Consider the following 551,477-nt stretch of genomic DNA (forward strand, 5'->3'; position numbering starts at 1 on the left):
TTGTCTGTCCCGCCTGCTCATCCAAAATGGGGTGAAAATGCTGTGTTGCCGATCCCAGGGACACAGAGCATAGAAGTGTCTCGGCCAGGTGTGGCCAAGGCTTGTCTCTGAACACAGGCACGGAGGATAGTAGGGCTGGTTGTTTCTGAAGGCTTAATGGGGGAGATGCCTGATAGGGATGGGAATGTTTAACCAGTTAAGGGTAACCACTGGGGGCTGCTTCAGCCCTGTAGGGGACCTGCGGTTGACAGGGACTTCTCTGGCTAAGATGCCAGAGCAGCCTTGCTTTCAGGGCACCCTGGCCTGCCACAGGCAGGGGCTGCTCCAGCCAGACTAGAGCGGTTCCCCCCTCCCCTTTAATCACATGGGGGAGCCAGAATGCACAGGGAGCTGGCTTAAAAGCTGGCGCTCTGCTCGCGCCGGCTCTCGGGAGCTGACTGCTGCCCCACCTGTAACCACTGATATTTTCTGCAGTTACATGGTTAGTTAAACACGTTAACGTGCCCACTTTTGATCATGACCCTTTCTTCCCCACAGCATCCCCCCTGCTTTCAGGCAGGAGGTGGGGGGCTCGGGCACATTCCTAATGACCAGTCCAGCTCTATTGCTGTAAACGGCTTGGATAACGCTCTCCCAGGGTGCGGGTTAGATGCAGCCTGGAGCAGCAGAAAGGGAAAGGCCTTCCCCTGGGCTGGGGATTCCTCACTTGTGTGTAGGTCTCGGAGCCGTCCCGAACGCCCAGGGGACCCCTCGGAATAATCCCGCTCCAGTTTGAACGGGCGTCTCAGCACCACCCCTGCAGCGGCCCAGCGGGGAGTGAGCCACAGCCACTGCCCCACAGATGCCGCCTCCAGCACGAACTGAGGCCCGGGGGGTGGCAACAGTGCATGGAGGGGGAACTTGCCCTACTGTTCCTAGGCCTGCACTTGCAGAAATGAGAGGAAACCTCCCTGCGGCCCGTGGATGCCCCAGCTTTCTCAGGCCCTCGCTTCACTAACACGTGCCCCAAGCCTGGCCAGGGGCCTAGTGACGGGAAGAGAGCTCATGTGATGCCAATATTCAGAAAGGGCTCTAGAGGCGACCCTGGCAATTACAGACCGGCAAGTCTAACAGCAGGGCCGGGCAAATTAGTTGAAACTATAGTAAAGAATGAAATTGTCAGACACGGGGATGAATAGAATTTGTTGGGGAAAGTCAACATGGATTCTGTAAAGGGAAATCCTGCCTTGCTAATCTGCTAGAGTTCTATGAGGGGGTCAACAAACCTGGGCAAGGGGGAGCTAGTGGATAGAGTGCACTTAGATTTGCAGAGAGGCTTTAACAAGGTCCCTCACCAAAGGTTCTTAAGTTATCATGGGATAAGAGGGAAGGGCCTTTTGTGAATTAATAACTGGCTAAAAGACAGGAAAGAAAAGGTAGGAATAAATGGTCAGTTTTCCGAGTGGAGAGAAGTAACTGGTGGGGTCCCCCAAAGGTCTGTCCTGGAACCCATCCTATTCAACTTATTTATAAATGATCTAGAACAAGGGGTAAACAGGCAGCAAAATTTGCAGATGATCCCAAACTGCTCAAGATAGTTAAGACGAAAGCAGACTGAAGAGCTTCAAAAAGATCTCACCAAACGAAGTGACTGGGCAACAAAATGGCAAATGAAATTTAATGTGGATAAGTGTAAAGTAATGCACATTGGAAAACATCTCAACTGTACATACAATATGATGGGAACTAATTTGGCTACAATTACTCGAGAGAGAGCTCTTGGGAGTCGTGGATAGTTCTCTGAAAACATCCACTCAATATGCAGCGGCAGTCAAAACAACAAATAGAATGTCAGGAATCATTTAAAAAGGGATAGAGAATAAGAGAATATCTTATTGCCTCTGTATAAAATCATAGGACGCCCACAGCTTGAATACTGCATATAGATGTGGTCACTTCATCTCAAAAAAGATATATGGGCATTGAAAAAGGTTCAGAAAAGGGCAACAAAAATGATGAGGGGTTTGGAACGGGTCCCATATGAAGAGAGATTAAAAAGACTTGGACTTTTCAGCTTAGCGAAGGGGAGACTAGGGGGAATATGATAAAGGTCTATAAAATGACAGGTATGGAAAAAGTGATTAAGGAAAACATATTTACTTATTCCCACAATAAAAGAACTAGGAGTCACCAAATTAAATGAATAGGCAGCAGGTTTAAAACAAAAGGAAGTTTCCTTCACTGAGCGCACAGTCAGCCTGTGGAACTCCTTGCCAGAGGATGTGGTGAAGGTCAGGACTTTAGCAGGGTTCAAAAAAGAGCTAGGTAGATTCCTGGAGGTTAGGTCCATCGATGGCTGTTAGCCAGGATGGGGAGGAATGGGGTCCCTACCCTGCGTTTCTCTGGAGGTGGGTGACGGGAGGAATCACGTGGGGATTACCTGTTGTGATCCCTCCCTCTGGGGCATCTGGCATTGGCCACTCTCGGCGGACAGGATTGTGGGCTGGATGGATCGCTGGTCTGACCCAGGCTGGCCGCTCATGTTCAGGGGCTGGCGCTCTAGGGCGGCTGTTATTCTTTGTCCTTGCTAGCCCAGCTCCCAGCCCCTGGCCCATTCACCACCCGTGGTGATTTCACTGGGGAAGGAGAGCTGGGAAGGGTGCACAGAGGACTGGAGACCAGGCCGCTTCCCTTGAGTATTACCATGGTGTGGCTAGCGCTGTCTGAGAGCAGCTCTTCTCCACGGCCTTGAAGGCAGCCATGTTCCTGGGGCGCCACCACTGGGCCATCCTTTTAGCAGGGTGCTGCTTGGTCTCGTCAGCGGGCTGTCAGGACAGTACTGCTGCCGGACTCCAGCAGGACCTGGGGGAGTACTGCCCCCCCCATTCCCAGCACAGGCTGCTCCGTAGCAGGGGGCCTCGAACAGAATGGAAACGGGTGGGTCTGGCCTGCCTGGCTCCGTCGCAGACGTGCTGGCCCCAGCCTAGGGATGTAAAATCCTGTCTAAAAGGTTAACTGGTTTAAGTAGGTGTAACTGGTCAGCTGGCCCGATGCATTGCACGGGGGATAGGGGCTGCTCCGTCCAGCCTGGGCGTGGCCTGCCGCACTGCCATAGGCAGGGCCAGTTCACTGGCTACCCTGCCATCCCAACCCCCAAGGTGGAATTGTTTGGGGGGGGCCTCAGCCGAGTTCCCAATGGGCAGGTGCCAGTGTCATCAAAATCCCATTTTGGCACTTACTGGCTGCTGCTTGGCAGCCTCAGTAGAGGCCAAGGGTTCCAGCCAGGGACTGAATTTCCTTCTCCCCCAGGGCCAGGTTCTCCAGGCGGGGGCGATGCAGGCTTGGCCAGCCGGAGCCTGTTCTAGGAATAAGCAGGGCTCAGCCCCAGAGCCGCAGCAGGGGAAAGTGCAGGCTCCAGTGCGGGGCGTGCACTCGGCCAGACACAAAGTGCTTTTGAAAGGGGTTTGGTCCCATCCTGTTCAACTGGGAAAGAAGCCGGGATGGCCTGGCACTGGGTGCTTGGTCCTGGACAGATGCTGTCTGCCTTGGACGCCAGGCTGCCGGCTGCCTGGGCATCATGAAGGTGCTACGATCCGGTGGGTCCAGGCTCAGTGGCTGTGCAGGTCCAGGAGGTGCTGGGGGGCCATGGTGATGGGCGCACTCTCCCAGCCCTGTCAGCCACACCCCCGCTTCCTGATGCTGCGGGTGCCAGGCCTGGTGGGGCAGCCCAGGGTGGCTCTGGATGCAGGATGCGCCCTCCCTCCTGGGGCCTGGCTAGGGGCAGTGGCACGAGCAGAGAGGTGCCCGGCTGCACGGAGGCTCAGATCCCGGAAGACGCTCCAGGCACAGAGACACCCCCCGGCAGATACCCCTCTGCCCACAGTGCCCCCCCCCGAGCCAACCCCCCCTACCCTCCCAAGCCCCACGGAGCTGACCCCCCCACCCCGAGCAGAACCCATCCTGAGCCGAATCCCCCCCCCCCCCCCCGTGCTCTCCGGAGCTGCCCCCCGGAGCCCGCCGGAGCTGCCCCCCCAAGCTGAAGCCCCCCCCGTGCTCTCCGGAGCTGCCCCCCCCCGAGCCGAACCCCCCCCCCCCGTGCTCTCTGGAGCTGCCCCCGGAGCCCGCCAGAGCTGCCCCCCCCAAGCTGAACCCCCCCCCCCCCAGTGCTCTCCGGAGCTGCCCCCCCAGCTGAACCCCCCCGTGCTCTCCGGAGCTGGCCCCCCCGGAGCCCGCTGGAGCTGCCCCCCCCCGAGCCGAACCCCCCCGTGCTCTCCGGAGCTGCCCCCCCCCCGGAGCCCGCTGGAGCTGGCCCCCCCCGTGCTCTCCGGGAGCTGCCCCCCCCCCCCGAGCCCCCCCGCCCCCCCCCCCCCCCCCCGTGCTCTCCGGAGCCGCCCCCCCCCGCGCCGAAGCCCCCCCCCCCCCCCCGTGCTCTCCGGAGCTGCCCCCCCCCCCCCCGCGCCGAACCCCCCCCGTGCTCTCCGGAGCCGCCCCCCCCCCGCGCCGAGCCCCCCCCCCGTGCTCTCCGGAGCTGTCTCCCCCCCCCCCCGCCCCCCCGCCCGAACCCCCCCCCCCCCCCGTGCTCTCCGGAGCGCCCCCCCCCCCCGCGGGCCCGTCACGCCGCGCAGGCCGCTCCGCCTTCCCTCGGGGTTGCGGCCGCTCGGCCCCGCGGGCTCCGGGCCGGGACAGGCCGCGATGCTGCCGCTGCTCGCCGCGCTGCTCGGCCTGGTGCTGGGGGCGCTGGCGCTGGGCCGGTGAGGGGGGGGGCCGGTTGTGGGGGGAGGGCGGGGGGGGGGGTGGCGCGGGGGGGGTTGTTGCGGGGGGGGGGGGGGGGGGTGGTGGGGGGGGGGCGGGCGGGGGCCGGTTGTCGGGGGAGGGCGGGGGGGTGCGGGGGGGGCCGCGGGGGGGGTTGTTGCGGGGGGGAGGGCAGGGGGCTGGTGCGGGGGGGCCGGTTGTCGGGGGAGGGCGGGGGCTGGCGCGGGGGGGGTTGTTGTGGGGGGAGGGCAGGGGGCTGGTGCGGGGGGGCCGGTTGTGGGGGGAGGGCAGGGGGCTGGTGCGGGGGGGGCCGGTTGTGGGGGGAGGGCGGGGGGGGTTGTTGTGGGGGGAGGGCAGGGGGCTGGTGCGGGGGGGCCGGTTGTCGGGGGAGGGCGGGGGGCTGGCGCGGGGGGGGTTGTTGTGGGGGGAGGGCAGGGGGTGGTGCGGGGGGGGCCGGTTGTGGGGGGAGGGCAGGGGGCTGGTGCTGGGGGGGGCCGGTTGTGGGGGGAGGGCGGGGGGCTGGCGCGGGGAGGGGGTGGGGGGGGGGGTGGGGGCGGGGGGCTGGTGCGGGGGGGGCCGGTTGTGGGGGGGGGGGGAAGGCGGGGGGGTTGTTGCGGGGGAGGGCAGGGGGCTGGCGCGGGGGGGGGTGGTGTGGGGGTAGGGCGGGGGGCTGGTGAGGGGGGGGGGCCGGTTGTGGGGGAAAGGTGGGGGGGTGTTGCGGGGGGAGGGCAGGGGGCTGGTGGGGGGGGGGCCTGTTGCGGGGGGAAGGCGGGGGGCTGGCGCTGGAGGGCCAGTTCTGTGGGGAGGGCAGGGGGCTGGCTCGGGGGTGGGGCAGGCTGGTGAGCAGCGGGCGTGGGGGTGGTTGGGGGGCAGAGGACTGGGAACAGCTGGGGAGGAGTTGCCTGGCGCCCCCCAGCCTGTAACCCCGCTGGGACACTGTCATTTCCGATGGCTGGGGCCCCAAGAAGCAGGCCCCCCAGTCGCAGGGCCCTGGCGTTTCCCCAGAGCTGCACGGGCCAGGACTGTGTGGGGGTGGCTCCGAGCGGGCCCCCGGGAGAGGGACAAACCCCCCCCCAACAGGCACCGCCCCAGGTCGGACGGTGCCGCTCCCGTGGGGTTTGCTCCATGCCCTGTGCCGGGCCCCTCAGGGCTGGCCCGGGGCCGGTGCTGCTGGGCTGGACAGTCCCTGCGGGGCTTCGGGGCTCCCAGCCGGCGGGGCTGAGCGGCTTTGCCTCGCCTGCAGGTGGCTCGTGTGCCGACTGGCCACGACCTGGTGCCGCCAGAGGCTCCGGGCGGAGCTGAAGATCGGTTCCGTCGGCTTCTTCTGGCTCCAGAACATCAGCCTGAAGTTCCAGCAGGAGCAGCAGACCGTGGTGGGCTCTGGTGGCGCTCGGAGGGTCGGGGCTCGGCTCCTCCAGCTGCCAGGAGGGCCCTGCCCTCCCCGCAGACCCGCCGAGCTCTCGGACTCCCCTGCAACGGCTCGTGCAGCCCCGGAGCATGGCCCCACCTGGCTAGTCCCTCGCGCCTACCCCTCTGCTGAACCGAGCCCCTCGCCCCGCCTCTGGCCCTCGCCCCTCGCACCTAGCCCCGCCTCTAGCCCTCGCCCCTCGCGCCTAGCCCTGCCTCTGGCCCTCGCCCCTCGCGCCTAGCCCCGCCACTGGCCCTCGCCCCTCGCGCCTAGCCCCACCTCTGGCCCTCGCCCCTCGCGCCTAGCCCCGCCTCTAGCCCTCGCCCCTCGCGCCTAGCCCCGCCTCTGGCCCTCGCCCCTCGCGCCTAGCCCCGCCTCTGGCCCTCGCCCCTCGCGCCTAGCCCCGCCTCTAGCCCTCGCCCCTCGCGCCTAGCCCCGCCACTGGCCCTCGCCCCTCGCACCTAGCCCTGCCTCTGGCCCTCGCCCCTCGCGCCTAGCCCCGCCTCTAGCCCTCGCCCCTCGCGCCTAGCCCCGCCTCTAGCCCTCGCCCCTCGCGCCTAGCCCTGCCTCTAGCCCTCGCCCCTCGCGCCTAGCCCTGCCTCTGGCCCTCGCCCCTCGCACCTAGCCCCGCCTCTGGCCCTCGCCCCTCGCACCTAGCCCCGCCTCTAGCCCTCGCCCCTCGCGCCTAGCCCTGCCTCTGGCCCTCGCCCCTCGCGCCTAGCCCCGCCTCTAGCCCTCGCCCCTCGCGCCTAGCCCTGCCTCTGGCCCTCGCCCCTCGCACCTAGCCCCGCCACTGGCCCTCGCCCCTCGCACCTAGCCCCGCCTCTGGCCCTCGCCCCTCGCGCCTAGCCCCGCCACTGGCCCTCGCCCCTCGCACCTAGCCCCGCCACTGGCCCTCGCCCCTCGCACCTAGCCCCGCCACTGGCCCTCGCCCCTCGCACCTAGCCCCGCCACTGGCCCTCGCCCCTCGCACCTAGCCCCGCCTCTGGCCCTCGCCCCTCGCGCCTAGCCCCGCCTCTAGCCCTCGCCCCTCGCGCCTAGCCCCACCTCTGGCCCTCGCCCCTCGCGCCTAGCCCCGCCTCTGGCCCTCGCCCCTCGCGCCTAGCCCCACCTCTGGCCCTCGCCCCTCGCACCTAGCCCCGCCACTGGCCCTCGCCCCTCGCACCTAGCCCTGCCTCTGGCCCTCGCCCCTCGCGCCTAGCCCCGCCTCTGGCCCTCGCCCCTCGCGCCTAGCCCCGCCTCTAGCCCTCGCCCCTCGCGCCTAGCCCTGCCTCTGGCCCTCGCCCCTCGCGCCTAGCCCCGCCTCTAGCCCTCGCCCCTCGCGCCTAGCCCCACCTCTGGCCCTCGCCCCTCGCGCCTAGCCCCGCCTCTGGCCCTCGCCCCTCGCGCCTAGCCCCACCTCTGGCCCTCGCCCCTCGCACCTAGCCCCGCCTCTAGCCCTCGCCCCTCGCGCCTAGCCCTGCCTCTGGCCCTCGCCCCTCGCGCCTAGCCCCGCCACTGGCCCTCGCCCCTCGCGCCTAGCCCCACCTCTGGCCCTCGCCCCTCACACCTAGCCCCGCCTCTAGCCCTCGCCCCTCGCGCCTAGCCCTGCCTCTGGCCCTCGCCCCTCGCGCCTAGCCCCGCCACTGGCCCTCGCCCCTCGCGCCTAGCCCCACCTCTGGCCCTCGCCCCTCGCGCCTAGCCCTGCCTCTAGCCCTCGCCCCTCGCGCCTAGCCCTGCCTCTGGCCCTCGCCCCTCGCGCCTAGCCCCGCCACTGGCCCTCGCCCCTCGCGCCTAGCCCCACCTCTGGCCCTCGCCCCTCGCGCCTAGCCCTGCCTCTGGCCCTCGCCCCTCGCGCCTAGCCCCGCCACTGGCCCTCGCGCCTAGCCCCACCTCTGGCCCTCGCCCCTCGCGCCTAGCCCCGCCACGGGCCCTCGCGCCTAGCCCCGCCTCTGGCCCTCGCCCCTCGCGCCTACCCCCGCCTCTGGCCCTCGCCCCTCCCGCCTAGCCCCGCCTCTAGCCCTCGCCCCTCACGCCTAGCCCCGCCTCTGGCCCTCGCCCCTCGCAACTAGCCCCGCCTCTAGCCCTCGCCCCTCGCGCCTAGCCCCACCTCTGGCCCTCGCCCCTCGCAACTAGCCCCGCCACTGGCCCTCGCCCCTCGCGCCTAGCCCCGCCTCTGGCCCTCGCCCCTCGCGCCTAGCCCCGCCTCTGGCCCTCGCCCCTCGCAACTAGCCCCGCCACTGGCCCTCGCCCCTCGCGCCTAGCCCCGCCACTGGCCCTCGCCCCTCGCGCCTAGCCTCACCTCTGGCCCTCGCCCCCCGCGCCTAGCCCCGCCACTGGCCCTCGCCCCTCACACCTAGCCCCGCCTCTAGCCCTCGCCCCTCGTGCCTAGCCCTGCCTCTGGCCCTCGCCCCTCGCGCCTAGCCCCGCCACTGGCCCTCGCCCCTCACACCTAGCCCTGCCTCTGGCCCTCGCCCCTCGCACCTAGCCCCGCCACTGGCCCTCGCCCCTCGCGCCTAGCCCCACCTCTGGCCCTCGCCCCCCGCGCCTAGCCCCGCCACTGGCCCTCGCCCCTCGCGCCTAGCCCCACCTCTGGCCCTCGCCCCTCGCGCCTAGCCCCGCCTCTAGCCCTCGCCCCTCGCGCCTAGCCCCGCCTCTAGCCCTCGCCCCTCGCACCTAGCCCCGCCTCTAGCCCTCGCCCCTCGCGCCTAGCCCCGCCTCTGGCCCTCGCCCCTCGCGCCTAGCCCCGCCACTGGCCCTCGCCCCTCGCGCCTAGCCCCACCTCTGGCCCTCGCCCCTCGCGCCTAGCCCCGCCTCTAGCCCTCGCCCCTCGCGCCTAGCCCCGCCTCTGGCCCTCGCCCCTCGCGCCTAGCCCCGCCTCTAGCCCTCGCCCCTCGCGCCTAGCCCCGCCTCTGGCCCTCGCGCCTAGCCCCGCCTCTGGCCCTCGCCCCTCGCGCCTAGCCCCGCCTCTGGCCCTCGCCCCTCGCGCCTAGCCCCGCCTCTAGCCCTCGCCCCTCGCGCCTAGCCCCGCCTCTAGCCCTCGCCCCTCGCGCCTAGCCCCGCCTCTGGCCCTCGCCCCTCGCGCCTAGCCCCGCCTCTAGCCCTCGCCCCTCGCGCCTAGCCCCGCCTCTGGCCCTCGCCCCTCGCGCCTAGCCCCGCCTCTGGCCCCCGCCCCTCGCGCCTAGCCCCGCCACTGGCCCTCGCCCCTCGCGCCTAGCCCCGCCTCTGGCCCTCGCCCCTCATGCTTAGCCCCGCCACTGGCCCTCGCCCCTCGCGCCTAGCCCCGCCTCTGGCCCTCGCCCCTCGCCCCGCCTCTAGCCCTCGCCCCTCGCGCCTAGCCCCGCCTCTGGCCCTCGCCCCTCGTGCCTAGCCCCGCCACTGGCCCTCGCCCCTCGCACCTAGCCCCGCCTCTGGCCCTCGCCCCTCGCGCCTAGTCCCGCCTCTGGCCCTCGCCCCTCGCGCCTAGCCCCGCCTCTGGCCCTCGCCCCTCGCGCCTAGCCCCGCCTCTGGCCCTCGCCCCTCGCGCCTAGCCCCGCCTCTAGCCCTCGCCCCTCACGCCTAGCCCCGCCTCTAGCCCTCGCCCCTCGCGCCTAGCCCCGCCTCTAGCCCTCGCCCCTCGCGCCTAGCCCCGCCTCTGGCCCTCGCCCCTCGCGCCTAGCCCCGCCTCTGGCCCTCGCCCCTCGCGCCTAGCCCCGCCTCTGGCCCTCGCCCCTCGCGCCTAGCCCCGCCTCTGGCCCTCGCCCCTCGCGCCTAGCCCCGCCTCTGGCCCTCGCCCCTCGCGCCTAGCCCCGCCTCTGGCCCTCGCCCCTCGCGCCTAGCCCCGCCTCTGGCCCTCGCCCCTCGCGCCTAGCCCCGCCTCTGGCCCTCGCCCCTCGCGCCTAGCCCCGCCTCTGGCCCTCGCCCCTCGCTCCTAGCCCCGCCTCTGGCCCTTGCCCCTCGCCCCTAGCCCTGCCTCTGGCCCTCGCCCCTCGCGCCTAGCCCCGCCTCTAGCCCTCGCCCCTTGCGCCTAGCCCCGCCTCTAGCCCTCGCCCCTCGCGCCTAGCCCCGCCTCTGGCCCTCGCCCCTCATGCTTAGCCCCGCCTCTAGCCCTCGCCCCCCGCGCCTAGCCCCGCCTCTGGCCCTCGCCCCTCATGCTTAGCCCCACCGCTAGTAGGGGTGGACTCTAGCTCCGCTGACCTCCTTTTGTCCCCTTGCAGGAGATTGACAGCGTCTGGCTCTCCAGTAAGCTCTTGAGCCATGAGCTGCCGTAAGTACCCGCCCTGGCTCCTTCCTGTGCCTGGAGGGGCTCCCCTGGCCAGGATCTCCTGGCCTGTGGAGTTTAGCCTGCTGTGGCAGGGCCGGTCCCCCTGCCGTAAGGAGAGACCCGCTGTCCCTGGGCACCGGCGTGTCCTGCCCAGCCTCCCCTGGCCGTGCAGGGGCCGGCCACATGGGCCCCGAGCTGGTGTCGGGCAGGGCCCTTGCAGAGCGGCAGTAATGCTGTTCTTCTGTGCAGACGTTACCTTGCGCTGTGCTTTGGCGAGGTGCGGGTCCGTGTGGATCTCCAGAAGACACCGGGGGCAGGGCCCACCCCCCCTGGGGCCACCGCGGAGGGCAGCAGAGTGGAGAGTGGGGGGCACTTGTCCATGAAGCCCTCCCTGCTGAGAGTCCTGAGTCAGGTGAGTCTGTGGGCTGGATGGAAGGAGGAGGGCGGGCGGGGGGCAGATGCTTCTCACTGTGGCCCTCTTGCTTGCAGATCTTCTCAGTCCACGTCGAGTCCGTCAACATCATGGTTCTGCACGTGGCTGCCTCCGAGTCCCTGTGGCACACCCAGGTCACCAGGACGCGCCTGCTGGTGGCCAGCGACGGGAAGCGGTAACTCCCGCTGGCTCTCCCGCGCGGGACCAAGGCTGGGTACCTGCTTTGTGCTGGCCCTGTAGGGCTGGGCTGGGCGCCTGCTTTCCACAGGCGCTGGCCCGATCCCCCACCCCCCACGGGCTGCACAGATCCTGAGCTTCCGCCCCTCCTTAGTCAGCAGGTCGCTGGAGGGCGCGCCAGGAGCCTGGCACCCTCACCTCTTCTGCCAGGGACTGGGACCATCCAGCCCTGGGCAGCCTCCTCCTGTATGGCCCAGTTGTAGGGAGACGCTCTGCATGGGAGCAGGGGCTGGAGCACAGATCCCAGGTTGGAAGGACCCGGCTGGGGGGCTGCAGGCCCCTCTGTGTCTGGCAGGTCTGCTCTGAGCTTCCTTCTGCTCTCCCCATAGCCTGGACTGCGAGGTGAGCCTGGCCCAGGTGAACAGCAAGGTGCTGAAGAGCAGCCAGCTGGTGAGTATCCAGGCAGGGCGCCCGCTCTTAGGGAGCTCATGCTGCCCAGTGCCTGAGCCTGGCATGGCGTGCTGCCGGGCGGCACAGAGGGAATCACGGGTCTGGCACTCCAGCCCCGGGGGGCCCGCTGCAGGCAGAGCACATTCCAGGCCAGCCCCGGGGAGCCCGCCACGGGCTGGGCGCACTCCAGGCCAGCCCCGGGGGGCCCGCCACGGGCTGGGCGCACTCCAGGCCAGCCCCGGGGAGCCCGCCACGGGCTGGGCGCACTCCAGGCCAGCCCCGGGGGGCCCGCCACGGGCTAGGCGCACTCCAGGCCAGCCCCGGGGGGCCCGCCACGGGCTGGGCGCACTCCAGGCCAGCCCCGGGGGGCCCGCCACGGGCTGGGCGCACTCCAGGCCAGCCCCGGGGGGCCCGCCACGGGCTAGGCGCACTCCAGGCCAGCCCCGGGGGGCCCGCCACGGGCTGGGCGCACTCCAGGCCAGCCCCGGGGAGCCCGCCACGGGTAGAGCGCATTCCAGGCCAGCCCCGGGGGGCCCGCCACGGGCTGGGCGCACTCCAGGCCAGCCCCGGGGGGCCCGCCACGGGCTGGGCGCACTCCAGGCCAGCCCCGGGGAGCCCGCCACGGGCTGGGCGCACTCCAGGCCAGCCCCGGGGGGCCCGCCACGGGCTGGGCGCACTCCAGGCCAGCCCCGGGGGGCCCGCCACGGGCTGGGCGCACTCCAGGCCAGCCCCGGGGGGCCCGCCACGGGCTGGGCGCGCTCCAGGCCAGCCCCGGGGGGCCCGCCACGGGCTGGGCGCGCTCCAGGCCAGCCCCGGGGGGCCCGCCACGGGCTGGGCGCGCTCCAGGCCAGCCCCGGGGGGCCCGCCACGGGCTGGGCGCACTCCAGGCCAGCCCCGGGGGGCCCGCCACGGGCTGGGCGCACTCCAGGCCAGCCAGAGCAGCCCCTGTCAGCAGAGCGTGGCCCGGGCATGACGCAGACAGGGCCACTCCAGCCTGCCCGCCCCCCGTTTTCTCGGTTACCCGGTTAAACGTAGGGTTTGACTTCCCCGCCCTGGAGCCCAGCGAGCGACACTGGTGGCCTCGGGCCGTAGGGTCCTGCTCTCTGCATGGGTGGCCAGTTGGCACGTACAGGGAGTGACGAGAAGTCGCCCCGTCATCTGCGGGCTGCCTCCCTGTGACCGCGCGGCCTTTCCTCGGCCCCTGTGCCCCGCAGGATGACACATGCCTGGCAGAGCTGGCGCTGGCGCTCACCTGCTCCATGGAAGCCAGCGTGAGCCAAGGGCGGCTGGTGGGCGTCAGCCTGGGCGTGTGGACCCTGCACGGCGAGCTGCACGAGGGGCTGTTCTGCAGCGAGCTGCTGCGCCAGGCAGCCAGCGGCGTGAGGCGGAGAAGCGCAGGAGACTCAGGTCAGCCAGCCACCAGGCCTGGGGGTGCCCCGGGACCCTGGGCCCTGAGAGCGCGGCGGGCTGTGCGGGCCTGGGTCCCGGCCAGGCCGTGGGTGGGGTGAGATTCTGAGCAGGTCTGTCCCTTGCTCCCAGGCCTCGGGAAGGCCCTGCCGGCTCGGCAGCTTGTCCCCAGCAAGCTGAAGGTGGAGCTGGAGAACACCAGCGTGGTGCTGTCCGTGAACAGCCAGCAGAGGTAACGGGGGGCGGGAGGGAGGCCTGGCCCGGCCCCGCTGCGGGCCCTAATGCCCAGCCCAGCTGCCTTGCTACCCCTCCCCCCCACGCTCTCCTGCCACCCCTTGGCTGGGCGTTCCCGCCCCGAGGGCCTGCAGCCAGCAGGCTGGGCAGCCCCGGGGGAGGCAGAGATGCGGGGGCAGGATGAGCTTGGCCTGGGCGTCCCTTGGCTGTGGGGGAATGCTCTGCTAGGCCGAGCGGGCGGGGGCAGGGGCTGGAGCCACGGCTCCTGGGGCTTGGTCCAGCTCCGGTTCTTGTGGGTCCAGGCACCTCACATGGAGCCTGAAGCTGCTGCGGTTCCTGTACCAGCGAGATGAGGAGCAACTCCCCCTGCGGAGCTTCACGGCCACCTCCGACCTGGGCCAGATGAGCTCCGAGCTGCTGCTGGAAGGCGAGTGGGGGGCGGGGGCCCAGGGCGGCACCGGGGGGCTGCGCTGCGGGGGGCCGGGGAGGGGGAGGGGAGCGATCTGACTTGGTGATGACCTGCCGCCCCTTCCCCCCAGACGGCCTGCTGCTGTCCCAGACCCGCCAGCGCATCGTGTGCCTCAGCTCCCTGAAAGCCAGCGTGCAGGTGAGCGCGGCCCAGCGGCTGTGTCCTGGCGCCCGGCCCCCCGCCCTGGCCCCCCGGCTCCTGGCCCTGCCCCCCCCGTCCCCCGGCCCTGCCCCCCCCGGCCCTGCGCCCCTGGCCCTGCCTCCCCCGGCCCCCGGCCCTGCCGCCCCTGGCCCTGCCCCCCCCAGCCCCCGGCCCTGCCCCCCCAGCCCGGCCCCCCCCAGCCCCTGGCCCTGCCCCCCCAGCCCCCGGCCCTGGCGCCCCCAGCCCCCGGCCCTGCCCCCCCGGCCCTGGCGCCCCCGGCCCTGCGCCCCCAGCCCCTGGCCCTGCACCCCCTGGCCCTGGCGCCCCCAGCCCCCGGCCCGGCCCCCCCGGCCCTGGCGCCCCCAGCCCCCGGCCCTGGCGCCCCCGGCCCTGCGCCCCCAGCCCCCGGCCCTGGCGCCCCCAGCCCCCGGCCCTGCGCCCCCAGCCCCCGGCCCTGGCGCCCCCAGCCCCCGGCCCTGCCCCCCCAGCCCCCGGCCCTGGCGCCCCCAGCGCCCGGCCCTGCCGCCCCCAGGCCCCGGCCCCGGCGCCCCCAGCCCCCGGCGCCCCCAGCCCCCAGCCCCCGGCCATCCCGCCCCCAACCCTCGGCCCTGCCTTCCCCAGTCCCCTGCCCTGCCGTCCCCGGCCATCCCGCCCCCAACCCTCGGCCCTGCCTCCCCCAGTCCCCTGCCCTGCTGCCCCCAGCCCCCGGCCATCCCGCCCCCAGCCCCCGGCCCTGCTGCCCCCAGCCCTCAGCCATGGCACCCCCAGCCTCCGGCCATGCCACCCCCAGTCCCCAGCCATGGCACCCCCAGCCATGTGGCCCCCTCAGCCCCTCACCATGCGCTCCCCAGCCGTGCTGCCTCCAGCCATGCCGCTCAATGGTGCTGGCTGGGCCTGCTGCCGGGCCAGGATCTTGCTCACGCCTCCCGGGTCCTGCCTCTAGGTCACGGCCATAGACCTGTCTGCCGCGGTGCTGCTCAACACCTGCATCGTGCACTACCGCCACCAGGAGTTCTCCCACTGGTTCACCAGGCTGGCCCAGGAGTGCTGGGGCCCCGGGGCGCCGGCCCCCCTCCAGAGCCACAGGGCAAGGTACGTGTGGGCTGGCTGGTGCCCGCCGGTTCTGCCCCGTGTGGGGAGAGCGGTGCGGCGGGGCCCTGCCTGGCGGCTGGCTCGGGGCAGGCCTGCTCCAGAGGAAGCAGGAAATGGGGGTGTGGCTGAGGGACTCCCCTTGCTGCGCCCCATGGCCGGCGGTGAGCTGGAAGCCTACAGGCGGGCCCCGGAGGTCTGTGTGTGGCGACCCCTGACTCCCGCTCAGCGTGCGCGGGCCCTGCGGCCAGGCTGTGCTCCTGGCTCATGCCTGGCCCGCCTCGCCCTCTGGCAGGAGCTACCCCCAGATCCTGGCTCCCATCATCCTCTCTGCCTCCCTGTCCAACGTCAGCCTCTCGGTGCAGCTGGGGGACACGCCGCCCTTCGCTCTGGGCTTCTCTGCCGTCTCTGCAGGTAGGAGCCTGTGGCCAGTGGCCTGGGCTGCTCTGCCTTGGCTCGGGACCCCAGCTCTCTGGGGACGCGGGTGGGGGCCCTGCAGCCTGGCTGGGCACGCCTCGGCGGCCGTCCCCTGCTGCCCGGCTCTAGGGCAGGCTTGTCCCCTGGGGCAAGGGGAATGCTCAGCCCTGTGCCCCTGAGTGGTAGCAACTGGGTCCCCCGCCGTGCTCCCCTCCTGCTCTGTGCCTGCAGACTACCAGCACCTGCGCCCCCAGAGCGTGCACCAGCGGGCAGTGCTGATCATCGACCATCTGTGCTGGCGCGTGGGCACCGACTCGCACATCCAGAGGGCCCCGCACCCGCCCAGCATGCACGTGTGGGGAGAGGCCCTGATCCTGGACTCCTTCAGCCTGCAGGTGAGGGGCTGAGCAGGGCAGCAAGCCTGGGCCTGGCTCCATGGTGAAGCAGCGGGGGGGCATTGCCTTCCCCAGACCCTGCGCGGGGCCGTGGGGCTGGGTTTGGGGCAGGGCATGAGGAGCTGCCAGCCAGTGACTGGGTTGTGCCCCCCACAGGGCAGCTACAACCAGCCCCTGGGCACGTCCAGCGCCCAGGCGGACACGCTCTTCCTGGACTGCACCATCCAGGGGCTGCAGGTGGAATCGTCGGATACCTGCACCCAGTGCCTCTCCAGGGTGCTGACCCTGCTGCACCCCGGGGCCAGCCAGGCGGAGCCCCCAGCTGAGCCGGCCGCCTCCCCGGCAGAGTCCATGGGCCTGCTCTGGAAGGTCGACCTGAAAGTGGAGGATGTGAACCTGTTCAGGCTGTCCAGCCTCGTGGGTGAGTGACGGGGGGGCTGCAGGGGAGGGGGCAGTGCCAGGGCATGGGCAGCCGTGCCACAGGACCCGCAGTGCCAGCCGGAGGGAGGCAGGAGGCCTCTGTAGGCATTTGGCTTTCTCCCGAAGGGCAACCCGCCTTTCCTCCTTAGAGACCCGGAAACAGCTGCTGGCTCTCGGTTTCCTGCCCGCCCACGCTGCCTGCCTACCCACCCACGCTGCCCGCCCACGCCGCCCGCCTGTCCACGCTGCCCGCCCACGCCGCCCGCCTGTCCATGCTGCCTGCCCACGTTGCCTGCCCAACCACGCTTCCCGCCCACGCCGCCCGCCTGTCCACGCTGCCCGCCCACGCTGCCTGCCTACCCACGCTTCCCGCCCACGCCGCCCGCCTGCCCACGCTGCCTGCCCACACTTCCCGCCCACGCCGCCCGCCTGCCCACGCTGCCTGCCCACACTTCCCGCCCACGCCGCCCGCCTGCCCACGCTGCCTGCCCACGCCGCCTGCCCACGCCGCCCGCCTGCCCACGCTGCCTGCCCACGCTTCCCGCCCACGCTGCCTGCCTGCCCACGCTTCCCGCCCACGCTGCCTGCCTGCCCACGCTGCCTGCCCACGCTTCCCGCCCACGCCGCCCGCCTGCCCACGCTGCCTGCCCACGCTTCCCGCCCACGCTGCCTGCCTGCCCACGCTGCCTGCCTACCCACGCTTCCCGCCCATGCCACCTGCCTGTCCACACTGCCTGCCCACGCTTCCCACCCACGCCGCCCGCCTGTCCACACTGCCTGCCCAAGCTTCCCACCCACGCCGCCCGCCTGTCCACACTGCCTACCCACGCTGCCCGCCCACGCTGCCTGCCCGCCCACGCTGCCTGCCCGCCCACGCTGCCTGCCCACCCACGCTGCCTGCCTGCCCACGCTGCCTGCCCACGCTTCCCGCCCACGCCGCCCGCCTGCCCACGCTGCCTGCCCACGCTTCCCGCCCACGCTGCCTGCCTGCCCACGCTGCCTGCCTACCCACGCTTCCCGCCCACGCCACCTGCCTGTCCACACTGCCTGCCCACGCTTCCCACCCACGCCGCCCGCCTGTCCACACTGCCTGCCCACGCTTCCCACCCACGCTTCCCGCCCACGCTGCCCGCCCACGCCGCCCGCCTGCCCACGCTGCCTGCCTGCCCACGCTGCCTGCCTACCCACGCTGCCCGCCCACACCGCCCGCCTGCCCACGCTTCCCGCCCGGCCACACTGCCCATCTCTGCCTGCCCATGCTGCCTTTCTGCCCACGCTGCCTGCCCCCGCCCGCCCATGCTGCCTGCCCACCCACACTGCCCACCCTCCCACACTGCCTGCTCCTGCTGCTTGCCCCTGACCATCCACACTGCCCACCCCTGCCTGCACACTCCTGCCCCCAGCTGCCCACCATCCATCACAGGGGCTCCTGGCTCTCAGCAGCCCCCGCTCCCTTGCCTCCTGGGTGCCACCAGCCCTTTGCTGCAGGGGAAGGTCTCTGTGTGCTCTCCTGGGTGTCAGCAGCCGCTGGTTCTCCCTGCGCGAGCTCGTGCTGGCGGGTGCCAGGGCTGGGCCGTGTGCTGCCCCGCAGGTGACGCCCCGTCTCTGCCAGGTGCCTCGGCGGTGCGGCTGGACACACTGACTGCCCTGGGCAGTGCCGAGAGCTGCACGGTCAGCGTCCAGGGCCTGGCGCTGGCCTTGGTGAAGAGCATTTCTGAGAAGATGCAGCCCTGCTGCAAAGCCCCCGCCATCCGCAGCCCTCTCGTCAGCCTCTCCATGCTCTGCCTCACCTACCACAGCAGCATCCACTCCCTGGAGGTAGGGCTGGGCCCGGCGTGCGGGCCAGGCGGAACACGTGCCTGGGGCCTATCCAAGAGCACCTGACTCGGGGAGGGTCAGCCCAGGCCGTCCCCCCACGGCACACCCTGCCCTGTGGCCAGAGGCCTCTGCTGCAGCCCTCCGCAGGGGCACTGGAAGGGGGATTCAGGGCAGGCTGGCAATGCAGTGGGGGAGCTCGCTCGGCCCCGGCCCCCGCTGGGTCTGGCCTGGCTTGGCTCCTGGCTGGCTCAGGCCTAGCCCCAGGCACTTGGCCGCCAGGGCGGGCTGAGGGCTGCTGGGAGAGCAGAGATCCAGGTGCTTGCCCCTTCTGTACCCTAGGTCCAGTGTGGCGAGGGCCTGACCGTGCTGTGGAGCCCACCCGACCACATGTACCTGTACGAGCACGTCCTGACCACGCTCCAGTGCCGGGACCTGCTGCTGGGCACCCTGGGCCGAAGGGGCGCCCCCTCCCTGCCCCCGGAGCAGCAGGATCAGGCGCCCGCAAAGAGAGTCTTTAACCTGACGCTGGAGCTGAGCTCAGCCAAGGTCACGGCCTTCGTCTCGGAGTCCAACTACATCAGCCTGGCGGTGGAGCGGGCCTCGGTGAGCCGGCACGGCGGCGCCCTCCACGCCTACTGCCCCGAGCTGGCCGCCGGCCTGGACGGCCACAGCATCTTCAGCCTCAAGGAGGTGGAGGTGCAGCTGGTGCCGGAGCTGGAGGAGATGATCCTGCACCGCAGCCCCTTCCCCTCCCTGCGCACCCTGCGCAACCGCGTGTGGGCCTTCTCCTGCGCCAGCGCGGCCGTGGAGCTGCCCTACCAGTACGACGTCTCCCGCGCGCTGGACGAGGCCGTGGGCGTGCAGAAGTGGCTGAGAGGCCTGCACCGCCGGGGCCGCCCCCCCAGCCCGGCCCTGCCCCCTGACCTCCTGCTCAAGGTGCAGCGCTTTTCCTGGGTCTTCCTGGACGACGTCTTCGAGGTGAAACTGCGGGACAACTACGAGCTGCTGAAGGACGAGGGCAAGGAGAGCGCCAAGCGGCTGCAGCTGCTGGACGCCAAGGTGGCGGCGCTGCGCAAGCAGCACGGCGAGCTGCTGCCCGCCCGCAAGATCGAGGAGCTGTACGCCTCGCTGGAGAGGAAGAACATCGAGATCTACATCCAGCGCTCCCGGCGCCTCTACGCCAACACGCCCATGCGCAGGGCCCTGCTCACCTGGACCCTCTCCGGCCTGGAGCTGGCGGCCCTGGCCGACGAGTCCTTCCACGGGCAGGAGCGCGTCCTGGAGCAGCTGAGGGACCTGGACAGCGCCAGCCCCTTCCCGCCCGAGGGGCTGGCCCTGGTCACCCAGTGGTGCCGCATGCTGAAGGGCAGCGTCCAGACCTTCTTGGGTGAGTGCGCCTGGGGCGGCCCTCGGCACGTGCGGCGTCACTGGGGCTTCCAAAGCGGAGCAGCCCTGCTGTAGCCTGGACGCCCCCCCAGTACGCGCTTAGCAGGCTGCCTGGCAGCCAGGCCAGTCCTGCTTGCATGGGGTCCGGGCCCTGCCGCTCTGCATTTCCAGTGTCTTGGGAGCCAGGGGCCAGGCAGCCCGGCTCAGGGCTCGTGCTGGGACTGGACCCCCAGGCGATGAGGAGCTGGTTTTTAAAGCCGCTCCCCTCGCGGACCAGCCCCCGCCTGGCCCCCCGCGCTGCCCCAGAGGCAGCAGTGCGGAGCGACGGGGAGCACACGGGCTGCCGGCCCCGCCCCCGGGGACCAGCGACTGGTCGACTCAGCGATTCGAATTCACGAGGCTCCGCGACTGCAGGTGGCTGCTAATTAACAGCGCAGGCTCCCTGTCGGCGCGATGTCCCCGGGCCGTGGGCGGGCGGAGCACTGGGGTTCCCCGCCGCAGGGCCCCTCCTGATCCAGCGGGGGGCACTTCCCTGGAGGCCTGGCCTGCCCCCGACCGCAGGGCTGGGCGAGTGCAGGCTGCCCCGGTCAGCGCGGCCTCCGGCTCTCCCCGCAGTGCGCATCCGGGACTACCCCCGCTACCTGTTTGAGATCCGGGACTGGCGGCTCTCGGGCCGGCTGGTCGGGACGGAGCAGAGCGGCCAGGCCTGCTCCCGCCGGCGCCAGCTGCTGAAGCTCGGGGCACCGTGGGGGGACACGGCCGTGGACAGGAACATGCCTCCCTTGAAGTTCTACCACGACTTCCACTGTAAGTGGGCTCGGGGGGCCTCGATGCTACCAGTGGGCCCAGGCCTACGGGGCACAGAGAACCATGGCCTGTGGGAGCCCTGAGCCTGCCGGCGGCGTGACGCTGGGGGCGGACAGGGCCCTGCTGCCGGGCCATGTGCATGGGGTAGGTTTCCTTCTGGCCAGGCCGGGCTGCTTGGGGGTTGCGGGATGATCGTGTGGGTCCTGCCCATTTACCCCTGGCGCCCTGGACCAGGCTTTAGGCTCCAGGAGCCAGGGGGCAGGTGCTGCCCTCCTTGGGCGGTGGGGGTGAAGCCGGCTTGTTCTCGTGCAGTGGAGTGGGGGGGTGGGAGACGGGCCCTGGGGCCAGCCTGTGTCTGGGGCAGCAGGCAGCTGTCCTGAGCCACTGTCTGTCCCCAGCGGAGATCCTGCAGTGCACCATCGTGTGGGGGCCCTGCTGGGACCCGGCCTGGACCCTGATTGGCCAGTGCGTGGATCTCCTCACCAAGGCCTCGGAGGACCCCAGCCCGCCCCTGCCCTGGTGGGACAAAAGCCGCCTGCTGCTGCACGGGGACTGGCACCTGGACATCGAGCAGGCCAACCTGCACCAGCTGGCCGCCGAGGTGAGCCGTGAGGGCTGGCCCCGAGAGCCTGCCCAGGGCCGCCGTGTGCTGCTCTCACCCCACCTGCCCCCCACAGGACCCCTACAACACCACGGAGAACATGCACTGGGAGTGGAGCCACCTGGCCTTCCACTGGAGACCCGGCCAGTTCGTCTTCAAGGGCGACCTGGACGTCAACGTCCGCACGGCCTCCAAGTGAGTGTCGGTGGGGGCGGAGGGCGGGGGGCGGGGGCGGAGCCTGCCAGCGACCCACCCCTGCTCCCTGCGCAGGTACGACGACTGCTGCTTCCTGCACCTGCCCGAGCTGTGCATGACCCTGGACCTGCAGTGGCTCTGCCACGGGAACCCCCAGGACCACCACGGCGTGGTGCTGCGCGCCCCCAGCTTCGTGGGGCAGCACCATGACTCCTACCGGGCCTTCCGCTCCGAGAACCTCAACCTCTCCATCCGCATGGACCTGGCCCGCCCGGGGGGTGAGTGAGGCCTGCGGGGCCCGGCCTTGCCCGGAGCTGGGGGGCTGTTCATTGGGGAGACCCCTGCCCTGGCCACGCACTCGGGGCTGAGCCGTGGCGGGGTGGCGGGGTGGCCGGAGGAGCCCGGGGCCCAGTGCTGACGTGTGTTGCTCTCAGAGCTCTCGCAGCCCCGGATCCTGCTCTACAGCAGCACCCTGAGGTGGATGCAGAACTTCTGGGCCACCTGGACCAGCGTGACGCGCCCCATCTGCCGCGGGAAGCTCTTCCACAACATGAAGCCCGGCAAGAAGAAGCTAGGGCAGCACTACAAGCAGCTGTCCTACACGGCGCTCTTCCCCCAGCTGCAGGTGAGCGGGGCTGGGCCTCCCCCGGCGCCCTGCGGCCCGGGGGGCGGCCTCTCAGCGCCCGTGTCTGTGCCCCCAGGTGCATTACTGGGCCTCCTTTGCCCAGCAGCGCGGGGTCCAGCTGGAGTGCGGCCAGGGGCACGTGTTCACGCGTGGGACGCAGCGCCTCATCCCCCAAGGTGAGGCAGGGGCGGGGCGGGGCTCACGGTGAGGGGCGGGGCAGGGGCGGGGCTCATGGTGAGGGGCGGGGTAGGGGGCGGGGCACACGGTGAGGGGCGGGGCACACGGTGAGGGGCAGGGGCGGGGCTCACGGTGAGGGACAGGGCTCACGGTGAGGGGTGGGGCAGGGGCGGGGCACACGGTGAGGGGCGGGGCACACGGTGAGGGGCAGGGGCGGGGCTCACGGTGAGGGGCGGGGCACACGGTGAGGGGCGGGGCGGGGCTCACGGTGAGGGGCGGGGCACACGGTGAGGGACAGGGCTCACGGTGAGGGGTGGGGCAGGGGCGGGGCACGGTGAGGGACAGGGCTCACGGTGAGGGGCGGGGCAGGGGCGGGGCACACGGTGAGGGGCGGGGCAGGGGCGGGGCTCACGGTGAGGGACAGGGCTCACGGTGAGGGGTGGGGCAGGGGCGGGGCACACGGTGAGGGGCGGGGCAGGAGCGGGGCTCACGGTGAGGGGCGGGGCAGGGGCGGGGCAGGTCCCTGGCTCACTAACCTGCCCCTCCCCAGCTGGCACGGTGATGCGGCGGCTCATCTCGGAGTGGAGCGTCACGCAGATGGGGAGCGACCTGGGCTCCGTCACGGTGCACCTCATGGCCTCGCCCTGCGAGGAGAGCGCCGACCACCGGCTGGACGCGCGGGTGAAGAAGACCCACCTGCTGAGCCTGTCCTCCCTCACCTACCAGCGGCACAGCAACCGCACGGCCGAAGAGGTGCCGCCGGCTCACGGGGGAGGGGCACCGTGGCCTAGCCTGGCGCAGCGGCACGAGCCTTCGGCGGGGGGCCCTGGGGCGGGGCGGGGCGGGGCGCTGGGCCACAGGCCGCAGTCTTGGCAGCCTTGGGTGCGGCTGCTGCCCCTCTCCGATGGCAGCCCAGGCTCCCAGAGGGGCCGTGGCCGGGGTTGGGTGCCCACGGCCCGCAGGGCTGGGCTGGGGGTGGGAGCCGGGGGCTGCTCTGCCCCGTGTCTGACCTGGCTTGGTCGCAGGAGCTGAGCATGCGGGACGGGGCCGACGCCTTCCACACGCACCAGCTGCACCTGGTGGACCTGCGGGCGTCCTGGACCACCACCAACCGGGACATCGCCTTCGGCCTCTACGACGGCTACAAGAAGGCGGCCGTGCTCAAGCGCAACCTGTCCACCGAGGCGCTGAAAGGGCTCAAGCTCGACACCCAGCTGCAAGCCAAGAAGCTGAAACGGCGCCCGCTGTCCGCTGCCCTTCCCCCGCAGAGACGGACGGGCACTGCCAGCGAGCGGGGCCCCTCGGGGGGTGAGTGCCCAGCCGCCGGGTCCCTGCCCCACATTGGACAGCTCCTTCGCCTGTCCCCCCGGTGCCCGGCCCCCTTCCCGACTCCCCGCCGCCCGTCGGCTCCCCAGGGCCTCCCCCGGTGCCCAGCCCCCATCCCGACTCCCCGCCGCCCGTCGGCTCCCCAGGGCCTCCCCCCCGGTGCCCGGCCCCCTTCCCGACTCCCCGCCGCCCGTCGGCTCCCCAGGGCCTCCCCCCCGGTGCCCGGCCCCCATCCCGACTCCCCGCCGCCCGTCGGCTCCCCAGGGCCTCCCCCCGGTGCCCGGCCCCCATCCCGACTCCCCGCCGCCCGTCGGCTCCCCAGGGCCTCCCCCGGTGCCCGGCCCCCATCCCGACTCCCCGCCGCCCGTCGGCTCCCCAGGGCCTCCCCCCGGTGCCCGGCCCCCATCCCGACTCCCCGCCGCCCGTCGGCTCCCCAGGGCCTCCCCCCGGTGCCCGGCCCCCTTCCCGACTCCCCGCCGCCCGTCGGCTCCCCAGGGCCTCCCCCCCGGTGCCCGGCCCCCATCCCGACTCCCCGCCGCCCGTCGGCTCCCCAGGGCCTCCCCCCGGTGCCCGGCCCCCTTCCCGACTCCCCGCCGCCCGTCGGCTCCCCAGGGCCTCCCCCCGGTGCCCGGCCCCCTTCCCGACTCCCCGCCGCCCGTCGGCTCCCCAGGGCCTCCCCCCCGGTGCCCGGCCCCCATCCCGACTCCCCGCCGCCCGTCGGCTCCCCAGGGCCTCCCCCCGGTGCCCGGCCCCCTTCCCGACTCCCCGCCGCCCGTCGGCTCCCCAGGGCCTCCCCCCCGGTGCCCGGCCCCCTTCCCGACTCCCCGCCGCCCGTCGGCTCCCCAGGGCCTCCCCCCGGTGCCCGGCCCCCATCCCGACTCCCCGCCGCCCGGCCCCCATCCCGACTCCCCGCCGCCCGTCGGCTCCCCAGGGCCTCCCCCCCGGTGCCCGGCCCCCATCCCGACTCCCCGCCGCCCGTCGGCTCCCCAGGGCCTCCCCCCGGTGCCCGGCCCCCATCCCGACTCCCCGCCGCCTGTCGGCTCCCCAGGGCCTCCCCCCGGTGCCCGGCCCCCATCCCGACTCCCCGCCGCCCGTCGGCTCCCCAGGGCCTCCCCCCCGGTGCCCGGCCCCCATCCCGACTCCCCGCCGACTCCCCAGGGCCTCCCCCCCCGCCCGGCCCCCATCCCGACTCCCCGCCGCCCGTCGGCTCCCCAGGGCCTCCCCCCCGGTGCCCGGCCCCCATCCCGACTCCCCGCCGCCCGTCGGCTCCCCAGGGCCTCCCCCCCGGTGCCCGGCCCCCATCCCGACTCCCCGCCGCCCGTCGGCTCCCCAGGGCCTCCCCCCCGCCCGGCCCCCTTCCCGACTCCCTGCCGCCCGTCGGCTCCCCAGGGCCTCCCCCGGTGCCCGGCCCCCATCCCCTGACTCCTCACCGCCCGTGGGCTCCCCAGGGCCTCCCCCGGTGCCGCCCCCCCCATCCCCTTACTCCCCTGCCCCCTGTTGGCTCCCCCCTGTGGTGCCTGGCCCCCCCATCCCCGCCCTGACTCTCTCCGCCCTCCCCCACCTATGCTCCCTAGGGGCCTACATGCTGCAGAAACTCATTGAGGAGACAGATAAGTTCGTGGTCTTCACGGAGGAGGAGTCGGGGGCCAGCGAGCAGCTGTGCGGGATCGCCGCCTGCCAGACCGACGACATCTTCACCCGCAACTGCCTCCTCGAGCTGGTCAACTGCCAGGTGCCCCCTGCAGCGCCTCCTGCCCCCGCCCCCTGCTGGGCGAGGCCAGGAACTCGCCCCTCAGCGCCCCCTGCTGGGAGAGGCCAGGAACTCGCCCCTCAGCGCCCCCTGCTGGGAGAGGTCAGGAACTCGCCCCTCAGCGCCCCCTGCTGGGCGAGGCCAGGAACTCGCCCCTCAGCGCCCCCTGCTGGGCGAGGCCAGGAACTCGCCCCTCAGCGCCCCCTGCTGGGAGAGGCCAGGAACTCGCCCCTCAGCGCCCCCTGCTGGGAGAGACCAGGAACTCGCCCCTCAGCGCCCCCTGCTGGGAGAGACCAGGAACTCGCCCCTCAGCGCCCCCTGCTGGGAGAGGCCAGGAACTCGCCCCTCAGCGCCCCCTGCTGGGAGAGGCCAGGAACTCGCCCCTCAGCGCCCCCTGCTGGGAGAGGCCAGGAACTCGCCCCTCAGCGCCCCCTGCTGGGAGAGACCAGGAACTCGCCCCTCAGCGCCCCCTGCTGGGAGAGACCAGGAACTCGCCCCTCAGCGCCCCCTGCTGGGCGAGGCCAGGAACTCGCCCCTCAGCGCCCCCTGCTGGGAGAGGCCAGGAACTCGCCCCTCAGCGCCCCCTGCTGGGAGAGGCCAGGAACTCGCCCCTCAGCGCCCCCTGCTGGGAGAGGCCAGGAACTCGCCCCTCAGCGCCCCCTGCTGGGAGAGGCCAGGAACTCGCCCCTCAGCGCCCCCTGCTGGGAGAGGCCAGGAACTCGCCTCTCAGCGCCCCCTGCTGGGAGAGGCCAGGAATTCGCCCCTCAGCACCCCCCCTGCGAGAGGCCAGGTGCTTGCTCCACAGCCCCCTCCTGCCCCACTCCCCACAGTGCCCCTTGTGGGGAGAGGCCAGGGAGTCGCCCCACAGCACCCCCTGCTGGGCACAGTGGTCACTGAGCTGTGTCTTTCCCTGGCCATGCCACTGGGGCAGATGCTGCAGGCCCTCCTTGCTCTGGTTTGTCTCCCGGCTTGGGAGCTGGCAGGGTCTCTGAGGGGCCTGTCCTCCCGCAGATGGTGCTGCGGGGTGCAGAAACGGAGGGCTGCGTGATTGTGTCGGCTGCCAAGGCCCAGCTCCTGCAGTGCCAGCACCACCCCGCCTGGTACGGAGACTGCCTGAAGCAGAAGACCTCGTGGACCTGCCTGCTGGACGGCATGCAGTACTTCGCCACCACTGAGAGCAGCCCCACCGAGCGGGAGGACGGCCAGCTGTGGCTGGAGGTGAGGCGCTCCGCTGGGGTGGGGGCAGGGCTCTCCAGTGCCACGTGGGGGGCTGTATCGGCCACGGCCCGAGAGGCAGCCCTGGGGCCTCTTAAAGCCACAGCCGGGCAGGTTCCCAGAGCCAGCAGCTGGGGGAGAGGCTGCCAGGCCAGCCCCCGGGACACGCCCTCCAGCCTGCTGGCTCTGGGGCGTCACCAGCCTCCTCCCTCCTGCGCCAGGTGAAGAACATCGAGGAGCATCGGCAGAGGAGCCTGGACTCGGTGCAGGAGCTGATGGAGAGCGGGCAGGCCGTGGGCGGCATGGTCAGCACCACCACAGGTCAGCACGGCGAGCCGGCTCGTGTGGACGCGGGGGGTTCCCCACCCCAGAGCCTCCCCCCACAGGCTGCCTGCGGCCTGGCCCTGACAGCCGCCCGTTTGCCCCCAGACTGGAACCACCCCTCGGAAGCCCAGCAGCCCCAGCAGGTGCAGAGGGTCATCTCCCGCTGCAGCTGCCGCATGTACTACATCAGCTACAGCCACGACATCGACCCCGAGCTGGCCACGCAGATCAAGCCCCCCGAGGCCCCCGCCCAGGCGGAGAAGGAGGACCTGCTGAAGAAACAGGAGGGTGCGGGCCAGCGCTGGGCGCGGTCTCTGCGGGCGGCTCTGCCCTGCACGCGCAGGGAGGGGCCCGGCTCGGGGCCTGCTCCGGCGAAGCCCAGCTCAGAGGCAGAGCAGCGGGTTTGTCGGCGCCCGCGGGGGCCAGTCAGGCTCCCCTTGGCCTGCCCCGCCCCACCCTGCCTCTCGTCTCTCCCCAGGAGCTGTCGACACTTTCACACTGATCCACCACGACCTGGAGATCTCCACCAACCCGGCGCAGTACGCCATGATCCTGGACATCGTCAACAACCTGCTGCTGCACGTGGAGCCCAAGCGCAAGGTAGCGGGGGCCCGGGGGGCGCACTGGCACCCCCCCGCCACCCCTCACCCGCCCGTCTCTGCCCGCAGGAGCACAGCGAGAAGAAGCAGAGGGTGCGCTTCCAGCTGGAGATCTCCAGCAACCCCGAGGAGCAGCGCAGCAGCATCCTGCACCTGCAGGAGGCCGTGCGGCAGCACGTGGCCCGCATCCGCCAGCTGGAGAAGCAGATGTACTCCGTGGTGAAGGTGCGGGCGGGCGGGGCTCTGTTTGAGCCAGGTGGGGGCAGGTCGGGGGGCTCTGGGGGGGTCTGCTCGGGCTGCGTGGGGGGGGGCTCTGCTCCGGCCAGACTGCGGTGGGCTCCAGGGGCGGCTCTGTTGGAGGCTGGGTGGTGGGGGGCTCTGCTCTGGGGGGCTCTGCTAGGGCTGGGCGGGGGCGGCCTCCGGGGGGGGGCTCTGCTAGGGCCGGGCGGGGGCGGCTCCGGGGGGGGGGCTCTGGGGGGGGGGGGGCTCTGGGGCCAGGCGGGGGCAGGCTCCGGGGGGGGGGGGCTCAGGCCGGGGGGGGGGCTCTGGCCGGGGGGGGGGCAGGGGGGGGGGGGGGGCTCTGCTCGGGCCGGGGGGGGGGGGGCCCCGGGGGGCGGGGGCGGCCTGGGGGGGGGGGGCTCTGCTCGGGCCGGGCGGGGGCAGGCTCCGGGGGGGGCTCTGCTCAGGCCGGGGGGGGGGGGGGGCCCGGGGGGGGGGGCTCTGCTCGGGCCGGGGGGGGGGGGGGCGGACTCCGGGGGGGGGGGGGCTCTGCTCGGGCCGGGGGGGGGCGGGGGGGCGGGGGCAGGGGGGGGGGGGCTCTGCTCGGGGGGGGGGGGGGGCCGGGCGGGGGCAGGCTCCGGGGGGGGCTCTGCTCGGGCCGGGGGGGGCGGACTCCGGGGGGGGGGGCTCTGCTCGGGCCGGGGGGGGGCGGACTCCGGGGGGGGGGCTCTGCTCGGGCCGGGGGGGGGGGCGGGGCCGGGCGGGGGCAGGCTCCGGGGGGGGCTCTGCTCGGGCCGGGGGGGGGGGGGGGGGGGGCGGGGGGGGGCGGACTCCGGGGGGGCTCTGCTCGGGCCGGGGGGGGCGGACTCCGGGGGGGGCTCTGCTCGGGCCGGGGGGGGGGGCGGGGCCGGGCGGGGGCAGGCTCCGGGGGGGGGGCTCTGCTCGGGCCGGGGGGGGCGGAGGGGGGGGGGGCTCTGCTCGGGCCGGGCGGGGGCAGGCTCCGGGGGGGGGCGGAGGCTCCGGGGGGGGGGGCTCTGCTCGGGCCGGGCGGGGGCAGGCTCCGGGGGGGGCTCTGCTCGGGCCGGGCGGGGGCAGGCTCCGGGGGGGGCGGCTCTGCTCGGGCCGGGGGGGGCAGGGGGGGGGGGGCAGGCTCCGGGGGGGGCTCTGCTCGGGCCGGGGGGGGCTGACGGGTGCCGGCGCTCCAGTCTCTGCAGGACGACAGCAAGAACAAGAACCTGCTGGAGCTGAACCAGAAGCTGCAGCTCCAGCTGAGCCGGGAGAAGGCGGATCTGCAGCTGGAGAGCGAAGAGCTGAACATCCTCATCAGGTAGCAGCCCCTGCGGAGCAGGGAGGGGCTGGCCCGAGCCACGAGCCCCATTCCCCAGCCCCATTCCCCAGCCCCATTCCCCATCCCCCAGAGCCCCGGCCCCGAGCCCCATTCCCCATTCCCCAGAGCCCCGGCCCCGAGCCCCATTCCCCATTCCCCAGAGCCCCGGCCCTGAGCCCCATTCCCCATTCCCCAGAGCCCCGGCCCTGAGCCCCATTCCCCATCCCCCAGAGCCCCGGCCCCGAGCCCCATTCCCCATCCCCCAGAGCCCCGGCCCCGAGCCCCATTCCCCATCCCCCAGAGCCCCGGCCCTGAGCCCCATTCCCCATCCCCCAGAGCCCCGGCCCCGAGCCCCATTCCCCATCCCCCAGAGCCCCGGCCCCGAGCCCCATTCCCCATCCCCCAGAGCCCTGGCCCCGAGCCCCATTCCCCAGAGCCCCGGCCCCGAGCCCCATTCCCCATCCCCCAGAGCCCTGGCCCCGAGCCCCATCCCCCAGAGCCCCGGCCCCGAGCCCCATTCCCCATCCCCCAGAGCCCCGGCCCCGAGCCCCATCCCCCAGAGCCCCGGCCCCGAGCCCCATCCCCCAGAGCCCCGGCCCCGAGCCCCATTCCCCAGAGCCCCGGCCCCGAGCCCCATTCCCCAGAGACCCGGCCCCGAGCCCCATTCCCCAGAGCCCTGGCCCCATTCCCCATCCCCCAGAGCCCCGGCCCCGAGCCCCATTCCCCATCCCCCAGAGCCCCGAGCCCCATTCCCCATCCCCCAGAGCCCGAGCCCCATTCCCCATCCCCCAGAGCCCTGGCCCCGAGCCCCATTCCCCAGAGCCCCGGCCCCGAGCCCCATTCCCCATCCCCCAGAGCCCCGGCCCCGAGCCCCATTCCCCATCCCCCAGAGCCCCGGCCCCGAGCCCCATCCCCCAGAGCCCCGGCCCCGAGCCCCATTCCCCAGAGCCCCGGCCCCGAGCCCCATTCCCCAGAGACCCGGCCCCGAGCCCCATTCCCCAGAGCCCCGGCCCCGAGCCCCATTCCCCATCCCCCAGAACCCCGGCCCCGAGCCCCATTCCCCATCCCCCAGAGACCCGGCCCCGAGCCCCATTCCCCAGAGCCCTGGCCCCATTCCCCATCCCCCAGAGCCCCGGCCCCGAGCCCCATTCCCCATCCCCCAGAGCCCCGGCCCCGAGCCCCATTCCCCAGCCCCCAGAGCCCCGGCCCCGAGCCCCATTCCCCAGTCCCCATCCCCTGAGCCCCATTCCCCAGCCCCCAGAGCCCCGAGCCCCCCAGAGCCCCGGCCCCGAGCCCCATCCCCCAGAGCCCCGGCCCCGAGCCCCATCCCCCAGAGCCCCGGCCCCGAGCCCCATCCCCCAGAGCCCCGGCCCCGAGCCCCATTCCCCATCCCCCAGAGACCCGGCCCCGAGCCCCATTCCCCAGAGCCCCGGCCCCGAGCCCCATTCCCCAGAGCCCCGGCCCCGAGCCCCATCCCCCAGAGCCCCGGCCCCGAGCCCCATTCCCCATCCCCCAGAGACCCGGCCCCGAGCCCCATTCCCCAGAGCTCCGGCCCCATTCCCCATCCCCCAGAGCCCCGGCCCCGAGCCCCATTCCCCAGCCCCCAGAGCCCCGGCCCCGAGCCCCATCCCCCAGTCCCCATCCCCCCGAGCCCCATTCCCCAGCCCCCAGAGCCCCGAGCCCCATTCCCATCCCCCAGAGCCCCGGCCCCGAGCCCCATTCCCCAGAGCCCCGGCCCCGAGCCCCATCCCCCAGAGCCCCGGCCCCGAGCCCCATTCCCCAGAGCTCCGGCCCCATTCCCCATCCCCCAGAGCCCCGGCCCCGAGCCCCATTCCCCAGCCCCCAGAGCCCCGGCCCTGAGCCCCATTCCCCAGTCCCCATCCCCCCGAGCCCCATTCCCCAGCCCCCAGAGCCCCGGCCCCGAGCCCCATTCCCATCCCCCAGAGCCCCGGCCCTGAGCCCCATTCCCCAGCCCCCAGAGCCCCGGCCCCGAGCCCCATTCCCATCCCCCAGAGCCCCGGCCCTGAGCCCCATTCCCCAGCCCCCAGAGCCCCGGCCCCGAGCCCCATTCCCATCCCCCAGAGCCCCGGCCCTGAGCCCCATTCCCCAGCCCCCAGAGCCCCGGCCCCGAGCCCCATTCCCATCCCCCAGAGCCCCGGCCCCGAGCCCCATTCCCCAGAGCCCCGGCCCCGAGCCCCATTCCCCATCCCCCAGAGCCCCGGCCCCGAACCCCATTCCCCGGAGCCACAGCGCCCAGCTCTGCTTCCGGGCCGGCTCTCACGGCTCCCTCGCCCACTCGGGCAGGTGCTTCAAAGATTTCCAGCTGCAGCGGGCCAACAAGATGGAGCTGCGCAAGCCGCCGGAGGACGTCAGCGTGGCCCGGCGCACCGAGTTCTACTTTGCCCAGGCGCGCTGGCGCCTCACCGAGGAGGACGGGCAGCTGGGCATCGCGGAGCTGGAGCTGCAGCGCTTCCTCTACAGCAAGGTACCGGCCGGGACCAGGTGCCTGCCTGGGGGGCACAGGGGCTCCCCTGTGGGAAGGAGAGGTGGGAGGAACCGCCCCCCGCTCCCTTCCCCTGCTCTTGCTCTGCCCCCGCCCCACGTCTCCCCTCACCCTGCCCCCGCCTCCCTCCTACCCCCCTGCTCTGCTCTCCGCCCACCTCTCCCCTCAGCCGAGGTGCCTGGGTTGGCACCAGGGGTCCGCCCTGCACTCAGTGGCAGCAGCGGACATGAAGCAGGGTGACGTGGCCAGGACAGCAAAGCCGGGACGCCCTGCTCCGTGTCCCCTGCTGCGTGTCCCCTGCTGCGTGTCCCCTGCTGCGTGTCCCCTGCTATGTGCGGCCCCGGCCCCTGCGCGGCTCCCTCGCCTGATGGCTCTTCTGCAGGTGAACAAGTCGGACGACACGGCCGAGCACCTCCTGGAGCTGGGCTGGGTGACAATGAACAACCTGCTGCCCAACGCCATCTACAAGGTAGGTGCCAGCCCTGCCCGGGCAGAACCCGACGCGCTGGGCCTGCGGCTGCCTCCGCCCACCTCTGCCTCCCGTGCCCCGCAGGTGGTGCTGCGCCCACAGAGCTCCTGCCAGTCGGGCCGGCAGCTGGCGCTGCGCATCTTCAGCAAGGTGCGGCCCCCGGTGGGAGGCATCTCCATCAAGGAGCACTTCGAGGTGAGGCTGTGAGGGGGCTGGGGCGCTGGAGCAGCGGGGGGCCCCTGCGGGTCCGCGGGCCCTGACCGGCGCCTCCTCCTGCAGGTGAACGTGGTGCCCCTGACCATCCAGCTCACCCACCAGTTCTTCCACCGCATGATGGGCTTCTTCTTCCCCGGGCGCAGCGTGGAGGAGGAGGAGCTGGGGGACGAGGAGGACAAGTCCAAGCTGGTGACGACGGGTGAGTGTGCTGGGCAGTGCAATGCTGGCGCACACCGGCCGCCCAGGGGGCCCCCAGGGGGCCGGCGGCGAGGGCTCCGCGTCGCAGCGTCCCTGGATCCAGCGCCGGCGGTGGGACAGGGCGGTTCTCGAGAGCCGCGTTGATCCCCAGCCAGGAGGGCAGCTCTCGCGTTTGGGGCAACGTGCTCTGGAAAGCGGGGAGGGGGCGGGTGCAGCCCTGGGCTGTGTCTGCTGTTGGCGCTGGGCTGGGGCTCCGGAAGGCCGAGGGCCACGGAAGGGGTCAGCAATGAGGGCCAGGCGCAGGGGGTGGAGCTCCGCCCCAGAGAGGACGAGCTCTGAGCAGAGAGGGCGCCTCAGCCGAGCCGGGGGGGCTGGAAATCCAGCGCCTGCTCATAGCGGGGAGGTGCCCACGGCCCCAGCGCTCGTCTCTCTCTCCCAGGCATGCCGGTGGTGAAGCCGAGGCAGCTGATTGCGGCTGACGACTCGCTGGGCCCGGGCAAAGGAGTGACCCAGGGACTGAACCGGACGACAGGGGTCAGGAGGTCCTTCCGGAAAGCCCCCGAGGTACCCGCCCTGCCGCCTGTCCCCTCGTCTGGGGAGTCCTGGCCCCGGGCTGGGGGGCTCCCCCGTGGGCCTGCAAAGCTCCCCTTGCATGCTGAGCAGCACGGGCAGAACAGGCCTGGCAGGGGGAGAGGAACCCAGTGCCCAGCCGTGCGCCTCGTCCCCTTTGCTGGCTCTGCTGACGGTGGCTCTGTCCCTCCCAGCACCCTGTGGACGACATTGACAAGATGAAGGAGCGTGCGGCCATGAACAACTCCTTCATCTACATCAAGATCCCCCAAGTGCCTCTCTGCGTCAGCTACAAGGTCAGCACCAGCCTCAGCCCGGTGCCCGGGGCGGGGCAGCCCCAGGGGGCTGGGGAGGGCGGAGCTGTGGGCGTGGCGGGGAGGGGAGCCGTGGCATGTGCAGGAACAGAATCTCCAACCTGAAGTTCATTTTCTGCCTCCCCTCTGCCCTGGGGCTCTGGCTGCTGCCGGGGGCCTTCTTCCTGCACTCTCACTTCCACGTGGTTGGCTGGGGACCAGGCCTCGCCCTGAGCTGTGGGCAGCGGGGAAGAGGGCGCTGCCCCACAGCTCCCTGCCCTGGGTCCCGTGTGCCCCGGAGCCCAGGGGTTCTGGCTGCTGGGTCTCGCTGGGAGCCCAGCCAGGGGTCTGACACGGCGTCTGGCGCAGGGCGAGAAGAACAGCGTGGACTGGGGCGACCTGAACCTGGTGCTGCCCTGCCTGGAGTATCACAACAACACGTGGACCTGGCTGGACTTCGCCATGGCTGTGAAGCGGGACAGCCGCAAGGCGCTGGTGGCACAGGTAAGGGCCCGGCCCGGCTCACAGGAGCCCCTCAGGGCCCCCGGTGCTTGGGGCACTCTGGAGGCAGCTGTTGGCACTGGGTTATGGCCCCCTCCCATCAGTCAGGCTGGGGCGTCAAGAGCAGAACGGCTACACTGGGTCCATCTTGCCCAGGGCCCCCTCTGCCCACAGCGGCCAAGGCCGGGTGCCCCAGGGGGAGGGAACAGAACTGGGAATCCTCACGTGATCCCTCCCCCGTTGCCCATTCCCAGACCCTGACCCACAGAGGCCCATCCTGGCTAACCGCCATTGATGGGCCTATACTCCATGACTATATTAAGCTCTTTCTTGAACCCTGTTAAAGTTCTGGCCTTCACAGCCTCCTCTGGCGAGGAGTTCCACAGGTTGACTGCGCGCTGTGTGAAGAAAAACTTCCTTTGGTTTGTTTTAAACCTGCTGCCTGTTAATTTAAATAACTTTTACTTATTCGCTTCTTCCACACCCGTCATGATTTTATAGACCTCTACCGTATCCCCCCCAGTCGCCTCTTTTCCAAGCTGAAAAGTCCCACTCTCATTAATCTCCCTCCCTATGGCAGCCGTTCCACCCCCTCATCATCTCTGCTGCCCATTCTCACCCGTTTTCAATGCCAAGAGATCGCTTGCGAGATGAGGAGGCCCCAGCTGTAGGCAGCATTGCACACGTGGGCGCCCCTGGAGGGATAGGCACAGCGAGACGTTCTGTCCCCTTGTAACGGTTCCCAGCGCTGTTGGCTGCGCTCTGGGGGGCTGTTTGCGGGACTCTCGCGGGGCCGCCCCGCTGTGGCGAGTGGCGGTAGACGGGCTAGCGCCGGCGCCGCGTGCGAACCTCGGGCTGGTTCCCAGTGCTCCTGTGCACGCCGCAAGGCTGCAGCTCCCGCGCTGTCGTCTCGTGCAGGTGATCAAGGAGAAGCTGCGTCTGAAGCCGGCTGCCGGGGCGGAGGCCCGGGGAAAGCTGGAGAGCAAGCCGGACGGCACCATCCAGCAGCAGGAGGAGGACGAGAAGGCGCGGTTGCTCATCGGCCTGAGTGTGGGCGAGAAGAACCCCGGCAAGAAGTCCATCTTCAGCCGGCGCAAATAGGGCCACACCGGCTGGCCAGGAAGGGACTCGGGCACAAGGCCCCTGGGCAACTGAGCTGGCACGCAGCCAGCAACTTTGTCTAGGTGGCGGGCTCTCGGCGGCCCAGCCCGGCCGTGGGGCCAGACCGATGGCGCGGGCAGAGCCCTGTCCCGCCAGCGGGCGGCCTGGCAGCAGGGAGGCTCCCCAGTGACGGGCGCTGGGGCGGCTGCGTCGGCCGGGCTGCTTTCATTTGCACAGAGGCGGGGTAGCGGGGGGCTCTTCGGGATCACGGGGCGTCCTGCGCGGGGGCTGCTGCCGAGCGCACTGTCTGCACCGCAGCGCGGCGGCTCCAGCCCGGGTCCCGTGGGGAGCGGGCACCGAGGAGAATTTAAATAAGAGTTTTTAATTTGGACCCATCTCTGTCCTGGTGTTACTGGTCAGTTCCCCAGCAGGGCCCAGCCTGGGCCACTCCCCCAGGACAGCGACCATCCCTTGGCGACTCTGGAGCCTCGCGGCCTTCTGAGCGGCCTTGCCCTGCAGCCCGTGGGCTGCCTCGCGCTCTGGGCTGTTCCTGGGGGTGTGGTTGGCAGCCTCTGGCAGGGCCCCGCCTTCCGGATCCAGGCGGGTGGCCCCGTTCCTGGCAGGCCCTGCCCTCGGGATCCAGCCTGGCGGCCCCGTTCCTGGCAGGCCCCCGCCTTCCGGATCCAGCCTGGCAGCCCCATTCCAGGCAGGGCCCCTCCTTCCGGATCCAGCCTGGCAGCCCCATTCCAGGCAGGCCCCCTCCTTCCGGATCCAGCCTGGCAGCCCCGTTCCTGGCAGGGCCCTGCCCTCGGGATCCAGCCTGGCGGCCCCGTTCCTGGCAGGCCCCCTCCTTCCAGATCCAGCCTGGCGGCCCCGTTCCTGGCAGGGCCCCGCCTTCCAGATCCAGCCTGGCAGCCCCGTTCCAGGCAGGGCCCCTCCTTCCGGATCCAGCCTGGCAGCCCCATTCCAGGCAGGCCCCCTCCTTCCAGATCCAGCCTGGCAGCCCCATTCCAGGCAGGCCCCCTCCTTCCGGATCCAGCCTGGCAGCCCCATTCCAGGCAGGGCCCCGCCTTCCGGATCCAGCCTGGCGGCCCCGTTCCTGGCAGGGCCCCGCCTTCCAGATCCAGCCTGGCAGCCCCATTCCAGGCAGGCCCCCTCCTTCCGGATCCAGCCTGGCGGCCCCGTTCCTGGCAGGCCCCCGCCTTCCAGATCCAGCCTGGCAGCCCCGTTCCAGGCAGGCCCCCTCCTTCCGGATCCAGCCTGGCGGCCCCGTTCCTGGCAAGGCCCCTCCTTCCGGATCCAGCCTGGCGGCCCCGTTCCTGGCAAGGCCCCGCCTTCCAGATCCAGCCTGGCGGCCCCGTTTCTGGCAGGGCCCCTCCTTCCAGATCCAGCCTGGCGGCCCCGTTCCTGGCAAGGCCCCTCCTTCCGGATCCAGCCTGGCGGCCCCGTTCCTGGCAAGGCCCCGCCTTCCAGATCCAGCCTGGCGGCCCCGTTCCTGGCAAGGCCCCTCCTTCCGGATCCAGCCTGGCGGCCCCGTTCCTGGCAGGGCCCCTCCTTCCAGATCCAGCCTGGCAGCCCCGTTCCAGGCAGGGCCCCTCCTTCCGGATCCAGCCTGGCGGCCCCGTTCCTGGCAAGGCCCCTCCTTCCAGATCCAGCCTGGCAGCCCCGTTCCAGGCAGGGCCCCTCCTTCCGGATCCAGCCTGGCGGCCCCGTTCCTGGCAAGCCCCCGCCTTCCGGATCCAGCCTGGCGGCCCCGTTCCTAGCAGGGCCCTGCCTTCCGGATCCGGCCTGGCAGCCCCGTTCCTAGCAGGGCCCTGCCTTCCGGATCCGGCCTGGCAGCCCCCTGCCTTCCGGATCCAGCCTGGCGGCCCCGTTCCTGGCAGGGCCCCGCCTTCCGGATCCAGCCTGGCGGCCCCGTTCCTGGCAGGGCCCCGCCTTCCGGATCCAGCCTGGCGGCCCCGTTCCTGGCAGGGCCCTGCCTTCCGGATCCAGCCTGGCGGCCCCGTTCCTGGCAGGGCCCCTCCTTCCGGATCCGGCCTGGCAGCCCCCTGCCTTCCGGATCCAGCCTGGCGGCCCCGTTCCTGGCAGGGCCCCGCCTTCCGGATCCAGCCTGGCGGCCCCGTTCCTGGCAGGGCCCCGCCTTCCGGATCCAGCCTGGCGGCCCCATTCCTGGCAGGGCCCCTCCTTCCGGATCCAGCCTGGCGGCCCCGTTCCTGGCAGGGCCCCGCCTTCCGGATCCAGCCTGGCGGCCCCGTTCCTGGCAGGGCCCCTCCTTCCGGATCCAGCCTGGCGGCCCCGTTCCTGGCAGGGCCCCGCCTTCCAGATCCAGCCTGGCAGCCCCGTTCCTGGCAAGGCCCCTCCTTCCGGATCCAGCCTGGCGGCCCCGTTCCTGGCAAGCCCCCGCCTTCCAGATCCAGCCTGGCGGCCCCGTTCCTGGCAAGGCCCCTCCTTCCGGATCCAGCCTGGCGGCCCCGTTCCTGGCAAGGCCCCTCCTTCCGGATCCAGCCTGGCGGCCCCGTTCCTGGCAAGGCCCCTCCTTCCGGATCCAGCCTGGCAGCCCCGTTCCAGGCAGGGCCCCTCCTTCCAGATCCAGCCTGGTGGCCCCGTTCCTGGCAGGGCCCTGCCCTCCGGATCCAGCCTGGCGGCCCCGTTCCTGGCAGGGCCCTGCCCTCCGGATCCAGCCTGGCAGCCCCGTTCCTGGCAGCCCCCTGCCTTCCGGATCCAGCCTGGCGGCCCCGTTCCTGGCAGGGCCCCGCCTTCCGGATCCAGCCTGGCAGCCCCGTTCCTAGCAGGGCCCTGCCTTCCGGATCCAGCCTGGCGGCCCCGTTCCTGGCAGCCCCCTGCCTTCCGGATCCAGCCTGGCGGCCCCGTTCCTGGCAGGGCCCCGCCTTCCGGATCCAGCCTGGCGGCCCCGTTCCTGGCAGGGCCCCTCCTTCCGGATCCAGCCTGGCGGCCCCGTTCCTGGCAGGGCCCCTCCTTCCGGATCCAGCCTGGCGGCCCCGTTCCTGGCAGGGCCTCGTGAATGCCACCTCTGGCCAGCATGGGGGCCATTGGAGCTGAGCTGTTACTCCCCTCCCCCTTGCTTGTGGATTAGCCTGAGTCCAGCTCACATGAACCTCTTGGCTTCACCTGTTTCCTGGGGAAGATCTCCAGTCTCCCGGCCCTGGGTCTGGCCCTACTGTGCTCGCAGTGGCCGCCCTCGGCTGCAGCAGGGGCTTAGGCACAGGCCTGGCTGTGGCGGCTCCTGGCTCAGAGACCCCCACTCCTCCCCTCCAGCACCTTTGCTCACAGCCCCCTGCCCGCCTGGCCCCTCCCTGGGTGGGCTGGGAGCAGCTGCTGGCCGAGGGAGGGGGATGGATCCTGGCTCCAGTTCTTTGCAGATCCCTGGCACCGCCCCCCATGGCCAGGCCCCCCCCATGGCTGGCCCCCCCCCCCATGGCTGCAGCCCTGGGCCCAGGTCCTGAATAGAGCAGCCCTGGGGCGGGGAGGGGGCGGCACGAGGAGCAGGGAACACGCAAATGGGCGGGGCCAGCATGGCACGGTGGGGGGCGGGGTCAGGTCGCTAGTTGCGCTATGCATGGGGGCGGGGTTTCGTTTGCATTATGCATGAGTGGGCGGGGCGCTATTTGCATTGTGCAGGGCACGGGCGGGCTGTTACGTAACCGGGCCGGCGGGGGATTAGCGGCCGGGGCAGGAGGCGCGATGGGCGCGGCCAGCAGCGACCCCCAGGCCCCGACGGGGCCCCTCAAGGTCTGTGGCGGGGCCGGGCGGTCTCGGCGCGATGCCGCCCACGTGTCAGTGCCACGCCGCTGGGGGGGGGTCGCGGTTCCCTGTTCCACGCCGCTGGGGGGGGGTCGCGGTTCCCTGTTCCACGCCGCTGCGGGGGGGGGGTCGCGGTTCCCTGTTCCACGCCGCTGCGGGGGGGGGGTCGCGGTTCCCTGTTCCACGCCGCTGCGGGAGGGGGGTCGCGGTTCCCTGTTCCACGCCGCTGGGGGGGGGGTCGCGGTTCCCTGTTCCACGCCGCTGCGGGGGGGGGGTCGCGGTTCCCTGTTCCACGCCGCTGGGGGGGGGTCGCGGTTCCCTGTTCCACGCCGCTGCGGGGGGGGGGTCGCGATTCCCTGTTCCACGCCGCTGCGGGAGGGGGGTCGCGGTTCCCTGTTCCACGCCGCTGGGGGGGGGTCGCGGTTCCCTGTTCCACGCCGCTGGGGGGGGGTCGCGGTTCCCTGTTCCACGCCGCTGGGGGGGGGTCGCGGTTCCCTGTTCCACGCCGCTGGGGGGGGGGTCGCGGTTCCCTGTTCCACGCCGCTGCGGGGGGGGGGGTCGCGGTTCCCTGTTCCACGCCGCTGGGGGGGGGTCGCGGTTCCCTGTTCCACGCCGCTGCGGGGGGGGGGGGTCGCGATTCCCTGTTCCACGCCGCTGCGGGGGGGGTCGCGGTTCCCTGTTCCACGCCGCTGGGGGGGGGGGGGTCGCGGTTCCCTGTTCCACGCCGCTGCGGGGGGGGTCGCGATTCCCTGTTCCACGCCGCTGGGGGGGGGGTCGCGGTTCCCTGTTCCACGCCGCTGCGGGGGGGGGGTCGCGGTTCCCTGTTCCACGCCGCTGCGGGGGGGGGGGTCGCGGTTCCCTGTTCCACGCCGCTGCGGGGGGGGTCGCGGTTCCCTGTTCCACGCCGCTGGGGGGGGGGGTCGCGGTTCCCTGTTCCACGCCGCTGCGGGGGGGGGGTCGCGGTTCCCTGTTCCACGCCGCTGCGGGGGGGGTCGCGGTTCCCTGTTCCACGCCGCTGGGGGGGGGGTCGCGGTTCCCTGTTCCACGCCGCTGCGGGGGGGGTCGCGGTTCCCTGTTCCACGCCGCTGCGGGGGGGTCGCGGTTCCCTGTTCCACGCCGCTGCGGGGGGGGGGTCGCGATTCCCTGTTCCACGCCGCTGCGGGGGGGGGGTCGCGATTCCCTGTTCCACGCCGCTGCGGGGGGGTCGCGATTCCCTGTTCCACGCCGCTGCGGGGGGGTCGCGATTCCCTGTTCCACGCCGCTGCGGGGGGGGGGTCGCGGTTCCCTGTTCCACGCCGCTGCGGGGGGGGGGTCGCGGTTCCCTGTTCCACGCCGCTGCGGGGGGGGTCGCGGTTCCCTGTTCCACGCCGCTGCGGGGGGGTCGCGATTCCCTGTTCCACGCCGCTGCGGGGGGGGGGTCGCGATTCCCTGTTCCACGCCGCTGCGGGGGGGGGGTCGCGATTCCCTGTTCCACGCCGCTGCGGGGGGGGTCGCGATTCCCTGTTCCACGCCGCTGCGGGGGGGGGGTCGCGATTCCCTGTTCCACGCCGCTGCGGGGGGGGTCGCGATTCCCTGTTCCACGCCGCTGCGGGGGGGGGGTCGCGATTCCCTGTTCCACGCCGCTGCGGGGGGGGGGTCGCGATTCCCTGTTCCACGCCGCTGCGGGGGGGGTCGCGGTTCCCTGTTCCACGCCGCTGCGGGGGGGGTCGCGGTTCCCTGTTCCACGCCGCTGCGGGGGGGGGGTCGCGATTCCCTGTTCCACGCCGCTGCGGGGGGGGGGTCGCGATTCCCTGTTCCACGCCGCTGCGGGGGGGGGGTCGCGATTCCCTGTTCCACGCCGCTGCGGGGGGGGTCGCGATTCCCTGTTCCACGCCGCTGCGGGGGGGGGGTCGCGGTTCCCTGTTCCACGCCGCTGCGGGGGGGGTCGCGATTCCCTGTTCCACGCCGCTGCGGGGGGGGTCGCGGTTCCCTGTTCCACGCCGCTGCGGGGGGGGTCGCGGTTCCCTGTTCCACGCCGCTGGGGGGGGGGTCGCGATTCCCTGTTCCACGCCGCTGGGGGGGGCCCTGCCCCAGAGCTGACTGCAGAGAGGGGGGGGTCGCGGTTCCCTATTCCACGCCACTGCCGGGGACCCGACCCTGCCCCAGAGCTGGCTGCAGGGGGGGGCTCGCGATTCCCTGTTCCACACCGCTGCGAGGGGCCCGGCCCTGCCCCAGAGCTGGCTGCAGGGGGGGGCTCGCGATTCCCTGTTCCACGCCGCTGGGGGGGGGTCGCGGTTCCCTGTTCCACGCCGCTGGGGGGGGGGTCGCGGTTCCCTGTTCCACGCCGCTGCGGGGGGGGTCGCGATTCCCTGTTCCACGCCGCTGCGGGGGGGGTCGCGGTTCCCTGTTCCACGCCGCTGGGGGGGGGGTCGCGGTTCCCTGTTCCACGCCGCTGCGGGGGGGGTCGCGGTTCCCTGTTCCACGCCGCTGCGGGGGGGGTCGCGGTTCCCTGTTCCACGCCGCTGCGGGGGGGTCGCGATTCCCTGTTCCACGCCGCTGCGGGGGGGGTCGCGATTCCCTGTTCCACGCCGCTGCGGGGGGGGGGTCGCGATTCCCTGTTCCACGCCGCTGCGGGGGGGGTCGCGATTCCCTGTTCCACGCCGCTGCGGGGGGGGGGTCGCGATTCCCTGTTCCACGCCGCTGCGGGGGGGGGGTCGCGGTTCCCTGTTCCACGCCGCTGCGGGGGGGGTCGCGGTTCCCTGTTCCACGCCGCTGCGGGGGGGGTCGCGGTTCCCTGTTCCACGCCGCTGCGGGGGGGTCGCGATTCCCTGTTCCACGCCGCTGCGGGGGGGGGGTCGCGATTCCCTGTTCCACGCCGCTGCGGGGGGGGGGTCGCGATTCCCTGTTCCACGCCGCTGCGGGGGGGGGGTCGCGATTCCCTGTTCCACGCCGCTGCGGGGGGGGGGTCGCGGTTCCCTGTTCCACGCCGCTGCGGGGGGGGTCGCGGTTCCCTGTTCCACGCCGCTGCGGGGGGGGTCGCGGTTCCCTGTTCCACGCCGCTGCGGGGGGGGTCGCGGTTCCCTGTTCCACGCCGCTGGGGGGGGGGTCGCGATTCCCTGTTCCACGCCGCTGCGGGGGGCCCTGCCCCAGAGCTGACTGCAGAGAGGGGGGGGTCGCGGTTCCCTATTCCACGCCACTGCCGGGGACCCGACCCTGCCCCAGAGCTGGCTGCAGGGGGGGGCTCGCGATTCCCTGTTCCACACCGCTGCGAGGGGCCCGGCCCTGCCCCAGAGCTGGCTGCAGGGGGGGGCTCGCGATTCCCTGTTCCACACCGCTGTGAGGGGCCTGGCCCTGCCCCAGAGCTGGCTGCAGGGGGGGCTTGCGATTCCCTGTTCCACACCGCTGCGAGGGGCCCGGCTCTGCCCCAGAGCTGGCTGCAGGGGGCTCACAGTTCCCTGGCTTCGCAGGGCAGGGGCTTGGTAGCTGAGCTGCCCTGGGTGCGGCGCTGGAGGAGCCTCGTGGCTGGCATCGGGGGCCCAGTGTCGGGGCTGGAGCGTTGCTGGGGCGCGAGGAGGAGGGCGCAGCCGCAGCGGTGCCCCGGCGAGCAGCTGCCCCGGCTGGCGGAGAAGGTGGCGTCGGAGTGGCCAATCCCGCAGTTCGTCTCGCTCTTCCTCCCGGAGTTCCCCGTCCGGCCTCCGGTGGGACAGCAGGAGCTCAAGGTGCGGGGCTGGCCCAATGGGGGCTTGGAATGAGTCCTGGCTAGGGCAGGGCCCTCGGCGGCCCCAGGTCCCGAGCTGGAGTCGGGGAGCCCAGCAGTGCTGGACACCACAGCCACAAGCTTCGCGAGGCCTCCTGCCTCCAGCCCTGGGCAACAACCGGCCTTTCCTCTCTGAGCCAAGTGCTGGAGCGAGGACGTGCCCCCCGGCAGGGGCCTGCCCCCCAGCCGTTGGGGTCCCGTCTAGATCCGAGGGGACGCCTTCCCACCCAGCCTGCTTCGGGGCTCCGGCCAGGAGACGCCCAGGGCTTGTCCTAGCGGAGGGCCCAGGCCGTACGGGCAGGAGCACTCACCCCCGTCCCCCGCTCTGGCTCCTTCCCTGTAGATTCTGGGCTTTGTTGCCAAAGGCTCCTTCGGGACGGTGCTGAAGGTGCTGGACTGCGGGCAGGAGAAGGTCTTTGCTGTGAAGGTGGGTGCCCCTCAGACACAGCCCCCTTCCCTGGGCCTGGCCCGCTCTCCCGGCTAGCTCGCCAGGCCCACGATTCCCTCTCTCGCAGGTGGTCCCCAAAGGGGAGGTGCTGCGGCGGGACACCCTGAAGCAGTGCAAGGAGGAAGTCAGCATCCAGGTAGCTGCGGCCCGGCGTGGGGCGCGCTGGAGGGGCGGGCGGCTCCCTCCGGAGGGGCGGCGTTGGGAGGAGCACTTGCCCAGTGCCCCTCCGAGGATCGGGGGCAGCTGGCTCCTCTGAGATGCCGTGGGGGTGGGGCTGTGTCCCGAGGTGGCGGGTTCGGATGCTTGGTGAGAGGGACTGAGCCTTCCTGTTCCTGCTGCCCCAGCCCCCTCTCCTCCCTGACTGTCCCCCTGCCCCAGCCCCCTCTCCTCCCTGACTGTCCCCCTGCCCCAGCCCCCTCTCCTCCCTGACTGTCCCCCTGCCCCAGCCCCCTCTCCTCCCTGACTGTCCCCCTGCCCCAGCCCCCTCTCCTCCCTGACTGTCCCCCTGCCCCAGCTCCCGTTCTCATGAGTCCTGTTTTTCTGTCCCCAGAGGCAGGTCAGCCACCCATTTGTTCACTGCTTAGGGGACAGCTGGCAGGGACAGCGGCATCTCTTCATTAGTGAGTCACCACCTGCCCCCCGGGGCTCCCCTAGCGTAGACCCCCCCCACGTGTGACCGACATGAAGCCTCTTGCTCCCCCTCAGTGGCTCTGGTGCTCCCGATGCCTGCGGATAAGGAGCCGCTTTGCAGCGCGCTCTCCTCCCCCGGGCTGGGTCGTCCGAGCAGGAGAGAGGCCCCGGCCTGGCTCCGTCCTCCTGGCCCTCTGGCTGCGAAGGGGAGCAGCCCGCTGCCGTGATCAGCCTGGGGCCGTGGAGGCAGGGTCTGCGGAGGTCTCTGATCTGCAGGAATGGGGAGCAGATGGTGTTTGCCTGACGCCCTGGCCCTCCACCTGCGAGCCGTAACGTCGGTCTGTCCGTCTTGCCCCCTTGCAGTGTGCACGTACTGCAGCACCGGAGACCTGTACTCGCTCTGGGCCGCCGCGGGGCGCTTGACAGAAGCCTCCATTCGCCTCTTTGCAGCCGAGCTGGTTCTGGTGCTGGGTGAGTGACCCGCGGAGGCGCCTGGGCTGCACCAGACCGTCCCTGGGGTTCCCCTGGGGCCGTGTGGCTGGGGCTGCCCAGGGATCCCCGGGCCTGGGACGGAGGCTCAGGGTAGAGGGGCCGGAGTTGAGGGCGTCACAGCTTCTTCTGGATCCTCAGAAGCGACGAGAGCCCAGATGCTGGGCCAGGCCTGTGGCTCCTCCAGCCGTGCCCGGTGGGGCTCTGGTGACCCTCCTCCTCCTTTCTCCTCCTCCAGGTTATCTGCACGACCTGGGCATTATGCACCGTGACGTGAAGGTACGTGCTCCCGGCGGCTGGGTGCCAGTCCGCCGGACGCTGGGGGTCCTTTCCCTCCCCACCCAGACGCTCGTCGGGTGGGGTGGCAGCTGGTTCTCCTGCTCCGCAGGGAGGGGGAGCAAGTGGGCGGCTGCTCTTTCCCCCACTAGTTTGGCGAGTGCTGCCCGAGGCCTGACCCAGCCCGTGGCGGGACCTGGGTGGCTTGGAGAGGGCTGGTCTCCTCACACTGGCCGCTGTGTGGGGCCTGGGCAGGCGCCCTCCCTGGGTGGGGAAGCCATGTGACCTCTGGCCTCTCTCCTTTCCAGATGGAGAACATCCTCCTGGATGAACGAGGTACGTAGCCCGGGGCGGCGGGGGCTGGGGCGGCCTGTGCTGCCAGCATCTGGGCAGGGCGGGGGCTGGGAGGGCAGCCAGGCTGGCGGGGTGCCGGGCAGGCTCTGGCAGGGCACTGACGCCGCGTGTGCGCCCAGGGCACGTGAAGCTGACAGACTTCGGCCTCTCCCGCCACCTGCGCCGAGGGGAGCGGGCGTCCACCATCTGCGGGACCCTGCAGTACATGGGTAAGCGGGGCGGGGCGGGGGGCCTGGCGGGGCCGGGAGGGGGGCCTGGCGGGGCCGGGCGGGGGGCCTGGCGGGGCCGGGCAGGGGGCCGGGCGGGGGGGCGGGCGGGGCGGAGGGCCGGGCCCAGCGTGGACCCTGACTCTCTCTTGCTTGGCACCGGCAGCCCCGGAAGTGCTGAGCGGAGGCCCCTACAGCCATTCTGCGGACTGGTGGTCGCTGGGCGTCCTGCTTTTTACCCTGGCTGCAGGGCAGGTGAGGCGACAGGGCTGGCGAGAGCCTGAGGGGGCAGATTCTCTGTGGTAGGGAGGGGAGGAGTCGGGGCAGCATCCCTCCTGCATGGGGCCCTCCGAGGCCACGGAGCCCCACTGGGCAGTGGGAAGGAGAAACTCGTCTTCCCTGCCTCTCCCAGAGGCTGCTGGCCGGGTCACCGGGCGTCTTGCTGCGAAGGCTGCCTCCAGTCTGCAGCCCCCCCAGCACGGCCAGTCTGCTGCCCGGTTCCCTGCCCCTCCCGGGCCAGGGACTGCATTGTGGCTCTTGTGCAACAGCCCAGGGAAGGGCTGGAGCCCCGAGAGCCTCTGGCCAGCTGAGGGCTGGAAGCACAGAGGGTCGGGTGGGTGGGTGCGTGCGGCCGGCGTGCGGTGCTCACGCTGCAGCCTGGATCTTGGGGCCAGGCCTGTGCAGAGGCAGCAGGGGGAGGCCGCACCCTCTGCTGCACTTTGGAAACGCTTCCTCCCAGGCCCTGATCACCCTGCCCTGTTGCCCCCAGTTCCCGGTTCCTCCAGAGCGAGACCACCTGGCCATGCTGGCGAGCGTGAACCGCTGCAGCTACGAGAGCCCAGGCTGCCTGAGCCGGGGGCTCTCTCTCCTGCTCAGCGAGGTAGGTGCCTCCCGCCCTCCTGCACCTCGGCTCCCCGGCCCCGCCTGGTCCCTCCCCTTTCCCGGCCCGAGCCTGTCTCCTGCACATGCAGCCCCTTCTCACTGGCGGGTTCTCCCTCCCCAGCTCCTCTGCCGGAACCCCCTGCGCCGCCCGCGCTACCTCCACCACTTCGAGAGCCACCTCTTCTTCCGGGGCGTGAGCTTCGACGCCGAGCTCCTGCAGAAGCAGCCGGTGCCGTGCGTTGTGGCTGCGCGGCAAGCGGAGGCGACAGCCCTGGGACCTTCCGGTGCCTTTGCAGATTTTGACTGTGACCTCCTGGCCTCCCTGAGCCGCCCCTGGCCTGACTGAGGCAGAGCGGGCCCGCTCCTCCGGCCTGCTGAGACCAGGCCACCTGCGAGACTCCGTCTCCTGACGGTTGCAGGCAGGGCCCTGTTCAACAGGCTCAGGAAATCCCCGTTGTGGCCCTCCTCCCCTGCGCCTCGGAGAGCAGCCAAGGGCACCCCGCCCCTCCGCCAGCCGTGGCTCTTCCCTGGGCCAGTAGCTAGGAATCGGCTCCCCTCCGTGGCACCCCCTGTCCCCAGGCCAGGCCGCAGGCCCTCCCCTTTCTCAGGTTAGACTGGCTGGGCCAGGCTCATGCATTCCCCTGGGGACCGGCAGCGGGCCCCTGCTCTGTATCAGAGCACCGTGGGGAAGGTTACCAAGCAGTAAGTGGCATTTCCAGTAGGCCGCGTGGCGGTGGCGGTGGGGCTGCGGGGCCGCGTGGCGGTGGCGGTGTGGCTGCGGGGCCGCGTGGCGGTGTGGCTGCGGGGCCGCGTGGCGGTGGCTGCGGGGCTGCGGGGCCGCGTGGCGGTGGCGGTGTGGCTGCGGGGCCGCGTGGCGGTGGCTGCGGGGCCGCGTGGCGGTGGCTGTGGGGCCGCGTGGCGGTGGCTGTGTGGGGAGGAAGGGAGGCTGCAGGGGGAGCTCCCAACATGTTGGATTAATCATTTGTGGGCCCCAGCTGAGGGCACAGCGAGGGCACCATTCCCAGATGGGCAGGCGCTTGCTGGGCGCTGCTCCCTCCCCCCCAGGGCTGCATGGATGGTGAAGGTGAGGCTGGAGGAAGTAAGCACCCCAGCCCTGCCCTGCCCCCCACAGGAGCCAAGCAGCCTCCACCCCCCCCCCCCCGCCCTGCAACCAGGGCAGGTGTGCATGGCCCGGCGCCCCTTCGGGGACATCAGTTGGTTGCTCCTCCACGGAGCTGTGAGCACGGGCGTGTACTTGGCACGGTTCACCCCCTCCCAGACGCCTGCCCCTTCTGCGGCGTAGGAACAGCCTGGCACCCGCCTGCCTCGCTGTGCCCTGTTGCAGCCCCTCTCCCGGCTCCTGCTGAGGCTCTGGCTGCCCTTTTCCCTCCCCCTTGCATTTACGCCCACCCCGCCGTGGCCCCCCAGTTGCGAGCCCTCGTCCCCCTCCGCCTGGCCCTGGCGAAAGCCGCCGTACGCAGCGCCAGGAGGAGGAGGCCAGCCGAGCATGGGCCCTGCTTCTCCCAGCGTTCCTCTGGGCAGGTGCGCTGGCTCCCTGGACAGCCGAGGAGCCGTGGGCGCTGTCCGGGGTTCTCTGCTCGGGGGCCCAGTCCGGCTCCCTCGATTTAAACCCCGACCCCACCCCGACCCGCTTTCTCATCATTTGTCCCCTGGCATCAGTTGAAGCCTGGGTCCAGTCATCACTCCCGCAAGGCTGGGGCGGGGCTTTTAGAAGCTGGTGGGTTTCAAATAGCAGCCTGGAGAACGGGGGAGGGGCTCTGATGTGCGGGGCGGGTCTGGGACTCCCCCAGAACAAGCTTGGTCCCCTCTCGTCGCAGAGATGGCTTCCTCGCTGATGTCACTTCCTCTTCACCAATTTCCGTTTCCGCCGCGCCCTGCCAAGGGACGCCGTAATGCCGAAAGCGTCCTTTCGCCCAAGCAGCAGAAGGCACTGCGCCCCACACTGGCTGCTGGGAGAGCAGGCAGCGGGCTCTACCTCCCCCCTGTGCCGCTGGCCCTGCAATGGCTGATGGAGGGTGGGGGGATTGGGGCTCCCACCAGTTTCAGTGGGGGCTGTGGCTGGGCTCATCTGTGTTGAAGCGGGTCAGACTGGGACCTGCTGGGGGCCGTGGGCAGAAGCGGGAGCGGAGATGAGGCTTGGGCAGCGGGGGCTGGATCAGGGTGACTGGGGGAGGGTGTGAGCGGCGGGGGCAGGTGTGAGCAGGAGATGAAGTGGTTCCAGAGGAGGAAACTGAGGCACAAGACGACAGCCAGGGCAACAGACCGCTCCTATTGGCTGGAAACAGGCCAGTGAGAGCTGCAAGGTTGTGCTGGGGGCCGGGCCAGCATGAGAAGCTTCTCCCCTCCCAGGCTCGCAGTATTCAGAGCAGCACGTGGCCCCGCATATGCAGGAGGGGGGCCAGCAGGAAGCCTGGCTGAGGGACCAGCTGGCTTGGAGCCATGTAGGTGATCACCTCCTGGCCAAAGCCTGCCTCTCGCATCCCAGCCCCTCTGTCCGCCTCCTGCACCTCTACCCCATGGAACCCAAACCTCCTGCACCTATAGCCCCTCCCAGCTCTAGCTGCCATCCCCCCTCTGACCCCTGCACTCCTCTTCCAGCTCAGAATCCTCTCCTGCAGCCCAGTTCCCTGCTCCATGTTATACCCCCTCTTCATCCAAACTCCCTTCCAGATCCCAATATCCTCTCCTGCATCTCAGTCCCTTACCCCCACCTCCATCCCAGACCCTCACACTTCCTCTATTCGTATCCTGGAAGTGTGGCCCTTGACCACTTTCCAAATTCTTGGAGTAGCCCCCCACCAAAAATTATTGCTCACCCCTGCTGTAGACTAACAGGCCGGAAGAGAGCGTGTTGGCCAGCCCCTTAGGGAGGAGCCAGCATCTTCCTGGTTCCAGGCTCTGCTCAGGAGGCCGTGCTGCCCCTGCCCTGGGAGATCCGCTACTCCTAAAGGGGAGCCCTTTGATTAGAAGCTGAGCCGCAGCCAGAGGAAAGCAGCCGTCTGTACATGGCAGGCCAGTCAGAGTCCCCTGGAGCAGCAGATGCCCAATGTCCAGTCAAGGTAATGAGTGTTTGTGAAACTAGCAGACATTAAAACCTTTGGTGTTGGACTTAATATTTTACTTTATTTAAATGAAGTTTGATAAATTAACATGAGAAAGTTCAGGTGCTTAATCGGTTTCATAATGTAATATTTCCTTTCTTACTGGTTCCATTAAATCATTCTTCCTAGCTGCAGCACTAGCAAAATGGCTTGGGCGTAATTATGTAATTAACAGTGACTGGGGGCCTGTGGAAAGGTTTGCATTGAGCCAGGTGGGCCATGGGCCAAAAAGTTTGAGAACCACTGGCCTAGAATAATCTGAGGTGTTAACTGTCGTCTTCCCCATCATCACCAATGGCCTTTTTCTGGCACCTCCCACGGACTCCATCCCCTTCTCCTACCACGCTTATCTGGGATGCCACTTGAATTCTGTTACCCTGACATTGTTATGTTGGATGCATATTCAGTAGGGGATGTTTCCTTTTCCCCTCATTTTTATTTCCTCACCTTGCTAATGGGGACGTGTCTTTTTCCAGCAGGTCAGTATGTCGTTGATCTCAACTTATTACGTGTCAATTCATTACCATGGGCCTTTTGTGGTTCTCGATCACATTTACTATTTCTGTCCTACCCAGTTATTCAGTCTGGTCTCAACTGGTTATGTTGGGTTTTCTAAGTAACGATGTTCCTGTGAAACGCAAGGGCATTCTTGGGTGCGCCTGTGCCATGCAAAGTCCCTCGCTTGCACCGCCATGGAGCCGGGCAAAAGGTCCCAAGCAGATGTGAGCTAACTGCTTTCTGGGTGAAGGGTCCCACACAAAACTAACAACTTTGCCTTGCTCAACATACAGGACGTGGCCTGTAGGTCTCTTGTGTTACAGCCAAACTACCAGAATAAACAATTGTTTGGGGAAAAAATACAACAGCAGCAGGGGGGTTAGCTAGAGCAGGCATTGCCCTTTAAGCATCTTTTTTTCCTTTTGTCCTTGCGGCCTAGAAAGAGTTGCACTGAACAGTGTCTTGCTTAGTCTTCACACTTGCTCTGCAAAAATACTTGCAGGGTCAAAGCTGTGCGCCCCCCCCCCCCAAACTGCTAATTAAAACAGTATGTAATGCTAATTTAATTAAAAACCAGTAAATGACAAAAAGGGGCAGGTATAATTGTATTCATCACCTGCTTATTAATATTAATTGTATGGAAGTTAATTTAGCTAAATAAGGGTTAATGTAAAGTAGTAATAAATGGGCAAATTAACATACTAAAATAAATAAAGTCTAACTGGTGCCAAATCATTGCCACTCACAACATTGTGTTGGGGGTCCAAGGTAAATGTGCGTCAACAGTAAAGTAGTCCATTAACCCTATCTGCTCCTCTGCCGCCTGTTTCTTCTCAAACATCTGGCATTATGAACAGGATCCCAGGGGAGAGTTGTGCCAGATCATCCTGTCTCCATGGGTAAGTCTGATGGGCTCTTTACTGCAACCACTGTTAGGGATTTTATTAACAGATTGGTAGGGAAATGGGAGGAGATCCTTATATGGATCCCTCCAGGCATCTTCAGGATTGGTCTGCCATTGAGGGGTGGGTGGAGGCCTCCCTGGCATCCAGGGATAGAAAAAGGTTGTGCTGGTGCAAGCTCTGTGTGAGGCTCTGTCGTGTTTTTGAAAAAAAGTTACTAACCTGAAAACGAAAATAACTCCACAGCAAATTGCTAAAAAGCAGCAAACCGTTAACCAAAGTGTGTTGGCAGCCACAATGGCTGAAAACGCATGTTATTTTTAATTCTCTTAAGTTAATAAAACCTGGCTCTAAAGAGTCAAACAAATGCCTTAAAGCAAGCTTCTCACCCCCATCCTGTCACCCACCTCCAGAGAAACAGAGGCTAGGGACACCATTCCTACTCTTCCTGGCTAATAACCATTGATGCACCTAACCTCCATTAATCTATTTAGCTCTTTTTTGAACCCTGTTAAAGTCCTAGCCTTCACCACATCCTCTGGCAAGGAGTTCCACAGATTAAACTGTGTGCTGAGTGAAGAAAAACTTCCTTTTGTTTGTTTTAAACCTACTGCCCATTAATTTCATTTGGTGATCCCTAGTTCTTATATTGTGGGAATAAGTAAATAACTTTTCCTTATTTACTTTTTCAAAACCAGTCATTATTTTATAGACCTCTATCATATCCCCCTTCACCCTTGTAAGTCTCCTCTTGTCTAAGCTGAAAAGTCCGAGTCTTTTTAATCTCTCTTCACATGGGACCCGTTCCAAACCCCTAATAATTTTTGTTGCCCTTTTCTGAACCTTTTCCGATGCCAGTATATCTTTTTGGAGATGAGATGACCATATCTGTAACTAGTATTCAAAATGTGGGTATAGCATGGTTTTATATAGAGGCATTAAGATATTTTCTGTCTTATTCTCTATTCCTTTTTTAATGACTCCTAGCATTCTCTTTGTTTTTTTGACTGGGGCAACAACAGTTTAAAAACAGCTTTGTCATGCAGAGTAAATGACAAGACAGCAAACATGGAACTGCTATGTACTTCAGTCACCTTCCTGATTAAAATGGTTCACCTTGTCTTAAAAGACAGTCTTTTGCAGCTACCCAATTTGCAGCCAAGGGTTTTAATTCAAACACTTATTGTTTTATGAAATGTGGCTTATGAATATAAATATTAATAAGTCAAAGGTGCTTTAGACAAAATACCTCATGAAACCTATAATGTAACAGTTTGCTGGATCTGTATATCTTATTTTGGTCCGTGTATCATTCTTGTATGTGAAGTTAGAAATATGAAGTGTGAGTCTGTTTATAGTTTAAAATGTATTAATGAGAGCCATTACTGGTGTTCTGGAAGCCTAATGACTTGGTGATCAGCTCAGTGACTTGTGAGCAGCCTTATTTGTCCTAAAAGCCCAAGTGGTGGTTGGTGCTAGAAAAACAGGTGACCATACCACCTGGTCCTGAAATCTTTTTTAATTCTGTTCTCCGTGGCACACCTCCGACTGCCTTGGAACACAGTTTAAGAAACACTGACTTAAATCCCACTGTGTGTACTTAGTAAGAACACTTTTGTTTACTATCAGACCCAGTGTAAATAATTGTTACCTGGAGGGAAGCAACCACTCTGCTTCTTTCTGGCTATGTCTACACTGCAGAGCTTTTCCGGGATACTGGCGATATCCCGGAAAAGCTATACCGCATCCAAGGAACGTGTCTTTTTTCTGGACAGTTTCCCAAAAAGCAGACGTGTTCTTTTGGCATCTCAGTAGTCCTCATTGTATGAGGAAGAAGGGATATTCTGAAAGAGGAGGTTTTTCCGAAATTTGGCCCCATGCAGTTGGCCAAATTTCAGAGAAGCCTCTTCTGAAAGAAAGAAAGAAAGAAAGAAAGAAAGAAAGAAAGAAAGAAAGAAAAAAAAAAAGCGGAAAAAGATACGCAAATTGCAAAGCACAATTTGCGTATCTTTTTCTGACTTTTCTTTGTGGTCTGGACATAGGGTCTTAGAGGGGTAACTTTCAAACCACGCAGTCCTGTGGCACCTTAGACTCTGTCTACACTACAAGGTTTTTGTGCAAAAACAGCCGGTTTGGTCAAAAACCGGTGGAGTGTCCACACCTCAAGCACATCTTTGCGCAAGAAACTCAACAGAGCCGAGGGCTTTGGCCGGCAGCGCCTCCTCTGGGCGAGGATAACTCCTCTTTGCACTACAGCTCTTGGGCACAAAGGCAGGCGTGGCCGCTGGGGGCTCCCGGAAACGCGCAGGTGCGCTGTCCTGGCCGTGCGGGGGGACGCTCGCTGGCGGCCGGCGCGTGTTTGCCGCGGAGCCCGGCAGTGCAGACAGAGCCCAGCGCCTCACGGCCGGGCTGGGCGGCTTGAGGGAGCGGGCTGCTCCAGATCTGGGTCCGGTTACCCCAACTCTGCGCCTGGGCTGGGGGGGTTGCTGGGCCCTGTCGCAGGCGCTCAGCCACAACCAACGGCCGCCGCAGACCGTTGCAGTCCGTCTTTTCCCGCCCGGGCGCGCGCACCGACCGTTACCAGCCGGCCCGCAGCGTGGGGGCGGGGCCAGCTTCCGCAGAGGCGCGCGGCGCCCCCCCCCCCCCGCGTCCAATCAGCCTGTCGCCGACCTTCTGCACATGGCGGCATAGTCCAGTCCCGCACGTACTCAGGACCTTCCTCCTGCTCCTGCCACCCGCGGCGCGCTCCCCCTCAGCGACCGTCCCCCAATGGCGGGTGCACCCGCCGCGCCAGTCGGCCCGTTCCACGCCCTCCCCTCGATGGCGGCTCTCCGCGCGCGCCCCTTCGAAAAGCCGCAGAGAAATGGCGGCCGCCCCTCGTGACCTTCCAATGGCCGCGCGGCCTGCGCGGGACGATGACGTCTCCGGACCGTCGCCCTTTTTCGCGGGCTACTTGTCGTCACGTCTGGTAGGTGAGGTCAGCGCAGGGGCCGCCATTTTGGGTGGCGGGGCCCGGAGCCGAGCGGGGGGCTTGGGCGGCGGCGGCCCGCAGCGGGAGCGGCCCCCATGGCCGGGCAGTTCGACGCCGAGGACCGGGCGAGCTGGTACTGGGGGCGGCTGAGCCGGGCCGAGGCGGTGTCGCTGCTGCAGGGGCAGCGCCACGGGACCTTCCTGGTGCGGGACTCGGGCACCATCCCCGGGGACTTCGTGCTGTCGGTGTCCGAGAGCTCGCGGGTCTCGCACTACATCGTCAACAGCCTGGCGCCGGCGGGCGGCCGCAGGGCGGGCGGCGAGGGCCCCGGGGCCCCGGGTGAGTGCGCCGCGCCGGGGGGGATTGTCCGACCCGGGCCTCGCTCGCTGGGCGCGGCCCAGCCCCCTGCTCGGGCTCCGCGCGGCGCGGGGCTTTCCCGCCCCCTGCGGCAGCGCTCGCGGCGGGGCAGCCACTCGCCCCAGATCGCCCGTCGCTCGGGGATCGCCCCGCCCGCCGGAGGCAGCTGACGCTCTAGCGCTGCCTGGTCGTGGAGCGATCGCACGAGGCGTTTGAAAACATTTGGCATAGTAGAGACTTGGGGGTGTGGGGGAAAGACCGTTAAATTCCTCGTTTTAATGAGAGATTCTTGAAGGGGGGGGTGAGATTTCCTTTGTTTAATTTCAAACCTCAAAATGACCGAGTCTGAAAAGGAAATATTTGAATTGCGTAATTTAAGTATTTAAACCGGTAACCTCTCTGAGATGTTACAAGTGGATGCTAAGCAAAATTACCCTGATTTTCTCCTTTCATTTGTGGAGAATAAGCAGATGTGTTATGCCTTCTAGAATGGCTTGAAATCTGATACATGAAAATACAAGTGTCAAACTGTGTTTTTAATTCAGTCACACAATATCATACATATAGGATCAAAGAAAAGTGGTTATACTTACCGGCTGGAGGACTGTATCCAAAAGCAGTGCTTCTGAATTTAGGAGTCATGCTGGACACAAGTTCCCAATGCAGCGCTGTTGCTAAAAGGAGTAATGTGATCCTTGGATGTATAAATGGAAATATTGAGCTGTAAGATACTACTTTTGAGTGGAGGATCACTGTAACCATTATTAGAATGTGTTCCATTCTATTGGCCACACTCCAAAAAGAATATGGAAAAATTTCGAGACAGTCCAAAAATTAGTCTCTTTGCTATTCTGGAAAACCTGAAATTCAGCAAGAGTAAATTAGTTCAATGTATTTAACTTTAAGAGGCGGTTACAAGGTGAATTGAACCTGGTATTTAAGTACCTTTGGAACCAGGATACTTATTCTGGAATAAAGTCTCATGTTTGCCTGTACAGACACATCAGAAGACCCAATAAGCAGTAGGGACTGGAAGTTGAAGCTAGTCAAATTCAACTGGAAATAAGTGTAAACTTTTGTGTGGAGAAGCAGCTAACTTTGGGAACAATTTAACAAAGAATGTGATGGATTCTCTATCACTTGACTGAATGCAGTCAAAATAGGACATTTAACAAGACATCTTCTTCCAAATTCAAATACAGGTTTTTGGGTTTGAGAAATTAATACGTGAAATGTTATGGCTGGTGTCATGCTGGACGGAATAAATTATCATAATGGTCCATTCCGGTGTCAAACCTTTTGAGTCTGAATTTTCTGCACCACTGCCTTTAAAATGGCACCAGAATGGGCATGGCAGATATGCCAGCCTTTCTGCTGGGGTATTAGCTTTTGTTTTGTAGTGTGCAAGATGCTTGGATTATAGGAACATAGTAATTCTCACACTGGATAAAACACATGGTCCATCTGATCCAACGTTTGTTCTGTGATGGAGGCCGGAACCACACAATTCAGAGGAAGGTGCAAGAAAGCTTGCAATAGGGAGTTGCAAGATAATCTGCTCCCTATTAAAACTCTCACTGACTCCCTAATACTTAGAAAATAGTTTGATCCCTGAAGCCTGGCATTTTTATCAGAGATGTGAATGGTTAACCAGTAAGCTTCACCCGTACCGGGTCATGCTTACCAGTTATGGTTAACTGGGAGCAGGGCCAGACTGGAGCAGCCCCCCCACCTGCTGTGGGCAGAGGGCTGCTCTAGTCTTTCTGGGCCAATGGTGTGTCGGCGAGGCCAGAACAGCCCATTGCGGGCAGGGGACGCTTGCAGCAGCCCAGCCTATGGTGCGTGCTGCAGACAGGGGGAGGGGAGGCAATCTAGCCCAGCTGGAGCAGCCTCCATTTAAGCAGTTCACTGGTTAAACATAACCTTCAGTGGTTAAATGATTAAATGGGATTTTTGCATCCCTAACTTTTAATACTTCAGTATTTACTATTAGCAATTTAATGTCCACTCTTTTTTAGTATTTTTCTTAGTCTATGCCATTCAGTAGCAGAGTTCCATCTTATAACCTGCGGGCAGGGAACCTGGCTGGGCTGCCATGGACAGGGGCTGCCTCAGTGGGCTACTTGCTAAAAGTGAGGCTTACTGGTTAACCTTTTACATCCCTACTGCAAACAAACAGCCTTCTTTTCCTGAGGCAGGGTCACTAGAATATGGAGATGTTTTTGGAGTGGGACAGATATCACTACTGAAAAATTGGGGTCCCAAAAGGACTTTGCTTTCCTTCTCAAAAAAGAGCCTAACACACACATCGTGAGCTTTTGTGGGTAAAGCCCACTTCAACAGATGACTGCTCATCAATGTAGATAAGTGAATGAAGTAATGGGATGGAGGGGAAAGAGTACAGTACAAATGTAATATAATCCGGCACCTTTAGGACTCAGAGGGTGCTGGATTATCAGATATGCCGAACTATTGGAAGGGGGGGCTATGAGGGGTCTGGGGTGGGGGGATACCACCTCAGACCCCTCATAGCCCCCCCTTCCGATAGTCTGGCTCTGCCCCAGGCATCCCTGGTTCAGCTGCTGCTGGTCAGTTTCAGCAGCAGCTGAATCAGGGAAACCTGCAGCAGAGCAGCTGGAGTGCTGCCGGGTTGGTCTGGTAGTGCTGACCCTTGGCGCGGCGAGACCAACCCGGCAGCACCCCAGCTGCTCTTGGGGACGCCTGGGGCAGAGCAGCTGGGAGGCTGCCGGGTTGGTCGCTGCACCTTGGTGCTGCGGGGACCAACCCTGCAGCACCCTAGCTGCTCTGTCCCAGGTGTACCCAAGTCAGCTGCTGCTGAAACTGATCAGGGGCTGATTCCAGGAAGCCAGGGCAGAGCAGCTCTGCCTCTGGCTTCCTGGAGTCAGCCGCGGCTGAATCGGGGACAGCTGGAGTGCTGCTGAGTTGGTCCCACAGCTACGGGACCTACCCGGCCGCACCCCAGCTGTTCTAACCCCGGCTTCCCAGATTCAGCCACTGGTCAGTTTTAGCAGTGGCTGAATCGGAGAAGCCGGGGGCAGAGCAGCTCCAATGGTCTGGCTGCCTGGAGCACTTCCGGGTTCCTGATGGTGCCGGACCATCGGGAGTGCGGGACCATCAGATGCCGGACCAATGGAGTTTTACTGTACTAAGAACTTCAGGAAATACTGGTAAGGTACATGCCTGCACAAACGTAACTCCTTCCTTGCAGGTGGTAAGAACCACTGCATGCACTTCTGCCACATTTCCTGTGATACTTCTAGCTGTACTGAATAATGGAGGGGTTACTTGGACCAGTATGGGAGATTTGTGATTGTAATACGAGGCAATATGGAGAGGGGAAATACTCCTGATCTCTGTATATGTGATCAAAGGAGAGATGTGCAAAAGAGAATCCGTATACCTCATTTCATGCTGCATTGTCAGTTATCAGCAAGTGAAGCACAGGATTAGCCTTGTCATGAGAATTGTCAGAAATGAGGTGGGGAATGTGTAGCCTATGGATTTCTTGAAGGATAAGTGAAAGTATAATGTTAGGTGGCAGTGTGGCCTGCCCAGATCCTGGCTTTCCCATGTGGAGCATGGAGAGGGGCTCAGATCCCACAGAGGGGCTATGCACAGAAGTGATTTAGCAAGAGGGGACCAGGATTAAGGGGATGAGTGGTAGGGAGGGATGAGAGGCATTGGGAGCTAAGGTGAGGGGGAGAGACACTGAGAAAGGAGATAGGGGGATGAGTAGCAGGGAGAATAGGGGCAGAGACTCTTTACAGCCCTACTTCGTTGTTGCATGATTTAGGAGGTTAACAATATTAATTTGGATAGTGTAGGCTATAAGTTTGCCAGTTAATCTGATCAGAAAATAAGGTTCTTGTCCCAGAATCAGGATTGAATAAGCAAAGGACTCTGGGGTGTGTGACAGGATGCTCATAATGAGATTAATATTTTAATAACATTTTAAACTAATTTTTCATTAGTTAGCAATCAAATGGTAAAATAAACCAGGGTTACAAATTCAGCATTAGTCTAAAGATACATGTGGTATTATTTCTATAAAGTTTTGGTTAATATACTCGCACCCTTTCTTGAGAACCTGGTGATAAGAGGCAAAGAACAAACTTCGCCTCTGGCATGCCAAGGCAGTTCAGGTCCAGTTCCTCAATTTTTGAGCTGGAGGTGCTGAATTTATTCAAGCTAGCTTTATCTTCCTCTGACTTGGTTTACTTTAACTTAAACCTACAATTAAAACTAATAGACACCCTAAAAAGACAAAGTTCCAGAGGGGTAGACGTGTTAGTCTGTAAATTTAAAAATGAGTAGTCCTGTGGCACCTTAGAGGCCAACAAATATATAGCATTATGAGATTTCGTGGGTAAAACGCACTTCAGATGAACTGGAGTGGAAATAAGACACCTAATATATTTATTTATATTTATATAAACAGCACAAAAGAAAGGGGGGTGGGGAAACTTGCCTGTCAATCTCTTAACTGCATTTTTACATCAAAAGCTAAGAATGGGACACTTCCAGCCCACTTACTTAGACTCATTAGCAGTGGTCCTAAAATTGACAGGTATGTCTCTGAGCTGCTATGCCTTCAGGAGACATGATCTGTGGTGAGGACATGCTTATAGAAAAGCAGTAGCTACTATATATTGTATAGCTACTGCTATAGTAAACTAGCTACACTCAACTGGCCAAATAGCTATACATGGCTAGTGGCTAGCATGTTGTGAGTTTCTGCTTAAAGAACAGTTATTTCTAAATGTTCCAAAATCTGCATTTAAGCTGACCTGTCTTGAAATTTGCTGTGCCTTATGGAGTGCAGGGTAGGGTTAGTGATCCAAATTTGGAGTCACTTGAACGAAATGTTCCTTAAACAGAGGCTCTCCCCTTGAAAACAAACAAATGTCTTTAAATACGCAGATTTTACCAAAAAAATTTTTTGTACACCAATCTTCTCAAATGCTGATGGAATAAAGGAATGGGGGAGAGGGTGCCCCACAGTGCTTGACATTGACCCCCTCTGGTCACTGATGTGAACTTTACTGTCCAGGGGACATAGAGAATGGAACCCACTCTGCATATTTTTGAAATGCATTTTCCTGATTGCCCAACTTGGCGAACACATCTTGCAGCCCTGCCTTATTGTGTACAGCTGACCATGCTAGCTGCATGCACCAAATGTATTCCTGCCTGAAGTAGACAGGGGTTTTGGATCTTTTGGGCCTGTGAGGAGCAGCAGTTCTGTGGACGCAGCTACGGAACAGATGTAGAAACGTGAACATCTATGAGAAAATTGCACAGGGGATGTAGGAGAAGTGGTACAACAACAATGCCGTGTGAAAACCAAGGAACTCTGGCAGGCACATCAGAAGGCCAGGGAGGCCAACGGTCCATCTGATACCAAGGCACAGACCTGCTGGGTTTACAGTGAGCTCTATGTCAGAATTGGTGGAGACCACACCAGCACGCTGCAGAGAACTGTAGATACCTCAGTGGCACCAGAGAGACAGAGTTCTGTGAACAGCCAGGAGGATGGGGGACATGTGAGGGTCCAGCGATGCCACATATGAGGGATCTGTCTGAGAGTCCACTGCAGTCTAGTCAATCTCAGCAGCTGAACAGAAGCAAGTGTGATGCTGGGAAGGAACCTCCGGTAAGTGTGTGAATGCATTTCTCATCGCAATGTTTAAATCCACAAATGGTGCCCCATTCCAACATAACAGAACCCGTAACCTCTCGAGTATAAACACAAGTATACTGTCTTGCACTGTACAGGGAGCTGTGTAGCATGAGCTCATAACATTCGCTTCCCCCACCAATGTGGAGAGGCATATGCAACCACTTTTTGCTCCTGTGTTATGATGCCCCCCAAACTCATTTAAATTAAACGTTTAGTAACTAGAGTAGATATATTTTAAGTGATCGCAAACAGACCAAAGTAGATTACCTAGCAAATAAACAAATGCAAACTAAACTTATCCAATCTATTTATTATATTATTGAATAGCAAAATCTCCCTCTCAATGCTGGTTCAAGCAGACTGTGGGTTCAGAAGTGGCAAGCTGCACTAGTTATAGCTTGGAATCCAGGTATTCCAGTCACAGGCTAGAAATACGTTTAGCTTGGGTCTAGCACTTTCCTAGTTCAGTCTTTGTTCCTCAGGTGTGTTCAGAAGTATTCTTGGGTGGGGAGCAAAGAACACCCAGATGACGACATTCCCTTGCCTTGTAACTCTTTTGCATCTGGCTGGAACCATTTGTTTCAAAGCTCAGTTCCCAGATGGGGCTGTGGAAAAGTACTGACATTTCACAATGGAGTCTAGAGACGTGTGGTCACATCACATCTCTTTGTAGAGTCACAGCAGCCATTACTTGGAGGCTTTTGCACTGTCCTTGGGAAGGCTCAGCGGGTGGGAGAGAAGCTTCTCCTCTAAAGGCTATTTTTTCCTCTTTGCTCTCAATAGCCCCTTCCCCACCCATGTATCTAGAATGAAAGCATCTTGTCTGGTGAGCATTCTACTTTTTGAAATAAATATAGTCAGATGCAAAGATGGTACATGCATACAAATAAGGTAATCACACTGAGCAAATCAAACCTTTTCTGTGACATCTCATATGACTTATCCTCCGTAAAATAAATCATAATTATAGAATACTAGAACTGGATGACCTTTCAAGGTTCCTTCAAGTCCAGTCCCCTGTACTTATGGCAGGACCAAGCACTATCTAAACCGTCCCTGACAAGTATTTGTTTAATCTGCTTTTAAAAATCTCCAGTGGTGGATATTCCACAGCCTCCCTATGCAATTTATTATAGTGCTTGACAGTTAGGAAGCCTTTCCTAGTATCCAACCTAAACCTCCCTTGCTTCAATTTAAGCCTAAGGTTAAGTCAAAGATCATATCCTGTATGAATATGATGTCATATAATCAATATTAAGATTGTCATAGTTCTATATCACTAAGAAGAATGTGGTGCTGTCATACCAAGTAATTAATTTAATTTATTCATACCAGAAGTGGTATTAATTTATTCATACCAGAAGTGGTAACTGTCCAAAAAAAGGTAAAGCTGTTGTCTGCTATTTCTTCCCCTATGGATTTAACAGGAGTGGCATGCAGAGCAGTTTATGTACACAGACACTCCTGAAATTCTCCAGAGAGCTTTCACAAACTTGTGTGAGGGTACTCAGCAGTCCTCTCCTGAAGGTTTCTGTGGATGTCAGCCATTCCTCTGTAGTAAATATTTTCCCATGCCAGTCCTGATGACTTTACTGCAATGGTAGTTGCTGAACAGGCTAGTGTATGTCGGGCTAGGTGACTCCAGGATGCCAATTGCAGCTGTGCTGTTTTTGCCTTTGTTACCCTCAGGAATGAGATACCAACTAACATCACCACTGTCTGTAGAAAACAGTACCAGTGCTCAATGCCTTTTCCCTTGGCATAAGGGAACATAAGCTGAAAAGTTGTTGTTTTTATGCAACCCTTCTAGTGCCTCTGCTCTGCCATACTCACCGTGGCTGGGTTTGGCTGGCAATACTGTGCACGGGTGCATTCAGGCTGCAGTATCAATAATTGCGAAAGTTTTAAATGAGACATGGAGCCCAGGGAAGGGCATTATCAAACTAAACTTTCACTTTTCTTTGTGCTGTACCTAAGATGTTGCTGTATGTTTTGTCTATAGCTGCTGCTGTGGTGTTGAGAGGTCCTCCCTATGCACCCCTGGAATTCCTGGACAGGAGGTGAAAGAAGAGGATATGTGCAAAGAGATTCTGCAAGCCAGTGCTGCATTGGATCATGAAAAGAGGTCCTGGAGGGTGAATGTTGCAGACAGTCTAGAGAGGAAAAGAGCAGATAGAAGCAGTTATATCAGGGCATAATGGCCTTCTTCATTGGACACAGCTGCAGACTCTTATTGACTTGCATGTTCAATCGTGGGTTCATCTTCCTTGGCAATCAGTGGAGAATTCCATTTTAGCACCTTTCTACATCCCATCCCTCAACTTTCTTATGTGGCTTCAGGGGATGCAGCTGTATCCCCTACCACTCCAGGCCATGGGACAGTAAGGAGCATCTATCTTCACATACACTGAAGAGTGAGAGCCACTGTGTTTTGTGAAGCCAAAATGAATTGAAAAGACACGAATGTTCTGTCTCCTTGTTAAAGTAACAGAACAATTTATTTAAGAAGTTTTTATTATAGTTTTTGAAATTGTACCCTGTTTTTTTTTTTTTTTTTTTTTTTTTACACTGGCTTTGGTTCTGAATAAAAGCTACTTTTTGGTAAACAATCTTTATTACTTCACAATATATCCTGCAGAATACGTAGCACTGCTGAAAGCACTCACTACTTGTAAGATTAGTGAGACAAACTGTGTAATTGTAAATGTATAATTAGCACTTGACAATTAGTACTACACGGTTCCTAATAGCCCCCAAAACTCCAGAGCCAGGTAGAACACCATTGACCAAACCATAATGCTGTGACTGTCAGAGTGCTCTTTCAAGGCCTCTCTCAGCTGCATAGCTCCACATTGAGCTCTTGTAATAGCTGTGTATTTGGTGTGGCCCTTGCTGGAAATGCCAAGGGCAGGGCAGGCTTCAAAAGGGAGAGCTGATACTCCCAAGACTGATGGGTAATATTCAAGTCACAAACTGCTCTTGATCCCCTACACTGATTATGAAGAAGTTTAAAAAAGAAGCCACTCACCCCCCTCTATTTCATTCCAGTTCTCTTGCTCCCAGTTATTTAAAACTTTGCTCATGTACACACATTGTTCTTCTGACCCCATCAGGCCAGCAAAGTTACCAGGTCAATATAGTTTTGGATCTTCCCCAAAATACCATGCTGCCAGCCCTCCTTTAGGAACTAAAATAAAAGGTTTATAATAAGAGTTGTTAAATGATAAAGCAGTTACATATAAAGACTTCAGTGTCCATATATCACATTCTTAGCAGTACTGGTGAGTTTGCTGGCTTGAAAGTCCCTCTGGTACGCATCCTCAGCTTGGCTGGATCTTGTGGAACTTTGTAGAAAAGTTGCTCCAGAGGTAAAAAGCAGGACTGAAGACAAAATGGAGAAGATGCAACTGCCCTTTGCTACGCAGACTGTATTTCCTCTGTTCCAAACACAAGCTGCCCAGCACGTGGCCTGGAAGCCTTAGCTATCTTGCTGTCGGCATGCCTCTGTATGCCTTGCTGGGTCACAAAGTGTAAATTCTGACCCTTTCAGTGGGTTCATTATACAGGGGATAGTCTATCAAGGAATCTCAAGCAGGCTAGGCAGTGCTGATGCCAAAATGTTGTCACCTAGAAGCATAGCACACATTTTAAAGCCAAACACCATACATATCTAACTCATAATTCAAAAGGTGATACAAATATATGAAGACTTGCTAATCAAACTCAGAGGATGCCCCTCAGGCATCCAATACTAGGGATGTTAGCTAGTGGGTAATTGAATAGTCTACTAACTTTGTGAATTCTTAGCAATTAGTTGACTATTCTGTAGTCCCTGAGGGTAGGGCTGCAGCTAGTGCAATCCAGCCCCACTCCCAAGGAGCCCCCTGCCACTTGCAGGCAGAGGGAGCAGTGTAGGGTGCCAGGCAGGAGCTGATCCATGAGGGGAACGAGTTTAAAAACCAGACTGGCTGCCTGCTGCAGGGCCGGCTTTAGGAAGTGCGGGGCCCAAGTCGAACAGTTTCAACAGGGCCCTGGCAGCCAGGATTTTTTGTTGAACAAAAAACACTGCACACAAAAAGAGTCACAGCCCCTTTAAAGCCAGGGAAGCTGCCGCGCTCCTCCTCCGGGCCATCGCCCCCTCCTGCAGCGTGCCTGGCACGCCACAGAGCTGTGGGAGGGGAGCAACAAGCATGGGGCCCTCATAGGCGTGGCGCCCGATTCAGGGGAATCGGTTGAATCGGCCTAAAATCGGCCTTGGCCTGCTGCCCCATATTGCTTCCTCTGATACAGAGGCAGCAACACTGGGTGACAGCAGCCCCTGTCCGGGGGGGGATAGTGTCTGACCTCGGATCCCCCACCATGAAGTAGCCTCTGCCTGAAGTGAGGGGGGGTAGGGCAGGCAGCACCACAGATCTGGTGCTGGGGGAACTGGCTTAAGCCCCCGCCACCCCCCCACATTTCCCCCCTGCACTGGCTTCTGCTCTCCCTTCCCCCCACTTGCTGCCTCTGTGAGGGGGGAGGGGGAAAGCAGGGGCCAGTGCTGGGGGGAGTAGTTGACTAGATTAACTGATAAGGCTAGGCTTATTGGTTAATCATCTAGTCAGCTACTCTTTCACATCCCCATCCAGTACTCCTGCTTTTGTGAGGAGTAAGGGAAGCTGATGGGAGTGTTTGTGCCCATCGGCCTCCCACTGCAGGGCTGCCACCAAGCTCGGCGTAAGGGAAGCTGCATTTTGTATCTTGAGCTGAGCTGCTGGGTCTAGTGTAGACCTGGCCTTAGTCTGCTGGAATGGGAATCCTGGACTGACTGACCTTTATAATTCTGCTTCTCTCAAGATCTTGTCTAGGTGAATTCTCTTATAGCCGCTTCATCCCAGAATTCCCAGAGGTTCTTTTTTTTACATGCTTTTTCTCTGACTATCTCCTGCTCAGTTGAAGGAACTAGTTGGAACATTCAGGAGTCAGCCTGAACCAATAATCCACCCTGGTAATGCTGCCCTTGATAAAATAAGTCTTAAGAGCTAGGGAGAATTCATTTAGTCTTGAGCTAAGGCCCAGGGGTCAGAGTTGGTAGAGATCCTCTCTGGAGAAACACAATAAGTAAGCATCCTTGCTTGATAGAGCGAAAATGGACTAGTGTAAAAGCTTGAAGTATGACTGTATCTTACCATTCCTCATTACTTGTTGAAGTGTGAATTTCTTTGTCTTCATTCCTCCCACAACTGGTTATACGATATATGGAATATAAGACTTACTGTTTTCCACATAAAATGAAGAACTTAAAACCTAGGGGGGAAAAAAGAAATGGACGGTTGGACAACTCAAACCAAGATTGGCAATTAATCAGCTGTATACCATTCATAATGTGTAATTATTATAAGATGTGATTTATTTAATTTAATATCTGGATGCATATAATATTCTAGTTTATCACTCACCCTCCAATTGACAAATATGAAGAAAGTGAATTATAAGAAATTAGAAGTAAAAGGTTAATGCAATTATTGCATATGTATTGCTATGTTGAGTTGGATAAAATAGGTGTTTATGACTTTCCTGAAAAAATGCACTTAAAAAGTGAGAACAGCCTCATTTATGTCAGCTCCAAAGCCAAGCTAACAACTCTTTGTGGCCTTTTAAGGGCTAAGATCAAGTGTAGTCGCTTCTCGGCCTTTTGGCTAAGATGTGTAAACATGCTCTCGGAGCGCGATTAGCGGAAAGGTAGGGGTCGGGTCAGTAGGCTGTATTGGTGTCATAACGGTTCCCAAGTCAGTACCCTGACATTCGCGGGGCGTTTTGCCTGACTGCCCAACGCTCGGTCCTTGCCTGGAAGTGTCGCACATGCTCCAGATCAATTAATATCTGTTTTCAAACACCATGTTAGTGTTTTTTTGACAACTATTAGTACTATCCGTAACTGAACATAACTGTAAAAGCAATCTTGATGCAACATTCAGGACAGTGTTGCTATGAAGAGCAGAGGGCTGAAAAAGCTGCATGGTTCATTCTTTATCTTGGGCTTGTACCTAAACGTCATTCTATATCAAATACTCAGATGTGGTATACATTGGAAATGAAAATTCTGTACAGTTCTAAGTGAAAAGCTGGATATGGCTGAGTTTATAGATGTGGTAGGTTGGAGACACACACAAGTAAGAAACAAAACTCCTTCACGTCCTCCAGAATAAACCTTGAAGTGAAAAATCAGGTACTTAATGAGGATTTTTACTAACAGAGTTAAGGTTGTCCAGTGATAGCTTGTGCTCTTCCAGAACATCAAGTTCAGAAAAACTAAAACTTGTGAAAACAGGGAAATCCAAATGACTTGGATAAGTAAACACTTATGCAACCTTAACTCTGCTCCCCCCCAGAGCTGGAACAAGTCTTTGGCAAACTGTCTATATTCAGGCCAGTTGCTTTCAGTATAGGTGTAGATGTACTGAATAGTGGAAGCAATAGGTAGGACTGATTGGTAGAGATGTGTTTGTGACATGAGGAGATCTGTAGATTTGTTTGAGGAATGCGGAAGTGTGATTGTGATAGGAGGGTGTTTCACTCTGAGCCCCCATATGTAGGGTGAAAGGGTAGAGATGAATGTGTAACTTGAGGTTCCAGTCAGCCTCATTTCAATAAACAGCTTTGTAGGGTATGTTAGTAGTAGAGTACTGGCATTGTCTTCCCATGGGTGTGGTCAGTAGTGAGATGGAACATGAAAGCAGTCTGTGGATTTAATGATGGATAAGGGAAAATATCGATTTAGGTGATGCAAGTATTTAGGTGTATAAAAAGGTGTTAAGTAGTTATTAAATTTCACAGGAATCAAACTTTCAGAGTTGATCTTTGAACAGAAAGCTGGTCTTAACCTTCACTATAGCAGTACTGGCCTACTACTATAATTTTGTTCTAATCTGCCTAACCTCGCCTTCCTAGTTTGACAAACGTCACTTTTAAAAATAATATCCTATTCCATCTGATAAGATTCACACACTTTACCTTCTCATTCTGGAAGGTACAGGATACTATACATTTCATTATTCTAACAAAACAACCTTCAGTTTTCTTCCATGTATGCATCTGTACAAATCATTAACTATGAACAAGTGGAGGGGATTTTGATTATTAAAGGTAGTAATACGTGAAAAGGGCATTGCACAAAGGTTAAATAAAATGGAAAACCCTACCCTCAAGTAGGGATGTAACAGTTTAGTCGATTAACCGATTATCTGATAAGCAAAAGCTTGCGCTGTAGACTACACGCATTTCCCTCCCTGGACAGGGGCTGCTGCCACCCTGCTCTGCTTCCTTTATCAGAGGCACCAGCATAGGGCGACAAGCAGCCGGTCCACAACGGGAGCTGGTTTTTAAACTGGCTCTTCTTGCAGATCTGCTCCCGCCTGGCAGATCTGCTCCCGCCTGGCACTCCCCACAGAGTGGCAGGGGATTCCCCCAGGAGTGAAGCCAGAGTGCATTGGCTGCCAGCCCCACCCGTAGGCACTATAGAATAGTCAACTAACCAATAAGAATTAATGAGGTTACTCAACTTTTCAATTAACCAATATTTAACATCCCTACCCTAAAGCATCTAATTCTTCAAATTATTTATCTATAAACTTTAGTAATTTTCATAGAGATTAAAATTCAGCTTTTCACATTTTTGTTAAATTCTCTCTAATAATATGTGGCCTTTTTTCTTTTAGGGTTGAATCCCTGCAGATTTCGAATAGGTGACCAAGAATTTGATTCATTACCGTCTTTATTGGAATTCTACAAAATACACTATTTGGACACTACAACTTTGATAGAACCTGTTTCCAAATCCAGACAGAATAGTGGAGTTATACTGAGGCAGGAAGAGGCTGAATATGTGCGAGCTCTCTTTGACTTTAATGGAAATGATGAGGAAGATCTTCCATTTAAGAAAGGAGACATACTGAGAATCCGGGATAAGCCTGAAGAGCAATGGTGGAATGCAGAAGACAGCGATGGAAAGAGGGGAATGATACCTGTTCCTTACGTGGAGAAGTATAGACCTTCCTCTGCTTCAGTATCTGCTCTGATTGGAGGTAACCAGGATAGTTCCCACCCACAGCCACTGGGTGGGCCGGAGCCAGGGCCCTATGCCCAACCCAGCATCAACACTCCGCTCCCTAACCTTCAGAATGGCCCTATTTATGCCCGGGTTATCCAGAAGCGAGTCCCTAATGCCTACGACAAGACAGCCTTGGCTTTGGAGGTACATAATGGGCAAAAATTAGAAAGAAGAGCTCTATTCAAGGGATTTCCCTTCAAACACATAGCCTTTGTAGTGATGTAGAGAGAGAGAGAAAGCATTGTAATATTACTCTTGATGTAAAACTAATAACTAGTTTGTTGTTTTGAAACCTACTCATAATTTATACTATAAAATGTTTAAGGTATTAAATGTACTGAACAAATAACCTATTCCACTTCAAGCATTACTAATATATCAACGCTTCCTCATCGCGTTCTTATTCACAGCTTTGTGCTTCTGGGATTTTTTTTCCAATAACAATGTTAAGAGTTCATAAACTGGTTAGTTTGAATACTTGGGCACAGTCTCTTTCCAGTCCTATGTGGGCATGCTGACTTCTCTCCCACACCTCCAGATGAATAACTCAAATAGTTCTATAGCAGGATTCATATATCATCTTCCTTAATAACACACTGAGGTGATGCTGATCATTCATGTGGTTGATGTAGAACCCTTTAGGTGATAGCTCTTTTACCAAGGCCCTGTGTGTCAAGTGGTCCTGGTAACACTACATATGGAAAACACTGGGACAAGTGGATGCAGGATGTTTCTTGATGCATCACTGCTGAATCATTTTTTGATTGTACTGATTGTACATTCTAATCATATGTGCATACTTTTTTCTTTTAAAATGAAATACCAAGGAAATAAGAATACTGTATAGACACACTTCAACTAATTCATCTTGAAGTAAAGCTTAAGGGAATTGGGAGTAGGGCATTTTCAGTGGTAAGACATGCTGTGGAACCTGCTTCCTGTTGCCCACCATCTTGGGTCCTTTCATGGAAGCTGAGACAGTTTCTGTGGAGAGGCACAGAGGAGGCACTCCCCATTCTCATGTTTAGTTTTGGTGTGGTATGTGCATAGTATAAAATATACTGAAGTACATCAGTGATGTGGACACTGTACATAATTACATTATTATTTAAAAATGCTGTCATAGGCTCATAGCAACAGCAGAAGTATTGTGGTGTTAATCAAATATTAGATGAATAACCCAGAAAATTGTGTGTCCTAAAGATACAAGTTGGCCAGAGTGCACATAGGACGATCATAGGTGCCAGATGTTAGCTATTACATGAGCTCTGACATTGAAGCTATGGCATCTCTAGGAAACCAAGAAGAATGAGATTTTTTTCCCCAAATTCAGTGAAATTTAAAAAATATGTGTTGTGACACCATGTTCTCCAATATCTATAGAAGCCTTTTTAGTGGGTACATTCAGCACACATTTCTGCATTTCCTTCTTTAGGTTTAGTTCACATTTAAGGGAAAATTCCAGTGTAGCGTTAAAGCTTGTAAGCAAATTAATTATAAAGAAAGCTTCAGAGGGGTAGCCAAGTTAGTCTGTAATTGGGAAAAACTAAAAAAAAAACCCCTACCAAAAAAAAAAAAAGTCTAGCAGCACCTTAAAGACTAACAAAACCTGTAGATGGTATCGTGAGCTTTCTTGGGTACCCACTTTTCAGATGAATGGAGTATTAAAAGTCCAGTTCCAAAATAAATAGGGGATGAGTGGTGGTGGTGGTGGGGGGGGAATAGAAGGGGAAAAAATAGAGAATTAGAGTGTTCATGTTACATAAAGCTTATAGAGAATGTGCAAATTGTTCGTAAGTACCCATTGTTTGGTTGGTTGTCATTTGGATGTGGAAGGTAATGTGCTAGCCAGGTAATGTCTTTATTCAGATCTTTGTGATGAGTCCCAAACCTGTAAATGAAGTTAAGTTCCAACTTCCCTCTGTATTTGGCTTGTTTAATTGGCCTGAAACATCGCGGTGACTTTGAGATCCATTAATGAGTGCTCGGGCAGGTTCAAGTGTTCTCCAACAGGTTTCTGTGTGTTGCCTTTTCAGATATCTGATTTGTGTCCATTGATTCTTTCCTGTAAAGACTGTCCAGTTTGGCCAATATACATGGCAGAGGGGCATTGCTGGTATTTGATGGCATAGATCACATTAGTGGATTGCTGTTAAATGAACCCCTGATGTAGTGGCTGGTGCAGTCGGGTCCAGTGATGAAATCACTTGTGTAGATATGTGGACAGAGTTGGCACTGGGGTTAATTGCAGGGGTGGATTCCTGGATGTGTATGATGGAGGTATGCTGCGTGGTTACTGGAAAGAATTTGTTTGCGGTTAGGGGGTTGTCTGTAGGCGAGGAGAATTCATCTCTAAAGAAAATGTACATTAAAAGCTTGTGTGTTTTTTGGTCATGGAACGTGAGACTGGAAGCACTAAACATTTAGGCTCTCTTGTGCAGCTCAAGGGACAAATTACCTGCAGGTGCCTTGGCAGATCTTCCAGTTGTTGAGTTCATGGGACTGGACACTCATCCCTTAATGATAAATCACTTGTCTGCCATATTTTGTAAGTAAAAGACATTCCATGGATACCATTTCTCTCCTGTTCTAAGCTAATTTAAGCCACTTACACCCAGCACAGTTTTCCTTCCTAGTTAAAGCCACAAACCTATAGTGAAGGGGTGGGGAACCCAAGGCCCAGGGGCTGGATGTGGCTTCTGGCTTGCCTGGCTCCAGTCCCTGGGCTCAGGGCTCCCCCCCTTAGCATTGGAGAGCTCATGCTGGCACTCCAGCCCCTCCGCAAAACCCCCAGGGTCTGGAGCACACAAAATCTACTAGCCTGGGCCCCCCTAGGCTCTGGTGTTTAAGGGGAATGTGGAGAGTGTCTTTCTGCTCCGTGGTTGGGGCCACGTCAGTGAGGGTTTGGGTTTTTTTTCCTTTTATTTCTCACTTGTGTGTGGCCCCTGATTGATTCCCCCTCCCCCCTTGTGGGTCAGTGGCCCTTGACCCTAAAAAGGTTCCCCGCTCCTGCTGTAGTGTCACAGGGTCTGCATACCATTAGTGTGCCGCCTCTGGGTTACTCTGGGGTGTAGCTGATTCCAGGTCCAATGGCTCCATTTGGTCTCACCACACACCCTACCTTCTCTCATCAAGGCAAGAGGCTTTGTGTTTGAGGCTCAGCTCTATGATCAAGTCAAATGTGTCCTCCCCTTCTGGGTTGTCAGAGTCTCTTCTTGTGAACAGGTACAGTCTTCCCATTCCCTGCCCTGCCAGTGCCACTGCCCCAGTGGTGGACCGAGCAACCAGAGCCCACACTCTACTCCAAGTTCCAGCTAAGGGGTCCTCTGAACATCAGCAAAGCTCTGTTCCATTCTGGACTGGACTGTCTTCCCTGATCCTTTCCTAACCTTCTGGTGCCACTGCTTCTCTGGGTTTGCCAGCCCCAAATCTCCTTCCTCCCAGCAATGGCGTTCTAGTACTCAAACACTCCTCCCTTCTCCCAGAGGCTGCTTTCCTGTAGCCCCATCCTGCTGCCAACTTTGTCTTCGTAAACCCACCCCAGCTTGTTTCTCCTTAGCTGGGCTCGGCGCTGGGGGCGCGCAGTTCAAAGGGGCAGGGGAGCCCATAGCATGGAGCCCGGAGTCAGTGGGGGATTGAGAGTCCCCTGCTGACCCTGGCCTCCATGGCTTTGAAATGCACAAGAGCCCCCGCAGGACTCTTGTGCATTTCAAAGCAGGCCACCCAAGTGCAGCCTGGAGTCAGTGGGACTTCCTGCTGGCCAGGGCTGTACATGGAGTTCTGCATTCCTCCTTTGAAATGTACAAGAGCCCCTGCTGGAGCTCTTGTACATTTCAAAGGAGGAATGTGGAAGTGCCTGTCCACTAATGGATGGAAATTCCATCAACTAGTCAATTAACCACATTTTAACATCCTTAGGTCAGAACCCATATATGCCCTTTCCCCAGGGTGTAGTGCTTCTGCAAACTTGTGTACCTGTTAGAGATGTGCAGTAATTACCCTTAGAGACATAGGTTCCTAATACTTCATTCCTCTTTAGTTGACTTCCCTTCAGTTTTGTCCTCTTTCAAGAAGGTAATTCACCTCATTGCCTTAGATAACAATACAAGGTGAGAGGGAAAACAGAGCAGTTCATATTCTTTTATAAAAATAAATGTTTCCCAATTCTCCACCAATGGAATACAGAAACTCTGTAAAGCAATTCTTTAAAGATGTCTAAACAAAACAGAGCATTTAAATAACCTGTTTTATGTTGTATATTACCTTACTTTTCAAACAGATGTTTGAAACAAATCATTGGATTGCCAAGTTTTAAAGCTGGTTTAAGATGGTCCAACTTAACTTTGGTTATTGAGACTTAAATCATTAGCTTAAATTAAAAGCTATTGTAATAGCTTGGAAGCTTTGATTGTACTTACTTTCCAATGAGGTGAAAAAAATGTTCAGTCTTACTTTGCTTTACCAATCTAGAAAGCTAGGATGTATTACTGCAGGTCAGATCCAAATGAGAGACAGTTCAATTCATTACATGGAGGTAGTGGAACAGTGACAAAATACTTAAATATAGAAATCTCCCCTTTTAACAACCTTCAGTGACAGTCCCTAAACCAGTACAAGTGTTTTTCTTAATTCTGTACAGTAAGTTAAGTGTGTTTTGGGAATGGTGACTCTTACTTCACTGACTCGGGTTGCTATTTGAAATACATAATACACTTAACGTGGCCTTTTCATGTTCTTGTAGACATGCTTGTGAGCAATGGGCAATGGCAAACTTCCACAAAGGTAAACAAGTGCCAAGCATAAGTTACTACTTATTCTTTGAGATTTATAATATTAAAAAACCCTCAAACTAAATGATCTGATTTGTTGTGTGTTTTATCTAGAATTCAATTATAGCTTATCTCAAGTTTTGTCTGTCCTTTCTTGCCATCCAAACACATTGATCCATATTTGCTGTGGTCTCTCAACACCTTTTTCAGGTTGCCAGCCCAGACGGATGGCAGAGCACCCATTCAGCCTCTTGAGAATACCTCCAGCACAATGGAACTCGGACAGCTTCGAGCTGGGTCCATTGTCCTTGTGCTGCCCCAAGCACAGAGGGTGCTCTGGTACTGGCAGGAGGTCAGTGGTGGGCATGGCTGAGGTTATCCCTTGGATCCATCTGTTCCCTGGTTGGTGCTAGTCCTTTATTCACCATCAGGCGCTGCAATGCCCTCATGGCTACCCTAACCTGCAGGAGGAGCTGAACTGAACCACAGCAATCCCAGGATAGGAAAGATGCAAACCACCTTTGCCACTGCCCCTGTGTTGTGCTCTGCATTGTCCCTCTTCAGAACTGTCACTCCATTTCCAATGATCCCTTCTGAGATTTGCGTACTGTCCCATCTAAAACAGAAGATTTAATCAGAGGAAGTACTTAAACTTGATTACAACACATTGGTAAAATCTTTAGATGTCTGTCTGCAATGTTAGAGCCTAAATACCTTTGTAAAACTGACCGCCAATCACCATTTGTCCCCCTCTGGGCTATGTCCTAGTGTGAAGCCTAATTGCAGTGAATTCAGCATGTTGGCAGATATTGCATGCTCTTGGAGTCTGGTGGTGTTTAGTCTGTCTCTGGTTTTTTACTAGCAACAGATTTTTTTGCATCTAGCATTGTTCTAGCCTCCTGTTGTCTTGTGCTTGTCTCTGTTTTGGTCAGCAAGGTCTTGTTCTTCTACCAGCTCATCAGCTTTGTGTTTTGCCTTTCTTGGAAATGCAAATAATCCAAGAGTTTCCACGAGAGTTTTGGCCCCTTTCCCTTGTGTGGAAGAAGGAAGGGTTTGGTCTTTGCCTAAAACAGGGACAGGAAATAAAAAACCAGCAGCCTTCTAGGGTTAGTCTCTGCTGAGCTACCGCTGCTATATTTATCTCCGCCTCTGCAGGTACCAGGCAGTCATTGGCTGTTTGCAGCCAATTGGAGTGGTAGGAGACTGGGACATGGAGGTAGGGGCCTGCCAAGGACTAACCTTGCAGACCAGATCCGGCTCGTAGGCTGGAGTTTGCCCACCCAGGCCAAGAAGAAGAGGCAGTAAGAACAGGAGAGCAAAATCATTTATGTACCGTGCCTACTTCTAAGCCAACAATTAAGTTTAGCATGTGGATCCAGATATGACAGGTGTGCAAGCCATCCTGATGGTTAACATTATCGCATGTTATTGGAGTTCAGATTTCTTATCTCTGAATGATTTTGACTAGAAATTGGAAATTTTCTTTATCTGCTATTATGAGACCACCTATTGCCTCATTTTATACCGACATTGTTAGGTCACGTACAAACACAGAGTTATCGTAATGGGCTTGTGATTTGTGACATTTGTAATGCAAATAAAACATTTTAATAGCATTGGCTTCTTGAGGTTTAGACAGAACATTTCATTTGTCAGGAAGGTTGGCAGGCTTGCTTTTCTGTGGAAAGGGCATTTTGATTTTCATTAGAAGTAGGTAATGTTCTTTATTGCCATTCACTTGACTGAATACAAGTGCAGGACATGGATCTGTTTTGCTTGGGGGGGGGGGGCAGGACTTGAGCCCACTACCCTGTGCTCTCAAGATGAATGCCCTATCCCCCCCATCCCCCCTGCCTTTAGAGAGTCCCTTATTTCTCAGGGCTTGGTTGTGATTTTGGGCCATACTCCACACAGATGATTAAATGACTAATACACTCTCGTTTGGTTTAAAGTTTTCTGCTTTAGTGATGAATTCCTCTCATTTTTTGCTCTTTTCTTAAAGTAGGGTTAGCACTTTTTCCTTCAATGTTTTGATTATTCAGTCTGGGTTAATTAGGCTGCTCACTATACAGGATAGGTCTTCTGGCCATGGTTTATGGCAGTGGTTCCCAAACTTTTTTGGCATCATGACCCCCCTTTTTGATTTTTGAAAAAACCTCATGGCGCCGCCGCCCCCCCCCCCGATAGCAGCGAAACTTGTTGAGTGAAAAAAGGAACTGAACAGGGCAGTAAAACTTGATTGGGGTGGGGGAGGCTGGGTCGCCTCGTGCCCCTCCTGGAATTTCTTCATGCCTCCTAGTTTGGGAACCCATGATGTATGGAGATATTGGAGGAATGAATTTTCTACTTTTATTGTGAGACGTCTGTGCTGTTAATGGATGGATTCAAAGTGTATTCCTTAATATCAGTATTAATTTGCCTGTCTCTGTATTTCATCTGACAAAAGTTGTCAGTGAACTGTAGTGATCTATGTGGTGAGCAAATTGTATCAACATTCCACAGGCTCAACAACTTTGGGTCATTCTTCTGGGCTCTTGCCTCACACTGTAAAGCCTTGTGCAATTCATTATCCACTATTATTCCAATGTATCCGTCAACATTACTGTTTTCCCAGATTCTTAGTAATAGAGACGTAAAATCCCATTTAGTCAGTTAACTGGTTAAACGTTATGTTTTACTGGTTAAGCACTTAAATGGGGGTGAGTGGCCTCCCTGCCTACCATGCGTAGGCAGGAGCAGCTTCCCCCCACACACAGTGGGCAGGGACTTCTCCAGCTGGGCGGGGCCCACTACGGACAGAGACTCTTCCAGTTAGGCTGGAGCGCCCCCTGCCCATGGCAAGCACAGGGCTGCTTCAGTCCCTGCCGGTTAACCATAACCACTAAACATCACCCAGTAAGGGCGATACTTACCAGTTAACTGGTCAATCATTCACATCCCTCCATAGTAATTAGGGGTTAAGATTTTTTTCCCTGCCTGCATTTTCCCAAGATTTTTGTTTGTTTTATTTTCCCCCCAAGTTTCTAATCACTAGGGCCCTTTTTTATTCTCTCACCTCTCTGGTGTTTAATTCCTTTCAATTTCATAATTATAAATTGCAGTTGTGTGGATCTCCTGCATAACCAAGCAGTTAAATAAATCCAGCGCTAATTTTTATCAGTATGGTATCTTACTAGATGCACACTCTTTGTCCCCCATTTCACAATTCAGAAATTTTCATTGTCAAGTCTTTTAAATCACTTTTAATCCACCAGTGTTCTTAGCCAAACAATGTAACTAAAGCCCTACAAGACACACATTACATCTAGGGCTTGAAAAACTTCAGAGGTCTAACAGCACAAGGCTGCCAGTAAGAAGTTGAAGGCAGTCTACCAGCAAATTCAGATGCTGTACTCTAGTGTGGTGACTGCTATAGAAGCAGCAAGGTGATCTGTAATCATAGAACACAAGGACTGGAAGGGACCTCGAGAGGTCATCGAGTCCAGTCCCCTTCCCTCATGGCAGGACCCAATACTGTCTAGACCATCCCTGATAGACATTTATCCAACCTACTCTTCAATATCTCCAGAGATGGGGATTCCACAACCTCCCTGGGCAATTTATTCCAGTGTTTGACCACCCTGACAGTTAGGAACTTTTTCCTAATGTCCAACCTAAACCTCCCTTGCTGCAGTTTAAGCCCATTGCTTCTTGTTCTATCCCCAGAGGCCAAGATGAACAAGTTTTCTCCCTCCTCTTTGTGACACCCTTTTAGATACCTGAAAACGGCTATCATGTCCCCCCTCAATCTTCTCTTTTCCAAACTAAACAAACCCAATTCCTTCAGCCTTCCCTCATTGGTCATGTTCTCTAGACCTTTAATCATTCTCGTTGCTCTTCTCTGGACCCTCTCCAATTTCTCCACAATCTTCTTGAAATGTGGTGCCCAGAACCGGAACAATACTCCAATTTAGGCCTAATCAGCACAGAGTAGAGCGGAAGAATGACTTCTTGTGTCTTGCTCACAACACACCTGTTAATGCATCCCAGAATCATGTTTGCTTTCTTTGCAACAGCATCATACTGCTGACTCATATTCAACTTGTGGTCCACTATAGCCCCTAGATCTTTCTGCCGAACTCCTTCCCAGACAGTCGCTTCCCATTCTCTATGTGTGAAACTGATTGTTCCTTCCTAAGTGGAGCACTTTGTATTTGTCTTTATTAAACTTCACCCTATTTACCTCAGACCGTTTCTCCAATTTGTCCAGGTCATTTTGAATTACGATCCTATCCTCCAGATTAGTTGCAACCCCTCCCAGCTTGGTATCATCTGCAAACTTAATAAGCGTACTTTCTATACCAATATCTAAATCGTTGATGAGGATATTAAACAGAACCAGTCCCAAAACTGACCTCTGCGGAACCCCACTTGTTATGCCTTTCCAGCAGGATTGTGAACCATTAATAACTACTCTCTGAGTACGGTTATCTAGCCAGTTATGCACCCACCTTATAGTAGCCCCATCTAAGTTGTATTTACCTAGTTTATTGCAATATCATGAGTCCAAATCTGTTCTCACAGATTCAGCCTGCCTGGATCACTGAGTTTTGACCTAGCTACAAAGCCAGTAAACTTTGTCAAGGTATAATCCTTGAGGTCAAGAAATTTGTAACTATGCTAGTTAAGTATTCATAGCTTGATAATTCATTAGCCGATAATTGATCAGAGGCTGAAAAAAAAATTACCCCCCTTTGGCTGTTCAGGCATATTTGGACTCCCAAACAGTGTGACAGTCAGGCTGGCTAGCTGCAAGAGAATCTGGGAAGCTGTAAGCCCATGAATGTTAAAGGCCCTCTTCCCTATCAGCTGAGAAGGGGGTTATCTCAGATCAGTTAAGAACACCTGAATCCAACAAAGGGCTGTCTGAGACCTTTTTAACTCTTCTCCACTCTCTCTCACTCCTCCCCCCTCCCCCCCATTGAGGCAGAGGCTGTGTCAGTAGGGGCCTAAGCCTCTTTGGGGGTGCAGTGGTTGTGCTTCTGCCCAGGGAAATGGATAAGCCTGAGTATCTGCTGGGGAGGGGGGCCTCCCTAGGGGAAAGCCCAGGATGATACCCAGCCCCAGCGAGGAGGGAGGGGAGAGCGTCTCCCTTTGTGTTTGTGTCTAGTGAAGTTCCTTCTGTTTGTCGGAGCATCACCCCTTAGACCTGCCCTGATGCCTGACCAGGCCATTCAGCCAGAGGAATGCAGAAGGGGAAAGACAAAGGCTGCTTAGTGAGGCAAGCAGCGGTTGATTTACCCCAGGCCTGTTTCACCAAAGGGGGAAGCTGATGAGATGGAGAAGGTGCCTTGGCACAACGGATAATCCATCACTAATTACATGAAATGGAAACATCCATGGGTGGGTACTGGGAAGCAGCAGCAATCCTTTTTGTAGGGTGCCTAAAACTTTCTGTTACTTAAAAATAACAATCTTACTGTTTTTTTCTAAAGAACTCTAATACAACCATGGGTTGGAGCAAACATACATTTAGAGGATGATAGCCTTGGGAGTAAGGAGGAAGCTTTTGTTGGCCTCATGAAAATCTGTTTGCATTTGTCAAAGTTATAAGCTGGTGAGAACCAGCCATTGCCTGACTATGCTTCACAAGCTGCAGCTTATTTTTTGTCTTGCTGCTGTACCCCTTCAGGATTCTATTGTCACTATGCATGTGCTGTTGTCCTGGTTTTTCACAGTAGTAGTGTGCACACAAACAAGAAATTGAGGATGGAACACAGCCAAATGGATCATCCATGTCTAACAGCACACTGCTGCTGCGTCTGTACGAACGCAGTCAAATTACCTCTGGGCTTGGGAAAACAAACTGTACAGAGAACTAGAAGATCATTAATTCTAATCTAATTTCTACCAACTCGTAGTAACAATACTGTCCCCTTCACAACCTTTTTTTTACTGAACAAAGCCTTATAGGGTTATGTCTACACAGCAACCTGCCCTGCTTACTCAGATCCATCAACCCAGTCTGGGAGGCTTGGTCCAATGAGAAATACCACAGACTACAAAGGTGCAAGTAGAACCCGGACCCAAATCTCAGCCACTTACTGATACTGGGTGTCTATGTGCCAAATATTAGTGCTTGACTACACTGTCAAATAGCCTAATCCAGCTTTGTAAAGCGTGTGCGACAGTGCTGAAAGCTGTGTGTTGATTGTGCATTGTGTGAAGAACCGATTGTAGCAGGTGATTTCCAGAAGGGCTGAATGCTCAACGACCACAGCTGAAATACAGCTCAGGTGCTGAGCAATTCTGGTTAGTAAACTCGTTTGGAGCAGTGATGCTCGAATTGAAAATTAGGTGGTCCTGAGTTTCTGCCACATTATTTTTCTATTTTCTCCTCTGTAAAATGGGGATAAATATAACTTGCCCATCTGATACTCGGGGTTGTTGAAGATGTATACATTAATATCTGTACAGTGTTAAGAAACACATAGAATTACTATAACAATTCCAATACTCTAAATATCATCTCTAATAAGACACAGAAAATTAGTAGACATTTGCAAATTCTTGGCTTTCTCCCTGTGTCTTGATTTCCTGTCTGTCAAATGGGAATAATGATATCCTTTCTCAGAGAGTAGTTATGAAGGTAAATTAATGTTTGTGATGCTCACAAAAACATCGTAATAGAGCCCATAAGTAAATTCATAACTACATATTCAGTGTGGCATTCGGTTGATAAGCAATCAACAAGACATAGGTCTGCATGTAGTGGTTAGATTAGATAATTATAAAGGTTCCTTCTTGTCTTAAACATCTATTGCATTCCCTGAGCATCATCCATCCTGTGCATTGAATTCGATGAATCCTGAGGATAAAATAGTGTTTGTAATGTAATAACGACTATCATAATATGTGTGCACAAGTGAGTAGAAATAAAGTCTCACAAGCAGTCTTACATCTGGCATTTCCCATTTCTTAAGGGCTTGATTTTGCAAATAAATTACATTATCAGTTTTTGTATGTAATCAAATATCTGCCGTATTAATTGATCCGCAGTGTAGTGGGAGCCATGTGGATTCCAGGATATTAGAAACACAAGGACTAGCTTCTGCTGGTGAGACACACATGCTTTTGACCTGTTTGAGACTGCAAGTGAGCCCTTTTCATAGAAAAGTACCAGTATGAACAGTACCAAACTACGGATGTTAATTATCAGTTAATTGAATAGTGGATTAACCTCGTGGATTCTTATAGGTTACTTGGCTATTCTGTAGTATCTGGAGATGAGGCCAGCAGCCAGTGCGCTTCAGTCCCACTCTTGAGGAGCCCCCTGCCAGGTGGGACCTGGTCTGCCAGGGGAGCCAGTTTAAAAGCCAGCTTCCCTCATGGACTGGCTGCTTGTCGCCCTGTGCTGCTGCCTCTGATAGAGAGGCAGCAGCATGAGGTGGCAACAGTGCTTGACTGGGAGGAGGGTCTGAGCTCAGACCTGGTGCGGGCCGGGACTGAACTGGGCTGCTGGCCAACTTGCTAAAAATGTTCTGGGGGAGGGGGGAGGGAAGGGAATGCATGCAGTCTATAGCATTAATCAGATCTCTGTACTAAACTAGGGTAACAAGAAATCAAATAGTTTTCTGCATTGTGTAATAATTTACTTGTTGGTGGAGCTGGTAAATTTCACAAAAAAGGTGGCCCTTTAAAGATATTACCTCACTCCTTCTGTGTTGAGCAACACTTAAAATAGTAAGTGTGATTTAATTTTGCAAGGTGTGACTCACTGTACAACTTTGGGCAAATCACCTAATAGTTCTCTGCTTTTTTCCTGTCTGTCAAGTGTGGATAATGCTTACCATACACCTGACTGAGTCTTAATGTTTGTGAAGTGCTTAGTCATATGGAAGATGCTATAAATACTGCCCTTTATTACTATTAAAATTTGATACTTGTTCTCCTAAACCAGAGAACGTCACCACTGCACTTTAGCTGTCATTGTCACTAAATTTTATAAGCTTCAGAAGGGGAGCCGAGTTAGTCTGTAACAGGAAAACTTAAACAACAACAAATAGTCTAGTAGCACCTTAAAGACTGACAAAACATGTAGATGGTATCATGAGCTTTCGTGGGCTCAAGCCACTTCTTGGGTTGTGCTCACAAAAGCTCATGATACCATCTATATGTTTTCAGTCTTTAAGGTGCTATTAGACTATTTGTTGTTTTTACTTACTTTTATGCTCAGGGTGCTGCAAGATGCCATTGAGGAATTGTTGGCACCTGAGCAGGGCTTGTATCTGATCTATTATTTCTTAAAACATTTTGTACAACCTTTCAGTTGAATTTGAGGGGTCTCTTTTTACAGTGCTGTTCTGTTTCCAGTGTAGTAATGCATTTCCTTTGGACACTTGCAAACCATTGTCATTCTTACGTTCAGTTATCGGTCCCCCCGTGATTAATGCATGTATCTAATGCTAGTTCAGCAGTTATTCATTTACCATGACAGGAGGGCCACAAGAACACACTGAAAGAGACTGGTGCAGGGAATGTTCACTGTAGATGTCTTCTGTCCTTACACTGCTGCATTTCTCTCTCTGCTCTTCTGCTTTCCTAAGGAGCTTAATAATGTGGATTAGGCTATTCTGCCAAAGACTATTTCCGACTGCAAGTAGCATTTTCCATTGGAGAGTGCCAGCACCAAAATGAGGGTAACAAGGTGTTAAACCTCCTCTGCACGGTGTAATAACCATTCACTTGTTCTTGTCCTGCAGGTCGGTGAGCTGGTTAAGGTCACAAAGATTAATGTGAGTGGTCAGTGGGAAGGCGAGTGCAATGGTAAACGTGGTCACTTTCCGTTCACGCATGTCCGCCTGCTGGACCAACAGAACCCTGATGAGGACTTCAGCTGAGTGTGGCTCAACAATTTTCCTTACAGATGGGAACGGTCTCACTGTATTTTACTGCAGCTGCCATTTAGACTGTGTTCCTACAGATGTTGAAAGGAGTTTTGCGTATACAAGCATTCTGATACCTGCAAACCCATGGGACTGAACACCACCATTCCTTAATCAAGACTTGTGTTATTCAGGGTACGAAACTAAATAACCTGTGTGTCAAATGGCAGAACTAGTACATGATAGCTGATAATAATGCCTGCACTGTACCTTACTTGCAGCAGCAGGTAGAGAAAGCAGCAATACATCTGTTGATTAGAGTTTTAGCTTTCTCCATTCCCATTGCTTATGTTGCTGCTTCCACAGGCAATGCAAATCAACCTTAGAAAATTCAATGTATAGGTAGGAATTTCACAACCAGTTAATCCTGGAGCTTTTGCCTTTGTTTTCATTCTTACTTTCTTTGCCCTAATGTTTTGCACCATGCAAATAATCTTTTTAGATGTAGAACATACATTGGGATAGCTTTGTGATTTACTGATAACTACCATTTCAATGGTAAATGAGATCAAATCCTCTTTCAGGGCTTCAGAAGAGTTTGAGGACACTAGAGATGGGTTTCTTTAGTACTGTTGCTTCAAACTTTGCTAGTAGCTAACTTCAAGTTGAGATGTTATATTAACACATCCTGATATTTTTTTACCCAAAAATACTGTTTTAAGGAATTGTAGACCTCCATACCAATGCTGACAAATACGTGCCTAGCACTTTACTCATTAATTCATAAACATACCAAAATATGCAGCATTGCTCTGAAAAAGTGACAGAGAATATTAGCCAGTTGTAAGAGAGAAAATTAAATTATATTGGGACAGTTTCATAACTCCTTTATCCTTAGTGAATAGTTTTATTCATTGGCAAGAGTAAATCAGTGTAAAATGTCTTGAACTAACAAACCAAATATTATCTTTATTTTAAAATAACTTTTGGAACTGCTCTGCTTGTTTCCATCTGTAAAGCATTTGATGGTAAATTCATGAGAAGGTTTTATTTGTAATAAACTAATAGAAAATACTTACGTGCTTCTGGACTGATTATAAAAAGGCATAATAAAGTAAACTACTACTTCATAGCTAATGATAAAAATCAGTTCATTGACTAGGTTATGTTATGCACTACTTGAATCTTCAACTTTTTCTACTAATCATTCTCATTTTTTTAACATTAAAATCAGAATGGAAGCAGTAATTTTTGTAAATTAAAACAATGAAGTAACTATCTCTTGCCTGTGTCTGTAAGTTCTCCAAATACAGCGATCTAGTGACACAAATATTCAAAGTTATTTTGTAACATTTGTGGCTACATTTTAAACAGGATTTTTCTAAATGCCATAAAGCTGAAAGACCTCTTAGACATGAAACAAATAGTTAAATACCACTAGAATGTCTCTGAACAGTTGTAAATGTTTCAAGGGCTAGCTCCTATGAAAGAGGCTACTGCTGAGAGGCATGGGTCCAGAAAATAGAATACTGATAACACTTTACCTCAAAACTATTACATGCTGGAAAGAATAAAACTGTTACGTACTTCCGCTACCTTAGAACTAATTGATCAGTATATCCAATTTTCAGGTAGGGGCAGATTACTGTAGATAAATCCTAATAAACATTGATTTTTTTTTTGTAAAGTATCACTAAACCCTCTGTAGAAAACTTACAACTCATCTGTTTTTGTCAGTTCCTTGATGGAGAGAAGTAATTAAGTGACTGCATTTCTAATCTAACTTGATATTATAGTTGGGATGCTATGGCGTCAGTCCTTGACTATGGGACTGCTTCTGAGTTAGTACTGAATGTGCTTAAAGATGAGCTAATCATGGGCTGTTAAAATGTTAGTTTCTTAACATTTAATTCATATTTTTTCCTGATCTTGCTACTTATGGGAATTGAATACTTGATACAGGCAATCTCTAAATTTGGTATCTTTACATAAGAATTAATTGCTCATAGATTATATATTTTTCATCACCTTTTGCCAAAAAAAAAAAAGCAAGCGAGTTATGTTCTCAGTAAGGTAACACAATGTAGTCCATTTCAACTGATTCTTCCAATCATAATTAAATCATCCTGCACATGCTTAGTCATGTCTACAAGATTCCACTCCCGAACTTTTGTGGATAACAGAGTTTCCTTTAAGGAAATACATGGGCTTACTACGCAGGTTATATTTTAACATGGGGAGGTGGTATAACAGAATTTTTATTGCTAAATAAATGCCCTATACAATCATTTAAACTAAAGAATGCAAACATATTACTATGTAGCTATGTGTTTGTGAAGCCTATATAATTGAAAATACTTTACATTTATTATAACCTGTGACAGAGCAGAAAAACAATCATCCCCACAAAAGTCTTAATACCTGCTGTTATTCTAGAAGCATAAGTTCTTGTGAAACCGCTTTTCTTAGCTACCTAATATACTAAGTTTTCAAATGACATATAAGTTTGTTCATCAGCTAACAGGCCTACAGGATAAGTCTGCATTTGTACAAGATATTGATACTTCAACCTCTCACCAAGGTCTTAAACCAGGAAAGATAAAATTGAATGATTCATAAATATGTAGATTGAATTGTTTTATGGCCTTTGTTCCCTCTTTTGCGCAACTTCCTACACCCCCCCCCCCCCAAAAAAAAAACCTGATTAATACGACAGTTAGTAGTCATTCAAGTTTTAGTTGTTTCTCTCAGTATTTGGGTTTATTGTGCATAGGCAGGTGCTAGAATTAGAATAATTATGGTTTCTAGAAATACACCATGAAAAGCAGAACGCTCAACTACACTGTGTTCTCCTAGAGCATTTTCACATTATATTACACTAAACGAAGTACAACTTGGCTGCTATTTTTTAATATGTATTTCATTTCCATAAATCCCAGACTTTTATACTAATATATGACCTTGTTCAATCTTGTTAATCTGTTTCAATTGTACTTGTTAATGCAAATATTTCTAATCATTTGAGTAAAACACTTCATGTTCTTAATGGTTTTTTGGGGAAAGATGCTAAGCAAACCAGTTTGAAGTAAAAATATATGAACACATGCCATTGTATTATAACACTATACACTTTCTTGACAGTTAAATTTTACTTTTTTATTTTTTGTAGCATGTAATGTATATGTTCATAGTATGTGAAGTAAATAAAAAATATAGCCAAAAAATGGGGTTGGTGTCTTTTTGGAACAGCTGTCTTTGGGAGCGTTTCACATGTTTTTTAACGAGTTGTACAAGGATACAATATGATTATTTATTTGCTTCTCCAAAATGTCATGTTTAATAGCTTCTTTTGGATGTGGATATAAGTGAGTGAACCATTGCTGTAGACATGTTAGTTTTAAGTAAACTTAACTGACAAAAGTGCCACTTAGGTCTCTGAAAAAATGTGTTCATTAAAAAAACCCTGAATGTTGTGTTAACTCTTACTGAAAAGTAAGATTGTCTTTTCTTCTTCGAGTGCTTGCTCATGTTGATTCCATTCTCCATGTGTATGTGCCATGTGCCCGGTTATTGGAGACTTTTGCCTTAGCAGTAGGATTGACTGAGGTGCCCTCTGGTGTGCTGCACTCATGCAGACGTGCTGCTGGGGTAAGAGGGGCACAAGGGGACAGTTACTCCAGGGCCTGGAAATTCAAAAGGGCCCTGCTCTCCCTGCTGCTGCTACTGCATCAGTGGTGGTTGCTGAAAGCCCCAGCCTTCTAAATCTCCACCGGAGCGCCACGCCATACTCTCTGTGCAGCTCTGAGGGCTGTGGGGAGGGGGGGGGGGCACCATGCTCCAGATGGTGCTAAGGACTGGTTGCTCCCTGCCCCACCTCCTCCTGGAGGGTAGAGCCACCCCTCACCTTGCTCAGGAGCCTGTGCTTGTGTCAGTATATTAAACACTGCTGGCACTGTGTCCTCCAAGTGTCTCTTACTGCCCACGATGTCAGTCAGAGGGTCTTTCTCTTGCTTCACAAGTGTTCAGCAGTTCTTCTTCTCTCTGCACCTCAAGTTCCAGCTGAAAATGGTTTGGTTTGTTGTTGGTACTTGTTAAGTGTTAGTCCATTAGGGTTCCAGTGAGAACTTTGCCCCCAGCTCATGTGTCTTTGCCTCTGGGTTTATACCCTGGTCTGACTGCAACATGCCTATGCCTGTTAGCAACCTGCACAAGGGGGAATCCTACCTAATAAAAGGGTGTAACTGTAAGAACTTTTATCCCAGAACACAGAGCATGACATCCCATTAAGGGCCCTCTTGATGGAGGCCACCCTTCCTCCAGCCTCAGAGCCAGCGTGGCTTGACACAGCGTCCACTTTTCTGGCCTGGGTGCATAGTGCAGTTCTGGCACTGCCCTCCTGGCACCAGTCCCCATCACTGGTGCAGAAGAAGAAAGTTAAGATGACACTGCACAACCCTGATCAGGTGCTGTTGGACAAAGGACCCAGCTGAGGGACCCAGGACTGGTGATGGGGAACGGTAGGTGGTCCACGCTGATGTACTCAACACCCTCTCCGCTCCCTGTGCTAGAAGAGCATCGATGCTCTTGCTGCAACCATCCCCGTGTGCAGCACTGGATCTGGCTAGAGCCCTCCAGGAGGACAAGTCTGCGGGAAAGGCCTTGCCTAAGGCAAGCGAATGTCGCAGTGTTGCAAACCACCCGGTCAGATTACGGAAGGACATGATAGAGTATAAATCTTTATTAAAGGTATCCCTGTTGAGAAGGGGCGTGGCCCAGGCTGCTGCTTCCTGTGGCATCCCATGGCTGGAAACAGCAAACCAGAGCCAATAGGAGCTGAGAGACTCTGTGACTGTGGGCCCCAGTAAACAGAGCAATGCAACCCAGCTGGCAGCTTTCCCAAAGCAGCCTACAGCCCACTTGGAGAAACTGATCTACGTGAATGTGTGTTTGGTGGGAGTGCAACCGCTACTTTCCAACAGTGTTTAATCCTCCTTCTCCCTTTCCTTCCCTTCCTCCTCTACCCTTAGTTAATAAAGGGCTTGTTTTACAGCACACTTGTGTGTTTGTACTTTTACTTTACATGCTCTGATAGACGGGCTATAGGAGGAACCTAAGGAAAAGCCAGTGTAACTGTTAATCTGCAGGAGAGGATCTCCTATTGGGGGTGAGCCTGAATACAGCAAAACAACTCTTGGTCTCTGTATGGATCCAGGACTGCAGCTCATCAATACAAGTCATGGGCACCATGCTCTTCATCTCTGCCTTCATGCTGGAGTTCCCCCTTGATAGACGATTATCCCACAGTCAGTACAAGTCATGTCGCACCATTGGTCACCATTGCTGAGACCTTGGTTACACTCGTCAACATGGCACCAGCTGGGCCATTCCCAGCACCAGTATCCCACAGAGATTGTTAGCCACCATGCCCAGGCTTCATTGGCTCCACCCTGGTCAATGGAGGCTGAGGACTTCTCCATCTTGAAGAGCAAGGCCCTCAATCACCACATCAGACAAGTGGAAGAAGGGGGAAAGGGTTCTACACCTGCTATTTCCTGAGCCCAAAGGCAAGAGGGGCCTAAGTTTCATTCTGGACTTGCAACAGCTCAACAAACACTTGAAAGTTGAAGTTTCACCTGGTGCCCCTGGCTTCTAGTATATCCTCCCTTGAACCCTACGACTTGTTTGCTGCTCTTGATTTGAAAGACACTTGTTTCCACATCTCCATCTGCCTCGGACACAGAGGGTTCCCAAGCTTCATAGTAGGCCAGTGCTATTTCCAATTTATGGTGCTCCCCTTTTGGCCTTTCTTCAGCCCAGCAGATCTTTACAAACTGAATGGTCTTAGTAGCCGCGTATGTGAGATGCCGAGGCATCAAGATCTGTTATCTCAACAACTGGCTCATTAGGGGCAGACAGCAGGATCAACTGCAGAGCAGCTTAGATCTGGTACAAGCCACATGCTGTGACTTGGGCCTCTTACTCAACATGCAGAAGTTAACCCTTCATGGAGACATGGAGTTCATCAGTATGGAGTTCATCAGACATGGAGTTCATCAGTATGGTTCTCGCCACCGCAAGGGCATTCCTCCCAGAGTTCTGCTTCTAAGCCTGCTCAGAGGGAATTCCTATGTAAGGGATCATCCTCTACCGCCTGCGCCTGTCTATGGTTGTTAGGTCCTATGGCAGCCTACTCTTACCTGGTTCGACATGCCCAGCTCATCTCTGGCTATTGCAGGCATGGTGGCCATTAATTTATCCTCCCAGCAGACATGAACTAGACTTGGTAGTCAAAGTGCCAGACCATATTTGTGCATCCCTGGCCTGGTGGCTAGATCCTGTGTCGGCCTTGGAGGACGTTGTCTTTGTCCTCCTCTCTGTTGCGGACTCTGGTGTCCAATGCTTTATATCTCAGATGGAGAGGCTACCTGAGGGATCTCAAGGACCCTTGCTGAGGGCCGAGCACTCCCTCCACATAAATATCAAGGAGCTCAGGGCAGTTTGGTTGGCCTGCAGAGCTTTTCAGTCCCACTTCCAAGTGAGCATGGTTCAAGTCCTAAGGGACAACACTGCCATAATGTTTTATATCAACAACGAAGATGAAGCCAGCTCCTCAGCCTTGTCAGGAACCTCTCTGTCTCTGGGACGTCTGTGTTTGGGATGAGCTTCAGAGGGGGAGCCAAGTTAGTCTAACTGGAAAAACTGAAAAACAACAAATGGTCTTGCAGCACAGATCCCATTGACATGTTTTGTTTGTCTCTACGGTGCTGCAAGACTATTGGTTGTTTGCTATGTCAGGCATCTCACTGCAGCACATCTGCCCAGTACAGGGACTGTGCTGGCGGATTGCCTCAGCAGAAACTGTTTGTCTTCCCACAAGTGGTCTCTCTCTCCTCCCCCTTCCCCCCGAGATGGCAGACAGGATCACCCAGAAGTAGGGATCTCCCCACGTGGACCTATTTACAACTCACCAGGACAGGAATTCCCCTGTTTCTGTTCCTTGAGGGACTGACGGGTTTCCTGTTGGACATCTTTCTGCTTCCATGGCTGGGGGTTCTGATGTACACTTTCCTACGAGTGGCACTGCTCCACCAGGCCTTAGCCAAACTCATACTCATCACACCATCTTGGCCATGCCAGCACTGGTTCAGCATGCTCCTGTACCTATCAGTGTTGACCCTGAAATTGCTGCCTCTCCAGCCAGATTTCCTCTTGCAGAATCATGGCTGAGCTTATGGGTGCCGTACCTGACAGCTTGTTTGCTCCACAGCAAGTACAGAGAAGTAGGAATGCTTGGTCAGGTCAAACAAAGCCTGCTGGGAAGAAAAGTCCTCTACCAGGGCCACCTAGCTGGCCAAATGGAAATGTTCCACATTCTGAACTTCAACCCAAGGAGTTAGGCCAGTGCAGGTCTCGTTGCGGCTGATCCTGAACTACCTCATGCATCTTAAACTTCAGGGATTGTCCCTTTCATCCTTACAGTCCAGCTGGCTGCCACATCAGCCTTTAACCAAGCGTTCCGGGGCAGATCGGTCTTCACAAATGGTGTGATGGTCCGGTTCCTGAAGGGTCGAGAGGGACTCTAACAAGGGCAGTGGGTGAAGCTGCTGCTTGGGGAGGCTTCATCCCTGCTCCACCCCGGTCCCACCCACTCTCCATTGTCTCCCTTTTCTCCTCTCTCCCACTCTCTACTTGCCCCTTTCAGCCAAATCCCTGAACACAAATGTAGCAAATTATATTTGAAATAAAGAACACTCTAATATTTTTTTCTAAAGGAAAGGGAGTTTGTTTTCAACTGCATGCTGGATTGTGAAGACTGGACATGCAGAAGTTACCTAATTAAAGCACCAAGTTTGGGAATAAAAAATATCAGTCACAGGTTCCTTTTCATAAACCTTGAAGTTTGTCAGATGTATTTGCAAAAACTTTGTAGTAAGGGCAGGTCAGTTGTCATGCCGAATGCAACATTAAGTGTTATGGAGTACAGGGTGTAGCTTTTCTCTGATTTACATTTTCAGCATTACTATTTCTAAACTGACTTTATATGTTAAATATACTCTTAGCCTTCATTAAGTAATCATTCCAAATTACTACATATCTAAACTCACTGAAACAAAGCCATTATTTTAAATTGAGATTGGTTGAATGTGTTCATAATAAAGTTAATTTCTTTTATAAAAAGGGAATACTAATGTGTGATTTTCATAAGTCTTATTTATGACATTTCACTATTTGTTCAAAATTGGGTTCCAAAGATTTTAGTCATGAAAACGGATTTTATATCTTAGTGAGGTACTGATTTTGGTGGAGGGTTCTCTCAAAAGTAGTTCATCAAATAATTAAAAGTAAAGGGGAAACTCATTTGTCCAGCTCTCTGGAAGAAAATGATTGTTGTCCCTTTGGATCTCTTCAGCAGGGCGATGAAAGGAGAGTTGAGATGAACAGGAAGAACAGAGAGAGTTTGGAAACCAGTTTTTGTACTCTAGTAATTTCAAATTAAAATGTGTATTTTAGATAAGGGTGGTCCTTTGAGGAATTTATTTTAAAAGGGATATGTTTGAAGATCCAAGCATTGAAGGCTAGAGCTTATTGTGCATCTAAGTGTCTATGCATGGATTCTTGGGAGATGTGATTTTTATACTCTTCAGCAACAAAATAATTAAATTTTAAACGAAGGTCCTGTAGACATAGTAATGCACAACAGGTTTTGTCAGTAAATTGAGGCTTGTTAAATGGCTTCATTATCACTGAATGGCTTTCACAGGTTCAGTGTTACACTAATAGCTCTGGCAAGCGAAAAGACTTTTCATTTTAAGTTAACAGATCCACTTCAGGGGAAGAGTCACCGGACTGCAGCCGCAACAGCCTGTCCTGGGAGCCTTCAGGAACAGTCAGAATAGGAAGAGAGGCATGCTTGAGCAGTAAGAGCCAGAAAAGGCATTGCCTCCCTTTGCCTCTTATACCTGCTGCCTGTGGACTCGACCCTCAAGCCAGGGACCCTGTTCCTTCCTGGAACTTACTCTGGTGCCCATGCGGCTCACGCCAGCCACATTCAAGCCCTTAGCAGTTTGTTCTCTTCTTCTACACTCTTGGAAGGAGTGAGTCGTGGTGGAGGCAGTGCTTTTTTTGTGGCGGTACGGCCCGGAACGGTGTACCGTCACCTATTTTCCCAGCACACAGAAAAGGAATGGCATTTCTCCCAGGCGTACCAGCACCTTTTTTCTTCCAAAAAAAGCATTGGATGGAGGTAACTTCTGCAAGGTGGGTTTCCAAGATAGGTTGCTCACTTGGGAGCTGCTGTACACCATGCTCTTCAAGGACAAAGTCCAGCTGTAGCCATGCCTGGCCTTTCTGTTCAAGTTTCCCAGTTTCACACGAGCGAGGACATATTTCTGCCAGTCTTCTGTTGAAAACCTCGCATGTCTGAGGTTGTGCTCCCAGGACGAGAGGAAGGCATTAGCCTTCTATATGGAGAGGATCTAGCTGTTTTATAAGCCAACACAGCTGCTTATCACAGTGGCAGATAGGGTGAAAGGTGATCCAGTGTCCAAAGAATTCCATCTCGGATCACCTCCTGCATTTGGTTCTGCTATGACTAGGCAATGACAACTCCACAGGTGAGTGCAGGGCTTCCTGGCAAAAGTGCCCGTTTGGATATCTGCAAGGTCACTACCTGGACTTCCATTCCCATGTTCCTATCTCGCTACACGCTTAGTCTACAAGTTTGAGATGCTGCCAGCTCTGGTAGAGCAGTGCTGCAAGCCCCACGACCATGAACTCAGAGTCCAACTCCCAGGATGCTGCCTGTGAGCCATCCGGAAAGGAATCGATATGATTAAACACCCGAAGAGCAAAGCCAGTTACCCGCCTTTTCGTCGGTGGTGTTCTTCGAGAAAGTTCTGAAAGGTGGGTAACTGTTTTTTTTAATGCAGAAATTAAAATCACATGCCATATTTCCCTCATTATAAGAAACTCTTACAATTCTTACGGTATTCTAGCAACAATTGTCAGTGTTGAACATAAGTAGTATTTTGGCAATATTAAGCTAACGAGGAAAATGTATCCCTTTTAACTTACTTTTAGAATTTACAAAACCAGTACAGCCATGTGGCTGGGTCCCTGAAGACTGAGTATCCTAGTGGCTAGTTTGCTGAGCAGGTGAGCAGAGAAGGGGGGCAGGCTGGCCCATTGTCCCCCTATGTTCCTGGTCCAGGAACTCAGAGCCACTTCCTATTTTAGTTCTTAAGTTTGGGGCATTGCCCCATGAGACCGGATTCCACTTAAATAGGGCGTCTCAATTGGTTCCCACCCTCTTTTCCCAAAGGGATAGAGGTGGGGGCTTACTTGCTCCTGTGCCTCAAAGAGTAGGAAGGTGGGCTCAGTAGCATGGTTGACACACCAGGTAACAGTCCCCAAGGGACCTCTGTTGTTGAACCCATCACAGTACGGTCCTTTATACTGCGTGACCTACATGCTTCGATCCTAAATACTTTTGCATTTAGCTAAAGTAAAATGCATATTGTTGAAGGGTGTCCGCCCCCCTCTTGTAATTAGATTTTGTATGCAGGCCTCACTGAGAAAAGTATGCACATTAATGGCTCTCCTCACAATATTCCTGAAATGTGGGAAGTTTTAGTGCCTTTTTTCAAATTGGGAAATTGAGGCACATTAACTTGCCTAAGGCTATGTAGGAAACCTGAGCCAGAAACACAGTCCAGATCTCAAATATCAGTTTGTCCTCACAACAGATCCAAGTGAGAGAGACAGTGGAGATCCATATATTTAAGCTTACAAAAAAGATGGTTAAGAGGTCACTTGATTACAGACCATAAATATTTACATGCAGAACAGATTTCTGATAGCAGGAGGCAGGGTTCTCTAGCAAACAAAGGCACAAGAAGATCCAGTGTCATGAAGGTGAAGACTGACACATTCAGAATGGAAATAACATTTTTAAAGAGTAATTGAGGAATGTAGTAGCATTTATCACTTGAAATCCTAAAGTCAGAATTTCTTTCTAAAACCAGCTGAACTAGAAGCTCTGGGCTTGATGCAGGATTTATTGATTGAAATTCTATGATCTGATGATGAGTAGATGATTGTAACGGTCTTTTCTGGTCTTTAAATCGCTGAAAGGGCTCACTCAGTGCACCACCTACCTGAAGCCAACCCGATAACTACAAACTGCAGGAGCATTTACTTAGCTGCTTCTCACAGGCAGTGGTATCAAGCAGGCTGAACTAGAGAGGAGAGTGATGAAAAGATTGATGGATATGGCAACAGGAAGAGTGGAACTCAAGTTTGAGGGAGAGCAAGAGTATCTTACTCAGGGAGTGTTTTGAATATCAGTAACTTCAGTAGAATATTTTAAGGGAGTCCCTCCTTTCAGAATGTTGTAAGCATATCCTAGGACAGTGGTTTTCAACCAGAAGTATACAGAGGTCTAACAGGCAGTACTCAACTCGCTATTTGCCTAGTTTTACAACAGGCTACATAAAAAGCACTAGCAAAGTCAGTACAAACTACAATTTCAGACTGCTCCATCTGCAAATAGATATTTACATTCCAATTGATTTTATAATGATATGGTGAAAATAAGCAATTTTGCAGTTAATGTGCTGTGACTCTTGTATTTTTGTTTGATTTTTTTTAAGCAAGTCTTTTTCAAATGAGGTGAAACTTGGGGCTATGCAAGACAAATTAGACTCCTGAAAGGGGTACAGGAGTCTGCAAAAGTTCAGAGCCACTGTTATAGGAAACAATAAAGTGAGTGTGTGTCATCCCCCCCCCCACACACACACACACTCTTGTTTTGCCTCCATCTGCTGGACTACAGCAATGCTGCATTTCTGATTCCAGCCGATGACAATTAAGAGTCTAAGGCCTGCAAATCCAGATACCTGCTTTATGGCCACGGCTGTGGGCACAGCTCTTGGTGGATCATTTTTGCGGATAGGAGGTGGGCACAGCTTGTATATTTGTGCAGGGCTCCAATAATAATAGTAATGAAGGCGGCTCACTGCTTTCCATAATAGATAGCTTTTGAGTATAGTACCATATTTCACAAATGATTGGGGATTTCAGATTAACTAGGTGGTCAGTAACTGAAAACTGCTGACTTTTCCTATTAGACCAGACTAAAGCTTCTATGTGCTAAGTCTGCCTCCCTTCTCACTCTTCACCAGAAACGTCAGTGCCACCTGCTATTTGCTCACACTTACTGTTGTCTCCCATTAGCCGTGGAAACAGCCAGACTTGTTCATACCACAAGCTCGTATGAGCCAGCAAACATGAATATGTAGACGCCCCAGCAAAACATTCAGCCTCTATTGCTCTTCTCCCAGTGTTCTCAGCCTATATATCAGCATGGTGGGATGATCTCTGTGAATGCACTTTTAAAAGTCAGTGGTTACAACCGATTTAGGAATGGTGCAGTGAACATACAGAGAGAGGGAAAGATGCTATGGTGAACATATTATCTGTTTCTGCATCATTACGATCTCTGAAGCATAATCTTGAATGCTAATGGCTCATGTCCTGAGAGATTAATGCACAAGATGTAGTATTAGCTGGTGTCTACTATTATAGACCACAGAATCACACACACAAAACAAGATGACCAACTCCTCAATCACTTACCTATAATGAATGATGAGTAGTGTGAAAAAAAATCTGAGTGACTATAAGGGATTCCATTGGGGTCCCATGCAGCCTGTATTAAAACAGTGTCAGAATTTCTAATTAGAGCTATTTCCTAATTCACCGGATCTCCCTTAGCGTTTCACAGTCACTATTACCACCCTGGCCAGGTGGTCAGTAATATAGTCCTATTACTACATGCATATTATGAGAGCATGGAATTATTTTCTAGAGGGATTCTGTGGAACTGTTTGGTTCATTTAAGATTTTTACTTCATTTGATTCTGCTCTTTCTTTCACATAGTGCAACTTCCCCCCCAGCACAACCTGTTCTGTCCTTCCGATATATTTTGTACCCTGGTATAACTGTGTCCCATCGATTAGCCTCATTCCACCAAGTTTGTGATGCCTGTTATAGCAATATCCTCATTCAATACGAGGCCCTTTAGTTCACCCAGCGTATTAGTTAGACATCTAGCGTTTGTGTATAAGCACTCGAAATACTACAGGCAAAAGCTGGAGAGAATTAGAAAAGGTGACAGAGACAGAGAGGCTTGGAAAGAAATTGTTGATGGCCTATGCTTCCACAGGTGCTATGGGCAAAGAAGACGATGACTTGAAAAACTTGTCACTATTTAGCTGTCTGTCATTACATGATGTGATTGAATGGGATTCTTCCTCATTTGACTGTTTCTCATCAGATCTTACCCATATTTTATAATCTTCCATCCTCTCCTGTTTACTACAACATAGAAAATCTCTACCAATGGACCCTCCTCTAAGGGATGTCTCTGTCCAATCTAGGGATGTTAGTGTATAGTTGTTTAATCAGTCTCAAACTGTGGGTTCCAACCTCCTGGGAGGTCACAAGCAACTTAGAGAGGGATCGCAAGCATATTAGAGGGGGGTCGTGAGCAACTGAGAGGGGGGTTGTGGTATCACAAGTTTGAGAACCTCTGAATTAAGCAATAAGCATTAATCCAAATGACTACATGCATACACACATCTTTGCTGCCTCTGCATCGGAGGGGGAAGTGGGAGCTGGTTCTACAGAATTGCCTGCCACCACCCCTCCCTCACTGCTTGCCACAGAGGCAGCAGTATGGGGAAGGGGGCAGGCCTAAAAGCCAGCTCCCCACGAGCACTGGATCCCGTGTAGCCACCTACCCTCTCACTGCATTACTAACACCTGTCTTTTCCTAATAACTGGAGCTCCCTCCCCCAGAATGGCATCCTCAGTGGGAAAGGATAGCACAACGTTTTCTGGAAAGACGGTCTCAACTGTGAGATCATTTCCCTCTGCTCCAGTTGGATGTTCTCCTTCACTGAGACTTTCACTCCTCAACAACACAGAAACTGTCCGAGGGGGTGGGACTGTTGTAAGGTGCCCCAGAAGCTCTCGTGAGTGTACCTCTCTGCCTCCCTTAGCTGCTCCAATTCAACTGCTCTGGTCTCCAAAGCCTGTTTGTGGTCCTCTTGCACCCAATGCACACACACACACCACCTGTCCTCAGGGCAGGGAGTCATACAGGCTACCTTGGGTGCAATAAACGGGATAGCCCCCACTCTGTTGCCTGCATTCTCTCCTTACCCCTAGAGCTAATTCCGTTTGTGACACGGTATAGTTGAAAAGTGTAAAGAATGTTCAGAGCATCTATCTCCCTTCAAACTCCCCGTCAAATCTCCCCTTAGCTGCTCCTGTTTGCTGGCTTTACATTCAGTTCCCTGTTTCTGTTTATAAACTCCCTGCCCCAAAGGCAGTGCTGCTCCCAGCTCATCACCTATCACATGCAAACTGTGTTGCAGTTAAGAACTTGGTCTGGGGCTAGGGTACAAAATTTAGGGGGGCTAGAGCACACCTCTGCACCCTAAACAGCACCCGTATCTAGGGGACTGTGTTGCCCGGGCACCTGGGAATATGTTGGTGTTGCCTGGGTCCTTAACTCAATTAATTGTTGGTTTTTTTTAAATAAAACCAGAATGTCCGTGCTTCATTTGAATCATTGCTCTGGGGTGGGGCTGGGGAGGAGGGTGCAGGCTGCCCGGGGAGAGAGGACAGCCCCAGCCCTCTCTCACTGCAGCAGCTTGGCGTGAGGGGAGAAGCATATCCCCATGGCTGCTGCAGCTCGAGTGGACACAGCCACGGGAGGGGTGCGTGTCCCCTGGCTGGGGCAGGTCCAGGTTCATTTGCTCCTGTGCTCCCCAGCCAGAGCGAGGGATGCAGTAAACGGTCCGCTTTCCCCTCGCTCTGTGACAAAGATGCTCTTCCTCCATGGGTGGATGCCATCTCTGCTTAGCAACCCATGGGCTAAGTCTACACTGCAGGCTTCTTGCACAAGAACTGTTTTGTGCAAGAGTTCTTATGCAAAAGGCCTTGTGCAAGAGTGTGTCCACACTGCCATGGGCTTTGTGGAAGAGATGTGCTTTTGCGCAAGAGCATCCATGGCAGTGTGGACGCTCTCTTGCACAAGAAAGCTCTGATGGCCAATTTAGCCATAGGGGTTTCTTGCATGAGAAATCCATGTTGTCTGTCCACACAGGAGTGGCCTGAGGCAGGCTGCGGCAGCTGGCACCCCAGGCGGAAGGCGCAATGAGCCCCCGTCTGCATGGCCGTCTCATCAGGCACCCCGTGACATCATCATTGGGTGCCCCAGGCTGGCAGTACCCTAAGCGACCGCCTCGTCTGCCTAGGCTCACAGGCCACCCCTGTGTTCACACTGCCTTCTTGCGCAAGAGCTCTTGTGCAAAAAGGCTTATTCCTCATGGGGAGAGGAATAACTTGTGCAAGTCTTCTTTCCCGATGCTGTACTGTGAATTTACTTGTGCAAGAATGCGCATGCAGTGTAGACGCTCTGCCGTCTTGTGCAAAAAGCCTGCAGTGTAGATGTAGCCATGGTCTAGGAAGCCAAAGTCCTGCTGGCAGCACCATCTTCACAGCCAGGCATTCACCTCCTGTATGCATTTCTCTCTGTCTGGGACCCTACCCTTGACTGGAAGGTTCAAAGAGAACACCATCTATTCCAAATTCCTTCACCCGTACTCCAAGGCTACGTCTAGACTGGCATGATTTTCCAGAAATGCTTTTAACGGAAAAGTTTTCTGTTAAAAGCATTTTCGGAACAGAGCGTCTAGATTGGCATGGATGCTTTTCTGCAAAAGCACTTTTTGTGGAAAAGCGTCCGTGCCAATCTAGATGCGCTTTTCCGCAAAAAAGTCCCGATCGCCATTTTCACGATCGTGGCTTTTTTGCAGAAAACAAATCTGAGCTGTCTACACTGGCCCTTTTGCGCAAAAGTTTTGCACAAAAGGACTTTTGCCCGAATGGGAGCAGTATAATATTTCCGCAAGGAGCACCGACAATCTTACATGAGATCGTCAGTGCTTTTGCGGAAATTCAAGCAGCCAGTGTAGACAGCTGGCAAGTTTTTCCGGAAAAATGGCTGATTTTCCAGAAAAACTGGCCAGTCTAGACACAGCCCAAGAGCACTGTAGTTACTTCTGACCTGCTGAGGATCACACCTCAGAGTATCACTAGGGTCCACCTTGAACAGTTCCTTACAATTTGGGTTCAATACTTATGGAAAACATCCTGTGCCCCCTTGTATTTAGCTATGACATGATGCTGTCATTTCCCACAATCCCTCCGGAACAGAAGAGTTCTGCAAGTTGCAGAGCAATAACCATGGTGGGGCAAACTGGGCACAAAGTCATGGGGGGCAGAAAAATTATGAACAAAACCCCAAAAACTGGAAGAAGGCACAAACTGTCTTGCTTTCCCCAGGTGCTGAAATGCCTGGTGATACCTCTGGGAAGCTTGAAAACTCATCTCTCTGGTTGGGGGCCAGGTCTACCTTAGTGAACTTACAGCTACACAGCTATACCGGGACAGGGCACTCTTCCAGCCACACGGCACCTTCTCCAATGAGCCCCAGGAGCTGTGTCTGCTGAAGATCACCTCTGGATGACATAGGTCTGTCCACGCGAGGGCTGCTGTCTGGGTAACTGATGTCACTCTGACAAAAGTGCCCGTATAGACACAGCCACTAACAGAAGTGGGTCCAATAAAAGAGATGTTCTCGCCCTCCTTGTCTTGGTAATTGTCAGTGAGTAGCACAGCCATTCCCAGCGCATAGAGCTCAGTCCAGGGCTACCACAAAATGCTATGGGGCAATAAACTGGCAGTCAGGACAAAAGACTGGATGTGTGGGCATAAACCAACAGTCTGAGAGTTTAGTGTAGCTACAGTGTCATGTAAAACCACAGCCTGATGCCAATGGCCCCTACCCCCTCCAGGCTCTGTGTGCCGGGGACCCTACCCCCTCCAGTCTCTCTGGGCTGGGCCCCCCACCACCTCCAGTCTCTCTGGGCTGGGCCCCCCACCACCTCCAGTCTCTCTGTGCCAGGGCCCCCACCCCCTCCAGTCTCTCTGGGCCAGTCCCCAACCCCTCCAGTCTCTCTGCGCTGGGCCCCCCACCCCCTCCAGTCTCTCTGGGCCAGTCCCCAACCCCTCCAGTCTCTGGGCTGGGCCCCCCGCCCCCTCCAGTCTCTCTGAGCCGGGCCCCCATCCCCTCCAGTCTCTGGGCCGGGCCCCCACCCCCTCCAGTCTCTCTGAGCCGGGCCCCCATCCCCTCCAGTCTCTGGGCCGGGCCCCCGCCCCCTCCAGTCTCTCTGAGCCGGGCCCCCATCCCCTCCAGTCTCTGGGCCGGGCCCCCACCACCTCCAGTCTCTGCACTGGGCCCCCCACCGCCTCCAGTCTCTGCGCTGGGCCCTCCCCCCTTCCAGTCTCTCTGCGCCGGGGCCCCCGCCCCCTCCAGTCTCTCTGGGCTGGGCCCCCGCCCCCTCCAGTCTCTCTGAGCTGGGCCCCCCGCCCCCTCCAGTCTCTGGGCCGGGCCCCCCGCCCCCTCCAGTCTCTCTGGGCCGGGCCCCCCGCCCCCTCCAGTCTCTGGGCCGGGCCCCCGCCCCCTCCAGTCTCTCTGAGCTGGGCCCCCCGCCCCCTCCAGTCTCTGGGCCGGGCCCCCGCCCCCTCCAGTCTCTGGGCCGGGCCCCCGCCCCCTCCAGTCTCTCTGAGCCGGGCCCCCCGCCCCCTCCAGTCTCTCTGGGCCGGGCCCCCCGCCCCCTCCAGTCTCTCTGGGCCGGGCCCCCGCCCCCTCCAGTCTCTGGGCCGGGCCCCCGCCCCCTCCAGTCTCTCTGAGCTGGGCCCCCCGCCCCCTCCAGTCTCTGGGCCGGGCCCCCGCCCCCTCCAGTCTCTCTGAGCTGGGCCCCCCGCCCCCTCCAGTCTCTGGGCCGGGCCCCCCGCCCCCTCCAGTCTCTCTGGGCCGGGCCCCCCGCCCCCTCCAGTCTCTGGGCCGGGCCCCCCGCCCCCTCCAGTCTCTCTGGGCCGGGCCCCCCGCCCCCTCCAGTCTCTGGGCCGGGCCCCCGCCCCCTCCAGTCTCTCTGGGCCGGGCCCCCCGCCCCCTCCAGTCTCTGGGCCGGGCCCCCCGCCCCTCCAGTCTCTGGGCCGGGCCCCCCGCCCCCTCCAGTCTCTCTGGGCCGGGCCCCCCGCCCCTCCAGTCTCTGGGCCGGGCCCCCCGCCCCCTCCAGTCTCTCTGGGCCGGGCCCCCCGCCCCCTCCAGTCTCTGGGCCGGGCCCCCGCCCCCTCCAGTCTCTCTGAGCTGGGCCCCCCGCCCCCTCCAGTCTCTGAGCTGGGCCCCCCGCCCCCTCCAGTCTCTGGGCCGGGCCCCCCGCCCCCTCCAGTCTCTCTGGGCCGGGCCCCCCGCCCTCTCCAGTCTCTCTGGGCCGGGCCCCCCGCCCCCTCCAGTCTCTGGGCCGGGCCCCCGCCCCCTCCAGTCTCTCTGGGCCGGGCCCCCCGCCCCTCCAGTCTCTGGGCCGGGCCCCCCGCCCCCTCCAGTCTCTCTGGGCCGGGCCCCCCGCCCCTCCAGTCTCTGGGCCGGGCCCCCGCCCCCTCCAGTCTCTCTGGGCCGGGCCCCCCGCCCCTCCAGTCTCTGGGCCGGGCCCCCCGCCCCCTCCAGTCTCTCTGGGCCGGGCCCCCCGCCCCTCCAGTCTCTGGGCCGGGCCCCCCGCCCCCTCCAGTCTCTGGGCCGGGCCCCCGCCCCCTCCAGTCTCTCTGGGCCGGGCCCCCCGCCCCTCCAGTCTCTGGGCCGGGCCCCCGCCCCCTCCAGTCTCTCTGGGCCGGGCCCCCCGCCCCCTCCAGTCTCTGGGCCGGGCCCCCCGCCCCCTCCAGTCTCTGGGCCGGGGCCCCCCGCCCCCCCCCCCCCCTCCAGTCCCTGGGCTGGGCCCCCCGCCCCCTCCAGTCTCTCTGGGCCGGGGCCACCCGCCCCCTCCAGTCTCTGGGCCGGGCCCCCCGCCCCCTCCAGTCTCTCTGAGCTGGGCCCCCGCCCCCTCCAGTCTCTGGGCCGGGCCCCCCCCGCCCCCTCCAGTCTCTCTGAGCTGGGCCCCCCGCCCCCTCCAGTCTCTGGGCCGGGCCCCCGCCCCCTCCAGTCTCTCTGGGCCGGGGCCACCCGCCCCCTCCAGTCCCTGGGCCGGGCCCCCCGCCCCCTCCAGTCTCTCTGAGCTGGGCCCCCCGCCCCCTCCAGTCTCTGGGCCGGGCCCCCGCCCCCTCCAGTCCCTGGGCTGGGCCCCCCGCCCCCTCCAGTCTCTCTGGGCCGGGGCCACCCGCCCCCTCCAGTCTCTGGGCCGGGCCCCCCGCCCCCTCCAGTCCCTGGGCCGGGCCCCCCGCCCCCTCCAGTCTCTGGGCCGGGCCCCCCGCCCCCTCCAGTCCCTGGGCCGGGCCCCCCGCCCCCTCCAGTCTCTCTGGGCCGGGCCCCGCCCACATTACAGGGCCCCGAGGGGCCATCCGCCCCCATTTCCCAGGCGCCCCACGAGCCGCCCATCGCCCCCCAGCCAGGCGCGGCCGGGCAGCAGCCAGGGCCCCACCCCTGAGCCTCTCCTCGCGCCGGTTGCCAGGGAGCCGCTGTTGCCATGGCGGGGCGGCCGAGGCGCATGCGCGCGCTGGCGGAAGTGCCCGGATATAGCAGGAGGAGGCGCTCCCGCCGCCATCTTTGCCCGTAGCACAGAGAGCTGGTCGCGGCGGAGCATCCCGGACTCATCCGCCTCCATCCAGCCCGCGCCGCCCCCGCCGCCGCGTCTCTCGGACATGGACGATCGGGAGGACCTCGTGTACCAGGCCAAGCTGGCCGAGCAGGCTGAGCGCTACGATGGTGAGCGCCGGCCGGGCGGGCGCCGGGGAGGGCCGGGGGAGAAGGGAGGGAGCGGTCACAAAATGGCGGCGGCTGGGCAGGGGGGCAGAGGCGGCCGGGGGGGGGTACGAACAAAATGGCGCCTGGGGTGGCCCCGCGGGGGCGAGGCAGCCGGCAGGGGGGCGCAGGGCCGAGGGGGCCTCGCCCGGGGGGGTCAAGGCGCGGCGGCGGCGGGGAGCCGGAGTAAAATGGTGGCTGGGAAGGGCGATCCCGGGGGTGGGGCAGGGGAGCCGCCCCCCCGCGCCCTTTCTCGTGCCCGCCAGCGCGGGCGGGGTGGCCCCTCCCCACGGAGCCCTGCCCAGCAGCGGGCCCAGAGGGAGGGTCCGGCCTGGGGGGGCCGGGTCACGTCGCCGCAGTCAATCTCCAGCCACCCCGCTGCGTGTGAAAGGGGGGCCTGGCCCCTAGGGGGGCCCTTCTGCGCCTCCTTCCCAGGCCTGGCCTCCTGGGCGCGCCTCCGTGTTCTGCCTGCCCTAGGCTGGCACTGTGGCTCTTTAGGGTACGGACCCTTCGGTCTCTTAGCTCTCCCGGCACAGGCCAGACTCAGGTACGTGCATCTTATTAGCCTTAGGCTTCAAATGATCGTGAATGGGACTATCAGGCTTTTTGAAGAGTCGGGGGGGTTTCTTTAAAGTTCATGGGCTGTGCTGATTTACATATTTGTAGGGAGTTCAATATCCCTGAGCATTGAGGTGGTTCTTTCTGAATGAACAGTAGGGTAATATATGCAATTGTCAGGGTCTGACACAATCTGCTTGTCATGCCACACCCTTGCTACTTATTTAAAACTAAATTAGATTCCTAACTGTTATGCTTGCCAATAAAACAAACTGAATGGGACTGTAGTGTAAACCTATGGGATACTGGCCTCCTGAGCTGTCATCAGTCCATTCCCCTGCATCAGTTGCTGGTCCTGTCTTTCCCAAGTGACAAGATAAAAAATGATCAGGATCTTTCTTACCATTACTGTTCAGAGCACCCCTGGAGGCAGTAAAACTGACAAGAATTAGGTCAGCTTTTCTCTGGAGTGGCTACCATTAGTAATGTGCCAACACTGAAGAAATATATATATTGGGGGGGGGGGGCACAAAATGGAGCCCCTAAGAAGAAATACAAATAAATGCTGTCCTTTGGAATAGCCATGAGTCTGGGGAAGTGTTAGAGCAGTGGCTCTCAACTAGAGGCCCATGTACCCTTGTGGGAGAGGGGTGTACATAGGGGTCTTCCATGGGCGCCTCAACTGATCTAAATATTTGCCTAGTTTTTATGTAACCAGTTGTAAGGGTACTAGCAAAGTCTGTACAAACTAAAAGTCACACAGTGACTGGCTTGCTTTAGCTACTGTACACCAGAGAGGTAAGTGTAATGGTTATATTCCAGCTAACTCATAACATGTAAAAATGAGAACAGTTTTTGAGTAATGACATGCTAGGACACTGTATTCTTGTGCCTCATTATTTGTAAAGCAAGTCACTTTTAAGTGAGGTGAAACTTCAGGGTATGCAAGACACAGCAGATGCCTGAAAGGGATTCAGTAGTCTGGAATGGTTGAGAGCTACTGTGATACAGTAATTCAGAATTCACATATTTTTTCCCAGTACAGTCAGTCCCCGGGTTAACGTACAAGATAAGGACTGTAGGTTTGTTCTTAAGTTGAATTTGTATGTAAGTTGGAACTGGTACAAATTGTAGGGGAAACTCTAGCCAAACATTTCTCCAGAGCTCAGTTTTATTCTCCCACACCTCACTTCCCTCAGTCCTTTATTCTCAAGCTGAGGTGTCTGCTGAGAAAAGCCGCTCCGCGTCTCCCTGGTCTGCTGGGGGGGGGGGGGGGGCGCTAGCTTCGAGTCTCCCTGGTCTGCTGGGGGGAAAGAGCTAGTGCAGGGTTGTCTCACCCCGTTTGTAAGTAGGGATCCGATGTAAGTCGGATCCATGTAACCCGGGGACTGCCTGTAGCTGGAGAGGGGTTTAAAACATATTGGCTCTCTGCTAGACCATGGCTGTGCCATACGACTTACTTGTCAATGCTAGGTTTCCTGGTATATTAGCAAATTGTAGTTTAGATGCAGCTTATGTTGGCAAAAACACTTTTTCCTGGTATAACCACATCAACGTAAGGGTTTTTGATGGCATATCTGTGGTGACTGGCGATGCTGGGAAAACTTACAAGAAGACCAGGGCCAATTTTGAGCCCCCGTGCAGGGTCTAAACAGCATTGTGATAGGCATTCTAGCATGTTTCTGTGGGGGGAGGTGGCTGTTTTTTAGGAAGATGTATGCATCTGCATAGCATTCCCATGGTATTTCTTCTTAGTGCCTGGTAATTTTTCAAATTCTGTTATGACAAGGGAGGGAAACAGTTTTTGATGGTGGGGGCATTCCAAGGTTTTGGAAGTGGTCAAGGGTCGCACTTGTGTGTGGAAGAGGTGTGGGGCTTGGGACTGAGGTTGGGTGCAGAAGGGAGCTCGGGGTTACAGTATAGGTGCAAGAGAGGGTGTGGGGTCTGAGAAGGAGTTTGGGTGAAGGAGGAGGTTGTGACATGGGGCAGGGCATTGGGGTGTGGGAGAGTGGGGTGTCGGATGTAGGCTCTGGCTGGGAGACACTTACCTAGGGATCTCCCAGCCAGCAGCAGCTTTGGGCAGGCTTCCTGCCTGATGGTCCTAGTGGGGTGGGCTGGCAGTCTTGCCTGCTTCTGTAGTCTAGGCATCTGTAGTGTGAAGCAGCCAGTTCTCATGATGATTAGGATATTAATTTGTTGGATTTGCCTCTTGGTGAGATTTTCCATATACGTTTTGTGTCTTTATCAATGTCCATTTAGGAAAAGGAAGCAGAAATTGGCTAGTTCAAGAGGTGAAATGTTATGCATTATGCAGTTGTATGGCTGATGAGATTTTCAGTTTATCAGATTTTTGTAGAGTCCAAAGCAGTTTGGTGGAATGACGCTGTAAAATACAGCAACAGTTGAAAATCATAGTTAAAATGCATTTTTGTGTTTGTGCTTACCTTAGCTTTTCATTGTATATGTGGGGGTAACTGGTTTAACTAACTGCTTCAGCCTCCCCTGCTGGTCCTATGGAAATTAGCTCTTTCCACTGCTGGCACCTTGCTCTGGTGGTGCCTTGCTTGCCATTACTAGCTGTCTCTCCACCACGCCATGACCCATGTCCTGCCCAGACTGCGGTGCCCTTGGGTACTGAACTCTGGGGTTCCTGCTGCCCCCCAGTCCCACCACTTGCCTCAGTGACCCACTGCAGTCATTCGTTTAGCTCTTCCCTTCAGGGCAAGCTGCAGTCTGAATTGGCCACTCATCATTGATAAAGATGGTAAACCTGTTGCTCACTCCCCCCCCCCCCCCCCCCCCCCCCGCTTCCTGCAGCCCTAGTATCCTTTTGGCTCCTGGGAGTGGGTCAGGCCAGAGCTCCCCTGACCTTCCCCAGCACTGCTGTGACTCTGGTCACTCTCTAAATATAGGTAGTGAGTCCCCTTGTCCAGAGTTGGAGACATACTGAGCTACTTCTGCCTTGCAGCCCATTTTATAGGGCCTAGCTGGGACCTGATTAGCTGCCTTAAGCCTTCTCTCAGTTGGCTCCTAGAGCAGCCATGTCCCAGGCCTGTTCTAAACTTGCCCCCTCAAGCTCACCTCCCTTGCTGTAGGGGGGTTTCCTGGCCTGTACCACATCTGGGAGGGTTGGTCTCCCAGGGCCCCTTTTCTTTGTAGCCTGGGCACCTCTTGCAGCCTGCTCTACCACAGCATTTGTTCCCATTTCTGCCATGTGCCTTTTGTCTGCCACCTGCAGGTGGCTCCCTGGCAAGTCCACTGCCATCACTGTGGCATTCGTCCTGCCTGCCAGACTTTGATCTAGTTGGGTCCTCAGGCACCTCTTTGTTTGGCTACCCTCCCTGACCCTCTTTGTGATCCTCCTCCTGGCACCAGAAACAGGCTTCTTGCCTTCTCTGGGCCTTAGGCCTTCCTTGCTCCTCTTCTGGTTCATTCCCAACTCCCGACCTGCTCCCTTGGTCAGAGTAATCCCTATGTAGGTACCCCTTCCCCTAGGTCCAGAATGTCCACCCTTTCCTGGTTTGCCCCACCGGGCAAACTCTCCTAGGGTCTTGCCCCCTTTCTCTGCTCCAGGTGAGGATTCCCGCCCCCATCCTCATACAGACGATCAACCCTTAAATATCCTCAATGACCAGAGGCGTAACAAGCCCTCTGCTCTAAGGGTGCTAAGGAGCAGGTATTTGGCTAATCGTATAGTCAGTACAGTGTGTGTCAATAAGGGGAGGCACTCTGCAGAGCTGCAGACTGATCAGGGACCACTGTGGCTCTTCCTGTGCTTCAAAGCAGAAGCACCAGGGGAAGCCTGGGGCGAGTTGGGGACTCAAGCAGTCCCCCACTGGCTCCTTGCTGCTTTGCTTTTGAAATGTACAAGATTGTGTCCCCAGCTTGCCCCAGGCTCCCCGCAGTGCTTCTGCCTTCGAAATGTAGCTAGATCTGGCAGGGCTCTTGCTACATTTCAAAGGTGGAGGCACCCTTATCAACTAATCAAACAGTCAATGTGAATTACATCAACTATTCAATTAGTAAAAACATTAGCTGTAGATTAATCGACTAATCAGCACGGGTAGAGCAGAAGATTTACTTCTCGGGTCTTGCTCACAACACTCCCGGTAACCACACACCGTTCTGGGATGAATTGTGTGTGGTGGTTTGTTTTGTTTCTTCAGCAGTGTCTCACTGACTCCTATTTAGCTTGCGGTCCACTATGACCCTGGATTCCTATCTGCAGTACCTCTTCCTAGACGGTAGGGATGTAAAAAGGCGTTAAATGTAACCTTGTAACTACTAAAAATCCTAGCAGTTACAGGTGCTGCAGAGTCTGTGGTATTAAAGCTTGAACTTTATACTGCAGAGCCCACAGTGAAGCTGCCGCCTGGGGAGCGGGGCTGGCAAGGGTTGACGTTCCTGTTTCCAGGGAAGCTTTGCTGCCGGTTCCGTAGCTTGCTCCCAGGGAGCCAGAGAGTAACTGGCAGGGCAGCTCCTGCCTGCAGTGTGCCAGCTGGGCCTGTCACGGATAGGGGCTGCTCTGGCTGTCCACTGGAGTAGCCCCTGCCTGCAGTGGACCCTGTGGAACTGGAGCGGCCCCCTGCCCGGGGCACTGTGCCAATCCCTTCCAGCTATTGCAACCAATAAGCCTTGTGAGGCTTACTGGTGAACCATTTACATCCCTACTAGACACTTTCCCTTTTGTGTATGTGAAACTGTTCCTAAGTGGAGTACTTTGTATTTCTTACTGAATTACATGCTATTGAGGACCATTTCTCCATCTTGTCCAGATTCTTTTGAATTATGACCCTATCCTCCAAAGCACTTGTAACTCCTCCCACCTTGGTATCACTTGCAAACTTTATAAGCGTACTTTCTCTGCCATTATCGAAGTTGTTGATGGAGATATTGAACAGGACCAGTCCCAGCACTGATCCCTGTGGAACCCCACTCGCTATGTCTTTCCAGCATGACTGAATCATTAATAACTAGGTGCTGAGAACGGCTATCCAATCAATTATGCACCCACCTTATAGATGTCCCATCTATGTTGTATTAGTCTTTCATGACCTTTTCAATAAATTAGGCAATCAGATCATTTAGTAAAGTCTAGGAATACCATATCTACCGCTTGTTATACTATCAAAGAAAGCTCATGCCTCAGTGACCACTGCAGTCCTTCCTCTAGCCCCTTCAGGGCAAACTGCAGTCTGAATTGGCCACTCATCGTTGGCAAGAGGGTGGATCTATTGCCACTCTCTCCCCCTGACCACTGGTTGCCTCCTGCAGCCTTAGTATGTACGCTCTTGGGTCCTTGCATCAGGGCCCCAGGCTGGGAGGAGCAGGACAGGCCAGAACCTCACTGGTTCCCCCTGACCTTCCTCAGCACTGGTCTGTCTGTGGTGCCTCTCGGTATAAGCAGTGATTCCTTCCTCCAGAGTTGGAGAGACTGATCTCTGCCCTGCCTGTAGCCCATTTTTAAAAGGCCTCGCTGGGCCCTGATTGGCTTCCATAAGCCTTCTCCCACTTGGTCCCAATCTCCTTTTCCCATGCAGACTGCCCCTTCATACAGGGGAACACATGAATCTGCAAGTCAGTATCAAGTATTATATTCACAGTGCAAAGAGTCGAAGAAATATGTAGATAACTTTGTTTTGTCATGAGGAGGTGAAGACCGATGGGATGACTTAAAGGCTCATTGGTTAACCATGTGTAGACATGCCCTAACAGACTTGGGAAAAAAAAAAAGAACTTCATAGAAGATGGCTGTTAGCCAGGGTGGGCAGGGATGGTGTCCTTCATCTTTCCAGAAGCTGGGAATGAGCGATGGGGTGGATCAGTGATGGGGATCACCTGGCAGTGGCCACTGACTGAAGCCACAATATTGGGCTCTGTGGTCTGGTCCAATACGGCTAGTATGTTTTAACTTCTGTTTAAGGAGGTGTGTCAAGAAAAGACTTTCCTTATTCCCTAACTGTTGAACACAAGCTTTCTTGCTTCTAGCTCTGAAGCAGGTGGAAGAAACCACTGTCAAAGGCAAGGTGGTTAAATTAACTTCAAGTCAGATCTGGTATAACAGTTTTGGTGTGTTCGGTGTAAAATGAGCTAATGCCCTTTTCAGGTTAAGAGGCAACTTGATCTTGGGCTGTAAGTCCCTACACAGAGAAGATTTCTGAGAAATCATGCTCTTTCAAATCTAGCAGACAAAGGCATAATAAGATCTAGAAGCTGGAAATCAAAACTAGACTAATTCAGACTATAAAGTTGGTGTAAATCAGGAGTGGGCAAGATACCTCTTGGGGGCTGAATCTGGCCTAGGGATGCATAGTGTAGTCAATTAACCGGCAAGCAAAAGCTATAGACTAGGGATGTAATAGTGTAGTCGATTAACCAGTAAGAAAAAGCTTATAGGCTAATGTTACAGACTACACACATTTCACCCCCTCCCCTTGCCATTACATGTTTTAGCAGGCTGACCAGCAGCCTGGCTCATGCTGGGTCTGGGACCTACCCCCACTATGGCTTTGCATTTAAAGTGTGTTAGGAGCCAGCAGGCTGGCTCAGTTTTGGCTTGGCTTGTGCCGGGTCCAGGAGCTTAGCCACCTCCACCCCCCTTCCCCTGGACAGGGGCTGCTGCCACCCCACGCAGCCACATAGGGCAACAGGCAGCTGGTCTGCAAGGGGAGCTGGTTTTTAAACTGTCACCAGTGCGGAGTGGCGGGCGTGCCTCTAGAGTGGGGCTGGATCACACTGGCTGCCATCCCCATCCCCAGGGACTATAGAATAGACAACTAACCGATAAGAATTCATGAGATCAGTTGACTATTCAGTTAATCAATATTTAATATCCCTAATCTGACCCGCCAAGCCACCAGATCCTGCCTGCGGACTCCCCTGCCAGGACCCTCAGGCATGCAGCAGCCACTGTAAGTGCATGGCTGCTCTGTTTGCGCCTGTGGTCTGGAGGGAGGGGGAGGCTTTGTATGATCTCTCCGCCCAATCCTCAGCTCCTCTTGGCTAGAAACAACCAGGCAACAGGTGCTGATAGAGACCTGGGATAGGGGTCAGCACTAACCTCTCCCTCCTTCCTGGAGCTAGAGCCACATGGAGGGAGCAGTCTGCATATTCAAGTGGTTTGGGGCTGCAGCAGGCAGAAAGCCCAGCCTGCTTTGGGATGCTCCAGGGCTGCTGGCCAGAAGATGCTTAGGTAAGCGCCTCCCAGCCAGAGCCTGCCTCTAGCACCCCAGCCCATCCTGCACCTCAACTCCCTCCCTTAGGTCACCATCCAGACCCTCTGCAACCCCTTGCCCCAGGTCACAATTCCCTCCCAGACTCTATACCACCTCCTACACCCCCTCCCTCAGGCCGGAATGCTGTTCTGCACCCTTACCCCCTCTCTGACCCTACACCCCAGTCCTCTGACCTAGGTAACAACCCCCTCCTTCACCTCACTGGTTCCTGCACTCCACTCCCTTACCCTGTGCCTCCTTCTGTACCCAACCTCCATCCTAGACCCTGCAGCTCCTCCACAGAAAAGTGCGATCCATGACCACTTTCCAAAATCTTGGCATGACCACCTCCCCACCAAAAGTTATTGCCTACGTTGGTGTAAATCTTGTAATAGAGGGGGAAACTAACTGAAGGAACAATGTATGGAGGGTGCATCTGCTGTCACTTGAAGTCTTTAAATCAAAATGTCTTTCTAAATTGGTAGGCAGCCTGCGGCCCATTGAGGGTCTGTGTGTGGCTTGCAAGAAATTTTGTTCACTGTTGACCCCACACACGGCTGCCAAACTCTGCTGATTTTTGTCCACACAGTTTTTTCTTAATGATATTCCTAAGGTGGCATGCATATAAAACAATAGCATGTGGAGCAATGTGTGTGCTGATTGCACAAAACTGACCTCCATTTGCTCCTGAATCCAGTCAAAGCAGTGCTACGCTTCAGTGGCACTCCTCACAAATTCTAGGTATGCAAGTGAAGTTAGCAAAATTACCTTATCCCAGGAGTCTCTTGGTTACAGCAGTCTTGGGGATCACTGAAATTAGATGTTAGTGTGTAATTGAATAGTTGTGTAACCACATCGAATTTTAGTGATTGCACAACTATTTTAGTCCCCAGAGGTGGAACCGACAGCCAGTGTGCTCCTGGCCCTTCTCCAGGGAGCTACTTGCAGAAGTGTGGGGCTGCAGCAGCCCCTGTCTGCGGGGAGCTCAGACCCCCCACGTACAGGGACTGCTGCTGCAGAGCAGCCTCTTCTCCCCCAGCACTGGCTCCAGCTGGTTTAAAACGAGCAGCAAGGGGGGGCAGCCGAGACTGCAGAGCCAGCACATGCAGATAGCTGGCTTAAAAGCCTGCTCCTGTCCTGCCTACCTCCGCCTCCAGGCTGATACAGAGGTAGCAAGGGGGCGAATGGGTGTAGTTGACAGGATTAATTGGTAAGCCCGGGAATGGTTAATTGTGATATGCTCTAGGTCAGTGTTTCTCAACCAGTGGTAGGAGTACACTGAGGGACTTGAGAGAAGTCTGTGGGGTGGGTACGTCAACACAACTGAAATTTGGGGAAAACTGAATTTTTGTGTTAAGTTTTACAGCACTTTATTATTTCTCTACTTTTTACACCCAAAAATGTCATTGCCTGCCTGGCTATGATTAAGTTGTTTAAACAAATGTGTTGCACTGATAGAGGAAAAATTGTCTGAAAACTGGAGGTACTGGAGGTCCTTGTAACTTTTTTTTTGCGGGGGGGGGGGGGGGAGGGTGCTTTTTAAATAAAGGTTGGGAAACACTGCTCTAGGTTACCCAGAAGCTACCGGTGTGATGCAGGCCTTTATGTAGGATCTTGGACTAGATGAAAATAATCCCACTTGACCTTTCCATCGAAACAAATTTTAGACTTAGTTTACTCTAGAACATGTTTAATTTGCACAGTCAAGTACTCAAATCGTAGGAAATGCCAGACTTGAGCTGCCTGTGAGCTTGCATCTGGCCCCTTATACATATTCATTATCAAATTGGTTAATTACATAATCACTGTTTTTTTCCCCCACAGGATCATTACCTCCATGTCTGTACAAGATGGAAGGTTCAGGGAATGAGGCAGCTCTTCAGTATTTTCTTTAATCCTTGTTCAGTAGTTAGTCCCATATCTTATTCCCGGTAGGGCATCCAAATAATGCAGTGAAAATACAAGTGTTAATTTACACATGGTCTATTCTGTGGAACTCCCCAGTCTGAGCCTCACAAACATTAATGAATGTTTAACAGACTGAGGTGTGTGAGAGGCACTGCATTAAGGATGTTAATGGTTAACTGGTAAGCCTCACCATTAAGGGTGAGGTTTACCTGTTACAGTTAACTGGTACAGGCTGGAGCAGCCCCTGCCCACCACGGGCTGCTCATGCCCCTCCTGCCTGGCTGGAGGACCCCTTTGCTTGCCCCAATTTAATTGCTTCTGGGAATCCTAGTTAGTCTATACAGGATAAACAGGGCCATCCTTAGGATTTATGGCGCCCTAGGCGGGATTATGAAACTGGTGCCCCAATGCCTGACTTGCTCTTCCACCCCTATCCTCTCCCCTTTTAAGAGACCCCAGCAGCCAATCCCCTCCCTCAGACTGTGCTGCAGGCAGTGCATTTGGCCCTCTCTAGGACCCAGCCCTGCTGTTACATGTGTAACCCTTCCGCCAGGTAGGCCTGGCAGTAACCAGGGCTGGGTTCAATATCTAGGGGTCCATCTTACACAGAACCGGCTCAAGCCCCCACCCAGTAGCCTAGGAAATTCACACACTCCTGGGCACCTCTTAGAGGCAATGCTTCCCCACTCGCAAGCACAGAGTCTGAGTGAAGAAAAGAAACTTTTAATGAGAAGTCACATGGCATTATCTTAGGAAAATACCACAACAGAGTTCAGTTACCCAAACTTTCTCCATGCCCCACTTACAGCTCTGTCCAGTCAGTGCAGACCCTGACACATCATCCAGACGACTCCCCTCCTTGAGTCTGAGGCTAGGCCACCTTTGTGCTGCTCCTGTAGACCGCTGGCTGCTCCCGCCAGCCACAGCCGCTCCACTGGCTGCAATGGGTCTGGCTCCTGGCCGACCCAGTGATTTCAGCTCTTAGTAATTTCAACTCTTTAGCCACCACCTAGGCTGGCAAAAGATTCCAGCTTCCACCGGACTAGCAAAAAGACTCCTCATGGAGTCTGCTTTCAGGTTTGTCCTTAAAACCAGGGGGAAAGGAGCAGGTTGAGCCAGTCTCACAGCTCACACCTGGCAGGCATGAAGCAAGTTGACTCAGCCCTCAAGCCCACCCCCCAACTCAGTTCACTCAACTCTGGCGGGGGAGGCTTGTTCCTCTGAGACCTCTTACAGTGATGGTGTCTCTCCTGCAAGCACTGGTGTCATATTTTACAGTTCCCACATTTAGGGGTGGCATGATTTGTGACCCCCACAACAGCCCCAAATTAGTTACAATACACCACATTCCATTCCAACACTGATCCTCCATCAACCCTAGCCGAATTGGATTTACATAACCACACCCCGGATTCCTTCCCCCTCCTGGCATGAGCTGTATTTACATATCAACAGTTAACAGTTAATTATCTTGCAGAGCTAAACAATTGGAGTGAGCACACCCACCCCCAGGGCAGCTCTCTCCTTTTAGCTGGCTGATAGCAAGCAGTAGGTTAGCCCCTGCATACACATGCCCCCCTGCTTCTCTCTGTCCCAGCAGAGTGGTGCCCCAGGCAACTGCCTATTCTGCCTATGGCTAAGGAAGGCTCTGGGGGTAAACTTTAAAATGCTACCAGACTTTATTTTTTAAGACTAACAAAACATGTAGATGGTATCATGAGCTTTGGTGGGCACAGCCCACTTCAGATGACCAGCGTGTTGGATGTCCAGAACTAAAATAAATAGGAGGGGGGAGGAGAAGGAAAAAAAATGGGGAGGTGGGGACAAGAAGAGGCAGTGGGTATAATTAAATGGAATTTTACATCCCTAATTTACATCCATAACTTGAAGTATCCACTAATTGAGTGCCTTGTGAATTATTTTCCAATTTGGGACATATAGGGCTTTATTTTTCTGAATTGTTAGCATCTTCATAGGACTTCATATATACAGAGCACCATACAGATATTAATAATCATCACAAAACTCTTGAAATACGTGTGGGTAAATATTATCTCTCTTGTGGATTGGGATACTCAGACAAAGGTAAAGCTACGTGTGCAGGACCATATGGTAAATCAGCCAAGGCAGGATTAGGCTTTTTTATTTAACCTTGAATGCTGGTACTTGAGGCAAGGCAGGTTTAATTAGAGGTAGAGATTCTGAAGGGGATTCTGGGCCTCCTCCACTCCTCTCCCCCATGTGAACTATGCGCCAACTCTTGCAGCCTCCAACCTCTTCCCTGGCCCCCCCACATCCCTAGGCTCTGTGTCCAGCCCCTGCTCAACAGGAGGTGGTGTGCAGTGTGAGCATGGGCTGGAGGACTCTAGAGGAGCAGGGGGCAGCCTGGGAAGAGGCAGCAGTTTCGAGTGCTGCTGCATTCCAGCTGTGTCTGTGTCCTGTGCTCCTCTGGAGTCTCCAGCCCCTGCTCACACTTGTCAGTTTTATGATGAGCAAGGGCTGGATGCAGAGCCCATGGGCCGGGAGAGCAGGTGGGGGATGAGACTGCAGGGGTGGACAGGCTTTGGGAGTTGCAGGAGCCAGTGCTGAACCCACAGGTGGGGGATGGGGCTGACTGCAGTCCTCCAGGCTCCGCTTGTGCTGCTTGCTGCCACCTGCTCCCCTGAGGCTGCAGGTGAGCCTCCTTATGTGTAGATGCCCGTAACTCCGAGTGTCTGTCTTAAAGATTAATGGCAGAGAATTAGCACCAGTATTGAGGCTTGATCATGGGTATTAGTTTAAATGTTTATTACCTGTAGGCTACGGTTTAAGTTCAGGATTGGCAACAGGAGTAGACAATTGTTAGTCAAGTTGCACAGATTGTGTGGAGAATGTTCTTTTGTGTAGAAATGAAAAACTCAGACTTCACATAATTCTGCCTTTAAGTCCATTATAATTTGGGGCCTTTGTTTCTCTTCCTTTCCCACCCTCCTGTTTTGCTCACCCTTCCCTATCTTTGAGTCTTCTGTTGTCTCTGCATCAACTTCCAGTTCCAACTCAATGAGCTTTCCTCCCACCTTACTTCCATCTGTTAAAATGATCAGCCATGCAGTACTTGATGTTGACATTGCATTTGCATTGAAGACTAGAGTTGACATTCCAATTTGATGGGTTGGAGAGTTGGTGAGTTGCTCTCTGAATCACTGTTTCAAGCACTGCAGAAATCGTTGCAATGGTAACACTTCCTATTTGGAAGGTTACATCTGCAGTCATAAGGATGAGAGGGCTTTGTAATAAATGATTATACATTATACACAGACTGGATATGTCCTTTGTGCTGGATCTGCTTATGGGGTGTGTGATTTCTTCTGCCCCCAATTTGGAAATCATGGTGATAGTTCACGTGAGGTGTCCCATCCAGAGGTTCTTTTGTGTGTGGGCTGATTAAGTTGGAAGTTGGGATAGTGCATGCATAATGGTAACATGGTGAATGGGCTTTTGTCAGGAATCCATAAGGAGACTGTGCTATGTGAAATGCAGATGGGCACTGATGATTTTAAACACTTCATAGCTGCTAAAATTGAACAGATTTTCGTGAGTTCAGAAAAAAAGGAACCATCTCTCCCCCCCCCCCCCCCCAGGAGTACCCTGCCAAATTTCCAAATGCCCCTGCAAGCCAGAGGGCTTTCTTTTTTAAAGATGTAAGATTATTATTGGTAATGGATAGTGATGGTCAATCAAAATACAGGGAATACCGTTAGTTCACATTTTAAAAAGCTTTTGTTTTGGTGTGTGTGTAATGTCTACTTGTTTACCTTTTGAAGTTTAGTTCCTGTGAAATTTTGTAGTCTGTATGATTGGAGAACTAGTGAAATATCAGAAGAGAATAGTGAAAATTAATCAGTTAAGATGCAGAACTTCTACTTACTATTTGTTGTTCTAATAACTTTCACTTTAGTGACTCATTTTGGAAAACAGGTGCTTTGTTAAAAGATGAGCTCCTCCTCTTATCTTCACAATTCTCTGTTCACACACTCTAGGGCAGTGTTCCTTGGCCTTAAAGTTTAAGAAACACCAACCAATTTTTATGAGGAATACCAAGGATTTTTTGTTGAGCACAAAAAAGGTTGAAGGGAAAGTTAATGAGCAAAAATAAAGGTCGCCTGCCCGTTTAAGGGCAGCCATTTTGAACTCTGTTGTTCTCTGCAGCACACTGGTGTGCCCTGAACACCTTTTAAGAAACACTGCTCTAGGGGGCACCCACCCATACCTGTTCTAGAGCTCAGGCATAATCCTCTCAATATAGGTATCCACCCTCAACCTTCTGTGGGCTCTGACATAACCTCACACTCAGGGTATGTGGGGTGGCCTTACCAATGAAAGCCTTTCACAGTGTTATGATTAAGCAGGATATTCATTGCCCCAAAACAGAATGCACATGCTAAACATACAGTGCTCAGCACTCCCAGCAAGACAGATGAACTTTCCTTGATGATCAGTTCCATTTGCGGGGGAGGGGGAGGCTCCAGTTTTGTATAGTGTCATTGGCACAGGGTTGGGGCCTGGCAGCTCTTACCTTGGAGCTTGTGGAGTTGGTTCTCAAACAACTTCCTTTTGGACCAGTTCATTTAACCTGTTCATTGGTCCAGGTCAACCTTAACATTGGACTAGTTCATTTAACCTGTCTTAACCTATTATTTTACTAGAATTTCACTAACCAATCCTAACATACTATAACAGAGTTATCTAGCCATTCATGCCCCACCAGCTTAATAGATTTACACCTAGCACAATTAATTAGACAACAGGCAAACAATTAAAAACCAGGCAATCATACAAACTATAGGAAAACAGGGACTAGCCTTACAGAACAATAAAGGAATGAGCATTTCATAATCCCAATTATTGATTGATTTCTTGCCAGACAAAATGCTATTCAGCTGATCTCAAAGCAGTTAAAAAAAGCTTAATGAGTCTTGTTGCAGTTTAGAGACTAACAGATTTATTACATAATGAGCTTTCATGGGTAAAACCCACTTCATCAGATGAGTTGGAGTGGAAATTGCAGAATCTAGGGTGTATATAACCGCAAAAGAAGTTCATTCATCTGAAGAAGTGAATTATACCCTGGAAAGCTCATGATACCATCAACATGTTTTGTTAGCTTTTAAGGTGCTGCTAGACTATGCATTATCATAGAATCATAGAAATGGAAGAGACCTCAGAAGGTCATCAAGTCCAGCCCCCTGGACCAATCTCAACTAAATCAACCCGGCCAGGGCTTTGTCAAGCTGAGACTTAAACACCTCTAGGGATGGAGACGCCACTACTTCCCTAGGTAACCCATTCCAGTGCTTCACCACCCTCCTAGTGAAATAGTTTTTCCTAATATCCAACCTGGACCTCTCCTACCACAACTTGAGACCATTGCTCCTTGTTCTGCCATCTGTCACTACTGAGAACAGCCTTTCTCCATCCTCTTTGGAACCTCCCTTCAGGAAGTTGAAGGCTGCTATCAAAACCCCCCTCACTCTTCTCTTCTGCAGACTAAACAGACCCAACTCCCTCAGTCTCTCCTCATAGGTCATGTGCTACAGCCCCCTAATCATTTTGCTTGCCCTCTGCTGGACCCTCTCCAATGCGTCCACATCCTTTTTGTAGTGGGGGGCCCAGAACTGGACACAATACTCCAGATGTGGCCTCACCAGAGACGAATAAATGACATCTCTGGATCTGCTGGCAATGGTCCTCTTAATGCAACCTAATATGTCATTAGCCTTCTTGGCTACAAGGGCATACTGTTGATTCGTATCCAGCTTCTCATCCACTGTAACCCAGGTCCTTTTCTGCAGAACTACTACTTAGCTGGTTGGTCCCCAGCCTGTAACAATGCTTGGGATTCTTCTGTCCCAAGTGCAGGACTTTGCACTTGTCCTTGTTGAACCTCATCAGCTTTCTTGTGGCCCAATCCTCCAATTGGTCTAAGTCACTCTGGACCCTATCTCTGCCCTTAAATTATTTTTTAAATTTTTCAGTTAGACTAACTTGGCTATCCCTCTGAAGCAAAAGAAGTTATTTGTCAATTGTAGAACCAGTATTAATGAGGCTAATTAAGTCAAGCTGGATATTTTATTTGCAGCATTTGATGTGAGCATGTGAATATCAAGAGAAATTTGCCTTTGTAATGTGTTAATAAAGATCATCTATTAAGCCTAAGTTGATAGTGTTAAATCTAAATGAACTCCAGTTCTGTTGTCTCCCTCTGTAATCCAGTGATAAAGTTCTTTTGTAGGAAGATAGCGACTTCTAAATTCACTACTGAATGTCCAGGGAGCTTAAAATGTTCCCTACAGCAGGGCTACTCAGCTTTGGAAGCCCCGGGGACCACAGTGATACAGCACATGCCGAGGGCTGCAACTTAAGTGTGGTTGCATGTACATGCAAATATATATTCAAATATATGCAAATAGCTTTTCACAGTGACTGGCATGAATACAAAGATTAAGGCAAGACTACACAACATGCAGGCCTGTTTAAGTCAGTTCTGCGGATATTAATAAAATGCAACCGTTACCCGATTTCCACCCCTATGACAGCACTTTGAATGAGCAATGACAGTCAAGGAAGTTAACTACTAAAATGCATATCAGCAGAAGACCATTATATTGACTACTTTTTTGTTTTGGCTCCCACCTGTGGGCCACATGTTGAGCCCTGCGTAAACCCAAACTGCACCATGGGCCACAAACAAATGGGCCGTGGGCTGCATGTTGAGTAGCCCTGCCCTACAGGCTTATGTATTGCCATTCCTGATGTTTGATTTGTGTCCATCTGTCCTTTGGTCAGACTGGTTTGGCTGGTGTACATGGCAGACGGGCACTGCTGGTACTCGATGGCATGTATCACATTAATGGATGTGCGCGTGGATGAGCCCCTGATGGTGTGGCTTGTGTGGCTACGTCCTGTGATGGTGTTGCTTGTATAAATAAGTTGGCAATGGGGTTTGTTTCAGAGAGAGGTTCTTAAGTAAGTTTCTATGGTGTGTAATTGCTGGGGAGTATTTGCTTCAGATTAGGGGCTGTCAGTAGGGGAGGATTGACCTGTCTGAGAATGTGAGGGATTGTTTTCCAGGATAGACTGTAGATTCAGTGATGCGCTGGAGAGCTTAAGATGGGGACTATGAAGACCAGTAGTGTTCTGTTTCCTTGTTGGGCCTGTCTTGAAGTAGGTGACTTCTGGGTATTCCTCTGGCTCTGTCAATCTGTTTCCTCACTTCTCCAGGTGAGTACTTAAGTTTTAAGAGTGCCTTTTAAAGATCTTGTAGGTCAGAGGTGGGGAACTTAAGGCCTGGGTGGCTCCCAGCTTGCCTGGCCCTGGCGCTCATGCTCCCCCAGTAGTGGGGGGGTCCATGGTAGTGCTCCAACTAGGGATATAAGCGACTAGTTGCTCTCCTCTCCCTGCTGCCTTTCAGAGGCAGCAAGGGAGGGGGAAGAGAAGGAGGCGCTTCAAAATGGCAGCACTGTTTGGAGCCTGTGGCCAGACCCCTGGGCTCACGTGGCACTGCTGCTTCATTAAGAATCCCCCACTGACCCCGGGCTCCATGAGGCACTCACTCTCTGGAGCCTGTATCAGGCTGTGTGGAGCCTGCTACAGGGCTACCCTCGGCATTTCAAAGTAGCAGCACCTCATGGAACCTGGGGTCAGCTGGGGATTCAGTCCCTAGCTGACCCCTGGGCTCCATGCGATGCTGCCACTTTGAAATGCTGCAGGGAGCATGGGGTCAGTGGGGGACTGCTTGTGTCCCTTTGCTGGCCCCATGCTCCCCACAGCGCTTTCGCCTTTGAAGTACACTTAAAAGATAGAAGCGCTCTTATCAACTATTCGACTAGCCAAATAATCAAAATTTTACATCCCTAGCTCCAAGCCCCCCATGGGGCTGGAGTGCACAAAAATCTACTTGCCTGGAGGTCCCAGGCTCTGGTGTACGAGGGGAATGTGGGGTGTGACTTTCTCCTCAGTTGGGGGTCATGTCAGTGACTGATCTTTCTGTGGGTCAGTGGCCCCCGACTCAAAACTTTTCTTACCCCTGTTGTAGGTGTTGGTTTCTGTCTGTGGGATTGGAGCAGATAGGGTTGTCTCTTAGCCCTTGGCTGTAGTAGACTGGATCTCTCATATAGTGTCTGGTTGGGAGCTAGAAGCATGTAGGTAGGAATAGGTTTATAGCATAGGGTGGTATTTATCTTGATCTGTTTTTATATTTGGTGACAGGGTCTCATAACTTCCTGATATCACACTATTTTAATGTAATTAAGATGGAGAGTGATTTTTTTTTTGATTTCTTGCTTTTCAGCTAATGGCTGCTGCTCTTTTAATCTGGCTGCAGGTGAAGGCTTTAGGCTTTACAGTATGGCTACAGGCCTTAAAATATGACTACAGAAAGGTCTTATTCTTACACTCCCTCATATTTCTGAACTCTGTTTAAAATGTCAGCTCTAATACAAGACATCTGGTAGGTTCTCCTGCAAAGCAAGAGTAAAACAGGCCTGTTAATTTTTAAGTAATACAAGGTCAAGTAAATCTTTCAGGCCTTTATTCAGAACCAAGAAGTAAGGATCAGACAAGATTTCCTACATTGAAAATAGCTTGCTGGTTGCAGATATTGGTCTCTATCTTACATTAATATGCCATTAATCACTTTAATTTCCAAAGTGTTTTCAGTCTACATATGCAGATCACCTATTGTTGGAACTGAGCCACCTCTACAGTAGCACCTACCCTGCCCTCATGCTAATAGGCATTTTATTTTAAATACTTTAGTTAGAAATAATTTATAAGAACAGCATTAACTGTGTTAAAATAGGGATGAAAAATGCCATTAAGTTTAATAGAGTAGCTGATTTTTTTTGGGCAGGTAAGAATAAACTTACTGGACTGGAGTGGCCTGCCCTCCATGGCTGGCCTGGAGCTGCCTCCGCAGCCTCATGGGGTGGGGGGGGGGGGGGCAGTGAGGAGGAAGGAGGAGGGCTGTGCAGAAGTGGTGGCTGAAGGCTGCCAGCACCCTCCTTCCCCTCCATTGCCGCTTTTTGCCCTGTGCCAACCTGCTGACTCCCAGCCCATGAGCTGCTGGGCTTGGCCCCTCCTCTCCATCCCTCATCTAAAGGTGGCAGGGCTCAAGGTGTCATAGTAGTGAAGAAGAGTGGCACTACAGCACTGTCTGCTGTGTAAAGTGATATTGACGAATATCCTTCTGTGCTTCTGCAGCACTGCCTTCAAACCTGGGGGGTGGTATATGTACTACTGGTTTTAGGGTATAAATTACTATAGGCGGATGATCCCAGTCATATAAGGAGAACCACCTCTGTGCCCCAAATTGCCAAACCTTGTTTTAATTTTGGACATTGACTGGGTTATGTTAACATCTTTGGCCATATTCCATCAATGTACTAAAACAGATCCTTCCTCATTTATTGCAGCAGTTGGCAGTTGTTCAGTAACTAGGCACTAGATGTTTCAACGTGGGCAACAACTAAAATTAGTGGATGCTTGACCACTTCAGCTTCTCTTGGATACTCACCTTTAAATAAATTGGGAAAATAATCTCTTGTCTAAGGGGCATTGAATAGATAAGTTCATATTTTTGAAGCATTCACATTCCAAAATAATTCTTAGGAAAGTCTGTATTTCTGTATCTTTCTGTGTACGGTTTAAATGTGTTCAGCATGTAAAGCATAGAACCATACAATGAATGGCAGGGCTGCAAAGGAGTATTTAATAGCTAGCTGTTCCATGAACATTGTCCATCCCCTGCATTGAATGAGGTAGGCATTTTGTGGAAAAAAATTCTGTGATCCTGTTTATTAAAAAAAAAAAGTAAAAAAGTATCCTGATGCACAGGGCTTGCCGAGCGGCAGCGAGCCCTGCTCGCCAGCCGCGTGGTTTTGTGCTCTGCGCCGGCTCTTTTGGGGTGTACTCTACACGCCATGGGCAAGTAGATTACATTGTTTGTCAAGCCCTGCTTATGCATATAAGGAGGAAGAATAAGTTTTGGCGTATGGTAAGTTTGACATGGATGTCTTTAACATAATAAGAGAACATTTTAACTTTAATATTGTGCTAGTGCTCAGGCATAATGAGAATTATGGCACTGTACAAAGAGGTGGACCCAATCCTGCCCAGAAGATTTTAATAGTATTTTAAAGTGGTCATCTTTTATTGCGTAGACCGTAAGTCTTAGTTGTGAGAAGGAATAAAATAAACAAGCAATTCAGAAGTGTTAGGGAAAATTATTTAATATGTCTAATCCATAACCTTTTCCTCTTAGAAATGGTTGAATCAATGAAGAAAGTGGCCGGAATGGATGTGGAGTTGACAGTGGAGGAAAGAAATCTTCTGTCTGTTGCGTATAAAAACGTGATTGGAGCTAGAAGAGCTTCATGGAGAATAATCAGCAGCATTGAACAGAAAGAAGAAAACAAAGGTGGAGAAGATAAACTAAAAATGATTCGGGAATATCGGCAAATGGTAAGATCCAGTTAGTGAGAGAATTATGTACTTGATTTTAAAATTCTCTTTTAAGGCAAAACACTAGTTATTTGAGTGATTGCTCATGTCCATTCCAATAGGGGTGTGTGTGTGCTGAGTGCATGATTGCCAGAAGATACTTCCCTAGTGCAGGGGTGGGGACCATTTTTGGGTCAGGGGCTTCTGACTCTCAGAAATCAGTTGGGGGGGGGGCAGTGCCTCTCAAGTGAGAACCGCCCCCCCCCCGTCGGCACTGACTTGGCTCCCGACTGAGGAGAAACTCCCAACATTTCCTTTGCACATCAGAGCCTAGTGAGGCCTGGGCTAGTAGATTTTGTGTGCTCCAGCCCCGCAGGCAGGTAGCAGGGGGTCCAGAACGCCAGCGTAGGCTCCCCAATGCTGGGGGGAATCCTCAGTCTTGGGCTGGATCCAGGTATGCTGGAGGTTGCATCCAGCCTCCAGGTCTTGCCTTTGCCTTCTAGCAAGATCTAGTTTGGCACATTTTAAACAGCCAAATATACGAATATGGCCCTTCTTTCCTCCCCCTCCCCCCCCCCCCGCCACCAGCCCTTTTTTTTAATGCCTTTTCTAATTTAGCACGTGTGTCCTTCCCCCCCCCCCCCCCCCCCCCCCCCCCCCCCCCCCGGTGTCCCCCCTGTGACGTAGTGGGGGTACTTGCTGGGCTGTGGTGACCCCTGTTGTCTGGAGCAAGACCCAGCAGGGAAAGCCTCACTAGGCAGAGGTAAGGCCAAACTTGTTGAACCAGTGGCCAGACACCCCCCATGGAGAGGAACAAAGGAAGGTGGAATGCTGCCCTGGGCTGGGGGGCAGGGCTGGAAGAGGGTTAGTTAGTTCCTGGCTGGAAGGCAGGGAATAAGGAGCTGGGGAGGGGGCTGGGACTCCCCTATCTCAAGGGGGGCACTGAGGCCTCTTAGCCCCAGTTCCTGTAACCAGATTACATCTGTGCTGCGCTGTGCTGGAGGAGCAATAAACCACCCTCAATTCCACTGGCTGGTGCAGTCTGTTTGTGCCATTTTGGGGTGCAGGAGACGGGGAACCCCCAACGCGCCGTCACACCCCCGAACCATGTTTTCCCCCCTTAAAAGGAGATATCACATTGGCTGAGGTGTAGCTAACACCTATTCGTAGTGTGTGGCTTTGATAGAATTAAGGTTTCTTCTTTTGCAGTGAACCCTCAGCCACTTCTAGGGTCATTTTGCCCCCACTGCTTTATTAACTTTGTGTTTTTGCCTGAGTGTCCTGCAGTAATAGCAGTCCTCCTTAGCTGTGTGTTTTTAAAGTCTAGATTTGCTTGTGCATGAGTGGTTACTACTAGTAGTATAACCTTCTGTATTTTACTGGTGATTGCTGCTTTATTTGTAAGCTTATTTGCCTGTACATTTTCTTCATTGTAATGGACCTTTTTTGTGATTTTTTTTCTTTACCATTGTGATGATATTAAAATGTGCTGTCGGTTTTTATTTGCTAAAGAATTTTGTGTTTAATTTCAGATACATTAGTTCTTGTATAAGTTAGTTTTCCAGCCTGGAAGATAAATAGTTGCACCTTTATAAACATAGTATTAATAATCAGTTTTAATTTCAGTTGTTTAAAACATTTCTGCAAGTGTTGACACTTGCGGACTGTTCCTCCCTTTTTAGCTTGTATTGAAAGGTTTTAAGTATTTGCCTTTTTCCTGTTAGGCATACCCCTGTGAATCCTGTAACTGTCCTTAATAATTAGGGGTGTAAAATCCCATTCAACTGGTTAAATGTGTTGTTAAACCAGTGAACCGATTAAAGGGGGGGCTGGTGTGGGGATTGCAGCAACATGGCTGAACAGTGTCCCCTTCCCCTAGCTGCTGGGCCAGAGCAGCACCTCCCTTCACTTGCCTACTCCAGCATCCCATTTGGGGCAGCCCCTGCCTGTGGAGCGCCCGGGCCCACTGGTTAACTGCTTAAGCTTTCACATCCCTATTCATAATATGAACTGCCACTCACGATCCAAACTGTTTCCCCAATTAGCTATTAATCGAAGTGGTCTCCTGCGGCTCAAATGTGTCCCTGACGGTTTAAGATCAGGGGCCCATACAGATGTGTTAGCTTTTCAGGATGACCAATTGAGCAGAAACCCATTGTATAGCCTTGTTCACTTTACATGCCCTTTGGATAAAATTTCCTGATTTAGTAGCCTTCCCAGAGCATGATGGCTTTTAACAGTTACTGTACTTGCTCTATTGGGTTTTGTGTAGTGTTCAGTTGGCTCGTGGATTCCAAATTTTTTTTGGAGCTGTTAACACCCTGTTATAATACACACAGGTTTTTGCCCAGCACCAGTGTCCTGAGTAGTCATACAAACAACACAATTTTTTAACTATTTTTTTTTTTCAAGAGGTGAACTCTCTTTTAGGGGTGGTCAAAGTAAGCGTTTCCATTAATTTCTTTTTAAAGCTTTGTCTCCCCACCCGCCTCTCCCCATGCTCTGGTTGCTTTTTCTGTCAAGGTCTAGTGTGGTCTTTTTATCTATTGTCATCCAAAGGTGAACTATAGACTTTATTCTCTCCTTATCTACTGATCTATTTCTTCCTGAATTGCGTGATTCCAAGATGCTATACTTCTCTCCTTTTGATTTAGGATTTAGAAGGGTTAAGTTTCAAATCATACTTGACAGCAACCTAAAACTGCTGCCCTAACTCTTCGTGCTTCTTTTGTTTTATTGACTAAGATGTTGTTTACATATTGAACTATCTTTCCCATTTGCAACAATCCTTTTCCCAACATATTCCTCACAGCAGCATGGCATATTATGGGTGCGTTACAAGTACAGGTTGAACCTCCCAAAACCAGGACTCTCTGCTCTGGCAGTATGGGTGGGCCAGCAGTGGCTGGGGAGCCTCACAGCTGGAGAAGAGGGCCCAGGAGTGGGCTGGTGGCCAGCAGGGGAAAGAATTGACTTCCTCTGGTCCAGCAAACTCCTTGGTTTGGGACCGCTCAGGTCTCAGACCAGGGAGGTCTAACCTGTACTATATAGGCAAAACATTCCAACAATATTGAGTATCTTGGAACACACAGCTGTTTAGTACTGGGATTCAGGATTCAAAAACCATTTGCCACAACCATTAGACAGCCACTTTTATTTTATGGGAGACAGCTTCCAGCAGCCTCAGTATAAGCAGCTACCTACCGTGTTGGCTCTCCACTCAGCAGTTTTTAGTGTGGTTAGATGTTTGTAGAGGTGTAGCTGCAAGTGTGTTCCCTCTGTGTGCTGTGCCAGCCCTGTGCAGACAGCTGGCATGGCAGACCACGGGCGAGCCACTAAATAGAATTCAACATCCATCTAAAGCAGGGGTGGGGGAACCTAAGGCCTGAGGGCTGGATCCGGCCTCTGGCTTGCCTAGATCAGACCTACACAAAATCCACTAGCCTGGTCCCTCCCCCTATACTCGGGTGTGCAAAGGGAATGTTGGGGAGTGTCTTTCTGCCACATCAGTGAGGTGGTGTGTGTGGTCCCCAACTGATTGTCAGTGGCCTCAACCCCCAAAAAGGTTCCCCACCCCTGATTTAAAGGGTGAAGGCACCTGGGCAGACTCTTGTCAATGAAGCACAGTAGCAGTATCCTACGTCTCTTACCAGACCCCTGTCACACATGCTGTGTAGCCCAGTAGGGCTCTGACAGGCTTCTCCCCCTCTGGGACAATGGGCTGCCACTCTGCCCAACTACAGCCCATAACATTGGACCAGGTAGGTCAGTGGCAGGAGTTTGTTTCTCCCTAGGCTAGACAAAGATCCTCCCTCTAAGATGCATTTCGTGCCCTGCTACAAACAAATTATTACTGTCCCTTGGATGTGGCTAGTTTGTCTTCCAGTGATTGCTTATGTGCATTCCAACGGGTGTGCTCGCTGTGGTCATTGGAAGATGTTTCCTAGCGGTACCCATAGGGTTGGCTGTGGAGCCCCTGAAGTGGTGCACCCATGACTGTACATGTACCCCTGCTGCCTTGATGCCCGCTCAGATCCTTCTTTCCGCCAATGATGGTCGCTGGAAGACTGTTGGAGCTTCTGACCACCTGCTTTACAAGTCACTAGTCTCTAGTGTTGATAGTTCTAGTAATTCTAGTACATTAGTAGGGTAGATTAGCCTTTTTGTGTTCTAATTTAGTGAGTTTGCAGTGGTTTCTCCCTCTTGCTGGCTTGTGCTCTTGGGGCATGCAGCAGCCCCAGGGCTTCAAACAGCGTGCCAAGTGTTGAAAGCATATTCCCAAAGGTGAGTCACATGCTACTTGCCTGAAGTGCCTGGCAGAAGGTCCTTTGCAAGATCAGTACAATATTTGCAGGAAGTTTAAGCTGAGAACTAAGAGGGAGAGAGATCAGTGGCTAACTTCTTACAGAGTTGGCACTTGGGCCACAGCCCCAGGGCTCTGCTTAAGCTCTATGGATGCACTGGTTTTGGTGCCACACCCAGATGAGGGGAGGAATTGGGCTGACCTACTTCTCATAGGATGGACTTGTCCACCCCAGTCCTGGTCTCGCTCCCCGATACCATGGAAGAAGAGAACCAACTGGCGTTGGCCTCCTTCCAAGAGATGTAGGAAAGCCAGAGTCTGCCCTCACCATGCTGAGCCTGGCCAGGCTGGGTCCCTTCGCCCTGGCACTTTTGATTCCAGTACTTTGGGTGGGGCTGTTGAGTCGGTGTTGGTGGACTGTCCAGAGCCATTGATGGTAGAAGAGGATTTGGATCTTCCTGCCACACTAGTTACTTTCGAGGCTGCTCGGGACCTCGTCACATTTACAACACCGGCTCTGAGTCACAGCTGCCCCCACTATCCGTGTGACTGACAAGGCCAGCTTCCTCACCACCTCTTGGATCTTCCACTCCAGCCCCTGCAGCACCATCAGCAGTGAGACCTGTGGCACTGTTTGCAGCACACCATATGCTGCCGCCTCCTGGTTCCGGCACTGGGAACATCTTGAGCACAGTTGGCACCATGGAAAGCACTCGGCTGTGAGCTGGCATGGCAGTATTGCTCACTGGCACTATCTGGCTCTGCTCACCCCTCGAGGGGTCAGAGTTAAAATGTGTGTCCGACTCTGAAGCTAAGTCCTTTGTGTCCAGGAGCTCCCGGCATTGCTCCTGCTCCTGGCACCACCGTTCTGATGCAGCCGCAGTCCTGGCGCAGTGATGGCTTCCACAGTGGCCGGTTCCTATGCAGTGGCCCTTCTGGACTCCCATCAGTGTCCAATCAGCGCCAAGAGCAAGGTCATCCTCCAGAGCTACCTCTGTTGTACTCTCCACCCGAGTGCTTCCATCTGCCGCCTCAGTAGCTTCAGCCCCTCCTTCTGCACTGGAGGTATGATGTAGGCCACAGTTAGCAAGTGCGTTTGGCACCCCCACTTCTAACACCCTTCCCTGACCAGCCACCGCATGTGGATGTCTTGAGACCCTATGGGACAGGAAGATTCTGCTCTCCTTGTGGCATTGTCCTCGTCCCCAGACAGTGTCTTTGCAGACACCTTTTTGTCCTCTGTCCATAGGCTGTAGGGGCCCACCGCCAAGAGCTGATTCAGTGAGTGGCTCAGAGCCTCAACCTCCAGGCCAAAGAGGTGGTGGAGGAATAGTGGACGTTCCCTTGCCTGAAGGGCCTCATTAAACTTGTTCAAACTCTTACTAAGGAGTTATGGCAAACCCCAGTGCTTATTGCTCCCACAGCCAAAGGGGTTGAGTGGTGCTCCTTTGTGCTCCAAAGAGGTTAAGAACACCTCTTCACCCACCCATCCACTGCTGATGTGGCTGACACTGAGCCAGAGAGCACCTGGGACGGCCAGGCCTTGCCCCGGAGAATGAGGCCAAGATTCTGGACCTTTTGGGGCGTAAAGATTATTTGACTAGAGGCTTCGAGCTGCTGCTGTCGAACGAACAGGCGCTCTCACCTCCACGCTTTCCCTACAGAATTGTCATTTCATGATCACTTTTACCCAGATTGCCTTCTATCTTCAGGTTTGCAGCCAATACTTCCCTTCCCTTGCTCATCTCTGAGCTGATTCTGCAAAAATAACGAAAAGGGCTCAAAGTAGGCTGCAGTGAGAGAGGGTTCCCTGGCTTTTAGAATTTTTCTTCCCTCCTTTTACTTACACAGCCTAGCTTTGTCAGCCTTCAAATCATAATGGAAGACCACCCAGCCCTGCAAGATGGGCCCAATAAATACAGCATAACATAATCTTTGCTTTGTCATGTTTGTGATTATATCGAATTGCTACAAAGGAAATACCTTACAGAGATTTGCTACAACAGAAGAATTATAGATGTTGCAGCAGACTGTCTTGTAATTAAGTAAACTTTGTCACCCTGTGCCTTTGCTGCTGTTCTTCACTTTGAGTGCTTCCTGTTGCTGCTGCACTCCTGTTTTCTTTTGGAATATCTCTTAAGCTTCTCTCATACTTCTCAGGTTACCTTTTTTGGCTTTGTTTCTCTTGCATTTGGTTCTGCCCTCTGGTATCTTTTATCTTGACTTTCAGTTGGCTTTTCTTTATAAAGCAAAGCTCCAAGAATCAGTAGAAATTATTGAATGCTTTGAGGGTGGTATTAACCTGAAAGGGTGCCATGTTATGACCAGTAGGGTAGCTGGCTTATACGGTCCCTCATTGCAGCTACCTGCCATAATGTGTGGTTTAAAAAAAAAAAGTGAAGAGCTAGGGGAGTTGTACCAGTCTTGCAAAAGGAAGCTTAACACCTAGTCTAGGTGATCTTGCAAAATATCTCCAGAGAAACAATTACAGGTAAGTTGTCATCTTTTATGCAGCCTTTTATGTAATCAGGTTATAAAGACTGTTGCTTGTATGATATGGGTGCTAGCTATCTATTACCATCTCCTCCCCCTGTACCTGTGAATTCTGCTGATTCTCTCATGAGCACAGTATAGATTTGAACATTGTAGTGTTAGAATTTACTTCCTGCCTGCATCCTCTATAACCAAGAATTCAGTCCTCTAGCTGCCTATTTACTATTCGCTGTGTGATGAGCCTCCCTGAACCTAGTTAACATTTATGTACCACTCTTAAATACATACCTGTGCCAAGAGAAGACCAGCCCTGAGGTCACTTTTAAAAACAAAAATGATATAACATATTGAGAACTTCTTTGCTGTAGTTAGAAACTTTCTGCCTCTTCTCCCCTCTTTTTTATTTTAACTGTTGGATGAAGCTTCAGGACTCTTAATACTGTCCAATAGAAGTTGGACTCCCATATACAAATGTTACGTAAATTGGATGATTACTTCTGTTTTCAGCATTTGGGATTGAATATTTCTTGTATCCCTCTTATATTATTAAATCATCTTTGCTAATATTTGTTTTTTCCTCCAAGGTTGAAACTGAGCTGAAATTAATCTGTTGTGACATTCTGGATGTACTGGACAAACACCTCATTCCAGCAGCTAACACGGGCGAGTCCAAGGTTTTCTATTATAAAATGTAGGTGACTTATGATTTTTGGACAAGTGCCGTCCTTGCAGTTTGTACAAAATGTTGCCGTGAATTCAGTACTGGTAAATGACATTGACCAATCCCAGAGATTAAAATTGTGCAGATATGGAATAGGTACAGCATCTCCACATTGTCCTACTGATTTGCCTACTTTAAGAAGATGATGGTTTGGTCATTGTGCTCAGGCCTTGCCATGAGTTCCATTGATTGTACATTTTCATTCAGATGCCTGCCAACTAGAAAACTGTATTAAGAGCATTAAACAGTGCTCCTGTGGAAACAATACCTGTATACTTGAAACTGGTCTTGGACAAGAATGAAAGGCTTTATTCCCCCATTAGTAATCCATTCAAGGCTACTCAACTTTGGAAGCCCTGGGAAGCACAGTGATACTTAACAGCACATGCAGAGAGCTGCAACTTAAGTGTGGTTGTACATACATTCAAATATATATGCAAATAGCTTCTTTCGCACTGCTGGGCATAAATACAAAGATTAAGGCAAGACTACATAACCCACAGGTTCCATTTAAATCAGTTCTGCTATTAAAATGAAATATTTACCTGATTTCCCCCCATATGACAGCACCTTTAATGAGCAATGACAGTCCAGGAATTTAACTACTAAAACACGTATCGACAGAAGACCATTATATTGACTTTTTTTGTTTTGTCTCCCACCCGTGAGCCGCAAACGAACGGGCCAAACTGTTCAGTGCTTTCTCTGTAAAATGTGTGTAATACATAAAAACTAGGTTTCACTTCTAGTTATTTAAATCAAGGAATGCACCATTAAAATTGAACGTCTAATTTTAGTTCAGACCTGTTGTACATATCCATCATGATAGCTGCTAATTATGATAGACTTTTCTTGAATAACGTATAATTCTATGAAATTTTGTTACCACTCAATTCTACACACCTATATTTAAGGTATTTTTTCTGTTTTGTTGTAATTTAATTGTTGTAAACATTCACATAGTTTTTATGATTGTTAATAACTTTTCCAGTCTTAATTCACTATACATTTTCTTCTTACTCACCTACATAGCCTTTGAGGGGCACTTCTGGGAAGGAGGCAACTTGCTGTGAGCATAGGTGGTTTGCAAAAATCAGCAAAGTTTATTCTTGAATTTGTTTTACTTCATTTTCATACTGTCATGGCCTTTCAGGAATACTCAGTAATATATAATGTTACGTGTGTATCTGACTTAGTTTGGATTAAGTGAGATGGAATTAGGTAACAGTGCCATCAGCATGCTGTGAAAGAACTTTAAGCCTGATCACATGATAACCCTTCTGTTAGCTGTGTTGACTAGGGAGAATGATACAGTAAAATCTTGCACATGAGCCCTATGGACAGAAGAGCGTTGCCTAGTGTTACCTATGAACTGGAGAAATGAAACCATCCGAAGGCAGAGCCATACACTCCTAACGGAATATGTAGATAAATCAGCATATCATTTATGACATCAGAGGTAGTTAATGTCAGCATGGACACCTGAATCAATTGTCAATCCCAGAGCAGGAATTGAGCACTGTGTAGTGTAGACTTATTCTAAAATGACAGAAGGGGGTTTTGCATTGCTGTAGTAAATCCATTCCATGCGGCGGGGGGATGGGGGGAAGAAGAGGTAAAAAAATTTTTCCATTGACATAATTGCATTTTCAATACGCATTAGGCTGACCTACCTACATCACACAGTGCAAAATTTTTCACACCCCGAATGATGTAATTCAGTTAACTTTAAGTGTCAGGGGTAGATCAGGCCTCCATGAATGATACTAAGTGAATCTCATCAAGATTTAACTGGATTTATTTTCCAACAGTTAATGTGAAATCAACGAATCCTGACTGTTTTTGCTCTTTACCCTTTCAGGAAAGGGGACTACCACAGGTACCTGGCTGAGTTTGCCACAGGAAATGACAGGAAGGAGGCTGCAGAGAATAGCCTGGTGGCTTATAAAGCTGCTAGTGATATTGCAATGACAGAACTTCCGCCAACACACCCCATCCGCTTAGGTCTTGCTCTCAACTTCTCTGTATTCTACTATGAAATTCTTAATTCCCCTGATCGTGCCTGCAGGTAAGTAATGTCTGAGGAGGCTGGAAGCTTTCTTTAAAAGAAAAATACAACCACCTACAGTGTACCACATGTGTGAATTTGAATAATGATGCTTTTTGAGCAGTGTGCTGGGTTTCCTTGATTTCTGCTGCATGAGCTGAAAAGCTTTCTAACTAACCACATAGGCACTGAAGAGAAGCTCTGAAACATCATAGTGTTAAGCCTCTGTCTTGTGCATCATCTTGAATGCTCACCAACTCCTGAATGAACTAGAAGTCCAGAAACATTAATTTATTTGGGAGAAGATTATTTTTGAGAAGACAAAAGTAACAAAACAGTGGCAACATAATACTTCTATAAATATCTGAACTCAGAGGTGAATACTTAAAGCCATTACAATTTAAGGCTACTTAATCTGTTTTCAAGCTTTTATTATAAAGGAATCAATGGGTCTTTGTTTCCAATATACTGTGGGGTATAGCGTGTAAGAGGGTGTCCTTGGCTGTAGCACCATTCTGCACAACCTGTGAATTCCGGTAACTCTCACTTCATGCCCTCCTACTTCAATTGGTTCTATGGAGGGCTGTGTACGATAACACTGCAGAAATGATGCAGAACATCCCGCCCCATAGTCCATTTATCACCTCCATGCAAGAAGTCGTAAAACCCCCAGGCATTTTGTCCCTCTGTTGTGCCATACATCGCTGTCACACTCCTCCTCTGTCTGTCTCTCTGAACATAAGAACGGCCATACTGGGTCAGACCAAAGGTTTATCTAGTCCAGTATCCTGTTTTCCAACAGTGACCAGTGCTAGATGTCCCCAAGTGATTCCAGCCCTGTCACCTACTCCCAGCTTTTGACAGGCTGTGGACACCATTCCTAACCATGCTGGCTAATAGCCAGTGATAGACCTATCCCCCGTGAATTTTCTAGTTCTTTTTGAATCCTGTTAGTCCTGGTCTTCAACATCCAGGTTGACTGTGCACTGCGTGAAGAAATAGTAGTTGTTTGTTTTTAAGCCTGCCACCTATTACTTTCATTTGGTGACCTCCTAGTTCTTATGTTATGGGAACAAGTAAATAAGTTTTCTTTATTCTCTTTCTCAACACCAGTCGGACAGCCACCTTACGCCTTCCTTTTAGAATGTAGCTCCACTCTTCCTAGTAGGAATGTGCACAGCCTCTCTCTGTTGAGAGCTCATCTTCATCTAGGGAGCATCCCTCATTCCCGACTCCAGCTTTTTGGTGCAGAGATGTAAGCAGATGTGCTTCTCTGCTGTTTCCCTACCTCCAGCCCTCACCTTTGGCTCTCTGACTTAAGGACAGCAGGTACCTCCTTCATGGATCAGGGATGTCAACTAAGAATCCTCTTGCTGCTCTTCTGCCTTTCATCTTCTCCCAGGAACCACATGCTGTATTCTGGCTGTGGCAGCTTACCCGTCCTCTTCCCAGCTGGCAGGTGCTCTAAGTGAACCCTCGCTCACTAACTCTCTTCTCCCTATGTTCAGTTGGAGTTGGCTGAGACACAGGAGCATAGGCCCTGCTACTTGCCAGTGTCTCCTGGTGGCATAATATCCAAGTGACTTAGAAAGTCAGGGGGACTTCAGCTCCTAAGTATTTAAGTGCTTTTTGAAAATTTTACCTAAAAGCTATAAGTGTCTAACAGAATTAAAAAAGTGTTTGTACAATGAAATAAACTAAGCTCCATACTGTTTTATAGGAGTTTATTTTATGATCTCTTATGTATTAATCTGATATTTGTAGGTTGGCAAAAGCAGCTTTTGATGATGCTATTGCAGAACTGGATACATTGAGCGAAGAAAGTTATAAGGACTCTACACTTATCATGCAGTTGTTACGTGATAACCTGACACTATGGACTTCAGATATGCAGGGTGATGGTGAGTAGTCTTGCTCTAAAATGCTGCTCCCCAGTTTATTGCCCCAAAAAGTCAAGCTGTTAAGGAGACTTGCAAGCATGTAGGTGTGGGGTGGATTTGGATTAGTGCATATTTTTTGTGCTTTCCTTACACCTGATAATGTATTTGTCTTCCCTTCTTATGTTGGATGACTTCATGGAGATTAAATGACTAGAGTACACTGGGGGCTTAACTGAAGGGCTGATGCGTTGAATCCTTAGGAGGGGTTTTTTCCCTATTAAACTAAAATATTGGTTTCAGAAATAACCCTTTTGAGAGCAGAAGTTCTTGCATTTAATGAGCTTTAATCTTTAATGCTTTTATTTTGAGTTGTCTATAAACTTACAACAAAGTCTGGTAGCACTTTCTAGACTAACAAAACATGTAGATGGTATCATGAGCTTTCGTGGGCACAGCCCACTTCTTCAGATGATCATGGGCTGTGCCCATGAAAGCTCCTGATACCATCTACATGTTTTGTTAATCTTTAAAGTGCTACCAAACTTTGTTTGTTTATCATGTACAAGACTCTTGGCTCCCCCAAAGCAGTGTTTCTTAAACTGTGTTCCGAAGCAGTGGTGGGGTGCTATGGAGAACAGAATTCAAAATGGCTGCCCTTAAAGGGGCAGGCTACTTTTTTCCCTCTAAACCCCACTTCCCCTCCCTCCCCCAACTCTTTTTCCCCACCAACCTTTTTTTCTCAACAACAAATGCTTGGTGTTCCTCATTTAAAAAAAAAATTGTTTGATGTTCCTCGGTCTTAAAAAGTTTAAGAAACACTGTTCTAAAAAGTTGTCTATAGTTTGCCTGAGCAGATCTGAATTTCTATCAGGAAAATGAATCTTCTTCCTTTTCTCCCTGAAGTTCCTGGTTATCTCCTACATTAGTTAAAACAAAAAAACCCAAACACAAGCCTCCTTATTTCCTTTTGTAGATCATCTTTAATATCTCCACAGGCAGTTGGATTCATAGCAAATGACTTCATTCATAGATGAATGAGTAAATGTTACTTGCAGTGATGGTAGTGATTCATTTGGTGGTTATACTCCCTTTAAAAAAATTAAATGAATGCCCCACCAGCATTGTGCTTGTGTGTAGACTGTTGATCAGTTGGGGAGCATTGCATATCCATCCAGTTCTTTTCACAAGGATTAGAAAGGTTTATCATGATATCCTAGCCAGATTCCATTTTTAATGAGTTGCTTGCAGTGGCATTCTATCCTGTTGGTCCCCTGATATGAGACATGGTAGGAGAGGTAATACCTTTTACAGGTCCAGTTTTTTGTTGGAAGGTATGGGATATCTTTCGTTCAGTGGAAGGAAGTGGTATGTCTGAGCTAAATATAGGCTGACACAGGTTAAGCAGAAGGGTTAATGTGGTGGAGGTGGCCACTTGAAATGAAGTGGGCAACTGGAGCTTATATTTTCCAGAAATGCTTTTAGGTGAATAAATAAAGGGTAGCAGGTGGTGTGGTGTGTTATAAATGGCGCAATGACCAGTGTCAGGTCCGACTTTTCTGGTCTAGCAGAGTTATGAATACAAGCCCCCACGCTTGTCTTTTTGGAGGTGTTCTGCAGATATCTCCTGAGGAAGAGCATTGGAAGATTACAAAGCAGTCACTCTGTACTTAGTGTTCACCGGTGGGTGACTGTGTCTATTTTCCTTTTTCTGAGTGAGCTCTTTCAAGAGCATAATGTCTGATTTCACCCACATAGTTGTAACAGGAGACATATGCAGGGTTTGCATTTATTCTAGCAGGGTTCAGTGCCACTTAGAGTTGATGTCTCCTGTATGTGGAGCATTTGCTTCTGAAATGAGCCTTGGTTCTGTATTGACAGTATTCTGAGGAAGAAGGGTCACTTGCTACATGTACATGCAGCTGGAAAAGCTTGCCAGGCGCATCTATTGGTCAGTCCCTGCACTCTATTTCTTCTCCTACTCTGCACTGAAGATAGAGGGTGCGGACTGACCTACCTCTTCAGTTCTCTTACCACCGCATGGGCTGAACTGCAGTTCTGTCTCTGAAACTCTCCGTGTCTTCATTCCAGTAGGTAGCTTGGGTTTGTATATACTTTAGCTTGGTTTGTTCTCTACCTTTGGACCTTCTGTGCTGACTTTTGGGAGTAGCACTCTGCACAGTATTCTCGGATTCAAAAACTGGTTCCTGCCTTTGCCCCTCGTAAGTGACAGCTACCTTTGGTGCCTTCTGGTTGCTCATAGCTCAGTCGAGTGCAGTATTGATCTGTCACTTCCTTCTCATCTCAGAGTAAAGAGCGACGGGAGCTCCATGTTGAAGCTTTTCAGGGAGAGAGCCATGACGCCTACGGTCAAATCCACTCTGCGGAGACTCCCCCTTTACCTTAGTTGTGAGCCTCAAGCAAGTACATCCTCGGAGCATGAGCTCTGAAGCAGGAGCTGTATTAGAATAAATCACTGTCTCAAGCTTCTCATGAAACTAGGGATGCTTTACAGGCATGAAATCAGATCCCCCTCAAAGCCTGCTTGAAGACGAAGCGTCCCCACCTGGAAGATTTTCGAGAGGAGGTGCCAAGGACTTAAGTGTTGAAGTCTCCTGACATGAAGGCAAAACGTGCAGGAGTAAAGCTGTAGTGGTACTAGCCTTGGTACCAAACACAAGTGCTAGTTGTGAGCTTTAACTTTTCTTGAAGTACTGACAATTGCCAATAATGATCACGAGCTCCAAATGAGGTGCTCTTTCTCCCTGGTACTAGCCTGAACTGTAGAGACCCATTAACTGTTAAGTCTGACATGGCCAGGGATCTGACATCCAGCAACTGGACCTCTCATATTCCTGGACTGTCTGAGACTCATATTGGTCCAGGGGGTGTCTTTGTTCTCCTGGACCCATAATCTCTTGCTTTTGTGCCTAGTCCTTCTCAGGGACACCTTAGATCAGGGATTCTTAAACTGTGTGATACTGCGACCCCCCTCTAAGTTGCTTGTGACCCCACCGGGGGTCGGGATCCACAGTTTGAGAAACGCGGCCTTAGTTGATATAACCTTGAGGAGAACTACTTCTGTAATTCATCTGAGCCACAGCTGCTGCTTACCAGCTCTGGCGGTACCACTGAGGAAGCCAGCTCCAGCCTTCCCATTGGCTGAAATCCGTGCCCAGAATTTAAGTGGGGAGGTTCATCCAGACAAACTTTCAAGTGAGCTAGTTTCGATAGGCATACTCTCACTTGGTGAGGCATTTTCCCCTAGCGTCGTCATTCCCACCAGATTGCTGATATTGCCGTGGCACTTTTGCAGTAGATGGCAGCAGAACTTCATATTCCGTTAGAAGGCCCAGATATGCAGCACAGGCTTTTTGGATATCCTGCAGTCGACTGGACCAACAGAGCAGTTCCTGGGGAATGAAGCAGTTATGGAACCAGCTGGAGTTGCATGTCATACGCTGGCAACACGGTTCTCCGCTCTTTTTGGAGTAGGGGTACATTTTGTTCAGCAAGGGGGCACTGTTCTTGTACTTGCACCCTGCCCCCGATTGCAGGGGGAGGGGGAGGGCAAGCAGCCATAGAAACATCCAAGCAGTAACCTCTTAAATTCACTGTTACTTATGTGGATGCAACAGAATCAGTTATCTGAGTTGGCAGGTGTTCCTGCAATTTTAGACTGCCTCCTCACTCGAATCAATCTAGCCCATTTCGCCCTCTAGCATCTTGGTGTCCAACCAGTCGCCGCTATAGTGATTACTGCTATAGCAAAGTAGCCACACTCAACCAGTTAGCCACATGTGGCTATCTCCTAGAGCTGGAAGGGACCTTGAAAGGTCATTGAGTCCAGTCCCCTGCCTTCGCAGCAGGACCAAGTACCATCCCTGACAAATTTTTGCCCCAAATCCCTAAATGGCCTCCGCAAGGGTTGAACTCACAACCCTGGGTTTAGCAGGCCAATGCACAAACCACTGAGCTATCCCTTCCCCCAATCATCAGCTATCCCTTCATCAGGACCTGGTGATTTGAAGACCCCTAACTTGTCTACTTTCTAACTTGGGGTTACTCATGGCCAGCATATTCCAGTCATATCTTTCATACAGAGGAGCCCCTTCGCCTCCATGCGAAATAGATCCTGAAGATAACTTGAGTCTCTCAAATTAATTCACTTACCAAAGTTCTTAAGCTTCATGCTTTCAGCGAGTAGCAGAGATTGAAAGAATGCAAAGTCAGACCAAACATTGGTGTTCAACCTACATGGAACAAGCCTGGTAAGAAATCACTGATTGGTTTGCTACAGCAACAAATAACCATTGACTGCCTAGACTCGAAGTGGCTTTCTGGTTCTACATTCCTTTGCTGTCTCTGCATCTCCCTACCTGGGAGCAGTTGGCTAGAGCAGAAACAGGATCAGTGCCCTCTATTTGAGATGTGCTTGTGTTGGACTTTTTAAGGGGGCAACCTAGAGTTACAGCAGCACTTTGGCCCAAGCCTCTTCCAAGGGTGGAATCAGCAGGTTTCCATTATGTCTGTACTGCCTGCATCGTGGCACCCCTTTCTCCTGGAGTCTGCTTGCCACTCACACATGGAGAATAGACATAGGAACCAGCACGTGAAGAAATAAACGTTGCTTACTAGTAACTGGGCGCGGGGATGCAAAAGACCATTTAATTTAACTGGTTGTATGTAATGTTTAACCCGTTAACTGATTAAAGGGGGAGTGAGCAGTGTGGAGTGGCCCCCTGCCTTGAGATCTGTGGTCCCTTTCTGTATTCCACTAGCTGCCATCCCCCTCCACCCCTGCTTTGGCTCCTTTGTGGTAGAAAAGAAACTTTATAGAGGTTCATGCTTCTACCCTTGTTGCAGAGAATGAGGACACAGGCATGGACCAAGGGATGCTGCTTGGAAGACTTGTTATTTTTAAGCAAAATGCAGGTCAATGTAGCACTTTAAAGACTAACAAGATGGTTTATTAGATGATGAGCTTTCTGGCCCACGAAAGCTCATCATCTAATAAACCATCTTGTTAGTCTTTAAAGTGCTACATTGTCCTGCATTTTGCTTCAACTACCCCAGACTAACACGGCTACATTTCTATCACTGTTATTTTTAAGTGCATGGTGTGCATGCGTACCCGCGAGTGGAGTACAGATAGGCACCACTCACTCCAAAGGACCTCCCAGTTGTGTGTAAATAACTTATTTGGCTAGATCATTAATCTTGGTCCATATCACTCTCTTCTTCCTTGCAGTCTTGACACTTTCAGAACAAGTGCAAGGAACCATGGACTCGCCTCTGCCCTTCTCCCCAAGTAACCTTAGGTCCAGATGTCAGGTCTCACAAGGAGCGCACATCCTACTCCTTTGTGTTCCTAGAGCAGTCACTTTTCACCCTGTAAGATTTGCAAAGGGGTCCACATGTCCAGTTGACATTTTTTTAGGAATTAGCAAATGGGGGGATGGGGAGATTGGAATGGTGGCTTTCAGAGCATTATAACTGACATGCATGTTCAAGCTTATGGCTCTGTACTAGGGATGTTAGAGCCTTTTTTGTAAACAGGTAACCATTTAAATTTTCAGTGGTTACATGTTTATACACCGAGGGGCGGGGAGGGCAGGGAAGGTGACTCTGAGAACACCAGCTCCCAGGGAACCCTCCCCCACTCCCTGCTGCTACAGCCTCTGTATTACAGGCAGCTGGGGGTGGAGAGGCAGGAACTTGGATATAACTGTGAAGGCTAACCCGTCAGCTTGGGCTCATCAGTTTAAAGGGTTAACATTTACGCTATCCCATCCCTAATCTGTACAGCTAGTGTATCACACTCACTGGGGAAAGCAGTCTTCCCAGGGATTCGGTGTGCCATCCTTTTCCTTTAGTATGACAGAACCAAGTGTGATCAGCGTCAGGGATCTTTTGAAGTTTGCCTTGCTGCTGTGAGGTACCAGCGCAGTGTCACATACACTGAACTAAGCATAGCTTCTGTGAAAGTTCATTAAAATGTGTTTAGTAGAATCCATAGAAATCAGACCGAAAAAACTATTTACAGTAGGTCACTTGGTTCCTCTCCCTGCCAGTGCAAATTGTTCATGTTAGTATGTTTAGTTTTTGTTGCCCAATACTTGATTAGGGCTTCTGCTTCCTGGTTCCATGCCATCAGAGCTGTGCCAAAATGCTCTTCCTGTCCCAACTGACTTTTTTCCCTCAACTTAACCTGTGGCTTGCCTGGTGTGATTGTTAAACCAGTTTTGTGCTTTAGGGGTGTAAGCGAGTAGTCAACTACTTGTCCCTCTCCACCTTGCTGCCTCTGTATTAAAGGGGGTGGGGGGAGACGGTAGCTGGTGCTGAGGGTAGCAGGCTTAAAAGCTGATTTCCCCCCCCCCCCCCCCAGCACCATCTTCATGGGGCCACCTTCCCCCTCCCGATAGAGGCAGCAGTGTGGGGATGGGGAAACGGCGGGATGGAGGGGGGTGGTGTTGAGGCAGGCAGGGAAACATTCAGCCAAGAATGAGGAATTTGGGTGCTGGGGAGAGACCGAGGCACCAGAATCTGTGGCTCTGCCCCTGGGTTTCCCTGCACTGCATGAGAGGGAACCGGGCAGGGAGACAGAGGGAGACTGCCCAGGAGCCTGGGGTTTGAGTGCTTTGGGAGCAGCTTCTTCCTGCAGTCAGCCCAGCTCCTCCTGTGGTTAACTGCAGAGCCACAGTGCGGGTAGCTGCTGCAGGGGCATGAGCTGGTACAGAGGTTCCCTTATTGACTAATCATGTATGATTACCTGCCTCTTCACATCCTTATTGTGCTTAAGCGATCTAAACCACCCCTGTATGCGTAATTCGAACTAGAGAATAGAAAATGGCAGGTTCGCAAACTATATTTATTAGAATTGAATTTGACTAGTGGATTTTTTTATTTGCAGATATTTATCAAACACTGTAGCGATGATTGGGAGTGTTAGACTATTAACACTTCAAATTGCCCCCCTCCCTTGGCAAGTAACAACCTTGAAGACTTCTTGAGGCCCTGTTCTTACATCAGTCAATACACCACCTTCACTTGGGGTCTGAGATCCCTACTTCTGTGCTTCACTACTTCAGACAAATATTACTTGCATTTGTAACCTCTTGAAAATTGGCCTGTCTGTGGATGTAGTACTCTATTTTTAATGAAATCATTGTGCAATACCTAGTCCAACACTTCCTACAAATCCAAGAATCAGATTAATTTTGGACGTAGTAAATGGATTAAAAATTCACTGATGGGTCTCAAAATGTAATTATAAATGGGGAGTCATCTCTCTTTTCCCCCCCTCCCCCCAAGTAGGATACTCCATGGAGAGATTCTGTGCCAAAAAATTACATTGTGCACATTTCAAAATTCTGCATATTTGTCAAAATAGCACAAGTCACTCCAATTTCAGTTACTTGTTAACATTTTTAAACAAAATATGTCAATACACATAGTAACAATAAGATTTCCCCCAGGAATAGCAGTGAAGAAATCCCTGTAAGAACCCTGTTCTATTGGGGGGATACTGGAGAGGGCTACATGGGGGGCCCCAGATATCTGCATTTCCCCCAACTCCCCAGAGCGCCTCTGTGAAACCTCCCCATTTCTTCTAAGGCCCATTGTAAATGTGAAATACTGTTGTTAAGACTCCTTATTTTGACTTGGATTTTTCTGACATTGCTGCATATTTTAGCAACTCTGCCAAATCTAGAATTTTTGTAAAATCAGTTTTTTGACGGATAGTATTTGCTTGTGAGCCCGTTCATGTGGGCACTGGTTTTGTACTGTTGTTTACAAAGAGCATAGGGCGTATTTACCTGTGTGTGTACATCTGAGGCACCTTTTAAAAAGCGGGCCCTTATTTTACTGTAATGGCTAATCCTGTCTAATCAATCAGTTAGCCAATAAGCCTGCAGTTATAGTTTGGCTTTAACTGATTGTTCCTTTCTGATTGAAATCTGTAGATTCTGTATCACTGTTCCGTAACAATCTTGGTGTTAATGGGCTTCTATAGCTCTCCCATCTTGTATCTTTTAACGTCATATCCAAGCTGTTAATTTATTTTCATGCTTGTAATGTCTTTCATATGATTCCTGTTCTCCCCTTCTTTCCTGCTGTGTAGATTCCTAAAGGAAAGTCCAACTGTTCATTTCCTAAAAATTCTACTTTGTAAGTCCTCCATCGTGCTCAGTGCAGTTTTTCAATGTCCGTTTTCCTCTCACTAATGCTTTGCCCACCACTATCCTGAAGCTGATAAATTGCTTGTATCTGATTCCATTCCAAAACTAGCACTGTTCCACCCTTTCCCAACCTGTTTCCCCTACCCACACCGGACATAACTGACCTAGGAATTTTGTGACTGGACTGGATAGATATTTGGATACTTGGGCATGAAAAGTACTTTCCCTGTGGCCTGTTTTATAGTATTTGCGTAAGTGTGCTTGTTGGAGCATGTTTGCGCCTTCTGTACATCTTAATCATCTTCCTGGGTTAGGCTGTACTGTGTTTTCACCTAAAATTGAGTTTGTGTGTGTGTACGTGCACATTTGTGTTTGTGGTTGAGTAGCCGTATAAAAAAAATCCAACCTAAATTACTTCAGTTGATTTGACCCTTGCACCTGGTGCGGCGGTATCTTCCATATGTTAAGCATGCTTCGCCTTCTGTATGTAGTTCAGCTGGATTTCAGGAAAAGCCTAGGCAGGTGGCATGCACATTTGTAGTGGAGGGGGCTGAGTGGGACACTAGTTTAGACCACAGTGGAAAAAGCTGGCTTTTCACTGCATGTTGCTCCAAACTAATTTGGCATCGAACAAGAAGCATGAGTGAGAATCTTCCTGGTATTGTCTTGAATAACCTCAAATCCAGGATTTTGGGCTTGTTCACCTGCATTGGCGTTAAGGTTGCCATCTGTCTACTCACAAACACAAACCTCTTCCCCCAAAGCAACACCCCATTCTCCTTCACTCTCACCCCCATCTTCCTTCACTCACCAGGATGGGTTGGGGGTTGGGCTCTGGGGGTTTTGGAGTGTGGGCTGGGGTGGGTAACTCCTTGCCCGCCCTTGCCCCACACTGTTCCCAGAAGCAGCTTCATGCCCCAGCTCCTATTGATGGTGGTTGCAGGCTAGTGGGAGCTCTGGGGGCAGCATGCTCAGAGGCAAACATATACCTTGTGTAGGGGCCGCAGGGACGAGCTGCCTGCTTCCCGGGTTGTGGGCCCAGGGCAGGCAGAAAGCTGCCTTAGCCCCACTGCCCCAGTGCTTCACTTTGAGCAGTTTAAAATCACTTGGATTGGCTGCAGGGGCTTCTGGAAGACTGATTTCAAGAGTCACCTGTGAGATGGGAGGGTTGACAGCCCCAGTGGGAGGTGCAAAGTTGAAGTGTTCGTACCATTTGTCATTGGTAAGGCTCATACTATGCAACTTCAGTGAATCAGGTTTTCAAAAGTACCGAGACTGAGGTGGTCTTACACTAGAAGGGGGGCTCACCTAGATACTTATCCTCAAATTCTCCCAGTGGAGATGCAGCTGTTACAGGCAGAGTTTTTGACAGAATAGCTTAGCCTAGCTCCCCAAAGAAAATAAGCTATACCAGCAAAAAGACTTTTGGGGGGGGGGAGTGTCCCAGTAAAATGGCTCAGTGTAGCTGTTAATTTGAGGGGGGGGTTGTTTCTTACACATGGCTTGTGATGGGTCCAGAACCTACCCCTGCTGTGTCTCTGGATTCATAGTGCATTAGGAACTGGGTGGGCAGGCAGCCTCACGTTGGGTCTGGGACCGACCCCCGTTTCAGCTCTGCCTTTCAAGTGTATTGAGAGCGAGGGGGGGCAGGCTCGTGCTGGATGTGGAACTCATTGCTCATAGGGGCTGCTGCTACCCTGCGCTGCTGCCTCTCCGAAGCAGCAGCACTGGGCGACAGGCAGCTGGTCTGCAAGGGGAGCTGGTTTTTAAACTGGCTCCCGTCGCGGATCAGCTCCCTCCTGGCACCCCGTGCTGCTGCCTCTGATACAGTGACTGCTGGCCCCGCCCTGGGGACTAGAGGCTAGTAGACTAACCGATAAGAGTTACTCCACCATTTAACATCCCTGGTTTAAACCAGTGTTTCAAACACCATTTCTGCAGCTGTGCTCTTTCTGTCCGTGAAAGAAGTTGTGTAAAAAAGATGGCATGTGGTCTGTTTGGTTGTAGTCTCTAGGATTGTATCCATCTTTAGCTATGCTGAACTTTTGTCTTGGCTATGCCTTTTCAGTCTCTGTGCTCTCCTCGTCAGTGTGTCGGTTCTTGGTTGACTCGGTCCTCTAGCTGGGAACTTGGACTAATAGCCTGTGACATAATTCAGTGTTTGTATGAAACATGGCAGGCTTGGAATGCAGAACTTTTTTCCTCTTGGAAGGACTTATTTTTAAAACCAGTTTTAATGTAATGCTCTGATTATATGGCATGAAAACATTTATCAGTGTCAAGATGTTAGCAGCGTTGTTGGTCTTGTGTATAGAAACGATAGTCGCTAACCACTTTCTTGTAAACTTGATAGGTGAAGAACAGAATAAAGAAGCGCTGCAGGATGTGGAAGATGAAAACCAGTGAGACACCAAGGCCAACAAGAGAACCCATCTCTGACCACACCCACCCTCCCTGACAAAATCCCTCAGTGTCACTCTGAGAACCACCAAATCTGACTTTTACATTGGGTCTCAGAATTTAGGTTCCTGCCCTATTGGGTTTCTTTTTTTTTGTTTTGTTTTTTGTTTTTGGGGGTTTTGTTTTTTGTTTTTACACAATTTAAAAGTTCTTAAAGGCAAGAGTGAATTTCTGTGGATTTTACTGGTGCCAGCTTTTAGGTTCTTTAAGACACTAACAGGACTGCATAAAGGTTTTTTCAGCATTACTGTATCGTCTTCTGCCAGATGTGACTATTATTAGAAGTGATTATTACATCTGAAAGCCATTAGACTTTTAGGAGAGAGATTTGTTATCGCACTTGTAGGGCGCATGTGGTGGCATTTTTCCTTTTTTATAATTGTTTAAACTGAATTTTATACCAGTGTTTAAACTTAATTGGGTGTTTAGCTTGAAGCTTCAGGTTGCATTGGAACGTTCATTGTAGTGATTTTACTGTTTAAAAAAAAAAGTTTCCAAACTGCTGAGATGTTGCTGAAAAAGGTGGCGCTGGTAACAGTTCAACAATCCGTGGCTGCTCATTCTTGCCTACTTTTTACTTTTCCTCAAAGCAGGTTAGCATTGAAGGTGGCATTGAAAAGCCTGCATGCGTGTTCAATATTTTTTTCCCCCTTCCCCATCCCTATCTCCCTTCGCTCGCTCAACCTCTTTTGTTCAGTATGTGTAACTTGAAGCTAATTTGTACTACTGGATATCTGACTGGAGCCACAGATACAGAATCTGTATTGTTCTTACTGAAACACAGCATGGAATTAACATTAAACTTAAATAAAACAAACCTAAATTAAAAAATGCCAAATACTACTGTGAGTTCCTCTTCTGCTTGGATTGGAATTTAGCTGCAGTAGACATTTCATTCAAGTAGCAGGATATTTGAGTGAACCAAAGGAGGTGTATGCCCGCAGAAGAAAGGAGATTCAGAGAGCAGCAAAAGTTCTTGCTGAAGATTTGAAGATGGTATGTGACAGATGTTCACAAATTACTAGTTTGCAGGTGCCCAACTTGAAACCCTTTTAAAATCAGGCAGCTCTTCTGGTGTCTGTAATTGAATGCCCAGAGCCCCCATTTCTACAAGAACTGGAGCCATTAATGTTCCTAGCACAGGCTGCTGTTGAAGTGCTTGAGGTTTGTGCCAGGGTCTAAGATCTATTACATACGTGGCTTTTTCGGCCTGCATGCAGCGTGGAGGCAGAACCAGACAGGTCAGTCGCTGGCTGTGGGGCACTGCCCCATCTCTGGAAGCTCTCTGCAGCAGCAGGCTCAAGCATGCCTCTGCTGCTGGTATTCTGAGATTCGAAACTGTCAGACGTTTAACCGAAGCTGCGGCTCAGTAACGTTAACCATCCGTCTTGGGATTGTTGGCTTTCTGGGAAAATTGTCCCCTCAGCTCAGCCAGAAGTGAGAGGAGTCGTCTTTCTGCTCCCCACTTGCTGGGAGCTCAGCTGGTTCTGCTGATGGATTTAATTTTCCCTCACCCTAGGCCAGGTGGCGTTGCCTCTGCAAGACAGGTGTGGAGGGTGAATCCACTGGAGGAGCAGCAGCCCAGGCTGGGTATGGTTCCATGGCAGGCAGGCAGAGAGGCAGTGGACTGGAAAGGAGCATGCTCCGGGGCAAGCAGCCCCTCCATCTCGGAGGGGAGTGAAGTGGAAGGGTGGCATACCAGACAGGAAGTCCCAGCAGCCATGCACCTCCTGACTGGAGCACAGCTGCTCCTCGGCCTGCAGGTTGTGGATGGAGAGGACTAGGCGGCGTATGGACAATAGCAACATCGGAGAATGTGGTACGGGGCCACCAAGCCTGATTCCTGCTCCCAGGTGCCTCTGCCTCCCCCCCACGCCAAGGTGAGCGCTCCTGGAGAAACGCAGACCTGTCTGGCCCAGAGAGGCTCCAGGGTTAGCGCCAGGCCGGTGCCTACCTGAGCCCCAGCGGTGCATAAGGAGATGGCAGGAAAGCACTAGCCACTTGAAACGTTTTCAGAGTGGTGGGCGTCCATTTTTGCTCCTATTTTTAAAGCAAGATTGAGGCAAACCACTGAAGGGGGAAGGAACTGATAAAAGCAGGATTTACCCTGCTCGCCTTCAGTCAAACGCTCCGGCAGATGGATTTAAAGGTGAGCTGCACTGTGTGGACTGAGTGAGTTGGGAGGCCTCGCAGTGCTCCAGGCCGGGGTGTGCTGGAGGGCTTCATGGGACCGGGATTTCCTGCCTCCCTTAAAGGGCCAGGAAAGTACCAGCCGTGCTGCTGGCTGCCAGGCCCAATTGCCCATGTTTCTAGACTCTTGCAGGGTGCTGAGTTCCCACCACTTTCTCTTCCCAGCAGGTGCCTGTGGAGGGATGAGGGCTGTGGATCCAGCTGCGGAAGAACCGACCGGTAGGAAGGGGCCTTGGCCCATCACTTACTTCTACCCCAGATGGTTCTTCAGTGAGCACTAGTCAGGATTTAACCTGAGCCACACTTATTGGCAGTATTGGAAATATGCCGAGTGGTCAGGGACTTGTCGTTTCTAAGTGGGAGGGGGGAGATTTTTACCTGAGTGCTCTTCTCAGCGCCCCCCTCCCGGCCCCCCACACTAACACAAGCATCTGACCCCCAAGCCCCGTGTCTGCTTGCATACGGGCAGGGGTACAGCGCTTTGGTTCTTGGATCAGATGAGGAGAGTTCCTGGCTGAGTGGTAGGGATGGGAATGGTACAAACAAGGTGGCTCAGTGAGCCTAGATCCTGCCATATGCTGGAGAGGCAAAAATACAGGTTAAGTGACACACTGAAGCAGCCCCTGAAATACAGGGGGAGAAAATGCCTCCCTGCAGGCGTTACCTAGAACAGTGTGGTGGTTTAGTGCTGAAGCAACAGAAGCATCTGTCGGCCTCCCACCGCCCCTTTCCAGACCTAGAACGCCCAGACACTAGGGCTGGCAAGTGATTAATTGTGCTGTTCTATTTAATAAGTTAAACACAAAATACCAAGTGTAGAGTGTCCATCTCAGAGGGGTCGCCGTGTTCGTCTGGATCTGCAAATGCGACGAATCCTGTGGCACCGTATAGACCAACAGATGTATTGGCGCATAAGCTTTCGTGGGCAAAGGCCCACTTCGTCAGATGCATGTAGTGGAAATTTCCAGAGGCAGGTATAAATATGCAGGCCAGGATCAGGCTGGAGATGACGAGGTTAATTCAGTCAGGGAGGGAGAGGCCCATGTCTAGCAGCTCATCTGGAGTCTCCTCTCTTGGTGTTCACACCTCCAGATGAGCTGCTAGACATGGGCCTCACCTCCCTGACGGCATTAACCTCGTCATCTCTAGCCACAGGACTCCTCATTGCAAGTGTGGAGTGGTCACATCATATTTTATTACAGGTATTTGCACCGTAAAAAAGAAACTGAAACACCATTTCTCTTGTTCATCTTAACACTGTTGTAGTGCAGGCTCCCATGAAAATGGAGCATAGAACTGTAACGTCCAAAAATAAAACCATGTGAAACTTTACTCTGGCTACATGCCAAGTGTTGCCAATTCTGCTGTCAGGCTGAGAGACTTGCTGCCAGTGGGAGCGCTGGGGAGCCATGTCTGCAGGTGGTAAATATAAATAAACTGTCTCTTAGCCCACCAGTGCCTAATCCCAAAGGTTGCAGACCCGCCTTAAGAACCTGCAAGTCCACTCAGTCCTACTTATTCCAGCAACTGGCTAAACAAGCTTTTTTACATTTATGAGAAATGATGCTGCCTCATTGTTTACAATGTCACCTGCAAGGGAAGGGTTTTAGTGGCACTTTCAACCAGCTGTCACAATTTGTGCCAGATGTACCTACAGATTTTTCTCTTCATGTTTCCATCCCCATTCAAGGACCTGTATTGAGTGCCGATGAAGGATTAACAGTCCAAAGCAGTGTGGACTGATGTTTGATTACTGGTCACTGTTAAATAATCAGAACAAATGTTGTACGAAGTGTGAGGTACAAAGTGTCTATGGAAAATGATGATTTGCTGAATGCAGTTATCCATTGCATGCCTCGTTTTGTACATGGAGTTATAAATACAAGCTGTTGCCTGGTACTTCAGACGTTTGCTCTCGTGCTAATCCTTACCGGGTACTTACTTCACAGCATGCAGGTTAAGTACTCCACTGTGATGTTTCAACAGATGGCCCTGTAAGAAACCCCTCTCTACCCAAGGGACTTCTAACTGGAGCAGGGGCTCCAGCCTTTTAAAGCATGAGATCTCTTTTTGAATTTGTGCCTCAAACCCAAATACCCTGACTCTGCCTCATTTGTGCCCCTTCTGTGAGGCTCTGCCCCTGCTCACCCTATTCTCCCTCCCTCACTTTCATCAGGCTGGGGTAGGCAGTTGGGGTGTCAGAGGGTGTTCTAGGTGCAGCCTCTGGGGGTGTGTGCGGCTAGGGCAGGGGCTTGGGCTGCAGAATTGGGTTCATAAGGGCTAGGGTTCTGAGATGAGTACCAGCTGGGCACTGCTGACCCCTGTGTGGTGGTGCAGGGGGGCTAAGGTAGCTCACCCCTGCCTTTGAACCACTCTGAAAAGCAGCCAGCACACTCCATCCCTAGCCGTGCTGTACCCCCTCTGCTCTGTGGAGATAGGATACAGGGTCGGAGAGGGGGCACCCTGACATCAGCACCCTTCCTCTCCTGCCCAGCAAGCAGGCGGCTTGGGGAGGAAGAGGCAGCTCCAAAGCAAAGGGCAGGAGATGTGCAGCAGGGTGGGGTGGGGTAGCTGGAGTGCTGCATTGGATAACCCTTTAGCCAAACCAGTCAGGCTCAGCTGTCAAAGCTCCTCATCTGCCAGTAGATCCTGGGGGTGATCATTGAACTAGAGCATGGGGAACAGCTTCCATGCCAAACAGACGGCCCCGTGGTGTTAGCGCTAATTTTCCATAAACTAGAACTAGCCAGCTGTACGTCCACTTACTCACCCTTCTCCAGGAGGCTTGTTACTATCAAAACTATCCGGTGGGCCTGCAGTGAATTGTTACAAGTAGCCCTGACTACTCCTTCCCTCTTTCCAGATGTTGCAACTGGATTCCTTAACTTGCCCCATTTATCTTTTGTGGCACAAGAGAAGCTGTGGGGTCTGTAATTGAGCGGTCCTTTCTCTGTCGGGCGGTAGCACTATATTGCCCGTTCTTCTGTCTCTCATGCTTTTTCAAAAATATTAACCAGCGGCTCTTTCTTCAGGCAGCTCCTTGTTAATTCAAGGATGCATTTCATGGGGTCCTGGTGCCTTGAGAACATCTTAAGCGGGAAAGACTCTAAGCCCAGGACCCTACCCCCTTTCTGGTGGCATTCTGTCAGAGCATGGGTTCCCAAACTGGGGGAAGGGGGGTGGGGTAGGGCATGAGGTGACCCAGCCTCCCCTCTCCATCAAGGTTGGCTGCCCTGTTCAGTTCCCCCCCCCCCCTTTTTTTTGCTGCTATTTTGTGGAAGACCTTTTGCACAAGAACGCTGGCACAAAACAGTTCTTGTGCAAGCAGCCTGGAGTGCAGACATAGCCTGGAGATACTTGACATGGCTCAAAAATGTCTCCATGGTAGAGCAGTTCTTAGCTCTACCGCTGGGGAAGTTTCTGGTCCGTCCCTGTGCACCATGGTGGGGAAAACTGGCCTCAAACAGACCAGCCATGCTCAGTCCATTTAGCCCAGTATCCTGTCTGCTGATGGGGGGCCAATGCCAGGTACTCTAGAGGGCGCGAACAGATGGGGGGAGTTCATTGCCAGCCTCTGGCAAACAGCCAGGATGGTGGCCCTTGCCTCTAATAGCCATTGATGGACCCAACCGCCAAGCTCTTTTTTTGAACCCTGGTGAAGTCCTGGCTGTCACGGTGAGCCATAGCCTGACTCGGCAATGACTGAATAGCACCTGCCTTTTGTTTGTTTTAAACCTGGTCCCTGTTAATTTCCTTTGGTGATGCCTAGTTCTGTTTTGGGAAAAAAGTAAATAACTTTTCTTTATTCACTTTTTCCACACCACTGATGATTTGTAGCCCTTGTGCATATTCCCCTGTAATTGCCTCTGGTAAGGCCCAGTCTTAATCTCGCTTTATATGGAACCCTTTCCAAGCAACCTTTTTCACTGCCAATATGGCTGAGATGCTGAGGGAACCACAGCTGGCTGCAGTATACATGATGTGGGCATCCCATGGCTTTGTACAGCTGCATGATGATGCAGCACTGGGCCAAGAAGAGGAACTGAGCCAGTTCCTGGAACACCCCCCCAAGCAGTGTGGTGCTGCTCTAATCATCACTTACAGGGATTAAGCTGGTGCATGCTGGTCACATAGCAGGTCTGTATCAGCCCAGGACCGTCACTGTTCTGGCAAAGCAGCTCCATCCATGTCCAGAATAAATTATGTGCACCAAGGCCAACAGCACAGCTTGGGTCAGTTGTGTTCTAACTTCTGGTACAGTGGTTTTATAGCTGTAAATGAATGGGTCAAAGCTAAATTGCATTTACTGGTGTGGCTGAGAAGCATTTTCTCGTTCTATGTGACTTCCCTACAGGTTTATATAAAAAAATAATTTAAGGTGGGTGCTAATAGCATTTAGCTCCAGGGCTAAATCATTGACAAGAGTAGAAATATTAAATCAACTTGCCCCTTTGTTAAAAAAGATTTATTTAGCAGACTGTAGGGAGTACATCACTGAGGGTATACAGCATTAGTGCGCTGTATACACCAGCATGCCATGGTGGCCAACCTGTTCTGAAGCAGTAGCTGCTAGGGTGACCTAGCCCCACTGACCCAGCCAAAGAGCCACCTGGGGCTAGTGTGTGTAAAGCAGTCCTGGCTTGGTGCAGTGTGTCTCTGGATAGCGTATGGGAGCAAGCGCTGCCCCCCAGTAGCAGCAGGTCTGTGCGCTTGCTCCTGCCCCAGGATTAGAGCATGTCGTCGTCTCGTCCCTCCCCCCCCCCCCTCCCCAAGCGGGCAGGGTGCCTGAACAGTAACTGTGGAAGTTGCCACCCTCTGGGTTTGAGCTGGTTACCAGAACACAGGTCACTGCCAAGTTTTTCCTCCCAAATTTATGTATTAAAAAAACCTCTAGCAACACTTGTGGGGGGGGGGGGAGAGAAGAACCTCTAGCAACATGTGTGTGTGGGGGGGGAGAAGAGCTGGGTCTCCCTGCCTAGCCAGCTGGTGCTGTTTTAGTTTTAACTATCCCTTCACTCTAGTTAAAATGACACAGCTCAATAGTTAATGGCAAGGATTCCATGCGGCGCTGCCCTGATGTAGCAAAGCAGTAAACCCCAATGAACCAACTGTTCATTAAAAGTTTGTGGAAGGCCTAGACACCCGTTGCCATGTGGGGATTTAACCTCAGGTGCTGCAGAGTTACCACCCCACATAGCAACTTGTGCAGACCCCAGTGGTTTTAGGGAAGGTACTTTTTTTGTAACAGATCAGGTCACTTGTGACTCCTTTACAAGTGAAGCTAAGGCAGGTCGGCAGCCAGGGCCAAACACCACATTCCAAGAGGAGGGGTCTGGCAGTCGTGGGTGGGTATGTGACGGGTACCTGCAACAACGAGGAAGTAACTTCAGAGCATAGCAGGAAGGTGGGGCTAAGAAACAGGGCTACAGGGTGGGAGACGGGGGTGGCTTGGGAAGGCAGGTTTGATGTGAGGAAAAAAGGGTGCTTTACCTTAAGTGTTCTTAAATCAAAGCTCCCACAGAATCTGCCTCTCATAGTGCAACTCGCCCACTGCACTAAAAAATATTTACAAGATTGTATCCATTTATAATATATGGCTTAATATTTTTATACAAAGCATCAGTCACAGAGCAAAATTCTTCGTAAAATGCTCTTGGGTAAGTCTGGCACTTTACTGCATTGGCTAATATGGATCTGCCACTTTGGTTTGCAGGTGATTGTGCTTTTGCACATATCACACCAGATCGAAGTTGGTGATTTCACTTCCGGGCTTGGTCTCTGCAGTAACGACAACCTTGACTCCGGCTCAGCTCAGTCACATACACGGGTTTCATGAGCCCCAACTGTAGAAGCAAACTCGGAACCAAACTTGGCCAGTGCTGAGAGACTTTTGGCAGTTTCAGATTACAATCTCTTGTGTTCTATGGAAGGACAGCTCTTTGGTAATTATAAAGGAAAAGAGCAAAGCAGCCAAAAAAAAAAAAAAACCCTGCAAGGGAAGTATGTTCAGCCAATGTATAAGATGCAATCCATACTGATGGAGGAACAGATCCCTTCTTGCTGACAAATTGTATCATCGAGAATTCAAACGAGGGGCAACCTAAGGAAAAAAAGAGAAAAGTGGAATGGAAACAGATCCGACAGCAGCTTTTAGCAATTCGGCCATGAAGATACCAACAACTGGATTGGAGCAGAGTTGAGGATGCAGAATAAATAACCTGTTTTGATCAAACAAACTCAGCCAAATTCTGTAAATCAGGAAGCGCACACACCAATCAGCCACTGCAGGAAGTCGGGGAGAAATACCTATTTCTTAAATCTCACCGACTCCCAACCATTTACCCCAGTAAGTCTTCAACCAGGGTTCTCTCTGGAGGAAGCTCTACTTTCCTTGTTCCACCTGGTAGAAACTGGGGTCACATGAAGTTGTTCCAATTAGCAAACAGTGGCCAGTCTCAAAGGGCTGAGAATCGGACAGTATTTTGGGCTACATCATAATGAAGAGCAAAGCTGGGCCTTAACCAGGCGGCGCTTTGTCCATAGCACAGGGGCAGTTGCTTCTTTCAGTGTCCTGGCTGAACACCAGCCACCCGTGAAGTCGTCTATTGTATGTGACTCAGTGACTCGCTCTCTCCCCAGCCCCGCTCTGTAGGGCGGCTCGCTCAAGTGGGTCCATCCCGCAGGAGGGGAAGTGGAAAGTTATTTCCCTCGAGGGGGTTACCAGGGTGTTGGACTTGTCTGAGCTGAAAGGGTCGTGCAATTGGCTGGGCTCCTTGAGGAACCCGACCATGTGTGCACAACGGGGAGGGGGCCCAGAAGCCCCAGCCAGTTGACCACATTAAGCTCCGGTCAGCTAATGCAGCAAGACCCAGGGCAGGGCCCCCCCCCCGGCTCATCTCACGGAGCCTGCAGGCGGCTCCTTTTGGCCTGCTGGGATGTGGCAGCAGAGGGGAACACAGCTGGTGCTATGGCGACCTCAGTCCCGGGGGCAGGGGGAGCTGATCTTGGGTTAAAGGATTTTGTCCTTGCTGCTGCTCTAAAATCAGCTTCAGCCTGTGGGTTGGAAACAGAAGGTGGGAAACTGCTCTGACCCACTCCAGCTGTAGCCCTAACATGTCTCCGCGTGGGGAAGCCGGCGATCCCAGTGTTCTGTAGGGGATGCGCTAAGAGCAGCAGAGACTGCACGTTGAAATGTGGCTAAACGAATTCCCGCCCTTCCCAAGCCCTGCAACGTCTCACACCACAAGGCACTTACCACGGCAAGGTGGCCATTTTTGGCTTTGGCTATGAGCAGTTCAGATCCTGATGTAAAGTCAATGATTCCTTCTTTGCCCTGCCCAATCGTAAATTTGATGCTGAAAGAAACAAAGGGAGAGTCTGCACGTGGGCTGTAAGCAGCCTCTTAGCTAAGTCCCACCGGGTTCGTGAAAACGCGAATCCTGGCTGTTACGGGAAGTGCCCGTCTGTCCCTGTCCCTAATGGCACCGCCTCGCTGTAGCTCGTCATTCCATGCCAGGGTGCGTGTGCCACATGCACGTGCCAGGTTTTGCCCCCAATGGGGTGCACAGGGCTGGCACAGGCAGCGTCTGGAGTCTCGCACGGATGTGCCGGTTTCAGGGGCAGTGCTGGCAGCTGCCCCTCCCCTCCCAGTGCAACTCAGAACTGGGCCTCTGACCAGGGGACGGCGAGAATGGACGTGAGCAGCTGTTAGGAGAAGTCGGTGGCTGGTTTTTCCTTGCCTGCTTGCTCATGCCCATTCCATGTCCCGTAACTCACAAGCAGCACTGCTGGAGGAGGCAGGAGTTGATGGATGTGGAGACTGTAACGCTGCTTTGCCAAAGCCAGCATCCTCTCAGGCTAGCTGAGTGAGGCACAGTGAGCTGGGAAATTATGAACAGGCAACCAGGTCTTGGATTGGAACATGCACCAGGAAAGCGGCTGCTGATGCTGCGTTCTCCAGGAACGAGCCGGAGGTGTGGCCTGTGCCTGCGTTGGATGCAGGCGCTGATCTAGGACAAAAGTCGGGGACGACACTGGGGGACCTTCATCCTGCCAGGCACACAATGAAAAGCTGAGGTGACCTGCCAAAGGAAGTGGGGGGGGGAGCGGCACGCTGATGCCTACACCTCTCCTCACTCGCATTGTACAGGGGCAGGAAGAACACCTGACTCGCATGGAGCTGAGATACCAGCAGTGGCATGAAGGCCGGGGGCGGCGTGATCGTACCCAGCCCTTAGGAAGGGCAGACACTGTAGAAAGGGCTCTAAAGTCAGGGCTTCAGTCTCAGAAACTCGCCTTCCCCAAGTGATGGCTAGAAGGAAGGAGGGAAGCGAGCAGGAGGTGAGGCGTTTGAGGAGAGGACCAGCGGGCCTGGCAATGATCCGGTCGAGATCCCCGTGGGGACCCAGATCACAAACCTGCCCAAAGTCTTTCCAGGCCTTTAAGGACTCGGATCATTACATGCGAAGATCTCCCTGGGACGGGAGGTGGAAAGGCAGTAGGGCTGCCAGGTGCACCGTGTCCCCCCAGAGTGCCAGGCCTTGGTGCTTGGACTGGAGACGTTTCAGATGGGAAATCCACGGAGCCAGGCGACTCATTGCTCTCTCAGAGCCTGCTGGCCTGTTCCTCAAGGTGCAGCCATGCTCCCGGGGCGCAGAGACACGGCTCGGCCAGGAACTGCCTGCCCCACCTAGTGCAGGTCTGGGCGGGTGGGAAGCAGCCAGGGAGTTGCCACCACGTCATGGAAATACCAAATCAGTGCTGGTGAGGCCGTGCCAGGGGCTTTGCCGTGTGGCTGGTGCCAGGCACAGAGCAGGGAGCCAACCCATGGCACTGTGTTTTGCCTGGTACAAACAGCTCCGTGTGGGGAGTTCCCCACCGGGGGGATTGCCGTGGTGGGAGCCCTGAGGCCAGCTGCCAGCATGTTCTGGACTGGGGGTTTTCCAGGGGGGCAGCGTGTTGGATGCAGAAGTGGCCAGGGTGAAGGGCGTCTTGGCAGAGGCCGTGAAACTCTCTGCTTCCCACCGCCGTGGTGAGGCCGAGCGCCGCGGGCTGGGAGGGGGGGGCCATGGAGGAGGCTGCCAGGCTGCGCCGGATCCCGGCCCCGTGAGGGTGGGGGGGTGCTCCCCCCGCTGTGTCCCCTGGGCACTTCACGCAGTTCTGGTGGCTGTCGCTGATGGGCTCCCTGCGCTGTTCACCCCAGGCTGGGCCGTAGGCGCTGCTGCTTATTCCTGGAGTCTCAAACGCTGGAACACCCGGGCCCCGTTCCGGAGCCGCAGGGCTTTCCCGCCCATCCCTGGCAGGGTGGGGGAAGGAGCCGGCAGGGCTGTTAACGTGCATGAGTCCGGAGAGCGAGGGAGCACGGGGGCAAGCGTCTGGCACCGGTGCATGTAGCGAGCGTGTGCACCTGACACGGAACGGACCTGAGCGTGCAGAGAACTGGCTCTGATGTTACACAGAAGCACCTAGACCAGGCTGGGCGAGACCACGTCTGCAGGCGGATCCGGCCTTCGGCTGCCTTGCTGCTCCCCTGCCCATAGGCCAAGCGAGACCTGGCCCCGGGGGGAGGGTACAAAGTCTCTTCCCCCTGCCGGGGCGCGGCACAGGTGGGGTGGGGTGGAGGAGAGAGACTTCGCCCAGGCGCCTCCCAAACAAACGGGCAAGTCTCCCTCCAGCCCCCTGATAGGGCCGCGCACCTTGGGTCCCCGGAGGGAGTCCAGCTGGGAGGAGAGGAGAAAGAGACTATTTCCCTAACACACACCCCCCCCCCCCCCCCCCCCAGTTTCTTTCTTTGGGGGAGGGAGCGCAAAGCCCCCACTGGCCTGGGGCCAAGTCTCCTCAGGCCGCCAGGGGTGCACGGTGCCTAGAGGGAACAGTTCACAGCTGGTGGTTCTCTCTAGGCACCATGCGCCCCTGGCAGGCGGGGGGCAAAGACTTCGCCTGCTCCTGCGCCCCAAGCCAATCAGGGTCTGTGGGCGGGGGAATCACTCGAAGTCTCTGGCCCTGCCAAAGTGCCCCCCCCCCCTTCAAAAAGGATTGCCCACCCCCGGTGCAGGCTGTTACAGGCTCCATGCGACCAGCGACTCATCCCTTTGTCAGCCACAGGAATGTAGCCATGGCCTGGCCACCGTGGCAGTCTCCTGGGGCAGGACGTTCCGGGAACGTGCAGTTTGGCAGGGCTAGGTCACTGCCCCAGAAAGCCTGAGCCCTGGTCAAAGGAGGATTTTCTTCCTGAACTCACCTGCCCTGACTGATGTTGATGTTGTTGACCTTGTCGGCACTCATGGCGGTTTTGGTTAGCGTCTCAATGACGTGATCGCTCTGTAGGACAACGTCTCCCTGGAAAAGCCAAGGAGAGAGCTTTGTCGTCGCCGGTTCTCAACAGCCTCTGATCTCAGTGTGTGAGCTAGAGTAGCCCCCGGGGCCCGCAGGCCAGGCTGCCTTTGTACGAGCATATAACCCGCCACAGCTCCCCCTGCTACTGACCCTAGACCCACACGCTTCTGAGGCTGCGGGCAATAAAGCCAGGACTCAGAGCCATTCCAAACTGCTGCAAGAGCCAGCAGAGAAGCCACTGGCACAGGACAAGGGGCAAAACCCACCAATTCGAAAGGTGACAAACTAGGAGCAAGTCAGATCTAGGGAGCACTGTGCAGTCCATCTATTACAGCTTCTCCCCCACGCCCACAGCCGGCGGTTCCACAGCGTGGGCCGTGGTGGTGAAAGGCAGAGGAGAGGGTCCGTACCTTCTGTTTGTTATCCTCACAACGCACGTGGAGCACAAACAAACTGTCACTCAAGCTGCTGACAGAGATTCCTGCAAAACAGAAAGGCCACCTGACTCCAATGCAGCGCGCAGCCCGGGGTAAGAATGGAACAAGCTGCTGGTCTGACTCAGTCTGGCTGTTCTGTTCTTAACCGCGCTGGGAGGTGCTTCTCCCCACTTTGCAGATAGGGAACGGAGGTGCAGAGAGGCAGACCCAGATCTCTTACGTTCTCTAAGCCCTTATTGTTCTGTCCCTATGCCTACAACCTCGCAGACATCAAGGCCTGGCCCAAAATGCAAACGCGCATTAATGACATTGCTAAGTCTGAGAATATAAAGCAAGTCAGAAAACACCTGACTCGTGCCTAAGCGTGAGAACGTCGCTGAGCACCACGCAAGGAAAATGCTCTTCCGTTTGGAGGTGAAGGAGAGACACCCGAACGGGCCCTCCTACGGAGTCTGACCCGCGCACTCTATCATGCGTCAGTTCTGAGCACTGTCGTCTCTAGGCACTTTCCAGTGGTGCATTATTGTCAGTCATCTCTCCCCTCCCCCGCGGAGAACTGTGCAGCGCAGCAGTTTGTTGAGAGGGGGTTGGGGGTTTTGGGTTAATTTATACGGGGGCTAGGAGTGTTTCCAATAAAGATCTAAGCAGCAAACATTTTGCAGCTCAGAGCCCCAGCTTTCACTGACACGAAACGAGGGGGCTTGCAGGCCCAAACCCAAGTTAGGGGTGGGTGAGGAAGGGAGAAAGGGGCCTCGTCAACGCTGGGACTGAAGGAAGTTCTGGGGCTAAGGGGGTGGCAGTAAGTAGCTATGAAGAGATTTCACAGACAGACAAAGCCAAGGCTTGGCCACAGAACAGCGGCCCCGGGCTGAACTGGGTACAATTATCTCTGCATAAGAGTCCCGTGGCAGCATTGTGTACCGTATCTAGTGAATAAAGGGTTACACGAATGCCAGCAATAATCTTTACAAGATCTCACCAAACCGAGTGACTGGGCAACACAATGGCAAATGAAATTTAATGTTGATAAATGTAAAGTAATGCACATTGGAAAAAATAACCCCAACTATACATAGAATATGATGGGGGGTAATTTAGCTACAACTAATCAGGAAAGAGATCTTGGAGTCCTCGTGCATAGTTCTCTGAAGATGCCCACGCACTGTGCAGCGGCCGTCAAACAAGCAAAGAGGATGTTAGGAATCATTAAAAAAGGGATAGAGAATAGGATGGAGAATATCTTATTGCCCTTATATAAATGCATGGTACGCTCACATCTGGAATACTGTGTACAGATGTGGTCTCATCTCAAAAAAGATAGACTGGCATTAGAAAAGGTTCAGAGAAGGGCAACTAAAAGAATTAGGGGTTTGGAACGGGTCCCATCTGAGGAGAGATTAAAGAGACTGGGATTTTTCAGCTCAGGAAAGAGGAGACTAAGGGGGGATAGGAGAGAGGTCTATAAAATCATGAGTCGTGTGGAGAAAGTGAATAAGGAAAAGTTATTTACTTGGTCCATAATATAAGACGTAGGGGCCACCAAATGAAACGAATGGGCAGCAGGTTTAAAACAAACAAAAGGAAGTTCTTCTTCACACGGCGGGCGCATAGTCAACCTGTGGAACTCCTTGCCAGAGGAGGTTGTGAAGGCTAGGACTAGAACAGGATTTAATAGAGAAATAGATAAATTCTGACAAGCTTCCGTCTGCGGCGCCGGGGCAAGCCCAGCACCCATAGTGGAGCACCAGCAGGGACATCCCCGAAGAAGAACAACTAACTCGTGTCCCACAAAGCCGAGGGATTAACATTGCTCTGGCTGGCGTTTTGAGACTGTGAAACTCCCTTGTAGCAAGTGAATGTGGTTGATCAATTATAGAATCATCCCCAAAACCACACTTGTACAAAGAATATTTTCAATGCTAAACCTCACACTCTGCCTTATGCACTGGTCACCCGAACATCTAAACCTCCGGCTACAGTCATTAAGTGAGCAAAATCACATCCTGCAGTTGCTTTACCTGTCAGATTGGCATAGTCAATTCGTTGTTTGATCTTGGCTTCTTCAACTATGAAGATGCTATTCTGGGTAAGAAGCAGCTGCCGCAGTCTAGCCTTGTACCCTTTCCGGTCATACTTGGTCACAGGAACAGCGTACTGAAACAAGCGATAGCATTTCCTACAGTGAGACGTGTTTAACTGGCAGCTCCTTGCCCTCGGGCGCAGAGAGCACTAACCAGTGTCTGGTTATGAGTCACAGAGGCAAGATGGGCGCGGGAATGTCTTTTATTGGACCAACTTCTGTTGGTGAGAGAGATGCTTTTGAGCACAAACAGCCGTTGTGTCGGGTCTGGGATTTGGTACTTTCCATGGTTACGTATCCTCCCAGGCCTGAGGAAGAGCAGCTGTAAGCTGAAACGCTTGACTCATCAACAGAAGTTGGTCCAATAAAAAGTATTACCCCCTCCCCCCTTGCCCCTCGAACATCATGGGCCCAACACAGCTCTAACTGCATACGGACAAGCATTCTGGTTTCTGGTCTCAGGACTGCCTACATGATTGAAGCTGGTTCCAAACCTACACTTCTTTACCAACAAGAGGTCCGGTTCTTTACCACCCAGGTCCCAGTGGTGTTGAAAGGTGAATTTAGCTCCTGTCTCTAAAGCACTGCGGCTTACAATCGCCCCTTTCACCTAAAAATCTCTAAGTATCATCCCCACCAGCAGGGGAACCCCCTTTTCAATTCCAAATTCTGCACCCTCATCCAAACACACACAAGCCTCAAATATAGCTGGATCATACCACCTCAGGGAAGCGTTACCACCACGGATACCTCCTGACCAAATGCAGAGTTCTTAACACCTCATGTCAGGAAATCCAGACATTTGGTAAACAGTTCGCTTCTACGGCATCCCCACAGAACATTTACAGTAACCACGGGCACCAAGCTCACCTTGATAGTTTCATTTCCTAAAACCTGAAGGACTTTAGGATTTATCTCCTCAGTGCCTAAGAGAGAAACCAAAGACAAGGGCGGGAGTAACACGCCGGCAGGAAGAAACAGGAGTAGAGAAGAGGGGGGAAGTGAATGTATTCCCCGCTCAGGCTAGTGTGCGCTACTCACCAAGTCGGGTGTTGATGAACAGCCTGGGAACACTCTGAGGATAATTGTCTTTTTTATCCTTAAAGATCTCACTGGCAACCACTTTCTGATCCAACTGCAAAGAGAAAAAAGGAAAACCCTCAGCTTTGCCTGGATCTGTGTAACAGGGCACGTCTCTGAGAGACAGAGCAATAGCTTCCCCAAAGCTCGGTAAACAAGAGAGCCTAGAGTTCAATGCCAGAAGGGCCCATTCTGATCACGTAGTCTGACCTGCCTAGAGCAGGCCACAGGACTGCAACAAGCACTGCCCATCACTTGTGATGGCTCCGCAGCAAGGAAGACGTCCAGCCTGGACAGCACGCCTTCAAGGGAAGGAGAATACCATGAGCCGTCCACTGCTCCCAGGGTTCATCAATCTCAGGGCACCTTGTACCTACTTGGAAATTGTTTGGCTTCAGTTTGTAGCCACTGGCTCTTGCAAGCCTTTGTTAGGCATTGGGCGACCTCCATGCCGGCTGATCGGGTCACCTCCAAACAGCTGGAGCTTCCTTCTCTCACTAGAAAGAACATTCCCCAGACCTGGAGTAATTCTGCTCTTTTCTGAAATCCCATTTTCTCCTCACCCTTTCTGAAGCGGGGACACCAGAGCTGGGCAGAGTAACGATCGATCTCGTTAATGCTGTGCACCGTGGTAACAAACCCGCCCTATTCCTGCTCCGGCTTGTGTCACTACACACACCATTTGTGCGGTTATCCCTGCCCTCTCGGCGCTCAGGCACCGCTTTCCCAGGCAGGCCCCAGCCACGCAAGCAGAACCCACGTTTTCACTTCTTCGACCCAGGCCCTTGCAAGCCAACAGCTGTTGCCGTATGCGGACTGGCATTTGTCCAGCACAGACTGGCATTTGTCCAGCATATTGCCATCGAAGATTTGCAGCATGGCTGGGCCCGGCTGGGCCGGGTTAGCGGATTTGGGCGGGGGGGCTCAGGCCACACCACAGACATTTGGGCTGGGTTGGAGCTGGGCGCTGACAGCCTGCGAGGGGACGTCTTGGCGCTCAGGCTCCAGCCCACGCCCGAACGCCAACACACGACTTGACCCAGGCTCGGCGACTCAGCGGTGCAGGGTTTATTGCCGTGTGCGTGTGCCCGACACACACTACACGCATTAGGGTGAACGCGTCCATCCTGAGGGACAGCCATCGCTAACTAGTCGGCAAACAAACAGCCTTCTGGTCCGCTCCCGGGTGGGAGGCCTAGCATAGCACAAGGGAGAGCCCAGCCAAGTAGAGAATTTGATGTGATGTGGCAGTAAGTTAATGAAGGCCACAGCACTGTCGATAACCGAATTTTCCGGATGCAGGTCTTTTTGCTGCAAATTATTCTCCGGTTTATAGAGCACAGGCATGTCCTGCAGTAGAATACACGCAGAGACCAGCACTCGACACCAAGCTAAATGAGTAAACGAGTCCAAAATCAGGAATTGCAAATGCCAAAGTGCGAATTCAGTTACACTGACATATTTAATATTTTCCCTGCTTTATTCAGTTTCTATACAGCTGTTCTGACCCTAGGACTCTGTTCTCTAACTGACCTGATATAACATGCCTCAAACTACTCCCCAAAAGACACTTCTCCCATGAAAGACACAAAATACACAAGCACAAGGGCAACCTTAATTCTGACATTTCCTACATTTTGAATGCTTCACGTGTAGTTTGGAGGAATTGACTTCTTAACACCCCTCCCCCCAAAATTACAGCAGATGGACCTGTATTAACTCCAGCTTGATCTGCAACAAGGTTTGGGATCTTTAGATCCGTAGCACAAAAATCAACCACTTGAGCTGATGAACTAACTACTAGCATTAGTAGTCTGTTATCCCCTCAGTGGATTAGCCACTAAAAATGAGACAGTTGTGAAACCGTCAACAAGCATGTGTGAGACACAGGCGCATATGTGAGGGGCAGAGAAAGCCAGCGTTATTAGACACAAATGCAGGTGGGGAGGGCAAGGCGGAGCGAAGAGTTCACTAGTGGTTATAGATCCTTCTTCCTCCCAAGCTGCCCTCTTTCCCTGCTGCTTCTAGATTCCCCATGGGCCTCCTGCCCCCTCCTCCAGCCATACTCTCTCACGCCTTAGCTCCTTCCCTCTATCCCCAAGCTCCTGCCCTGCTCCACATATAATAATTGATGCAATTTCAGAAAAAACCCTAGGCCTGAATCGGCAAATATACTTAGGTGCCTAAACCCCAGATTAGGCTCCAAAACACCAGATTTAGGCACCAACACATCCACAAAACTCCCACCGAGATTCACTCAGCACCTAAGTCTTCAGGGTAAAGTTTCCCAAGTTTCTGCCTCCGCCCAGACAGCCAAGCCCCAGAGGGACTCACGTGTGGGGGAAGATCGGAGTTTGGCTGCCAAGGAAGGCGGCAGCTGCGGAGGAGGCGGTGGCAGCACCCCCCGTATGGTTTTTATCCCAGGAGTCATTGGGCCACAGACTAACTCTGGAGTCCAGTGGCTGGGCACCCGGAGGGTGGGAGACCCTGGGTCCAGTCCCTCATATTAACAGGGGAGTCTGCAGGCCCCTCACATCGGAATAGCCCAACATGCAGCGGTTAGAACTCCAAAGGGCCTAGAGACCCCGATCAAACCCTCCCCCCCCTCCGGTGTGTGTCTAACTCGCTGCCACTGTCGCCTGGGAGGGGCGGGGATTCGGCTCCCTCGCCTGGCTTGTGTTGCCCATTGGCTAGTTCAGGTGGCTATCCGCCTAAGGAGCCAGACCACATTCTGAGACCTCTCCCCATTCACTGTGCACCCCGGGGCTGTCCCAAGTGCCGGTGTGGATCCCAGCCACACTCCAGAGATTTGATCGGTAATGGAAGTGTCCGCACCTGCTGTTTCCACTCGGGGCTGATTCGCTTGCAGTAGCTCCACACCATGTTCTGCATGCACAGATGCCTCAAGAGCTCAGACACCTGCAGGAACAAGAGGGTAAGCGACGCCGGCTTCACGCGGAACAAAGGCAACGCAATTCGCACGGGCTACATTCAAACCCTTCCCCTGCAACCCCACATCACGGCAGACACATTTTAAAATTAAAGAGCAACCAGGAATCTATGGGCCTCTGCCGAGCCAGTCTGGCCTGTGCAGTTCTCCAAGCAGACTGTCTCGGTTCAGGGTTGGGAATTTCCTTCATCACACCCTCCAGCCTGGCTTGGAGGTACCTAGGAGCCTAACAAGGGCACACAAGAATCTTAATGGCCTATAAAGAGCCACTCCGGCGATGTTTGGAGAATATCGTCTAAAGGAGGCCTTTGGGTAAGATTTGATGGGATTATTTTGCTGCTCAGGGCTCTTTCAGGTGGAGACAGCATGTGCCCAGGGCACTGTCACCTTTCTGGGTTAAGGCCACTCTTCAAAGCATAAAGTAAAATGCTGGTCAGGAAAACAAAACATTTATAACTTTCTTTATTGGTAACCCAGTACCATTCCACTGCTATCCGCCCAGCGTAACCACTCAGGCAGAGGGCATGGAACTCAGTACCCAAAGGGTAAAACGGTCCGAAGAGCCGACCAAAGTCCCTGGGGTGCTTTTGAAAACGTTACCCTGAGCTAACCAATTCCTAATCTCAACACCCCATCACTAAGTCACGTCGACAAGCCTGGAACATCTGCCCAATGTGGTAAAGCGCAGGGCCACTTCGAAAAGTCGCTTTTTAACAATGTCGTCATTGGATACTGTTTTCAGTTTCACTTTCTGACTCCATTTTCTTTTCCCCCCTCATCCCCTCTCTGGCTCTGTTGTTTATCTGTACTCTGGGCCTCCTACTCCTCCATCAGAGGCAGCAAGGAGAGGGGGGAATAGGAGCTGGTTCTGGGGGGGAGCTGGCTTAAAAACCAGTTCCCCCCAGCACCGTCTCCGCAGGGGGCAGGGAAGTAGCAGGGACCAGGTGGAAGCCAGGAATCAGCTGATTCCTGGCTCACTCCCAGACTCTTCATACATTTAAAAATCAGAAGTGTAGCGGGGGGGACCCAGTGGGGCTGGGCCAGCTGATTCCCGGCTCATGCTGGATTCTCCCTGCTGCGCACCAGCCTTTTAAATGTATTAAGAGCCTGTTGGCTCTTAATACAGTTAAAAGGCAGAGCCCACAGTAGGGTTCACTCCTGGGGCCGGAAGCTAAACCCACTGCGGCCCTCCCACTTACTGACTAGTCGATGGAAAATCCATCGACTAGTCGATTAGCTAATTAACCTATATTTAACATCCCTGCTGACCACAGTAACAATTATATACAAAATAAGTGTAATAATTAATAGTCATTATGTATTTTCACAAAGATACTCAATATAGACATTAATTGACGATTTGGTTATTTGTGTAGCAGGAGAGTCACACACAGCAATTCTTTTCTCACGTACCACAACCATTAATGAAAATTCTACGGGGCCTCACTGTTCTCTCAATGATCTCTGTCTGGTTCATGGCCCTCAAAAGTTGAAACTACCATGCAGGACTTGTACACAGAGCAGTCAACTCCTCTTTTTCCGCCTACCTCACAGAGTGACGGAGGGGGGGTTGGCCACGATTTGTCCAAAACATTCTTTGGTAAATTGCGTTTCAGGTTCATCAGGAAGGAGTAGCGAATGTAGTCTAGGAAGTATTCATTCTCGGAGCAGCGAGGGTAGTTCCGGTAAATGAAACCTTTAATAAACCTGGATGGGCAGAAGAGTGAGATCAGTAACATCCTGGATGAGTTTGACACAGATAATTAGTCTGAAGACTCTACGAGGGGTCTTCCATTCTAATCATCTATGGCTCTCCAATGAACCTATTAACACCCAAATTTCCAATGCTCCTATGAGTGAAAGTAATCGACTGTAAACAAGGAACTTAACATCTGGGGAAAAAACAAACTAGAAACTATGAGACAAATAGAAGACACACTTTGTATGGGAAGGGGAACTGGGCAGGGGGCTGCAAAGAGCTGAGCACATGGGCCCTATCAGTGATACTGAGGCAGAGAAGTTGAGTGGACAATAGAAGGAAACTGTCCACAGGGAGAGAAAAGTTTCTTGGTCTTTGTTCAACCGATTTTTTTTAAACTCATAGAAACTACACCGAGAAGACAGTTTATCCCCATCTGCTCATGGTTAGAAACTAGGTTTTGAGAATCTCCCCCTACAAGACAGTCCATGTGACAAAAGTTAGTTTGTTTTTTAGACACACCGTCTAATTGTCTCCACTGCCCACTTTTTCTTGGCAGCTTTTCGGCGCCCCTGGGTTCCACGCCACCACGACTGGATGGTTATCGCTGAAGACAGTAAAAACCAAAAGGCATTACATTGAAACACCTTCCTTAATTCCACACAGTCCAACACATTCCCTCCAATTTACGATTTTTTACTTTTTATTCTTGCATCTCAAATTCAGATCAACTTCTATCCCTTCCATCCACCCCCTCGACAGAAACAGAGCAGGCACTTCCAGCTCCACAGGTAATTAAGCCATAACCCTATTCTGGTCCCCACGCCCCACGCACCTGAACGTTTCATGTGCAGGAATTGCTGTCGCCGATGGAAGCCTCTCCAGGAGGCCTGGATTTTTGTGGCTGAAATTAGAAAAGAGCTGTCAATTAGAAATAGTGGGCAAGGTCGGGTCCTGATAGGGAATGTGCCAGTTCAAAGCCAAAACCCAAGGCGCTCTGAGCTCTGTCTGCTAGACCAGCTGGTTCAGCGTGTCGGACCTACCCAGGCTCTGCTTGCGCACCTCCAAAGCATCTTCCGTTGCAAACAACGTCTTGGGAAAACGAATAAAAATCTTTGTTCTGGAAAAGGAAATGTCCGATTATGCACAGGAGACCAGAGGGGCTACCTCCTGCCCCCACCATCCCCATTAGGACTTCTGCCCTCTCACCCACCCTCTAGACAAGGGCCAGATTTAAAACCCGACTCCTGGTGACTTAATCCCAAATCAGAGAAAGAACGAACTGACCGGCCCATCTTATATTCTTCCTGTTTGTAGCCTAGATGTTTCACAAGCACGGCTACTCCGTCATGGGGGCGCCCGTCCCACATGGGCCACGTGTCTGAGCAGAGCGATTTGTACCTGCAAAGAGATGAAGGAGGGACTTAGAATGGGAATTAAAGTAGAACCCTTCTGGCGTCTCAGAGAGCCATTCTGGCCTCAGTTAACTGACTGCACATTTGCTGTGTAGATTAAGCTCCCTGCTCTGCACATGCCAGTGCAGATATTGGGGGTGGGGGTAACAGATCTTAGGCAATTGCTGTAACTCCTACCGCTGCAGGAAAATTTCGTATTTCCGCCGATAAGCAAAACCAGCTCTGCGCACTCTGAGGTTTTCCATCAGCCCCAAGTATTTCACTTGATGTCGGATTAGAACTTCATCGAAGCGACCTAGAAATCATGTAAATGGTGGGTAATTATCACATTGTCAGTCTGGAAAAGGAACCATTCTGGTCTCAGCAATTCATAATTACTCTGCTAGCTAATTGGAACGGTCAGGAAGTCAGCCAGGCGCCACCTCAGCGCACAATCAATTCACCCTGTGAAGTCAGCCTTCCTCGCCCACCCGACACTACGAAGCTCTCCGTCTATTACAGCCAACTCCAGCACTGGCCAGCTCAATACCAACTGGTCTTGCAGGCTGCTTGTGTTGAGCCTTTCTATGGGCTGTGCAGTAAAATCGCTGAATGAAGCACAAAGCAGATTCAAAGAAATAGGAAGAGTGTTTGCTGAAGCCAATGTTAACATCAGCTTTGGTGCTTCTTTTTGCTAGCCAGGAGGATACAACGTATCTAAACATATTCCCTTAAGCAGTTCCGTAGCTTAGCTACATTCGTTTGCATGCTTAATGATTACATGTTTTATTTTGCTAGGAAATGCATTACTGACCCTGTTCTATTTATCACAGGATTCATTTTGCACCCGTGATTTGTGTCAAGCTCAGTTTGAACGGCAATTCAAAGTCCACGGAGAGAGGCACAAAACCAGCATGCTCATTTTTTTAACAAAACTACCTTTAGCGATACACACAAGCTTTGCATTTAAAACTAACGGTTATTTGAAGCTAACGAAACTAACTGATTGATTCTGGTTCCATGCCCCTCCAGACGTTAGAACTAGGGGGTCTCATTGTCTCCTCCTAGGACAGGCCCGCCAGTGGGGAAACGGGCGGGGAGGACAGGGAAAGGGGGCAGTTGCCTCACGGCCCGGCATTCCAAAAGGGCCCTGGGTTTCTGGCCACCGCTGTCGCTTAAATCATTGCTGGAGCACCAGGCAGCACGCCCCAGTGGCTCTCAGAGCTGCCTGGGGAGGTGGGGCGTGGCAGGGCACACTTTGGGGAGGAGAAGGGGGGATGTGAATGCTCCAGATCAGGCGGCACAGAGTGGCTGCCACCAGACTCACCCCTCTTGGGAGCATAGATCCCGCCCCCACCAACCTTGCCCAGGGACCCGGCCAGGCTGCCAGCTCCCCTGCCTAATTTTACTCTCAGACTGGAAGAGGCAAACTAGCTTTCCTGGGTTCTTCAGCTCCACACTGGTTTCTTAGTTTTTAGTCAAGCAGTCACTGAACTGAACTAGCTGAATAGGGCGAAGTGGAGACAATACGCTCTCTTTGGCTACTGCTGCCTAAAGCTGGTGTAGTGCAAACTGATTTCGTTTTTCATCGAATACAAGTTTATTTGTTACATACAAAATAATTATTTTTATCCACCTCATCATCAGCACTGCCATCCCCACCAGGACCACCCCACCGCTGCCACCACCATGCAGGCAAGTCTGGGGATTCATCACCACATCCTTTGGCCTTCTGTTTCCTGAGCTTGGAAGATGTTTTGACCAGACCACACAGGACGGGGACGCTGGATAACATCCATGTCTGCAGCCAGATCATGAGTCATGTCTGAGACGTGTCTTTGCAACACCTTGCTGGCCCAATGCAGTAAGCTAAGAGCACTTTTCGCCTGCCTGCAGGGCGTAAACGGGCCATGGGCCCAGTGCTGTGCGAGGGATCTTCCCATAACCAAACTGCAAGCACCAGGAACAGAAGCTGCATTTTCCTGCCTGTGCTATTCTGTTCTCTTCCCTTTGTGTGTTTGGTTTGTCCTACACAGCATCAATGGCAAAATACTGGCGATACCACCTGGCGGTTCCCCAGCAAGGATACCGGATGCCATTTCAAAGACTGTTAAGCAAGAGTTTCCCTTGCTACGACAATGGGAGGGGGAAAGAGGGAGAACAAGGAAGACTGTCAAAATAATAATTGAATTATGTTTCAATTTTCAACTCTGACAAGTTTAAATGGTTTCCCCCTTTATTATATATGTTAATACATTTTATAATCATTTCTGGTTTGGCGAGGAAACACCATGCAGCAAGGTCTCTGGCAATAAAACTCAAACTCAAATGACTATTAATCCGATGACAAACAGGCAGCAACAAAATGCAAGCTTTAAAAAAGATCAGAAGCTTTTACGGCCAGAAGAGGGACCGTCTCGCCTGACCTCCTGTGTAACACAGGCCATAAAGTAACCTAATAAATATTTTAGATTCTTACGACACAGAAAAGAGGTAAGAACCTGAATGGAGAGACTCCGAACATTGACGCTGGCCCTTCTACATCCTTGTAGTGCTTCTCTAGCAACTGAGTCACTAGTACGAGGGCAAGGAAAATTTATCACGCATACAAAGCAGACACAAGCTTGTCTCTTTCACCAACGACAGTTATCACCTCGCCCACGCGACTCTCTACAAATCACTATTTTATTCTAGTGGAATTTGGACGGTGGCACAACCTGATCAGCACTCCCATGTTCTAGTCTTGGGTGTGAATTTCCTGCACACCCTAAAGACTGGAAATTGTCTGCAGGGGCAGACGAGAGGGAGTGGCACTAAAACCTTACCAGCTTGTTTAGCATCGTTCGGTTTAATGCAGCGAATGTACGATGGTTCCTTGGACATCAGAATTTCCATTAATTTGGCCAGACTATTCTTAAATTGAGTTGCTGCCTAGAAGAAAGAAGACAGACACAGCTACTAAGTCTAGTTCTTGTGACACTGTACCACACACACAAGGCCAAGAACAACTTTTCCAGTATCCAATCTTGAAACATGCTAGAGAAACCATTTTACCCCCTAACGTTAGAAAGGGGGAAACCTTCTCTTCAGCAGCCGGAAAGGACCTTGCTCCCGGTCCAGCTCTTGTGTTCTTACCGTTTCAGGTCTCTTTTTATCTGTCAACTCACTCCTCTCAAAACAATGGTTTATGATGGGATTCTCCGAGTTGCACATGGTCTAAAAGGAAACAGCAGAGGACAAATTCATGACAAAAAGCTTACAATTGGACTGGGCAAAGTCTTAGAACAAAGTACTTTTGGGAGTTGGCAAGAGAACAGACGAGGCCCCCTTTGTCTTTCCTACTCTCAATTTCGATGATAAATCTCAATGGTAAAACAAATTCTGGGACTTCAAATTTTCTGAATAAGTTGACCACTGTGCAGAATGCACCTTGAAGATTGAAAGGTCCAAGTCACTGATGGTACCTTCCCAGCTCTCTGCGTTCTCAACGTGATCACTTACAACGTTCACCGAAGCAGGCGGCGCTCTCCACACTCACCTCCTTCAGGTTCCGGAATAGAAGGTCGTTGTTTTTATCCAGAAAACCTAGAGAGGAAACAAACAACTCAATCTGCTGGTGCTGTTTCACACAAGTCCTCCCCAGTAAGGCAGGAGCTTGAACTAGGAAAATAACGATGAATCAAATTACCTACTTAGCTATTCCGTGGCTGTATTAATCAGGACGGCAGGAGACAGGAGGAGAACAAGAAAATGGGACTGTCTGGAGTGGGGGAACCAGGAAGTGACCCTGTGTCAGGCCACGGTGTAGTTGTGTGACATTTACCTGTGACACTGTAGGTGACCTCCCCAGCATAGTGCAAGAGACGAAACTCCTCTCGGCCTAGAGACTTCCGAGTCTTCTGGTCAGCCAGCTTGTGTCTGGGAAGAGAGCAGAACGGCTACCTAAGGAGAGGATACTTGGCTCAAAGTAGACAATGTCCCAGTACTACTGATGCCACATGCAGGACCATCACAGCTCTTGGCAGGAGGATGGGACCAGAGGAATAAAGGGGGTGGGAGCTGGAGAGCAGCGGCTCTGTCGCCAGTCCCAGAACAACAATCAGGCTTGTTCCAAGGGGCAGGGGATTTGCTTCGTTAAAAGCGAAGGGGTCACTGTGTGCGCATGTGAAACCGCACTGGAGAGATCCCGTTTCTGGCCACAGAGGAGTTTGCTATCGGGGACCCGCCCTCAGACGGTGCTACAAGGATGATGCCGTTCAGGCCTTCAACTGAGCATATGGAAAACTTCAGGGAGGACTGAGAAGACGGGATTTGCTGGTGTTGCAGGTTTTAAAAGGACCATCCTAAAAAACTGGAGCTAAATCAACCTGCAGGGCAGACTAGGGACTGAAAGTCCCCAGCATTGCATGGAGGGCAGAGATACTGTAGAGTCAAAGAAGGGGCACTATCCCAGGAGTCAAACCAGGTTCCCTCTGACTTTTTCTGTTCGTGTGTGGAATAAATGTTGTGTCCACAGAGACATGCAGATGTGCACGACTAGTATTAACACTCACAGCCAGCTGCGGGCATTAGGCAGCGTGTGTGTGGGCAGCGATGCCGGCTAGAAAGCAGGAAGCCCTTGAGAATGGTGCTACATAAAAACTTACAGGGATTCATTGCAATAGCAGCAGCACCATTTAAATCTCACTACAAATCAACCCGTTCTGATTTCTGGTCCAGGCTCTACTGAGCCTTAGATTGGACTCTTGCAAGAGTTTGCTGGCTGATCTCCTGGAACGGTTTCTTTGGTTTCTATTTAACATTCAGCAGCTTGGCTGGCTATTTATGCTCCCGATTCCCGCGTAACCCTTTCTTTAGTGACAGCACTGGCTATTTTTGAAAGAGGATTAAGTTAAAAACTTCCTTAGAGCCCTTCATATGTGTGTCATATGAGGAGCTTGACAAACAACAAGCTTTCTTGTCTGACTTCTCTAGCACCTGCTTTGGCTTTATAGGTCTCTCTCCTGTACGAGGTGTGGGCTGGGGATGGTCTGCGTGTCTCTTACAAGCAATGTTATCTCATGTGCGTTCGCTGTACTTATGCGACTTGTTTTTATCATTCGGTCATAAAGGGAAAGAACAGGTTGAAGACTTTAGACTGGGCTGGGCAGTAATTTTTGATGGGGGGGGCACACCAAGATTTTGATAAGTGGCCGAGGGTCGCACTGTTCTGGGGAGGGAGTGTGGGCTCTGGATGGAGGTTGGGTGCAGGGGGGAGCTCGGGGTAGGGGATTGTGTCTGAGGGGGAACTCGGTGAAGGAACTGGCTGTGATCTGGGGCAGGGGACTGATCTGCAGGGATCCATTACCCCTCTTTAGCTCACTATTAATTCTTCCTCCTAGTAGATTTCGTCCAAAATCGTTTTCAGCTTTGTGAAATGGCCTAGTCCTGCCTCAATGCAGGGAACTGGACAAGGTGACCCTTCCAGGCCTTCATTTCTAGGGTTCTGTTACATTTTGGTGTATTAGCCCTTCCACAGAAAGCAGGAAAGTTAAAATCTCTCATGAGCGCTAGCTCAGGTGTGTTAGCTACTTTAGTTATCTGTTTGAAGACTGAATCATCCACTTCCTCTTCTAGAGCAGGTCTAAAATAGACTCCCTGCTCTTCTCTCTTTTTATTCTCATTTCCCTTTAGCTATACCCACTTCTGCTGTGGTCTTAACTCAGAATCTGAACTCTCTGGGACAGCAAGCGTCTTAGGTCCTACGCACGTCTCAGCACCACGGGGCTTCAACCGGCACCTCTGGGTGCCATGATCATACAAACGGCACAGCAGAGATTTAAAGCCCATTGGACTATTCGGTGTCTTGTCCCTCACCAAAGACAAAACTAGCAGCAGCTATTTGAACTCACGTGACAAAATGAGGATGATTCTTCACCGTTTCCTCCAGCTTCTCCAAAAATGTCATGTCTGTGGCATCCCCGGGTCTCAGACACTCCTCATCCTGTAGCGAGAAGGATCGGCAAACAGCAAGGTAACAAAGTGCACGTGTTCCATCGACACACATCAACCAGAGCTGCTGAAGCAATGCCCTCGCCTGGGTTCTCTAGCTGGTTTCAGTCTTACACTAGAGAGGCTGCGTAATTCGCTCATATAATTGTTATCAATGGTTCAGTTACAGCAAGGGGGGTTCTGCAGGGATCAGTTCTGGGACTGGTTCTGTTCCACGTGTCCACCAGCAATTCAGATGATGGCACAGGACACGCTTATGCAGTCACTAGGCGATGTACCCAGCACTGCTTGGGTCTTGAACTGCAGTACTTTTGGATTTTTGGAAAACAAATGAAGAGTGGATATGTCTTAGCCCAATGTTGTATTGTTTTTAAATGAAGGAAAATGAAGGGGGGAGTGAGGGTTCAGGGGTTCAGGGATGTTAACAAATCTCCGGGACCAGATGGCATTCATCCAAGGGTTCTAAAAGAACTCAAATGGGAAATTGCAGAGCTATTATCTGTGGTTTGTAACCTATCCTTTAAATCGGCTTCTGTATCTAATGACTGGAAGGTAGCCAACATGACACCAATATTTAAAAAGGGCTCTAGAGGTGATCCTGGCAATTATAGACCAGTAAGTCTAACTTCAGTACCAGGCAAATTAGTTGAAACAATAGTAAAGAATAAAATAGTGAAGCATGTAGAAGAACATAATTTGTTGGACAAAAGTCAACATGGTTTCTGTAAAGGGAAATCCTGCCTTACTAATCTGTTAGAGTTCTTTGAAGGGGTTAACAAGCATGCGGATAAGGGGGATCCAGTAGATATAGTATACTTGGATTTTCAGAAAGCCTTTGACAAGGTGCCTCACCAAAGGCTCTTGTGTAAATTACAAGGCCATGGGATAAGAGGGAAGGTCCTTTCTTGGATTGAGAACTAGTTAAAAGACAGGAAACAAAGGGTAGGAATAAATGGCAGATTTTCAGATTGGAGAGGGGTAACTAGTGGTGTCCCCCAAGGGTCAGTCCTGGGACCAATCCTTTTCAACTTATTCATAAATGATCTGGAGAAAGGGGTAAGCAGTGAGGTGGTAAAGTTTGCAGATGATACAAAACTGTTTAGGATAGTCAAGACAGAAGCAGACTGTGAGGGACTCCAAGAAGATCTCACCAAACTGAGTGATTGGGCAACAAAATGGAAAATGAAATGTAATGTGGATAAGTGTAAAGTAATGCACATCGGGGAAAATAACCCCAACTAGACGTACAGTATGATGCGGGCTAATTTGGCTACGACAAATCAGGAAAGAGATCTTGGAGTTATCGTGGACAGTTCTCTGAAAACTTCCACACAGTGTGTAGCGGCGGTCAAAAAGGCAAATATAATGCTAGGAATTATTAAGAAAGGGATAGAAAAGAAGACCCAGAATATCTTACTGCCCCTGTATAAAACTATGGTACGCCCACATTTTGAATACTGTGTACAGATGTGGTCTCCTCACCTCAAAAAAGATATTTTGGCCTTGGAAAGGGTTCAGAAAAGGGCAACTAAAATGATTAGGGGTTTGGAACGGGTCCCATATGAGGAGAGGTTAAAGCAACTGGGACTTTTCAGTTTAGAAAAAAGGAGACTGAGCGGGGATATGATAGAGGTCTATAAAATCATGAGTGGTGTGGAGAGGGCCGATAAAGAAAAGTTATTTATTAGTTCCCCAAATAGAAGAACTAGAGGACACCAAATGAAATTAATGGGTAGCAGGTTTAAAACTAATAAAAGAAAGTTCTTCTTCACACAGCGTGTAGTCAACCTGTGGAACTCCTTGCCAGAGGAGGCTGTGAAGGCTAGGAATATAATAGAGTTTAAAGAGAAGCTAGATAATTTCATGGAGGTTAGGTCCATAAAAGGCTATTAGCCAGGGGATAAAATGGTGTCCTTGGCCTCTGTTTGTCAGAGGCTGGAGAGGGATGGCAGGAGACAAATCGCTTGATCACTGTCTTCGGTCCACCCTCTCTGGGGCACCTGGTGCTGGCCACTGTCGGCAGACAGGATACTGGGCTAGGGACCTTTGGTCTGACCCAGCACGGCCGTTCTTAGGTTCTTATGGGGTAAGAGGAGGCAGGGTGGGTGGCTTAGGGCAGAGGGATAGGAGGTTGGTGGGGGGGGGGGGGCTCAGGGCAGGGGTAAGAAGGGAGGGACTAAGGAGGAAGGGGTGCAAAGGTCCAGGGAGGTGCAGGACTCAGGGCTCAAGGCAGGGGACTGGGAGTTGTGTGGGGAGTTTACCGGGGCCACCCATGGTAGGGAGGGCGAGACGGCTCCAGCAGTGGCTCTTTCCAGGGGACTGTGGCCGTGCTCTGCCGCCAGCGGCTCCTTCCGAGTGGTCAGGGCTGCATTCTCCAGAGTGGGGGATCCGGGTCTGTGCGCTTGTCAGGTGGGAGTTGGGGCTCTGCGGGGCGGCCTCAACCTCCTCTTCCTGGGGGGGCAGGCTCTGGGTTTGGGGCAGGAGCTTCTTACCCGCGCTCTGTGTGCGTGTGCGTGCATGGGGGGGCATGCCTAGCCCCCACTAGCCACAGGGCCGTGACGATGCAGCGGGGGGCTCTCTTGCCCCAGCTCAGGGCGTAGGGACGCGGCCGCTGCAGCTGTTCCGTCTTGCTACCACAAGCAGTGAGGGGACTGAGGCACAGCGGGGCTGGGGCAGCAGGGCAGGACACCCGTGCACGGGTTTCATCCCAGGGCTACCCCAAGGCGCCAGCCTTGCCCGCGTGGGGCCACGTGCACAAGTCCTGGAACTTGCAGGAGCCGAGCAATGTCGTAGCCTGGATTGCCGGCTCCCCTCCCGTATCCAAGCCAATTCAGTGGGCCAATTCCTCCTCCCCCGCCGAGCAGGATCCCCCGCTGGGGTTGAGGAGGGGAGCTGAGCAAACCCGCTCTGGCGCATAGTTCAGCTGCCACAGTGGCTGCTCTCACGGCTGCTGGGGGCAGGCGATGGCCGTGTCTGGTCTGTCTGAACTGCGTCCACATGCTGCTCTGGCTGTACTGTACGGACAGCCTGAGAGCGGGGCAGAGAAATTACAACCCTTTGCAAAGGAGCGTTTGACCGGCCATGCAGTCTGCTCAGCAGCCCCTTTCCCCTAACAAAGGGACTCGCCGCAGGACACTGGGAGAGAAGAGCATTTGAGGACGGGCAGGAAAAGCTTTGGTGCAGACATTTGTTTCCTGCTGATGGTTTTCTTGGAAGATTCTTGCTCCAGTCTATACTCTCAGTGAACAGGAAATATATTTGTACACAAGCACCCCATGGCACCGGAGATACACACGTCTCAATAGGGCTTACCCAGTAGAACACTCTGTAGAACAGTGTTGTGTGGCTAAGATGCCAGCAAATGCAAAAACAAGCATGAAAGAGAGAAAGCCTCTGGATCTACTGCACAGGTTCATATCTAGCCCTGGCTCCACTCACTTCTTAGCCCCCTCCACACCCTGTACACCAGCCTCAACTTCCTGTTCACCTGGGGCAATTCTCTTCCCGCCACGCTCCTACAGATCTTCCCTTAAAAACATGTCACTAAATACAAGGCTGCCAACTCACCAAAATAGAAATGATGCCTTTGAACTTCTCTTCCACCAGATCACAAATGATTTTGTTATTGAAATACTGGACAGGTTCCCACTGCCATTCAGAAAGAGACACACACAGTTAAAGTCTGATCAAAGATCTTGCTTCTGCACTGGAAGGAAACAGTTGGAGTGATCAGTGTATTTCAGAGGACAGAAAACATTTAAAACAGTCTTGAGGCCCACAGCTCACGGACAAAACTGCATTTCTTTCATAAAGGTGCATTTATTTTTATTTTTCTGTTTATTTGTGTTTTTTCGTTTTGGCCAGAGATCGGGCGAACATCTTTGGCCCATCGTGATGAAAAGGAGGGAACCTCTGCCACCGAGGACTCCATTCTGAAATACGGGTGGAGGGGGAAGTGGGACTCAAATAGAGCAGGCAGTTGCAGCTAGGGCTATGCAACTTTTTTATGGCATAACCTAGTGTGGAGCTGGGTTCTTGTGCCGCTGTGCACACGCCACACACGCACAGAGGGATGATTCCTGAAACCACCAACTCCCCCTGCCACCGATGAAATATTTCTCCGTGTTCCAGGTCATCCCGGAGTCGTGTCAGCAGTTTCTGATCTCAGTCAGATCTGTGACCAGCGGCCTCGCAGCCTCAGACAGCAACCGAGCCCTATGGCTGCTGCCACCAAATTCAAGAGAAAGAACCGCGCCAGAACTGGGAGCCAGGCCGGCCCCAAAGCAGCTGTCATTGGTGGGGGCCACACACAGCAAAGGGAGGAGCTGAGACATTGCTAGAGGGCTGTCGTACAGCATCCTCATTCTCCTAACTGGGTCCTTGTACAGCACCTGAATGGCCTGCAGCCCGGAGCATGTACCAGCACAGAGGGCCCAGACAGCAAGCAAGCCGAGAACCCTCAAAGAAGCTTCTGCTCTTTCTTACTTACATGCTGCATGCAGAGGGGCCGATAGTCTCTGTGGGCTCCTGGGCAAGGTGTGTGTGTGGGGCGGGGCCGGAGCAGTTAGTCCAGGGTGCACCTCGCTGGCTCCCAGACAGTGCTCAGTGCCACCTGGAGTACACTATATGCAAGCGCCCTGCCTGGTCCTTAGTCCTGCTTGGGGCATACAGCGTGGTGCTCAGCAGGGATTCAAAGGGGCCAGCAGTGGTGGCAGCCGGGAACCCTGGGCTGTTTGAACTGGCAGGCCTCCGGGCAACTGTTCCCTTTATCCACCCCCACCTCCCCGCCGGAGGGCCTGAGAGCAGCACACACGAGATAAACATCTTTGTTCTGCCCTCCTACAGATCTTGCTCGGAGGCTGCCAGGCAGGAGTTTGGGGTTTTCTAAAGCTGGACTTCGGCAAGAAATAAACTGAACAATTAACAAAATAAAAGGTAGGATCTACATTGTCTGGCAGCAAAAGCCCAAGCGTACAGTGCCGTGCAGCATTACTGACAGGACGTTGTGACATTCGATAGCTCCAGGTTACAAATGCCAGAGCTGTCACCAAACTGCAGGTGCCAAGGAAGGCAGGAGTCCAAGTGCCAAACATACAGCTTCAGGGCCTGCAGGCGAGAGGACAACTTGCTTTGGGTGACCATGGTCCCATGGGTGTTATGTTTTGTATAGACAAGGGGCTGCACGACAAGATCGTCGTCACTAGAGCGGGAACAGGTCCACTTCTAATCTGAATGGGGTTTGCTTGAGTAATTGTCACTTCTGCGAGCAGATGAGTGCACATGTAAAAACCGAGCCCAGCCCGAAGTCCCTTTAGGATGAGCCAGTTCTGGTGGATCGCACAGATGCTGAGACAAGGTAAAAATAACTATTCACCTCCAAATTCTTACTTTACACACTGTAAATTATCACCACCCCCCTTTCATTAGTTGGTCTCCCCCAATAAGAGGAAATGTTACAAAACGAGGTCTTGGCTCTTACCGCGATGCCTTCCGACTCATACTCCTCTTGCTCTGATTTTAGGGTGAGTTCTATGAAGAGCTGCTGCAGTTTTTCATTGCAATAATTAATACAAAACTGCTCAAAGCTGCAAACAACCAAAATCAGCAAGAATTAGTCCCTCCCACGCTGTACGTCAGCAAAAACAAAGCCTGCACCGTTTTGCCCACGAAACATGCGCACTCTGGGTACAACTCAAGAGAGATGCAAGCAAGAGATCTCCAGACTCATACAAGCTCGCAGAGATGAACAGTCAAGACTGGCCCAGAAGAAGGAGCCAGCAGAGGTGAGTAAGGAGGAACACGGACAGCGCAGATATAAATAAGGTCCTAGCTCCACTGCAAATCCAACAACATCACTGTTTGGATATCTCCCAAAATTACATTCCAGAGAATAATTCTGTAGCTATGCTCTCTCTCACTACAACAAACGTGCTGGAACAGGGGTGGGCAAGAATTTCTGGCGGGGGGCCTCTCCACGGTTCTGGAAAGTGGTCATGGGCTGCACTTTTCTGTGGAGGATGTACAGGGTCTAGGATGGAGGTTGGGCACAGAAGAGCGCACGGTTAAGGGACTGGGATGCGGGAGATGGTATGAGGTCTGAGAGGAAGTTTGGGCAAAGGACGGGGTTGTGACCTGGGCCAGGGGATAGGCAGGTAGGGTCAGGGAGGGGGTTTGGGTGCAGGACAGTATTCTGGCCTGGGGGAGGGGCACCAGGAGGGGGTGCAAAGTCTGGGAGGGAGCTGTGAAGTGGGAGAAGGGGAAAAGGCAGTGGTGTGGGTGGTGACTTGGGGCAGGGGACTGGGCTGCAGTACAGGATTCTGGCCTGGGGGAGGGATGTGGGAAGGGGTACAGGGTCTGGGAGGAAGTTGTGACCGGGGGCAGGGGGTTCCAGAGGGCTTAGATGGTGACCTGGGGAGGGAGCTGAGGTGCAGGAGGGGCAGGATGCCAGAGGCAGGCTGTGGCTGGGAGGCGCGCACCTAAGCCTGGAGCCCTGCAGCACCCCAAGCCAGGCTGGGCTCCCTGCCTGCTGCAACCCCAAATCACTTACAACCCAGCTATGGGAGGGGGAGGAGATTCACACGGCTCCCATCATCCAGGCCAATCTCTTAGCTCTTATTGGCTGGTTGTTTCCAGCCAATAGGAGCTGAGAGATTGGCTGGAGTCAGTTCCTATTGGTCAGTTGTGTCTGGCCTCGGAGCGGAGGATTGGGCCGGGGGCGGGGAGATCCCATGAAGCAGAGAGCAGGTGAAGTGAGCTTTAAGCCAGGGCAGTGATGTGCCTGAGGGTCCCGGCAAGGGAGTCCGTGGGCCGGATCCGGCTGCTGGGCCGTCTTTTGCCCTGCTCTGTGCTGGAAAGAGGACACATACCCACGCCCCCCACCTGTGTGATCGCAGCTTGTGTGGACAGGCTCCTAGAGGGGCAGGTCAGGTCTGCACCCTGGGAACACTCCCATGACGAACAGCCCTGCAGGGCAGTAGCAGGGTCCCCACTGGGCACGCAGGCCCCATGCAGAGATGTGCAGAAGGCGGGTGCCTACCACCCGCGGGTATTTTGTTGACTTCCTGGAGCTGAGCCCTAATCTCAGGGTCCATCAGCCCCTCCCATTCAAAAGCCCCAGACATAGGGAGGCGTGTTAGTCTAAGGCTGAGGGACGGCAACCAAGTATCAGGATTAAATCACAGGGAACAAGGTTATTCAAAGTCCGAAGATGTTGGTAAAACAAACCTGTTGTGCTGGAAAACCTCGAATCCATAAATGTCAAGCAGCCCTAGGACGGTTGCACTTCTCCAGCCTGGGCATTCTGCCTCCTGCAACAAAGGCACCGCCAGCTGTAATCGGTAGGTTGGGGGCAGACGTGACCCTCCACCGCGCTCTTCTCGCATACTGCCAGTGCTGGGTCCTCGCTCTTCTCATGAGGACCGCACTCAGGAAACCATTGTTCGGTATTGAGCTGAGCCCTTCCCCCGCCTCAATGGTTTGAACGCCCTTTTCCCGTCCACTCAGTAGCACAGTCGTCTGGGACCATGGAAGTGCCGCTGAGAAGCACATTTACCTTGAACGCCAGAGACTTGTTAATCTTATTCACGAGCCAGGAGAAGGTGCGCCCGTAGATCGCCTTGGCTAGAGCGTCCCGCGCATAGGCTGCCTGCTCCAGATTCAGAGGGCTGACCAACTGCATGTGAAGGGAGAAGAGACACGTCGCTGTCTTTGTAACTCAAACCAATAGCCAGCAGTGTCGGGTGCCACCGGCAGCCACTTCTCAGACCCGTGAGCAATCAGTAAACGGTTTAACCAGACACCAAAGCAGAGCAGATTCGCTGACTTCCATTCTGGATGTTCTTACCTCTTCCCCTTTTGCTATGATCGTCTTGTGGATCAATGCTTCTCGGAGCACAGAGCCCTCAACGCCCAGGAGCTGCAAACCACCACAAGGAAAACTCAATTAGAGAAAGTCTGGGTAAGTCCACCCCTGCTTTAGGAACACTAGGCCCCACAGTCCTGCTCTTCACGGATGAGTGCACCCTGCCCCTGAGGAGAGACAGTGATGCACTCTTCAGTCTAGCAGACCCATGCGCAGTATTCACCCCACAACGAGATCAGAATGCCCAGACGTGTTTACTGGGGCCCTTCCAGCAGAGTGCGCAGAAACTAATGACCCTTTCTAAGATTCACCCTCTCCTCTCTGTCCAGGCAGTCCCCACGCTCCCCTGGCTTGTCCCAACCATGATTATAGCAGCCACCTCCTCCAGCTTTGAGGTCATCTTCCTTGCCTGGCACTGTGACCATGCCCCGCCCACACTGAATCTTATCACTGGTTTCCCGTCTTCCCTATCAGCACCCTCCACAACTGTGCTCCTCCCTTCTCCTCCTCGCGTGTTCCTGCACAACCCCTACATCCTTCAGCCTCCTCCGCTTTCGCAATGCTACCAGCTTTATCTGCCCGCCTGTCGGCTTTTCCACAAACACCTCTGCCCTCTTCTGGGCCACCACCCTCTCTGACCGAGGTGTACGGCCACTTCCCTCTCCTCAAGACCCAGCTCTGCTGCCATGCCTGGAAAGAATCTAATCAAAGGCGGGCCGAGGAGCGAACGGGGAAGGTTGACAACTTTCAAGTGTTTTAATGCAAATACATAAACAGTATTGTCCGTCACCGACCATATCCCGCTCCTTTACATTGGAAGCCCTGTGGGGACGGAGGGTGCCTGCACTGCCCCCCGCACAGACACAGCACCCCAACCAGAACATCGGGACGCTCCCGGTTCAATACTAACTAGTGAGTGCCAGGCACCTCATCTGCTTGGCAGGGGAAGGGCAGAGTCAGAGAAAGCGGAGGGGGGTGTCAGCGTGCTGGGGAGACACGCTCACCACAGCAGCTAGGAATTTGGGAGCAGGGTTAGACAGCCCAGGCGCCCACTCACACTGCAAGGAGGCGGCTCTGGGGCGCAAAGGGGAAGCGGATGCTTCTCTCTCTCGACAGCCACAACGGGGGCTTTGGAGAGAAGGTAGGCTCCACGTTTAATGCCCCTTCCAGGCAGGGGGTGTATGGAAAAATGAAGTCCCTGAGTGAGATCTAGCAGCAGGATCCTGTCAGGAATCCCAGAACTTGAGGTTATAAGCAGCTAAGCAATGCTCCAGGACAGTGGGGTGTTTACGCCGTCAGCACTGGTACAACTCAAAGGTCCTGCATACGGGTACGTGGATACACATGTGGGGGTAAGTTAGAAAAGAGAAGCGAGATATTTGGGCCAAGTCTACACTGCTTGTTTCGTCAGCGTAGGTAGGCTGGCAAATCCCACTGTGCAGACACAATTTATACCAGCAAAGAGAGAGCCCTTCTGTCAGTACTGTCCCCGCAATGGGTTTGTAGCATAGACTAGCCTCTAGAAACAGGAGCCAGCAAATACAGGGAGGAAGCAGAAAGTACAACAGAGCAGAGGAGAGAGGAGGAAAGATGTAAAGTGAGCAAAAGAGACAGCGCAAGTAGGGCTGTCGGACGGCACTTGAGGAATGGTCACATAACCAATGGGGAAGCAGTCATTCAAACATTTATTCAGCAAGACTTTTTTCTGTACTGCAGCAGCTCACAACAGGTCAATTACTACTCAGCAAATCTGTTTGACAAACAGGGGACTGAAGGGTAGCGCACCAGCAGCACATAGTCGTGTTATGCCTAGAACGGAAGGGAGGCAGTGGCTTGGAGAAAGTGCATGGAAGAGATTTTCAGAGGCCGAGACAGACACGTGACTTTCAATTGATCGCGTCCTTTAATAGCGTCAGGACCTAACAACTGCTGCGTTTTTCTCTGGAGGAACACGAGCAGCCCAGAAGCGAGGCCACAGCTGCCTGGGCACAGCTCTATGGATCACACTCACCCTGGCCAGATACTTAATCTGGTTCTCTGTGGTCACCTGGGCGCTGCCCTGCTCCTCGGCAGCAAACTGCACGTTCCCCAGGTGCAGCACGCTAGCGACAATACTCAGCAAATCCTAGCACACGAGAAAATCAAAAGCAAACTGGTCAAGGCGATGGGAATGCATGTGGGTTATGCCACAGTTGGGAGGGGGGAGAGGTAAGCGTCTTTGGACGTCCCTTCGTAGGAGACATTCTGCATTTAGCTCTTTGCAGAGCACACCCCCAAAGGCGGCCTCCTGGCAGACAGAACTAACGGAGGCAGGACAGTCCTGGAAGGGGAAAAGATCCAGGCCTCGTCCACACTACAGAGGTTTGCTGGCAGCACTTATGCTGCTTTAAAAGTGCTGTTGCACATCCACGCTAGTTCCTTGTGCCGGCTGAGAGCACCCACTCTACCAGCTCTTGCATCGACATGGCGAGCAGGGCATGGTGGTAGCTAGCCCACCATGCAGCTGGCCACAAGGTGCTTGGGAAGGACTTGCAATGCCGCATGGGGCAGGGACAGCACCGTGCAAGGGAGGTTTCCCAATCCCACCCTTCCCTTCCCCTGGAGGGAATCGAGAGGAGAAGAACATCTGGGATGGGGGAGCCAGCAGGCTGACCCACCCACCTCGAGGCAAGGGGAGGGGAACTCCCCCTTAAGTCAGCCCCTTGCCCAGCTCGGTTTGGCACAGCAGTCTCTCCTGAAGCTGACTGCTCTGCCTGCCTGCACGCCTGTGATTCTCGCCAAGTTCTCCCACAGCCTCCTGGGCAGCTGAGAGTCTCCGTGCTGAGGAACGTCAGAGCAGCCCAGCCCAGTCCCGCACCCTGCCGAACGAGTCTGCCTGCTGCTCGCGCAGGGCCGAGCAGGCGCTAACGGCTGCTCCTGCCCCCCAAGAGGAACAGCTCCAGAGCTCTGAAAGGGGAGGAGACATCCTGGCAGGACAGCAGAGCAGTTGTAGCAAGCACTGTGGGAGACTGGCAGGAGCCAGCTATGTGGACAAAACAAACAACAGCATCTGCACTGGTGCTTTGCCGCTTTAACCGCGCCACAAACAGCTTGTTGCCTCTCTCTGAGATCGTTCTATTTGGTGGCACAAGAACAGAGTTTTGTCACCACATTAGCCTGGCTCTGTGCACATTTTGCCTGTTTTGTTGGCAAAAGGCAGCTTTTGCCGCCAAAGCTTAGTTGTATAGACAAGGCATTTCTTACCTCTACCTCGTTGTCACTGAAGTTAATGACAGACAGGGCCCTTCGCACAACCTTCCAGTCGTTCTTGTCACTGATGGAGCTGACCCTTGCACACTGACCCTAAAGACAGATTTTGAGAGGATCATTCCTACAGCAGGACGGATTGTACACTCAGCACACGTGGCTCTGTCACGTGTGAATTGTTACCGAAGGCGCCATCTCACCGACAGCTTTGCGACTCAGGAAAGACACGGAGAAGTAATAAACTAAGACTCACAGGAGAATTAGTAATGTTCATCCTTATTAAAAACTTGCACCCAGAAAGTTTCGCTCTCCTTACAGGTCAAGACTCAGCTCTCTCTTCCTACCCCACTGGTGTCTATCAGTAAGGAGAGTTTTTCCTTTCACTGACAATGCAAACCAAGAAATCAGCAAAGCGCTGCCCCTGCTCACACCTTGACTAGATAATGGTACTGCTGAGGATTCTTCTCCAGGCCCAGACGTCGCAGCAGGTCATCTTCCCCTCCCTCCAACAGCTGGTAGAAAATGTGAAAGTTCCTCTCTCCGTGATTCTGATGAACAACCCGAGACTTCTCCAGGAGGTAGTTCAGGATGTGACCCCCCACAGGTGCCCCCTAAACCAGAGAAGATAAAGAGAAGCAATTCACAAAGACAAAGGAAAATTCTCTTGCTTCTCTGACAGCAGAATATCGAAGACAGAGAGTTTTCAATAATGGGTCACAAGAAGCAGAGGTGATCTTGAGACAGTATTTGTTAGACTGTGCTGTGACATGACAAGCTGCAAGTTAGAACTCTTGGACTCCCACAGAGCAGGTCAAACGAAGTATTAGAGAATAACCCTCAAGATACAAAACCATTACACAGCTCACCGTGACTGTTGTGTTCACTACTGGTCACCCCAGCACAAAAATCTTATATTTGCCTCAATATGGATTCCATCCATGCCTTTAATAATGCTGTTGCCCTTCTCTGGATCTTTTCCATTCCTGCTATATTAGAGCCAAGAATGAGAGCCATGTCGAGAGAGATTTAAAAGCTTGGGATGATTTCGATCTACCTAGGTTTTTACACTTTGTTAATTTTCATGGCATTGTGGCATTTAGTTTAGAGAGGAAACAAACAAAACACGACAAGATAAGGTTGCCTCCGCAATCTTGATTCTGTCCTTTTGCGCATATTCAGAGTCTTTCATTTCAGGATCACATGTTCTCCCTCCCCCCACAGGACCCCTGCATCCTCCATGTTTTTTTCTCTCTCTCTCTCTCTCTCTCTCTCTCTCTCTCACACACACACACACACACACACACACACGGAGATGATTCAGTTAGTGCTGTGTTCTAACTAAAATGGAGCAGAGTTTGATATTTTTCTCTAAAAGCAGGTAACCAGCTAATAGAAGATTTGTCACTGGATGATCTTTCCTTGGCTGTCCTACTTTTCACTGTCGACAGATATGTCTTACAAAACCACAGACGAGCTATTGGTAGCGTGGTACAGAGGGACACTAAAGAGAAAGGGCGTAATAAAGGGCCCAGAAGGATCTGCAGGGGGCTCTGCCTACAGACACTTAATGTAAACAAACCACCTTGTAGCCCGCCAGTAAATGTTGGGTCCACACGCAGGGTCCACAGGCTGCAGGTTATCCAAGGCCAGTATAATGGGAAGGTTTGTGTTACATCGAGGGTCATTTTTAGCTCTCATTTGCATTATGACAAAGTTTGGGATTTGTGCCCACAAGGATAATCAGATGATGGGGGCTAGACACACAAAATCTTTCACACGACAAACTACATTTTTCTTTCGGTGTTTACCCCAGCAGAGAGAGCAGCTCATTCACAGTTGCTGGCAGATAATGTATTCTCCTGCCACACTTCTGCTGTGTGTCTGTACACAACTACAACACTGCAAACCTCCGCAGGTTTTCCTCCCTCTCCTCCAATAATACTCACCTCCAATTAGACAAACTCCGTGGCATTAATATACACACAACAATTTGCTGGAAGCTACGAGGGTTGCTGCACACACCATATACCAGAAACAAGCCCACAAAGGCAAGTGCAGGAAAATTTCAACCTCCTAATAGTAAATATTCTCTACTACTCCGCCCACAAGCACTTACCTGCCCACTGCAACCTTAACCCTTCCATCACCTCCTTTAACAGCCATTGTGCATACAGCCTGTTAGCAAACTACCCTGCTCTCAGCACAACCAATCACTGCACTATGCATACACAGTTACTAGGGCTGGGAAAAAGTTAGCTGGTAAAGGTGTCTGAAGAAGCTGGAGAAAAAGAGGGCAGAGTTATGGCTGCGGTGCACACCAGTTGCAGTACCAGAATGAGTGCTTGTGGGTGGAAGGATAGAGTCTCGGTACTGTTTGGCTAAACTTTTCACTTCCTTAACTGTTGTGTTTGTGTCAGGCATGCTGTGCATGTTGCAATTCTCACTGCTTCACAATGAAGTGTGTGTAGTTATAGTACAATTATAAATCCTAACAACTCTAGAAAGATCTCGGTACCCAAACTTTTCTGAAGCAATAGACTCCTTTTCACCAGAGGCGTTAGGCCTTTCACTCTATGTGAACTGCTGATGCAGATCTCAGCATCTGTGTGCTTGGGCATCCGAGCAAGACTACAATGAGTACTAATTCCTATGTATGTAAAGCAGATTTTCACCTTGTAATCAAACTGCACATCCATGTATTTCCCAAATCGGCTGGAGTTATCATTCCGAAGGGTTTTGGCATTTCCAAATGCCTGAATTTAAGGGGAAAAAAAAAAAAAAAAGAAAGAAAGAAAGAGGAAAAGTAAGCAAGTTTCAAAAACAGGAATTTTAAAATATTTTTCACAAAGCTGCTGGTGGTTTCCTTACTGGCCCAAAGACACAGATTTGTCTCACGCTGAGAGACATGCTCCCGCCGCTCTTTGGGACTGGTTTAATTATGTCAACAGGCCAGCTCTCCCCCTTCGGCATGCAGTGGCTACACGAGAGCGCTCACAGCAGGGAAGCCGGAACCAGCCTAAGACGAAAACAAGCCGCTACCTGAGTTCAGATTGCTTGAGCTGAATACCATCCATCACCTGCCCGGGCCTGTTAAAGTGCTCCTCTCTCGCCTAGCCACGACTTAGCCTAATACCATTCCTTGCTAGTATACGGTCCCGTTAAGGCTTCTTCCTCCACCACCAGCGTGATTCCGTCGGACACAATGGTCACCGCCCTGCCCCAGCCTGCCAGCCCCCCCAGGCCCACGCCCATGACAGCGGTTTGGATGGAGGAGAAAAGCAGGAAAGGGAACTGGAAGGATCGTTCAGCGCTGGGCTGAACGAAAGGCCACTGCAAGAGCAGAAAAGCCACTGCAAGAGCAGAAAAGCGCAGCAGCAAACACAAACCTGACTGCTTCAGGGGACAGAGGCCCACACAATGGCATGTCTCACATCCCGCCCTCCACATTACCTCTAAGACTGGGTTGGACTGCAGGAGGCGATCTTTCACTGTTTCAACTTGGTCGCTGGCTGGACATGTCACTGCATAATACTGCAGGATTTTTTTGGTGGCTTCAGTTTTTCCAGCCCCACTCTCCCCAGATATCAGGATGCACTGGTCCTTCCTCTCCATGCGCAGGGAACGATAGGAGTTGTCAGCAATAGCGTAGCTACGGAACAAGGAGAACTGTAAATTAAGCCGGTTTCTACAGATGTGAAAGCAAGAATCTCAGATCGGTTTTTACAGTCTCGATCCTGTCACAATCGCAACCAGAAAAACGCCAGCTCCAGCCACAATATTCTAACAGCGCCACGTCCTAGAAAAGATGGCTCTTTGAAACAGCGTTCACCTGGATTGAGAAACTCTGATCCAAAGCTTCTCTGATTACTGCTCACACCAGTTTTCTGAATTGTCGGAACACACCAAGTCTTGTTTAAATGGAGCTGGATCACAGCATTTCAAACACATTCTTTGCAAGGACGGAAGCATTAGTGAGCAACAGTTTCTTCTTTAGCTACTTCAGATTTTGCTTTGTAAAAATGTATTTATTATAGTTTGCAAATTCCTGTCCCTTCTCGATCCAAATTCCTCGGCCAGGGCGTTTCCCTAATCAAAACAACTGAATAAATGTAACCTGTATTTTAGGCCTGGCCTACACTAGGAGGTGAGCTGGGCTAGGTCAATTTTATAACAATGAGATGACACCACCTAGCCCGTTCTGCCAGCTTGAATCATGCTGCAAGTAGTGTCATCGGGTTCTCTGTGTGATCTGTCTTGAGGGTAAAGTGGCAGCCACTCTGCCCGCATAGCGATGGCTCCCTGGAGAAGTTTGTCGACATGTCTGGAGGGAGGGCGGGAATCCTCCCTGCCCAGCTCCATGAAGCTCTCATAGAGCAACTCTTTCATCCGTCTCACAAGGTTCTGGGGAGGCTGCCTTATTCCGCCCTCTGCGGTAGGCCAGTAGTGAGTGGTCTGCTGTCACTGCAGCACAAGGCCCAGGGTTCTGGCCACATTCAGTCAGCATCTGCTCCCTAGCGCTCTGTAATTCGGAGAGCAGCCTGGATGAAATGGGGGAAGCTCTGTAACTGAGAGTGCTGAGACAATCCACCACCGTTCGCTCCTCCCCAGCAAATCATGACCGCAGGTCTGCTGCCTCTTTGCAAAGGGCCTGAAGGGATTATCCTGGAGAACAGGTCCCCTTGTATATGGAGGTGGGGGGGGGGTGAACGCACACTGGCTGCGTGAGCCCCTACAAACCCGCCCGGTTCCCTGCCCCTCTCATGAGCTGGACCCGCCTTTGCAAACGCAGACACCTCGATAACCACCGGTCTGTACTTTGCAAGCACCTGGTCTGTTTTCAAAGCAGGAGCAAAAGAGCAAGCACCCCAACCTGCTGCTTACCAGGCCTGCCACCAAACTGAGCTCAGCTGCTCCATGCTGTCGTGTCTTTACCTGCCCGGTAGGGGCCTACTATGCAACCTCTGGCCTTGCACGTAACGCGCCTTTCAGGCAGCGCAGTGCCAAAGAGCTCCAATGCCTCTTCTCTAAAGTCGGCCCTGGCGCAGCTGACAGCGATTCTGTTACACCCTCCCCACGAGCCTCCAGCACTTCGGCTATCAGAGCAGAAGGCAGAAAAAACGTACATGGGATGAAATGTGCAGTGAGCACAGGCACTCCGCCCGCACTGCCAGGGCACAGGTGAATGCATGGAGGAGAGCGGGGTTACAAACACCAGGAGAGGAAACAGGCAGGGACCATGAGCGCAAGGCGCAGGGTGGGACCCTGAGGCTGGGAGGGAACAAATGGAGCTGAGGAGGGACCTGGGAGAGATGTAGGGAAAGCATCTGGAGCAGAGTCCCCCTGCAGCCTAGGATAAACCACCTGCCCTCCTCTCCCAGCTGCCCGAGGATGCCGGGAGCGGGTGGGAGGGGAGTCGGGGACGGCTGTCCTTCCCACCACGGATGGCTACGGGGGTGCGAAAAGCCGCTCGTCCCCCCTTTCGGTTTCTGTTCCGTGTGTTCTCCAAATAAACACACGTGATTTCAGAACAGGGTCTTCACTGATTCTGTGCACTGTGCGCGTGGCAGGGCAGGGATTACAGGCCAGTACTGTAACGCTGGGGCACCTCGTTAGGAGCAGCAGGTCAGTCTGTCCCACCGCTGCCTGCTCATTCGTGGAACTGGTTTTCAAAGCCTCTGAGTGGCAGTGCCCCATGCTGTGCTCTTCTCGCCCTGGGGCCCCGGCTGCTCAGAATTAGCAGCTGGGCGACCTGCCTCGACCTCCCCCACCCACCAGAACCCCTTCCCTCAACTTCCACGTGTGTTACGGAGCGCACAGCGAGCAGCTGCACTAATGGGAATGCTGCTTTTGCTGAGCTTTAACCTCGTCAGACTCCAAAAGGGTCCCTTTGAGGGCCAAGGACACACTCCACCGCCACTCAGCCTGTATCTGAGCTGCGCCTTACTGCGGCCCAGGCTGTGAGCCATGGGAGTGCGGGGTAGCTGGGGGTCCCAGGATCCCGCTCGGCATTTCAACACCTCCCACAGTAATTTTCCAGTCGGGTTGCAGATTTCCGAGGAGATCAGAGTTCCTACAGCAAGGCGCCTTGTGGCTGTTCCCGACCATCGGTGAGATTGCCCTTGGGATCCACCAGTGCCTGCTGCGCCCTCGAGAAGGGCCCCTGCGGTTTCTGTTCTCTCTGGCAGGTGGTCAGGTTCCAAGACAGGGAGGAGGGGTGTGGCAAAGCCCTCCACTGCGTCCTGCACGTTTCCCAAAGCCACTGCCCCTCCCAGCAGAAGCGTATCGATTGCCTGGCTCCTGGGATTGCAGCAGCCCCCGCTCTCCATTGATTCCCAATGACCGGTAGCTTGTCTGGTGTTGCAGGCTTCCTGCTGGCTTCTCAGCTGTCAGAGCGGGTCTCACTCTGCATTCCTGCGCTTCAGGGTGGGGAAAACAATTCATCAAGTTCCACGAAAGCAGCCTGGAGCCAGAGTTCCTTCCAAGCCACGTGGCAGCCCCGCTTCACAGGTGATCTACCAGCCTGGCCCAGTCGGAGGCTCAGGCTCCATGCAGGGTGGGGCTCAGGACTCCGCCGGGAGGCTGCGCTGCCCCACAGCAGAGGGAACACTGCCTGGCGCAGGCGGGAGTTGTGCTTGTCTCATGGGATCAGAACTGGCCTCCATTGTGTCAAGACGACCCACTCCTGCCAGCATCTGCCAATTGCTCCGCTCAGTGGTTCCTGCACATCCATGCGGGGGGCTCTTCACGTTCTTCCTTGCATCAGTGGCTCCCGGCTCGGTCTGGAGGAACCGCAGCATGCGAGAGGTGTTTGCAATGCAAGCCTCTCCTGAGCGGGGTCAGGGATAACCAGGGAAAAGAGGCTGTTTGCTGCTGCTTCCAAGCAGAAAGGGAGGGAGGAGAGAAGTGCATCATGGAAGGTTGACAAGGTGTACTCAGAACCACTTTCTGCAATGATTGTCCCCCATTGGGAGTCTAACCCAGAATGCAAAGGGGTGGCAGGGCACAGGGCATGGCTGGTGACGCTGCAGGCAGACACCCCACTGGGGACGCACACCAGCGACCTCCGTGCCCAGTGAGGACATGCGCTTTGACTTTGTGAATCTGGGTGCCAAAAGGTCGACTTTAAATCAATGCAACTTCACTTGGAAATGCAACACACCCCGAGTTCTAGAATCTGCTTCTAGGCGGCATGTTCTTTCTGAGGGGGTTGTACCCCTGACGTGCAAGGGGAAGGCCGCTGCACTGCCTACCTGATATTTTATGACGTTGTCCCTTTATTTAGGGATAACTGCTCTCCACAGACACTGTAATAGGCCTTGTGCCTTAGTTTTCCACCCTCCTCACATGGTGACTCATCATTACTTTGCTGGGGAAATTCTAGCCAGGCTGTCTCAGTATTTTCCCAATAATGCTGGTGGCTCATCGTGTGTCTTTTCCTGGGTAGTACAGTACTAGTCTTGTCGGCTGGAGAGGCAGCATCCCTCAACTGGCTGACCCTGCCCTCCTGTGAGGTAAAGGCAAAGCTTTACAAACCCAGTTCTCGATATACTTACATGAAACACAGCCCAGGTACCTATCTCGTAATGATCATTCAGTTCAGAACATTACAAGCTTTCATAGACCACCTTACTCCAGGTTTTATACACAACACCACTGTATACAACCAGCTGAGTTAATTGTTTACTCTTGGGAGTTCAGACCCCTGGCTCTCCCTCAGCAGTGTCTGTACGCGGACTGTCACGAAGACATCCGGCATCCCATGTCCAATGGGATAAAACTTTCTGCTTTTCAGTGACAAGGTACCATGGACTCCACGCACCATTGGACGTTGAAGCATTCCCACTAGCTGTCAGGTATTTTGGTATTTGGACAGCAAGGCAGAATTCTTTTCATTTTATACAGCCAGTTTAAAAAGTTATGGAAAAATGACCTGAAGGGCTACTGACTGCAATAGATAAAACAGCACATGGCCCCATGCTTGAATCGAGCGTTTCCCACAACATTTAAAAATACACAAATGTTCACGTGATTTCCCGAGCAACAGCAATGCCCCTAAGAGAGCCAGTCTGGAAATACTGTCTCCTGTATCTCAGTCACGTCTGCGGCCCCTGCACTTATGTTTCCAGCTGAGCTGTACAGCTACAATTTCTCATCGAGGGGGAGAACTTTTTCTGTTTTTGGACTGCTTTGAAAGATGAAGACTGTGCAGGCCCTCTCCCCCCCCGGCACAAAGGATAATGGAAGAGCAGCAGAATCGGGTAATGCTTTCGTGCTGCACTCCTCAGGCAGCCCCGTCTCAGACACTGTCACTACAATTCACACAGATGTACCTAGAATGCACCGGGGTGCACTCGCAATGGTCACTCTCACTTTCCCATGTGTGTACAGAAGGAACTCTGGTGCATGCATCGTGTGGAAGCCAGGCGTGCGGGGCTGGAGAGTGGCAAGGGGCTGCGGGCTGGGGAAGAGGGTTGGTGTATGGGGAGTGCGGGTTCTGGAGTGGGGCTGGGATGGGGAATTTGGGGTGTTGGCTGCCCTGGGGACAGTGGCAGGGAGAGAGGACTCTCCCCACAGCATCCTGGCATCGGGGCGGGAGGAGAGGCGTCTGACTACGCTGCAGCCCCGGATGCCCCCAGCCTCACTCCACTGCCTGTGGCCACGCAGTGGAGTGCAGGGTGCACGCCGGCGCAGCTTTGCTAATTAAGTGCATGGCCCTCGGCGGCCTTCGGCGCGGCCACAGGTGGACCCCTTAGTGGGAGCATGGCTCAGCAGAGGGTCTGTGAGATTGTAATTCTCCTCCAAAGAACTCTGCAGGAAGGGAGGGAAGAGTGAACCACTTCTAACACAACGTACCCCACTGAGGGCCCAACACACACAGGCCAAACCTCTCTGGTCCGGCAGGTCCTCAGAGGTTGCCAGTGGCAGGGAGCTTCACCAGCTGGAGCAGGCTGGCTGCCGGGGGCAGCAGACTGGGCCAGCCAGCAGCCAGGAGGCAAGTCCCAGGAGAGCCTGAGGCCTGACCTCCCCTGGTCTGGCAAACTCCTTGGTTTGGGACTGCTCAGGTCCTGAGGGTGCCGGACCAGGGAGGTCTCACCTGTACAATTCTAACGATTCTGGATTTTCCCAAGCAACTCTGTTTCTAGCATCGCCTCACCATGCCTGTAGCATCCTCCCCTCTCACTTGCACTGGTGAGTTACCTGCCAACAACAGGAAACCGCTCACATAACGCTCCCTGGCTCTTCAAAATAATCGTGTTTATTCCTTGGAAGGCCTTTGGGAGAAAGAGCCTTTAAGAGGTCTCCCAGGATTGGGCCCTGGCTCCGCAAGTAGCTTGGTCAGCTAGGCTCAACTCAGCTGCATCCTCTCTCTTTTGGTCTGACAGAAAAAAAATCAGTGACATTCAAAAATAGCTTTCAAGCTTCAGAAACCTTATTTTAAATAGGAAATTAGGAACATTCGCCAGGCCATGCAAACAACAGTCCTTGTTCCAACGGGCTCATGGTATCTTAGCGACAAAGGCAAGAGCCGATTATTGCTGGTCAAGCAGTGACAGCGGAGGTAGGAGAGGAGCCATTTCACACCCACACTCAAGTCACATGCTGGATAAGCTGCTCAGCAGCAAGGGAAATGTAGAACCAGCTCATCTAGTTAGCAAATACCCTGGGACAACGGGGTCTCTGGTCCTGCCTGAGCCGAATCAGCATCTGAGACTCCTCCAAGTCTGAAATCATTTGGCCAGGAAGGAACCAACCCGCCCGTCAACCAAGACTCTCCTAGGCAACTCATCTCTTTGGAAAGAGAAACAGGAATAAAAGTAGCCACACATGGCACCTGCGAACGGGCCCTTTCGCCCCCAATCACTTCAGTACTCTGCTTGAAAGATGGCAGGGGGAGTCTCGCAGGTTTGCTTTTCGCATATCAGCATGACACAGGCCAGGTGGGAATGGCACACACGGTATTGTTTACCCACAGGCCACTCACAGGTGAGGAGAGACTTCATAAAAACTGACGCCTCGGTATCGCTCCATGTGTTGCTTGCTGTAGATTTCCAGGTCCTTGTACGGATTTACTGACACCAGAACTGAGCCAATGTAAGTCTGAAAAGAGCAGAAAAGAAAAGCATGACGTGAAGGACAGCACCTGCCTCCAGAATTACTCTGCAAGCCCAGACATTGGTACAGGGACAGCCGGCCCGCTGTCAGGGGGCTGAAGAAACCTCACAGCTAGTCAACAGAACTTGTGCTGGATGTGTCCTCCTTACCAAAAGTGCTGCATTTACAGCTCTGAGTGACTGCTCCAGTCTGTCTGGAAAGCCCAGCTTCAGTGCTGGGTTATTTTTGACCATTTGTTCCAATATTCGGGATCAGCACTACGCCTGGGTTTGTTAGCACCACAACAGAATAGCTAGCTCTGTGAAGCTGGATGTTGCTGTAGGGTCTGGATTTTCAGTGGTGCGAGGCACTCAGAATTCCAGCCGAACTTAATTGGAGTTGCAGATACGCAACGATCTGAAAATCAGGCCCTGTGTTTGCCAGTAGGTCAATACAGAGACCAGGTCTGAGAATCCAGACCATGGGGTATAAAAGGGGAGCTGATGGACACCACCACTTCTGGAGCTCACACCTGCAGAACAAAATCAAAAGGGCCCACTCTGAAAAGATATCCACATTCTAGTCCAAGCTCAGCACACTGGCTGCTGCTTTGCTACTCACATAGATGAGATTCTCCTTGAATCGCTTGCGCAGGTTTTCAATAAAGGCGGCTTCGCTAGTAAAGTTCTCTAGCAGGACGAAATCCTGAACCCCCACACGGTCACGGGCTGTCAGAGCACTCTCCATTGTCAATCGCACACCGTCACTCCCTGCTCCCTGCAACCCAAACCAGTGAAATCGTAAGGTTGAGACTCTCAGGACACAGAGACCTCTCCACCCCCAAAGATGAAGACGCACGGTCAGGATACGAACAGTAGAAAATAGAGCAAACTCTAGGCACTTCACACTAGCAATGGCCCGTTTGCCAAAAGACGAAGCAGCTTTGGGGAGGAAAAGTTATTACTCAAATTCCAATCAAAAAACTGGATCAAATAAATGTCGCAAGAAGGATCGGTCAGGAAGTAAGTCTGAACTGCTTTCCTATTTCCATAGCTTGTGGTAAAGGACCTGCCTTGAGGCAAACAGCCTTCCAGGGAGCAGTGAATGGTTAGACACCATGTAGGCGGACAAGCTGGCACCCCTAATCCAAGCACCTTTTCCTGACATCTGTCAGCAGCACAACTGAAATGATGACACAGATCTAAACACAATCATTCATACGAGACAAGGGATTTTTTTTCCTCTTCTCACATCACTAAGCTAGTGAGAGAACATTGCTCCTGCAAACGCACTCACGCGTTACTTTTTCTCTCAACTTCGCTCAGCTCCTCCTCAAGCAGGGGGAGAGCATACCCATCTCCTCCTGCACTTGCCCTGGAGAGCACGGAGGGGCCCGCAGAGCACTGCTCTGACTGCAGGTGGATGTGCACAATCTCACCCCTGCAGAAGCTCTTTGCCAAGAAGAGCACATCCCACCCCTAAGATTCCCAGCAGAGCGGAAGTTTAAGGAGATGCACGTACAGTTTTCCAACCAGCTTTCTGCTCCGAGTCGCTCCCTTTCCGGTTTCTAACATTTCAGTAGGAGCTGTGGAGGGTGAACCTATGCTCAGACTAGTAATTGCATTGCATTGCGAACGCCAGCACACACCTGTTTGATTTTGGTAGCATCCCTCCTACGAATCACACGGCCAAGTGCACTGCCCTACCACAGAGATACAAACCGAGAGACAGACAAAGGCATGCTTTCTGTAGAGGCTGAAGGAGAAGGGGGCTCGTGAGGCAGATACAGGGGGACGCTCCAAGCGCAGGATACAGAAGAAAGCTCTCGTGCCAACTGGGGACAGATTGAGTGAGGCAAGAAAGAGGCAACTGGGGCTAAATAGAAGAGGGAGCCAGGCAGAGACACGTTCCTGGCATCTCTTAGCCCACTAATATCACCACGGAGCACCGCACAGGCAACCAGCTGGTCTCTCCCACATGGAAAGGAACAGCGGAACGGCCTTGTAGTGAAGGAACTAGTTGAGAACTTGAAAGTGGAAGACAGTATAGGGGACAGTGATCATGAAATAATAGAGTTCATGATCTTAAGGAAAGGTAGAAGGGAGACCAGCACAATTGAGGTAATGGATTTCAGGAAGGCAGATTTTGATAAGCTCAGAGAACTTGTAGGTAAGGTCCCATGGGAAGCAAGACTGAAGGGAAAAACAACTGAGGAGAGTTGGAAGTATTTCAAAGGGACGTTGTTAAGGGCCCAAAAGCAAACAATTCCGCTGTGTAGGAAAGATAGAAAATATGGCAAAAGACCAGCTTGGCTTAACAAGGAGATCTTGCATGATCTCAAAATAAAAAAGGAGTCATATAAAAAATGGAAACTAGGACAAATAACAAAGGATGAATATAGGCAAGCAACACGGGAATGCAGGGGCAAGATTAGAAAGGCAAAGGCACAAAATGAGATCAAACTAGCTACAGGCATAAAGGGAAACAAGAAGACCTTTTCTAAATACATTAGAAGCAAGAGGAAGACCAAGGACAGGGTAGGCCCACTGCTCAGTGAGGAGGGAGAAGCAGTAACAGGAAACTTGGAAATGGCAGAGATGCTCAATGACTTCTTTGTTTCGGTCTTCACCGAGAAGTCTGGAGGTGTGCCTAACGTAGTGAATACAAGCAGAGAGAGGGTAAGTTTAGAAGATAGGCTACACAAAGAACAAGTTAAAAATCACTTAGGAAAGTTAGATGTCAGCAAGTCACCAGGTCCTGATGAAATGCATCCCAGGGTACTCAAGGAGCTGATAGAGGAGGTATCTGAGCCTTTAGCTATGATCTTTGAAAAATCATGGCAGACAGGGGAGATTCCAGAAGACTGGAAAAGGGCAAATATTGTGCCCATCTATAAAAAGGGGAATAAGAACAACCCAGGAAACTACAGACCGGTCAGTTTAACGTCTGTCCCGGGGAAGATAATGGAGCAGGTAATTAAGGAAATCATATGCAAACACTTGGAAAGTAATAAAGTGATAGGGAATAGCCAGCATGGGTTTGTGAAGAACAAGTCATGCCAAACTAATCTGATAGCTTTCTTTGATAGGATAACGAGCCTTGTGGATAAGGGAGAAGCGGTGGATGTCATATACCTAGACTTTAGTAAGGCATTTGATACGGTCTCGCATGATATTCTTATTGATAAACTAGGTAAATATAACTTAGATAGGGCCACGATAAGGTGGGTGCATAATTGGCTGGATAACCGTAGTCAGAGAGTTGTTGTTAACGGTGCTAAATCCTGCTGGAAAGGGATAACCAGTGGAGTTCCGCAAGGGTCTGTTTTGGGACCCATACTGTTCAATATCTTCATCAATGATGTAGATATTGGGATAGAGAGTACGCTTATTAAGTTTGCAGATGATACCAAACTGGGTGGGGTTGCGACTTCTTTGGAGGATAGGGACATAATTCAAAATGACCTTAGCAAGTTAGAGAAATGGTCAGAGGTAAACAGGATGAGGTTTAATAAAGAGAAATGCAAAGTGCTCCACTTAGGAAGGAACAATCAGTTCCATACATACAAGATGGGAAGCGACTGTCTAGGAAGGAGCATGGCGGAAAGGGATCTAGGGGTCATAGTGGACCACAAGTTGAATATGAGTCAACAGTGTGATGCTGTTGCAAAAAAAGCAAATATGATTCTAGGTTGTATCAACAGGTGTGTTGTAAGCAAAACTCGTGAAGTCATTCTGCCGCTCTACTCTGCACTAGTTAGGCCTCAGCTGGAGTACTGTGTCCAGTTCTGGGCGCCACATTTCAAGAAAGATGTGGAGAAATTGGAAAGGGTACAGAGAAGAGCGACAAGAATGATGAAAGGTTTAGAGAACATGACATATGAAGCCAGGCTTCATGAACTGGGCTTGTTTAGTTTGGAAAAAAGAAGATTAAGGGGGGACATGATAGCGGTTTTCAAATATCTAAAAGGGTGTCACAAGGAGGAAGGAGAAAATTTGTTCCTCTTGGTTACTGAGGACAGGACAAGGAGTAATGGGCTTAAAGTGCAGCAGGGGAGGTTTAGATTGGACATTAGGAAAAAATTCCTAACTGTCAGGGTGGTCAAATATTGGACTAAATTGCCAAGGGAGGTGGTGGAATCTCCCTCTCTGGAGATATTTAAGAACAGGTTAGATAGACATCTGTCAGGGATGGTGTAGACGGAGCTTGGTCCTGCCTTGAGGGCGGGGGGCTGGACTCGATGACCTCTTGAGGTCCCTTCCAGTCCTATTATTCTATGATTCTATGAAATGACCCTCCTGGGGATCTGTGCTAAGAAACTTACACTGGGTTATGAGCCTTTTCTACCTGTGGCATTTAAGTGGCCCCCACTCTGCTAGTATCTGGGAACCTTACAATATTTAAACTATTTAGCCTCACAGCACCCATGAAAGCAGGGGAACTTAATCAGAGAGAAGCTAAGTAACTTGCCCAAGGTCACAGAGAAAGTCTGTAGCTGAGCAAGGAACTGAATCCAGGACTCTCAAGCCCCACGCAAGTCCCCTAAGCAATGGCCTGCCCCTCCTCCACAGTAATACCTTGTAGTTCTTAATGCCACTACAGGGAGGAAACCGGGGGCATTACTCCTCCCACGACCTCCCACTGCTTCACCTGCAGCCCCAGCAACAGCGGGAGGGTGAGACTGGAGTGTTTCTAACACACCTGCTCTGGGAATTGCCCTGGGGCTGTTCTATGCTGGGTGACACAGGAGCTCAAACCAGATACTCACAATGGCCCCTTTGGCCCTCGGAATCGGACATGACCGGAATGCAAACAGATCAGTAAATACATAGTAATACAAGGGAACAAATCTACATTGGTCCCTGAAAATCAAACAGATGGTGCCCCACTCTCTTTCTCCATCTCCAATGCTCATTAATTTATTACATTTTAATTTGATCTACTTCATGTAGTCCCTTAGGCAGATGCAAATTTGATACTGTGTCCCTGGGCTTGAACAAAGACATTAACTGGACGTTGCATTATAAAGCTAGTCTGCCCTGCATTTAACACCTCATTTACATCAAAAGCGAAGTACAGGACACTTCCAGCCACTTAATTAGCGTCATTAGCACCAGTCCTGCAACTGACAGGTACCTTCTCCTCCTTCTCTTTCTGTTACAATTACTGGGTTTCTATTCTTCCTCTTCAGCTCATCTGAAGAAGTGGGTTTTGCCCATACTATATCTGTGTGTGTTAGTTTCTAAGTGCCACAGGATTACTCCTTGTTGGCTACAGAAGTGTTTAAACCTGCACAGTCAGCTTTGGTAAATTTACTGAAAGACCTACATGCAGTTTTATAACTCATCCTGTAGAAGAAACTGGAAAATAAATCAGATCCCACTCCCCTGAAGTCCAGTTCTCAAAAGTGCTCAGTTCTTTCATCGGCCCCGCCCTCAGCCCAGGACACACCATTTCAAACTGCGATTAAGGAACAGCAGGACGTCCTCCCTAAGAAAAAGAACACTTTTCTTCTGACCTATCCGCGGAGACTAACATTTATGACTAAGGCTATGTCTACGCTGCAGAGCTTTTCCGGGAGACCGCCGGGATCCCAGAAAAGCTATGCCGTGTCCAAGGAACACGTCCGCTTTTTCAGAACAGTTTCCAAAAAAGCGGACGCATTCTTTCGCCATCCCTGTAATCCTCATTGCATGAGGAAGAAGGGATGTTCCGAAAGAGGAGGTTTTTCCAAAATTTGGTCCCATGTAGACGGGCCAAATTTTGGAAAAGCTTCTTCCGAAAGAAAAGCAGAAAAAGACGCAATTTGCGTATCTTTTTCCGACTTTTCTTTGCGGTCTAGACAGCCTAAGTATCTTCCAGCTTCTCCCAGTACATTTCTCACTCAGATTTCCAAGGCTCTCGCTCAGCAGAAACAAAGAAGCCATGTTGGATTTTCAGCGAGTGTTTACCATTTTAAGAATGACCAGGAACAATTAGACTGCCTTCGCTCTAATGTATTTACACAGCCTGCAGGAGAGTCAGGCTTTGCAGAACCTACGTTTTCATTTCAAGGTTTGAGCCCTCCAGGTTGCAAAGATAGCCTTCCAAATATAAATTTAGTAGAAATGGTGTGCAGACAGAAACATGCTCTCAGCTCCTCCATGCAGTCATTAATTCTGACTTGCTACCTCACAAGTTTAATCACGCTTTATAAGGGTTAGCATTAACTATTTTGCAGCAGAACATTTTCTGCAGATGGGATGCAGAAGGGGGTGGAAAGCAAGGCTTGCGAGGTGGAAAACTGTGCATAGCTGCAGAAAAGGTTACGCACAGGAAAGAATGGCCAAAAAGACAGAGAGAAAGGATGATGGGGAAGGAAGAGAGAAGAGGCAGAAATAGCAGTGATTACTAAGGGGAGCATATTTTCTCACTGAGTGATAAGTGTGGCAAAAAGGTATTGAACAAAGAACACAACTAAAAGGATGGTTGCTTTAATCTAGCGAAGTACATACATCTACATACAATCAGACTAGAAGTAAGGTGCAAGCTTTGACTTGGGAGAGTCATCAATCCCCAAACCACCTCACCAGGAGTTGTGGTGCTCTCTTTAAAATCAAAACGGGATGTTTTTCTAAAAGACCAATCGCAGTAGGGGACTTGAGGCTGGAATGGACACAGGGAAATGCTATGGCCCATGCTTTGCAGGAGGACACTGCGATGGTCCTTTCTGGCCTTTGCATCTGTCCTTCCTCTGTGGTATCATCTCATCTATCGGCAAAGCAAAACGATGGCATTCAAAGCAAAGACTGATCTCTAGTCCGAAGTTACCTTTGAGAAAGGTCTTCTTCTCCAGCTTCCTGCTTTCTTCGGAAACTCAGCGTTTGCCTCTTGTAACTTCAAACATACCAGAGCTAAGTAACCTGAACACTGTCTGAAAGGGGTGTGTTGAGGCCAAGGGTCAGGATCAGGTGGAAAGGCAGAGTCTGCACAGACACGTTGCTCAGGCACCTTTCCATTGTAACCCCAGTGTTGGTGCCCAGCCTCCATGCCGTGGTTCTCAGCCATACTGGCTTCACTTAGCATGCTGGCCCAGCGGTGCCAACAGAAGCTCTGCCCAGACTTGCCCTGCAGTGCAATCACAAACACACCGGATAGCAATTGTCCAAGAACGGAAGCACTGCTGGGAGGGGCCACTGCCAATTTTACAGGCATTGCTAGTTATTACCACCGCCTGATGCAGCAACAATTCCCTAGTTCAGGGATCCCAAGCAGCTACCTTCAGCACTTTCACTGCCCAGAGAGAACCACCGAACTGAAGCGAGCACCTCTGGTGCTTGTGACACAGTACCGATGCTGTGTCTGGCAGTGGGCAGGCTAGGGAGAAAGGACGCCTCACTAGTATGGGAGAAACTATGACACAGTCCTGTGGCACGTGAACAATGCTGTCAGCACTTCCGCTGACAAAACACTTCTACCCCCAATGAGTAGGGCTTGCTGTGTCGGCAGGGGAGCACTCCTGGCACTTGCCAAGGCATCACTTTGTTTTCCGTGGTGGGCAAGGGGGAAGTCTGTTTAAGCACCAGTGAAGAACAGAAGTTTTGTCAAGCAAGTGCAAGTGTAGATGCAGCCTCAGTTTGCCCCGTGGGCGTGACAGGGGGGTTGCCCCAGAAATCCAAACAGACTCAGGCTTTGTCTACACTACAAAGCCTTTAGCAACACGGCCAGGTGGCTAGTAGTCGGGCAGTGTGCCTGCTTGTCTTTTGCCAACAAAATACTCCCACCCCCTAGCTGCAGGGTTCCTGCTGTCGACAGGGGAGAGCTTCTGTCCTATTGCACAGCCACTTGCTATGGGAGGAATCAGAGAATCCTAGGACTGGAAGGGACCTCGAGAGTCATCGAGTCCAGTCCCCTGCCCCCATGGTAGGACCCAGTACTGTCTAGACCATCCCTGATAGACATTTATCTAACCTACTCTTAAATGTCTCCAGAGATGGGGATTCCACAACCTCCCTGGGCAATTTAGGAACTGACAGTTAGGAACTTTTTCCTAATGTCCAACCTAAACCTCCCTTGCTGCAGTTTAAGCCCATTGCTTCTTGTTCTATCCCCAGAGGCCAAGATGAACAAGTTTTCTCCCTCCTCCTTGTGACAGCCTTTTAGATACCTGAAAACGGCTATCATGTCCCCCCTCAATCTTCTCTTTTCCAAACTAAACAAATCCAATTCTTTCAGCCTTCCCTCATAGCTCATGTTCTCTAGACCTGTAATCGTTCTTGTTGCTCTTCTCTGAACCCTCTCCAATTTCTCCACATCTTTCTTGAAATGTGGTGCCCAGAACTGGACACAATACTCCAACTGAGGCCTAACCAGCGCAGAGTAGAGCGGAAGAATGACTTCTCGTGTCTTGCTCACAACACACCTGTTAATGCATCTCAGAATCATGTTGGCTTTTTTTGCAACAGCATCACACTGTTGACTCATATTTAGCGTGTGGTCCACTATAGCCCCTAGATCTTTCTGCTGTACTCCTTCCTAGATAGTCGCTTCCCATTCTGTATGTGTGAAATTGATTGTTCCTTCCTAAGTGGAGCACTTTGCATTTGTCTTTATTAAATTTCATCCTGTTTACCTCAGACCATTTCTCCAATTTGTCCAGGTCATTTTGAATTACGACCCTATTCTCCAAAGTAGTTGCAACCCCTCCCAGCTTGGTATCATCTGCAAACTTAATAAGAGTACTTTCTATGCTAATATCTAAATTGTTGATGAAGATATTGAACAGAGCCCATCCCAAAACAGACCCCTGCGGAACTCCACTTGTTATACCTTCCAGCAGGATTGTGAACCATTAATAACTACTCTCTGAGTATGGTTATCCAGCCAGTTATGCACCCACCTTATAGTAGCCCCATCTAAGTTGTATTTGCCTAGTTTATTGATAAGAATATCATGGGAGACCGTATCAAACGCCTTACTAAAGTCTAGGTATCCCACATCTGCTTCTCCCTTATCCTAAAGCAGGGGCCTTTTCTAAATCCCTGTGAATGCCAAAAGCGTTGCCATTCAATTGGCAGTGCAGACAAAGCCTCCGTGTGATTCGACTGCCCGTCCCACTAACAGAGCATTCTGTGCCCTCTCCCTCAAACAGGCCTTTGTTGCCATCCTTTGGTGGACTCGCGGAGCTAACACACTGAGGAATGGATGCTCTTGAACTGATGGTTGGATACGGACTGCAGAGGAGCCATTCCCGGGTTATGTGACCCCAACTCGCGCCTCTAATCTCTCCTCCAGAACACGCAGTACAACAGTGGCGCAGGGCCAGAAAAGCAAAAGCAGTTACTGTTGAAAGACGGGCCTGAGCCAGCACGGCTACTTCCACAGGCCTTTTCCTACCCATAATTACACGTTGGGACACGGGGAGCAGATGGGCTGGGTAGAACGGCACCAAATGACACCGAGCCATAGCTGCTTTACACCAGCCCAGACTACACGGTTGACTCTCAGGGGATCAGAATTCCCCACCTTCTTGCTCAGTTCCTTGGAATACAACAGAACTCGAACACAGAGCACTGCCGGGGAGGGGCTGATAAACCCTCCATGTAGGCTGGCTCACTAAACCCTTACCTAGCATTTCGGGGCAGACACATTTTATTTGTAACTAATTTTAAATGCTGAAGTGCAGTGGACTCCTCACAAGCCAATGAAACACAGGGCCTTCTGAGCTCTGCGGGACGCATTTACAGAGCACTTTTCAGTCGCCCTTTTTAAAGTTAGTTTGAGCTTCCCTTTGACGTCTTCCCCGTGAATGACGAGAACGAGATTGCCTTGTCAACGAGTACAGGGGGATCGTAGGGCTGATAAGATCTCATGAACCTCTGGCCACAGACTGCCTGAGAGCAGGGCTGCATAACACACTAATACGCTGCCTTGGGTGTAAGAGTCTTTTCTTCTGTACCAACATTTCCAAACAATCCCATTTTGCGGGTCTACCAGAATGGGTAAATGAGCTAGTAAGCATAACAAAGCATTTTCAGGCAAACAGGTGGGTCTGTTTATTATAAACCACTATTCTAAGTTACACGCAACAGGTGATCAAAAAAGTGTCGCCCCTCCGCCTGGGCCAGCCATCTCTCCAGAGTTTGTGAAGCACTTGGGAACCCGTGCAATAAAGGCTGTTATACAACAAAGACGACTTTAAATCATCAATCCCACTCTAAGCTCAACAGAATGTGTGCCTAAATCCCCAAGTCACCTCTGAAAATCTCACCTGTATTATAATAAACTGGCTAATATCCCCATCTGCAGAAGGCAGAACTATACAAAAACCCATTGGGGAGGCTGCTGCTGTAGTAGATGATCAGGAACATTAGTCCTGATATCCGAATTACATATGGTTCAGCTGAGAACTCCAGAACCAGCTCCAGAAGAGGAAGGAGTGGGAAAGGAGACAAGGACCCAGATTAGAATCTGGACTGAAACTCAGGTCACACAGCTCGTGTAGCATTTTTCAACGCAACTTGGAATCTGAAAATCTGCAAAATTTTCTTCCTGGTCTCGGCTCCGCTCTACTCAGGGAAAGAGATGGGATGTGGGCTGGGCTGGAAGGTGGCAGGAAAACAAATTGCTTACTCCTTGGCTTGAGTCTCTCATCTGCAATAAAATTCAAAGCCATTGTGAGGAGCTCAGAGTGCTACAGGGCTACTAGCCATAAAAGCCCCTAGACAGATGCGGGAGTTCCAGAAGTCGCCTCCTACCCAAACAGCAAGGAAATATGAGTGATTTTTGGCACAACAGCGGAGACAACTAAAACAGCAGTCAGGCTACCCTGGGACTGGTGAGCTTACAGACAGGCATTTTTCTGCCCACCTGCAATACACCCTACGCCCACTTCCCTTGTGACTTCCTCAGGCAGTTGCGCCTAGCAGGTTGAGCAGCTCTGCTTTAAAGCACACTACATTTTTACAGAGAGTTACAAACGACAAGCAAAAGACAAGGGGGGTGAGGTAATATCCTTTACTGGACTGGGCTCTGCTGCTCAAAGCAGCGAGTTTTAGAGCCACACAGTGCTCTTTAGTCCGAGAGCTGGAAAGCTGGCCTCTCGCCCCAGAAGAGGTTGGTCCAGTAAAGGCATGACCTCACACGGGGGCTGTTTACAGAACACACTTTCTCTCTTTGTTGGCTGTAGCGTAAATATTACAGGAAAGAGAACTCCTGGAGTTGGTGTTGCAGAGCAGTGTTTCCCAACCTTTTTTATAAAGTACCCCTTTAAAAAAATAAAATAGTACCCCCAGGACCTACAGTTTTCAGACGCACAATTTTTTCCCCCCTACCATTGCAACACATTTTTGAAAACAACTTAATTAATTGTAGCCAGGTGGGTGATGAAATTTTTGGGTGTAAAAAGTACAAAAATAATAAAGCGCTGTAAAACTTAAAACAAAAATTCAGTTTTCTCCAAATTTCAGTTGTGTTGACATCCTCCCCCCCCCCCCGATCTCTCTCGAGTACCCAAAGGGTACTCATACCACTGGTTGAGAATCACTGTTCTAGAGGCTGTTGCTGCGAGTTTGGGGAACGGGCTGACGTTGAGAAACTGGTCTTCTCTCCCAGTTGTTGTCCTTCATTCATTCCCCATTTCTTCAGAACTGACTTCCACACTATTGCTCTTGTTCTGAAAAATGTCTGAGGGGGAGAGGAATGCCACTCCTTTGGCTGACGCCTTTAAATAGTTTAATTTTGAAGGCCCTTCATATGTTGACTATTAAACACAGAGGACATAAGCTGGAACACTTTAGAAACACGAATGACACAGAAAAGGGGAAACAGCCTTACTTTTGGCCCAGTAAAGCTTTCTCTAATTTTCCTCCCAGCAGTTTTTGTTTTAAAATGGAAGATATGGAACTCCTGCGACTCCAGCTATCTAAACTCCAGATACATTCAATTCCCTAAAACACAAAGCAGGAGATGTTGGCCATTAAAATCATGCTGGGTGAATTTGAAATATGTATTACATATTTGTCACAGGGATTTGGAGCAGGAAGAAGGGAGAATCAAAAGTATAGAGAAAAAGGTATGTAAGTGAATAATTCTATTGGAATGTGGATATTGTTGCAATTTATTATGACTCCTCATACCAGAGATGTGTTTGAAACTTGGCATGTTTGACAACAAGATTCCTGCCCCCAAGTAGTTCATAATCAAAATGAGACTGAACAAATAATTACAGAACAGAAACACAAGCAAGGTAATGCTGATTTTACAAAGGAAGCGGATCATATCATTTCTTCTGTGTTTTGTATGCAGCTTTATATTCTTTTTTAAATGTCAGAGAGCAAGTGTAGATAAACCTGGGACGATTAACAATGGGAAGTAAAGTGGCTTTAAGGAGGTGTTTGAAGGATGAGAAAGAGGCAGTTTGTTGCCTAGAGGGGACAGCCATATTTCAGTCAGCAAGCTAAACAGAAAATATCTCTGAGAAAAAATAAGTGGGCAAACCAGAAAGAGACCAGGGTAACTTAGAGTCAACACAGAGGATTTCTATTTTTAGGGAGCAGGCATTTTTTCTCTTTACCATGTGGCACCAGCTGTGTAAATCAGTTAAAAATACTGTTAGTTCTAGTATGCATGACATACATTAGGGAACTAAAACCTAGACAGACCTGTTGTTAGGTCAAGGCACAACCGGTTGGATAACTGTTCCCAGAGAATAGTTATCAGTGGTTCAGTCAAGGTGGAAGGGTATTACTTCGAGGGATCAGCCCTGGGTCCACCTCTATTTATTCTCTCTCTAAATTATTTAGAGCAGTGTTTCTCAAACTGTGCTCTGTGGAGCCCCAGGTCCGTGAGACATCTCCAGGGGGTCCGCGAGGCTGGCAAACTGGAAACATCGATAGGTACAGCACATACAATCAGTGGACCGCTGGGGCACTGCATAAATTTTTACGCATGGAAAGGGCTCCGGAGCCCAAAAAGTTTGAGAACTGCTGATTTAGAGAATGGCAGAGAATACGCTTGTAAAGTTTGCAAACAATGCCAGGCTGGAAGGAGGCTGCACGTGCTCTAGAGGATAGGATTAAAATTCAGAATTATCTGGACAAACTGAAGAAATCGCATGAAGAAAACAGGATGAAGTTCAAGAAGTACAAATGCAAAGTCCTCCACTTAGGAAGGAGCGCTCGATTGCACATGTACAATATGGAAACGACTGCCTAGAAAGGCTTATGTGGAAAGATGCTGAGGGGTTACAAAGATCATAAGCTAAATGAGTCAACACCGCAAATGTTGCAAATAAATAAATATATTTTGCAATTCTGGGATTTATTAGCAGGGAGGAGTGGGCACGACACAAGAAGTGATTCTTCCGCTCTACTTCCAGTATTGTGTCCGGTGCAGTGTGCCACATTTCAGAAAGGATGTGGGCAAAGTCCAGAGAAGAGTGAAAAAAGATTAAAAGATCTAGAGCACATGACCCGTTTGGACAGACTGAAAACAGTGGGTTTGTTTAGTCATACTGCTAGGGCTTTATTGAGCTACACAAAGCTCAAGCCATGGGTCTGGAATCTCACGGCCACGTCACAGCGCTCATGTGACACAGATGAAAAAAGCAGAACAGCCCTTTCCCGGGAGCTTTGTAGCAGCTTCCAGGTCACATGGAGAGGCGAGGTGCAGAAATGAGAGGAAGACTCTGCCCCAGTGACATTTTTAGTAACTTCAGGGCATCCATCAGCACCCCTCCAAAACCCATCTCACATCCCCCCCACCAAAGCACCTCATCTCACGTTCTGTGGTACGTGATCATTACTGGCCTGCAAGCATTGCACTAATCCCCTCTGAAAATCTAGGCCCCAAACACTGGGGCATCACACCTCATTATAACTACTGCCCTATGCCCTTTCCTAGTTCTACATCCCTAATCTGCAGGTTGGACACGGTCCCAATTCTCCCGCCCAACACAATGATCTAACACCATTATGGGTTTCAGAGAGAGCAACCGAACCAGCCTTCTAGCACTCCACCCAGTGGGTACGAAAGGCTCCTCTAAATCTCCTTCCTTCTCATAGGAACATCACACGACAGCCTGACAAGCACTGGACTAGTCCCCCCTCCTCTCTGGATCAACTTCACCTCTCCTCACTCACTGCTATGAATTCTTTTTACATCATACTTCGGGGAATCCCTCCTTTGCATCTTCTGGTGGGACATGCCTGCTGTCACTCTCATTGCCCCCTGCAAGAACAATCCCCAAAACAAGCCTCTAGAGCTCGGTCATGCCCATGGGGAGGGATTAGGTCGGTGCCACCAGGATCCAGCACACCTTCACGTAAATGCCAGCGCTGGTCTGAGGTCCCAGCTACACCAGGATGCAGATCAGGATCCAAATGGCAATAAATGCCACCAATAATGCAGATATAGTGGTAACAGGAACAAAATAAGCTCTAGGGTAGATGATACTCAACTGGTTTTAGCACCATGCCACAAAACCTGCTCTGAGTCACATTAGATGAATGAGAGAACACCGAGGGCTGGTAAATCGATAACACGCATGCAACTTCGGTTATATGAATGGCGTAACTGATGCTGATGTTGTCAGAGCCATTGACCTCAGTGGCTACGCTTGCTGTATCGATGGGCAAGGGTCTCCTGTTGATTTCCTGGATGCTTCTCGGGGAGGCGGAATACACAATGGGGGAGTGCTCTCCCATGCAGTTAGCGAGTCTGCACCAGACGAGCCAATTCAGTACTCGCTGCCTTGCCTGCAGCAGTGCCAGGCTATGGCCAAGTGCCGCCACAGACCTATTGATGCTGCGGGCCTGCACTGGGGCTAAAGGAATAGTGGGAGAATTATAAGAAAAGTAGGGAAATGGGAATTGGCTTTCTAGGTCAGTCCTGTATTTTATCCAGTCCTGCACTCTGCCTCAGAAGGGCCAGTGAGAGATGCCTCAGGGGAAAGTGTCTCACATTATACAGAATCACGTTATGCAGATTAGGTCTCCTCCTAATCCCTATTAATTAGGGACTGGTGTAAAATCAGAACCGTGAGGTTTTTAATACCTCTTTCAACATCTGTTAACATTAAATACGACAACTTGGATACTCTCATCCGTGTAAGTGTCCAATCATTTTTTGAATCTTGCTACGTTCTCGTAATCAACGATGTCCTGTGGCAATGAATTCCACAATCTAATTACATACCGGATGAAAAAGTATTTCCTTACACCAATTTTGTATGTGCCTTTTCATTTAATTGACTGTCCCCTTCTTCCTGCGTCATGAAGGAGAAAAAAGTTCCCAGCGACTCTTCTTTAGACCATTAACTATGTGACGTGTTTGTCATGCCTCCTCCTATCGGTCTCCTTTCGAAAAGAAACGACCCTCATCTCTTCACCACTCGTCTCTGCCCCCGCCTAATTCTGCCCTCATGAGGGTAGACTGAGCTTTACTGGCTGCTGCTCCAACACAAATGATGATTTAAAACAAAAGAGCAGCTCTATCTGATTAGCCCAACTGCCCATCTATCTAGCCCAGCATCTTGGCTCGGACTGTGACTAGTAGCAGGCATTTCAGAGAGAATGAACAGGCAGGGCAACTCTGAGTGGCCCATCCCTTGTCACCCAGAACCAGCTTCCGGCACTTGGAGATTTAGAAACATCCACAGTGAGAGCCTGGGGTCAGTAACCACCGACGGACCCGCCTGCCCTCCCGTCACGTCTAACTAGCCCTGGGGTCAGTAACCACCGACGGACCCGCCTGCCCTCCCGTCACGTCTAACTAGCCCTGGGGTCAGTAACCACCGACGGACCAGCCTGCCTCCCTACACGTCTGACTGGCCCTGGGGTCAATAACCACCGACGGACCAGCCTGCCTCCCTACACGTCTGACTGGCCCTGGGGTCAATAACCACCGACGGACCAGCCTGCCTCCCTACACGTCTGACTGGCCCTGTGGTCAATAACCACCGACGGATCAGCCTGCTCTCCCTACACATCTCTCATTCTTCCCTGAGCTTGGTTACATTTTTGGCTTTCACAACATCCCATGGCAACGGGCTGCACAGGCCGACTGTGCATCATGTGACGTATTTCCCTTTGTTTATTTTAAAACCGACGCCTGTTCATTTTTGCCACATTCCCTCTCCTCCTCCACCCCCACTGCCTCCCTCCAGCTCCTCTCGCACAGACGGTGCAAGGGGTCCGACAGGAGGCCCACTGCAGAGACTGTCAGCAGGGAACTGGACTCCTTGCCCATGCCGCAGGCTGCGTGCTGTGCTTGAACTGCCCCTTGGCAGCCAGGGAGCGGGAGGTCTCCCTGGGGGTCACCACTTCATCTAGATTGGTGTCTAGTTGCACAAGAGGCTACATGGAAAGCACTAGCGAAGTCAGTCCCAAGTAAAACGCTGCATGACTAGTTTGCACCGTGCTTCATGCTAGCCACTGAAAGGCAAGCACAATATTTATATCCCAGTGGATATTTGTCATAATTGTGTCTGGATGCAAGTGCCAGCGATTTTTCAGTAATCAAGTTCCTGTGACACTTTTGTAACTTTTGGTCTGATTTTGTAAACCAGTAGATTTCAAGTGAGGTGATCAGGGGGGTTCACAAGAGAAATCAGACTCCTGAAAGGGACACAGTAATCTGGGAAGGTGGAGAGCCCCTGACCTACAGCACTTTCACATGGTCCTGAAAGTCCCCCGGGGCAGTTCAAGAGCAACGCACAGCCTGTGGCTTAGGGGTGAATCCAGCAATCCAACCCATTCAAAATCCCTCTGGCTTGCCCCGATCAGGGCCTCCCTGCACAGAATGCACTTGTGCCGTGGGGGTTGTAAAGAATGCACCATGCCCCACCCCGCCCCACCCTCAGTGCCATGTGTTATGTTCATAAGACCCAAGTGGGGGACACAATCTATACACATTAAACGTGCGTGCTTGCAAACTTACTCAACTGGAGTCCAAATTTCATAATTATTCATAAAAAAAAAAAATCGGAAGAATTCCTGAAAGTTAGGATGAGTGGCATCTGTGTGGCAAACAGAGCCCGAACCCCTCATAAATATGAAAAGGAACCTCAGAACCGGATACATGCCTCCTCCCCAGAGCCCCAGCACGTTCCTGACTGTCCCTTCCCACCCCTGTACTGCCACATACTCATCTCCTTGAAACACAGCCCCCGAACTGCCTCGCTCAAGCACTCGAACGGAACTTTCCAAGCAGCAGTTTCCCACTTGAATTTGTGCGTGAGACGCGTAGGGGCTTCATGCTGACCCCCTGAGGCATTCTCCCCGCTCCGCTCAGGCTGGACACACAGGAGAAAAACTGCACAAGAACACAGCAGGGAAAGAAATCTTACCGCCGCCCTGAACTTCATTTCTGCTCCTTCCCAGTTCACACAGCACCTCCAGAGAGTCAGTTGTGCAGTTTCAAAGCAAGAAATCCGAGGACAACTCCTTTCTTCAATCAGGTGCCTGCTTTTATTTTTTTAATGACATTTTTAGTACAGTCAGGAACCCCTCCCGCTTACCCAACTCCGGCTGGAGTCTGCTAAAGAAGGCGTTCTATGAGGAGGAGAGGGAGCAAAAGGATCCTCCTCCCCTTCTCCACAGAGAGACTGACACACAGATCACAAGCTGAAGCCGGAGATAAAAGACGCCTGCTGCTTGCATGTGGAGCAGAAGCTGTCTAATGACAGAGAAAAATGGAAAGAAAAGGAATCAAGGAGGCTGGAAACCTTGGGGCAGACCCTACAACTCAAAACCACGGGGGGCGGGGGGAGCAAATACAGCTGTATGTTCCGCAATGGCAAACTCTGCACAGAAAGGCAGCTACAAATTGGATCATCATCAAGTGGGCGACACTGAATCAAACTCACACACACTGACAAAGCAAAGTTCGAGAGCCGGAAGCTGTAGCTCCTCTCATGACTACAGCAAACCAAAGAAACCACTGGCAAGAACTCTGATGGTAGGAAATGGCTGATTGTCTTGTTTGTACTTGCAACTGTTTGGCACATGCCGCCAGCCACAGTCTCTGCCAGAATCAAGCACCCGCACCTGAAGCTCCTATAACTAGCACACCTGAACCATGTATCCCATAATGCTGAGCATTGCGGCCAGCAGCAGGGGTTTCTGGGTAACTTCCCAACATGAGGCACTTCATTATGGGGTGGAATTAGGCCCCGCCCCCTACTTTGGGGCAGTTACAACAGTTTCCTGGCCACGCTGGAGCAAAGTCACAAGATGGCAACAATTCAGCAGGGTCTCCGATACTGTCCTGCTGTGCCATGGGGCACTCATGAAGCACACCACACTCCAGCTCTTCGGGGCCCCGCCGCCGCCACCAGGAATCATACAACACTGCTGTGATTTAGGGCAGAGGGGTCGCTGCGTTAGCCTGCTTCAGCACAAAACAAGGAGTCCTGTGGCCCCTTAAAGACTAACACATTCAGCTTTCCTGGGCCCATACATCTGACAGCATGGGCGCCAGTGCACAAAAGCTTATTCCCAAATAAATGTCCTAATGTTTAAGGTGCCACAGAAGCTCCCTTTTTTTCTTGGAGCTACTGTAAGCTCTACTGGAGGCAAAGCAGTCTCTTGGGGGGAGGGAGCGACTCCCCACTAAGTCAGGAGATTTGAGTTCTTGTTTACCTAGGTTTCCATAACAAAAAATGTTAAAGGCTAAAAATGTTCCAGCTATATAATTCTGATTTGCAGCAATGTTGCCAGCTGCAGAAGGAATTTCTCGAGAGGAGTCCTGGTGCAAGCTATGCAGACCATGCTGCCATGAATTTCCCTTTTATATTGACTACGCTGCTCTTCGAAGAACTCGTGGCGTGGGGTTCCACAGCTAGCCACTAGGTGGGCAACTTGTTAAAACTACAAGAGCAACCCCACGTGCTAGGTACTAGCCACATACAGAGAGGACAAAGCCCCTGTCTGAAGTCTACACAATGTCACCCTCCTCGACTGAACAATGCAATTGTTCAGTCTCAATTCAAGAGACTTGTGCGCTAAGTGCCTTCTAGAGCCAGAGGTGGTTCTACTCAGGGGCGGCCCATGACTATAGGCCGACTCGGCCGTCGTCTACGTCGTCGCCTTCAACGGTGCCCGATGATGACATCACCCCATTGACGGGGGTGCCGATCGCACGTTCTGCCTTGGGCACCAGCTGCCGCAGCCGGCCTCGGGCCGCTCCTGGTTCTACTCAGACCCAAAGGAGACCTCGTTCAGATTCCTGTGTGCTCTGCAGAACCATGTCCTTCTTTGCACCATCAGGTCTGGTAAAATGAAGCTATTCCTGATTCCCTGGGTCATCAACTCAAACTTTTCTGCGATTAGCAACCAGTCCTGGAGCTATTTCAGACCATCAGTATTAGTCGCTTTCCAGTGCTGACTTGGGGAGGCCAACGGAGTACCCAGCCAAAGCCCCTTACTATTCAGTAAAGCCTGAGAGGAAAGAGGGGAGGCGGAGTTCAGTGCAGGATGGAGGGGGGACAGTAGAAAACAGAAGCTGGCTTCCTTCCCTGAGCATCCTACTTAGGAGTAGAAGTGAGGATACGTTTATTCTGCCATGTTAGGCTGGTGATTCTCACCTAGGTCGTATTCCAGCTCTACTGTTCAAGCCACTCAGTATTTTTATCTGTGAATTATCTGCTTGTGTCTAGGAGCTTCGTGGAGACTATGAAGGAGCACAGCTTGCTGGCAAACAGTGACCTCGCCAGCAGGCTCCTCATGGAGACGAGCAGAACTTGGGGGGCGGAAATCTAAAAACGCAAATGCTTCTCACCCAGTGGTTACTCGACCTTAACTTCCATGCACTCCGAGAATTTCAGCTCAAGGAAATGGCCTATTTCTAGTCTTCATGGCTGCTGGCATCACCTCCAGGAAACCCATGTGAAGGGTTTGCCCCCATTTTCTCAGTGAGGTGTCCCACCAGCAATATGAACCCCTTAGATTTCCATTATCAGCTCTCCTGCTCGGATATGAAACAGGGCTGGACACGGATAACACTGGGAGCGGAACCTCGAAAGCGGCGCTGGCTCCCTGGATGGGCACTCAGACCAGACTGAGCCAACCCTCAGATTGCAGCTCAGAAGCACAGTACATTGCAGGGGCCATCTGTAGAGGAAATAGCAAGGCCCTGGACATCTGTGGCCCAGATCCTAGGGCATCTGTCAAAAGAGGCGGGGCATGGGCCTGGCCAGACTAGTCTGCACAACTGCATTGTTTCCCTGCCGTTCTAACTGGCTGAAAATTCCCTTTCCACTTCTCTTCAACGTCTATGGCGTTTCTGGGAGTCACTGAACAACTGCTGCAGCCTACTAACAAGCAAGCCAGCGGGGAAAGAAGCTCAGGAAAGCTCTGGGATTCTCAGAGGCTCTATTTAAAATGTGCCCTTTAAGCCTTGTGTTTACTGCACTCTGGCTTCGGAAAGCACTTGAAAGTACACGGTGCTACACTCGCACGTTAACACAACCCACACTGTGGCCCTACAGCTGACCCCTGCTTGAAAGGGCATGGCATGTTTACACCTGCAGTTGGCCCCACCTCACTCTGGAAAGTGACTCGGCCTTTAAAATAAGCCTCAAAGCTAGAGGAGCAAGTGTATTAGGAATCTGTTTGAAGAGCTGCCCTGTCAATCAAGGCTTTTTTTTGAGATCACATCTGCACAGCACAAAACTGTGTGTCTAGTGGGTGTGTGGGAAGGGGCACGGGTACTGGAGCATGAACCCCTGAAAACAAAACAAGGAAAAACACTGATCAGTTCTGCAGCAAAGCAAACCCTTGCTGCTGCTTTGGACTCTGGAGGCAGGAGTACAGTTAAAACCCAGTTCTGTTCAACTTACATTCCAGGAATAAGCCATGTTTTAACCACGCCAGGTCACCGCTGCGGGAGCAGCGTCCCCTGACAAGAGACGTATGGCGTGGATGGCACCTGAGCCTTTCAGCTTTGCTGTGGCCCCTTCAGAGGAGAATCAGCTCCCCTAGCACATCTCTGAAATCTCCCAACCCTTCCCCTGGATTCCAGCAACCGAAGGAAGAGACACTGCACTACGTGTGGGGAATTAAACAGCTGCACCCCAGAAGATTACTAGTGAGGATGTAAAATTGCAGTTATCTAATTATGTAGTCGATATAATTGATATTGACTACACAACTAGTCAATAAGGACCGCTATGCAGAGCTACAGCGGGGTAGCTCTAGGAGCTGGCTCAAGCTGGGACTGAGCAGTCCTGGCTTATGCCTGCTCCGGGAGCCACCTGCACAGTGACTCTGCATTTTAAATGTAAATAGAGGCAGGGGAGGCCGCACTGCAGAGATGGTGCTGGGGGAACCACCGTGATCATCTAACCTGACCTCCTGGATGGCACAGGCCACAGAAGGGTCCCAAAATAATTCCTGGAGAAAAACATCCCACCTTAATGTACAACTTGCCTGTGACTGGAAGAATTTACCAGCTAAAGAGACAGGACACACAAGGAGCCCAACCAGGCTGGCTACGGGGGGCTGGTGGCCGGGAGCCCTGACACAGGAGTCCAGTGGAGCCAGAGGTGGCTGGTAGGGCCGGCGGCAGTGGGGTGGGCGGTGGGAGGGAGGAACTGGCAGCCCTGCTGTGGCTGCAAGCCCAGCTGGGCCAGTAGTGGGGGGAGCTGGCTGGGGGGCTGGCAGTCAGGCCATGAACAGAGCTAGGCTGGGGGGCCGGTGGCAGGGGGCCAGAATTCACCTCCCCTAGTGTGGCAAAATCCCTAGTTTGGGACCGATAAGGTCCCAAGGGTGTTGGACCAGCGAGGTCCAATCTGTATAATCTCCATTTTACAGATCAGCCTGGGGGCTGGGAAAGATGGATTCATCTGCTCAAGGCCACAAATGGGAAGTTTGTGGCACAGACAATAACTGAACCCAGTTTCCCATTGTAGTGTCTTAACCCTAAGACCACCCTTCCATTAGCTGTGGGCTGTGTAATTTGCATCTGGCCAGACGCACTGTGTGTGGGAGAGAAACCTGATTTGTCTCTTTGGACACCGACAGCACACCCAGAAACTAACCGCCCTCCCCACATCACCCTGCAGTTCACCTACTAGCTTTCCAAGCACTGACGCTGGGCAGGAGAACAGAAGCCAGGTACTAGCAGGCACAGGACAAGAATCCAGCCCAGACCCCAGACAGCAGGTAGACCGGCGCCTGCCCAGGGTGAGCGGTGATGTTAAGCCACATTGACCCATGGGCCACATTCTTCAGACTAACATCTTCCCCATCCTACTGGCCTGCACCTCCTCTAGGTCACACAAGCAAGCGCTCTGCAGCTGCCAAAGCCCTGACCAGGACAAAAGAGGCAATGCTCCTGCTTGCGGAGCTAGATAGCTGCAGCTGCTAGAGGGAGGGGTGCAGTGTCCTGACCCACTGTGGGGACATAGGAGGGGTCAGACAGCACACACAGCCACCCCCCGCCTTCTGTTTAAAACATTCCCACCTGAGCCGTGCGGCTGCAGGGCAACCCAAGCAGCTTCTTCCTTGCCAGCTAGGTGGAGGTCAAGGACAGGCCCAGACCCAGACGCCGCAGCTCCCCAAGGCAGAGATGTGGGTCAACTTCGCCAAGCCCCTCCGCTCAGCAGTGACTCACTGCAGCCCTGGACGAGAGCACTGGGACTGCTCTGCTCACTGCTGATAAGTCGCATTCAAAACAAGGGCGAGGAAACTCCCGAGAACAGGAAGTGCCCAGCTGCCCCGGCACATACCTGGGAATTCCGTCATCTGAAAGCTATGTGGCTGGATGCCACCGGAACCACCCTGCCCCAGCTAGGAGGGCTGCAAAAGGGACGCTCCCTTCCCACGCCAAGGAATTCTTTTGGAGAAGGCAACTGGCTTCTTCACCCCAAAAGCATCCTTCAGATGCTCGGCCCTGCATACGTTAGGTGTCCCAGACTGGTAACAGGAACTCACAATACGGCCCTGAGCCTCAAACCACTCCTGTCCAGATGGATGGCAGAGCAGCAAGAACTACTGACCTCCATGAGAACAAAACATGCGCCCCAAGGGAGCAGAGACCGTGAGCCCTGGGGCCAGCAGCCAGGGGCCAGCATTGGCCTCCTTTGGTCTGGCAAATTCCTTGGTTCGGGACCACTCTGGTCCGGAGGGTGCCAAACCTGGGAGGTTCAACCTGTACTAGCAGAATTATTTCAGAGTCATTAAGCGAACAGTCTGACCCATCCAGCTGGTGTGCATTCCTTAGAAGTGACTTTCTCAATGGTCCCTCCCAGTGGCAGGACCTGATCTTCCTTTTATGGGGAAAAAATGTTTTCACAGGAAAAGTTAAGTGCCCAGGGTCTGCGCATATGTCAGTGCTTCCTGCAGCCAAAGGCTTCTCTAAAAGCACATTCTTTCCACAGGCACAGCAGAATCCACTCCCTCCTCATTACCAAGCAGCTCCTCTTTCTCCAAAGGCTGCTACAGACTTCACTCGCTTCCTGCACGGATCCCCCTTCCCTCGCTTGCCATGTGTCACCTGTGGCAAGGAAGAGGTGAGCCAGCTTCCCAAATCCCTGGGAAAGGACTTTGATACCCAAAGACAAGAGCTGGCTGAAGAGAACTGGGCACGTTTTATAGGACGCACACAGGTTTCGGCATGTGTGTCCGAGTGGAAGAATCCTGCAGGAATAGGAGCTCTAGCTTTCTAAACATGGGAACAGCTTTAAAGAGACTGGGGTCAAAAACTGAATTCCAACTAAACCTTCTATCCAGCGGGCATTAGACAGGGAGTGTATGAAAAGTGCTGCTAGCCCTGCATTTCAGATGAAGGAAACAGGATTTCCCTCTGCTACTCCCCCGACAAGATCCCAGGGAAATGTTTCTAATAATAGGAAATGACTATATAAGGCCAGATCGGCACTAAAACTCTCTGCAATAAAACAGCAGTGAAAAGGGAAGCAATTCCCAGAATGGGGTCCTGCACACTGTGCTATCCGCTAGAAGGGTAACCCAGGGTAATCCGGCAACTCCCACTGCCAGCAGAGGGTGGCGTGGGGCCGTTAGGCAGCCTGGGTGGCCATTGAAGCTGTCTCGAATGCAATGAGCACTCCTCCCCAGAGCAAGCAGCACTACCCCACAGTCCAAACGCAGGTACAACAGCACAGGGAAACGAGAATAAACTGACGAGAGTGGCTATGGTCCCTCCCTGCCTATCTACGCACTTAAAGGCGAGAGAGCCCACACGCACAATGGAATCTCACATTATCGCACTGTGTTGTCATGTTTGCTTTACACACACGGGCAGAACATCGCTCCATGGCTGTTTTTCTCCCCAGGGCTCTGAAAGGTACCAATGTCCTGCAGCACCTCCTGATGGGCGGAGCTGGCACTAGATCAGCCGAGAGCTTCCCTTACTCCCTGCTTCCACCTAATTTCATGATTTGCAGGCTGATGTGAAGCCAGTTAACAGTTCAGCTACTACCAGCTATACAAAGAGTTATGGAAATTTCACAAAGATGTCAAGACCAAGTGGCTCTCTGAAGCGATAACTGTGGTGGAAAAAGCGCACATCTCGCAGACTGTCACAAGAGCAGCACAGCCCACAAGTCCAATTAAAGAAAGACTGTCCTTTGGTTCATGCAAATTAAAGGGAGTTTCTACAACGCAGGCCACAAACCACTGCTTTGCAGGACATGATCGAACAGGAATGTCCCACTATAATTCCTGGCGATGGGTTTTAAGTTCCATGTGTGTTTTGTCTTGGGAGAAGGCCACAGACTTTTCATTGTAACCTAGGCCTGCTGCCGTAACACGTGCTGATGTATTATCTTGGATACACAATAATAAGCAAATTATAACAGAGAGGATGGGCTACTAGCGTAAGCGACATGTTTGCTGACCAGAACCGAGTTCTGGGGATACAATCTCTGCTTTATGTCATGTTTGGAATATACAGACTGTTCATCTGTCTGACTGGAATGTGCCACGCCTTGGCTGGCCAAGTCAGAGTCCGCAGAAAGGATCGTTTTATATTTCCATTTAACCTGACCCACTGCTGCAATCAAACCACAGCCCTGTCACAATGCTACACACCTAGGAAAGCATCTGCTCTCAAAAACGTCTTGAACCTTTCCGCTCATCTAGCACTTCCTTCCTGAGGTTTCACGTTCATCTTACAACTGAGGACACTATAGTCCTTAAAGACCTCTAAATGGCACTTGAATGCTTGCCCTATTATACATTTGTGTGTGGGAGCAGTTTCCTATTTGAATTCTGAATGACAGAGTCATGAATCTTGACCAAAACTCACACCAACCAGATGTGAGGATAATACTCTGTTCTCAATTTTCCCTAGCCAAATCTAGATGCCGACTGAGCAATAGCCACTGTGTAACTATTATGAAGCAGTTCAAAAAAGGAAGCCCTGCTGGTGCTGTCGGCAATCTATAGCACGTGAAAGCTAATTAATTTCAGAAAAACAGAGTCTCGGGGCACTGACAATGAACAGAGTGTGCAGATAAGCAGCCTCTTGTGTATCCAGGGACAGTTTGGTACAAAGTTCCAATTCTAGTCCTGATCCCTAAAATTGTCGCCTTCCCTACTGATGCTTGGTACTGAGTCTCAAGAGACAGTTAATAAATCGTTTGTTCAGTTACAGAAGGTCAATTCCTGGAGAAATGAAAGATTTGTGCTGTGCCTACAACAAGAGATCAACAAACACGAGACCAGCAGCTGGGAAAGCAGAGATCAACTTAACTGCCCCAACCAAGTGTCACAGGTAAAGTCTGCAGTTTCCCAGACACACAGTTTGCTGTGGATAAAGTCTCTTGATGCAAAGCTGTGATGCGGGAGCTCAGCTTTTTCTTTTAAATGTTTCTATCCAGTTCTGATTCCAAAGGAAACATGAACTGAGAGTCGTTGTCTGCCTATAACTGCAGCCAGTCGGCCACACTAAATCTGAGCCGTGAGCTGCCTCTCATTTCAGTGGGTTAAGCCCGAAAGCCAGAGAGCACTAGTTAAAAAGTCAGCACTCTTATCTATTTGGTCATGGATCCCTGGGAGACAGCCAACTGCTGGGCTTAACCCAGAATATCAAGCTGTCTTCTGCACCTTTCAGGGTGCCAAAAGACATAACTGGCCCCTACCCAGCTGCTCAGCTTCTCCTGGACAGCTTCATTAATCCAGTTGTGTCTTGTCTATTACAAAACTCTTTCGTGCAATGAACAAGTGGGGGCAGCATAAAACAAACAGAATTTGAGATAAGAAATAAGTATCAAATGCTGCAGAACAAACCGATTTCCTTCCATTAAATAATTAAAATGGGTTGGTTGGTTTTTTATTTGGACGAAGTTGCTGAATTTCCAGTTCGGAAAATGTGTGTCCCGTGACAAAGAAAGCTCAAAGCCCTGCATCAGAGCCAAGTGCAGATAAGGGAGGAACCTGCTGTGACCACTCCGTCCCTGTGGAAGATAATTAAGTCCTGGGGAGCACATCTAATAACGCTGCCAGCGTCAGGTTTAGATCCCACATCGGGGGCAGCGTGCTTTGACTTACTGCAGTTAGGGCACGTTAGCAGGGCAAAAGGCGAATTAAGCTATGCAACCTGGGGTACGTAAATTGCGTAGCTGATGTCGAAATAGCTTAATTCGGCTTTTGGCGCTGTCTGCACAGCAGGAAGTCAAAGGAAGAACACTGTTCCTTTGACTTGCCTTACTCCTCAGAAAATGAGGGTTATAGGAGTCGGAGTAAGAAGTCCTCCAGCTCGACAGTATTTCAAAATGACCCGCTCTTTGGTATTTCAGAATAAGGTCAGTTATTCCGAAATAACGCTGCTGTGCAGCTACAGTCTTAGTGCACAACACCCTGGAACACAGCAGATTTACACACTGGCTTGCTGTGCAGAAAGCACTCATGCAGACAGAATCCTAGAACACTAGGACTGGAAGGGACGTTGAGAGGTCATCAAGTCCAGTCCCCTGCCTGCACAACAGCACCAAGCACCGTCTAGATCAGGGCTACTCAACTTGGGAAGCCCCAGGGGCCACAGTGATACTCACAGCACATGCCAAGGGCCGCAACTTAAGTGTGGTCGCATGTACATGCAAATATATATTCAAATATATGCAAATAGCTTCTTTTACACGGAGGGGCATGAATACAAAGATTAAGGCAAGACGACACAACACGCAGGCCCCATTTAAGTCAGTTCTGCTGATATTAATAAAATGCAACCGTTACCCGATTCCCACCCATATGACAGCACTTTGAATGAGCAATGACAGTCCAGGAATTGAACTACTAAAACACATGTCAACAGACCACTATTATATTGACTCGCCATTATGGAGCAAGTTCCCAGTGGAGGCCGTGTTCAAAGGATCCCACCTGCGGGCTGAGCCCTGTGTAAATCCAAACAGGCTGTGGGCTGCATGTGGCCCGCGGGCCGCTTGTTGAGCAGCCCTGGTCTAGACCATCCCTGGCAGGTGTCTGTCTCACCTGTCCTTAAATATCTCCAGAGATGGGGATTCAACAACCTCCCCAGGCAATTTATCGAAGGCCGTGTCTAGACTGGCCAGTTTTTCCAGAAAATCAGCCGCTTTTCCGGAAAAACTTGCCAGCTGTCTACACTGGCTGCTTGAATTTCCGCAAAAGCACTGACTTCCTACGGTAAGAAATCAGTGCGTCTTGCGGAAATACTATGCTGCTCCCGTTTGGGCAAAAGTCCCATTTGTGCAAAAGTGCCAGTGTACACAGCTGAGATTTGTTTTGCGCAAAAAAGCCCCGATCGCGAAAATGGCAATTGGGGCTTTTTGGCGCAAAAGCGCGTCTAGATCGGTCACGGACGCTTTTCCGCAAAAAGTGCTTTTCCAGAAAAGCGTCCTGCCAATCTAGACGCTCTTTTCCATTAAAAGCATTTCTGGAAAATCATGCCAGCCTAGACGTAGCCCGTGTTTAACCACCCTGACAGGTAGGAAGTTTTGCCTAATGTCCAACCTAACCCTCCCTCACTGCAGTTTAAGCCCATTGCTTCTTGTCCTGTTCTCAGAGGCCAAGTAGAACAATTTCCCCCCCTTTTCCCTGTGACACCCTTTTAGATACTTGACAAGAAAGCAAGCAAGTTCCCCCTAAGCTGTGCAACTGCGCAACTTCCCAGAAAGCCCAGTGTAAGGGGCTCAAGGCAGCAGCACAGAAAGATCATTCTTCCGAGGCCTGGAAGTGGCCATGGCCCAGCCCTCATCCCATACCGCCTCTGCATCTCAACCCACAGTCCTGAACCCCTCCCCAAGCCCTGATGAACCTAACCTCCATGAATTCATCTAACTCTTTTCTGAACCCTGTTATAAGGTTCAAAACATCATCTGGCAAGGAGATCCACAAGTAGACGTACATTGTATAAAAGATACTTCCTTTTGTTTGCTTTAAACCTGTGGCCCATTAATTTAATGTGGTGACCACTAGTTCTTGTGTTATGAAACAGAATAAACACCACTTCCTTATCTATTTTCTCTACCATCATGATTTTATATAAACCCCTATCATATCCCCTTTTAGTTTTCAGCTTGGAAAATCGACAAGTTCTAGAATCAGAGAACCATAGAGCTGGAAGAGACCTCAGGAGGTCATCAAGTCCAGCCCCCTGCCCTAGGCAGGACCAATCACAACTAAATCAACCCAGCCAGGGCTTTGTCAAGCCAAGACTTAAATACCTCTAGGAATGTAGACTCTACTACTTCCTTAGGTAACCCATTCCAGGACTTTGCACTTGTCCTTCTTGAACCTCATCAGATTTCTTGTGGCCCAATCCTCCAATTTGTCTAAGTCACTTTGGACCCTATCTCTGCCCTCAAGCGTATCTACCTCTCCCCCAGCTTAGTGTCATCTGCAAACTTGCTGAGGGTGCAATCCATCCCCTCATCCAGGTCATTAATAAAGATATTGAACAAAACTGGTTCTAGAACCGAACCTTGGGGCACTCCGCTAGAAACCGACCGCCATCCTGACATCGAGCTGTTGCTCACTACCCGCTGGGCCTGGCCTTCTAGCCAGCTTTCTATCCATCTCACCATCCATTTATCCAATCCACATTCCCTTAACTTGCTGGCAAGAACATTGTGGGAGACGGTATCAAAAGCCTTGCTAAAGTCAAGGTAGATCACATCCACTGACTTACTCATGTCTACAGAGCCAGTTACCTCATCATAGAAGCTAATCAGATTGGTCAGGCACAACTTGCCCTTTGTGAATCCATGCTGACTATTCCTAATCACTTTCCTCTCATCCAAGTGTCTCAAAATGGATTCCTTAAGGACCCCTTCCATGATTTTTCCAGGGGCCAAGGTAAGACTGACTGGCCTACAGTTCCCTGGATCGTCCTCCTTCCCTTTTTTGAAGATGGGCACTATATTTGCCTTTTTCCAATCATCCAGAATCGCTCCTGATCTCCACGACTTTTCAAAGATAATGGCCAAAGGCTCCTCAATGACATTTGCCAACTCCCTCAGAACCCTTGGATGCACTAAGTCCGGACCCATGGATTTGTGTACGTTTAGCTTTTCAAAATAGTTCCTAACCTGTTCTTTACCCACCAAGGGCTGTCCATCTTCATCCCATCTTGCATCACTCAGTGCATTAGTCCATGAATACAGAGGCAAAGAAAGCATTGAGTGCTTCAGCCTTCCCCACATCATCTGTCACTAGGTTACCTCCTTCATCCAGTAGGGGCCCCACACCCTCTCTGATCACCTTCTCCTTGTTAACATGCCTGCAGAAACCTTTCTTGTTACCCTTCCCATCCTTAGCCAGTCGCAATTCCACTTGCGCTTTTGCCTTCCTGATAACCCCCCGGCATTCTCGAGCTATACCTTTAAACCCCTCTCTGGTCATTTATCCAAACTCTCCATAGTCTTACTCTCTCTTCATGGGGCAGCTGTTCCACACCCCAATCATGTCTGTAACCCTTCTCTTCACCTTTTCCAATCCTATAAACTTTTTAAGAGATGAGGTGACCAATCTGCACAGTGTTCACACTGTGGGCATAGCATGGATTTACAGAGAGGCAACAGGATATTTTCTGTCCCAACATTTTGTTCACTTTTTTGACAGCCACTGCACGCTGAGTAGATGTTTTCAGAGAACTCTCCACAATGACCCCAAGATCTCGCTCTCCAGTGGTAACACTTCATTTAGATCCCATCATTTTATACGTATAGTTGGGAAGTTTTCTAACGTGCGTTACTTCGCATTTATCAAAACTGAATTTCATCTGACATGTTGTTGCCCCATCGCCCAGTTCTGTGAGCACCTTTGCACACTCATCGCAATCTGCTTGGAGCTTAACTATCTTGGGCAGTTTTGTATCCTCATCAGTACCCGTTTCCTGATCATTTATGAATATGCTGATGAGGACTGGTCCCAGGACAGACCCCTGAAGCACCACTAGTTACCTCTCCAGTCTGAAAACTGACCTTTTATTCCTACCCTTTGTCTCCTGTCTGTTAACCAGTCACCAGTCCATGAGAGGACCTTCCCTCTTACCCCATGAGCATGCTTGTTGACCCCGCAAAGAATTTTAATTGACTGATGAGACGATTTCCCTTTCCAAAGTGATGTTGACTCTTCCTCAAAAAAGTATGTTCACCTGTGTGTCTGACAACACCGTTCATTGCTATAGTTTCCGCCATTTGTCTGGTACTGAAGTCAGGTTTACTGCTCTGTAATTTCAGAGATCACCTCTGGAGCCCTTTTTAAACGTTGGCATTACATTAGCTGTTCTGCAGTCACTTGATACGGAAGCAGATTTAAACGACAGGTTACAAACCACAGTTGTTAGTTCTGCAATTTCATATTTGAGTTCCTTCAGAACTCCTGGGCGATTGCCATCTGGTCCTAGTGACTTACTAGTTTTGTTTATCAATGTGTTCCAAAACTTCCTCTACTGACACCCCAAATCTGGGAGAGTTCCCCAATTTGTCATCTAAAAAAATGACTCCGAGATTTCCAAAATCATTCTGAGACGTGCAGACCCATGCAAAGAATTCATTTAGTTTCTCCACAAAGGCCTTATCCTTCAGTGCTCCCGACCAGACAGTGACTATTTAGCAGGCTTCCTGCTTTTGACATAGTTGTTTATGCTCCTTTCTATTTTCCTGGTTAGGATTTAACGGTCACATTTTAACGGATTCCTTTTAGCCTTTCACTGGTTTTTCACTTGGACGTTTAGCCACAGTGGCACTTGTTTGGGTCTTTTACTAGGTTTTGTTTGGGGTATACGGTTAAGCAGAGCCTCTATTATGGTACCTTGATAAAGTTTCCAAGCAGCTTGCAGCGATCTCACTTTTGGCACTGTACCTTTTAATGTCTCCTTAACTAATCCCCTCATGTTTGTGTAGTCCCCCTTTCTGAAATTCAGTACACAGTGTTGGGCTCTTTTCCCCGCCACAGGGAGGTCAAATGTAATTATATTATCATCACCGTTACTAAGCAAAGGAGCTAAATTCACCTGTCGGAACAGATCCTGTGCTCCACTTAGCACTAAATCAAGAATTGCCTCTCCTCTTGTAGGCTCCAGAACCTGCTGCTCCAAGCTGTCGTCATTTAAGGTGTCAACAAACCTTTCTTTCTGCGTGCCATCCTGAGGTGACATGGACCCAGTCAACTGTTGAAATCCCCCACTGAGTTTTATTTGCAAGTGTCTCTAGTCTCCCGTAGCATTTCAGTCACTCACCATCCTGGTCAGGTGGTCTGTAACAGATCCCTGCTGCTATGTTCTTATTAGAGCACAGAATTGCTACCCAGAAGGATTCTGTGGAATAGTTTGGTTCATTTCATACTTTTACTTTGTTTGTTTCTGCACTCTCTTTCACATGTAGTGCCACTCCCCCCAGCACAACCTGTTCTGTCCTTCCAATATATTTTGTACCCTGGAATGACTGTGCCCCATTGATTAGCCTCATTCCCCCAAGTTCCTGAGAAATGCCTCCCCATGGCCGCTGCAGGGCATAGCCAGGGGAGGGGTGCATGTCCCCTGGATGCAGTAGGTCCAGGTTTCTCTGCCCTCTGTGCTCCCCAGCCAGAGTGAGAAATGCAAAAAACTGTGCACTTTCCCCTCGCTCCCTGGTGAAGGGAAACAGCCAGCAATGCTCCCATATGAATGGGGGGAGGTTCCACCCTCCTTCCTGCCCTCTGTAAAGGGCACCCCAGGGCGGGAAGGCTTGGGCCTGGGTTAGGCCCGCATGGGGGGACCCACATCCCCAGAGACAGCCCCTTTCACCTCCGCCTGGTGATTCTGTCTTTTCTGTGTGGTTTGATGAGAAGCAATCCCATTCCAGGCACATCCCCTTGTCCAGCCCCTGCCCTTGCTTAGGAAGCTGTATACGGATGTGGTGGCCCTAGCTCTGAACTGTTTAGGCGGAGTCCCTGGATGGACAGACACACAGATAAGCTCTCCATGAGATGGAGGAGGGTGCAAGATGACAACTGCCCAAGTTCAAGACCGAGTCTCACCTCGCCTCACTGACGTCAACATTCTTGTCATCCCCACCGAAGGGTCTGGCGTAGACCACTGCCAGAAGGCAGCGCACCGGGCGAGATGGACCCAGTATGGCTGTTCTCAGCCTGCCATTGACTTCAGTCAGGCAAGACTAAGCACTGGACATGACAGCTGCTCCCCACGGTGCTGGTCTCCCCTTCAGAATTCTCACCAGCTGCATGTCCTCACCCGATGCTTCCAGAGGGCACGCTTCCTCAGGTATTAGCAGGGGAGAGGGAAGTCATAGTAGAATCTAGTAGTCGGACCAGAGGACTAAGTAAGGACTCCTGGATGCTCCTCCCTGCTCTGCTATTGACATGCTGTGATATCTTGGGCTCTATCACTTAACCTCTGCGCATCTCCCCTACTCTTAAGACAGGGATAATATTGCTTCCCTACGACATGGTATTGTGATACTTACATATTTATAAAGTACTTTGTAAATACACTTCAACCTCTTTAATCTGGCAACCCAGGGAAACAGGGTTAAAGAATTTGCCAAGCCAGGGAGGGCACTGCAGGGTCTGGGAGTGAGGGGTTTCGTGGTGGGACACTTACCTGGCACCCTGCTCCTGGGTGAACACACAGCTCTACGCTCCCTGCTGCCGCAGAGCGGTGGGGAAAAGATCCAGGGGAAGCGCTTTGCTAAGTTGCTGTTCCCCCAGCTGGGGGGCGGGGGGAGTGGCAGTACACAGAGCTGCTTTGCCCTCTGCCTGCCAGGGCCCATGCCACAGGTGTTCCTGGACTAGTGAGGCTGGCGCGTACTTGACTCTGGTACATTTCCCTGTGGTCCTACAGAAGAGCAAATGTATTCGTGTACACCCTCTGCAGCCGGCGCAGGGCTGGCAAGGCACGGCTGACAGGGAGCACAACAGAGAGGTGCTGCTTCAGGGGGAGACCGTTCAATTTCTGCCCGTCGTTTCCTAGGTCTGGATGAACGACTTCGAGTGCTTCGTTAAACCGACAATGGGCTCGTGTTAAAACGTGTGTGTAACGCAATGTTGCAGCTCATCTATTTAACAGTGAAGATTTATACTGCAAGCATCAATCTCCAATAGGATCGGGACGGGACCCTACAGCACTGAGGAACCGTTTCCCTTCCTCACATCGCTTGCAATGGAAGAGGAGAAGCTGCTAGGAAGGGTGGGGCGGGAAGAATACAGTTACCATTAAACAAACAATTTTATATCAACAACCTGGAGCAAGTTCTCCTGACAGCACTATAAGCAAAGCCTGGTTCTCCCCACTGCTGCTCACAGCACCATCCGCTGGCCGGGCCGGGCAGAGAAGCCCAGAGCCCGAGTGCCAGGCACACTGGGCACAGACGCTGGTGAGGCAAATGGGCAGGATGAGACGGGGAGGCAGGAGAGGTGATGGGATGAGCGGCAGGAGTGAACACAGAGACGTGAAAGGCCTCAAAGGGGAGGACAAGAAGCTTGTACTTGAGACGGGAAGCCAGCAGAAGGACTCAGAGGGGAAAGCCGAGTCCCGTGCCAGAGGGGTCTCCGCAGGTGCACTCGGTGTGGATTGGAGAGGCAAGGCGGGTGTCAGGGAGGACGACTAGACAAAAAACAAAGGAGTGCTACGGATGTTTTCTGAAGGAAGCAGCAGCAAGGTTTGGACACACCCAGATGTTGTAGAGAGAGACAAGTGCCTCCCCCACTGGCTGACCAGGACCGACCGGCAGGAAGAGCAGCAGCAGTACATATGGCATTGGCACCTGACATTTGTACTGCCCCACTGTCTAGACCAGTGGCTGCTAGTGCCTTACTCACACGAGTGCCCCACCAGCAGAACTAGCCGGGGGGAGGTCTAGACAGACGCAGCCTTTGGCTTACAGAGGGAGCCGATGGCCCCCATTTCTAGCTTGTCTCAGCAGCATGGAATGACGGGAATCTGGCAGCATGGTTCCTGCAGTCTGGGAGGGAGGCTGACTTTAATCATACTTTCCACAATGGGGAGGAGCAGCAAAGCACAGTAAGCTGATGGGCGTTTTCTGTGTGTTCAGAAATTCCTCCCTTTGACTTGGTATCCCAGCCCGCTCTGCCTCCCCTCCAGCACTGTACATCGGAGGGGGAAGGGAAGAAAGAGCAAACAGAGGAGAAGTCAGACGGGGAGTCCTCCACATTCCCAGGATTCCTTTTATATGCAACAGGCAATCCAGGGAGAGCACAGTCGCCTGATGGTCTCAACTTCCACAGCCTGGGGAATTACTAGGGTAGGAAACCAGTCTGAGCGCCTTCTCCAGGGTGTGGAGGCTGCAGGAGCACTTCTACTCAGAGCCCGAGCTAAGGCTGCTGAAGCAGACACTTGGAGGTTTTACTTTATAAGAGGGAATAAACAAACCCTCAATCTGAAATATGGTCGCAGTCCAGACAACGGCTGAATCAGCACTTGCGTTTTAAGCAGACGGCCAGGTTCAGTGATCCCTAGTTACCGGGCTGTAAGCCCATGTATCCACCCATGCAGCCTCAGCCCCTCTACTAGTCTTACCCCAATGCCCTTCCCAGGGCCTCGGCCATCAACGTTTAAACACACAGTAAGTGCTATGGGCACCCACCCGCCCACCCTTTCTATGGAGACTGGGGAAAGACAGGGAGCCATTTCTTCACGACGCCAAGCGTGTACGGAAAACACCCCCGATAACACCTGGCGAGAGAGAATGGGGGATGCATCCCCACAACAGACCTCTAAAGGTGGGCACTGTGTGGGGGAAGGGATGGTTATTTGGAAAGGTACAGGACATCCAGGGGTTATGGCTGCTTAGCTGAACCCCCAAACTTTCAAGACCTTGAAAACTGAAGTGTGTGATTTAAAATCATCCACAACCCCCCAGGACATGACTGACCCATGCCAGAGACGTGACTGACCCATGCCTTCTCCTCCCAGCTGTCTCCCAGAAAAAATGTTAGAAATGACATGGTTCCATAGCTCCAACACCAGAAGATCAATCATATACATTATCTGATCGTGGTATATACACATGCACACTCCCACAAAGAGCCTTCCCGTCCACTGGACAGCCCCCGGGGCCCTGCGCTCTGGGGGCCCCATGGGCCAGGCCCACCCTGCACTCGCCAGTGGTGGTGGGAGCCATGGGCAGTGGAGCACCTTGGGCCCAGCCTGCTGCACACCCCCAAGCAACGCAGCTGGGAACCTGGCTCAGTGGAGCGCACTGGGCTGGGGCCCAGTCACTTCACTTCTCAACACTGAGGTGGCTGACTCCTCCTGCCGGAGCCAGGCCCCTGCTAATCCCAAGTCACGCTGCGCCGGGGGCCTTGAGGGCAGGGGTGCAATGGGAGTGGGAAGGGGCAAAGCAGGGGTAGACAGAAGTGGGGCAGACCTGGAGTGGGAAGAGGAGGGCAGTGGGAAGGGTAGACCTGGGCCCCAAACACCCCCCTAGAGACAGCGCCGCCTCCCCCCCCCCGCTTTCTGAAATATACCCGACCCCATTTCTAGTGCATGGGCCCAGGCCCTAGACCTGCTTGCACTGCCCAATTGGCCATTCACATCACCAGCGCCAGCAACGCTCTTCTCTCTACATCTTTCATCACAATAACTTCAGACTCCCAAGGCGCTCCACGCTTCCCCTGACCCTGAGAAATGCCTCGAAGGCGCCAAACCAGACCCTTCAATCTGCTCCCAGTTTTATCTGCTCCCCGCACTCTCTCCACAGTCACTGCAGCAGCAAGCTTGCAGATCATCCTGGCAGTGGCCTTTAAGAAAATGAAGGCAAATGACAACTAAATGAAAGAGACTGCGCCAGTCCTCATCTGGACACAGATTTCAGGTAACCTAAGGAACTATTTTCCTTAACTGACTATGTACCAGAACCACAAACAGCTGAAACAAAGGCAGCAAAACCATGACGCATCTGAGGGCTACTGGGTACAGTCACATACTCTGACACATCCCTTCAAGTAGCAGAGCCTGCATTCCCCAACTTTCTCACAGGGAGTGTGGTATCACTACATGAGGACATTGTACAGACGGGCACCAGGGCAGAATCTGGCCCTGAAATGAAAAAGTAACAATTCTGCTGATTACATGTGAGCTAGAAAAGGATCCTGCTCACACTCCCACAGCACTGCAGAGCCAACTTAGCCGATAGGAATACTAAGTGGCAAGCCCTGTTTTGTCAGGAAAGCAAGCAACTCTGACTGGGACACACAAGGAACAATCAGTTGCACATAAGACCAGCCATGCTGGGGCAGAGCAATGGTCTGTCTAGCCCAGAAGCCTGTTTCTGACAATGGCCAGTGCCAGATGCTTCAGAGGGAACAAACAGAATAGGGCAATTTTGAGTGATCCATCCCGTCATCTCATCCCAGCTTCTGGGAGTCGGAGTTAAGGACACATGGCGCATGGACTTGCATCCGTCTCCATCCTGGAGAATAGCCACTGACAGACAGACCTACCCTCCAGGAACATACATAACTTTATTTTTTAAAACTCAGTTATACTTTTGGTCTTCCCAACAGGCCATGGCAAGGAGTTCAAGAGGCTGACTATGCAGTGTATGAAGAACTATTTCCATTGGTTGTTTTAAGCCTGCTGCCTGTTAATTTCAACAGGTGACCTGGCCCTTAGTCCTTGTGCAATGCAGTACAGGAAATAACCCTATGCTATTCACTGTCTACACACTGTGATTTTAAAGGCCTCTATCATATTCCGCCTTAGTCATATCTTTTCTAAGCTGAACAGTCCTACTCTCTAATTTTCCATCTTATGCAAGTTATTCCATCCACTTAATCATTTTAGTTTCTCTTTTATTCACCTTTTCCCATAAAGTGCTCCACTAAGGAAGGAACAATCAGTTTCACACATACAGAATGGGAAGCAACTGTCTAGGAAGGAGTACGGCAGAAAGGGATCTAGGGGCTATAGTGGACCACAAGCTAAATATGAGTCAACAGTGTGATGCTATTGCAAAAAAAGCAAACATGATTCTGGGATGCATTAACAGGTGTGTTGTGAGCAAGACATGAGAAGTCATTCTTCTGCTCTACTCTGCGCTGGTTAGGCCTCAGTTGGAGTACTGTGTCCAGTTCTGGGCACCGCATTTCAAGAAAGATGTGGAGAAATTGGAGAGGGTCCAGAGAAGAGCAACAAGAACGATTACAGGTCTAGAGAACATGACCTATGAGGGAAGGCTGAAAGAATTGGGTTTGTTTAGTTTGGAAAAGAGAAGATTGAGGGGGGACATGATAGCCGTTTTCAGGTATCTAAAAGGGTGTCATGAAGAGGAGGGAGAAAACTTGTTCATCTTGGCCTCTGAGGACAGAGCAAGAAGCAATGGGCTTAAACTGCAACAAGGGAGGTTTAACGTTGGACATTAGGAAAAAGTTGCTGCCTGTCAGGGTGGTTAAGCACTGGAATAAATTGCCTAGGGGGTTGTGGAATCTCCATCTCTGGAGATATTTAAGAGTAAGTTAGATGAACATCTAACAAGTCAGTATTTGGTCCTGCCATGAGGGCAGGGGACTGGACTCGATGACCTCTCGAGGTCCCTTCCAGTCCTAGTATTCTATTATTCTAATTTTTTAGATGAGCGACAACCACCATACACACTATTCAAGATGTGGGTGTACCATGGATTTATAGTAACACTGTAGTATTTTCTATTTTATTACCTATCCCTTCCCTAATGTTCTTAGCGTCCTGTTAAACTTTTTCGATAGATGCTGCATATTGAGCAGATGTTTTCAGAGAACTATCCACAATGTCTTCAAGACCTTTTTTTTTTTTTTTTTTGGAGTATGATCAAGCTTTTCCCACACAAGCAAAGTTTCAAAACACAACCTGACTTTACTTCAGGCATGATTTAAAGTTTAAATTCGAGTTCAATTCATATAGTCTTAGAACTTTTGAACTGTCTCTGAGAAACTCTAATCCCTTACTACGCTGCTCTCTCATTCCCATTCTAAGGCCTGGGGAATACCATAATGTCTTGCAACATTACTGTGTTAGTTTTCCTCAAAAAATCTGTCAGGCAGAGAAACATGTAATACATTTTTCGTCCTTTTGGAAGGTGAGACAAAAGAAATCTGTAATGGAAGGTTACCTTTATAAACGTTTTCAAATGTCCTATTATTCTGAATCTCCTACCTCACGGGGATTGCATTCACTGGGCAACATCTGTATAGTGCATTGAAAGATATCTGTTTTATATCATTATGCCCTTGATAAACAGAATGGGTGCAAGGGGGAAACGTGCTCTCTAAAGAGAATACTGTGCTAACAAAATGACAAACAGTTGAGAAAAAAAAATAAAGCTCTCTCTGCTAACCTTCACTGTCTGCAGAAAATGAAGGCAAGGAGTTGTCTGTATTGCCATCCAAGTTCTAAGTGAGAGACACAAGTTTTGGCAGGCGGATCTGAAGGCATTGCTTCCCCTCCCAGCACACAGAAGCAGCAATTCTGAACCGTCTGCAAGATGTTTGGAACAGAAGACAACTTGCTACTGACGCCTGGAGAGATCAGCAGACAGAACAAGGTTTTTCTGTGTCTAATTTATAGGATTCTGTGGGAATTCTCTAATTACCTTTAATACCTCTGACAGCACAATTATATTTTTCTTTTCAAAACTGCCTTGTTGGGCAAAGCAACAATTGCTACAACTAGAAACTGCAACCCAGAAATATAGCTTGTAATGCCCCATTGTTTAGTATTTCAAATATATATTAATTACCGATTTTAAACAGAAAGTTGATTATAAAATGGTGTCCTGTAATTTGTGGAATCGGACATTTTAGTTAGGAAAATTAAACAAGTCTGGCTGCTGAAAGGAATTTCCCTGAGTAAACAATGACTCAGTGCAAAATGTACATTAAGATCTACTAGTAACTGTTAGCAAGTTTAAAAAAAACCTCATTGCACTACACAAATATTTCAGAGCAGAAAAGAATTTTCTTCTATTTCTCTGGTTTGCTGCTATTGAACAGAATTTCACTTCTTAGGCGGTTAAACAGACCAGGGTTTCACTATTTTTCTATAGGAAACTGACATCTACATTTATAAACTCTGGATGATAATCATACCAGTAAAGGTCAAACATCTGAATTTTCATACTCGTCTATCCTGGCAAGCTCTCTGCTATTGTAATGCATCAGTGCATACACTTCCTTCTTTGACAGAAATGTCCTGTTTAAGTTAAAGATAAGGTGGACACAAAAACTCCAAAGACAACTGTAAAATTCTTAGTGGATGGAAATAAAGAATACAATGAATGTTAAAGTCAGGTGAAGCCTTAGGATACATGCTGCTTTCAAGCTCTGTTATTTTTGATAACTCTGCTCTTTTTAGGATATAAGATTCAGCATGTGTCCAAACAGCAGGTTGTCTGTCATCATACCTGTTTTTGTCTTGACTCCTAGCATTCTGCCTGTTTTCCTAAGAAAAATGTTTGCAGTGCTCAGCAGCAGCTGCCCATGCCAAGAACAATGTATTCATTTTTTTCCAGGCAACATCTACTTTCTGCCTAAGATTAGGGAATTCCTTTGCCACAGAAGTCACAATGTCTCTTATATGATGGACGCCTTCCAGCCACTGCAAGCTGCTGCTTCCTCCACCTCCTTGCTGTTTGTGCCTACAAGCCAAGCAGGGCAGAAAGCAACACCCCAGAGTACTCCAAGGTGCCATTTGACAAGAAGGCAAAGACAACTGCTCCAGGTTGCTGAATTGAACTACGGGGAGGGCAGAGAATGACCCAGACTGAGCTGTTGTGAAGTCCAAACTGATAGTTACTGGCTTGGACGTTTGTCAACTGCCAAGTGCACTTCCAAATGAAAGGAGCAGCTGTCTCACAGGACAGCTACCTACGATAGCCGTCTTTGTGCGCAAAAGTGTTTCCTAGCACGCTGGAGACCGACTACCACTCTCTGGCAGATGAGTTTGGTCCAGGGAAGATAACAGTGAACCACATCAGAGAGACTTGCCAGGCCCCTGGGCAAAGTGGAAAGGGGCCTAGTTCCATAGCCCCGGAAGGGTCATGGCTAGAGCTAGCTTCTCCCACCAGCCTTTCAGGGACAACTGGAGCATGCCACGCAGGGCTCTGGCAGCAATATAAAAGGGCCTGAGGGTCCTGGCTGCTGCCACAATTACTGTAGCAGTGGCCGGGAGCTCCAGGCCCTTTTAAATCACTGGGCCCCACTGCCCTCTTTGCGCACCTCTCGGACCAGACTTGTGAACTGCAACAGAGCAAGTGTTACTGACTGAGTGATCAACGTAGCTCATATCTGTGAAATACATAGGGCAAAATATTAAGGGTTTTTTTGCCACCAGAACATGATACATGTGACTCGGTTACAACAAAGACTGCTCGAGTTCTGTCCGCCAGTAGCTTCTGTCACAACTCAAACTTTGCCAGACTTTTCATATTTACACCTGCTCTGTTGTGTCAGCGAGTCTGGGCGTCTATCCCACATTGCCTCAACAAAGGAAAAATTGCCCTGAGAACCCAGACAATGCATTCCGGGATGCCCTACGGCAGGCAGAGCCAGGAGGATCAATCAGTCCAGTTACTGAGGCACAGTGAGGGTGGTCCCAATACTCCATAACATAAGAGTGTGATGCTGTGAGAGGAAAAAAATAGCCAAACACTAGCTCATCTAGGTGAGAGAACAATCTCTCTCTGTCCAGATTTCTCTGGTGCTATGCATACTTCTAGAAAAACCGCTTGTCCCATCAGTCTGAGAACTTTACTGAGTCAGTCTAAAGCTACTGAAAACTAAAAGCTTGTGTCATGTTGCTGCAGTGATAGAGGGAGTTGCCCACCTCCAACCAAAGCCTTACATTAACTATAATATCGCAGCACGGTCCACAGCAAACCCCGGGCTCCATTTCCTTTTGTAAACTCGCGAAAAATACAAACTAACTGCAGGCAAGATTCTGGGAAGAAGATTCAAATCATTAAAACAAGATGCACCCTTTCTACAGATTAGTCAGATACTTTCTTTAATTACTATTAAAAATAATCACACTCACTTACGTGGGATTATGACTAGGGCCCTGACAAATTCACGGCCCTATAAAAAGCATCTCAGACCATAAAATCTGTTCTCTCCCATGAAACCTAGTCTTTTCTGTGCTTTTACCCTATACGGTACAGATTTCAAGGGAGAGACCAGAGTTTCTCATACTGGAGTTTCCAGATTCAAAAAGAGTTGCAGGGGGTTAATGGTTATTTTAGGTGTCTTGTGTCACCATTACTTCTGCGGTGTCCTCTGAGGTGTGCAGAGAGCAGCAGCTGTTAGCCAGGCACCCAGTTCTAAAGGCAGCACCCTGCCAGCAGCAGCGCAGAAGTAAGGGTGGCAATATCATGAACTGGGTGGCCAGAGAGTGGCAGCTGCTGACTGAGAGCTCAGCTCTCGAGGCAGCAGCACAGAAATGAGAGTGGTACCATTCCAGGCCAACCCTCCTTTGTACAGTGCTTTGAGTTCTGGGTATGCAAACTGCTAAATAAGAGCAGACTATTATTATTCCAACATAGTCTAAGAGACATCCCGAAAAGAGCATTTTATCAGCGAGGGCTTATCTACACTGCCACTTTACTGCGCTGTAACTTCCTCCTTTGGGGGTGTGAAAAAACAAACACACCCTGAGTGCAGCAAGTAAAAGCGCTGGAAAGCACCAATATTACATGCTCCCAGCAATGTTCTAATTTTTTCCCATCTGTGTGCAAAAGACATGTTATGGGCACTGAGGCATGTGCAGACATGCACCACCAATAGAAACACATGCTGCTCGCTCTGGGTGCTCTGCTAATCACCTGGGCAGCACCTGAATCTCTCCTGGGCAACTGCCCAAGTGCTCAGCTCATAGGGAACACTGGCTTCCAGAACTGCTTAGCTGCTCTCCTCATGCAGATGGGTTACAAGGTCTCTGCTGGTACCATGAATAAACCGCTGCCTAAAACTGCTGCCATGCCTGTACTTTAAACTTAGCAGTGTAGACAAGCACTAAGGCACACAATAGGAGCCAAATATGTACCTAAAATAGATACATACTCATATTCTTTAGGATAATAAGAAATAAAACTACGTTTAAAATTACATACAATTACCACCTCTACTATAGCAAAGGCACAATCAGCTTCTTTCTTCTGCATCCAGCCACATCCTTCTCTTAATCATCACTCTAGATGATCTTATTAACATGTTATCTAAAACTCACACTGTCCTCCCAAAGAACTTAGGTTTGGTCAGTCCTCTTGGGGACATTTTGGGGATCTAAGGTTAGTCAGTCTTCTTGGGGGCTTCACTTTGTTTTAATTAAAACAACGTAGGGTGCTACAATACAAACAGAATAATAATGCAACTCGTAACATTATGGAGTGAAAAAGTTTGGCGATTATGAAGGGACATATTCTGCTGAGGTAGATCAGCGCGGAGATGGTTTTTAACAAGTCTATACTGGAGTTTTAAAGACTCCAGCAAAGCCTTCTCCTCTTGGGGAATAGCTGGTGGGAAGTTTTCCCCGGGGGGGGGGGGGGGGGGGGATGTTCAATGGGCAGGGGGAGAGCCAGCGCTCTCCTGAGCTACAGGAAGTTACCTCCCCATTTTGCTTCCTAGCTGCCAAGAGCTCCTATTTCTAAAGCACAAGAGCAAGTCCAAGTGTGCCTGACCCAAGCACTGTGCACACCTGCTCCTGCTCAGGTGTGTGTACGTACATAGAGACACTCACAAACACACACAGGCAGCCACACATATACATGGACACACAGTCACACACACACACACACACAGTCACAGTGTCACACTCACAGTGTCACACTCACACTGTCACACTCAGTGTCACACTCAGTGTCTCACACACACTCACACAGTGTCACACACACACACTCACACACAGTGTCACACACAGTGTCACACACACACACACTCAGTGTCACACTCACACACACTCACACACTCACACACACACACACTCAGTGTCACACTCACACACACTCACACACTCACACACACAGTGTCACACACACACTCAGTGTCACACTCACACACAGTGTCACACACAGTGTCACACTCACTCACACTCACACACACTCAGTGTCACACTCACACACACTCACACACACAGTGTCACACACACACTCACAGTGTCACACTCACACACACACAGTGTCACACTCACACACACACAGTGTCACACTCACTCACACACACACACACACACTCAGTGTCACACACACAGTGTCACACACACACACACTCAGTGTCACACTCACACACAGTGTCACACACACACACACAGTGTCACACACACTCAAGTGTCACACTCACACAGTGTCACACACACACACACACACAGTGTCACACACACACACACTCAGTGTCACACACACACAGTGTCACACTCACTCACACTCACACACACTCAGTGTCACACTCACACACACTCACACACACAGTCACACTCACACTCAGTGTCACACTCACACACACTCAGTGTCACACTCACACACACTCAGTGTCACACTCACTCACACTCAGTGTCACACTCACTCACACTCACACACACACACACACTCAGTGTCACACACACAGTGTCACACACACACACTCAGTGTCACACTCACACACAGTGTCACACACACACACAGTGTCACACACACTCAAGTGTCACACTCACACACACAGTGTCACACACACACACACACAGTGTCACACTCACTCACACTCACACACACTCAGTGTCACACTCACACACACAGTCACACTCACACACACAGTCACACTCACACTCAGTCTCACGCTCACGCGGGCCCGGGGCGCTCTCTGACTGGCCGGGGCCGCCCCCGTCTCGCCCCCCCGCGCCGCGTTTGGCCGGCGGGTCCCTGCAGCGCCCCGGGCCGGTTCCCCGCGGGGGGGTCCGTACGAAGCGGCCCCCCCGGTCTGTGGCCGCCGCCCCTCACCTGTGCGACCGGCCCGCCCCGCGCGGGAAGCAGCGTCCGGAGTGGCGGGTCCCCGCGAGCCTGTCCGACCCCCACGCGCCTGCGCGCCCGGGCCGCGCATGCGGGGAGCGCGCGGCGAAGCCGCTGCCCTCACTCGGGCCGGGCCGTTCCTGCCCGGCTGGGCCCCGCCCCCTCGGCGCCGCTTCCCCGCATGCGCGGCCCGCCCCGCTCGCGCCACTTCCCGTCGCAAGGGCCGGAGCCGCGAGCGCGCACCTGCGCCCTCCCAGCGCACGTGCGTTGCCCCCGCCCCGCCGGGCCACGGGCTGTGCGCGTCCTCGCGGCGCGCTGGAGGCCCGGGGACCAGCACGGGCCGGCTTAGCCCCAGGGCTGTCTGGCGCTAGAACCCCAGGCGGGTTCCACCGCTTGGGGCAGAGCGGGGCCCTTGTGCGAGGCGCCCTGGGCCCTCCTCCCAACCGGGCACGAGCGGGCGGACAGCGTGCACGCGCTGCAGGTTCTGGCACCAGAACCCGCCCGTGTAGACATGGCACAATAGAGCTTGTGCTGCCTCCAGCTGCGCCTTGGGCGCTGTGTAAGCAGGTGCTCGGGCTGAGTCTACACGGGCATGATTTAACAGAAGAGCTTTTCCGTTAAAAGTATTTGGGCAAAAGAGCGTCTACACTGGCACGTGCCTTTGCGCAAAAGCAGCCATGTCAGTGTAGACGCTCTCTTGCGCAAGAGGACTTATACCTGAGCGGGAGCGTCAGAGTATTTGTGCAAGAAGCACTGATTTTGTACATTACAACAGCAGTGTTCTTGCACAAATACTCGCAGCCAATGTAGAGAGGCAGCAAGATTTTGTGCAAAATCTTAACGATGTAAACACAGCCAGGGTGATTAAGACAAGGGTTTGTTAGATGTGTGTTTCTCAACCTTTTTTTTTATAAAGTACCCCCTTTAAAAAAAATTACCAGTACCCCCAGTACCTACAGTTTTCAGAAACACAAAAATTTCAACATATTTGTTTAAACAACTTAATCGTACCGGAGGTGGGCAATTAGGATTGGTTCCACATGCCCTGATTTGCTGCTTGGCTTATAGTGAGCATGCTCAGTAACACTGTTGACTCTGCTGTCCTCACAGCCTCCCTCATACCCTCATTCTGCCTCCACTGTCATGGCACGCACATGTTGCCCCTACCCAACAAATCCCTAAGGCTATGTCTATACTGCAGCCTTCTTCCGCAAAAGCTTATGCAAATGAAGCATGGAATAGAGTATCACTGTGCTTCATTTGCATAATTAGCAGCCATTTTTGCACAAAAACCCCCTCTTGCGCAAGAGCTGTTCTTCCCGAAAAAATGCCTCTTGTGCAAAAACTGATGCTAATTATGCAAATGAAGCATGGCAATATTCTACTCCACGCATCATTTACCCAAGCGTTTGCAGAAGAAGGCTGCAGTACAGACCTAGCCTAAAAGGGGAGGTGCCAACTGTGCTATTTTTGCTTGGTTTAAAATTAGCAGAACGGTCATTTTTAAATGGTCTTTTCACAGAACTGCAGCAAGAGCTAAAGAGCCCGGCTCCCTACAGATGATGTTACTATACTAGTCTAATCTAGCCTCCAAGGCCACCTTCAGCCTGCTATTCATGCCAGTGTTGGGCACCTCACTTCCCCTGCACACAAGACACAAGCAGTGAAGACGTATGGCCGCTCCAGCAGATGCCCTACAAGACTGGGAGTCAGGAGACCTGGATTCTATTCCTGGCTCAGACCTCAGAGTCACTTCCCCTCTCTGTATCTTCCCTCCACCGCTTTCCATTGTCTATTAGACTCCTGCAAACTCTTTGGGCGAGGGACAGTTTCTCCTTCTGCATTTACAAAGCATCTAGCATAATGGGGACCCACTTTCCGTTGAAATTGATGGCAGGATGGTAATATAAACTCCATGAACTTATTAACTGGAAACACCTCTGTTGGGAAGTGTTCTCATTCTGAAGTGCACAGACACAATTTCTAATGAGATGGAAAAAATAGTTTTACTACTTCTCCTCAGCGATTCGGGGTCAGGCAGGAATCAGCAGCAGGATAAATTAGTTGCTGGGCCCAGGCAAGCTTTAGTGTAACTTCACTGAAGCCACTAGAAGAAATGTAATTTATCACCATTTCAATTCACTTGCTATTTTGTTGCCCAGTCACCTAGTTTTGTGAGAAAACTAGTATCAGCACCTGTTGCTGCAGTGGCTTCAGGGTGCCTGCAGAATGCCTGCAAGCCAGCGTTGCATCAGATTGTAAACAAAGGGCCTGGAAAGCCAATGTGGCAGAGAGACGGAGACAGCAGACAGGGGAGAGGCTAAAGCAGTATTCTCCAACCTCTTTATACCCAAGATCCCTGTTAGAATTTAAGGACAAGCCAGGATCACCCCTGCTCCTTCCCCAAAATCCATCCTGCTCACACCCTCTCTCCCTCCCTTGTGGCTCGTTCTCTCACACCCATACTCACCGTCTGACCTGGGGTGGGGAAATGGGGTGTGAGTTTCAGGGTGTGAGCTGGGACAGATGGGGTTGCAGTGTGGGAGGGGACTCTGGGCTGAGCCTCAGGCAAAGGTGCAGGAGAGGTGAGGGATGCAAACTCTGGAAGGTAGTCTGGGTGCAGGAGGGGGTTCTGGACTGCAGATCCAGGAAGGGGGATAGTGTGATCATGGTTCATCACTGCTGGTTGGTGGCGGGGGGGGGGGGGGGAGAGGATAAGGCAGGCTCCCCGCCTCCCAGCTGTTCTCAGAAAGGGCCTGACTGTGCACTGCCACTCTTTTGCAGTCACCGCTCCTGTAGCTCCTATTGGCCACGAATCCCCATTCCTGGCCAATGGGAGGTGCTTGCAAGCAGGAGCAGCTAACCCTAACTTCGTCCCTCCTTCTGAAACCGATGGAGTATGCTGGCTGCTTCCAGAGGTGGCGTTGGGCCAGGGCAGGCAGGGCACCTACCTTAGTGGTAGCCCAAAGATCACAATCCAATGGGAAGGTTTCCAGGATTGGCCAATTGATCACGAATGAACAGTTGGTGACCAACGGGCTATGGAAATGGAGAGGGAGACGCAGCAGGACATAATGGATCTTCTCAGGCTGCAAACACCAATGCTGCAGACCTGGTTTACTTACAGATGTGCAATTCCCAGATGTGTAATTCACCACCCTCTGCAGTTCTTAGTGGCGAGGAGTCCTGTGGCACCTTATAGACTAACCGAAGTGTTGGAGCATAAGCTTTCGTGGGCAAAGGCCCACTTCGACAGATGCATGTAGTGGAAATTTCCAGAGGCAGGTATAAATATGCAGGCCAGGATCAGGCTGGAGATGACGAGGTGGATCCAATCAGGGAGGATGAGGCCCACTTCTAGTAGCTGATTTGGAGGAGTGAATACCAAGAGAGGAGAAGCTGCTTTTGTAGTTAGCTAACTACAAAGTGAATGGCTCGCTAACTACAAAAGCAGCTTCTCCTCTCTTGGTATTCACACCTCCAGACCAGCTACTAGAAGTGGGCCTCATCCTCCCTGATTGGATCCACCTCGTCATCTCTAGCCTGATTCTGGCCTGCATATTTATACCTGCCTCTGGGAATTTCCACTACATGCATCTGACGAAGTGGGTCTTTGCCCACAAAAGCTTATGCTCCAACACTTCAGTTAGTCTATACGGTGCCACAGGACTCCTCGCCGCTTTTGCAGATTCAGACTAACACGGCTACCCCTCTGATACTTGCAGTTCTTAGAACTCCCTACTAGCAGCTCCTGACCAACATTCCCTATAATCTGTGCACTTGGGCTGCCACTCGGGAGACAGTCAAGTGCCTCCCACCTGATGAGCAAAGTGCCCACATCCAGGTTGTGTGTTTCTATTGGTCATGCACACCGGCGCATGCCTCCATGCACATCAAAATATATTTCGCACATGGATGAAAAAACCCTGCTCGTGAATGGAAAAGACTAGAGGGAACATTGCTGCCAGCATCCCAGATAGCATTATGGAACATATCCTTACCCCTAACCCTCCAAGCTGGGGGACAGCAAGGGAAACCATGGCTTCACATATCTCAAACGTGGTTCTCATAGGTCAGTGTATGTGTAGGCACAAGAGACTATATTTAGGCAACAAAATGGACAGAAATGTTTCTGCCTCTTCAAATTCAAAGTACACTGTGTTAAGTTTTGCTTCAGAAAAATATACAAAAATCAGACACTGGTTTTGGCACTCTCTTTTTGGAGAATAAATTTACCTTAGTTCAAAACACACTGCAGAATGCACAGCCATATTCAAGGTACATAGACGTGTAAACGTACTGCAAGTGCCACAATTCCTAGCAGGACCCAAAGCACCAGGCCTGGATAGCAATCCAGCAACCCTGCCGTCACTGACCACTACAATCCTCTGTCAAAGCCCCTGACAAGCACAAGTCTCCATGTTGAGCTCTTCCAGTGGCCCTATAGCCAAAATGTATTTTAGTGTGAGTATAAATACGACTATAATAATGATGTCAAGTATCAGAGGGGTAGCTGTGTTAGTCTGAATCTGCAAAAGCAGTGAGGAGTCCTGTGGCACCATAGACTAACAGATTTACTGGAGCATAAGCTTTCATGGGCAAAGAACCACTTCGTCCGATGCATGTAGTAGAAATTTCAGAGGCAGTTATAATGATGACATAAGTACAATGTTTGCTATGAGGTCTTTCTACTTGTTAACATTACACATTAAGTCATGCTACTTTCTGCATTGCAAACTAAGCTGTGTACTGGTCTTATGTTATTTCTTTAGTAACTTTGTCATCCTTTCTAAAATGTAAACCTGGCTGAAATTCTCTGTCAAAGTGGCGTGAGTGGAGGATGTGTACATACTTTTAGGCTTACCCTGAACTTATCACGAAAATCCAGATAGTAAAAAAGAAGTTAGAAACTTTGAAACAATCAGGAAACATCCATTGTGTGCAATGCTAAACAAGCTAGCAGAATTGACAAATCTTGGAGACAGGCAGACACCCCCACAGGGAGACAACAAACAAGAGATAACAATAGGAAGCCTGAGAAACATCAAAGGATAACTGTGGAAAACTGTATCAGAGGGGTAGCCGTGTTAGTCTGAATCTGCAGAAGCGATGAGGAGTCCTGTGGCACCTTATAGACTAACTGAAGTGTAGGAGCATAAGCTTTCGTGGGCAAAGACCCACTTCGTCAGATGCATGTAGTGGAAATTTCCAGAGGCAGGAATAAATATGCAGGCCAGGATCAGGCTGGAGATGACCAGGCCTCATCCTCCTTGATTGGATCCACCTGGTCATCTCCAGCCTGATCCTGGCCTGCATATTTATTCCTGCCTCTGGAAATTTCCACTACATGCATCTGACGAAGTGGGTCTTTGCCCACGAAAGCTTATGCTCCTACACTTCAGTTAGTCTATAAGGTGCCACAGGACTCCTCATCGCTTCTGTGGAAAACTCTGAGACTAACACCCTTTAAGGATTAATGACTGCAGCATGACACTGCAAAATCCAGAGGCTCAAATGGGAACTTACAAATACAGCCTCTCCCCGACTTACAAACCAGTTACGGACCAAGTAATTGGTCCGTAACTCGGTTTGTTCGTAAGTCAGACCCCATAGAGTTACATGCAACCGTGCTGTTCGTAAGCGTGGATCGCGTTCATAACTCGGTGTCCACCATTTATGACAGCTTCGGTTGTAAATGTGAATGGTCGTAAGTCGGCCGTTCGCAACTCAGGGACCAGCTGTATAAAAATGGGGTGTACTGCCATGGTTCTCTGGGTTCAATCATGCAGAGCCCCGTGGAGCACTGGATCATGATCAGCTCCTCACTTATATTCAATCCAATTGCCCACTGGATTGCCTCAAGCTACAACAGACTGGTAGCTATAAGATTATCTGCAGGACCCGTGTGTGAGAGAGAATGAATATACCGCTCTTCATATTGCATTTGCAATAAATGCAGCATATTGCCTTTCCCCCAAGATCTTGTGTGTTTCTTATAACAGCCCTTGTGTCAAATTCAGCAGAGATTCACTCCACTTCTGCATTCTATGATGGCCATAAACTTTCTCCTTTTTGACTCACAGATAATAGGCAGGAATCGGGATGCAATAAGCAGCTATAACGAGATATTCTTCTTACTGAGATCTGATATAACGAATAACCACTGCTAATGCCCCTTCAACCTAATAAAAGCATACAGACTTGGTGCCTGCATAATTTACACTTCTCATCCCAATCTTCTAAATTCCATCAGCAGCGGACTCACTTTTTCTCCATCTAATATTCATCAGATATTATTCTATGATTTTTTTCTTTTAGTTTAATACCATTAAAGATGCTTCTCAAGCTCCAGACTTTCTACAAAATCCTAAAAAGAAGAAGCTGTCAGAGAGCTGTCCTGCAACCAAGACAGCTGACCAGGGAGATGCTAACCCTCTGAGACTAGATGAAATTACGGACTGGCTAAAATAAATCTCAAGTGAACAGATTACCTTGAGAAAAATATTTGAAGATAACAGAACAAAAATATTTCTAGTACACCGTGAGTTAATTTGCAAGGCTTGGCAGCAAGACTAAACGAAGCTGAGAACAGAATCTCCCCACTGTATTATGAATATAACAGGAAAGGACTATTAAACACTGCAAGAAAAGGTTAATGATCTTGAGGGAAGATCAAGCAGAAACCATCTGAGAATTGTGGGTCTCCCACAGGGACTAAAAAAAAAAGGAAGGCTGTGGAATTTTTATGCACTATGCTCCTAGCACTTTTGTTTCGGTGCTCAGGTCAGTACTTTAGACACTGAAAGAACTCAATTGCATCAAATCTCATCACGATATTTTAAACACACAATACTAAGGAACTCATGTTTTAAAAAGCCCGTGAACTTAAAAATCTAAAATGGAAAGAACATAAGATGATGGTTTTCCTGGATTACACCATTAATGGGCTTGGAAAAAAGGGAAAAATTCAACAGATCAAGTGCCTTAGCCAAAAGGCAAGTGTTTGACTACTTCATTTTCTTCCCTGCTACTTTCAAATTAGAAAGGCAAGATGCTTAGTTTTATGACAGCAGGAGAAGATGAAAAGTATCTGATCTCACTACAGGAGAAGACTTCACTGAGGACACTGACCTGATGAATTGGAATAACCTTTGGTATATATGGTTATGACAATTTTCTTTCACTATTTGATCTGAGGAAGTGGGTCTGGCCCATGAAAGCTCATCACCCAATAAACCATCTTGTTAGTCTTTAAAGTGCTACATAGTCCTGTTTTTTGTTCCAGCTACACCAGACTAACACGGCTACATTTCTATCACTATCTTACCAGGTCAGTCACTGAAGTGCTGGAATTCAGATCTCAGCAACATGTTGCTCAGGGCAAACCCACCACTTTGTGCCCTCCCTTCTCACTTCTACCTTGTTCAGCTTTCCCAGTTTCACCAGCAGAGGGAGCTGGCTGGGGAGCAAGTAGGTGAGAACAGCAGCTCATCTCTAAGGGTATGTCTACACTACCCCGCTAGTTCGAACTAGCGGGGTAATGTAGGCATACCGCACTTGCAAATGAAGCCCGGGATTTGAATTTCCCGGGCTTCATTTGCATAAGCGGGGCTCCGCCATTTTTAAATCCTCGCTCGTTCGAACCCTGTGCCACGCGGCTACACGTGGCACGAACTAGGCTTCCTAGTTCGAACTACCGTTACTCCTTGTGGAATGAGGAGTAACAGTAGTTCGAACTAGGAACCCTAGTTCGAACTACCTAGTTCGTGCCGCGTGTAGCCGCGCGGCACAGGGTTCGAACGAGCGGGGATTTAAAAATGGCGGAGCCCCGCTTATGCAAATGAAGCCCGGGAAATTCAGATCCCGGGCTTCATTTGCAAGTGCGGTATGCCTACATTACCCTCCTAGTTCGAACTAGGAGGGTAGTGTAGACATACCCTAATTGTCTCATGAAGAATCAAGAGGGTCAAAATTCAGACTCAGAGCAGCTCCGGCTGCTGCTAGCAGCAGGCTGAAGTGCTGCACAATTGACACACTCTCCTTGCCTCCATCTATCTTCTCCCCACCCTCTCATGATCCCAGGACAGTGGGAACACATGCACCTTTGACTTCGAGATCCTAAGTCCAAGCAAACTGCTTCCCCAGACTTGGGAACTCTACACCGGAGTATCAGCAAGATCCAACAGAGAACTGTGATTCTGTTTTCTAGCTGAGGCATTCTCCCTCCCACTACATGTTCCAACTACTCTGACACCGTTTTCTGTTTTTTAAATATTCCCTTTCATCCCTGATGATTTCAGTTTGTTTCATCCCCATCTAATTTCCTGGATTCTGGGTTTAGAGTAAATCTGGAAATATTCAATGCTTGTGGCCTAAAATGCACTCTTAAGGAGATACCAGAGCTAAACAACGTAATCAATATTTCAGTTTGATTGTTTCAATTCTCTAACTGTAAAAAAATCTGATCTCTTAAAATCTTATCCAAGAACAGTTATCATTGCTGGTTATGATATCTTTTCAGTAATTGGGGTGTATTACTAGGAGATTATTAGGGTCCCCCCCCAATACAATTAGTTAAGGTGCTTTTTCTTTACTTTTTATTTTTGTTAAATGAGTTGAAATAAATGTTGATTTATCTGCTGCTGTGGCTCTCACATTATTCTGGAGCATGCACAAGAGCAAGGTTTAGGAAGAAGTATTCTGCCAAAGAGCTCTTATCTGCAAATGACCCAGTTATATGAGAATAAAGTTAAACAATCTGTATAACTCTTGTATATCCACTATAGACTTGTTCTTAATGCATCATTCTGGGATGCATTAACAGGAGTGTTGTGAGCAAGATATCAGAAGTCATTCTTCCACTCTACTCTGCACTGGTTAGGCCTCAGTTGGAGTATTGTGTCCAGTTCTGGGCACTGCATTTCAGGAAAGATGTGGAGAAATTGGAGAGGTCCAGAAAAGAGCAACAAAAATGATTAAAGGTCTAGAAAACATGAGTCATGAGGGAAGACTGAAAGAATTGAGCTTGTTTAGTTTGGAAAAGAGAAGATTGAGGGGGCATGTGATAGTGGTTTTCAAGTATCTAAATGGTTGTTACAAACAGGAGAGGGAAAAATTGTAACTAACAATGGTCCAAGTAATGACATTATTCAAACACCTAATGGATATTTGATCTAAACATTCCTTATGACTCACATTATAAATTGTGTTTCCTGGAACATTGAAAAGTTCTGATTCTGCATATGCTGATTAATGTATATGGACCAAATAATCATAGAATCATAGATTATTAGAACTGGAAGGGACCTTGAGAGGTCATCGAGTCCAATCCCCTGCCCTCATGGCAGTACCAAGCATCATCTAGACCAGTGTTTCTTAAACTGTGTTCCAAGGTATACCGGTGTGCTGCAAGGCAGTTGGAGGTGTGCTGCAGAGAACAACAGAGTTAAAATGGCCGCCCTTAAAGGGGCAGGCTACCTCCCCCCCCCCCCCAACAAAAAATCCTCGGTGATCCTCATAAAAGAAAATTATTGTTTGTTGTTTAAGAAACACTGATCTAGACCATCCCTGGCAGGTGTCTGTCTTACCTGCTCTTGAATATCTCCAGAGATGGAGATTCCACAACCACCCTAGGCAATTTATTCCAGTGCTTAACCACCCTGACAGTTAGGAAGTTTTTCCTAATGTCCAATCTAAAGATGATCCAAGTTTTTTTTCATGTTAATTAATATCCCACTAGACGTAATCATCATACTAGAAGGTTATAATGAGGTGTTTGACCCTTTTTTAGGAACATTATGCCAACCCCTACATAAACAATCACATGCCAGAAACATTATAAAAAAACTCTGAGAAGCAATTATGGTTAAAAGATTATAGCAGTTGCAGAATTCTACAATTAAGACTTTTACTTTTTTCCCTCCTCACATTCCACATATTCACAAATAAATTTCTTCCTGATTTTATGGTTCTGGTGGATTCAGTACATAATAAAGAAATCAGGTCTTTCCATCTCTGACCATAAACCAGCGACATTAGAATTTTTGCCTCCTGAGATACATTGGTTTTGTATAGATGGAGTACAAACTCTTTTCTCTTGAAGGAAACATTTTTAGAAATGTGTCACAGAAAAAATTAAGCTTTTCTTCTAAATACATGACACACCAAAGAGATCCCAATCGATCCTTCAGAACACATTACAACCTTTTATTAGGGACAAGATCATTTCCTACAAAGTAGATAGAAACAGGATTATCCAGGATTGGTTCCTGGAATTAACCAAATAACTTTACGTCTATGGATTCTGAATGTGCAGAATAGCCTTCTCAAGGGAATCTTTAAAAAAATTAATCACTCTTCAGTATGAATAGACTGACAAGACAAGCCAGATTTGCTCTTCGTAGATGTGTATAAACATACTGAGTGTTGTGGGAGAGAGACCAGGGATAATTCTTTCATACAAATTAAAAGTAAGAGGTCAAGTGTCCCAAGTAATCTCACTTAAATCAGAAAAAAGGCATGTTTTTACTAATAGAAAGATATCAGTGATCAGAACTCTACCAAATACTTTAGAACAATGATTCTCTACATGGCCTAGAATAACTGAATAATTTTAACTTCCCATAAATCTCAAACGAGCAGAAGGCCAGACTTGGATCAGAGGAAGTTCAAAGTCACAAGAAGAAAAGAGTCCAGAAAAGACCTCCGTCCCTGATGGCTAGAGCCCTACCAAATTCATGGTTCATTTTGGGTCAATTTCAGTTACAGGATGTTAATATCATAAACTTCATGGTTTCAGCTATTTAAATCTTAAAAATCATGGTGTTAGAATGGCAGGGTCCTGACTAAAAAGAGTCGTGGGAAATCACATGGTAATTGTAGGGGGTTTTAGTATTGCTACCCTTTTTCACTGCCGCTACTGCTGCTGCTTTCAGAGCTGGGCAATGGGAGAGCAGCAGCTGCTAGCTGAGAGCCCAGCTCTGAGGGCAGAGCCACCATCAGCAGTAGCACAGAAGTAAGGACAGCATGGTATAATATTTTCACCATACTTCTGCACTGCTGCCTGCAGAGCTGGACCCTCAGTCAGCAGCCACCACTCTCTGGCTTCCCAGTTCTTAAGGTAGAACAGAAGAGCGGCAGTATCGTGACCCCTCCCCGTAAAATAACTTTGTGACCTCATTGACAACTGTGTCTTGAGAACAATAAGGCTGGCTGAGTGCCTCTGTCACCGAACCATGTCTGTGCTCTGTCTCCATAAGTAACATGGAGGTCTGCTGAGAGTACTGATAACACCGGAGCTCCAAGGACCGAAGCTCTGAGGTGCCTGAACAGTGTTACTGTGGCAACAACTTTACAGCCTGCAGCACTTAATAGCGTGATGACCACTAAATGTAAAAATCATCCCCTTCCACATACCAAAGCCTTTATCAGGGTAACTCAAACTGTATATAACAAGCAACCCCCCTCAATGACCAGACTGCATTAGGAAAGAGATTTTGATCATCACTTGATTTACTGGAAACCATACTTCCTCCCTTTAAACAGAATCTAGAGACTAAGGAGTAGGGATATAGTCAACTTAAACATGCCATCTCCCATCAGTTTGGCCCTGAAGTTTGCACTCGCCCTGATTCTCTTAAACTGCTTTCATTTCTTCAGATACTACTCAGATTGCCAAGTCCTTTGGCAACACTATTTGCACATTCAAACAGCACATTTAAACAAATAGATTTCCCTAAAGAGAATTTGGAAGAGGAACTAAAGCAATTATTCTCTGCTAATAAATGGAAATAAATTTCAGCTGATGCTCTGAACTGTTTCTTGAAAGTCCACTTAAGATTATCCCAACAGAAAGTCACATGGAGAATCACTGTACCCATCTCCAAATGGTCGAAACAGGTCCCATTAGTCAGACAAACATTGGCACTGTGATTCAGCAGATGCAGACTTAATGCATATGCTCTGGGAATGTTGTTACACCCATATATTTTGGGTAGAACTTAACTGCAAAGTTCATTTTCCCCTATCAAATGCAATTGTATTACAAGCTAAACATGTCATTTTAAATCTAATGGATGTTAATCAGGGGCTGACTGGCAATCAAAACAGGCCCAGGAAATGGGTTGAGAACAGCTAACTTTTTCACGCACACTATCTTTCTTCGTTTACACTGTACTTGCACTGTTATTTATTGTTAGTTACGGAAATCCACACACCCACAATGACAGATAACAGAACTCATTCAACCACTGCGTACTCTCTTCTCACCAGTCAAGACTCGAGAGACTCCATCACCGATTTCACCACTGCACAAAGCAGGCCTACGCATTGCTGTCATGCACCATTGCACATTGCGCGGCCATTCCGTTGATTTCAACCATAACGCAATGTCATTCACTTTGGCGCCAAAGAAACCAAAGCCGAGCCAGTGCAGTGGCCCATGCCTGACCACACACACATACACACGTGGCCTCGGATTTATTCTGAAACATTTTGAATTTTGGTTTTATAGATTTTTTGGTATTAGAACAGTGGTCTCCAACCTTTTTACACCCAAGCTCACTTTTTAAATGTCAGAACAAGCCAAGATCTACCGCCCCATCCTTCCCCCAAGACCCTACCCCTTTCTTGAAGCCCTGCCGTTTCTATTCTCCTCCTCTCCACTTGCTATCCCCAGCCCTTATACACTCTACACTGCCACTTTTTTTTCCAATTCTTCTGTAGGAAGAGGTTTTTCCAACATTTGGCCTGTCTGGATGGGCTCAAATGTCAGAAAAATCCCTTCTTTTGGAAGCCCCCTTAATCCTCGTGGAACAAGGAATACAGGGTTTGCTGAAAGAGCATGCCCTGGTGGGGACAGGGGATAGGGTGCCAGTGGGGGACAGGGTGCCAGAGGGGAGCCGGGGGGGGAGGGTTCTGCAGCGAGGGACAGGGTGCCAGTGGGGACAGGGAGTCCCCCGCACCCGCCTCCTCCCGGGACTCCTCTCCCCTCCCCCCTCAAAGGAGGGAAGCCCTGGTGTGCGCCTCCTCCAGGGATGACGACAACTCCTCCCCCCCCCGCCACAGAGAAGGGAAAGCCCCAGCGCACACCTTCTCCACGGACGACTCCCCACTCCCCGCAAAGGAGGGAAAGTCCCGGTGCATGCCTCCTCTGGGGACTCTCCCCGCCCCGCCATGCCAGTTCCCAGCACACCACAGACCTGGGGGAAGGGAGCAGCCACTGCACTTCTGGAACCCCCAGAAGTGGCGCGCAGCTGCTGGACTTCTGTCCGCCCCACAGGAAGCCGCCACTACTCCGCTGGAGGTAGGTAGCGGGGCTTCTTGGGGGTGGGGGGAAATCAGAGGGGGGGCCACGAACGCCTCGTGATCAACTGGTTGGTGACCACGGTATTAGAAGCTTTACAGTGGATATTACGGTCCATTCGGACAACGGCCCACTGGGAAATTCCCAGTATCCCACCAGACCAGTCCGCCCCGATGTTAATTGGAATAAATCAAACCAAAACCGGGTAAGAAGAGTCCTTGTTCAGGACTGAGGTGCTTGGAAGAATTACAACTAAAGAAGAAAAGTGGCATTCAAAAAGTGAAAGAATTCTGTCCATTTTATACACATACACCCCCCCCCCCATATAGGCATTTAAAATTATTTCAGATTAGAGTGCCAAATATCCTCCTCTACTCCAAAATCCTCATTTATCAGCTGATTTATTGAGTACTGTGGCAAAGTGAGTCTTGACAAAGAGTATATAAAAGGAAAGGGTTTCAGTTTATGAATCAATGCAGGGAAGGTATTCCATGAATCCGAGTAGCCCGAAGAAGAGCACAGAAAGTTTGGTGAGAGACAGACAGCACTGTGCTGTATCACGTCAGAGACAACATCACTGAATCCCACCCTTTGTCAAAAATAGCATTAAGCTCTGAAAGGCCTGACCTCACAATACCAAATGCTGGTAGCAGCATCAACTAGTTGAGCACATCATGCAGATTTAAACCCTTCCCTCGAACAGAAGTGGCACCTTGTTTGGAAGTCGGCGCTTTTAAAAACAGGTACACAGACATTCTCTTCTAAAAACGGTAAACAAACCATAGGTTGAAAGTTAGATAAAAATTTACCTGCCAAGACCTGAACTATTTTGTAACAGAACTATTTCTTTTGCCACTTAAAATCTTTCCAATTTAGGATCCCTAATCCTAATCTAAAGGCTTTAGCTTTAGTACTAAAGAATCTATCTATATTTCTTCCTTGGAATTAGTAGGAATTGTTTATGATGTATAATGAAGATCTGGTTCCACCCCTGAAAGACAAGTCTTAAACTAGAATTCCATGTGTTTTTAAAAACGAGTCTCTCTTATTTGACACACAAAATTGCCATGCTGTAGGGTCAAATAATGACAATTTCTGTGTTTGACTCCCCAGTTTTCATCTCATCCCTTTTTGTTCATTTCAGATTTGTCCTATGAGATTCTCCTCCCGGTTGATTTTAATTGCATATCTTGAGGCTACCATTCAAGGACAGTCCACTTTACTTGCCATTTCCCCTTCTATGGAGGGATGGGGAATGAAGGGATATAAGACAAGAAGCAAGAAATAACATGCTAATAATTGTATTTGTTGTATTCATTCTACTCCCACTCCCTAATACATTATTTATATTTATATTATCCTAGCATCTAGGATCCCTACTCCTGGGACAGGACCCTATGTTCTACACATAAATCTAATTCTTGTGATTTCAGTTTGCTTTCTGAATGGCCAAAGGGAAAGACAGCTTGTGAGTGGGAATCTTTTTTGCTTTTGTTTCGTGGTAGATGGGGCTATAAATGTGTTGTCGCAAATCTTGTTTTATAAGATGAAGAGAAAGAACAATGACAAATAAATGGATTAGTAAACAGGCCGTCCTCACTGTAAATCCAGGATACATTCAAAAAAATTTGGACTTATAGGGAAACAACTTAAAGAGGGGAATTTTTTTCCCACGGTTGACTTCCATTTGTGCAAACTGGGGTTTTTTTGCACAACTTAAAAGTGGGGAATGGGAGGACTTATAATATATCGGTTCCTACAAGTGCCAACAACTTCAGTGCAGAACAGATATATACCAAGACAACTTATAGCAGGGACACCCTGGATACCTTTCTATTACTTAATGACTAAGGACATATTCCTCCTTGCACACTAAATCCCTCTTATCTTTCCACAGAATCAGAACGTTGCCCATAACATCTAACTCTGTATTCCCAAATAAGAAGAACAGATAACAATAAGAGTCCTTAATGAAGGCAGACTGACACCCCAAACAACAAAGTCTTCATGATTCTCTCAATTCCTGTTTTTTAGAAGACGACCAGATTTTCCAGGATGCTGTCAAATGCTGAATACCCTCGAAGTGTGTTCTCCATAAAACAGAAATCATGTCTTCCTTCGCCAGCCTTCAGATCATCTCCAATTAAAAGAATTTAAGGCAAACAAAATAACGTAGATTAAAAAACCATGACAACAAAACTAGGTATTTAAATTATCTGCTTTGTTTACACGTCAGACCTACCCCACTTCTACCATATTGGTGTTTTCTTTTGCAAGTCTTTTTACTTTAAATGCTTATGTATATTTTGTTATGGTGAAAGTGTTAGACAAATGTAGACACTAAGCACAGAACCAGTACAGTGCTGGTCCAAGTTGAGCCATACTTCTGCCAACAGGCCTCATCCTCATTATGGAAGGACCACCACCTCTTTCTGAGAAGCAAGTTCAGTCACCATAACCACTGACTCTTTCGCCTCACTACTGCAATTGTCAGCAAGAATGACATTGACGAATCAATTTTACATCAACCAATCAGACATCGGATTATGAGACAAGGTGTAAAGGCCCAACCTGGTCACTAGCAAGAATGAGTTAACTCTAGTTCAGCTTCACTTTCTCCATGTAAAAGTAGCAGAGGAAAGGCAAGGAGGCAGAACTGACTGCAGGCCTATGAAAAGGCTATAAGAAACTGTAGCCCTGTCACCTCTGGCAGCTGGCATCATTTGCTAAATACTTGGTCTTGCCATGAGTGCAGGGGCCTGAACTAGATGACCTCTTGAGGTCTCTTCCAGTCCTATGATTTCATGGTGCAATAGCGTAGCTAAACATTGAGAAAACCATTTTATTGCTGCTACAGTTGAGCAGTCACATTAACAAGTCTTGGTTTTGTAGAAAATAGCGTATCCGCTCACAGCATCCCCTTTACACACTTGTCGTTTTACAGTTGCCACAAATGTTGCCCCATAACAGGAGCTGTTCTCAAGTTAGCAAATTATTGTTTTATGCCATTTTAATGAATATTTTAAACTTTTAAAAAATAGCTGAACAGCTTTTCTTTTTACCCTCTCCCAAGATGCAGGTACCCATCATTCAAGGTTTGAGTCAACAGCTCCTTTGGGAGAGATCGTTTGGGTCCAACCAATGACCTGTGCTGCCACATTGGTGGTAATGCAATTTCCAGGCCAGTTAAAAGGAGGATGGGAAAGACGATCATTTGGCAACTGAGAATTTATTATAGGGGCAAGGAAGTTTTACTTAATGAACGTTTGTGCAACTTGTAATGCAGTTAAGCTCTCCAGGTTTCATATGGAAATTTTAAATTGCTTAGTAAAATGGTAGTGAAAGGCAATTGGAGTAACAGATTATGCTTGCTTCAGCATGCCATTGCTTAGCACAAAGCACTTCTGCAATCAGTATTGCACAGATATTTAATAAATGCAACACCAGCAGAAAAATTATAGATGGAATCCAGGGTTGGATAGAGTAAGATTTGACTAATACATGTAGAGAAACGGAAAGTTATTTTTGCATATTACTATATACAGACCAGCATGAAGACTAAAAGGATGATCCAGTCAGTTGTTGGGGCATTAGCCTGGGATTATAGGAGACATCAGTTCAGTTCTCTGCTCCACCAAAACCTTCATATGTGACCTTGGGCATGTCATGTAGCCTCTTTGTGTTTCAATTCCTTTTCTGTTTTGTGGGGAGAACAGTATTTCCCTACCTCACAGGGCTGCTGAATTCTTTAATGTATTTATTCCCAGAAGCCTCCTAGATTATGGTAATGGGAGCTATATTAGCACCTAAATAGACAGGGGCATATGTACGTAACTACATTTAGGTACGAATGATTTGGCTTAAATCACTTTAGAAAGAATTCAAATAGTTTACGATCGTGTCCTGAGTAGCTCTAGGATGTACAAAAAAACAAAACCAGAAATCTGAAGGAGTGAAAAGTCGATTTCTTTTAGAAGTGAGGTTTATCACTTAAAAAGAAAGACCCTCTAACTAGTCGCACCATATTCTTAATCCAGCTAACCTGACAACGGCAACATCCTAACTGAGGGCATACTTTGACAGTAAAAAAACAAACAATGATTTGTTACTTGACCTTCAAAAACCCAGATAAAAATATGCTGGAAGAGTTTACCTTTCTGAGCTGCCCATTTTAATTTTAGGTCCTTTCCATGAAATTTACACAGATATTGGAAAACTGAATATTTTGAATACAGTCTAAACAGAACACAAATGTTCTGTTCATGTGGAAGCCTAAAAAAAAGAGAGACGATATATTTTCTAGATTTTTAAAAACAAATCCACAGTGGTGCACACAGAAGCATTTAACAATACTTGTGTGATGAGCTATAAGTAAAAACCCACCCAACACTGACTCTCCATTAGTCATGAATATACACACACAGTTCACAGTAATGAGATCAGATACCCAGCTCTCCAAGATGCTGACAAAGTTCACCTTATTTTTCTTGATACATTGCTCTGCTTTTATTTTCCACTATTAATATTTATTAAGCTTTGCATTCAGTTTCTGAAATATGAACCCATTGGCAAGATGGGCAATGAAGATCTAAGAGGGTTTTTTTCCTCCACTCAAGCTCCTCTCAAGAAGTGGGTTTTGCCCACGAAAGCTCATGATATTACTATATATATTTTTCTCAGTTTCTAAGGTGCCACCGGAGTAATCATTGTTATCTAAGAGGCTGGATAGTGTTTTAAAACTGTTTTTTCGCCCCTCAGTTACCCAAGAAGTCCTTTCCCAGATTCTGACGCACCAAGTGCTCCTGGGCTATAACACTATTCCAATTACAAATCATGCCAAGTGTGGTGTGTACACACAAATTGTTTTGAACACTTTTGCCATTTGCTTAATTCCCAGTTACTGACTCTTCTTTTCCCTGAGGTGAAGTATACTACTGCTGAGTTTAAAAATTTCTATTTAAAAGACATGTTTGCATTAGCCTTCTCACATTACATTTTCTCCTGAACTTAAACAAAGGCAACTATTTGAAATTAACTAACTTCAAAGCAAGAACTGAAAAGAGAACAATAAGAAACCGGGCTTACAGTCTTGCACGCTCCATTGTGACTGACCACACGGATGATTTCTCCTGTGGGAATGTACTCAATTTGCAGTTCCATCTTTCCAGAACTAAGCTAATTGATTTCTCTGTCCTTTAGAGAAGGTGCTGACATCAAGGACAGCAACAGTAGTCCCTGAAACCACAGACTGAGTAGGTTCTTTGGTTCAGAAGTCCTACTGTGAGCGGAAGAGCTGAATCCTTGTATTTACACTAAATGTAGGTGTGAGCTAAAACTACAATTAAGTTCAAGCACTAGTTTCCACTAAACTCTGTATTGTTACAATGTGCCAAGACAGTTCCAGGAATCGTTAATTTATGTCCTCGCTTGTTGCTGTTAACTCCAGAAGTTCCATTTCAGACCCAGAGGATTTAAGTAATGTCAGGTTGCTATGGCTGGAATTTGACAGTTTTGGACACAAAAATAATATGCAGTAGTCTTCGAAAGGTCTACCCTGAGATTTTGTGCTGGAAAAATTCACTGTGTTAGGCTGCAAGATGTTGGATTTAAAGAGATGGTGCAAAAGAAAATACCAACTTTTTCCAGTGAAATTCCAGCAAGACCTTCAAATTACTATAGAACTAAATTGTAATTACTTTCTTCCTAGTTAACCAGTTCTGACAAACATCAAACACGCCAACAGTCAATAAAGAAAAGTTACTACACAGCTGCACTTTACTCTGGATTTGGCAGATGTTTAGAAACACTGCAAATGATCCCCACCCTCAAACTCCTAAACTAATATCCTGGACAGACCTAAGAAACAATACCAAGCAATTGACAAAATGCCAGATATTTCAAAACCCGCTGTTGATAGGTAGATATATCCACTCTCAGCAGCCACATTTCAGCCCATACACTTGTTTCCAATGGAAGCTAACTCCAGATGAGGAGGCTTGCTACTGAGAACATGTGAATGGGCCATTTCCCTGATCATAAATTTTTCATTCTTTCAAGGTTGTTTCAAAGGATAGAAATTATTGGTTCCTTTTCCAGAGCTATTTCCTAGGATAAAACATCATTGCTTCATTATTGCTCCAGCTAGGAACTGTCCTGTTCCCACAATTGTAAAGCAGTATCTAATCAATCCTTACTATCTTTGGTACTTAAGAATTCATATCTTTGCATGTGAAACATTTGTTTCTCAGATCTTCAGAGGAATAATTTCAATGACATGCATAAAACTTCTGGATCTCAGTAGCAAACAAAAACGGACAAATAGAAAAGAAAGTGAAAAAGCTAGAAGAATACAGAGAATAAGGAAATACAAAAAGAAAAGAGGAGAGACTCATAAAAAGGCAAAATGACAAAGCAGAGGAGAAGGGGGTGGCCATGAATTAAAGAAGCCAAAAACAACTGTTTGCTACACTGAAATTTCCATCACTACTTGTGTGTGATTGATCTAGTCAGATGCATGCACAGTTGTAGCCATGCAGGTCCCAGGATATTAAAGAGTCAAGGTGGGTGAGGTAAGATCTTTCATTGGACCAACTTCCATTGGTGAGAGAGAAGCTTCTGAGCAGAGAGACAGAGAGAGTGTAATCAATCAAAAATAACCAGATACAGTCAATTCCTGGTCAGAGGAAGGGCTGACAAATAACATTTTCTTATTTTTTTATTCTTGTGATGTCTTTTTCTTCCTGAAATTTCCTTGTGACTTATTTTTCTTCTTCTGGCATCTCACTCTGTTTCCTTCCCCCTTTGCTTCTCTCCCCAGTTTATCTTTCCATGTCTGAGATTTCCTTTCTGACTTCAACGTTTTCCTGCTGTGGCACACAAGCAGGAGAGAGCAGCCAGGTCTCCCTAAACCAGATTTTCCTGCTTTTTCATCTGGTTTCACTATATATATTGTCCTGGCATTGAGCTGTAATAGTCCTTGCATGGGAAAAAAGGCAGGACTCTGTTTAAAAAAACCCTCCGTTTACATTCATTATAACAGAAGCATCTGGGCAAACAAACGTAGAGTTTTCTCTGTCAAACTAATAGTTAAACCTCCCTAGTCCAGCACCATTGGGACCTGACCGGTGCCAAACCAGTGAATTTGCCAGACCACGGGAAGTCACTTTTGTCCAGCAGAATTACAACACTCCCACTGCTTACTGAGCTCTGAGAAGACATTTAGGGGTGAATTTGAGCTAAACAACAGCACAGAGCACCGAAAGCCAGGACTGGTGGCCGTAAACAAACTTTATGGGATCGCAGGAAACTTGGCCACACCCACCCGGCTAAACGAAATCATGCCGGACCAAGGATGGTGCTGGACCAGAGTGTTGGACTAGAGGGGTTCAACCTGTAGCTTCCACTGTCATTAAACAACACCTGTGTTGACAGGTTTGATATCCTAAGCCTTTGGCTGGACAAAGCATAAGAACATAAGAACGGCCGTATTGGGTCAGACCAAAGGTCCATCTAGCCCAGTATCCTGTCTGCCGACAGTGGCCAGCACCAGGTGCCCCAGAGAGGGTGGACCGAAGACAATGATCAAGCGATTTGTCTCCTGCCATCCCTCTCCAGCCTCTGACAAACAGAGGCCAAGGACACCATTTTATCCCCTGACTAATAGCCTTTTATGGACCTAACCTCCATGAAATTATCTAGCTTCTCTTTAAACTCTATTACAGTCCTAGCCTTCACAGCCTCCTCTGGCAAGGAGTTCCACAGGTTGACTACACGCTGTGTGAAGAAGAACTTTCTTTTATTAGTTTTAAACCTGCTCCCCATTAATTTCATTTGGTGTCCTCTAGTTCTTCTATTTAGGGAACTAATAAATAACTTTTCTTTATCGGCCCTCTCCACACCACTCATGATTTTATAGACCTCTATCATATCCCCCTCAGTCTCCTCTTTTCTAAACTGAAAAGTCCCAGTCGCTTTAACCTCTCCTCATATGGGACCTGTTTCAAACCCCTAATCATTTTAGTTGCCCTTTTCTGAACCCTTTCCAAGGCCAAAATATCTTTTTTGAGGTGAGGAGACCACATCTGTACACAGTATTCAAGATGTGGGCGTACCATAGTTTTATACAGGGGCAGTAAGATATTCTGGGTCTTCTTTTCTATCCCTTTCCTAATAATTCCTAGCATCCTATTTGCCTTTTTGACCGCCGCTGCACACTGTGTGGAAGTTTTCAGAGAACTGTCCACGATAACTCCAAGATCTCTTTCCTGGTTTGTCGTAGCCAAATTAGCCCGCATCATACTGTACGTATAGTTGGGGTTATTTTTCCCAATGTGCATTACTTTACACTTAGCCACATGAAATTTCATTTGCCATTTTCTTGCCCAATCACTGTTGCCCAAAGCAGCCACTGAACGAGTGGGGACAACTCTCCAGTATTCTGTACTATATTCTATCTTCCATGGTTTGGACCTCTTCCTAAAATGGCAAGATCCAAGAATGTGGAGGGAGAGAGATGAACTGTATCTAAATAACTAGACTCTACTTCTTTTAAATCCTGCTGTCCACAGAACACAATAGACAGCATTCTTCTCCAAGACAGATATCTGGAGAGAATGAGAAACTGAGGAATCACAATAAAGAACATGAAGTACTTACTCTATGTTCACACTCAGAGCATGAGCTACAACCCGCTAAAAACAATGTAATCGCTCAGTGATGAGTTTGTCTGTGACCTTCACATACATTGTTCTGAAAACAATTGGCTCATTATAGTCACATTTAGGTAGAAAATCTGCCATCACCAGGGTAGAACTAAAATATTCCTGGTAGTCATGCAGTTCTGTCCCCCCCCCTCCGCCCCCCACCAAAAAAGAAACCACAAAACCACCACAGGCTAATTTCTAACTCAAGGAAAACATAATTCAAGCTTTCTTGAACTGGCCCTTCCACTGCAGCATATGAGTTAAGGACAGGTTCATCCGAGTGTCAATGCTGAATGAGCAGAGAAGGAAGTAGTGGTGCTGCACACAATAGTCCTTATCAGAGTGTATTTTTAGGGCATAAAAACACACAATACATCTCAGAAATATTTCCTGTTTACATGCAGCTGTACTACCTATGTCCAGAGATACATTGTTTATCCTTTTGTCAGCTGAGAATTAGAAATTTCCTACATGGATACTAAATGAGGATAAGCTTCCTAAAGTTCCTTGGCAAACATCCTTCCTAGTTTAATAGAAAACAAAAAAAGTACTCTGACAATGCTGAACCATGAAGAGTTGCCATCATTATAGACAGAAGTAGTAAGTGACAATTTGCATTTTAACATGCAATACATAAATTTTGTTTAAAATACGTCTAGAAGCAACAGCTTCTTTGCAGGGAGAGGACAAAACATTCTTACCTTTTAAATCAACCTCTCCAGACTACTGGACCCCTTTCAGGAGTCTGATTTGTCTTGCACATCCCGTTTCACCTCACTTAAAAGCTACTTGCTTACAAAATGAGACAGAAAAAGTGTGTCACAGCACATTGGTATTGACCAATTGCTTACTTTCTCATTTCTACCATATTATTACAACTCAATTAGAATATAAATACTCTCCTTACACTTCAGTGTATAGTATATAGAGCAGTATAAACAAATCATTGTATGACATCTTAGTTGGTACTGACTTTGCTAGTGCTTTCTATGTAGCCTGTGGTAAACTGAGCAAGTATCTAGAAGAACTGATGTATCCCCTGGAAGACCTCTATCTTGGGTTGAGGCCCATTGTCTTAAATCACAAAATTAAACAGTTTTCTTGAATTAACATTAGAATAAATTTATTTTAAAATTAATTCAACTACCTAACTGACTTAAGCATTTTTAAAAAGAACATGCCAAGCAACATAGCTGGAGTCAACATTTCAAGTGTTTAACAAGTAAGAGGGAACCATCGCAAAGCGCTTTGGGCAAGGAGCTAAGTTGCAATCCTTTGTCTGAAATTGTCTGTAAAATTGTTTGGTGTGAGTGAAGAACATGTGTGAAAGCCATCACGGATGTGCAGATCCTCAAGGCGACATGAGACTCTTGGAGATGATCACAGAACATCCATTGTGCCCAAGGCTGAACAAATTAGCAGCACAGACAAGCCTTGAAGACAGGTAGACACTCCCAAAGGTGAGAATACAATTAAGAGATAGCAATGGGAAGCCCGACTATAACTGCAGGAAAACCCCAAGATTCACACATCAAGGACTGCAGCATGACAGTGTAAAACCCATAGACTCCAAAGGGATCTTACAAGTACAGGTTGAACATCTCTGGTCCGGCAATATCCGAGGCCAGTAGCCCTGAAGGCAGGAAGTAGAGCCTCGCTGGCAGCCACCAGGGCCTGGAAGCACAGCAGAGCCAAAGCCAACAGCTATGAGAGGAGCTGGTTGCGGAGGCGGGTGCCCTTCTAATAGAGCCCTGACTTCCACAGGTCTGGCAAACTCCCTTGTGCAGGTCCCAAGTGTGCCAGACCAGGGAGGTCCAACCTGTATAAAATTGGGGTGCTTTTGCCATAGCACACTGGATTCAGTCCTGCCTCAGCTTTGGATCATGACCAACAGAACCCAGCTCTTCACTCGTGTTCAATCTAACTGATCACCAGACTGACTTGAGGAGCTATGACAGATTGGTAACTACAAGCCTGAACCAAGAACTTTGAAAATGTAATTTGATTCTTTTAACTGTTTACTCTAGAGTCCTCTGACACTAACCATTTTATAAAGAGCACCTTCCAACTCCAATAACTAACCAAAGGGTAGTCCTCATGTGATGTTAAGGAGCAGGGATATGGGGAGCCATATAAACTTCCCTGCTCAGTGTTCAGCTCCTGAAATACTTGCAAAGATGCCCACAAATAGAATGTGTCTCCTGTTCAGCAGAAATTGGATTTTGGTCCCCTACAGTCACTAGCTGCGGTCGAGAATTTGAAGAACTGAGTCTTCTAGTCTTTTATATTTTCCCCATGAATCTCTTAATGGGAAGCTGAAAACAGATTTATATAAGCAATTTCAAATTCAGAAAGAAGAGCTTAAAAACTAGTTAAGTTTTTTGATGAAGTAGGGGCATTTGTTACATTTCCACTGAAAATGAAAACTACAAAAGTTCTTTTAGTGTAAAGCAAATTTTACACACCAATGGTACAAATATGACAATGGATACAATGTAATCTCATATTATTTCAGACTATTAACAATATTATGTTTCAAGACTTAGAGCTGTATTACTTCTTGTGCTGATTCAGAGTATTTTCTGACCCCACATTTGTGTTGGCAACTGAACAGTTCCCAGTGCCAAAGCATTAAGTTCAGATACCTGACAATGTAAATCTGACACTATGGGAACTAGAAACCTCAAAGATGCTCTTTAGTCCAAAGCTCTAACAAGTTAACCAGAGCATTCTACCTGCTGCTATTTCCAAAGCTTAAATCCAAGGTCTTCTTAACCCAGAACATCTTCTACCCCAGCCTAGTTCACAGTGGCACAGTTGCACCAATGTGTGTATCTATGCTGCTGTAAAGTCACTCATGTAGTTGCTCTATGTCAACGGGAGAGAGTTCCCTCATTAACACAATAAAGTCATCGCCATGACAGCACCAGCTATCTCAGCAGGAGAAGCTCTCCCACCAGCACAGCACTGTCCACGCCAGCACTTCTGTTACTGTAATTTATGTCACTAAGGTGTGTTTTACATACATTTACATAAATTATACCAACAAAAGTGGTAGTGTAAACATGTTTCAAGACTATTAGCAGGAAGGAATCCATCCTGTTTCCTCCACCCATTCTTCAAATATACACACCGATGTCTTTTGCTTCTACATTTCCTTTTCCTGATTGGAATTTTGTGTTTCCTGTAGTTTCATTATTGACAATACACTGAGAAATAAGTAACCTCAATTACCTATCACAAGTTTGTGTGGTGCTGAAGTTGCTTTGCCTTCTCTAGAAAGCATGGCATCAAGGAGACAAAACAAGTACTGTTTCTTAGCCCTGCAATTGAAGGCTCTTTGGAGCTTTTTCAGTGACCCCCAGAATTTCATGACCTTCACACCCATTCCTCCCCACCAAATCAGTTGCAATCAGATAACAAACCATCTATTTTTAAGCTTCTTTTAATTCAATTTAACAGCTAGAAAGGAGGAGTTAGTATTATGTGACCAGTTGGCTCTTTGCCAATATCTGCTCCGTGGTCCATAATTTGAGAACTATTTTAATGTTAAGCAACGGCATTTAAAAACAATTTATTTCTGAAACCACATGATATTGGATTTACTCCAAGTTTCCTGCTAGTATAAAAGGTCATTCTTGTCCATGAGAGTACTAGGCAAATTCCTGTATTACCAATGAAAGAAATCAAGTAAAATTTGGTTTGTTGGATATGTGCTTATCTTTAACATTTCAAGCAGGAAAATTCCTCAGAAAGACTACTGAAACATGACATTGTTTTGATATTACTTCTGTTGCCCCACTGTTGATTGCTTCCAAAGATATCATTAGCTCACATTTATTCAAATTTCAAAAATACTTTAAAATAAGCTCATAAATGTACATCTAATAAATAAATGTTTTAAAAAATAATTTTACTTAAATTTTGAAACACTAAAAAAAAAATCTGACAACTGCATGGTTACTAAAATATACAAAAAGCAGGAAAGCAGCAGGTCTGGAAGCTGCTGCAGAATGCAACTACTTCAGATTAAATAATTGGAATAGAGATTTGCACTATGATCTCATGTTGGCCAGCATGGATCAAGAGTGGTCATTACAGAACCACCAGAGAGTTAACTCCTATGGGGACAATAGAAATATTTCCACAAGAAACTATTTTCTACTGAGCTTCTAAAAGTCTATGATCTCAACAGCCCTACCTCTGCACCTCTGGGACATCTCTGCACTGCCTGACTCCATCTCCTACAGAAGAAAGTCTATAATCACTAAGACACAAGGAAGGTACACTTCTCTGACACGTGAATCAATATAGCTAAGTTCTGACTTCAGAACTCATTATATGGCTCTGAACTGTGGGGTTTCTCTATGCCATTGATGTTTTCCTGTGCTGGTTCTTTCTCTGCTAAACTTCTGCTTGGCTGAATCTAAAAGAAAAGAAACATATGTTAAAAGTTTACATTTGACACACATTTAGGAACAGTGTTACTCTAATAGTGAATATGCAATTAAATGAGTAAGATGTCCCACGCAGACTTCTCAGAACTGACAAGTAATACAAATAGATTCCATTTGGTGATTACTGTTGCACTGAGATGACTATTCGAAAGTACAGCTAGGGTTGCCAGTCCGGTTTTTGGGCCCTCTGTCCGGTAAAAAAAATTCAGAAAATACTGGACATCTGCAATGCCTGGTATTTTCTGGTTTTCCGGCTGGGCGCCTGATGGAATCCTGGCAGGGACGAGGGGAGTGGCTGGGAGGCAGGGCGTGATTGGCAGTTTTCTTGACTAGAGCCCTTCACGTATACAAAACCAGTATTCACATCTGATCTGCAAACATGGTCACCAGATGGAAAGCTTGTATCTTCAAATTTGCAGCCCACTACTCTTCACACCGTCTCACAATGTAAGAACCTCCCGAGAGGCCCTGCTCCTAAGAACAGTGCTGACGCTGATGTTTCAAGCCTCCCAGAGGGCACTGGCACAGCCGCAGATGCAAGACGGACTATGTATGGTATTTCACAATGACTCAAGCAAAGAATGCTGGTTTAGGGACAAGCAGAAACAGCCATTTCCTGTAGACTATGCACTTGTAACATGTTCCTCAGACAGATAACCTTCTGTTTATGTTTCAGTGTCCCACTATTTCTATGTTTATAAATAGGCCCAAAAAAGAATGAGGTAAGTCTATGGAGAACAGGCCTCAATGGTATTAGCCAAGATGGTAGAGGATGTGGTTCCATGCTCCGGGCAATCCTACACCTCTGATTGCTAGAAGCTGGGAAGGGAAAATAGGTGGATCTCACCAAAATTGCCCGGTTCTGTACACTCCCCCAAAGCTCTGGTACTGGCCATTGTTGGAGACAGGATACTAGGCAAGATGGACCGTGATCTGATCCACTCGGGCCGTTCTTACATTTTTACAAACATCTAGCTGCATATAAAGGGAAAGACACAAGACTCCTGCAGCATTAACCAAAACTCCAGAACATTTTACCTGGAAGGGCTGGCTGATACCAGCTATAGACTGCATATTATGGCTATAATAACAAAGGAGAAACTCTCCTCCTCCATGCGGGATCTCGTCAGCACTGATGTAAACCTGTCAACAAGACAGATGACAACCATCAGTAATTCCACTGACAAAGCAAGTAGTAAAAAGCAGCCTTTATCATCCACTAGAACTAGGTCATAAAAGACAATACTGAATCTTTACAAGGGATTCACCTTATATATGTAAAGCAGGGAGGGAGGAAAGGTATTTCTTAACACTTCAAGGGCTAGGGCTTCGCTTCTTCCAGGAAAGCGAAAAGGTGCTCACTCTTACCATGCTATGGATTTCTACGGAGGCATCTGTGCGCACATGATACTTCAGAGAGAGAAAGTCACAGGCTACCACTCTTGGCGCAACTTCTGTAGCCTTACATTAATCTCTCTCTTAGTAAGACAAAGTGGGTGAGGTTATATCTTGTATTGAACCAACTTCTGTTGGTGAGAGGGACCAACTTTCAGGCCACACAGAGCTCTTTCAGGCTTGGGAAAAGTGCTGCAAGTGTGCAAGGTGGAACTAATTGTTTAGCCTCATTAGTTAGCACATATCCTACTCTAAGGGACCAGTCAAGGTAGTGGCTTGTGAACACCTCTGCAGTTGTTGGACAAAAAGAAGGGTTACATATGATTGCAATAAACCACAAATCCAGGGTCTCTCTTCAATCCACAATTTTTAGTGTCTAGCAGTTATAACTTTAAGCTCCCAAGCCAGCAGGGATGACAGCCACCACAGGCCTTGGGTCAAGGTATGGGGGCAGGGCTTGCTCCACAACCCCAGCAGGGGCAGGGCCTCAGGTGGAAGGGATAGTGGCAGCCAGCCCTCAGCACTGCCCGACCACGGTACACCCTCCCCCCCAAACCCTCAGAGATGTGTGGAGCCCTGGCACGGCACTTCAACAGCAATTCAAAGGGACCAGAGGCTCTGGCCGCCACCACTGTCACAGTAGCAGCGTCTGGGAGTCCAGGGCCCCTTTGAATCGCCAGGCCCCAGGGCAACGGTCCCCTTTCCCCCATCCTGGTGGCAGGCCTCTCCCAGGCTCAACTCTTGAGTGCTGCATTGGTTTCATTTGAAGACAAGGCCTGAGAGATCAGAGAGCAATCCCTTTGTGAAAAGCGTTTAGCCACAGATAGGGTGTGTTTGCCATTTATCACTTTATTGTGAGAGTCCATTCAAGAGCATAGAGATTGTCTGGTTTCACCAACATTGTCGTTACTAGGCCATTTAGTGCACTAGAGGAGATGTGTCACATTATGACAGGTATGTACAGGATCCATGGATCTTGAAAGGTGGGATCTGCATGGGTTGCTCTGAATGGGTGTATCCTGGTCACTGGAGACTCTGCTTCTCACAATGGGCTTGGAGAGGATGGGGGTCTGTTTGAAGGCCTAAACCATCAGTGAACACTTTTCACAAAGCACTCAAGATCAGTCGTCAGCCTGGAAGCTTAAAATTATAACTCTGCTAGACACTAAAAATCCTGGACTGCGCAGTGATCCTGAATATATGGCTTATTACTACAACAATCTGTAACCCACTAACCCCCTCCCCTTAGCATATGTGCTAACATTGTGCTAAACAATCTGTTCCACCTTGCACTTAGCTGTGACACTTGGGCCAGGTCTAAACTAAAGGTGAAAGTCAACCTAAGGTACACAACTGCAGCTATTACAGTGGTGTAGCTGGAATCAATATACCTTAGGTTGAATTTCTGCAGCATCCCCACTGCAGGAAGTCGACAGGAGAAACTCACCTAACAACTTCCCTTACTCTTTGCATCACGATGGAGTACCAGGATAGATGAGGGTGCCATCAGTGGTCAATTTAAAGGATCCTTACTAGTCCTTCTAAATCGAACCCCAGGAGATCAATCTCAGGGTAAGTGAAGACAAGCCTTTGGAGTGCATTTCCCAGACCTGAAAAAGAGTTCTGTGTGGCTTGACATTTTCTCTTTCTTCCCAACAAAAGTTGGTCCAATCCAATATTAACCCACCCACTCTGTCTCTCCGATATCCTGGGACAGACATAGCTACAAACATACTGCATATATTTCTTAGTAAGCTGTATCTGATGTAAAAGGTATAGAACTACCCTCACGTTTCATAGAGATTGAAACTATCAGTGACCAGGGATAGCAGAAAACAACAGATCAAACCCCACATTGGCACTGTCACCTAAGCAGCTCTCTCTTTTCAGAGATTCTCAGTATCCACTGGAGTATAGGACTAGAAAATCTGATCTGTCCATTTGTTAATCCTGCACCCACAAGATTTTATCCCTAAATAAAAGGATGTTCACTTTATTTGCAATTAATCTGAACCTCTGTTTCATCTAATAAAACCTCTGGAACTAAACAAAATTTGCATGAAAAATAACACAGCTTTCACTCTTATTTTGATCCCTTTCAGAACAGTATCACTAGCTAGCTTTCTATGATTTTTTTTGTTAGTTCTGGACATCCAACTCTCCAGTCATCTGAAGTAGGCTGTGCCCACGAAAGCTCATGACCATCTACATGTTTTGTTAGTCTTTAAAGTGCTACCAGACTATTTGTTGATTTTTAAATTTATTTCTATGACACAGTAATTAAATTATATAAAAAGAAGCAAAATTCTCAAGAAAAAAGGATCAAAGATTACAACAAAAAGCGATATTAACTGGACATTCACTGATTCGCTATGACAAAATCAAATGATAGCTATGCTATAATGAACAACCCTTACTGTCATGGAAGCAAAAACAGATAGCCACTTATGTCAGAGATAGAGGCACATTTATCAAATATGACAGGGTCTCGCCAGAGGGTTACAAAAGAGTAACGGAAGGGAGGTATATTAGTCTCAGACTGAGTAAATCTCTGTTGCCAGGGTAAACTGGCAGGGGCTAGTCCAGAACCAGTGAGAACTTGCCAGAATCAATCACAGCAATTAAGCACCCTGAGCTAATTAAGTGGGCTTACAGAGTGAAGTGAGCCTAAGCTAGTTAGAACACTGATTAAAGAACCAGCTAAGAGTGGTTCTATAGAGAACTTCTCTGCAGTTAGTTAGCGCACAAGGAGTTACAAGCGCTACAGAGAGTCTGAGAGGAGCAAGCACCAGTGAATACTAGGAGGAAGAGTCTGAAATAAGGAAAGTGCTGGGGAAGGTATGGGGAAGTAGCCCAGGGATTTTGTAGCTGTTTCACAGCTGGTATTGGAAACCTTTATAGGCAGTTGCTATTACAAGGCCCTGGGCTGGAACCCAGAGTAGAGGGTGGGCCCAAGTTCCCCCCAACACCCATGTCCCTATTTCTACTTGGGGAAAAGACTGGCTGAGGAAAAGACAGGGGTCTACCCAGCCCTGTATCGTTTGGGGGTCCATCGAGACTGTGGAGTTTCATTTCCCTCTAAGCCTTATGCTGCCCAATGATTAAAGTAGCTCAATGAACAGCAAGGTGATGCCCTAGGTGGTGTCTAAATTGAGGGCTGCTGTGAGCCTCTGAGGCAAGCAATCCAGCTGAAAGCACAGGACCCACCAAGTTTGAGTAGGAGCTTTGTCACACCAAAGAAGACACAGTTCTCTATACAATGAAGCGTTATTTCAGGGGTGGGGGGGCACATTAAAATAAAACACTGTCTTGGCAGCACACTCAGACCTAGGAAAGAAGTGGGAACAGAGAAAATGTGTTACATCATTTTGCAAAAACCCTAATAAAACGAAGAGTGGTGAAGATGGGCTACAAAGACTTCCTTATTAGCTAGCATTCCTTCAGCTGAAGAAAAATTACTCTTATATAGAGCACTGAAAACGAGCATGGGGGGAAAACAACAGAGGCAGGAGCCTTTGAATCCAACAATATTTGAAGTCCACACTAAATGCATACATATATATATATAATTCCCTCACTTGAGTAACATCTTCACTTGATGAAATTTCATCATCTTTTACCCATGCATAGGTCACATAGTCATTCACATGCCTGAAGGCCACCTGCAAGGGAAGACAGAAGTTATCAGCTCTCTAAAAAGTAAAGCAAGACACATTGGGACTATGTGAAAAACCAGAGTGTAAGAGATCTGCACTTTTTAGTATATATTACTGTAAATGTAACTACAAACATTTTAAAATTAAAACTATTTTCAAAACATGCCCTGAGCTTGCTTGTGTGTGTGTGTGTGTGTGTGTGTGTGTGTGTGTGTGTGTGAGAGAGAGAGAGAGAGAGAGAGAGAGAGAGATAAAGAGAGAGAGAGAGAGAGAGACTGATTTTCTCTCTGGCCTTTTCCTTCCATTAATGTTCTCCCTTGCTACATTATACCAGTAGGCAGGGACACTTTGTAGCAGGGATGGTTCTTTGCTATGTCGTGTATCTAGAACACATTGCATAAATAATAATTTACCACTGTTTACAAAAATAGTATTTCTAGGGATGTTAAAAATCATTATTTTTCTGTCCAGCTAGACGTATTACCAAATAACTAAGAGTTTGGTGGCCCTAGCCATACTGAAATTATCAGTGACCAGTAACACTAGAGAATAATTTGCATTTTAGGTCTCCAATTAAGGGAAGCATTCAATGTCTAAAACTACTTTACCACCCGCAACCCGCCTCTGCATTATTGAAAAGGCATTTTCATTCTGCAGAAAGGCGTGATGTTCTGGTAACATTACCTGGTAGAGCCCAATCCAGTCCCAGGTGCTGCTTGGAAATTCAGATACTGTGGAATAGCTGATTGTAACGTCCTGTGCAGCATTCCACTCACCTTCCGGATTCACAGTGACCAGTGGAGTGGACAAAAGAGGTTTTAGCTAGATAAAAAGGAAGCTTACTTTAAATAATGCAATTCTTTATATCCATCAGTTAGGCCTGTCTACACTGAAAGCTATTTACCTAGTCATGACCCTTGGGGGTGTGAAAAATTAGTTAGGTCACCCTGACCCACCGTGTAGACTCAAGCTAGGTCAACAGCAGAATTCTTCTGTTGACCTAGCACCTCTTGGAATGCTTTTCTCCATTTCTGTACTTAGTCCACCTCTCCAACCATATCTGAAGTGTCTGTGCAGGCACAGCTGTGCTACTTCAGCATCTGTAGAGTAGACCAATGGTTCAAAGCCTTTTTCTTTCTGAGGGCCTCTCCAACATGCACCAAACCTCCAAGCCCAGCAGGAGAAGGGGGCAGAGGGGAAGATGGGCAGGCTGTGCCATAGTCTGACCTCTGGGCTGGGGTGGCACAACAAAAATTATAATTTGGAGGATGGGAGATGGATCAGTACGACAAGTCTGAAAACTGCTCAGGGTTCAGGCAGGGAGAGACAGGAGCTGTGTGCAGTGAGGGAAGTAGCTCAGGTGCATGAAGAAGGATAGGTAGGGGCTGTGTGTCCAGAGGGTACCCTCCCCTTCCCCTCTAGTCACTGATTCCCAAGGGCTTTCCCAAGCACCCCCTCCCCCGGCTCTTACCACCTGTGCAAGCAGTAAAGAGGGGCTGGAACTGAGCCCTGGACACCAGCAGCAGGAGATGGGGGAGCACCAAGGTTGCCTGCTTCATGTCACCAACCAGAACAGCAGTAAACTGTTCCCACACTGCCCCATTCCAGCTTCCCACCTACAACCTGGCCAGGGGACAGGGCATTGGGGGACAAGGAGGAAGTACTGAGCTGCCCCCAAGACTGTCCCACTCTGCAGTTTGTGGGGAGGCAGCCTCAATTTTCCCATGGGACACCCTGAAATTGGCTCGCAGCTCCCAAGGGGACCCCACACCCCCTGCTGAGAACTGAAAGTGCAGACTAGCCCGCGATATTTCACCACTGGTTTTCTGCAACATCTGTGGTGGACCCTTAATCGCACAGGGATAAGGGGAACATTTGACAGCAAAAGCAGAGGGATTATGGGGGAATATTAGACATCATATAGCTGGACTCGAGTAAGGCTTCTGATATTCTCATAAACAAAGTATACAAATACAGTCTAAATAAAGTTGTTATATAGTACTATGGGCTTACAGCTAAATGAAAAACTGTTCTTAGAGAGTAATCGTCCTTTATGTGCTCTCAAAAGGGGAGGTCCCACAAAAATTTATTCACAGTCCAACATCGTTCAACATTTTAATTTACAACGAGGACAATGGGTGCTTATAAAATCTGGAGATGCCACCAAACTGGGAGGGGCTGAAAACACTTTGGAGGACAGGGTTAGAATTCAAAATACTGATAACTTGGAGAACTGGTCTAAAATCAACACAATGAAGTTCAATAAAGATGAGAGCAAGTGCTACACGTAGGAAGGGGAACTTAAACGTACTTATACAACAAAGGGGAAAATACATGGCTTCACAACAGTATGGCAGAAAAGGAGCTGGCAGTTACAGCAGATCACAAGTTGAATATGAGTCAATAGTGAGATATGGATATGAAAAGGGAAAATGTCATTCTGGGAAGTATCAATGGGAATGTCATATGGAAGACCATTCAGTTCCATTCAGCAGTGGGGAGGCCTCAGCTAGAATACTGAACCCTTCAAGAAAGACAAGAACAAAATGAAGGGAGCCCAGAGGAGAACTACAAAAGTCAGAGGTTTAGTAAACATGACCTGTGAGGAAGGGAGAAAGAACTGGGCATGTTAGGCTAGAGAAGAGAAGGCTGGAGAGGCCAAGATGAGAACAGTCTTCAAATATGTAAAAGGTTGTAATAAAACAGACAGTGATCAACTGGTCTCCATTTCCACCAGGTCAAAACAGGAAGTGATTGGCACTATTAACAGCAAGGGAGATCCAGGCTGGATATTAAGAAAAGCTTTCTAACTCTAAGGATAGTTAAGCACTCAAACAAGTTACTTATTATAGAGATTCCCTCATCCCTATCACTGGGCAAGGGGTCTGAGACCAAGATTCACAAACTGTTGTCAGGGTTGGTCCTAGTATACTTACGCCTTCCTGAGTGTGGATGGATGGACTAGACCAGTGGTTCTCAAACTTTGGGCTCCAGAGCCCTTTCCATGCGTAAAAATGTATGCGGAGCCCCAGCAGTCCACTGATTGTATGTGTTGTTCCTATCGATGTTTCCAGTTTGTCAACCTCACGGAGCCCCTGGAGATGTCAGGCTCTGCGGAGCACAGTTTGAGAAACACTGGACTAGACAGCCACTTGAGGGCTCTCTCAACTCTACAGTTCTATGATTATGTTCAGGAGCAAAGGCTTAAAAGTTTTAAAATCCCTGAAAGATCTGCTTCTCAACCTGAGTCACGAGGCTAAATGTCTGAGGAAGAAAAAGCATTTGCCCATTTGTAAAAAAGACAGTGTTTGTCACATTTCTGCTTATGACTTACATAAAAAGATTCAGAGAACCTAATGTCATAGATCAGGATTAATTTTAGTTTTGCGTTTAAGATTACAATACCCTAATGGGGAGCTATTGGCTCAAGAATTATAAAACTAGGACAGTACCTGAAGGGCAAAGGTTCCTGTAACAGGTTTGTGATCACTGATGCCATAGCTCATATGACTGATATAGCTATTCAGGGTCACAGATATTGTCTGCTCTCCTTCAGACAATTCTCTGTCCTCTGATGGATGATGGGAGAGATTCTTCACCTTCCAAAGAATTCGATCTGTCCATGCTGGCTTCCGTTTCTTCCCACTACAAGAAGATAAGCAGAGAGAGTGAAAGGAGAAAAAAAAAGTGACCAAAAGCTACATTATGCAACCACATAACAGCTATTCAAAGTTGATCCGAAATCACCAAAAATTATTACAACATTCAAAGCAATCACATCTCAATTTCATTTTATAACTGCTCTCACAGGTACTACAGCCAGACCCATGGCTTATTTTATTTCAACTGAACTCCACTGTAACAGATCAGCTTTCATGGGTCCCTCTAACTGGAAAGAAATAAAATGAAGGAACGGGTTGGTTAGTCAGTCAGTCACATACAGGAAATGATGCTTTCTCCTAGAACTCACTGCAAGAACATGCAAGAATCTAGAGTTAATACCCAAACTACCCTGACCTCAAGCCAATGGCCTTCCTTGTGGGGCTTAGGATTTGGGTTCAGGCACTTCCTGCCTTTTGCTGATCTGTGTCAGCAAGCGAAGTTTTTTTTTAAAATATATTCTCGGTTCCAATTCTTTTTTTCTAATATTTTTAAAAGAACAGGAATAATTCAGTAGTAATAGCCATCTGGACAGCTTCCCTGATGCTAATTATGTAGCTATTTGTTTTTCCATACATTTATCACCTGGTATGAGAGACAACAATGGATTCTGGCAAGCTACTCTAGTGTGTACACAAGCTTAATATAGAAGCTTTTCTGTAATAAAATGCTTTATAACATCTAACAGAGGAGTGATATGTTATCGACAAGCAGCAGATTCTTGTATCTAAGTAGCCTGCAATTTATGCACCATGTCAAAACTGCAGCCAACCACTATGGTTTGGTGTTTCCTTTTATACCATATATCAACAAAAAGAGAAGACACGAGCCTTTCTGGATTCTCTCTGTGATGGGAAGATGACTTTAAAGCCACAGTCCTCTGTATGGATATACCGCTTCACAGTGAAATGGAGAAAAGATCATACCCTATGAGAGAGGAATTAGAATGCACTGCGTTGAACTGAATTACAAGGGTTACAGAGGCAGGATATGTAAGGAAAACTGTCAGTTTGACAACTTTCAACAAACTACCATAAACTGGAGGCACTGCTCACATTAAAACGAAGCACCCTTTCCCTTCCCTACATGCAGGTCTGAGTCACCTTAAATGAGGGAAGAATTTTAAGCAATCAAGCAATATACACATGAGGGAACCAATCCCGTGTATGCCAGTAACCATACAAACTGACAGAAATCTTTACAAGCTGTAGTATATGTCTCCTCTGCTGTGCAAGGCAATACCAAAATGAAGAACCTGAATACCATGTTAATACACTGTCTCCTTTATCTGGTGATATGGAATATCCAAATAGAGGTGGGAAGCTCAGAAGTATATACCACTATCCAGAACAATATAAATATACAAATCCATTGACAGATAGTGAATGACTGGTTGGTTGGTTTAAAGCACCTTTTGTGGACATACTGAGAATGCCAAAAGGCCTTCCTGTGCCCTCCTTAGGTGAGTCAAAAAACTTACATTAGTATTAATAAAACTGAATGGGCACATTAGAGCTGTTCTGAGTGAAGTGACTTGCATTACAGAGAGAGTATTCATTTTATTCATCTTTAACAAACTAATACTTCATTAATTACTGCGTCAAGATTTCTCAAGTCGCATCGTTACTTATAGTTCTTGGTTACGCGACAGCTATCTGATCATGCTCAGATGAAGAGCCCAGTGTTTTCAGTCCAGACAAATACATTAAGATTAGTCTCAGTGACTGATTCTCTTGAAGTGCCACAGCAGAGAAGATGATGCTACAACTTCAATTAGATTCAGGAAATTCCTGCAGAAAATCTGAAGTCTGATTTTCAAATATTTCACAAGAATCAAATCAAAATCTCTGAGTGAGCCTTGCTTTGATTCTGCAATATCTACAATCTAAGAAAGCCAGAGAGTTTTCGCCTTACTTAAGCCAAAATAGTGTCTTCTGCCCCCTGAAAATAAAAATAAAGATAAATATAAGTCTCCTGAGGGTCAGGAGCCAGTTTCTCCATTGCAATGTGTCCTGCACATCTTGTAAAGATTGAAGCAAGTCAGAAACAAATTAAATTCACAGATTAAATATTTTACAATCTTATGTGTATCCCTGGGAGTGCACAGATGTCTTCCAGGGTATATATCAACTCATCTACATATTTGTCTCATTTTACAACATACAATGGCTTCTTTATACTGCTTTAAATATAGTATTTCAAATAATTTTATACGGTGATAAAAAGGAAAAAAAAATCGGCAATTTTTCAGTGTGCTGTGACACTTTTGTATTTTTGTGTCTGATTTTCTAAGCACGTAATTAAATGAGGTGAAGCAACTGAAAATTTCCCTGTGATGTTCCAGAAATTGCATCACTCAACATTAAATATCTAAGGAATAGAACGGACTGCAAATGTGCAGCATCTTATATTAATTTATTTAAAAATTCAGACCATTTGTTTTACCCCAAAGCTTTTAATTGCAACATTAGTCTCTTATGACAATTTATAGGCCTCGTTTGTGTGTTAACATATTTAAGTGATCAGACTTTTTTGCTCGCAGATAGAAACTGTTTAAGATATGAAAAATAGGGCTTTCAAATGTGGAAAGTTCCAATGTCCAGTGTTTAATATATTAATCTAGAAAAAGTGGTAAACAGAGAGGCGTCAAAACATGGTGAACAATTATTTCAGTTAGCCAAAACTAGAGATGGGGAGTTCTGGGGCATGTGGCATGCAGAAGTTGTTTTAGAAGAGGCAATTCTGGGTTTTTAAATGGGATGTAAATTCATGTTTTAGCGAGCGCCACTAATTCATGAGGACCGGAAAGATAACCTGCCCAGAGAAAAAGCATTTCATGGCTTTGTGAGGTTCCTTGAATCCTCCTCTGAAGTATCTGGTATAGGCCATTCCAAGAGATAGATAACAGTGAAATATCAGTATAGTAATTCATCATTCTCTTATGAAGTCATGAACATCAGTTTTCACATTCAGAAGAAAAAAAGCTAAGCACATTTTGTTTTAAAAGAAAATGGGCTCAGAATATGAGAGTATCAACAGAAAGGGTATTCTTTTATTAAAAAACAAAGTTTGGCATCTGAAGACAATGCTTTTGGATAAAAAGATTTGGTGCCTGCATTGTCCATCTAGCCCTTCCAAAAGCAAGCTCAGGTCCACATTGCAACTCCCATTCCCCTCATGTGACATGGATACCCAGCTCTCTTTAGCCAGAGGGGCTTGTTTATTCAGCATTGCCCCTTGAATCAGCTGAATAAATAATAGCTCCAATAGCCGCATGCAGTACTCAATACTGGCAGTGGATATCAAAGACTGGGGGAAGGATGAATCTCCCCAAATAGCCTTTGATGGCTCTACCCATGTACTGCCCCCTGACCCTTTCCTACTTCCTGATGTGGTGCTGGGGGGGGGGGCTCTTCCCCCCCACATATTTTGAGCCCCAGGCTGTGCATAATGGGGGCTGGCCTGAGCTCTGGCATGATGGGGGCAACGCCACCCACACTCCTGGCACTTCAGGGTTGGAGATGTGGAGGCTCTGGGACTGATGCACCAGCCCCCCACCCACCAGGCTGCAGGACTGGGGTGGGGGACTGCACTACTCTCCTGACAAACTGCGGGAACGTGATGCCCTCCCCCCAGCACTCCCCCCCAGGAGGGATAGCGCCCCAAGCACCTGCCAGCTATGATAGTCAACTAGCAATTTGGGACAAATCTAGGCCTATTTAATTGATCAGACTGACACTTACTATGGCACAAGGTTCAGCTCATCTCAATATAATATATAGTGTTTTTTACCTTGTGTCATACATGTCAGAGTGAAGGTTGAACTTGTAAGTGGGTTTAAATTGCAAGGGGCCCTCTATAAATTCCTGGAGAAAAGCTTCCTTCTTCTTTGCCATATTTAACTGAAGAAATAAAACAAGTATTATAAACAATGTGCTATTGAGGACAATATAAAGATTATGTTTAAAATCAGAGATAAAACAATCATTCATGAAGTGATGAGAAAGTGTCTTCTAAATAGGATTCAGAATTTTACATATTGCAATACTTCTTGCAAAGAAGATGCAAAGGAGCTTCCTTTGCTACTGCTAGAACCTTTACGCTAATTGTTCTAGAAACACCATAGTAGTTATTCTCGAAACGCAGATGTGCTATGGCCATCCCACTAATATTCTAAATGAGCTTGTGGGAGGTGCAGGAAGAGAGACAGACAACAGGACAATTTACAAGCCAGTAAAGTTCACTGAAACCTTCAGTCATGCACGGGCACTGCCCCTGAATCAGAATAAAACAAAGCAACAAATACAGTAGACTTCCGATAATCCAACATCCTTGGGACCCAGGGGGTGCCGGATTATCGGATATGCTGGAGTATTGGGAGGTACTCCGGCGGGGTGCTGTAACGGGTCAGGCAGGCGGGCGGGGGGTGTCGGGCGGGGACGGCGCGACGAGGGGCGAACCCTCCGCCGTGTTGCGGGAAGGTGTAAGCCAGCTGTGCGGGGCTTCCACCAAACAGGAAAACTCAGCTACCAGCTTGTAAGCAGCAGCAGTGAGGGGGCAAGAGGCAGGCAGCGTTCCCCGCCACCCACTCCCCGCCTTAAACAGCTGCCTGCCTCTCGCCCCCTCTCCACCGCCGTCTCTGGGCAGCTCCAATTGTCCAGCTGGCCGGAGCACTTCCGGGTTCCAGTCGGTGCTAGACTATCAGGAGTGCCAGACCACTGGATGCCAGACAATTGGAGTGTTACTGTATATATAAATTAAGTAGGGAAATATCTCAGACTGAAATGCAAGACTTCTCAGCTGTACCAGTCCCAGTAAGGAATGAATTAGGAAGAAGAATGGGAACTCAAAGATACTCTAATATCAGCTTTTCTGAACATGGAACCCCACTGTCCTTGAAGGAGCTTTGACAGAAGGTGAGAGCAAAAGCACCAAAGTAAATAATTATGTAGCACACGTCAGCACTGAAGATTAAAAAGGGACCATACCTGGTCTTTTTCCCATAGTAGATTGTATCGGCTATTGCTTATTGATTCTCGGACAAAATGGATTCCATAATCTGCTATCCGGAAGTTTAGATCTCCAAACCAGAAAAGAATGCTATTTAACAAACAAACAAACAAACAAACAAACAAACAGGTAGTAAGTGTTCGTGGTTTCCTAAAAAGCTACAGATATCTGCAGGGTACTGAAGGGGAAATCATGTATACAGGGATAGACTGCAACAGAATGTTGAAAAACATACATATTCCACTGCTTAGATACTTTTCTAAATGTCTAATCTCAACACTACAAACAATACCTTCATTTAGTTACAGTTAAGATTTCAAAACATCAAACCCCACAGTCCGAAACTTTAAAGGAATGGTGATCAAAATTCAGGGATAGTATCCTGCATCCCTTGCCACTTTTACATTGCCTAGAAATCAACACACTCCAGCATTCCACTTACACTTTCAATTCCAACAGGTTCAATTTCATCAAACATTTTGTGCTAGACTGCAAATGTAATGGTACCCTCAACAACATTAAGGCACAATAACTTCCAAATAACCAGTGTATATGACAATAAGATGGATCAATTTACTTGTAGCAGAGTATCTTCAAACACTGGTAAAGTCTGCTAAACCTGTAGACTGCAAGTTTCTTGAACCTGGGGAACATGCTGCTTTTTTAATTTATTGGAGATGGGAAATTAAACCTCCATGGAGCAGATTATCAACAATATTGAACACAGTACAAAAGAAGCATGGAAATTAGACTTTCCCTTTCATTTTGGAGTTCCGTATTTAAGATTTTGCCCTGCTGGGGAGTATCCTAAGGCTTTGCTGAACAACTAATTTCTTAGGGTTTTTTTTAAATATAGGGTTGGTGCACTTTAGTGGGTCAGTTCCCAAAGTCGGGGAGGAGAGATAAAATGACTGAAATATGAAATACTTTTATGTTGGTGCCCTGCACTACAGATAACTCTTTTTTTCTAAATTACAAAATATTTTCCTATATGCAATGTTGTTGTAGCCATGTAAGTTCCAGTATAGTAGAAAGACAAGGTGGGTGAGGTAATATTTTCTACTGGATCAACTACACAGCTCTCCCTCAGGTCTGGGAAATGTTAGTGTTCCAGCAAAAAACAAAGTGAAAGACTGTTTTGCATAAGCAGTTCACATATTTTACAAAACTATTTAAGGTGAAGTGGCAAGTTAACACCATTCCATTGAGGGGATGGGAGAGAGTCCCCTCTTGAATGAATCAGTCCATTGGTGCAGGGAAGGATTTCCCCCTTTGAATGAACTCCTATTTTTAGTCTTTAAAACATTTTAAATAATGAAAAAATGAAAATCAGAGTAGTGGCCTGAAACAGATATTACAATACTTAACTTAGAAAACTGACACACAGTATAATACTCAGGGCAATTAAGCAGTAAAGTGCACACTCGATCATAAGTCTAATTTTTTTGGTAAAAAATGACGCAGCAAAGCACAAGGGCCAGCTTATGAACGGGTCATTATGTTTTTACCAATTTTTTTTTAACCTGGGGAGAGGGTCAGCAAACTTCAGTTCCCAGCCCAGCAGGGCAAACTACTGGTACAATGGGATGTTTTATGTACTTGAAGTGTTTTCAGGCGCAGAGCCCCTCAGCTCTCAGTGGCTGCTGTTTGCCGTTCTGGGTCAATGGGAGTGGCAGGAAGTGGTGGCCAGCACGTTCCTTGGCCCACACTACTTCCTGCCATTTCTATTGGCTGGCAACAGCAAACAGCAGCCAATGGGATCTGACAGGCTCCGTGCCTACAGACACTTCAGGGAAACAAAATGTCCTATCGTGCCAGCAGCTTATGCTGACGAACTGAGACCAGAACTTTGCAAAGTGCAGACAGAGAGTCACTGCGATTTTTACAATTTTTTGTTTAACTTGGGGGGGATGTCAGCTTATGAATGATCAGGCTTATGACTGAGAATATATGGGTAACTTATCAAGAAGTGGTGGATGGAGGCTCCATCAGCAGATACTCCAGTAGGTAGATAAAATTGCAAAAATGCAGCAAAAGAGAAAAAACTCTACCTGCAGAGATAAAGGATACAGTATATGCATACAGTATATTGGTTGTATCTTCTGAAGGCCTCCAACCACGGGAAAGCTACACTACTCAGACCAGCTAACTAAATACTGCTTGAGACTGGCAGAGTACAATCCTGCAGTATAAGCCTCAGACCTCCAGATCTTTTCCAGATCTTTCCATTTGAATTCAAGGATCTCATCTTCACTGAGAAGACATTTGAAGTAAAAGTGAAAAGTGAAAAGTTCTCAGACAATCCTCTAAAACAATGTTATGGAAGTGAACCTAGGACAGACACTATCATCTCAGAAATGGCGCAGAAATAAAATTGTTCTAAAAGTTGGATGCAACACTCACTCATGGTCTAGAATATTTGGCACAGTCTCATCTTCAAACTGCTGCATTTCCAGAATTTTCTCAAAATCATCCAGTCGCTGCTCGGCATTCTCAATGTGAGCAGGCAAATGGCAGTTTATAAAGCAGATCATATGACCATAGAGGGACATGCGAATGGTGACTCCTCCTTTGTTCCCCTGATGCAGAAAATTAACAGCACTTTTTAAAGTTATAGTCAAAAGCTGCAAATTTATCCATTGCTACAACATAGGCAGCTTCAAACAGTGCTATTAAAGATACATATTTTGGTTTTATTTCAAACGTACTAAAGCAACATGCAACAGCCATCATTCAGAAACCTCTCAGCCAATAAACATATGACCTATATTGTGCAGGAGGTCATGCCATGGGATGATAATTACACTTTCTGGCTTAAAAAAAATTCTATCATAGAATCATAGAATGCTAGAACTGGAAGGGACCTCCAAGCACTATCCAGATACGAGGAGAGGCTGAGGGAGTTGGGTCTGTTTAGTCTGCAGAGCGAAGAGTGAGGGGGGTTTTGATAGCAGCCTTCAACTTCCTGAAGGGAGGTTCCAAAGAGGATGGAGAGAGGCTGTTCTCAGTAGTGACAGATGGCAGAACAAGGAGCAATGGTCTCAAGTTGTGGTGGGAGAGGTCCAGATTGGATATTAGGAAAAACTATTTCACTAGGAGAGTGGTGAAGCACTGGAATGGGTTACCTAGGGAAGTAGTGGAGTCTCCATCCCTAGAGATTTTTAAGTCTCAGCTTGACAAAGCCCTGGCTGGGTTGATTTAGTTAGGATTGGTCCTGCCTAGGGCAGGGGCCTGGACTTGATGACCTTCTGAGATCTCTTCCAGCTCTATGGTTCTATGAACAGCAGTTCTCAAACTTTTTGGGCTCCAGAGCCCTTTCCATGCGTAAAAATGTATGCGGAGCCCCAGCGGTCCACTGATTGTATGTGCTGTACCTATCGATGTCTCCAGTTTGTCAGCCTCGCAGAGCCCCTGGAGATGTCTTGTGGAGCCCTGGGGCTCCACGGAGCACAGTTTGAGAAACACTGATCTAGATCATCACTGACAGGTGTCTGTCTAACCTGCTCTTAACTATCTCCAGTGATGGAGATTCCACAACCCCTTAGGCAATTTATTCCAGTGCTTAACCACCCTGACAGTTAGGAAGTTTTTCCTAATGCCCAACCTAAACCTCTCTTGCTACAGTTTAAGCCCATTGCTTCTTGTCCTATCATCAGAGGCCAAGAACAACAATTTTTCTCCCTCCTCCTTATAACACTCTTTTAGATACTTGAAAACAGCTATCATGTCCCCCCTCAATCTTCTCTCTTCTAAACTAAACAAGCCCAATTCTTTCAGTCTTCCCTCATAGCTCATGTTCTTTAGACTTTTAATCATTTCTGTTGCTCTTTCCTGGACCTTCTCCAATTTCTCCACATCTTTCTTGAAATGTGGGGCCCAGAACTGGACACAATACTCCAACTGAGGCCTAATCAGCGCAGAGTAGAGCAGAAGAATGACTTCTTGTGTCTCTCTCAAAACTCCTCTTGCATTCCAGAATCATACTTGCTTTTTTTGCGACAGTATCACAGTGACTCATATTTAGCTTATGGTCCACTATGACCCATAGATCTCTTTCTGCAGTACTCCTTCCTAGACAGTTGCTTCCCATTCTCTGTGTGTGAAACTGATTGTTCCTTCCTAAGTAGAGTTCTTTGAATTTGTCCTTATTAAACTTCATTTTCTTTACCTCCGACCATTTCTCTAGATTATTCAGATCATTTTGAATTACGACCTCTATCCTCCAAAGCACATGCAACCCCTCCCAGCTTGGTATAATTTGCAGATTTAATGAGCGTACTCTCTATGCCATCATCTAAATCGCTGATGAAGATATTGAACAGAATCGGTCCCAAACCAGACCTCTGCGGAACCGCAATCGTTATGCCTTTCCAGCATGACTGTGAACCATTAATAACTACTCTCTGAGAATGGTTATCCAGTCAGTTATGCACCCACTGTATAGTAGCCCCATCTAGGTTGTATTTCCCTAGTTTATTGCTAAGAATGCCACGCGAGACTGTATCAAATGCCTTACTACTGTCTAGGTATACCACATCCACCGCTTCTCCCTTATCCACAAGACTTGTTATCCTATCAAAGGAAGCTTTCAGGTTGGTTTAACATGATTTGTTCTTTACAAATGCATGTGGGCTGTTACCTATCACCTTATTATCTTCCAGGTGTTTGCAGATGATTTCCTTATTTGCTCCATTCTCTTCCCTGGCACAGAAGTTAAACTGACTGGTCTGTAGTTTCCTGGGTAGTTCTTATTTCCCCTTTTATAGATGGGCACTAGATTTGCCTTTTTTTTTTCTTCTTCTGGAATCTCTCCTGACTTCCATGACTAGTTTCAAACTGGCTAGTACAGTGGTGACCATTCTGCAGCCTGTGGGCCACATGCAGTCCTCTGTGGTTCCACCTGTTGCCTGCAGACCCCCTGGCAACCTCCCTCCCCCATGTGCCTCTTGTGCACTGGAGCACCAGAGCCCTGCCCATCCTATTCCTCCCCCTCCCTCTCAGCACTTTCAGAGCATGCAAATCGCCTGATTCGTGCTCCGTCTCTGCTCCCCCCTAGAGCTGTCACACCGAAGTTCTTGGCATTCCAGCTCTGGGAGGGCGGGGGAGGAGCGGGAATGAAGCTCAAATCAGATGATTTCAACGCTCCAGAAGTTCTGTGAGGGGAGGAGCAGGTAAGTGTGGGATTCCAATGCCCCAAGGCGCAATGGGCGCAGGGGAGCAGAGCGATAGAATGGGGGGGGGCACAGGGCTGCAGGTGGAACCCCAGTGGGCCACAGGTTGCTGTGGCCCACTGAGGTGAAGGAGGGCCACACCCGCTGCCCACCCAACATTCTTGGTTGCCCATCCCTGCAGCAGTATATTTATTGCCAAACAGACCATAAAGCTCCCCGAGAAATACACATCATGTAGTCATGCAGTAAAACATGCCATCAGCTCTTAGGTATCTCCTTTACCCAATATCCATAAAGGCCTGTGCGCATGTAGTTAGTATGAATGTCCCGTATAAAGGGGATATGAGCATGCTTCACAAAGACCAGCAGAAGGAGTCCTTGCATTCGAATGGATGAGAGCTGCAAAAGAGGAAAAAAGGTCAAATCCAGGTTACAGGGAGTATTTGGGATACCTCAAATACTGGAGCTTGCTCCCCAGGGCCATTAGTTGGAGAATGCCACACCTAAGGTCTCATATTCCCTACATCAAGTTGGACAAAGTTTATCACCTTCTCATCAACTTCTGAGAATAGGCCACATACCCCCTGACTTGACCTCATGAGCACTGGTCCTCAGTATAGTGATGTAACACACCCATCTCACACCAGCGCCACTGAGCTTCACTAGTAACATAAGAAACTAACACTCAGAACACAGGAGGAGCTGCACTTAACAGTAAATATATAAGAATACCAAGTTTAGATCTTCAATAAATGGTAAAAATATTTTAAATTAAATATGGTGCATAAGTGGCTAATATATTATCTCTTCAGAACGTGCCTGACCACATTTTACTTTCACTTAATTCATTGACTACAAGTAGCTACCTAACCAAGGTTTCTTTATGAAATTCTAGACACTTCCTCAGAACATTAGTAAGAAAAACTCTTCTGAAATTAGCTGAATTTATTCCTTCATATTTAAACAGTTTATTTCCACTCATTTTACAAATAACAAAAATCTTACCAAGCACTATCAAAATCAATGTCATTCCTTGAGATGGCTGTAATGAAAGCAGTTGCCTCAGTAGATTATATTATTAGCAACAATACTATAGATCCCAAGTGATGCACAGAGGAAAGAAATATTCCAGAGACAAAAGTAAAATAGTCCTACTGTGGGCTCGAATACAACAGTTTAATTAAATCCACTCATGGACAGCAAAACTGGAGATAAACTTCTTCACTACTCTGTTCCTTTAGGAATTTACACTCTTTGGCGCATAAACAATACTACTGGGGATGTTCATGGCATGGGTTCTATGGCACTGACACTATGGTAATGAGAACCATACAAGTACCTAAAGATAGAAAATGTATTGTTCAGTACTAGAGCTGCAAAAAATGCCATTATTCCCAGCTCTTCAAAACTAGCACTGAAACGCCACAGATCCAAACGTTATTGCGCAAACTGTGACTGCCAATGTTAGGGAGGAATACTTTAGAAAGTGCCTGTGCCAACAAGCCAGCAGGCTACAAGTCTAACGGACAAATGTGCATATAGAGAGAACTATCAGTATCTGTGCAAAAATACTCAGTACCAACTGCCAAAGTATGCACTTGTTACCCAAAATAATCAGAGTTTGGAGAGAAAAATAATGGAGAAAAGGTGCTATTTACAGAATTGAAAAGTTACCTTAACATAACCCAAAGGAGAGAGTACAGTCATGAAGAACATGCTCCATGGATCATCAAATGCCAAGTCAGAAAGGAAATTTATGATCCTGGAGTTCACCTCCTGTAGACTGAACAAAAAAAAAAAAAAGGGTTAACAAAGATGGAGTGACAAGTGATACCATTACAAGGTGGTGCTGCAATTGAGCTAAAGGAAAGAGACAGAATGAGGTTGAGTACAGGGTGATTTGGCAGAAAAGAACCCCAACAGGCTCTGCCATGAGGTGACTGTTGCAAGGACAGAAACACCTTGGCTGCTACAAGGGAGAATCTCTGAAAATACTTGGCTCTCATTGGCTTCTTTAAAAACTCTGCACTACACAGTGCTGTCAACAACTGCCAGCAAGAGAAGAATGTTTAAAACTTGTAGGTATTTGAGTAAGTGAACATGTATCAAGGCACATAAGGCCTGTAGCTCTGCTACATAAAAAGATGGGAGTTGGGGAATCAAGCAGACAGTTCATCACAAAATGTTCCTTATCTCTATCCACAGACACTAGTCTCCAGCCTTATGCTACAATCCAATTCATCACCTTTCACAATCGTCACAGGAGCTATGGCTGTTCAAAAGAATTGGGCAAGTTATGGAAAAACAACATTTTGGCAGGTAACACGTAGAAAACTGACCAGAGCATCCTTTATCACATACCTACCCGATAACATACATATCCACACTTGAGCCCTGTGAATTGAGCTGAAGTAAGACAGTGACATCAGGAGGAGGAGAAGCTGTGCCCACATTCCATGTTACCACGTGGAGTCTACATATAAAACAATAAGACAAAACTGAAATTTAAACACGTGAACACGGGAAGATCCACTTTTCCGCTGCTTAAGTCCCATACGTGAAAAAAAAAATACAAATAATGACAAAATTGAACATCATAAAAGCTATTGACTAGCTCTACAAAAATATAACAACTCGCCAATCAGAGAATGAAACCTGAATTCTTGGCACTTGTCCTTCAGCTTTTTTCCCCAGATCAGGATAGCCTCATCAAGAGTGCGAGAGACTTCCTCATGCATCTCATCGTCTGAGCTGATGTCTTCCACACAAGCCATGAGCTGTGCCATTCGCTGTCGGAGCTGTAAGCGACCACTGGACCCTGTACTGCTCAAACTTGCAGAGCGGCTACGGAAAGGGTGCAGGCTTTCTAAGTCAAACAGGGAGAGGGATGACGAATCCTGAAGCACATCTTCACTATTCAAGGATGCCATCGAGGCAAAAGAGCAACACAACTACACTGCAAAGCATCAGCCACATTACCCTTTAAATCCTGAATACCAGAAAACCCTCAGTGGCACACTCTCAGGGTTCTTCAGTTCAAATTTTAACTCATGTGAAATTCAGCATTATTCCAAGGTAAAAACATATAGGTGGGTGTAGAAAAGCTGAAAGAAATACAGCATTCAGATTGGTCACACACTGCTGCTGCTCATAAAAGCTGATATAAGTCCTGCCCCAACTCATACACTAAACTATTTCTTCCCAACAGATTTAACTCTGTTAAGAATGTGAGGTTTAAGAGAATTTATTGCTGATGGAAGCATGTGATTTGAATCAATCTGCAGTTAGAAGAAATGTAATCCCCGACTTCCAGGCATGTGCACTCCTCAATTCTACCTGAACACAGCACAAAAAGCCATAAGGATCCAAGAGCTTTAGATGAGGGGTTCCAAAAGCACAGCCCTGCCACATAACTTTACAAACTGTATCTAAGACTTTTTTTCAACATTACTATGTTGCAGATGGATTTCAAAATGCTCAGCGGCTAATTTCTATCTACCTTGGGTTCTCACACAGCTTCCCATATGGAAGTATCTGAGTAACTGACAATCTTTAATGTAACTATCCTCACGACAGCTCTGCAAAGTAAAGTAGAACCTCAGAATTGGAGGTTGTTCATAACTCTGAAATGTTCATAAATCTGAACTAAACTTTATGGTTGTTCTTTCAGAAGTTTATAACTGAACATTAACTTAATACAAAAATAAAAAAGGAGTCCTATAAAAAATGGAAAGTAGGACAAATTACAAAGGATGAATATAGGCAAACAACACAGGAATGCAGGGGCAAGATTAGAAAGGCAAAGGCACAAAATGAGCTCAAATTAGCTACAGGAATAAAGGGAAACAAGAAGACTTTTTATAAATACATTAGAAGCAAGAGGAAGACCAAGGACAGAGTAGGCCCACTGGTCAGTGAGGAGGGAGAAACAGTAACAGGAAACTTGGAAATGGCAGAGATGCTTAATGACTTCTTTGTTTTGGTCTTCACCGAGAAGTGTGAAGGAATGCCTAACAGTGAATGCTAATGGGAAGAGGGTAGGTTTAGAAGATAAAATAAAAAAAGAGAAGTTAGATGCCTGCAAGTCACCAGGGCCTGATGAAATACCTCCTCTACCAGTTCCTTGAGTATTCTAGGATGCATCTGAGCCTCTAGCTATTATCTTTGGAAAACTATGGGAAACAGGAGAGATTCCAGAAGACTGGAAAAGGGCAAATATAGTGCCCATTTATAAAAAGGGAAATAAGAACAACCCAGGAAACTACAGACCAGTTAGTTTAACTTCTGTGCCAGGGAAGATAATGAAGCAGGTAATTAAGGAAATCATCTGTAAACACTTGGAAGGTGGCAAGGTGATAGGGAACAGCCAGCATGGATTTGTAAAGAACAAATCATGTCAAACCAATATGATATCCTATCAAAAAAAGCTAACAAGTCTTGTGGATAAGGGAGAAGCGGTGGATGTGATATACCTAGACTTTAGCAAGGCGTTTGATACGGTCTCCCATGATATTCTTATCAATAAACTAGGCAAATACAACTTAGATGGGGCTACTATCAGGTGGGTGCATAACTGGCTGGATAACCGTACTCAGAGAGTAGTTATTAATGGTTCACAATCCTGCTGGAAGGTATAACAAGTAGGATTCCGAGGGGTCTGTTTTGGGACTGGTTCTCTTCAATATCTTAATCAACGATTTAGATATTGGCATAGAAAGTACACTTATTAAGTTTGCAGATGATACCAAGCTGGGAGGGGTTGCAACTAATCTGAAGGATAGGGTCATAATTCAAAATGATCTGGACAAATTGGAGAAATGGTCTGAGGGAAACAGGATGAAGTTTAACAAAGACAAATGCAAAGTGCTCCACTTAGGAAGGAACAATCAGTTTCACACATACAGAATGGGAAGCGACTGTCTAGGAAGGAGTACGGCAGAAAGGGATCTAGGGGTTATAGAGGACCACAAGCTGAATATGAGTCAGCAGTGTGATGCTGTTGCATAAAAAGCAAATGTGATTCTGGGATGCATTAACAGGTGTGTTGTGAGCAAGACACGAGAAGTCATTCTTCCGCTCTACTCTGCGCTGGTTAGGCCTCAGTTGGAGTACTGTGTCCCGTTCTGGGCACAGCATTTCAAGAAGATTGTGGAGAAATTGGAGAGGGTCCAGAGAAGAGCAACAAGAATGATTAAAGGTCTAGAGAACATGACCTATGAGGGAAGGCTGAAATAATTGGGTTTGTTTAGTTTAGAAAAGAGAAGATTGAGGGGGGACATGATAGCAGTTTTCAGGTATCTAAAAGGGTGTCATAAGGAGGAGGGAGAAAACTTCTTCATCTTGGTCTCTGAGGATAGAACAAGAAGCAATGGGCTTAAACTGCAGCAAGGGAGGTTTAGGTTGGACATTAGGAAAAAGTTCCTAACTGTCAGGGTGGTCAAACACTGGAATAAATTGCCCAGGGAGGTTGTGGAATCCCCATCTTTGGAGACATTTAAGAGTAGGTGAGATAAATGTCTATCAGGGATGGTCTAGACAGTATTTGGTCCTGCCATGAGGGCAGGGGACTGGCCTCTATGACCTCTCAGGGTCCCTTCCAGGCCTAATATTCTATGATTAATACAGCTTTGAAACTTTACTGTGCAGAACAGAAATGCTGCTCCCTCCCTTTTTTAAATTTAGTACAGCGCTATGCTCCCTTCCCCTTCACTTTTAGTCTCTGCCGCTGCCTGATTGAGTACTTCCAGTTCTGAGTAAGGTGTGCAGGTGACTGGTGTTTGTAATTCTGAGATTCTACTATATTTTAACCCATTTTCCAGATGGAGCACAGACTAAGGGTATGTCTACACTTGCACCCTCTTTCGAGAGAGAGATGCAAATGAAGACATTCGAAATGGCAAACGAAGCTGGGATTTAAATATCCTGCACTTCATTTGCATATTCATGTTTTGGCGCTATTTCTAAATAACAGATACTGTTAAGACGCAGTTATTTTGAGAGAAAACCCTTCTCTCAAAATAACTGGTAAACCTCATTGTACAAGGAATAAGGGTTATTTTGAGAGAAGGGTTTTCTCTCAAAATAACCATGTCTTAACAGTGTCTGTTATTTCGAAATAGCACTATTTTGAAATAGCACCGTAACACGAATATGCAAATTAAGTGCGGGATATTTAAATCCCGGCTTCATTTGCAATTTCAAATGTCTTCATTTGCATCCGTCTCTTGAAAGAGGGTGCAAGTGTAGACATACCCTAAGGTACATGCCCCAAGGTCACCCAGGAAGTCTTAGGAAAAGGCAGAGAGTTGAACCTGGATCTCCTTATTCTCAGGGTAGTGCCCTAACCACCGGAATATCTTTCCTCACTGAAAGCGTCTCTTTGAAATGTAATACTGAAGTTAGTCAAAATTAACAGTATAATAAGCTGATATCACAGTAAGTGATAGGCCTTTCATATATACTACAGATCACCTAGTATCAGAGAAACGGATCACCTAAGTGATCGTCTGCACTATGGTGGTAGGAGTAAATATAGATCTAAGAAAGTTATGCAACTTCAGCTCAGTGAACAGTGTAGCTGAAGTTGATGTAATTAGTTCTATCTACCACGGAGTTTCTGCAGCACTTCTTGATGAGATGAGGTACGGGAGCCAACGGGAGAGCGATCGAACCCCACTGAATCAATTGTTGCCCATCGATCCAGCCCAGAGAAGTGTCTCCAAATTAGCATTTAGGAGGAAAGCCAGATGGCAGTGAAGATAAAAAAGCCAGAAAACTTACTGAATACAAAAGCTCAATGTGAAATTATCAGCAAATATTGAGGAAAACGGAATTCCATGATGTTGCTAGTCAAGAGAAGACAGACATGGGAGGGGAACATAAAAACAGCTGGACGAGGTCAGACCAAAGGCCCATCCAGCCCAGTGTCCTGTCATTTTACAGTGGCCAAGGCCAGGTGCCCCAAAGGGAGCAAATACACCAGGGAATCATCAAGCGATCCCACTCCTGTCATCCTTTTCCAGCCCCTGACAAACAGAGGCCAGGGACATCATTCCTATCCATCTGGCTAATAAGTATTGATGGGCCTAACCTCCATTAGTTTATCTAGTTCTAGCTGGCTCTCTGGAAGAGCTGACACTCTGAGGATCTACACCAAAAAATGAGAAAACTTGTTGTAAAACCAAAGCATTCTCATGCCCTGCAGATGTAAGACAAATGTCAGAATAGTGAATGTATAGCTGTAGAAATGGAATGCAAAAGGCATAAAACCTCAGTACCAATGGCAATGGGCTGAGTATAATCCTCTCTAAAAGCTTAGCACTTTAGAAATCTCTAGCAGTACTGACTGATCCTCAACAATCATAGTAAGTAGGCATAAGATCTTCACCTGACAGCACAAGTAAATTGTCTTGCAAAATAAACAAACTACTCAAGGTATACTGTATTTCTACCGTCTCATGACAATAGTGAGCCAAGCATCTAGTGACCTGTCAGAACACTGTTCAAGCCAAAAGAACCATATTCTAGATCAGGGATGGGCAATAATTTCTTCAAAATTTTTAGAATGGCCCCGAGCTGCATCGGAAGGAGAGGGGCCTAAACCTGAAGGGGCGGGGCCAGGATGCTTCTGGGCTTCCCCATCCCCAGACCATTATTGAACTGGGGGTGGTAGAGGGCCTTTGCTGCCCTCTTCCCACTCGGAACCTATGCCCCTGGCAGGGCAGGAAGAGGCTTCATACATTCCCCCGCCCCCAGGCCAATCAAGGCTTGGGGGCAGAGGAGCGCATGACATCCCCTCCTGCCCCACAAGCAGCACATAGCGCTTCAAAGTGCTGCATGCTCCTGACAAGGCAGGAGGAAGCTTTGCACACTCCCCCGCCAACAGGCTCTAATTTCCTGGGGGCGGGGGAGCGGCAGGGCCTCTGCGGGTCGGATCAACCCCCTTGGCAGGCCAGATCCGGCCCACGGAGGCCCTTTTGCCCATCCCTGTTCTAGACATTTGGATCAAGTGGCAGGGTGGAGAGCATTCCCCAAGAATTAGCTCTTCCCAAGCATGCTTTCTGCAGAATACTGATTTACTATATGTTCCAGAAGACTGTAAGAAAGATAATGTTGTGCCAATATTTAAAAAGGGAAAACGAGAGGATCTGAGTAATTACAGCACTGGCACCTTGACATCACACCCAGGCGAAAAAAAAAGGGAGGGCAATATGAGATTTGGTTATAAAAGAAATAAAGATGGATAATGTAATTAACATAAATCAATATGATTTATGGGAAGTAGGTTTAATGAAACTACTTGGTATCATTTTGATGAGATTACAAGTTTGGTTGGTAAAGATAATAAAGTTGCTGCAATATATATTTAGACTTCTGTAATGCATTTACTTGGGACTGCGCATCTTGATTAATAAACTAGAGTAATCTAGGAATCTTAAATTGGGTTTAATCATCTAATTGAATAGAAAATGGAATTTCATTCGACTACTCCATTAGTCGATAAGGGGAGAACTGCAGAGCTGCAGTAGGGTTAGCTCCCAGTCCAGGAACTAATCCTGCTGTGGCTCTGCCTTTTAAATGTATTAAGAACTGCCAACCTCTTAATACATTTAAAAGGCAGAGGCGCAGTGGGGGACCAGATGAGAGACAGGAATCAGCTACACCTCTGTCTCCCCTGCCCTCCCGGAGACAATGCTGAGGAGAAACCAAGTTTTAAAGATGGCTTCCGCTCTCCCCCGCATGCTGCTTCTCTCTGATAGAGGCAGCAAGGGGGGAAGTGGGAAGCGACTAGTCGAGTCACTACTCATCTACCCAGAAAGCTAGTCACTTACATCCCTAGAACAATCCACAGTCATCATGGCATGCATTAAGAACTACATAGTTGACAGGTCTTAGAACGTAATTATGGACAGGGAATCAGCAAGCAGCTGATGTATTTCTAGTGGGGTCTTGCAGGGACTGATCCTTAGCCCTAATTAACACTTCTACCAATGACTTGGAAAAAGCAAAATAATTACTGATAAAATGTGCAGATGACATGAAGTGATAATGAAAAGAACAGGTTACTGATACAGAGCAATCTGCATCCCTTGACAAGTTAAATGAAGGCAAGCAATGTCCATTTTAATATTATTAAATGTAAGATTATGCTTCTACAACTAGGGATGTTACATATCAGTTAATTAAATAGTTGAGTAACCTCATGAATTCTTCTCAGTTAGTCGACTATTCTATAGTCCCTGGGGGCAGGGCCAGCACCCACTGTATCAGAGGCAGCAGCACGGGATGCCGGGGGGGGGGACCTGGTCCGCGACAGGAGCCAGTTTAAAAACCAGCTCCCCTTGCGGACCAGCTGCCTGTCTGAGAAAGAGGCAGCAGCCTATGTCTAGGAGAGGGCTGAGTTCCGAGACCCAGCATGAGCCAGAACTGAGCTGGGCTGCCTGCCCACCTGGCTCTTAATACACTTGAAATGCAGAGCTAAAATGGGGGTAGGTCCTGGACCTAGCATGAGTCAAGACTGAGCCAGGCTGCCCGCCCACCTGCCTGTACAGTTCCTAATACACTATAAATCCAGAGCTGCAGCAGGAGTAGGTCTTGTACCCATCGAACGCCAGGACTGAGCCAGGCTGCTGGCCAGCATGTTAAAAAATGTACTGGCAGGGAGGGGGAGACGCAAATGCGTGTAGTCTATAGCATTAACCTATGAACTTTGATCAGTTAACCAGTTAATCGACTATACTAATTCATCCCTATATAGATCGAAGAACGTAGGCCATATTTATAGGATGGGAGATCTCTATCCAGACAGGCAGTGACTGTGAAAAAGACTTAAGGGGTCATGGTAGACAGTCAGATGAATACAAGCTTTCAGTGCAACAATTGGGGGTATAAACGGGAGTATGAATAGAGAGGTTATATTACCTCTGTATTTGATGCTGATTCTGATGACCACAAGGAAGATGAAAAACTGAAGAGGGTTCAAAGATGAGCCACAAACACAATTAAAAGACTAGAAAAGATAGCAACAGATTCAAGAAATTACATTTTAGTTTATCAGAGAGCAGGAGTGATTTCACAGTCTATCAGTACCTAACTGGGAACAGAAATTTGATAATAGAGGGCTCTTCAGTCTAACAGACAACGGTATAACAAGCCAATACCTGGAAGACGAAGATAAATTCAGACTGGAAATAAGGTGCAAGTTTTTAATAGTGAGGTAGGGACTATGGTAAATTCTCTAACACTAGAAATCAAATCAAGACTGAATTCTTGATCTAAAAGACCTGCTCTAATTCAAACACAACTGTTAAATCTGAAACAGGAATTAATACAGGGGAGTTATCTGGTCTGGGTTACGAAGAAGGTCAGACTAGATCAATTGTTTTCACCCTGGGATCTGCAAATTATGTCTCTGATTACCAACAGAATCCATGCCTCCATTTCAAATTGTTTAGGGATCTGTGACTGAAAAAAGCTTAAAAGCCACTGGAGCAGATGATCACAATGGGCCTTTCTAGCCTTAAAAATCTATGAATCTCTATGAATTTCCAAACTTGCTTTATTTTTTAAAAGAACCCCCAGGCCTATACATTCTTGTTAACTGCCTGACAGAAGAGAAGCTGAGTTAGAAATATATTTACTGGAATAGTGCCTGCTTCACGACCGTAGACAAAGAAAGCACTTAGGCTATGGAAAAGTTTTGCCACTGATGCCTTATCTTTATTTACTTCTAGTAACTACAATGTCCTTTATATCTCCTTAATAAGATCAAATTGTGGGTTTTTTAAAAATATTTATTTACAATTGTATATTAATAGGGGATTTCCTCAAAGATCACATAAGCAGACACTGGTTCCCTAGCTTTTCTTGTGAAAAGACTGGCAAATGGAAATTGTGCACTTCCTTAAAACGCCTCAACTGCTTCAGGGTTTCCCAACCTATGGGAAATATGGGTTGCCATTACATTTCAAAAGGGTCGCCAAGTGGCTCCCCAGGTGGCTCTGCCCCCCCTTCTCCCTCTGTTTTTGAACTGCCTTGGGTCATCAAGTCTTCCTGAATTGTCAAAATGGGTCCCCATCTGGAAAAGGTTGGGAACCGCTGGTTCAGAGGGAAGAGAACATATCTGAGAAACTTTACAGGGCTTAATATCTGAGTCAAATCCCAATTTAAATTTTACGTCCACTGTTTGTATTTCTTGTCTATTACTGCCAATTACCCGTAGTGGTTTGTAAACAGAAATGTTCTCCCTTCTCTCTCCAGTCCACAGTCCAGTGCTTGTGACATCACACTTCAGCCCCCCCAAAAGATATAACGTTAAAAGCACTGGCCCGGAGCAAAAATAAAGTCAGATTCATTGAAACTCTTTCCCTTTGTATTTGCCAGCGAAGGGAAGAATTTTGGTTTCTGGTATGTTGTACTGTATCTAGATAAGTACAGCAGACATCATTCGCTACATTAAACATTAAGTGGGATTTTTTTAATTAGGAAAAAAACTGTTAAATAATCAATGTTCAATTCCCTTGTCTGAAATGACTCAGGTTCCAAAACTTTTAAAACTAGAAAATAAGCTTTTCTTCTTTATTCCATGTTACTATGCAAAGTTGGTAATTAGTATAACCCTTACTAATGAGCTGGGACAGCCATCACACGCTCCAGTAATTACAAGCCATTATATAAACTTTCAAGGGCATTTATTTGTTTTTAAAGGTCCAATCATGGATTTCAGCAGGTCATGAGATCTTCTAATCTCTGCTCTAAGGAGAAGAGCAGGTCTATATATTATTACATCTGTAGGGTTCATTCTTACTGCTCTGACAAGCCACAAAGCTCCAGTATCAGAGGGGTAGCCGTGTTAGTCTGAATCTGCAAAAGCGACGAGGAGTCCTGTGGCATCATATAGACTGAGGGTATGTCTACACTACCACCCTAGTTCGAACTAGGGTGGTAATGTTGGCATACCGCACTTGCAAATGAAGCCCGGGATTTGAATTTCCCGGGCTTCATTTGCATAAGCCGGCTGGCTTATTCGAACCCCGTGCCGCGCGGCTACACGCGGCACGGGCTAGATAGTTCGAACTAGCAAGCCATTCCGAACTATCTGTACGCCTCGTGGAACGAGGTGTACAGATAGTTTGAACTAGCAAGCCATTCCGAACTATCTAGCCCGTGCCGCGTGTAGCCGTGCGGCACGGGGTTCAAACAAGCCGGCATTTAAAAATGGCGCCGGCCGGCTTATGCAAATGAAGCCCGGGAAATTCAAATCCCGGGCTTCATTTGCAAGTGCGGTATGCCTACATTACCCCGCTAGTTCGAACTAGCGGGGTAGTGTAGACATACCCTAACAGATTTATTGGAGCATAAGCTTTCGTGGGCAAAGACCACTTATGCATCTGACGAAGTGGGTCTTTGCCCACGAAAGCTTATGCTCCAATAAATCTGTTAGTCTATAAGGTGCCACAGGACTCCTCGTCACTTAAGCTCCATTGGTAATATTCAGTTATGCTGCTGATACTGCATACAATTAATCAGTTTTCTGCACTCAAACAGCAACTAGTATGAATGTGAAAGGTTTTCAGAACACAAACATATACCAGCCGCTAAAGCCTAAAAGAGCTGGGCTAATGAAGTGCAAGAAAATGGATGAAGATAGCATGTGAAAGAATGAAGATGACCCCTGTCATGGATCCACAAGATCTATACTAATCCCCAATTTTTGAACAGTCTCTTGGAGAAACCACTTTTAGAGTGCCAGACTGCCAAGTAATCTCACTCTAACTTCAGGGTAGACCACACAGACTTATCTTCTAAACTGAGCTACTGGGTTCCTGCTTTACACTGGGTGCTCTGCTCAACAAATATAACCAAGGCTTGAACATCTTCAACCTGGCACCCCTGGGAAACAGGGTATGCCAGATTAAAGAATTTGCCAACCCATGGAGGGCACTATGGGAGCAGAGCATGGTGCACTACTTACCTGGCACACTGTTCTCTGTGCTCCCCACTCTTCCCAGGCACTGCTGTTGGAATGGGAGTGTCAGGAAAAAGCCTCAGGGGAAGCGCATTGCTGTGCTGCCATTCCCACAGCTGAGGGGGAGCAATAGCATGCAAAGCCTCTTTCTCCTCTGCCTGACTAGGTCGGTAGGACAAGTGTTCCCAGATTAGGGACAACTGAAGTGCACAGATTCAAGTGCATACTCTTTCAGGACAAATGAAACCCAGCTAGTATTTGCAGTGACAACCCAAATAGTATTTTCAAAACAGTTGACTAGAACATAGCAAAGTCCGTAGGTTAGTATGAAGAAATAAAAGTTAAAGTTAAAAATGAAGAAATAAATGTTAAAATAAAGTTCTGAGCACTATGATTGCTCAGAACTCCAGGATATAGAGGGAGAAAAACCTGTTGAGAATCTGTGGGTTAAGTTTAGAGGTGCAAACAACAGCAGTGATGTTGTGGTTGGTGTCTACTACAGGCCACCGAATCAGGTGGATGAGGTAGATGAGGCTTTCTTCAGACAAATGAGAGAAGCTTCCAGATTGCAGGCCCTGGTTCTCGTGGGGGACTTTAATCACCCTTACATCTGCTGGGAGACCAATACGGCAGTACACAGGCAATCCAGCAAGTTTTTGGAGAATTTTGGGGATAACTTCTTGGTACAAGTACTGAAGGATCCAACCAGAGGCCATGCGCAGCTTGATCTTCTGCTCACAAACAGAGAGGAACTAATAGGGGAAGTAGAGGTGGGTGACAACCTTGGAAGCAGTGATGATGAGATGGTAGATTTCAAGATCCTGACGAAAGGAAGAAAAGAGAGTAGTAAAATACACACACTGGACTTCAGAAAAGCAGATTTTGACTCCCTCAGAGACCTGATGGGTAGAATCCCCTGGGATGCTAACATGAAGGGGAAAGGAGTCCGGGACAGCTGGCAGTATTTTAAAGAAGCCTTATTGAAGGCACACAAAGAAACCATCCTGATGCATAGCAAGTGAGGCAAACATGGTAGGAGACCAGACTGGTTAACAAAGGAAATCGTTGGTGAACTTAAGCCCAAAAAGGAAGCTTACAAAAAGTGGAAACTTGGACAAATGACCAGAGAGGGGTTTAAATGTCTAGCTCAAGAATACCGGGGGGTTATCAGGAAGGCAAAAGCGCAATTGGAATTGCCACTGGCAAAGGATGTGAAGGATAACAAGAAAGGTTTCTACAAGCATGTTAAGAAGACGAAGGTGATCAGAGAGGGTGTGGGGCCCCTACTGGATGAAGGAGGTAACCTAGTGACAGAAGATGTGGAGAAAGCTGAAGTACTCAATGCTTTCTTTGCCTCTGTATTCACGGACAAGGTCGGCCCCCGGACTAACGCGCTAAGTGACACAAGATGGGATGAAGATGGACAGCCCTTGGTGTGTAAAGAACAAGTCTGGAACTATTTAGAAAAGCTAAACGTACACAAATCCATGGGTCCGGACTTAATGCATCTGAGGCTACTGAGGGAGTTGGCAAATATCATTGAGGAGCCTTTGGCCATTATCTTTGAAAAGTCGTGGAGATCGGGAGAGATCCCGGATGATTGGAAAAAGGCAAATGTAGTGCCCATCTTCAAAAAAGGGAAGGAGGATGATCCAGGGAACTATAGGCCAGTCAGTCTTACTTCGGTTCCCGGAAAAATCATGGAAGGGATCCTTAAGGAATCCATTTTGAGGCAGTTGGAATGATCAGGAATAGTCAGCAGGGATTCACGAAGGGCAAGTTGTTCCTGACCAATATGATTAGCTTCTATGATGAGGTAACTGGCTCTGTGGACATGAGAAAGTCAGTGGATGTGATATACCTTGACTTTAGCAAGGCTTTTCATATGGTCTCCCACAATATTCTTGCCAGCAAGTTAAGGGAACGTGGATTGGATAAATGGATGGTAAAATAGATAGAAAGCTGGCTGGAAGGCTTGGCCCAGTGGGTAGTGATCAACGTCTCGATGTCAGGATGGTGGTCGGTTTCTAGCGGAGTGCCCCAAAGTTCGGTTCTAGGACCGGTTTTGTTCAATATCTTTATTAATGACCTGGATGAGGGGGTGGATTGCACCCTCAGCAAGTTTGCAGATGACACTAAGCTAGGGGGAGAGGTAGATACACTTGAGGGCAGAGAGAGGGTCCAGAGTGACTTAGACCAATTGGAGGATTGGGCCACAAGAAAGCTGATGAGGTTCAACAAGGACAAGTGCAGAGTCCTGCACTTGGGACGGAAGAATCCCAAGCATTGTTACAGGCTGGGGACCAACCAGCTAAGTAGCAGTTCTGCAGAAAAGGACCTGGGGGTTACAGTGGATGAGAAGCTGGATATGAGTCAACAGTGTGCCCATTAGTAAAGAAGGCTAATGGAATATTAGGGTGCATTAGGAGGAGCACTGCCAACAGATCCAGAGAAGTGATTATTCCCCTTTATTCAGCTCTGGTGAGGACACATCTGGAGTATTGTGTCCAGTTCTGGGCCCCCCCACTAGAAAAAGATGTGGATGCATTGGAGAGGGTCCAGCGGAGGGCAACCAAAATGATTAGGGGGCTGGAGCATATGACCTATGAGAAGAGGCTGAGGGAGTTGGGTCTGTTTAGCCTGCAGAATTGAAGAGTGGGGGGGGGCGGGGGGATTTGATAGCAGCCTTCAACTTCCTGAAGGGAGGTTCCAAAGAGGATGGAGAAAGGCTGTTCTCAGTAGTGACAGATGGCAGAACAAGGAGCAATGGTCTCAAGTTGTGGTGGGAGAGGTCCAGGTTGGATATTAGGAAAAACTATTTCACTAGGAGAGTGGTGAAGCACTGGAATGGTTTACCTAGGGAAGTAGTGGAGTCTCTATCCCTAGTGGTGTTTAAGTCTCGCTTGACAAATCCCTGGCTGAGTTGATTTAATTGGGATTGGTCCTGTCTAGAGCAAGGGGCTGGACTTAATGACCTTCTGAGGTCTCTTCCAGCTCTATGGTTCTATGATTCTATGAAAGCACAGTTCATTCTGTTTAAGCCACATTTACCAGTCAAGCTGTTGTCAAATCCATTTTCAGCTCTGGTTCTCTGACTTCCTTCCTCAGTGTTTGTCTAAATTTAAAGCACTGTAGCTGGGCCACATTAGCACTTCAATATAGACACTATATACAACTGGAGAGGTTCTCCAGTGATGGTAGCTAGGTCAACTGGAGAATTCTCCCATTGACCTAGAGCTGTCTGACTATACTGGGGGGTTAGATGAGTTTGACTGCATTCTCATGGAGCTGTGGATTTTTCACACCTCTGAGCCATGTAGTTCTCACTCATTTTGTATGGGCGTAGTCAACTCTCAAAGCAAACAACTCTTTTGCCCCACACAGGAAAGCAATGCAGAGTAGGTGAAATCGAGGCACACAGACTGCACAAAAACATTGCCAAAATAATTCCCACTTTGTCACAACCCCCACGTTAGTTCTGGAGTAGGGATGTGAAAGGTTAATTGTTGCAGTTAAGCGTTAACGGATGAGGGCTGGAGCTGCAGGGGGCTGCTCCAGTCGTCCAGGACTGAGCAGAGCTAGCAGCCTCTATTCATGGTGGCAGGTCTGGTCTCCGCAGGTAGGTGGGCTCCCCCTCCCCCCCGTCCCCTTTTGTTTAACTAATTAACTAGGATTAACCAATCTAAGGCTTGTTTACCTGAGATTCTTCATGATCTGTACATCAGTTGACTGGTTCGGACCTCCAGGCTTCATTTTTGCCCTCCCCAAAGACCTGCTGAGAAAGCAAGAGCTCTTGTCAGGAAATGGGTACATCCACAGGCAAGAGCCATAGACCGAATGCCAGGAACCAACAGCACAGTGGGATCCCAGTTTCGTCCCCTTCCATCCATATGCATGTACCAGAAAAAAGGTGTATCCCTGAGCCCCTACCCACACCATCAGTATACCAGATGGGAGTCTCTGGGGCACTGCGCGCCCCTGAATACCCAAATATATTTAGTAGGAGAAGTCCGAGTCACCCATAACCCATCAAACACAGCCGGTATCCTTCCTTTCAAGGTATATACACACACCAGGGGGACCGTAATCCCCAGGCTGTCTCTATCCCTCTACTACCCCCACCCCCCACACACTTCCGGGACGGGGACAGTCCCAATCTCTCTACTCCTCCACCCCCCCACACATCCTGGGGGTCTCTACCCCTCCCCGCACACACATGCCGGGGGGGCCCTCTCTGTCCCCCCCCACACACACCCCAGGGAGAGATGGTCCCTACCCCTCTGTCCCCCCGCCCACACATCCCGGGGGGTCCCTATCTCTCCGTTCCCCCCCCCCCGGCACACACATCCCAGGAAGGAATGGTCCCTACCCCCCCCCCCCCGCACATCCCGGGGAGGAGGGATGGTCCCTACCCCCCCCCCGCACATCCCGGGGAGGAGGGATGGTCCCTACCCCCCCCCCCCGCGCACATCCCGGGGAGGAGGGATGGTCCCTACCCCCCCCCGCACATCCCGGGGAGGAGGGATGGTCCCTACCCCCCCCCCGCACATCCCGGGGAGGAGGGATGGTCCCTACCCCCCCCCGCACATCCCGGGGAGGAGGGATGGTCCCTACCCCCCCCCCGCGCACATCCCGGGGAGGAGGGATGGTCCCTACCCCCCCCCCCGCGCACATCCCGGGGAGGAGGGATGGTCCCTACCCCCCCCCGCGCATCCCGGGGAGGAGGGATGGTCCCTACCCCCCCCCCCCGCGCACATCCCGGGGAGGAGGGATGGTCCCTACCCCCCCCCCCGCGCACATCCCGGGGAGGAGGGATGGTCCCTACCCCCCCCCCCCGCGCACATCCCGGGGAGGAGGGATGGTCCCTACCCCCCCCCCCCCGCGCACATCCCGGGGAGGAGGGATGGTCCCTACCCCCCCCCCCCCCCGCGCACATCCCGGGGAGGAGGGATGGTCCCTACCCCCCCCGCGCATCCCGGGGAGGAGGGATGGTCCCTACCCCCCCCCCCCCCGCGCACATCCCGGGGAGGAGGGATGGTCCCTACCCCCCCCCCCCCGCGCATCCCGGGGAGGAGGGATGGTCCCTACCCCCCCCCCCCGCGCACATCCCGGGGAGGAGGGATGGTCCCTACCCCCCCCCCCCGCGCACATCCCGGGGAGGAGGGATGGTCCCTACCCCCCCCCCCCCGCGCACATCCCGGGGAGGAGGGATGGTCCCTACCCCCCCCCGTGCATCCCGGGGAGGAGGGATGGTCCCTACCCCCCCCCCGCGCATCCCGGGGAGGAGGGATGGTCCCTACCCCCCCCCGCGCATCCCGGGGAGGAGGGATGGTCCCTACCCCCCCCCCCCGCACATCCCGGGGAGGAGGGATGGTCCCTACCCCCCCCCCCCGCACATCCCGGGGATGGTCCCTACCCCCCCCCGCGCATCCCGGGGAGGAGGGATGGTCCCTACCCCCCCCGCGCATCCCGGGGAGGAGGGATGGTCCCTACCCCCCCCCCCCCGCGCATCCCGGGGAGGAGGGATGGTCCCTACCCCCCCCCCCGCACATCCCGGGGAGGAGGGATGGTCCCTACCCCCCCCCCCGCACATCCCGGGGAGGAGGGATGGTCCCTACCCCCCCCCGCACATCCCGGGGAGGAGGGATGGTCCCTACCCCCCCCCCGCACATCCCGGGGAGGAGGGATGGTCCCTACCCCCCCCCGCGCATCCCGGGGAGGAGGGATGGTCCCTACCCCCCCCCGCGCATCCCGGGGAGGAGGGATGGTCCCTACCCCCCCCCCCGCACATCCCGGGGAGGAGGGATGGTCCCTACCCCCCCCCCCCCGCACATCCCGGGGAGGAGGGATGGTCCCTACCCCCCCCCCGCACATCCCGGGGAGGAGGGATGGTCCCTACCCCCCCCCCCCGCACATCCCGGGGAGGAGGGATGGTCCCTACCCCCCCCCCCGCACATCCCGGGGAGGAGGGATGGTCCCTACCCCCCCCCCCGCACATCCCGGGGAGGAGGGATGGTCCCTACCCCCCCCCCCCCGCACATCCCGGGGAGGAGGGATGGTCCCTACCCCCCCCCCCGCACATCCCGGGGAGGAGGGATGGTCCCTACCCCCCCCCGCACATCCCGGGGAGGAGGGATGGTCCCTACCCCCCCCCCCCGCACATCCCGGGGAGGAGGGATGGTCCCTACCCCCCCGCACATCCCGGGGGGGAGGGATGGTCCCTACCCCCCCCCCCCGCGCACATCCCGGGGAGGAGGGATGGTCCCTACCCCCCCCCCCGCACATCCCGGGGAGGAGGGATGGTCCCTACCCCCCCGCACATCCCGGGGGGGAGGGATGGTCCCTACCCCCCCCCCCCCCGCACATCCCGGGGAGGAGGGATGGTCCCTACCCCCCCCCCCCCCCCGCACATCCCGGGGAGGAGGGATGGTCCCTACCCCCCCCGCACATCCCGGGGGGGAGGGATGGTCCCTACCCCCCCCCCCGCGCACATCCCGGGGAGGAGGGATGGTCCCTACCCCCCCCCCCCCGCACATCCCGGGGAGGAGGGATGGTCCCTACCCCCCCCCCGCGCATCCCGGGGGGCCCCCCCCCCCCCGCACATCCCGGGGAGGAGGGATGGTCCCTACCCCCCCCCCGCACATCCCGGGGAGGAGGGATGGTCCCTACCCCCCCCCCGCGCATCCCGGGTTGGAGGGATGGTCCCTCCCCCCCCCGCGCATCCCGGGGAGGAGGGATGGTCCCTACCCCCCCCCCGCACATCCCGGGGGGCCCCTCGCTCTCTGCCCCCCCCGCAGTGGTGCCGCACCTGCGCGGGGCTCGCGCCCAGTCTCCTCAGGCCCGGCGCGCGGGCGGCAGCAGCGCTCTGCGAGGCGTCCGGCCGCGCCCTCCGCGACAGGCTCACGTGACCAGACCAGGACGCGGCCTGCCAATGGGAAGAGGGGGGCGGGCTCCCCCGAAGGCGGAGGGGCGGGGCCCCTGCGGAGCGAAAAGGGAGCCGCGGCCACGTGACGCAAACAGAGGCGCGTGAGGGAAGCCGGAGAGCCGAGAGGGCGGAAGCTCCCTGCTCCTTCCCCTCCCCCTCAGGGCTGTGCGAGCAGCCCGCGGAACTCCCTGCCACTGGACAAGGATTGGGAGCTGAGCACCTATTGCTCATTCCTTTGCCACAGCTAACTGCAGCCCCTACCCCCACTAGTAATATAAACGCCATTTAATTAACTTCTTAAATATTAACATTTAAGTGGTTAACTCATTAAAGGGGCTGTGGAGGGCTTGAAGTCATCCCCCCTACGACAGGGGCAGCTTTCCAGCCAGGCTAACCTCCCCCCCGCCCCTCCACCTATGGCACACCCAGGCTCACCCACTGCCAACCAGGGCTAAATCCAGCTGAGCTACAGGAGGGCCCTGCTTGCAGTGGGCCTCATTGCTAGAACAGCCCCCCCTGCCCACACATTAATGCTGGATCCTGTTAACCATTTAACATCCCTAAACCCCTGAGGATTGGGGGGCTAGAAGTCTACTGAGGAAATAGCACATATTTATACTGAAAGTGTATTTTCCTATATTAGAAACTCTACCTGTTCTCCTGAAACACACAGCTGTTCTCAGCATAGCCCAGTACAGCCCTACCTAGACAGGAGAGAAAGACCTTTAGGCCTTGTATCACTTTATCAGGAGTCTCCTCATCAACTGGGAATCAATGGCTTGACAGCAATGATATTTCTCGATTTAAAAATAGGAAAAGGAAAACCTTTCTGTGAGTAGCTCAGGATACCCCATTACAAATCTGTGTCCCTTTTCCAAAATCCCCAGTTCTAGGATGCCTCTACATAGCACTGTAACTCGAAATAAGATACACAATTGTGTATCTTATTTTGATGCTATTTCGAAATAGCTTATTTTGTCATTTGTCACGGTCTACATAGCTCCAAATTTTGAAATAAGCGCCATTCTGAAACGTCCCTTATTCCTCATAGAATGAGGTTTACAGGGACATCGGAATAGTGCACCCAAAACAACAGGCTTGCTGTGAAGACGCAGGATAGCTATTTAAGTATACGCTGGTATCCTGAAATAGCGTTGCAGTGTAGACGTACCCCTAGTGAGCTGCCACAGCAGTAGTGGTAGGGCTAAAGTACCTACAACATTCACAGAAAGGACAGCCTAAGTGCAACTCTCATCAAGAAAAGGGGTCCATGAAAAATAACAAATGATCCCTTCCCCCAAGATGGTCACTCTAGAACCGAGAGAACCCCTCCATAAATTTTTATGCTGCCTTTACTCTGTCAAATACCCACTTCACCAAAATTTTAATATTAAAAGACCAGCAAGATATTCACACAATAGACTTAACCAAATAACATTTTTACCATTGTCTTCTCTCCTCTCTTGTTATTGGCATTACATCTAATATATTAGATTGTGTATACAGGTAACATGGTCAGATTCACATCTTACATCAGTTTTACAACAGGAATTCCATTTCACTCCTGATTTACGTTAGTGTGAGATCAGAATCAGGCCTTGTTTGTTCTGTAAAGAACCCAGCAAACTGTAGGTTCCTCTCCACATAATTCTATGATGATTACAGCATTTATCAATATGTAAAATCTCCTAAAGTATTAGAAACACAGAATAAACAGATAAGTAGACTCCAAAAATCTCTGTCTAAGATTTTATTAGATTTGTTTCCAATATGCCTGTATTGGAAGATTAGGAGACAAAAGGCACAAATTCACATTAAAGAAACAACAAGATAATCTAATCATTTCTACAAAGTGTATGTTGTAAAAGGATAGCACTATGAACCAATCAAAACTTGTCAGGGAGTCCCAGCAGGGGCTGTAGGAGAATAAACCCAGAAAGGTGAAAGTGTGCTGGGAATACAGAGTGTGACTGTGGCATCCATCAGGTAAACTCCAGCTAAAACATCCCAGCCTATGGGCCTCTCCACCAAAGCACCTGCTTCCGATTGGAACTGCAGTATTTTAAAATCCAACCAGGGCACCCAGTTTGGATCTGAAGAGAATGAGACAGCACAACGATCCCCCTAGAACAAACAAACATCTGATCATTAAGCCCTCCAGGAGCCAGCAGGTTTTGGGTTCTTGCCCAAGCCAATGCAAGAAATATACAGCACACTAACACAATCTGTGAAGACTGTTGGATTTCACTATGCTCTCACTAGTGGGAACTAAGGATCAAGACTACCCTTGACAGAGATCTCTTCAGGATTTCTCTATCCCAACTTTGAGGAAAACTTTCACTTTGGATAAAAGGTGAATTTTTTAAAATCATGTATTTAGCTTGCAGTTTCCTGCATTTTTCTGGTAATTACTGCTAATCAGGAAAGCTGTGTGTTTAAATACAAGCTTTCACACTCATACACAATCTTTTTCTGATCCCATCTTTAGAATCCTCACAATCCGTTTCCATGGAGATGAAATGTTCAGCTAGAAAATCTCTTGGATAAAAAACACAAGTATCTAAGAACAATCGTGTTACATATTCTCAAGTTATCCCCAAGTGTAAGAATCCCTCATTAAACTCTGCAACTGGCAAGATGTTAGCAAATCAATGTGTCAATTCTTAATTAACATATTCTAGATTGAGGGAGCTCTAATAAGGGACAAACGCTCCTGGACTCTGCTTCTCAAAACTTCTAGAGAAATAGCGCCACAAACATTTTGCTGGTCCCAAATAGTCTTGAAGATTAAGGTTGAATAGCTCAGATTTAATAATGTGCTGGTTTTACATCTGCCTCATGAGTATGTGAAAATCCACATTCCCAAAAGCCCTCTGAGGTCACTGAGAAGGATCAGTCAGCCAGAGTTACCAGTACAATTCAACAGAGCTTATTGCACTTAGACATTAGTAAGGCAAAAGAACAGACTTGCGGAAAAAAAAGGGGGGGGGGATAGAGGGGAACTGCCGCCTGAGTGAAAACCAGCCTCTTCCTCCAGAGCAAGCCCTGTGCATCCCTTTCCTCTGCACTTAGAACAATTCACCCCCGCACTTTCATTCAGCTTGGCAAGGGATTGATTCTGAATCTACTAGCTGAGGGAGGTTTGTAGGAAGGCTGAACACATGCCAGGCATACTGAATGAAGCCTGCATTACTCAAAAAATAAAGTAGGGGGGAGGTGGAAATGGTAACATCACAGCTGCCTTTGGCATTTACATTTTACTTTACTTCAATCCCATTCAGAGAAGGGGAATGAAGTTTGATTACATAGCTGCTGGCAGAAGCAAGCCAAACACTGGCCTCTACCAATCAGCCAGGAAAGCCCTTGTTTCTCCTAATCATGTTTCCTCATGTATTTAATAAAGTAGTGTTTGTTTGATTCTGTCCAGCTTATCTGATTGTCTAAAGCTGAGATACCACCATAAGGACACAAAGAAAGAATGGGTCCTGGAGCGGTTTTCTGCCCCTCAGCAGCATCCTTTGCAACTCTAGGAAATTGCAATTGTCTTGTGCAAAGATTGCTTGGTCTTTCACATGGCCTTTTTACAGCACAGATGCAAACTAACTTCTAGCAATTTCATAATGGGGAGTACACAGAAAAATATTATTGCTGAACAGCAGCACAAATCCAGGCATCTGAGCGTGATAGGCATAAATAATCTCCATATCCAATCAGGATCACAAAATTCTGCTTGTCCTGGGAGACACATTTTCTTTTGATGGACAAATAAAATAGCATTTGTTTTACAAATTATGATAATTAATAATAAAGGGCAGCCCAGTAAGATTGTGTGACTCTTCAGGCAAGTTATACCAATTTTAAAAGGCTGATTTATATACACAACTGGAAAGCACCAACATGGTTCCAAGGGCCAAAGGAAAGACGCATACCTAGATAAAAGATGCATTCATGGTCTCGGCATTCACACCCAAAGGATAACTGCTGTTCAGTTCCTTTAAGTTGTGTGTTTAGACAGACCAAGTAATGCTGTTGCAGTGGCCACATATGGTGGTATCTTAACAGCAGACCTAGCCTTGGCAACACAGGGCTGTGCACTGGAGCTTGGTTGCCAATAATATTGTCAGAGCCTAGAATTCTGTGGAATAGTTTTGCACTCTACATAGATACTGACAATTCCCCTCTCCACAAATGGACACTCAAAGAATGGTGAAGCGCTGAGTCGGGACAAAGGCAGCAGTTTATCCCAGTGTTGAAAACAAAGGAAAAATCTAAATCACCACATCACAAAGACTATTTCAGGTTAAAAAAGCCACGCGGAAATCAAACAGGGCCACATGGAAATTGGTCTGAACCAGGGACACAATGAAAAAAGGAGGGAGGAGTCATAAATATAGCAATCTATTAGTCACACGTCTCCAAGGAGCTGCCTCCTTCACATACGTGCTAACACTGGAGTGCTTGGTACCAGACTGTCTATTTGCTCACAATATTAAAGGGCATCTAGAATTAGCTATGGGAGATTTAAAATCGCCTGCCAATTGGATATAGAAAGGCTTGGTCCAGAGATGGTCCGTTGATCAAGAAGGTGAAGTCTCTGGGCCTTCCTGCCGACTGTCTTGCAAACTAGGAGAAAGAGACATCAGGAAAACATTTCAAAAACCATTTCTGAAATTAAACACGCCAGTCAAGATGCAATATTGGCAGCCCTGAAGGGAAAGTCCTTTATTCAGCCACAGGCTTAATCCAGCATAAGCAGCAGGACTCCATTCTGTCCCATCAAGCTTCAGATCTAACCTTTGACCATGTCAAGGTCAATCAAGAGTCTATCTGCAGAGACTGCAAAAGAGGACAATCTATCTAGCACCTTCCATGCCAACAGGTTTCTGGGAGAAGACCCTAAGCTCAGTTTCAGATGGGATGTGGTTGGTATAAAAGAGGAAGAAGCGGACTATGGGGTTTAGCAAAACACAGGGGCTGACTAACTAGCAGCTTAGTCAGGGGCTGGTGGAGCAGAGAGGGAAGATTACGGTTGGAGTGGTCACCAGAAGCACAGAGAACGAGCCCCCAGCTCCCAGATCAGCCAACAGATACCATGGCAGGGAAAGAGGAGAACATTCAGGTAGTGACAGTGGAAAAGGGAACCCAGGGCCACCGAAGGTCAGTGCCACACCCAACAATGGGTAACCCTTTCATCACCAGAAAGACAACAGCAGAAGCATTTCTGGAGTAAGTGCCTTTGAATTTCTACCACTTTGAATTTCTGATCATTCTAGAGAATGGGAACCTTTCCTTCCTTCCCTTTAGGACTCCCCAACCTTAGCAAAAATATATATCCCAAACCCTTAAAAAGCGGGGGGGGGGAGGGGGGGGGGAATGGTGGAATGACAATAATGGAAAACATTCTTTTCATGTTGCTTTCACATTCTTACACCTCTCTGAATCTGGGTCTCTTGTCTATTTTGACTGGGTGCTCAACACACAGGCCATTTTCTACTCTATGTGTGTAGACTACTTAGCATAATGCTATGTAAAGGGAGGTGGAAGATTTTCAGGAGAGGTGTGCCAAGGAAGTAGGGTTAAGTGGTTAGGTTAAGAAGGAAGGGGAAGGCTCATAGGAAAAAGGATGGCAATGTTGATTTTAGTTTGAAATGTTAAAAATTAAGATTATTTTTGATATAGGCTGGAACAGAACCAATACGGTTTCGATAGAACTGGGAATAATCTGACTATTAACAGAGGAGTGAGATTACGACATGCCTTTCACCTCATTGCAGCACCCATCTGGTTCAGACATTGTCAACCAACCAATGAAGGTGCATATGGTTCTTTATGTCTGTGTAGAATCTAGTGTTAATACTCTTCCTTTATACTGCAAGCTAATGGTTCTTATCTGCCTCTTAACTATCTAGTCTTTAGGCGCTAATAGACTATCTGCTGATTTTTAGTTTTCCCTCTTACATACTGGCTTAGCTTTCCCTTTGAAATTTATCTACCCACTGCCTCTCCCCCCTACATTCACTTATTTATTTTTGGTTCTGGACTTCCAACACTCCGGAAGCTCATACCACCACCTACATGTTTTGTTAGTCTTTAAAGTGCTACCAGACTATTAGTTGTTTTAAGTTTTACCTTTCCCTTTGTCTAGCTTATCTTTTCAGACTCAAAGGTACTGCATCTTTGTCTATTTACAAAGCAAAGAGCATACTATAGGAGCTACTGCCCTCTAGATAAATAATGTTATCAGTATAACCTTCTTGTATAACCTTCTACACTACACTTTTTTCCTCTTGATCAGTGGTGCCTTTCAGGCATTTGGCTTTCACCATTTTCCCACTAATATTGCTAAAAGTCTATGGATAAAAACATTGCTTCCAATCCCATAGCCAGTTTGCTTCATGTCAGCAGTGCAGAAGTATAAAAAAGTTGTTCTAATCACCTGTACATTGCCTAAAGCAATGGCACAAAAATTGACTAACAAGGAAAAAACTGAATTATGCAAAAATATTTTGGCCTCCAAACAGGGGTGAAAGGAACTTAAATTTCTTACAGATACTATCCTATTGCAACCGAGATCTTCTTAAATAGCTCCCTGCTGGCTTTTACCACAGCTCAGCCAGTTCTTGCCGGAGCTGCGCCCCCAGGCACTCCCCCTTATTTTCACCACTGCCTCCAAGTATCAGAGCACCACAGTGTATCTACAGCAATGCTCACAGAGACAAAGAGAAAAATAGAATCTTTTGACCTATGCATGTTGCCCCAAAGCCTTTGCCTGTAGAGGAATATCGTTGCTGGGCACAACCAAGGCAAATACACCCTTAACTGTCCAGAAGAGCAAGGCTGCTGGACTCAAGCTCCTTTATTAATTACTGAAACTACTGAAAAGGCCCCTCTCTGAAAAATGACGGGAACATTACACAGAAATGAGTCATCAGTGTACCTTTGTGTTTACTGTTCTAATGTGATGCTTTCCTTAACACTTTCCTTTTGTTCACAGTTTAAAATCGTTCTTAAAGTCAACTGGCATTGTGAAAAGTGTCTTTATAGAGATGCTCGTTTTACCTTGTAACAGATTTCTGACTCCCATAATCTCTGTACTGACTATTTGCTGGCCTGAATTGATTTGATTTCTGCTAAATTGCACTGAATGTCAAAACAAAATGTGGGAGATACTCTGGGTACATACAGTGCACAAGGAGGAAGCCACATTAGTCATCTGCAGCTGTCATTCCTTTCACAGGGTCTTTTTGTCTCATCTGAAAGAAAATAAACATCGTTAGCTATTTGATCCAACATATGCTGGTAATCATCTCATCAGCCCCATATTAGAAAAGGGCATGAGGATGAGAATTTCTCTGCCTCAGAGGTGAAGTGCTCACATTACTGAAAATTGTTCTAAAACAGTTTGTAAAACACAAGCTGTGCAGGTCCTGAAATCACTTCTAGCAAGGCTACAGCCCCTTTGAGGGTTCTATTATCCCAAGAGCAGAAAGCATAGGGATGGTACTACAATCAAGTACATTTCAGAATGTGAAAGAACAAGGAATACTCTTTACAAGAGTGTGAGAATTCCAGCACCAAATCTACATTTCTCAAAGCAGCACACAATACCTACTTATCGAACTCATGGAGCTGAATACTCATTAGGGTAACAAGACAGACAATAGTGTCATTTATTTTGAAATAGCAACAGATCTTCTGAATTACCAATTAAACCAATAAAAAGTTGACCATAGCAACACAAATAGTCCATGTTAATTAGAAAGCCAGAACTCAAAAGAATCTGACTCAGGTTATGCAACTTCAGCTATGTAAATAGCATAGCTAAACTCAACATGCTTAGGTCTTCTTACTGCACATATTAGATGCAATAAATCGACCCTGTGGATCGATCACTGCCTATCAATCCAGCCCATAATAAAGATACACCCTATATGGTCAATCTGACCCCTAAACCACCATAAGATTTATGACCCATGAGATAAGTGAGCACATTGCATGCCATGACAAGAAGGTATGCCTTCTTTCCCAACCCCATAGTGGGCCTAGAATCCAGATAGTGCCTCACAGTCCGCACCTGCTCTCCTCCCCACTGACCTCATCCAGCTGTTTCTTGGTCTCTTCCTCCATCCTGCGAATGTCATCCATAGTCAGATCAACCCACTTATCAAGCCAGCAAAATAACTGCCGATGGAAATTTGTGAAGAGACGTTTCTCTTGCTGCAAAAAGCAAAGATGAGGGAACAAGCTTAAAAAGCTCCAGAAAGAATCTCCCAACATTTCAGCATGCAGCACAATATGTACAGTCGGTCAATGTACAGTGTCAATAACGTGTGCACTGGGAATTGTTACAGATCTAACTTCCCTCTGGGATCACTTTGCCTCGCAGGGGGGGGGGGGGGGGGGGGGAGAGAAAAAAAACCCAACTATTTCCAGTTCATTACAATTGAAATTCCCTTGTCAGAGAAACCAGGGATGCTATGATTTAGAGTTCCAGATTTTTTAAGTGTCCATAAACGGAGCATATTGGGTTTTCGCCTATAGTTAGGGGTATACAATAAGGTTGTCAGTGGAATTGGCTCAGCAGTCTCTTGAGAGTATGTAATAGGCTTAAAAGAGAAGGAACTACCTCTAACTATTTGACATGCAGTTATGGATTTTGCGATTGTTCAATTTGAAAGTCCATTAGCAGTGTTAGATTAAAGAAATTTGGGGAGGTGGAAGGTCCCAGAGGAGTTGGGTCCTGGCTTTGGGGAGGGAGGCCCTGGTGAAAGGGATTGTCAGATCCTTCCCCTGGAGGATATTCGAGAGCAAGAACATCCCACACTCACCCGGCAGAAGAGCCAGTCTGTGGGCTGGTTCTGCTCCCCCATCTAACCCATTAGCTCTCACTACAGCATCCAGAGAGAGCCCTCCACTTGCCATACCCCTCCTCCTTCCTGGCCCTGTGTTGATGTTTGGGGGGGGCAGGAGGAAGTGTGTCCATGTCCACCAAGTACACATTGACTAATTCAGGCTTGCCCATCACATCACTTCCATCCCTGGTACAAGAGGCATCAGTTCAGTCATTTTGCCTTAATGTTCTATTCTTATTCTCTGCAGTGTCTACTTAGATAGTAAGCTCTTTAAGACAGGGCATTTCTTTTGTGTTTGTTAGGTACCATGCCCACTTCGGGCTCTTGATAAGCAAGCAGCACTGAAGAATAGCACTGACTCTCCCTCATCCACCTTCCAGCATGGCTGCTGCACCTGGAGACTGACAACTCCTGTCAAAGTCAATGGAAACAAAAGTAATCACCCAATGTCTCGAATCCCCAAAGAAATGCATCTTTTCCAAGTCCCCCATCCAGTGTCTGTGTCTGAATTTCCATTCATGAAGCTAGGACAGTGCCATCCATTCCTTAAATAAGGAGGTGAACGCCTCAATTATTTACTTTAATTGTATCATATTATGATGTTATCTGATTAAAATGTGACCATATAGATTACAGTGGCAACCACTGTTATATATTTGCAACAAATCTTGTACAAAATGTGGCGTGGAGGGTATCCATGAAAAGTTATGAATATTAACTCTGTACCTGGATCTCAAATGATTGGCCAGGCCCTTGTGATAAGACTCATGAGGTATTTAGACAGCACATTATGAAGGAGCTACTCAGATCACATGGAAGATGCCCATCTGCACCTAATGGACTCTCCTGTGAACATTCACACTAGAGGGTCACTAATGGTTTCTACTGTGACTAAGCAAATCTGTGTATGGACATGTGACTCCATCTTTACCTGTAATTTTCCACTAGCTGTACTGAGGGCTTTGTTTGGGACAATGGATTTCTCTCTACATGGCAGAAGCTATAAAAGCCCTGGAAGCACCACCAATTTTGCCTATTTCCTGCTCCAGCCTCCAGACTACGGACTTATACTAATGGGAGCATATTACCAAAATGACTGAGGTCCTGTCAATGATTTGGAAGCAACCAGAGACTTGACTTACGCCAGCAGTTTATTACATTACTACTACAAGCCTGAACCAAGAATTTAATGTATTTGATTCCTTGAACCAATTTTAACTCTTGCCTTTCTTTCTTTTTATAAATAAACCTTTAGATACTAAAGAATTAGAAAGTGTGATTTTGGGGTAAGATCCAAGTTATGTATTGACCTAGGTGTGTGGCTAGTTCTTTGGGATCAGAAATTTTTATTTGATGAGACTAGCAGAAAAGAATTACTCATCACAATCCAGTGTTCTTGGGATGAAGCAAGGACTGGAAAACCTCAGGAAACTGATTTTATGACTTCTCGTTAGCCAGTGCAGAAAGACATAAGTTTACTTTTATGGCTGGATTATTCTCATGGGGGAATAATCAACAGCGTTAGGGTATATCTGCCCTATTTCTTAGCAGTTTATGAGAGTGTGAGAAAAAAACGGTAGTTTTTCCGAAAAAACTTGAATTACAGCCACACTGCAATCACATTCTTTCAAAAGAAAATAGAAAGAACAGAGGGGGTTTTCCGGCATTGGTAAACCTCTTTCTATGAGGAAAACGACTTTTTCCAAAAGAGCTCTTTCAGAATACGGTGTGTGGGGACGGGGAAGATGGAGTTATTTAGAAAGAAGAGGAAAGAAAAAAGCACAGGTGCCTTAATGGCCATTTTGTCCATAGTAATCACAACTTACATGCGAGAAAGCATCATTCAGTGTGGACGCTATCTGTTGAAAAAGCAAATCACTTTTTTGATGCACTTTTGCTGTGTAGACACTCTCTTTCGGAAGAAGTTTTCTCGGAAGATCTCTTCCGGAAAAGCTTCTTCCGAAAGAAGCCTGCAGTCTAGATAGACTAACAGGGCAGGACAGGAGAATCATACTAAACACGCTACTGAAGGAAAGGAGTGGGTTTTTAAATAAGTTGTCCGTGGCCAATTACAAGCACCTGAGGTTATTGTAGAAGAGGCTGAGTTATTTATTATTCATTATCTAGTACAATCCAAGAGGAGCTGGCCGCTTGCACCGGCATTCACACAGCCCAGCCCTGAGGAGCTTATGACCTGAAAGACAAGATGCTGATGAAGAGCGCAATGTAAGGCACACTTTGTTCATGGCTGGTTTGTTTTGTAATTAACAGTTGCAATCCACAGGCAAGTCATTCTCAATACTAAAAACATGTTTTTTGGAGGAAAGTTGTTTATGGAACCTAATTATGCAAAGGAATCCCAAACACTAAGACACTGATGCTACCAAAGCCTTATAAATGTGTATTATGTTTCTAATCACTTTCACAATTTGGTGCTTATGCTCAGCATAGTTGCAATGAGCAGCTTACAAACACTGCAAGGGAAGAGTCCAGAAACATTTTTAAAAACTTACGATCAAGAAAATGTCTAAGGTTTTATAAAAGGTGTGGGGTTTTTTTGTTTTGTTTTTTAAACAAGAACCTAAATATTACACCACATTTTACCTGACTTTCATTTAAAGATGAATTATGTAAAGAAGATTCTTTGGGAAGTATTAAACACTTCCTATTTTTTATAGATATGAGCAATGTGGCACCTATAGTCAGGCAAGCATCTGAACAGGGGCATGAGGCAAAACAAGGAGATGGCTTAGAAATAAAAAAAGAGAAATATATCAATGCATTGATAGTCCAATAATGACAGGTCCTAGAAAAAGAGCTTAATTGGTTTAGTTTTCAGACCTATAACCAGGATCCTAGAAGGTGTTTAAGGGTTCTGTCTAAAAGGGCTGTCATTTGTGGCATCCTAAATAACTTAGTCACACCACCTAACTCACTGACTCAGAAAAGTGGGCAGTTGAATTCTCTTAAAGGGCCACACTTAACTGAAAAAAAATAATCACAATTATCTGAAATACTTCCCCTTCACCGTTGTTACAGTAACATTTGGTGTCACAACTAAAACACAGTAGTAGTTATTTTTCAGTTGGTTTGCTTTGTACATTTGACTTGACTTTGCATACAGTCAGATTCACTGATACATCTGGTAAACTTCTCATTTAGTTTGCTGTATGAAAGTCACACGGCAAGGAAGGAACGACTCAAATTTGGAAAATGTCACTAAAACCACAAGAGCCATTGGGGGACTAAATCAGGTCTAGTAGCTGAATTAACATCACTCATAAATTACCATGATTTCAAGTGAGTGGCATCTTCTCCAGGTGAGAAGAGGGACCAGGGACGCTAGTGTGCTGAACAGATAGGAAAAACATTTCTGCAAGACTTGTTACCTATTGATATGAATCTCAACTTTTCTTGCCACCCTACATTAGCAGCAGGTAATGGATTAATCTTATGTGGGCCCAGCACACAGATTGACTCCACCCTATGCCCCTGCTCCAGCCTTAGGCCCCTCCAGCGCTCTGCCCAGAAGTCCCTCCCCTGTTCAGCCTTCTCCCTCCAAGGCACCACACTGCTCACACTGCAGGGGGAAAAAGGGATGAGAAGGGGCAGAGGACTGAGCGGTGAGTGGGATCTCAGAGAAAAGGCCAAGAGTGATAGGGCCTTGGGATGCAGAAGCAGAGCCATGGTCTTTCTCTATTGGCACTATGCCCTTGCACAAACCCAGTACTGACCAGATTCACTTACCTTCTGTATAAAGTTCTCAACTTTATTTTGCAGACCCCACCACTTGAACTTGACTGTTACCAGTTTGTAAGCACACATGTGTGGACAATCTGTTTGTTTCCCCAGCTCTTTCTGCAAAGAGAGAAGGATAGTCACATGACTCACTGAGATCAGAAACTGCAGGAAGCTTTTTCAGGGACAGAACCCACAGGACTAGTAGCCCACCCATTCAGGACACACACAAGCCCCTTCACTGAAACAGATGAGAACACCTCCTCCCTTTATTACACAAATTAGCATCCATCCTCCACACACCCTGACAATCACACTTAAGTCACAAAAACAACCATGATGTGCTGAGATCTGTAACCCACACCTTCCAGTTGGGGCCTAGAGGACCACGTCCAGTCTTGACAGATTTAAATTTTGCTGGGTCTTCTTCCTGCTTGTAATCCTGTGGGAAATATAAACATATTTAGTCATAAGAACCAGCTATCAGAATGATTCTAGGCACTAACCTCTCCTCCATGTCCTTCTCAAGACCCCCTTTTTCATGAGCCTTTAAGAAAGTGGCCAAGGAAAAATAAAAGTAAATAAATAAAAAATCACTTCCCCATGCTGTACATTAGCCCTAGCTGAATAAGAGTATGATAATATTGATATTACCTTTGTTACCCCACCAAATCCACTGGTACATTGTTTCTGATACTAGTTTGTAAAGCTGTAAACCTCAAGACAAGGTTCACATCACTAGGAGGTGACTAGAACTCACAACTGTTGTAAGAAATAATGAGAATTGCACTCTGAGGCAGAGATAGCTTGTGTATCTCTAAACATTTATATCAGGCAGTGTTATACAAACAGCACCACTCATGTCAGAATGCACTCTGCTACTTCCCTGCATCAGAGAGAAGATGAAAACACGTTAAATCCTTATTTTTGAGGTGACTCTTCCAAAACAATTGCTTTGGGATTCAAGTTCCTTATTAGTCACCCCAGAAATTAATTTAGAAACTAATCCCACTTTTTTTAATCCAATGATTTGGAAGGGCAATTAATGATTTTGAACACTTGAGGTTGGCAATACTCACAATGAGACTAACTGCAAAAAAAGTAGGGAAATTCAGATTTTCATTGGATTTAGGGGCAGAAGAGTAAGATGTGGCACCTTTTTATTCAGACTTGCTCTTTGGGCGTAGTGCAAATAATAGCTATGGGCCTTGGTCACCAAAGAAACCTTTACTCCTGGCATCACTGCAGAGTCAATATGGCCCGGGAGAGCAAACCAAATTGTTCTTGAGCAACAGACTAGTCAAGTTCCATTCAGAGATCCAGACTGTGCCCTGATTTACACCAATGTAACCCAAAAAGAGATATGAAACTAAATAAGCATTACTTAAATCTGAGTTTAGCAGTCATCTTATTACTAGAAATAATACACAAACCAGAATTAAACTTCAGGTGCATTCTAATGCCAGGTTAATTTAAAAAACACTTCTTTTTATTCCAATTAAGCAAGTTTGACTTGAAAGTCACTAATGAAGAACCCACCATGCCATCCTTACAGATACTTTTTATGCAGAACCACACCTTAGGTTACAAAAGTGACTCATTCTTCTTACAATAGGGTATTAAACACATGATCACACAAATACAAATGTTATATCTGCACATATAAATTACACAAACAAGTTAATTTAAATGATTTAAAATATAAACAAGATAATAAAATTTATTTACAGTCTTACTGATAGAAGAAAGAGCAGTTATTTTGTTTTCTATTGCTTGCTGAATAAACAGCTCACAAAAAGGGTAGGGACCTTCAAGGACACAAGATTCAATCAGTATATTAAGTAAAACTTTGGGCTTGATACTGGAGTGAAGCTTTATTTTTGGATTCAGATATTGGAGTTAGTTTAAAGTGAGGGTCAGGAGTTAGTTTAAAGACTTGGATTCTTGTCTCTCTGGACTTATTTGACATACCACACTATACATACTGTACACCATTAGAAGGCAAGTGAGAGAAAGGAAATTAACAGAAATTGTTTAAAGTGCATAAACTTGGGAAACATTTTGAAAAATGTGACTTCACGTGCACAACCATAAAATATTACTCTGGCATCACAGCTATGAAACAAATCACCAGCTTCAGTACTATCTGAGCTAGTTTGGACCCCTTCCTATGCCACCACTTTTTTGGAAAAAAGAAATCCATGGATCAATGTGTTTTAAGTCCAGTCCCCATCTCCTCCGCACAGCTACTCTCAGGCTTATGCAGTCCTTTTCTCTTGCTCAAGATCGCTCATATTTCCAAACACTCAGATAAAGGTGCCTCAAACACCTGTTCCAAGAATGCTTTGTATGTAGAATTTCATGCCATGAGCACGATAAGTCACTTCTGGGAACTGCACCAGAAGGTACATGGGAACTATGACTTTGTTTGGTGTATGGCACCACAATATGTGTAAGTACACAACACCGATATGTAGATACAAGCGATCATTCCATGGAAGGGTTCTGGTGACAATACAAGTCACCAAGGCAGAACTCATGGAGATTTGCTGCAAGAACCAGAGATGGATTTGATTTTGTTATTACAACAACAACATAAAGCCCTCAGGATCAGAATAGCATGTCAATTTCAAACCACATGGGTTATACTGCGACAGAAACAACTTCATTCTCTTTAAAAGGTGAAGAGCCTGAAAAAAGTTAATGTGGGGCATATAGCACCAGCCAAAAAAACAACCTCATAATTTTATTTTGTCAGTTTCCTCCAGTCTCATCTGTCCTCTTCTCCACTGACTATTTTGTGCTGCTTTAATATCCAAGCTCTTTGAGACAAGGACAAACTCAGTACTTGCTAAGCAAAGTGCTAAGCAGCTATGACCAACTACAATGCTATATACAGTTGAACACCTAGCTAGGCATTTCTACTATGGACATCTTTATAGTAGTTGGGTACTGAATATAAAATTAAGAGTTACATCAAAGTTGTCCATAAAGGACTCTACTGTTCTCCACTGTTGGCTTTAGTCACCTGTCATGCTGAGCCAGCAGGTTGTATAACCTAAAAACAATTCACATGGACATAAGAGAAGAGCACTGAATGGTAAACTTGGCTCTTCCTTGAACACTGTTAGTAAAGCCATTTTAAACAGGCTAGAGCCCTTGCCTGTATTGTTAGAGAATTACAAGTAGGTACTAATTGTACTTGTCTGTGTTTAGCTACAACTTTGTTAGAAGTTCAACAACATGACAATTACCTTTTAGATGCTAAGCTTCTGTTCTTGTCTAAGATATTTAATTACTAGAGTCTACTGATTCAGAGATCAAAAGGATAGCAACATGTTGCTAGACCTAGTGGTGTAATAAGGTCATTATCTTGATTTCTCTGAAGTTTGTAGTAAGCTACTTATGAACTGTCTGAACAGTCCATTGAGTTACACTAATGAATTCAACTAGTTATTGGTGTGTGCCTAGGAAACAGAAATTTATTTCAAAGCACGTAAGTACATTACCTATTCTTCATCCAAGGAATGCCTGCAGTGATTATTTGCTGCCACGAGGCTTATCAGCTGAATTTCAGGTACAAAGGAACTTTCAAGCCTGATCCTTATCTCAGATCTGCTTAAGCTTTCCCTGACAAAGTTTTAAGTCCCAAAACTGTGGTCTCCAGGTCTATTCTGGATTAGCACTGCAATTCTCATGGAAGAATTTGAACAAATTACACAAATAGACAGCCTTTTAGGTTATAGACTATTGAACTAATTATAGAAAAACTTACAAAATCAGCAGTCTCACTATCTCTGCTATAGTGATAGAAATGTAGCCGTGGTTAGTCTGGGGTAGCTGAAGCAAAATGCAGGACAATGTAGCACTTTAAAGACTAACAAGATGGTTTATTAGATGATGAGCTTTCGTGGGCCAGACCCACTTCCTCAGATCAAATAGTGGAAGAAAATAGACACAGCTATATATACCAAAGGATACAATTAAAAAAAATGAACACATATGAAAAGGACAAATCACATTTCAGAACAGGAGGGGAATGTGGGGGGGGGGGGGGGGGAGGAAGGAAGGTAAGTGTCTGTGAATTGATGATATTAGAGGTGGGGAGAGTGGGACATCTATGAGCTAATAGTATTAGAGGTGATAACTGGGGAAGCTACCTTGGTAATGGGTAAGATAGTTTGCGTGTTTGTTCATTCCTTCCCGGAGAGTGCCGAATTTTAACATGAATGACAGTTCAAAGGATTCCCTTTCAAGTGCAGATGTAAAAGGTCTTTGTAGCAGAATGCAGGTGGTTAAGTCATTGAGAGAGTGTCCTTTCTGGTTAAAATGGCAAGAAACTGGTTTTTCTTTGTGATCTTGTCTGATCTCTGTTTTGTGGGCATTAATCCTTTGGCGAAGTGTCTGAGATGTTTGTCCAATGTACATAGCAGACGGACATTTTCGGCACATGATAGCATAAATTATATTTCTGGATGCGCAGGAATATGTGTTCTTGATCTTATAACTCACTTGGTTAGGTCCAATAATGGTATCAGCAGAATGAATATGTGGACAAAGCTGGCAACGGGGTTTGTTGCAAGGGAAGGTACCAGGGTTGGTATTAGTGTGGTATGTCCTGTGATTGTTGGTAAGAATACCTAGAAACCATCTACTTCAAGACAGACCCAAGAAAACCAACAATAGAACACCACTTGTCATCACCTACAACCCCCAACTTAAACCTGTCCAACACATTATCAATAAACTACAGCCTATACTGGAACAGGATACCATACTCCAAGAGGCTCTGGGAGACAGACCCATAGTCTCCTATAGACAACCACCTAACCTCAAGATGATTCTTACCAACAATCACAGGACATACCACACTAATACCAACCCTGGTACCTTCCCTTGCAACAAACCCCGTTGCCAGCTTTGTCCACATATTCATTCTGCTGATACCATTATTGGACCTAACCAAGATAGCTTCCCCAATTATCACCTCTAATACCATTAGCTCACAGATGTCCCACTCTCCCCGCCTCTAATATCGTCAATTCACAGACACTTACCTTCCTTCCTCCCCCTCCCCCCCCCGCATCCCCCTCCTGTTCTGAAATGTGATTTGTCCTTTTCATATGTGTTCATTTTTTTAACTGTATCCTTTGGTATATATGGTTATGACTATTTTCTTCCACTATTTGATCTGAGGAAGTGGGTCTGGCCCACGAAAGCTCATCTAATAAACCATCTTGTTAGTCTTTAAAATGCTACATTGTCCTGCATATCTCTGCTATGAAACTGACCTAAGAACTCTATTCACATCTGTGTGCACGTGTATAAATAAAATAAATGATCTTTTAATCACAGTAGGCCTTTTCTTTTTAAATTAATCTTAGGATTAGCTAATAAGGATGGGTTGTAAGCATGTATTTGGATAAGAGCTGAACTATTCTTTGACTTGGTAGTAATATATGTAATCTTTTGGGCTTGGAAGAACTTTAAAAAATGGTAAAGAAGGTTTTTAGTAACACTTGCTATATTAAACTTATCTGTGTGGGTGGGAGCCAAAGGCTAGACTGTTTAAAAGGAAATGTATTTTGGCTTCCTGGTAACCGGCAAGATATTATGGAAGCTCTGTAGTCACTGGTTTAGTGAAATCTAATTATAGAATAATTTTGAGGATCATCTGCTGAATTCTTTGCAGTTTGCACTGATCAAGTACTTTCATTATAACTCCTCCAGTGACCATAATCACATCTACTTTCTCCTTCCCTCTTCACTCCTTGTATGATTATCTGCAGAGCCATAATTTTCAGAAATGAAGTTTGTATCAATCTTCCTTTTGTAATATTAGTGCCATCATATGTAATACTTTACCCACCAGCATACCTTGGAGAGCACTTGGTTCCGATCTGCAATGTCTATATAAACTGCTTCTACATTCTTCCATACGTCTGGCTCTAGTTTATGAACCTACAGAAGAAGTGGGAGCCAGATTTGTAAGTCAAACTATCTACACATCATCCCCATTCCCAGTTAGAATGGAGAACAAAGATAGTGCACTAAGCTCCCCGCTACCAGGGGGTCAGCTGAGGGTATCCAGTTAATGATGAAAAAGAAAAAAAAAAAAATCAAAGAGCGATTCAGAGGTGAAGATGCAAAAAAACCACCAATTTCTGCACAAGAGCTACAGGAGCATAGTTTTTTTTTTTTTTAAAACATCCATTCCCACCCAGAGCAGGCAGAAGGGTGTCTAATCATAGGGGGCATAGTTTCCTTGTTAGCCTGACATGAGCTATGTTAATCCCAAGAAAGTGAAGAGAATAACAAGACTGAATGAAAAACAGGACAAATGACAGACCTATCTATTTTAATGCCACAAAGTTTTGCACAGAAAGTACTTACATTCTCCTGCATTCCAAGGTCTGGTTTGTGCCAGGTTTCAATTTTGATCAGAAAATCATCTTTCATGTATTCATTCTGCCATAAAGAAAAATTTTGGTTACCTGTTAGGATCCAAGAGACTAACATGATCTTGTTGCTGATTTCCGTTTAGCATCAAAGTTATAATATGGCTACTCCCAGACCAGGATTTGGATGCAGTGACAGTAGGATTTCTATTTGCATATACACTTCTAAAAGCACCCATCACAGGCTGCCAGATAGAAGATTAGGTTAAAGCAGAAGTTGTCCATAGAAGACACTTAAGTTTGACACCCAAAATATTGGAGCTTGTTACCTATTTCATTTACAGGGTGTTTGATATTTTTAAAGAAAGGAATGAAGACCCAAGGGTGAAGCCTGTTTAAACAGAAGTAAACCAAGCTTTGAGGAGTTGACAGATGTGGAAGAAACAGGGCAGGAGTTGGCTTTTCAAAGACAGAATATAGATCCAGAATTGTGTTCAAACTGTCCTTGGAAACATGCACTTTAGTCTGCAGGCAAGTACTGAAACCAGACAATCTGGCATTCAGAGGTTTGCCAAAGCTACTTGAATTTCTCCTCCCTAATGAGTAAGAGATGCCAGTTTCAAGCAGTGATGGAGCTGGTTGGAAAGAAGGAGTAACTACAAATCCTTGGCAGTGTAGGGCAAGTAAAGACTAGTGGAACACTTGATACAGGGCAAGTTATTCATGGAATTATGCTGGCCAAAGGCAGCAGAACTGGATCAACTAGCTCTATATTTGTTCCACCTATCTGCCATAATGACTTGTTCTGAAACATGCAAAATCAAATGAGACTGCAGTAAATAAAGAGTCATCTGTGTCACTTAAGATATTGGTTTGAGAGGAGATGTTGGGATCGAGTTCCTCATTCTGTAACTGGCCAACTGAGAAAGCAGGAACTCCACTAGCTCAGGTCAGAGGCTTCCCTACACATATAGGTAGCACTTTGCTCCAGACAGAGATTTACACACACTTCCAAGCAAAACAGATTACTAATTAAAGCAATACTTACTGTAATAACTGCTCCAAGAAACGAACACATGAAAAGAAAGAGATACAGCATATTAATGAGAAAGAAAAGTTACACTTGCAGCCACCTCCACCCAGTATCAGCAACCAGGGGACAATTCTGGAGAGTGCTCAGAGGCAATTGCCAGTTTCTCTGAAGGGAGAGACCCCATTTTCCCAGTCAGAGTATAGAGTCTGTCAAAAATAACCTTGCCTCACCCCACTCAAAACCTGGAAATTCTCAAATGTGGTGAAACCCAGAACACTACTAATTATGTGCTGTACTGTTCGCTGTTGGATTTCATCCAATTGGATAAGAAAATGGAGTAAGTTTGATCAGCTGACTGCATTTTTATCAATCATTCTTCACCTTGCAGATAAGCTTTTGTCCAGTTCTGCAACTGAACGAATGCTACATTTTAAGCCAATGCAGACCTTATCACTCCTACATGTGGTAACTGGACTCTTTACCCTCTGCATCTTCCCTGATCCTGGTAATCAGACGCCTTGGATAGCAAAGCTCAATTATTTATCAGAGGGAAAAATAACTGAAGATCTTGTAACGGCCATAGTCCATTCCATATTGAGCCTTCAAGGCCTGTCAGTATTTCCATTATAAAAATAATGATTTCCACTGAGTTAGAGCAAGGCTCTAAAATTTGACACTTAAATCTGATTCACAAGATCTCCACTAAAGAAAGCAATTTTGTCAACCCAATACTATTTTTAAAGGGACAAAAAGGACACAAGAGGTTCAAGAAATGTCTAATACACAAATCTGAATATTATTATAGAAAATACACTGGTCTGACCACTAGGTTTCCATATTTAACATACAGGCATTTAGAATTATAGTAAACACAGGTGTATTGCATCTGCTCACACACACATACGTGGGGATATCCATGTATAAAATACACATTCATCACCATAGCCAGTGTGCAGTGTTCCCCGTAAAATGCGTGCTTGTGCAGCCACTCAGATTCAAATGCCGCCCAGCTAATTAGCAGGGCACCCACAGCTAAGTTTGTGGGTCTCTGGTGATACACATTCTCACATCTTGGTGCACAAACAATGTATTCTGCACATGGATGGAAAAGATTAGAGAGATCATTGTTCCTGAGCACCTCACATCAATACATTTAATCCCAGAACACTCTTGTGAAGGAAATGTCCTCAATGCAGATAGGGAAGGAGGCACAAAGAATACGTCTATGGCAGGGCTGGTAATTGCACCAAGATCTCAAATCCTAATCCAGCATCTTATTCACAAGATCATTCTTCCTATCCTACTACATTGTTCCCCTCTACTAGGACTTAGACCAGTGGTGGGCAACCATTAGCCCCTCAGGGTAATCTGGCTGCAGGTTGCGAGACATTTTGCTAGTGTTGACAGTCTGCAGGAACAGAGAAGGTGGCCACTAAGAGCTACCAAGGGCAGAGCCTGAGAACAGCCAATATCAGTAAAACTCCTTGCAGCCTGCAATCAGCTTACCCTGCAGACCACAGGTTGTCCACCACTGACTTAACTGTTCTAAAACTCTGAGCAGATCTGGAGAAAACCCAGATCTCAGTGAGAAATACTGTAAACAGTAAGTTATAGATTGAAACCTCATACAAGTGGTCTTTATATTTATGTGAGGGAGTTTCAATTCAGACTACCTCAATAATGTTTAATTCTTTCCTCCAAAAATCACACTTTTTTCATGCCCAAATAGACAATATTCAGTCCAGAAACAATGGCAGGTTTCAAATCAAATACCTCCAAGCTTATAGAGTTAGAAATGGGAGCTTTCCCATCTTTTGACAAAACCTTCTGCTTTTAGCACTGTGAAAGGTCTTTTCTTTGGCCCTGACCAACACAATGTCAGTGCGCCATGCAAATATTTGTGAACGAAGCTTCATAATGCCCCTGAAGCAGCATCTCCATTTTATTCAGTGGGGACAAACCAAGTTGTGGGTTTTTTTAAATTCTCATTAAATGTAGATGCCCAGCTTAACACAGGAAGTGCCTGAATTTTCTGAGGGACCTGCAGCTCCAGCTGAACTCAATGGGAGTTATAAGTCCCGAGTACTTCTGGATGTTGGGCTGCAGGAATCTCAGACTGACACCCAGAAAATAAAGAATACACAAGTAGTTCACACTCCTGAACATTTTTGGCAAGATGACATCCAACATCACAGAGCAAGTCTTTGGAAGAACCAAGGCTAGAACTAGTTGTTGTAAGTGCTAGTTCAGAGCCTTAACCACAGCACTATCTTCTCAGAAGTTCCTTGCTTCTTTCTCTAGACAACCTTTAACTTCTGTAGTAAATGAGAAAGTGGCAAAAAAGATGAGCTTCACATACTGTCCATATTAGCACTGAACAAGGCAGCAGTCTTGTAAAGAATACTGTATGTGATCAGTACCACAATGCATATGCAAAAGGGGACAGCATTACTTTAGGCTCCTAAGTTTTGGCATTTCCTAACTTTTGAATAATTCCCTCCTATTGCAACAGTAGTTGTGACTCAAAATATTATTTTGCCTAAACTTTTACAGGCTCTTTCTTTGGTGAAGCTTGATAAATGAATTGAATACTTGTGGAAGGAGGGAACACCAACTTGAATGAGGCATAGTATGGGCAGAATTCATTCAGTTTTTAAGAACTGAATTCACTTCAGGCCTAACCCTAACTCCTTGGCCACCCTATGCCAGTCTGACTGAGAAGCTTGTCAGTCATATCAGCCTGAACTAATCTGTTCGGTGTTTTATGCTGCATATCCAGGCAGAGAGTAGCAAGAAGCGATGTATGTCAGTTTACTTGTGACTTAAGTACCTGACCTGATCTTTCCTGAGATGAATTGTTAATACCATAAGCCATCACACCAGATACAAACTAGTTCTCTTCCCTGCTGCCCTGTTACTACCAACCCAACTAACCAGAAGCTTCAGAACCGCATTTCTGAGCATTTCTTGATTTAAGTCAGGCCTGGCATATTACTGAAACAGATTTTTTTGTCAGCCCTCACATTAGAGAGTGTGCAGCTGTCTGCTGCTCTGGCCCCCTCAATAACGGTTTTGAACCCATCTGTACTGGCATTAGTGATAGCTGAGAAAGCTCTTTCATTCTATGCCATCATTTTCAATTTCAAACAATCTGGAAGTTTTCCCTTTAAGATGGAAGTTTTTATTTGCTCTCAGCACACAGGTGAAAAGGTTTTGAACAAACTGGCAAAACAGTGTGACACTTTGAGAACTGGAGTACTGATGGGATGGAAGGAGAAATAGTTCAGGTGCTTCCTTGTTCTGTTAACTCAATATAGCCCCCATCCCTCCCCAATTTTAAAGAAGGACAAAGAACAGTGCCAGGAAGTTTAGGCCCAACACTAGGTTTTATTTAGGAGAAAATGGAAAGCTAATAGAAATGCTGACATGACTTAAGAGTAAATGAAATAGCTGTTTGGACTTAAGATATTCCTGGCCATGTTTGCAACCCAAGTCCTTCAGCACCATTAGTACAGAACCAGAAAGTGAAACTGTTCCCCATTCATGGTCCAAACTGAGTGAAAGGTAAAAAAAAGTAAACCGCATAAAATGTGAAAAATAAGTTTCAGATCAAAATTTGGGATACTCAAACAATCTTAGTAGCAGTTAAGAGTTTAGAAAAAATACTTTTAATACGATAGTGTCCTTTTACATTTGCTTTCTCTGTTTATGAATGTCAAAAGTGGCCCAGTCACCAGGCAGGGAAGCATCAGTATGGCCTCCACTGCAGTGAAACACATGCAGCTGGCCTGTGTCAGCTGATTGGGGCTAGGGAGCTATTGAGCTGCAGTGAAGAGGTTTAGGCATGGGCAGGAGCCCTGGCTCTAGGTCCCCACAAGGGGGGTAAGGAGACACCAACTGACACTGGCCAGCCCCAGGTGTGCACTTAACTTAAGAATGGACAGAGTGGGTCAGAGCAAAGGTCCATCCAGCCCAGTGTCCCGTCTTGCAACAGTAGCCAGGACAGGTGCCCCAGAGGGAATGAACAGAGCAGGGAATCATCAAGTGATCCATCATCCCCTGTTGCCCATTCCCAGCTTCTGACAGAGGATAAGGACACCATTCCTGCCCATCCTGGCCAATAGCCATTGATGGACCTGTCCTCCATGAATTTAAATAGCTCTTTTTTGACTCCCGTTAAAATCTTGGCCCTCACAATGTCCTCTGCAAGGAGTTCCACAGGTTGACTATGGTTGTGTAGTTTAAAAAATAAAATAAAATAAAAAAAACCTTCCTTTGTTTGTTTTAAACTTGCTACCTATTAATTTCATTTGGTGACCCCCAATGTTTCCTGTAATCTTTTCCGTACCTATTCAGATTTTTTCAATCCATACACATAAAAATGTATTCTGTGCACCAAGACACATGTGAATGTGCACCACAAACAGAAACAAACAAAACAAAAAAACATAGTTGTGTGCATTATGCTAATCAGCTGGATGGCATCTGAATCTTGAGTGGCCATACAAGTGCATAGTCTATAGGGAACACTGGTGACCCCTAGTCTTGTGTTATGGGAAGGAATAAATAACTCTTCCTTATTCACTTTCTCCATATCTCTCATGATTTTATATCTATCATATCACCCCTTAGTCTCTATCCCAAACTGAAAAGTCCCAATCTCATTAATCACTCCTCATTGGAAACTGTTCCATACCCTTAATTTTTGTTGCCCTTTTCTGAAATTTTTCCAATGCCAAAAGACCTTTCTAGAGATCTTACAATGTAGACATATCCAATAAGGCTTTGTTAAGCCTGAAAAAACTGACTAGATTCTTCTGGATAACCATTCTGACAGGTGCCCACTGTTGGATTCAAACATCCATTGAAACAAATACGTGAAGTTTTCTTTAAATTGTGACCATTTCAATACTCACTTCATGTGTTTTGATGTTCTCAGGTATATGAAATAATGCCAAGTATTCCTACTATGAATAAGATCCTCCGGAAAAGGGCTTTTTTTCCGGAGGATCGGGGCCAGTGTAGACGCTCTTTTCCGGCTTTTCTAAAAGCCGGAAAAAAGCGGCGGACATTTTTATTTAAATGCCGCGGGGGATATTTAAATCCCCCGCGGATTTCCCTATTACGACCTGTGAAATTAACATGCCCCTTTCGGAAAAGGGGCCAGTGTAGACGAGCCCTATATGTTTGAATGTAGTCTCAAACACAACAGCAATACATGCAGTTTAATCACATTCTGAAATTAGATTTAATTTTTTTCCTTTCTCTATTTCCTTTTCACTCACCCTCATTTATAAAAGAAGGAAATTCATGCAGAAAAAAAGCCATTAATGAAATAATGCAGTTAAAAATTTAAAGCGCAAAGGTCAGGAAATTGTGAATATTAGTTCCCAGAGCAGCTGTACTTCTGCCAAAGGATAAATTTAACAACATATCAAATAAACCCAATTACTACATAAACTCAAGGAGATCAAGTTACTGTTACTGTAGGAACGATAAATGATGAATATACATATAAAATGATCAGGACTAAGTTAACTGGTACACCACTCAAAATACAGTAAAAAAATCAAACAATGTAATGAACCATTAAAAAAAGAGAGAACAGAGAATCTCATATTGCCTCTATACAAATCCATGGTACACCAACATCTTGAATATTGTGTGCAGATGTGTCACCATCTCAAAAAAGATATATTGGCATTGAAAAAAACGTCAGGAAAGGACAACAAAAATGGTTAGGTGTATGGAACTGCTGCCATATGAGGAGAGATTAAGACCGGGACTTTTCAGCTTAGAATAGAGACAAATAAGGAGAGATGTGATAGAGGTCTATAAAATCATGACTAATATGAAGTAAATAAGGAAAAATTATTTATTTATTCCCATAACATAAGAACTAGGAGGTCACCAAATGAAATTAACAGGTAGGTTTAAAAACAAACAAAATGAAGTATTTCTTCATACAATGCACAGTCAACCTGTGGAACTCCTTGCCAGAGGATGTTGTAAAGACTAGGACTAACAGGGTTCAACAAAGAGCTAGATAATTTTATAGAGGGTAGGTCCATTAATGTCTATTAGCCAAGATGGGTTGGAATGGTATCCTCAACCCTCTGTCAGAGGCTGGGAATGGGTGACGGGGAGGAGTCACTTGATTCCCTGTTCTGTTCACTCCCTCTGGGGCACCTAGAATTGGCCACTGTTGGCAGACAGGATACTGGGCTAGATGGATGAATCAGTCTGGCTGTTCCTATATAGGATTTGTCCACTGAAGTTCTTAACCATGCTATGTAGCAACACTTTTTCCAGACTGATTTTAAATATTCTTTCCCATTAAAGTGAAAAGGGATTGTGTCATCTTCATAATCCACCTCAAGCTGATTCAAAGACACCATCTTAGAGTTCAGCAGAGTTCTAGTCCAACTGTTTGCTGGAAGAGATTTTATATTAGTAGTGGAATGCTATTGCTTTTCCAGGGAGACCCAAAAAGCCTGCTGCTCTAATGGCAACACACCATTTATAATGCCAGTTCCAATTTTACCACCCTGGATCTATCCTGCCACAGTGATTCTCACCAGTAAATGATAATACTGTTCCCTTCAAACTGCATTGAGCAAAAGATAACCAGGTCCTCACCAGCTCTTCTCTTGCACCATTTCCTTCAAATGTCTGACCAGAATTCTTCCACTGCACTACTGTTCATAACAGTGCGTGTCACACATGTGCTGCCAAGTCACTTGAATGACCATTCACAGTCCAGTCGTACCAGGGTTCTCCCTCTACCAACTCCCTTTCTCCAAACCTACAGTATCACATGCATTTCTTACTTCTGCCCCTTCTCACTCTAGCCTACCCTCAGACTATTTTGGACTCCTTGCTCATTAGCGGGAGCTCTGCACTGTCAACTTCAGGCAAGGACATTTCTTTTAACTCCCCTTTAGCTCTAACTAAGGTTTCGTTTTCCTGACCCACAGGAAGGGTTATGCGCTATAGGCAGGAGCAACATCAAAAACTTCCACTTTTTGGTTTAAAAAAAGGCATCCCCATGGTGCAGGCCTTCCACAGTACTCACCAGTCCTGCAGTAGGGGTAGGCATTCCATGCTTTCTCATGTATGTTCAGGGCTCCCTCTGGGGCCAGCATTCTCACAAATGACGGTACTTTGCTGCAGTTTGGAAACAGGAGAAGCAAGACTAACGTTTACACATCCATGTTCTAGTAACTGACTCAGACACTGCTTGATACAGGCAAGGCACCTACCCTGAAACAGACCCCATGCCCTGCATGTGTCTGTGTTTGCAGAGTCACGGTCACTAGGATTGTTCATTGTTCTGTTAGTAGGACACCCAGACACTGGCTGAATGCATACAAGCCAGATGCCTCTTACAAGAGAACAAGAGGACACCCGATGTTTAATGCAGGCTAACAACTTGGAAGCATTTTTCCATCCAAACTTCACCACCGTGATGGTGGATAACAGGGTTATAATTAATGGGTTTTGTATTTCCTCAGACAGCAGCCATGTCCATGATAGGAAGAGAACCCATTAGTGACACCTGGACTGTACAACTGGAGATAAGCTCTGATATTGTAACCTGAAGAATCAAAACCACTTAGCTCCTACCATCTTTCCCAACTATTAGTCTGCTCTCATGTCCATGGCCCCATAGCACAACCCAAGCTACTTACTCTTATTATTTCCAGCTATGCCTCACCATAACCTAACAGGGTGCAGAAAACATCTGAGCTTATCCCCCAGACTTTGGTCACAGCAGGATCGATAAGCCGCTGAAGGAAAATATTTCATACTGAGAGTCTCAAATTTTTATGCACGATGGACCACTTCCTAATAAAGAGCCCTGTGTATGCCTCCTGTCCTCACACCACCTCAGTCACCACCTCGTTTTCTATAAGGAAGCATCCCAGTGTCAAACAACCATTGCTTACATGGAAAACTAAGGCTAGCAAAGAGATTCATCCATTTTTAGCGCTTCACTGTTTTGCAAAGAACAAAAAGCTAGCATCGAGTAATTTAATTTCAAAGCCTTCTTCCTAGGTGCATGTGACAGAGGCTTATCTGTGATTCACTACTCTCTCAAGCCTGACTCACTACACCTAACACACTTGTCATAAGCTGTAAATAAAAGGTGGCATGTAAGATATCATCGGAAAACTAATACCTCACTGATTATTAACATTCTTGTGTGGGATGTGCACTTGGAGTATACAAAGAGTTATGAGTGTGTGCTGGAATTATATTCTTAAAATGTTTGGTAAGAAAAAGAATAAGCCCAGTCCACCCCTAGACAAAGATGTGTGTATTTGTCTGTTAGAGGCCAAGACAGCAAAAGTCTATCTAGAGCAGGGTGGGCAATAATTTTTGATGGAGGCCACTCCAAGATTTTGGTAAGTGGTCAAGGGGCACACTTTTCTATGGAGGCAGTGGGGATTGACATAGAAGTTGGGTGCAGGAGGGAACTCAGGGTAGGGGACTGAAGTATAGGAGAGGGTGTGGGTTCTGAGAGGAAATTTGGGTGCAGGAGGGGGTTGTGATTTGGGGCAGGATCCAGGAGGGGGTATGGGTGAAAGAGGATTCTGGCCTAGAGGAGAGGTACAGGAAGGGATGCAGGGTCTGGGAGTGAGTTGGGATTCCAGAGGCAGGTTATGGCTGGGAGGCATTTACTTTAGTGATGTAAAATCCCACTTAGTGTTTAACCAGTTAACCAATTAAAGGGGAGCAAGCAGGAGGGCTGTTCCAACCCTGCTGGAGTAGTCCCCTATCTCCTCACTGGGCTAGAGCACCTCCATCCCCTGCCCCCCCCCTCCAGGAAGGGGCTGCACAGGCCAGGATGCTGAAGCAGCCCTCTACCCCTTCCCCATGCCAAAAAGGCCTAGCCCAGAACACAGGGGCTTTATGGACTGCAACCCAGGGTCCTGGCTAAGGAGGCTCCCCTGGGCTGCAGTCTCTAATACCCCTTTCTAATGTGGCCCTGTTGCTGGGGCTGGAGGAGCCTGGCCTTTCCCCAGGCTGCAACAGCCCTGAGCCCCTGCACAGGGCTTATTAGGCAGCTGCATGGCCTCATAGGAAAAAAATCCTGTCAGGATGGGCAAACACCAAAATAAATTGTTCACGGAAGCTGTGGAATCTCCACCAATGGAGATTTAAGAGCAGGTTAGACAGACACCTGCCAGCAGTGTTCCCTCTACTTTTTCCCACCCGGGCAGAATGAATTTTGTTATGTGCACCATTACAGAGGGGATGTGCAACACATCACCTTCATATTGGTGCATACAGCAAAAATCATGTGGCGAGGTCGGGATCAAGGGGTTCTGAGTGTGGGAGGTGGCTCAGGCCTGGGGCAGGTACTTAGGATGCAACAGTGTGAGGACTCTGGCTTGGGTGCAGGCTCTGGGATGGGGCTAGGAAAGAGGGGCTTAGGGCTGGAACAGAAGGATGCAGGGGAGTGAGGGCTCCAGCTGGGTTTGGGTTATGAGGTTTAGGGTGAAGCAGGGTGCTCCAGGGCTACTGCAAGGACTACCTCCTCCCCACCCCACCCCCATACCTCTCTCTCCTTGCAGCAACAGCACCTGAGTGACAGCAGCACCTCTCCCAACCATGGCAGCTCCAATGCTGGAATGGCAGGATAGGCACTTCTATCATACCCTGGGGTAGGTTCAAGCCAGGGCTGAGCTGGAACCAGGCTGCCTGAGTCCAGGGCCAGGTTTGGGCCACAGCTGGGGCAGAGGTACCCCAACTACAGCACATTCCGTCGGGTGGAGCTGGGTGAAACTGCCAGGGCCACGGCTGGGCCCAGAGCAAGGAGAGAGGAACACCAGTCACAGCATGTTTGGTCTGGTATTGACTTCAGGCTGTCCCCCTCTTACTGCCCTGTCCACAGGAGGTTAGAGGCTGGACTAGCTGCAGTCCTCCATTAGCTGCAGCTGGTCCCTGGGCAGTTTCCTTGAGCATCTGTGCAGGGCAAAACAGGCAGCTGGGGGGCCATGCAGCTTACAGGGAACTTAGTCCTGCCATTTGTGCAGGGTCCCTTCCAATCCTATGATTCTGTCTTCACACAAGGTAAGCAAAACTATCAAGACAACGACAGTATGGCATCTACAGCCCAGGAAGCAGATAGCATTTTTCTATAAAAACATGGGGTCTTAACCTCAAATAAGTAATTGAATCATCTGATTGCAAACAATACAGGTTGGACCTCCAAAAACCGGGACTCTGTCGTCCTGCTAGACCACAGATGTTCCCAGACCAGAGAGTCCTGGCTGGGAGCCCCAGTGGCAAGAGGCTGCCAGCTCCGGCTGCGGGGCTGGGTGGGGGGATGCAGCAGCCTGGACTGGCAGCCGGGGGGGCAGCTAGGACTGGCAGCAGGGGATCTCCCCTGGTCTGGCAAATTCCCTTGTTTGAGCCGGTCAGGTCCCAGGGGTGCCAGAACAGAGAGATCCAACCTGTATTACAAAAGTATCAAGTAAGGTCTTCTCAAAGCTAATGACACCATGGTGATTAATAATATTATGAAATGTATGTAGTAAGTATTTGTATTTCCTCATATCCTGTTAACTGATTCCCTCCCCGACAGGAAGGGAGTCAGGTAGACAACTAGGCAAGGTATGACCAAAAACAAGGGATGCCCATTTCCATACAAATCAGGGGATCAGCGGTGCATGGGAAGGGAACAACAACATAAAGTCATTCTGAGTCTGGGGACACTCTGTTTAGGAAGCTATAAGCATTTAGGGAAAGGAATGCTGGCATCCACCTCTGGACAGACCCAGAGGCCACAGCTGCAGCCAGCTGAGAAAGACCAACAGGGCTGATGGAATTGAAGCGTGTAAGGTCCTTGAACACAGACTAACATAAGTTAGGTCTTAGCCATTGGGAAAATAGATTTCTACTTTTGTTTGTAAGGCTTTCTAATGATTTCTTCTACAGTACTTGGCATTTAACCTATGGCCCTCTTGTTAATAAACCTGTTTTATTTTTATGATAAACTAACTCAGTGCTGTGAAAGGAAGGATGGATTTATCCCAAGTTAAATAAATAAGCTGTAATGGGTTTTTATCACTTTAAAACACACTAACTTTAGTACCTCTCTGAATACTCCAGGATAGGGCTGATAATGGCAGAGCACAAGGTTTTGGGAAAATTTAGGACTGGAAGTCCGTTGGGGTCACCTCTGCCAGTAGTAGCCAAGCAGCAAGGCTATTGTGTTGTGAGCAGGCAGCTGGGCTCAGAGCAGTGAACCAGGGCTGCATGCTTGACTGCTGTCTGGAAGCATTCTGACAAGAGCACACCAGGAAAGCATATTGATACCCTTGGAACTACAAGGCAGATAGCGTGAATTCCCTCACAGGTCCAGATTGCACCCCAAATGTCACATCTAGCCCCATCTCTTCTGTACCTTTCCACCACCCTCATCCTCTGCAATTGTTCATCAGTTTCATGCTGATACCCTGAGATGTAGCTCCATCACCAACCCAACTCATGCTACATGACTACCTGTTTTCTTTTTCACCCCATGTTACTCCCCCACCCAAAAACCAGGGAGAGCTCTGAACTTCTCTTGTGATGGAGGGTGACAGCGTTAGTCCCACTGGCAACTGTTGCAGTCCAGGAAACAGTCCCTGGGTTCTTTTCTTTCACTGCAACAGCAACCCCTAGCATGGGCAGGTAGGATGACTGTTTCCAGTTGCTGTGAATCTATGAATGCTTGTATGAACTCTAACTATGTAGTAGTTTCCTAAATTGTACCCTATTTATACAGTTTCCTCACAGCTGTAAATAGGCCATTTCTCCATGCCACATACCTCTGTAAGTGGTAGATCTTGTGTGTGTACTGACCACGTTCTCCATCTCTCTCATAGGGTTCATTCATGAGAACCTCCACTCCTTCACCTCCACCAGTTTCATTTTTACTGGCTTCTGCCACAGAATACAGCTGTCCCACTTGATACTGAAGGAAGGAAGATATTATTGCAATAGTCATAATTCAGTTGGTGTCAACATAATTAAATTGCACAAAGCTGGGGACAAAAATAAATGGGATTTATGCCCCACTCCTAATATAGAACCATGTCAGATAGCTACCAAAATATGCACCTTTGAGGGATAGGTAGCACCTTTACAGCCATTTCCATCTTTTCACTCAGGACTTCCCCTAGGAACTTAAGAGTTAGCTTTCAAGAGTACAAGGAGAATGCCAACAGTGATGTTATATTCCAACCCTTGTATCAAATTCAAAGAAACTCAATACGTGGAGAAATTCACAAAGGAAATCAGAAATGAGAGATGACTGGGACATTTGGCTGCCATTTAGAAAATGTCAGGAAGACAATAGCTCTGCAGGCGTCAAGCCTAGGGATGTTAATTATCGGTTAATTTAATAGTCGATTAACCTAATTAATTCTTATTGGTTACTCAACTATTCTATAGTCCCCAGGAGTGGGGCTGACAGCCAGTGGATACAGAGGCAGCAGTGCAGGGTGGCAGCAGCTCCATTGGAAGGTGGGGGGCGGGAGGGGAGGCTGAGCTCCTGGACCCAGGACCAGGTATGAGCCAGAACTCAGTTCCTAATACACTTTAAATGCAGAGCCATAGCGGGAGTAGGTCCCGGGCCCAGCATGAGCCAGAACTGAGCTGGGTTGGGCTGCTGGCCAGCCTGCTAAAAAATTTAGTGGCTGGAAGGTGGGGATGGAAATGCGTGTAGTCTATAGCATTAACCGATAAGCTTTTGCTTATCAAGTTAGTCAGTTGACTGACTACACTATTAGATCCCTAGTCAAGCCCATTCATTTCTATTCACTGTATACAAAACCACATGTGTCTGCTCAGGTTGCATGCACAACATATATTTCACTAGCGCCCAACAGACCTACAACACTTTGCCTGAAGGATCCCAAGGCATCCTACAAAGATATTTTCCTTATGCATTTTCCAATTAAAGATAACCAACTGCGGGTGGCTTCGCTATCGTGCTCTCTGTATCTCGGGTATTCCTGAAATAAGAGGCTCACCCCACACAACGTATCCAAACCTGTTGTAAAAACCTTCTCTCCTGCTGGCACCACAGCCATTTTCAGACCTGCCTTAAAATCCCTTCACTGAATCCCAATTTGTCTTCTGAACCCAATGCAAGCTCCCTGCTCTCAGTCGAGGTCCTCCACACCTCTCCTATCTCTGCTCAATTTACTCTCCCACTTTTCATCCTTCAACCCACATATCTCCTTTCCCAAAACTCACTTCAAAGACCCTTACAAAAAGCTGCATCTGTGTTTTAAAATAACTGATCCAGTTTCAGCTTCCCAAATGACAATATGTTCCATATTTTCCTGGTTCTCTTCCCATATCATCTCCTCTTGGCCAAATTACATTGGCCCATTCTTTATTATGCATTCTATAAGCAAGCTCTTTCTGTACCCAACCCTACTCCTGGCTTTTGGCATTATATTAGCATGTAGAATACAAGCCTTAAACATCCAGTAACATTCCTGCTTAGCTCTTCAAGCCTCCTGCAAAGAACAGTAATTTGACAGTTTTAGCCCCCTTTCTCCAGCAGTTCTGGTCACTAAATTCAACACTATTTTACACTGTACAACCTTTTTCACATAAAGCATCTCCCAAAGCTTTTAAAAAGAATAGCAACAAGAAATACAAAAGGATAGAGGCAATAGAAGAGAGGCTAATCACAAGCAGATGTTCTGGGTGGCAGGAGCCATAATGAGACAGGCTCTCTCACTACCAGTGGCATGACTATGCACGGGAATGGAAAAGAGAGAATGATCAGGTGAAGCAAATCCATGAAGGTCCAAACTTGATGCAGAGTGGATATGGGAGCCAGTGGAGCGATCTGAGAATTAAGAAGTGTTATTAATCTGAAAGGAGATGTTCAAGATAAGGATGGAGAGTGACAGTTCAGAGGTGAGAGTATCAGAAGCAAAGGTGTGGTTGACTAAGGCAGTAAACAGAGAGCCTATTTAGAAAGTGGACAAGGCAATCAGCAGAATGCTAGATAGATCAAAATACATTAGCATCATAGTTGATGTGTGAATAAAAAGTTATATACAAACACAATGCAACAAAGGGATTTTCCCTGCCCAATACCCACTTTTCCCTCACCTAGGCAAAAAGTACAATGGTCCAGCACCCTCAGGACCTGAGCAGTCCCGAACCACGGAGTTTGCCTGACCAAGGGAGGTGGTCAAGGCTCCCCTCCCAGCTGTCAGCTCTGCTCCCCCACTGACCCAGCTGGAGATAGGCTGTCCTCCCCACCATGCTGGGGGCACCAGACCCCGTTGCCTCCAGCCCAGCTAGGGCTGTGCTCCCAGGTGCCACCAGCCCCACTGTCTCCGGCCCAAGTGGAGCGGCACTCAGTGGAACTGCACTCCCCACCAGCAGCCTCAGCTGGGGGCTCTGCTCTCCACCCCACCTTGCTGGCCCGCTGCTGTCGGAGCTGCATTCTACACTGCCAGCCCAGCCCCTGAACCTGGCCAGACAGGGCTTTCTGATCAATCTGTGGTCCCGCTGGACCATGGATGTTGGCTGGACCAGAGTGTTCTGGATTTTAGAGGTTTAACCTGTACTGAAGAAAAAGGATCAAGGATTAGTCATTGTTCAGTGTGCATACGCTAACGCCTAGTCCAGTGGTTCTCAAACTTTTTGGGCTCCGGAGCCCTTTACATGCGTAAAAATTTATGTGGAGCCCCAGTGGTCCACTGATTGTATGTGCTGTACCTATCGATGTTTCCAGTTTGTCAACTTTGCGCAGCCCCTGGAGATGTCTCATGGAGCCCTGGGGCTCTGCGGAGCAAAGTTTGAGAAACACTGGTCTAGTCTATTTACACCCTGAGCACTGTAGTTAGGTTAATCTAACCCGTGGGATACACACAGCTATGTTAGCAGAAGGATTCTTCTATTGATTTAACCACACCCAGAGAAAAACATTCCTTCTGTCAATACAGAAAGCGTGGACATCCTGGCACTGCAGCGCCATAGCTGTGCTGCTGTACATAAGAACATAAGAACGGTAGTACTGGGTCAGACCAAAGGTCCTTCTAGCCCAGTATCCTGTCTACCAACAGTGGCCAGCACCAGGTGCCCCATAGAGGGTGGACCGAAGACAATGATCAAGCGATTTGTCTCCTGCCATCCCTCTCCAGCCTCTGACAAACAGAGGCCAAGGACACCATTTTATCCCCTGACTAATAGCCTTTTATGGACCTAACCTCCATGAAATTATCTAGCTTCTCTTTAAACTCTGTTATAGTCCTAGCCTTCACAGCCTCCTCTGGCAAGGAGTTCCACAGGTTGACTACACGCTGTGTGAAGAAGAACTTTCTTTTATTCGTTTTAAACCTGCTACCCATTAATTTCATTTGGTGACCTCTAGATCTTCTCTTTAGGGAACTAATAAATAACTTTTCTTTATCGGCCCTCTCCACACCACTCATGATTTTATAGACCTCTATCATATCCCCCCTCAGTCTCCTTTTTTCTAAACTGAAAAGTCCCAGTCGCTTTAACCTCTCCTCATATGGGACCTGTTCCAAACTCCTAATCATTTTAGTTGCCCTTTTCTGAACCCTTTCCAAGGCCAAAATATATTTTTTGAGGTGAGGAGACCACATCTGTACACAGTATTCCAGATGTGGGCGTACCATAGTTGTATACAGGGGCAGTAAGATATTCTGGGTCTTATTAGGAAAGGGATAGATAATTCCTAGCATCCTATGCGCCTTTTTGACCACCACTGCACACTGTGTGAAAGTTTTCAGAGAACTGTCCACGATAACTCCAAGATCCCTTTCCTGATTTGTCGTAGCCAAATTAGCCCCCATCATACTGTACGTATAGTTGGGGTTATTTTTCCCAATGTGCATTACTTTACACTTAGCCACATTAAATTTCATTTGCCATTTTGCTGCCCAATCACTGAGTTTGGTGAGATCATCTTGGAGTCCCTCACAGTCTGCTTCTGTCTTGACTATCCTAAACAGTTTTGTATCATCTGCAAACTTTACTACCTCACTGCTGACCCCTTTCTCCAGATCATTTATGAATAAGTTGAAAAGGATTGGTCCCAGGACTGACCCTTGGGGGACACCACTAGTTACCCCTCTCCAATCTGAAAATTTACCATTTATTCCTATCCTTTGTTTCCTGTCTTTTAACCAGTTCTCAATCCAAGAAAGAACCTTTCCTCTTATCCCATGGCCATGTAATTTACACAAGAGCCTTTAGTGAGGGACCTTGTCAAAGGCTTTCTGAAAATCCAAGTATACTATATCTACTGGATCCCCCTTATCCGCATGCTTGTTAACCCCTTCAAAGAACTCTAACAGATTAGTAAGGCAGGATTTCCCTTTACAGAAACCATGTTGACTTTTGTCCAACAAATTATGTTCTTCTACATGCTTCACAATTTTATTCTTTACTATTGTTTCGACTAATTTGCCCGGTACTGAAGTTAGACTTACCGGTCTGTAATTGCCAGGATCACCTCTAGAGCCCTTTTTAAATATTGGTGTCACGTTGGCTACCTTCCAGTCATTAGGTACGGAGGCTAATTTAAAGGATAGGTTACAAGCTACAGATAATAGCTCAGCAATTTCCCATTTGAGTTCTTTTAGAACCCTTGGATGAATGCCATCTGGTCCCGGAGATTTGTTAACATTAAGTTTTTCTATTTGTTCCAAAACCTCCTCTAATGACACTTCAATCCGGGACAGTTCCTCAGATTCACCACCCACAAAGGACGGTGCAGATTTGGGAATCTCCCCAACGTCCTCAGCCGTGAAGACTGAAGCAAAGAAATCATTTAGTTTCCCTGCAATGGCTTTATCGTCCTTGATTGCTCCTTTTATAGCTTGATCATCTAGGGGACCCACAGGTTTTTTAGCAGGCTTCCTGCTTCTAATGTACTTAAACATTTTGTTATTTCTTTTTGAGTTTTTGGCTAGCTGTTCCTCAAAATCTTTTTTTGCTTTTCTTATTACATTTTTACACTTGATTTGACAGTGTTTATGTTCCTTTCTATTTATCTCACTAGGATTGGACTTCCACTTCTTAAAAGATACCTTTTTGTCCCTCACTGCTTCTTTTACATGGCGGTTAAGCCACGGTGACACTGTTTTAGGTCTCTTGCTATGTTTTTTAATTTGGGGTATACATTTAAGTTGGGCCTCTATTCTGGTGTCTTTAAAAAGTTTCCATGCAGCTTTCAGGGATTTGGCTCTAGTCACTGTGCCTTTTAATTTCTGTTTAACTAACCTCCTCATTTTTGTGTAATTCCCATTTTTGAAATTAAATGCCAGGGTGCTGGACTGCTGAGGTGTTCTTCCCACCACAGGAATGTTGAATGTTATTATATTATGGTCACTATTCCCATGCGGTCCTGTAACGGTTATTTCCTGGACCTGATCCTGCACTCCACTCAGGACTAAATCGAGAATTGCCTCTCCCCTTGTGGGTTCCTGCACCAGCTGCTCCAAGAAGCAGTCATTTAAGCCATTGAAAAATTTTATCTCCACTTCTCTTCCTGAGGTGACATGTATCCAGTCAATATGGGGGTAATTAAAATCCCCCATTATTATAGAGTTCTCTATTTTGGTAGCCTCTCTAATCTCCCTCAGCATTTCAATGTCAGTATCGCTGTCCTGGTCAATTGGTCGGTAATATATCCCTACTGCTAATTTCTTATTATTGGAGCATGGAATTTCTATCCATAGCGATTCTATGGAACATGTTGATTCATTTATTATTTTTATTTCATTTGATTCTACATTATCTTTCATATACAGTGCCACTCCGCCCCCACCCGGCCTGCTCTATCTTTTCGATATATTTTATATCCCGGTATGATTGTGTCCCACAGATTTTCCTCATTCCACCAGGTTTCAGTGATGCCTATTATGTCAATCTCCTCATTTAATACGAGGTACTCCAGTTCACCCATCTTATTAGTCAGACTCCTAGCATTTGTGTAGAAGCACTTAAAATTTGCCACTGCTTATTTGTCTGCCCTTCCCTGATGCATTGGATTCCTTTGAATGCGGTTGTTTGTCTGCTCTGGCCCATGGTTTGTTCTCTCCCCTCCTCTCTTTCTGACTACAGCTTAGAGAGTCTCTATCAATGGATTCGCCTCTAAGAGAAGTCTCCCTCCGATTTACGTGCATCTCCGCACCAATCGGCTTTCCCCCATCTCTTAGTTTAAAAACTGCTCTACGGCCTTTTTAATGTTTCGTGCCAGCAGTCTGGTTCCACCCTGGCTTAGGTGGAGCCCATCCTTCCTGTATAGGCTCCCCCTCTCCCAGAAGTGTCCCCAGTTCCTAATAAATCTAAACCCCTCTTCCCTACACCATCGTCTCATCACATTGAGACTCTGAAGCTCTGCCTGCCTACCTGGCCCTGCGCGTGGAACTGGAAGCATTTCCGAGAATGCCACCATAGAGGTCCTAGATTTCAGTCTCTTTCCTAGCAGCCTAAATTTGGCCTCCAGGACATCTCTCCTACCCTTCCCTATGTCATTGGTACCGACATGTACCACGACCACCGGCTCCTCCCCAGCACTACACATAAGTCTATCTAGATGCCTCGAGAGATCCGCAACCTTCGCACCAGGCAGGCAAGTGACCACACGGTTCTCTTGGTCATCACAAACCCAACTATCTATGTTTCTAACAATCGAATCACCCACTACTAACACCTGCCTCCTCCTAACTGGCATTCCCTCCTCCTCAGAGGTATCCTCAGTGTGAGAGGATACCACAACATCCTCTGGGAGGAGGGTCCCAACTACGGGATGGTTTCCCTCTGCTCCCATTGAATGCCCTTTTCCCTTGAGATTTTCATCCTCCTTAAGAGCACTGGGGCTCTCAGACTGGAGGTGGGACAGTACTACAGTGTCCCGGAAAGACTCATCAACATATCTCTCTACCTCCCTTAGCTCCTCCAGTTCAGCCACCCTGGCCTCCAAAGCCCAAGCTCGGTCTCTGAGGGTCAGGAGCTCCTTGCAATGAGTGCACACATACGCCACCCGCCCACAGGGCAGGTAATCATACATGTTACACTCGACGCAATAAACAGGATAGCCCCCACTCTGCTGCTGGGCTTCTGTCTCCATTTTTCTAATGAATACGTTTAGGTGTAAATGGGATTCTTTTTAAAACCTCTGGAATATAGATTATTCTAAGAGTTATGTTTTAAAGAAGGCCCGAAGTCACTAGTGCCCTCTAACCTCCCCCTCTAAACTCCCTCTCCAAACTCTCCTGTTAACTGTTCCTGTTCACAAGCTCCCTGGTCGCTGAGTCACGGGCTTATATAGCTCTGGTAGCCCCTCCCCCTGACTGAGGCTCAGCCAATTAACAGGCTTCTAGGTTTCACCTTTTAGAAGCTCCTTCAAACAAACAATCAAACAAACCACCAAACAGACAAACACAAGCTCAGAAAACAGCAAATAACTCCCCCCACACACACACACACACACACTTCAGACAGCCACTTACCACAAAGGTCCCGTTTTTACTCCCTCCCTTACTGTAAGGCATGCACCCCTCACACAACATAAGCAGGAGACGGATCAAAAAGCCTACCAAGTGAAACCAGCAGTGAGTGCAGAGCTCTCACTTCCAGGCACAGCAGCAGCTGTTTGAAGAGAAGCACTGCCATCCCTGCTAAATTCTGTTGCCAGAGCATCCGACATAAATGCAGCCTGTACACACTGCGGGCTTCTTCCATCAAGTAGTAACAGAATAAGAACAAATTTAGAAAGTAACAGCAAAGATCTGGTCCCACTGAATGGGAGCTGATGTTGTGCCAAGGGTGCGTCTAGGCCTCCTTCTCTTGTGTAGCTAGGGATGAGTCCGAGCACTCCAGAGCAGATATACTCAGGTTCAGGCTTCCTTCCCAGTCCCTTTCAGCTGCACATTGGCAGAATCACTGATTCCGTGAAGAGGTGTCCCAGAATAAAAACACTGATTTCTGCAATGACTTCTCTCCCCGTGTAGTGAAATGGAAAGTTCAGTCAGAGCCCTTCCCTCAGATGCAATTTTTGCTGCAGCTCCCTCACTGCCACCATTGGCCTGGGCCCTCCCTCCCCCCCCCATGTCAGAATGTCCCATCTTCTGACTTTTCACACACTACGTTCCCTATGGTTTCCTGAGGCTGGCCCATAAAAGCAGAACATACAGTTCTCTCCAACAGAGAACTCAGTGGAGTTATGAAACAGGAGTTCATTTCAGAGAAGAATATCTTGTATTTCCTTTGCTAGAGAAAGCATCATCAACTCAGCAAGTCAGCACTGGAAAGATGACCAGACAGAATGGCTCTGCCGTGTGTCTCTAGGACAGGTCTTGGGGAAGTGCAAATTAATCCCTTTCAGTAACAGTCTCAGTCATTCCACCTTAGGTATACAAGTCAAAGTTCAAGCCCTAAGACAATCAGCCAATTGGGCTGGCATCTTCACCCTTTAATCTTCTCTGGTATTTCTGATCCTTTAATCCCATTCATACAAAGGTAGGATATCCAGATAAACCTGTCTGTTAAATTCGAGCAGATCCCAGAGAATCTGCTGAGGTAGGTTAAAAGAAAGAGTGCCCTTCAAAAGAGTGATTCCTAGAACGGCTCAGAAGATTAGACACAATACACAAACATGCTTTTGGGATTCCTGAGAGCTCTCTCAACTTCCACAGACAATCTACTGCAGAATCTGCACTCTAAGACCTCTCACACAGAGATCAGAGTCCACTGTATTAGGAGAATTCTGACCTTGTCCATGGAGTTCAATACAGCCAGCCTCTTTGGGGAAAAAAGCTGTTCCCTAGAAGCAGCTTAGAACTTAATACGGAAATAAAAGAATCCTTTATGTTTGGCAAGCTCCTTCCCATGTGAGAGGAACAAGGAGGCGGCAGAGAACCTGTATGCACACTGCTTTAATCCATAACACTTTCAAAGCAGCAGCTGGTCAGACACCCACACACAGCTGGCCAAGTCTGTGCATCCAATATTGCAAATCTTAGAAACGTAAAGAGCTCAAACAGCTAGATGAAAAGTAAAGTGATGTTGGTCCAATATGCCAATACCAAAGAGAGAGATTCACAGAAAGACATCACAGGAGAACTTATCTGCTCCCTGACAACGGAAAGTTGCATCTACAACCCAGAATTTTTTTCCAGTCTACATTCAGCAGACTCATGGTCCAACAGATCCACACTCTGGAAGCTTTTCCTGATATTCAGCCTAAATTCTCACACCTTATTCATACTTATAGTCCTTGAATCATAGATTGTCACATTCTCATTTGGGCAAATTATTTAGTATTCAGCTGTTATTTTTTTTCTCCTCAGAAGCCCCAAATCCTCCCCTGGTTGTTTTCTCTCAGCTCTCTCCACTTTTATGTGCCCAGAGGAACACAAAATTCAAAGTGCATCATATAAGAACCATATAGACCAACTCTCTCTTCCCTGCTCCAGTCCACAATGCCTCAATACCACATCAGCTTTTCACATACATTGGCAATGGCTCTCAGGCAGCAGTTAGCACACTAGGGTTTAGACTACAGGGTTTAGACTACAGTTTAGACTACAAGGTTTTGTGGACAAAAGTGGATTTTTGTGGACAAAACTATACCTGCGCCTACACTGCCGTTGAGTTCTGTCGACCCAACGTTGACAGAACTCAGCAATTTTGTCGACGGCTGTAATCCTCATTCTACGAGGAATAATGCCTTTTGTCAACAGAGTTCTGTCGACAGAAGGCATTATTGCATCTACACTGTCCTTTGCGTCTACACTTTCATGTTGACGAAGTGGCTTGCTTTGTCAATAGAACTGGATGTAGTCTAGACGCTCTCTGTCGACAGAAGCTTTGTCGACAGAAGCCTGTAGTCTAGATGTACCCTGGGTGTCCAGCTGCCAGGATAGATTTCCATCTATTAAACTGAAGTTGGAATTAAATTCTCATCTGATTAATCCATTTGTACTTCAAATCTGCCAATCACTAAATCCATAAAACAGTATCACGAGTCTAATGAGAGCTTTGTGCATAAGGGTGAATCTACAATAGCAATAAAGATGAAGGAGTTAATATACTTCCTGCAGCCTGGAAACTGAGCCCTAAGAGCAGCAAATAGCCCAGCCAGCATCCTCTCTCCCAGGATTAGGAGTAGAGGGCCCATCAACCTTGGCAGGCATGAACAAGTAAGCATTCCTTCACCTGGGATTGAGAGGCAACAGTAATCATGTTCACTTTCCTGTGGCTTTGAACATCACCAAATTCTTATAAACAAGAAGGGACAGGACCTGGGTCCATGATGTGCTTATCAGCCAGGCTAGATTACAAGACAGTCTTTGCCAATTATGTCAGAATGCCATCACTCATTGCAAAGGAAGGGCATCCCAAGGATGGGATAGTGGAGGTCTATCCCAAGACAGCATTTAACTGGGCAACCCAAAGTATCATCAACTTGATATCACCTCAGGATGTAACTGCTTGAAATTCTATTCTCTTTTCGGGCAGCAAGAAGTCAATGAGGAAAGCCCCCCACCTGCTCCTCACATTACAGACTTCTAAACAGATTTAGAACTGAATAAGGATGTAAAATCCCATTTAAAATGTTAACCAGTTAAACTTTATGTTTAACCAATTAACTGCCCAATGCGGTACCATGGCCATGGCCAGGCCAGGCGCCAGTTAATGGTAAGCATCACTCAGTTACACCAATAAGGATGGTGCTTACCAGGCAACTGGTTACCCGGTTACATCACTGGAACTGAACGCACTGCAATTCTGTATTCCTTCACTCCAGATTAACAAGCTCACGACTACAGGGCATCCTCAGTCTCAGAACACAACCTTCTCAGACACAAAGGGTGTCAAAAGACAGAAGTCTTTACATTGCCTGAAGTCTCCACTTTCTACTGGAGATGTGAACGGGTAACCAGTTAACTGCTTACTGGGTAAGCATCCCCCTTACCAGGGGATGCTTACCGGGTAACGGTTAATCAGTTCCCAGGAGCAGCCCTCTGCCTATGATCTGCAACGGGCAAATGGCGATTCCAGCCCTTTTGAACCCCTGCATGCTGGAGCCAGGAACCGGCCCTGGCAGCCAGCCTCATGTAGCTGGGGCCAGGAGTCAGCCCTGGCCCCGCATAGGGCTGGGAGCAGGAGCCCTGCGGGCTGGGGGAGCTGCTCCAACCATCCTGGAGCCATCCACCCCCGAGATTCCACTTAGTCAGTTAACCGGTTAAGTAGTTATACGTTAGGTCAACCTAACGTTTAACTTATCAATCAGAATTTTACATCCCTACTTTCTACACATAGACAACCTACATTTCTAAACATACATTAAACTGAATAAATCAGCAAGGAGAGAAATAAAACACCAGCAATAGTTTCACTTAACCCTGGTAAAGCTGAATCCCAGTGTCAAGAAACTTAAAGAAGCATAAGCCCTGTTCAGTTCCATCAAATCCAATCTCCTGAGGGCAGGGGGCAGAGCATATTCTAGCCCTTTGGCACGTCTACGTTGGGACTATCTGGCTCTCTCCAAATAGTCTCAGGGCTAGCATCGTCTTGCTACCAGAAGGGTTTCCTCACATTCAGGCTACTTTTTCCTTTCATTGATTAAATTCCTTTGCTCCTAATTATACCCCCTTGCATACTCCTAAATGACTCCCCTTCCATCTGGATGTTTACGTATTTTGGATACCTGCAGAATCATCTCGGCTGCCAAATACTGCTTAATCAAGATATTGCTTCATTAACTCTTTCCATCTTTCCTATAACTCATTCTCTTCCCCCTGACCATTTCTGTTGCTTTTCTGAGTACTCGTCAGTATGTGGGAATGAGATGCCAAATTCTGAGGCAATCTTCTAGGTGCAGTCACATTCCAACTGCCTTTCACAGAGGCAGGATTTCAAAGTCTTCAAAAGTTTTACTTTGCACAGTTGCCATAAAGAAAGAGAACAGGTTCAGGCAGGGATGTAAAATTTAGATTATTTGGCTAATAGAATAGTCGATGTAATTTGTATCGAGTATTTGATTAGTCGATAGGGTACTTCCAGGGCTGTTGCTACACTTAAAAGACGGAGGTGTTGCGGGGAGCACAGGGTGAACTCACTGGTCCTGTGCTCCCTGCAACATTTCAAAGCGGCAGCACAACATGGAGCCCGGGGTCAGCTGGGGACTTTTAATCCCCAACTGACCCCAGGTTCCACACAGTGCTGCCACTTTTAAATGCCGCATACAGCCCGGGCCAGCTGAGAACTCCCATCCGGCCCCAGGCTCCACGTGGCACTTCTGCTTTGAAGCACCCCTTCCTCTCCTCCCACTTGCTGCCTCTTTCTGATAGAAGCAGCAAGGGTGAGGAAAGCGACTAGTTGTTCGCATCTCTAGGATCAGGTTCACATCCCTACTGCGGTGTTTAAAAATCACTACAGCTGGTCATGGTTAACTATATGGTGGACAACAGGATTGACCACAGACCCTGACAATTTTAAACAGTCCTCGTCTACACTGAATGTTTAATGTTGTTAATTAACATATTTTAAACAATTAAATTTGCTGTGCAAACAAACCCAGATTAAGAGGAACCTCGGAGTTATTAAAATTTCCTTATGTAAAAAGAAAAATGAATGCATAACACAAAAAAGGAAGTTGTGCTTTGGAACAATCCAGCAAATCCAGGTTTAAAGAAGTAATTGATGGATCTGAAAACACCTTATAGGAGGAAGGATAGTATCAACCTCAATTTAGAGATGGGATAAGTTAAATGATTTGCCTAAAGCCACAAACCGAGTCAATAGAAGAGCTGGGAACACAAACCCAACACCCAATCCTGAGTCTTAAACACTGAATCATACGGTTTAATGATGATCCTGAAAATGGATACATTTGTCTTGCACATCCAGACTTTGTCAGTTTCTCAGTTATAAGCATAAACATAGTTTTGTTTAAAACAAAAGTCCTAAGAGGAAGTGGCAGGAAAAGGACTTACCTCCTCCACAGACACAGGCAGAATGACACGACTGCAAAAGAACACAAAACAGGAAATGAACTGCAATCCTTATAACTTGCACCACTTAGAACACACAAAAGTTTCATACTGCAAACATAGAAACACTTGTTCCTGGCAGTCTCCAGAATACTGTGTGATATATCATTTTCCTTTCCAGTGTCTTTCCCAGTGCTTGCTGCCTTGCATTGCTCAGATAGTAAAATATCCTAATAGTGATGTTTTATACAAACATAATGATGTCTTCTCAAAGTACTTTATAAGTCACACAAACCACTTCAGCCCCTACTGAATTCCAATAGCTGTTTAACAGCATATAGCAACATTAGATAATAGTATGCCAAGAAGTAAAGAGGTCCTAGGTACTATCAACTATTTTGGGGAGAGGTATTTAAAGAGACAATGTAATTACTTACATACATTCCAGTCCCTTATCCTTGCAAGACATTTCTCAGGCTTTTCAATAAAGCAGCAAGGACCATGGTTTTATGACTCATTCTGTAGATAGCTAGTATAGCACACCCTGTGCCAATGCTAGAGCACTGTTTCAATGCTGACTCAGAAGAGTGATCATTACAATCCCAAACACCACCACTTCTTGTGTTCTCTGGTTTCCTTGTAGGTCTATGCAAAAGCTGATCAGGGTCAACTCTAAATAGATTGCAAGATCTGATAAATGTGGTAGTAAAAGTGTAATAAGTGAACAAGCCTTACTGAGAGAGTCAGCTTTCCAATTCCTCCCTCATAATCCCCATCTTCATGGGTGATGAGCAGGTATCACAACAACAACAAAAAGAATAAAGCTCTTATATGGGACTTGACTTAGATTTCAAAGAGCTTTTTTTCAAAAAAAAGGTCAGGGTGGAGAAATTGAGGCAAGCAGAGGTTAGAGACTTGCCCAAGGTCACCCAGCAGTCTGATGGCACAGCTAAGAATAAAATCCATGGCCTCTGAGTCCCATCCAGTGCCCTATCCACTAGACTTCACTGCCTCCTTAGTAGTTCTTCTATTCTCTCTATACTAATAAATATTCAACCCAACATTTGCCATCTCCCCAATGTAGATCAAGTTGGTGGGAATAACACTTAAGGTATTTAGTGCAAAGAACTAGCAAAGGCAGAAAGACCTGTAATTGAGTGAAATTGGAAGAGAGTTTGAGATTTCTTGCTATGGTCAGAATTTCCACAGAACTGCTGACTACACCTTGAATTCCTTCCTTTGCCCACCCTACTCTTTCATTCAAATTCTGCCTTCCAGGATGCCCACTAATATCAACTCACATCAGTTAAAGCACACTTACTCGTGCATGAGAGCTGTGCTTTCCAACCCACTCTGAAGCAGTAGCTAACTAGCCACACACTCCTGGCCAAATAGACATGTGTGCGGCTAGTGGCTAGCCATGGTGTCCAACATGCATTAGTGCCTTAAAAAAGGGCTATGCTCTAAATTCAGGCCACCCTCTGGGTCTCCCAATATACTAGATCTCTAGTCTGAGTGGTCTTTCTATGCAGATTGTAAAATGTTTGGATAGTGACTAATAAATAGGTAACTCTCCGTGATATTCTTATCAATAAACTAGGCAAATACAACTTAGATGGGGCTACTATAAGGTGGGTTCATAACTGGCTGGATAACCATACTCAGAAAGTAGTTATTAATGGTTCACAATCCTGCTGGAAAGGTATAACAAGTGGGGTTCTGCAGGGGTCTGTTTTTGGGATGGGCTCTGTTCAATAACTTCATCAACGACTTAGATATTGGCATAGAAAGTACGCTTATTAAGGTTGCAGATGATACCAAGTTAGGAGGAGTTGCGACTGCTCTGGAGGATAAGGTCTTAATTCAAAATGATCTGGACAAATTGGAGAAATGGTCTGAGGTAAACAGGATGAAGTCGTCAAATGCAAAGTGCTCCACTTAGGAAGGAACAATCAGTTTCACACAGTCGCTTCCCATTCTGTATGTCTAGGAAGGAGTACGGCAGAAAGGGATCTAGAGGTTATAGTGGACCACAGGCTGAATATGAGTCAGTGTGATGTTGTTGCAAAAAAAGCAAACATGATTCTGAGATTCATTAACAGGTGTGTTGTGAGCAAGACACAAGTCGTCATTCTTCCACTCTACTCTGTGCTAGTTAGGCCTCAGTTGGAGTACTGTGTCCAGTTCTGGGCACAGCATTTCAAGAAGATTGTGGAGTAATTGGAGAGGGTCCAGAGAAGAGCAACAAGAATGATTAAAGGTCTAGAGAACATGACCTATGAAGGAAGGCTGAAGGAATTGGTTTTGTTTAGTTTAGAAAAGAGAAGACTGAGGGGGGACATGATAGCAGTTTTCAGGTATCTAAAAGGGTGTCATGAGGAGGAGGGAGAAAACTTGTTCATCTTGGCCTCTGAGGATAGGACAAGAAGCAATGGGCTTAAACTGCAGCAAGGGAGGTTTAGGTTGGACATTAGGAACAAGTTCCTATCAGGGTAGTCAAACATTGTAATAAATTGCCCAGGGAGGTTGTGGAATCTCCATCTCTGGAGACATTTAAGAGTAGGTTAGATAAATGTCTATCAGGGATGGTCTAGACAGTATTGGGTCCTGCCATGAGGGCAGGGGACTGGACTCGATGACCTCTTAAGGTCCCTTCCAGTCCTAGAATTCATTCTATGATTCAGTAAACGATAAAATAAGTTACAGCTGACATGAATCATGGGCAGGTTGAAATCACAGAGGTATTTTCCAGAATGTAATAGTGCACCAAATTAAGGAGTTAAATAAAAACAGGGATATGGTCAAAAACAAGTTATAGATGTATATACATAGCAATGAAAAAAAATCTTCAAAACAGATTGACTAGCATTGTGTGGTACTGTAATGGAATAGGAGCTTGGCCTAAGCATTACTGAAATGTGAAGAGATGACCAAAAAAAACCCCATAATTATGACCTGGAATACTAATTCCGGTGTATAAAATATATAAGGAAGCCAGATTAGGTCAGAGATGGAGGAATAGATCTTTACCTAAAATATTCCAAAAAGCAGAGTGGAGATGACCCATGGAGCAACACACACTATGTATAAAAATCAAAACTCAAGGTAATACCACCAGCCTCCGCATCAAGAAAATAATATTGAGCTCACAAAGTTGAAGGACACCAAAAAGCCAATAAGGTAGGAATAGTTTATGATTCCAGCTACCCATGAAGAGAAGCCATTTCTTATGTTAAAAGTTTGCATCTTGGAATATAACAAGACCGGCCTTGACTAAGCCTCAAGTCACATACAGGAGTTGATCTGAGTTTTAACTATGACCGAGCCACTAACTATACCATGCACCATCTTTGGGTGGAAGTATTGTACCAAAAATTAGTACAGTGACAAAACTCAGTGGGTTTCTAAAAAGTGATGATGCTAGTAAAAAAGTCACAAAAATTCAAAAGAAAGCTAAAATCCTTGGATTAAGCAACTATAACAAAGCACATACATGCCTCACCTCTAAAAAAGGAATCAAGAAGAAAGGAAAAACCCCACCATATAATGACTGAACAAGGTTTGAGAGGCTTTTCAAGCCAATTAGATATTCTTTACTAAACAGAAATCCAAACTCAGGGAAGCCATCAGAAAGGAACACACTATAGCGAGTAAAAGTAGAGAGATAATATTCGGGGTGCTTCTACACAGCATCCTGAACTCGAAATAAGATATGCAATTTACATAGTGCAAATTGTGTATCTTATTTCAAACCTATTTTGAAATAGCTTATTTTGAAATTTGGCGCACATACACTGTGCCAAATTTCAAAATAATATGCTATTTCGAGACATCCCGTAACACCTGTTATTTCGAAAAATATTTTGAAATAATGGGAGGCTTGAATAGAGCAGGGTAGCTATTTTGGGATACCTCTGGTATCCTGAAATAGCTGTGCAGTGTAGAAGTACCCTTGAAGAGCTATTAGCCAAAGACATGAACAAAAAATGTTATAGCCACAGCAGAAATCTTTTGAGAATCTGTGAATTGGCTGCTTTATCCTGGAGAAAAGGGAGCAACTAAGGAGAGGAGGACATTGTAGACAAGTAGTGATTTCTTGGCATTACTCCTCATCACAAAGAATGCAGAGGAGCTATCTGCTCCAACCAATTCTTTTCAGGTAATAAAAAGGTGCCGACAAAGATTGAGGTATCAAAAAAAGAACTATTAAAACAAACTGATAAAGTAAAGCAGAAGGAACCAGACCGAGATAGTATATATCCAAGAGTTCAGAAAAGTGTTGAGTTAAATGACTGCATATTTTTATTAGTGCAATCTCATTAAATTCAGCTATTACACCAGAGGAAGCAAATGCTGTACACATCTTAAAAATACCTACTGGGGTAATGGTGGGAATATCAGCCAGATGAGCTTTACTTCAGTATCACTTAAATTGTCTGAAGTACTTGAGCAGAATTTTGATATACGTAGATGCACATAAAGAGGGATCAGCAAGAGCAGCTTCTGTCAGAGGAAAACTGGCCTCTGAAACCAATTAAAATTCTGTGAGCACATTAACAGAATAGTGTCTAAATAAGAACTGATTATCTGGCCTTCCAAAAAAAATCTTTGATAAAGTCCCTCCAGAGGGCTACTAAGAAAATAAGTATAAGGCACCAGGTAAAGTAAAGTGACAAATTAGAAACTAGCAAAGTGATTCTTCTTTCTGTTTTTTTTTCCCATGTGGCCAGTTTTACACATTGCAGAAAGTTGACACCAGAATACCACTATATTCCACAACAAGACAAGCGTTACACATATATTATCCAGAGATAGGGGCAAGAGATGAGGCAAAATTTTGCAGACACACAAATTAAACTTAGTGAAGACTAAAAACAACTGCAAGGACAATCAGAAGAACTTAAGTACAGGCAGTCCCCAGGTTACGTACAAGATAGGGACTGTAGGTTTGTTCTTAAGTTGAATCTGTATGTAAGTCGGAACTGGCGTCCAGATTCAGCCGCTGCTGAAACTGATCAGATTCAGCCACTGTTGAAACTGGACGCCAGTTCTGACTTACATACAGATTCAACTTAAGAACCCCAGGCATCCCCAAGTCAGCTGCTGCTGAAACTGATCAGCGGCTGATTCCAGGAAGCCTGGGGCAGGGGCTTCCTGTAGTCAGCCACTGGTCAGTTTCAGCAGCGGCTGACTTGGGGACGCCTGGGGCAGAGCAGCTGGGGTGCTGCTGGGTTGGTCCAGTAGCGCCACCGCTCCTCGGCGCTACTGGACCAACCCAGCAGCACCCAAGCTGCTCTGCCCCAGGCGTCCTGATTCAGCCGCTGCTGAAACTGACCAGCAGTGGCTGAATCAGGATGCCTGGGGCAGAGCAGCTGGGGTGCTGTCGGGTTGGTCCAGTAGCGCCCAGAGCGGCGCTACGGGACCAACCGGCAGCGCCCCAGCTGCTGTACCACAGGCGTCCGGAGCAAAGCCGCGGAGCACGGGGGCAGCGGGACAGCCCAGACGCGCTGTGGCTGTCCTGCTGCCCTCGGGCTCTGTGGCTTTGCTCTGCTTTGCTCCCCCTCTCCCTGGTCTGCAGACAAGGGAGACTGGGAGCAAAGCAGAGCAAAGCCGGGGAGCACGCGGGCAGCGGACAGCCCAGATGCGTCTGGGCTGTCTGCTGCCCGCGTGCTCCGCCGCTTTGCTTCCTCTCCCTGGTCTGCTGGAGACCAGGGAGATGGGCCCCATTCGTAAGTGCGGATCCGACATAAGTCGGATCCGCATAACTCGGGGATTGCCTATATAACTGAATGGGCAATACAGAGAGAGTTGGGATGTTAAGTAGCACTTAATTAGCTAATTGAGTAGTCGATGGAATTTCCATCAACTACTCAATTAGTCGATAAGGGGAGGGCACTCACTACCCCCTCTGCAGCTCTGCTCTTACTACAGGCAGTCCAGCTCTTACTAAATTTATAATGCAGAGCTGCAGCAGGGTTAGCTCCTAGGGGTGGCATGAGCCAGGACTAAGCAATCCCAGCTTGTGCCAGCTCTGGGACCACTGTGGCTCTGCTTCCTCTGTCTCCTCCCCCACCCCTGCAATGGGGAGACAGAGCGGGTGGGGGGGGGGGGGAGATCCAGCTTTTGAGCTGGCTTCCCCAGCACCAGCTCCCTCCTCCCTTGCTGCCTCTGATGCAGAGACAGCGGGGGGGAGCGTGTAGTTGAGTAGCTGCTTTCATCCCTAAGTGACAGACTGAACTTAGGGTTGAAAATGAGAAGTACTGTATACTGAAAGGAATGTTAACAATTCAGTCATTTCTAGCTTCTAAATTAGTTGCAGCTATTCAGGGAAGAGTCATAAGCATTACAATGGACAGCTCAGACCACTGTTCAACCTATAGCAGCAGTCAAAGGCGTTCACAAAATGTCAGGATATATAAAGACTGGGAGGCAAAAATGCAATGTTTGCACTCAGTCATCCTATCTCAAAAAGGATGCAACAAAGCAGGTGGTACTGATGAGCAGCAAAAGCTAAAGAAGCCAGGGAAAGACTGAAAAGATGTTTGATTTATAGAGCAGACAAATAAGAAGCAGTATGTCTGGGGTATACAAAACAATGTATGGCCTGAAGATGGCAAACCAGGTGTTCCATTTTCCCCTCTCTAAAATTATACAAATAAAAGGGCCATTTAATTAAACTGAAAAGCAAGATTTAAAAAAAAAGATAAGGTACAAGCAGTCTGCTCAACTCATTACCATATGACAAAAGCCAAGACCTTAGCTAGATAATGGCCCAGATCCTCAAAGATATTTAAGCACCTAACTCCACTTCTGAGGTTATGAGCCAATGAGAATAGCCACATTTACAAGATTAAAAAGAACCCTCATACTTCAGGTATAAGCCAGGAGGTGACAATGGGTAAAAAAGAAACTGCCTTGAAGCAGGGAATTCTTTGAGCCTTCAATACATGAATTCTCTCTTACACTTCCTCTGAAGCATCTGGTTGCACCACTGACAGAGATAGGATATTGGACATGATAGTACACTGGCCTACCTAAGTTTTCCTTTGAGTTTGGTAAAGAACAGATTTCACAGATAGCATTTTAATAGAGCTACCCAAATAACAATGACAGATTTTTATGCTGTGGGAAATCATAATTCCATTCAGGAACATTCAACCGCTTCTAATCCAGCAAAGCTAAAGAGGGTGCAAAGCAGTTGCCCTCTTTGAGGGAAAAACTGCATTATTAGGAGAAACATACTAGAAACAGAAGCTCCAGGGGGTAGCTAAGTTAGCCTGTACACTACAGGATAAACTTAAACAAAACCTGGTCTGGGAGCACCTTACAGACTAACAAAACAGGTTACCGTGGATCATGACACCCTCTACGTGTTTTGCTAGTCTATAAAGTGCTCCCAGACCAGTTCTGTTGAAGTTTATCCTGTAGCGCACAGGCTAAGTAAACATGGAGAGGGTGTCGTGAGCTACGGTAACCTGCTGTGTCAGTCTGTCAGGTGCTCCCACACCAGGCTTGAAGTTTATGCTGGAAACAACGTGTCTGACATAACGACGATGGGGGGACAATTCGGAAGTGTTGAGGTGGAGGCAGGAAGCACGGGAAAGGGAGGAGCTCCCCGGGAGAGGGCAGCGGGGATTCTCGCCACGCGCGGGGCTGCATGGCCATTGCCTCCGGCAGCCCCCCTCTAGCTCACGTGACCTTCGCCGCCCCCCGCTGAGCGCCCCGCGCCCGCCGCGGCCGCAGGGAGACCTCGCCAATGGGCCCCCCCGGCCGGGCCCTCTCGCCTCAGCCGGCAGGCCGGCCCCCGAGCCGGGATCCCCTCAGCCGGCCCCACGGTGGGGGAGGGGCGCTGACCCGCGGCCCCCCCGCTCGCGGCCGGGCCCACACTCACTACTCCTTGATTAGCACCATGGCGGCCCCGCCGCCCGCTCCGCCTCGCGCTGAAGGTGACAGGCGCCTCCCGGCCGCTCCACTGCGAGCCGCACCGCGCAGGGAGGGGGGAACGGAGCGTTTCTGCGGCAACCACTGCGTCACGGTCGCACGCCGACGTGCCGCTCTCGTCATCGGGTGGAGGCGCGAGCCTCCGCAGTGCCCCGCCCACTCACGGGCATGACGGGGAGGGGGGGAGGTGGCACCCCACGCGCATGCGCGCGGGGCGGTGCCTGAGGCGGCGGGAAGGAACGTCCGTAGTCAAGGGCTGCTGCCGGGCAACCGTCTCGTGCCCGCATTCGGCGCGGGGGAGTCGAGACCCGAGCGCCGCTTTACCCTGACAGGCCGTTGCCCGCGGTCACGTGCTCATGGCCGGGTCCGGCCGCTGGTTCCCGCCCAGCCGCGTGAGGCGCGCGCGGCAGGAGGCTCAGCGCCGTGTCGCGTCAGGTGCAGGCTCGGTGCCCGGCCGGTAAGCCCAGCCGCGGGGAGCGCTCCGGGCTCGCCCTGCCGCCCGCTGACTGACTTCGCCTTCACCCCGCGGGGGGGGTGCTTGTCTCTGCCGGGGCCGCCGGGGGGGGTGCTTGGCTCTGCCGGGGCCCCGGGGGGGGGGGTGCTTGGCTCTGCCGGGGCCCCCGCGGGGGGGGGTGCTTGGCTCTGCCGGGGCCCCCGCGGGGGGGGGTGCTTGGCTCTGCCGGGGCCCCCGCGGGGGGGGGTGCTTGGCTCTGCCGGGGCCCCCGGGGGGGGGGGGTGCTTGGCTCTGCCGGGGCCCCCGGGAATGTCTGAATTGCTTTAAAATCAGAAGGAGCAAATGAACTTTAGGGCCGAATTGTTTTCTCACCTCCGCAAGGAGCGAGGCGTTCAGCGCCGCGGGAATCTGTTACATTCTGCCTAGAACAGAAACAAAACGTTGGAGTATTTAAAGTTATATCAAAATAATATTTTCATGGAGGAAGGGCCCACGAAGGCAAACGTGCCTGGGCCCATGGAAGTCGCAATGCAGCCCTGGCTGTGGCACCCTAAACCCAGCACTTACTCGGGCCCAAGCCTTGCGGGGTTCGCGGTTTGGCCCACGAAAGCTTTGTCCAAATAACTGTTCGTTTGTAAGGGGCCACACAAGGCCTGAGAGCTTGAAGACTGGAATTGTCACTGAAAACTCCACAGGAAGCAGCCACAAGCAAATAGCTAGAGCCACAAAACGATTTCGGTCGTAACCGGCAGTTGAGGCCAAAAGTTTGCTCCTCTAAACCATCCACTCATCTTGCCCAACCCTACAAGTGCCTGAATTGCCTAAGTTTCCATCAGTAGCATCCCCTTAGCATCACTCTGGTATGCAAGGTCAGAGCATGGCTAACATGCACAAAACACAGAGGAGGTGGAGTTAGTGCTTCCCTTATACCTACTGCTAACTGGTTGGTACTCATGTGAGAGACCTAGGTTCAGATCTTACTGTGCCTAATTTGGGACAGAGACTGGAATCTGGGTCTCCCATATGAATGTGCTAACCACTAGGCTCTAAAGCAGGGATAGTCAAAATTTTTGATTGGGAGGCACACCAAAACTTCAAGTAGCCATAGGCCACACTTTTCTGTGATATCAGTAGAGGGCATGCAGGGTCTGGGAGGGGGGTTGGGTACAGGAGAGGATCCTTACCTAGAGGAGGAGTGCAGCATCTTGGAGGGACTTTAGATGCAGGATGGGTTTGTGACCTAGGGCAAGGGTGCAGAGGGGGGTTGTGACCAGGGGTATGGGGTTGGGGTGGCATGCCAGGTGCAGACTCTGGCTAGGAGGCATTTACCATAGGTGGCTCCCTGCTGGAAGCCCAGCAGGACATTCGGGCAGGCTCCCTGTCTGCCCCACATGCTGCTGTGGTCCATGTGAGTATCTGTGCATGGCATGCCCCTTGAAGGTAGGGAGACGGCTGGATACTGTGTGCTGCACATGCCTGCAAGCACTGCCCCAGCAGCCAGGGGCAACACATGGGGGGAGGAGAGTAAGGAATACACAAAAGTATTGAGAAGGCATGTATGTTTGAAGGAAGAAAGGGTCCTCCAGCTTGCCGTCAGAGCCCAGAGCACCTTCCTATTTTTCCTGCTTTTTATCATCACTCAGTATTAGAATTACAGTTTTTTAAGGTGAAGAAGTTTGGTCTTAAAAAGGGAGTCCTAGCCCCTGTCACTGAAGTGTCCAGAGGGATCATTGTTGAATCATAAAAGCCCTCTCACAGGGTACGTCTACACTACAACGTTAATTCGAACTAAGCTAATTCGAACTAATGCATCCAGACTAAAAAACTAGTTCAAATTAGCGTTTTGCTAATTCGAACTAGCATGTCCACATTAAGTGGACCCTGAACCGGGGTTAAAGATGGCCGGAAGCAGTGCCGGCAGGGCATCAGAGGAGGACTTAGAGCGTGGAGATGCTGTCTCAGGCTAGCCCACGACTGTGCTTAAAGGGACCCGACCCCCACCCCGGACAGACAGTTCTCAGGGGTGCCCCGCTTACAAAGCAGTCCTGGCTTGGATTGCCCGGACTACCCACACTGGGCACATCACAACACTCGGCCATCAGCCCGGCTGCACTTGCCGCAGGCTGCCATCTGGGGAGAGGGGGCAATTGGGGGCTGCAGGAGAGCTTCCACCGCAGAAGCCCACAGAGCCAGCCCAGTCCTCCCCATCGGGGGCTCGTGCCCCATTCCTCCATTACCTCCTTCCACTTACCCTTCCCTAGCCCCCCTTCCTGATGTACAAAATAAAGAAAACGTGTGGTCAAAACTAGAAACTCTCTTTATTTAACAAAACTCGGGGAAACTGGGAAAAGAGGTGGGAGAGGGGAAGAGAGAGGCTGGGAGAGGGGAGGGGGAAAACTGGGAGGAGGGAGCTGAAAGGGGGAAGCAAGGGAAAGGAGGGAGTGGGGAAACTCAAGGATCAGGGGTGGGGGTCTCGCCGGGCCAACCGCCTCCCAGCACGTCGAGGGAGGGGGCCTCAGCGTCCCCGGGGGGATGGGGTGGAGGGTGCGGAGGTTGAGGTGGGGGGTGTGGACATTGAGGAAGAGGTTGTGGGGGTTGAGGAGGAAGAGGTGGGAGGGGGGGCAGGAGTGGGAGGAGGGACAGCAGTTGGGGGGGCAGCAGGCGCAGGACCAGCATGGGGCACCATGCTCTGCAGCAGGAGCTGCAGGTAGGTGCTCAGCCCTTGGACCTCAGCCAGCAGCTCGTGGCGGAACTGCAGGTCTTCCCGCATCCAGGCCTGCAGTGTGTGGTGCACGGCTCTCAAGGACCCCAGGTGCTGGTCCCAATACTACTGCTCTGTGCTGGCGGTCCAGAGCAGGCCGCAGGTGCGGGAGCATGACCCGGGCAGGGTGGTGCGCCCGGCACGAGCAGCTGGTGCAGCTGTAGAGAAAGAAGAGAAGTGGTCAGTTCTCCCTGGGGATGCAGAGGATGATGCCCAGCCCCCTCCCCCACCCCACAACGTGAGGGTGACCATGTCCTGCACCGTCACAGCCGCTGTGCTTGTACAGAGGCCATGGTCAGGATGTCTGGCTCTCCCCGGGACTGGGAGCTGCCCCAAGACCGCACCCATGTCCCTGTGCCATGTATAGTGTGGCCGGGATGGCGGGGGGGAGGGGGAGATGTCCCCTGCCTCCGTGTAGAGGGGACATGTGAAGGGAAAGCATTCTGCTGGGTCCTGCCCCAGGGTCGGGAGCATGTCACATCTCTTTGCACAAGCATGTGCCTATTGGGCAATGGCCCCTGGGTGTCACGCAGCTGGAGCCACCTGCCCAAGGGTGGCATGGCACGTGCTCGCACGTGCACAGGTGTCTGCGTGATCCGTGGAAGGCATGGGCCACGTGCGCGGTCTCTGGTCTCCCTCCCACCTTCCCCCCCCCCCCCCGAACTACTTAATTCAAACTACTTACCCGGTACGGTCTCCCTGGACGACCCTGCTGGAACAGCTGGCGGTGGCCCCTCCGGTGCGCCCAGGTCAGGGCCCTTTGGTCCCGGCTCGCTGTCCCCAAGGCTGGCACGGACCGCCCCGCCCCCCAAGAGTTGGTGGAGTGCGGGGAAGTAGGGGCAGGTGGCAGCCCCTGCAGCAGCACTGGCCCTGGCGTACCCCTGCCGCAGCTGTTTGTTTAATTCGCACCTGCTCCTGGGTGCACCTGTGTCCCTTTCGGGCCATGGCAATCGCTATGCGGCCGTAGATGGCCTTGTTCCTCCTAGTGCGGAGATCATGGACATTGGGGGCCTGCCCCCAAACCTCAATGAGGTCCATGACCTCCGCACTAGTCCAGGGGGCCGCACGCCGTCTACGGCCCCTGGCTGGCCCCTGGGTGCTGGGGGACTGGGCAGGGGACGGCTCGCTGCCACTGGCTGCCTGGCTCATCGTGGGGCCACTGGCTCGGGCAGACACTGCTGGCAGGGCTGGCTGTCTCCAGTGCCGTCTGGCCAGAGTCTACCCCTTTAAGGACCCGGGGCTGGGGGAGAGAAGAGTTTTCCTGGTTGTGCCCAGAGAGGCCACCAGGGGGAACCTGGGAAGGGCTAGCCTCCCACTAGTTCGAATTAAGGGTCTACACAGCCCTTAATTCAAACTAGTAAATTCGAACTAGGCTTAATCCTCGTGGAATGAGGATTACCTAGTTCGAACTAAGCGCTCCGTTAGTTCGATTTAAATTCGAACTAACGGAGCGCTAGTGTAGCGCCTATGAAAGTTAGTTCGAACTAACGTCCGTTAGTTCGAACTAACTTTGTAGTGTAGACATACCCACACGGACTAACCTTGTATGGAAGTTAGGGGTGTAAAAAGAGGATTTTTTACTTCTGCCCTCAGAGCTGCACTGAAGCAAAAGCTTCATGTTGGAGTCTTACAGGCAGGACTGCCATATTAAGGTTCCCAAATTGGATCTTTAATCAAGCAGAAGTATCATTTGGTAAGTTGTCCTCACTGAAGTCTTTACAGACAGCATGAAAATTCTTCCTTTTCTGGACCTTCAAAAGGCTTGCAACATCTATGACACCTTCAAAGTGTGAAGCACACTTCCAATAATACATGGAAGATCATTGCATTTCTCACAGAGTCACCTCCCAGCTGGTACTTGAAAATGAATGAGTAAATATCTGAAGTCTAGTTAGAAAAAGGGTGTATGGTACCATAACAGACTAGACTTCTCTTCCAAAAGAGATCATGCTTTTCTCTCACTGCAGCTGCAATAGGGTAATTTCATTTCAGCCTGTTGGAGAAAAGATATTACCTAGAATAGTCTTAGGTGGAAGTTACCTAGAAGAAACTTTTAAAACCAGGCTCCTGTGTGCTTAAAACTTGTGTGTACTATGAATACAACTGCAAGAATATCACACAGTTTATGCTAGTTTACCCACCCACTTCAGTCTTCCAAAATAGCAATAAAGACTTACAAAAGCCTGAAGTAAACACAACAAATGCATGTATGGAGATTTTGACAGTTAAGCTGGAGAACAAAGCAATGCTAAGAAATCCTTGTTTACAAGAACTGGGAGAAAGCAGTATTAGAGCAAAGTTATGGCTACACTAAAGCCCAGATGGTTTCTGCTACTTGGCAGCTGAGACAAAAGATGCTGTTTAGTCTGGGTGGGATATCCTCACGCCCTCCAAAGCCAGCACACAATTCTTTAGTCTAGTACTCAGCCACTAGCTCAGGATTCATCTTAACAGCAACCTTCTATATCACAATCACAAATGGTAGGAGAGCAAGGATCCTATTTTTAAAAGTGTAGCTATGTACACATCCCTCAGACGAGTTTAGTTTTGAATCCAAACGCAGTACTCACTAAAAGTAAGACATTTTTCAAGTTGAGGCATGTCACTATTCTCAAAGTCCATCTGTTTATGCCAAAATCATGAGCCTAGCCTGCAGCAAGACCCACTGAACTAAAGCTAGAATTGAAAATATCTTCTATAGAAGCTAAGCTTATGTTAAATTTTACAAAAAGCCCTTTTATTCCCACCCCAGTGGTTTTGACCATAAGTCTCTGTTGGTTTGGGGTGAGGCTTTTTGCATTTGAAGTCTGGCATTTTCTCTTTAGCTTGGAAGAGAGGATGGATACGTGACTCTTTGGTTAAACTGTAGTACAAGCCATGCGGCAAAAGGTACTGGGTAATATCTATGCTTACATTTCCCCTCTACATCCTCCCAGGAGACCAAGGCAGTACTTTTATGATGCTCAGCCTCAAAAAGACTATAGTGATTAGTTTAACATCATATTTATTATTTAGAGTACTCTAAGAATATACATCACTTTACAAACACATAAGATGACAGACACCCTGCCCCAAGGAACATAGACTATAACTCAGACAAATACAAAAGACATAAGAGGAATGCACTCAGCGGCAGGGGGGATGCTTCCAGGTGAAGAGAAGTGGGAGAATGCTTGGTACATGGAAAGGTGTCCCAAGAATGGGGGTGAGGGAGGAGGACAACAGAAGCCGCAATAAGAAAATTAGAGGAGTACAGGACAATAGGTGCTGAAAGTAAGCATACAGATGGGGTAGAAAAATATACATCTATAAAACATGTCACTGTTTCAGTTAGTTCCATAGAAGTGAGCATTGTGAAGTATTCATTGAAAGGTCCTGTTTTACTGCCACTTCCCAGCAGGAGCATTTTTGTGATGTAGATTAATAAATTCATATTAATACTTTGCACTTCTAGATTGGAGCTCAAGGAATATAGATTCATATGGAAATAGAAAGCCAGGAAAGTATCCCTGAAAGGTGCTGCTACAAAAATATAAATATCTTTGTCCTATAATATTTGTCTTTGTATTCTGTCTCTAAAACTAGACAGCTTGTCAAAATGGGAGCTTTCTACTTTACTACACTTTATTGATGTGGTTTTAATTAGACAATTTTTCTATGAAGCTGTCACCATTCTTGTCTGTCACGGGATTTTCAACTTGCCCGTCCTGCGCATGCGCCAGCTGCCCCCGCCAGCTCCTGCAAGCATACACACACGTGCTCTGCCGCTTGGCTCCCCTGACGAGGCAGGCCACCCCCACAAGCTCTGGGTTCCGGCCCTCCCGGCAGGCTAACGATGAGGCATGCCGCCCCCGCCAGCTCCAACCTTAAGCCTCGTGCACATGTCCTTCAGTGAGCTACAGCCTGTGCATGTGTATGTGATCACCTTGGGGTGGGGTGTGTGTGAGAGATCATGTGGCCTGCTGCGAGAGTGATAGAGAGATCACGTGGCCTGCAGCATGTGGGAGGCAGAGAGAGAGAGAGAGAGAGATCACCGTGAGAACCCCCCAGACTTCTCTCAAGTATCCCTAAGGGTACTTGTACCACTGGTTGAGTAGACCACTCTCTCTGTGTTGGGGCGGTTAGATCTACTGGAAAAGTGTTTAGGTCAGAAGGAAATTCTCAAAAGCTTGTCTTTGTTTTCTGCAACTAGTGGCCAACCAGTTATACAGTAAGAAGGCCACAGCTATGCTACAATTGTCACTTTTTCCATCCAGCTTTTGATTTTGAGTCCTGAAAAAATCATGCAAAAAGTACCCCCGCCCTCAATCCCAGGAGTCACCCCAAAGTGTATGCACACCTTTCATACAGGCACCTCTTAAAACAGAGTCACAGAGGTATCCACATCATGGCAATAGGCATTCACAGACCAGCCGTAGTGTGCAGTTTTCTCTTGCCAGACATTCAGGGAATATGCACTGAGATGAGTTCTGTCTTTTTGGACTGGAAGTGCATGGTGTGATGAGTAATGCACAGAAAGCATCTGAACACTGGAAAATGTTTCTAGCATTTGGAGAATATGAAATTGTATCTCATTCATCCAGAATTCCAGCATTAATGTATTTAAAGGAGCTGTGCACATATCAATTTCTGCTGTGGAGCATGCTGCTGGGCAGACTGAAGACAAATGCTTCATTAAACTCACTGCTGTTAAGGAAATATGATAGCAAGATGTGTTAAGTACAGGTGTCCAGGCAGAATACATTTTCATGATATACAACAGTGAATATAGTCCTTACCTGTATAGGTGAGGGTTATTTTGGTTGTCCCATTAGACCTTTTATGTAGATAATATGAAAATATCTCCTCTCTCAACATTTATGCCACACTCATCACAATATCTGAATCCTTTCCAATATTCTAAACTTTGCATGGGTTCCCAAATTGGGTGATGTGCCCCCAACCCCCAGTCATGTGGTTTTTTTTTTTTTTTTTTTGCTCAACAAGTTTTGCTGCTATTTTGGGGGAGGGGTGATGCCAAAAAGTTTGGGAACCACTGTTCTAAGGCATCTTATAAAGCTGGGTAAGCAAATAAAGTTGTGATCAGATCTGACCTCTGTGACCTTATGAGAGCCCCACAACTAGATTCTCCATAATCTTAGTTGTTTTTCTTTGTAAATTAAGTTTCTAGCCTACATGAGTACAGAAGTAATCATCTACATATGAACCAATTGTAAACCATCATCACATTGCCTGCTGAAGCTGCAGAGAGCCTAACACAGTAACTCAACATTCATAGAATGCTAGGACTGGAAGGGACCTCAAGAAGTCATCGAGTCCAGGCCCCTGCCCTCATGGCAGGACCAAACACTGTCTAGACCATCTCTGATAGACATTTAAGAGTAGGTTAGATAAATATCTCCAGAGAGGGAAATTCCACAACCTCCCTGAGCAATTTATTCCAGTGTCTGACTACCCTGACAGGAACTTTTTCCTAATGTCCAACCTAAACTTCCCTTGCTGCAGTATAAGCCCATTGCTTCTTGTTCTATCCTCAGAGGCCAAGATGAACAAGTTTTCTCCTTCTTCTTCACAGCACCCTTTTAGATACCTGAAAACAACTATCATGTCCCCCCTCAATCTTCTCTTTTCTAAACTAAACAAACCCAATTCCTTCAGCCTTCCCTCATAGCTCATGTTCTCTAGACCTTTAATCATTCTTGTTGCTCTTCTCTGGACCCTCTCCAATTTCTCCACATCTTTCTTGAAACGCAGTGCCTAGAACTGGACACAATACTCTAACTTAGGCCTAATCAGCACAGAGTAGAGCGGAAGAATGACTTCTCGTGTCTTGCTCACAACACACCTGTTAATGCATCCCAGAATCATGGGTTTTTTTGCAACGGCATCACACTGCTGTCTCATTCAGTTTATGGTCCACTATAACCCCTAGCTCCCTTTCCGCCGTCCTCCTTCCTAGACAGTTGCTTCCCATTCTGTATGTGTGAAACTGATTGTTCCTTCCTAAGTGGAGCACTTTGCATTTGTCTTTATTAAACTTCATCCTGTTTACCTCAGACCATTTCTCCAATTTGTCCAAATCATTTTGAATTATGACCTTATTCTCCAGAGCAGTTGCAACCCGCTACTATGATTAAGCGTGTAATGTGATGCTCTCCTCTAATCATTTTGAGGCCTGTTATATTATTTCCATGCAGTTAAGCTTTAAATTAATGCAAGTGGCAGGTTATAATTCTCAGACTGTGTCTGTATTTGTAAGCTGTGGAACTAGGATTCTGACTGAAATTTTTAACAGCCTCAACTAAGTTTGGCTGCTCAATAATAGTTTCAAGGGGCCTGCTTCAGAGAGGGCAGGTGTTCAACACTTTCTGAAAATTATGGCCCTTTAAAAACACTCATATGGGGCATATAAAATCATTACTCACTTTTGAAAATTAGGTCTCTGACTTTTACCACATTATTCTCCAAAGCTGATAGGGTGTGCTGGCTGCAGCTCATGCCACAATTCAGACCCAAGATTTTACTAAAAATCTGATGCAATATCTGATCTCTTTCCTTGTTGAGTAAACAGTCTTGGAGGGAGAGTTGTGCAACATCAGACCATTTAGGTGTAGCAACACCTGGCAGTACAGAATGCAGAAATCTATCCATAAATACTTAGTTACAAGGAAATTAAACTATAGCTGCTGTCTTCCAAGCACATATGTACTTCAGATTTGTCACTACCATTTAAGGCTTCAATTGCCAAGTTGAGCCGTGTTCCCTACTTATTGCTTGATACAAAGGAAAAGAAGCTGAGTAGGGCAGTAAAACATCTCCAGAGCTCCTCAAAACTTATAAAAGTAGAATAAAGAACTTTTGCATTGATGCAGTATGACACATAAGACATGGTTGATTTTGAAATGTGACAGAACTGATGAAGGTAACATATAAAACAAATCTGTAAAATACTCTTAAATAGCAGAAGTCTATTTAAACAAAAAGCCACCCCTGAAATAAATGTTTTGTCATTGTTTTGTAAACAGTTTATGAGGTTTTCCAATACAGTAACACCAGAGGGTGCTGTTTAATCATTATGCACTGGCAAGGTAACTAGCATGATGAGTCTTACAAATTCTAACAGTGATGGTGGCATTTAAAATGCCTGCAGAGCTTGCTCTTGCAATGGAAAGGGGCCAGGCAGTCTGCTCACCTGCATATTTCAATCCTGTACAGCAAAGGTGTGGACTTCCATTCTCACAACCCTCCCTCCCTCCCTCCCACTCACTCCACAGCATTCAAATGCACCATTGCTTCTTAATCTTCATGTGGAGTTACTGGACAGTGACAGCAGAGTCTTGTGCTTTTCCTGCATGGGTTAAAGGTGAAGTTCAAGAAGCTGTCCCCTATACCAGACATTGGAGAGACAGTAAGATGGAGAAAGCACCACTACTGCATTTGCCATAACACACCAGATCCAGGGTTTTCCGTAACTTCCCCACTATTACTATCACTAATTCAGCTCAACCAGTAGGAGTCTTCATGCATACTGTCCGCTGGCATTAACCAGTTGTGTGTGGAGATGAAACATGGTCTGTCTCTCTGCACCAGGGCTCCCACTGCATAGCTGTCCCAGATAGCAACAGCAGGAAGGTTATGGAAAAACCAAGTCCCGCGGGGACAAGGCCTAGGAAAGGCATGGCTTGAAGAGAGAAGCAGGCTAAGAATTCCCTTTGTATTCCCTTGATGTCTGAGGGGGGCACCCTAAGAGATCTCCACTCAAGTCCACTTATTGTTTTATGAAGTTCTACCCAACCACACAGTCATCTCCATCTCTCCTGTCCAGAAAGAGCCCAGACATTACAGGAGGCTCATCACATGCTAACCAGCAGCTTTTTGGTCAGTTACAGTGAAGTTGGTGTTTAGTAGTTCAGGGTGATGGGTTCTCTCAAAGGGGCTGTTATCTCAGCACAGGATGTTAAGAGGCTATTGCTATGAGGTCCTGCTGAGACAAGGTGAAATTGTCTCACCATGTCCATCTTTCATGTGGTCACAGGATCCAGTTACTCCATGCAAGGACAGATCTGCACTGTTGGCTCTTTTCAGCAATAAGACAAGTCAATAAAACCTGCACCTAGAAACAGGTGCTTTGCGCGGTAAGGCCCCACTTTGAAAAAGCCTTTCAGCTCTATTCAGATTATCTCCAGACAACCAGCTGCTGTTCTTCTCCAAGGGTCACCGTAGGGAGAGGAGAAGAAGAAAGGCAACACATCTTAAAAGCACTTCACACAAGGTCCAATTTCCAGCTGAATGGTTCAAGACAACAGGCAGCTTGCAATGTAAAGGCGGCTTGCAGGCTGGGGTAGAGGACTTCCAGGTTACTGGAGTGTGAGGATGGGCCAAGCAGTCAGCTGGATCCTTCGTTTTGGCACGCATGGCTGAATCCATTGCTCACTAATCATCTCTTTACATTATATGCAGAACAAGGCTCAGTTCAGCATCAGAGATTATAGTTTAGCAATGGACTGAAAATCAACTTCAGCAAGACACACCCCAAAGTCCCCTTTCCAATGCGCACAACACGGGTATCACGCAAGGACTACGGTCCTGTAGCCAAGCTTGGTAGTGGTGAGGAAAATGTTATTCAGGAGCCAATGCAGAACTAGCTTCCGCTTGTTCCATTTGTAATCTGTGTAGCTTTGAGAAAAGGAAAGAAGAGGAGGGAAGACTCCTCCTGGCATGTGTCTGAGAAACACACTCCGCCTTCACTTTCAGCCAGCAGGCCATGCTGTGTGAAGCTGGCAGAGCATGGAGAGAAGAACCATGACTTGGGCCAGAGGTAGACCCGTTGAAGTGGCGAGGAGGTGGTGTGCGAAGCACTGGCTTAAACAAAGGCTTCCTCGTTGGGAGTGCCATTGATTTTGAGGAAGAGTTTGGCATCCTCACTTTTCTGCTGCTGCTTTCTTTCTAGTCTATGCTGATAGCAGATCAGATAGGCTGGTAGGCAGAAGCCCAGCAAACTCACTCCCAGAAGCCCAACGTTGACCTACAAGAACAGACAAGCATCATTAGAGAAGTAGGAAAGACACAATCCACTCACACACATACCTAGAAGCCAGCCTCAAGACCTCATTATGTCACCCACCCATGCTGGACACAAGGTGCCCTGCCCGATACATGTGTGACAGCCTACCAGGGGATTGTAGTAGCACTGCCCTAGCTCTCTGCAGATTCTACTAGTCAATGCTGCACAAGCAGGTCCGTCAGTACCATCTTTGAAGAGTTTCTCACAAGACAGGGCTAGGCAGTGCAATCCCAGACTGGCTGAAGCCTGTCCTAGCCATGGCTATTGCACTGGTTCTTTCTCCATCTCCCCTTCTCGTGGGAAGGGGATGGGGAAGAGGCAGTACAGACTGAAGCTGTTCCATGTGGACACAGCTGGTGGTGCAGCTGAGCTAAGCACTACTGGAGTACACACAGCACCTGCAGCAGTGGCTTTCCTTAAGCTGGCTGTCATACAGAGGAAGTAAGCTGCTTCCAGCCTAGCTTCACTCCACTCATGAGGCTGCTTGCAGGCTTCCTCTCCATTCCTGCACCTCCAACAGACTGGGGAGTCCTTCGGATGCAAATTATCATCCCCCTCCAAGCAGCTCTGTTGCAGGGCTTGAAGCAAGTTGCCTGGGGCTGGGCTGGTGCAACAGAACACACATGGCCACCATTCCAGGCAGGCAACTGACCTTCCCAACTGGAAATTAGTGCTAGCAGCATCCAAACTCAGTATTCACTGGAAATACAGCAGCTTGCAGCCATGGGGTGAAGGTACAGCTGCGGGAGGTAAGCCCCAAGCACTGCCCCTTCTGCCCAGGCTCCGCCCCCAGGGAACCAAGGCACGCCCCTCCCTGCCTGGAGTGTCCCGTGAGGGTGTACAGCCCCAGCCTCCCCGGCCCTGGAGCACGGAGAGGGCAGGTACTCAGGGGCAGCAACACCCTGCCCCAGTATGCCCACAGTAGTTGTTCTGGGGGTGGAGTCTGGGTGGGGCCAGGCTGGCGGTAGGGAATGGCAGTGCCTTCCTCCACCTATTATAGCCCCTGTCCCTGCTTGCAGCTCCCTGGCTAAAAGCTCTGCTGCATTCACTACTGAGAGGAGAGAGCCATCCCCAGCCCACCTACCAAACCATCTCACTCCACTGGCTGCGTATGTACTGAACAGAAATGAGTTCTGCAGCTCCCTTCCCTTCCTCCTCAGGCCCTTTCCATTTACCCTGGCGGCTGTGGTGTTTCGCTGCATAAATAATGAGCTTTAAGAAAGAACAAAAACTCAGCCTGTCTTCCTGAGAGCATTTAGAGCAGCCAAACGGACAGGCCCAAGAGCACTCAATTCCTAACACGGTTGAGCGCTGCTGGATAGCCTCTAGAATAGCTCCATCTACACAGGAAAGGCACCTCTCTCCTAGGGGGCCATTATCACCACCAGCACTCCCAAAGGAAAGACAGCGAATTCCACAGCTTTAAGGAGTGGAGCCCCTTTCTGCTTGCTCCCCCACCTTCAGGGAGAACACGAGCCCTATAGCCCAGGACCAGGTTTCCCAGGGCTGGGTCGGCAATGTAATGTGAGCTAAGAGAAGTTGAATATGGTGTAATCTGCTCTGTGCAGGCATTCATTAGGAAAGAACCCATAAAACACCCCAGAAGCAAACAGCACTGCACTTGGGTGAGTAGGCTGCCTTCCTCTACGACAGTTATTGGCCCCCGTCTGAGAGGAGCAGTTTACTTGAGGACCCACGGTCAGACATCAGTGCTCAGTCCGACGCCTGATCACAGCATGGGTCTGTGCACAGTCTCCCTTTCATTTTGGTTGGTTCTACTGAAAAGGAATCCACTCCCCAAAAATGAAACTAGACCCCACCCAAGCCTTCGGGCAAGTTTGGTGCAGACCATATTTACTCTGATCTCCCTTACCCACAGAGGGTCTCCTTTCAATGGTCCCATCATTGCCAGGAACAAGGGCTGCTGCAGAAGAGCAAAGAGGGCACTGACCAAAGATTGCAGTCCTGTCAAGCTGCCAAACTGTGTTGAGGGGTATCTGTCAATGCAGAAAAACAGGACAATTACCACGCGCCACCCTCAGGAGACAACTGCCCTAGGGTCTGGTACAGACCCTTTAAATTGCCACCAGAGCCTCATTCAGTACACTGTGGGCAGTGCTATGGGCTGGATGGGGGAAGGGAGGGGGGGAAGAGGAGAGAAACAGTGCAGCCTCCACCCCCAAGGCCCAACCCTTCTGGTAGCATGGAGCCGGCCTCCACCCACCTTGCCCATGGGCCCAGCAATTAGGTCTCCCCCCCCCCCCCCACACCACCCTGCTGTACCACCTTGAATCTTTTGTGCTACTCCTAAGACCAGGCTGGGCACCTCTTCAAGCAGCTGGTTCCCAGCTCAGCTGCACAGAATTCAAGAATCTGTCCTTGTGTATGAATATTGTGTGTATTCATTACAATTGGCATTTAAGGCAGTGCGAATCAGAGGCCAAGTGTCTCTTCTTGGGATTAGTTTCTGCCTGAATTTTCTAATTTAGGGATTTATTTTTTAACAAAAACTGCAGATTTAACATCGTTCCATAGTCAGCATAGGCCAGCTGTATTCTGTAACCATTTGGAGTCCCTCATCAGGCTCTCTACAAAGTAGCATGTGCCAGGCAGGTTTTCCTCTTTACAGGCTAAGTCTGATCCTCAAGTTCAACTGTATTGTTAACTGGGAAGTGCTGAGTAGTGGATATTTCCAGTGAAAAGCAAGTCTTGGGAAAGGTTAAGGTCCTTGTCTTCCATGGTTGTGCCATTTTAAAATGAGACTCAAACACAAGGGAGTCGGACAAAAACTTTAACATCTTTAAACAAAAATCAGATTTGAGACAAAAGTACTTCTACCCAGGAAGTTTCAGAGAGTAGCAATAGACAAGTGGACTGCTGTCGACTGACAGGTATCAACACAGCAAAGGTCTCCACAACAATGTTAAAAGCTATCATGGAACTGATAAAGGAAGCCTTGGCAAGCAAAGAGGCAGTTAGCTAAAACAAAAGGTTTTCTGAATGTAAGTTATTGATCCTAGAGTTCAGAGCAGAGGAAATGGATCTGCCCATTGTACAGTAAAGTTTTAGTTCTGGAGGAGAACATGAATGTGTATCTATGCTGGGTACGCGTATGTGTTGGGTACAGAATGGACGATCCACGCTATTGGGTAAAGCAGGCCTCATTACTAAGGCTACGGCTACACTGTAGCCTTTTTCTGGAAAAGTGTATGCAAATGAAGCGTGGTGTGGAATATCGTCACACTTCATTTGCATAATTAATTATCACCCACTTTTGCTCAAAAAGGAGCTATGTAGACGGCTCCTTTTTGTGCAAAACCCCCCTCTTGCACAAGAGCTGTTCTTCCTCATTTTTTCAGGAAGAACGACTCCTGTGCAAGAGGGTTTTTTTGCGCAAAAAGGAGCCATCTACACAGCAAATTAATTGTGCAAATGAAGCACAGCAATATTCCACACCACACTTCATTTGCATATGCTTTTCCGGGAGGCTACAGTGTAGCCCGTAGCCTAAGTATTGATTTTGAACAACGCTCCGACAAGCTGTCTAAGAACAGCTCCATTCTCAGAGCAGGTTCGCTATGTGGTATTCTCGTTCATCCTCCCTGTTGAAGGGAAAGGACTGGGCAGGGATCATCAAATTGAGGACGTAAATGCGTGGTTGCGCAGATGGTGTTGCAGAGAGAGCTTTGGTTTCTTCGACCATGGGACTCTGTTCCGGGCACAAGGATTGTTAGGAAGAGATGGGATCCACCTAACGAAGAGAGGAAGGAGCATCTTCGTGGGCAGGCTTGCAAACCTAGTGAGGGCGGCTTTAAACTAGGTTCGTCAGGGGACGGTGACCAAAACCCTGAGGGGAGTGGGAAAGTCGGATACCGGGAAGAAATGCAGAGAGGAAGGGGCAAGAAAGGAGGATCCATGTTTCGAATGGAGAAGATAGGGCAATCAACTGGTTACCTGAAGTGTTTGTACACTAATGCGAGAAGCCTGGGCAACAAACAGGAAGAACTGGAGGCCCTGGCCCAGACCAAGAAATATGATTTAATTGGGATAACAGAGACTTGGTGGGATGACTCGCATGACTGGAGCGCTGTCATGGAAGGGTACAGACTGTTCAGGAAGAACAGGCAGGGGAGAAAAGGAGGAGGAGTTGCACTATATGTAAGAGAGCACTACGATTGCTCTGAACTCCAGTATAAAGAGGGAGAAAAACCTGTTGAAAGTCTATGGGTTAAGTTTAAAGGAGCAAACAACAGCAGTGATGTTGTGGTTGGTGTCTGCTACAGGCCACCGTATCAAGTGGATGAGGTAGATGAGGCTTTCTTCGGACAACTGAGAGAAGCTTCCAGATCGCAGGCCCTGGTTCTCGTGGGGGACTTTAATCACCCTGACATCTGTTGGGAAACCAGTACGTCAGTACACAGGCAATCCAGGAAGTTTTTGGAGAATGTTGGGGATAACTTCTTGGTACAAGTGCTGAAGGATCCGACCAAGGGCCGTGCGCAGCTTGACCTTCTGCTCACAAACAGGGAGGAACTAATAGGGGAAGTGGAGGTGGGTGACAACCTGGGAAGCAGTGATCATAAGATGGTAGATAGACAGCCCTTGGTGGGTAAAGAACAGGTTAGGAACTATTTTGAAAAGCTAAACGTACACAAATCTATGGGTCTGGGCTTAATGCATCCGAGGGTTCTGAGGAAGTTGGCAAATGTCATTGAGGAGCCTTTGGCCATTATCTTTGAAAAGTCGTGGAGATCGGGAGAGATCCCGGATGATTGGAAAAAGGCGAATTTAGTGCCCATCTTCAAAAAAGGGAAGGAGGACGATCCAGGGAACTGTAGGCTGGTCAGTCTTACCTCGGTTCCTGGAAAAATCATGGAAGGGATCCTTAAGGAATCCATTTTGAGGCACTTGGATGAGAGGAAAGTGATTAGGAATAGTCAGCAGGGATTCACAAAGGGCAAGTTGTGCCTGACCAATCTGATTAGCTTCTATGATGGTAACTGGCTCAGTGGACATGGGGAAGTCAGTGGATGTGATATACCTTGACTTTAGCAAGGCTTTTGATACGGTCTCCCACAATATTCTTGCCAGCAAGTTAAGGGAATGTGGATTGGATAAATGGATGGTAAGATGGATAGAAAGCTGGCTAGAAGGCCGGGCCCAGCGGGTAGTGATCAACGGCTCGATGCCAGGATGGCGGTCGGTTTCTAGCGGAGTGCCCCAAGGTTCGGTTCTAGGACGGGTTTTGTTCAATATCTTTATTAATGATCTGGATGAGGGGATGGATTGCACCCTCAGCAAGTTTGCGGATGACACTAAGCTAGGGGGAGAGGTAGATACGCTTAAGGGCAGAGATAGGGTCCAGAGTGACTTAGACAAATTGGAGGATTGGGCCGCAAGAAATGTGATGAGGTTCAACAAGGACAAGTGTAGAGTCCTGCACTTGGGACGGAAGAATCCCAAGCATTGTTACAGGTTGGGGACCAACCGGTTAAGTAGTAGTTCAGCAGAAAAGGACCTGGGGGTTACAGTGGATGAGAAGCTGGAGATGAGTCAACAGTGTGCCCTTGTAGCCAAAAAGGCTAATGGCATATTAAGTTGCATTAAGAGGAGCATTGCCAGCAGATCCAGAGATGTCATCATTCCCCCTTTATTCGGCTTTGGTGAGGCCACATCTGGAGTATTGTGTCCAGTTCTGGGCCCCCCACTACAAAAAGGATGTGGACGCATTGGAGAGGGTCCAGCGGAGGGCAACCAAAATGATTAGGGGGCTGGAGCATATGACTTATGAGGAGAGGCTGAGGGAGTTGGGTCTGTTTAGTCTGCAGAAGCGAAGAGTGAGGGGGGATTTGATAGCAGCCTTCAACTTCCTGAAGGGAGGTTCCAAAGAGGATGGAGAAAGGCTGTTCTCAGTAGTGACAGATGGCAGAACAAGGAGCAATGGTCTCAAGTTGTGGTGGGAGAGGTCCAGGTTGGATATTAGGAAAAACTATTTCACTAGGAGAGTGGTGAAGCACTGGAATGGGTCACCTAGGGAAGTAGTGGAGTCTCCATCCCTAGAGGTGTTTAAGTCTCGGCTTGACAAAGCCCTGGCCGGGTTGATTTAGTTGAGATTGGTCCAGGGGGCTGGACTTGATGACCTTCTGAGGTCTCTTCCAATTCTATGATTTCTGTGTGCTCCGGGAGTCAGCATGCCCTGACAAGATACGTATCTACTCACAATTAGGATGAATTAACTAAAGATTTCAAGCTTTTTAACTCACATGAGGGTGAAGCCAGTTTAGGAGGGCTAAACAAATTGCACCTGAAGTCCACATAAGGCATATCTGTGCTTGTTTCACTGTAGTTACTTACTGCAGGTCCACATTAGGCACATGCAATTACCTGGGACACTCCAGTATTGCTGCCAAGTCCCATGGTGACCCAAGTAAGCCGTAAGTGCACTCAATTGTTACCTAGGACTGCAGGGTCTCACCATCATGTATCCCTTCCACTCTGGTTGTTTGGGTAACCAAACCCCCAAGCCAGTCACATGCTAGATGAGCCAGGTTAGACTTACACAGCTGCATAGAGGCCTCCCACTGCCGAATGGATGAATCCTCTCACAATTGTGTGCAAAATGAATGAAAGGATCTGAAAGAGGCAGAAACTGTGCTGAGCAGCAGTCCAAAGCCACCCCTCCACACTGCAGCTGCTGCTCCTCCAGTCCCAGGATAGACCTAAGCAGCTCCCAAAACAAAGTCCCTCACCCACTCAGATCAGCACAGGGGAGGAGAGATCTGGGATGGTGGCACTTGCTGACTCAGACTTGTCTTTTTCCTCTTGACAATTGTTATGCGTCAGCCAAATGTTGACAACAATTGCAGCTGAAGAGCACTCTCTCTCTCTCTCAAAGGCTCCACACAACAGGAGCATCTGGACTGCACCAGGGTGGGCAGTAATTTTTTATCAGGGGGCCAGTCCAAGAATTTGGTAAGTGCTCAAAGGCCACACTTGTCCATGATATTAATGGAGGAGGTGCAGGATGGAGGTTAGGTGCAGAAGGGAGCTCGGGGTAGAGCAGGGGTGTCTAAACTTTTTTCAAAGAGGGCCAGATTTGATTAAGTGAACATGCGTGAGGGCCGACCATTTTGCCTGATATTAAAATTAAATGCAAATTAACTATTTTATACAAAGTTTATTGCAAACGGCATACTTTTCATTTCTTCACATGGATGACAAATCTAAACAGGTGTTAAATCACTCTGCCTTTCATATCTGAAGGCCAGATGAAAAAAAAATCCAGGAAGCTGAAATATATGTCAGGAACATTGTAAAGTACATTACATATTATTGGTAATAAAGGTTGTCTGTCAAGTTTTAAGTTCAAAAAATATGAACAGGAACATAACACCAAGTATACATGTTGTGTCCAAATATATTTATAACTGATTTAGACCAACTGACATTAACTGAGATTTTACAATGTATTCATCTCAATACATATGGATTCGTTGGGGGCCATAAAAGACAGATATTGCCAAATTACCTGTGGGGCCGTATTAAACCGGAACACAGGCCGCAATTGGCCTGCGGGCCGGACTTTGGACATGCCTGGGGTAGAGGATTTGGATGCAGGAAAGGGTTATGACCGGAAGGAGGGGTGCAGGGTCTGAGAGCATGTTGTGACCTGGGGCAGGGAATTTGGGTTATGTGGGGCAGGGGTGTAGGAGATGGAGCAGAGGATTGGGGGAAGAAGGGGCTGAAGTTCCAGGTGCAGGCTCTGGCTGGGAGGTCCTTGCCTAGGCCAATACTGGCCAGTAGCTCAGCAGGAGCCTCGGGCAGGTTTCCTGCCTGCTGTGCTCCCACATGCTGCTCAAAGCTGGTTGTGGGGACCATGTGTTCTCAGCGCATCATGTGCACCTAAGGGGGAGCAGACATCGCATGCAGCCTATGCAATAAGCACAGCCCAGGCAGCTCCCAGTGGCTGGTTCCTGGCTAATGGAACCCGGGAGAGGGGACAGCATATGAAGCCCTCCCCCAAGGGGCATGCACCGTGCAGAGCACATGGCCCCTGTAGCCAACCACTTGTAGTAGCATCCAGAGGTGTGGAAGACAGGGAGCCTGCCTCCGGCAGTGTGGGCTGGCGTTGGCAGGCTACATCCAGTCCATGGGCTGCGTTTTCCCACCCCTGGATTACTCAGATCTAGCTAGCTAACCTGGACCTGATCCTACTTACTCCGGGAGGCTTTAGATCATGCCAGGTACCCCTGCCCTAGAAGTACAATCCCTCACTCTCCCCCTCTACCTTTCAGTGGTCAGAACCTTCTCCCTGACACAAACAGGATCCCAAGCAGCTCACCTTCTGGTCATAATATCCTGTTCGTGCCTTAGGAGGCCTTCACCCCAAATTCCTAACTCTGACTGGAACTTGCTCCCCTTTCTGCCCAGGAGTATATCCCACTCTCGTCTGTGTCTGCAACAGGGACGAGAGCACTGGAAAGGTCGAAGAGCAGACAGGCCTGCAGGCCAGCTCTCTCCTAGGCTTACTGACTCACTTCCAACTTCATCCTCTAATGGCATCAAGAGAAATCAAAACCATTCCGTGCACGCAGAGGGGTGAGGGAGGAGAGCAGCTGGCACCTCCCAGTGCATTCTGGGCTATAGAAATGTAGGGCAGATGGGAACTTGAGAGGTCACCAAGATCTATCCCTGATGTTTCATGCCTCTGCCAGGTGCATACCCCAAGCCAACCATGTACATATGTAGAACCCTACTGAGTCCACAGGATGTCGCTGAGGACATCTGGCCCACAACTCGAACTGTGGCTGGCGTCTGTGCAGCTACCATGTGCTGCTTTACATATTTTCCAGGACCCCCTGGCTTGTCCGTAGCCCAGGCCTGGATTAACAGAGGCACCATTGACAGAGGTGGTGCTCGAGGCCTTGTTTATTTTAGATCAATGTGTGTGTAGTCCATAGACTTGCAAAGAAAGGCCTGAAAACATGAACACTGTGCAGAGCAACTCACATCTGCCTGAGCCTGCAGAGCACCTGCTGGAACAACCCTCTTAGCTGCCCCCATCCATTTAACTGGATCCGCTCAAACTTGCTGCTCTGGGGGAACCTGCCAAGCTAGCCCGGCAGAGGGCTGCACTGGGAGATGCAGCTCTGCCATTAGCCCACATTTCAGTATTGCCATCTTGGGACATCTAGCATCTTCCTAGACCTCCAGCTTCTGGCCGCAGAGGGCTATGGGGAGTCCCACCTGTAGAGTCCCCAGTGTCTGTGGTTAACAAAAAGAGCTGGACAAGTGGCTGAAAGCAGAGTTCTAAGCAGTAAACACGGGGGCCTGTTTCTTTGCCTGCAGGTTTTTGAGTCTGACTCATGATTTTTCAGTATGGTGGCAAATGCTGCATCCTGGCTCCATGGGAAAAAAGCAAGTCCTCCCTCCCTCCTTCCCACCACCGTGAGGTATAGCCATGGGATGGGGAGTCTGGCCACGACCTGGGGCAGGGCCAAGGAAGACCCAGTCTGTCATCAAGAATAAGGCCAACCCAAGACATTCTTGCTTATCCAGAACCATTCACCCTCCAGAACCACTCCATTTGGGAAATACTCACCTGCAAAGGCAGGTTAGGAACAAGACAGGTAATTCCAAATCCAACTAGTAGCAGGTTGGTGAACACAAACGCTCTTGTGGCATTTGAAATCTTCTGAATCTGGCGATCACGTTTTTTCTTCTTCTTACCATCTCTGGAGGAAAAGCAAGGAATAGCTCACACAGGCAGCATAGCAGCGACTGGAACCCACAACTAGGGACTCGAGAAGTTAGAAGAAAAGAAACCAGAATTCCCACACTGGCATATCTGAGTCTTGGCCTGTATTTGAGACTCCGGCCCATCTACAAGAGAAGTTGCACCATTTAACTAAAATAGATTATGACAATTTAGTTAAATTGGTGCAAATCCCTGTAAATTGAGAATTCATACTCCTCAATTTACAACAGGATTAGACAGGTTCATTTAATTGGAGCCATTACCGATATCTAGCTTGGACCCTGCAACGTGCTACGTACGGATTAACGTCACTCTCATCTGCCTCTTCTGGACCATCGTCACATTCCTTCAGCTTCCAGTCCATGATGTAGCCAATCAGAGGGGCAGTCATCAGGCAGAGCAGCTGCAACACCCCAAAAATGGAGGTGTAAAGACTCACTGCAGAGAAGAGAGATGTCATGAAGTCCCCTAGGAGGGCCCAGCAGTAACAAACAAGAACAGTTAACTGGAACTTAACTTCATTTACAAGTTTAATTCTTATGCAAATGGTATGAACAAGGACATGGGCTGGTTCGCACATTACCTTTCACATCCTATGATTTAAACTACCAAATAATGGAGGTGCTAATTGTTCTTATCAGCCCGTTGTAAGTATTTGAACCATCTACTCCAGTGGTCCCCAACCTATAGAGGCTCCCGGGTGCCTGGGGGCGGGGCCACTCACGCTGGGCGCCCAGGGGGTGGAGCCACTCACGCGCCTGGGGGGTGGAGCCGCGCGTCCTGGGGCACGCCAGGGGCAGGGATGCCCTTGCACCCGGCGCCGGCATGTGCCCCAGGGCCGGGGCCACCTGGGGCCGGGGCCGGCACCGGCGCCCGCATGTGCCCCGGGGCTGGGGCTGCCCGTGCATGTCGCGCGCCTGGGGCCAGCGCCTCCAGTGCGCCGGCCCATGTTGTCGGCGGGCGCACACAAATGCCCCGGCGGGCACCATGGCGCCCGCAGGCACTGTGTTGGGGACCACTGATCTACTCTCTCTTTTTTCCTCCTTTCCTCCCCTCACCCCGCCTTCCCTTATTGGAGCTGGACTTCTAAAACTCCTGTCATCTGAAGAAGTGGGTTGTGCCTACAAAAGCTCACGATACCATCCACGTTTTGTTCGACTAGTAGCACCTTAAAGGCTATTCATTGTTTTTTACATTTTTCCTGTTACAGACTAACTCGGCTCCCCCTCTGAAGCTTTTAAACAGGAGCAGGTCCCATTTCATAACAACTGCTCATTTCGTCCCCCCAGGGCCCAGACCACTGGTAGCCTCAGACTCTGAGCAGTAAATTGGACAACACCCTCCCCCCAGAGTCCCAGATCAACCATCAGTTGCTCAGCAGGCTGACGCATTCCAATGGCTAAGCTGCACGTGTCCAACCTAGCCAGGCTGGCACTGCTTGGAAATGATCAAAACCAGCTGTCGCTAGTCCCGGGAGAATGGCACCTGGAAGCTGGTTAGTTTCCAGGATAGAGCAGTGGCCGACGAGTGGCAGTACATGCTAGAGAGGCTTCAGGCTGCTAAGAGTCTGCCATCCCTGCTCTGAAGAGGAGCGAGTTCCTGCCTGCCAGCCTCCCCTCCCAGGCTCTGGGTTCCAGCTGGGCCTCCTCTGCTCTTGGTTTCCAATTCTTCCCTAGGGCTAGGAACTACTGGGGGAAGTGACCTGGGCAAGGAGGACCCAGAGTGGGAAAATAACCATGGTTTTGGGAAGACAGGTCCGCAGGAACAAACCCTCCCTAAACACAGAGCAGGTGGCTAGGGGCTGGTTTTGCAGAGGGAAGGGTGGAGGGGGAAGCAGGGTTGCTAGTAAGGGAAGGGCCCAAGGGCTAACTCTCAGAAGAGACTGGTGACTGTTAGCCACACAGACTAGGGTCAGGGATGAGGTTAGCAAAGGGGGGAGTTTAACACAGTGGCCAGCAGTGCCTCAAGGGGGATCTGGACCCTTAGAGCTGTAACTGCCAGGTGCCCCACAGAAGCACTCAATAGCTCTGTACCACATGTATTAGACACACCATGCAGCCAGCCAGCCCTGACATACAGGAAGGGAAGGAAAGTTAGAACCGTGCTTAAAGTCACCCTGCTTACCTGTATCCAGCACTGCAGCAGCAAAGCAACAAAGCAGCAGCAGCAGCAAGAGAGCAAATATGGAAAAGCAAAAAGAGGTTAGCAGCAGGAACCCTAGGAGCCTGTTATACCCCAGGACAGCCAGGGAAGCACAGGTTTGACCTCAGAGCAATTGCTTCATTCCACATCAGAACCCAAGATATAAAGAGAAGAGCTGACAAGCAGCATTGTGCAAGAGCTAGTGTGGGCTCAGAGAAAACTCTGCTGTCCTGCTCTGGTGAGTCACTGGGAATATTCCTCACAGTGTTCCCCCTCCCCCTCCTTCGCCACAGCTAAACAGGAGTCAGCGGAACACTTGCAGAAAGGGAACATTGCTGAGATGCATTAGCAGGGTGTCGTGAGCACAACGCGAGAAGCAATTCTCCTGCTCGACACCACACCAGTTAGGCCTCAACTGGAGAACCGTGTCCAGATCCGGGCACCACTTTTCAGGACAGGTGTTAATTTGGCAGGCTGCATCGGCCCGGTCCTATCCGGTTTTCTTTTCTTTCTTTTTTTTATTAGAGAGACAAATTGGACAAAGTCCAGAGAAGAGCAAAAAAATGATTCAAGGTCTAGAACGAAGAAAGGCACCTTGGGCAGTAGCTGCCCTGCATCCCTGGCATGTTCAGGGATATCTGTAGGGGGGGGTCAGTGTCTGCAGGTATCTGCCTGATGCCAGGAGTCACTGCATGTGTCATAATTGGGGCAGAGTAAGGAATCTGCAGCGCTAGTCCCCAGCACTGCTGCCCTTCCGGCAGATATGTCCTTATTCAAGCAACAAGCACGTCCGCACCTCAGCATTCCCCAACCCAGCCTAGCCTGCTGCAGTCCTGGCAAGACGTTCACCCCACGGCCCACAGCACTGCTCCCAGATCACTCCAGCCTTGACCTCTAGAGACCAACGGTGGAGACTGGGGAAGGGAGGGCAGAGAGGGAGAGTGTTCTCCTTGGAGCAACTGCAGGACCAGGCAGGGTAACAAACTAGAAGCAGGAGCCCTCTCTCAAAGCCAACTTCTGCTCAGAAGAGGCTCAGATAGCGATGGCAGGCCTCCGGGGGAGCAGAGCTGTATAGATCTCTACAGGCCTGGGAACTGTCTGCCCCCTCCACCCACACCCACACCCTTTCACAAGTCACGGTCTGGAGCTCCTCAAGGCAGGGACCTGGCGTGCCTCCGTCTTTGTGCAGTTCTCAACAGAATGAGCCCCAGATCCGGACTGACGCTAGGGTGCTACCCAAGATTGTGAATCTTACTTCTATGGCAGCAGGGAAAAAACAGGTTACGATAAAGATGCAGGCAAATTTCCTGCCTTCGATGCCACAGGTGTGCAGAAGAGGAGTGGACAAGAGGAGGATGAAGTCACTTAGGAGGTTAGTGCACCCATCTTTGCTCTCTTATCTGTGCAGGAAGCTGGACTTACAGGAAGTCTCAGTGTCAAATTCTAGCTAACTGATTTTACTTAGGGTTGCCAGATGGTTTCAACAAAAATACTGGACACACTTGACATGACATCACAATCAACATTCCATCTGATTTAGAAAATACCAGCCCATTCTATTTTCTCCATTTGTTTCCCGAACAGGAAGTTCAAATGCTGGAATGTCCCGTTCAAAACCGGACACCTGGCACCCCTAATTTTACTAGGGATGTTAAAAAGCGGATGTTTTGTAAGTGCGTAGCCACTGAAGATTTCAGCAGATGCATATTTACACGCAGGGAGTGGAGGAGGTGGGAGCTAGCAGCCCCCCCGGTCCCGTGCACTGCAGCCTCTGATATGGAGGCAGTACACGTGGGGAGCCAGCTTAAAAGAAGAAATGTTAAGTGAATGAGAAGAATGGAACTCATTTTGAGAAAGGAATCCAACCCTGGGGTTTGTCCCATATGTTTAGTGTCTACACCAGCTGGAGGTGTGCCACAGAGAACAATAAAGTTCAAAATGGCTGCCCTTAAAGGGGCAGGCAACTATTCCCCCCACCCCCCCAACTTCTCCTCCAAACCTTTTTTGTTTTTTTGCACTCAACAAAAAAACCTCGGTGTTCCTCAAAAAAAAGTTATCGTTTGGTGTTCCTCGGTCTTAAAAAGTTTAAGAAACACTGTTCTACACTGCTTCTTGGACCAGGATAGAAAGAACCAAAGGCTACCGGCTGTCAAGCACTTGACTAAAGAAACAAAGCAATTCATGGAAAGCTGGGGCATTCTGAGTTTTCCATTTACTCTGCTCTCCTCCTCTAGTCTCATGATAGTTTTTGAAAGAGGGCCTCTATTTTTCAGTTTCACAAATTCCAGATTTAACAAGTTCAATCTAGATTTTACTGTGCAAGACAAAACTGGGCAATATTTTATTTTGCAATTCAGAGTACTTGCAGTAAGCAAACTAAGCTAAAGTCCTCTTTCCTGCTGGCTTTCTTCTCTGCATCAGGCACTAGGAACATCAACAAACCACAGAACAGAAGCTGCCAGCCAGCCTCCCAGACACACAACATTACGCACAAGGCTATCATGATATCATTTCCCTCAGTGCTTTGGACTGAGTCAGAAAAAAAAATAAAATCTACTTTTAAACCATCTGTAGTTGAACTCAGCTGCTCTGTATTTTTGTTTGCTCATGACGAAAGAAAATTACCATGGGGAATGTGTTTTTATTATGGCCCTGCCTGACCTGCCAAACTTGGTAACCCCTGTTTAAGGACACAACATGGAAAGTATTTAATAAAAGGCTGGCTGAAAATAACTTGACATTCGAGCGTGCACCTTGCTATTTGACATCTTGTTGCCCCTCTGGTTTTAGCAGGGTCCAGCCACCCATCAGCAGCTGTCAGTTACACTCTGGGGACCGGCAGCTACTCCGACTGGCATCTGGGGACTAGTAAGAACCAACATCTCCAGTAGGGAACAGTCAGCGTCAACCCTCCGTTTCAAGGGGCGAGTGAGAATCCTGGTGTTAGCTTACCCGTCTCCAGGTCTCCTTCCACAAGGAATCCCAGGATGTTGTTCATGGCTCCCATGTAGAAGATGAGCCGCAGCTGAGTGACGCACATGGTGATGAGGCTGAGTAGCAAAATTGGGCTGAAGACACTGTGCATAAACGATGGGGATGCTGCAGAGGAAACGAGAATCTCTAACGAAGGCAGCCTCTAGCAATGGCCTGACATCAGCTAGTCATCTACTGGCTACATCCCACAAACAAAAGAGTATAGGGAGAACAATGGGGGGCTCAAGCCAGTGACAAACTTGTGCAGCAGGGACTCCCCAAAAAAGAACAATGAGGGGAGGACAATGACAAGTAGCTGTAAGAATTCAGAGCATCAGTCTTTAGCAATAGCAGCTCACATGTTACATACTGTCTAAGTAATACTGACAGCCACCCAGACATCTGCCAGGCAGCAGCCTTGGAACCTGTGCATGCATATGGGGGGTTTTCAATACCTGGCTGAGCAATGAGGAGTTGCACATTAGGGTTGTAAAATAGCATTTAAAATATTAACCGCCTGCTGTGGGGTCCTGGTCCAGCCAGGCACCAGTTAACCCATTACCAGTAGGCACCACCCAGTCAGGGTCACCCGTTTACATTCCGATTGCAAGTGAGAGTGAAATTCACCTCACGTAGGGGTCTGCACAAGGCTTAGTTCTTACTCTGAGGGTGTAAGTGGTGCACGAGTGAATGTCACATGTACAAATCCAGAAGCAATACCTGCACTGTCTGCTTGACACTTCACTTCCAGGTCCACCGTTGACAGACAGAGTTTGTTGCCATCTTGAGCTGCCAGCTCCTTAGGGTTCTTCATGGAGCTCCCCACACTCAGACGACGTCCCACTGTGGTCACCTGCTTGTAAAACTGTTTCCCTGTAATTTTGTGGTCAAATCCTAGCCAGTTGAACTTGATCTTCACTCTGTGATGCAGCAGAAAAAGACTGAAAGCTGCAAAGCAGGGCTGAGATTCGTGGACTGATCTAAACACTCTTGAGTCCTGTGGCACCGTAAAGACTAACACATTTATTAGGGCATAAGCTTTTGTGGGCCGATGAATTGAAGTGGAAGTTACAGAGGCAGGGGTATATATAAGAAAAAGGTACTTGTGTTAATGAGGCTAATTAAGTCAGCGTGGAAATGGCTCATTCAGCCGCTGATGTGGAGATGTGACTGTCAAGAGGGGAAATTGCCTTTGTAATGCATTAACTAGTTAAGATCCTTATTCGGTCCTAAGTTGATTGTACTAAATTTGCAAATTAATTCCAGTTCAGCTGTCTCCCTTTGTAATCAGAGTTTGAAATTCTTTGGTAGAAGGATGGCTACTTTTAAATCCATCATTGAATGTCCAGCGAGGTTCAAGTGTTCTCCTACAGGCTTATGTGTGTTCCCATTCCTGATGTCTGATTTGTGTCCATTCATCCTTTGGTGCAGAGAATGGCTGGTTTGGCCGGTGTACATGGCAGAGGGGCGCTGCTGGCACTTGTTGGCGTGTATCACATTAGTGGAGGAGCCCCTGATGGTGTGGCTCATGTGGTTAGGTCCTGGGATGGTGCTGCTTGTGTGGGCAGAGTTGGCACCGGGGTTTGTTGCAGGGATAGGTTCCTGGGTGAGTGTTTCTGTGCTGTGGTGTGTAAATATAAATACATCTGTAAGGTTAGAAATAAATGTATGTTCCACTGAATGTATGTATGCCTCCCTCAGAGATTGGGCCCTGCAACTGATCCAGCCCAGCGGTGCCTAGTTCCCTAAAAGTGGAAGCAGCACTTACGTGTAGTCCATGTCTTCTGGTCCGGGGAATGGCTCCAGGGGCCAGTTGAAGAAACAGTTGAAGAAAACTAGCCCTGCACAGGATGCCCAGACAATCAAAATGAGGATGAAGGAGACACCGAAGTCATAGATAACCTGGAATTCACAGTGGAATAAGCACGTTAGCACAAATACCTACACTCTAATGTGCGTGGACATCCATGTGGGAGGAAATTGGGGGGGTAGGAGGGGAAGCTTGTGGCATTTAAAAGCCAAGGCTGAAGAAATTCTGTTACCTCATGTATTTATCCTCCCAACCCGCCTGTCAAGTCAGGCAGGACTTCTAGCCCCATTTAAAATGACTTGCCCAAGGTCACTCAAGAAGTCTGTGGCCCAGTCAGGAAATGAGCACAGGGCTCAAGTGTCCCAGCTTAGCACCAGCCTCTGGACCAGCCTTTCTAATTACCGTCACGCAGCAAGGAGCCCGGATGAGCCAAACTGGTCAGTGCTCAGAGTTCCACAGCCTCACCTTGATTCCAGGAAAAGTGACCGCCGAGGATGCGTAGGAGCCAATCATCAGCGCAATGAACGTGGACCGAAGGTCACCGAACATGTTGGGCAGCTGCAGGGAGAAGAAAAAGACACTCACTGAACCTGGACTAGCAGGAGAGGGGAGAGAGGAAAGTTGCTTTGAGAAGCACCAAAGATTTAAGCTTCTGGATCTAGGAAACGGAAGAAAATGTTAATTATTCCGGAACAGATCTGGCTTCAACAGTAGCCTGGGCTGCAGAGGGGCTGTGGAAGTGGGGTGTTCCCTCCTGGCCAGGGCTTGTCTACACGGGGATGTTTGCAAGTAGACCGATCCCGGTAGGTCAAGGCCAGAATAAGAGTGTCCATGCAGGGCATCAGAAACCAGCTTTTACACAGCAAAACAGCCATGGTCTTCCCAGAGAGGGGTCGGTCCTCACTCCTGCACCGCCCACACCCCCTCTCTATTTTCCAGCCAGTTTCCACGTCCAGCTCGTATCCACCATCTTTCTCTACAGCAGGGGCAGGCACTCCGGCCCTCAGGCTGCACCCATCCCATCAGCCACTGTGATCCGGCTCTCGAGCTCCCTCTGGGGAGCAGGGTCTGGAGCTTGCCCTGCTCAGTGTGTACCCTGGCTCTGCCCAGCTCCCAAAAGCAGCAGCCTGCCTCGCGCCAGCTCCTATGCACAGGGCCAGCCCAAGGGCTCTGTGCACTGTCCCTGCCCCAAGCACCACTCACACAGCTCCCATTGCCTGGGAAATGCAGCCAATGGCAGCTGCAGGGCTGGCACCTACAGGTGGTGGGGGAGTGCACAGAGCCACCTGGCCATGACTCCACATGGGGGACATGCCGCTGCTTCGGGGAGCTGTCGAGGTCAGCACAGCCCAGAGGCTGCACTGAGCCCCCTGCCCCAGCCCAGAGCCCCTTCTCATCCTCCGAACCCCCCCTATAGCTCCCTCCTGGATCCCAGAGCCCACCCCCCCCACCCCTAGCTCCCTCCTGCACCCTAAACTCCTCAGTTCTGGCCCCATCCACACTCCAAGCTGGAGCCCTCACCCCTCCTGCACCCCAGCTGTAATGACATGAGTGTTCATGAGGCTCCATATGATTGCCATACCCTCGTGATGTCCATAACGTTTGCCCACCCCTGCTACACCCCTCTATCCATCAGAGTCCTGTCTATTAGCGAGACAAGGGGAGATGAATCAAGATTTAGTTCCCCAACCTCGGACAAGCCCAACCCAAGGTACCGATCCCCACCACTTCCTTGCCTAGGATTTCTCATTCTCCACATCCCAGCACCCTGTACAGTGTGCACAGCCAGCCATGCACTGCTCGCCAAGCACAGAGCCAGGCGGGACTGCTGACCCCCACCACAGAGCTTCTCCAACCGGGCGGGGCTAGCTGCGGCCAAAGCCCAAGCACTTCAGGCCTGGGGTGGAGTTTAGGTTACAGGCCCCCTGCCAGGGCTAAAGCCCTGGGCTTTGGCTTAGCCCCGCCCAGAGCAGTAGGGCTTGGGCTGCCTGAAAGGGGCTGCAGCGCAGTGAAGTGGGAGCACCCCAGAGCTATTCAGCCCCCCCTGGACCCAGGCCGTTAGACTGCCCTGAACTCCGGCCTGAAAGGGGGGGGCATCCCTTTCTAACGGGCATCTGGATGTAAAACCTGCCACTGAGGGAGACTCCACCACAGTCCTTGGGAACCTGATCGGCATCACTTCAGAAATGGACAGAAAATTCAGATGCAAATGCAAACGCCAATGCTGCCGGGCTGAGAGCCTGCCCTCCTTCAGCCTGGAGCAGGGACCGCTGGTGTTGGGCTGCTTAGCTCCCCGGGGACGGGCATGGTCGGTTACAACTCCTCCGAGCGGCTCTCTTCAGCAAGCTGCACTGAAGCCCACGCGCCAGTTTCTAACCAGGCCCCAAGCTCCCTCTCTGACGGCTCCTGCAAATTCACACATTGCTACGGGTTCTCGCCCAGGTCATGCGCATCCAGGGCAGAGTTCATCTTGGCACACGAAGGGGCTACATACACAATGGCCTTTCTTGGACCCAGTGGGGCCACGGGACTGGAGCAGCGCGGCACACCACTTCCCTACTGTGCTGTGTAAACGTGCCCATCGGGAAGTGGCCCCTAAAAGCCCATCTCAAGTTTGGGACTGAAGTAATTCCGGCCAGTCACTCCACAGCGCACTTAACGGGACTTGGGCTGGCGCCATGTACGGCCACCAACAGGAAAGCCACCGAGGTTCAGCTAAAGGGACGGTTCTCCCAAGTCTCTGCTGTGGAGGCAATGCCCTGAGCGGGAGGGAAGAGCCTTTTTCCTCATTCTGCAGCAACCCCCCCCCCCCATCACTCTGGCAGGCAGCAGCTGCTGCCACAAGCTTCACAACAGCCCAGCTGGCTCAGCTCAAGGAAGGCTGCTGCAATGCAGGGCCTCTGGAGCAGGAGCAAAAGAGCGCGACGCAGAAGATTCAGTATTTCAACAGCCGCAGAGGGAGAAGTCCCCACTACTAATAGCCTGGGAGTTTGGTTTTTTAAAATCCAGTCTCTCGAATTGCTCACCTGCTGCTTGGAGACAGAAATACTGCTCCACATACAGCGACTCTTCGTGGTTCTCATCTCAAAGTGAGTTCCAGGGTTAAAAGGGCCTCAGCCATGGCATGAGCCGGGCAGCCCTCCACTGCGTTCAGTGGCTGTGGGGATCACTGCCGCTCCAAACAGCGGGCTGGGCTCCCCAGCAGGGTTCCAACAGGGGATGCAGAGGCGACGCTTGCAGGTGAGGGCAGGACGCAGCACCCACTGGTGTCCTCCCCAAGGGTGCACAGAGAGCCTCTGAGCAACATGCAAGGCTGTGGCAGTCAGGCAGCGTCTCCCACTAGCCTGCAGGAGATTAGCAGCCTGGGGGAGGGGGGGGCGGCCATGGCAGGTGGGATCCAAACATCTGGTGGGATGGACCCAGCCCACAGGCCGTATTTTGCCCACCCATTCTCTAGAAAGAAGCTGGCCCTTGTCCCGTCAGGAATTCAACTCCTGTTTATTTAAACTTTGCAATACCCTAAGCCTACACAATTACAGCAGCTGCGGGAGGGGAACACAGCTGCTTTGTGGTTTGGTTTCCTCTCAAAGCCACAGAGCTCACACAGTCTTCCCCCTCACACAGCACAGAAGCAAGACTCAATGCTGGGGCTACGGCTACACTGTAGCCTTCTTCCAGAAAAGCTTATGCAAATGAAGCAGGGAGTGGAATATCACCACACTTCAATTAATTAGCAGCCACTTTTGCGCAAAAAGGAGCTGTGTAGACGGCTCCTTTTTGTGCAAAGCCCCCTCTTGCGCAAGAGCCGTTCTTCCTGAAACAATGAGGCAGGACAGTTCTTGGGCAAGAGGGGTTTTTGCGTAAAAAGGAGCCGTCTACACAGCTCTTTTTTGCACAAGAGCCTCTTGCACAAAAGCACATACTAATTAATTATGCAAATGAAGCATGGCGATATTCCATGCCACACTTCATTTGCATAAGCTTTTCCGGAAGAAGGTTACAGTGTAGCCATAGCCCGGGTGACACCTCTGCCACAGTGGCAGGTTCCGTCAGATACCAGAAGAGACAGCAGCAAGGGAAGGCAGCACCTGCACACCTCTGCGCTAGGGCAGGGTTTTGAGAAAAGCAGAGCACAGCTGCTATTTAGACACTAAACAAGTAGCTGGATTTTTCAGCTGCCCTGAACCTGAGCTGTGGGAGGAAGAACTGACACTAAGAGGAAAGTCTTCAAAACAGGCCAGGAAAAGGGCTCTGCTGCCATCCTCCTTCCATATCCTGTTTTCAGTGCTGCCGATCCTCCACACGAAGCGTTTTTCTCAAAGCTCCAGCCACTAGGGCCAGGCAGTTGTACAATCGTCAGCTTCCACTAGTTAAAAACCAGAATTTTTTCTAGCTCTCATGGTTGCAGAAAAGACTTGATACAGGGCACCACTGCAGACAGACAGTTAAGGCGAGAAGGGAGCATTTTATTGAGTCTCTCTGGCCTGTTTCTGCAGGAGATGAATGTCACTCAGCACTTTCTGAATCAAGCTGTACCTTTGGCTAAGCTACAGCTCCTCTTTTAGGGCAATCTGGATTTAAAGATCCCACGAGGCAGCGAACCACTACCACCCCAGCACACCGGTCCATGGCTAATCAATCTCAGCATCCTCAGTTTGCCCCTTCCTTCTCATCTGAATTGCTGTCGCTTCAGCTTCCAGCCATGGGGCTTCGTTATGCAAAGACCCATCCCCCGGCAGCAATTCTTTCCTCGCCGCGATACTACTGACAGCGACCCTGTCACCTCTTGAGGGAACTGCACACGCTGAGCTGCTTCTCCCCCCTCCCCCTCTCTCTCTCTCTCTCATCAGACAAGATATTTTCTAGATCCAGAAGCTTCTTGACTTCCGTTTAACCCTTTCTAATCTTGATGTGGCACCAAAACTAGACACAGGATTCCAGTAACGGCCTCACCCATGCTGTATGCCAGTGCCCCCATCTGTCCCACTCCCCATGCACCTCTCATCCACTTCCTGACTGCTCCCCCGCATTCCCACCACTTTTGGCGCACCACGAATGCCAATTGGCGCTCTGTCTCCACTCTTCCCCCTCCCGCCCAGAGCTGGAACCCTGTGAATCAGCTGTTCGCGGAAAGGGGAGGAGCAGGGATGGAGCACAAGTCAGGCGATTCGTGGTGCTCTGAAAGTGCGGGAAGGGCGGGGGAGCAGCAGGTAAGTGTGAGGGAGGGGGCCCGCAGGCTGCATGCGACCCACTGAGATGGAGGGCCACGCATACGGCCCCCTTACTAATGGTGGTTGCCCAGCGCTGCTGTATGCAGTAATAGCACCACTGATCTACGCCTATACCATGCGCCTCTGCTTATGCAACTCAGACAGCATCGGGCTCTCAGCACAGAGCCCTGCTCAGCCAGTGGCACCACATCCTCTTTGTCCCTTCCTGAGTCACCGGTATTCCAGTTCTAGTCCCCGCCCTCTACAGTCAACTTCTGATTAAAGGCCTAGCCACAGCTTTGAACACTTTGGGGGGCACCATTGAGAGGTGAGCTACAAAGCATGTTTGTCTTCTTGCATCTTGGTAGCACAGGAGTGTGGCAAGAGAGGGCTCCATTTGCTCGGGGGCTTGGGGGACTTTAAAAGATCTGACTTCCTGGTTGTTGCTGGAATGACTGGAGAGAACAAACGGGAAATCCAGGAGGCTGAAATGTGTGCATCTGGGGGGAAGGCATTTTTAGTCCATGTCTGAACTTTGTTTTGTTAATAGCTCTTTAACCTGGACACCTTCCAAGTCGGAGGGACGTGTTCTCTCTGTAAGTACAGGCAGTCCCCGGGTTACATGGATCCGACTTACATCGGATCCCTACTTACAAACGGGGTGAGGGAACCCCGCACTAGCTGCTTCCCCCCAGCAGACCAGGGAGACGCGGAGCGGCTTTTCTCAGCAGACACCTCAGCTTGAGAATAAAGGACGGAGGGAAGAGAGGTGTGGGAGAATAAAACTGAGCTCTGGAGAAATGTTCGGCTAGAGTTTCCCCTACAATATGTACCAGTTCCGACTTACATACAAATTCAACTTAAGAACAAACCCACAGTCCCTATCTTGTACGTAACCCGGGGACTGCCTGTATTGCAGCCCATGGCGAGAGGAAGCTCCCGTCCCACTTCTCCAGGAAAAAAGAGCCCAACTTGCCATTCCAAGTACTGCCTGGCAATTACGCCACTGCTCAGGCTGAGCACAAACTTGTTTTCTGTCCTAGCCTCATATTAGAGCGCAACTGCTTTTCCTTCTTCATGCTGCCGCCTTTAAGGGACCCTCTGTGGTAACTGAGCACATGTTTATCTCCAGAGCCGAGCGGTTTGGCTTGAGCTCCCTGTGTTGCTGTCAGCCACCAGCCCGGATTCCTCTGTGTCCATTTCCAAATGCCTGCTAGCAGTGGCTAAGTCCAAGCCACACCCTAGAAATCGCTGCATTGTCCTGTGCCCACAGGCAGAGTCCGTCTGATCCCTTCCCGCAATGGGAACACCATGGCCCTCCCAACCTGTCCAGGCAGCCAGGGAACAGACCGAGCAGGCTCCGAGCGGAGCTGATCAGAGGCACAATACAGCCGGCCAGTTGCTTTCTACGACACTCAAGGATTGGTTACCAAAAAGGCTTCAGAGTTAGGAGGCAAAGGTCATACTAAGAATGGAAAATCCCGTTTAATTTGTTAACCGATTAACTGTGACGTTCAACAGGTTAACCAATTAAGGGGGATGGGCTGGAGTCCCCCTTCCTGTCGCAACCCCTGTCTGCTTCCACTCCCCTCCCCAGTTAACCGCAACTGGTTAACCTTTGACCTTTCACATCCCTCTCATGCACAGGCTCCTACATCTTGTTCCTCAGAGAAGGAACTTCCCCCAACTCTGCTGTTCACATGCACCATCCTTCCACAAGCGTCACCAGCTACCCAGGGGAGCGGACACCTCCACAGCCCCATGGTTCAGCTCTGTGCTCCAGGGAGAGGAGCAGCCAGCCCTGAGCAGCGCCTGGCCCACAGAACTCCCCCCAGCCCTCAAAGCCCACGGAGCATGCAGCACAGCGCTCTGGTGGCATTTAAAGCGCTATTGCACTGCCAGCAGCAGTGGCTGGGAGCCACGGGCCCTGTGAATCACCGAGCCCTGGGGCAACTGCCCCCATCGCTGGACCTGCCTCCACCCCAGCTGACAGGTGGCATGGACAGACTCCCCCAGCCAGTAGAACAGAGGGAGTTTATCACTTCTCCAGGATGCAGCACAGCACAGATGGAATCTGGTTCCAGGGCAGGCCTAGGATGCCTCAGCCCCCTTGAAATGGGGGAGCCTGGACCCCTAAATCCCAGCCCCTTTCCTAGGCTGCTTCCTCCATGATTCCAGACAGAAACTCAAACTCTCTTCCGGCCCTGCCCCCCAGCCCAGTGCTGGTCTCCACCACCCTCCCTTTGTCTCTGCCTGGGCAGCTGTGCCTGGGTGTCTGGGTTAATCCACATTTGGGCGAGTCAGTGAGAATCTCCCATCCCAGCGCAGGGGGACCCCGGGTCACAGAGCAGACAGCCCCCCACTACGCTACAACAGGTAAGAACATAAGAACGGCCGTACTGGGTCAGACCAAAGGTCCGTCTAGCCCAGTATCTTGTCTACCGACAGTGGCCAGCGCCAGGTGCCCCGGAGGGGGTGGACCGAAGACAATGATCAAGCGATTTGTCTCCTGCCATCCCTCTCCAGCCTCTGACAAACAGAGGCCAAGGACACCATTTTATCCCCTGGCTAATAGCCTGTTATGGACCTAACCTCCATGAAATTACCTAGCTTCTCTTTAAACTCTGTTCTAGTCCTAGCCTTCACAGCCTCCTCTGGCAAGGAGTTCCACAGGTTGACTACATGCTGTGTGAAGAAGAACTTCCTTTTATTAGTTTTAAACCCGCTACCCATTAATTTCATTTGGTGTCCTCTAGGTAGGACAAACTTACACTTCACTGGGCCTAAGGGCAGCAAGGAGGGCACCTGACCTATACACAGTATCTTTGTGCCCTGAGGTGGGTTCCACCCACTGGCAGGCACTGGTGAGGGAACAGGCAACTCAGCTCAGTGCTGTGACCCATCTCGGGAGGGCTTGAAGCCTCATCAGCACCAGCCATTGAAGGACCCGCTCCTTTGAGCGGATAGAAGCTGGATGAAAACTTGCCTTGCCTGGCTCCCAGCCCACTGCCCTTTTTTTAAAGCCATCTAGAGGAAGTAGCCACTTCCCCCAGAACCGCAGCTGCACAAATTCACGCCGGCCCCAGAATCTGCACTCCCAGCCCAGGCAGCATGGCAGGCCTTGCAGCTGGAGGGGTGGTGAAGTCACCTGGGTTTTTCTCAGGACCTACCCAACAGGGCTGGACTAAGGGGTGGGCTAGCCGGGCAGTTGCCCAAGGCGTCCCTCTATGGGGGGCGCCCAGCTCCCGGTGGGCTGCAGCGACTGCCCGGGGCAGGGGCCGTGTTAACCCCCAGAGCACCAGCCAGCAGCGCCCTTCCCCCCGTGGCCGCAGGGCCCTGCACGGCCAGGCGCAGCCCGCCCCATGCGGCCCCGGGCTGCGCACCATCGGCGGTGGCCGGGCCGATGGGACAGCACGTGCATCCGCCCATGCGCCCCGGGGGCAGGCCCCCAGAGGCGGGGCTGGGCGCCTGGGGCACCAAAATGGCTCGGGCCGGCCCTGCTACTCAAGCAGCTGTGCACCCGCAGCTCCTTCCTGTACCAGCCAGGATGGGCTCCTCACCCCGCAGGAAACTCAGCCGCTGCCACTGGCCTTTGGGCAATGAAGGTCAAACTCTTCAGGACTGCTTGTTTCCAGCACACCTCTGCATCTGCCCCAGAGAACTGCAACGCCTCTCTCCTAAGCACGCAGGCGCCGACTGTCCCCTGCACACACCTTTCTGCATACAGCTCCAGGCTCACAGCCGGACAGGGCCTCCCCCTCGCTGCCAGCAACTGCACGCCCAAACGAGACTGTCTGCAGGCAAATCAGGCTGATGTGTGTGGAAATGCTGGTTTGGGGGCACAGAGACATGAGTGCTCAGCTGGAGACTAGCTTAGACATGCTGGGCCTGTGGCCACAGCCTGGGGCTCAAAGGGTCACAGAGGAGCTTTGCAGGGCACTCACACCAGTCCAGATGAGCTCTGGCAGACAGAGGGCCCCAGCAGGCTCTGCAGAAGGGTTTCCGATTCTCCTCTCTACGCTTGTACGGCCTGACCTCCCCTCGGAAGCGAGTGTCCTTTTCACTCCTCGCACGTGCACCCACGGCAGCCTCAGTAGGCTGCTGCGTTTCTCTTTCCATGCAAGCTCTGGACGCAGGAGCTGCTCACGTGCACTACTAGAGAGGGACAACACGAAGCAGCCAAGTGCCCTATTCCCTGCGATTCCCATGTGGCAGAGCACAACCACGTCCCCAGGAGCACGGACAAGTCAAAGCGGGTTCGGTTCTAGATCACCCTCTACCAGCAAGAAGCAGAGGAGCACATCTGGAGGCCTGCAGCCTGGCTTGCTATTACCTGTGTGTGGTAGCAATGTTTGATAGCGGGTAATTGAATAGTTGTGTAACTGCAGGAAATCTTAGTGGTGACACAGCTATTCGACAGTCCCCGAAGCAGGGACGGCAGCCAGTGCGCTCTGGCCCCACTCCCAGAGAGCTCCCTGCCCCCCATATGCAGCTGCCTCTCTATCAAAGGCAGCAGCACAGGGAGAGGGGAACGTGGGGAGCCTGCTTAAAGCCAGCTCCTCATGGGCACTGGCTCCTGCCCCCTTGCTGCCTCTGATGCAGAGGCAGCAAGGGGGGGGGGGAAGAGGAGTGCATGTAATTAACAGGATTCACCAATAAGCCCAGGCTTACTGATTAATCGTGTAGTGACCACATGTTGACATCCCTAGCGTGCGCTACGGTCGCTCGGCTAACAGAGGAGCGCAAGCTCCAGCAGCTCTCCCCAGGCCTCACCCAGTTACATTATTCCAGCACGAGAGGAGCCGGGTATGGACAGTCTCAGGAACAAGTTAAGGATGCCTGTGTCGGGGACACTGCCTCCTCCACATACAGCCTCTCCCCATCTACCATGCAACCTCCAACCGCCTGCAGACCTTGCGATCTCTCCAGCAGTGACCCAGATAAACCAAGTTACAGAACCAACTCCCTTCACACGAACATGACGTGAGTCACCTTAGCAGCCCCACGGCGGGTTCGTGAGCCCCTCCTAGCTGGGGTTTGTCCCTAAACTTTGCCTGTGCGCACAGCCAGGGATTTCAGAGGGATGCCGACACGAACTGCATGAAGCCAGGCTTCTCCACTTTTAGACCACGACGTCACTCGCCATCTAAAGCCGCTGCCACATTTCTGCCATCACAATGTGAACAAGGGCCTCTGTGCCCAGCCTCTGCCTACCAGCTCCCAGGCACTCAGTCTGTGTGTATGGGCCACATCCTGCCAGTCAGTTCCCACTAGGGAGCAGGGTTGGGATTGCTGTGCTGGGAGGAGCCAGCCCAACTCCCGAGCAGCGTGGCAATCAGGGGTGGCTAGCCCCCCCCCCCCCGCCCCAGCTCCCCAAGCGTCTGGGCTGCACGACTGCCACGCCACCAATCGTGATGCTCCGGGCAGTGCAGCTGCAGCACCCGCACTCCGCATGGCACAGTCGGGGAGCCCCAGAAGCGGCCGGGCCAGGCGACACCGGGCACATACAGCTTCCGGCCCTGATGTGGCCCTCAGGCCACAACGTTTGCCCTCCCCAGGTTAGAGAGATATGTAGTAAAGTGAGAGCAAGATGGAGCCAGACTTGAGAGACATTTCTAGACCCAAGGCAGGTCACAGAGCTGCTTCCCAAGTAGGTTTCTGGGTGACTTTCAGCTCAGGATGCCTCCTGCCAGCCACACTCTCAAGGGGAAAAAGCAATGAGGTGAAAAATTCAGTCTCAGAGCAGCTGCTGCAGCTGCTCCCATCTCTAAGCAACAAGAGGCAGCCCAGCAGAGTCACTGGCGAGGTTTGTGCGCCGGTCCCTGGGCTGAGCAAACAGACTAAGTGCGTAGCACAGATGGGCTGGGCCTATTTCAACAGCTCAGCACTTCCAAGAAAAAGATCTGTCAGCGACTTGGAGTAATTCTCAGCCATGTCACAGGGCAGAGCCCGCTGTGCCAAGGGACTTCCCCTCCGTCTGGAGAGAGAATGTCACACGCCATGCCCCGAAGGAACTGGTCTGTACTAGCGCTTGTCCCCCACCTCAGAACACCCGGCGCTGATCACTGCTTTGCTGCTGGTCAGTGCAGCACGACATCCTCCTCCCCCAGAACCTGCCACTCAAAACAAAGCCACCCGACTTCCCTGCCTCTGCAACTGTCAAGAGCCCTGTGCCCCGTCACCTGGGCCCTGTCACTCAGCGGTGTTGCACAGTCTGACTCACTCTTCCTGCTGGAAAGGGACAGCTGAGTCCTGGGCTACCCATCCAGTATCTCGCCTGAGGCACAGCCCAGCTACCCCATACAGATCAAAACACAAGTGAGCCTTTGGCTCCCCGGCTAATGGGGAAAGAGGCGACTTGCAGAGAGCTGTGGGTGCAGGCCAAGGAGGCCAAGTGAAGGGAGGGTGGATTCACAACGCTCTTACTTACCGTGAGGGAGGTGAAGGTCATGCATATGCCGCCAAAGCCATTCAGAGCCAGGGCGATGAAGATCAGCACTGACAGTGCTGCAAGGGAAAACCGAGAGCATTTACTGGCTGGAGCCGCAGAGTCCCCCACAGCCTGGTGCCAGCAAGTGGCATTGTGGCAAAGATGGAGCCAACCCCCTGCACGGAGCAGAATGTTCCTTCCCTAACTGGTTCATGCTGCTCGGTCTAATCCAAGGTCACAGGTTAGAAGTGCAGGTACCAGGAGAATCACAATTCAAGGTGGGCAGCAGTTTGCGGAGCCATGGACCAGGTTCATAAAGGGTTAACCGGTTACCGTCTGCCTTCCCAGCATACTTACCAGGGTAACCCTTGCCCAGCCCAGCTGGAGCAGCACCCTGCCTGTGACAACACGGTTCACATTTTAAACAGGATTTTACATCCCTACCATGGACGCTGGTTTCTCTCTGGGATGGATGGCAGCCCTAGATCTCGTCTCCCTCTGCTCCCCAGTGGTCTCCCTAGCTGCAGCTAGTCAGCATTGGTCTCAACAGGAAAACTTTCCTTTTAGAACTGGGCTCCAAGCGCTACCCACTAGCACAAGTGCTGGACACAGCTGTATTTGTCCTGGGGAAACCCAGCACGTCGTTCCAGAGGGACCTCCCCACTCTCTTGCCTGCTCACCATGAGAAACGTGCTTTCCTCTGCCAAAGACGCGGCTGCCTCAGCATCACCTCCGACCCTGCTCAGCAAGGGACCGGACAAGCAGCGAACCCAGAATTCCCCCTTAACACCCGCTCATGCAACGCGGAGCCTGCGGACCTGGTCTGTGGTGCCAGGAGGTCGCACTGCGCACGCCACACAACACTGGCAGGGAAGAGTGGTGCTTGGAACTTTCGCCCCTGGGGAGCTTGGCTGTCGGACTCTGGCTGCCTTCCCCGCAGTGCTTCTGGGAGGAGCTGGGCCTGCCTCCCTCCCAACCATTCTGCGCTTGCTTCGAGGGATCTCTTCAGCTCACTGACACCAGGGCCAGAGCACGTCCCTGATCTCTGCACACGGCAGCCCCCAGGTGCTAGCTGAGCCTTTCGGGAGTGGAGCAACCCAAGACCTTTCAGCAGAGGGCACGTTGCTCTACTTACAGTTCGGGTTACTGGCTCCATAGGCGATCATCAGACAGGACACAGCAAAGCAGGCACTGAAACAAAAAATGGAAGCGAGGCTCTAGAGACTGTACCGTCTCCGTCGTCCCAGTGCCTAGCTAAGGTGGAGACTAGCAGAGTTAATTGGCAGAAGCGGCACCTGGAGAGGGAAGAGATGCGGATGGTCTGGAGACGAGCATCCAGAAAAAACAGGGCTAGGATGTTCGCGCCCCTTCTCTGGGAGCTGGTGAGTTGCCCTCTCCCCCGCAACACTCAAACCAGAGGGCTGGGATTTTCAGGCTGTCTCCCCAGCCAGCACCTGCATTTCGCGAGACTCCAGCCTCCTCCCCCGCTCTACTCACGTCTGGCCAAGCTGGTTCACGCGGAGGCTGCAGTTTGCTCAGAGCCGTCACCTGCCCACCTCTCAAGTGAGGCGACACGGGGCACAGGCCCCCGGCTCAGTTTCAGGCACAATTCTCAGTTCTAATCTGTGCAGACCGAGACGGTCTGGAGCTGTTCGAGAAACCGCGCCTCCCCGGCACTCTGCCGCAGCCGCTGCTCACACCGACCCCACGCAGTCGTGCTGCCTGTTCCTTCGCCTCTTGACAGCACAAGGGAAGCTTCAGACTGGCCATATGCAATTACCTCTGGAATTCCAGGGGGAACATCCTGCTCCTGCAAACCGGGGGGCGGGATAACTGAGTAACCCCAGAGACAGGCCTGGTTTTGCTGTATGAGCCAACGCCTTCAGCAGTTCTGTGCCACGGGGCCACGGACATAGCATCAGGCTGGCTGCCACCCCAACTGACGCAGCAGAACAGTCCACCCCTCCAAGGCCTTCCTGCCCAGGAATTCAGAATCTAGGACCATGGACTAAATCCCACCCCCTCCCGACAGTCTGATGCCAAGTGAGCTCAGCTGTCGGCAGGCACCACCCTGCCCGTGGCTGATGGAGCTCGGGGCAATTTCCAGCCAAGAACAGGGGCCAGATACCAAGGAAATGAGGAGATCCCCCCGGCGCTGGACAGAACCGGAGCCATACCAGCTGCTGGCCACAGACCGAGGACTAAGCACAACCTCGGGCTCAGAATCAACATCTAGGCTTGAATCGGCTGGTAGGCGTCGGGACACCCACCTGCCAAGCAGCCGCAGTTTGCGGGGGCCATACTTGTCCATGACAATCCCAAGAGGCAGACTGATCGCACTCAGCAGAAAGGATCCAACGGTAAAAGCCAGGTTCAGCATCTCATCCTGCTCCAGGCAGATGAGCCAGCCGTTGAGCCGGATCACAGGGTTGGGCTCCGTCCCGTTGCCCGGCACAGGGCTGGCGGTAGTGTTCTCTGGATGGGATCAGAGAGACGTCGTTACAGTGCAGCCAGGCAGAGGCAGCACTAACCCAGTTACAGAAAGGGGGAAGCAGAGCAGCCCTGCGCAAGGCACAGAACGCAAGGCACTTTACCGACCGGAATCCAGAATTCGGGTGTGCCCAGGTGTGAGTTACAACCCCGCCAGTTACTTCCAGACCAGTCCCTGTGCAGACAAGCCCTTCGGCGCGAACCACCATGCAAAGGGCTGGCGCTCAGGTGAGCCGTTACCCCTGCATCGCGATGGGAGCAGTTTAAGACCAGCCAGTCCTAACAGAGGAATCTAATTTGGGGCCTGACTGTCCTAGACTCAGTGATTCAACAGCCTCCCAGGCCACTTCTGCCATTGCCCAAATTGTTCTCGCTTGGAACCTTCCAACCAAGCTCCCTGGATGGCAGGGAAGGGCGGCTCATGAGGCTCCCTACAGACCTGCAGAGAGCTGTGCCTCCCTATGCCTTTCCCCAGACTGAACATGCTCAGTTCTCCTAACTCCCAGATTGCGTTGTCCAAAACACTCATCGTGTTGCTTTCTTTTCGTCTTCAGGTGAAGGTGGCCAGCTGAAAACCGCCCCCCAGAATGAAATTTGTATTTATTGTACACAAAATGGCAACTACGAAATCAGGGCAGTTCGGCATAAGCCCATTTCTTTGTTTCGTAGAATCCTAGAACACTAGGACTGGAAGGGACCTGGAGAGGTCATCGAGTCCAGCCCCCCGCCCTCTCGGCAGGTCTAAGCACTGTCTAGACCATCCCTGATAGAGGTCTCCAGTCTCTTAAATATCTCCAGTGATGGAGATTCCACAACCTCCAATTTCACAGCTCTTGCAACAACATCCCAGAAAGGTTTTGAAGTTCTAAATGGAAATGCAGGATCTATTTCATTAATACAAACTGCTGGTGCATTCCTTGTACACTTCTCTTTTCTGGCAGGGTCAGTTTTCAAGCCAAGTAAGCTTTGTTGGCATGACAAGGGACTTCGATTTTCTCCAGCTGGGAAAAGACCCATGTCATATAGAAATTGTCTATTGAAACTGCCTTCAGGACAGTAAATATTGCCAAATACAGCTGACAGAATTTAACATTTACAAATCGAGGGAGGTTTTTAAATGCATGAATACATATAAAATGAGAATAGTGCCCAAAATGGAACTCATTCCCTAACAGAGACCTAATCAGTGCCAATTAGAGAGGACTCATCTCATGCCCTTTGGTACAGCATTACCCAAATCAGTCTCTGGTCCTAGTGGCCCACGGCCCAGCCATCCTGCAAGTCAGTTTTTAGGATATTTCTTTCCTCTTACCATAACCTCTATAGCTTTAGGGAATGTCGTTATCAGGTTCAAACAAGTTCTACAAGGCTGTGCTGTGGTTTTAGTTCCTTCAGCCAACCTGATTTCTCCCAGCTTTGTATCCACTGAAAATAAACGTGGCTCTACCCTCCAGGTTTCAAATACCAACAGACACTCCGTGACTGGAAAGAACGCACGCGCACACGCTCTCTCTCTCGCTCTCAAGCGCTTTCACTAACGGGGTCTCATGCGTCCCCTGGCAAGGAACAAGGTGTGACAGATTCTTCCCTGTTGTTACTTGCACCAATATGTATCAATTTTTAGCCTGCCCCTGCTCTGGAGCCTGTTTTCCACGGCTCCATTTCCAGGGCCTTTGTCCATAGGACCCACTTTTTGGTTTGGCCCTTTCAGCTAGGGATGTAAAAGTCCCAGTTCAAAGGGGATGGATACATAATGTTTAACCAATTAACAGGCCAGCAGCTCCCTGCTGGTTAACCGGTGAACGTGCCAGCAAGAGACAGGCTTACTGGGTAACCGGTTAACCCTTTACAGCCCTACTTCCAGCATCCATTCTAGAGTGCAGAATGAAGAAGCAAGCACAGGCTCTGCAGCTGACGCAGATATTCCCCCCGCTGAGGTGTCCCTCACACACAATTTCATGTTCAGTGCAAAACACTCAGACTGGCCCCAAGTCCTACCAGGCTTCCATCTCCTGCCTCTTGAAGACTTTACAGCCCACACTGCTGGCAGGGAGGCAAGCGAGACAGAGGGGCTCTCCTTGCAGAGCTCTGCGCTGGCCACAGAGAGTGGGCGGAGGGTGAAAGGTTAAGCTCGGACACAGCAGAACGGGGCGGAACAGAAGTGGAAGCCCTGCGTCAGCGCACTAGGCAGAAGGCTGCGGTGCTTCGCTGGGAGCGAGGAGGCAGGGTGGGAGACACTGGCAAGGCAGGGACCTCGTAAGGCCTGGTTGTGCGTGTCAGTGAGGAAAGGAAACCCAGCCAGCAGCAATCCTTTGCCACACCGACGACTGAACACACAACATCCTGCATGTCTTCGTGTTTATCCTTACAACAGAGCTCTCCTCGTGCGCCAGAGAGGGGCAGGCAAGCATGAAGGGCAGCAGCGCTGGGCATGGTGGCCAGCTTCTGGCACAGATTCTGACCCTGCAGGTCATGCAGCCAGAAGGGCTGCTGCGCTTCCAGCTGTGCTCAGTAAGTGACCTAGGGGCGTGGCCATCTCTGAAGAGCACCCCAGAAACGCAGATACCCCCTTACTGCAGAAAGGTAAGAACTGCCCGGCACAGCCAAAGAAACCCAGCAAGGTGAAATCTAAGTTGTCTGACAAGAGGCTCTGCACCTTGTTATTCTCTGAGCCGGCCAGTGGCTTTGATACAAACAATAGGCCGGTGTATTCAGGGCGCGCATGTCCGGTCAGTCGGAAGGCGTTCTATTCGGGAGAGTCGATTGAGTAACAAGAGGCTGAGATGCACCATATCCTGGAGATCACTCTGCGTCACTCAGCAGGGAGAAATTTGCTCCATTACATGACAAGGAGCTTGGATGAGCTTTCCCTGAACAGAGCCTGGATCTCTACGTTAGTACCCAGCTCACAGCCGCACGTGGACCATCATGCAGCCCTATTACAGGGCTGAGCTCGTTCTCTGGGAGATTCACACTACAGAGAAGGGTCCTATGGGCTGGCAGCACCATCTTCTCTGAAGTCTCCAGCCAGCACCCAGCTGCACCCAACCTTTTCCAAGCATGAAGGTCAGGAAGCTCTAGTCTGAGTGAGTCACGTAGCCTGAACCCCGCCACACACTAGAACAGTTTCAGATCCTTTGTGAAACAGAAACCCAGCGAGTATCAGCAGCAATGAGAGGACTCTGCAGACAACAGTGATTCTGTTTACAGAACCCTGGATACCAGTTCGCAGCCTCAAAGCCTAAGAATCAGCTCAGCTTTACACTTGTCAAGGATGAGGAAATGCAGGTGCCACGAAGGCCCTGCAGCACCCAGCAGAATGTGGATATTCCACTCCCCGCCACAAACCCCCCGGCATGTGCTTCCCAAGGCCAGAAGTTCCATACGAAGGTCGTTCATTAACTGCCCTTTGCTGACTTTTAAGCATGCCAAGCAAAGTTATCCCAGGGCTGACTGTGGCCTCATATCAATGTAGCTGCCATCTCAAAGCTTCTGGGACAGGAAAGATTCAAGCCACCCCGCAGCAGGGAAGCAGGGAGAAAGGGGAGAACAGCTGGGAACCGGAGGGCTCCAGCACATGCAGACTTTCTAAGCTGAGGTTGCTTTGCATCCCCTCCTGATAAAAACACGTCAGGTGCCCAGGCCTCTCTCATTTCCCATTTGGCTTCCCATTCACATCTAGAGAGCTGGAGCAAGGGGGCAGCGTACTGCTGGCCAGCCGACCTGCAATACACAGGGTCCCTGCACCCGTAAGAATCTGGCTCATCTCTTTAGTACTTGATGCTTTACGCCCTACGTTCCACTCCTACCCGTGCACTCTGTCCGCTTCAACCATTGGGGGACACTTCCCTCCGCCTGGATAGTCAGCCTTTCACAGTTCACGTCACACACTTTTTCCAAGTCTGAGCTGGTGTTGTGGAGACAGGGGCCAACACCTTCTCCACTGCACTGGGATTTCAGTGACGAGTCTTTTGCAATTCAATCAAAACAGAACACTGCCACAAACCGAACATTTCCCGTGAGTCACATGCCCAGCCTTTCCACAAATAGGTCCGATGTGCAAGAGGCACTCCTGCCTGCAGCCGGTGGAAGTGTGTACAGAGACCTGCAGCTGCCCCAGGCCGGTTTGGGGGCGACTGTGGGGCTATTTCCGTGCCATGCGGTGCAGACCTCTTGGCTCTGGCTGAAGTCTGAGCTCTGGCACCATCCCACCAGGCGGTCCCAGAGCCTGGAGGCCTACACAGCAAAACCACCACCCACAGCCTGAGCCCCTGTGGGCTGGCTCAGGGAAGCCAGTTTCCTTTTGCTGTGTAGACACAGCTGGCTCCATAGCATTAGTTTAGTGCTAAATTCCAAGCTGGAGTTAACAGGCTCCAGGCAACATTTTCCTTCTACTTTTCTTCCATTACAGGCCCATCAAGCTGGAACTCAGTCACTCCTGTTATCAGCTGTTTAGTACCCAGCCATCCCTTTGTCCCACCAGCTCTCTATCTCGCCTCCCTGAGAGCAGACTGCCAACCTCAAGGCCTTTAACAACACACTTTGGAAAGACCTTGATCAGCAGCCTCCCAACTTGTGGCCCTGAACACAGCAGGATCCAGAGTCCCCAGTAATTGCCCAGAAAGGCTGCAGATAAAGGGTGCAGAATCAGCACGGACAAGGCGAGTTCAAACAGCTCTGAAGGGCAATGTATAGTACAATTAAAAACGGAGCCAAGTGTCACTATCAGATGCCGGCCAGTTTGGTCCAGAGGGGAAAGTAAGAGTCTCTTACGGGGTCCCTGCCAGCTCTTCCCATAGCTCCCTGCTGCCTTTTGCAGCAGCTCAGCCAGCTCCGGCTAGAGCAGCACACCCAGGTGCCCTGTGGTTTAGTCCAATCCTCCTCCCAGAAGGTGCCTAAGGATGGCTCTCCACTCCCCCGAGAAGCCCGTGGGCCGACATAGGGCTCTCTGGGCTGGGCCAGCCGTGCTGCTCGGGGGGGGGGGGGATTTTTCACCTCCCCAAGCAACAGCTCTACTGATGCAAGTGCATGGTGAGGACGTGGCCTGAACAGCTTGTGACTTGGATGTCTCGCTGCGGTGGGAATTCCTCCCCATTCTCCTTTATAGATAAGGCTCCTGAGGAATCCAGAGTCTCCCCCGGGAGAGCCACATCAGCCGTGCAGGGTGTCTGCCCTGAACGCCGTCAGCCTTTTCCAGAATCCCAGCCCCTTTCCGGAGCCATGCTGCCATCTCCAGAGTCAGGCTGCCAAGGGCCAAGGTCTAACTCTCTCCCTTCAGTGGGAAGGGCTCATGAGGAAGAGGTTTTGCTGATGCCAGGAATCTTTAGCTCATTAGGGCTTTTCTAGGCAACAGTCACATGTGAGCGGCAGAGTCTGACCCACCGGTGTCCAAAGGTTCGCAGTTGTGAGGCTCCTTGCCCTGCCCGTCTCTGGCTAGAAATCCCTCCCCCATTCAGCTCTGCCTGCCCACGGGGCTGGCAGACTTGCTGGGCCCCTGAGCAAAGCAGGGAGGCATTGGGGGGCTTAGTGCTCTGGGATAAGACAGGGCTGGGGACAGCCAGCCCTCAGCACCGCCCAGACTGTACCCCCTGCTCCAACCTGCCAGCGCCACCCTGACTGCGCCCCCCACCATCAGCGCCACCCTGACTGCACCCCCCACCCCCCCAGCCCTCAGCACCACCCTGACTGCACCCCCCCACCCCGCCAGCCCTCAGCGCCCCCCTGACTGCGCCCCCCCGCCCCCCCAGCCCTCAGCGCCACCCTGACTGCGCCCCCCCCCCGCCTCCCCAGCCCTCAGCGCCACCCTGACTGCGCCCCCCACCCCGCCAGCCCTCAGCGCCACCCTGACTGCGCCCCCCACCCCACCAACCCTCAGCGCCACCCTGACTGCGCCCCCCCCGCCTCCCCAGCCCTCAGCGCCACCCTGACTGCGCCCCCCCACCCCGCCAGCCCTCAGCGCCACCCTGACTGCGCCCCCCACCCCGCCAACCCTCAGCGCCACCCTGACTGCGCCCCCCACCCCGCCAGCCCTCAGCGCCACCCTGACTGCACCCCCCCACCCCGCCAGCCCTCAGCGCCACCCTGACTGCGCCCCCCACCCCGCCAGCCCTCAGCGCCACCCTGACTGCGCCCCCCCCGCCTCCCTAGCCCTCAGCGCCACCCTGACTGCACCCCCCCACCCCGCCAGCCCTCAGCGCCACCCTGACTGCGCCCCCCACCCCGCCAACCCTCAGCGCCACCCTGACTGCGCCCCCCCCTCCCTAGCCCTCAGCGCCACCCTGACTGCACCCCCCCACCCCGCCAGCCCTCAGCGCCACCCTGACTGCGCCCCCCCCGCCTCCCCAGCCCTCAGCGCCACCCTGACTGCACCCCCCCACCCCGCCAGCCCTCAGCGCCACCCTGACTGCGCCCCCCCCGCCTCCCTAGCCCTCAGCGCCACCCTGACTGCGCCCCCCCCGCCTCCCTAGCCCTCAGCGCCACCCTGACTGCGCCCCCCACCCCACCAACCCTCAGCGCCACCCTGACTGCGCCCCCCCACCCCACCAGCCCTCAACGCCACCCTGACTGCGCCCCCCCCCACCCCGCCAGCCCTCAGCGCCACCCTGACTGCGCCCCCCACCCCGCCAGCCCTCAGCGCCACCCTGACTGCGCCCCCCCGCCCCGCCAGCCCTCAGCGCCCCTCCTGACTGCGCCCCCCCGCCCCGCCAGCCCTCAGCGCCACCCTGACTGCACCCCCCCGCCCCCCCAGCCCTCAGCGCCACCCTGACTGCGCCCCCCCGCCCCGCCAGCCCTCAGCGCCACCCTGACTGCACCCCCCCGCCCCCCCAGCCCTCAGCGCCACCCTGACTGCGCCCCCCACCCCACCAACCCTCAACGCCACCCTGACTGCGCCCCCCCCGCCCCGCCAGCCCTCAGCACCCCCCTGACTGCGCCCCCCCGCCCCGCCAGCCCTCAGCGCCACCCTGACTGCGCCCCCCACCCCACCAACCCTCAGCGCCACCCTGACTGCGCCCCCCACCCTCAGCGCCACCCTGACTGCGCCCCCCACCCCGCCCTGAATGCCCTGCTCTGGGCTCCAGCAGTGATTTAACAAGCACGTGGCTCCAGCTGCTGCTGCCTTGGTAGCAGCAGCCAGAAGCCCCGAGCCCTTTGGAATCCCAGGCCCCTGGGCAACTGCTCCCTTAGTCTGCCCCATTGGCAGGCCTGAGTATCCATCCCTGAGCACAGTTCCCATCACACAGGGACCTGGAGGAGATTCACAAGAGAGGCTGCGAGTGGCCAAAAAACAGACAAGAGCTTTGGGAATCCACTTGCCTTTGAGCATCTACATCTTTTCCCCACTTAGCAGCTGTGATTCCAGGCACCAGAATAAAGAATTCCTGGGCTGGAGAAGGGTGGGAGGAGGGAAGGAAAGAGCACTGCTCAGAACTGGTCTGTGGAACTCACCGCCACAAGAGATCACTGAGGGCAAGAACTTGGCCAAATTCTACCAGGGCTAGACACTTACTCAGCTAAATGAAACATCCAGGGGTCTGCTGGTCAACCCTGGAGCCTGACTGGTTTGCCCAGGAGGATTTCAAGAACAGGCTCCTCAGCTGCTCCTGCCCTCTGCTGTGGACCAGGAGCCACCGTCTTGCTGACGTCAGGGGGTCCCCCTTTCCCTGCGCTCGTGCCCCATCTCCAGAGCGGGGCATGACAGAACACAGCTGCTGACTGCTCCTGTCTGACCGTGCTCAGCGTATTCCACACACACACACACACACACACACACACACACACACACACACACACACACACACACACACACACACACACACACACACACACACACACACACACACACACACACACGTTGCTCTTACTCCTTTCCAAGGGTTGGACTGCTCTGTGTATTCCAGAATTTTTATTTCTCTTATGTTTAAAATTAATTCTTTGAGCAGTGAGCTCTAAAATGCCTGACCCGTCGCAGCTGGAGTAATTATCCGAATGATCATTTTTTTGAAATATCTAGTGTAGTGAGGGGTTTGGTTCCCACTGGTGGTGCACATCCCCCATTACTTCAACAACAAAATTAATTCCGCACATGGGTGGAAACAATTGGAGGGAAACAGGCTGGGAGTCTCCTGCAATCAGGCTCCATCTCCTGGAGGCTCCTGCAGCCAAGCTGGGACAGCCGCACACAGTCCAGCAGTGCAGGGCTAAGGCAGGCTTTCCCCAGCCCCGGCCCTGCACCATTCCTGCAAGCAGCCTGCCTTAGCCCCGCTGTGCCACTGCCCTGGAGAACTCAGATACGTGGTCCCCATTCTGAACCCCTGCCCCAGTCCTGAACCCTTCCTGCAGCCCATCCCTCTACGCCAGCTCTGAGCTCCCCTGTGCCCAAACCCCTTCCCAGAGCTTCCACCCTGAACCTCCCAGGCTCAGACCAGAACCCTCTGGGCCTGACCAGAGCCTGCACCCCAAGTCTCCACCCCAGCCTGGGGGAAGTGAGTGAGGATGGGAGGGGAAGGAAGAGCAGGGTGCAGCCTCAGGGAATGGGCGGGGAAGAAGGCAGGGCAAAGGTGTTTAAGGAGTTTGTGGTAGAACCTGGATTGCACTTGCGTTCAAAAAGTGATCTGGGTCTTTAAAAAGTTAGCAACCGTTGCACAAAACGCTAACTGCTGCCTCAGGGCATAAGCTGTAACTACTGACTGATTGACAAGAGGAGGGAAAACCTTGCCTTGTGAGTGAGCTATTTCATCATTAACCCCATGATGGGGATTAACCCCACCTCCCCCTGAAATATTTGGCAGCCGGTGCTCTTGGAGGCAAGAGGCTGGTCACTGTTTCAAGCTGGTGTCACCATTTCCATGGGACAGGAAACTATCAGCACAGAAAGTGTGTTAGACTATCACGGGAGCGAGGGCGGGGGCAGGCCAGACAGAAGAGGGCAAAACTACCTCCTCCTCTCCTTCCCCATGCCCCTCGTCCGGACAGCCCCCGCCCTGACTCTGGCCTGGCCAGTCACCTTGGGAGACTCCAGGGATGCTGCTCAGCTTCCTGCATTAAATGTTTGTTCTTAACGCTTTCACTTCTGCCCCTCGCCTCAGCCACCAGCTCCCCGCCGGGCTCTGCCCATCACAGCCCCATCTCAGCCCTACTGCCCCTCCAGCTCCCGCCCCTCCTCTGGCAGCCCACGGTCTTGCCAAGTTTTCAAACAGGAGCTGTCCGAGGCAAAAACGGTCCTGCCATTTGCTCTGCTGAGCCTCAAATCACAACCCCTCCTTGCTCAGATTAGGGGAACCTCTTCTTTCCGCTCCCACCTCCCATGTCCCATCACAAGTAATCCACGTCACATGGCAGCCCCCTCCAGTGCCTGGCAACTCACTTCCCTTTGCAGAGACGGGCGCTCCCGACGGAGCAGGTGCCAGGAGACGAGACGAGACAAGACAGAGGGAGCAGCAACGGTACTCAGAGGTTAAGAGAACAGACGTGACCTCGATGCAGCAAAGCCGGGGGGACTTGTACAGGGATCAGAGGTGCGTGCGATGGGCAAGGGAGATGGTCTCACTAGCCCCATTTTGAATGGGCTGGCGGGAGTGGCATCAGCTCCCTGGCGCCACGCAGCACCCAGGTGCAGACTCGGGCTGTGAACATGGCTGTGTAGCTGTAACAGCACAGCTGGTGCTCAGGCTCTGCAGCCTAAGGAGCAGGAGGAGCTCACAAGCAGAGCCACAAGGCCACACAGCTGTTTTTAGCATGGCAGCCGGAGCCTAGGTGTGTCAACCAGGGCACCAGGCTGTGCAGCCGGCCCCAGGGAGACCAGTGAGGAGAGGCCAGAGACCTGGGGGAAGCGCTCCCACTAGCGGGACAAAGAAACAGCCTGGACCTGCAGGTAAGGGGGTGGCGACAAAGAAGGGCCTGTGACTTTTCCCCAGACTCTCCGGCTCTGCTTTCCTCAGAACCCTTTGGTCTCCTCCCACAAGCAGCCGTGAGTGTCTCCTGCACATCTAGGACATCTTCCCAGTTCCGTGGCGCTGTCCCCACGCCCACCTCTCTCCGTGCGCTCGCACCAGCAGCGCTCCAGGGCCTCTCTTCCACAGGCCAGCCGGGCCCGGCTGGAGAGGGGAGAACAGAACACGGCGGGTCTTGTGTTTGCCTAGACTAGCACTTCTCAAGTGCGGCCACCAGGGAGTGCGGTGTCCTGGGCTGCAATTGAGAGCGTATGGGGGATAGTAGCCACCCCTCCCTCCTCTGCAGTGGGACTGGAGACACTGGCTGTGTGGGTCACTGGGGGCAGGGCCCTGCACCCTCTTGGAGACAGCTGGGGCAGAATGCTGGAAGAGCAGGCAGCTGGTGCTTTCCCCCCATCCCAGGGAGGCTGGAGCTCAGACGCTGGGCCTCAGGACAGAATGCTCTGACCCCAGGACCTTAGGCTCCATCCCCACGGCTTCGGGATCCACCCCCTGGCTGCAGCCCTCAGCCGCCGCTCCCCCCCCCCCAGTCGCCCCGCTGCCTTCCCCAAACCCCTATCCAGGGCTTAATTTGTGCCCAGGCCTGAGGCGGCTGCTCGGCTGCCGTGAAACACGATACCTGTGTGTGTGTGAACGTCACTATTCACAACAGACTCCCCAGCTCCCACTCAGCACAGGACAAGGGCTCAGAGATACTGTAGGTGATCGACAGGTCTCCCTAGAGCTTATGACACGTTTTAGGGAAAAGCCGGAGTGGCCGGCAGCAAGGGCTAGTGGCCACCAAACAAAAACTCCTCATGAGAATCCCTGACTAGACAGAGAGCCTCAGGACACAGCCCAGATTCACCCTCTCTGCAGAGCACATGGCAGTCGGGGGCGGGGGGCACTCCTCCCCCACACCACGCCTAGCCCAGGGGAGGGCCGGGACCACACCCTCCTGCACCAGGCCCTGCCTTCCCCCAGCTGCCCTCCCATGGCAAGTGGGGGCGGGGTCACGTGCCCCCGCGACACACCCGGGGCGTCATACAAACGTTATGTCAGTGAGTCTCCAAGGGACTCTAGGGAGGGAGAATTTCGCTCCTACAAACAAGCTCAGTGCATCAGCCCTAACCATGGGGGCCACCAGCTGCTTGGCCATGCCCCAGCCAAACACGCTGAAGACCAGACTCCTCTGGACTTAGGTGACCTGCCCACAGGCCTCTTCCTCACCTGGCTCATGACACAGGTAGGAGTAAAACCCCTCCGATTTCAGCATGATGAGCAGCGATCCCCAGCCCAGCAGCACAGCAGAGAAGAGAAGATTCTCTACAACAGCGGTGCAGGCCATCCACCAGCGACGCCGATGTGCAGTAGCCAGCGTGGGAGCCATTGCGACGCGGGGGGGCGCTTCTTTCTCTAGGATCTAAACCTGGAGCAATTTGAAAACAGGACATGAATGATTAACCAGTTAAAGGGGGGGAGGAGGTGGTGCTGGAGCCAGAGCAAGAGGGCCGCTCCAGCCCAAAGGGGCCCACCACGAGTGAGGATGCTCCAGCCTAGCTGGAGCAGCGCCTGCCCACCCGTTTAAGCAGTTAACTGATTAAATGGGATTTTACACCCCTCCCTCCCATGCATCAGTATTTATAGAGTTAGACTGCACGGTTGCTACATGAAACAATTCAAATACAGAGCTCTGCTCTGACAGATGTGCACAACTGCACCCTACATAGAAGCCACTGAGGCATGAAACTACCCTCTGCAGAATGAAATCCAAAGGGCCAATGCCAAGCAGCCCGGAAGAGCAGGGAGTCCCTGTTCACCCAGACTGACAACGCCCCCACTGCTACACACGTTGCTCTCCAGGGGAGTGTGCAGCGCCTCCGTTCTACCCGCTGAGCAGCAGGTATGAGAGCCCAGCAGGGTGAAACCCCAGCAAGCGAGCTGCTCGGGACCCATTTTTATGCTTGCCACCTGTAGGGGGGACCCAGCAGACCTCCAATGAGCAATACAGCATGTGGCCAAAGGGTCAGTCTATCTGCAGCACGGAAGGCAGAGGCAGCTATGATCTGGTTATCTGGGCCCATGCCATCTGAGCCTTCTCAATCATTCTGGGTCCACAGGACACGAGCTGATGACAGAGTCACCCTACTCTGAAATGTGGCTCTACGCTGAAGAGTAATGGGGAGTGGAAGCAGCCACTGGTTTTGGCTGCCCTACTGAAAACAGCCTGGGCCTTCTTTTCAAGGCCTCCGACGCCAACAACGGGCCACGTTGAAAAACATGGGACTTTGGTTCCGGAGCACTGGGTCTCTATCTCAAGGGCCGTCGGGAGGTTTGTGGATCAATCTAGACTCTAGATCAGGATTCTCCAGACTATTGTGCCTCGTTCATGAGCCTGACTCTGCCACCTCACGTGGAAACTCTCTGGCCGCCCAGCTCCGACCCGTGTTCCGTGTGATGGGAACTATGCTACAGGGATGGTTCTCTGGCCTGCCAGTGTGGGGGACCAAGGGGCGCACCAGCAGCAGCACAGACGTAAGGGAGGCATCACCTCCCTGGGCAAGCCTCACCTCTGTGCCGCTGCTGGCTGCCCTCAGAGCTGGGCCGCTAGACAGCAGCAGCTTTTGGCCAGGCTGGTTTTTAACTCTGGCTCCCCTCCCACTCTGCAGGATCCACCCCATCCAGTCCTGCAGCAGGTTGCACTGTATCCCTCTCCCACCGTAGGGCGAGGGGCCGGCAGCCCGGGACCCAGCCCTGCTGCAGGGCCCTAGCGCCAGTGGAAACGGGGCCAGCGGGCGCGCGCCCCGGCAGACTTGCCCCCGGCGCATCCCTGCGGCTCAGAGCAGGACGGGCAAAGGAGAAGCCGCTCCCCCTGCACTTGGCAGAGCAGCCCCCACGGGAGGGGAAGGCCCCAGCGACTCCCCTCAAGCTGCAGGGATGGGCAGCGCCCCCCGGGCATCCCCCGCTGCAAACCTGCCCCCCCCACAGCGCCCCCCGGGCATCCCCCGCTGCAAACCTGCCCCCCCCACAGCGCCCCCCGGGCATCCCCCGCTGCAAACCTGCCCCCCCCAGCGCCCCCCGGGCATCCCCCGCTGCAAACCTGCCCCCCCCAGCGCCCCCCGGGCATCCCCCGCTGCAAACCTGCCCCCCCAGCGCCCCCCGGGCATCCCCCGCTGCAAACCTGCCCCCCCCGACAGCGCCCCCCGGGCATCCCCCGCTGCAAACCTGCCCCCCCCAGCGCCCCTCCGGGCATCCCCCGCTGCAAACCTGCCCCCCCCCACAGCGCCCCCCGGGCATCCCCCGCTGCAAACCTGCCCCCCCGACAGCGCCCCCCGGGCATCCCCCGCTGCAAACCTGCCCCCCCCACAGTGCCCCCCGGGCATCCCCCGCTGCAAACCTCCCCCCCCAGCGCCCCCCGGGCATCCCCCATTGCAAACCTGCCCCCCCCCGACAGCTCCCCCCCCAGGCATCCCCCACTGCAAACCTGCCCCCCCCCCGACAGCGCCCCCCGGGCATCCCCCGCTGCAAACCTGCCCCCCCCCCCACAGCGCCCCCCGGGCATCCCCCGCTGCAAACCTGCCCCCCCCCAGCGCCCCCCCAGGCATCCCCCGCTGCAAACCTGCCCCCCCGATAGCGGCCCCCCGAGCATCCCCCGCTGCAAACCTGCCCCCCCCAGCGCCCCCCCAGGCATCCCCCGCTGCAAACCTGCCCCCCCGACAGCGCCCCCCCGAGCATCCCCCGCTGCAAACCTGCCCCCCCCAGCGCCCCCCGGGCATCCCCCGCTGCAAACCTGCCCCCCCCCCCCCCCCCAGCGCCCCCCGGGCATCCCCCGCTGCAAACCTGCCCCCCCCCCCCCCCCCAGCATCCCCCGCCGCCCACGCCCCGGCCGCCCCCCCGCGCTCACCCCGCGCTCTCTCTCTCTCTCTCTCTCTCTCTCTCTCTCTCGCTCGCCCCGAATCTCGCTCGCGCCGGTTCCACCCGGTGTTTTTTATTCGGCTCCTGAGAGAAAACAGCGGCGGCCGCTGATTGGCTGCGACGGGGCTGGAAACAGGCGGGGGCCAATCAGCGACCCCCCCCCCCCCCCCCGGCACGGAGGGGGCGGGGCCGCGTCGGGGCGAAACCGCGCGTGCGACCCCGGAGCCGGGGCAGGGCGAGGCCGGTGGCCGCCTCAGAGCCCCCCCCGCCGGGCCCCCCCCGCACCCAGCGCGTCCCGCCGCCTGTTCTACGCCCCCCCCAACCGCCCCGCTCCCGGCCCGAGCCGGCCGCACCCCCCCCCCCACGGGACCGCTCCCGCGTGTCCGCTCCCGGGGTTACAACATCCTGCGGCAAGGAGTGCCGCAGATCCGCTGTGCAGCGCGCGGAGAAATGCTGCCGTTTGTCTTCAAGCTGCTACCTGTTCACTTCACTTGGTGACTTGTAGCTTTTGTTCTGGGAAAGACTCAAGTCTTCTTCATTCACTTTCTCCACACTAGTCATGATTTTATAGACCTTTATCATAGCCCCGCCTAGGGCACGTCTACACAGTAGGGCTCAAGCCGAAATCAGCAGCGCATCTGGAGCTGTGTCATTTGTGTAGCTTAAGTCGAAACAGCAGAAAGTCCAAGAAAGCTCTCTTCCTCAGACTTCCCTTACGCCTCATTAAATGAGGGTTACAGGAGTCAGAGTAAGAAGTCCTCCAGCACGAAATTATTTGGCCATTATGTCAAAATAACTTCTTATGGTGTAGACTGGTGCGTAGCCTACCTTTAGTTGTCTCTTTTCCAAGCTGAAAAGTCCCAATCTTATTAATCTCTCAGATGGCAGCAGTTCCATACACCTGATAATTTTTGTTGTCCTTTTGTGAACTTTTCCCAATGCCAAGAGATCTTTTTTGAGATGAGGCTCACACATCAGCATGCAGCATTCAAGATGTAGGCTTACCATAGATTTATAGAGAGGCAATAAGATATTCTTTGTCATATTTGCTATCCCTTTCTTAATGATTCCCAACATTCTGCTTGCTTTTTGATAGCTGCTACACATGGAGTGGATGTTTTCAGGGAAATTTGTACAAAGATTCTAAGCTCTCTCTCGAGTGGTAACAGCTAATTTAGTACCCATCATTTTATACGTATAGCTGGGATTATATTTTCCAATATACATTACTTTGCATTTATCAACATTAAAATTCATTTGCCCTTTTGTTGCCCGGACACCTCTTTTTGTGAGATCCTTTTGAAGCTCTTCACAGTCTGCTTTGGTCTTAACTATCTTGAGCAGTTTTGTGTCATCTTCAAATTTTGCCACTTCCCTGTTTACCCCTTTCTCCAGATCATTCAATATATTTCCATGCTGAAAACTGACCATTTATTCCTATCTTTTGACCAGTTATCAATCATGAGAGGACCTTCCCTCTTATCCCATGACAGCTCACTTTGCTTAAGAGCCTTTGGCGAGGGACCGTGTCAATGGTTTTCTGACACTATACCCACAAGATCCCTTTTGTCCATATGCTGGATCCCTCTTGTCCCTCAAGAATTCAAAGTAGATTGAAAAGCTTCAGAGGGGGAGCCGAGTTAGTCTGTAACTGGAAAAACTTAAGAAAAATCAAATAGTCTTTAAGGTGCTACTAGTCTAACAAAACATGTAGATGGTATCATGAACTTTCGTATGGCCATGAAAGTTCATGATACCATCTACATGTTTTGTTAGTCTTTAAGGTGCTACTAGTCTATTTGCTGTTTTTTTTAGTTTTTCCAAGTAGATTGGTGACATGTGTTGCCCTTTACAGAAACCATGTTGACTTTTCCCCAACAAATTATGTTAATCTCTGTGTCTGACAAATCTGTTTTCTACTATAGTTTCAACCAATTTCCCGGTACTAAAGTTAGACTTACCAGCCTGTAATTGCCAGGATCACTCCTAGAGTTCTTTTTAAAAATTGACATCACATTAGCTATCCCCCAGCCGTTTGGTCCCAAAAAATCAGACATCAGGAATGGTAACACACAAACCTGTAGGAGAACACTTGAACCTCCCCAGACATTCAGTAACAAAGTTAAAAGTAGACATCCTTTTACAAAAGAAGTTCAAACCCTGATTACAAAGGGAGACAGCTGAACTGGAATTAATTTGCAAACTCAACACTACCAATTTAGGATTAAATAAGGTTTCAACTGGTTAATGCATTACGAAGGCAATTCCCTCTATCTCAAAATCCACATCGCTACATCAACTGCTGTGAATGACCCATTTCCACCCTGATGTCATTAATGCAAGCAACTTCTTCCTTATATATTTCCCTGCTTCTGTATCTTCCACTCCAATTCATCTGATGAAGTGAGTTTTACACACAAAAGCTTATGCCCTAATAAAGCTGTTAGTCTCTAAGGGTACGTCTACACTTGCCCCCTAGTTTGAACTAGGGAGGCAAATTAAGCATACCGAAGTTGCTAATGAAGCGTGGGATTTAAATATCCCGCGCTTGATTAGCGTATTCGCGGCCGGTTGCCATTTTAAAAAGCCGGTAGCCCGAATTAACTCATCGCGTGTAGACGCAGTAGTACGATCCAAAACCCTTCCCTCAAATTAACTGCTATTCCTCATGCCATGAGGAGTAACAGTTAATTCGAGGGAAGGGTTTTGGATCGGACTACTGTATCTACACAGGGCGAGTTAATTCGGGCTACTGGCTTTTTAAAATGGCAACCGGCCGCGAATACGCTAATCAAGCGCGGGATATTTAAATCCCATGCTTCATTAGCAACTTCGGTATGCTTAATTTGCCTCCCTAGTTCAAACTAGGGGGCAAGTGTAGGCATACCCTATGGTACTACAGGACTCCTTTTTACAACTGATAATAACCAACTGATATATATGCTAACAAGTCTAAACTAATTCATATGCTAACTGACAGAGTAAGAACGCCCACCATTATGAGGCTGAAGAAGCTGAGATGTGGTGTAAAAGGGAGGAGATGCTTTTACATACGTAGGAGGAGAGGCCTATAAGGGTATGTCTACACTACCACCCTACTTCGAACTAAGGTGGCTAATGTAGGCATTTGAACTTGCAAATGAAACCCAGGATTTAAATATCCCGGGCTTCATTTGCATGTTCCCGGGCAGGCGCCATTTTTAATGCCCATAGTTCGAACTACCTTGCAGGAGGAATAACAGTACAGGCAGTCCCCGAGTTATGTACAAGATAGGGACTGTAGGTTTGTTCTTAAGTTGAATCTGTATATAAGTCGGAACTGGCATCCAGATTCAGCTGCTGAATCTGGACACCAGTTCTGACTTACATACAGATTCAACTTAAGAATCCCAGGCATCCCCAAGTCAGCTGCTGCTGAAACTGATCAGCAGCTGATTCCAGGAAGCCTGGGGCAGAGCAACTCTGCCTCGGGCTTCCTGTAGTCAGCCGCTGGTCAGTTTCAGCAGCAGCTGACTTGGGGACGCCTGGGGCAGAGCAGCTCGGGTGCTGCTGGGTTGGTCCAGTAGCGCGGCCGCTCCTCGGCGCTACTGAACCAACCCGGCAGCACCCCAGCTGCTCTGCCCCAGGCGTCCTGATTCAGCCACTGCTGAAACTGATCAGCAGCGGCTGAATCAGGACTCCTGGGGCTGAGTAGCTGGGGTGCTGCCAGGTTGGTCCAGTAGCGCCAAGGAGCGGTGCTGCGGGACCAACCGGCAGTGCCCCACCTGCTCTACCACAGGCCCCGGGCTTTGCTCCACATCTCCCTGGTCTGCTGGGGGGGGCACTAGCTGCGTCCCCCCCTAGCAGACCAGGGAGACGCGGAGCAAAGCCGCGCAGGACCCGGGGCCGGATCCGCGGCGCTTCCAGCTGATCTGGAAGTGGCCGCGGGTCCGGCCCCGGGTCCTCCGCCGCTTTTCTCCCCGTCTCCCTGGTCTGCTGGCTCCCGCAGCAGACCAGGGAGATGGGGAGCAGCTTTTCTCGCCCCGGAGGAGACAGGCGGCGGGACCAGGCATCCCGCCGCTCGAGTCCTCCGGGGTGAGAAAATCCCCGTTCGTAACTGCGGATCCAACGTAAATCGGATCCGCGTAACTCGGGGAGTACCTGTAGTTATACAATAAGTGTAGCCGCGGGCAGGTAGTTCAAACTACGGGCATTTAAAAATGGCGCCCGCCCAGGAACATGCAAATGAAGCCCAGGATATTTAAATCCCGGGCTTCATTTGCAAGTTCTAATGCCTACATTAGCCACCCTAGTTCGAAGTAGGGTGGCAGTGTAGACATACCCTAAGCTATCTGGTCATGGGTTAAGCCACTGGAGTTCTGAACTGGCATACTGAAGTCAGACTAGGATCCACCTCGATGTTCCGAGTCCTCCTCAATGTTCAAGGGAATATACATGTGCAATGGTGCCAGAGAGAATGATAGGACTGTATTTCTTCATCTTACTAGGTTTACTTACAGGACTACTCAACGGGAAAACAAAGATTGTACAACTCCAAAAAGTCTTCCTTCAAGGTGAGGGCAATTGCCCTCAGAGCTTCCAAATGAGCAGTAAATCTGATACTCAGGAGCCCTAACCAAACTTCAGGGTTAATTGGGGATTCAAAGTAGTCGGAATAATTAAAACAATCAGTAGATTGGGCAACGGTCCCTCTAAACTCTCCTGAATCTCTTGTGATCTTTTAAAATTGTGGTGCCCAAACTGAAGTAATGTTTCAACTTCAGGGTTGCTAAGTGAGCCAGCTAGCACTTGTTTGGCTCCCATTGCTATGGCCACAGGCAGCCTTCCTCCCACCTTTGTGGCAGCTTCACCTCCTTGTCTCTTATTGACTTGATCCTCGGCAATGACCTTACATGCTCTCAGTGGTCCTGCGTTCCCTGTCCAGTCTGGGGGGCGTTACAGACCCTTCCTGGGAAAGCAGGCTACAGTTGCTCTTGTTCTTCGTTTACTGATTTGGGGAGTTTCTGTATTGTAGCACATTTGCTCAGCATTTCAGCCCTGCCTTGTGGTGTCTGTGCCCTGGCTTTGGGAATGGCACCAGGGAGATGGCACAGCACAGAGAGAAGGACTTTAAACAGGGTGGGGGCTGGAATCTGAATCCACTGACTCAGCCTATGTTGAAACCAAATATGCTGGAAACAAGATACAGAAAAGTGTCAGTGGCAGCAGATTTAAAGTGCAAGAAAGGATTGTGGGGAGGGGCAGCGCCCTGCTAGAACCGGTTTAGGGAATTCGTCTTGCACTAGCTGCTCTCGAAGGACTCAGCTGCTCCACCTGCTGGATCTGCTCACAGCACATCCCCGGAGACAGGCAGAGATGGCGTTTCTGCAGCTGTGTGAGACAGGCAGGTGTAAACACCGATATTGGTCCATACGGATTTCCACGAATATTGCCGTTTCTTGTACCATCCCCAGCTCGTCATCCTGCATGGCAGGACAGTGAACTGATCACACACAGCAAACCCTTATAAACACTAATGAGAGGAACTACAGGCTGCCCAAGCCTCACTCAGGGTGAGAAACTCTCTCAACCAGGACTGGTTTTAAGGCAGTTTATAAAATCTCTCCTTAATAACAGCAGATCACTAGCGGGAACGGGGACTAAGGCCGATCACTAGCGGGAACGGGGACTAAGGCCGATCACTAGCGGGAACGGGGACTAAGGCCGATCACTAGCGGGAACGGGGACTAAGGCCGATCACTAGCGGGAACGGGGACTAAGGCCGATCACTCTTGGGAGGCTTTTCCCCCTTTTTCAACATCCTTAGTGACTTCAACTTCCACACTGAGCTATCCAGTCCCTTAGGGCAGGGTTCTCAAACTCCACTGCACTACCACCCCCTTCTGTCACCACCACCCCAGGAGGGGGGCCAAAGCCTTTGCCTGCCTGAGCCTCACTCTTCCGGGCAGGGGGCCAAAGCCCCCAGGGCTTCAGCTCCAGGCAGGGAGCCTGTAACCTGGAGCCTGTCACGAGAAGCTGCACTGTTCTGGCTTTGGCCCTGTTTGGAGTGGCTCCAGTTTTAGCCTTGGCCTGAGCCCCATCAAGTTTAAGCCAGCCCTTGTGAGCCCCTTGAAATGGGGTCCTGACCCACTTTGCAGTCCCAACCCCCCCCCCCCATGTCAGAACTGCTGCTTTAGCGCACCTGGCCTTGCCCTTCCCTTTACATTTGACTAGCCCTTGTTCAATCCTCCCACTCATCAGATAAGTCATGCCCTTGATTTGCTCTTTCCCGCGCATTCTCTGATCTCTCTGTGCCAAGTTCTCCCCCTATGGCCACCTGGGCCCTTTCAGCAGCGCTCCATCAGTGCTCATCCGGACCCAGCTTTTCTGGCTTCCAATCCATCAGCACTAAGGACTCGTGTGCTCACTGCCCTGCCCCTCCCTTTCTTCCACTGACTGGTCTGAGAAAATCAACAACCTCCAATCTCCTCCACTCATCACTTTTGCTTCTCTCTTCCATCATTCACCCTGGAGCCCCCAGCGCTGGCTCACCACAACATTGGCTTCCTCTGCTCCTGCTCTCGCCTTGTGGGGTGTCACTGACGGAAACGGTGTGATCAGGCTGATGTCACCCTTATACATTAACTCTCTACTGTCTTCCTTCCTAAACAACTCCGCTTCTCCACAGGCTGCCAACTCTTCCAACCAGATGGACTGGACGCCACTTCCAGCGATGGGCGTCTGGTCTGTCCACGTTGGCAACCCAAGTTCTCCAATGTCAATGGCCCCCACCCTAGCAAACCCAGACCCCTTTCTACCACCTCTGACTCACTCCTAAACCCTCCTCTTCTGCCTTCCCTTTTCTCTCCTCACAGGATCTCACTAATTTCTTCTGGGAGAAACTGGCAAAAGACGACACATCCTTCGCCCTCCCCTGCTTCTGACAGCTTTTGCCATCACAGGCACAAAGTTTCTCCTCTGCTCTCCTCCTCTAGCCCCTGCACTTGCCCCAGTAGCTCCATTCCAGATCATCTACTTTGTGCCCCTCTCATCTCCGTACCCTCTCACTCGCTGGTCCTTGCCCTTCACAAGTGTGCGTTAGTTTCTCCTATCTTAAAAAAGAGCTTGGCCTGACCCAGCCTGCCCCTCCAACTAGCATCCCTTCCCCTGGCCATCCCTAAGCTCATTGAGCACAACGTCTACAATCACTGTTCCAAGGCCTCTCCTAGACCCTCTCCAATCTGGCCTCTGCTTCTTGCATGCCATGGGCACTGCTCGGTCAAAATCTCTAATGGCCTCTTCCTCGTTCCAGTTAGAACCAGTCCTCCCTGACCTCTCAGCTGCTTCCCACACCATTCACCACGCTCTTCTAGAAACCTCCGCTTTCGTGCCCTGTCCTCTCTACCCACTCCTTCAGTGTGTCCTGTGGAGATTCTTCTCACCCCTCCAGCAATGTTCCCTCTAGTTTTTTCCATCCATGTGTGCAATAATGTTCGTTATGTGCACCAGCAACAGAAACACATGCCTCCAACTCTGGGCAGCTCTGGGCACTCTGCTAATCAGCTGGGTGGGACCTGACTCTCTCCTGGGTGGCTACCCATGTGCTCCAGCTTACAGGGAACGCTGCCATCCAGGGTCCTGTGGGATTCTACGGGTCTCTATCCTTGGTTCTCTTCTCTTCTCTCTCTACATCTTACCTCTAGGGAATCTTACCTGTAAACACAAAATCAACTCTGTGCTGACAGCTCACAGACGCCCCAGACCAGTCTGCTACTCAAACTGAAACCTCAGCCCATCTTGGGTACCCACCCCTCCGCTCAACGTGGTGAAAGCACTGCCGCTAACCCTGCCCCCAGTCCCCCTTGCTACCTCCTGTCCTGCTCACTGTGGACAATACCATCCGCTCGCTGTGGCTCATTCTGGAGCCTCTCCTCTAGGCCCTCCCATCCTGATCCTGCCAGTTCTTTCTGCATCACTTTTCTAAGACAGTGTCTCTGCAACCCCTCTGCATAGCTAAGGCTCTCATCAGCTCACGTCCCACTTACTGCAGCACCCTTCATGCCAGCCTTGAGAGGTGCAATCTTGCTCCACTGATTGCTGCTATAAAGATCATTTTCCTAGACCACGGCACTGACCTTATCTCCACTCTCTTTGCTGCCCTTCCCAAGCTTCCCCTTCTCTGCTGCCTCCAACGAGCTACTCTCCTGGCATCTCCAATCTGTTGTAGAGCTGTCAGCATCTGCCTCCAATCTGCCCATCATGCCAGCTCCCATTGCCAGTTACATTTTCAAACAGGAGCCTTTGTGCTTTCTACCATGCTGCACCTCACACGCTTGGTAAGTGCTTAACCCTTTATTACGCATACTGGGATCAGCTCCCTGGCACTAACGTTTAGAACACGATGCCTATCAAGGGCAAAAGGCTTATCTTAAATCTACTGACTGTACCGACAAAGCCCATATTACGGTAGGTTTATTGCCATAGCTACCCTTCTACTGAAAACACACCTGTTCAACAACACCAAGGAACAAGCCTCTATATAAACTACAGGGAAAATATACAAATATCCAGTCAACTGACTACCCTTCTAACAGTCTATAAATCTATTACCCAAAATGTCATTCATACCTATTATGTACATTTATACATACTAACAGATATAAGGGGAAGTTTATTATGTCAAATTTGTAATTACTTTTATATTTTATTAAATTGTAAATATAAAACTAAGCATTTATGTATTGTGCACATATTATCTAACTCTGGTTTGATAGAACTCCCAGTGCTTTTTGAGGCCCATGTAACTATCTTTCCATTTATACAGGATACATAACATTCAAATCTAAAATGCTCATTCAGACTGTCACAGTCAGGCAGCCTTGTCAGTGCAGAGATGCATTTCACGTTGGGAGAACTAAAATTTGGCCTATTCTTTCCTCCATATCTCCGTTTGCAAAGCTGGAATTCTTTACCCGTGCGGAGGGGACAAGGGTGTATTTCAAACATAAAGCTTGTATAAAGAACACTCCAATACTGTGTCACAGCTCTGCATAATGAAACCGATAGAGACAAGCCAGTAGGCCAGTTCTCAACTCAATCACTAGCAAAAGTCCTGACTTGAAAGGATGTTCTCCCTCCCTCCACTGTTCGCACATGCTAGGCCCAACCCTGAACCCATTAAGAAACTGAGTTTAAAGTTGCAATCTCTCATTCTGTCATACTATGACAGTTTGATTGTAACAAATAAAAAAATGGAGGATGTGTTTGTAAAATGATGTCAGATTTTCCAGCCAGGGAAGCTTCTTTTACAACAATCTCAATGGAATACAGTAGCAGCTAGTGGGCACCTACCTCTGAATTACTGCTGCGCGTGCTCCACCTGCTGGAGAAAGTCCAGACTAACCAGACGAGGTGGAATTTCCTTCCAGGGTAGCTGGGGCTGGACTGAACAGTTCTGTATTAGCATGTGTATGCAAGTGATACACAAACAATACAGTCTATCATATGATGAGAATCTGCTTCCCACCATACACAGGTAGGAAATTGCATATACGTGTGCTCTGTGAAGGGGACCCAGCATTCAGCACCGTGCCGTTTCACCAGTACTCGTAACAGCCCAAACACAATGGCTAACGAAGTACGTGCCTTTGTCCACTGTGACACCGAGCCATGGCTCAAAGCAAAGCTAGGTAGTGTTATGATGCCCAAGCCACGTCTACACTACAGCTTCCACACTTGCTATTGTCAGTGGAATTGCACCTGTGATGAAGCAAAGGGCCTATTTTTGTCAATGAACATGCAAGCTAAGAGACAAGTATTGGGGGGAGCCATGTTATTCTTTATTTGCAAAAATGAGGAGACCTGTGGCATCTTAAAGACTAACAGATTTATTTGGGCATCAGCTTTCCTGGGTAAAAACCACTTAGTCAGATGCATCTGACGACGTGGGTCTTTGCCCACAAAAGCTCATGCCCAAATAAATCCGTTATAGTCTTTAAGATACCACAGGACTTCTCTTTGTTTAAGCTAAGAGGCCAAATTATAAACTGAATTACTAGTAACAGGGCTCAACTTAATTCTGCTGTGATACATTCACAAGTCACCACAACTGTCCCATCATTTTCTGCCCAACTATCCCTCATCCACCTGCCATCGGGCGGTGACAAAGCAGTCGTGCCAACGATATGATGCACTGCCCTATGGATTTATCATTTTTATACAGCTCCCATCACTGTCCAGTAGAATCAGCAATCCCAGGCTAACCCATGCATCATACTCTCTTGAGACACATGCAGAGCTCAGCTCTCTCTCGTCTCACACCAACGCCATTTCAGTCATTCTAAGGATGAGCGCATTGTAGCTGTTCTCGGAGACATGCTCAGGAAACAAATGGGAAAATCTTTAGGCAATCTCATGAAGGGGAAGACAAACCCCTATAAATATCCATTCCTGCAAGCACAGCAGCAGTTATTTTCACTCACCGGAATGCTATTTTTATACTGTCTTTTTCGTTTTCTAAAATGTCTTTGCAAAGTTTATATCCAACCAACCATCCCTCTTCCTCTTCCACCCCCCATCCACCCTTCTCCACATGCTGGCTGCTTCAGACACATTTTCATCAGTGACCCCTTTGAAAGTATGAAGTGTGTTCTTCTCCTTTGTGCGGTCAGGCTCAGTGCCCAGGAAGAATCGGCAGGGAAACTCCATTTATCTGCAGGGTTTGTCTATGACACTGGTCACCGACAAGTAGATCTTGGAGCCTCTGACAGGGGATCCTGACTGGTTTGGCTGGGCAAGTATCACGTGCTGGCACTTCAGTTGCCCTTCCACCCACTGTCCTGCTGCCCACGTCCTCTGCCTTGGAGCTGCACCCCTGGGAACCTCCTGCTTGCTGAGCAGGGTGTGGGAAGAAGAAGGAGGGACTGATGTCAGGGTATTCCTCCTCCCCCCACTGCTGTACCCCATCTCCACACAGAGAGAAGGGCATGGAGGGAGCTTGGCAATGCAAATCTGTCACACACACACTGGCTGTGTCTACTGATTTTCCGGAAGAACTTGCCAGCTGTCTACACCGTCCGCTTGAATTTCTGGAAAAGCCCTGACGATCTAATGTAAAATCATCAGTGCTTTTCTGGAAAAACTATGCTGCTCCCGTTCGGGCAAAAGTCTTTTTCCGAAAGACTTTTGCCCGAAAGGGCCGGTGTAGACAGCATAGTACTGTTTTCCGCAAAAAAGCCCCGATCACGAAAATGGCGATCGGGGCTTTTTTGCAGAAAAGCGCGTCTAGATTGGCCACGGACGCTTTTCCGCAAAAAGTGCTTTTCCAGAAAAGTGTCCTGCCAATCTAGACGCGCTTTTCTGAAAATGCTTTTAACGGAAAACTTTTCCGTTAAAAGCATTTCCGGAAAATCCTGCCAGTGTAGACGTAGCCGCTGTGTGTGTCTTTCATTCTCACAAACACACACTGGCCTTCACTCTCCTCTCCTGACCCAAACACATACGTGGGGGTTGTTGTTACTTCTACTGCTTGCAAAGTGGGTTGTTTGGGTTTTGACTGGTCTGTGCATTTCAGCATTTTCATTTCTCTCTTACGCTTAAGTTCAATTCTTTGAGGAGTGAGTTCTAAAACGCCGAACCTGCCATGGCAGGAGTGATTATCTCAGTGGTAATTGCTGCTCCTGGAAGTGGCTGGCATGTCCCTGCAGCCCCTGAGAGAGGCAGAGCAGGGGGTCTCCACATGCTGCCCTGGCCTGCAGACACCGCTCCTGCAGCTCCCAGTGATCAATGGTGGGGAACTGTGGCCAGTAGAATGTGGGCTCAGGGCCTGTGGACGAGGGGCAGCACATGGAGTCACTGCTGCACATGCCAGCTGCTTTCAGGAGTGGTGCAGGGCCAGGGCAGGAGCAAGCTGCTGTAACCCCACTGCTCCAACACCTGGAAGCCATCTCAGTAAAAAATGGGGCCCAGCCAGAAGCTGCTTCCTGAACCCCTGCCCCAGCCCTGAACCTTTGCCTGCACTCAACCTCCTGCCCAGACGAGTCCCCCTGGACCCAAACTCCTTCCCAGAGCTTGCACCCTGAAACCCCTCCTGGATCCCAATTCCCCACCCTGGGCTAAGCTCGGAGACCCTCCCACACTCCAAACTCCTTGGCCCAGACCAGAGCCTGCACTCCAACCCCCTAGCCCAGCCTGGTGAAAGTGTGGGAGGAAGGGGGATGGAGTGAGCAGGGTGAGGCCTCGGAGAAGGGGCGGGAAGGAAGTGGGGCCAGGGGATTCGGGCTTCAGGTGGCTCTTACATTGTACTTAAATTGAAAGAGTGACCTTGTGGTTAAAAAGGCTGGAGACCGCTGGTCTCTGAGGAAGTTAACGTGCCAGACATGTCAGGGCTGTTTTGGTACGTAGGACAAGCAGGCTGGGATTATATTCCCAATGAAGGCAAAGAGGCCAGGCCTGTCTCTGTTGCAACAGAAAGTTCTGGGGCTGACCTGGTTTTCTTGGTCAGATCATCTGCCAGGCTGTTAGCAGGTGTGTTTCTGCAGACAGCTCATTGGACCCTGGATAAACCTGTCCTTCTCAGTGGGTGTTTGGCCAGAGAAGGGCGTGCCTGGCTTTGCCTGCTGATGGTGCTGGCTATCACGTGGGCAGGGCTGGTGGCTATGGTGACTACTGCTCAGGTGCTGTCACTGGTGGCAAGAAGAAAGCAGGACAGTGCACTGAAATCAAGATCCCGGATGCTTTGTAACCAGTGTGAACACAGAACAATTCTTCTATTGAGCAGGTCTCCCACCAGGCTCATCACCACAGCAGCCGAGAGCCAGGTACTCAACAAGACAGGCCACAGGAGGGTCACCCTACGAAAGCTTTGTCCCAGGATGTGACTCATCCTTGTTCCTTCTGTACATCCCAGTCCCTCACGCTGGCTCCTTTTCAGTCACCCCTGCAATGCCAAGCAAGTAATAAAACCTCTCGACTGCTCCAAGAGCCGGGAGCACGAGCACAGCTTTGATTATCTGATTAGCACTAAAATCCCTGTCCGTGGAATCTGGAGGGTCAGAGGTACAATAACAAAGAGGACCCACGGAAGAAACTAGTCTGGCGCTTCTGGGCCAGGCAGCACTGGCAAAGTGACATTAGAACTACCCTAAGAAAGCAGAAATCAACATGGTTGTATCTGTGTCTGTGCACTGACAATCCTTCCCTCCCCTCGTCCCTGGGTGCTGGGCATGAGCTCCTGGAGACACTACACCTCTGTGCCCTTGTGTCTGGCAAACACCAGGCGTAGCAATGAGATCCTTGAGCACAGAGCATATTCCCAGCATGGCGAAGATCTTGTCAAGCTTGATTGTTGTCTGCTTGACAGGAAAGGCAGCCTAATTTGCTGGCAGCTATTTTATACGCACTGTGTCTGCAGTGAATTAGGCCACATATGATTAATTTCTACAATCAGAAATAAGTAACTCCACTCACCATGTAAGAATATCCTGTTTGGGTTAGAAAAAGTCTGCACACTGCCCCTGGAATGAAATATCTTAAAAACAGAAGCCAATAATCTACCAAAAAGGCACGTGCTCACATGGGGCATGCACCAAGCTAGGTGCTACTGGAATAACGTGACAGCACTAATTTCTGTCTCTGCAAACCCTCGGCGAAGTGGCTACTACTCTTGTCAGCAGACTGCAGGGCATATGGCAAGGGCACTTTAACAAAATACAAATATTAGTTTCAAAACAGAGAAGCCTGATACGGAATTCTCCTCAATTACCCGTGAGGAAATAACGGATCCAAGGCACACCGGTATTCTCCTGACTGGAGTTCTACTAGAAAGAAAAAGAACCAAGCACTCTGACCACATCTGTTCCGCAAACATTGACTATTATGAAAGCATTTATCCTTGAAAGTCCAAAGACAAAATCTATGGCTTTCAGATCACTGAGATCAGCATGAGGATTAATAAATAAAGTACAACTGGCAATTCAGTCCTGCTGAGACATTCCCAAGAGGTCCCTCCCCCACAGCTCTGTGTTTACAGCTGTTTGTCTCCTCCTGTTCAGATCTATACATGAAACTTAAAATGAAACAAACCAGAAGCTGAAACAATGCACAGACAGCAAAGCTGAGTCTCCCCGGCTATTTTGGGTAATGTCTTTGTTTTTGTGGCACTGAGCTCATTTTAGGCCTAGTTAAGAATTGTTTACATTCAGAGGCCTCCCTCTGCAGCACTCAGATTAACACAAAAGAACATGCAAAAACCACATAAGACAAATCAAGCCAAACCCAGCTCAGTGCCAGAAATGCTCTTGGACTTGGCTTCTTGAACTATAACCTGTTTCTACAGTTTCTAACGCAAACCTCGTGTTAATCAGGGAATCAGATGAACTGTTTTCTGAGACACTCTTCACTCCCTTAGCAAAGAGGACTGTCTCATCTTGTTTGTCACCTGCTGGGTGCCCAGGGCTAGTCCTGCCCGCCCACACAGGACTGCCCCCTGGCCAAGTGTGATGGTGTCATGGCTGAGACATTTGTTGACAGTGTATGGTTGAAAGCTGTAATTAAGGGAAATGACATTACAATTTCCCCATTGACTAGAAGTTAATGATTTGGAGAAACTTTGGTTGCAGCACTGTTCCACATGGACTCTTCATGCAAGCCAGGAAAAGCACCAGATTTTCATTTAGCACTAAAATCACAAACCCGGCCATACGCAGACCACAGCGACTAGACTTGCTCTAAGGTTCCCTCACACTGGCAGATCAGAGAAGTTTCTTGGTGTATTGGAAACCTGCACATAAAAGGTCTGACGGGGCAGCACCTACGCCCCACACGAACCCGGCGCCGTCCCCGGCATGCTGGGGAGAAGCAGTGGCCCCGCGCCAGTTTCTGCCCTGCGTGGCTTGCTCTGCCGCGGGCAGGGCAGATCCCGGGAGTGGGCTGGCCACGTCTGGGTGGGCAGCCCTGGCCCTGGCAAGGCGGGGAGGACGGGGAGCTGGCAAACCGCTGCGGGACGCTTAAAAGAAGCACCGCCGCCAGCCAAGAGAGGAGCAGAACAACACCGGGAGGCCGGACAGAGGCATCTTGGGCCTCTCCTGCGGGGACCCATGGACCAGGTCGTCACGGCAACTCGGCGAGGGAGGTAGGAAGCGACCCAGGGCAGGGTACTGGAACCCAGGGGGTTGGTGTGTTGCGGGGGTTCCCTCCCCCACCAACTGGGACTGGGGCAGAGAGCCCCAGACCTCAGGGCCCTGGTCGGGGCTCGGAGTGAGGGCGGGCCCGAGCCCCCCTACCTCTCCTCGCGAACTCGAATGCCACTAAGACTTGGCAAGCTCAGACGGACTGACCCTGCCGGACACGAGGCAGGGAAGAGGGGAGAATAGGGAGCACGAGTGACGGGGACCTTGGGGCGTAAGGCGGGGCGGGGCCTGCACGCCCCTGGGGGGTGTTGACGCCACGCCCCTCAACAAGGTCCAAGGTATTGTATAATGTAGTTTAATGCATTGAAGTGCAGCTGTAGAAATTATGTTTAGATCCTTCCAAGCGAGTCAAATTTGATAAACTTGCACAAACCCAGATATTCTCTATAGCTAAGATGCTAAAATTAATTCCACTGAGGCTCCTTTTGATAGTTCACGTCATCTACATGCAGCATGCTGGATAACAGAAATCCTTTCGAGGGAAAATCTCCCTGCTCTTAGGGATGCGATGTGTCATGATTATGAGGGTTAGCCAGCAGCCTGGGAATTAAGGGGTTAACTACACCTAGCCAGGCGGAGTGGCCAATAGGAATGTAAGTAGGACTTTCAAACTGGGACAAAGGAATTTGGGGTTTTTTTCTCTCCTTTTGTCTCTCTGAGTGAGTCCTCTGCAGCTACAGGGAGGGACAAGCATGTCTCTCTCTCTCCAAGGTACAATTCTTCACTTTCTGTAAGTAGGGTAAAGTTTAGGGAGTTTTAAGGGTTGGGTATAGGATCTGAGATCCAGCACTGCTTAAGAGATGTTTGGCTTTTCTTTTTAACTAACTTCTAGCCCACGGTGTAACTCCTCCATGAGTATATTTTGTTACCTTTCCATCTGATCCTTATGCTTGCAACATGGATTTTTGTTGTAATAATAAAAGTTTTCTCTTTTCTTTTTATTAACCTGGCACTGGTTACTTGTGTGTCCTGATTTTTATAATAGGGGTGAGATTTCCCAAATGACCTTTCCCCTAATCTCGTTATTAATATTTGGGTGGTGGCAGCAGGTTTTATTCCCAAAATCTAGGTTTTTAAGATTTTGGGGGAAGTTTTATACCAAAGCCTGGTAGATAAGGCTTTGGGGTACACTTGCTGGCCCCCACTTTTGCATTTATCATGCCAGAGTGGGAAAGGAGCCATGACACCATGTAGAAAGCTCCAACTTCTGAGAAGGATGCTACCTGTGTGGGGAACGTTCTGGGAGAGCAGTGACCTCTAAGCTACGAAGAGCTATTTTAGATTACAGCTAAGAAATCGATGCAGAACGAGTCACCGTCACCCTGTTCTGTTTAGCAGACATTTTAGTCCATGTGTTCTCTGCACTGTTCCTGACAGCTCACTGGCAGGCGTCAGCTGAATCCATCACTGCATTAACACAAAGATTTGTGCCCAGTGCCCAGCCTGTATGACAGGGAACTATGGTGGGAGCCAAGATGCCCTGTGTTCTCCCCAGTGCCGATGGCGGAGACACACAGAACCCTCGACTTCATGCACACACAGCCTGCGTGACTGAGGCCCACAGTGGCAACAGTGCCTCAGGGAATGGAGCATTTCGTACTGCACAGCCAGCATGAGGTCTGCACTGGCAGATCTTGGTGGAAACAGACAGCTTCCTTCCCACATCTTAGCACAAGGGCAGAGCTGCATCTGGAGGCTGAAACGCAGCACTCAGCCAGACAACACTGGCAAGATAGGGAACTCCAGGAAGTGAGGGGGACCCTTTCCGGGGTTCCAGAGGCATTCATAGCGCACCATAGAAGGCTGCTCTCGGGAACCCGCTTCCCAATGCCTGGAGCTTTGGGGTCCAGCCCCCATCATGTGCTCCAACTGGGGGGTTATCAGGAGTCCAGTCCCAGCTCCTTTGTGACACCACAGTCTGTGCTCAGCAACAGGAACTGGTTGCAGGGCGATCTTTCTGTCCCACCTCCCCCAGGAACTTCTACTGTGAGGACTTTCAGCTGGCCTGGTCAGTGCTGCTGAGTCAGCAAGGGAAAGAGACAAACGCCGACCCAGATGTCTTCAGATGCTTCACCTGCTGGCAGCAGCCACTACCTAGGAGCCACCAAGTCATACAAGTCTCTAGCAGACAAGGCCATGAAGGCTGAGAAAGAGGGTACCACGACCAGGAGGCTTCTGCAGGGAGGATCCTACTGAGCTCCCAGGACAGAGCAATGCCAGGCAAAGACCCAGGCAGCTGGAGGCCCTTTGTCTGGTGGGAGGGGCGGGAGGGAGTGGGACTGGCCTCATGAGCACTGTGACGCCACAAGGTTAGCTTTATGGGGTTAGTTTAAAACTCTGTAAATTCGTGGCTGTTCTCACCTCCTTCCCCCACGTCCCTAGTGCAAGTCAGTCTTGCAGTTTGGGGAGGCCCAGGAATGGTGAGCCAAGCTACTGCTCCCTCCCCACACAAGCATATCAATGGCAGGGGCGAGCAGTGTCACTTCCTCCTGCAAGGCAGGGAAACAGGGCTGGCCAGGAGCTGCCGAGTGCATATGTATGCAAGCCCCAAGCAGACACTTGGTGCACAAATCTGCGCTGCTCAGGTGTTGCCTGCTGAAGAGCTGCGAGTGGGACACTGATCCCTCCTGTTTCCTGAGCACTGTACCTGTGGCGACCAAATTCCCAGCAGACACACAACTGGGTCGGTGGGGAAATGTCTCCATCACGCAGGGAGGTGGAGTTCCCACAGCAAGGCTACGGCTACACTAGGACTTTTGCTGCAAGAGGCAATGCAAATGAAGCGCGGATTAGCATCTTCCCACACTTCATTTGCATACTCTTTCGTTCTGTTTTTGCACAAAAACAGGCCGTGCGGACATGGCCGTTTTGCACAAAAAACCCTTTTTCCACAAGATCCTCATGCCTCTCCGGGACAGGGTCAGCCACAGAGGAGGGAAGTCGGGTGGCTAAGCGATGCGCTGACAGAACGAGGAAGGCCAAGCTGGGGGAGGCCTATGTGGGCAGAAAGGGGCTGCAGGGAAGAAAGGTGGCCTGGGGTTAGAAGCAAGCCCCCTACAGTTACTCCCTGGCAGTGGGGAGTTTGGGCCGCCTGCCCAGAGAGCTGGGCAAGGGAAAATGCAGCAAAGGACGGGGTAGGTCCCAGCCTGCCGATGGGGGAAGTTGCTTCAGGGCCCAGCGATAGAAAAGGCCCAGGAGCCCCAGGCTCTTGAAATGGACAGTGCGCAGCGCTAAGGGCTGGCAGGGGAGGGAACGCAACGTGCTCCGGCAGAGCCACCCCACCACGCACACTGCCCAGGAGCCAGGCAAGGCTGCTGGCCCCCTGGGTGGGTCAGACTTCGGCTGCTGAGAGGCCCCTGAGCTGGGAGCCAGTGCAGAGGGAGGACCCGGGTCCTGAGCAGCCACTGGAGGAGTGGCACAGTTGCAGCAGTAAAGGGAGGACAGGCATTTCGTGAAGGAACTTTGCTCTGCCTCCCGGAAGAGCAAACACACACGGCACAAGGGGGAGCCCTGGAGCGGTAGCCAAGAGGACAACGGCTGCAAGGGAAGCGCATAATCCGGGGCTGATCCCCCAGAGGGCAGGTGGAGGCACCACTGGCGGTGCATGCCCCCCAGGGACAGGCCCATACAAGCCCCTGGCTGGAAGGAGGGAGCCTGGGAGTGTGGTTCCTGCTCAGACATCGCCTTGCCTTACTGGTCAGAGCAGCCCCCAACCAGCCACACTACCCGGGACAATCGCATCTTCTGACTGAGCGACGTGTAGTGCAGGTGCCTGACCGGACTTGCCTGCAGCCCAGCCCCTGGCTCCATGGCTCGACCAGCATGGAAGTCAGGAGGGACAAGGTGCCTCATTTGAACATGGACATGCAATGCAGAAGACACACCAATTTAATGGCAATGTAGACAGTCACCCAGCGCATGCGGCATTCCGGCTTCCCTCTCATACCAGACACGTTGCAGACCTAGCCCTCTTGGATTGCCGGTGGCCTGGTGCAAGGGGCACAGCTCCCTCTGGCCACAGCTCCCTCGTGAAACTGTCCCCGTCCTGAAAGAGGCAGGAGTTGGGTCCTGGTGGGTGTTCAGGTGCTGGCCTCGCAGCCAGGGGAGGTGACAGGAGACCCGTGATTTGGAGACACGTTTTCATATTTCGGTTCCTCCTCAACAGCAGCCTGTTCATTTGTTTCCTGGCTTCTGGCCTCTTCAGGGCTGTCACTTTCCTTGGGGTCCCCTGTGAGCCCTTCCCCCGGGGGCGCTAGTCTTTTGCACAGAGGTGATGTGGGGGTGAGAGACTGCCTCTTCTCAGGGGCCTCAATCTGGTGTCGACCAGTGCGGAGCTCAGGTGCCTCCGAGGGCTCCGGATCTGTTGTCTTGCAGCTCTCCTTGTGTGGAGAGGCTGGCTGGGGGAGCACGTCTCTGGAGTCCCTCCCCAGGCCCAGGGCCCTGCGGGGAGGTTTCTGGATGCTCTCAGTGCTTTTCCTCACGGGGGGGTCCTCCCTGAAAGCCCTTTTTGCTCTCTGGAAGCTACCCAAACGCTTGAGTACAGCCTGCACGGGCCCCTCCCTGCTCCCATCAGCACTCTCGCTGGGCTTGGAGGCTCTCCCCGCTGTCCCCACAGTCACATAAATGGTTGTGACATTCTGCTTAACTTCCAAAGCGTTTGGATTCAAAGCTGCCTCCAGGGCCTCAACTCTCTGGGCCACATGTCTGCCACTGGACGCTGCCTTCCTGCGGCCTCCTGGGGCACCTCCGGGGGAGGGCCGGTGGCTCTCCTCAGCCTCAGAGGTGCGCTCTGGATTTTCATAAATGTCACCCGGAGACCCACCCTGCTTGGGCCCCTCCTCGGGGTCAGCCTGAGGCTGGTGAGAGGGAAGTTTGGTGACACCCCAGGGGGCTTTGGGTTTCCGAGTGGTCGTTGGTGTCTCCACCGAGTCGCTGCGACACTGAGGGCCAAACTTAGTTCCTTCTGCAAAGGACACAGAGGGTCTCTTGGCTCTGGCAATGCTGGAGGTGCGGGGGATGGTGAAAGGCTGGGAGACATCCTCCGAGTTAAATGCTGATGCGTCAGGAAATTCGGGGCACTTGGAGTTGCCTTCCTGAAGCTCAAAGCCGGCTGCTGCAGGAGCATCTAGAGAAGGAAGGAGGGAAGGGAAGGGACGCTCAGGGCTCAAGGTTAGAGCATGTTGCCTTTATCCTCTTGACCATGACTGGCGGTTTCTGGGGACTAGAGTATCCAGAACTGGCACCACGCGGGTTGGCGCTGCCTTCTTTACCCCCAGGCAGTTCTAGAGACCGGGAGGTGGGGAAGGCGCTGAGCTGGGTGTGACAACTGATTCCACAGGGCCTTAGCCAAGGGAGCCTTGGGGCACATGCAGCTGCAATGAGCTCTGGACTTACTGGAGGGACCATGCTGTGAAATCAGTTGTTTTCTGAGGCCAGAGACATTTCCATGTCACACGAAACTGATGGGAAGGCCTGGAACAGAGCTCAGGCTCCCTGTGGCGAGAGGAAACTAAGGGACTAAACCTAATTGGTGCCTGTGTGTAACACAAGGCCCCTGCCAGGGCGCACAGGCACTGACATTCACCCTGAGCAGCAGGCCCTGTGCACGGGGGCACAGAGCAAAGGAGACAGGGAAGGGGAGGTGAGAGTGAGTCCAAAGGAGAGGACAAAGCAACTGGGCAGCATTACCTTCTCTGGTGGGGACGCAATAGGCTGGGCCCTCATCATCGGTGTCGAAGGAGGAGGAGAAGGAGCTGTCTGAGGCCCAGGCAGCAGAAGGCGGTTCAATGAAGCTGGGATTGAAGGGAATCTCTGTGTCATGGTGGGATACTGGAAGAGAAGCAAGCCCATGAGGAAGAAGCAATCCAGCTCTGGGCACCACATGCTGGTCTGCTGTGTTCTAGTCTGTACTAGGGATGTAAAACCCCGGTTAATCACTTAACAGATTGGGCTGACCCACCATTTAACTTGTTAACCAATTAAGCAGGATCCAGGCCAGCTGGAGCAGCCCCCAGCCCCATGCTGGGGCTGCAGCTGCCACCAACTCCCAGCTACCACTGGAGCAGCCCCTATCCACGGAAAGCCTGGGCACCCTGTGGACAGAGGCTGCTCCAGTTGAGAGCAGCCCCTGTCCACCATGGGCCCCGTGAGGCTGGAGCAGCCTCCTGCCCACAGCAGGTGGGAGCTGCTCCAGTCCCCACCGGTTACCAATTAACCAGGTGAGCGGTTAACCTTTCACATCCCTAGTCTGTCCTGTACCACAGAGGTGTAGCGAGGATGTTACGTGCCTGGGGACAAAGGCAAAATTTGTGCTGCCCCTCCCACCGTCACTGTGCGCCATACCTGGCACACGGCTGAGCCCAACCCTGGGGGTGGGAGGAGCTTGTACCACATCTTCCTCCACCCCTTCCAGTTTGGGGCCGGGCCCCCGCACGCACTAACCCGCCAGCAGAGATGGAGGAGGGTCGGGCTGGGGGCGGAGAGGAGGCTCCAGCCGATGGTGGCGGACGGAGGAGGAGCCAGTGAGACGGGGGATGACAGGCGGAGCAGAGGGGGATTAAATTGGCCCCCTCCCCAGCGTGGCACCCGGGAGCAACTTCCCCACTCCCCCCGCCACGCCACTGCTGGCACAGTTACTCATTTGCAATGGCACTTATAGTCCGGATACAAGCAGATACAGTTCCCGCCCTAAGGAGCCCTGCAGACACAGACAAAGCAGGACCTGCTGCTCTTACCTGTGACTCGGGGAAGCTTGTAGCCCCTCAGTGAGAGGCAAGGTAACAGGGAACTCAGATTGGCCAGCACCCCCTGCACATGATGTTTCATTCTGGAGACTGCATCCCCATCAGCAGCAGCCGCCCTTGGAAAGGAAGAACAGAGGTGTCACAGAGGAGAGGCCTTTCCCATCCTGTTCTGCTGGGAAATGACACAGCAGAAGTCAGCACCTGGAGCAGCCCCATTTCTCACCAAGCCTCACAAGCTATGAGCAGCTGCAGCTTGTGTCACGGGCTGATTTATCCCGGGCCCCGAGCTGCACGAGTCGAATAAGTACAAAGCCTAATGAAGCAACATGACATTGTGAGGTAATTCCTGGTCAGGCATCAGACCCCGAGGCAGATGTTAATGACTCTGCTTGAGGATCGTTTGAATCGGACAGACAAGGCTCCTCTTGCTGCCAGAGCCTCTCAGCAGCACTGGGCCAAGGCAGGTGACGTTTTCTTTGCAGCCACATTTCTACAGCACCTGACAGTTTTTCCTAATACCTGTCTCGGGCATCCAGCTGGCTGGTTCCGCAGCAGCAGCAGCAGGTGATGCAGAGTAACAGGAGGAGCAATGGGATGAGAGTGCCGGCTATCAGGGCTCCCTGTTGCCTTGACCCTGCCCGAGAAAGAGTAGAACAAGATCTCACATGGCTGGCAAGTTCAGAGCCCTGGGAAAGTCATCCTGGTGGAAGGCTCTCTGATCGGGGACCTGCGTCAGGGGTCTCAGAATGTCCTGAACAGCTCCAGCCCTGTCCAAATTGTCCCATTCATACAGCTGCACCTCATCCGGCCAGGGAGGGACCAGCGCCCCGCACATCTTTTGGTATCTGCAGAGAGAGTCTCTGCAGGAGCCCAGAGCTCTCCTCCTCCAGGAAGAGGCAGGAGCCCAGGGCAGGCTGAGATGTGCTCAGCGTGGTTTGTTCCCATGTGCAGTTTCAGCACCACTTTACAGGAAAGCGTATTTCCCCCAGGCACAGCCCGGTTGGCAAAGCCATGAGCAAGAAGGGGGGCTGGTCTCGCCACTCCCAGCCAGGAATGTACGAAGACATTGGCTGGCTAGCACACTACTCTCCCCATCTTAATGACTTAACTTAGAGAAGGTGCAAATTGTTCTTATCAGCTTCTTGTAACTTCAACACTCAAATGCACTTTTTTCCCCTCTTCTCCCTTCCTCCCCCCCCACTTATTTATTCTTGAATCTGGACTTTTAATGCTCCACTCATCTGAAGAAGGGGGCTGTGCCCATGAAAGCTCAAGGTACCATCTCCATGTTTTGTTAATCTTTAAGATGCTACTAGTCTATTTGCTGTTTTTGAAGTTTTTCCGGTTACAGACTAACTCGGCTCCCTCTGAAGCTTCAGGAACGTATCTGTACGTTACAGTCCAGTGGACTCAACTCCAGACACATCTTCTGCGCTAAAGAATCTTTTACTGCTGATGGCACATTCAGAGGCAGCGCTGGGTGGGACCTGCAGCAGGGAGTTGCCCTGGGTCCTGCCCCTGGGGCACTGAGGGGAGACTGCCTCAGGTCCTGCGCCCCCCTAAGGATGGCCCTGTCGACAGAAGCAGAGGAGAAGAGGGAAGGGAGTTTCTTGGGGGCTTGAGCTGCATGACCCTGTGCAGAGCATCTCTGCTGGGAACCAGCCTGCGCTCTGGAGCACTGAGGGCACCTCGGCTTTGGTGTCTTGCAGGGTTTCTGCTTGGCGAGAAGGGCCCAGGTCTGTTCCAGACAGGAGATGCTGGCTAAGAGGGAGGGAATGAAAAGGAACAATGCAGGGGGATCACTTACTGAGCACACAGTCCCCGGAGTGCGGGTGGCAGAGACCCCCTGCACAGCGGCAGGTAGAAGAACAGTTCGCTCCAAAAAACCCCTCTGGGCAGGTCTCATTGCAGCTGCGGGGGGAGACAGAGAGAAATGGAAAATGCTTGTTTGGAAAGATCCTGCCTCTGCCCACTGCAGCACCCCTCGCTTTTACCTGGTGCCCCAATAGCCAGCCTGGCAGACACACTCCCCAGACACTGGATCACAGCTCCCGTTCACACAGTCTGGGCAGGGGAACCGACAGCCATCTCCAAATGTGCCAGCAGGGCAGGGGGCTTCACAGCTGCAAAGAGAAGGGGGACTCTGGCTGGCGCCCTGGGGAAAGAGCTGGCAATGCAGGGGGCCTGCTCTGCTCTTGCATGGATACAACCCTGGTTCCTCAGGCCCCTAACTCGTGGCAAATCTCACGTGCGGAAGGGAGCGGCGACCGTGCAGCGGGGCCCAGGAGTTCTGGGTGCTGCTCCTGGCTCTGACAGAGACACTTAGCCCTCCCGTGCTTCACGTCCCCGCCTGAGAGAGGCGTGACCTCCCCAGCTCCCAGGGCTCTGAGGCTCGCTGCCTGCAGACACTCGGTGGAGGGAGCCCTGGGCGAGGCTGATGGTGCTGTTGAGTCCCGCTGGGGATGCACTGGGCATCTCTGAGCCCAGGGCTCTTTGACCTCCGTAAGACAAACACCGATGGAGGGGGCTGCTGTTCAGTTTCACTGTTCTCTGGTGTTACAGCGGTGGGAGGGGCCAGACACCAGGATTCCTGCAGCCAGCACGGAGAGACATCCCAGCGTGCGTGAGCTCTGCACACAGCAGGCCAGAGGGGGGCTGTGCCGCTGGGGAATCCCCGCTCAGAACCCCCAGCTCAGCCGGCTGGCGCTGCCCGTCTACCCGTGGATCACCCTCCCAGCGGAGAAGCCTCCGTACTGTGAATGGAGCTTTCAGACATTCTGCGCTTTGCACTCCGGGACACCTGAGGAGAGAGGCTATTAACAGAGAATTGAGCCCTCAGGGCAAGCGTCACACCAGCGAGGAAGGGCCAGTACCTGGATCCTGTCTTGCCAGGGTCACAGCTCAAGCAAGCCCCCGTCTCTGGATTACAGGCCTCCCCTTTCCGACAGCTGGGACACACCTGTGCACAATTCTCCCCATGGGATCCAGGGGGGCACTGCTGATCACAGCGGGTGCCGTTCCAGCCAGCCTCACACGCCAGGCAGAACCCATCCATGGGAGAGCAGGGCTGGCTCCGCTTGCAGTGCCCACAGCTGCAGTCAGAGGTGTAAAGAACAGTCAGGACCGGAGCTGGGGGACAGCTGCCCCACAGCCCAGACAAAGAAACAGGCCTGAGAGCTCGGGAGAAGAGGGCTGTGCTCTCTGGCGCCTAGGGATGTAGAGAAACGAACGTGCAATTGAACGGTCGTGTAACTGCATGAAATCTTGATGGTTACATGACTATTCTATAGTCCCCAGGGCAGGGCCAGCCAGTGCGCTCCAAGCCCTACTCCTGGGGAGCGCCCTGCCACCGGTACAGACGCAGCGGCCCCTGTCCGTGGGGGGTCCGAGCTCTGCACAGATAGGGGGTGCTCCCACTGAGCAGCCTGTCTGTGGCAGGCCCAGGCTCACCGTGGACAGATGCTGCTTTGTGGGATGCGGAGTAGCCTCTGATTGCAGGGAGCTCGGGCCTGCTGCGGACAGAGGCTACTTCATGGCAGCCTCCCCTGCCCACCCTACCCCCTGCACTGCTCCCCCAATAGAGGCAGCAGTGTGGGGGTGGGGACAGGTGGCACCATGGAGCTGGTGCTGGGGAGAACCGGCTTTTAAGCCATCTCCCCCCAGCATCAGCTCCTGCCTGCCCTGCCCCCGCTGCCTCTGTGGGAGGCAGTGGGGTGGCGGGGCAGGGTCCTTGGAGCTGGTCCATGAGGGGAGCCTGCCTGAAAGCCAGCTCCCTTTGTGTACTGGTCCAGCCTACCCCCTCCGTCTCCACGCTGCTGCCCCTCTATCAGAAGCAGCAGCACGGGGGGGAGGGAAGGAGGATCCAGTTTTCATGGGGAGCCAGCTTTTAAGCCAGCGCCTCACGGGCACCGGCTCCCACTCACCCTCCCTCGCGGCCTCGACACAATTAACTGACAAGCCCAGGGTTATGGTTAATCGTGGAGTCGTCTGCACAATGACATCCCACTGCAGCCAAGACCCAACAGAGCCTGTGTCTACCGGCTCGTGGCCCTGGGAACGCAGCTCAGGTCTCTGAAAGTCCACCCAGCATGGTCGAGACATCAGGCCTGTCCCCGGCAGAGCTCCGCTGCCTGCTACAGGCCTGCCTCACAGGGGTCCCTCTGTGCAGCTGTGAGATGGTCCCTGCTGAGCCTGAGTGAGGATGGAGGCAGCTCCCCACCATGGACACATCTAGAGTTTCGCAGGCACGACGACACCCTATTGTCCCAGGAGGCCTTCCTGCGTCACGGGCTTTTGTAGCCATCCCTCTAAACCTTATCGCGTGCGACAGGGGACGAGGCCCTCAGCCTACAGGAGTCAGCCTACACCAAGCCTTTCCTGCCCCTTTCCTCAGGCCATCCTGGCCCTGAGGATCAAAGATTTTCCCCACCAGACAGGAGAGCCGCTCCCAAAAGGGTATCTCCCCATGCCCCTTCCAGAGTGCGAGTGGGGCAGCCAGGCCAGACCCCGTCGTCCTTTTCCTCTCAGCTGAACCCTGCAGCCTAACCAGTGTCAGCTGCATCCGCTCCCCGGGCTCCTCCCAGTCTGGCCCCAGACGCCAGCACCCCCAGAAGGGGACAAAGGCTTCTGGGCGCTGGTGCTCCCTAGGCAGCCCCAGGCTGTGCACTCGCCATGGGCACTATCCCCAGCACGCGCGCACGAAGCGGTGTTCCTCTTACCTGTAGCTGCACTGAGAGCCGTAATAGCCAGCGGGACAGGGATCCCCACAGCTCCTGCCCTGATAGCCAGGGCTGCAGCTGCATCGCCCATCATGCGGGTTGCAGTTCCCATGCAGGCAGTCACAATGACGCTGGCACAAGGGGCCCCAAAACCCAGCCCTGCACTCACACCTGCCTGAGTCCTGGGCACAGGGGGAGTGGTGGCAGTCGCATCTGAAGCGGCATCTCCTGCCCCACCAGCCCTGGGCGCAGACACACTGCCCCGAGACAGGGTCACAGAGGGAGCCGGCCAGGTTGCACTGACACTGCTTCTTGCAGTTCGGTGCCCACCAGCCTGGCTCACAGTGGCAGGCTCCTGTGAGCGTGTTGCAGAGGCCGTGAGGTCCACACTGGCATGGGAATTGGCACAGTTCTCCCCAGCGGCTGGGATTGCAGCTGCACTGGCCGCTTACAGGGTCACACTTCCCATGGGGATAGCAGGCACAGCTCTCCCTGCAATCCGAGCCCCAGTACTGGTCGGGGCAGCCTGCAAAGGGAACAAGACAGGCAAGGAATCACAACAGGCGTCTCTGTGCCCCAGGGAGGACCATTGGGCAGCAGGCGTGCTGGGGGACACAGAAGGACACAGGCTGGAAGGCTGTGGGAGTTCCTGTGCTGCAGGGAGACTAAGGAGCAGGGACCCCCAGCAGGGAAACACCAGAGCAGCATGCGCCCAAACACTGCCCCTGCTCTGCTGCAGTATGTGGATGCAGCTGCTTGTGCTCATGGACGGGCCAGGGGCCAGCGCTTCATTGCACCATGAGCCGTCATGCTGGTCCCTGTGGCCTGCGCTCACCTCCTGGGCCCAGCCAGCGTCCTGGTGGGTGCGGCGAGCGCTGTGGCGCAGACAGAGCCTCTGAGCACATGGGGGATTCTCTGTATGTCATGGGGGGTCTGCCCGGCCTCCCTTGCCAGCCCCACCACCCATGTACTCACGGGAGCTGCAATGGGCTCCAAAGAATCCAGGTTTGCAGCGGCAGATCCCAGGTCTCACACACACCTCGTCCACCTTGCAAGCATCCTCCCCTTCACACAGCGCTGTCAACAAGACAAGCTCATCAGCAGCCAGGCTCGCCCGGCACCAGGCCATGGGCAGGCACATGGCCAGGGCCAGGAAGTGCAGCTTCTCCAGAGCTGCCGGGGCCAAGACCCGCTGGCCTCCAGCTCCTTGTCCCTGCGGCTCTGGACCAGCAGCCTAGCCAGTCAGTGACTCCAGTTCATCGGCACCCCCCGAGAGAGTCACTCTGAGCCCTGAGGTGCCTGGGGAACGTCCTCCAGCCGGCCCCAGCCTTGCTCTTCAGCCAGGAAATTGAGCCCAGGAGTAGTAGAACCTCACCAGGCCTGGCAGGGGAAGCCAGACCTAGACGTGACGGCTTCTGGGAGGCTGAGGCGAAATGGCTGCCCTGCATCCGATGGCAGAGATAGCCCAAGACACTTCAATGCTGGGCTGGTGAGCTCAGCAGCAAATCCTGAGGGGGGTGAGAGCAGCACGTCCCCCTTTCCTGTGACGACAAACGGGCACTCCCCCACCTCTCGGCACGGCTGGGGCTCCGAGCGCGCCCCTCCTGCTGCAGCCTACATTAGCCGTGCACATGGGTGCAGCTGGGTAGACGTGAAAAGGCACCAAGATGCACTTCATGAGGCACCTCCGAGCTCTGCAACCCCTGCCTGTTATGCATTTACCTCGGAAAACAGTCTGCACCTGAACCCAGCACCCCCAGTGAGGAGGGAGGAAGCAGGAGGTGGAAGTGAGGTGTAGCCTGAGAGCCACAAATAGCTCCCTCATTCCCCAGCTGTAGACAGCTCAGCGCAGCCCAGGCACTGCTGTAGTATTATACACACGACTTAAGCCTCCCTTGCCTCCATTTTCCCCAAATGTCTCTGGACTCTGAGCACCAAAGACCTGAGTCAGGAACTGCAAACACCGTACAGCCTGAGTCAGGAAATACACACACCGTACAGCCTGAGACAGGAAATACACACACCGTACAGCCTGAGACAGGAAATACACACACCGTACAGCCTGAGTCAGGAAATACACACACCGTACAGCCTGAGTCAGGAAATACACACACCGTACAGCCTGAGTCAGGAACTGCAAACACCGTACAGCCTGAGTCAGGAACTGCAAACACCATACAGCCGGAAGCAGGAAATACACACACCATACAGCCTGAGTCAGGAACTGCAAACACCGTACAGCCTGAGTCAGGAATTGCAAACACCGTACAGCTGGAAGCAGGAAATACACACCATACAAACTGAGACAGGATGCTCACATGGACAAAGGCATGAGATATACAGCCACTGATGACTCACCAGCTGTGCACTCCCTGCCTTCCTGTTTCCAGCCAGGGCAGCATGCCAGGTCTGCAGAGAGGCTGGGGAGGGGAGAGGTCCGTTAGTCTTGGAGCAGGGTGCTATGCAGCAAGGGCTCATTCAAAAGGCCATATAACGGGGTGGAGAGAATGCTCCTATGTTTGCATTAAGGCTCATATAAACTAGGGGGAACTAAGCATCAGCCAGAAACTGCTCTCCCAAGGATAAACCTGGACCATGCCTTGGGCGGCGGCGCCCTGGGCAGGACACCAGTGCAATGGGAGGAAATCATGGGATGGTGTAGGACTAAGGCTGGCCTGGCTGGTTCTGCCAGCGCTGTCTCCCTGCGCTCAGCGTTTGCAGCTTTTTGTTTCTGCAGGAATCGTATGCAAGTCTTCAGATGCTTCACCTGCTGGCAGCAGCCACTACCTAGGAGCCACCAAGTCATACAAGTCTCTAGCAGACAAGGCCATGAAGGCTGAGAAAGAGGGTACCACGACCAGGAGGCTTCTGCAGGGAGGATCCTACTGAGCTCCCAGGACAGAGCAATGCCAGGCAAAGACCCAGGCAGCCGGAGGCCCTTTGTCTGGTGGGAGGGGCGGGAGGGAGTGGGACTGGCCTCATGAGCACTGTGACGCCACAAGGTTAGCTTTATGGGGTTAGTTTAAAACTCTGTAAATTCGTGGCTGTTCTTGGCCTCCTTCCCCCATGTCCCTTGTGCTTCCTGGGCTTTAATTGCCATGCAAGCGAACTCCTGGGGACAGGGCCTGTCTGACTCGGGGCAGCTCTGAGCACACAGCAGACTAAGAACTAACCTGCCCATACCTTCAGCTCCCTCTGTGCTGTTAAACAAGCCCGCACACTGCGTCATCCCTCCCACACACCAACAGGTCTGTACTATGTTGTGAACTACACGCTGCTCTGGCCACGTGATCGCGCTTCACACACACAGAGCCACCCGTGTTATTAAACCAGCCTCTGCCTACGCAATTCCCCCCACAGCCGTGCCTGTGTTATTAAACCAACTCGTCTCTGCTTGTGGGATCCCCCTGTCACACGCACACAGAGCTGCCCTGTGTCACCACACACCCCTCTGGGCCGTCCCCTCTCCACACACACGTCTCTGTGCTGCGGAAGAAGAACATTTCCCTCGTGCGGTGACACTCGCTCGCAGAGATCCCTGTGCTGCCACGCACGGCTCCCTTTCAGCTCAGCGGCCTGACCCTGCAGAGTACGGCAGCAAATTCCTCTCGCCCTGCTGTGGGAGGGGAGCTCTGAGATGGGAATGGAGCCCAAGGGAAAGTGGGCACTTACCTGGTAACCTTGCACACGTTCCTCCCACTAGGGTCCAGCTCCTGAGCACAACTCCCAATCCATGGCCAAAACCGGAGACCAAAGAGTAACAGCAGCAGCTGCACCATCCCAGTCTGGAGACGGGGAGCTGCTGGCCCCCGGGGGCTTCCAAGCCAAGGCATGGGCTGTATGCAGGCGTACTGTCTGCCGGTTGGTTCTGTCTGTCCGTCTTCCTCTCCGCTTCTGCCTCACCCTCTCTTTGGCCTCGTTTCCTCCTTGCTTTTTCCTAAGGAAATGCAGGAGGAGGCGAAAAAATCCCTCACATCCAAGGCGCGAGCATGGCTGGAAAGGAAGTGGGGGAGGGCAAACGCTATACTCCACGGCTCACTGCAGCAGTAGCCACAAGGGAGCCCCTAGACCCAGCATCATGGCCAGGAAAGTTACCTGCTGCTAGAGCAATCAGAGAGACAAAGCCAAGCTCCCCGCCCCCTACCTCTTGGTATCTCCATCCCCACCCCAAACTCAGCTCAGCCTGCCCCCAACCACTTCACTGAGCACCATGTCCTCTGTCCCCTCTCCTGGCATCTCCCCACCCCCGCCAGGCCATGGCAGACCCCATCTCCCTTGCTTCACGCCCCTCCCCATGCCCACCTCTGCCTGGCGCTGAGGCTGGAGCAGTGCTGCCAGGCGCCGGTGCTTGGCGGGCTCTGGTGGGGACTGCACGCTTTGGCAAGACAAAGAGCTGCCCGAGCAGAGCACGCCCCCGTTCTGCCCTTTTAACGTGGCAGGAGCCAGCCTGCGGAAAGCCGGGAGCAAGGACAGGCGCGTTCCCGGCAGTCGCCCATCCTGCTGTCTCCCAGGCTCTCTTTGTCAGCATTGTCACAGGAAACACATTTTTCCTCCGCCGTGACCTGCGGGAGGTCGGGAGGGTTATTTAGTCCCTTGGGAAAGCTCCTAGCGACAAGGGGAAGGGGGGCAGGGCACCTCCAGGCACGGGCCTGGACTTCGACCTCCTCACAGAGCAGGAGAGGAGGGAGCAACAAGTGCGAAGCACCCCAAGCCAGCTCTGTCTCAGCATGGCGGCTGGGAGCTGGCACAAGCTCTGGAGGCGCTGCTGTGCACCAGAGGTGAAGTGTCCTGCCTGCACACCTGCAGCCTCCAACGCTGATCCCTGGCAGGGCTCCCAAGGGGACAGGAGCACAGGGCAGTGCGGCAGGCTGAAGGAAGACTATGGAGAGCACAGGTGCCAAAGCCATCAGCCCCTGCCAAGGCTCTGCCTTCAGTTGGGGCGGGGGCTGTTCTTTCCTGGAGACGTCTTAGTGCTGCATGCAGTATGGTTTCCAGTCTCCCGCCCCTCCCTCTGGATACTGCCAGTCCACTCAACTCGCCACAAGAGCGCGAACAAAGCAGAGGCCATGCCCGGCGCTTTGAGAAACACTCAAAGGATTTATTTCTGGTGCTGACTCAATTCTAAAGCCAGACAGTAACCAACCCAAGACAGCCCCATCACCGGAACACCTCCCTTTCCTGGGCACTTACCAGTGCCGTGTCCCTGGCCAGAGACTCCATTGCACCTCTTCTCCAGGGTCAGTGCATTGGGTAAGAAGCAAGTAGATCTACCGAGCTATTGTTCGGGTACAGATTAGAGTCTGGATCAGAGGAGCAGCCAGCAATGAGGGAGCCTGGCTAGAGGTGCAGATGCTGGCTGGCCAGTCCCACTGGAGAGCGAACCAGCATCTGGCTGGGGTGGCCGTGGTAGGGGTGACGGGCAGCGCAGGGCCAGGCGCTGGCCGGGGTGGCCGTGGTATGGGTGACGGGCAGCGCAGGGCCAGGCGCTGGCCGGGGTGGCCGTGGTATGGGTGACGGGCAGCGCAGGGCCAGGCGCTGGCCGGGGTGGCCGTGGTATGGGTGACGGGCAGCGCAGGGCCAGGCGCTGGCCGGGGTGGCCGTGGTATGGGTGACGGGCAGCGCAGGGCCAGGCGCTGGCCGGGGTGGCCGTGGTATGGGTGACGGGCAGCGCAGGGCCAGGCGCTGGCCGGGGTGGCCGTGGTATGGGTGACGGGCAGCGCAGGGCCAGGCGCTGGCCGGGGTGGCCGTGGTATGGGTGACGGGCAGCGCAGGGACAGGCGCTGGCCGGGGTGGCCGTGGTATGGGTGACGGGCAGCGCAGGGACAGGCGCTGGCCGGGGTGGCCGTGGTATGGGTGACGGGCAGCGCAGGGACAGGCGCTGGCTGGGGTGGCCGTGGTATGGGTGACGGGCAGCGCAGGGACAGGCGCTGGCTGGGGTGGCTGAGCCATGAGTACAGAGACAGGAGGAGCATTGGCTATGCCCATGTGATCGCAGGTGCGGCGCCGATGAGGAGTGGACATTCAGCAAGGGCTGAGCTGCAAGTGCAGAGGGGCACAGGCTTTCGACGAGGGCTGAGCCACGAGCACAGCTGGATCTGAGCATCTGATGGGGTCAAGCTGCCACTGATGGGGGCTGGGCACTGACTGTGCACACAGGAGGTGCGGGCGCTGGCAGGGGCAGAGCCGTTTCACCCTGCACACATCAGGCTATCACGGCCACTTGTGCCGTTGCACCTCCAGGGCCAGCTGCTGCAATGGGAGACTAATTTTCCTAATGCAGCTGCGGCTACTGAGCCTCCCATCACATTGCCTCCGAGAGGGGCCTGGAGGGGCAGGTGCTGCTGCTGGGCCATTGGCTGGCATCGTGCTCAGCTGAGGTCAGGGACGAGGCACCGCTCTGCCAGGGGAGCCCGGTGTGGGTTTGTTCTCTTCCTCCTGCTCAGAATGCACATCCTGCGAGTCAATGATTTCCCACACGCCAGAGCAGCCTGGCCTGGGGGGGTCTTTGCTGCTGCCGTGATACCACAGACCAAAACTGCAGGGAAAGCAGAGAGAGAGTGGGTGAGCAGGGGGAGTGCAAGGCCACGAGAGAGCGACATCCCCAAAGCGGCCGTCAGAGCCACTGTCCGCTGGGAATGTGAAACTCTGGTTAGTCACTAAACAGCAGGCTAACCTGACATTGAACGAGGTCACCTGAGTACGCGGGATCCTGGCGGGGCACACTCCAGGCATGGGGCGCCTATTCCCATGCTGGGGCTGCCACTAGATCCCAGATCCCACCAAAGCAGTCCCTGCCTGCGGGACCCCCGGGCCTGCCATGGAGAGGGGCTGCTCTTCTTCAGAGCAGCCCCTGCCCATGACAGGCCTCTCCAGGGTTGGAGCAGTCCCCCCCAACAGCAGGCAGGAAGCTGCTCCAGCCCCCACTGGTTACCATCCCTTAAGGATGATGCTTTCCAGTTAACCTTTCACATCCCTATTATCCACTGGAGATACCTGTTCATGGGGACATGTTCCTCGTGAACAAATTGGAGAAATGGTCTGAGGGAAACAGGCTGAAGTTTAATAAGGACAAATGCAAAGTGCTCCACTTAGGAAGGAACAATCAGTTTCACACACACACAGAATGGGAAGCGACTGTCTAGGAAGGAGTACGGCAGAAAGGGATCTAGGGGTGATAGTGGACCAAAAGCTGAATATGAGTCAGCAGCGTGATACTGTTGCAAAAAAAAGCAAACATGATTCTGGGATGCATTAACACGTGTGTTGTGAGCAAGACACAAGAAGTCATTATTATGCTCTGCTCTGTGCTGATTAGGCCTCAGTTGGAGTACTGTGTCCAGTTCTGGGCACAGCATTTCAAGAAAGATGTGGAGAAATTGGAGAAGGTCCAGAGAAGAGCAACAAGAACGATTAAAGGTCTAGAGAACATAACCTATGAGGGAAGGCTGAAAGAATTGGGCTTGTTTAGTTTGGAAGAGAGAAGACTGAGGGGGGACATGATAGCCGTTTTCAGGTATCTAAAAGGGTATCACAAGGAGGAGAAAAATTGTTCTTCCTGGCCTCTGAGGATAGAACAAGAAGCAATGGGCTTAAACTGCAGCAAGGGAGGTTTAGGTTGGACATTAGGAAAAAGTTCCTAACTGTCAGCGTGGTCAAACACTGGAATAAATTGCCCAGGGAGGTTGTGGAATCCCCATCTCTGGAGATATTGAAGAGTAGTTAGATAAATGTCTATCAGGGATGGAGATGGTACCAGATCCTGCCGTGAGGGCAGGGGGCTGGACTCGATGACCTCTCAAGGTCCCTTCCAGTCCTAGTGTTCTATGGTTCTATGATTTCCTGGCACTCAAGAACCTGTATGACACAGGCTGGCCTGTCCTATGGCACCACTGACCCTGGGGGCTCCAAATCACGCTAGGGCTTGGGAATGAGCATAGAAAGCCTGGGCGGGCCTCTCAGAGCTCTTCACAAATGCCAGCCCCCAATGCCCTATGTGCACACACACCACCGTACGATGGTGCCAGCTCTGTGGGCAGGGACTGCTCCTCCTCACAGTGCACAGTCCTGTTCTCCGCAGGGAACGCCTCACAGGTATTGTAGCCAGCTATAATGCTCTAAGGCAGTGGTCCCCCACCGCAGCCCTCAAAGCCGGGAGTAGGGCCATGGCTCCAGGGAGGGGAGGGAAGGGAGTTGGGGTCAAGGCTGAGGGAAGAGAGCGCAGGATCGAAGCCACAGCTGAGCCACTGTGGGGGCCAGCAGCCAGGCCCGGGGCCAGCTGCAGCTCTGCTCCTGGCCCCCAGCCTTGGCCCTAGGCAGGAAAAGAGCCACTGTGAGGGGTCAAGGCTAGAGGCGGGAACAGAACGGCAGCCGGGCCCTCAGCTGGCTGTGGAGCCATGCTGAGGCTGGGGCCAGGTGTAGGGCACAGCTTGGGCAGGGCCAGAGCAGAGCTGGGGAATGGCACTCTCCCCATCCTGCGAGGGCTGGCCCAGACCTCTGCCGAAGGGGCTAGTTATTCCTCCGCCATAGGGCTACCTCCCCACATCAGGTGCAAACTTACAAGCTCTTGATTTTGGATTCGCGAGGCTGAGAGTCCACACAGTCTACAGTAGGTGCTGGGAGCCATGAAGTCTCATCTTCATCACTAGCGGGAAAAAGCGGAGAAATGGTGAGTAAGAAACCCTCTGACTTTCCACTTCGGCTTCGTACCGTACGCAGAAAGGAGAATGCCAGCTCCTCTCACCCTAACCATAAATGAGACCCACATGGGGGAGGGGAGGGCAACAGCTCCATCACACAAAGCATCATGGGAATCCTGACCAACTCTCAAGATACCCTAGCCCAGATTCAGCTGCAGAACTGGGGTTGGATTTCTGGAAGCTGTTCCCTAGGGAAGCCTACAGGGTGTCCCGCACGGAACACTGCCTCATGGATGCGGCACAGAACTGAGGCCCTGGCCACCTGTGCCCAGTGCAGATTCCAGGGCTCTCTGCAAGCGTAACGGTGTCGGATGTGACCCAGTTCCAAAGAGCAATCACCTTCTGCCTTCTCCCTCCCGCATGTTCAGCTGGGCAAGGATTTACCCTCGTTCCCTGCCCCGCACTGGTGAGCAGGGCTGCTCTGTGGCAGTCACAGTGTGTGAAAACTAGCAAGATCCCTTGGGTCCCATCCGGTCCATTTCCTGGAGCCAGGGCAGGATTGTGCCCCTTGGGACCATGCCAGAGGCCAGTACTAATCACCAACCAGGCGGTTCTTCTTGCCATTAAGCCAGTTTTCCCCCTTTGTTATCTTTCTCCTCTGACTCCTAGTTACTCTCCCACCTTAAATAGTCCCCAGAGACTCATCAGGGATGGGAAGAGTCAGGAGCTGCTCTTTGCTTTTTGGAAAGGGTATGCTGCATTGCTTGTCTCCAGATGAGTTCTCAAAATGAACGGTCAGCTGCACCCCAGCAGTGGCTGCATATTAGTGGGGGGGGGGTACAGAAATTCTGTTGTAAGTTTCATACAGAATCGCAATTTACACTACGCACAATGATGCTCAGTGCTCTTTGCCCGCAATGCCCCTTGCAAACATTAGCTACGTCACCTCTGGGGCATCTTCACCATCAAAGTACGGGCAGACTCTCCGGTGTGACCCCTGCTGTACAGCTGTACAACAGCCATGGTCACCACGCTACTTTTACATACTTACACCCATGTCAGCACATGCCTCCCCCCATTTCCTCTCCAAGAGCTGGAACCAGGCACAGCTTCGCATTTTCAGCACCTGGGCAGTTTTGGCCTTAGGGTGACAGGTTCACAGCTCTAAAGGGACCTTCCCATGGTCCCTGGAAGGAGCTCACCCCACAGCAGAAGCCAGCATCCTCCCTAGGTGAGCTGAAATTTGGAAGCAATTTCTCACCATTGTTAGCGTGGCAGTAGCAGGGGAGATGCCAGTGTAACACCCACACCTAGTGTGGATCACCGTCCCACTTAGAGCCAGAGATAAGAACAAGGGAGCTCTATGGCTGAAACTGGCGGCCAGCTGGCTGTTAGCTCAAGCTGTAGCGGCTCCTACACTAAGCTCCAGAGGTCCCAGATTCAAATCCTTCTGGTGGTGGTTACACCAGCTCTTGCTCAGGCTGCAGCCATTAGCTAAGGACTGACAACCCCTAACTGGAGACCACGCCAGATCCCATGTGTTAGTCATGCTCTAAACAGGGATGAGTTTCATAAGAACATACATGGTGTTTAGACGCGATAAGATGCTTGTATGTCGCTGCATGTGTTAATCTCACATCCATATCCCACTATGCGGTAACATTTAATACAGGGAGGTGCCATAACTGTAAAAAATATTTGCTCTGAACTGTGAGCACCTCCCACCTCAGAGAGGAGAGAAACATTGGCAGAGCTTTCCTGCCAACAAAGCAAATGCTGCTTGAGGGAGGCAGAGGATTTTTGTCATCAAAATGCAGACAAATGGTGTTTGCACCGCCCAGCTTCCCATGACACTGCTGTGTTGCTAAAGAGCTGTGTGGTGTGGACAAAGCCTGTGCTGAAGCCAGAGATCCAGAGGCTGCCTCCTGGGTCTGCTTTGAAAGGCACTTGGAATGATTACAACTGTCACTCTTAAGATTTAGATGGTAACTCATTTGCACTTACAGAGCTGCTTCTTTTAACCACAACTCTCTTTTTTCCTAGTTAATAACCCTTAGGTGGTTTATTATAGGACTGGCTACAGGCATGGGCTTCCATGTAGGACCTAGAGCACCAATTCATCTGGGGTAAGTAACTGGTCTCAGGACTGGGAGCAATCTAAATGTGGTGAGAGTTCTGGTGTAACCATTTATCACTAAGTCCAGTTTGGCTGGATGGCAAGAGTGACTGGAAAGGTGAAGGAGAGGCTGGGACATCATGTAAGACTGTTCGTGATCCAGCAGTTCATATTTTTCACTGCCTGGACAAAACTGAATTTCAGAACATACTAAGCTAAGCACTACCATGAGCCACTCCAAACAGCAGGAGTGTCATATTCTGCTGCCCTGGTGGCAGCTCTGCAGGATGCTCTACGCTGGATGGGCACTGGTCTGCACCTACAGCTCAGTCACATTGAGATTTTTAGCACTGAGGGGGAGCAGGGTCTGTAACTTTAAACACAAATACTCCTGCAGCACCTTAGAGACTAACCAAACTATAGAATCATGAGCTTTCGTGGGTAAAACCCACTTCAGCAAATGAACTGGAGTGGACTGACCAGAAACCAAGAGACGTATGTAAAAGCAGAAATACCACCAGTTAATTGTTGGATTTGTGTTAATGAGACTAATTAAGTGGGCTGGCTGTGTCCCATACTAGCTTTTGATTCTCCTGTCATTAACATCTGCATTTCCACATCAAAAGCTATGTAAGATATACATCCAGCCCACTTAATTAGCCTCATTAACACAGGTCCTACTGGTACTTCTGCATTTACATACATCTCTTGGTTTCTGTTAGTCCCACTCCAGTTCATCTGATGAAGTGTTTTACCCATGAAAGCTCATGAGCCTATTGAGTTTGGTTAGTCTCTAAGATGCCACAGGCCTATTCGTCTTTTGACAGTGTTAAAAATGTCAGCAGCTCAGCTGTTCTGGGGCTCACACTGCTGCTAACAGGGCCCAGGACAGCATTATTGGGGGCATCAGAGTAGGAAAGGACAGCTTTGTCTGATGGCTAGTGGTAGGCCCCACCCTTAGGGTTCTCAACAGCACCCACACTTGACAATCTCACACTCCATGACTGTTCCAGAGCTCTGCGTTGACAATCTGAATTAGCTTCCATCGAGCTGGCACAGACATTCCTAGCAGTTCAAATGGGGCGGCCTAGGTATCAGCACTGGCTAAAGACCAGTATGTGTGCATTGTGAGAAGCCTGGACACACACTGGTTGCTAGCCTGCACTTCCACATCAATGCTACTATTTTAAACCCATTAGCTAGATCACAGCTGGGGCAGGGAACAAGGTGCCTGTGTGTCTAACAACACCTTCGCTTGCAACATAGGGGCACCTTTAGGGGCCAAATCTCCTTGCTTTTCACTGGGACTTTGACTCAGGACCCACTGAAAGCCCATGACACTTGCAGCCATAAATCACTTGGGCTCTTTTGAAAATCCTTCTCTTCTCCCAGTGGCACACAGAGAGGGAAGCTACAGACAGCCTCTGTCTAGTTACCATGAGCAGCCAGGCTTTTCCAAGAGTAGACAAAATAACCAGGAAAGGCCAAGACCAGTGCTGAGTGTTAGGGAAAGGACACCACGCTCCCTCCTGCCAGCAAACAGAGAACAAGGAAGTGCAAGCAATCAGACAACCCTTGGCAACCACCAGCTAGCGAGAGTGCAAGATGGCAGAGTCATTGGCCAGACTGCGTGTGTATCTGGCACGAAGGGGGACAGTGCGAGGAAGCATTAAGGGAGCCTTTCCAGCCAGCCCGAACACTGCAGCCATTCGTCAACTGCCGCCAAGCACCAGAGCGCTGCCAGCACCACCACCCTGCACAGCCCATTCTTCTGCTATTCTCCTGATTGCGTACGGGCCAACACGTGATGAACTGGAGTCTGGTGACTGAGAGGGCTGTGTCAGCCACTCAAAGGCATCCCCAAAGAGAAGCCAGTTCTAGCCATTGACAGGGCTGCCCATCTGCACAAGCCCCTACAGACCCTGAAGCAGTTGGGGAAGGGTGCAGGCTTGGCCATCGCACAGAGAATTCACATGCTCAAGCTCACAGCTGGGCCTTCCTCTTCCACACCTCCCACCACCCACAGCTGTTCATCCCTTGGGCTGGCCCGTCCCCACCCTGCTGGACTGAACTATGAGGCAGCAGATTCTGTGGAGATGGGATTTCCCCATGCTCAGGAATAGGCCCTTCTGCATTTAACAGCAGGAATGACACTAGTGGCAAAGGGGTCCCCAATACCCACCTCAGCTACAGGGCTCAGGAGAGGAAAAGTCAGTCCCTAGTTACTTGGAAGGCTGTGTGCTCTGCAAACTCCCCAGGACACAGGTCCTGCCCCCAGGCCCTCATGGTCCAGTTCAGTCTGCGGGGCAAGAGGCTCCCTTTCCCCGCCACTGGCCATAACAGTGCAGAGGCACAGAAGCGAGTGGGAAGGGCTTGTTGCTAGTGGAGGTACATGGGGCAGGTGTGCTGCTGACACCACAACCACCCTTGGCAGAAGGGAGATTACCTCTTACACTGCAAAGCATAGGCAGGGACAGACCCCATCGCACAGCCCTGCTCGCAGGAGGGTGCTTGCCCCTGACTGATCAGTGTTGGGAAGAGCTCTGTATGCTAGTGATGGTAACAATTAAATTCAAAACTAACAGCTCCAGCCCCAGGCATAGCTCCAGAACCAGGGCTACCCAAATCAAAGGTCCCGAAGTTAGGAACCAGCAGTCAACCATGCTCAGCCAAGACACAGGCTTTGGAGTTTGCACTAGCTTTGTTAGTGCAGGCCAGTAGCCCTGCCCCTGCTCTAAGACGCTGTTAGGGACACAGTCAGGCTAGCCCTAGACCACTGCTAGCCCTCAGAAGGCTCTGGTGATAGCTGCTGCTGCCCCTTGTATTAAATAATATTCCAGCACTACAGAGCAATTAAGCAAGCTGGGGGCAGATGCAGACAAGAAAAATCATTGTTTCTTGCTTTGCTGGCCACGTAGCCAAAGCTGAACCCTCCTTCTGTACCCAGTCACTAGGGGACTCCCCCTTTCAACTACATTAGGGAAAGCCACATTCACCCTACAGTACCCAGTGACAAGTTTTCAGCAGGAAGCCCTGTTAACTTGCACTAAGAACACATGAAGTAAGCCCTACCAAAGAGGCAGAGGACTGTAGCTTTCACAAGTGCAGATCTTGATTTAAAACCTAAGGTGGAGCCAGGGGTTGACCGTGACCTCTTAATTCAAAGACGACTCTGAACTGCTTTGCATTTTACGTGTTAACCGGAGCTAGAAGTCTTCACCAGGGAGAAAGGGAAGGCCTTCACCTATGCAACCTTAGGGGCCTAATGTAGGTTCTAGTGGCCCATGCTTGAAATGTTTGTGCCAAGGTATAGCTAAGGCTGCAGTTAATTCTCTTCCTCCTAATACCTGGTCACTCCCCTACTGGGGGTCTAGTCCCCAGGGGCACTATGATGCCTGTTTCCACCCATGCAATGGTGCTTGGATGTTGGCTCCTCCAAGAGCCACGCCCCTGCAGAAGGTAAGCAAGCAGTTATCAGAGAGCTGTAGAAAAGCTAGGCCATTTCAGATCTTTATTGAAGACAGTTTAAAAGTCATTGAGCTGCATTCCAACACACCCAACTAGTCCATTCCGGGGGTGAGGAGGGGACAGCCCACAAAGCAGGGCGGGGAGCTGGAATTACAAAAAATTTACAACAGGTAACCATGAGTCACTGCACTTGCAGGAGCGGGTTCTACTCCCATGACCCCTGCATGGAATATCCCAGCTGCCATCTTCAATACCACCCTCAGGACAGCTTGTGACAGTATCAAACAGGCCCCTGCCCAGTGGCAAGTCCTTCCCCAGCACTTCTGGCTGTCCCAGATGCACCCCCATCACCAGACTCCATTGCAGCAACAAGTAGCGTCCGACAGCCCAGCAAGCTGCATACAGCCCAGTGACAATGAAACGTACTGAGTGCCCGGTGGTCAGGAGTCCCTGGGCATGGCAATACCAGGGGCTCCCGTGCTGCACAGCACTGCTCCTCCTCGACTTCCAGCTGGCAGCCTCTCCCAGACAGAGGCAGTTCTCTCCTTTCTTCTCAGCAGCGGAAGGGCCACCAGTGTCCATCCAGTCGTGGAATAAGCAAGCGCTATCCCAGCTCAAGCTCCCAGGTCCCTACAGCGAGCTGCTGACTCACCTGCTCGCTGGCTCCTCCACAGTCCCCAACATCTTGGCTCGGATTTTTTTCCGCTGTTTCTTGATGGTGGATTTCATGGCATCCAACAGGAGGCCTGGGATTCGCTCCTCATTTAGCAACTCCCTGGGGAAACAAACCAGCCAGTGCACAAAGGTCTAGGAGACACCAGGCCACACAGCCTCCTGGGAGCAGGAAAGGCACATACCACAACTCAAGTGGCTTCCCCAAGGCTCTCAGTCTTAAGCAGAGACAGGAACAGTCACCCCTTCCCTGAGAGCTCCTCAATCCTGGCAACAAGGAATTCAGTCCCAGACAGGCTATCCTGTAGTAACCCCCTCAGCCCAGACAGGCAAAGATCACAGGCAGGGTGCAATGAGACAGACTAGCACACCCTCTGCCCCGGAAAGCAAAAGGCAGAAAGGCAAGGTTTTAAGGACTCCAGAGACCTAAACCGAGACCATCTACAGCTATATAATTCATCTCTGCCATGGGTGGGAGTGGGGCATACAAACCCAAAGGTACCAGCCTGCTGGATGAAGCAAAGGGAAGGGTCAATCCTTCCTCTCCCCTGGGACCTGGATCTACTTGTCCAGCAGGATGTCAACGTGTAGTCAGGCCTTCTATGCCTAGGCTTATCGGCTTATCAGATAATCTAGTCGCCCATCACCGCATCACCTTTGTATCAGAGGCAGCAGTGGGCAGGAAGAAGCAGGAGCCGGTGCCCTCGCACTGCTGCCTAGGAGAGGCAGGCCAAGATCCCTGTGGACAGAGACTGCTCCTCATCCCATGGAGCAGCCCATCTGTAGGAGGTCTGAGCATCCCACAGAGCAGCCTGGACCCGCCGCAGGCAGAAGCTGCTTCACGGCAGCACCTCCTGTCCACGGGGGATCTGAGGGCCCTGCGGGCCCTGCAAACAGAGGCTGTTTGGCATCCCATAGAGCAGCCTCTATCTGTGGGGAGCTCTGATCCCCCTATCAGAAGCAGCAGCGCAGGGCAGCAGGCAGGCAGCCAGTCAGTCAGGTTTTTAAACTAGCTCCCCTCATGAACTAGCTCAACCTGCCACCTCGCATTGCTGCCTCTGATACAGTGGCAGCAGTGCACGGTGGCAGGGGGCTCCCCGGGACTACTGAGTACTCATGTAACCGATAATACCTTGTGCAGTTACACAACAATTCAATTACAGTGTATGTTACAACCCTCTCAAGGCAGCCTTGCATCAAATGTCATGCTCCTGATGGGAATCCAGCCAGCATGATGCCAACTCCCTGCCTGCTGCAATGCTCACCGTTGGTAATAGGCCAGCTCCTCCTGCACCAAGAACAGACTGGTCTTGAGCTCATTGCGCTCCTGCAGGATCTGCTGCAATTCTTCTTTAGAGAAGGAGCTCTGAGCAGAGTTCCTCCCACAGTCTGGGTGTTGCAGCTCCTCCCCGGGTGATGCTGCGCCATCCTAGGGATTCAAAGAGAAGGAAAAGCTGAGCAAACGCTGGGAAGACAGGTGGGTCACTGCAAAACCCCTGGCAGCCCCCTTGCTACCAACAAGGTACAAGCCAAGTGAGGAAGCTTGCCTAAGATGTTCTGGGTGCAAGGGAGATGCCACTGCTGAGAAGACAGTCAGTTGCAGACTTGGGAGCATATGCATGATGAATTCCTCCTGTAACCATTAGCTAGCTAACATATCCAGCTGGACATCATTAGCTAGCTTGTATCATAGAATCCTAGAATTAGAAAGGACTTTGAGATGTCACTGAGTCCAGTCCCCTGTCCTCACAGCAGGACCAAGCACCATCTAGATCATCCCTGACAGGTGTCTGTTCATCCTGCTCTTAAATATTTCCAGTGACAGATTCCACAACCTCCCCAGGCAATTTGTTCCAGCGCTTAACCACCCTGACAGGTGGGAAGTTTCTCCTGATGTCCAACCTAAACCTCCCTTGCTACAATTTAAGCCCACTGCTTCTTATCCAATCCTCAGAGGCCAAGGAGAACAATTTTTCTCCCTCCTCCTTGTGACACTATTTTAAATACTTGAAAACTGCTGTCATGTCCCCTCTCAATCCTCTCTTTTGTAACTAAACAATCCCAATTCTTTCAGTCTTCCCTCATAGCTCATGTTTTCTAGACCTTTAATCATTTTTGTTGCTCTTCTCTGGACCTTCTCTAATTTCACCACATCTTTCTTGAAATGTGGTGCCCAGAATTGGACACAATACTCCAATTGAGGCCTAATCAGTGCAGAGTAGAGTGGAAGAATCATTTCTCATGTCTTACAACACTCCTATTAATGCATCCCAGAATCATGTTTGTTTTTTTGCAAGTGTCACACTGTTGGCTCGTGTTTAACTTGTGGTCCACTATGATCCCTTTCTGCAGTACTACTTCCTAGACAGTTGCTTCCCATTCTGTATGTGTGAAACAAATTGTTCCCTCCTAAGTGGAGTAGTTTCCATTTGCCCTTATTAAACGTCACTCTGTTTACCTCGGGCCATTTCTCCAGTGTGTCCAGATCATTTTGAATTTTGACCCTCTTCTAAAGCACTTGATACCAAGATGAGAGGGATTGCATCTGAAAACTTAATAATCGTACTCTCTATGCCATCATAAAATTTTTGATTAAGATGATGAACAGAATCAGTACCAAAACAGACCCCTGTGGAACCCCACTTATGCCCTTCCATCATGACTGTGAACCATGAATAACTACTCTGAGAATGGTTATCCAGCCAGTTATGCACCCACCGTATAGTAGCCCCATCTCGGTTGCATTTCCCTAGTTTATTAATAAAGTCATGCAAGACCATGTCAAATGCCTTACTAAAGTCTAAGTATACCATGTCCACTGCTTCTCCCTTATCCACAAGGCTTGTTAACCTATCAAAGAAAGCTATCAGATTGGTCTGACATGATTTGCTCTTTACAAATCCATGCTGGCTGTTCCCTATCACCTTATCTTCCAGATGGATTCCTTGCTTACTTGCTCCATTATCTTCCCTGGCACAGAAATTAAACTGACTGGTCTGTAGTTTCCTGGATTGTTCTTATTTCCCTTTTTATAGGTGGGCACTAGATTTGCCCTTTTCCAGTCTTCTGCAATCTCTCCCAACTTCCATGCTGTTGCTACACTTCAAAGGCGAAAGTGCTGCAGGGAGCACTGGACCAGCAGGGGACTCAAGCAGTCCCCCTCTGGTTCCATGTTCCCTGTGATGTTTCAAAGCAGCAGCGCCGCATGGAGCTCAGGGTTAGCAGGGACGTCCCCAGCTGACCCCAGGCTCCATGCAGAACTGCCAGTTTGAAACACTGCTAGTGGCCCAAGGCCAGCTGGGGACTCCGAGTTGCATGCAGCGTTTTAAAGCAGCACCATGTGCAGCCCAGAGTCTGGCCCCAGGCTGCTTTGAAGCACCCCTTCCTCCCCCCCTGCCTATTTCTGACAGAGGCATGGCGGGGGGGGAGGGGGTGATTAGTTGACTATCCAATAAGCATTTTCTTATTGGATAGTCAACTAGTTATTCACATCCCTAATCCTGACCCATTTGTGACCTGTTGCAGCCTTGTGCAGTGGTGAGTTTAGACACTCCCTGTAGAATGGATACTGCAGCTCTCTGACTCACCATACTGAGCCCAGGGGATGCGGCAGATGCAGTTCTGGTCAGTCTGTCTATTTCCCTCCGATTTTCCAACACCATGGTCTCCAAATCCTCTTTCTTTTCCAGAGCACTCTTGAGCTGAGCCTGGACCACAGCCAGCTTATGGCGCAGATCCTCATTCATGGACATGAAACGATTTAACTGCTCCTGCAGCTGAGAAACCAGACACAGCCAAGCATGAGACAACTGTGCATACAGCTGCAGGTTCTGTTCTCTCGCAGTGACACACAAAGCCACAAGTCATTCCCAGGAATGGCAGCATGGCACGTATAGGTGCCTCAATACTACAGTGCTAAGAAGGGTACAAAGATCTATGTAAAAACAACCTGCTTCTATAGCAAATACCTTGGCACGTGTTACAGGAGGACAAAGGAATGTGCAAGAACAGATCACACAGCATGGCTCCCCCACCCTCACAGCACTGGAGTAAGCCACAGGCACCCTGCCTCTTACCGCCTCTGTGTCATGGTTCTTGCGGACTATCTCGTGGGCCTGGGCACGAATCTCATCCCTCTGCTTGTCCACCACCTCTTTCAACCGCAGCATCACTTCTCTCTCCTTCCGAAAAGTGCTGTCTAAAACCCAACACCAAGAGAACATGCATCAGTAGCATCTCTGCTCTCCTGCTCAGCTACACGCTCACAGACTGGGCTACTCGAGTGACGGTCACAGAACTCCCCCTTCTGCATCACTGCCAACATGGTCTCAGCTGCACTGATGTTTGCAATGCTGGGAGCTCTCGAGTAAATGGGCTCCTGCCTTCCACAGACATTTTATGTAGCACCTGCTAGACAGGCTGCCAATAGGGTTAGATGACAAATTGCTAAGAATGGCTCCTGCAGCCAGAACCATCCATGCTGGGGCTCCCAATGTGGCTAACCCTAGTGCCGGAGCTAGCTAGGTTTGCAAGGTCCTCTGCTGAAGGTGAGGCAGTAGTATCTGCTGCTAGAATAACTCAGATTATGGCCAGAAGGGACAATTAAGGTCATTTCATCTTACTGCCCCTGCCTAACAAGCCAAAGCACCCTTACCCCATTCCCTCATCTCATCCCTATGAGGAGCCAAACTGCTCCCACACCATGCATCACCATCCAGCGAAGGCAGAAGTCACATTTTTTACTCAAGCCCCACTGTGAAATGACAACTAAGCTGTGACCACAGCCTCAGCAACTTCTTCCTCCTCCCCTTCGGGAGCTGACGTTATTGGCATTGCCCGGTTAAATAACCAATTTACAGAATCCAGCCCTCCCAGACTCTCCGATCACCCCCTCACCCGGTATACACCTTGTTGACATTATCCGAATGTTTCCCCCTTATTTCCTCCCATTGCTCCTTGCACTACCCTCAACCACCATCCTGAATGCAGCCTTCGTGCATCTCCATGTTGCACAGATCTAACTCCTAAGAGCTGCTTCTCTCCTAGCCTATTCTCTCTCAACCACCATCTTTTTCTGACACAAGCCCATGCCCTTCTACTCACTACCTGGCGGTGCAGAATGGGACCATCCCCTCCTCCTCACACAACACTCACCGTTCTTCTGCCATGTCACATTGCCAACTCCTCCTCATCCTAACCAAGTAGTGAACATCAGGGATGACATCACTAAGGCCTCTTGCTTACTTCTGTTAAGCTTGACAGCTATGTATGCAGCCAGCCCACACAACTTCTCCCTCTTAGTAACCCTTGTCCTCTCTTTCTTTAAACACATTTATTACTTCTGTAAGATGTAAACTCTTTGGAGCAGGAACCATCTCTTACAGTGCATTCAGGCATAGTGGGATACTAATCCAATTAGCTTTCACAAGTTCCAATTTGGTAGTAACAACCACCTGTCACGTTATGGGATTGTGAGGGGAGCAGCCGGGTCACTGCTGCATCCATGGGGGGTGTTTGCCCCAAAAGTGGTACAAAGGGGCCATGTGAGGGGTCAAACAAAAGCTACTTTCTTCTGATTCTGTATCTGCTCTTCATAGATCTGTATAATGTCTGTGTGTGGAGTTAGGGGTCTGTACTCTGTATGGAGACTGGAATCTCTCTGAATGTGCTTGAATAATGGGCTAGGAATTATTGCCTATGGACATGCTAATGAGCGAAGCTCCAGGGAACAATGGTCCTCTGAAGGCCAAAGACACACCTGGCCACTGGCCATGTGACTCCCTCCAGCTTGGAAGAAATCAGGGAGGAGGTATAAACAGGCCATGTGGTCGACTCCGTGCTGGACTTAGATCTGCTCCTGACACCAGATGCAGCCTTGCAGGGGATCACGAGCCAGGAAGACCTGTGGACCCATCCTGACCTAGGATGTGCAACAAGGACTTTTAATCCAGCAGCTATAACATCTCTGCTAGAGCCTGCATCGAGAACTGGGCGATTCGATGCATGTAACGTATGATACTTTAACAACCTCACTCTCGTGCTTTTCGTTCTCATAGTAATAAACTCTTTAGATGGTAGATTCTAAAGGGTTGGCTCAGCGTGGCTTGTGGGTAAGGTCCAGAGGGTAAATTGACCTGGGATCTGTGGCTGGTTTTTTGGAACCGGACAGAACTTGTTCGGGGTAGGTGAGATTGGGTTCTAAGACCCCCTCACCTGTGTATGAGGTCCAGGGCCATCTGGGACACAGATATTGCTGGTGTCTCAGAGGGGTTTTGCTCATGAGGCTTCAGGCAGGCAGCTGAAGCGCTATGTGGGACTGGTTTGTGGCCTGTTTGGGAAGGTCTCCATTCTGGGGGCTGTAAGGAGCCCCAAATTTGAGCAATTTGCCCTGAGCGGACGCCCTCAGCTGTGCCCAGACCTGCCTGGTCCGTCAAACCACCATCCCCGGGACTCTAAGTTTCAAGCATGTGGCAATAGAGAAGGAAGCCCTCTGTTAGATCATACAGGTGGCTGCTTCCTCTTGTACTATTACTCTACTTCTTCTTTTAACTTATAATTTTAGAAGTTGGTTAGTTCAAATTCTTAGTTTAGAGTCTTACTCAATTACTAGACTCCCTGATCACATGAAAGGTGCTTTACCGAAGGAAATACAATCAACCACTGACACTGAAAGATGCAACTGAAACAAACTAGTATGGATAAGTGTAAAATTCCAAAACAGAAACTATAAATGGCTGCTATGACCCCACAAAGACATATGATGTGACCACGTCTGTTGACTCCACCTTGGGATATCAGTGTTTCTCCACAGACTGGTCTGGGAACCCAGCTTTAAAACAAAGGGTTGCCACCACATGCAAAAACATATATGGAGTGACATCATCTGGTTGTTCTCTGCACCCCACACAAGACAACGCCTGGAAACATTTTTAAATTTAGTTTGTGTTTTTGGTTTATTTGCTAGGTAATCTGCTTTGATCTTCTGCAGTTAATAAACTTGGTTTTGCTTTACCTAAAGCAGAGTGTGGGAATCATAACTTGGGGGCAAAAGACTGCTGCAGATGCCACTGCCCTGAGGGAGGGAGAGAATTCTATGAGCTTGCCCTGTGTAGAGCAAGCCAATGTCCTTGTGGGTTCATACTTCAGAGTGGCTTTGTGTCTGAAAAGCTGGCTGTTGCCTTAGCTGTAGCATTCCTATGCAGAGGCTGCTCAGAGAGCCTGCATGTAACTGCAGCTGGGTGTCCTTCTACTGTATGCACGCTGGCAAGAGTGCAGGCTGGAGGGCACAGCAGCTTATCACAGCAGTACAGTGAGTGTGGGAACCTAGGCTGTTGGGCTGGGGAAGAGGGGCACCAGATGGCACCCTGGGGGGGAGTCATCACACTCTACTAGCACCTCTGGGAGCCCCAATATAAACAAAGCTTCTAATTAAACGTACTAGAAGCTACCACACTGCCTAGTTCAGAGCTCTACAGTGCTTACACCTGTGCAGCTGAACTGAGGTCCCTAGTATATACAGCCTTACCCTGGGCCTCAGTCCCCCAGTCTCATCAAGTGAGATGCCTCAGAGACAGGGTGGTGGTATTACATAGAATGTGCACGTGCTCAGATATCAGAATAAAGGTTTATTCCCCCAGACATAAGCAGAGCATCCCAAGGATGACAGTGGGCTGTAAGCCAGATACACTGCAGCCTAGCCTCACAGAGTGAACTTCCCGGCACTCAGAAGCTGGCAGGGATTCAGCAACAGCTTCCCCAGGGACACCTACCTTCCTGGGACTGGCTCTCCGCCAGCTGTGCCAGGAGCTTGTGGTTTTCTTCTTCTAGCTGGGCCAGCCGGTGTTGGAGAACATGTTCTTTCCTCCAGGCCTCCGCCAGCTTCTGCTCCAGTGCCTGCAAAAAAGGCACCAGTGAGATCAGAGCCCTGCCCACCCCAGACGCTCTGCCCTTTACCCCACAGGAGCCTCTTGGGCTTGGGGTCAGGTGGACTCAGTTCCCCGGAGAGCAGCCATGGCATGACACTGCCTAGCCTGCGCACTGGCTGCCAGGGCAACCTCCCAGAGCCCCCAACGCTGCCCCCAGAGCACCCAACCCTCCCCCCACAGCCCCCCCCCCAAGACTCCAACCTACCCCCCGCCCCTCCCCCCACAGCCCCCTCCCCCAAGACTCCAACCTACCCCCCGCCCCTCCCCCCACAGCCCCCTCCCCCAAGACTCCAACCTACCCCCCGCCCCCAAAGACCCCAACCCCCCCGCCCCCCCTGAGCTGCCCCCAGTCCCGACCCCCCCCCCCCCTCTCCCCCCCACCCTCCTTCCCCCCCCCCCCCTCTGCCCCGCCCCCCAGACCCCCCTCACCTCCCCGGCGGGGGCCGCGGGCTCCTCGCGCCGCCTCAGGCTCTGCACCGTGCGCAGCAGCGCCTCGGCCGGGTCTTGGCAGCCGGGCTCGGGGCCGGGCTCGGCCGCGGGCGGCCCCGCCAGCGCCTCCAGCAGCTCGAGCAGCCGCACCACCTGCGGCACCAGCCCGGCCACCGCCTCGGGCCCGAAGCGCCCCGACAGCCGCTGCAGCTCGGCGCCCAGCGCCCCGGCCAGGCGGTACACGCGCTCCGGGGCCAGGCGCCCGGGCCGCGGCAGCCGCTCCGCCATGGCGCGCGCCGCCTCCCGCCCAGCGCCGCGCACGCGCCCGGCCCCCTCGGCCGCGGGGTGGGCGGGTCTGCTCCTGCACGCGCCTCTGGCAGCTCCTCGGCGGGGGGCGGGGACTCCGCGCGCTGCTGCCCGCAGCTCCCATTGGCCGCAGGGGCGGGGCACCGCGCGTAGACCCCACCCCCACCCCCAGCGTGATTGGCCCACAGCCTGAGGGCGGGGCGCTCTGAGACGGCGCTAAGGGCTGGGGGGCGGGGCGCTCTGAGGTGGCGCTAAGGGCCGGGGGGGCGGGACGCTCTGAGGCAGCGCTAAGGGCCGGGGGGCGGGGCGCTCTGAGGCGGCGCTAAGGGCCGGGGGGGCGGGACGCTCTGAGGCGGCGCTAAGGGCCGGGGGGGCGGGACGCTCTGAGGCGGCGCTAAGGGCGGGGGGGGGCGGGACGCTCTGAGGCGGCGCTAAGGGCGGGGGGGGGGCGGGACGCTCTGAGGCGGCGCTAAGGGCGGGGGGGGGCGGGACGCTCTGAGGCGGCGCTAAGGGCGGGGGGGGGGCGGGACGCTCTGAGGCGGCGCTAAGGGCGGGGGGGGGGCGGGACGCTCTGAGGCGGCGCTAAGGGCGGGGGGGGGGCGGGACGCTCTGAGGCGGCGCTAAGGGCGGGGGGGGGCGGGACGCTCTGAGGCGGCGCTAAGGGCGGGGGGGGGCGGGACGCTCTGAGGCGGCGCTAAGGGCGGGGGGGGGCGGGGCGCTCTGAGGCGGCGCTAAGGGCGGGGGGGGGCGGGGCGCTCTGAGGCGGCGCTAAGGGCGGGGGGGGGCGGGGCGCTCTGAGGCGGCGCTAAGGGCTGGGGGGCGGGGCGCTCTGAGGCGGCGCTAAGGGCTGGGGGGCGGGGCGCTCTGAGGCGGCGCTAAGGGCTGGGGGGGGCGGGGCGCTCTGAGGTGGCGCTAAGGGCCGGGGGGCGGGACGCTCTGAGGCGGAGCTAAGGGCTGGGGGGGCGGGACGCTCTGAGCTGGCACTAAGGGCAGGGGGGGCGGGACGCTCTGAGGTGGCGCTAAGGGCCGGGGGGGCGGGGCGCTCTGAGGTGGCGCTAAGGGCCGGGGGGGCGGGACGCTGAGGTGGCGCTAAGGGCTGGGGGGCGGGGCGCTCTGAGGCGGCGCTAAGGGCTGGGGGTCAGAACACTCAGAGGTGGCGCTAAGGGCTGGGGGGCAGGGCGCGCTGAGGCAGCGCTAAGGGCTGGGGGGGTGGGGCTCTTTAAGGCAACACTAAGGGGGAGGCAGGGTGCTCTGAGACTGTCCCCCGCTCCCTTGCTAAGGGGCTATTTTAAATGGCCCTGGGCTCACAAGGGGCAACAGAGTGGAAGGGCAGAGACCCAGCCCAGAGGCTGGTGGAGGCAGGCCCCAAGCTTCACCCCCAGGCCGAAGGGGAGGGCTGTTCCCAGTGGGGCTGAGCACCTCACACTAACATCTCAGCTGGGCAGCCAGTGAGTCATCGTAGCCCTCAGGCCACTCAACATAAGAATAACCAGGCCCAAGGTCCATCAAGTCCAGTGTCCTGCCTGCCCACAGTGTCCCAGAGGGAGTGAACAGAACAGGGAATCATCACAGGATCCCTCCTGTTGCCTATTCCTACCCCTGACAAACAGAGACCAGGGACACCCTCCCTGCCCAGCCTGGCTAACAGCCATTGATGGGCCCAACGTCCATGAAATTATCTAGTTCTTTGAACCGTTACAGTCTTGGCCTTCTTCTGGCAGGAAGTGCCACAGATTGACTTTTCTGTGTGAGGAAATACTTCCTTTTGTTTTGAACCTCTTACCTGTTAATTTCATTTTGTAACCCCTAGTTCTTAAAACAAGTAAATAACTTTTATTTACTTTCTTCACACTAGTCATGATTTTATACATCTTTGTTGTATCTCCCCTTGGTCATCTCTTTTCCAAGATAGAAAGTCCCAATCTTATTAATTTCCTCTCAAATGGCAAGAGATACTCCTAATCATTTATCTTGCCCCTTTCTGAACTTTTTCTAATGCCGAGATATCTTTTTTGAGATAGTAAGATAAAGGACAAACAAAAGCCCATGTAGCACAGGTCTGATTTGAGGCCTGAGACTTACCTATATTAGTAAAGTCTTGAGTATTGTTAAAGCAAAGCTAACCTGTGACCAAGAGGCAGGCCCTTGCTCACAGAATTTGGCCTGAACAGGGCTGAGTGTGTAAAACACTAATTGGTAATAGGCACAGACGTAGAATCGTAACTGGTACTAGGTACCGGCTATAACAGCAATTGGTACTGGTCATAAGCTGAAAGCATATTCCAAAAAGATGGTAACATCAGCTCATTAAAAATAACCTTGGTCTCTACACTCCCCACAAATACCAACCCCAGGTCCAGGAAAGGTCCAGAAAATGACAGCATGTTGGATAGAGATGTTCTAATTGAACCACAAGGTGCAGGGTGATGGGTGGTATCTAAGTACTATCAAATGGTGGAAACCTCAAAGGGTGGGAGAGATGAGTAACTTGTTTGTAACCGAAGCTTCAGGGGGTAGCCAAGTTAGTCTGTTACAGGAAAAAACAACAAATGGTCTGGTAGCACTTCATAGACTACGTGGTAGCACATTGGAATTACAATTCATCCACAATGCAATTCACATGCTAATGGACTCAATTGTGATGAAAGTCGGTTGGAACACTACCAATTTAACAGCCATTGAAGGTGCAGACAACTCTGTGTAGTATCCTTCCTGACATGGGAGTCTATCTATTGACTTTGATTCTTATCTGCTTCAGTTTAACTAGCCAATCTTCAGATACTTACTGATTCTGTCTCCCACCCTCCTCCCTTTTTCTTCACTCTCCCCTTCACTTCCCCTCTCCTATTTATTTTGGGTGTACACATCCTAAACTCATAACTCCGGTCATCCGAAGAAGTGGGCTGTGCCCACGAAAGCTCATAATACCATCTACATGTTTTGTTAGTCTATAAAGTGCTACCAGACCATTTGTTGTTTTTATATATAAAGTGGTGTCTTGGCAGGGCTGTCTTTGTCCGGCCTAAGGGGCAGTGATAGATTCTCATGACACTGAGCCATGTCCATTGTCAGGGGAGTATATAGGTATTGTGGTTGGGTAGAGTCTACTGCCAACTATTACTGTACTTTGACAATAAACCTGGCCCTGCACCTTCAATCATCTGATTTTGGGGGCTCTCTTGGAGTCAGCTGTGTTAACTACTTGCACAAGTCAACACATGCAGCCAAATGATTATCATCTAGGGAGCAGGAGACCTGTCAGGACATCACACCAATAAATCCTGAGTGACTACTACAGTGCACACAGTATTCAAGATGTGGGAATACCATCAATTGATATAGAAGCAATAAGATATTTGTCTGATTCTCTATCCTTTTGATTTGTTTTTGACAGGTGCTATGGATATTCTCAAAACTATCCACAATGTCTAACATCTCTCTCGAGTGATAACAGGTAAAATTAATCTGCCATTTTATTGCCTAGTCATAAGTGAGATCCTTTTGAAGTTCTTCACAGCCTCAACTGTCGTGAGTAGGTTGTTTCATTTGCAAATTTTGCCACGTTTGCCCCCTTCTCCAGGCCATTTATGAATGTGTTCAATAGGATTGGACACCACTAGTTATCTCTTTTCATTCTGAACACTGACCATTTATTCCCATTTATCCACTAACCATTTATCTTAAAGACTAACTGGTGTATTTGGGCCTATGCTTTCATAGGCAAAGACACCCCCCCACACACTTTGTCTGGTGCGTCTGATGAAGCGGGTCTTTAGCCCGTGAAACCTTTTGCCCAAATAAGTGTGCTAGTCTTTGATGCTACTGGACTAGTTTTTGCGGATTTTTGACATGTCCTTAGGCAGGAAAGGGCTCAGAACTCTCCTCCACAAAGGGCTAGTTGCATAACCACCTCTTTCCACTCTCCCCTGGTGCCACAACAAACTGTATCCACTTTCAAAGGCCCTTCACAGAAAACCCTACCCCACTTTTTCATACACTACAGCACTGTCAGTATTTGTCTCACCACTGTACATGCTCAAACAAGCCCCTTCCAGCTCTGTCTCACTGCCCCCCATTAAGGATTGAGTATACATGTGAAACTGAAGAACCAGTGATCTTAAATTTGGTCAAGAGAATGTACTGTAAAGAAATGGCCCTCTTTTTGTTAGTTGGGGGCCTGAAAATAATTAGCTATAAAACCAGAAGAATGGAAAAAGGAGGATGCCTGGTTTAAAGATTAGTAATGAGATAAGGAACTCCTTGCCAGAGGGTGTGGTGAAAGCTAAGACTAACAGGGTGGGACGGACTGGGCCAAGTCTGGGCACAGCTGAGGGCATCCGCTCAGGGCGAATTGCTCAAGTTCAGGGCTCTCTAGCCCCCAGACTGGAGACCTTCCCAAGGAGGCCACAAACCAGTCCCATCGAGCGCTTCAGCTGCCTGCCTGAAGCCTCACGAGTGAAACCCCTCCAACACCCCAGCAATATCCATGCCCCAGATGGCCCCAGGCCTCATACACAGGTGAGGGGTCTTAAAACCAATCTCACCTACCCCGAACAAGTTCTGTCTGGTTCCAAGAAACCAGCCACAGTTCCCAGGTCAATTTACACTCTGGATCTTACCCACAAATCACGCTGAGCCAATCCTTTAGAATCTACAGTCTAAAGGTTTATTACTACAAGAAAGAAAAGCATGAGTGTTAAGGTTGTTAAAAGATAATACATTACATGCATCAAATCTCCCAGTTCTCGATGCAGGCTTGCAGCAGAGATGTTATAGCTGCTGGCTTAAAAGTCCTTGTTGCACATCCTATGCCAGGATGGGTCCACAGTTCTTCCCAGCTCGTGAATTCCTGCGAGGCTGCATCTGGGGTAAGAAGCAGATCTGAAGACCAACATGGAGTTGGCCACATGGCATATTTATACCCTCCTTCCAGGTTTCTTCCCAGCTTGCTAGAGTCACATGGCCAGGTGTGTCTTTTGGCCTCCAGAGATCCATGTCAATACGCAAACATTCCTGGCCCATTACTCAACCACATATAGAGAAATATTCAGTACTCATATAAAGTACATGCTTATAACTTCTCACACAGACATTATACAATCACATGAATAGCATATAGAGAATCAGAAGAAAGTAAGCTTCTATTTGACACCTCACATGGCCCCCTTTGTGCCACTTTTGGGGCCAACACCCCCCCCCCCCAATGAGTGCATCAGTGATCTGGCTGCTTCCCTAAAATTCAGTAATGTGACACAGGGTTTAAAAAAAAAACGCTAGATAGATTAATGGAGGTTAGGTGCATCAATGGCTATTAGCCAGGATAGGTAGGAATGGTGTCCCTAGCTTCTGTTTCTCTGGAGGTGGGTGACAGAGGAGGGGGTCACGTGATGATTACCTGTTGTGTTTCCTTCCTCTGGGGTAGGGGTGGCCAACCCGTTACAGGCAAAGAGCCAAAATCATTGTGAATATTGCGCAAAGAGATGGGGGAGTGGGGGAAAGAAAGGTGTGTGTTGTTTTTTTGCTTGACAAAAGACTGCCCCCGTGTTGAGACTTTTTGGCCACATCAGGCTCCTGCCAGCCAACACACCATCTTGAAGATGCTATTTTTAATAGCTGTGACAGACGGCTCCCCTGCCCGGGTGAGTACAGGAGCAGTTTTCAGGGGCTGCTTCATGAGCTGCACCCTGGGAAGGGGGCAAAGGAGGGGGAAGGACCACATGAGGCTTGTGAGCCACAGGTTGACCACGGCTGCTCTGGGGCATCTGGTATTGGCCACTGTCAGCAGACAGGATACTGGGCAGGATGGACCATTGGTCTGACCCACTATGGCCGTTCTTATGTAAAGTTTCTAAAACAATAGTGATGACTGCAGATGGTTTAAAAGAAGACAAAGATCTGGTTTCAAAAAGTCAACATGGCCCTTCCCATCCTATATACCAGTGTTACCTTAAAAGTAAAGCTTATGCAAACCCAGATAGGTAAAAGCTGTTGGTCAACAAAGAGGGGAAGAGAAGGGAGGAAAAACCTTGGAAGAGGTAAATTATATCTTGGTTAAACTTAAATTAGCATAAACTGTCTCAAATTAATTCTTGGAGTGGTAATTGGCTATGGCATTTGTTTGTTGAAGGATATGAAGCATTAGGAATGACCCTTCTGTGTCAGACCCTACCTACTTGTGCTGGAGCATGCCAGGATGGGCCTGTTTTCCTTATATCTGGCCAATGTATATTGATCACACTCTGAGCCATGAATACTTTGTCTCTGTACTGGATGTAGTGACTGCTTATTTTAGGCAGTTTAGAGAAATTGTCTAAATACCATTCAAACTTTGGATTTAATAAAGGAATTTATAATTAAATTAGTGTTGTGTTAATACCCTGCATAAATAATTCCACCAGAGGAGTGCCCAATAAATATTAACAGCACACACTCACCTCATTATCCTCCTCCCAATCCCTCTTTAAAAGTCCCCTTTGCTGGCATCCTTACAAAAAACTTGACCACAGCGAAGCTTCTACTGTGCTGAGACCACAGCCTAGCATGGGGTATGTCTACACTACCCTCCTCATTTCACGAGGAGTAACAGTAGTTCGAACTAGGAAGCCTAGTTTGAACTACCTAGTTCGTGCCCCGTGTAGCCGCGCTGCACAGGGTTCGAACCAGCGGGGTTTTAAAAATGGCGGCTCCCCGCTTCTGCAAATGAAGCCCGGGAAATTCAAATCCCGGGCTTCATTTGCAAGTGCGGTATGCCTACATTACCCCACTAGTTCGAACTAGCGGGGTAGTGTAGACATACCCATGCTGATCAATATGGTCTCATTGTTTCCTGGTACTCCTGTCTGAGCCCCCCCGCCCCACCCACCCACGATCTCATCTTTTACTCATAGAATACTAAGACTGGAAGGGACCTCAAGAGGTCATCGAGTCCAGTCCCCTGCCCTCATGGTAAGACCAAATACTGTCTAGACCATCCCTGGTAGACATTTATCTAACTACTCTTAAATGTCTCCAGAGATGGGGATTCCACAACCTCCCTGGGCAATTTATTCCAGTGTCTGACTACCCTGACAGGATCTTTTTCCTAATGTCCAACCTAAACCTTCCTTGCTGCAGTTGAAGCCCATTGCTTCTTGTTCTATCCCGAGAGGACAAGATGAACAAGTTTTCTCCCTCCTCCTTATGACACCCTTTTAGATACCTGAAAACTGCTATCATGTCCCCCCTCAATCTTCTTTTCTATACTAAACAAACCTAATTCCTTCAGCCTTCCCTCATTGGTCATGTTCTCTAGACCTTTAATCATTCTTGTTGCTCTTCTCTGGACCCTCTCCAATTTCTCCACATCTTTCTTGAAATGCGGTGCCCAGAACTGAACACAATGAATCATAGACCTCAGAAGGTCATCAAGTCCAGCCCCCTGCTCTAGGCAGGACCTCTCCCAACTAAATCAACCCAGCCAGGGCTTTGTCAAGCCGAGACTTAAACACCTCTAGGGATGGAGACTCCATTACTTCCCTAGGTAACCCATTCCAGTCTTTCACCACTCTCCTAGTGAAATAGTTTTTCCTAATATCCAACCTGGACCTCTCCCACCACAACTTGAGACCATTGCTCCTTGTTCTGCCATCTGTCACTACTGAGAACAGCCTTTCTCCATTCTCTTTGGAACCTCCCTTCAGGAAGTTGAAGGCTGCTATCAAATCCCCCCTCTCTTCTCTTCTGCAGACTAAACAGACCCAACTCCCTCAGCCCCTCCTCATAGGTCATGTGCTACAGCCCCCTAATCATTTTGATTGCCCTCCGCTGGACCTTCTCTAATGCGTCCACATCCTTTTTGTAGTGGAGGGCCAAGAATTGGACAATACTCCAGATGTGGCCTCACCAGAGCCGAATAAAGGGGAATAATCACTTCTCTGGATCTGCTGGCAATGTTCCTCCTAATGCACCCTATTATGCCGTTAGCCTTCTTGACTACAAGGGCACACTGTTGACTCATATCCAGCTTCTCATCCACTGTAACCCCCAGGTCCTTTTCTGCAGAACTGCTACTTAGCTGGTTGGTCCCCAGCCTGTAACAATGCTTGGGATTCTTCCGTCCCAAGTGCAGGACTCTGCACTTGTCCTTGTTGAACCTCATCAGCTTTCTTGTGGCTCAATCCTCCAATTTGTCTAAGTCACTCTGGACCCTCTCTCTGCCCTCAAGCGTATCTACCTCTCCCCCTAGCTTAGTGTCATCTGCAGACTTGCTGAGGGTGCAATCCATCCCCTCATCCAGATCATTAATAAAGATATTGAACAAAACCGGTCCTAGAACCGAACCTTGGGGCACTCCGCTAGAAACCGACCGCCATCCTGACATCGAGCCTTTGATCGCTACCCACTGGGCCCGGCCTTCTAGCCAGCTTTCTATCCATCTTACCATCCATTTATCCAATCCACATTCCCTTAACTTGCTGGCATATTGTGGGAGACCGTATCAAAAGCCTTGCTAAAGTCAAGGTAGATCACATCCACTGACTTTCCCATGTCCACAGAGCCAGTTACCTCATCATAGAAGCTAATCAGATTGGTCAGGCACAGCTTGCCCTTTGTGAATCCCTGCTGACTATTCCTAATCACTTTCCTCTCATCCAAGTGCCTCAAAATGGATTCCTTAAGGACCCCTTCCATGATTTTTCCAGGAACTGAAGAAAGCCTGACTGGCCTATAGTTCCCTGGATCATCCTTCTTCCCTTTTTTGAAGATGGGCACTACACATTTGCCTTTTTCCAATCATCCGGGATTGCTCACAATCTCCACGACTTTTCAAAGATAATGGCCAAAGGCTCCTCAATGACATTTGCCAACTCCCTCAGTACCCTCGGATGCATTAAGCCCAGACCCATGGATTTGTGTACGTTTAGCTTTTCAAAATAGTTCCTAACCTGTTCTTTACCCACCAAGGGCTGTCCATCTTCATCCCATCTTGCATCACTCAGCGCATTAGTCCATGAATACAGAGGCAAAGAAAGCATTGAGTGCTTCAGCCTTCCCCACATCATCTGTCACTAGGTTACCTCCTTCATCCAGTAGGGGCCCCACACCCTCTCTGATCACCTTCTTCTTGTTCACATGCCTGTAGAAACCTTTGTCATCTTGTTACTTAATTGTGAACAATTTGGGACAGGGACAGTTCCCCTCCTTAAAAAAAAACAAACAAACACTCCATCTAACACAGCAGATTCCTGGTCCATGACTAAGGCTCAGGGATGCTATAATATTAAAGTAACATGCACAAGCCAAACAACATTTAAAAATCCTAGCAGAAGTGACTTTTTGAACCCTTTCATAGTGATGAGGCACAAGGACAACATGGAGTTCCCATTTATATAAAATTTATTAAGCCATTCTCCAAAATCACAAAGAACATTTGGACTCACTTTACACAAATCCTGCCGTCAGTGAATACACATGGAAGCATCTAAAGCAATGAACACCGAAAGCAATGCAGGGGGATGCCGGCAGATCACTAACTCTTCTGGAGCACATACACACTGTTGAATATCAACAGGACTAAATCTTTGCTGCATCTGGGTGAGTTCTGAGAGCCCAGGCCTATGCATAGAGATCCTCTCGGTCTGCAGAGTAGACCTCCCCTTCCTGCAACAAGGCGAAGTTGAGGAAGTGAGATGGGCGATGGACCTCATGGTAAAACTCCTTGGGATTTGCTAGCTGCAGCTCGTACTTCATGTTGGGATCATGACGAACACCTAGAATTAAGCAGCCCCATTTCAGTCCAGGCCTGAGGCTTCAACCATTTCCACCATCACAGCTTGCCCGCAGGAAGCTACCAGTCACATTTAAGGGACAAGACTAATGTGATTAACACATGATGAGGTGGACAGGTTTCCTTCCTCTTTAACGTTCATAGAAATCATTGCAAGCCCCTACTGAAAATCTCACCTGCAGTTGGGTGGAAGGATCAAGAGAAGTGGAACAGCTTCTTTAAGCTGAGCTTCTCTTTGCCTGTGTCAAGACTGATTTGTATCTCTCACATCTCCCCAAAAGCTTATCCTGTGCCATCCTCCTGTCCCGTTTCAATCCCTCATGCCAGAAGCTGTGTTCCCTCTTTCTCCCTCTCCATTCGTGTTCCATGTCAGAGGCTGTATGCACCCCATCTCCCCCCCATTAGTGTTCTCTGTAGGTGGGAGGTTGTTCCAGGTATCAATGTGTTAGATGCTATTAGGAGGCTAGGCAGAGAGGAGACAGGGATACTATTATGCCGGAAGGCATTAAATGGTACCATCAGCCAGTTGTTTGACCTATAATGTATATGTGCTTGAAACTGGCTCTGCTACACACATGGCAGGGGCTCTGGGTTCCACTTTTCAGTTTTCTAATTTGCCTCAGGAAAATCAATAGGGTTCTGCCCACTGATGCCTAGAACGATCCTTAAAATTCTGGCAATCATCATATGGGAGATTCAAGAGTTACCGTGAAATCAAGCATAGGGCCTCCCAAAGAACAGGTTACCCAGTTGTGATACAGAGCTTGGACACATGCAGCTAAGATCTCTGCTGGCAGGGACTCACCCATGAAGTTGTAGTTCCAGGATCCCTGTGCTGGTACCATGAAGAAGCCAAGGAAGCGGTCAGACAGCAACATCTGCACCCTCTCATAGTGGGATGGCAGGTAGCCCTTGGGGTTGTTCCCTTTGTCGGTGTTCTGCCTGCCCCATTCATAGCCACTGGGAGTCAGCTTGTAGGCAGTCAGTGTACAGGAGCCTGGGGTAAAACTGGAGAGAAGCAAAGTGGTAGTGACCAAACAAGCTGATCAGGCTAGCCCTGAGACTGAAGGGAAGAAGCTAAGTGTGAACATTGCCCCAGCTGAAAGAATTCTACCTCTAGCTCAAAGCAGCAAGCAAATGGATCCACTCCACAAAATGAGTAAGTCTCTGACACCAACCTTAGCTTACAGCACTCTAGGTGCTAGCCCTACCAACACAGGCTAAGCTATCCACCCATGCTCCCAACGGGCTGCACAGATCAGTGAAGCACATGCACATTCCAACCTCCGGAGCCTGGGTTTAGATCATCATCCCTGTACTGGCCCAGGCAGCCCACAGAAGCCAGGACCTGGGGATACACCTAGTGAAGGCCTGGCAGCCTCGCACACCTGCAGGTAATGATGATGGTTTTCTCCCCATCCCAAGAGGGATTGTCAGCCATGACCTTGGCATGTGTCGTGACGTCCTGCGGCGAGAGCTGAGGAGACTCATTGGGTTGCGTGTGAATCCATCCCAGGGGCTCCATTTCCTAATGGAAGAGAACTTGTTAGAGGTAGTGGCTGGGAGGTGACTTAGCTGTCTCTAAAGCATTCGAGACAAAGCCTCCCTTGCCCTAGCAGGAAATGGACCCAAGCGAGGGATGCAGGAATGAGACTCACCTTGAGATACTCATGTTGCGGCAGCTGGCCAGGGAGATGCACCGTCTGGTGAGTTCCCCACTGGGGCACCATGACAATGCACCGGATCTCCTTCACCTGGGGATTATCTGGAGGGCTCACGCCATACAGGTACCCTGCAATCTAGAAATACACACACGCATCAGTAAAGTCCTGGACCTACTAGGAAAATGCCCACGGATAGCACCCTCTCTACCTTGTGTTTCCAAAGCCAACAGCACTTTGTTTGAGATCCCCACAAACAGATGGGCCATCCCAATTGTTTTTCAGTGATAAAGGCAATTTCTACACAAGAGTGGGGACATGGGAGGTTTTGGAGCTGGAATCCAGCCAGAGTGTGCAGCCCCATCACTTGATGCTCCGTGGAATTCTCCTCCAACTCTGGGCCTTAAGAATCAAGGGCAGGGCTGACCCCCAGGACTAGCATGCCCCATTGCCAGTGATGAGCTGGTTTTTAAGCACAGACTCACCTGGGCCCGCAGGTCTGAGATGCAGATGAATTTCTTCAACACGTTCTTGGGAAGGATGTAGGTGTAGCCGGTTTCCTTGATGTCATCAGACGAGACATAGATGTGGTTGGTTCTCAAGTGGAGATTGGCAGCAGAGATCGCTCTGTGGAGAGGAGATCACCCAGCAGGTCAGAACAGACTGACCCCTCACGTGACTGCACTGGCTCTTCCCAGCCAGCCCAGCGAGCCCCAGACCCCTTCTGTTACCTGACTCGCCACTCGGTCTTGGAAGAGAAGGTCTGAGTCTCGTAATTGCTAGTAGTGGACGTGATGATTTCATCCCCATGCTTGTTAACAGTGCGGGTCTGTGTGGCTGTCAGCTGCGACTGCTCCTTGGTTTGCTTCTCAATCTCTGCAATCTGCTGTCTCTGCTGGGAGGGCGCCGAGATCTCCATCCCCAGGATAATATCCCGGATCTCCGACTGCGTCAGGGATGCCACGTTCACACTGGCAAGGGAATGCACCCAAGTGGCTAGATGTTCTAAGACAGTGGTCCTCAACCTTTTGGAGCTGCTGGGTGCCCGGGGCTGGCTCCACACATGCGCTGCGTGCCAGGGATTGGCACTGCACATGCGCCGCTCACGCGCCGCACACAGGCACCACATTGGGGAACCACTGCTCTAAGGCATTCCTCCAGACAAGCTCTCATGACACTAGTGGAGCAAAACAAGTGGCTCCCAGGAACAGGGAGCACAGCATCCTCGCCACCTCAGCAGCCCTTCAGTAGCCGCAGGCACAAATGCATGCACTGGCAAACATGCGCAGACTTCATCTGCCCATGAAAAAGATTAACCAAAATAACTAGCTTCCCTATTGGTCCAGGGAAAGGGGGGTGAGGGTGGCCCCTGTTATGACCAATCTCTGCTCTTACTTGTTCTTCTTCCCGTAGTCTGCAAGGATCAGGTCCTTGAGCTGCACCTCCACCTTGATCCACTCCTCATCTGTAAGCGTGGGCCAGATGTGGTGAGGCTCTGTAATGGTGGTCTTGTCCGGTTTCAGGATGACTTTGGCCCGGTCATTGTTTACATGCAGTGCCCGGAGAATCAGGATGAGCCGTGAGAATGCCTGTGGGAAGAGAGACGCCATTCAGCAAGGAGAAAAACCTGGCGCACAGGAGGAGACTGGGGCCTTACTCCTGCCTCAGGGACAGCTACGTTGCAAATGCAACACACAGACCACTCTGAAAGGAACCATCACTGACCCACGTGTGGCCTGGTGCTGCTGCCAGTACAGCAAGACCTAGAATAGAAGACGGGGATTCCTGCAGCATGGGCAGCAAAGCAAATTCTGTCTAGGAAAGCATCCTGCAGGGCTCTGGTATGCAACAGTTACTAAGGGGCCCTTCCCGGCAGCCATTTGGGGTGGATGCCAGACCTTACCGTGTAGGAGGAGATGGTTTTCAGCCAGTCATCATAAAGGTTGAAGAGAACCATTTGGGGCTCAGTAGCCTTCAAGATGAGATCACCAAACTTCTCAACTTTCAGGCAGGCCTGGAAGGGCAGCTGCAGCTCTGACCCTTTGATCACAATGTTTGGGAAATCCAGCAAGTGCACCTGGAATTGAGTGAGAGAAAGCAGGAATCAAACATTTCTTCAGACTCACCCGCTGCTCCCTAGATTCTAGGGCTGCACCATGGAGCTGTGCAAGGGAAACACACCCGGGCCCTAAATATGGGGTTGCATGGACACAGAGCTGTCCCTGGAGCAAGGTAGCCGTGGCAGAGCCGGGGATTCTCTCAGAGGGGGTTAATGGTGCCCACCCCAGCAGGCCCTTTACCTCCAACGGGTCCAGCATGCCCTTCCTGGTCACTATGATCTGCTTGGGCTGCTCCTCGACAGGCAGGGAGCGAATCAGGGCAGCCACTTCCTCAGCAGTCTTCCACTTGGCCAGCTACAGAGGAAGGCAAGGTTAGAATATGGTCACACCCCTCACTGCAGGAAAGCCAGCCTGGCCTTTGGGATGAGGGGGAAGTATCACAGCCTGGGCCAGCAAAGTCTCCTGCTACTGAGCTTGCTGGGCACCAACACCTGCTCACGAGGCTCCACCAGCACGGCCCCTGCCTGGCTGGGGGAAGCAAGTGGCTTATAAAGCCCAACAGGAGTCAATTCAACTGGTCGCTTAGCAACAAGCACTCAGCCTCACGTCACCAGCACTGCTCTGTCTGGGTGGGCTGGAGGCACAATGCACTAGAGCGGATGCTTTGACCGGAAGCGCATGCACTTCCTGCCTGGCATCCCTCGGCAGCAATGGCTGACAAGGCAGGGATCCCACCTGAGGTCCCTGCTTGGGACTGCAGGCTCTTTACACCCCCAAAATGCCTAGAACCTCAGCAAAAGTGAACCCAAGGAATCCTGTCCCAGCACAGGGACTCGGCTTAGCTCTCACTTTGTTGGGACTTCCAGTGCCCCAGAGACCTAAGGTCCCACCTGGAGGAGCCCCTGGTCACTGTTACTAAACACATCTCCAGAAGCTGCCAAAGCAATTCTCTGGCCCCCCTGGCTCCTACCTGGCCCAGACGCTTCTGTCCTGCCCACACAGACGTATGGATGATCTTCAGGAAGAGCTGCCCAGTCCTGGGATTGAAGATGAAAATGGCCCCGTTGATGGGCTTTGTGGTCAAATTCCCTTCAAAGGTCTGGAGAAAACAGCAAGGTGAAAATGCTTGCATGAGCTGTCTGTGCTGGGACGGCACACTCCCTGTAGGGAGTCCTCGGTCCCAGCCCCACGTAAACATAACAGACTTCCATGTCCGTTAGTGCCAAGGGTCACCAGGTTCCAACATCCCTGCCCTGGACTCCCCCAGGCTCCATCCTATACCCTTGCCAGAGGTTCCTCCTGCTGGCCACACTCACCTTGTGAATGGTAACTCTGTACACATTGGTGTCATCCACAAACCAGATGATCTGGTTGGAGAAGAGCTCCCCGTAGTTCTGGGAGGAGAGGTAGGGCTCTGTGGGCTCTGAGGAGTACAGCTGCAGCCCCTTGCGGATCCGCTCCCTCAGGACATACAGCGCAGGATTTGCCTTCATAATCTTGGCCATAGCCTGCTGAATCAGAGGCTTGCTCCCAGGGAACCAGTTCCCGTAGGCACTGGGAAGGAAGCGGCACAACATCAGCAACAGGCCCCTCCAGCTCGGGATCCAAACGGCAGAAACAGCCTTTCCCAGGGAAGCGGCTGGGAGCATTGCTCTTCAGCACACAGGCAGGAGCAGATGCTGGAGCCATCAACATGTCCCTGGCTGAAATCTGGCGCATCTTTGGCCCAGCTCTGCTCACCATCCTTGGGAGCTGTGCCCCTGGCTACCCCCTGCTTGGCTTCCCTGCATGATGCCAGGAGGGAAGCCACTAGGAGCACAGCAGTAAGCATGCACACTGCAGTCCCCAGAGCAGCTGCAACTGCTCCACTGTGCTGGGATGTCTGCGGGAGAGGCCCGGCCTTTGGAGCCCACCCCCATGGCCTTGGCGCAGAAACAGCTAGTGCTGCCAGCCATGGCTCCACCTTGTGAAGACCCCCATGTAAGAACCCAAGTGACCCCAGCCTGGGCCAGTAAAACTAACTGGCTGGGACCTGACCCACCAGCATTTCGCTGGGCCTCACCCACTCATTGCCTGCATCTCCCTGCCCCCACTCCAGCAGTTCTGACACGCACAGGGTGCCGCTGGACCCTGAAGGCCTATGGTAGGGCCTCACCTGTGCAGGTTATAGGCCAGGTCAATCGCTATAAGCACACCAGTGGGGGAGGGGTAGATGCTCATGTTGTCCGTGGTGTAGTCCAGGAACTTGGCTCTGGCATAGCGCTCGATGTCGTGGGAGTCGTAGTCGCCCCAGCGCAGCTGGATGTCGATCCAATATTTCTGAGTGGTGGTGCTGTCCATCACATCCCTGGGCAGCAGGAGAGAAAACAGCCCTCAGCTCCTGCCTCCCAAAGGGCAGCTGCAGCTTGCTCTGCCGACAGCACCTCCCGCCAAGCTAACGGGACCCACGCTGACTGTCACGCTGGGGCAGGTGCATGATGGGACAGATCTGACCGAGACCAGCCTGTTTCATATCGGCTCGGATCGGGAAGGATCGCTACTGGTCTCACATGTAATGGGAGGGGCCAGCCACATGCACCAGGGGCAGGTGCACCCATGAAAGGACGGACTCAAGCCTGTATCTGACTCTCAAGACAGCAGGCCACCAGCAGCACCACGCTGACTTCTGTAACTCCTTAAGCGTGGAGGGCAGAAATACAGTGCTTCAGGGAGAGGGACAACGGGAAGCAGCACACAAGGAGCTTCTGGCAGCGCCCTCTCCCAGAAAGCCAGTGCAGACGCAGAACACAGAGGAGAAACACTGACTGGCCTGAACCAGAGTCTCCAGGCTCAGCAAGTCAGCGCCCTACCAGACACCTGAACAGACCCAGAAGGCACGAGGGACACAGGGAAGAGACTGCCCAGCGCTCACTTGGAGTCTGCAAGCAGCGATGGCCGTGAGACGTTCCACTTGTAGGAGGCAAAGAGGAGGATGTCTGCACAGGAGGAGTTCATCTTGTAGGACTTCCTGGGATGGATGGTCTCCTTCTGCACGGTCTCGATCTCCAGAGCGTCCAGCTCCTGATCAAACACCTGAGGAGAGGGCAATTGCAATGAGGCAGGGCCAGGTTTGCAGGCACAGCCAGCTGTGTCCTCTGCCATCTCCATCATGAGGGCAGTGGGGAAGGGCGCAGCCCCGCCCCAAGTCCCAGTGCAAGAGATGCTAAAAAAGGCAATCTCCACGTCCAGCGGCAGGCCGCTGTAGGTTAACCCCTTCTTTCCCAGGAACTGGAAGGGACTTTCTGGGGGCACTGCTGGTAAAGCACCTGCCTCCAGCACGGAGGGACAGAATTACACACATCTGCACCCTCTTCTGACCCCCCACTTACTTGACACAAATCCATCACAATGCTCTCGTGGATCTTCTGCCACAAGTGGGCTCGGAATATCTGAATGAGGGAAATCTTCAGGGTTGGGATCTTGCCATGCATGAAGATACCTGTCAAATCCAGTTGCACCTGAAACCCGACATACACCTGACAAGAAAACAGCCACCATGAGAACATGCTTTATTCACAGGCATGCTGCATTCAAGACACGGGAGGAAACTGCCTGATTTTATTCTGGCCCACAGCCAGGCCCTGGTGAGCCCAAGATGACAGGATTAAGACAGCTGCTGCTCTAAGGAGATATTTATTTTTGCCAGTATCAGAATGTGAAGGATGGTGTGAATTAAAGAACTTGACTCAAACACAGCTCAGCTAATTGCATTCTACAGAGATACGCGAGTCCATAGGAAAGGGACTTCACTTACGTTGGCTCTGTTAATGGTAGGAGACCACCAGAGGGTGAATCTTCTGTTGGGGATCTGGTTCAAACCCGATCTCTGGGCATTTGTCAACTTCTTCCACTTCATGGACTCTTCAAAGCCACTGGCCTTCTCCCTGAAAAGAACACGCAGTCAGCTCTGCAAGAAAGCCATCCCATCCCACACAGGATTTCACAGTCTTGTCCACCCCCCTGCATTGAGTCAACAGTTTGACACTACTGCAAAAAAGCAAACATCATTCTGGGCTGCATTAACAGGAGTGTGGTGAACAAGACACGAGAAGTCATTCTTCCGCTCTACTCTGCGTTGACCAGGCCTCAACTGGAATAGTGTGTCCAGTGCTGGACACCACATTTCAGGAAAGATGTGGAGATATTGGAGAAGGTCCAGAGAAGAGCAACAACAATGACAAAGAGTCTAGAAAATGTGACCTAGGAGGGAAGATTGAAAGAACTGAGTTTTAGACAAAACAGCTGAGAGGGGACATAATAGCTTTCAAGTATCTAAAATGCTATCATGAGGGAGAGAAAAAAATGTTCTCCTTGATCTCTGATGATAGGACAAGAAGCAATGGACTTAAATTGTAGCAAGGGAGGTTTAGGTTGGACATTAGGAAAAACTTCCTAACTGTCAGGGTGGTTAAACACTGGAATAAATTGCCTGGGGAGGTTGTGGAATCTCTATCACTGGAGAGATTTCAGAGCAGGTTGGACAGACACCTGTCAGGAATGATCTGGATGGTGCTTGGTCCTGTTGTGAGGGCAGGGGACCGACCAGCAGCCTCTCGAGGTCCCTTCCAGTCCTACACCATAAGGCAGGACCCAGAATACTTAGACCATCCTGGACTGGATCTGAACACCCTTCCATGATGGACCTTACACAACATCCCTTAAGTAGTAATTCCAGATCTCTCTTGCTGCAAGTTACTTCTCATCCTATCTAACCCTTAAGATATTTGAAGATCTAGCAGATCCCTACTTCAACCTTTTCTCCAACCTAAATTTCCCCTCCCCACTCCTGCCCTTTAACTTACTGTTCAGGACAGGTTAGAAAACCTTGCTTATTTTTGTCACCTTTTCCCAACATGGCCACATTGCCCAACTGGAGGCTTCACCACCACTGAACAGAGCGGGACAATTACCTCACGTCTTACATACCACACTCCCGCTCAGTTCCCACAGAATACCAGCCTTTTACAACTGCCCGAGCCACCAGAACCCATTCAGCAGTACTGCTGCCTAGCCAGTTACTCCCCACTTTGAATCTGTGCTTTTGAAGTTTCCTCCTTTGCGCTTGTCTCTGCCATGCTATGATGACATGGTGTTGGGGAAGAGTGGCAGCATTAACCCTACAGTGGAGAAAGTAAGGTTTCTGCAGACACTCTTCAGGGACCAACAGAGCCCAGCCCCCCAGGCTGGCTACAGGCGCTCGGCTAAGATACAGCACATGGGTCAGGTGGTTTGCTGGAAACAAGTCAGATGAGGATCAACCAAAATGCAATCAGCGACCCCTCCAGAGCAGGGCCCTTCCTCACCAGAAAAGCCCCTCCCAGGTTGGGAAGTAGGTTCCTTTGAAGAGGGTGTGCTCCAAGATCCCCTCCACTCCACCCAGGGCCTGGATCATGTCCGTGCGGTAGTTGTTCAAGTTCCAGAGCTTCCCATCATGGCGCTGGTGTGTCCACCAAAACGGGTTCTGTTTCAGAACCTGCATACAACAGAAAGAGGGTGTCAGTGGGAAGAGGCTCTGCAACCAGCCCAGCCCCAGCCCCCAGGCTGGAGGCGAGGAACCACAATGCTCATGAGTAAATCAGATGCCCCACTGCTGGGACAAATCACAATGGACAAATCAGCCTGAAGTCAAAAGATGTTTAATGGCTTCCTATTGCTCAGTTTTTTAAAGCAATTAATCGGAAGAATGTCTATTAGGAAGGCAACATTTTGCAATGCGTGCCGCATCCACACAAGTTGCTCTCAAGATCGGGTTCCTTGGCACTCAACGGAGCAGCGGTCCGTATGCCCCTGCATACTCCCAGCAGGGAGACCGCTGAGGAAGGAGGGGGGGGCTTACATTTCCTAACTGGTTTTCTTAAAGGCCTTTAGCAGTCCCACAACACGGGTCTAATTTCTTCCTGAAGCACAAAGACCAGGAAACAGCAAAACTAGTACAAAGGGGAGAGAAGAAAAAGGCTCCCCAACATTGGCTGGCAGGTGCCAGCCACTCAGTAAGCATCAGAGCTTCCAAGAGCAAATCCCAGTTGGTACCTGGTACTGTTTGAAGTCTGTCCTGACCCTCCAGCCTTTATCGTACGCCAGGGTGTGCCGGTCTTTCTGGAAGAGGGTATTAATGCGAGGAATCCCTCTGTCCCATGAGTCCTCCAGATCCTCCAGAGTCAGACGCCTAGAGAGAGGTTTCATAACAATGGATTTAAGCCCAAAGATTCCAACCAAACCAAGTCCTGGCTTCAGCAGCTCTTAGCAGGGGAGAGGTTTCTGCTACGTGTAGCACATGCAGGTCCATGAAGCATCAGCTGCAGGCTACTATGATCAACGGAAGTTGGGACTTTGAAAAGCTGCCCCAGCATTGGTACCAAGGATCCATCCTCGGGCTGCTGCTCCATGATAAAAGGAGACGACACTTGCCAGCATTGGCCCTTCCACCAGAACTTCATTTAGACTCTCTTGCCTCTAAGCATCATTGCCCATTTCCCAGTTACCCTGCAGGGACTGCCCCCCCCCCCCCCAAGATAGGGACCATGCCGTTACAGAAACCCGGCAGCGTTCGGCCCTTCATGAGCAGCCAGGCCCTCACACACATAGGCAAAAAGAGTTCTGAAGAGCAGCAGGGTCTCCGGGACTCCCTCATGCACCATTCCCTTCTCGACCCCACAAGGGGCCCATGGAGGGCAGCGAGGACACACCTGTTCTGGGCAATAGCCTCCTGCCTCTTGAGGGCATACTCTGCCCACACTCTCTGCGAGTCAATGAACTCGCTCTCCCATGGCTGGATGTAGCGGTACAGATTTGGGATCAGCTGGTCTTCCTCGTGACTCATCCCTGAGCGGAAATGAGTGATGCCGACATCAGTCTGCTTGGACCACCTGTGGCAAAGAAGCAGAGGCAATAAGTGGGGGAGGGTGGTGGGTCTGTATCCCATCAAGGCTGCCATGAGACAACAGACCCCTATGACAGGGCACAAAGCTTCAACCCTCAATTACAAAAGAAGGGCCCAGTAATATCCCCCAAGTCCTGCGAAAGCCACAACTGCTAGGAGCCTTCTTGAAACAAGAATTTCCCTTCCCATGCTCAGAGCAACTTGACTCACCTCAGGTCAGACTGGGGTATCAGAACGTGGCCCATGGACAGCATGCCCAAGCCCCCCAGCTCTTTGGGGGTGTAGAACACCACCGGGGGAAAGCGGCTGGGCATCTTGGAGTTCAAGCCAATTTTGATTCGGGTCTGAATCTTGTTCTCACACTTCACAAGCAGGTCAAGCAGCTCCTGTGTGTTCACCACAGCCTCCCGGAAATAGGTCATCAGGCCAATCAGGGCTGTGTTCCATTTGTTCACGATCTAGAGACACGAGCAAAGGGTGATCAGCTCAGCACCTCCAGCCCGTGCCTGGGGACAGCCACATCAGACCCCTTCCTTGTTACCTTCGTGAAGGTTGTGGAGCCGGAGGCCATGAGGATCTGCCTCACGCGGTTGTGAAACCTCTGCATAGACTCGTCATCCACACGCAGAAAGCACTGAGCCGTGCGCTCCTTGGTCACCTGCAACAGAAGCACCCGGACCCTCAAATCAACTGAGCTGGGAGTCCACTGTCCAGTCAATGTAAGGGGATTTCCACCCCTACTCACAGAGGTTTCAAGCTTCTCTCCAGCAGGGGGCGAGCTTCAGGAGACTTCTCTGCACTCACTGCAGTAAAGGGGCTAGCAGCACAGCTTCACGCCCACCCACTTCCTGCCAAGATCCTGGACCTCTGCGGTACAAGGGCTGATCCTGCCAGCCGCCTGGCGCATGTGTACTCACCAACACTATTCAGTTCAGATGCCAACGCTCTACGCCAGCAGAGCTGAACCAACAGCCCCCGCGACCTGCTTCAGCACAATCTACCAGCAGCTGATTCACCAGTGTCTGACATCAGGGTTACGTCAGTTTAACTTGCACACTTGCATAACCAGACAATGCTGGGCATAGGCTGTTTCTAGCGAAAGACTGAAACTATCAATACTGGGGACTAATTCTTATTAAAATATGCAGCACTTCTTTGGCCCCCGTAACACTGCAGTGAGGATTATTTGGCCCTTGTGCACAATAAGGTTGGACACGACTGCTAACTACCTCTATCGCCATCTCCAAGGGCAGCTTGAGCCCCGAAAGTCAGTTCTACTCAAGCCACATGAAGGCAGCGTATAACCACCATCCCCGGGGAGCCCTGCTCTGCCTGCCAGACACTGTCCCTACCTCATTCTGCAGGTTCCACACACCGTCCTTGTGGGTGAACTCCTCATAGCTGGTGCGGCACTTGGGCAGGATGCGGCACTCAAAGCCGCACATGTTGAACAGCAGGTTGGGATTGTCCTTGCTATACACAGACACAAAGCTGTTCTCCCATTGCACAGTGGTGACGGAGCGAGGCAGGCGGTTCTTAATGTCCCAGAACACCGCCCGGCCGCTAAAAGACAAAGCAGTCAGTATAAGTCCTGGCTGACAAGACCCCACCACTAGTGGGGGGAACAGAGACATGGGTTCGTTCCTCAGTCCCTTTCCTCCCACTCTCTGCAGCACAATATGAACACAGCCCATTCCCCACACTCCCTGCACTGACAGGCACAACAGCAGGAAGTTCTGGCAGGTCCTGCCAAGAGGGGTGCTGCAACACAAGCTAATGGTACACGCAGTTGCCTGACTTGTATGGCAGAGCTGCCCATGCACTAAAATCCTCCCTGATTCACAAGGTGCCAGATGACTTACAGGTTCACATCATGTTTCATGAGCCGCATCCGGGCGTCTCGCGGCCAGCACTTCTTGTTGTTGTAGCCCACGATGTTCTCGTTGTTGGGATCCGGATGCTCCGTCAGGTAGCGCTGGATCAAGTCCCTTGCCTCATCTGCCGTAAACCTGGAAATTCACATGAGGGGGGGAGCAGGAAACAGGTCTGAACATCCAGGGAAGCCCCATTTAGCCTGCCAGGAAAGGAGACCCCCTGAAGGATAGTGACTGGCAAGGGTATGTCTGTGTACCACGCTAACAAACGCTCAATTCCTGCATACGGCACATTCAGACATTGCATAGGCACGGACTGTACGCGCCATGGCCTTTCACGCATTCATGTCAATACACATGTGATCAAGGCCAGCTCACTGCAAAATCAGAAAGGCTATGCCCAGCGCACGCGAGGCCAGCTTAAAATGGGATTCCCCCCTAGAACTATGGGCTCATGCCTGAGCTCGGAGTAGCCAGCTCAGCACAGCAGCACAAGAGCACACTCTCAAATGGACCAACCCAGCTTTGCCAGACAGGCTGAGCAATTGCAGCCAAAAGGATCATCTCTTTGAAGAGTTCAAGCTGGAAGTAGCCCTGCTGTGGGACATCACAGCTACTGCGCTGCACCCCAGGGCTAGAGCCAACCTCCCCAGGGCACAATGTGCTGCAGCACCTGCCACCTGCAGGAAGGGAGCAGGGACAGTCCTACGTTTGTGGAGGAGAGGCACAGAGCCATGGCCCTGTGGATCCTTCCCACCTGTACAGGACACCTTCGCTGGCACCAAGGGTGGGCGCCCAGGCAACAGCGCCTACCTGAAGAAGATGTGAATACGGTCAATGTATCTGCAGAAGAGGCGGATGGGATGGGCCACCTCCGTGGCAATATCCTGGAAGCTCAGGAAGTCATTTGGCATTTGTGGTGGGCCGGCCATCTCGCTGGCTCGGTGAAGGCCCAGCACCAGCAGGTCCATCACCAGCCCATAGTACTGAACAATGAAGGACGCAAACTGCAACCCCCGAATAATCCCATAGGAGTTGGTGTGGTTCATGTCCTGGGAGAAGAGGAGAGAGCTGTGAGAACTGGGCTCAACTCAGTCCCCTCAGACTTTTCAGCAGGGCTCTTGCTCATCTGGTGCAACTAGGCTAATGGCAGCTGGATGGCTACTCCACCAGCTGCCCCGGGCAGCACTTGGGTAGTGCTCTTCGCTCCCCCACCCTTCAGCCTGCCTCCAGCTCATCCTGGAAAGTCTTGGCTTCCCCCAGCAGACGTACAACCGGTTACCGGTTACCGCTCTAGTGTGCTCTCAGCCCCCCCTTCCCTCCCAGGCGAATCAGTACCTTGTAGTTGATCACCACGTTGTTCTTAGCGGTCATGTAGTCAGCAATATTATGGTCAACAATGAGACGCAAGAGCCTGTTGAGCAGTGTCAAGTCAATCTTCTCATACATCTTCTCGAAGCGGGACTCCAGCATCACATTGCACTCCCCCTCACACGTCTCCCAGACATCCTGCAGGTTGTTAATGCCTGAAGGAACACAACAAAGCCAGTGGCACCATCTGCAAAGATGCGCCTCCCTCACTCCATCAGCACCATCCCAGGAAGGGACAGCACATTTTCCAGCTCCCCTGCCACTCCAGCCCAGCCTAGCCTTTTGTTGAAGAACTCTCTGGAGAAATGGAGAAACATAGCAATCTCCAACCTTCAGAGAGGGTCCCCACTGTGTACAAAGGTGATTTTAATTTACTGAATCTGGCTTCTGGCAGCACAACAGCTAGCCACCATGCTGACAGCGAGACAGAGACACTTAAAGCAGGAGTAGGCAGCCGGCCCCCACTTCTGCCCCCAAGCCCTTCTACCTAGAGGTGAGACACTCCACTGACCTTGGCACCATTTGTACACCAGCAGCGGAGGCGGCTCTGTGTCAGCAGGTTTGATCCAAGGAGGGAAGAGTCTTCGCTTGTCAGCCTCATACCACAAGTACTGATCCAGATAGGCATCTGTAATCTTCTCCAGGGGCTCAACATCATAAACAGGAACCAGGTGACTGTAGAGGTCCATGAACTCTATACCAACCTGAGCAAGAGAACACACCAGGCTGGGTTACACCAAGGACAGGGGATGTTGGGGTTGATCAACAAGAGTCTAGTCTGAGAGGTAGCTCAGTCGTCGGCACTCTGAAGGTACTGCTAGTGGTCTGCCCACTAGCTCTAGCCACATTTACCTCTTTAAAGGCTCTCTGAGTCAGGAGGTGTCGTTTGATCCTGGACAGAGCTTCGTGGGGATTATCATACGCCTGCTCAATGAGACCCAACTCCTCTCTCTGCGACTGGTTCAGACGGGATTTCACACTGAACACAAAGAAAATTGCTCCTATGTGCAAATGTCGACAGAACCAACACCTACTCTGCGACCCTCGAGGGAAGATTCTTCACCACGAGGCTGGAGCGTGATGCACCTTGGATTAACAACTCCCCCACTGCCCACACTCCCTGGAAAATGGTAGCAGTAGTCCCCAGGCGTGGCGAGAGACTGTATAAAAACACGAATAAACCACACCGCAGTGCCTCGGCAGTATGGTGTAGGCCCAAGGCGTCTGACACTAGCCACATGTGGCTATTGGCTGGTTGAGTGTAGCTAGTTTGCTAGAACAGGTTGGACACCACAGGTCTAGGCTAACAAGGGCTCCAGGGACTCTCGTGGTCAAGCACAGATATAAACAGATCCCAAACAGCTCCAAGACCATTTCCCAACGCAGGTATCAGGCCCCTGGCCACCAGCACCACTCTTTCCTTGCCTCACCTGTAGGCTTCCTTCAGCCTTTCCAAGGCCAGTATGAGCAGCTTGGTGTCATGCTTGTAGGAGAGTGGAGGGAAGGGGATGGGTGAGAACCTCCTGCTCTCCAGCCAGTGCACGGTGGTGGTGTACACCGCGACAGCTTCCTCTGCAGTAATGTAGGGACCATCCTGCAAACAAAGTGCAGCAGCACTGTCAGCAGCCATCCAACCCCGCTACAGAAACCCCAAGCTCTAGCCAGCACCCCAGCCCCACCTTCAAGTAATTGTGCTGCCTCTCCTGCTCAGCTTTCAGGTAAAGCCTGGTCAGCCGACCCAGGTTCTTTTTGCACACTGTCTTGTCCACCGTGGCTCCCCGGCGGATCCGCTCTCTGTTGTAGTGAGCTGTGTTTGTCCACCAGTCAGCTTTTGCCTTCACGTATCTCAGGATCATGTTTTCAATAGGAGTTGGCAGCCCAGGCACCTGGTGAGGAGCCAGAGTTAGAGAAACAGGAATTCACCCCATAACGGATGGACATGAAACCGAAAAGGAAGGACTGGGAGGTACTTACCTTCCAGGGGATGTTGGCTTTCCAGCACCGCCAGGCCTCGCTCAAGTGCTGCAGGATGGTCCTAGCTTTGTTCTGCTTGATCCCCTCAGGCATCATGTCTAGAATGTCGTGCATTACGGCCGCTCGCAGCTCCAGGTCAAAGTGAGACTCCACGCGCTGCTTTGTTACGGTCTTTGCAACGCCCTTTGAGTGTCGGCCTGGAAGAGAGAAAAATCTTCAGGGATCCGGAGACCACCGGGCAGCAGCACTCGGCTTCCCCCTGTAAGAGCTAAACAGGCTCTAGAATTTCTCGCCACAAGCCAGCTGAGTCCAAGCAAGTGGCCCAGACGTGAACAGTAGAAACAGCGGGAGTGCAGTACCCACAAGACCCCGCACACTGCGAGGGCTGGACTGTGGACTTGGCAGAGACCACCGCTGAACATCAGTTGCACTGGGAATCTATTCGGGCTCTGGGGAAACGCCGGGAGTGACTGGCTCTCACCAGTAACACCTCATGCCCAGGTGCCACGTGACATGCTCTGGGGCAAGCAGGCTGGAGCCACGTGAGCTCCCTCAACCTCCATTTCACTTATTGAACAAACCTTCAAACTGCCTGGCTAGCAGGTTGCCCAGCCACCGCTCCAACAGCGGGGTAATGCCTCTCATGAAGAACAGCCAGACCCGCCAGCCTGGGGCCCAGAAGCCACAGCCAGGTCCCTTCCCCACAGGCCCCTGCAGAAGAGAGGCATGTTACTTGGGGACAGTCCAGGAGGCCTCCTCTCTCACCCAGCTGCCTGGGGCAGCCACTAGTGCCGGGGGAAGCGGTACTCACTGTGTTAAACCTGTAGTAGATGAGATGCTTCAGGTCCTTGCACATGCGAATCTGCCTCATCAGTTTGTACTTGTACCTGTACATCCCTGTCAGCTGTCCCACATGGGCAAAGATATACTGCAAGCCATCTGCCAACTAGACACAGAAGCAACGCATGTTACCTGAGGCCTGCTCTGGGAGTCACCCTCACTGCACTGCGCTGCCCAGCCCTTGCCACATGTCAGTAAGTCCACCCCCAAGCCACTCGTGTACTGCCTCAGTGGCTCCCTTCTTCTCCAGAACAGCCAACCAGCCACTGACAAGCAGGCACCCCACAGAAGTTTGCCCCTCACTCAGCCTCACCCCACTCCCTAGCACACACCACCAAACGAGGCTCACCTGAAATGCGTCCACGTTTCCCAGTCTGTATTGGACGTGGCTATCCACCACCAGTTTGGTCAAACGCAGAACCTCTCGGCAGAGATGGAAAGCGTTACCAAATCGAGACTTCTTTCTCTCCTGTGAAGGGAGACCAGGGGACAGGGATCAGCAGACATATTGGGTGTGTCTAGACCACTGAGTTTTGTCGACAAAAGTGGACTTTTGTCGACAAAACTATACCTGCGTCTACACTATCGCTGACTTCTGTTGACATAACGTCAACAGAACTCAGCAGTTTTGTCGACGCTGGTAAACCTCATTTTACGAGGCATAACACCTTCTGTCGACAGAGTTCTGTCGACAGAAGGTGTTATTGCCTGTAGGGTTGCGCCTAGACTACAGGGTTTTGTCAACAAAGCAGCTTGCTTTGTCGACAGAACTGAATGTGTCTAGACGCTCTTTATCGACAGAAGTTTTGTCGACAGTATCTGTCGACAAAACCCTGTAGTCTAGACGTACCCATTGCTATGGAGTGGCCAGGCATCCAGCCTCTCAGACCATTTGCCAAGGGAGCAGCTCCAGGTTAGCAGCAATAGCCCTTCTGTAGCATTTTATCTCAAGGCACTAAAAGCACTAAGCAGCTGGAAGTTAACTTAACGGGTTTGCTGCCCAAAGACCATCGAAGCCAGTTCTCCCCATCCCTTCCTCAAGGGAGGAGCAGTAGCCCAATAATCCACCAAATCACCAAAAAGGTGGGTTCTGCAGACGGGGAAATCGGAGGCCGGAGGGTTAGTGCTGCTGCTACAGCTCTGCCCTAGTGAATTTACAGCACCACAGACCAGTGTTCTCTATTCCCAAGCACTTGTGAGGGGAGGCCATGAACTGGCACCTTGGTAGTGAGGGTCTTGACTGGTTTGAGATTGAAGTTGTAGTCCAGGTGGAGATAGTTGAGGTTCTTCCTGTGGATCAGCAAGTTGAGCATATTGTAACCCTGGCGGCACACCTGCAGGCCCACCTCCACCCAGTCCAGCTTTGTGGACTGGAAAAACTTTGTGGCCTTGAAGGAGCGGAATAGGTACCTGCAGATGGGGAGAGAACAATGAGTCAGCTGCATCCCCAAGCAAACCAGAGAGATTCTCCCAAGGAAACAGGCATCACCTACCGCTTCTTCTGAGCCTTGGGAGGCCTGTGCTTGAGTGCATTCAGCACGTAGTACTTCAGCAGCTTCTGGTAGGAGACCCTCACCTTCACTGGCTGCCCTGCTGGGCAGTGCTCTCGGTACCTGCAGACACAGAGGCCACACTCAGGGCTCCAAGGGACAGGCATGCCCATTCCCTGGATCAGAGGCACTGTCCCTGCAAGACAGGCTGGCCAGCAGAAAGCTTGGCAGGATCTCCAGCAATACTTTTCCCAACTGTGGCTTTTCTCTGTAGCCCTCTCCCCACGCCAAAAGAGGCTAGAAAGGAAAATGCTATGTGAAGCCCCTACACCACCTCCATGCTCAGGAAAGCAGTGCGGCCCCAATCCCATGCAATCCAACCAAGTCAGATTCATCAAGGAGCTAGAAACAGCCAAGTGCTACTTGGGGCAGCCCAGACGTCCCCCTTAATGCCCCAGGCACTAGATTACCAAAGGCCCCTACAAGGAACCTTACCAGTTCTTCACCAACGGGATGTCTAGAGCCCTGCGTGTCCTGCCAGATCTTAAGTTGAAGGGTCGCGGGGCCCACAGCAGTGCAATGCCATTGGCCGTGTTGTCAGTGTACAGTGGGGTGTCTTTCAGGAAAGGCTCCACAAATTCTGGTAATTCAAACTCTTCATCATCATCAGGCAACGGTTCCTGACTCTAGAGTGCGGAAAAGCCAGATAATCAGCCCCTCGCCTACTTCAGCTCAATCTCCCCAAAGCTCTAACCAAGCAGCGGAACAGGGCTAGCTGCACAAAGGCAGAAGAACACAAGAGAAAAGCAACGGTGCTGACGAACACGGGGACAATGTAAACTCTACGTGCCAGTGACATCTCTGAACCACCTCTGACCTCAGGACACAGGCCTAGCTCTAGTGGTAATTGAACGAACAGCTCCCTTGAATGCCCAGCCACACTCAAAAGGGCTAATGGTCTGAAAACGTGGCAAAGCAGTGAGGTGAGCAGATGCTAGGCTGTATAATGCAGGGGCTAGAGAACACAAGTGTAACACTACACAAGCCAACAGTGCAGCTACACCTGAACACGAGGGGCGGGCTTTGGTTAACTCTAGCAGGAGAAAAGGCCATGAGGAGAGCAATGAAAATCACGCGCCAGTGGAGATGGTAAAGGAAGAAGTCAGCAAGCAGAGGTTTCTTCTGCAGACAAGGGAAGGAGAAATGATTGGGGTGTATCTTGTTGATATATCAGTGAAGCAGTGTAATTTGGTGTCCCTGCTCTCTAGTGCTAGGAGGCAGGAAGAGGATCCTTGAAAGAGGCAACGTTTTAATGGACGGAAGGAAATGTTTTACATCAGCGATGGGCAACCAAAAATAAGAGTGGGCCGCATGAATTGCCCTCTCACCTGTGGGTTGCTGTGGCTCCCTGAGACCATTAGGGTGCCACCTATGACCCCCCCCCCCCCTGCTTCTGTTCCCCTTCCCCATGTACCCCTTGTGCACCGGAGCCCCACACTTACCTGTTCCTCCCCCTCTTCCAGCACTCTCGGGGCACTGAAATCATTATTTCTACTCCTTCCCTGCTCCTTTCCCTCCCTCCAAGAGCTAGGCTGCCGCAAACAGCTGATTCACTACCTTCCAGCTCTGGGGGAAGAGAAGGGGAGGAGCGGGACGGAGCGTGAATCAGGTGAGCCATGCACTCCAAAAGCACTGGAAGAGTGGGGGAGGAGCAGGTAAGTGTGGGGCTCCAGTGCCCTGGTGCGCGAGAGCTGTGTTGGGAAGGGGGCAGACAGGGGGCCCACCTCTGCTTCACATGATCTAAGTCACAGTGCGGAATGTGCAGCTGCAGGATTTTACTGAGGAACAATAGGAGTCAGGAAGGGTTAGAGATTTCTAAGAAGGATTTAGGCTCCAAGCTCATCGGCAGTGCACTATCAAGCAGTGGTAGAACCATAAGCCGGAGCCCTGGAGCCCCTGCCCTCAACATATCGTCTGCCTGAGGCTCTAGGCCAGAGAGACCCTCTTCCATCACCCCCAGTGCACGCATCCGTTGCTCTTGGGCACTCTTGGGCAGTAACTCACCTTGACCGAGTGCCTGTGAGAGATGGGATTGATCAAGGGATCAAAGTAAAACGCAGGCAGGTCAGGATCCTCTGTTTTTATGAAGACCACGTTCGGCGTGTGATACCTGCACGATACAAATATTAGAGCAGCAACCCAGGGACCCCCAGCTTGATTTACAGTTTTTCAGGGACCTCCTGCCCCTTCACTGAAGCCCCACACCTCTGCTTGCTCCAACCCCAGCTCTCCCCCACCTCACTTTCACTGGGCTGGAGCGTAGGAGGGCAGTAAGGGCTTTGGGGTAGAGTGGGGATGAGGAGCTTGGAGTGTAAGAGGGGGCTCCAGGCTGGGGCAGAGCATGGGGCACCAGGAAAGAGGAGAAGTGCAGGAAAGGACCCCAGGGTCCCAGCACCACTTAGCATGTCTCCCAGGAAGCAGCCACTGGTTCCTGTGGCCCCTAGGCACGTGGGGGCTAAGGAGGCTCTACACACTGCCCTCATGCCCACAGGCTCCTCCCCATCCCACCCCCCCACCCCCAGCTCCCGCTGGTCAGTATTCCCAGCCAACGGGAGCTGCAAAGAACCAGGGCCACCTGCCTTAACCTTGGGAGGGGCAGGAGTTGATCAGCACGGCCCATGGACCCCAGTCTGAGAAACTCTCTATTAAAACTTCTTTTGAAGGCAACATCTCCACAGCCCTGCCCACCATGGATGGTGAACTCACCAGGTGAGGTGCACGTGGTGCGGCAGATTGTTGTAGAGGTACGGGAAGGCTATCTTGTACTCTGTCCTGATTGGCTGCCTGATGATTATTTTATTGATGTCGTTGAATTCATTCCAATCTTCATCCCTTAAACCAGAAGAGAAATGTTGCTAAATGGAAGTGCTGAGTGTGGCAGAAAGGCAAGTCTCCAATGTAAGATGCAGGGCCAGTGTCTCCAGACACATTCTAACCTCTTGCAACAACGATTCAGACTCTAAAGTAGCATGCTGTCATACCCACTAATACCACGTCACCAGGCTCTAATCCACCAGCATTTCACTTGGAGAAGACAACACACTGCGGCTCCCACCCCAAACCAGGCAACCAGTGTTCCCTGTACGCTGGCCAGGGGATTCAAATGCTTCCCAGCTGATTAGCAGAGCGTCCACAGCTAGGTTTGTGTTTCTTCTGGTGGTGCACATGCCTCAGTGCACATAAAATTTATTCTGCACATGGATGGAAAAATTAGGGAGAACATGGCAGGCAAGTACTTTTTCCCTTTCCCACCAAAACCCATCACTTACTGTAGGTTAATGTCTCGGACCAGAGGCTCAAACTTGGGACCCCCAGGAATCGCCATGTTCAGAGCCTTGGAAGTAAAGAAGGCCTTCAGATCAAACAGGTAGAAGTAGTTGTCATCTACAAGATCTGTCAGCAGCTGGTTGGCTAGTCGGTACAACGTGGACATCATGGGAAGTGTGAACTGCCACCGCTGGTACGTAGAACCATTCACATACCTGCGAAGGGAACACACACATCTGCACTGCGGGGCTCCACAAAAGCTGCTGAAACCCAGCCCTCTGCAGGAAGTAGAAAGGTAACCACTATCTCCCAGACCCTTCCCTGATAGAAGCCAAGGCTGCATGGCCTTTCAAACCTTCTCTAAACAATGCAACCCCACCTGCTGCTGACCAGGTGCTAGACTCAGTCCTCTCCCCAAGACAGTTCCCAAGATTTAGACATGAATATTTGGGATCACAGACAGCAGGCCCAGGTGGCACATAATATTAACTAAGTTTTGTGGACAGGTCAAAGAGCTTCTGGTATGCTCACATCAAAGCATCATGTGTGAAATAGCCGTTCGGAGGCCATGGGTAACTCAGCCTTTCATGCTTCCAGGAAGGTAAATAATGTTTTCTTTAGTTGACTGCAGAGATCTTTCAGAACAGACTTTAGGAGGGGAGAGGGCGGGAGGGGGGGGGCCTTGCTCACTCTGTATCGACACCCCAGACCAGTTTTCCTAAGAACAGAATTTGCCCAGACGCCCCTGGTAAAATCTCCCTGTAATTCACAAGCCATCTAATGTTTTACTCCCCAAGGCTGCTGTGTACAGAACTTCTACAAAGGCTTGGGATTCTCTACAAAGAAAAAGTGCTCCCAAAAAAGGTACCCACTTCCTGTTGTCTTTCAATGGCTGATGATCATAAAACCAATCCAGGACAGGGGCATCTTCCTCAGGATCCAGCTCAAGTTGTATTGCTTCAAGGGGCTCCACATCCAGGATGTTATCAGCATAGTCGAGAGGGGGCTCCTCATCGTCAAACGGGGGGAACCTCATCCTTTTGAAGTGACGTCTGTCTCTCTTCTCTCGTCTCATCATGATCCACATGGACCTGGGATGAACCAAGAGCATTGGACACAGCCTATAGCAGATAGAGCACCCGGCAGTTCCCAGGGCATGACTCCTGAACATGCTTACCCCCACTGGGAGATGTAGACTGGCTCTATGACCCACGGAATCTCATTCACAAAGGAGATCGCACCAGTGATATGGTACAAGACCGGAACATCTCGGATTTGTTCCCAGGGCATTGGCATGTTCTCCAGGAGCTTCAGGACAGCATGAGGCATGTACTTCAGGGCTCTGCAGAAAAATCACCTGAGTTACAGTCAGAGACAGTAACCAACCTCCCCCTTACCAAAACCCAAATTCCAGCGAAAAGGACATTGCCAACTGTTTGAAAACCCCCTTCCCCCCGGACTAACACCAGACAACAGCAACGACTGCAGCAGTTCGCCCCAACCATGACTATTTCAGGTCAGTTACACACAAGTGTAACACAGCTTGCCTGCAGAAGCAGTTTCAGATACAGGGAAGAAATTAATGCTAAAATAACAACCCCCCCATAAACATGTGACCCCGCTGTATACAATAAACCTGAGCTGGGACTTTAAGAACAGAGAAGCCCAGGCAGCCACCCTAGCATTCAACAGCTTCTCTTAAGACTCGACAGGCAAACACAGCAGTCTCTCCTCTCTGAACAGCCAGAGGACTCTGTCGCTTTCACTGACAGGCAGCTGGAGTCCAGCTTTAAATGTGTGTTGGCTCCTCTACCAGTGGGGACAGTTTGCCCCATTTACAAACCCTGTTACGGAAGCCAAATGGAAAACCCAAAGGTCTTGTCAAGTGAACTGAGGAACTGACCAACCCTCCCTCCAAGGCATTTGCAACTCCTTTTTTCTCTCCTTTGCACGTGTTTGCAGCAGAGCAGTTCGCACTGGGAACCACCAGCTGTCCTGACTGCATAGAATGCAATGCGTAACTTGGGATTTTCCACATCCCACAATGCTCTGGCTCAGGGGTTCCCAAACTTTTTGACACGAGGATCAGTAAATCCATTCACGAGCTTTTGGAGGATCGGTGACATTCATTTGCATATTCAATAAGAAAATGATGAATATTCAAATAAGTTGTTTCTGGTCCTCCCAAAGCCCCTAATGCCAGCATTAGCAAAGCTTTAGATACAGTCACCCACAATATTCTTGCCAGCAAGTTAAGGGAATATGGATTGGATAAATGGACTGTAAGATGGATAGGAAGCTGGCTAGATCAGGGTTTCCCAAACTTTTTACTTTAGTTGGAACCCTTTTTTTTTCCTCAGTACTGTCTTTTGCAGCCCTAAAATATAAACGCATATAAAAAAAAATGAATAAATTTTCAGTGTTTCACCCGGCTGCATCCTCCACCCACCCTGGGCCAGGGCTTGGGGAACCCAGTGCCACATCAGCACTTCAGGAGGCGGGAGCAGGAGCAGATTAGGGGTAGGGTATCTGGCTAAGAGGGAGGGTGCAAGGAAGGTTAGGGTTGCTGGGTGTCCAGTTCTGTACTCGACAGTCCGGTATTTGAAGGTTTTGTCTGGGAAAGAAATTGAGAAATTACCAAACATATAAAATGCCTGGTATTTTCTAATTAGGTACATCTTATAATTAGGTGTATTAGTCCTTAGCTGCCTGGCTGGTAGATGTGCTCGTGCTGTCTGAGTGGGTCTACCTGCCAGGCAGTTCACATCTACTCCAGGGAGGGTATATGGCGGGGAGGGGGCAAAATGGAATCCCCGGCCAGACACACTCATCTGCCAGGGTCTGCATGTGCCTAGGTCAGTCCCGCTCCCTACCCTTTCTCTTCCCAATCTCCCCAGTCCAGCCCTGCTGCCCCCATCCAGCTCTGCTTCCAGCGGCTGGTTCCCCCAGCCACTGACCAATCTCCACCGGTCAGCCCCACTCCCCCGACGACCCTCCCCCACCAGTCCTGCTGCCCCCGTCCAGCCCTGCTTCTGGCACCTGATTCTCCCATCCTCCTCCTCCTGATCTCCCCCGGGCAGCTCTCCCTCCTCCCATGCAGTCCTGGTTCCGACGCCTGCCCTCTCCGATAGCCGCCGGCGGACAGCCCCGCGCCCCCAACCCTGCTTCTGCCTCCCACCTGCCCGCCGCCCCCCCACATCCACAGAAATTCATCTTGTGAATTTCTAGGGACTCTGCATATGGCCAGGAATGAGCAATGAACTTGATTTTGAAATGCAAATAAATGCTTCTCTTGCATTTGGATCACCCAATCACTGTGCAACAGGCATCTCTTCTGAACTCCTTCAAGCCTTTTATTTAAAAGAAAAAAAAAGATCGATGCTTCTGCACAATAGCCTTTACCTGATAATTCAAGCACAACCTCGGCTCCATTCCACCCTACTTATTTCTGTTCCACTGCTCACAGTCCATCTCACAGTCCATCTCCATAGCATTTTACAAGAGCTCACAGTATAGAATTTTCTTCTATGCACAGAGTTTAAAGTAACTGAAATCTCTCTAGGGGAGGTTTTGGATCTCTCGGTGATCTCTACAGGCCAGTGCATATCTGTGGCATTGGTGTAGTGCAGCGTGCTGCTTACAATTCCATCGTCCAGGAATGGAATACCTGTAACCATATATGCCCTACCCAGAGCCCTCCTTGCCCTGGACATGGATTAGAATGCTCATTGCTCTCCTTACCCCAAATAAACTCGTTTGTCATGACGAAACTTCCTGTTAGTCATGTCACCATGGTCCCGGATAATCTTCCTCACATGTTCTGGGGGCATGTCCTCCTTCTGGGCATCCACAAAACCAAACTTCCTCTTCTCAGCATACCGCTTTGCCTGCAGCTGCTGCCATTTGCGGGCTACACAAACAAGAACACACACAGTCCAGTCCAACCAGAGCACCATCATAAAAGAGACTCCAAATCAACATGAGCCCAAAATTACATGGATAGTGAATGTACAGAGCTCTACTAGTAATGCAAAAAGTATTTTGAACAGGGTACAAATCTTTATGCATCAGAGTTTATACCATCTCTAACCCCACCAGGGAGCAGGAAAAGGCACTCTCACACCTGCCTACAGTTGGCCTCTTGCACCGTGCTCTGAGTTATGTAGTGCTGGAGACAGGACACTGGCCCAGAAGGACCCCTGCTGTTATCCAGTCAGGCAGTTCTCTATTCCTGTGCAACCACCACCTTTGCATTCACATTCTCCTCCGATTCTCCCAATGATGCCTGGCGTATCGCACTGGCAAGAGCAAAGAGTTGCAAGAATCATAGACTAACAGCTGTGATTATAATTGCTATGTTGTTTACTCTGAACAGCGTTTTACTGCTAAAATACATGCAACTGACAGCAGTCTGCTTAGGGCAGTCTCACAGGTTGCAACAGAATAGTGAGAAAAACCCAGCAAAACAAAGTAGGGCAAATGCTCATGCACCACAAATCAAATGAACTGAACAGCTTAGTGAGCAGAATACGATGTCTGACATAACACAACCAAAGGACACAGAATTCACTGTGGGGCACAGAGCCTGCCTGGCCTTTGCCTAGCTGTTGCATGGACCTGGGACCTCTCTGTCACCGCTTCCAGGAGTGCATAACCCACAAACCCTGTCTGGGACACATTTCAATAAGCTCTTGCACCTTTCTCCTGCAGCTTCTCTTCAGACATGTAGTCGGGCAGTGGAGCCAAGGGACTGGGCACTGGGGCACAGCCCCCGCGGTAGGGAAACACTCCAGCCATGGAGAGGCAGGCTAAGAACCAAGGGGAGGAAGGAAGAGCAGGCTCAGGTTAGTCAATGCCCGCCACAGAGCGGAAACACACCCAACGTCACAGCCCTCTTCTCCCGCCCCCCGCCGCCACCAGCGACCCCCACACACCCCGCCCCCTCCTCCCGACCCCCCCGCACACCCCGCTCCCTACACCCCGACCCCCCCGCCCCTCCTCCCGACCCCCCCGCACACCCCGCTCCCTACACCCCGCCCCCCCGCCCCCTCCTCCCGACCCCCCCGCACACCCCGCCCCCTCCTCCCGACCCCCCCGCACACCCCGCTCCCTACACCCCGCCCCCCCCCCCCCCCGCACACCCCGCTCCCTACACCCCGACCCCCCCCGCCCCTCCTCCCGACCCCCCCGCACACCCCGCTCCCTACACCCCGACCCCCCCGCCCCTCCTCCCGACCCCCCCGCACACCCCGCTCCCTACACCCCGACCCCCCGCCCCTCCTCCCGACCCCCCCGCACACCCCGCTCTCTACACCCCGACCCCCCCGCACACCCCGCTCCCTACACCCTGACCCCCCCGCCCCCTCCTCCCGACCCCCTCGCACACCCCGCTCCCTACACCCTGACCCCCCCGCCCCCTCCTCCCGACCCCCCCGCACACCCCGCTCCCTACACCCTGACCCCCCCGCCCCCTCCTCCCGACCCCCTCGCACACCCCGCTCCCTACACCCCGACCCCCCGCCCCTCCTCCCGACCCCCCCGCACACCCCGCTCTCTACACCCCGACCCCCCCGCACACCCCGCTCCCTACACCCTGACCCCCCCGCCCCCTCCTCCCGACCCCCCCGCACACCCCGCTCCCTACACCCTGACCCCCCCGCCCCCTCCTCCCGACCCCCCCGCACGCCCCGCCCCCTCCTTCCGACCCCCCCGCACACCCCGCTCCCTACACCCCGACCCCCCCGCACACCCCGCTCCCCACACCCCGACCCCCCCGCCCCCTCCCCCCGACCCCCCCGCACCCCCCGCCCCTCCTCCCGACCCCCCCGCACACCCCGCTCCCTACACCCCGACCCCCCCGCACACCCCGCTCCCTACACCCTGACCCCCCCGCCCCCTCCTCCCGACCCCCCCGCACCCCCCGCCCCCCTCCCGACCCCCCCGCACACCCCGCTCTCTACACCCCGACCCCCCCGCACACCCCGCTCCCCACACCCCGACCCCCCCGCCCCCTCCCCCCGACCCCCCCGCCGCACACTCCCCCCGCACCTGTCTCCGCTCAGGCCCCTCGTGCCTCGCCCCGCGGCCTCCCGCTTCCCACCCGCAATGGCGGCCCCCGAGCGTCGCTGCAGCGCTCCAAGGACCCGGATAGGCTGAGGGGGCGGGGCTAGTGGGCGCTCTGACCATTCAGCTCTCGGGCTGGTGACAGGTGGGCTCTCCAGCCTATGAGCATCCGCGACCGGCTAGGAGGCGGGTCCGGCCAGCGGAAAGGGCGGGGCTTGCTAGGTCAGGCGCGCGGGTTTTCTTCCGGTCGGAGACCCTCCCACAGCTCGTGAGCCACGCCCCCTGCAGGCCACGCCCCCATGCGTGGCTGGCCGCTGTTGCCCCTGGACCCTAACGATGGCGCCAGTGGGCTGCGGGCCCTGCCCTGGGCTGGTGGAGGCTCCCAGCAGGCACCAGAGCCGGGCCGCTGCCGCCATCCCTGGGCAGGGGCGGGCGCAGCCGGAGCCGCTCAGCCCAGGCGCCATCTGCCCGCCCCCGGCAGCCGCCCAACGGCCCATTTACTGCACCAGCTGCTGCCTGGCCGGCCGGGCCCCACCGCAGCCCCCGTGCCCGTCGGGCCTGGCCTCCCGCGGCTGCGCTCTGCTTTGTCCTCGCCTGCCGCCCTTCGCACGTGGCACTGACCTGCTGCTCTGAGCGGGACGGCCGGGACCGCACCCGAGAGCCAAGGCCTGGGCATGCCAGGGCCAGCGGCGCATTCAGAAGCTCTGCGGGGTCGGGTCGGGTGGGCGGTGCCTTTCTTAAGGGTTCATCGCACATGCACAGGTTCACCCGACTCCTGCACCCCGTAGGGGCACGGACAGACTCCGCCAGCCAGTAGAACAGGGGGAGTTTAGGGCTTCTCCAAGGATGCAGCACAGCACAGATGGAATCAGGTTACAGGGCAGGCCTAGGATGCCTCAGCCCCCTTGAGATGGGGGTGACTGGGCCCCTAATTCCCAGGCCCTTGCTTAGGCTGCTTCCTCCATCATGCCAGACAGAAACTGACCCTCTTCCAGCCTTGCCCCCCAGACAGGGGTAGGTCTCCGCCTTCCTCCCTTTGTCTCTCTCCCTGGGAGGGGACCTGTCGGACAGGTTGGGAGACCCTTGCCTAGTGACTCATCCGCTGTCCTGTTGGGCCGTGCTACAAATAGCCGCCAGTGGAGGTCACCCACTGCCCAAGCCCAGCAACCAGCAAGGCCCCCCCCCCCCCCCCGTACCACACTGGGTTGTAGAGCAGACAGCACCCCCACTACGTCACAATCACCTTCTCAGCTTTGACTGTCACTGGGCCTGAGCACCTGCTCTCAGAGAATTGGCCACCAGGATGCCAAGATCTTTTTTTTGAGTGGTAGCAGCAGCTAATTTAGACCCCATCATTTCCTATGTCAGGGTTACTCACCTTTGGAAGCCCTGTGGGCCATAATGATACTCATAGCACCATAGGCATGCGCACGGGGTGTACCAGCTGTGCCCAGGCACACCCTAATGTCTTGGGCCAGCTAGCAGCTGCTGAAGGAGGAGGGGGACTTGAGCTGGGGAGCCGCAGCCCCTAACTTTCCCTGCGGCCATCTATGGGGCACTTTAGGGCAGAGAGAGCATGTGCGCAGAGGACTACAGACCACCCCTGTCCTTCCAGCCCCGTCCTCGGCCAGCCCGGCAGCACTGTGCAGCACCCCTCCTGCGCCCCGGGTCCCAGACACGGCCCCACCCAGCCAGGCAGCACTGCATGGCGCCCCTTAAAGTGAGGCACCCAGGGCTAGGGCCTGGCTGGCCTGTAGCTGGGGCCGGCTCTGACTCCAGCCCCACAAACTGGAAGACAGAAGCCAGCTTAGCCAAAGGTAAGGTAAGATAAGGGAGAGGAGGGGAAGGGGGAAAATTAGGGGGCAGAGGTGAGAGAGGAAGGGGCTTGTGCTGAGAGGAGGGGGGCAGGTCAAGAGAAGAAAGGGGAAGGCACCAAGGGACAGGGTAGAGGAGAGACAAATGCCAGGGGGCCAAGTGCAGACAATGAGGAAAAGGGCAGGAGGGGAGGTGTTAGTGGGAAAGGAGACAGGGTGATGCTGGGAGAGGAGAGGGTAAGGGCTTTGGGGGTTAGAGGGAGGAGGGGGAGGTGCTGGGAAAAGGCATGAAAGAAGGGGTGGGTATGAGGCAGGGATAGAGCAAGACGTGTGAGGGCACAGGGGCATGAGGAGAATGGGGGCAGAGGGTGGTGAGGGGTTGAGTATTAGGGGCAAAGGGGGCAGGGGCAGTAAGGGAAGGGGAGGCACCAGGAGGGTGCAGGGCTAAGGGAAGGTGCAGGTGCCAGGGGATTCTGGGGTGAAGCAGAAGGGCAGACACCTGCAGGGGAGGGACCAGCACCAGAGGAGAGAGGCAGGGCAGGTGTAGAGGGAGGTGTTAGGAGAGGTGATGAGGACGGGTAGCTCTAGGGTTACCAGGTGTCCGGTATTGTACCAGACAGTCCGGTATTTGCACGCTCTGTCCAGTAAAAAAAATGAGAAAATACCAGACACGTGCAACGTGCGGTATTTTCTGATTTTTCCGGCTGCGCACCGGACAGAAGCCTGGCGTGTGCGGGGGAGAGCGGCTGGGAGGCGGGGCCGCGATTGCCACCAGGAGCCCTCAGTCGGTTGAGTGTGAGGAGGAGGGGGAGCCTCCTCCTCACTCGTGAGTCGCCAGGAGCCTGCGCGGGACAGGCAGCAAGTGCCCAGGTCAGTCCTGCTCCCCGCCGACCAATTTGCTCACCCCCCCCTTCTCAGCTGGCTGTTTCTCCCTCACTTCCCCTCCTGATCTTCCCCGACCAGCCCCCCTGCACCCTCCCCAGCTCTGCTTCCCGCCGTCCCGTTCCTCTTCCTGATCTCCCCCAGCCAGGGCCGCTGCACTGCCCCCCCGCCAGCTCTGCTTCCTGCCCCCCTTTCTCCCAGCCACCCTCACGGCCCCTGATCCCCCCAGCTGTGCTTCCCGCCCCCCCTTACTTGCAGCCATCCCTGCCCCCTCCCAGCCGGTCCCCCCTCCCCTGATATTCTGCGTCCAGCCCCGTTCCACCCGGCCCCCCTCCCCACAACCAGCCCTGCTTCCTGTTGGCCCCCCCATCTCCTCCGGCCAGCCCTGTTGCCCCACCATTAGCTGTTTCCAGGCCCCCCCATCTCCTCCCCTCCCCGGCCAGCACCACTCCCTTCCTAGCCAGTCCTCCTCCCCCTCACCCCCCCCCCCCGAAGCATATCCGGATTTTTGGGTTTTTTTTAAATGAGTACCTGGTAACCCCTAGCAGTGATCCAGGTCCTTGGAGTCTATTTTTTTTTCCACTCAACAACTTTGGTGTCCCCCCTTTTTTTTCCTTCAACAAAATTTTTCCCCGTCTTTTTTTTTGGGGGGGGGGGTTCAGTATTTTTTTTTCAGCCATCTGGCAACCCTAGGTAGCTCACATGAGTAGAGTGGGGCTACTGGAGGAGTGGGCACAGGGGGGAGAGAAGGACTGGTGGAGGGGGGCAGGTTGCAGGAAGGCTGAGGGCAGTGAGAAGGGCAGGAGTCAGGACAGCAGAGGGAGCAGCAGGCACCAGGGGAGCTGATGGAGCAAGGGGAGCCACGGCAGCAGAGGGAAAAGGTAAAGGGTTATAAGATATTTATTAATAACTTGGGTGGCACATTGAAACAAGCCACATGAACTCAGTACTGGTGCACAACACAAAATTCATTCTGCTCATGGGAGGAAACTTTTAGAGGGACGCTTCCCCCAGCCTCTCTGCTCCCGAATTAATGTCACACACATTGGGGTAATGCAATTGCAGGATAGTTGCATACAGGGGTGGATGAGAGTGCTGTGGGGCCCAGGGCAGTGCCGCGGGGCCCAGGGCAGTGCCGCAGGGCCCCGGGCAGCAAAATTTCACGGCCCCCCCCTTTGACACAGCGCATGCGCCGTGGTGCCAAGGTGCATGCGCGGGGCCTCGGGAAGTGCGGGGCTCAGGGCAGCCGCCCCGCTCGCCCTGCCCTAAATCCGCCGCTGGTTGCATAAGGGGAGCTTGGTGGGGGCCAAATTAATTCCTGTTGGTAGGAGGATGGTGGAAAAAGTCCTTGGGGGGGTCACATGACACCTTTTACTTCTGGTCATGTGTCACCTCCGGAGGTGTGGCCAATAGGGGTCAGGGGCGTGGCTAATGGGGATCAAAGTACATTTAAAAAAAATTCTCTGGGTGCACATCCCAATGAAATGTGCTGTGCATGCATATGCAGCTCACGTGTGGTTGCAGATATATGCAGACAGCTTCTTTCGCACTGACAGGCATGAACACAAAGATGAAGGCAACACTACACAACACGCAGGCCCCATTTCAGTCAGTTCTGCTGATATTAATAAAATGCAACATTCCCCCATTTCCGCCCTTACAACAGCACTTGGAATGAGCAATGACAGTCTAGGAATGTAACTACTAAAACGCATCTCAACAGAAGACCGTTATATTGACGACTTTTTTGTTTTGGCTCCCACCTGCGGGCTGTGAGAGCCCCACGTAAACCCAGACTGCACCACGGGCCGCAAACAAACAGGCCACATGCGGTTCACAGGCTGCATGAGTAGCCCTGGCCTATGTAAGGGAAGTCAGGGCCCATAGAGACACTTAGACACCCCCCAACTGCAGCTACCCCCTTCTCATTGGTTTGCACTGATGAGCTCATTGTGGGAACAAACCAGAGAGGAAACCCAGCCCTGAGGCTCATCCCCATGCACAGGAAGCCTGGATGAATCAGTCTCCTACTTCACTGAGTAGCCCAGAGAGAAGTTAACCCCCCGCCCTGTTATTTCCCTCCTACAGTCTAGCAGCTGCTTGGAGAGCAGAGGAGTCCTGGCCCCCCCAGGAAAGGCAGGGTGCTGCAGACCGGGGCCCCAAGACTCTTCGAGGTAGATGTAACGCAGCCTGTTGTAATACCAAAGCCCGGAGGTAACAAGCAAGGTAGAGGTAGGAGGGGAGGGGATAAAACCCCCACCCAGTCTCAGGTGCTTTTTCTGGATGCCCCATATGGTGCTGCTGCTGCTGCCTCTGGTGCCAGAATCCCATAGGCCCGTGTGGAAGAATGATGCTGCATGTGGAAACACACATTCCGCAGGGGCTGGCCATGAGCAGTTCTACTGGAATGTTTTCTCCCAAACACTTGCTGCAGGGCTGGTTCTGGCAAGTGCTTCCTTCTGCATGTGTTTTGTGGGGCTCTAGCTCTGGTAGGTATCATTGCATGGTGGTGTTCGGGGGAGGGGGGGTTCATTTAGGGAAGGAACTGTTGCATGCATCCATCATGTGGGATCTGCCCCAGACGTGCGCCCAGCCTGGGGCTGACTGCTAGGAGACATGCCCAGCCCCCTTTTGGTTCTGGGGAATAAACAGGCTGAAACGGTTTTGGTTCCTTCCAGCCCATGCTGTTCGCAATGCAGCATCTTCATGACCTGCATCACCCCCAGTTCCTGCAGCCCAGAGCCACCAGGCCCTTGCAGCATGCACAGGTGCAGTGGGACGTGCTCATAAAACCACCTCTCAGAGCCAAGTGCTTCTAGGAATTGTGGCTAAAGTACAAGGGTCACACTTCCCCCACCACTCCACAGGCAGCAGCAGAGTCCAGACAGCCTATGAGAGCCCGAATCCTTTTATAGCAGCAAGCAAACACTGGAATTGGCCCCCATGCGGGGGGAGAACAAGCACCACACACCTGTTTTACAGCCAGTGCTGGCCAAACCCACCGCCTGTTACAACAGGACAAAGCCGACTCAGACATTTCTTCAAGCCACCCAACACCGCGCCAACCCTCTGAGCACAGAACCTCGGCACGCCAGGCACAGGGAGCCAGGGCATTCCACCACGCCTCAGTTCTGGACCTCAGGCCTTACCCTGCAGCACAAAGCGTGACATCTGGGGGTCTGAATTCAGCAGGTGGGGGGAGGCAGTGAGAGCAATTCGCTGCCCCCCTCCAGCTGGCAGCCATCACCAAGGTGGCAGAGACCCTGGTTCTTACAGGGCCCAGCGCCCGATGGGGCCAGGAACACTCCCCGTCCCTCTGTCTCCTCAGCCCAGGACCGTGCACTTGGAATGGGACCAAAGAGCCTGCTTGTGGGTAGCAGCCAGCCACACACCCGACAAACTCCATGCACGAGCAAGCCCATTGCAGGAGTCCGCATTAGAGGAGTCTCAAAATTCCCTGGTACCCTGGGTTTCCCGTGTCCATCAGAAGGTCCCAAGCCCTCTACAGACGGCATGTGTCCCTACATTTGAGGTGGTCAGAGCCATGCCGGATGCCAGGCCGGGGGAGGGTGGGATGCCCTTAGTCCGTCTGTGCACGCAGGGATCTAGCCGGAGCACAGAACGCGGGGAGCAATCCCGCCGCCACATGGTGAAAGGGAAGTGAACAGCTCCGGCGTCCCGCAGCGCCTGGAGAATCCAGAGCAAGCTTCTCTGGTACGCTCAGGCAGAACCCAAAGGCCCATCCAAGCCAGTAGCCTGCCTGCCAGCAGCGGCCAGTCCCAGGCGCCCCAGAGGGAAGGGACCGAAGAGGGAGCTAGAGGGAAATGCTCCCTCCGCCTTGACGGGGACTTTGGTTGGAGCCGGTTTGTCCAGGGTTTGCTCAGCACCTCGCCCCCGTCTGGAGCTGCCAGGCTCCGTGGGAATTCAGATCTCCCCCAGGGTGGCGAGCGGGACGCAGGCAGGGCCACCGGCACCGCAGAGCCTGGGGCTAAGCCCTGGAGGCCGAGGGGCTGCCCTCTGCAGCTGGCGGGACTGGACACAGCGCCTGGGGGCCTCTCCATCCCACGCGTCCCTGGCTCCCACGGGGCAAGATTATCTGCTGAGCAGTTCTCCTGGGGACAAACTGGGACCATCAACTCCAGGTTCTCCCTGCCGGCCAAGTGGAGCTATCGGCAGGTGGGGCTGCCCCCCCTCTTCTTCCCACCCGGGAGGGGAACGTACCTGGAAGCCCCACAGCTGGCTGCCTGCTGAACCCAACATGGCTTCCTAGGAGAGGAGGGTCTGGGTATTTCATAGCCCGTGCAGACTGGCCCAGGTCTCAAGTGAAAGGTGACTGCTCTGAGCCCGGCCGACCCAGGGCTGCTGCTGGGCCAAGCCCCGATCCGAGCTGCACCCCCGAGCCTGGGCTGGACCCCCCTCTGGCAGAGGGCTCGGCTAGGGAAAGGGTTTGGTCAGAAAACTCGACCCAGCGCACTGCCACGCCGGGAGCCGGGGGTGCAGCGCCGCGCCCGGGACGTCCAGGAGGAAAAGTCTTTGCTGGGTCTGGGGCGCTGAGCACAGGCTGCCGGGCCCGAGAGCCCGATGCGCGAAGATGGCCCCCCTCCCCAGCTCCAAGCCAGCCCCAGCAGCGTAGCAGGAGCCCGCAGGACAGGACGCTAGAGGCAGCAGAGGATCCCGGACACCACCCCCAATACACCCCACCTCTCACGGCGGTCCAGGCGCAAGTCCTGTCTCCTGCGCAGGAGCCGGAGCCCAGCTGGGAAGGGCCCCCAGGTCACACCTGCCAGACACCCCCGCACCGCAGGCTCCAGCCTCTGGGCCCCCAAGGTCACTTTGGCATTTAAGGGCGACCCAGGAGCTCCCCCGGCCCTTCCGCACTCTCCCCCCTTCCACTGGGCTGGGGGTGCAGACTCTGGGTTGAGGTGGAGGGATTCGCGGGGGGGCTCTTGGCTGAGCCTGGGCTGCGAGCTCTGGGAGGCAGTTTGGGTGCAGGAGGGCCCCAGGCTGAGGTGCAGCCTCCGCCTCCGAGGGGGGCTCCCCCTAGACGACACTTGGGCAGCGCCTGGTCAGGGTGCAGCAGAGGTGAGGCAGGATCCCTGCCGCACCCAGGAGGGGCCCCCACAGCCCGGGCAGGGCGCACGCCCCTCTCCACAGGCACGGTCCCTGCAGCTCCCTGTGGCCGGGACTCCCCATTCCCCGCCCTGCAGGCGGGACCGGGTCCTGGTGACCCCTGCCTGGCCTGGACGCGCTGGCTGCTTAGGGTAGAGTGGCGAGGGCAGATAGGGAACCTGCTCAAGCAGCAGCCCTGCTGAACCGCCGGAGGGTCGCTGGGACAGGCCGGTCGAGCGCCCGACCAGTCGGTGGCTGCCGGCCTCAGGCAGCCCCGGTGCAGGGATCCTGACTCAGTTCCTGCAAGGAACGTCCCCCAGGGCATCCCGGCTGAGCTCCTGCAGCCTCACCCGCCCGCTCCAGCTGCCCCCGAAAGCGCCCGCGAAACCCGTCCTGAGTCAGCCTGCCCCGCGTTCATCTCCGCCCATTCCCACCAGCGTCTCGGGGGCAGTTCGCCCGTCGGCCCCACGCTGGGCCTGGACAGGGTTGCTCAGCCCTGCAGGAGAGGAGACCACCGGCCTCGCGTGCCAGGCAGCCGGGGCTTTGAGACCCCTCCCCGAGGAGCACACACTGCAGGGGGCCTGGGACCTGGGCGGGGAGAGGAGGGCCATGCCCAGCGGGGCAGGGACCAAAGAGATGTCCTGGGTTCACGCATCACTCCTGCGGCAGGGACAACCCGCGCCTGCCTTTTGTCACCTAGCTCCCCCCCGCAGCAGAACCCTTTCCGGAGCTCCGGCAAGCAGCCACGGCCGCCCCATCCCCCCAGCAGAGGGCTCAGGGGGCAAACAACGCCCTGAATTCCGGCCGCAAAGGCCTTGCACCCCTGCAGCGCCGGCGCCAGCTCCCCACAGCCTGCAGGGGGTCATAGACCCGGGGCCGCAGGAAAGCCCAAGAGTCCCCGTGGTGGCTCAGCGCCCTGCGGTCCGTCGAGCACGCTGCGGTGTGCTCCCCCGCCTGCAGGGCTATTTCTCCTTCTCCCGCCATGCCTCCCGGCTGGACTTGAGGAAGTCGCTGCGCAGCAGGCGGTAGAAGAGGACGATGTTCATGGGTGTCATAATGGCCATGCCCACCGTGCCCACGGTGTAGGTGGCCAGGGGGATGTTCTCGCGGTTCAGGACCAGCCAGCGGGTCATCCAGGCCAGCGTGGTGATGCGGAACACCGCGTAGGTGCCCAGGTTGACCATGCTGTTGAGGCGGTACCAGGTGGTGTGCGGCAGGTTGGCCATGAGCAGGATCTGGCGCAGGTGCAGGAAGATGGAGTTAATCTCCACCAGTAAAGCCACAAGGGCAAAGCCGATGTACTGACGGACCAGCACGGCCACGCTGAAGCAGACAATCACCTGGCCAAGAGAGAGGACAGGGGCTTCACCCACAGTCTGAACACCCAGGGCAGGGGACTGGCGGTGACCTGGCCCCCGGCCACCCCCCAAGTGGGACGGATGCTGGGAAAGAGGCAGCGGCTCCCCCTCCCAATCCTCTCTTGCCTGCTGGAGCCAAAGGGACATTTGCCTTTACCAGCTACCCCGGGGCCCCTCGTCACTGTCCGAAAGGCTCAGCCGCGCAGGGAAGCAGCCGCCTGGCGTCTTCGCCCTTTGCACAAGCCAGAGCAAGAGACAAGGCAGCAACTTTCTGTTTAATAAACTCTGGAAACCCCCCGTGTGCCATGGGTCTAACCAGCCCCCGGCATCCTGGAAAGATGCATCCAGGACTCCCAAATACCCCTGCCCCATAGGGGCCCTACCACAGCCCCCCCGCGGGGCTTGGCTGCTCTGTTCCCACGTCAGAAACCCTGCAGGGCCCTGCTCCCCACCGGCAGAGCTGGCTGCCCCAGACCCCCCACGCAGCCAGGCCAGGGCAAAGCAAGAGGGCGTGACTGGCACAACGCCGGGCACGGCTCGGCCCCGGGCGGAACAGCAGGACAGGCTCCGGGAGAGAGCAGCAGCTCCCCCGCCACTGAATCCACCCACGCTGCCCTCGCCCCGGCTCTGCAATGGGATTAGCTGCTCCCTGCCAGCTAAGCTCCCGGCTCGGCCAGAATTAGACGTATTATTGCAGTGGCCTTTCGACCCGCTCGGCGGCAAACCCAGCCGGGGCGGGCAGAGCAGCAAGTCCAACCGCGGCCCCCCCTCCCCCCCGAAACCTCCCAAGCCTTTCCGGGGTCCTACCCAGCCCCCCTATGGGGCCAGCCTGCCTCCCCTCCCCCGTTCTGCCTGGGCCCGGCTTCACCCCACTGGCGCCCCACACTCCCCTGCCTTTCCCCCTGGAGCTGGCTGGGACGCGCAGGCAGGGCTTATGCTCTCCGAGTACGTCCCAGAGCCTGGCGCACCCCTCCACCCGCCACGGGGGCGCCCACGGCCCTGCCTGCCCCGACTCCGGCCCACGGATCCCCCGCTGAGAACTGCGCCAGCAGCCAGCTGGAGTCAAGGCCTGAAAGCGTGTCCCAGGCTGCAGGCTGGACAGCTCCTTCGCTCTGCTGCGGGCAGGACGTGCTGGGGCCAGCTGAGACGGGCTGGGTCGCGTCCTGCACCTCCCAGCCCCAGGCCTGACGCCGGGAAGATCTGCACACGCAGCGGAGCCGAGTCTTCCCGGAGCCGAACTCGCTGCGCGGGGAGCAGGGAGATTCCGGGAAGGTGCGTGGCAGGAGCTGGCGCCGTGACCTCTCCTGGCACAGGGCCACGCTGTGCGAAGCGGCTCAGGGCGGGGCTGCTCCCGGCCTGCAGCAGGCACAGGGCGCTGCTTGTGTAACCCGGGGCTGGCTGGTTACCCAACAGCCTCAGCCTGGGAACCTGCAGTGAGCACAGGCTGCCCCGGCCCCACACGCCCCCCTCTGCTCAGGGCTGGCGGGTGGCACAGAACGCCGCAGGCTCACGCGCAACGTCCCAGCAGGGGCTCCCGGCGAGGGAAGTCCTGCCACGCGTCTCCCTGGCTTTTGTGCTGGCATCTCGCCCCCTCCTCTCTGCCCCGCTCCGGGGGCCTTGGGGAACACGTGCCCTTCGGCCGGGGCGGCTGGCTGGCTGGCCCCTTCCCCGCGGACACGCTCCTCGCAGAGAATTCCAGGCACCAGGACCCACCAGTCCGGCGTCCCGCCCTCATCCATCTCAGGCCGCAGTCCTCTGCCAGCTGCCCACCCTGCCCAGCTCAGCAGCACCTACACTGGCGCTGCCCTCCCCCTGGCCAGTGACCCCAGAGCAAGAAGCCCTGGCCGGGGGCGGCGAGTGTAGGTGCCCGGATCACTCCCAGCCATATGGATCCAGGAGCGTCCTGCCCCGTTTCACCAGGAAAGCCGAGAGAGGAGATCGTGCACCAGGTGGAACGGGCCAGCGGGGAGCGGGCTCCAAACGTCGGGCACCCAGGCCCTGGCAACCCACCAAGTGGCCCATCTTCACCTGGGCACAGCGCCACGCGGAGACTCACCACGGCATGATGGAAAAGCAGCTCCCAGGACTGGTGAAGCTTCTGATTGCACAACATGTCCACAAAGTCGTGGAGAAAATACCCTGCAGAAAGAGAGCGCCCGTCAGCAGGAATCCGCCCGCCTCGAGGCGCCGCGCTCACGGCTAAACCCAACCAGGGCCGGCCAGCTCTGCAGTGGGGCCCCAGGGAAGAAGGCCAGTCGGCACTGCAGGGCCCCGGCGTGCAGCTGCCGGAAAGGAAGAGCGCGCTTGGGCTCCCTGGGAACGTCTGGCCGCTCCCCAGCGGCTCTCCCTGATCCGGGCCCAGAGACGCTCACACGTCCAACGGCTCGCGGGCCTTCCTCTGCCACGCCTGGCCCAGGAAACCCACCGGCCTCCACACAAAGGCCAGCCCCAGCAGCCGCTCCTAGCGCCCTCTCTGCTGCCTGCCCAGTCCCTCCCTTGCCCCGGCCACGCTCCCAAAGGCCTCTGCTCCGGTTCAGCTGGGCCTCCTGGAAGGGTGGGGAATGGAGACACCAGCATCCACCCCACCCGGGTGCTTGGGAGAGGGTGTCCCAGCGAAGAGCCTTTCACCCCAGTAATTCTGGAGCAATCAGCCCGGCAGGGCGGGGCGAGAACCAGGCACCCCCATCTCCAGCCCTCCCCACTCGGCACATGAGGTCAGTGCAAGCCGCCGGCTTCACACGCCAGCCTGGCCGGAGCAGACAGGACGTGTGGCTGGGTCCCCCTCTGCCCCCCAGCCCCCAGCAGAGAGACCAGCAAAGCCTGGGGGCAGGACCCCGCCCCACTCGCTGCCAGGGCTGGAGCCCAGAAACCTCGGCTGGGGCAGGAGCGAGTCCAGGGCACGTGGCTGTTCGGGGAGCGGGCGAAGTGCAAACACGGTAACACCGAGCAAGACAACCTCTGCCCTCTCCACCCCGAGCCCGGCGCGAGCTCCCCCCCCCAGGGGACACGGAGCAGCCCGAGCCCGGCGCGAGCTCCCCCCCCAGGGGACACGGAGCAGCCCGAGCCCGGCGCGAGCTCCCCCCCCAGGGGACACGGAGCAGCCCGAGCCCGGCGCGAGCTCCCCCCCCCCAGGGGACACGGAGCAGCCCGAGCCCGGCGCGAGCCCCCCCCCCCAGGGGACACGGAGCAGCCCGAGCCCGGCGCGAGCTCCCCCCCAGGGGACACGGAGCAGCCCGAGCCCGGCGCGAGCTCCCCCCGCCCCAGGGGACACGGAGCAGCCCGAGCCCGGCGCGAGCTCCCCCCCCCAGGGGACACGGAGCAGCCCGAGCCCGGCGCGAGCTCCCCCCCCAGGGGACACGGAGCAGCCCGAGCCCGGCGCGAGCTCCCCCCCCAGGGGACACGGAGCAGCCCGAGCCCGGCGCGAGCTCCCCCCCCAGGGGACACGGAGCAGCCCGAGCCCGGCGCGAGCTCCCCGCCAGGGGACACGGAGTGGCCCGAGCCCGGCGCGAGCTCCCCCCCCCCGCCAGGGGACACGGAGCGGCCCGAGCCCGGCGCGAGCTCCCCCCCCCCGCCAGGGGACACGGAGCGGCCCGAGCCCGGCGTGAGCTCCCCCCGCCAGGGGACACGGAGCGGCCCGAGCCCGGCGTGAGCTCGCCCCCCCCACACACAGGGGACGTGGAGATGCCCGAGAGCCAGCGAAGCGACTCCCAGGACAGAGAGAGTCCAAAGTCCAGTTGTGGTGCGTCTGGTGCAGGGGCCCCAAGCACAGACCATGCACCAGTCCAAAGCTGCCCCCGCTCCTCACAAGCTGTCACGACAGCCCCAATGCGACCCGCCGGCCTCGCAGAAAACCTGAACTGCACTGGCACAACTGTTAGGGTGGGGGTGCTGAGCTGACCCCCTCCCTGTCCATACTCCGGGGCCAGCAGCCGGGACCCTGGCACAGCGCCTGGGGGTGCTGCACCCCTATTTCCTGCATCTAGTCCTCAAGCAGCCCCCCCACCCCCGGGCTCTTCCCACCCCCATACGCAGAAAGGCAGCACACAGGGCGGGCGGGCGTGTGCCTGAGCCTCTACCCAGTCCGCAGGCAGCAACTTTCCTCTCCAACTCGGGTGCAGGGCCTTGGCGGCAGCGGGTCCCAGAGGGGAACTGCCCGGCCTGTCAGCCTCTTTCCCGCAGGCTCTGCTGGTGAAGCCGGGGCCAGTCGCCTGCCATCCCCCGCGAGGGCTGGGGGGTCTCGGCAGAAGGCTCTCGCTGTCACTGCTGAATGGGGCAATTGTTGGGCAGCCTGGCGCAGGAGAGAGACAGCCCCGGCTGCGCTGGCTCCTTTGTCCCCGGAGACTCGGCGGGGGATGAAATCCAGCTCAGCGCCCAGCCGGCTCAGGGAGACCGAGGGAAGAACTTTGGGGCCAAGCGATCCTGAAGACCAAGGAACGTCAAGAGACGCGCTCCACTGCAGCGCCCGCCCCCGCCGGGATCGCTCCGGGCCACGCCGTCCCACAGCCAGGCTCACCTGCCCCCGCCGGGATCGCTCCTGGCCACGCCGTCCCACAGCCAGGATCACCTGCCCCCGCCGGGATCGCTCTGGGCCACGCCGTCCCACAGCCAGGATCACCTGCCCCCGCCGGGATCGCTCCTGGCCACGCCATCCCACAGCCAGGATCACCTGCCCCCGCCGGGATCGCTCTGGGCCACGCCGTCCCACAGCCAGGCTCACCTGCCCCCGCCGGGATCGCTCCTGGCCACGCCGTCCCACAGCCAGGATCACCTGCCCCCGCCGGGATCGCTCCGGGCCACGCCGTCCCACAGCCAGGCTCGGCTGCCCCCGCCCCCACCGGGATCGCTCCGGGCCACACCGTCCCACAGCCAGGATCACCTGCCCCCGCCGGGATCGCTCCTGGCCACGCCGTCCCACAGCCAGGATCACCTGCCCCCGCCGGGATCGCTCCGGGCCACGCCGTCCCACAGCCAGGCTCGCCAGCCCCCGCCGGGATCGCTCCGGGCCACGCCGTCCCACAGCCAGGATCACCTGCCCCCGCCCCCGCCGGGATCGCTCCGGGCCACGCCGTCCCACAGCCAGGCTCGCCTGCCCCCGCCGGGATCGCTCCGGGCCACGCCGTCCCACAGCCAGGATCACCTGCCCCCGCCGGGATCGCTCCTGGCCACGCCGTCCCACAGCCAGGATCACCTGCCCCCGCCGGGATCGCTCCTGGCCACGCCGTCCCACAGCCAGGATCACCTGCCCCCGCCGGGATCGCTCTGGGCCACGCCGTCCCACAGCCAGGCTCGCCCGCCCCCGCCGGGATCGCTCCGGGCCACGCCGTCCCACAGCCAGGATCACCTGCCCCCGCCGGGATCGCTCTGGGCCACGCCGTCCCACAGCCAGGCTCGCCCGCCCCCGCCCCCGCCGGGATCGCTCTGGGCCACGCCGTCCCACAGCCAGGATCACCTGCCCCCGCCCCCGCCGGGATCGCTCCGGGCCACGCCGTCCCACAGCCAGGATCACCTGCCCCCGCCGGGATCGCTCTGGGCCACGCCGTCCCACAGCCAGGCTCGCCCGCCCCCGCCCCCGCCGGGATCGCTCTGGGCCACGCCGTCCCACAGCCAGGATCACCTGCCCCCGCCCCCGCCGGGATCGCTCCGGGCCACGCCGTCCCACAGCCAGGATCACCTGCCCCCGCCCCCGCCGGGATCGCTCCTGGCCACGCCGTCCCACAGCCAGGCTCGTCTGCCCCCGCCGGGATCGCTCCGGGCCACGTCGTCCCACAGCCAGGCTCGCCTGCCCCCGCCGGGATCGCTCCTGGCCACGTCGTCCCACAGCCTGGCACAGCGGCCCTGGGGTCACGATCCCGCAGAGGGGGACTCGCTTGGGACCAGCTCTCAGGATGGTTTGCTGTGGGGCCACTTGGCCAGCCCCGCCCCTAGACGTGGCCTCCAGTTCACCTGCCCAGCCATGGCGTTTGCCTTGCTCCCTGCGCGCTCCATAGCGAGCCCAGAAAGCGGCCCTGTGCCAGGGCCCCGCGCCCGGGGAGAGAAGCCCCCAGAGCGCTAGCGAGACTTCCATGGGCCGGTGCCCCGCGGGGGACTCTCACCTATGGACACGCAGACCAAGCTGTGGGTGGCTGCCGAGTGCGTGCCGATCAGGTCCTTGGCCATCTGGGGGTGGAAATAGAACCTGCCCGGGAGAGACGCGGGTAAGAGCCCAGCCCAGCCCCTGCCCTTGCAGCCCCTGCTCCGCCCTGGCTGGGATGGGCCTGCACCAGCCTCTGCGCCCACGGCACCCCCCTGCCCCTCGGTGCCCCAGCCTCTCACAACGCCCCAAACCCCTTCCCCCAAGGCACCCCCACGCCCAGCACCCAGGCCCCTACCCCCCAAGGCACCCCCACGCCCAGCACCCAGGCCCCTACCCCCCATGGCACCCCCACACCCAGCACCCAGGCCCCTACCCCCCATGGCACCCCCACGCCCAGCACCCAGGCCCCTACCCCCCATGGCACCCCCACGCCCAGCACCCAGGCCCCTACCCCCCATGGCACCCGCACGCCCAGCACCCAGGCCCCTACCCCCCATGGCACCCCCACGCCCAGCACCCAGGCCCCTACCCCCCATGGCACCCCCACGCCCAGCACCCAGGCCCCTACCCCCCATGGCACCCCCACGCCCAGTCCCTGCCACCATCTGTGCCCCTGCACCCATGGCACCCCCACGTCTGGCCCCCACCATATCCATGCCCCTCAACACCCCCACACCCAACACCCCACAGCACCCCCACACCTAGCCCCAGCGCCCACAGCACCCACGTGCCCATCTGTGCCCCTGCCTCTCACGACACCCCCGCCCCCTTCCCCCATGGTACCCCCGCCCCCAGCACCCCGCCCCCATGGTACCCCCGCGCCCGGCCCCCTTTCCCCAAGGCACCCCCGCCCCCAGCACCCCGCCCCCATGGTACCCCCCCGCCCCCAGCCCCCTTCCCCCAAGGCACCCCCGCCCCCATGGTACCCCCGCCCCCAGCCCCCTTCCCCCAAGGCACCCCGCGCCCAGCACCCCGCCCCCAAGGCACCCCTTCCCCCAAGGAACCCCCGCGCCCAGCACCCCGCCCCCAAGGCACCCCTTCCCCCAAGGAACCCCCGCCCCCAGCACCCCGCCCCCAAGGCACCCCCGCCCCCATGGCGCCCCCGCGCCCCGCGCACCCCAGCAGCGCCCCGGCGCCGCTCAGCAGGCTGTGCGCGAAGGAGGTGCAGATGTTGCGCCACTTCCAGCGGTTGCGGAGCGCGGGGCGCGGCGGGGGCACCAGCCGCTCCAGCCCGCGGCTCAGCAGGCGGAAGGCGGCGAAGGAGCCGCCGACGAGGAGCAGCAGCGCCGGGCTCAGCTCCATGGGGCGCCGCGTCCCTTCCCCGCCCCGCCCCGCTCCGCTCCGCGCCTTGTGTAACTTTCCTGCGGCCCCAGCCCACGCCCGGCCCGCGGGCTCCCATTGGCCGCAGCGGCGCCGCCCCGCCCCGGGTGTGCCGGGCACAGGGCACCGAGCCCGGCCCCGCCTGCCCGGCCCGCCCCCTGCGCAGGGATGGGCACGAGGCTCGAGTCTCGGGGCAGCGCCCGAGGACCGGCCAGGGCTGGCCCCGGCTGCCCCTTTGCCAGGCACCGGGCGGGGAGGGCTGCTAAGGGGCTCCGGCCCCACCGTACAACCTCCGAGTCTCACCCAGCTGGGAGCATGTGCCTGGGCGGCGCTTTCGGGGAGACCCGGGCCTGGGTGTTTCTCTTACGGCTCCGGCAGCCAGCCGAGTCCACGAGGCTCAGGCTTTCCCGTGGGCCTGCCCCTGGCCAGCAACGCTACCGTTTGGTGGCTGCTTCCAGAGTGGCTGTGGGGGCAGATCCCGGCACACAACTCCCTGGAGTGTGCCGGGCTGGGGAGAAGGCTTTGGGGGTCCTGGCTGCACTTTTCCTGTGGCCCCTGCCCTGCGCACACCCTGGCCGTGTACCGGCCTTGGAACACCGCTAGGTTGCTCCTATGTGGGGAGTTCCCTTCCTTGTCCTCGTCAGGGCCTCTCTTTCTTGGCCAGAACGCCTCTTCCATCTCCATTAGCCGTAGGAAGGTTGGTAGTGACGGATCTGACGTGCCTGGCTTCTGGCAGCCGCTGTGTCTGTTTACACTCCGGTTGTGTCTAGACTGGCCACATTTTCTGGAAAAGCAGCTGCTTTTCCCAAAAAACTTGCCAGCTGTCTACACTGGCCGCTTGAATTTCCGCAAAAGCACTGCCGATCTCATGTAAGATTGTCAATGCTCTTGTGGAAATACTGTGCTGCTCCCGTTCGGGCAAAAGTCTTTTTCCGAAAAACTTTTGCGCAAAAGGGCCGGTGTACACAGCAGAGATTTGTTTTCCGCAAAAAAGTCCCGATCGCAAAAATGGCGATCGGGGCTTTTTTGCGGAAAAGCGCGTCTAGATTGGCCACGGATGCTTTTCCACAAAAAGTGCTTTTGCGGAAAAGCGTCTGTGCCAATCTAGACGCACTTTTCCGAAAATGCTTTTAATGGAAAACTTTTCCGTTAAAAGCATTTCCGGAAAATCATGCCAGTCCAGATGTAGCCTCCAGCTGTAGTGAGGGACTTTATTCTACCCAGGCCAGGGGTGTCCAAACTTTTTTCAAAGAGGGCCAGATTTGATGAAGTGAACATGCGTGAGGGCCGACCATTTTGCCTGACATTCTTTGAACCATTAAAATTAAATGCAAATTAACTATTTTATGCAAAGTTTATTGCAAACGGCATACTTTTCATTTCGTCACATGGATGACAAATCTAAACAGGTGTTAAATCACTCTGCCTTTCATATCTGAAGGCCAGATGAAAAAAAAAATCCAGGAAGCTGAAATATATGTCAGGAACATTGTAAAGTACATTACATATTATTGGTAATAAAGGTTGTCTGTCAACTTTTAAGTTCAAAAAATATGAACAGGAACATAACACCAAGTATACATGTTGTGTCCAAATATATTTATAACTGATTTAGACCAACTGACATTAACTGAGATTTTACAATGTATTCATCTCAATACATATGGATTCGTTGGGGGCCATAAAAGATGGATATTGCCAAATTACCTGGGGGGCCGTATTAAACCGGAACACGGGCCACAATTGGCCCGCGGGCCGGACTTTGGACATGCCTGACCCAGGCTGATGAGAGCTTTGGGCCTTGTGGGAACTTGCCCCTGCAGCACCATCCCTGATACTTTAACCAGACGCGTCCTGAGTAAGATTGCTGCACGGCTGGGACTGTAGCCAGAGGGAAGAGCCCCACGCTGGCTTTGTTTGCCCCATAGAAATAATCTCTCCCCTCTATCCATCTCCTAGGCTTGTGCATCCCCTGGGTGGGGATCCTTTTGGAGAGCAGCTGTAGAATTGGCCTTAGAGCTCCCGAGAGCCAAAGGAACCAAGAGAAACGTGTTTGCACCCGACTGTGCTCGCTGTTGCCGTGCAAAATCAGTGCGTCTTCGCAAATGGGGGGAGGGGTGTAAACGTGTGTTTGAAAACGTCACCGTGTAACCACTACTAGCCCCCGTGTTAAACCTGCTGCAGGCTCTGCAGCGTAAAGCAATGGTCCCCAACCTTTCGGGGCTGCCGCACATGCGGGGGCGGGGTCACGCATGAACTGCAGGCTGGGGGGGGGACTCCCCATGTGCCATGCGCCCGGGGCCGGCACCGCACATATAGAATCATAGGACTGGAAGGGACCTCGAGAGGTCATCGAGTCCAGCCCCCCGCCCTCAAGGCAGGACCAAGCTCCGTCTACACCATCCCTGACAGATGTCTATCTAACCTGTTCTTAAATATCTCCAGAGAGGGAGATTCCACCACCTCCCTTGGCAATTTATTCCAATATTTGACCACCCTGACAGTTAGGAATTTTTTCCTAATGTCCAATCTAAACCTCCCCTGCTGCACTTTAAGCCCATTACTCCTTGTCCTGTCCTCAGAAACCAAGAGGAACAAATTTTCTCCTTCCTCCTTGTGACACCCTTTTAGATATTTGAAAACCGCTATCATGTCCCCCCTTAATCTTCTTCTTTCCAAACTAAACAAGCCCAGTTCATGAAGCCTGGCTTCATGGGTCCTGTTCTCTAGACCTTTGCGCATGCTGGGGGCGGGGCTGGCCCAGATGATTCGAGCCATGGCACCCACGGGCACCGCGTTGGGCACCGCTGGCGTAAAGCTTCTATAGCAGCTTTCTACGGCCGAGCCTGCGGTGCAGCAGGGCCAGCGGCTGGGAGCCGGCTTCGCGGCAAGCTTTGCTGTAGAACGTTTAAACTGGGGAGCCTGCAGCAGAGGGTGACGGCCGGCTCCTCTGGAATGGGGCCGGTAGCCCCGGCGACCCTGCTCCTGGGGGACCGACTGCGGCGGGCTCGGCCGTAGACAAAGCGGACCGGCAATGGAAACAGAGAAGCCGAAAGTTGCTCTGGTTTATGCTCAGCTGCCCAGAGCCTCCACAGGGCAGCAGGTGATCCGCTGGAGGCTGCAGCGTACCAGCCATATCCCGCTTTTTCCTGCTCGGGCCCCTGCGCCGGGGGGTGGTACGTGACGGGCGTGGGGGCCGCACCAGCAGCTGTTTGCCCCTGAAGAGCCTCTGAGGCTGGGAGAACCCGCCACTGCCTGGGTTATAACCTTGGCCTGGCAGGCTGGAGGGATAGTCGCTGGGGGGCCCAGGCTGTGGGCCCTGGAAATGCCGAGGTTTTCCAGAGCAGAGGCTTGGGGACGACCGCCTCCGGAACAGGCAACCCGCTTCCTACTGCCCTCCCCTGCTCCACCAGCTGGCAGGGTGGGGATCTGGCCCGTCGGGGGCCACGCTCTTCCTTAGCACTAGTCACCTGGAGCCGGGGCCTCCTCCACTCAGAGGCAGCACTTTGTGGGCAGCGCCTGCCGGTCAGGCTGGCCGAGGGGCTGAGCACGAGACACTCGGTACAGTCAAGGGGAGCTCGCGAAGGCTCAGCCCCTCAGGGAGACCAGCTGCACGGTGAGAGGTGCCATTCGAACAGCTCCGATACCCGCAGCATGCTGGGAAATACTGTCAGGGTCTTTGCAAAGGTTCGGGAAGAGGCTAACCCAAGGCCGGCAATGGGGCGAAATTGCATTTGTACCTCTTGGCTACGTCTACATTGGCATGACATTGTGCAAATACTCCTTAATGCAAGAGTTCGTGCGTTAGAGTATTTGCACAAGAGAGTGTCCCCACTGGCGTGTGCCTTTGCACAAGAGCATCGGGGCCAGCGTAGACGCTCTCCTGCACAAGAAAGCGCCAATGGCCATTTTAACCAGCGGGGTTTCTTGCACAAGAAATTCCTGTTGCCTGGCTACACTGGCCTCTTGCGCAAGAACACTTGCACAAAAGGGCTTATTCCTGAGCGGGAGCGTCGTAGTCCTTGTGCAAGAAGCCCTGATTTCACACCAGTGTTCTTGCACCAGGACTGCCCGCCAGTGTAGACAGGCAACAAGTTTTTGTGCAAAAGTGGCTGCTTTTAGGCAAGATCGCACCAATGTGGACACAGCCCGTGTGCTCAGAGCTGTTTTGCATACCATGAAATACCCGCCCCCCTAGGCTAGCCGACAAGCCTTCCTCCCTCAGCCGGCACGTTTTATCCTCAAGTCAATTAATTGAATTAGACACTGAAGCAGGATAACTGCAGAAATTGGATTGCACCCCCCAACTTTCCCCTTTCTGATCCATTAAAGCGATTACACCCGCCAGCCTTCCCAAACAGGGAGGAGCAGAACGCCTGGTTGCCAGGACGCAGATCTCGTGAGTGACAGGGGATTGTATAACTTGTTGAGCGCAGCAGCACAGCTGTGGGAGACAGGGCGCCACTTGTCTCTTGAGAACTGCCCGGGTGCAACAGGCGCTGCCATTTCTGGACTCTGGTGGGACAACGCGCTGCTGGACGCCCGTGAGTAGTTCTGGTGCCTTTCCGCCGGGTAGCTGGGAGCGCACGCGACCTGCGTGTTGGGGGGGGCCCAGGCACAGTGTTTTGAGGGAGAAGCCACAGGAGTGAAATGGGTGTTTCTGTAAACGTGAATGGCACCTCTTCTTGCTGTGACTCTGTCTTGCTCCTGTTTGTTTCATCTCCCCTGACGCGCCAACCGCAGGTCTCAATGGAAAGCACCTTTGGCTGCCTGCTGCAGGGATTGCTCGCTGGAGGAAAACCCTGTGATTTAATCCACAGACCTCTGCTGTCTGCACTTTCGCTCTATTTGCTGAGTAGCAAAACGAAAGAGCCAGCGCAGCCAGGCCCCCCAGGGCAAAATCTTTTAACCAAAACTGTTCACGGGCAACTGAATATTTGGATTAGCTGAATTATTTTACAGCGTTCTGCAAATTGTGCCGCTGTGTTGGCCCCAGAAAAAGTCCAAACGTCTTGATATTACAAACGGCATTTTTAGTTTGAATTTTGCTTCACTTGCATTCCCTAAAGCAAAAGAAAAGCCAGGCCCCAGAGGACAAGGCATCGGCGCTCTGTGTTCAGACCAACCCAAAGGACATTACGTCTCCTTGTTCCAGGCCAGCCAAGAAAGTGAAGAGGCTGTTATCGCCCCAGCTCTCCTCTCAGGCGGGAAGTCCGTGTGTGTTGTGCAGGCACATCCAGTCCGGGCCCCGGTGCGCCCGTGTCACTTCCACATGGAGCAGAAATCTTGGGCTTGTAGGGGCTGTGCTATAAGCACCTGCCCTTTTGTGCTCCCTCCTCCCCCTCTCGGGGCAATTCAGCCTGTTTCCCCTGGCAGGCTCCACAGCCAGGCCGGGTCCGAGAAGGAGTTTCCCAGCCAGCTGGATTCGGGAGCCCCGCTCTGCTCCTGATTCTCATGCCCCTCACCCTGGCTGCTGGACGCCTCCCAGCCGTGCATTACACAACGTGTGGGAGATCTCACATGTTTGTTCTCGTGGCAGCTCCCGCGGGAGAAACGTGCAGGGGCGCGTCTCCCGTTGGTAGGTGCCCTGGGGGGGTTAACTATGTTTTGCTAAAAACTTCTCCCATGTAATTGAAACACCCTCCTCCCCGCCCCCTGCCAACAATCCCAGCTGCTTTTTCATCCCCTTTGCCTCACTCCTCCCATCTCCCCACCCTCTCCTGCCTCTCCTCTGTCCCCACAGGATCTTCCCAGCTTCTTCCAAGAGACGCAGCGCCTCCCCGGGCGCCTCGTCCCACAATTCTCCCAGACAGTCTGGTTTGCTCTGTGCCTCTGACCCGCCATTTATTCCAGTGACCTCATTTCCCCTCTGCCCCCACTCAACCCCCCCAGCCTATTCTCTCACAGCTTAGAAACAGCCGCGTTAGACACCCAGTTCCAGCTGGCCACCCAGCCACTTGCCCGGGGGACACGGGCGGTGGCAGACAGCAGCCTGGCATGTGAGCCTGGGACACTGACAGGACGTTCCTTCCCTGGTTGCCAGTGTCCGCAGACAGACAGAATCGGGTCTCAGTTTGGGGGGGGGGGGGGGGGGAGCATTTTACATCCAGGCCAAAGCTCCGAGCCAGGACTTCACACTCACCTGCTTTCCCCTAACAGTCGGCTCCCTGGCTCTGGCCTCTCGGTCCCCCCACCTCTCCAACCCCTGGCCAGGTGTCCTTCCAGGGTCCTTTGGGGGGACTGGACCCTTCTCTACCGCGTCCCTCAAGCCGGGGTGGGCAGCCTGTGGCCCGTTGGGCTGCTGGGTGTGGCCCCCAGACACTTTATTGGCAGTTGCCCGCAGGCAGGGCTGTTTGTGTTGGTTTTCCTCCCAGTAAGAGGGAAGTGACCTGCCTGTAATACAAGGGCATGTGAGGTGAGCGGCGCGCCCCCTCTGCGTCCGATCACCGCGCTGCTGCGGGACAGGCGGGGGCAGTTACCAAACCGCCCTATCCCGGGAGCCCGGCGTGGTCCTGGCCGTCTCGCAGCCGTCGCTGCCCTACCCATCGGCAACCCCGAACTCAGCCCCGCCTCAGTGCTGACAACTCACAGCTACGTTCTCCTGTTCAAGCTAAAATTTCCGCCTCTCCCACGGCCAGTGCCACGTCACCCTCAGCCTGGTCCCACCAGCGATCCTCCGCTTTCTCCCCTCCCGCCCTGCGGGCAGCCACCACGGCCAGTGCCACGTCACCCTCAGCTGGGCCCCACCAGCGATCCTCCGCTTTCTCCCCTCCCGCCCTGCGGGCAGCCACCACGGCCAGTGCCACGTCACCCTCAGCCTGGCCCCACCAGCGATCCTCCGCTTTCTCCCCTCCCGCCCTGCGGGCAGCCACCACGGCCAGTGCCACGTCACCCTCAGCTGGGCCCCACCAGCAATCATCCGCTTTCTCCCCTCCCGCCCTGCGGGCAGCCACCACGGCCAGTGCCACGTCACCCTCAGCTGGGCCCCACCAGCGATCCTCCGCTTTCTCCCCTCCCGCCCTGCGGGCAGCCACCACGGCCAGTGCCACGTCACCCTCAGCTGGGCCCCACCAGCGATCCTCCGCTTTCTCCCCTCCCGCCCTGCGGGCAGCCACCACGGGACATTAATTTCCCGAGTGTTTTTCTGCGCCCCTCCCACCGCCACCGAGCTGCCAGTTTGTTAAAGGCCTGAAGGGGCCTCGGCCGAAATGCGAGTTTCCACGTGCCGCAGAGTTCAGTGGGCTGGGACACAACCCCTGGCCCTTGGGCTACCCCATTCGAGCGAGTGGGGAAATGGAGGCCCTCCAGGGTCGCCCCCAGGCCTCAGCAGGGACGTTAGATACGGCGCCCGGCTGCACCCCAGGCGGGAGGCTGGAGGACGTGCAGGCGCAGGCTGGCTGCTGCCATCTGAGCGCCAAGGCCAGGCCCTGTGGTAACGACGGGAGCGTTCCCGCTGCAGGGAGTCCCGCCAGGGTCGGGGCACGGCTGGCGTGCCTTGTAGGGAGGATCCAGGGAACAGGCTGGCTAGTCCGAGGGGGCCCGGCTGCCAGGGACACCGGCGTGCTGGGCTCTCCCGCCTAAGGGCCCAGGGAAGCACGGCTGAGGGGCCTGGGCCTCGTCAAGCCTCCGTGAGCCAAACCGAGCGAGGTGGCGGCTGGGGGAAGGGTGACGCCCCTGCCGGCTGCGCCCAGGCCCTGCCTATGACCCAGGCCAGCGGCTGGGCCCGGCTGCCTGCGCGCTCTGAGCTGCCTGGGGCGATTGCTGGAGGGAGGTGGGGGGGGAACAGGGCCAGGCTGCCTGCCCAGGGCACCCTCAGGCCCGCGGGTCTGCAGCGCGTTCCCCGGGCCTCAGGCCCGTCAGCCGCCCTGGGAGCAGCGCGGCCGCGCAGCCATCTCCCCAGGCCGCCCTGCTGCAGCCAGGCCCATCCCGGACGCCCCTCTGCTCTGCCCCCAGCCCGCCGGGAGACGGCGCTGCCGGCATGGACGCCGAGGGCAGCGTGACGGAGCTGGTCTGCCGCGAGTCGGACGTCCGGGAGGGCGAGTGAGTGACCGGCCGGGGCCCATCCCTGGCTTGCTGCCAGACCTCGCACCCTCCGGCTGAGCCTCTGCGATCCCCCAGGCCCGGCCGGCCCCCGCCTTAGCACAGGCCAAGAGGGGTCCTAAGCAAAGCTGCCCCAAGATGGCGGCGTGCTGCGAGTGTCCGTGCCCTGCGCCGCAGCCGGAGGCTCCCTGGGGCGGGGAGGCAGGCGAGGACGGAGCCCCCCATAGCAGGCCAGGAGCCAGAGAAAGCCGCCCCGCTGGCATGGCTGGGTCCCCGGGGCAAGCCAGGAGTCCGGCCTCCCCTCCCACCGGGGCAGCCCCCCAGCCCGGCCCTTCCCTGCACCGCAGGGGCCGGGCTGGCCATGGCGCCTTGTGCTTGTCCCCACAGGCTGCGGGAAGTGGAGGTGGCAGGCCACAGAGTGCTGCTGGTGAGGAGTCAGACGGAGTTCAGTGCTGTGGGCAGCAGGTGCCCCCACGCGGGCGCCCCTCTCAGCAAAGGTAAAACCCGGCGGGTCTCCCGATGTCCTGGTGCAGCTCAGGCCAGGGCCAAACACCAGGGAGAGGCGGTGGGCCTTGTTCCACGGCTGGGACAGCCCACAGCTGCCCACGCTCGCCCCCCAACGGCTGGGACAGCCCACAGCTGCCCACGCTCGCCTCGTTCCACGGCTGGGACAGCCCACAGCTGCCCACGCTCACCCCCCAACGGCTGGGACAGCCCACAGCTGCCCACGCTCACCTGGTTCCACGGCTGGGACAGCCCACACCTGCCCACGCTCACCCACCAACGGCTGGGACAGCCCACACCTGCCCACGCTCACCTCGTTCCACGGCTGGCACAGCCCACACCTGCCCACGCTCACCTCGTTCCACGGCTGGGACAGCCCACACCTGCCCACGCTCACCTCGTTCCACGGCTGGGACAGCCCACAGCTGCCCACGCTCGCCTCGTTCCACGGCTGGCACAGCCCACAGCTGCCCACGCTCACCTCGTTCCACGGCTGGCACAGCCCACAGCTGCCCACGCTCACCTCGTTCCACGGCTGGCACAGCCCACAGCTGCCCACGCTCGCCTCGTTCCACGGCTGGGACAGCCCACAGCTGCCCACGCTCGCCTCGTTCCACGGCTGGCACAGCCCACACCTGCCCACGCTCGCCTCGTTCCACGGCTGGGACAGCCCACACCTGCCCACGCTCGCCTCGTTCCACGGCTGGCACAGCCCACACCTGCCCACGCTCGCCTCGTTCCACGGCTGGCACAGCCCACACCTGCCCACGCTCGCCTCGTTCCACGGCTGGGACAGCCCACAGCTGCCCACGCTCACCTCGTTCCACGGCTGGCACAGCCCACACCTGCCCACGCTCGCCTCGTTCCACGGCTGGCACAGCCCACACCTGCCCATGCTCACCTCGCACATTTCAGCCCAACACGGAGGTGAAAAGGCCGCAGAGCCCTGCAGACCAAATGGAGTTTGCTCTTTAGTCTAGATACATGCCTCAGGCAGATGGACCCTGGACATCGGCAGGTGGGCGTGAACCTGCGACCTTTGGAACTAAAGCCACGAGCCAAAAGCCAGCTGGCTCTCGGCTCAGGCTGCACGGCCGGCATCGCTCGCCCTGGCCAGTGCGCTCAGGGCCCCTGGCCAGTGTGCTCAGGGCCCCTGGCTTACACATGGAGTCCCAAAGAGCAGCCAGCATTCCCAAGCCATACGCAGGGCTCCCGTCTCAGCCCAAGCAGCCTGTCTCCAGGGCGAGGGCTACCCGGCTTTGCACCCAGCGAGGTGGGCAGGAACCCTGAGCCCGGCTCGCAGACGTGACCGTGGCACCTCGCCCGAGCCCAGGCGTCCCGAGAGCTCGGGCTGCTCTGCTCAGACACTTCTCTTTGTGTCTGGCTTGCAGGCGTCTTGGCAGGCAACCGGCTGCGCTGTCCCTGGCACGGTGCCTGCTTCAGTATCCGAAGCGGAGACATGGAGGAGTACCCGACTCTGGACTGCCTGCCCTGCTTTAAGGTGAATGGATCCTGGTCCTTCCGGCCCACACCCAGCCTGCTCGCTCGGCTCTGGCTGCTCCCCTTCCACCCCCAGCCTGGGCCTAGGCCTCGCCAGGGGAGGTCAGAATTCCCAGTGGTTCCAGCAGGGCTCATGGCACTCTGGGGCCTTTTCGGAAGGTGCGAGCCCTGGCCGCGACGCTTGGCAAGGGAGAAGAGCTTGCACGGTTCCTTGGAGCGCCGTGGGCTGGAGACCGCGCGTCACGCCCGGCCGCGTTTCAGCTGCTGTGACGGCGCGTTGGGGTCCCCGACTCCTGCACCCCCGTAGTGACACAAAGACTCCCCCAGCCAGTAGAACAGAGGGAGTTCATTGCTTCTCCCGGATACAGCACAGCACAGATGGAATCTGGTTCCAGGGCAGGCCTAGGATGCCTCAGCCCCCTTGAGATGGGGGAGCCTGGGCCCCTAAATCCCAGCCTGTTGCCTAGGCTGCTTCCTCCATGATCCCAGCCAGAAACCTCCCTCACTTCCCGCCCTGCCCCCAGCCAGGGCTCCACTCCCCTTCTTCCCATTGTTCGGCTCCCTGGGAGATCACTGGTCAGACAGGTTCGAAGCCCCCTGGCATAATGACTCATCCCCTGCCCTGCTGGGCCGTGCTGCAGACAACAGCCAGTGGGGGTCACTCACAACCCACTGCCCAGCATAGCAACCAGCAAGGTACCCCCCACTATGTCACAGCTGCCTTGGCGCTGAAAGGGGCCTAAGTCACCAGGCGCCTGCCAGCTGGAGCGCTCTGCTCTGCGGGCTCTGGGGCCTGCTAGCAAGAACTGGCCACACGTGCCCTGCTCAAACCTGCCTTCAGGGGAGGCTGGAGCTCTCCTCAGCCTGCAGGAGCACAATGCGAAACCATCCCGCGCCCTCGTCTCCCTGCCTTGCACTGTGGGAGACTCCGGAGGCGGAAGGCCTCGAGTAGCTTCTCTGGATCAGTTCCGTAGCCTCCTGGAGCCATCCCCGCAGAGCAGCCCGACCTCACAGCCCCGCCCCCCAAGAGCCCCTCCGCTGCGTGTGCTCGCTCCGGGCGGTGCGTGGACGTTGCACAAGGCGTGAGCCCCTCACGGCCCCAAAATCAAATACAGATCAAAGGCTCCCAGCCAGGTTGATGGTCAAGTAGACTCTGCCCAACCGCTACCCGGATGTGCCCCCTGACAAGGCACCAGCCCAGTCGGGGGGGTCCCACTGCCCCTTGGCTGGACAGGCAGCCCCTCCAACAGGCACGAACGCCGACACCTCAGGCCTGACGTGTCCGGTGGCCGTTCCCCAGACCCCACCATCACCCGGCGCTCGGACATTCAGTCTGTGTTCCTGCACTGGGCCGGTGTGTCCCTGCTCCTTGTCCGGCGTGTGGGGCCAAGGCCCTGTGCAATGGGGCCCTGTGACCCTCCGGGCCCGTGCCCAGCCCCAACTCTGCGTTACCGCCCCAGGGAGAGCTCTGCACCTGGGCCCAGTGCCCATCGGTGCTTCACACTCGGCCTGAGCCGGGCCTGCCTCTCGCTCCCAGCGAAGCTTCACATTGACCATTGCCAGCCAGGCCTCAGGTCCAGGCCCTCCTCTCACTACAGCACCTGGCCCCAGCGTCCCGGCACCTCCAGGCCACGCATCCTCCCACGCCAGGACCCCGTGGCCCCAGCTCAGCCCTGACCCCTCTCTCCTTGCGTCTCGGCAGGTGCGAGTGGAGGCCGGGAAGGTGTTTGTTACGGCCAGGAAGCAGGTACCAGCCTCGCCGCTCTCCCCGAGCTCCTGGAGCATGGGCCGGGGCCAGCTGCCAGGACGCGAACCTTTCTGCTCTCTGCCAGGATCTGGAAGCGGGCCGGCGGCTGAAGGCCATGAGCGAGCCGTGCAGGGGCAACGAGGACACAGTGCTGCTCCTGGGAGGAGGTGGGTGACTCGGCCGACTCAGGCCCTGTGCATGGGTCACGCAGGCCCTGGCTCGGCCCTTCCCGCTGCACGGCTGGTGCCAGCGTCTCTCTCGCAGGGGCGGCCGCGCTGGTCTGTGCCGAAACACTTCGCCAGGAAGGCTTCACCGGCCGGATCATCATGGCAACCAAGGAGACGCACCTCCCGTACGACCGGACCCAGCTGAGCAAGGTTTGGGGATGGCCGGGACCGGTAAAAGCGTCAGCCGGGGAACCCCGCTCACAGCTCCGGCTGCCCCGCAGAGCCCAGCGATCCAGAGCTAGGCATGTGGCACAGCCGGAGGGCAGCCACATTGCTCCCCACGTGGCCCTGGCCCCTCCCGCGGCGCCTGCGGGTGGGAGGGGCTTGGACGGGAGCCAGCGATCGTACCCCTCCCTGCGGGGTGGGGGAAGGGCACTCGCTCGCCTGCCAAGAGAGGTGCCAGGGGGAGCCCTGCCCAGGCTGCGCTCCGTGCTCCAATCCCCGCGACTTCGCTCTGCTTCCAGGCGATGGGCAAGGCCCCCGAGAGCCTTTACTTGAGGCAGCAGGACTTCTTTGGGGCGCACGGCATCGAGGTCTGGACCGGCAGAGAGGTGAAGCAGCCGCCGCGCTGGCCGGGGAGCGGGGGCCTCCTCTAGCCCGGTGGGGCCAGTCGCCACCCTGCCTGGGCGCGTGCTGGGCTGCTTTGGGTGGGGCTGTGACAGCACAACAGTGGGGGCTGGAGCAGCTCCCCTCCTGCCACGGGCGGGGCCGGGGTGCGCCCCAGCCTGGCCAGAGCTGCGGTGCGCTCAGCTGCTCGGCAGGCAGGGGCTGCTCTGGACGCCGGAGGGGAGGGGGCCGCTCCAGCCCTCCTGCCCCCTGGGGTCGGCGAGCCAGGGAAAGGGGACTGGTGCAGTGGGGGTGCCAGTGCAGAGCGGCAGCCCCCCTGCGGGAGGAAGGAGACTTTCGAGGGGGCTGGAGGGAGGAGCACACGCTGCCCGGGGCCTTTCCTCGCTCAGGCGGTGCGCGTGGACACGCAGGGGCAGAAAGCCCATTTCCAGGACGGGGCCTCCCAGAGATACGACCGGCTCCTCATCGCCACGGGCAGCAGGTGGGACGCGAGCCGGTCCCCGGCCCCAGGGCGCGTGCGGCAGCGGGCGCGGCCACTGTAACCGGGTCTCCTTCCCCAGCCCCAGGCAGCTCGGGTGCCCCGGCTCAGACCTGCAGGGCGTGTGTTCCCTGCAAAGCCCAGAGGATGCTCACAGGATTCTCCAGCTGGCAGCCGGCAAGAGGGTGCTGATCCTCGGCGCGTCCTTCATCGGTACGGGACGGCCGCCCGCAGAGCCTCCCAGCCGCGCTGGGTGTGCGCTGAGGAGCCACCGGCCCTTGGCTGGCTGCTCCCGGGGACCCCTCCCCCACGCCCCGATCGCTGCAGCAGCACTTGGGACGGGAGGCAGGGGACTTACTTCCCGGAGGCGTCGCTTCGTCCGCCGGGCGCAGGCTGCCCCCTTCAGCCGCAGGAGCTTTGCTCTGCCCCGCCCCGGGCGGGGACCAGGCCTGAAGCGCAGCTAGCGAGGTCACGGGGGATCCTGGTGAATCAGAGCAAAGTCCAGGATCCTAGAGCCCAGTGGCTGGACAAAGCTGCCAGCAGGGGGCAACGTCTCTGACATCCCAGCCCTCGTGCAAGGTTTCCAGCTTTGCCCCTATTTCAGGGCGATGGGTGGTGCACGGGGAACGTGCGCCAGTTTCACTCCGGCTGTGTCCATTGTGCGCAGGGATGGAGGTGGCTGCCTGCCTTTCGGACAAGGCCAGCACCGTCAGCGTGGTGGGGAGAGAGGCGTTCCCCTTCCAGGCAGCGCTGGGGCCGCACGTCGGAGGTGTTGCCATGAGGGTACAGAGAGCGCAGCCTCGCTCTGCGCCGGACACGAGACCTGCCGCTCCCCAGCGCCCGGCACACGGCTCCCAGCGCCGCCAGCCCTCCCTGGCCACCCCCGGCCCTTCTCCAGCCTGGCCAACTCGGGGCCTCATGCTCCCCTCTGCCCCAGCTCACAGTCCTGCCGCACACGCTGGGGCTCACCTGCCAGACCCACCGGGAGGGGCGGGGGGTGGACCCAGTGGCGGAGTTCATCAGGGACAGCCTGGGCTGGGTCACTCCTCTTCCTTTTTCAGATGCTGCAGAACAAAGGGGTGACGTTCCGCATGGGAGCTGAAGTGGCTGAGCTACGAGGCAAGGGGGGCAAGGTTAGCACGTCCCGAACGCCATGGCGCACCTGGGCTGGTCCCCCCGGCCCCTTGCCGCGGGGCTACACCTGTGTTTCACACGCGGGACTCGCTGGCCCCGGACCATGGACGGGGTGGGGGAGCAAAGCTCCGGAGCAGGGCCAGCTGGAGGGGCGGAGGCAGCGTCTTGTGACGGGTGCCGTCTTTCCTAGGTTACAGAGGCTGCTTTGGCCAGTGGAGAGACGCTCCCTGCAGACGTGGTGGTGGTGGGGATAGGTAAGCGACTCACCAGCCCCCCGTGCTTCATGGAGACACGTCGGTAGCTGCACGCTGGGTATTCACTGCTGGCTGCAGTCCTGCCCTCCCTGGAACAGCCTTCCAGGACTGACTCCCTGGAGAATAGCTGCACCCTCCCCCTCGCCCCAGGCAGGCCCAGGCCCCCTACACCCCGTGCGGCTCCCCCGCGTCTGTGCTCACACCGTGCGCCTGCCCTGCGGGGAGCAGGGGCCTGGTTACATCTCACCAGGCTCAGCCCTGGGCCTGGGCCCTCGCCTCCGTCGCCGCTTTGTTCTGCCTGCACCCTGCCCGGCTCCAGCCCCGGCCGCGCTCCCCTCACTCTCCTGTGGCAGCGCCCAGCTCACCGGCCTCCTCGCCCTCCTGCAGGTGTCACCTCCAACTCGGCTTTCCTGAAGGACACGCCCATCGCCATGGACCCCGGAGGCGCCATCCTGGTGGATTTGGTGCGTACGCTGCTGAGACCTGCGCCCCCACATGCAGGGCACTGCTCCCGCCGCTCGCTAACCCCCCCTCTGCTCCTAGTTCATGCAGACCAGCGTCCCGAGAGTCTTCGCCGCCGGGGACGTGGCTTCGTTTCCTGTGGCGCTGGCTGGCGGGACGCCCTCCCCCGTCCGCCACTGGCAGGTCGCGCAGGCGCACGGTGAGGGGCTGCAGCAGCTGCCAGGCTAGAAACGGGCAGGCCAGGCCTGTGCCGCAGGCGGGCGGTGGGACACGAGCCGAACGGCGCCGCAGAGCAGCCCAGGCGCCATGCAGCAGGGTGGGCAGCGGCTCCGGCCAGCCCAGCTCCCCACGGGTCCGAGCAGGGCAGGAGACGGGCGCTAAGGGGGCAGGCCGAGGAACCTGAACTTTAAGGCCCCTGTGAAAGTATCTTCTGGGAAAAACTTCTCCCTGGGGCTGTGTCATTGCAGGTCACGCTGCTGCTCTGAACATGCTGAAGCAGCAGAAGGCCCTGCAGACTGTCCCCTTCTTCTGGACCTCGCTGCTTGGGAATAGCATCCGCTACGCAGGTAGGCAGGGAGCAGGAGCACTGGGCCCCCCCGCAGGGGCACAGATGCAGCAGGAATGGGGACCAGGTGAGCCGCTCCTAACCGCCGGCCGCGGAACACGGGCTGCACCGAACAGCCGCTCCCAGCCGCCGGCCGCGGAGCACGGGCTGCACCGAACAGCCGCTCCCAGCCGCCGGCCGTGGAGCACGGGCTGCACCGAACAGCCGCTCCCAGCCGCCGGCCGCGGAGCACGGGCTGCACCGAACAGCCGCTCCCAGCCGCCGGCCGTGGAGCACGGGCTGCACCGAACAGCCGCTCCCAGCCGCCGGCCGCGGAGCACGGGCTGCACCGAACAGCCGCTCCCAGCCGCCGGCCGCGGAGCACGGGCTGCACCGAACAGCCGCTCCCAGCCGCCGGCCGCGGAGCACGGGCTGCACCGAACAGCCGCTCCCAGCCGCCGACCGCGGAGCACGGGCTGCACCGAACAGCCGCTCCCAGCCGCCGGCCGCGGAGCACGGGCTGCACCGAACAGCCGCTCCCAGCCGCCGACCGCGGAGCACGGGCTGCACCGAACAGCCGCTCCCAGCCGCCGGCCGCGGAGCACGGGCTGCACCGAACAGCCGCTCCCAGCCGCCGGCCGCGGAGCACGGGCTGCACCGAACAGCCGCTCCCAGCCGCCGGCCGCGGAGCACGGGCTGCACCGAACAGCCGCTCCCAGCCGCCGGCCGCGGAGCACGGGCTGCACCGAACAGCCGCTCCCAGCCGCCGGCCGCGGAGCACGGGCTGCACCGAACAGCCGCTCCCAGCCGCCGACCGCGGAGCACGGGCTGCACCGAACAGCCGCTCCCAGCCGCCGGCCGCGGAGCACGGGCTGCACCGAACAGCCGCTCCCAGCCGCCGGCCGCGGAGCACGGGCTGCACCGAACAGCCGCTCCCAGCCGCCGACCGCGGAGCACGGGCTGCACCGAACAGCCGCTCCCAGCCGCCGGCCGCGGAGCACGGGCTGCACCGAACAGCCGCTCCCAGCCGCCGGCCGCGGAGCACGGGCTGCACCGAACAGCCGCTCCCAGCCGCCGGCCGCGGAGCACGGGCTGCACCGAACAGCCGCTCCCAGCTGCCGACCGCGGAGCACGGGCTGCCGGAGCTGAAGGCAGCGGCAGCTCCGGGGGCTGGAGTACATGTGGTGGACTGCTAACATTGTTTGCATATTCATTATTACCATCACAAATATGCAGATATTACCAGGCACCAAAACTGGTGAATGTGTGTGCGGGACCACGGGCTAGAACAGGTGGAACCGCTGGCACAGAACCTAGAGCACAGCCCCTGCACCTCTTGGGGCACCGGACTTACAGGGCCTCTTGTGCCTGCAGGCCACGGGGCTGGCTACACCGACACGGTGGCGAAGGGAAATCCGGAGCAGCTGGAGTTCTTTGTCTTTTACATCAAGTGAGGCACCGGCCCAACTGGTTGGGGACTCTTGGCCCGTCAGAGCCAGACCGGGCTGGCGCATTGGCCGGGAGGGGGCCCTGGGGAGGGGCACGGCTGAACGGCAGGGGCGCTCCACCGCAGCAGGGTGGGGGCGGGACAGGCCTCCACACCAGCTGGCAGAGAAGCTTCTAGAAAAGCTTCCTTTGGAGGTTCAGAACCTGGGGCCCAAGAGCCGGCGCCTGAGCCAGGGCAGCACTAGGGGAGAAGCAGGAAGGACAGCACCTGCGCTGTGCCCACTCCCCCCGCGCACGGAGCACACCAACAGGCCCCCACTCGGCCAGGCCTCGGCGCTGCCGTCCCCGGACCCAGGGGAGACCAGCGCCAGCCCAGAACCCCGCACAAGGCGGCCAGGCCCTGGCGCTCTAGGGCAGCGTTTAACTTGTTTTATAAAGCGCCCTTTAAAAAAAAGTTACAAGTACCCCCACTCCCTAGGCTACGTCTACACTGGCAGGATTTTCTGGAAATGCTTTTAATGGAAAAGTTTTCCGTTAAAAGCATTTTTGGAAAAGTGCATCTAGATTGGCAGGACGCTTTTCCACAAAAGCACTTTTTCCAGAAAAGCATCCGTGGCCAATCTAGATGCGCTTTTCGGCAAAAAAGCCCCAATCGCTATTTTCGCCATCGGGGCTTTTTTGCGGAAAACTCTACTGTGCTGTCTACACTGGCCCTTTCCCGGAACAGTTTTCCGGAAAAAGACTTTTGCCCGAACGGGAGCAGCATAGTTTTTCCGGAAAAGCACTGGTGGTTTTACATGAGAGCGTCTGGGCTTTTCCGGAAATTCAAGTGGCTAGTGTAGACCTGGCAAGTTTTTCTGGAAAAGTGGCTGATTTTCTGGAATAACTTCCCAGTGTGGACACAGCCCCGACAGTTTTCAGACAATTTTCTTCTACCCTTGCAACACGTTTGTTTAAACAACTTAATCGTAGCCGAGGTGGGTGAGGAAATTTTTGGGTGTAAAAAGTGAAGAAATAATAAAGTGCTGAAAAACAACACAAAAATTCGGTTCTCTCCAAATTTCAGTTGTGGTGATGTACGCCCCGGACTGCTCTAGAGTATCCCCTGGCTACTCGTACCACGGGTTGAGAAACACTGCTCTAGGGGGCCTCAGGACAGCCCCGGGCCCCGGCGCTCGAGGGGGGGGCCCCGCAGAACAGCCCCGGGGCCCCGGCGCTCGAGGGGGGGCCCCCGCAGAACAGCCCCGGGGCCCCGGCGCTCGAGGGGGGGCCCCCGCAGAACAGCCCCGGGGCCCCGGCGCTCGAGGGGGGGCCCCCGCAGAACAGCCCCGGGGCCCCGGCGCTCGAGGGGGGGCCCCCGCAGAACAGCCCCGGGGCCCCGGCGCTCGAGGGGGGCCCCCGCAGAACAGCCCCGGGGCCCCGGCGCTCGAGGGGGGGGCCCCCGCAGAACAGCCCCGGGGCCCTGGCGCTCGAGGGGGGGGCCCCGCAGAACAGCCCCGGGCCCTGGCGCTCGAGGGGGGGGCCCCGCAGAACAGCCCCGGGGCCCTGGCGCTCGAGGGGGGGGCCCCGCAGAACAGCCCCGGGCCCTGGCGCTCGAGGGGGGGGCCCCGCAGAACAGCCCCGGGGCCCCGGCGCTCGAGGGGCTGCAGCGCCTGCTCTCGCTGGGGCATGGCCAGGAGAATCGCCCCCAGCTGCAGTCTCTCTTGCAGGGATGATTACGTGATCGCCGCTGCCAGCCTGAACTTCGACCCCCTGGTCTCCGTGGTGGCCGAAGCCCTGTTCTCCGGCAGACGGATCTCAAAAGCCGAGGCCCAGTGAGTAGCACCTGCCCCCACGGGCCTGGCAGGGCTGCAGCACGTGGGCAGGCAGCCCTGTCCTCAGCCTCCCCTCTTGTGCCGCAGGTCGTGGGACACCGCCTGGCCTCAGGCCACACTGCCTGGGGCCCCGGGGCGCCCGGCGCCGTGAGCCCTCCTCTGGCTCAAATAAAAGCCTGCACGGACTGCGCTGGAGCCCGGCTCTGCCTGTCAGCGCTGGGGCAGCAACAGGAACATGCAGTGTGTGTGGTTTGGGGGGGCCACGGGGAGCCACAACATGCCCCCCAGGGCGGGAGGGGAGAGGAGCCACAACGTACCCCCCAGTGACCCCGGAGGGGGAGGAAGGGAGGGGCGGGGAGCCACTACGCACCCCCCCCCAGTGACCCCGGAGGGGGAGGAAGGGAGGGGCGGGGAGCCACTACGCACCCCCCCCCCAGTGACCCTGGAGGGGGAGGAAGGGAGGGGCGGGGAGCCACTATGCACCCCCCAGTGACCCCAGAGGGGGAGGAGCCACAACACACCCCCCAGTGACCCCGGAGGGGGAGGAAGGGAGGGGCGGGGAGCCACTACGCACCCCCCAGTGACCCCGGAGGGGGAGGAGCCACAACACACACCCCCATGACCACGGAGGGGGAGGAAGGGAGGGGCGGGGAGCCACTACGCACCCCCCCCAGTGACCCCGGAGGGGGAGGAAGGGAGGGGCGGGGAGCCACTACGCACCCCCCAGTGACCCCGGAGGGGGAGGAAGGGAGGGGCGGGGAGCCCCTACGCAGCCTCTCGGCCAGTGGCGTAACGCATTTCCTCGGCTGGTTCAGCACCTGCCCGCGAGGGACACCGGAGCCCTGGCACGCAGCCGTCAGGCCAGGTGTGGGCAGCCGAGGCAGCTCCCCCTCCCACCAGGCACATGCCTGCCTGCTGCAGCTAGGCCCCCCCCCCGAACACGGGCCCAGGCCGGCCGCGCCATCGCACAGCCGAGGCAGCTTTCCGCCAGCACGGGGAGCTGTTGCCCAGGGCCCAGGCTCAGGCAGGGCAGGAACGCTGCCTCCCCCCACGGGCCCCAGCTGCACAGGCTGCCACGGACAGTTCGAGGCCACGCCAGGCTCCTAGGCTGGGCCTGCCACAGCCGCACCCCCCAGCTCGGCTTGGGACCTCAGCCGCTGCAGCAGCAGCAGGGAACGGCCTCTTTCGGCCCCCTCCCCCGGCAAAGGGCCCCTCCCCCGGCAAAGGGCCCCTCCCCCGGCACAGGACAAGCTGCCTGGCAGGGGCCACCGCCCCCAGGCCATGTCACGCCCCTGCCCTGTGCTCGCAAGCCCAGGCGCTGCGCTGCCACCTCCTCGGGCAACTGCAGCGTGCCCCCCGCGCCCGGCCAGGCTGCCCCACTTGCAGCGGGTCAGGGGCCGGGCTGGCGGCAGAGCACGCTGGCTCCCTCGGCCAGGAGGGGGCAAGGATCCAGGGCCTGGGCCACTCTCGGCGTGACCAGTCCTGGGCCCGGCGGGGGATGGAGACGTGGGAGCAGAGCGGGACAGGCCCCGGAAGAAGCCGCGTGGGAGGCACCCGAGAGAGCAAATGCTCCTTCCCGGCGGCAGCGCTCAGTGCACAGCCCGGCCAGGGCACCAAGCCCCCCGTGGGGCTGCAGCCCCAGGCAGCGCGGGGAGGGGCCTGGCTGCCGCCGGGACACAGGTTTGGAAACGCTCAGAGCGGGGCTTGGCCCAGAGCCCCTGCAGCGCCGAGGGACGCGAGTGGCCCAGGCCGGGGAGAACAGCCCCGCCCGCCCCAGCCCCTGGCAGGAACAACCCCAGGACCGGGGCTCCGTGGGGGAAACTTGCTTCCCAAGTCATGGCGGGTTTCCCCTCGGCCCCGGGGCAGCCAGCTCTGCCGGGGGGAGGCCTGGGCCTTCTAGCTTCCGGGTGCTCCCTCTGGGCCAAGCCCGGGGCTGACATCCGCCACCTGCAGAACAGCGGCACAGCCCGGCTGCCTCCCCTGCAGGAGGGACCCCCTCAGCCAGGGCAGCTCGCACCCTGCGGGGCTCGGCCGGGAAGCCCCATGGCCCTGGCCCAGGGCACCAGTGACCAAGCTGCTTTCGGGGGTGCCCTGTGCCACGCGGCCTGGCCCCGGCCCGAGCAGAGCCTGGAGGGGCAGGGCTGCCGAGTTCACTCGTTCTGCGGGCGGCGGGCGAGCGGCGCTCCCAGGAGTCCAGCAGCCGGTCGAACAGGGCGAGCCGAGGAAGCAGGTTCTGACGTGCCCAGCACGGGCACTAAGGGGCAGGCGGCTCTCGGCGCACAGCAGGGCTGGGGCATTTTCCTGGCAAGAAGTCCAAGGGCCCCTTGCCCTGTGGCCAAAGCCCATGTGCGAACGCCTCCCCGGCAGCAGCAAGCCCCAGGGAACAGGGCAGGGCAGTAACGCTGCCCACACAGGGGCAACCCCTCCCCTCCAGGCGCAGGCAGGGACTCCACAGCAGCTACCCTCCAGCCCCCCCATGGAGCGCCCTGCTCCTTCCCCCGCTAGCCAGCAATTCTCCCCGGAGCTCCCTGTTCCCACCCCACAGCCTGACTCCAGAGCCCGGTCGACCGGCCAGCAACCCGCCAGGGGCAGCTCTGCTCTCTGGCCCTTGCACAGCACAAGCCAGGAAGAGGTGGGGGGGGGGGGGGGAAGAGACTCCTCGATCCCACCTCACCCAGGTTAGCCATCGGCAGCAGCACCCAGAAGACAGGCCCCCATCTCCTCCCTCTGTTGTAGTGAGGGGGCCCTGCAAGAGTGCAGCCCCCCCACCCGCTGCCAATTACTGGGGACGTACAAGCTCCACCCTACAACCCCCTCCCATCCCCAGCCACACCACGGCAGCAGGCAGCAGCCTTTCACCGCTCATGGCCCAGGTGGAGATCAAGGGGACCGGGTGGCCAAGGGCTGAAGGCACCATGGAGGCCGAGGTGCTGGCCACTGTGGGCAGACAGGACGCTGGGCGAGATGGACCCTTGGTCTGACCCAGTCCGGCCATTATGTTCTCCCCACTGCCCCGAGCAGTTCGGGCCGGGCGTAACCGGCACCTCTCACCAGCACAGGAAGCCACATTCGAGTCGAGTCCAACAGGCTGAAGGAGGCCAGAGGTGCTGCCGGGCCAGTCAGGGCTCGTCCCACCCTGTGGGCTGAGCCGCAGGGGGCTCCCTGGGACTGGAAGCAGGTTCGAGTCCCCACCGCTGGTGAGGTGAAGGCGGGAAGATCTGGGCTTGGACCCATCAGCTTTGACATCAGGCGGTGGCATGGAAGGGTTGGCAGCTTTTCCTGCAGGCTGAACCATTAGGAACCAGAATCTCATCTGACAGCGGGAGCACTGCCGGACACCACGCCCCACCTCTCCAAGGAAGGAGAGAGCTCCCAGGCCAGCCCAGCCCTCGCCACGCACGGCACCATCCAGATGTGTAATGGCGAACCAGGACGTCCACCTCAAGGACAGTTGCTTGGGAATCTCACGCAGGCTGCCCCATAGCATGGAGATGCACGTACTCCCCGTGCCCCCAGCCCCCTTGGGGAGAGGCTCTGGGGCCAGTAGGCATCAATCAGGATACAGAGGGCTTCTCAGTCTGGCGAGGCGGCCATCCCTCCACCCAGATTAGCTGGAGACTCACCCATCCTGCTCTCCCCAGGCACGCGTCCGGCTGAGCTCAGCCAGCCCGCTGATGAGCCGAGCGGGGCTACGTTCAACAGTTCTTCAACTGGCAGCTTTAGCTACGAGACAGGGACGTAAAGCTTGCCACTGAAGAACTGGTGCACGTTGCCAGCAGCGCAGGCAGCCGGAGAGCAGCTGAGGAGGAAGCAAACGAGTCAGAGCCAGGACTTGGCACTGTGCAGTGCCATCGAGTCAGCCAGGAACTAGAGCCCCAATGGACGACAGCGCTGGAGACTTCCCTTTCCTCTGAGGGCACAGAAATCCCCCTCCCCTCCCCGCCCATTCACTGCCATCTTCCCCCCGGGGCCTCGTCACATGAGCCCACCAACCGGACTTCCTACGACGGGCCGGAGAGCTCTGCCATGCAGCCATCCAGCACAGCTGGGCAGCACCAGCACTAGCGGCTGGGCCCTGGAGCCAGGTGTGGCCTCAGTTCCAGTTGTGGCTCTTGCTGCCAAGCCAGCTGGTGCATTGGCTCTTAGGCACAAAGCACGTGCCCCAAGACTGGCTGGGTGCAGCGAGCAAGGCAGCTCCGCCTGTGGGAGGGAGGAGAGGAGGCTCCTTTCGAGAGCCTGTGCCCCAGAGGCACCTAGGGCCGCCCCACCACCCCAGGAGAAGGCATCCTGGCTGCCAAGTCACCCCAGGGAAACAGGCGCCTGAACTTTGGAGAACTTGAGCAATGCAGCACATGAGTCACCTGAGCGACAAGCCCTCCCCCAAGCTTCCCGTTCAGGGCCAGTCACAGGAGCACTTGCAGCCTGGTTCCTGGAAAGGGTCCAGCCTCCAGCACAGTCCAGCGACTCAGCGCCCGAGCTGCGGGCCATATCGTTCCTGGGGATACCCACAGAGCAAAGCCCTTCACTCCCACCACATCCAGGGGCCCCAGGATCGAGGGGCGGAGGGGAAGCGAGCCCCGGGCAGCAACAGCATCTGTCTAGGCCACAGGCTGGTCAGGGCTACACGGATGGCGCCCCAGACTGACCACTCATCTGGAGAGGTGAGGCGGCAGCTCTTCTCCCCAAGGCAGGCTTCCGCCAGCACTTACCCCAGCACGAGGCAGCTCTCTTCAAGCTGCAGCGATCCTGGAGGCGGGCCCAGCTCTTCTGTGCAGGCTGCTCTGGCCCGGCTGAGATGCCAAACATTCCACTCATGCCTGGTACATATGGTATAAATTCCAGCCGTCTGCCGGCCCCTTCGTGTCTGAACTTTGTTCCAAGTGCGGAGCTCCACCCCCTCCCTTCTTCCAGCTCGGGGCTCGAATGCATGAATCAGCAGGAAAGGCAAAGGCCCTCGCCATGCCCAGCTCCAGCAAAAGCAGAGTCCTTGAGATGGAGGAGCTGCCAGGCTGAGTGGGAGACAGAGAAAGACGTAAATAGTGCACCAAGGACGTCTCCATACAGAGCCTCTGGCCTTTGCTCCGCCCGGTCCCCCGCCAGAAACAGACACATCCCTGGGACTACCGGGCGGAGGAGCCAGGTTTTAAATCCAGTTGGCCCCTGCAGGACACCGTGACAGCTCTTCTGGGGGCTGCTAAGAGAATACCAGGCTTTGGTTCTCGTGACGGGGCACGTCATCCCCCAATCTGCCTCTTCAGCACTCCCCCGAGCCGGCCAGAGCCCCACGCCCTAAATCCGGAATCCTTCCGCCCATCTCCCTAGGGCCCCATGCACCAGTCGCTGGGGAAGACGGGTGGCAGCAGCCCAGGAGATAAGCCAGGAGACAAGCCAGACAGGCAGCGACAGGAACGCCGAGAATTAGAGCCTAAACCCAGCCGACTGCATCACACCCAGCTCCCCAGCCTGCCCAGGGCTCTCTGGCCAGAGCCACCCCACCCCGACTCAACCCAAGATCTCTGGCAGGGGTCACCGCTCCCCCTCTTCCCCCAGAGAGCAAGGGGAGGGGAAGGCTGCGTCTCTGGGCACCCTCAGCCCAGCCCGACCTGTCCCGGGCCAACCAGAGCCCGGACGCACCCCCGTGCTGCTGCCTAGAACAATCTCCGCCCCACCCAGCTCCTGCCCGGCCCAGAGCCTCGCAGCTTCGGGGCCTGACTGGGCGGCACCAGCCGGGGGAAGGGCTGGGGGCCCCTCACGTGGCCTGCTCAGCCCCCAGCCGGCAGAGCTGCCCTCCCGGCTCCACACGGGGACGCGAGGGCCCAGGCCGACGGCTCGGGGCCGGGGCCGGAAGGTGACCTTCCCCCGCGGGCGCCCCCAGCAGGGGGGCTGGCCGGGGAGGGCAGCGCAGCTGGAAGTTTCCGAGCCGCTCTCCGCCGCCCCCACCCGTGTTGAAACCCTAAACGGCAGCTTGCATAAGCGGGGCGGCTGCCGCCCCCTTACATAACAGCGCCCAGGGGTGCCCTGCCCGCGCCCGCCCGCAGCCCCAGACCGGACCCGCCGCCGCCCGCGGCCTCCCCGGCAGGGGTGGAGCAGCCCCCAGACCCGACTCACCCAGGCCCGCCCCGGGCCCCCCCGCAACCCCCCGGCCCCCAGACCCGCCCCGCAGCCCCCGGCCCCCAGACCCGACTCACCCAGGCCCGCCCCGGGCCCCCCCGCAACCCCCCGGCCCCCAGACCCGCCCCGCAGCCCCCGGCCCCGACTCACCCAGGCCCGCCCCGGGCCCCCCCGCAACCCCCCGGCCCCCAGACCCGCCCCGCAGCCCCCGGCCCCCAGACCCGACTCACCCAGGCCCGCCCCGGGCCCCCCCCGCAACCCTCAGGCCCCCAGACCCGCCCCGCAGCCCCCGGCCCCCAGACCCGACTCACCCAGGCCCGCCCCGGGCCCCCCCGCAACCCTCAGGCCCTCAGACCCGCCCCGCAGCCCCCGGCCCCCAGACCCGCCCCGCAGCCCCCGGCCCCCAGACCCGACTCACCCAGGCCCGCCCCGGGCCCCCCCGCAACCCCCAGGCCCTCAGACCCGCCCCGCAGCCTCCGGACCCCAGACCCGACTCACCCAGGCCCGCCCCGGGCCCCCCCGCAACCCTCAGGCCCTCAGACCCGCCCGCAGCCCCCGGACTCCAGACCCGACTCACCCAGGCCCGCCCCGGGCCCCCCCCGCAACCCTCAGGCCCTCAGACCCGCCCCGCAGCCTCCGGACCCCAGACCCGCCCCGCAGCCCCCGGCCCCCAGACCCGGCCCCCAGACCCGCCCCGCAGCCCCCGGCCCCCAGACCCGACTCACCCAGGCCCGCCCCGGCCCCCCCCCGCAACCCTCAGGCCCTCAGACCCGCCCCGCCGCCCCCGGCCCCCAGACCCGCCCCGCCGCCCCCAGCCCCCAGACCCGCCCCGCAGCCCCCGGCCCCCAGACCCGACTCACCCAGGCCCGCCCCGGGCCCCCCCCGCAGCCCCCGGCCCCCAGACCCGCCCGCAGCCTCCGGACCCCAGACCCGCCCCGCAGCCCCCGGCCCCCAGACCCGACTCACCCAGGCCCGCCCCGGGCCCCCCCCGCAGCCCCCGGCCCCCAGACCCGCCCGCAGCCTCCGGACCCCAGACCCGCCCCGCAGCCCCCGGCCCCGCAGCCCCCGGCCCCCAGACCCGCCCCGCAGCCCCCGGCCCCGCGGCGAGAAGGGCCCAGCGGGGACACTTGCCCCGCACCCGGGTCCCCAGCTCCCCCCGCGGCCGCCGGCACCCACCTGCCCTGCCCCGCCGGCCGCCCGCACTCACCGGCTCCTGGCTCTCATCAGCTGGCGGCGTCGTGACGCAGCCACCCACCGGCTCCTCCCGCGGCCAATCCCCGCCTGCCGTCACCAGGACGAGCCCCGCCCCCTGCGACCGCCCTTTGAGCCGCGGCCGCCCCTTCCCCGCCCCGGCCCTGGCTGGCACTTTGGCAAGCCAATCACAAGCTAGGAATCCTATCCGGCCCGTTCGTCATCTAGCAACTTGACCAATGAGCTAAGAGCATCCACATCCTGCCCCGCCCTCGTCACCTCGCAGACACTGGCACCAGGCTGAGCCAATCAGCAGTGAGAGTCAACTTAGAAACTCTGTGGGTGCCGCCCTGACGCGGAGAATGCCGGGAAGTGTAGTTTGGCGCGGCAGACGCTCTCCCATCATGCAGCGCGCGCTGTGAGTTGGCATTTTCAGCTGGAGGAAGCTGGGGAGGGGAGGGCGCGGCCCCTTAAAGGGCCAGAGCCCCGAGGCGCCCCCCCCCCGCCACCTCGATACGCCCGGTCCCCAGCGTCTATAGCCCCGCGAGCCTGGCCTAGCCCTGCCCGGTCCCCTATTGCCCCCCCCGCCTGGGTACCCGCCCCCACTGCCCCCCAACTCGGGTACCCGCCCCCCACTGCTCCCCATTGCCCCCCAACTCGGGTACCCGCCCCCACTGCCCCCCAACTCGGGTACCCGCCCCCCACTGCTCCCCATTGCCCCCCAACTCGGGTGCCCCCCCCCCGCCCCCATTGCTCCCCATTGCCCCCCCCAACTCAGGTACCCGCCCCCCACTGCTCCCCAACTCGGGTACCCGCCCCCCACTACTCCCCACTGCTCCGCAACTCCCCCCACTACTCCCCACTCGGGTACCCGCCCCCACTGCCCCCCAACTCGGGTATCCGCCCCCCACTGCTTCCCATTGCTCCCCAACTCGGGTACCTGCCCCCCACTGCTCCCCAATTCGGGTACCCGCCCCCCACTACTCCCCATTGCCCCCCAAGTCAGGTACCCACCCCCTTTGCTCCCAAGTTGCCCCCCCCAGCCCCCAGGTGCCCACCCTCACATTGCCCCCAACTTGGGTACTCGCCCCTATTGTTCCCCATTACCCCCCATCCCGGGTACCCACTCCCCACTGCTCCCCAACTTGGGTACCCACCCCCCACTGTTCCCCATTGCCCTGACTCAGGTATCCGCCCCCCCATTGCCCCCATCACGGGTACCCACTCCCCCAATGCCCCCCAACTCAGGTACCTGCCCCCCCCCTGCTCCCTCAGCCCAGGTACTCGCCCTCCCATTGCCCCCCAGCCCAGGTACCCACTCCCCACTGGCTTCCAGCCCAGGTATCCACCTCCGACTGCCCCCCCAGCCTGAGTACCTGCCCCCTCACTGCCTCCCAGCTGTCCCTCAGCTGGGTACCAGCCCCTCATTGCTCCCCAGCCCACATACCTTCCCAGGCTCCAAACGAATGCTGTGCCCAACCCCCTCAGGCCTCTGCTCAGGTACCCCGCCCCTGCCCCCCAACTCCCACAGTATTAACCAGCCCTGCCCCCACAGCCTGAGCCCCCCCACACTCACCCCTCTGGCCCCAGAACAAGTACTGTCCCCTGCTCCAGTGTATGGTCCTATCCCAGTCCCCACTCCCGGGCCCAGGAATCAACCCCAGCAGTACCCTGGGGTCCCCCAGCCCTCTCCACAGGCTCCAGCCCTGCTCCCTGGCTCTGCAAACCATGCCCCAGCACTGGCCCACCCTGGCCACACCCCCCAACCCCAGTCGGGCCCCATACTCCAGTGCTGTGTCTAGACTGGCCAGTTTTTCCAGAAAATCAGCCGCTTTTCCGGAAAAACTTGCCAGCTGTCTACACTGGCCGCTTGAATTTCCGCAAAAGCACTGACTTCCTACGGTAAGAAATCCGTGCGTCTTGCGGAAATACTATGCTGCTCCCGTTCGGGCAAAAGTCCCTTTTGCACAAAACTTTTGCACAAAAGGGCCCGTGCAGACAGCTCAGGTTTGTTTTGCGCAAAAGCGCGTCTAGATCGGCCACGACGCTTTCCGCAAAAAGTGCTTTTCCAGAAAAGCCTCCTGCCAATCTAGACGCTCTGCTCCAAAAATGCTTTTAACGGAAAACTTTTCCGGTAAAAGCATTTCCGGAAAATCCTGCCAGTGTAGACGCAGCCCAGCAGTACCCTGTCCAGGCTCTGCCTGACCCTAACTGCACTGCGGATTCAGATGGGGCAGCGGGAAGGGAAGGCAGTTCTGGGCGATACTTCGCGTGGAGGACTGGCTGGTGAGAGGAACAGCGGGAGAGGGCAGGAGAGACCAGAGGGGAAGAATGCCAAGGACACAGAAAAACAGGGCCAGCAGCTGGTGGCTTTCCTGAGGCAAGCGCAGAGGGGGCCCTTCCCGGTCGGACCAGGCCTGGGGCCCAGCCACGCCATAAAGAGCACGCAGGGAGAGGAGCACGGGTCCCAGTGGCAGCGAGCCCCCGGTTCCCACAGTCTCTGCTGCCTCACAGCTGTGCCCTGGGGGTACCACAGGACCGAGTGGCCGGGGCCTCTGTGCCGAGCTGGCTGCAGAATTTGGGGGCTGCCCTGCCCCCTGCGGCACGCAGCCTGCGGCTTTAAGGGCTTGTGCTAATGACAAGGATTCCGGGAAGCCGTTCCCTCCAGGACACCAATCGGAGTCTGCGCCAGGCACCAAGCCCAGCCCGCAAATGGGCAGGTTTAAAGAAACTCCTCTGAACCCAATGACTTGGCAATCCGGCCCGAAGTAGCTCCTTAAAGGGCCAGGCACCGCCTGCTCCCTCTGCTGCAGCCGCAGGGAGTGGCGCTGCTTGATAAGCGAGGGCAAGAGCCCAGAGGCGGCTTCCAGGGTGGGGGGGATTGGGGGGAACAAAGCCACTTCTGCGGATTGACTCCTGCGGGCTCGCTCGCTGACCCCCGGCACATGGGCGCCTGGTGCTGTGGCCGTTCTGTTCAGCTGTTCCCTCCTCGGCCGGGCCAGGAGGGTCCGACTCCACTTCCCCTCCCCAGCCTTGCGCCTAGCTCCTCCCCAGTGCTTGTGCTTCTTACAGCTGCAAGGACCTCGCCAGCTCTGCCTGGCTGCCGAAGGGCGTGGAGCATCCCTGCCTCTGGAGAGGCAGCCCAGGCCAGAAGAGACCCTGCACCCCTAGAGCCTGGGGGCTGCCGGGCTCCCTCCTCCCAAGGGGTTTCCCGCTCCCTCTCCCCCCTCCCCCAGAACTGGATTGTGTCTGTACCTTGCTGTGTCTCTGGCAAGAGGCCCGCTTGCTACTCAGTGTCTCTCTGGAGAGGGCCGGTTCCCTCCCAGGCTACTGGCTGGGCATTGGGAACCCCCATCATCCAGAGGAGGAGCTGGAGTCTGGCAGACCTCCCCGCCGCCCCGGGCTCCAGAGAGGTGAGCCAGGCACTGCGGAGGCAGCGCTGGTGCCGGGGTGCTGTGGAGCTGGCTGCAGAGGCCTGTTTCGGACCCGAGCCCTGGGCAGGCTGTCCCCCCATTAGCCACGCCTGCTTTGCCCCGGTGCCTGGTGTGCTGGGCGCTGCAGAGGCAGGCGCCCTTTGCCCATGGTGCAAGGAGGTGCAGATAGTGACCATGCCGGGCCACTGTGTGCCCTCATGCTGGCTGCTCAGGGGCACTGGCCCCGCTGGGCCCCCCGAGCCAAACAGAGCCCCAAGCGCTTCACCAGCAGCGTGGCTTTTCCCCACTGCCCCGGGCCAGCCCCCCAGCAGGGGCCACCCTTCTCCTGCAGCCCACAGCTCCCCAGGCCACTCCCCTCCTGTGGGAGGCCGGCAGGGGCTGGGCTGCCCCCAGTGCAGTCGGGGCCCTGAGCTGGCCAGGGGGAGACAGGCTGGGGACGTGTTTTGCTTCCCCCACCCCATTGTGCCCTCCTGCTGGCTCTGGGCCGATGGGGCCACGGCCACCCTAGCAGCTAGAGCGGGGTTGGCCCAGGGTGCTGCCCCTTTAAGAAAGTTTCCTGCCCTCAGCCCAGTAACAGCTGAGAGATGCAAAGTGGGGCCTGGGGACGAATCAGCTGTTGCCACATCCCCCCACGTGACTCCCACAGCTCTGCAGACCAGGAGCTGAGGCCCAGCCATGTGTGTCTGGGCTGGCACCGCTTGTGCTCTTAAAGGGGAACTGCCCGCTGCCCCCGGGCCCGGAGCACCCTGCTCACCCAGCCCTCCCCAGGCCGGTCCAGCAGCTCCCCAACCCGCGGGCATGTGCTGCTGAGGCCCGGGCTCTCCTTGCGGAACAAAGGGGTCAGCAGCAGGGCTCTGGGGGCCTGTCAGGGCCTCCCAGCTGCCAGCGGTGGCGCAGGGCCACCGTGCCCCTTGTGCAGCCGTCGGACTGGAGAGCGTGGCCGCGCCACGTACGGGGCTGGTCGGTAGCAGGAGCCGTGTCCCTAACGGCCGGGGCGGGGCTTAGCTGGCAGCTATTTCAGACAAAAGCCTGGCTAGCGGAACGGCCCTAGAACGGGACCGCGGGTCACCCCCCAGAACAGACAGCGCAGGCCCCCCTCAAACCAGGGGCTGCTTGTCCCCAGCGAGGCCCGGCTCGCTGAGGGGAGAACGCGCCGGGCGGGGCTGAGCGCGCTGCGGGGCTGTTCGGGAAAGCGGTGCCGGGTCAGGCACAGGCCTGACTGGCAGGTGCCCGGTTCCAGCTCCCATCCGTCGTGGCCGCATCTCTCCGGCGCCGGGTTCGTTGCTATTGTGTTTTAGCAGCATCTGATTTTCCAAAACAAAACGGGAAGTTGGAACAGCTGCCCCTCGGCTTCGTGGCTCGGCCCACGTGAGCGGGGCTGACCCGCGGTCCCCCGGAGCCATGTCCTCTGACTGGGCCTCGCTGCTGAGAGCCAGGCCTGTCTGCACCAGGCCGCTGGGCTCATTCGCATTGGCTGGCAGATGCCCCCAGCCCTGATTCTCCTTCTGAAGCGGCTCGTCTCCCCGCCAGGGCTGCAGCGCCGCCCCGAGCTCCCACTCCACTGGCAGCAGCTGTGCTCTCTGCTTGGCGAGGGCAGGATGACAAGGCAGAAGCCAGGGTGTCGGGATTGAAAGTGACTCATCGTTGCTGTGTCAGGCTCCCTTTTCTGGCCGTGGGAAGCGCTGGGGGGGCTCCAGGAGGGGGGGTCCCGTGTCCCCCTGGAATTCCCCTCCCCCAGGAGCAGAGGCAGCCCTCCGCCCCTGCCTGGGGAGAGCCCAGCTGGGCTCCGCTGTCTCCCTTCCAGCAGCACTGGCTCCCTGGCAGCGTTTCTGAGGCTGGGAGGGGAGCCATGAGCAGATCCTGGAGAACGGGGGCGACGCCTTCCTGGGCTGAGGGCTGACGCCTCTGGGGAGGGGCCAGCAGCAAGTCCACCAGCCTGGGCACCACTCCCATCAGACGGGCCCGGCCGCGAGGCCAGGGAGCCCTTTTCCGGAAAGGAACCAGCCTGAACTTTCTCCACCTCGCTGCTAAGGCTGGGGGCGGGGCGGGGCCCTCGCCTGATCGGCCCAAGGCCCTTCGGAAAGGGGGAGTCACCAAGCCCAGTGTCTCTGCGCAGGGACAGATGCTTGGTCAGTTGAGTGGGGTGATGCAGAGACCCCGGGAGCATCCGAAAGCCCCACCCCACAGCAGCCCTGTGCAGCAGGAGCCTAGAGCGCTTGGGCCCAGTGCCAGCCAGTCCCAGATTCGGGGGGACTGCGCGTGCAGGGGGGAGGTGCTGCAGCACCCCCCCCAGCTGGAAGTGGTTTCTTCCATACCAGGGTTCTCACCCCCCCTCCCCCGTGTTCCTGGCATGGCCTGGCCCCAGCCGGAGCTGATGCTGCCCGCTCGGCGTGGGAACGGGGCGGAGGGTGGCGCCTGGGGCCCTGGCGCTGGAGTGGCCAGCTGGCGAGTGAGCCGGGCGCTCCGGGGCCGGCCAGCAGGGGCTGCGACAGCCGCGTGGCCAGGCCAGGCCTGTTTGGGAGGGCGAAGGGTCCCTGCTCGGACGGAGGGACTCTGGCTCCAGCCGTTCGGGTGCTGCTCTGCACGTCCCAGTGGATGCCCTGCCCGGGGGGGGGGGGGCCCGTCGGGCCAGGGGCTGCACTCGCCCCGGGCGCCTCCTGGGAGCTGCATTTGGGGATCCACTGCCAGCCTGACGCCCTCCTGCGGGAACCCAGCCTCTCCTGTCTTGGCTGGAGGGCTCCTCGGGGGGGAGGCCTTTCCGTCCCAACCAGCCTTCCAAGGCCCTGCCCGCGGGGCGTCTCCGGCCTGGGGACCCTGCACTTGGCCACTGGGGTCTGCCCGGTGCTGCTGTCCTGCTCTGCTCCCTGCCCCGTCTCGCCCAGGCTCCTCCAGGCACCTGCTGCTCCTGTCCAGCTTCACCCTCTCATGGGTCCTCATTGCCCCTGGCTCCTCCGCCTCGCCAGTTCACTGGCCCCAGCACACGGCAAAGGGACTGTGGGTGGGGCAGGGAGCAGCAGGAGGGGCTGTGCTAGGGTTTTGGGGGGCAGCCGGGCACCCTGCCTGGGCACGGCTGGGGCTACGTCTAGTGCATTAGCTTGATGCCAGCTGGTGTGAGTGTGTCCTGGAGCCCGGACCGGAGGCTCCCAGCTGACCGAGTTCTTCCCGAGTTCCCTGGCCTGGGGGTCTCTGTGGGCTGGCAGCTGCCCATTCAATTTCCTTTCAAAGCCCCAAGTGCGCGACTGGCTGCAGCCGGAAGGGACCCACTGGGCTGGGTGGATGCCAAGCCGGGTGGGGGCACCCCTGGGAGTCAGACAGTGCCCTGCCTGGGGCTCAGGGTGACACTGCAGGGGGCTGCAGCCCAGCTGTGTTCTCAGCACAGCTGCTGGGGGAGCCGTGCCTGGGAGGGGGCGGCTCTGGAGTGCCCGGTGCCTTCCTCTGGCTCCTGCGCCTACAGTCCCAGCCCGCCCAGTGGGGGGACCTGGGCTCTCCAAGGCCAGGACGAGGCAGCAGGTGACTTGCAGGACTTGCCGGGTCCACACTGCAGCAGCTGGGCTGGGGTCCGGCTGGTGGACGGAGCCGGACACTCGTTCAGTGACCTCCCCCCAAGCGACCCTCCCAGGCCTCTCCGCGCCCGTGAGCCAGGGCCCCTCGGGAAGGGGCCAGCGCTGTGGGGCCCACCTTCCCCTCTGCCTGCCCCTGGGTCCCCTTTAAGGCTGGCTGCCTCGTCGGCTCGGATTGCCTGATTCCAGCTGACAGCCTGGGGCGGCTTTGACGTCATTCTGACCTCAGCAGAGCCTGCCAGCTGATCGCCCCTCCCGCCGCTCCAGCAGCAGGGCCCGAAATAACAGCAGCCTGGCCATGTATAGCCAGCCTGGCCGGCGCGGAGCCCGGGTTACGTAACTCACGTGTCCTGCCCTGCGCCGCGCTCGCCGGCCCCGGCCCACGCAGCGTCCTGCCCGCTGCCGGGCGCCCTCCGTACCCAGATCCCACGGACCAGCCGTACCCGCCACCGCACGCACCGTCCCTGCGCGCCACCCCGCGCGCCCTCCCTACGCGCCACCCCGCGCGCCCTCCCTACGCGCCACCCCGCGCGCCCTCCCTACGCGCCACCCCGCGCGCCCTCCCTACGCGCCACCCCGCGCGCCCTCCCTACGCGCCACCCCGCGCACCGTCCCTACGCGCCACCCCGCGCGCCCTCCCTACGCGCCACCCCGCGTGCCCTCCCTACGCGCCACCCCGCGCGCCCTCCCTACGCGCCACCCCGCGCACCGTCCCTACGCGCCACCCTCCCCGCCTGCCACCGCGCCCCCCCGCCGTCCCTCCCCGCGCGCACCGCCCCGCCACCCCACCCCACCCCGCGCGCCCTCCCTACGCGCCACCCCGCGCGCCCTCCCTACGCGCCACCCCGCGCGCCCTCCCTACGCGCCACCCCGCGCACCGTCCCTACGCGCCACCCCGCGCGCCCTCCCTACGCGCCACCCCGCGCGCCCTCCCTACGCGCCACCCCGCGCGCCGTCCCTACGCGCCACCCCGCGCACCGTCCCTACGCGCCCTCCCCGCCTGCCACCGCACGCACCGTCCCTACGCGCCATCCCGCGCGCCCTCCCCGCCTGCCACCGCACGCACCGTCCCTACGCGCCACACCCGCGTACCCTCCCCGCCTGCCACCCCCACACACCCTCCCCGCCCGCCACCCTGCGCACCATCCCTACGCGCCACCCCACGCACCCTTCCCACCCGCCACACCCGCGTACCCTCCCCGCCTGCCACCCCCACACACCCTCCCCGCCCGCCACCCTGCGCACCATCCCTACGCGCCACCCCACGCACCCTTCCCACCCGCCACACCCGCGTACCCTCCCCGCCCGCCACCCCTGCGCACCCTCCCCGCCCACCACCCTGCGCACCATCCCTACGCGCCACCCCACGCACCCTTCCCACCCGCCACACCCGCGTACCCTCCCCGCCCGCCACCCCCACGCACCCTCCCCGCCTGCCACCCCGCGCACCATCCCTACCCGCCACCCCCACGCACCCTCCCCGCCCGCCACCTCCATGTACCTTCTGTACCCGCCACTCTGCGCACCATCCCCACCCGATACCGCACGCACCGTATGTACCCAGAGTCACACGCCTGGCTCTGGGCTGCATGCGCTGCCCTAGCCCATGCACCATCCGTACTCACCACTGCAACCGCACAGCCTCATGCCCCATTCACAGCCACTGCCTCGCTGCCATCCTTGCCGTTCACCACGGCCGCCACCCAAGCAGCCCGCTCGCTCCATCCCAGTGCTAGGCCTGCCCGCCGTGTGCTGCGCCTGGTACCTGCGCGTGCGGGAGGTGGGCTGCCTGTAGGTGCACCCCGAGCTGCCCAGGGCAAGCGCAGAGACCCACTTCCACCTGCGCCCTTTGGGCAGGGCTGTGAGCTGGACCAGTCCCCTCCTCTCTGGGCGCGCAAGTGGCCAACTTCTGCCTCCTTCTGCAGCTGGGGCTCCCTTCGGCTCACGCCCCCTGGGCTGGGAGGCTCCCCGGGTCCTGCCCCACGGGCACGGTGCCAAAACCCCAAGGCACCCGGCGTGGCTGTTTGGGGGCTGGAGGAATCAGGATGGGGCCTGGCCTCTGCCTTCTGCCCCTCGGCCTAGGGCTGGGCCCCGGAGGGCGGGTCCTGAACACTTGGCCCTCTGGTTCATCGCTAGGCGCTGCCCCGCCCTGGGAACAGCCCTGGGAACAGCCCTGGGGTCTAACCCCCTCTGTGGAGCCAAAGGCTGTTTGGCTCCCAATCAAGGTCCCGGTACCAGAGCTCCAGCGGGCGTCAGCTGGTGCCTGGAGAGAGCCGGCTGGGGGCGCCTGCAATGCCCCTGCCAAGAACGCCCAAGCTTAGTTTCTGCCCCTGCCACAGACTCTCTGCAGGACCTTAGGCAAGTCCCTTGACCAGGCAGCGCCTTTGCCCTGGGCACCAGGGAGGGAGGAGCAGGCCTCCCTTAGGAGACTGGCAGAGCTTGGGGGCAGCACGGCCTATGGGCAGTACTAGCACAAGCAGCGCATGGCCTGGGACAGACACTTCCCTGCCCGCAGCCGGCTGGGCAAAGCAGAGCCATCCCTCCCGGGCAGCTCCGGGCACCACCTGCCGGCCACACCCAGCTGCCCTGCTGGCAAAGGGCCAGGCCCCTGCTGGCGCTGGGGGAGGCTGAGCTGGGCTGGGCCGGCGCTGGGGGAGGCTGGGCTGGGCCGGGCTGGCGCTGGGGGAGGCTGGGCTGGGCTGGTGCTGGGGGAGGCTGGACTGGGCTGGGCCGGGCTGGCGCTGGGGGAGGCTGGGCTGGGCCGGGCTGGCGCTGGGGGAGGCTGGGCCGGGCTGGCGCTGGGGGAGGCTGGGCTGGGCTGGCGCTGGGGGAGGCTGGGCTGGGCCGGGCTGGCGCTGGGGGAGGCTGGGCCGGGCTGGCGCTGGGGGAGGCTGGGCTGGCGCTGGGGGAGGCTGGGCTGGGCTGGGCTGGCGCTGGGGGAGGCTGGACTGGGCTGGGCTGGCGCTGGGGAGGCTGGGCCGGGCTGGGCTGGCGCTGGGGAGGCTGGGCCGGGCTGGGCTGGCGCTGGGGAGGCTGGACTGGGCTGGGCTGGGCTGGTGCTGGGCTGGGGAGGCTGGTGCTGGGCTGGGCTGGGGCTGGGGAAGCTGGACTGGGC

At 52.5% G+C, this 551,477-nt stretch overlaps 13 protein-coding genes across 29 annotated transcripts; 5 read left to right on the plus strand and 8 right to left on the minus strand.

Annotated features, from left to right (window-relative positions):
• Positions 1-4,585: 4,585 nt before the first annotated feature.
• On the plus strand, positions 4,586-34,604 carry BLTP2 (bridge-like lipid transfer protein family member 2). Its single transcript, XM_089772089.1, has 39 exons — positions 4,586-4,730; positions 5,975-6,104; positions 10,315-10,364; positions 10,611-10,773; positions 10,851-10,969; positions 11,361-11,421; positions 12,636-12,828; positions 12,961-13,060; positions 13,365-13,489; positions 13,602-13,669; positions 14,616-14,764; positions 15,057-15,175; positions 15,410-15,573; positions 15,730-15,994; positions 17,606-17,811; positions 18,151-19,198; positions 19,813-20,004; positions 20,403-20,605; positions 20,682-20,800; positions 20,876-21,078; positions 21,235-21,425; positions 21,502-21,601; positions 22,153-22,355; positions 22,628-22,910; positions 24,503-24,660; positions 25,690-25,896; positions 26,115-26,214; positions 26,323-26,505; positions 26,696-26,817; positions 26,886-27,041; positions 28,241-28,362; positions 30,667-30,847; positions 31,248-31,334; positions 31,419-31,529; positions 31,614-31,749; positions 32,188-32,312; positions 32,513-32,614; positions 32,981-33,115; positions 34,031-34,604. The coding sequence occupies exons 1-39, from the start codon at positions 4,672-4,674 to the stop codon at positions 34,211-34,213; spliced, it is 6,621 nt and encodes a 2,206-aa protein (XP_089628215.1). The 5' UTR covers positions 4,586-4,671; the 3' UTR covers positions 34,214-34,604.
• A 3,232-nt stretch (positions 34,605-37,836) lies between these two features.
• Positions 37,837-52,140, plus strand: RSKR (ribosomal protein S6 kinase related). The gene is made up of 12 exons (XM_075904503.2): positions 37,837-37,963; positions 41,422-41,673; positions 42,055-42,138; positions 42,227-42,295; positions 42,710-42,779; positions 43,153-43,260; positions 43,517-43,557; positions 43,863-43,890; positions 44,028-44,117; positions 44,281-44,369; positions 44,884-44,994; positions 45,118-52,140. The coding sequence occupies exons 1-12, from the start codon at positions 37,916-37,918 to the stop codon at positions 45,340-45,342; spliced, it is 1,215 nt and encodes a 404-aa protein (XP_075760618.1). The 5' UTR covers positions 37,837-37,915; the 3' UTR covers positions 45,343-52,140.
• Positions 52,141-52,493: 353 nt separating this feature from the next.
• On the plus strand, positions 52,494-82,953 carry CRK (CRK proto-oncogene, adaptor protein). Its single transcript, XM_075904504.2, has 3 exons — positions 52,494-52,828; positions 66,245-66,780; positions 80,147-82,953. The coding sequence occupies exons 1-3, from the start codon at positions 52,585-52,587 to the stop codon at positions 80,282-80,284; spliced, it is 918 nt and encodes a 305-aa protein (XP_075760619.1). The 5' UTR covers positions 52,494-52,584; the 3' UTR covers positions 80,285-82,953.
• A 16,958-nt stretch (positions 82,954-99,911) lies between these two features.
• On the plus strand, positions 99,912-143,218 carry YWHAE (tyrosine 3-monooxygenase/tryptophan 5-monooxygenase activation protein epsilon). 2 transcript variants are annotated; one of them, XM_075904501.2, is made up of 7 exons: positions 99,912-100,101; positions 120,118-120,317; positions 127,677-127,783; positions 129,675-129,881; positions 131,625-131,761; positions 139,863-139,909; positions 142,274-143,218. In XM_075904501.2, the coding sequence occupies exons 1-6, from the start codon at positions 100,038-100,040 to the stop codon at positions 139,868-139,870; spliced, it is 723 nt and encodes a 240-aa protein (XP_075760616.1). In that variant the 5' UTR covers positions 99,912-100,037; the 3' UTR covers positions 139,871-139,909; positions 142,274-143,218. The 2 variants fall into 2 exon arrangements, with proteins under 2 accessions (XP_075760616.1, XP_075760614.1); XM_075904499.2 differs by lacking the exon at positions 139,863-139,909 and having other exon boundaries at positions 99,913-100,101.
• MYO1C (myosin IC) lies at positions 142,497-254,711 on the minus strand. 6 transcript variants are annotated; one of them, XR_012897022.2, is made up of 33 exons: positions 254,513-254,711; positions 192,357-192,512; positions 191,626-191,741; positions 185,094-185,292; positions 184,316-184,396; positions 182,075-182,254; positions 181,641-181,739; positions 180,409-180,522; positions 178,380-178,451; positions 178,089-178,208; positions 177,761-177,843; positions 176,016-176,121; positions 174,104-174,184; positions 170,437-170,528; positions 168,369-168,463; positions 168,084-168,130; positions 167,681-167,761; positions 167,371-167,476; positions 164,744-164,861; positions 164,439-164,552; positions 164,195-164,271; positions 163,987-164,055; positions 163,674-163,758; positions 163,000-163,159; positions 161,338-161,421; positions 158,464-158,557; positions 158,293-158,348; positions 157,361-157,496; positions 155,316-155,386; positions 154,811-154,908; positions 151,826-151,925; positions 148,673-150,670; positions 142,497-145,570 (listed from the first exon to the last, which is right to left on the minus strand). XR_012897022.2 is itself a non-coding variant. In XM_075904489.2 (32 exons), exons 1-32 carry the CDS (start codon positions 254,585-254,587, stop codon positions 150,644-150,646), a joined length of 3,192 nt encoding a protein of 1,063 aa, XP_075760604.1. In that variant the 5' UTR covers positions 254,588-254,711; the 3' UTR covers positions 142,497-150,643. The 6 variants fall into 6 exon arrangements, 5 of the variants coding, with proteins under 5 accessions (XP_075760604.1, XP_075760606.1, XP_075760605.1 ...); XM_075904489.2 differs by having other exon boundaries at positions 142,497-150,670; XM_075904491.2 differs by lacking the exon at positions 254,513-254,711 and adding an exon at positions 236,116-236,271 and having other exon boundaries at positions 142,497-150,670.
• A 4,524-nt stretch (positions 254,712-259,235) lies between these two features.
• INPP5K (inositol polyphosphate-5-phosphatase K) lies at positions 259,236-302,964 on the minus strand. Of its 6 annotated transcripts, none has more exons than XM_075904497.2 (14): positions 302,023-302,964; positions 298,143-298,220; positions 283,844-283,951; positions 283,153-283,261; positions 281,761-281,877; positions 278,711-278,886; positions 276,286-276,397; positions 275,090-275,199; positions 273,212-273,238; positions 271,090-271,282; positions 268,322-268,459; positions 267,560-267,643; positions 263,625-263,729; positions 259,236-262,555 (listed from the first exon to the last, which is right to left on the minus strand). In XM_075904497.2, the coding sequence occupies exons 2-14, from the start codon at positions 298,196-298,198 to the stop codon at positions 262,457-262,459; spliced, it is 1,434 nt and encodes a 477-aa protein (XP_075760612.1). In that variant the 5' UTR covers positions 298,199-298,220; positions 302,023-302,964; the 3' UTR covers positions 259,236-262,456. The 6 variants fall into 6 exon arrangements, with proteins under 6 accessions (XP_075760612.1, XP_075760611.1, XP_075760610.1 ...); XM_075904496.2 differs by lacking the exon at positions 302,023-302,964 and adding an exon at positions 301,254-301,752 and having other exon boundaries at positions 298,143-298,217; XM_075904495.2 differs by lacking the exon at positions 302,023-302,964 and adding an exon at positions 301,254-301,752.
• A 141-nt stretch (positions 302,965-303,105) lies between these two features.
• On the minus strand, positions 303,106-354,457 carry PITPNA (phosphatidylinositol transfer protein alpha). The gene is made up of 12 exons (XM_075904502.2): positions 354,284-354,457; positions 346,396-346,426; positions 333,214-333,359; positions 328,467-328,558; positions 321,407-321,414; positions 320,354-320,428; positions 319,838-319,921; positions 314,325-314,402; positions 313,970-314,080; positions 309,465-309,587; positions 308,554-308,623; positions 303,106-305,993 (listed from the first exon to the last, which is right to left on the minus strand). Exons 1-11 carry the CDS (start codon positions 354,454-354,456, stop codon positions 308,576-308,578), a joined length of 969 nt encoding a protein of 322 aa, XP_075760617.2. The 5' UTR covers position 354,457; the 3' UTR covers positions 303,106-305,993; positions 308,554-308,575.
• A 10,034-nt stretch (positions 354,458-364,491) lies between these two features.
• SLC43A2 (solute carrier family 43 member 2) lies at positions 364,492-411,366 on the minus strand. 2 transcript variants are annotated; one of them, XM_075904485.2, is made up of 14 exons: positions 411,258-411,365; positions 408,584-408,782; positions 397,205-397,409; positions 396,070-396,125; positions 394,935-395,011; positions 383,760-383,852; positions 383,253-383,386; positions 382,205-382,404; positions 381,464-381,610; positions 376,669-376,807; positions 376,214-376,346; positions 373,172-373,245; positions 368,486-368,609; positions 364,492-366,573 (listed from the first exon to the last, which is right to left on the minus strand). In XM_075904485.2, the coding sequence occupies exons 2-14, from the start codon at positions 408,741-408,743 to the stop codon at positions 366,412-366,414; spliced, it is 1,704 nt and encodes a 567-aa protein (XP_075760600.1). In that variant the 5' UTR covers positions 408,744-408,782; positions 411,258-411,365; the 3' UTR covers positions 364,492-366,411. The 2 variants fall into 2 exon arrangements, with proteins under 2 accessions (XP_075760600.1, XP_075760601.1); XM_075904486.2 differs by lacking the exon at positions 373,172-373,245 and having other exon boundaries at positions 411,258-411,366.
• Positions 411,367-430,305: 18,939 nt separating this feature from the next.
• SCARF1 (scavenger receptor class F member 1) lies at positions 430,306-442,347 on the minus strand. Of its 3 annotated transcripts, none has more exons than XM_014575487.3 (12): positions 442,199-442,347; positions 441,569-441,833; positions 440,255-440,316; positions 438,872-438,973; positions 437,897-438,422; positions 436,052-436,270; positions 435,173-435,301; positions 434,986-435,089; positions 433,698-433,812; positions 433,170-433,294; positions 432,124-432,264; positions 430,306-431,560 (listed from the first exon to the last, which is right to left on the minus strand). In XM_014575487.3, exons 2-12 carry the CDS (start codon positions 441,727-441,729, stop codon positions 430,515-430,517), a joined length of 2,730 nt encoding a protein of 909 aa, XP_014430973.3. In that variant the 5' UTR covers positions 441,730-441,833; positions 442,199-442,347; the 3' UTR covers positions 430,306-430,514. The 3 variants fall into 3 exon arrangements, with proteins under 3 accessions (XP_014430973.3, XP_075760598.2, XP_075760599.2); XM_075904483.2 differs by having other exon boundaries at positions 441,569-441,889; positions 442,199-442,337; XM_075904484.2 differs by lacking the exon at positions 435,173-435,301 and having other exon boundaries at positions 441,569-441,889; positions 442,199-442,339.
• A 1,741-nt stretch (positions 442,348-444,088) lies between these two features.
• RILP (Rab interacting lysosomal protein) lies at positions 444,089-461,532 on the minus strand. The gene is made up of 8 exons (XM_075904488.2): positions 461,143-461,532; positions 460,558-460,681; positions 456,865-456,986; positions 456,376-456,564; positions 454,054-454,217; positions 452,769-452,891; positions 446,454-446,537; positions 444,089-444,431 (listed from the first exon to the last, which is right to left on the minus strand). Exons 1-8 carry the CDS (start codon positions 461,428-461,430, stop codon positions 444,275-444,277), a joined length of 1,251 nt encoding a protein of 416 aa, XP_075760603.2. The 5' UTR covers positions 461,431-461,532; the 3' UTR covers positions 444,089-444,274.
• Positions 461,533-470,805: 9,273 nt separating this feature from the next.
• On the minus strand, positions 470,806-498,931 carry PRPF8 (pre-mRNA processing factor 8). The gene is made up of 43 exons (XM_075904482.2): positions 498,779-498,931; positions 497,428-497,538; positions 496,472-496,640; positions 493,908-494,072; positions 493,603-493,821; positions 492,733-492,945; positions 492,170-492,295; positions 491,468-491,573; positions 489,899-490,089; positions 489,407-489,526; positions 489,134-489,323; positions 488,263-488,382; positions 487,885-488,019; positions 487,655-487,784; positions 487,074-487,270; positions 486,779-486,985; positions 486,530-486,693; positions 485,952-486,078; positions 485,611-485,803; positions 485,067-485,254; positions 484,542-484,780; positions 483,717-483,863; positions 483,207-483,417; positions 482,396-482,512; positions 482,065-482,312; positions 481,661-481,840; positions 481,005-481,140; positions 480,278-480,447; positions 478,729-478,858; positions 478,304-478,450; positions 477,847-478,007; positions 477,091-477,282; positions 476,252-476,489; positions 475,906-476,034; positions 475,176-475,289; positions 474,779-474,952; positions 474,271-474,464; positions 473,607-473,846; positions 473,361-473,502; positions 472,873-473,013; positions 472,603-472,742; positions 472,020-472,222; positions 470,806-471,197 (listed from the first exon to the last, which is right to left on the minus strand). Exons 2-43 carry the CDS (start codon positions 497,525-497,527, stop codon positions 471,043-471,045), a joined length of 7,008 nt encoding a protein of 2,335 aa, XP_075760597.1. The 5' UTR covers positions 497,528-497,538; positions 498,779-498,931; the 3' UTR covers positions 470,806-471,042.
• A 3,442-nt stretch (positions 498,932-502,373) lies between these two features.
• TLCD2 (TLC domain containing 2) lies at positions 502,374-515,403 on the minus strand. The gene is made up of 4 exons (XM_075904481.2): positions 515,147-515,403; positions 514,049-514,131; positions 510,013-510,095; positions 502,374-507,938 (listed from the first exon to the last, which is right to left on the minus strand). The coding sequence occupies exons 1-4, from the start codon at positions 515,329-515,331 to the stop codon at positions 507,561-507,563; spliced, it is 729 nt and encodes a 242-aa protein (XP_075760596.1). The 5' UTR covers positions 515,332-515,403; the 3' UTR covers positions 502,374-507,560.
• Positions 515,404-519,739: 4,336 nt separating this feature from the next.
• Positions 519,740-534,261, plus strand: LOC102446846 (apoptosis-inducing factor 3-like). Of its 3 annotated transcripts, XM_075904478.2 has the most exons (19): positions 519,740-519,893; positions 523,303-523,389; positions 523,777-523,886; positions 525,285-525,394; positions 527,096-527,140; positions 527,226-527,307; positions 527,405-527,517; positions 527,832-527,918; positions 528,324-528,415; positions 528,495-528,625; positions 529,080-529,195; positions 529,474-529,545; positions 529,737-529,800; positions 530,188-530,264; positions 530,344-530,461; positions 530,730-530,828; positions 532,181-532,256; positions 533,962-534,066; positions 534,154-534,261. In XM_075904478.2, the coding sequence occupies exons 2-19, from the start codon at positions 523,328-523,330 to the stop codon at positions 534,215-534,217; spliced, it is 1,623 nt and encodes a 540-aa protein (XP_075760593.2). In that variant the 5' UTR covers positions 519,740-519,893; positions 523,303-523,327; the 3' UTR covers positions 534,218-534,261. The 3 variants fall into 3 exon arrangements, with proteins under 3 accessions (XP_075760593.2, XP_089628176.1, XP_089628175.1); XM_089772049.1 differs by lacking the exons at positions 519,740-519,893; positions 523,303-523,389; positions 523,777-523,886 and adding an exon at positions 523,992-525,166; XM_089772050.1 differs by lacking the exons at positions 519,740-519,893; positions 523,303-523,389; positions 523,777-523,886; positions 530,730-530,828 and adding an exon at positions 523,989-525,166.
• The last annotated feature ends 17,216 nt before the right edge of the window (positions 534,262-551,477 follow it).

This window comes from Pelodiscus sinensis, chromosome 21 (genome assembly GCF_052426305.1).
Source record: "Pelodiscus sinensis isolate ZL-2025 chromosome 21, ASM5242630v1, whole genome shotgun sequence".
Taxonomy (NCBI): Eukaryota; Metazoa; Chordata; order Testudines; family Trionychidae; genus Pelodiscus; species Pelodiscus sinensis.

Bases quoted from the DNA above. Each gene is read 5' to 3' on its own strand.
- BLTP2 (XM_089772089.1), top strand. From the start codon at position 4,672: ATGCTGCCGCTGCTCGCCGCGCTGCTCGGCCTGGTGCTGGGGGCGCTG. The intron at 10,970-11,360 runs GTAACTCCCGCT...CTCTCCCCATAG, and splicing joins GTGGCCAGCGACGGGAAGCG to CCTGGACTGCGAGGTGAGCC. The intron at 22,911-24,502 runs GTGAGTGCCCAG...TATGCTCCCTAG, and splicing joins CGAGCGGGGCCCCTCGGGGG to GGGCCTACATGCTGCAGAAA.
- RSKR (XM_075904503.2), top strand. From the start codon at position 37,916: ATGGGCGCGGCCAGCAGCGACCCCCAGGCCCCGACGGGGCCCCTCAAG. The intron at 37,964-41,421 runs GTCTGTGGCGGG...CTGGCTTCGCAG, and splicing joins CCCCGACGGGGCCCCTCAAG to GGCAGGGGCTTGGTAGCTGA. The intron at 44,995-45,117 runs GTAGGTGCCTCC...CTCCCTCCCCAG, and splicing joins TCTCTCTCCTGCTCAGCGAG to CTCCTCTGCCGGAACCCCCT.
- CRK (XM_075904504.2), top strand. From the start codon at position 52,585: ATGGCCGGGCAGTTCGACGCCGAGGACCGGGCGAGCTGGTACTGGGGG. The intron at 52,829-66,244 runs GTGAGTGCGCCG...TTTTTCTTTTAG, and splicing joins CGAGGGCCCCGGGGCCCCGG to GGTTGAATCCCTGCAGATTT. The intron at 66,781-80,146 runs GTACATAATGGG...CTTGTCCTGCAG, and splicing joins AGACAGCCTTGGCTTTGGAG to GTCGGTGAGCTGGTTAAGGT.
- YWHAE (XM_075904499.2), top strand. From the start codon at position 100,038: ATGGACGATCGGGAGGACCTCGTGTACCAGGCCAAGCTGGCCGAGCAG. The intron at 120,318-127,676 runs GTAAGATCCAGT...TTTTCCTCCAAG, and splicing joins TTCGGGAATATCGGCAAATG to GTTGAAACTGAGCTGAAATT. The intron at 127,784-129,674 runs GTAGGTGACTTA...TTACCCTTTCAG, and splicing joins AAGGTTTTCTATTATAAAAT to GAAAGGGGACTACCACAGGT.
- MYO1C (XM_075904489.2), bottom strand. From the start codon at position 254,587: ATGGAACTGCAAATTGAGTACATTCCCACAGGAGAAATCATCCGTGTG. The intron at 155,387-157,360 runs GTAAAGCAACTG...TCTGTTTTGCAG, and splicing joins TGACTATGCCAATCTGACAG to GAATCTCTGTCAGCAGCTTG. The intron at 151,926-154,810 runs GTGAGTTCAGGA...TGTTTCTTTCAG, and splicing joins ATCAACATCAGTCAGGGCAG to CATCAAATTTACGATTGGGC.
- INPP5K (XM_075904494.2), bottom strand. From the start codon at position 284,408: ATGGCATCCTTGAATAGTGAAGATGTGCTTCAGGATTCGTCATCCCTC. The intron at 273,239-275,089 runs GTAAAAAACACT...TTTTATTTTCAG, and splicing joins TCTGACATGTATGACACAAG to GGGGCAGAAGACACTATTTT. The intron at 267,644-268,321 runs GTAATGTTACCA...CTTCCCTTGCAG, and splicing joins ACTGGATTGGGCTCTACCAG to GTGGCCTTCAGGCATGTGAA.
- PITPNA (XM_075904502.2), bottom strand. From the start codon at position 354,456: ATGACGAGAGCGGCACGTCGGCGTGCGACCGTGACGCAGTGGTTGCCG. The intron at 333,360-346,395 runs GTAAGTCCTTTT...TCCTTCCTTCAG, and splicing joins TGCCTGTGTCTGTGGAGGAG to TATCAAGTGGGACAGCTGTA. The intron at 314,403-319,837 runs GTATGCTGGTGG...TATTTCCCACAG, and splicing joins GGAACCAAGTGCTCTCCAAG to GATTACAAGCAGGAAGAAGA.
- SLC43A2 (XM_075904485.2), bottom strand. From the start codon at position 408,743: ATGGCTCCCACGCTGGCTACTGCACATCGGCGTCGCTGGTGGATGGCC. The intron at 382,405-383,252 runs GTAAGTGCTGCT...GCTGCATCACAG, and splicing joins CCAGAAGACATGGACTACAC to AGTGAAGATCAAGTTCAACT. The intron at 381,611-382,204 runs GTATTGCTTCTG...TTTCCTCTGCAG, and splicing joins GTGTCAAGCAGACAGTGCAG to CATCCCCATCGTTTATGCAC.
- SCARF1 (XM_014575487.3), bottom strand. From the start codon at position 441,729: ATGCCTTGGCTTGGAAGCCCCCGGGGGCCAGCAGCTCCCCGTCTCCAG. The intron at 440,317-441,568 runs GTAAGTGCCCAC...TCCCCTCCCCAG, and splicing joins AACGTGTGCAAGGTTACCAG to CCTCTCTGCAGACCTGGCAT. The intron at 435,090-435,172 runs GTAAAAGCGAGG...CTCCCCCCGCAG, and splicing joins GCTGGCTATTGGGGCACCAG to CTGCAATGAGACCTGCCCAG.
- RILP (XM_075904488.2), bottom strand. From the start codon at position 461,430: ATGGCGGAGCGGCTGCCGCGGCCCGGGCGCCTGGCCCCGGAGCGCGTG. The intron at 456,987-460,557 runs GTAGGTGTCCCT...GTTGGGTTTTAG, and splicing joins GGAGAGCCAGTCCCAGGAAG to ACAGCACTTTTCGGAAGGAG. The intron at 454,218-456,375 runs GTGAGTCAGAGA...TTGAATCCCTAG, and splicing joins CATCCCCTGGGCTCAGTATG to GATGGCGCAGCATCACCCGG.
- PRPF8 (XM_075904482.2), bottom strand. From the start codon at position 497,527: ATGGCTGGAGTGTTTCCCTACCGCGGGGGCTGTGCCCCAGTGCCCAGT. The intron at 478,859-480,277 runs GTGAGGAAGGGC...TGTTCTTTTCAG, and splicing joins ACCTGGGAGGGGCTTTTCTG to GGAGAAGGCCAGTGGCTTTG. The intron at 474,465-474,778 runs GTAAGGTCTGGC...CTCTTCCCACAG, and splicing joins AAACCATCTCCTCCTACACG to GCATTCTCACGGCTCATCCT.
- TLCD2 (XM_075904481.2), bottom strand. From the start codon at position 515,331: ATGGAGCTGAGCCCGGCGCTGCTGCTCCTCGTCGGCGGCTCCTTCGCC. The intron at 510,096-514,048 runs GTGAGAGTCCCC...CTCTTTCTGCAG, and splicing joins CTTGGTCTGCGTGTCCATAG to GGTATTTTCTCCACGACTTT. The intron at 507,939-510,012 runs GTGAGTCTCCGC...TCTCTTGGCCAG, and splicing joins TGCTTTTCCATCATGCCGTG to GTGATTGTCTGCTTCAGCGT.
- LOC102446846 (XM_089772049.1), top strand. From the start codon at position 524,878: ATGCCTCAGGCAGATGGACCCTGGACATCGGCAGGTGGGCGTGAACCT. The intron at 529,196-529,473 runs GTACAGAGAGCG...TTCCTTTTTCAG, and splicing joins TCGGAGGTGTTGCCATGAGG to ATGCTGCAGAACAAAGGGGT. The intron at 530,462-530,729 runs GTGAGGGGCTGC...GTGTCATTGCAG, and splicing joins GCAGGTCGCGCAGGCGCACG to GTCACGCTGCTGCTCTGAAC.